We start from the raw sequence: 527,719 nt of genomic DNA, 5'->3' as shown, positions 1-527,719 counted from the left end.
GTCCCAAACTCAGAGAGTGCAACGGGATCTTTTTATTATTATATAGAATAAAAAAATGTCGCCGCTTCGGCAGAAAGGCGAAGAATCCATTGCGATAACAAATATTAGGATAGTAGTTTTCTTGGCAATATAAACTTGTAAACATTTATTTACTAACTACATTACCGAGCGTGCCGTCACGCGTGCACAGGCAAACATTAACAGACCTCACTCAATGACCGTGGACACTCTGGTGTGACGAAGAGCGGCAGCAACGGCGAGCGTATGGTTGCGCGTGCCGCCTCTCGCTTCAGCACGAATTGAGCGACGAGACCACAGCGCGGACGAAGCCATCAGTCCTCGGCGCGCCTTGACTCTGTGCCCACCGCACATCGCTTTTATACCTGTATAAGCACCATGCGGCCGCGCTCAGCCACGTCATACGCAGCCGCCGCCAAAGTAGAACGCCCCCCCCCTCCCTCTGCTGCTTTGCGCGCTACTGAAGCCGGCGCACTTCCTCGCCCCCCCCCCCCCCCCCCATTCCTCGCTTTGGCACGCGGGCTCGTGCCGCCATCATTTTCGGCTCACCCTCCTACGCTTTCACTCGCACCCACAGCATGCGGTGCGAGGCCGCGATATTATCGCACTCAGATTTCACACGAAATGTCACGGCTACGACGGCGCCGACAACGGTGGAAATTCTCCTGGAGTCTCCGTATAACTGCTATCACTATAAAAATTTGCATAGCAAGCTCTGGAGGCATTCGAGCTGCCGTTGTTGTCAGACCTCATGCCTGACATTGGCTGCGTAGCGCTGACATTCTCTTTCGGCTATGCACTTCTGAGGTCGACCTAGTCATCTCTGGTGGTTTCGTCTCACCGTGACGCGAATTTATACCGCGAGACTGCGTATTGACACTTGCGTGTGAGCACGTTTCTTGGTGTGATTGATACGTTGATGCTAGAGTCTGTTGTATTTCACATATCAGACTTTGTCTCAGCACTCGAATTTGCTAAAGAAAACAAGCATTCCTCCTACATGCTCTTCCTAGACATACAGCAAGCTTTCGATTCAGTTCCGCATAAGGCGATTATTTTCGCTCTTGCAACCACGGGAATTTCGGGTCGTCTGCTCCAATTTGTGCATAATTTTCTATCGGAGCGCCGGATGAAAGTGCGTGTCGGAGGAGTAACTAGTGAATACCGAAATGTGAAGTGCGGTGTTCCACAGGGGAGCGTATTATCGCCGCTTTTGTTTAACGCGGTACTCGCCGCGCTTCCAAGTCGTTTGCCTCGAGACACTGACTTCCCTGTGAGCATAGCTGTCTACGCAGATGACATTGCTCTGTGGATAAGTGGCCCTTCGCACCTTGGTCCGCGGTTTCGTGCAAGCTTGCAAAGAGCTCTCAACGCTACTTCGGAGTACTTGGGTGAAGTTGGCCTGCTCATATCACCTGCTAAGTCGGCTGCAATAGCATATCACCCTGAACAACGCGCTCGTCGAACAATGAGCCGACTGTATCTTGACGAAACGCCTATAAACTGGGTGCGACAACACCGTTATTTGGGGTTAATTGCGGATGATCGCATCTCTTGGCGTCCTGCCGTTAAATCTGTACGACGCAAATCGCACTCCCTGCTTAAGTATGTGGCCGCCTTGACTGCTCGAGGTGCTGGTTGCGACCAAACAACGGCTCTTCAGGTGTACCAGTCATCTGTACTCTCAGGCATGCTGTACGCATTACCAATTTTGAACATACCACCTAGTTTGATGGCCCAACTGGAGCGAGATCATCGCGTTACCCTTCGACTAATGCTCGGATTACCTCGTGAGGCGCAATCTATTGCATTACTTACTGAAGCGCATCAGTTACCCCTGAGGCTGCAAGCAGATCAGAGAGCTCTGTATCATATTGAGCGTCTGCACCGCGCATCGAATGGTCAATCGCTCCTTGATCGTCTGATTCACCACCCGTTATCTCGCATGGGAAAAATGGCGGCATTATTTATGTATATCACTACCATTTCTGAACATGCTGCTTCAGATACGTCTCCGCCTCCAAAAGGTATCACGAAACACGTATTCCCCATTTACCTCACAATCCCTGAAATGCACAAAAAGTCTGATATGGCTGTTTCGGCAATATTCCAATTGGCTCAGTCTCACTTGTTCGATAAGTTTCCAGATTATCTTCAAGTTTTCACAGATGCATCTGTACACAACGACGGTCAAGGCGCCTCTGCAGCTGTTTACTGCCCTTCAACTCAAGTACGACGTATCTTTCAAATACCTCATCCAACTTCGTCAACAACTTCGGAACTAGCAGCTATTAATGTGGCACTGAAATACGTGCAAGAGGAGTTAATTTCATCGAAGGTTGTCATCTTTACGGACTCCCGTGCTGCCCTTAGCAGGTTACAACGCAGTGAGCTTGATTGTCCACTTGTGCGCAGCATTAATGACTCTGCGAGCAAAATTACATCACGTGGGGTATCTCTCGTTGCTCAATGGATACATTCACACGTAGGAATCGCCGGAAATGAAGAGCCTGATAGGCTCGCTTCAAGTTGCGTTCATAACAATTGTGACTGCCCAGAAATTTTGTGCAAGCTTGATGACGCTCGTCTGCTGATTAGTCGCCACCTACTCAAGCAGCATCCAGATCAGCGCGTCGCAAATGGAACGTTCCCGCCCCGTGTTCGTGGTCGAGGCTTGCCTCGTCGCGCTAGAGCACAACTGCTAAAGCTGAGGGTTGGTTGCGTGAATGGGCACGAACGTTTATACAGACAAGGGTGTGTGGAAAGTCCATTGTGTACGTCTTGTGGCTGCTACGAGACACTTCAGCACCTTTTTTTTTTATTATTATTACCCTCAGGGCTTACAAGAAGCATTATAGAGGGTAGGGACTTTAGTATATCAGTACATAAAATACAAGGAGAAGTAAAGAACAGTTATACCGCAAATAAGATATAGCAACAACAGGTAAATGAGCACAAAAGTAACAAGGCAAGAATAAACACTTAAAAATCAGGTAACAAGAATCGAAAAACGAAAACACGGAATAATAGCAATGAAAGAAAACAATAGCAATAGGTGACAACGTGGTAGTGACGCAGTTTTGAAGTAGGCTTATAATTCGTTTGATAGTGCTCTGTGAAAACGGTGTGTATCAGTGATAGCGACTAGTGACGCAGGCAGGTGGTTCCACTCAAGACATGTTCTCGGGAAGAACGAGTATGAGTAGGTAACTGTGCGCGGCACAGGTACATGAACTGTGAAGCGATGATCGATACGTGCGAAGAACTAAGATGCTGGTGAAATGTACCGGGACTTGAGCTCGTGGTTATGATAGTAGATTTTATGATAGAGGGAGAGACGAGATAATTTTCTTCGGGAAGAGAGAAGGGGAATGCCAAGAGCAAGTTTCATGTTAGTAACGCTCGAAGTACGGTGATAATTGTTAAGAATGAAGCGGACCGATCGATTTTGCACACTTTCAAGGATATTCATTAGAGTAGCATGCCCAGGGTCCCATATCGAGCATGCGTATTCGAGGTTAGGTCTGACATAAGTGACGTAGAGTTGTTGTTTTAGTTTCGGTGGAGCTAAAGAAATGTTACGTCTGAGATAGCCTAGCATGCGGTTAGCTTTGGACGTGATGTATTCGATGTGTCTTTTCCATGAAAGATTGTTAGCAATATGCACACCGAGATATTTGTAAAAAAGTACTGGATCAAGGGGAGTATCATTAAGTATGTAGGCGGGGCAAGCTGACTGGTTACGGGAAATTCTCATTGTTTCGAATTTAGAAGTGTTTAGTTCCATTAGCCAAAGCTTGCACCATGCTGCAGTGTTACTGAGATCATCCTGGAGTGTTAAAGTATCGTTAGTGCTTTCAATCTTGCGGTATATAACACAGTCGTCAGCAAATAGACAAATGGAACTTGCAATTTGGTTAGGAAGATTACTGATATAAATTAAGAAAAGTAAGGGTGCTAAAACAGAGCCTTCAGGTACCCCTGAACCGACCGGAACTTCAGGAGAATCATTATCATTAATGCTTACATATTGTGTACGGTTAGAAAGAAACTCTCGAATCCACTTGAAGACCAGGGGATCAATATTTAGCTGGCCGAGTTTTAGCAGGAGTAAGTGGTCGTTAACTCTGTCAAAGGCTTTTGCAAAATCTACAAATATACAGTCTACTATAAAGCCAGCGTCTAGAAAAATATGGAGATCGCTACAAAATGTTAATAACTGCGTTTCGCATGAGAAGGACTTACGAAACCCATGTTAACTGTTATGAAAAAAACTGCTTGATTCCGAAAAGTTGACGAGATGAGAGAAAATTATGTGTTCTAATATTTTACATGGTACTGATGTCAAGGAAATAGGTCTGTAGTTGTATGGGTTATAGATGTCGCCTGACTTGTGAAGTGGAATCACCTTTCCTTTTTTCCAGTCTCTGGGCAAGGAGCTATTGTACAGAGATTTTGTAAAAATCAAGTTTAATATGGTGGAACTATATTAGGTAGTACCTTGCAAGAATTTGGACGTAATGCTATCAATACCGCACGAAGAGGATATTTTTAGGTTGTTAATAATAGAGCAGATATCAGGTGAGTCGAGTAAAATCGGTTCCATTGGAAAGAAACTAGGTGCTATGAATGGTGGAGAGCTGCCAGAGTGAGTGGGGTAAAATGAATGGGTGAAAACGATATTAAGGGTCGACGCGCAATTACGGCTTGTCCCGAGTGTCCCGAGTGCTTGTACGAGCGTCCCGCTTTCAGTGCGCAGCGCATGTCGCTAGTGAGAAACTATCATCTCCTTGGCCTGCGGTGGGCGACACTCGAGGAATGTTTATGCCCCAGTGGTTGTGCATCTAAACGTGATCAGGCCCATCGCGCCCTACTAACCTTTATAGAGTTAACTAACTTAGGTTCACGTTTGTAGCATGAACATTCAACATTCTGTAGTAGCGTGACCTTCAGTGACCGGCCCTACTGTGTGTGATCAGTACTGTGCCCTAACGCTTCTTCCTTCGAAGATGGGAGGTGGCCGGTTCAAACACCTTGTAGTGTATATTGTGAACCGACTACCGGTGAAACGGTGATTACGTGCAGCTGTACTTGGCGTCTCATCGTGGAGAACACAATTAGCCGCATAGCGAACTATAGCCATGGATGTGGTTGATAATTGTGGAGGCAGTTAGACCCGGCGTCACTTTAATTCCGGCTGCAGAGTTCTACTTTAGTCTTTAGATTTGTCCTGTTGCAGTGTTCTATTTTAGTCTTTAGATTTATCCTGTTGTTCTTCCTTTCCTCTTTCATTTTTCCTCCCCTCCTTCCTATCTTGCATTTCTGTGTTGCTGTCACCTCCCTTCAGAAGAGTAGGCAGGCGTTGCGCCCCTTCCGGTGGCAATTGCCAGCCTGCTCCTCGCTTTCCCTTTCCTGTTAACTGTGTATATGTGTATATGTGTTCAAAACAAATAATAATAATAATAATAATAATTTCACATAGCGTTTCGTGGGATGAATGCACTGAGTTCACCATGTACGCTGTACTCTAGATGCTCTAGGTGCACCAGACAATAACCAAGCAAACGCGAAAGAGTACCTGAGAAAGCTTCACCTCAAAAGCAAATCCGCTGGCAGCTAAATGAAAAAGAAAAGATGAATATGAAGAAACACATGCAAAATTATATGTGACAACACATGTGTGCCAAACAAGACATTGTCAATAATATTCAATAGCTAGGATTACACGCACTGAAGTAGGAAAACAGGACATCTTGAAATATGTCAAGTTAATTAGAAAATTATGTTTCAACCGGGCCTAAATAAATATAAGAATGAGGATGACTCAAGCGCGTATGGCAGACTACGCCAAAGTTTTAATGCCGAAGCCATATTTCCCATTTTAGACCACGTTGACCGATGTCTATTTTTTTTCATGAACCTAATTTTAAATATTACCAATATTGCCTTCATAAGATCATACAGGAATCACCTTCACCTTTGCATCGTATACTTTATGGATAAACTGCGCAGCTATGGCGCGGAGAGCATTTCCCAACTGAAATATGTATGTGAGCTCTGCTTAACGCTAAGCCTTCCTATGAACTGTACTCCTCTACGTTTCACACGTGAGAAAATATACGGTTTTTACTTTGATCTTCCGTGCAATTCTTCTTTTCTTAATATATGAACATTATTCATGTCGCTTCTTCAATCATAAAATGTTGCAAAATCTGCATCTTCATTAAACAACTGCTTGTTCTCCGACCAGTGCATCTGACCAGTTAAGACGCAAATTCCGTCGGAACGCAATGAGCACCACAATGAGACGGCACACGCAGCGGCGTAAATCCTAACCAACCACGCCCCGGCGACAGACCGCCCGACGTGGTTCGGAGCCAAGGACCGCATGACGGACTACAACGAAATCACGAAGGCCTACCGCCTGGCTTGCAGGACTCTCCCACTCCCGCCCCCGAGGCTGAGTCGAACGGAGGCGGTACTACTGAGACAGCTCCAGGCCAGATCTCGACCGAGCCCGGGACTGATGGATCGCATATACCCCTAGATATACCCGACCGATAAGTGCAGAGTCTGCGGGAGGGAGACGACACATCACACACACATTTTGTGGGACTGTCATCCTTCATCCTTCTTCATCTTTCTAACCCCTATCCCCCATCCCCAGTGCAGGGTAGCAAACCGGAGACTCATATCTGGTTGACCTCCCTGCCTCTCCTATTCATTCTCTCTCTCTCTCTCTCTCTCTCTATCTCTCTCTCTCTCTCTTGTGGGACTCCATCAAAAATCCAGAGGAAGCAAGATCAAGAACAATCCCGCCGCCGCTCGAGGCAGCTGTGAAGAGCTACGACCAAGACCACCAGCTCTGGGCCATCGAGCAGGTCCTCGGGGCGCTCGAAAGGCAGGGACCCAGCAAGCAGGCAACGGCGAGCGGAGACCCGCGCCGAGCAACGATAACCTCGTAGATGACGTAGGCCCTCGTCGCGGAGCGCGAACGCCGAACTGCGGACACAAATAAAGTTGGTTCCAATCCAATCCAATCCGTACATTCTCCCTGCGAATTGAATCATACTTTAGCAAATGGGCCCATTTGGTGTTGTCACCATTTCCCTAGAATATAAGATTTCTGGTGGAAGAAGTTTTATTCTTATTACTATTATTTTCGGTTCTTTGTGTGATAAATGAAGCACACACCGGTCACAGCCGGTCATGTGTGTAATGACAGATTGGGACACCCTCCTTCAAATTTTTGCTAACATCCACGCTATCCAACGCACAGTTTCTGCTCTATCTTTCCTTCAGTACGCGGTTGAACTAAACAAAGACAACACATAAAGCAAGGCAAATCAACAGAGAAATTGGAGCGCACGCACGTATCCATGTAAGACTGGGTAAGTGTTACATGTATACTTTATATGAAATAGAAACACCCCTGTAGACACACAAGGACCAAATAGCAAATATCAAACAACAACGCTGAATCTTCAGACAAGACATGTAAGTGTTCTGTTTTTTTTTTTTTTTTTTTTTGAAGGTTGGGTATCGTTTGAAAAATATTTGAAAGATCTCGAAAGAAAACATACCCGCCGTGGTTGCTATGGTGTTGTGCTGCTGAGCACGAGGTCGCGGGATCAAATCCCGGCCACGGCGGCCGCGTTTCAGGGAGGGCCAAATGCGAAAACACCCGTGTACTTAGATTTAAGTGCACGTTAAAGAGCCCCAGGTGGTTAAAATTTCCGGAGTCCTCCAATAGGGCGTGCCTTATAATCGAACAGTAATTTTGGCACGTAAAACGCCATAATTTATTTTTTTTAAAGAGAACATGAAAGAGCTATGAAACACGTCTCCATACTTAACATACCGAACCGTTAGATAGGCAGTCAGCATTTCGTGCATTTCCCGTACTTCTCCCTTCCCCCATTCAATAAGATGTCATAACAGTTTCGTGCGAATTCCGCAACATTTGAGTAAAGGTACAAGAATTATGAATATACTTGTGGAATTGTTGAATTTTACGCGGCACGCTTCAGTATTATAGCTGAATGATGATGAGGTTCTGGACGTTTGGCTCTTTCTATAGTGCCTTCCCAAGCAGCTAATAAGTTTGTCTCATGTTTACAGCACACAGGATTGTGCTGCAAGGAAACATCCGCAGTATCACAGCAAGATGCTTTGCGCGCTGCGCTGTGTAACTGCCCCACGTATATGGGCAAAGCGTGAAAAAAAGAAAACGTTATGCTTTCACGAGAGCACACGAACAGGCGAAGTTATGTCTTTGCATCGTCTCTCCCAGTTCTTCATGAGCGCTTCCGTCAAAAAGCAAACATATCCCGTAGCAACTGTCTGCACGTGGCATTGCATGCTTTTTTTAACGCGGGCTACAGCAGCGGAGAGTGTAGTTATTAAATGACAAGGACCAAAAGGGAGACCACAAGCACGTCGTCGTGGGTGTCATGTGTTTATTCCTGCACGTCTGATTTTGATGCCTTATACGCTCGGCACATATATGCCAACGGTCCCGTACTGTGCCTACACTTTTCGGGCCTACACGGTTCTCTGAGCGACCGTGGAGTGAATAGGCAACGCCTCCTATACAACGAAATTCAATGTACGTCTGCTCAGCTTGCGGCGTATTGCGTTCGGCAAGAGATCACTTATGTGCGTAGTTCGTGCCAATGGACGCGCCAGTGGTAGCGGCCTTTCTAAGTGCACTCGGGTAAAGAGGCAGCCACCCGCCGTAGTTTTCTTAGTTTTCTGCGTCGTTGCTCGTGTTTCTCGGTTTCATTCATGGTTTCGCTGTCACCAGCTGTAACGAGCTGTCACGCAGTTCACATTCTTTAGTATATTTTATGGACGGATTCCCGTGTGTTCAACAGCTGCTAGTTGCTTCATGCAAAAATGTTGTTGATTTTTTTAAGCACTAGGTTTTCGCCTCGCCTCGTTTTTAAGGACCTGAAATCAAGCTGTCTTTTATAGGGACGATTACAGGCAAAGAGTTCTTCAACAGCTGCATTTTCTTCTTTTTTTCACCCATGGACATCTTCGATAGTACGGTTTCTTGGGAAATGCGTTTGGAAGAAGGTAGCTCAGGGCGATTATTACTGTTAGCTTCGTCATACGGTATGGCTTATCGATATTGCTGAGAAAATCGCGTCATGTTAGTGAAGTCTTTGCATGTTGACGCCGTTTGACGAGACTTACCACGCCGAGTGCTTTGTTTGTTTCGCAGTTGAGTGCCTTCTTTCGTGCGCATTTTGTACTCAAACGAATTCTTTTTAATATGTGTCGCGGCGCAGGAGTTCTATGTCTACGCTGGTCTTGCCGCCAGCGTCCATCTGCCTTGGCCGGCTGCGCTCCGCCTTTAAATATATCATGCGGCTTTTCTATTCCGTTACGCTTGAAAAAAGAAATAATACACTGTGCCTCGATGTACGCAGCGGAATAGCATCAGAGGACAGCTCTAACTCTCGCTTTTGTTCACCCGTGCGTTTGGTGACTTCGTTTACTAGCGCACGCGTTTGCATTAACAAATTTGTAACTACATCTTTTGAGGTTAATTTGACGGCAACGTGTGTTCATCAGCAGCAGTATCACTGCAGTGTGTGCAGGCATCTCGACGTGTGCAGAAATCGCTTGAGGTATAAGTTCACCAATGACGAGTGCTGGTTATTTAGGTACATAGACAGTAATACGTCAAGTGTAGAATTAAAAAAATAAAACAATTGAGACATCGCTTTAGACTACGAACCAAACGCCTACTTAACACAAGATTCATTTCGTATAACTGGACTTCGTTGTGCTTGTATGCAGGAACGCATCTGACACGTATGCGGACTGGTTTGTCCCAAATTTCGGTAACATCGTGTACATGTCCACTCTGATGGAGGCCTGCGCTCTTTCTACGACTACCGTTTAATACGAGTATGCGAACAGTGGGAAAGTCGCAGCCCCGAACTTCAATTTTCCTTGCCGCAAAGTGCTGTCATGTGCTGCTGCATCCCGAGCGTACTTTCGAAAGCACCCGCGCTTGGTGACCCTCAGTGGCGCCTCTACATAGGCGGTGCACTACGCGTATAGCCGTATCCACCGGTACCTGAGAAAGTGCAAGACGCATACGGCCCTTTGAACAGGCTCCGAGCAGTAATGGAAAAACATTCCGCGTTCTGTACATCCCAGAAGCCGAGAAAGGCTTTGACTAAAAAAAAACATGGGAACGTGATGACTCACCATCTGCAGGACCTCGGTAAAGTTTTACCATACCATACCATACCATACCATGGTAACTACATCTGCGACAGTGCCTTCTTTGTCGCCGTGTCGCCATGCGTGGCACGCGAAATATGCGCATTACAGCGTTAACAATTGTAAACCAGCATTGTAGTGCCCTTGTCTGGGTATGATGACGCGCACGATTCACAGCTGCCATGCCTAGATCACAGTATTTCGGCTTATATTTAGTAGAATTTTTCTGCAGACACATTTGCGTATCGCAGGAGCATTTTTGCGTCACCTTGCGTGAAAGTGAGATGTCCCTCCTGCCGCAAAAAGAAAGTTTGGGCAGTTTGATCTGTGCCCATCATTAGAAAGCCAAGTTGCCCTCCTCTAGTATTCATACCGCAACGATATATGTTCGTGGACATGGTCCGAAACTGCGTTTGTAAACAAACAATGCGGCGTGCACTGATCTTGCGCTGCTGTCTGCATGCAGCACTGGTTCTTTGGCAAAATGCCGAGATGAGGACTTAATTCACTCCTTTTTTAGTTCCTGCCTATTTCCTAGGCAAAATTTTCAGGAAGCTTTGACGATGAGCAGCAGCTCGGCTAGACGAGCTGTAACTTTCCTATGCGTCACGTTGCGCTTTCACCAGGCCGGTGGTGTGGTTTTTAAAATGGGAACTGATGCACGTTTTATGTTGATCGGGTGAGCTTTGCATATTTAGGAGACCTGAAAAAGACGAATGATAGAAAATAAAGAAAAAATAGAAGGGATCAGCCACGAAAAATTTATGCGAAAACTAAGGTTGACTGTACACTTGGCTTAGCTGCGATCCGAACCAGCTACCACTGTGACTATACATCTGGCCACTTGCTAGCTGCACAGTATAGCTGGCATCATGTCACGTGATATTCATGCACCAACACTTGTGTCGGAAACACGCCTGATGTTTCGTCACCTAATGTTTCCGGCGGTCACCATTGCATATCACCGGCTGTATATGGTGCTATGTTGGACTTGGTCCTATTCCGCCAGATTTTCGCATGCGCCCATCTTGTGCATTTCGATTGTCTCACAGGCTCACTGCGGCATATCTGGTGTGTTAAAAATGCAAACGTGGTGGAATTCAACAACTACGGCAGAATTTCGCTGCGTCATGTTGGTACTTTGAGCCTATAAAATATGGCCGTAGTGGGCCTGTGAGAAAATCAGGACTGACAAGATGGTAAATTTGACAATCGGGCCGACTTTGACAGTGCTAAGAATGCCATCCCTGGTTAGCTGATATATTGGAACATGTTTTGCAGTCCACGTGCCACTATCAAAAAGTGCGGTGCAAAAAAAACGCTTTTAGAACTCGTAAAAGACCGTGCATGGCGCATTCCGCTTGGTGCCTGGCGATCGTGACAAGGCCAAGCGTGTCCCCCTTAGTTTTCTAATACTGCGGCATTATGACGAAATCAAGGTCTTTGAGCTTGAGGTCTCTGACGGCGTTTCAGCTGTAGCGATGAAACGCCGTCGTCTCGGAAGCCATCCAAACTTTTGAGCCTTCAAGAGTTTGCTCTCTACGAACGTTGTGTCACGAAGCTGGACGGCCTAATAAAGACGGACAATAGACAATAGACTCCCGGTTGCTGCACATGTGGGAAGCCAAAACCCACCTGCAGTGCCGATGGAAACAACAGAGACACAATAGGAGACTGCGTAAACGGATAACGCTGCTCAACAAGGAAATAGAAAAGCACCAGCTTAACCTGCAACAACAACAATGGGAAGAGAAATGCGCTGAGGTGGATGGTCAACTCACCACGCGTTGCACGTGGCACATACTGCGGTACCTGATTGATCCCGCCAACACCAAGACCACACACATGCAAGGCATATACAAAATCATACACGCTCACGGGGAAACGGAAGAACAAATCCGACTGGATGCGGAACGCCTTTACATATTCCAAATGCCACCGCAAATATATCTGGACTACTCGGGTGAAAGCAACGCCACCCTAGACGCGGAATTCTCCGTCACCAAAATCCAGGTGGCCCTCGTCAAACTCAACACCAAGTCGGCCCCTGGCCCCGATCGAATATCAAATAGCGTTCCTATGTAATCTCGATAACGGATCGATCGAGAAACTCACAAAATACATTAACGAGTGTTGGGCGCACGGCAAGCTATCCCAGCAATGGAAAGAAGCAAATATCATACTGATACCGAAACCTGGCAAGAAATTACGGCTGGAGAACCTGCGCCCCATCTGGGCAAGTCCTGCGTGGGCAAGTTGATGGAGCACGCGTTTCTCAATAGAATCACGGGTTGCCTCGAGGACAACGGATTATTTCCACACACCATGATTGGGTTCAGAAGACATCTCGCCACGCAAGACGCCCTTCTGCAACTAAAGCATCAAATCATAGACAATCCGGGGCGTCCGACGAGAGCCATCCTCAGGCTGGACTTGAAGAGGGCCTTCGATAACGTTCGCCACGATGCCATATTACGACAAATAGACAAGCTAAATCTCTGGACTGAGAACGTACAACTGCGTGCGAGACTTCCTCGCGGGAAGAACCGCTCGCATGCGAGTGGGACAACTAGAGTCAGATCAAATCAACATCGGGAGCTCGGGCACCAAGCAGGGCTTGGTGATCTCGCCGATGCTCTTCAACCTCGTCCCGCTGGGGTTACGCAATCAGTTGCTTCAAATCGAAGGACTGCATCACACGCTATACGCGGATGATATTACGATCTGGACGACAACGGGCAGCGACGGAGCGATCGAGCAACGTTTACAACAGGCCATCCAATGCGTGAAAAGCTACCTCTTGGTCACAGGACTCGCCTGCTCGGCCGAAAAATCCGAACTGCTACTATATAGGCCCGTCAGAAAGGGGCGCCCTCCTAAAGGCTACACCCCCCCTGGAAAAGGAAGAGAACAAATTAACGGCATCAAACGGCCTACCCATCCCGATTGTAGGCAAGATCCGGGTACTAGGAATGATGATAGAACATAAGGGCGGCAATGGCGAAGCACTTGGCAAGATAACTGCAAAGACCACCAGCACGATGCAGCTCATTCGACGCATCACCAACAAACACGCGGGCATGCGCGAAGGTAGCATCAAACGACTCATACAAGCCTTCGTCATTTCCCAAATAAAGAACACGGCAGCGTTTCACAACTGGATGGTTGCGGAATGAAACAAGCTCAATGCCCTCATACGCAAGGCGTACAAATGTGCGTTGAGACTTGCGCCTAGAATTAGCACCACCAAGCTCTTAGAACTAGGCTTACACAATATGCTCGAAGAACTCGTGGAGGCACAACAAATGTCCCAACTCGAGCGCCTATCCAAGACCCACCCGGGCAGACACGTGCTCGAAAAGCTCGGCATCACATACCACACGCAGCACGACATCAAAGTAGAAATTCCAAGAACCATACGCGAGCAACTATACGTACCCCCTGCCTCGCAACATGCACCCCCAACGCCACACGGGGAGACGCAAAGCCAGGGCACAACACATGAACCAAAGTTACTCCAACAACAAGGAGGCGGTTTTCACCGACACAGCCCGTTATCGAGACAGGAAGAGTTTCGTGGGGACAGTTACTAGCGAGCGTCACCGTGAGCGTCACCGTGAACACGGTACATGCGGAAGCGGCAGTGGAAGTGAGGGGCCATAGCACTGGCTCTTACACAAACGAAAGCTACATACGTGATCTGCGATTCGCAAACGGCAATTCGCAATTTTGCAAATGGGCTCATCTCGCAAGAGGTGTATCGCATACTTCAGCGACATCCCATACACCAGGGAGGGGCCGACTTCGATAACCGAAGGCATTTGCTATGGATCCCGGCACACACTGCATTGAGCACCCCCAATGAAGCGGCTCTGCGCGTTGCTCGAGGCCTAACTCACCGAGTATCATCGGAGGATGAGCACCCGCGGGGTACTGCAAACGTCTGGGCGTGGGAGGATCGTATGACCAGGTTCCACGACATCACGACACACTACCAGTTACAAAGACGCGTATACCCATTCCCTCACGCTAGGTTAGACAGCGCGCAAGAAGTACACTTCAGACAATTACAAACGGATTCTTACAGAAACTCCAGACTCTTGCACGCCATGTATCCAGACATGTACACTACAAACAGATGCACATCGTCTGTCGAGGTTGCCACACTTAATCACATGCTATGGGAGTGTCGGGACTTAACAAACAAGTCGGGTAGCGCCAACGCCTTGGCAGCAAAACTCTGGGCCGTCCAGCGAGCCGACGAAGCCGCTTCGAGACAAGGCCTTGGAACCGCGGCGGGTGCCCAGACCCACTAATTAGACGCCGGACTCGAACCTTGTTGATTTGAAAATAAATGTTTACGCTTTCTCCATACAGGCAGCTCACTTATGTGATGATCATGAGTAACCCACACCGTAATGCTTAACCTATAAGCTGTACACTTACTTTCTTTTCCTTTCAATGCTACACTTCCCTTACACGGAAAATCCATTGCTTTCATAAAGCTATTGGTACACCACCTATCACTTTTGAAAGCGGTCTGCATCAGCGGGACTGCGCAGATAGCACTGTTCTTTCGCAGCAATTATGGTTAGACATTGCTACCGCTAGGCCCAAAACGATACGTCCGGATTGTGTGTTCTCGCTCTCTCACTGCCTTCTGTTCGCCTATTGTGACGTTCTGCATGTGCACTGCTACGGTTATTTAAAATCGGATTCTTCTATTTCCTTCGAGTAAAAATAAATATAGAGATAGAGAATGAAAGGTTAGGATGTTGAAGTTCACTATACGAATGTCCGTATGGTTTCCCTGCGTGGTGTAAAGGGTGGTTGAAATGTAGATTTTAGAGGCAGCAGGCTATACAGTACTGGTCTACTGCAAAACACACTTCGTGTCCGTAAGCTGCCACTCAATTATATTGACTTCATGAGTGAGATTTATGCATACGCTGCCTTCCAGGCCGAAGACATTCGAGGTGCTTTAGATTCTTGGGTGCTTCTGCAAAAGGTCGACCTTTTTAGGCTTCTTGCGATGAGCCATGGTTGTGCAATTCAGGGCGCTTATATGGAGCAGAAGCACACTGCTGAATACATGGCTGTCTGTCGCGGACGATGTATGCAGGGATACCGTATGCAGCACGAAAGATAAAGAATTCATTGATGGCAACAAATGAGAGGCAAAGAAAGAGAGAGTCATATTTTTAAAAATTCAAAGGCCCGCCATAATGAATTGAAAACGTGCGTTCAGCAGAATGCTCCTGATTATTTTCTTGTGAGCGCCTCCTTACATCACAGTAAATTTGGGCGTGTGGTTCGTGGAATAATTACGGCCAACACGAGACCGGGCCCTTTGAGAAAGGCTTGCAATATACCCGTTCCCGGAATTGGAAGCTTGTCATCCCCGATACCTTTAGTGTCAACGACTCGTTTATAGTTTGCATTCAGCGTTCAACAAAAAACACGAAAGAAAATTTAATGATGCAAGCATACAATTACGAAAAGTAATCCGTCTGATGGGTTTGCTACTACCATATGGTATGAGCTGACCGGCATGTTCATATGCTCCAGGAGCGTCGATATCCTGCCAAGAATAAAATATTGGATAGACGGCCAGTCGAAGATTTCGCTTCTGAGCCGACTCCGACGATGCAACAGTAGAAAAGAACTCTGCGTCTGAAGAAAGTGCTCGCGCCACCACCAGCTGTGTTTGACTGACGAGCCGTCATTGGCTGACAATCCCCTCAGTTTTGATCTTCGTGCTGCCTATCGCTTCAACGCAAACTGAGGGGGCGAGAACACGCCACTCACAAAGGTGTGAGCCATCTGCAGATCGCTTTCAAGGTACGGCGTGAGGCACTGCGAAAACTACGCAGTTGCTACCAGAGGACAACCCACCTCCCCCCGTCTCTTCCGTGCTGCCTTCCCGCTTTCCTCCCTTGTGCGCGATTCGGCTCACCGTCGCACGCTTTCACTCGCACATACAGCATATGGCGCATGGCGACGATGTTATCGCCCGGAACATCGCGCCGACTACGACGGCAGAAATGCAATCTGAAGCGACCATATCATTGCTACTCGCAATTATATTGAAGCGGCACCCATACACTTGCACATAACGCGCGTTCCCGAAGGGAAATGTCACTGCAACACTTTTGTCTTCACAGAGTGCAAAGACAGCGCCGCTTCACCTCCGTGAAGTCCCGCCCAGCAGCTTGTCCACAAACCATCACCGAGGTGAAAGAATTCAAACGAACCTTGCGTTAAGAAGCGAAAGGCAGGATAGGAAAGAGGGGTAAGAAAAAGCCCTGTCTTTGTGCTTCTTCATCGCCAGGATGCGCAACATCCACGAACAAATTAAAGTTAATTAAGTGTTCTTATTCTGAAAAGAGTTTGCTGACGAGCATCTGCGAAAGTTTACTCGAACCGATACCACACGAAACGGCGAAAAACTTCATGCTTATAATATTTTCTTGATCGCAGTGCCCCAGTTATTGCTTCGCTGGATTGCATTATGTGTGGAACTGCAACTTCTTTACATTAACTCCGACGAGATATGGCTGTGGAGCATTGCACTTACAGGCGACACCGCGTTGGTATGCATTCTTTTACTTCCTGGCCCTTACCTTGTGCTTTGTTGGCTGTGTATGTTTGTTTATTCGTTCATTCCCAACGGCTGGGGATCATTGGACAACTTTCGCATTAATACGCCTGTCGTATTCCAGAGGGTCTGCCATCCACCATGGCGGCTCCGCGGCCATGCCGTTCTGCTGCTGCGCATGAGGTCGCTGGTTCAACTCTCAGCCGTGGCAACCGCATTTTGTTGAGAGCGAAATGCAAAAACGCTAGTCTGCTTAAATTTAGGTGCACATTAAGAACTACAGGTGGTCAAAGTTAATCTGAAGCTGTTCACCACTTTCTTCTGCTTTGTTAGCTGTGGAATGCCAGAAGTTTATTCACAGAGAGGGCCAGCTATCCCGAAATTTAGCTAATAAAAAGAACAAACGTAAAAGGAAAAGTGATCAAATTATAAATCAGTTCTGATTAAGTCCCTAACAAGATAACAAAACGTTAACGTCAACAAAGCAAGTACATATAGCACGGAGAAATAGAAAAAAAATGCCAGAACAACACAAACATGAACAGCTACGCTGTCTCACACATTTTCGATGTTGCTAGGGGGTTACAACTCCAACGGATCACTCACTCTTGTTGCAGGTATCAATCGTAGAACTGGAAACCTAGGAGAAATTTGTTGCAGTATGTGTTGCTGACAGTTACATATATATATATAATACAACGCTGGTGATTGTTTCATAAGTTCAGGGGAGAGATTCACTGCAAAAAGGTCACTTTTTCTCATTTAACCATATTCAATAACCATTCAATAACGACAATCCCAGCATAAAATGGGACCCTTTCCCTAAAGACATGTAGCTTAGAAGCAGCAGCAAATCACGTGGTTGATTAAATATCCACAACAGAGAGAATAGTGCAATAACAGGACTAAATACAAAATTTATTAACACATAATTCAAAAACGCAGACGAAGATCGCATGGTTCCGACAGGCACCGTCTGGCTTATCACCCTCAGTCTTTCTTTTTGTCTTTTTCTTTTTTAAATATATCCAAGGTTTCTTCGTCCACACCTTGTGCCTTTGCAGCTTTCAGCCCTGAAAAACAAACGAAAAGTTTGCTCCTTTTCTCTTCTATCACGCGAATACAGGACAGGAACAAATCTTATATGTGCTTGTTCAGTCATATGCTGAACGCCAGGCAAGTACGCCCAGTCTCGTTGGGAATTTTTTTTTTCCTGAATGATCAGCCTACTACCAGTCAAGAAAGGTATTACTGCGTGCACTACTTTTCTGTCTTTCAGCGCAGTACCTCTTTATGACAATGTGACCTACTCTGACTTCTTGTCTAAATTCGTGACGGAGCTTAGTCATCGCTCGTTCTTAGTTCGATCAAATTTTAAAAAAAGAAGGAATGCTTTAGCGGTATTGCTGCGTTTCTCATAGCTAAGTTTGTTTTTCGAGTCGAACTGGGATCAATCGTCTTTTTCTTCTTTTTCACTCGTATGCTTCGATATACGGTCCAACAAGCTCTTGCATGTTAACCGGGACATTTTAATGTTATGCCCCATCCGAAGAACAGGAGAGCTCTCAGCGGCCCACTGATGATGTAAAGGGACACTTAGAAGGCTGTGCAATGTAACTTTCATCACCTTTCAGCTTCGGTAATCTGAAGTGTATAGCACGTGTATAGCAGTATTTAGTTAGGCGGCCTCCTAAATATAACTACGTGAACATCACGAGTCACCCTTTCTCCTGTAGTTGTTGTCCAGCCCAGTCTTGACGCAAAACGATAATTGCGCGGAAGAAGATATTCAGACTATGGACCGCCGCGGGAATGCCTCGCAGGCCAAAAATTACGCCGTTAACTCGTGAGTAACAAGGTGCAGTTTGCAGTAGTCCTAAGCAGCATCTGATCACTTATTCGTCTTCGACCGCCGCACAAGGAGACGTTTGCTAGAAACAAGGCGCACATACACGGCACTGACGAGCGTTTACGCGTCACACTACATAATAGTTCGCGCTCGGCTTGTCATCCGTGTTCCTGTGGGTGGGCAGCGCAACCCGGACGAAAGACGAGAGGAAGTACACAACTCGTATTGTGTACTTCCTCTCGTCTTTCGTCCGGGTTGCGCTGCCCACCCATAGGAACATGTTGAATCACCAACTCGCCCAGCTTGCCGTGTTAATTTTGTCATCCATTTCTTGTTCTGTACACACTAACGCGGAATTCGGTAAATCGCACCGATGCGCCGTTTCATCCAATCACCGTCGCCCCGGGACACCCCGGTACGCACCGGCGCAATTCGCCGAATTCGCCATACGTCATCTTCAACTACCTTTTGCCGACGAGCGGCGCCTGCTGAGGAAACGGAAACGTGGAATCGGAGGTCGAGTCGACGACTCGGACAATCACGGCACGAGTTTTGACGGCGTTAGACGGACACACCTTTCTCTTCCTGGCACGATAGAAGTCTATGGGCCAGTAGTCCTTCATGACCTTCCATGCCGCCGTGACCATGGGGTACTGGTGGTCCTGCTTGCAGTTGCCCGCGTAATCGTCCTCTCCCAATGACCATATGAAGACGCCGCCCAGCGAACGGTCCCGAAACCATTTCACCTGTGATTGGCCCAAGGAGTGAGGAAAGGAAGCCTCTACGCGAAATGCTCGCCACTAAATGAAGCGCGCTGTCTTTATAAGCCGCGACTGGTTATTCTCTTCAGTCACGTTCTGGGACGGAACATTGATAAATATTGTGCGGTTATGTATTTTCATTGACCGACATTGCACGCTGCACACCGAAAACAAATGTACGATATATCATTCCGCTTGTGACGTGAGTGTGTAAGTCAATTCGAGACGATCGTCATAGAAGTACCACCATTAGTTACACGTTTCACTTCAACAACTCAGTTAGCTTTGTTTGTAGAGGCCAGTAAATACACTAACCACATGCAAACTTATGCTAACGGCTTGATAGTTTCAACCAGCGCAGCCGGCTTCATCGTTGCCTTCTTAAAATCAATTACCTATCCGAGAGAATGCATCGTACGTTACGCCGTCGACAACTGTGGTAGTCGTCACTGTGAGTGACGCTTGTCAGTTTACTTCGAGACAGCCACCGCATCCATGGGGGGATTAGAGTTTCTAACTCAAAACCAGCATTAGAGCGAATGTAGTCACTCCTTCGACGAACCAACTACGGACAATTGGTCGTTGATGTCATAAAGCTTTATCATTACGTCACATATATAGGCCATGAAGTGAAAACAGTGAAAAATGGTCAGGGGCGGCAACAAAACAGCGTGTTAACTCTTGGAGGCACACTTTATCAGAAATAAAGGTCCCAAGTGTGTCAGTAACACATCGATCACGTTATATTCATCAGAGATGCACCTGTTTGAGGAAAAGCTGCGACAGTGTCGATAACCATCACTGTCACGTCATCAGTCTTGTGTTGACAGGTGCTCCAAAATTGCGCTTTGCTGTGTTTCTTGCAGCAATAAATCACTTAGGAGTTGGAGTGGATGCGTGTGCGTGTGTGCGTGCATGTGTGCGTGCGTGTGTGTTCGTATGTTTTTGTGTGTGTGCGTGTGTGTGTTTCCTTCTTTTGTTTTGTATGTCCACTCTAGGGCCCAAAAACCATGTTTAGTAAACCCTACCCGCATGCCCAAGAAAAAAACCTATTGAGCCATGTTATCCTCACGCTGAGCTAAAATAAAATAAACAAATTTACCTTGACGTCGGCGCTGTCCGTGTCGTCGTAGCTGACCCACTGGTCTTTGTGGTAGATGTAGGGCGTTGCCGCGTATGGTACCCACTGTCTAGTCCATTTCATGTAGCCAGCACGATTACACGTCTAGAAGTATAAAGATTACAGAACAGTTGGAGCACGTTAAACATTCGGTATAGATGAGCGTGACATGTCCGCCCATAGTTGCCACAACTGGGCAGCTAGTGAAACTTGAAGCTTCTAGCTTGCGATCTTGTCTAAGGCCGCGTATGAGTACATGATGACGATGGAACTTGGTGAGAGCAGTATAATGAAATAACCACTACAGAACTACAACTAATCCTCTAGAAACTGGGCAGTCGACGCAGATTTTGGCTCACTGCTTGTGTCAGTACGTATAAGCTTTCGAGTATCGCAAGACAAACTCGTCATCTCAGAAAAGTCTCACGACTAGTGAACAAGCAAACATGGTAATTTGATTAGGTAAGCGGCTTTTGCCAATTCCCTTATGCTCTTTCATTCCACTGCATTTATTTTGACTTTAGGGCCCGAATACACTACATAAGAAGAGATCTTGACTTGTTTTTAATTAGCTCGGAAAATTAGCAACACATTAAAAAGTAATAAACAAAGAAATCAGAAACGGAAAAATGCACTTTGTCAAAATTATAGATTGTTGGTCAGTTTCATTCATTTGTGAGAATAATTATACAGTACATGCACAGCATATATCCACACCATCTTTATTTGATTAACAGCAATAAGAAACCTGAAAAGCTCCACACACCACAGCTTACACAGGATTTCAGGTACGTTCACGGTGGATCTATGAAAGTATTTCTTAGAGTGATGGATCATGTTTTTTAAGCGAAATTATGCGTCAGTATACCTCAAAATTTCCGAACGACTGTACATGTTAAAATATTATATTGGAGGAATTTCCTGACTCAGACGTTCTCAATTCCATAAGAAGTTGTGAGCTGACTCATCAGCCTTAATGCCATACCGCATTGCAAGTGTATCACACATGGCGGTACGAGATCCCTTTTACGTACTCTACCGTTCTCCTAAAATTCTGACCACACCCGCAACTACCCTTCCGGCCACATAACAAAACCGGGATCATCTGCCAAGACATGTTGATGATAGCGTCTAGGGACTGTCCTTGAAGTTAGGTGGCTCTATACAGGGTCGTCCATTTGTAGAAAAAAATATATTTGCGATCAATCTCATAAACCCCCAGCACCATTGTTTTTGCGTTAAGGGCAACTAGCGCTTGCCAGGAGGTGCTGCTGCTGTAGGGGGAAAAGGGGCAAACGAAAAATGCTCACGCCGTCCGGTATTGAAGCAACAAAAATTGGAAGGTATATTCAACGATACCAGACGCGTGTCTACCAACGTTTGCTGTAGTCCGATGCGTCCAGCTAAGCTCTAGCCATGGCCAACGCTGTCCTATCTTCTAGCACGATGGTGAACAGTTGTGTCAGAAAGTGGACACGGTTGCCTTAAGAGGAGCGCTGAATTTGCTGATGCGACTGAAAGCTGTTTCCTCCGCTCTCTAGGCTGTGTTCCATGGTTGTTGACACGGGACGTTTCGGCGCTGGTTGCCCATATCGACATATCGAGAGACTGGCCGGTACGACGCTTAACGCAGGTGACTTTGAACGAAAGAATAATCAATGGGGATTCTCTGGGAATTTTACGGACTATGAGCGTCTGCTCGCTGTTCGGGTGTTCCCCGAAACAGCGGAGGACATTCGCACAACACTTGAGATTTACCTATACGAAAGCTTTTCCTGCCGGTGGGCAGGCATGCGAAATTATTGGAACTTCGAGCTTTCGCTGAAGCTGGTTTTACCGCGATAAGCCTCTTTAAGCGGAGAAGCCCAGCTCAATGGCATTCATTGCATGAAAAACAGCAGCTTTTAGACTGGTAATCTTTCTTCCATATGGTTCTCGTGTGGATGAAATCTGAACGAATACAGAATGCCTCGTGTCTGCACGTACGTACATTATGTGCCATGCAGCAACTGTTCGTGCTTTAAGTTGAACTATGCGTGTAAGAACCATTGCGGCTTTAGTTAGTGTATTTATGTAGATAAATCTTGTCTTTTTCAGTGGCATTCCAACTGCAAATGTAATTATAGCAACACTCGAGGTGCCTTCGGTATGTTGGTGTGGAAAGCGAGCACGCATCTGTTCGAGTGCCGAGGTACTGACATCATTGCCTAACGGGGCATCGTCAAACTCGTCCAATCCGCGCACTCCTCCATAAGTGCCATAACACTGGTGCCTCTGGGTAAGAGGCCGGGCTCGATGAGGCCCGTTGAAGCCGAGCCAGATCCTTGACATCGGTTTATCGATGCTGAGAATTCCGAAGTGCGCCGCGCTAAACGTTTGACGAAGTGCGCCATGCTGCAGGCTCGACCAAGTGGTGCTTCAAATCAGAGCTTGGGGCTAATGGGGCGTGGAATAGAGATTGGTAACCTACTATGCGTAAGCATAGGGGCTGGATAGAGGTGTTACGTGGGTTGTCTAAGATATGTGCTTGAAGTTTTGCACCTAAGATAGAGTTGTCTGGGGTAGCCCTTGACTCATAATTGATAAGCAGAAGTTTAACAAAACGTCTGGCCAGGACGCGACGCTGCCACCATTACGACCCTATGGGGAACCAGCGCTGGATAGGCGGCGCGTCGAAAAGAGTGCGTTGCACGCCGCCCTGGCGACGAAACGCGGCATATTCCAGCCACACAACCAGACGACACACACACATACGCAGCCGTATTACAGTTCGTATGTTTCCGTTTTCGCGCCGCTTCCAGTGGACAGTTTTTGTAAAGAAGCTAGCGCCATCAAGTGAAGAAATGACGAAAGAAGCTTTTTAAGCTTTAAATATTTTTCACTGTGCGTCGCGGCGAGCACGTGTGTTTCTTTAACGGTTGCCGTGTATCGATGCCATGCTTGCGTGGCTGCCTGCCTCGCAAATCTAGCAGTTATGGCTCCGGTCGTGCTGCGCTATGGTTTCGTAAGTCTTAGTTGGCCTGAAGATATTCCATATTTCTCTGGCTAGACATAAAAAATTCTGATGTTATATCGCCACAGCAGTCAATGGAGAAGAAAGCTTTATCGCATCAGCTGACTCGCGCAAGCAAAGGTTTGAGTGCTCCGCTGCTTGATCCGTAACAATCCCGGCTACATTTAGCACAAATTACATGAATTCGCCGGATGCACCTCAGCGCTGATTCCTCATCCGCATGCGCATTTTTATAAACACATAGGTGGCTTAGTCGCGCGTGCGTCGGCACTATGCGCATACAACTTGTATTACAGGGCAGATTCCCTCCTACATAATTCTTGGCAATGAATGGATAATTTTTACCTTTCGTATCGCTCACTTGGTGCGGTGGCGTTGGAAGGGGCTTGGCGGTGGCATTGCGAAGGAAAAATGGTACATATGCCGGATGGTGCGTGCTATTGCTCATTTTGTTTCCGACGAAATACCGACTGCAGATTCTGCTGTTTGGTACTGTCTGCCATGGCTGACCGTCTTCACTATCGAATAAACCAAGGATACACGAGAAATTTGATTTAGAAACCAGCCCGACACCGCTTGACAGGGCGACAAGACGGGAGCTTACTCCGCTCGCCTGACTGCTTGGATCCAACGCCGCCTCCGTTCTTGTTCGTAGGGTTTAGATGGAAAGACGCAGAAGGATACATCCTCCCTCATCCCGACTTAGTTGTGGCACTTGTATACGCAACAGTATCGTCGGCGCCCTTTTGTTTTCCTTCGACTTTCAGGGCACGCAACGCAATTTTCGTCCGCGGGGGAGGCTGCATTGTGCACGTTCTGACCGCCAGGGCGGCGCTGCAGGCGCCGTGAAAACTCCAGCGCTGGTTCCCCATAGAGCACGTCCTCGGCTGGCTGAAATTTTCAGTCATCGATTCGAGATAAATCGCCATTGTGCCAAATTGTTCAAGCGGCAGCCACAGGCCATACTTACTGAAGTGTTCTGGCTATAAATTGAGCAGTCTTAAGATACTGTTTAATGCCAAGGCTCGAGAGCAGAGATTTAAGAGCAGTGTAAAGCCCAAGAGCCCTGCTCGACTTTCAATAAGAAGCCGTCCAGTGTGTTCACAAAGATCGAAAGCAAAATTAAAATTAATATTTTGCTAGATAGGGGAACATGTACTCGACATTCATATTTTTCAAGGCCCATTTCGCAGTAAAGCTTTAAGAACAACGTGTTCAACTGAGCAGTTAAAATTGCAAGGTCAATGCTCTTACGTAACGAATATGTGAACTTCAATCGAGATGCTTCAACTCCACAGTGTGCAACGTCAGCATTGCAGGTATGTTGGGTATGAGCGCGTGCTTTCTCTTAAGAAAGCAGCGAACGTTCACAGCACCACATAACCTGATTGCTAGCTGTGCTTGCACAGAAAGAACGAAAAACCCCGATGAAAGCAAAAAATATATATATGTTACTTCCATGGTAAAATGAACCTCTTGCCAGGCAGTTCTTTTCTGCGCAGAAGCAAATTTTCCCTAAAGGCAGGGAGATCGCCCTCACCTCAAGGTAGTTCATGTAGCCGTCTGTTTTCGAGAACTCTGCTGCGTAACCGAGAGGGTGGTTTTTCTTCAGCTTGGCATTGTCGCCATTGTAGGCCGGGTTATCGAGCGTGAAGCTGCGGCCGTACGTGGCGAGGCCTGGTACAATCTTGTGCTTGGGCACTCCAGCATCGATCCAACGACCTAGGCACGTCTCCTGGGTTGGTGTAAGAGCAACAATACTGGTCAAGCGGGACCTAATGTGTTTGCTTTAGTTCTATTGAGATAATAATGGGCTTACGGAAGGCACACGAAGACGACTTAATTTAGAGAAAGGAAACGCTTCAAAAAAAAAAGACAGCAACAATCTCTTGTTACCTAAAGTGACGGATCCCCAACTTACATGATCCTTAGTCCTGGAGTGTGTGAAAACTTGGCATAAGCTACTCCAGTGGCTCGTTTTATTCATTTCGAATAGTAATGTTTCTGAGGCTTCATTGATTAGATTGGAGCACTTACACTGCCACGAGAAAATCACCCAGTGGGCTTTTTATAGATGCCGCTCGAAACGAAGGCTTCGGTAGAGCTCACTATATGCAGAATTGCCTACAATGTGTGCGTGCGTGTGTTTGTGTGTGTGTGTGTGTGCGTGTGTGCGTGTGTGTGTGCGCGTGTGTGCGTGTGTGTGTGTGCGTGTGTGCGTGTGTGTGTGTGTGTGTGTGTGTGTGTGTGCGTGCGTGCGTGCGTGCGTGTGTGTGTGTGTGCGCGCGCGTGCGTGCGTGCGTGCGTGTGTGCGTGGTGTGTGTGTGTGTGTGTGTGTGTGTGTGTGCGTGTGTGTGTGTGTGTGTGTGTGTGCGTGTGTGCGTGTGTGCGTGTGTGCGTGCGTGTGCGTGTGTGTGCGTGTGTGTGTGTGTGTGTGTGTGTGTGTGTGTGTGTGTGTGTGTGTGTGTGTGTGTGTGTGTGTGTGTGTGTGTGTGTGTGTGTGTCTGTGTGTGTGTGTGTGTGTGTGTGTGTGTGCTCCATTAGGGAAGTGTGTTGGTATTATCGCCAATAGCTGGGGCGGGGGGGGCATATTGTCACGGCAAAGGACGCAGGTTAGCGTCTACAGCGTTCCACTGTCCACTGATGACAGCAATAAAACTACCATCTGGTACTTACATATGGGATAATTCCAGATGGCGAAAATTAATACGATCTCGCAGCTACCGTGCCTATCCCATGCTAGGTATAGCTTCGGAAGTTTTCAATGTTTATTTTCGGCTTATGCGTACAAGATACAGTAAAATAGGTGACAGGGGAAACAGCTGCTCTATCACAGCTCGAATGAGTTCCTGCCGCCCGGTTCAGAAGTATTCATGCAGAAATTGACACACTGCGTTTACAATATCAATGTTAAGGGTAAGTGGTTGCATTTATACATCTTGGAGTAACTAAATTTTTAATCTAGAGGATACAACGGAAGCAATACATGATAGACGAGGTCAATATACTCACCAAACGCATAATAATGAATTGTTAATGAATAGTTTTTAACACCCAAATAGTTTACACCTTGATAAGCAACCATTAACCCAACACGACATCAAAACTTATTCGATATTCTACCTAGATAGAAAGCAGTGGCTGCTATGTCTGCACCCTCTTATCGCAGTATCGCATACAATAATTTATGAAGTGTCTCCCGCAGTATCAGACACTATCGAGCAGTATAAGCCAGGTCAATCCTAGGACCAGGGAACGTTCGTGCTACTTTCTTTTTACTTTGCATTCACTTGTGCTGCTTCGCAGGCCACTACACTCTCCGCTGCCCCCTAAAACTGTGCAGTGTTGTTAAGGGTAGAGCGTCTTACAGAGTAACGGGAGAATGAACTTGTAAATAAAGAATTGCTGCACACTTGCAGATTGATGACCGCATATTTAGTCGTAATTAGAATAATTTATCAACTCAATTTTACCAGAGTGCGAAAATGTTAGTGTCCTCAACTGATGACCGACTTTGAGAAACTGCAAAGCATTAACGACATGTGGCAATTCCTTTTGCAGCATCCTTACCACAGCATCTTTATGCCTCATCACTTGCTTCTTGGCCAAAAGAGGCTAACTATAGCCAGGACGAAAGGTGGAGAGATACACATAATCTCTATAACGTACGTGTAATTCTATGGAGGAATATACACGGAAGCACCGACTTGCCTGATGTCTTGACTTGACTTGTCTGACGCGGCCAACTAATGCACCTGTTCTTGCGTGAAGTGACACGGACAGAGACTAGAAGCAGACAGAACGAGCGCTTCTAGTCTCTCTTCGTGTCACTACGCGCTACAATCCAAGATGATGTTACCGTACCAAGTCGCCCAACTTTCTATCCTTTTGCATTGTATATTTTAATGTACCTGTGCCGCGCAGAGTGCAGCGGCCCAGCTTCTCCAGTGCCTAACATTCCTTACGCTCACCTCCTCTCCTATATTCGTTATTGGATATTGCCATTGATTGCGGGAGTTGACCGACGTTGAGGGGCACTTGCAGAATTGAAGGTTTATTTGCAATATGTGCAGGATTAGAAACGGGTATAATAACAGCAAAAGTTCATCGACGGCCGGCAGCAAATCGCACACTGTGGCCCGTGGCAAGAAGAACATGTCTCCATTTCCGATGGTTCTCTGGCTCATAACCCCTCCAGTACGTCGGGGTCACGTCATTTTCAGCCAATAGTCGAGCCAGTAAAGGTGTCCTCATTTTCATCGAATCGTAGCGCCCGTACAAGTGGCGTCATGTTCGACCAATGGGAACGCTCCCTGAGCTCTATCCTCCAATGGTCGCATCCGTCCGGCGTTGCCTCTTCGCCTGGTCGTCCTTGAACGACCTTCCAGTGCTCTCAAAGCAGCTCTTCTCGGAACGAAGGTCAGCTAACTCGAACCATGCCGGCCTCCAGGTACAATTTCGGGAAGCGTCACACAGGGGGTCGGGGAGACAAAAGCTCAACGCGAGACACGCGAGGGCGGGACAGCCAGCTTGCCTGGCGGGTCCGGTCGACGCGCACTGGCGCACCATAATTGGAAGGCGACAGCGGGTCGTCGTGTTGGGATAACGTGACCAATGGTAATTAGTGGTCTGTATCTAACAGTGTCTTTGAAGCCTGCTATGTCCCCTTTCTCTTATAGAACCTTTAGCAATAAACGTGCGCGCCACCGTACACAGGGCAACAGGAAGAAACAACTTGCGCAAGGGAACTAACATGACCCGTTGATCAGATGGACCTTGACAACATTGCGAAATACGACGACGATCACGTGAAACCCATGTCCCCGTGGTTAGCTTGTTACCTGCATCTGGAAGAAGGCACGATAGGTCAATCTGTGCTCCCAGAGCTTGTCGTACTGCCGGCGTTGCGAGAAAGCACAGCCGCCGCGCAGCGTGGCTGCTTCTTAAGTTATCGAAGAGTTATAACGCCAGCTATCTGTCGCTCCTCAAATCTTGAAGTAACGGGACGTAAGTTGGACTGCCTTATCACTCGAGTGGACACTTCTATTTTACTCCGTGCTTAAGTCTAGCATACGAGCAACAATATTCTGTCACCATGAGACTATGCTGCCGCTATGGCCTGTGATCTCACGCGCTGTCTTGTGCAGAAAACACAGCCAGTATAGGGCAAGGGTTCCTCTTGCTCCATTGCATTCATTTCTTATCAGCCACCTCTCCGGACCGATGGACTCTGGTGACGACGTAGTGAGGACGCCGCTCGAGCGCCTGACGAAGCGCGAGAAGCAATTGCATTGGAATAGAATAGCTACATTATCCCGGCCAAGAATGTCACAGCTGTTGACTCACCGCGGTGGGTAATTGAGGGCCCGTACCTTGGAACAATATTTTCTTCTGAATTTTCTATTGTTTTAGTCCTAGAGTACATGTTCGCTTTTTCATTCTTTTTTTTTTTTTTTTTTTGATGTGTCTGTTTTCTCTATAAACCAAAATTTTACAGCAGTGTCTCGTTTACTGGCCAACCTACCCACATTTCCCTCCTAAAACAACTACAGCAGTTTACATCGAAAAGTTCTGAAAAATATTTGCTAGCGCAAGCAGACAACCACTACTGGAATAATTTTTGTTTGTCAAGATGCTATCGAAGTTTCTACGTTCCCATGGCTTATTACAAAGACCCAGCCATTCCCCGCCCCCTCTATTAACGCGATAGCTTGAAACGCCCCGGGTCGCAGAAAATGCGGTGTCGGCGTTGTCAGTCAGGAAAAATCATCCCGAACCCCAACCACGCCGGCCCTTCGCGTGGCGCCTAGGCGTTACTCAGCTGATTGAATTTCTCAAAATAAAATACGTCAGGAAAGGCGTAAAGTCCGACTTACACATAACCTGCAAACATGACAGCGTCGGATTGTAATCTGAATAAATGAGAAAACATAATTTTCTTACGCGGAAACTCAAACAAAAACCCCGTTTTCTTGCTTACAGGAGTATGAGCCACGGATGAGTCGCGTCTTTTAGCCTCTGCCTTACTGGGGTATGAGCCATTGCTCTGCTTTTCACTGTCACCCGGATTGGCCCACCATTTCTTTCGTTCGGGCACCGTGCCGCAGAATATCCGATGTCGGTGTCCGCGTCAACGGCGCCCGTAAGCACTATCGCGTTCCAGTCTTAAAGGCGAAGCTTAAGCGTCCTCCCATTTTTTTTCGTTGGCCTGTTTGCTTTCCTTCTCGGCTATTCTTTCGGTCTTCTCCCCCCTCCTCCTCCTCCTCACTTGCCCTTCTTCTAGTGTAGGGCTGCAAACGAGAAGCTTTTCTTCGGGTTAACCTCTCCGCCGTTCCCATCTCCTATTTTTCTCTCTCTCTCTCTTAATGTCTCTTTCATTTAAATTAACCAGAAATTATGTTTCCTGCCACAGCTTACCGTTTCCGTAGTCGTGTAACCGTGACTATCTTTATATCGATAAAGTCCACTGGTAAGCCTAGTCCTCGTCAGGTCGTCCAGCCTGTAGTCGAACGTGATAAGAAACAGGTAGTCTAGATACCTGCATTGAACAAAAAACGTCCATGATATGCACTCCGTAACATTCCTCGCAAGCGCCATAAATGCTAGGCTAATACTTGTGATTGCTCAAGTATATGCCATGTGACCTTCTCCCTTTTTAATCTGAATATAACTGTTTATTTAAGTTGCCTGTAGTAGTTCACGTCATCCTACGTTGTTTGGCAAGTTATTTTAAATTACACACATTAGGAACAGGAAAAATTGCATCGTTTCAGTTACACAATTTGCAAACTTTCGCAAATTAAGTTTAAGCAACTGCTTTAATGTACAATTTCATTTGGTGTAATTGAAGCCGGGTAATGAAGTAAGAAGCCGTTTGGTAATGAAGTAGTTTAGTATTGAAGCTGTTCAAGCATAAGTTCGAGAATTGGCGTTAGTTTAGAGATATCGTTCTTGAAACTTGCGGTGTAAAGATGTGACGCTCCGCAAGTAATTTTTGTAAGCGTTCTCTAATCCAATATGCTTTGTGGAGCAATGCGAAGCAGAATGTCAGTGAACTGTAGTTAGATTATTAGAAATGTTTCATTCGCTTCCAACCCACATCGGCGACCATCGAAAATGACTATCATGGACCACTTGCACTCTATGTGGTCTCTGCCGCTCTGCCGCATTAGTCCTAAGGGACCTTGAGGATATATATATATATATATATATATATATATATATATATATATATATATATATATATATATATATATATACTCACACACACACACACCCAGGGTGTCCCACGTAGCTGAACAAAACCGAGATAAGGTTGTTTGCCGTCGCTTGTAGTAAATCCGACTACTAGTTTTGTATTGTGCCTTACTGTATGATTTGTTATTATTATTTAATAACTTCTCAAATGTTATAATCACCGCGAAATTGTCAATCAGAACATTGTAGTCCATGGTGCAAAATTCCCGATTTATGTCTCTCTAGCTCCATGCGCTCGACGCAACAGTCCGCCAGACACAAAAAATGTGCCGCGGTACTAGCCACGCGGCACCTTTCGCTTGCTTTTGCGGGCTTCCGTCAGGCCTGGAAAAACACGGTTATGTTATTTGTATATAGCAACATAAAGATGCATCAGGAATTTTTCATGATCGATGACCTACAATTGCCTGACTAACAATTTTGCTCTGATTGTAATATTCTTGAAGTTAACTAATTAAAGATAACTGTAATTAGGCAAAATAGGAAAAGTAGTCTGACTTGCTCCAAGCGACGGCAAACAACATTACCTAGGTTCTGTCCAGCTAAATGATATTCACCTATTTTCAAATTTTGGCAGAAGTTACGCGGGACACCCTCTATACCGGGTGTTTCAGCGGGCATTTTCAAAATGCTTTAAAGGTTGCCTGTGGCAGATAGCACAATTCTAGTTCATGAGCTGGTCTACTCGAAGGGATGAACATTACATTAATAAATTGAAATGCGTAATCGACAATTAACTATATTTCACGAATAAATTTTTTAACTAATTAGCTTATCGTCCATACTGCAATTTACAAATTCTAGCCGTGGAGTTCGCAAGGCGGATCCACTTGGAACGAATTTTCAGGATGACACCAGTTTCCAGATATTCATTCCCGAAATTTGCGGTGAATTGCACTGGCGTTCCAGTTACTTTGTTAACAAAACGTCATTTTATGCCTTCATGTGCAAAAGTAACTGGAACGCCAAAGTGTTTCTCCGCAAAGTTTGGGAATTAAAATCTCGAAACTGGTGTCATCCTGAGAATTCGTTCCAAGTGGATCCGCCTTGCGAACTCCACGGGTAGAATTTGTAAATTGAAATATGGGCCATAAGCTAATTAGTTGAAAAGATAATTATTTTTTTATTTGGTTTATTATGCATTTCAATTTTCTTGCAAGCAGTGCCCGCCGCTTCGAGTATACCACTTCATGAACTAGAATTACGTTATCTGCCACAGGCCACCTTTAGGGATGTTTCAAAGTGTTCGCTGAAACACTGTGTATATGAACAGGCGCACCACAGCCCCCGTATTCACAAAAACGAGTTTCTCAGCTGGAAATGTTGGTAATTGCATATCCCAGCTAATCGTGATGTCAAGTTGACTATTAGGGAAGGCAGCTGGCCAGTGTCTGACAACGCTTCGAAACTAACGCTTTTTGAAGTCGGCCCCGAAACACTCCGACACTCCAGTAGTGGTTTTTAAGCGTTTGGGCTCTTATTAGTTTGCTGACTTATTCCTTCGACAGTTGCTTTTGTGATCGAGTCGCGACGCTGGTCTACACTCAGTCTACCGACTGCGATGTACCGACTGCAATGGGTTGCTGCGTTGGTGGCCTCTTCCAAAAGTTCTATTAGCATTCGACACCGGTTCGACGCCATTTGGGCCAGAAGGTGTACCTTGCCATCGTGTCGCTCATAAACAAGTTGCACTTGGTGTCACGGCAGGCGGGAAGTTGAGCCGTGATGAGGACTTGCTTGTTGACCGAGTGCCGGAGATTCTGCGCGCAGAATAAGAATTTATGCAGATTTAACACATATTTTGGAATTTAGGGGCACCCTACAATTATTTGCACTTAAGATGGCTGTTAAGTTGACCTAAACCAGGCTATAACAAGAGCCACATTACAGTTCGTTGTTCCTCTGCAAGTACTTAAGAGTATAGGATACAATCTCCATTGTAATCACTAAAAGACGAAATCGAGAAGATCTAGGAGGCCTGGTTAGGTCCAACTAACGCCCCTTTAGAAAAGCAACAATTCTGTTTGGATGGCACTAGCCATTTCCAGCCCGGACCTCTATGCCCGTGAGGCGCATATTGCTGAACTCAAGAAACTATTCCGTTTTCCACCCTGTTTCCCCTCACGAAACGCCTTTTACATTTTCCGCGTTTATTTCAGCCAACCCTACGTCCGTCTGATTCACATCCGGGCCTTTAATCATTTTCTTTCTCTGCATATTTTTGGTCGAAATGTTCCCTGAGTGTGTCTTCACCATGAGGTCATATCCGGATCTGAGTGCCACTAGACCTTAACCAGGGAAACATTACAGTCCCGACGACGTCAGTTCGGAACTCGGAATGAACACTGAGTTCATGTACAGCCGACACAATCCAAAACGGTTCGTGACACTGCAGCTTAGCGAGGGGATGATGGACGGTCGAGCAGGCAGTCACCTTGATGAACTTGACTATGGTCCTGATGTCTTCTTGTTTGCAGACGAGGGGACCGGGCCCTTCCAGGTGAAAGTTGATGCCGTCCAGTCCGAAGGTCTCCAGCATGGACTTTATCCGGTTCACCAGTTTATTGGCCTCGTTGTCGTCCCGGATGCGGTTCAGCAGGCTTTGCACGTGCGCGCCGGCGCCGTAGCTGACGAGGGTCTTGATTTCTTTTGCGTTTGTGTCGTGTCTGATTCGCCCCAGCGCTCGCAGGATAGCTGCGATACCAGAAGTAATAGGAAGCCCTTGTAGTCAAGAATTAAAGGTAGCGCACCCTTCAGGTTATGATAAAAAGTTCAAGCGTAAAATGTTTTAGCTGTCACTGGCCAAAACACAAATGAAAACGAAAGGACGCTTCGGCCACCCTATATAAACCTTGCCCACATTAGGCAGTGGCAGCAAAGGAACCAGCTTATCAAGACTCCAGTATTAGGCGCATTGATTTGGCGAAGATGTGACGAAGTTTTTCGTCGTGCTGTTAGGAGGATTGGTACTATGAACTAAATGATTACAGATGCCATATATAGCCGAGAAGTCAGATTTAGTCCCGTGACACCTATTTGAAATCATTCAATCTACTCTTGAAAGGGAAGGTTGTCATCCACACTACAGTAATACAAAGCTACAAAGGAAGTCTCCTTGTACAGTCAGGTGGATGACAATATTCCCTTTCATGAGCCTTCCTTCACCTTTCCAGCTTCCGTGGAACTTATTCGCCATATCCATTTCATCTTATGTCCCGCGATCTGTGCATGTTCAGCGATACCTTTTCTTTTTTTTTTTTCCTTCCCATGGCCTTTGCATATGTCATAATTTGCTGAAGAACTTACCCGTTTAGATTGCGTTTACTATACCATGAAAGCGAACAAAATATTTACATTATTCCATCTACAAATAAATTAAATTGTGGGTTTTTACGTGCCAAAGCCACTTTCTGATTATGAGCCATGCAGTAGTGGAGGACTCCGGAAATTTAGACTGCCTGGGGTTCTTTAAGGTGCACCTAAATGTAGATTCCATCTACAACGTGGCTTGAAAGCTTGCTTGTAGGAGGTAAAAAAGTTGCACCGGCCGTGTCGCGACTACCATATACGAATGCGACAAACAAGGTTCGTAGCGGTTCTCGAAAACTTTGACTATTTTCGAATGTGAAACTGGAATTTTTACGACGAAAGGCTCTAAAACATCGCAGAGTGCCTAAAAATGATTCAACTTAGCTTTCATCTACGCTTAGAGGGTTTTGTTTTCGTATACGACAGCAAGGCGTATGCAAATGAATAGTAGAATCAATGCAATCCGATTAACATATTTCTTGATAGCAACCACCTCGTTAGTGGTGGCTATGGAAGAATTATGTGAAAAGGGCTTAGCGAGCAGAACTTTTGGCTCGGCACGGGCAAGATATCTGCTCGATCTTGACGGCAGTGTTTTGTTTTCAAATTGTCGGGCATTATGACGCTCTCATTATTGAACATGTCTTCTCAGGGCTTTGAACGTTTGTTAAAACCCTTGAATGTATCCGGTAAAAACATATACAACCTTTCAATTTAATGAGCTGCAAGCCAAGTTTTTTGCCCACGCAGCTTGGTTCTAAAGAGGCGGGAGAGACCAAGCAGCGTACTTAGGGCTCCGTTTCTCAGCGGAGAGAAAAGCTGCTGTCGGTTACAAGCTTTTCACCTGTAGCCAAATTTTTTGTAATCGAAAAGTCCCGGACTGGATCTCGGGTTTTGAATCCAGATGTTGTATTCTATTAGAGCCTAAAGAACGCGTTTGTTATAACCTCTAAGCGCTTCCCAAGCCACGGGTTCCCAGATACTATCGAACTTTTCGAATGCTGGCATTTCGACTACACTCAGCGTTTCACTTTAAGATGCAAAATAAAATTGAAGTTATTTAACACCCTCGCACTCCCATCTCATTACTTGAGCATTAAATGGGTATGTTTGCGTTGCCTTCGCCTTCCCTTCCTTTCCATGTCTCTGACCCTTCTAGCCGTCCCTTTTCTGTCCCTCAGAGCATACGGTAGCCAGCCAGATGTTCCGCTTGCTAAAGGGCCCCTCACCAGGCCACACAGCAAATTTTGGTTATACGCGGGAAGTTACGCTCCATTATTACTGCAAGATAAGGGCCTTTTATATTTATATTTATTTTCATCATAGTCCCTTTATGCCACACACATTCAAAGCAAAAATAAAAAGAACAAATGATCCCGCAGTTGCTACATTTCTGTAGCCGGTGACCTCAGTAGCATTGTTACTGAGCGATTACGGAGCGATTGTTAAGGGGATAGCAGTAATAAACTTTAATGTTCCGGAGATAGATTTACACACTATACTGGCGTGTTTTCTTTCGTTCTTGTTACAGTGGTCTCTCAGATGCCGTCTCATTTCGTATACCATAACTCAAAGGAACAAGCGTGTGCAATGAAGATGATTATAGGTACTACGACGACAGCAAAACGCACTTTTCTCTCCCATGTTTCCCTTCCTGCGGTAGAGGATGTCCCCGCTCTTGTTGTCCGTCTCCACGTACGAGTAGATGAAGTGCGTGCACATGTGTATCGGCAGGCTCCTCAGGGAGTACCGGCGCACGCCACTCCTCTCGAAACCGTCGCCGCGGAGGAAGCACACCACGGGAGCCCGCTGGTTGCTACGGGCGCGGATGCGCTCCCTCTCATCCTCCTTGTCCCTCTTGTTCGCATCCTTGTCGTTGCTGTTGTCCCCCATCTGCACTGGTACGCCCGCGCCAGCCACTGCAACAAGGCACAAAGAGGAGGTTCCCTTGGGCATCGCTACACTGCATGAAGCATACCATTCTAAAGCTCCTTTTTATCTGTCTCTCTCTCGCTGTGCATGGCGCGTGCGTGCACGTGTGTGTGTATGTGTGTGGAGGTGGGGGGGGGGGAGCCTCGCACAAGCAATCAAGCGCACATGCTAACAAAAAGGAATGTCTTACATTCTTGAAGAGGGTGCTGGTGAAGACGGAACGAGCTTGAGATGACTGACAATGTCGAAAACAGACGCGCAATTGATTTTATTGAAACGATAAAAACATCACAAAATAGACCGGTTGTTAGCAAAGCGTCGAATATCATGATCGATAATTGCTTGTGCGACCCGTACTTAGATGGTACATTTAGAAGCGAGAATTGCTGGCCCAGTTGGTTCATGTCTAAAGCGAAAAAAAAAAAAAAGAAACAGCGAAAACCAAGACGCAGAACCAGAAGGAGGCACTGCCGACAACGGTGTGTGTGAATATGCGCATGTGCCTCCTTCTGGTCCTGCGTCTTGGTGTTCGCTGTCTTTTTGTTTTGTTTTTTCGCTTTTCCAAGGTATACAACTTCCTTGTTAGGGATAATTATGGCTGGCTAACGCACGCGTCTCCAAATCTTTTGATATTAAACGCCATATACGTAATACATCTACATTGCGGAATATTCCACCGAGAATTTCTAGGCGCTTACTGTTTTGACTGAAGTCGATAGTCTGTCTCCGGAGGGCTGACCGTAAGAACATTGGATAGTTTTACTTTGACATGCACAAATCTTTCCGCTGCCGCACTCGCGTAATTCTGAGCTGTAGAAATGTCACCTATAATTACCTAGACGTGAAGAATAGCGCCTTCAAGTCTTCGTAACATCATCAAGCTACGACCGAACAGTACATTGTGTTTCCCTTTGGTATCGAAATTTTCCCCCTCTGAGGTTCTTCTTATGAATAAAAGAACATTTCTTTATTATCTGACAAGTTGCACTTATTCTACTTCCCGTGTGTGTCGTACGAACAACTGTTGCGCATATATAGAAAAACAAGTGAAAAAATATTGTATTACATGCGATATACAGCGTTCTCCCAAGGACATCGACGCCTATCCAATCCTTCTTTTTATATGCTACTGGAAAAATCCCGTTCCGTTCCCGACTCTCAGTTTATGTCCCGAAATATGTATCCGTAAATAAACGAAACTGATAAATATTCACGATATTTTTCCGTACCAATAACATAGGAAACATGTAGAATAATCAGAGTGCATACCGGGCCTTTCCGCTTTATTATTTGCCTTATAATCGTAGCGGGCCACTGTGTTTCATACCTTGGAATCATGTTTAGTAACCTTGTATCTAGAAGCTAACGCTCTGCAATTGAACGGGACCAGAATAAAGTTAACACATGAAGGGCTCCTTATTAATCTGTGCCGTTGCAAACAGGGTGACTTCTTAAATATATCACTCGACCTTATGATTTGCAAGAAATAAAGTTGGCCAGAATGAAGCGTTTGACTCAGGCACGTCTTCCTTCACCCTATCAATGATTTATGGTTTATTTGCTTCACTGTTTATATAACTAGCATTATCTTTCATGATACTCACGCGCCCTCCTGCGCGCAGTTCACTGCCTTACGTAACTAGCTACAAGGTTCCTTGTTTAGTGGTCCAGATTTCGGCACCCACACCAATTTTACCAGCGGTCTGTTCACTCGACAAGCAACCGACGCTGATTTAAATGTTTGTGCGGTATACCATAGAGCAAAAGCCATTGTTTACTTCATTGTTGAAATAAGTTAGATTGTCCTTCCCTTCGAATTTAAATGGTCTGTAAACTTCGAGCTCACTTCCAAGTTCTATTCCTCTGCCTCGAAATTTATTAATCTTGTTATTCAATAAGTTCGTCTATTGATTAAGTGGAACGATAACATATAAGCATATGTGTCTGTGTGGCTGACCAACGAAACAGCGTCTCAAAAAGTCAACTAGGTGCAAGGATCACTGCTGCGAATAGTAAGGCATGTTTTCTTTTATAACTGTTTCAGTAAAATTTATCTAAGAGTGATTGATTGATTGATTGATTGATTGATTGATTGATTGATTGATTGATTGATTGATTGATTGATTGATTGATTGATTGATTGATTGATTGATTGATTGATTGATTGATTGATTGATTGATTGATTGTGTTCTATTTAGACTACCAGATAAGAAGAGTATTACGCGTACTTAGGCAATTAACCACGGTTGATGATACGTTTGCATATTTACATATCTTTACGACGGAAGTCCTCATGGGCACCTAACATTAGTGTTTATTTTCTGAAACATGAAGCAATATGAAGAAGTTACAAGGAGTTGTCACAGAAAAAGACACCGCCACTGTCGTTCAGTCTTTGTTGACTTCGTTTACTCATCCAAGCAGTAAATCCACGGGTTCCCCATTTGTGGGAGCCAGGATATCCAAATGACAGAAGTTACATTCATATATCTGGAACACAAAGTGTCGACCTGCTCAGCTACAATATTAAACCGGGCGTGAAAAAAACTGCTATATTTTGCCGTCTCACCCGAAACAGCGACGCGAAATGGAACAGTAACATCTACGTCTTCGACACTAGATTCGTGGCCTTCGCCACAAACTTCGACAATAATATTTTCAACTGTCTCCTCAGAGCAGGTAAGAAGGATATCATTTGAGGTCTGTCATTAATGGCGGTGTGAAAGAAGCCCAAGGGAAACCTTACTGAAAAATCTTTGCCGAATCCATACTGCTCTCTTCCTTCTCTGCGAACGTTACTTGCATAGCGAACTGCATGCAATGGGAACGGCAATGCAAGTTCGGCATCCTTAATATATATTAACTTTCCCGCAACTGTCTGATGGATTGTATTTTCTTCGCCACTTATAACATTACCTAATTATATGTTTCTTTAATTTTTCCTGCTCCATACGCCGATGAAGTAGGCCGTAGTTTCGGTTAACGTTCAGCTTAATCGGAGTTCACAAAAAGGCGCGTCCCATTTAACTAACCCAAGTTCCATAAAATTGTGCCTATGGGAGGCCAACCAAAGTTGATACCATCGTTCCGTTTACGCGACAATCCCACTTGGGCAGGTTTCGTTTACCCGGACTTGTTTAAGACGTATACAAGTAAAGAAAGAAGCAAAAACGTTTGTCTTACCGCTAAGCGACTACAGGCACAAGGTCCGCACGAGGAAGTGGCTTCTATACATCGCACTTATCTTTGAGTGTCGCACGTGAGCGCGATCTCACGCGCTGATACTACGCCGTGGCAGCCCTCGATGCAACATGAAGCAGAGCAGTACCATTCTGCTGAACCTCTGTGAGAAGGGCACCGCTACCTTCCGCTTTCACGCATCGCTTCCTTGTCATTTCGATCTAACAAAAGGCATTGCACCATTTTTAAGTGTCAAACTTGTGCGAATTGCACGCATTTGTGAGGCGTGGCGCTGCCGGTACTTGCTAGAAAGCGGGGAACGTTATCGTGAGAAATTGTACGTGAAGATGTACAAAAAAATAACAGCAATATATTTCTTGTGTAGTTTGATGACAAGAGTATTACAGCAGCGCTTAAATGTTTTGCAGTCTTACGTCATGTCATAACAAAGCTAAGCATATCCACTTTCTTGTGAAACAAATTTTTTCCTAATTTCTTTCATTTATTTTTTTATCATTCTGCGTTGAATTGTAGTTTCTTTTCCTCTGTTTAATAGGTAATGTAAATTTGGTTGGTCTGCTGTATCGTGTTGGTTCTTTTTTTCTTTTGTGCAACATTTGACAAGACATATAGTTACGCTACTATACGGCATCTACTACTACCTTTAATTAAAAGAAGCAGTGAGTTGCAAGACGAAACCTTCACTGATAATGCGTTCTTGTCATCATCAACACCAACTTGTCTTCGTCGTACTCCCCTTCTTCGGCGGCGGCAAAACCGCAAGACAGCCAGCTGTGTGATCTATAGATGTCGACTCACTGCTTATTTTTTCCCTGATTGACATACCTCAAACTTAACAGAATACCTCTGACAAAGCTACTCTCGTTGCTGTCTTTTGAATCCCGGCCACGGCGGCCGCATTTCGATGGGGGCAAAAACACCCGTGTGCTTAGATTGAGGAGCGCGTTAAAGAACCCAGGTGGTCCAATTTTCCGGAGGCCGCCACTACGGCGTGCGTCATAATCAGAAAGTGTTTTTGGCACGTAAGACCCTGTAATTTCATATTAATTTTTTTCGGAACTCGTTTTGTCTCTTGTAACGAAATATCTCCTCGTAGTTCCTGCTAAGCCCACCGAATGGACAACGCCTGCTTGCACGTCCAAATTATTTAGTATTCTTTATTTTGCAACTCCTACATTTTTTTAAAAGGCCCTCCATTTTTCACATTGCAATTAACACGTCACTTTGATTTCAGATCAATGTTTGACGACTTCCCCTAAAATACAAACTTAGCGTGCACCTTCAGCAAAAGCGTGGGCCGCACAAAACTGTCCCACTGAATGCGTTATTCGCCACAAGACGCACGCCATCCCCTTTCTCGGCTATATTCCATTTGGTTTCTTCTGCAATTTTACGCTTACGAAAATCCACCTTCCGGCCCCTCTTTTCACCTCATGGCCTCTAAATGCAGGGATCTTTTCGTGTCACGAATCTCCGCCTCCGTCATAAATTGGCCTTCCTATTCCTTACCGCATAAAGAACTATCCGGCTTCTACTTTCTTCGCTGCTATGTACTCTTAGTTATTACTCCTCTGAAACCATGCCAGGGCATGCTACCAGCGCGTTCGCGTTGTGGGCTTCTCCAGCTGTTGCGGCTCACCCACTACTGTGCTATCGCGAAATAGGTATAACAGCAGTTATATTGTATGCGATCGAAACTGAATACTTGCCGCCTCCGGAGTGCCCGCCGCCGCCCAAGACTGGAAAACGCACGTCATGCCCGTCGTCTTGGGAGCCTTTGACGCCTTTGTTGTTGGAGCCTTCGTGCCCTTTTGAACCCTTGGGACCTTTAGACCCCTTGGAACCTTTACACCCTATGGGACATTTTGAACCCTTGGACCCTTTGACGCCTTCGTTTTGGCCACCCTTTATATCGTCCGGCATGGATGGCCCGTCAGTATGGTCTGGTCCACCGCCGGTTGGATGAGTCACAGGGGTCTCCCGGTCAATGCTATCGGTAGCGGGGTTATTTTCTGGCCTGTTTTCGTCGGGGTTGCTGTCTTCGGGACCAATGTCGTCGGGGATAATGTCGACGGGGCTGCTGTCGTCGGGGATGTTGTCATCGGGGCTGCTGTCGCTGGGCCTGCTGTCTTCAGGGCTGCTGTCGTCGGGGACATGCTTGGGTGGGGCCGGCTTATCATGCGCTGTCCCGGAACCGGTGGGGTCGGTGTCGGGTTTGCATCCGTCATCCTCCCTTGGGCCGCCTTTAATGTCGCCTTTTACTCCACCACCGCCGCCTTTAATGTCGCCTTTCACTCCACCACCGCGGCCTTTAATGTCGCCTTTTACTCCACCACCGCCGCCTTTAATGTCGCCTTTCACTCCACCACCGCGGCCTTTAATGTCGCCTTTCACTCCACCACCGCCGCCTTTAATGTCGCCTTTCACTCCACCACCGCCGCCTTTAATGTCGCCTTTCACTCCACCACCGCCGCCTTTAATGTCGCCTTTCACTCCACCACCACCGCCTTTAATGTCGCCTTTCACTCCACCACCGCCTTCCACTGCATCAGCAGTGAGGAGGACGACAGCAACCACAACGAGCAAATGGACAAGCACTAATGGCGATGCCATAACGTCCTGCAAGGAAGGCATTCCATTTATTATCAATGCAACTTGAAACGCTAACACAAAATAACTGATCAGAAATCTTCTTACACGTATAATTGCGTAAAATTGTGAAGTGTAATCATTTGGTAGCGGGTAATTAGGCATCCAGCAGTCCCAAGAGTGCATTTAGTAGTCATAATTATGCCAAATGCACGTGAGCCTTGAAGCGGAGCACCACATTGAAGTAGTTTCGGAAGTAGTTTCGGAATGCGTGTTTGAATTCGTGTTGATAGTATAGTCATTATTTGCTGCATAAACAATCATGCTACATCGAGGACCCTGTAACGATGCATTACAATTATAGACGTCAGTCTGCTTCGATGCAAGAAGTGAGCATGGAATCACCCGAGTTAATTAACCTTTCTTTTTTCTGGTGATGACACAGATAACTTCTTTTCTCGTTAAAGCGACTGTTTGTGCGTCAGTTGAATCTCTGAATTCCCCAGGTCTGTGTCTATCTCAGGGCATTGCAATTCTTCACCCAATCCCCTACGCAGAGTAGTACATGGACGCCTTTACACACGTCTGCAGAATTCTCTACTTTTCATTACAATCTCTCTCTCCCTCTCAGGAGAACTTGCTTGTTGAAGAGCCGCTATCTGCGGAAATCGGCTTACAACTGAACTGCAGTCCATATTCTAGCTGAACATTACCCTATACTCCGGCTTATAAGTGAACTGCTACTTGAGTTCCTGTGGTAGATAAATAAATTCCAACGGAAGCCATCTCACGATGAATGTCGACGTTAATTGGATTATCGTTGAAGCAATACAACGACACACCACATAGCTAAGTCCGAAATGCGTCATGCATGAGGCGTGTATGCAGCCGGGCTCCTCTCTTCCGACTGGAGCGGCTGTGCTATTTGGTGCCACCTCCGCGAAGTCCGTGTGGGGTGCGTGTGTGGATACATATTCAGACAAGATTGTCCAAATATATATGACACTGATTCAATCCCACCCACCACTGGAGAAATTTGAAACGATCTATATTATCATTAAAGAGCAGCACATGCCCAGTGGCACATGTTGACCTCAAAGAGGTTCATTGAAGAGCTATATTTAAGTGTGGCACGTACCCCGTGATCCAAGTTGGTCCAGCGGTTGGTTTTGAATCCTATTCCCTCAGAACAGCAGCCCGATGCGTAACTCATCAGACCGTGGACTACCATATAAACCGGAATATAAGTGGAGATATTTTCTAGGGAAAGAAGCAGCCTAAAGTCACCCCTCGTCTTATCTAGTGGCCTCTAGCAGAATTCGAGTCGTCTTTTGTCAACCTAAGGTGTTCCTAGTGGCAAACGCATAGCCAAAGCCGTATCCATATCCAAATGGGGTTTCTGGCAAATATTTTGCCGCCGTGTCTTCTTATGTGCGCTTTTCCGATCGACGTCGTGTGTGGTACACTTTCTTTTTTTTTTTTTTTTTTTTGTATGGTGAGAAAGAAGCAGCGGCAGACGGGGACAGTTTTCAGCAGCGTTGAAGAGTTGTACACTTAACCGAAGAGAACGGCAACATGGCCATTTCAGCACCAGTGTGGCGTTTCTGAATTAAGCGTGCGATATTGAAGGCAACAAAAAAGGAAAACTGTCGGCAAGCAACCAACGTAAAACGTCATTTCGTGGGCGCAGTGCAGTGCATCCACAGGCTTGCAGACATTATGCGGGAGCTTCGTGCGCGCACTCTACCCGTGACAGTGCATTCTAGTCGCAGCAGAGTTGCAGTGCCATTGTGAAAATGAAGGCGTTCTGGCAATCTTGATAGCTATTTTTTTTTCTTTTTAAAACGAAGCTTTCTTCCCCTATCATGCCATGCTTTGGCCTGGTTCGGTCAGTCGGTCGCTGATCGGGTCCTCTTTGAGTAGATACAACCCCACAAAAAAAGAAAAAGAAAAAAAAACGCGTCCAGCGCCTCCTTTTGAACCTCGGCCCGTCATCGCACCAGCCCGATCCTCTCAACCATTAAGCCACAAAAATTTTTTTCTTTCCTTTTCTTATGTGGTATTTACTGCATCATGTATAATCCTACATGCGAGAAACGTGCAAGAAATATTGAGGTCCCTTCTAGGTCATCAATACTACGTCACAATCGCACGTATACTTCTCTCATATCAACACCAACTAGCACTTTAAGATGGTCCTCACGTGTAGATTATGATGAGGATCTTCACACTATGGCCACAAATTCACAACGGGGGACTGGTAAAGAAGCGCACGGTACATATTGAGACCACCTCTTTGAGATGATCGCCGCGTGTTAATAGTACTAATGGTTTCCATAGTATGGCACATGCCGACAAAGTAGTATCGGCCGAGAAGCCTGTCCGCGTGTTGATGATTAGGAAGATGGTTTCCGTACTATGGCGCATAAGCACAATGGACAATTGGCCAAGAAGCGGTTGGTACAAATCGTGCCACCATCATTGAGATCGCCCCTGTATTGATGACAATTATGATTTCCTACAATGGAGCATAGCCATAACGAGGGATCGGCCAAGAAGCGTGTCCACTGTCCACATGTTGATAATGATGTTTATTATTTCCATGCAGTGGCACATACCTAAGAAGCGGGCGCTACAATGGCACCTGCCCACAACGGGAGTTTCGCCCAGATGGGGGTTGGGGTGTTGCATAATCTGAAAACGCTAACTACGTCTTTGAGATGACCACCGCGTGTTAATTATGATTTCCATACCATGTCACATACCCCAAAAAAGAGGGATCGGCCAAGGAGCGTGTCCGCATGTCCATTGGGATGGTGAATTCCATACTATGCCACATTCTCAGAACGGGGAATTGGACTAAAATCAGGTGGTACATATTGTTCCACGAACTACCTATTTGAGATGATCGCCACATGTTGATGATTATTCTGATTTCCACACTGTGGCACATTGCCACCACAGAAGATGGGGCACGAAGCGCACACGCATATTGATAATGACGGTGATGACCTCTGTACAATCACACGTGCCCACAACGGACGGTGGGCCAAGAAGCGACCCGTACATTTAAAATAAATAAAAATGAATTAGAAAATATCAGTAACTATAAGATTTGTCACATTGCGTATCAAGGGTTAGCGTGGGCTGTTCCAGTTTACGCCAAAGACTAAGGAGCGAAATTGGCAAATTTGTAGTATCTTATTAACCACTTCATGAAAGATTCGCTTCACATAGATTCCGACATGTGCGCTAGATCTGCAATTTTGCTTCCTCTCTTTTTTTTCCCACTTCAAGGTAACATTTCGGCCTGCATTCCCACTCAACCTATATTCCGACTTTCACGGTATTCAGTGACTCAGGTTGGCGGGAAATGGTTAGAGACCGATAGACGGTTCGCGCGAAATGGGCGAAGTATTATAAGAAAGCTAATAGAAATATACTTTGCATGGCAAGTCTGTCATATGCCACTTCTCTGTCACAGGATCATTGCAGCTGTTTTGTGGAACGCACGAGTATAATAAAGGGAAGCATTTTTTTATATTCCTCACTGCTCATTGTCAAATTGGCAAAAACAGACTGAAGCATTGTCACGAATACTGGGATGAGTGCTTGTCACGAACGCTCAATTCCGTAATTCAGCCGTTTTGCTCTTGGACATTACTGCCACTTTTCAAGTAGCAACCCTACCAAATTTAGTTCTGGGATATTGCCGCCGAATAAAAGTAGAATAGTTTTTAAAGCTTACTACAACAGGCAAATATGATTCCACCTCTTCTGCTCACGCAGTGTAGAAATCATGCAGTGTCTCTTTACATTCATGCAGTGTCTTTTTTAATATGTTTAATGTCTTACTGTTTTAACCATCTGAACGTGCCTACAAGATAGTTGTAGATTAATTCACCCTCGCCCTGCGAACGGCTAGCCTCCTGATTGGCTCAAATAGTAGGGCGACCGCCCCGCAAAGGCGTTGGTCCCGGGTTGGAGTCCCGGACCAGGAGGAATTTTTCTTCAACTGCGAGGCTTTCTTTCTGAGAAATCCGCGTGGGTTTCCTTTGTAGATTCGTGATAAAATTCGGGTGGATGCCAGTTTTTCTCTTTCGAGATCGACAGATTGCTGTTGTACGTATTTCTCATAGAGCATGTGCGGCGGGAAAGAACGCCATTGTTTCGCCAACTATCGTCTGAGCAAAACATTCGAGGCTATAACAAGAAGCAAGACAACAATAAGCAAGAAGCTTAACCACAACCGCGCTTGGCCCTTAAGCCCAAGAAAGGACTAGGGACATTATGTGAGCAAGGCTAAAAAGCGAACCTTCCTGGTTCACATAATGTACTAAAGGGGATTGAAGAGGCACAAAAACACTACAAGGAAACTAAGAAGCGATGATACATGCACTGAGCACGCATTCCCCGCGCAGTCACAAGTGGCCGCCGAGTCCAGCGTAGTCCAGAAAGCGCTCCCTTACTTTTCCGTGTGGAACTGTTGTGTTGGTTGTAGTGCCCGACATCTTTTCTTGTGTGAACTATCTCCTAACTGGCGTAAAATAGTTCGAAGGGGTACTCTTTGCTTGTCAGCTACAATCGCATGAGAAGCACACTCTTAAAAAAACACAGGTCGCAGTAGTTAGTACTTAGTGTCACACCATTTTCTACCTTAGTATAACTGCAGCTGGCAACGACAGAGTTAGTAAAAATACCAAATGAACGAGGTAGCCACTGTTACCTAATGGGTTTCAGCTTCGAATTGCAAACGCAGTTAGTGTCAGGTGACACAAATAATCTAGCCTCTGCGGCATATATCGGACAAGCTGTGGCGTATTCCAGAGTGGGTCCCATATATGTGTTATGGAATAGAAACCTTCAATTCGGTTGCGCCAACTACGTTCGCAATTGGTAGCTGAGACCCATTAGTAACAGTGACTATGTTGTTTTTTGGTTGATTGATTCATTGATTGATTGGTTATTTTTTATTTATCTTAACATTTCTAAACTATAAACAACTTTGCGAATCAATAGCCAAAGGCTAGGGATAGGTCCGACAAAAAAGTATAATACTGGCAACAATAAAAAAGAGTAAAAACATGACAATGGGCGAAACCGAGGAAAATAATTGGTGTGCTTTTCGCTGCACCAAACTGAAACTAAACTGAACTGCAACAGCAAAAGAAATAACAGGTGTTGCAGAAACGTTTTGGTTTTTTGTTTGTTTGTTTGTTTGTTTGTTTGTTTGTTTGTTTGTTTGTTTGTTTGTTTGTTTGTTTGCTTGCTTACAAACAAGGCATACAGAAACATCAGTGTCACTACAGTCACTATTTCGTTGCGAACTGCAGTTACATCAAGGTAGTAAACTGGTGTGACACTAGGTAGAAACTACTTCGACCTTTCTTTTTATGAGTGTACTCGACAATTTTCTTACAACCCAGAGAGGCGTACGCGACGCTGTAAACCATTGCGGCAAATAGTAAATGACTTGCTGAAAGCTACAGCCGGTTCATGATTGCACTTTTCGGTCAGGCCTTGAAGACAACGCACAGGAAGTGAAACAATTTTCAGGGTGAGATAGTTGCAAATAAGCTTACGGTACGGGAGGCACCGCACAACGAGAAGTGGAAGCATGCAGTATCAGTACCCTGCCCATCTTGCGTGGCAAGCAAAGCAGCAAACTATCCCGACCCGGCATCCTCCAGCAGATATGCCTCAAGTTGGATCGGCAAAAAGAAGAAAAACAGGTTCAGTGCTCAACATTAATCTGACCAGGGTCGGTGACAATTATTGTTCCACTTCGTTCCTTCCCACAATGTTATCGCGCTTTAGACATTCTTTAAAACCATTTTTACTATCCCTAAGTGAACTTTAAGCTTTCGTACTGGTTTTTTGAAGATGCAGGTTATACTGTTTCAATGGTTGCCAGCCTACAGGAAGGGAGCGAAAACAACAGAAGTAGCTGATGGGAAGGCTTATGTGATTCCTTGCACTGAATTTTCAACTTTGTTCTATGTTTCTCTCGTACTGAGTAGGAGTCGTCAATGCATAAATTCTATAAGCCGAACGAACGATACTATGTTCCATCCCCATATCCTTATTACGCAGAAGCTCACGGTAAATGTTTAAATATGTTTAAATAAAGATGTGATATCTACTGCTGCACCTGAGCATTAGGCTCAGTTGCCTACATTTGTCTTTCTTCAAGGGATTTTGCACGAGGGAGATTCGTCGTTGGAAAGCTCTTGTAAGCTTTACCTCTCGATATGGCGACTCGTCGAGGCTGCGGAACTTACCGCCCGTCACTGTCTCCGACGAGTTATCTTCCGAGGCGCGGAAGCGACCTCAGTCCGCGCCTCTGACTCCACGCTGGATGCCTTAGTGAGCGAGCAACCTGCAAAATCAACTTGCTCTCGGAACTCGGCCTGTTCCACTTACAGAGGTGCCATCAAGCCCGTGGAACGAGAGTACGTGTGCTCGTAAACAAAGAAAGCGCGCGTACGGAATAAATACAACAAATTCAAGCCTGTATGCTAAAAGCTCGGCTGCCACCTTATGCATTTGGCATCGAGCGCCCGACGAAATTGATCCTCGGCGAGCCGTAAACGTCATGCAGTATTTCACATCTGTCGGAGCCCGCTTCCGTGCGTCCTTTTTTGCCGCTGTTTTGTGCGATGGCCCTGGCGCTCATACAGCGCCTGCCTGCTATCGTAGTCCTCCGCGAGTGAGTGGAAATAGAGAATGTGGAGCCTCTGTGTGAGCAAAGGCGCCTCGTGGCCTGTTCGCCGAATGTAGTTTCGGGACTCTTGTTTAGGGCACATCGATAGGAAGTCGTCGTTGTAAGGCTGCGCGCTCTCTACGTTCGTAGGAGGTTTAGTTATTTCTTTATTTTTTAATTGTGCATGCGTAACACAAGGGGAAAGAAAATGAAGGGTCGCACTTGTTCCCGCTCGTGGGCACCACTCTTTTTTCGTATCGTCAGCTCACGTTTTCGAATGGGCCCGCAGCGTCTTGGCGGGTGATGAATGTGGATCGAAAAAAAAACTAGCGCCTCGTGACAGTAATTTCCTTCGCACGACTGAACAATGGCTCAGGTAAAGAGATATGGAAACGACACCTTTTTTTTACAAACGAAGCACGGTGATAGGATGACATGCGCTTGCAGAAGGCTATGCTGAAAGGAGCAGGAGCATTCACGGACCAATATATTTCGTCATTTGTGGCACTTTCGCAAACGCAGCACAGAAAAGAAAGATAAATGAATCGGCGTGCTCCTTAGTTACGCTTAGAAGGTCTCCACACGAATGCCGATTTCGGTAGTGCATGGTGCTAGGATGATACAGGCAAGCTGCGATCTAAGATCCCATGCATCACTACGCCTTGGGTGATCTATTACCCGATTCGTCGTTGTTGTGAAAACATAGCGTCCCAAATATCACAAATATTTACACTACCACTCTCGCCATGTCTAATGTGTTCGCATGGATAGCGATTTTCTCCTTCTATGCTTGCCATCGGTCATAGTGCATGACGTATGCACCATTGGCAGTGCTCTCCGGGTGCACCAGAAGCCGACGTCGCCAATCATGCAGCAGGTGAACGTATAAATTAAGTGTGGAAGTGTATCACTAATGTCTACAGTAGACGACTGGCTCAGTAGTACGGCGATACATATACGTACTGTAGCCGTTTGATACACGGTTGTACAAGCATAGAAGAAGGAATGAAACTATTCTTCTTCCTGGATATGTTTTCTTGGTGTGGGAACTTTCCATTAAAATAAGATTGCGAGGCTCCACAAAAGAGTTGTTTCAGAGAGATGTTGGATGTTACCACTTCTAACAATTTATTGTTCATACCAAAAGTAGCTGGAAGCTGCATAGAATAAAAGAAGAACATAGTGCGAAAAGTAGTGACAACCTACAAGAAAGTCTGGAGGTGTGCCAAATCCGCAGTGACAAATGTAAGCTATATCTACCACGGTTCCACTCAAGTACTTAAGAAACACCAATTATTGCTGAATGGATAAATGGCTGTCGGGCTCTTTGTATCAATTTATTTCTTTGCAGTTTACTGCAACAGTTAAGTTTGTCTTGGTGTTCGTAGTTGGCCGCCGTATTCGTGCCTTACCATGTGTGTATGTAATTGATAGTACCTGTTATTTAAAACATTCGTGTGCCCACCCCTGTTCCCTTCCCCATTTTCTTGTCGCTTGTGCATTGTTGCTGTTTTCAAATGGTGCATATACGAGGTCCTCAAAAATAAACCATCGGTCATTTTAATAAACAGGTTGTCTTTTGCTGCGCAAACTTGGCTTGCACGTGCGGTTTGTGCGCTTTCGTGTCATCAGTCCTTGCTGTAGAATCACGAAGAGCATAGTCCACAAAAAAAAAGACAGTTTCGCCCGAATGGTGAAGCACTGACATCGGCCGCAAGGCTTAGCGTTGTGCGGAACCTCCTTGAAACTATATTGGAACTCCTTGGAACTAGGTAGACGAATGGCAAGGCAACTGTAGCTATGCAAAAAGAATAGCGCACGGCACTGTATTTATTGTGCGTGTTTCTTTAGAGAACATGTAACATCGCCATTATTCCCGTGCTGTCAAAAGGTTGCTGTCATCAGTAATTACAGTACAACAATAAAAACGAAATATGCCTTCTACAACCATAAGGTACGAGTGGTGCTATAGCAGACGTAAATCCCGTCTTGACCCTACTTGTCCCTACGGGACCCAAATGTGCCGACATATTTTTTTCCTACGGCGATAAGCAAAATATAGACCAGTTTTCTTTCTTTATAATGCTTGACAGTTTCTTTGCACATTCCTTTTTGTTTGTGTGTTTTGCTGCGTTGTCATAAACATAAAGGCAATTTCATTTTTGCCGAGGTTCTAGTTATGTTGTAGGCCCTAACTGTTTGCAGAACTTCTGTCGGTATTTGTCGCCATGTTAGTCAGGCAATTATATTGCACCCATCTTGTTGTAAACGGCAGTACAATAGGACCTAAAAATTTCATTGACCTTTGTTTTCCGCACTGACTGGTGGCGTCTGACACTGACAGGGTCGGTCATGGCCAGCCGTCCCCCTCCTCACTACCCCTCCCTCCACTGGCCCAACTTCCCTCACTCGATAGTTGGCAATCCTAAGCCCGTCAGGTGTCGTGTAGCGCAGAGTCGCTGAACTACGTGAACCTATACAGCATAGACAGGCAATCATTTCGTGATGCAAGTTTGGAGTGAACTGTTATCGTCCGTGTGTTCCTCTTGGGTATAAAATGTGGCCTCAGCGGTGGCATATATCTGTCAAACTTCAGAGTTCTCAAAAGATCGGCATCATTATTGGAACCATGTTCTTGCTCCATTCTACCCCATCAAGCCACTTTGCCATAAACGCACTTTTGTGCGAAAGTTCGTTAAAGGAATCCTACAGCATCGAAGCACAGGTACGCACGAGATGATGGAAGCGCATCTCTTCTTTCAAGGTTGGGACAGTCAGTTTTCTGCTACCGTAGACAGAGCTGATGGAAAACTTTTTTCAGTAGCGGGTTTGTGCTCCTTCCCAGCACAAATTCCAACGTGCTCAAAAAGACAAAACGCCCGAACAGAATTTTCACTATACCGATAACGAGTTCCCTGTGATAATATTGCTATTAAAATATCACCTAGGTTATGCAACGTGCACTCACTAAATAATTGTGAGTAAATGCATCTCAATATATTTAAAAGATTGAACAATTTTCGTGATTTTAAATGTGTTACTGCGAAAGCTCGTTGTTTCTGAAGGCGGCAAAACCGTACAGGAGAGAATAATACAGGATCTTTCAGAAAAAGTATTCGAATTTCTTTTTAATATATAGAAGATGCCATCATCAAATGATATTCTTCTCAATTACTTTTACCCCGGAGACAGATTTTAATACCGCGGGATGTAATTATTGGGGAGTTATTTATGCAAATCAAAAGAAATAACTTTCAACCGAAAGAGCCACACAGTTTATCCTGATAAAAGCGATGGAGTTTCTATCCTATGAATATGTTAAATTGACAGGTTATTGAAATTGATTGATTGATTGATTGATTGATTGATTGATTGATTGATTGATTGATTGATTGATTGATTGATTGATTGATTGATTGATTGATTGATTGATTGATTGATTCTGTTTGATGTCCATAAGTAGCACACCCGCTTTGACAGGCGCCGTAGCAGTGGGTTCTGGAATAATTTTTGCCACCTCTGGTTCCTTACGCACAACCAACGCATGATACGCAAGCATAGTTTCATCCAGCCTCCATCGGAAAGCGCCCACCGTGCTCTAGTATCCAACCCACAGTCTCGCTCTCAGCACCAGAACGCCATATCCAGTCTAACTCCTCTATGACAAACGCCTCACAACAGAATGACCTCCTAGCGCAGCGTTCCTTATTACCGACTTGTCTAACTAAATATAACTTGAATTAATGTTAAATGCCAGTAACTCTTTTGCTGAACGTACCTAATTACTTTATCGGTAGCGGTAACGGTGCGCCATCCTTTCAACGAAGTAACTTCGGGCGCTATAACGTAAAGCTATTCCAAAATTTTCTATTCCAACTCTGCCATAAGTCCTCCACGATTGGTTAAAAAATTACAGAACCACCCCCCACTGCGCCAGTCTGTCACGCGATCTCACGAAAACTGCGAAACGAGAGAGAATAGAAGAAGGAAAGGCAGGGAGGTTAACCAGAAACAAATAATAATAATTTTTTATTCGACGCCTTCAAGACGTCCTTGGACCAACTACAATTGGTCGAACGTTTTTGGGTTGCGCCCACTTTTCCTGTCTGTCACGCGATGTCACAAAATCGGGAATACTCCCCAAGTCAAAGTGACGAGTACGCGTTGAAGACGCGTTATTACACAGAACAAAACTGAAAAATTTTCCGAATGGCCGGAGACTGCCCCGTTCCGAAAGGAATACAAGATTGCTGCCTGCCGATCCCTGTGGCACTAATTACTCGGAACAGCCGGGGAACATGCATTTATTTGCGTATAATAAAAAAATCACCGCCCAACCCCACGGTACAGACGGTTAACCAGCGAAACTGAAGCGTGCGGCTTCTACGGACCCTACGGTTCATTAAACTACGGCTTGGTAGGCTGCCGGATCCTCGGAACGCACCTGCTGCTTGTGCTCGGTTGCATGAGTCTGTTCTTGTGCCCGGTCGGCACCATCGGCACGGCGCAGATGAGCTCGTTGCAGGTTCTGCTCGCGGCGTCGCTGATCGAAAGCTGCCTGCTCCGAATGAGTACCGCGCGCTTGGCTGCGACGGAGAGCAATGAGGTCACTACTGGCGCAGCTAATCCAACATCACCTAGATATTACAATGTCTTTTCACTCCGATCCATGACGTCATGTTACCTGGCCCGACTGCCATATATAATGGGGATGCTCCCGATTTGGACGTCACCGCTTTCATCAAGCCAGCCTTGACAATGAAAATTTCGGGCCAGGTAGGGTGACATCATTGGTCGAAGTAAACAGGCCTTGTACTATCTAGGTGGTGTTGGGTAATCGCGCTGCTCTCCTTCTCTCTCTCTCTCTCTCTCTCTCTCTCTCTCTCTCTCTCTCTCTCTCTCTCTCTCTCTCTCTCTCTCTTTATTTCACGCATGCTCATGGGGTTGCGCCGGAGGTCGCAACCCCATGAGCATGCGCGTACATGAGCATGCGCCCCATGTTTTCAGCGTACAGGAGACCGACACACGGACGGACGGATGGACGGACGGACGGACGATTCCGCTAGCCATATACAGCCTCGCTGTAAAATATTTTGCGTGCCTGTATAATGTTATCGAGACCTATTGGCCCGCATACGATATCGCTCTGCCAACTCTACTTTGCTGAGTATCAGTTTTAGCGGCGTCATTGACCTTCTGTTGCACGCTGCCGTGTTTTTCGACCAGCCAACGTAAGCTAATTAAAGGGAAGCGGACCAAGTGCAGACGTCGACACCAGCCTCCTCATGCGGTTATCTACTTTCACTTTTCTGGTGAAACTCTCTCCACTTCAGCGTGGTCCTCACGTCTTTTCAGCCCATTAGATAAGAAAACCTGCTCGACGTGGGCAATGCTATTGGCTTTGAAAGCAAACGAAAGAGACATCCTGTAAACGAGAAGCGCGTTTGATTCAGCTTTTCAAACAACGCTGCAGGTTGCCGCCCGATGCTTGCGTTGGTTGTTGCGTAAATCTGACATCAGGAGAGTGGAATAAAAACAGATTTGCATAGTTTTACGAAATAGTTCCTTGTATAATTAGGAGACATCCATACTGACACGCATCCGGCGACCACACCTCAAGAGCTAACAAATGGTAAAGGTTATCACTCAGCAGAAAACGCCTCTTTCCGTATATCGAAAGTTTATCGAATGTTATCGATGGCTCTACCTATCATCTATGTTGTCGCCGACTCTCGTGTAATAAAATTCTGTGCGCGACGGAAATACTGGTGTTCTACAACTTACGCGAGCGCCAGCGATGATGCTGGAAGGTTCAGTGAGCAATATATCATTAGCGTACGCGGCTGATCCGCCGATCAAATTTCGACGATCGCCGATTGTGCCCGCCGCTATCGTTGAGCTTTGAGTGTCACTTGTTTTGCTGGGCACAGGTTCGCATACAAAAGAGTCACGCTCCTGACAGTGTGTTATCGTACGCCATCACGATAACGTGACAATACTTAGGACACACCTAGTTTCCTTGATAGAGCTCGCCACCAAGCCGAAGGCAGATACAGTTAACAAACTGTCTCCCGAACCCGAAGCGTCACTTCACATAATCAGAGGCACTTGTGGGTACGCTATCTCACTGGAAGAACAAGAAATGTTGAAGCATGTTAAAGAGAAACGGGAAGATTGCTAAATCCGCTTGTATGTTGCGATGTGCGCTTGTTTGTTATTACATAGGCGTAGTTTATTGTTTCAAGGAGCATTTTAGTTATGTTTTCAAGTCTATGAAGATATCTAGCAGTTAACAGCTAGAGATGTAAGAAGAGATACAGCTGAACATGGAAAATATCAGAAAAACTCTCTATGAAAAGTTCGTTTCCCTAGTTTCCTGAGATATTACATGCAACATCGCCATCCTCGTAGTTTAAATAAATTTCGAAATCATTGATGCGTGCTTTCTGACGAGCGAAAGACGCCCATCGTTGTACCTTTTCATAAATCTGACACTCGTGTCAATTAATAGAAGAATATCATTTGTGTGTATAACTGCAAAGCATCGCAGCATATTCCGAAAGTTCTCATTTCATGAGATAGCCATTTATTGACATCAACTTATTAACATGAATTTCCGAAGATCACCTCCCCTACAACCCAGTTTAATAAACTTATATGATACTTTCTGGGATCGAGTTACTGACCGATGGATTAGCCTCAAGAGAGAGAGAGAGACAAAAGTCAAGGAAAGACAGGGAGGTTAGCCAGTGTGAATACCGGCTGGCTGCCCTGTGCTGGGGAAAGGGGTAAAGGTAATAAAAGGAGAGGGAAGAGAGAAAAAAAGAGCAAGAAAAATTCACGCAGTAACGCGATGTTACGCGCAACAATAGTCAAAGGCGGTCGCACAATTCCCAGGCCCTTAAAAACTTCAGCAAAGCCCTTAAGGCCTTGAGTGCCGAAACCCGTCTGGACTAGTGTCCTAGAACTTTCTCTTCTGTGAAGCGGCGATTGTCCAGTTTTTCGAATGTGGTCACGAGTACTTTTCTTGACCCATTGTAACGTGGACAGTCACAGAGGAGGTGCGCGATCGTCTCCTCGCAGCCGCAGGTGTGCAAGCAGGGCTGTCGGCCATTCCAATGCGGAAGGGATAGGAGTGCCACGCTGAGCCATAGGCGGCACACAAGTGTTGCTTCCGCTCGTGGCAACCATGGTGGAAGACGGAGTTGCAGACGTGGATCCAACCTGGGAAGCCGTGCGCTCGTGAATTCACTGGTGTTCCACAGAGTTTGCGTAAGCTCGCGTGCGAGGGAGCGAAGACTTGTGGCTGCATCTGTTCTTGACAGCGGTGTGGATATAATCTGGGCACCATCGTGTGCCGACAGGGCAGCGTCATCCGCACTGTCATTTCCCGAAATTCCGCAGTGACCTGGTATCCACTGATAGATGATGTTGTGTCTCTTGTCGATTGCGTATGGTGGAGTAGTCGGATATCTGCGACTAATTGAACATTAGGTCCGTGGTTGAAAGGGGACTGCAGACACTAGAGCTGCCTTTGAATCGCAAAAGATGCACCATGAATGTGGTGATTTGGGACCAATATACTCCAGAGCAGCACGGATAGCTGCGAGTTCTGCAGCCATCGATGATGTAACATGAGACGTCTTGAATTGGATGGTGACAGATTAAGGGGGAAGTACCACTGCTCCAGCTGAACTTTTAAAGGAGACCGAACCGTCCGTGTAAACGTGGCTGCGTTCGTTGTGTTTGTCATGTAGGAATGAAAGCATGGTTTGTTTGAGGGCGAAAGATGATATCTCCGTTAACTAGCTTCACTGTGCAAGCCGGATTTGGATGGAGACACGATGCGATAACGCTTGTGGTACTTGGTTAATAAACACATGAAAGAGCCAGAGATGGACAGAGTGAATCCGCAGCAGTCACTACTGTTGTTCTCATTGCTCATTGTTGTTCTCATTGTGCATAAACCAAGTTCCACATGCGTTATTGCATCCTGTCTCTATCCAAATCCGGCTTGCACAGCGGACATCGAATCAACACCCTCGTGGTTAGCAACACAACGCCACCGAGCATCCACGTCGGGTAAATAATTTTGTGCTTTTAACATTCAGACAGCAATAAAATGAAATTGAGGCGCTTCTTCATCGGCTTTCATGAAGAGGCTGGCGTTAGTTCACGTGTGAGGACAGTGTGGGGAGTATAAGACCACATTTAACACGCGTTGGAAACCTTGTCCACTTCAACCGACACATCTACTACTGGTTTGGTTATAGCGCATTTCCTTAATTCGTACATTAATCGACTCAACTGTCAGCACAAACGTAATTCGAGATCGAATACGCTTTAAGGTGTGAGTGCAACTGCGCCATATACGGTAAAGCATCCAAGATACACATACCCTCAGCACTAAAGATTATTCGGATGATCCGAAATTCATACGATGCCTAGTAAACCATAATCACAGCAGAAAACTGAACGTATGGCGTTTTTGTTTATTTGTGGGATCACATTCAGTCTAAAAGGTCATTAGCGACTTTCACAACCCATATTACCTCAATGTCATCGAGTCCACATTTCCATAAAACCAAACATTAGTTCGTGCTCACTTCCTAAACTACATCACCAGCGCGCCCTGGACAGCTGAGAGCGCGTTTCAAGTGCGGTCTCTGCCATGTTCATGGTAATCCGAAATTTTATGCATTGACTTCGAAACTGTACACCAAGGCCGTACATCGCTTAGACTGAGACGCATCGCCGCTGCTCAGAAATTCGTATTACCTACCGCGGTCCGATAAAGTTTCAAGTTATCCAGAAACAGAACACATTACACAAAATTATTAAAGAGAAGGAAAACTGCAACCAAAATTTGTTCTAAAAGCTCCACGTTTTGGAGCCCGACCGGCTCCTTCCTCAGGGGTAAGAAGGCGTGAGGCGTAGCAGCACTTAATACGCGTTTTTGGTGCTTTGAAAGGCGCGCAGACACTTTTCATAGGCCTTGAAATCAAACGGCGAGAAATGTTCCTGACGAACGACTGATGTTATCCGGCGTCTTCTGGATGTGCAAGGATTTCGAAAGTAGCCCCAGTCGGTGGTTTTCTCTATCCAAGACGAGTGCGCTATCGGGGCTTAGCTGGTGATCAAAGGGATCGCAGTGTTCTGCCACAGCACTGCGTTCTCTCTTAGGTGGCGGAAGTCACTCTTGTGTTGACGAATTCCTTCTGGGGAAGTTTTTTGTCTCGCCAATGTACGAAGCGGGGCAATCGGTGCAGGTAATTTTGTACGCAGTGCCCTGCGACTTCCTCTGCAGCAATGCGTTCTTTTGGACGACGGAGGAGGCTACCGACCGCAAAGAGATGGTTGTGAGCGACATCAACCCCTTGACCTTCGTAGCACACGGGTTCATGTCTCACTGACGCCTGAAACGTCTGGTATCGAGACACGACGCCGTTGCCTCCATGGGTGGGTCGGCAGCCGCCGTTTTCTTTTTATTCTCATTCCGTCGGTGAAGGATGTGGTGACCTCTGTGTTACCGTTGGTCCCGAGGTCATGGATTATTGTGTTGTTCCCTTCCTTCCGAAGATGCGGCGACGAGAAGATTTTTTTCGGCTCTCTTGATAAGGCTTCGGAGAATCTAAAGCTCGTGGCAGGTGGGGTGATTCAAATTAAAGTGGAGATATCATGCTGTACGTGCCGGTTCTCTTAATTCAGGAAAGGGACGGGTTTGGTCGCACTGTTTTCACGAGGGCATATAAAAAAGGGATAGAACCGGTATTTTCGCGTTCTACTGTAAACTGTGCAGCCGGCGCTATGTAGTTCAAGTGCACGAGCACTTAAACTACATAGTCCACTTCGGATGGCTTCCCCACGCAAGAAACATTCGTCCACATAGCACACGAACATTTTTGGCTTTTGAGTGAAAGTGCGAAACGCCCGCTTTTCAATGTTTTCCATGGCGAGTGCGGTGACAGTGACCGAGATTTTGGAACTCATAGCAGTCCCATTAGTCTGTAGAACTGGTTGTTGAAAAAGAAGTAAGTGCTTGAAAGGCAGAATTCCAATAACCGAGAGATGTGAATGATAGAAAGAGGAGTGTGGTCTTTCTGTGTGGGGCAATGTTCCAGCGCACAAACGCGTCACAGAAAGCGCGAGAAGCACACCCACACTATTGAACAGAGAAACCACATCAAGGGACACCATACAGTCGTTGTCCTCAGAACTCACATTGGACGCCCTTTCCACGAAGTATCCTGAGGGGCGAATGTAGGTTTCCGTGTTTTCGGTGAGAGGAGAGATTATCTTGCGGCGATAGGTTGACAGGGCTCGTAGGGGGGAACACATAAAATCTACTATGGGCCGTAGAGGAACTCGTGTTTTATGAATCTCTTTAATTCAGTTGTCCCCAACCGGGCGGATCTCTGCCGAATAATACATTTGATTGTACAATATTTCTTTTGGTTCGTGTTCGTTCTCTTTATTCGTATCGCCTCTAAATTTGGATAAACCGGCTTGCATTGCAGAGATTAGAATTTACATACAGATACCTCCTGTGTACCATAGGCGTACCTACTGTGCACGCCTCGCATATTACGCGGAGTGAACGCGCAAGTTTTGCAGGAGTAATGATACAGTGCTTATGTGTCGCCAAGAAAAACTGCCGTCAATAAATGTCCACGTGAAGTGGAAGTATCTTATGGCACAAAACTAAAGGTGGATGATGGTAAAGAAATCACCTTAATCCCTACCATTTAGACAATTATATAGTATGGTATACAAATTAATTACGTAATTTATTAGGTTTCCTGTACAACAAAATGTATAATTGAGACACGTGGAGTTTCCATTGGTGCGGGGGCTGATTTATTTCTTCTTCTTTTTTATCTTTTACGGCGTAGCTGTTTCATGGGAGTCTCCTCATTATTGTCATACCTGCAAGGAAATGAAAAATTGAGCATGTTACACCAGACGGTTCACCAAATATAGCGTTCGTCTTTGTCATACCGTGATCATGGCTCTGGTTTCATTGTGTTGCTACCACATTATTTTGTGTTTATTTTATTCTCCACAGGTTCATCATCTGCGAGTCCCTCTCCGTGATGGAAGTAAACATACCAACACCATACTTGTACGTCTACTCCTGCTAACTAGTCACTGAGGCTACACCACACACGTACACGCTTCCGTGTGCAGCATGCAGACGCACCGGCACCTACAGTGTCAAACCAGCGTTTCGGAGAAACTGCCCACTTCGGAAATATGGCAACTTTTGAGACCACGTCGCATGGCCTGCCACTGGGCTCCGCTGCAAGGCTTCCGCGCCACATTTCACGTTTCAAGCCTCACGAGAATGACGAGCACCGCCACACTCGAAAAAGCGCGACTGTGGCATACGCTGACACCTTATATACGACAGGTCAGACCACGCTACGTAATGGTTTTGAAACTTTTGGCGAAGTCTGTGTGTACAGAATGAGCGTCGATTGACTAGAAGCACCCGTGGTGTTGCAAATTCATGTGCAAACCCCTCAAGTTATAGATTAGAACACCGCGCGATAGCACGTATTGCCGTACGCACCGTGACTTGAAAGGGCCGGTAATCCTTCATAAAGTTCCAGCAGACTTCCAGCATCGGGTACCGCTCGCCCTTCTTGCAGATTCCCTCGTAGTCGTCGTCCTCCAGCGACCACACGAATACGCCACCCAGAGAGTGGTCCCGGAACCATTTGACCTGCGATGAGCGCGCCAAAGCCCGGCAAGAGAGAGCGCCACTCATTAACATGCCACTAACTGCTTGATACTTACGCATAGCTTCATCGAGCGTGCGTTCTCGCTTGGATTCATCGTAGGTACCCACATTTTTCATTGCTTAGCACAGCTCGTAATGAGTCCCGCGGGTATAGGTCTTCCATTTTGGGCGCTGTCAGCTGAGAAACATTTGGGCGCACCAAAACAAAATCAAGTACAGGCTCTGACTTGTAGCTCCCACTGAATAGTATCAGTTAGAGGATGGTTAGAGAGATGGAAACAAAATTTAATAAGAGCTAGAAGCCGTAGCAATACCAAACGTTTGGAATGCCACTCCAGAAGGACGCAAAGTGTTTCCCGGCATTGGAAGCGCCTATTTCACGGTTCAAGCGGCTCTTCAAAATCATTTAGTGGCATAATCATCAACTTAAAACTTACTACAAGCTGTAATGATCCACACAAAACACGGAATGAACGAGAAAACCTTCGTTCATTAGCCCTGCAAGTTATACATTCAGTTCAATTGCTGTTATATTTTCGCCGCGCAATTGTAGAGACGTTCTTCAGTTTAGTGCAAGAAAAACAACACTACACTGTATTTTTATTTTGCTGTCATTGTACCCATGTATGTATATGCTATTGACGACTAAATTGACGTCTCCTTCGTAAATACAGAAGTCCCTAAAGCAGCAGTGCGATCGAGCCTTGGCCGTCGCTTCATAGCGCACATTCTACACGTGTAGTGCACTGCCTATAGAGGTAGAGTTACTGTATATACTACCAAAGGTAGTATATGCAACCTTTGGTAGCATATACAGTAACTCTACATTGAGTCGCCACTGATCGCCAGCTAGCGGGCGCTTTCGAAAACAGGTTCGGGAGCAGTAGCAGAAGACAACCCTTCTCAGCATATATGGCTGAAGTTCGCGGCTGCGATTTTCTTTTTGTTCGGGTGCCAGATCACTAGTTTAGCGGTGACAGCTGCAGTAAAGGCGAAGGCCCCTGCTTGAGCGATGTTACCGTAGTTTGGTACAAACCAATCCGCATACGTACCGTGTGTGTCCCGCAGACAATCGCAACGAAGCCCAGTTATACGAAATGGAGCGCGTGTTATGTAGCCGCTTGTTTGAATTGACAAATGCGACGCCTCAATCGTTTTTCTTCTTTAACTGTACGCTTCACGTAACAGTGTTTCTTTACTTCAGTAATGGGCACACGTCGCTGTTGCACACGTATATCTCAAACGAGACGGCGCATGGCACAATGGCGACACACATTGCAGTGATCTTGGATCCGTGAATACGTAAGACATCGCCGAACAAGTGCCTTCAAAGTCGCCTCGAGAGGAGCATTTGCGAATTTCTTAATATTTCAACAAACGCGAAGCTACGCATAAAATAGATCCAAGAACATGAACTGTGTGACAGCTGGTTCGACGATGTAACGGGCCGCATAAAACCAAGAAAAATCAGTCCTTGCAAGCTCTAGCAACTTTAACACATGACACGAAGTAATCGTGCATTCGTACAGCCTAGTAAGAGCAGCACGGTAAAAAAGCGGCAAACGGTACAGGCGGCAAGCGGCATTCGGGACGCAAAGCGAAAGTCCTTTGACGCGCGTGCTGCCCTGCAGGAGAACCCAACCAAAACATTGGTAGGTTGTTATCAGCTTCATCGCTTACCTGTGTAAACATGCGCCAGTGCAACAAACACAGAGATGGCAAAAGCAAGCGTGATAACAAGAAATTTCCTACCGAATGGCGACGATCCATTCATGTTGTTGCAGCCGCTCACGATGCCTCGCGATAATGATTAGAATCGTGTTGACGGCAAATTTTTTGCAGATGTTTGAGCAACCCAGCGCGCAACAATTGTTTTTCGACATTCCTTGAAGTTTTGGCCACAACACACATGCGTCGGGTGTTGCTTATTTCGCTCCGGAAACGTGCATTAAAGAAACGTGAGAACCGATGCAGAAAACTACGGCGGACGGCTACCTCATTTCCCGAGCGTACTTAGAAAGGCCGCCACCAGTGGCGCTTCCATCGGCGTGCGCTACGCGCATAGCAGCCGACATGCGCTTTTAATTTTTTGTCTACGTGGTTCATTCACAACTGCAAGCGCCGTATAGGAATTGCCTCACTCTCGTGTTAGTAAGGCAGACATCAGAATTTAGAAGTTTGTGTAAAGAAGATTTCGTTTGTAATGATACCAAAATTAAAGATATATGAGGGATCTTAAAATACGAGCTTTTATAAACTGACTCCGTGCGACCACGTAAATCTGCCAGGTTGTCGTTGCGTACCTCAGGAAAGAGCGAATTTTCTGTTTGGGAAAGTTTCGTAACGTGAAGCTCCAACTTCTCAAATTGAAAGCAATCCGAAAGCAACCCGGAATTGCCCGAAAGGGTTCCACGACAGTGCTCTAAACGCATTCCGATGCTTGGAGAACGATTCTATGCCGTATAAAAGATCGCTGCCACCATGCATAATGCAATTGGATGTCATGCGCAATGTTTTCTGAAGTCAAGCTCGAAATTCTGCAGAAACAACCCGCCATTTCAAACCCTTTTAGCGCGCTTTTCACTTTACTCCTGGTTCGCTTATTTGCTGCCGAAACCTCTTTATACCCGCCCTTGGTGGTGCAGTTCTTACGGCGTTCTCCTGCTCAGTACAATGCCGCGAGCACGTGATATAGGGGCCGCGACTGCTGCATTCTGAAAAAAGCAAGGCGGAATATGTCGCAAAGACAGCCTTATTTTCATGGCGAACCCTTTCCGAGAGAAAAGCAGAAAGGTTCTTCCCTTCCCGGCGATCGTACGAATATTCTTGCGTGTTTCTACTATCGATATTTAAGTTTTTGTGACTGCCGCTAACAACGGATAACACAGTGTTCCAACGAAAAGAGAGTAGCCACGAACACGCGTGGTTTCGTACGAATTTGCGTGTCACTGACGCTTTATTGTCGACGTCGTCAACTTGAAAGCGGCTGTCTTTTACACAACAAAGTGACGTAGAAGAATCAGATAAAGAAGGTAATTAAGGTATCGGGAGGAACAAAGTGCAAGCATCAACTGCGGCTCGAAGGCAACAGTATCGCAGCCTATTGCGCAAGTTCCAATATCGCACAAAGCGAGTCGGCAGCCAGGAGATAGTAATACCAGCATACTTCCATCGTGAGCAATATCCTAGCTACCTAGTATGTAATTAGTATTTATTTATCACGGCCAAATATGGTTTATAAGGATGGCTCTTATTGGGAACACCCAGCTCCTATTCTGACATCTGTTGTGGGGAGATTGTGGCATGAAAACCTGCATACCGTTTTTGTGCACGTATGTCCGTTCAACGAATCAAATCTGCCATCTTTCGTCCCATAAAATGAAATGTTCTCATTATATTCTACTGTATGTACATGTCCGTTTGCACTCGTTCCAGTGCAAATGACTAACACATGTCTTCGCATAATCTGAGCGACAAAATGATGCGCCGCAACAGTGCTCACACAGGCACCAAACGGAGACAACGCCGCCTGTACTACTTCTCCCTCAAACATGAGTGCATGACGCAATTGTGTAAGGCTGCAACGCTTCGTGACACGCCTATCACACTTTCGTCACATGAGACAGACTTGTAGCGGCGTGCTCGACGCTCAGAAATTTCAGCTATGTCCGAGCGTTTTGGTCGTGCATTCAGACACATGCGCTTCTGGCGTACTAAGCATGCAGACCGGCGGATAGTCCGGTGGTCTGAAACAACCAGCAAGGGAAGGAACGAGGAAGAAACGGAAATGCGAGCTAACAAACATACCTTAACCTCGGCGCTGCCCTTGTCGTCGTAGCTAACCCACTGGTCCCTAGAGTAGATGTACGCTGTTGCCGCGTACGGCGCCCATTCTCGTTTCCAATGCATCTGGTTGGCACGCTGACAAGTCTGAAAGAGCACACAAAAAAAATTGGGCGGATCCTTTTTGAGCTATGGCGCTGTACAACTTGAGGGCGGCTATGCCATCCTCTTGAACCAAAATATCACTAGACGACCCCTTCTAAAATATAGATTTTTCCAGAAAAGGGAATAGCCTTGTATACTTCTCTTTATTTTTTATGAGTAGACAGCCCGCGCTACAATGTAGCGCTTAGTAATGGCGGTACATATAGCGCGAAAAATCAGGGCGAGAGCTCCACTACTCACGGCACGCACTAATCATTTATGCCTCAACCTTTATGGTGCCTTGTGAAAGCCAATACAAATCAACTTAAGCTTGTCCAAATCTTTATTTGTGGTTCATTGATTCAAGTGGCGGCCGCTGATTGCTATTTTTCCCCGAGGGCAGGTGCTATTACTTTGCAGTCATCCTTTCATACCAAAGGCAGTGGAAAGGACACAGATACGCTCAACGCTTACGGTATTATATCTTCAGGTTCAGCATTGCCAGTAATGAAATCCACGTGATATATAGTCAACAAAGTGGCAAGATAGAGTCTTTCCAAGTATTCCCTGTTGTCTGCTTCAACTTCCTCCCCTTCTCTCATGCATAACATTGAAGCTTGTATTTCTGTCGCTCCTTCTCTCTTCCACGCCCTGGTGTTTTCCCTTCACTCTCTGCTATGACGACGCATGGATTACAGATTTGTTTTCTCCGGAGCTTGATCGGCATGCTGGTCGCTGAAGATGGTTCGGGTGGGCGGCGTTAGTTGTTGCGAGATGGTCGTAGATCCCGTACACGCGTACACTTTCCTCTCAGAAATCTTGGACAAAGAACTGTAGTCGGTCGCACTGGTGCGAATGTGGCATCGGGTGGAAGACGCAGCCTGCTCTCGTAACTTAAAAAGTATGCGGGTATCGCGCACTGTGGGAATCGATGTAAACGAACACTAGTATGCTCCTTGCTTTGATTGACGATAATTAGCGGTGATGCTGGCGGCGAATGTGTGATTTCGTCAGCGCTTAGTGCAGTATGAGAGCGGTCATCATCATCATCAGCCTGGTTACGCCCACTGCAGGGCAAAGGCCTCTCCCATACTTCTCCAACAACCCCGGTCATGTACTAATTGCGGCCATGCCGTCCCTGCAAACTTCTTAATCTCATCCGCCCACCTAACTTTCTGCCGCCCCCTGCTACGCTTCCCGCTTAGAGCACTGTCGTGGAACCCTTTCGGGCAATTCCGGGTTGCTTTCGGATTGCTTTCAATTTGAGAAGTTGTAGCTTCACGTTACAAAACTTTCCCGAACAGAAAATTCGCTCTTTCCTGAGGTACGCAACGACAACGTGGCAGATTTACGTGGTCGCACGGAGTCAGTTTATAAAAGCTCGTATTTTAAGATCCCTCATATATCTTTAATTTTGGTATCATTACAAATGAAATCTTCTTTACACAAACTTCTAAATTCTAATGTCTGCCTTACTAACACGAGATTGAGGCAATTCCTATACGGCGCTCGCAGTTGTGAATGAACCACGTAGACAAAAAATTAAAAGCGCATGTCGGCTGCTATGCGCGTAGCGCACGCCGATGGAAGCGCCACTGGTGGCGGCCTTTCTAAGTACGCTCGGGAAATGAGGCAGCCGTCCGCCGTAGTTTTCTCCATCGGTGCTCACGTTTCTTTAATGCACGTTTTCGGAGCGGTGAGTTGATGTTAAACGTTACCTTGTGCGCACCACTGCTATTTGTTTGCGTAGTCGACAGAACACGGAGGGAGGCGTGTTTGCTTGAGACGTTGTTGTACGCCAAAATTTCATAATCTCTGAGATGGTTGAGCATTATCATTGCATCACATGACACATCGCATCATGTCAGAAGAGTACAAACGAACATTTCCTCGACAACTGTTAGTCAGCAAGGGGACTGCTCTTGCGCGTTCGGCTGCTGGAAAGGCACGTTCGGACCTTTGAGATACGAACGGGGCAGCGCATCGTGCTCCACCACCACGGCTATCAGCAGAGACGCCAGCTTCAAGCGCTTTCATCAGACTATGGACGTTAGTAATGTTTGCACTATCACAGCCCAGCACGAGACCTCGACAGCACAGCACCTGCACTTTTCTGCCATAGGCAAGCAAGCACGGCACGTGCCATATGCACAAACTGTGAAACGCTGGCGCGGCGGCGCCGGCCGGGAAGGATGGATGGATGGATGGATGGATGGATGGATGGATGGATGGATGGATGGATGGATGGATGGATGGACGGACGGACGGACGGACGGACGGACGGACGGACGGACGGACGGAGGAACGGACGGACGGACGGACGGACGGACGGACGGACGGAGGAACGGACGGACGGACGGACGGACGGACGGATGGATGGACGGACGGACGGATGGATGGATGGATGGATGGATGGATGGATGGATGGATGGATGGATGGATGGATGGATGGATGGATGGATGGATGGATGGATGGATGGATGGATGGATGGATGTTATTAGCGTCCCCTTTGGAACGGGGCAGTGGGTTACGCCAAGTTCTCACCTCCGCGGGATGGATGGATGGATGGATGGATGGATGGATGGATGGATGGATGGATGGATGGATGGATGGATGGATGGATGGATGTTATGAGCGTCCCATTTAGAACGGGGCCGTGCGTTGCGCCACCAAGCTCTTGCTATTATACTGTCTAATGTCCTACCTAGATTAAGAAAGAAAAAAAGAAAAAGAAACCACTATGAACTCCCACAACCAAATTTTCTGACCCCCTATTGCGAAGTTTGCTTTTGTACGTCTCCGTTTTTTGTCATTTCCCTACTTTTCTTCCACCAATCTTCCAATCGTCTCTTACTAATCTCTATTGCGGACCTCTTTACTTTTCCACTGCTCTCGCTGAACCCAAGGGCTTCAAGGAGGCCAGTGGTGCCTAAATCGACCGCTGGGCACATGTCTTGACATTCTAATAAAACATGCTCCATTGTTTCGCTAGCTTCACCGCAGCAAGCACATGCTTCTTCTTCCTTCTTATATCTCGCTTTATAGGTGCGTTTTCTAAGGCATCCCGATCTCGCTTCGAAAAATAATGAGCTTCCCTTTGAGTTATCGTAAATTGTTTCTTTTCTGATTTCGTTTTTTCCTCTTAAGTAGTTACTCATGGCAAGTTTCTTTTCCATTGCCGCCACCCATGAGATTATACGAGCCTCTCTGACTTTCCGCTTGACGTTCTTTGTTGCTGTGTTGCGCACCCTACAGGTCGCATACTTGCTGGTAAGCTTCCTAGTTCTTTTCCTCCACTGTGAATCAATGTTTTTTTTGTACAGATACATCAACACTCTCCCAGCTCATTAACTTTCTTCCATATTCCTATGTCGTTCTTCATACTCAATTTTACTGCGAGCTTCCCTCACTTAAGATCTAGTCCAGCCCATATCAGTCTGCACAGCTTCATTTGTTGTCTTCCCTTGAGCGCCCAATGCGAGGCGTTTCACTGACCTTTGGTTCCCATCGAGTCCTGATTGTACCCCTGATTTAAAGCAAACAACCGCATTTCCAAAAGTAAGTCCTGAAACCATTACAACTTTCCACATACCCCGGAGCACCTCGTACCTATTTTATCCCCATAGCGCTGTGTGATTCATCATGGCTGCATTTCTCTTCCCTTCATTGTTATTGGTCTTTCCTTTGTTTCCATATATCTATTGCCTTCGTTTATCCATATACCAAAGTATCTATATTCTCTTACCCATTGTATGTATGTACTATGTATGTTATGAGCGTCCCCTTTGGAACGGGGCGGTAGGTTGCGCCACCAAGCTCTTGCTATTATACTGCCGAATGTCCTACCTAGGTTGAACAATAAAAAAAGAAAAAAATACTATGAACCACCACAACCAAATTTTCTGATCCCCTATTGCGAACTGGGCTTTTGTACGTCTCCATTTTTTGTTGTTTCCCTACCTTTCTTCCACCAATCCTCCAATCGCCTCTTACTAATCCCTATTGCAGACATGTTTACTTTTCTACTGCTCTCGCTGAACCCAAGGGCTTCAAGCGGCCAGTGGTGCCTAAATAGACCGCTGGGTAGACGTCTTCACATTCTAATAAAACATGCTCCATAGTTTCCCTAGCTTTACCGCAGCAAGCACATGCTTCTTCCTTCTTATATATCGCTGTATAGGTGCGTGTTCTAAGGCATCCCGATCTCGCTTCGAAAAGTAATGAGCTTCCCTTTGAGTTATCATAACTGGTTTCTTTCCAGATTTCGTTTTCGATTTTGGCGGAAGCGAGTGCCATCTGGTGGCGTTGCAAGAAATCCAGCAGCGCGAGCTAACAATGCCACAGCAGCGCCCGGAAAGTCGTGAGAAGAGGCAGAGAAAGCTTCGCTTTAATACCTGGCAGTCTCCGCGACCACGACTTCTTGAATTTTCGCCTGGGTTAGGTGTGGTGATGTTGGCCTGTGCCTAATAGTCTTCAGAATAAGAGTTGCAGGAAGGGGAATCTCAGTATGGGTTTGCTCATTGCAGCAGCTGTACTTGTGAAGGCGGCCATGTAAACGCGAAAGGGCTGGTGTGCCGCGCGTTTCCCTATAGCTAGTGGAGTGAAGCCGAAGGTGTCACATGGTGAGCTGGCGCCTCCATTGGATCGATCGATGGCGAGCGTGGTGACAGCGTACTCCGGCTGCTTAGAACTGCTGGGAGTGCAAGACACGCAACGGCAAAGGCTACACACGCCCGGGTGGCTACAGCGTGGCAGTCTGCAAAGCCCATTTACCGAGGCCCTGTCGGGCACAGCTGCAGGCGCAAGACAGCTTCCCCTACTCAACCTCGTTCGGGCAAAAGGGCTGATCGTAGTCGCCGCAATCACAAGAGAGCCGGCGAAAAGCATCTATCAGAGCTGCATTCTCTTCGACTCAAGACCGGTGCACTTTGCGTCCGTACTCATCAAACGCCTTATATAGCGCCGCGGCAAAGTCTCTCCGCAACCTACCTGATAGGGCAAATGGGCCTGTACGTATAACTATAGCTGTAGTACCGCTACCGATGTGTTGGTTAATGGGCTCTATCCTCTACAGAATTTCGCAATGAAACAATATACTCACCGCAGCAAATATACGCGGACGAGCGCATTATTCCTTTAATAAAGCGATTAGAATTATTTAAGGGTTAGGCAATTCGCCTAAATTGAGATTCAGCGTCTGTGCTTTCTGAACATATTTATTTAATACGAAAGCTTTATGCGGCTCATGAGCTGGAAAATACGGCGCAGTCGGCAACGGTGTGACAAACGATGGTCCAAAATGTCCCAGTGGTCCAAGTGAGCCACTTGAGGCAGTTGACGACTTCAATTAAGGCAAAGTTAATTAAATAATGGTAATTAAGATAGAGTGACTTAAGGCACCACTAATTAAAGTGGATATAATTATAACAGGTTTAATTAAGATAAAGTTCATTACGGCACTCGAACCAACGACCTTTGGTGCTCATTAATGCGAAGCTAATAAAACATAGTTAATTAATATAGAGTTGAGTAAGGCACTCAGACCCATGACCTTCGGCGTTAATTAAAGCGAAGTTAAACTAGGACGCCAGAAAGAGCAGTGCCACCACGCGGTTGTGGCAATACTTTCTCGTTCATCGACGTAAAATAACTGTTGCTTGATATCTTTTTAACGCGATAGCGTTAAGGCGCCCGTGTCGCAGAAAATCCGGTGTCGGTATCCCACGCCGACCGTCGTTACGGCAAAAGTCATCGTGATTCATATAAACCCAACCACACATACCCAACGACGCAGACCCTCCTTGTAGCGCATAGGATTACTGAACTAATTCAATTTCTCAAAGCAAAATACGTCATAAAATCGTAAAGTACGACTTACACACTTCATACAGACATGATAGCGTCGGATTGTAATTTGAATTACAAGAAAGCATAGTTCTGTTACGCGGAACCTAAAAAAAAAAATTCCAGTGTTTCTACCATTCATACACCGGCCACGGCGTCCGAGATTTGCGCGCGCCGATTTCTTGCAACGCATCCATATGGCGCTCGGCTCCGCCGTACCGCTGCCCAGGCAAGAGGCCGCGTTTCTACCAGAAAGCAGAAACAGCGCTGCACATGACGCTGCCCGAGCATGCACCAACCGGGAGAGTCACTTGCTTCGCCCATCTCCCTCTGGCCAACAAATCCCCGAATAAACCCAAACAGAACTACGGCCCCCAGAAGCAGGACTAGACCAAGAAATAACAGCTCCCCAATACGAACAAATTACGACTTCAGGAGAAATCATCGACTACTACCGAAATTCTCGCTATAGATACCCTACTCCTGACAAATCACTAAGCAAACACCAAGCAACTACAAACAAGCACCTACAAACAAACAAACAAACTCAACAAACTTCTACAAACAAGAACTTTCCCAACGCCACTACTCATGTACGGAATACATCAAGAAGCCTACTCATCACACTATAATTAAGACATGAAATACACCACGCGCAGACCTCCATCACATTATACGGGCATGCCCATCAGGGGAGGTATTCTGTAGGGGCGCACCTAGTGGGCTGTACATTTCGGCCGCTGCTGATTGGTTGAGGCCGCTTGTTTCCTGCTCGCTCGTACAGCTGCATCCAATCAGCAGCGACGGAAATGGACGTTCCACTAGGTGGACTATTACGGCATACCCCCGCCCCCCCCCCCCCCCCCCCGCCAGCTCCAAACAATATCAGGCATAGAATAAACCACAATGCTAAAATAAAAACTGCTGAGCAATGGGAGGCCATACTCTTCAGCGAATGCCCAGAAGACAAGTTCTGGGCTGTCCGGCTGGCGGAGGACGCCGTTATGGTTCAAGGCCTGGCCTGTGTCTGACGGAAATGAGAGCTTTACGGGGCTAGCATCCCAGCCTCTCCGTTCTCCTTTCGAACCCATGACGAACTTTTCAATAAAGATGTTTTATCTCTCCCTCTCTCTCTCTCTTTCTCTCTCTCTCTCTCTCTCTCTCTTTCTGCTAGAAAGCTCGCTTTCATGCATAGCGTTCGCCGCCAGCGTTTTCATGTAAAGATTAGAGTTACATAGGCTGTAGTAGCCCGGAACCGTGAGAAGCACTACGAGCTTCTTGAATGCTATCGCGTTCCACTCTTAAAAGCGAAGCTTGAGCGTCCTCTTCTTTTTTTTTTTTTTTTGCTTAAGTTACTCCCCACATCGACACAGGGCCACCTTCTTTCGATGCCACTTAACTGGAATTCTCCCATTGGCAACTGTCGAAGCATCAACTTATTTTGCATAACTATCGAAGTTACCTAAAAAAAGCAAGAACTACGTCTGAAATTCATTATATCTAGTTGGGCACGATATATCTACGCATATTCTGACATATATTGTGAGAGAAAAGTCTGCCCCGCAGTGCGCGCAACAAGTGGGGTTCTTCGGATAGACTATCTTTGCAGCGCCTGTAATTTATCGGCTCCGTTGCGATACTTTTGCACCTCTCGTGCTGCTGAATGCTCAAGGACGCAATTAACGCAAAATGGGAAATCGGCGAATTGTGTCCGGACACTTCGTTAATGGAAATCAAACCGGTAATTTGAACCCGAAGCAATTGAAAAAAGCGCAAAAGTGGAAACTATGGAATAAAACACACCTACCCAGCGAACTTAAGGACCTTCAGTAGATGAGACGATGGGAAGTCCTACCAACAAAGATGCAGTTGGCATGGTTCGGGGTTTCAGTGACAGAGCGATGTCCCAACTGCCCGCAACCAGAATCGCAGAAACACGCGTTAAAGGAGTGCAATGCAGCCAAAGTAGTGTGGAGAGTGGCCTCCAACACATTCAAGTTAAGACTATTGCAACGGAAAAAAAAGAAAAACCCTTTCAGCAAACTGCTAACATTAGTTATGGTGTATAGCTTATGGAAGAGGAGAGGAATGGCTGAGTGAAAAAGGAAGCCCCAAAAAACTGTTTACCCAGTACTTAAACGCACACGGATCTTAATGAAAGAAATATTAGCAGATGAACTAGCAGGAAACGGGGTGAACCACTTCCCAAGGGAGTGGCACACGCGGTTCTGGAAAGTAATAAATGACCAGATTATAACTCCCATCACTCACTATTAACCTGGGAGTCCGCTCCCTCCCCTCTTTCGTAGATTCTTCTGCAAACCCGAGAGGGCTCTGTTTGTAATTATATAACAATGTGAAAAAAGAAACAGAAAGAGTGCTGTCACGTGTATATTGTATCTAGTTGTGGTGAGGTCAGGAAAATATAGGTTGTAGTTCTATAGCACATCAATTGTACCCATGTATTCTGAACCTGCTTAAGCTAGCGGAAATTGGCGGTACGCGGGAAAGTGACACGTGTGTACACATGATAACGAGGATCTCGAATCCGGCAGCATTGATGCCTTCAGGTAGCATGTGTGGGTTTATTGACAGTTTGTCTTCACCCAAAAACATCATGTTCTCGTGACGCCTGCGGCAGAAAGGATGTCATACATCCGTCGCCAAGGTCTGTGAGTGGTAGCGCTGGCTAACACTCCCAGGGTTCTTCTAGGAAACATAAATACCCAAGAAAGTGGATGGGGAAACGGCGCCGCGGTAGCTCAATTGGTAGAGCATCGCACGCGAAATGCGAAGGTTTTGGTGTCGTTCCCCACCTGCGGCAAGTTGTTTTTTCATCCATTTTCATTTCCTTTAATTTATGGTTTCTTTATTTCATTTATTAAGCACAAGTAATTTATATGTTGTCCTTGGTGTCAGTGTTTGTTTGCTTCTTGTGATATGACTAATCAAAATCGGTTAACCTCGGTTAAGCTCGGTTAACCCTTTTCTTCACGTGTGCACACATGCTAATACATCTCTCCTTGTATAACTATAAATAACATTGTCACCCTCTGCTATGTTTAGTGCATTGTAAATGTCGTTTCTGTTCTTTTGAGTGTTTTTTGTATTAGGCAAAGTGTACAAGATTATTTAACAAGTGAGAATACACGTCAATAAACTTCTCTTTGTGTATGATTTATCCTTATTAGCAAGAAGGTACTCAGCACAGTATGTATTTTGCAGCCATGTGTGGTATGTTTCTCATGTTGTACAGCCACCATTACAGGTTACTAGGTCCTTGCAGTCCCTTCTTGGTTCCTTCTTCTAGTCGGACAGTACAGAACTGATCTGTCGCGCGGCGCTTGGGCAACCACGCTGTCGTGGTGGGTTCGCGTTCTCATCCGTGTCTGTCCGCTGCCGGCTGCTTGCTCTGCGATTTGTGCTCCGCCTGTTACGGCGTGATCAGTGTCCTGCGCGTGAACTCGCCTGCTATTTCCTTGGCACAAAAATTCGTTACATGTTACTGGGCGTGCATTTAAATCGCGGACCGCAAGTGTTAAACGCACCTGCATTTTACTCTACGGGCGCGGCATTTTATCGCCACATACAACAGCTATGCCCTGATGTAGACGTTCTCGAGAACCACGTTGTAGATACTATGTCAGCCTTACTGCTTCCTCTAGTTCCCCCAGAGCGCCGCGCGCGTTCCAATGATGTGTCGTGGGATGCGATAACGGCATCATTTCCGCCTGGCCACCTACGCGACTCCATGAGGCGTCTGGGGTGGCAAGTGCTCCCAACTCGTGACAAGCTAGAGGGGTGGGGCAAAGTCCCATCTTCACTGTTTCCCAATCGCCCCCAGCAGGAATCAAACAAACATGTGGTGCTGCAATGCGTCGTTGCTAGGGTGTTTTGGAGGGCCATGCATGCTGGTTTCCGGGGCCTTAGAGTTAACCGCTTTATTAAATCTGGCCGTTGCTCACGCGGCCGCTTCGCGCGACCTTTAATTGCTGCGGGGGCCTTTTCTCGATGGAGTAACCTGTGCGAGGCAGTGGCCGCGGGACATCATCGCGCGGCAACGAAGCGAGTGAAGCCGGCTATGTAATAGATGTTGATGCTGTGGGTACACAATTAGGGCTTTTCGTGCGATCTCTGCAAAGCTCGTATCATTTGCAGAATCATTGCGCGATCTGACTGTTCTAACAATGATAACAGACAAAATCCTCAGTCAGCACAATCAGCGGTAACTGACGCGTGTTCCGTTGAGCTCGCCTCAGCGCTATGAGGGTGAGCGGCAGGGCAGGGGTTGGTGGACAGCGCCGGCCGAAGGACAGCGGTCGCCGGTATGGAAAACGCTGCCTTGGCAAAGACCGTAAAAGGTCAACGCGCGCGGAGTGTGGTCCGGCCATGACCACGTGTTAGTGGAGCAAACAAGCAACACATTTAGAACTATTAGTGCTATTAGATTTCCGAACCCAAATAGGTTTGGCCGCCGACAAGCCAAAGGAACAGCGAAAATATTCAAAAATACGTGTTTGAATTCTGAAACATGTGTAACACTTGGAATGGCTGCGCTGGAACGTAGCACTTTTGCTAGCGTTCGAGAGTGGCCATGCTCATGGAAGCAGAGCATATTTCGCGAACCTGTACCAGAAGGAAAAGAGATATTTAGCAGCAGGAGAAATGCGACGCAGAGCCACCGCAATCCACAGAATGTAAGCCTTCAGACTCCACAAAGCTCCACAAATTCATCGCCGCGCCCGTGCAATCTGGATAATTCGTCGAAATTCGGGCATCTCCCGGACGAATCGGAAGATTCGGCCAGTATGCATCTGCATGGTTAGTACTGGTCGATGGCTATACATATACACAGCAATGCGATAACGTACGCTGTCCTGTGTTTAGCCGTGTCGGCTGTGGTACATTACGCAATTGCTACACTGTTCGCGGATGAATGTACAAAGCACGCACACAATCTTAGAGGGGTTTTATGCGGGCGTCTTATTGGGAAAGTTGGGGCAGCGCCGACTTGTTCGGAAAAGCAATGGTTGGGGGCGTGAGGTTCGTACGTCTTATCATTCGGGAGCAGGGGAATAGGTTCCCGTTTGTACTCTGCATAATGTCTTTTTTTACGTATACAGTGTGTCATTTGAAGTTCAGCTGAGCGATAAGTGAACTGGTTGTAAGCATGGAGAGCATGCTGAGAAATATCCTTAGTTATTTTAGGGAGATGACAGAGAATACATGAATCTGTCAGAGCCATTTTGTTATGACTACGTCTATTCCGTAAAAAGAAAAGGCGAAATTGTTAAATGATGCGTCTGACATTGTACCGCCCAGATATTGTACTGAGCTGTATATCATGAAGGCCCCGTACAAAACGTGTTAAAGCATATGTCAAGAAACTTGGCGTGGTAGCGTCATCAGAAGCCTTTTATAGGTTGCAGAGAGGAACTATACCAGTCAAAACGTTTTTACGAGGAAGAGGCTCACAAGAGGATGGTGGTCGGACTGCCTTATGCGCAAGAAACCAGAAACAATCGATCACGTTTTTTTTTACACTTTTGGTAAGGCACATACTTTTGGGATGGGCTACAGATGGTGCTTAAAAAAGAATTTTCATTATAACCGCACGTGATAAGGTAGCTAGTGATCGATAACAATGATAGAGTTCCTTATGACATGATTATCTTGCTAGGCCTTCACTTCATATGGCGCTTCCGTATGCCTGGGTGTCACTGCGATCCGTACGCAAGGTCCGCGCTTACCTATTTCCGAGAAGCCAGTTCACAGTTTGTTGATGTTTAAAAAGCAGATCCTCAGAGGGGGGGAGAGAAAAGAGAAAAACAGCAGGCAGGGAGGTTAACCAGAATAACGTCCGGTTGGCTACCCTACACCGGGGGAATTGGAACGGGTGAAGCAAAGATGACAGGGAGAGAGAAGAGAGGAGGGAAGGAAAGAGGGAAATGAGCGGTAAGTTCGTTGACGCGTGTGGTCTAATAGAAATTGCATTAATAGTCACAGACGTTCACACAAGCCCGTCGTCCTCAAGATGCACAAAAGCGCCTTCACCGCTTTATGGGCTGGCGAAGATACTCAGTGTGTTCCTGAACGATTACTGAGTGCGAAATCCCTGGAAACCCTCAGGATATTCTATAAATGCAAGGCCGTTTGAAAACCGTGTGACGACTATCCACTGAGCTTTGACATCTAAACCTGAATATTTGTATGTACGTATGTGATGTCGAGCTCTAGCACTAAAGAAAAAAAGATATGTTGAGCCATGTCGGGCGATGAAAACCTAAGACCCTAAAAAACCACTTCAACGGTAAAAATAAATTAATAATTTTTTTTAGAAACCGACACCGGTTGATGCGCTTAGCATTCTGTTGAGGGTGGTTATGTGGGGCACTGCGCTGCACTGTGTTTTATGGATGGCGCTCCCTTTACCACCATGACTTTCCTTTACGCGGGAGCCAACCGATACATGGAGCGCCACTTCTGCAAGGATCAGTTCGGAATCTAGAGCAGCGTATTATACGACAGCGTCTGCGTTTAACAGAGGAGAGCATTAAGTCACGCAGCCAGCCTAGCATGGAGGAAGCAAAAAAGAAGAGGGCGCATACTGCAGCGTGATTGAAGTCAAACCTGGTGGAACAGTGGTGGCCCAACACGCGATCGCACGTCAAAGTACGCGGTTGGTTTTAGTGTTCTCGCTCTGCAAGTAGAGCCACAGCATGACTGCCGATCAAACGCGCACCGAACAAAAACTGCTGGCATGGCTACTGGGAACCAAGCGTCTCAGCGAATGTCGATTCTTGCTCCGTGATCTCGACGCAAGAGGTTACGGGTTGGGCCACCACTGCGCCTTCACGGAGCATTCGCCTGTCAAGGCTGGCTGCATAACGCAATGCTCCCTCCTTTACTTTTCCTTCCTCCATGCAGCCTCGGCAAGTGAACTCTCCGTAAAGGCGTGCGCCTCGCTTAAACGCCCCGTAAAGGCGTTCGCCTCGTCCAGCAAGTGACCTCTGAGAGGCAGCTTATTGGCCGAAAACAAGCAATGCGCAATCACTTGGCTGCGCTGCCGCAGCTCTGCCTACAGACCGGGAGCACTAAAACCTGTTGAGCGCTCTGACGCGACGATTGCGTGTTGGAGTAATACATATTGATTTCAATCGTGCCGCGGTGGTACTGCATTACGGTGCGATTACTGTGTTAGACTGCACTATCTTCGGGGATCAGCTCACGAAAAACGGTTAGACACTCGCAGGGAATCGCCGGTTAGTTCTCAAAGAAGGCCAAACGCTTTAAAATTCGCAGATGTATGCCATTCTGAATTACTCATGCATCAAGGACAGCGAAGCTGCAGAAAGGAACTTCTCACACCTTTAGGAAGTCCTGTTAGCGATTCCAACTAAATTCTCGCCTTCTAGTGGCCGTCCTGAGAACCAGCCGATCTAGGATGAGCCGCAGGTTCTCATATTACTGCGTGCGCCTGCAACGTTGCCTCGTAATTCTCAGATCGTGGTGATGCTGCCATGCAGAAAACAGAAAAAAAAGAAAAAGACGGATGTCGAAATAATTTTGCGGTATGCCATTATGGGCGTGTCATCGCGGTGGAAAGACAGCAATTTATCATTTCATCGTTTCCCGAATGTTGCAGACGACGCGCAATGGAGAACGACATGGATAAGAAGCTTGCGCTTTGTGAAAAAGGCGACAGACACTATGGTGGTTTGTTCGAAACACTCCACTCGAGACGACTTCTTCATTCCCGGCGAGTAGACCATTGGCTTTCTTTTTATATGTCTTAAATATATTGCTGGTGTTTCAGATCGCGGAGTGTACTTCGTTTAGCCATGCGCTTTAATAAATTAGTAATACACGCTTAAGCTTCATTTCGTGTCATTAGTTTTCTGTCCTAGCATTTGTGCAACTAATCTCTTAAGCAGCAGGAATATTCTCCCTAATGGGCGTTTGTCCACAGGCAAGGGTATCAGGAACGATAACTATAGCTAATCATTTCCACGTTAGCTGAACTATCACGGCGCCACTGTTCCCACTAGCGTTTTTTTTTTTTTTGTAAAAAAAAATAAATTGCGCGAATGTATTGAGCTCCTACAAAAATTACTACAAGGTACACCGGCGATGTTCAATGGCGCTCCGTTGCTGAATACGAGGTCGCAGGTTCCAATCCCGGCCACGGCGGCCGCACTTTCGCGGGGGTTGGAAATACAAGAACGTAAGTGTACTAAGATTTACGTGCACATTAAAGAAGCCCAAGTTATCAAACTTTGTCAGAAGCATTCCACAACGGCGTCTCTCATAGCCCCAATGTTGCTCAGAGCGATACATCCACGACCAATCGTTCATTTCACTACAGTTTCGTCCCAGCGGTACACAAGATTCTAGTGGAGCAGCATTAAAAGCCGGTATAGAATGTTATTAATTTCCACAGAGGCAGAAGTCGCTCTCACCTCGACGTAGTTCATGTAGCCGTCCGTCTTAGTGAAGCTTGCGGCGTTTCCGAGCGGGTGGTTCTTATTCAATTTGGCACTGACGCCATTGTAGGCAGGGTTGGCTAGCGTGAAGCTGCGGCCATGTACGGCGAGGCCCGGTATGATCTTGTACTTGCGCACGCCGGAATCAATCCATTTTCCGAGGCAGGTTTCCTAAATTTACAACAGAAACGACCGTTGATGTGATAGGTACGCTTAGCCAGATCCTAGTTGGATTAATAAATATAAGTAAAAAATGGAGACAAGCCAAATGGTAACAGCGTTTTTAGAAATGTTTGTACGCCGCTGGTTTTCCCACAGTCATGGGGTTGGTTTTACAACCAACTTCTAAGCAACAAAATTGAGTAATATTGGATGCTATTTACCTCAAGTATTGCTTAGTCTTCCTCATGACGCCTAAGAAACACGCTTCCATTAGCGACCACCGGATAAAGTGCTTCGTACTTCGAATGCCGTCATTGGCCGTGTCGCAACAGATTCGCTCGCAACTGAGAATGAAAGCGATAGCCGCCTCGCCTCGACGCTCCTGATGTTCGCTTGGTCGTTTCACGTTACTGGTAGCAAGGGTCCAAATTCGTAAAAAGCGCTTCCACCAGAATTGCTCGTAAGAGAAAACTCGCGCCAATCCTGACGCTTGACTTGCGGCCGGCCAGTGGCAGAATGCACGCCCCCGAACAAGAATTTTTGTGAATGCGCCCCTGAAGACAAGGGGGGAGGGTGCACGTGCGAATTTTCATTGAATGCCGAGTTTCGGATGCGAATGGGAGGGAGACAAGAAAATATTAACAGCATAAAGCGGCAATTTCATAAAAATGGAATGCTGAGATTATATGTAACGAGCGAAATTTATTCAATGTTTCATCATTTATTTATGCAGATACATAGAACTTCAAAGCGTCGCGGGCTCTCCCGAGTTTTGTTCTCAGTTCTGGCTGAGTACAATATGAGAGACGCCACTTATTCTACCACTTACGGATTCAATAGTGGTAGGGCCTTTGTTATCCGTGTAGAAATATAATCCGCTGGTTATCTTCGTCGTGGACAGATCATCCAGCCTGTAGTCGAACGTCATAAGGAACAGGTAGTCGAGGTGCCTGCAGAAAGGTAACATGCTTTATAGATGCTTTCTAGATGCTGTAAGGAACGGAATACTGAGCCTAGCATCAATCTCGAAAGTTTCAGGAGCAATCAAAACTTTTTATCATTTGTCAATAATTCTGTGAACCGAAGCGCCGCAAATGCACAGGGACAAGGAATGCTATGAGGAAATTTTAGCTGGAGCTAAAGTAGAACTTTAGTTGAATTCTTCAGAATTTGGTAATTATTTTCACCATGAGCACCTACACTGTGGCGCTATAACGTAAAGCTAGTCCAAACTTTTCAATTCCGATTTCGCAATCTGTCCTCCATGATGGGTCAAAACTTTTTCAGGCCGGCACCCCTACTTCGCCTGTCTCTCACGGGACGCCACGAAAACCGCCAAAACGCCGCATCTGGTATGATGTGTGCATACTGATTATGTAGGATTAAACCGAACGAAAGAAAAATTTACTTTTCAGATTCGACGCCTTTTTCGACACAATACTCTGCCATTGATCAAACGTTTTCGGACTGCGCCTACTTCGCCTGTACGTCTGTCACGCGACGTCACAAAACCACGAAAACTCACCGCCTCAAAGTGACGCGCATGCGTTAAAGACGTATTAATAAGCCGAAAAAGACTGAATTCTTTTTCTGAATAGCCGGGGACTGCCCCGTTCCGAAAGGAATAAAACATGGCCCCCCACCGATTTATCTGGCACTAGCTACTCCGAGTTGCCAGGGAGCATGGATTTATTTGCGTGTAATAAACATTTTTCCGTGGCAGTATAACCTTATCGAGCCCTTCCGGTCCGTATACGGCGCCACTCTGCCAACTCTTCTTTGCTGAGGATCCGTTGTGGCGGCACTTTTAACGTTCCGTTGCGTCTGCCGTCTCGTTGTGGTTCTCATTGCGTTCCGACGCGTCGCCCGCGTGCGCCGGGAAGCACTTAATTGAGTCTTACTTTTCTGCCTTGTAGTTTGGCCGCTCGCAGTACGCGCTTGGCCTCCCTGCAGATTTGGCCTCTGGCAAAGATTCGCACCGCCTGTCTCGAGTCACTCAGCACCGTGTGGCAGTCTGCGTCGGCGATGGCTAGGGCGATGGCTACCTCCTCCGCTTGTTCCGCTCCGGCGCTTCTCACGCTCGCTGCCGTCCTCGTGGCGCCGGTTGACGCCTCTATGACGACCACTGAGAAGGCGTTCCGTTGGTATTCAGCCATGTCCACGTACAGCGCGTGTTCGTCGTTGGCGTGCTGGTCGATGAGAGCTTTGGCCCTCGCCACTCTTCTTCGCTTCTTCCCTTGTCGAACTCGCGATTCACGTTCTCCGGTATGGGGTCGATTCTGGTCTGGCGTTGGACCCCTTCGGGGACGGTGAGCTTCATCTCCACCTCGTTCGAGCATCCTATTCCCAGATCGTCCAGTATCTTCCTCCCGGCTTTGGTCATGGACAGCCGCTCCAGTTGAGAGGTCCGTTGCGCTTCGGCTATTTCTTCGAGCGTATTGTGTAGCCGAGTTGTAACAAGCGGGTCGTGCGAGTGGACTCGAACATGAATTGCTATGAATGTCTCATAGTAATTATACCTAATGTTAAAATAAAGATTGCACGAAGAATAAATCTATATCTTGGCAATGTTAGAATTTTCGGACGGGCGCTAGGATATATTAAGAAGTTAGCTAATATTGGCCATAACCCATGGCTTCCTAAAATGAGGATGCCGCCCGCCTATGACGAAGACTGTCCTGCTCAATTTTTTTAAAGCTTTCTTTAGGGAGGAATCTTCAAAGCGGCATTTGTGTGAGTGTTTGATGCCAAACAATACTGTTGCGTTAACCCTATATAGATATGTACAGGGGCCATTGAGAAACTTTAGTTGTGAAAGGATTTTGTAGATGGCGTAATGGCAATTTTCTTGCCCGTTACATGCACGTAAAGACGCGTCTTACATATCCTTTATATCTACTTTTGTCTGTCAGTTAAAAGATTGCAAAAACAAAGTTTTAAAATTATCAGAATGCGATGTTCTGTGTCTTTTAAGATCAAGGTGCAAATGCATACATTTTAGACAAGTCACCAGACTACATTTTGGGACAACAGAAGCAAAACGTTACATAAAATTTCATTTAGTAGTTGCCGAGCGGGATTATCTCTAATGCACCACTCATGCATTTAGACAGGCACGGCCAACGTAAGGCTGGTTCTTCTTCGCAATCGGCTAGTTTGTAGTAACTGTGATCAAAAAGCGTGCATTTCGCATAGCGTAAACGTTCCTGTCTTACACTGCAGGCGTCACTCGTGCATCAGAGAAACCACGCACGCTAAACAGAAAAATAACTCAATGAAAGCTCATGCTACGCGTGGGCTTATTTTCCCATCAGCCTTGATGCATAGCTTTTTTGTTTGGCTGCAAAGTAGCCCTAATTGAGCCTACAAAGCAAATTCTGAACGCGTGAGCGAAAATAGTACGGTTTGAGCGCGCCAGGAATGTGAATTCCAGACTCCCGCAGTTGACCCCACCCAACGGCGAGCATATGGGGCGGGCATACCACAATGGCAGCGCCGCTCGGCGTGTGTCCACACAAAAGCGAGGGACGCGGTACTCTCGAGGCGTCCTAAAAGAGCGGGCTCGTCACGGCACCTAGTGACAGCCGCGGTATCTACGGCGCGTGGCAGAACGCAGCTACGCGCAACTGTAGCGCGCATTTGCAGCGTTTGCTTTGTGCACGACAGAGCTGGAGTGCGTGCTAGCGCTCATGTACTTCAGTATGGCCGTACTACGTAGTGCTTACCAGCTTTGTCCTGCACCAGCTTGGCCGATGGATAGTAGTAACATCCAACGTGCGCATTTTTGAACCACTGTCAAAAGCTCAATACCAAGCGATGTCGGTCAAGGCGTCTAGCCAGAAGGGTCCAGGAGTGAACGCGCGCTTACAGGCGTATCTTGGTAACAAGCGTTCGTCGCTACAGTTAAGAAATTTCTGGCTCTCCCGCAATTGAGAGTATATGTAAGCATGAAATGGCAACCACCAAAGCAGATTGGTTGGCGATGGTACTAGCCACAACCCTAAAATGGAGTGTAGTGCATTTTGGCAACGCCACACCCCACCAGACCACGCCATACTGTGCACTGGTTCATATGGACGATGCCCAGCTAGAAGAAAAAAACCGGCTGAAGGAGGCACGACAGGCAGCGAAAGACGCCAGGGAGACCGAGCTAGAAGACAAGCGCCTGAAGGAGGCGAGATCAAACGCCTCAGCAAATCTCGATTGTTGCTCCGTGATCTCGGCGCAAGAGTCTTGGGCCGCCACTGAGCAAAGGGCTGGCTTCAAAGAGAGTTCGCTTGCCAAGGCTGGCTCAAGGTTCTCAGATAAAACAAGTTTTATCTAGGGACCTTAGGCTGGCTGCGTGACGTAATGCTGTCTGCTAACTTTTTCCTTACTCCATGAAAGCAATTGAAGCAGCGCATCAGACGCTTCCGGCGCCACGCGACACAGCAGCTCGACGAGCGCAGTAGATGCGCAGCGACTTCCGTTTCCCAGAATTGAAGTGCATGTATGGTGTCCTGTATCTACCTTTTGAACGTCGCTATTGGAAATGACAAATAAAACGTCAGCGTACTACAAGTTACACATTGAGGGATATTGTGAACAAACATTAGCAAAAACTCGGAAGCAATACTTCTTGTAACTTGTTTGGGAGTAACTAGCGTATGCAATGCGTTCCTGTGCAGAGGGTTGGAATATGGCGTTTTGTTGTCGCAACTTCCCCGGATGTTCTAGTTTGAGTGCCCGGATAAAGGCTTTGCTTTTTTGGCTCAAAGTCACTAGAAGCATACATATAGTCTTTTTCTTTCTCTATGCTAGAAGGTCGCCGACAACGGGAGCTAAAAGAATTTTATGCTTAAAACCGCCCCTACTATATCTACAGCATTCCTTCGTGGCGACAGTTAATATTCTGATACGCTTACGCTTTCTGGTGCTGGTGGAGCAGCAGCATCAACAGCACAATTGCAAGAGGTACTGAGAATGAAGTATTTATGGAAGTAAAACGATGCAAAGCTTAATATTTACCTGGACATATGCTCGCTCATGAATAAGAAGCATTTGTGGTCCCGGCGGCAGGCGGGGAGCTGAGCCGCGATGAGTTTTCTGTTCTCGATCTTGCGCCGTAATGTCTGTGCGAGAGAAGGTGGACACGCATATACGCAACTAAGCTAAGGAAGGCGCGAAAACAGCGTCGAAGAGAGCATTTGTGGCGTACACTATAAGGCCTCACGTGCACGGCGCATATTTAATGACCGTTTCCTTGTCTGAGTGTCCTCGCTTTAAAAAAAAACTTTTTCGTGAATATGAAACCCAAAACTACATACTGCAATTGTACCACGCATTTCCGTTTATTAATTGCTATTGTTCTTGTTTTATTTCTGCCGTTTTATTCGTGAAACTGAAAATAACGCCGCTCACGCTCCTGCAACTTCAGTAAAACATCTGAGCTTCACTGACGATAAGTTGTGCGAATTCCACCACCGTGGCTGCTCATAAGCACCGCTATCTACAACGCTCATGCTCAGATGAACGTTTACTCAAGGGATCCTCTCTTGTGCGCCAAGCTCTGGCCTTGCTTTCACCCGCCGCGCAATGTCGCATCTGCTCAAACCTTCTCTCTCCCTTCTTTCTATTCCCCTTCTCCCATCCCCCAGTGTAGGGTAGCCAACCAGACTATTGACTGGTTAACATCCCTGCCTTCCTGTATTCTTCTCTCTCTCTCTCTCAAAGTCATCGTCGGGTGAGTTAATGTAAGCACGTCCCATGCACTGGCAGGCACGTGCACCGAGTCCTTCTTGCACTGCTTGTACCTATACTACAGTGAAATGTTTCAGCGCGTGTTTTTACGATGTCCACCTTTAATGTGTCACCGTTCGGTGCTGTTGAGCAAGTTTCATAAGCCTGATCTTTCACGGACTACGCTCAATGGCCTCTCATATCTAAAAGGTCGAACTTCAAGTCAGTACGAGGTCTGTCTTGCTCATAAATTCTCGTCTACAATGCTCATAAACTCTGTGTGATGTGAAGCGTGTCTTTCCTTTCAAGCCCTTAACCAAGTCGCCAACATGAGGACCTCGTTTCAACACGCAATTTGTTATTCATGCCTTCTGCGGGTGCAATGAAACAATCGCGCACCTTCTTTGTCAGTGCTCTCGTTTCAACCGGCAAAGAGCAGTCCTCAGCTCCCCTAGACAAACTGGACAAGCGCCCAACGACAGAAAACAGGATACTTGAAAACTGGCCCACGCGAACATCAGCGCGATCCGCTGTGAAGGCGCTGCTGCGGTACCTAAAAGACACGGGACTGTCTGACAAATTGTGACTGTGCACTGTGTGACGTAGGAATGTACGGTTACAGTGCGTAACACTAGAAACGCCTTTGCGGGCTGCGTGACAGTGCCTACACAAACAGTTCGTGTGTACGTGCATGTGTGTAGGCTTTTTTATTATTTATTTTATTTTGTATCCTTCTCTCTCTCACCTATCGCATCCCCTTGCCCCTCCCGCAGTACAGGGTAGCCAACCGGAGATAATCTCTGGTTAACCTCCCTGTCTTTCCTTTACCTTTCTCTCTCTCTTGTTATCCATGCGGTGTTCTCTGGGATCGGCAGACGACTAGTGCGAGTCGCACAAACTTGAATATACAGGGCATTTCCTAATCCCTCGACTTCGACTATATTAAGGTTCTTCACTGATACTCCACCTCACTGATATTTCATTTCGCTGAAGAGCCTTGCGGCTTGCGGTATACTCAGTACCAAAAGTAATGGCCTCTGTCGCACTTGACGCTGCTTTTCCGGCCCGGTTGGCCAGGAAAGGCAGCTTTGAATCTGTTGGCGAAACCGGCAACTCTTTAGCTTGCTGGTAATGCTGTTCGCCGCCACCACGTGAAAACAAGAAACTAACGAAGCAATATAAATCGCAGCACAATTTCAGTTTAGAGCACGACGATGTCTTTTCGACGATTTATTCACCCGATGATACAGGCTTCGTGTCTACAAGTACGTGTGGATATGTTTCCGAGATCCGTGCTGAAATTCCGTTTAGTCAACTGTGCCATTGCCGCAGCAGAGTGCGGCTGCTGGGCACTCCACCGGTTCCTGCAGCTTAAAAATTCTGCAAGTTCTAAGACTCCCGCCGGACAGCGCAGTCGTCGATAAGCAGCTGTCGCAAATATTCGGTGCCCTTATTCGTAGTGCTGGCCATATCATCACACTCGAAGACAATCTACCCCGCTCGTGTACTGGCCTTGGCTGAGCATCGCTCGCGTTTAGCGGAGGTTGCCCACTGGACGCATATTGTGCTATCTTCCATTTCCGTCGATTTTGTTGCACGACTGTATCAGCGCAGAGAATATATGTAAGTTCGTATCCTACATGCTCCTTTCACCATGTTGGTTTGTTTGCTTGCTTATTTATTTATTTATTTATTTATTTAGTTAGTTAGTTAGTTAGTTAGTTAGTTAGTTAGTTAGTTAGTTAGTTAGTTAGTTAGTTAGTTAGTTAGTTAGTTAGTTAGTTAGTTAGTTAGTTAGTTAGTTAGTTAGTTAGTTAGTTAGTTAGTTAGTTAGTTAGTTAGTTAGTTAGTTAGTTAGTTAGTTAGTTAGTTAGTTAGTTAGTTAGATTCTGACGTCTTTGAGCTTTGAGTTGACGCCACTTAGTCCTAGATGCATGGCATACGAAACGAAGGTTCAAACAATACTGTTAAGATTTTGACGTAATAGTTCTGCGGAAATCCGCAAGGTGGAGAGAAGTAATTATTAAAGCAAAAATGAGGTATCTACCCAATCGTAGCTCTTGCTACAAAGAAAATCCATACGGGTTCCTTGAAAGAAAAGCCTCATAGCTGAAGAAAAATTCGTCCTAGTTTGCGCCGCTATGTTAAGTTAAAACTCATGTTAAGAGTTCAGGAATTCACTCCCCACCACGGACGAGCTGCACATTAAGGAAACAATGCAAATTTCACAGATGTACTGTCACCCTAGCATGAAACGCGAACACGAACACGTATACTATCAGGCAAATTTTACTTTCCACATTCGCCGCTGTGTATGGCACCGAGACGATCCATTCACAGAAGCGTATGCGTATATAGCTCGTGGCCAAAGCGCACCAGGCTGAGCCCCGATTACACATCTCACTTCATCAGGCGGTGTGGTCATTTATTTCTTTCCATTCACGTTTCACTCCTGCGTGATAACATACATTTTGATGAGCCGTGATAAATGTTTTTTAACTCCATAGACTCGGAGCACCTACTTCGTTGTCTTTGTTCCTTGTGCAGTTGACCTAAATAATCCACGAAGCAGCGAGATAGCAGAGTTCCTTACCTTGATAAATTTCAGTATGGTGATAATCTCCTTTCTCTTGCAGACGGGTGGACCCGGTCCCTCGAGGTGGAAGTTTACGCCATCGAGGTCTAGCTTCTCCAGCCACCACGCGATGTGATCCACCATTCTCTGGAGCTTCCCTTCGTCGTGTATCTGTTTCATCAGGCTTTGCGTGTGCGCACCGGCGCCGTAGCTGAAAAGTACCTTCAAGTGTTTCCCTTTTGAATGATGCTTTAGATTGCTCAGCTCTTTCAAGATATCTGCAATATAGAGAAGAAATATAGGACACTCTGCAATATTTTTTTTAGTCTTCAAGATGTTTACTAGCGTGCAAATAAAACGCCGATAGGGTTTTTCTTTTTTTAGCGAGTCCATGCGTGGGTAATGATGTTTAATTAAAGTTGGGAAGCAGCAGATAAACAGCAGCATAGCAGCAGCGAACAGCTCCCGAGCTCTCTTGGAAATCACAGCACGGGTCGTCGTCGTCGTCTCCGAGCTGCTACCGGAAACACGAGGCACGTCTGCTTCATTACATTGGCCTCGGGTGTGAAACGGAACCATCCTGGCGACTCAGGGAGCAGAGAAGACGAGGGGGTCGAAATAAGGCTTCAGCCGGCTAACATGCACTGTCTCGCGACCTCGACAATGAAGGTCCGGCGATGGTGTGACGGGCTCAACGATATAGTTCACAGCGGAGGAGGCGTCAATGATCCGGTACGGACCGTAGTACCGCGCAAGTAGTTTAGAAGAAAGGGCGGGCATGTGAGGCGGTATCCATAGCCAAACAAGGGAACCAGCAGGGAAGGTGGGCGTGGCCTGATGACTGTCGCGTCTTGTCTTCTGACGCCCCTGATCCTCGCTGGTCAACCAATGAGCCAGCTGGCGGCAATCTTCAGCGTATCGGGCGACTTCTGACATAGTTGTGCACTCGGAAGCGTCAGTTCGATGGGGCAGGATATTATCCCGAGGACACGAAGGCTCACGCCATACAACAGAAAAAAAAGGCGAAAAACCGATGGTCGCTTGTGTCGCGGTGTTTTAAGCGAAAGTACCGAACGGGAGTACGGTGTCCCAATAGGTGTGGTGGGACGAGACGTACATCCTCAACATGTCGCCCAGTGTTCGGTTGAACCGCTCCGCGAGACCGTTCGTTTGGGGGTGATACGCGGTCGACTTCCGGTGAATGATCTGGCACTCGTGAAGGAGGGATTGTATCGCTTCTGACAAGAAGACACGACCCCTATCGCTGAGTAGTTCTCGAGGAGCACCGTGGCGAAGGACGAAGTTGCAAAGAATGAACATCGCAACGCCGTGCGCGGTCGCGGTGGGAAGATCCGCGGTCTCGGCGTAGCGCGTCAGGTGATCGACGCCAACACTAATCCAGCGGTTTCCACATCCGCTGTATGGTAGCGGACCATAGAGGTCGATGCCTACGTGGTCAAAATGTTGAGCAGGGCACGGTAGCGGCTGTAGTTGGCCAGTAGGGGAGTTTTGTTTTGTTGTCAGGCGGTGCATGATCGAATGTACTGCTGCACAAACCGATACATTCCACGCGTGTAATATCGTTGACGCAGCCTTGCGAAGGTTTTCAGGACGCCGGCGTGGGCGCTTTGAGGGTCAGCAAGGAAGTACGCGCACATATCGGAGAGCATGTGGCGAGGGATAGCCAGAAGCTATTTCCGACCGTCAGACATATAGTTGTGGCGGTAGAGGGCGTTGTCTCGCACGGTAAAGTAGCCTGCTTGCCGGCGTAGCGTCCGCGTAGAAGGAACGACCGATAGAACGTCAATGTAGTCGAGCAGCAGCGCGAGTGATGGGTCCTTGCGTTGCTCGGAGGGCATGTCAATAGCGGTCAGTAGTGACGGGTCTGAGGTCGGAGAAGGAACGGAAAAAGAAGCCATATCAGGTGTCATCATCGAGCGGGAGAGCGCGTCAGCGTCGGAACGCTTTCGACCAGAGTGGTGTGCGACACGAATGTCCTAATCCTGCAGGCGAAGCGCCCAACGGCCGAGGCGGCCCGACGGTATTTTCAAGGAGGAGAGCCAACAAAGGGCGTGATGGTCAGTGATGATGCTGAAAGGATGGCCGTAGAGATAAGGACGAAACTTGTCGCCCAAAGGTCGCCCAAATGATGGCTAAACATTCCTCCTCTGTAATGGTGTAATTCATCTCAGATTTTTTAAGGGTACGGTTGGCATAAGCCATGTCGTATTCTTTATGCGTGGCTTTCCGTTGTGCCAAGACCGCACCAAGGTCGGCACCACTGTCGTCGGTTTGAACCTCTGTCGCCGCAGTTGGGTCGTAATGGCGAAGAATCGGCGGTTAAGTCAGCAACTCGCGTAATTTGTCAAAGGCTTCATCGCATGCTGATGACCACGCGGCAATGCCTTTGCTTGCAGTAACAAGCTTCATCAAGGGTGCGATAATAAAAGCGAAGTTCCGCACGAAGCATCAAAAATACGAGCACAGGCCTACGAAATTTCGCAGGGCCTTGATAGATGTGGGCTTTGGAAACTCGGCGACTGCGCGAAGCTTGTCGGGTTCAGGAACGATGCCGTCTTTCGATACAACGTGACCCCAGACAGTTAATTTTCGGGCAGCCAAATGGCACTTCTTGAAGTTGATCTATAAGCCCGCTGAAGTGAGACAGGTCAGGATCTCATGCAGACGGGCGAGATGTGTCGGAAAATCCTGTGAGAAAACAACTATGTCATCCATGTAACATAAACCAGTCTTCCACTTGTGTCCGCGAAGGATCGTATCAATCATGCGATCGAAGGTAGCAAAAGCATTGCAGAGCCCGGTAGGTATAGCGTTAAACTCGTACAGGCCATCGGAAGTGATGAAAGCTGTCTTTGGGCGGTCAGCCTCAGTCATGGGAACCTGCCAATAGCCATAGTGGGCTATTGACAGGGGCAGGAGCAAGGGCAGGGAAGTGACAGGGGTAGCCATGGGTACAGTCGGTGCGTAGGTCGCCTCAGTCACGGCGTTGGTGGGCAACGTACGATTGCGGTGCCCCAGGGTGACTTGAAGGATTCCAGCAATCTCCACACAATGTAATGATGCTTAATTAAAGGTGAGAAGCAGCAAATAAACAGCAGCCTTGCAGCAGCGAACAGTCCGAGTTCTCTTGCAGATCACCGCACGGGTCGTCGTCGTCATCTCCGAGCTGTTATCGGAAAGATGAGGCGCGTCTGCTTCATTACACGTGCTTATAGCAGTATCATAAATTTTATTTAGAAGTACCACAAAAATCCCCCGATAATTTGCAACTTATTTTCTTTTTATAGCGATAGTTTAGCTTTGTATTTAGGCCCATACGTGTTAGTTGCTGATTTTGACATCTAACACGCCACAGTGGCTCAGCATCTGAACATGATGAGGCTGCAGGTTCGATGCCCCGCTGCGGCGAGCACACTCGGGTGGCAAAGAAATGCGAAACTGATCACGTACTTTGATTTAGGTGCACGTTAAAGAACCAAGGTTGGTTCAGTGTGTTGCGGAGTTTCTCACTACGGAATTCGTTATGGCCGGCAGCGCAGGTCCGGGATGTACAGCCCCATAAATCGATCAACTTCACGTCCCTGTACTTTCACGTATCTCGTACACTCAAATGACACCCGTGATAATAAATCGCGCCACCATGACGCGTGATGCACGCTTTATGCCAGTGACGGGAAAACCCATGGAAATTGTTTCTTCTCGGCGATCTCATAGACGCCTACAGCAGCGTAGGGTCGACACAGAATTTAAAAAAAATTACGTCGACTTTTTCTGAAGGGCCGTTCATATTGAACAGTGCCCTCGCGCGTAAGCTGACTGCATTTTAGCAACGTTCGCAGTAACTAGAAGCCACGTGATATCGCATGACGTATAAAAATAGCAGTTCGGCGCCTGTAGATGTCCCCCTTGGATGAACAACCTCCTAGAGCATTGTTTCACCTACAGGGCGATATTTCAACCGTACGATTGATTGATTGATTCATTGATTGATTGATTCTTTTTCTTTTGTAAGTGCCGTCCGCGACTGAGTATGGCCGCTACGATCGTCTTTCTTTCCATCACGGTGATCACTACCATCGGCGGGAGGCGTCCACACACCGGAAAATGAGATAATGCTTTCACTCTCACGTAAAAGAAATTTTCGAATTGAGGCCCTCTTCCTTTAACAAATTTTAATCTTCACTGACTGTGCTTGTCTAGGCATTATCAGAAAATTTTCGTCTAATCGCTAAACTAGACGAGTACATTCAATTAGAAAGACCGCATTTAGGCGAAGCATATTGCGTCAAACAAAATACCTGTTTAATCACTGAAGCCGAGTGGCGTGGTACTAGGAAAATAAGGACAAAACGCACCCTTCTCGTCTTTGCCGTCTCTCTTACGGAACATGAGCTCCCCGGTCGTGTTGTCCGTCTCCAGGAACGAGTAGACAATGTGGGTGCACTTTTCGAGCGGCAGGGATTTCACGTCGAACGGCTTCATTCCCGACCGGTGGAACTGCTCGCCGCGGACGAAGCAGACCAGGGGCGCTCTCTCGTCGCGTCGGGACTCGGCGCGCTCATCGGCCTCGTCCGACCTCACGCCGTCGTTCCTGGCCTCGCCCATGTCCAACGGGACACCGGCGCCTGCCGCTATCACGGAGAACAAGCGCAGCACTTGCAGACGAAATGCTGCTGCCAGGAGTTTAACAATGCATAGTACTTGCCGCTGCTTTGTGCAATCCGGGAAAACTAATTTGAGGATTCTTTATCGCAGTGCAATGCTTTCCAGTCCTAAATGCGCAAGGCAGTTGGCGCTGAGATTTAGGGAACATTCTGTTCACTTAGCAAGAAACCGCTAGCAGTACATAAATATGCAAAAGCTAGATGAGCTCAGTAAATTAAGGTTATAAAATCTGTGTATAGAAAGGTGTCAGAAACAGATAAGTTAGGCGCAAGATGGTAATACAGGGGTCGTATAACGTAAAACTATTCCAATATGTTTTTATTCCAATCTCCTGACGTCATATTTGCGTAACCACCGACGCAAGCATCGGGCGGTCGCTCGCAGGGTTGTCTGAACAAACCAATCAAATGCTCCCCTCGTTTATAGGAGGTCACTTCTGTTTGCTTGAAAAACGAATAGCATTACCTGCACTGAGCGGCTTGTCTTATCTAATTGGCTCACAGGAGGCAAGGAGCTTGCGCAAGTGGAGAGGGATTCGATGGGGCCGAGCCACTGCACTGAATATCGATAACCGGAAAAAGAGGGTGGTGCCGGCGTCTGCGACTGGTTCGCTTTCTCTTACTTAGCTTGCGGTGGCTCGTCGACAATCGCGGAGGCATGCAACGGAAGCTTAAGAATGACGCTAAAACGGATCGTCAGCAAAGAAGAGTTGGCAGAACGAGGTCGTAAACGTGCCGAAAGTTTTCGGAAACGTTACACGGCCACGTAAAAAGCTTTATTACGCGCAAATAAACCCATGCTTTCCGGCAAGGGCGAGTAGCCAGTGACGGAACGATCGGAGGCAGCTATCTTTTATTCTTTTCGGAATGGGGCAGCCTGCGGCTATTGATAAGAAAATTCAGTTTTGTTCGGCATATTAATGTATCTTTAACGCGTACGCGTCACTGTGACGCGATAAGTTTTTGCGATTTTCTGACGTCGCGTGACAGGCAGGTGAAGTAGGTGCAGCCCGAAAACGTTTCACCGATAGCCTATAGGCTAATGGCATACAGGCGTCGAATCAGAAATAACTATTTTTGTTTTGTTCGGTCAAATTATGCCCAATCAGTGTATACACGTCATATCAGACGGGGAGCTATCGCGGTTTTCATGACGTCGTGTGACAGACAGGTGAAGTGGTCCTAAATAGTTTTTGACCAATCGTGGTGGGCTGATTGCAGAATTGGAATAGAAAAGTTTGGAATAGTTTTACGTTATAGCGCCCCAGGTTACAATTCCTTTATTGCAAGGTGATACATGCCGCCGTATCATGACGTAGCCTAATTGTCTGTCTGTCTGTCTGTCTGTCTGTCTGTCTGTCTGTCTGTCTGTCTGTCTGTCTGTCTGTCTGTCTGTCTGTCTGTCTGTCTGTCTGTCTGTCTGTCTGTCTGTCTGTCTGTCTGTCTGTCTGTCTGTCTGTCTGTCTGTCTGTCTGTCTGTCTGTCTGTCTGTCTGTCTGTCTGTCTGTCTGTCTGTCTGTCTGTCTGTCTGTCTGTCTGTCTGTCTGTCTGTCTGTCTGTCTGTCTGTCTGTCTGTCTGTCTGTCTGTCTGTCTGTCTGTCTGTCTGTCTGTCTGTCTGTCTGTCTGTCTGTCTGTCTGTCTGTCTGTCTGTCTGTCTGTCTGTCTGTCTGTCTGTCTGTCTGTCTGTCTGTCTGTCTGTCTGTCTGTCTGTCTGTCTGTCTGTCTGTCTGTCTGTCTGTCTGTCTGTCTGTCTGTCTGTCTGTCTGTCTGTCTGTCTGTCTGTCTGTCTGTCTGTCTGTCTGTCTGTCTGTCTGTCTGTCTGTCTGTCTGTCTGTCTGTCTGTCTGTCTGTCTGTCTGTCTGTCTGTCTGTCTGTCTGTCTGTCTGTCTGTCTGTCTGTCTGTCTGTCTGTCTGTCTGTCTGTCTGTCTGTCTGTCTGTCTGTCTGTCTGTCTGTCTGTCTGTCTGTCTGTCTGTCTGTCTGTCTGTCTGTCTGTCTGTCTGTCTGTCTGTCTGTCTGTCTGTCTGTCTGTCTGTCTGTCTGTCTGTCTGTCTGTCTGTCTGTCTGTCTGTCTGTCTGTCTGTCTGTCTGTCTGTCTGTCTGTCTGTCTGTCTGTCTGTCTGTCTGTCTGTCTGTCTGTCTGTCTGTCTGTCTGTCTGTCTGTCTGTCTGTCTGTCTGTCTGTCTGTCTGTCTGTCTGTCTGTCTGTCTGTCTGTCTGTCTGTCTGTCTGTCTGTCTGTCTGTCTGTCTGTCTGTCTGTCTGTCTGTCTGTCTGTCTGTCTGTCTGTCTGTCTGTCTGTCTGTCTGTCTGTCTGTCTGTCTGTCTGTCTGTCTGTCTGTCTGTCTGTCTGTCTGTCTGTCTGTCTGTCTGTCTGTCTGTCTGTCTGTCTGTCTGTCTGTCTGTCTGTCTGTCTGTCTGTCTGTCTGTCTGTCTGTCTGTCTGTCTGTCTGTCTGTCTGTCTGTCTGTCTGTCTGTCTGTCTGTCTGTCTGTCTGTCTGTCTGTCTGTCTGTCTGTCTGTCTGTCTGTCTGTCTGTGTTTGTGCAAGGTTGCATAAAAATATCGAAAAGAACCAGCCCTTGAAGTTGTCAAAGTCACTGCAGCGTGGCAGAGATACAAGGCTTAAGAGCAGAACAAGCAGCTTTAAGCACCCGCTAAGCCTCACCACCGAATCTCCCGTGCACTCTATCGCAGTAACCTTTGCAGAGGTGCACGGTTAGACGTTCATTTAGCGCTAATAACCTTCCGGTACGGCTATTTTTGCTGAGGTCTTGAAATGACACCACTCGTATGAAAATTCGCAGGATCAAGTAACTTCTAACTGACACAGCTAGGCATCATGTTGTACTTACAACATGAAGCCCGATGGCGTGTTTGCCACTAGGTGGCTCCTTTAATAGAGAGTTTTAGATTATGGGGACGCAGGCGTTGGGGCCTCAAGCGCTAGCGGGCCCGAACGCTTGCGTCCCCCTAATCTAAAAGTCTCTTAACATTTATCTCGACCTATGCCACCCACAAACCTGGCGAAAATTTCACGAACCCTTAAAACTTACTCTTAAGAACTTAGTTCAGATGTTATAGCCCTACATGTAAATATCGGTCCTAGCATAAAGGTTGACGAGGTATAAATCCAAAATAAGAGAGAGTGTTTTAGGAAAATGGAGTCTTGAGGTGAATAACAGTTGTAGAACAAGAAATGTCGCTGGATCCAACCTTTCGACAAGGGGGCTTGTTTTCGACAGGTTAATCACTTGATGTGGTAGAGTATTACATCTATTACTTCTTATATACAGAATTCCATATACTACTCTAGTGCTGTATACCTTACTCGAAGCTTACATCGAGGCGGGAGTGTCCTGATTTCGCTAATGCGTAACTTGCATCGATAGCATCGATAGCATTCACTCTCTACATGGAAAAGCGACCGCTTTTCTGTGTTTCAGCTGGGATTAAAAGTCCCGTTATTCAACTCCAAATAAGCGTTTAATATACGCGAACATGAAGACTCAGTAAGCCTGATGTATTGTGTAACGGGATCGTCTCTTTCTGCGTTAACTTTAGCCTCACTTATGTCCTGGTGATTCTGTTTGATCCATCCGAGGCCAGTATCCACCCTCAGCCAAGGCACCGGGCACTGCAGATGATACTACTGAGTTCGTAACTTAGAAAAGTAACCATTAGCGTGCTCGAAAAACCTTTCTTCTAGAAAGGTATCGCCGATTAACGGCAAGAGTGCAGTGCACGATAAGGCAGGCTTGTGTCACTTTATAAAAGAGTTCCAAATGTCGTTTCATTTCTTTTGGCCCACTGATGGCTGGTACAAATGCATAATTTACATTGGTATTTTTTTAGTTGTTCATGCCTGAATCACATACTTGCCAATTTTTGTACCAATTTATAATAAGTGTGATAATGTGCGCCTTCTGTATTCTGTGTGTATGGTTTTTATGCTTATCTTATTTGTGTCTCTCTCACCAATCACATCCCTTTTCCCCTTCCCCGGTACAGGGTAGCCAACCGAAAATAAGCTCTGGTTAACTTCCCTGTCTTTCTTTTTTTTTCTCTCTCTCTATCTCTTGTCTAATTTCCCTTTCAAGTACAAAATGCGTGAGATACAGCGTCGCATCCCATAAAACGGTTCTCTCATCCTATTCGTGCTCCGAATAAACTACACAAAATAAACTGAACTGAGCTGAATCGCACATCGCTGAAGACTTCTTCTCTTAAACTACTTGGTCTTATTACTATTGTTGGTTAGAGCACATATTCCCCATGACTTACCACCGCCCGATGTCTCCCATTTTGGACGGCGCCTCGTCGGGTCACGCCACTTTATTTCGCTGCCGCCGCCCTTGCAACCGCCACCTTTGACCCCTTTACCGCACTCAACGCCCTTTCCACCACCCTCCACTTCGCCAGCATGGAGAGCGATGACCACGACCATAACAACCAGCAGGCCGACCAATGATGGCGCCCCCATTATGCCCTGGAGTTGGAGAGCTTTATGAACGTGTTTGTAGTCTAAATACGATTAACATTTCGTAAAACAAATGTAGCATCGCAGTTTGGCCTGTGGCGTTACCGCAGTATACAATATACTGTTGCCATCCTGGCCAAGTGACACCTGCACATGCGCGGCATGTATTCCAGAGCTCGTGCTGCCGAGCACGTGAAGGGTCGTCGTCAAGGCGGCGCACTTGTGGACACATGCACGAACACCGAAAGAGACAGACACTATAGCGCCCATTCTTTATCAGCGCACACGTTTGTCCTTCTTCAGCATTCGTGCATGTTTCCACAAGTGTTGGGTCTTTACAAGAACAATGACCAACCAACGCCAACTCAGCATAGCCTTTCATAACTCAGGTAAACAGTAAAGCTATTTCAGAACGTGTAAAAAGTGTATTTCTGCGTAACAGAACGGTATCGGAACCGTCCGAGCGACCTAGATATCACATTTCAATCGTATATAGCAGCGCTGGTGAAGCACCGGACGTGGCGTGTGCAAGTCGGGGGTTCGTATTCCCAAAAAGCAGCTCGCGCACCAAATTTGGCTGGAACACCCGCCAGCAAATCACGCACGGTCGAACGTATTTAAAATGTCTCTCAAGTGGTTCTTTCAAAGGAAAGCCTTCTAGGGGCTGAATTCACAACATTCGCTGTCACGTGTAGCTGCTATACTCGCTGTGATCGTGGGCTGACGCTTTTACAAACTATCCTCATGACATTCGAGTCTGTCTGTGAAAAAAGGGCTGAAGTTGCAAAGAAAAACGCTATAATTCAAGGATTTCCTTTTCATATATGCATAAAATTTCACAGCGAAGTTGTCGCCGTTTGCTGGCTACCTCTTTCCATTGGTTTATAAAATTGAACTATATATATATATATATATATATATATATATATATATATATATATATATATATATATATATATATCATAAGAAGCCAACAAACAAAGACACCAAGGACGACACAGGGGAAATTACTTGTACTTAATAATTGAAATAATGAAATTATAAATTAATGGAACTGAATGTGGATCAAAAAACTTGCCGCAGGTGGGGAACAAGCGATCCCACGTCTTCGCATTACGCGTGCGATTCTCTCCCATTTTAGCTACCGAGGCGCCGTTCTCCCATCCACTTTCTGGTGTATTTATGTGTTACTGCTAGAACTAACCATGGGAGTGTTAGCCAGCGCCACCACTCACAAACCTTGGCGGCAGATGTGGAACATCCTTTCTACGGCAAGCGTCACGGGTACGTGATCTTTTTAGGGTGAAGTCAGCTGGCAAATAAACCCACACGAGCTACCTGAAGGCATCACTGTTGCCGGATTCGAGACCCCCCTTATATAATGAACGAGAAGAAAGGATGTTGTTTTTTCTTCCACTTTCACATCCATTAACTTATAATCTCTTTATTTCAATTAGTAAGTACAAGCAAGTTCCCCTGTGTTGTCCTTGGTGTCCTTGTTTGTTGGCTTCTTATCATGTGATAAATAAATACCGCGCCCCTCGGTTCAACCTCTTTCTTCTCGTTCATTATATATATATATATATATATATATATATATATATATATATTCATGCACTAGGCTATTCCTAAATGAAACACAACCATATGTGCGGGACTAACAGTATAAGTCTATATAGAAAAGTTCTAGTTCTAACAAAATCAGCAAATGTCGGGGCAGATGCAAACGTGAGACACGCAAGATGCAGTAGCCTCAACACTCGTCGCAAATGCAAGTGTCTTCAAAGAAGATTCTCGCCAGAGCCAGTACATGCGGCGGCTTGTTTAGAAAGAAGCGCGAGAGAGGAGCCCAGGCTGTCGCATGACGCGTTTCTCAGCGTTCGCACGAACCAGCGCGCCATGCATCTCAGAGGCCATGCGCGGGCTTCGCGATGGCGCCGCTAGATGGCGCCGAATATTCTTTGGAAAGCGCTGAAGAGAAGTCACGTCGCAGTGCACACCTCACACATAACTGGTTTCCACGGTAGCAATGCGTTGTATGCTTATATTGATTCGACGCTCAATGCATTACTGTCGACAGCGATCATTAAATGTCTTTACTGAATTTTTGCTCAAGTATTGCAATGCATTTGAAGTTAACGCGTAATATTTCATAAAGATTTGGCCGCAGAACTTACTTGGGTGCATTCAGTAGAAGCGAAGCTTTTAAACAAACTAAGCATGATGGTTTCTCAACCTAATCATTTGTCGTGAAACTCCAATAACGTTTCTCAGATAAGCTTTCATTCGCTATATACTGTATGTATGTATATCAATGAGCGATACCTTCAAAACCATCTCGTTGAACCAGCGGTGTACGCAATGAACTCTTTATGCGTCCTTCGGCTGCCTTCCACGAACGCAAGTGGTCGTGACATAGGCGCAGGAGAGGCGTGCATAACAGGAATTGAAAATGGTCGCTGAAGTTCGAGAGCCATTCTTCAGTGCTGCGTGGTATAAGAGATCTTCGGCAGAGAACGCCGTAGGTAAATGCAGAAAAAAATACTCCTATAGGCATAGGATCTTGCAGATGAAAGTAATAGCTTGGTGCTGATATCTGGAGGTCCTCGGTATATTCACCTTTCGTTTAATAATACCGTAATTAGAAGTTCGAAAGCTCTGGCAGAGTATTAGTGTTCTGTTTCTGTTTCTGTTTCTTTAGCGGTCTGTTGTAGGGGGCCACCATAGTTCAACGACTTAGCCTGTGCTCGCAAGCTATGCTTCTCGGTCCTAAATTTACACATTTCGATAAATGTGAATAAAGAAATCTGCATCATTATGGTCTTTATTCTTACGTTCTCTCACTCAGTGTTTACCATTTTCGTTCATATCTCTTAATGTAAATTGAGCCGCTATCGAGCGCGAGCGGTACTACCAAATGCTATAGTACTTTTCGTAGGAAATCAACTTATAAGCGGCAGCTCCGGACTCAGTGAACACACAGTCTTTCCGCCTTACACTAATTTCCAGGCGTTTCACAGCGAAACTGTTAGCTTCTACTTGGTCGCGATTTTTCGTGGGCTCGTTCTTTGCTCACCCAAAAACTGTACCGCCACCTAGCGGCCGCACGAAAAGGCCTTTTTCTTTGAGTTTCCGCGCAACAGAAATTTAAACTCTGAGAAATTCAATTAGTTCATTAAGACATTTGCGTTTGACGGAGGATCTAGAAGGATGAGGATGTATGCTGCGCTTCTGCACCTGTGTGTGCGCGCGTGACCTACGTCGCTTGTGGTGCTTGTCTAACGTCGGCAACACCTTCGCTGCACATACACTTTCACAGGGTGGAATGGAGGCGGATTTCGCTTTAATGCGTTAGCATTAGGAGTGTCAAAGTGCAAAATATATATACAGTGAAAATGACAGTGCTCTGCTCCGCCCTACCGTCGGTTGCACTTTGTTCCTCGAAGAGGCATGCAGGACGTGTGTCCAGTGAGCACTTGAACAGCACTTTGCAATGTGGCGAACGCGGTTTAAATTGTGGATCCGGGACCTCAAAGGAGTGCGACATAATGCTAAAGCATATCTCTCATTTAACGCTAGATCCCCATTGAAGTTTTTCTTTTATTGTTTTTTTTTTTTGTGCTACAGGCAAGAATAAACCTAACTTTCCCACTGTCACGTTGCGCTCAATGGCATACAACGTTGTTCACAAATGCCAGCTTTACTAAAACAGTCGGCTGCACGTGCTCGCTCAGTCGTCGTAAAATATATTTTAATTGCCGGTTTACATCATATTTCGGTCACCATTCTGGCACCCGTACAGACCTCACGATCGCCACGAACAAGACGTGGGTTTGTCGTCAATTTCAACACGCAAGATACAACGCACTAACGTTATTAATCATCAGTCGGGATAGCGCGTCAGGTACAGAACATCGCGACAAGCAACCCGAAGCGTGAATATTTTAATCGAAGGAGACGGCATTAGAAAAAAGTTTCGGCGAGCCTGTTGGGCTTACGGGCACTTACCGCCCGTCACTGTCCTCAACAAGTGACCTGGTCGGAGGTGAACATGCGGCCACAGTCGAGACCGGCTACACAATGACACAATCAGAAGAGAAGAAAAGGTCGCTAAAAGAACGCGTTACGTTTTCAACTTACTTTTCAAGTTGGAAATGCTCAATTTATCCCTGTTCTTTAGCACGAACTTCGCGACGACTAAAAGAAAAAAAAATAATAAGAAGAATGTGCGCCCGCCGTCATTGCCTCCTAGACGATTGCAAGCACCCTATATCGGGGAGCTCGCTGCGACCATATATCTCACCGGTTCGACGTCTTCCAGCCGTGGAACTATATTTCCTTCGCAGGTGCTGAATAATGCGAAATCGAAACTCTATTGAACGCCCCCGTAAGCGGGAGCTGCATGCCTCGCGTTCGGCTTCCACAGGACGTAAACGTCGCGAACACTTACATTATGTGCCAGACGCAGCCTTTTGTTGTTGTTTTCTTCGCTTTCGCGTCACCTACGTTCGGGAATATAGCCCTGCCTACTCGTAACGTGACTTGCCGGGAGTGGGTGACGATGAAGCGCACCGAGCAAAGTGCGCTTATATACAGCCATGACAGTCGAGGTGAAGTTCGCAGAAACAGGGTGTTTGTTTGGGCTGGGATGGCTCTCACTTCACGTTTCGTTGGCCCATAGTTGGCCTATAGTGGGAACGATAGCAGCTTGTCTTCTTCACGGCAGAGGCACTGCCAGAGCGAAAGTGCAATTTGATCGACCACACGCAATTACCTGTTCGCTGAAAGCACTCGCATCCATCTCGAACGCGATTGCGTATCCGCGACCTTTGCGTCCGAATGTCGTCACTGGCATGACCTGCGCGGTGACATCAGCATTCGTGCATTGGCAGCCGCGAGATTAAATTTCCAAGAAATGTTTGATTTTCGCAATATTTGACGGGTTATCTAAAATGTTGAACAAACCAAGTTGTCTTTTTTTTTTTTATTGAAATGAAAATAAAAGAAAATGATGTTCAGTTCAGTTCAGTTTTATTTCCTTAAAGACCCCTTCGCTAGGGGTATTACATAAGGGGTGGGTACAGTTGATAAGGCAAATATAAACACAGGTATACAGAAAAAATTGTACATGGAAGCTACGTTTTCGCAAGTGCATAAAAACAGAAATAGTAACACGTGAAAAAGCAGGTTATTGATTAGCCAACAAGGACACATTTTCGAGAAATGATGTCGGGCAAGTGATTGCAGCTACGTGGTGGGGAAGGGCGTTCCAATCTGATGCTGTGCGGGAAAATAAAGACGAGGAAGAAGTGGTTGTGTGGGAACGTGGGCGTAAGACTTGTAATGGGTGCCCAGTTCGTAGCGATATGCGTGCGGGTGGTGTGATATATGGCTCGTGAAATAAGAAACTGTAAAAAAAACTTATGAAAGAGGCAAAGACTAGCAGTAGCGCGGCGACGTGCAAGGGGCTGTAGATCAGATTTTGCTCTTAAGGATGATACGCTTACATCGTATGAGTAGGATGAATGGATGTATCTGACGACGCGGTTTTGAAAGGACTCGAGCTCATTAACTAGATAGACTTGATATGGATTCCAGATGGGTGATGCGTATTCAACTTTCGGTCTGATAAGGGATCTGAAAGCTAGGAGTTTTACGTTCTGCGGGGCGTCACGTAAGTGTCGTCTTATGAAGCCAAAACTTCGGTTAGCTGATGAAAGTATGTTGGAAATATGCGTACCTCAACTGAGATCACGAGAAAGTGTGACGCCCAAGTACTTAAATGATTCTACTGATTCTAAGGGAACGTTTACTATAGTATAAGAGGACAGGAAAGGGTTACGGCGACGGGTAAAATATATATGTTTACATTTGTTGGGATTAAGAGTCATCAGCCAATTTTCACTCCAAGACTGCACGTTGTTAAGACTTTGTTGTAAGGTGTTTTCGTCAGTAGCATTAGAAACTGGATGGTAAATCACGCAGTCATCGGCGAAAATTCGTATCTTACAAGATACGTGTTGGGGTAAATCATTAATGTAAATTCAAAAAAGAGGACCGAGAACTGATCCCTGAGGGACTCCAGAAGTTACAGGGAGAAGAGTGGATGATTTGTCATTTACAGAAACGAATTGGTAGCGATCAGTAAGGAATGCTTCGAGCCATTTGAGCAAGCCACTGTGTAAGTTCAAAGAAGAAAGCTTTAGTAGTAAGTGGCGGTGAGAAACTTTGTCAAAAGCCTTTTCATAGTCAAGAAAAATAGCGTCAGTTTGTTGGTTAGAGTCAAGGTTTACATGTAAGTGATGTAGAAACAGAGCTAGTTGCGTTTCGGTAGAGAAACCTTTGCGGAACCCATGCTGTGCCGAATGAAAAAATTGATTTGCGTCAAAATTATTTATGATCAGGGAGTAGGTGACGTGTTCCATGATGTTGCAAGGAAGACTAGTTAGAGAGATGGGTCGATAATTTAGCGGTGTGTTCTTATTACCAGACTTGTAGATGGGAATGACCTTCCCCGCCTTCCAGTCGTGAGGCATGGAACCTGTAGAAAGTGACTGCGAGAATATAAGACACAAAAATGATGAAGAAATATATTTTGTATTTTTTAGCAGCTTAGAGTTTATACCATCTATACCTGCTGAGGATGAAAGTTTAAGGTTTTCAATTATGCGCAAGACACCATCAGGATAAAACACCACGCTCGGCATGCTAGAAACTATGTTGCAGGGGACATTAGTCAATGGAACGTTATTATCATTAGAAAATGCTGACGAAAATGCGTTGGTAAATATGAGTGCGCACTCAGTTTCAGGCACGATTTCACCCATATCATCAACAAGAGTTACAGTGCGTGTGTTACTTGGGTTGATAACTTTCCAAAATTTCTTGGGGTTGTCTGTTAACATTTTAGGTAAGTCATTATTGAAAAAGGACCATTTGGCATTGCGGACAGCACTAAGTATTCACTCTCAGCGGCGTAATATTTATCCCATGAAGTTGGGCTTGATTTCAACTTGGCACTACGAAAAAGTCTTTTTTTTTCTTATTTTCCAACCTCTTTAAATTGTTATTGAACCAGGGATTCTGACGGAATGGAATGGAATGTTAATGTGTTGCACGGAATGTTAGTTTCGGAATACACTTGTTTGCTAGTTCATTCATTTTATTTCTAAACAGTTCCCAGTTGTCTAGAACAGACCGTTCCTTGAATGAAGCTTCAAGGACTGCAAAAAAGTGCATAATTCTTCATTTATAGCTTCAAAATTTGCTTTTTCATACAGGTTGATAGTTTTGCTGGAAAGAACACGGGGTGCTGGGGCAAAGTCAAACGTGGCATGAATTACACTGTGGTCGCTGATAGGACGAAGGTAGGTAACCGATGATAATGTCTCTGGATGGTCAGTAAGTATAAGGTCCAAAATGTTTGCGCAGTCGCGCGTTACACGTGTCGGCTCTGAGATAAGCTGTGTTAAGTTGAAATTCAAACAGATGTCGATGAAATCCTTCGCCTCAGTGTTATTTATTGTGGAAGTTAGGTTATTCCAATCAATAACGGGAAAGTTGAAATCACCGAACAGAAGGATATGGGCGTTAGGATGGCTTACTGTAATCTGGCATAAAGTACTGTTAAGTTCTGGTGAGAAGTTTGGATTACTGGTAGGTGGCCTGTAGCACACACCTAGAAGGACATATCGAGGGGAAGAGCGAATAAGAAGCCATTGTATTACTAAGTGCGAAGAAATAATAATGGGTGTACAGGATATTTCACGACAACAAGCAATAAGAACGCCCCCTCCCCCCCCCCCCCCCGCGTGCCCCTTGACGGTCGCAGCGATACACATCGAAGTTTGGCAAGTCTTGGACTACTTCATCGTCCCTAATTTCACTTGTGAGCCACGTTTCTGTTATAACTAGCAAGTTGCTGGTAGATGACGTCACGAAATTTGATATTGCGTCACGTTTGGGAATGAAACTGCGGGCATTAGTGTAAACGATAGATAGGGAAAGGTTTTTCTTAGCGGCGGAAGGGCGGTTATTAACTGCATGAATTTTGTGCAATGATTGCTACTGAATATTTTTAACTGATTTCGTCAAATCGTCATATTCATAGCGCTGGGAACCCATAACGAGCGTTTTGAAACGCATGGAAAAAGGCAGAGATTGACTTTTGGCGTAGGCGATAAAATGTTTTCGGGCGTTCCGAACTGCGGGCGAAAAATCTTCGCTCACGCTATAATTTGTGCCTTTCAGTTTGCGGCCGTTAGACAGGACAGATTCCTTCGTTTTATATGACGCGAATTTGATAATGATGGGACGGTGCCGGTTAGGTGAATAGCGTCCAAGGCGATGAGCACGTTCGATATCTTTGGACTCAAGGTATACGTTCATGATATCCGTGATTTCATCAATGATCAGCTTTTCTGATTGTGCAAAGGTTTCTTTTGGGTTAGTATCAGGAAGGCTATAGAAAATTAGACTATTCCTTCGGGACCGGTTGTCTGCATCGTCTAGGAGATTTTCGAGGCCGGATATCACGCTGGCAGTTTGAGCAGCGGCGTATTTGACAGCTTCTAATTCATGTTGAAGTTGTATCATGGCCTGGTAATGATGTTCCAGTTCGGCCATTCGTTTGTTCAGGTCCATTAGAATCTTATCAGTGTTTAAAATCTGACTTTTTAAGCCTTGAACTTCACTGATTAGTGTATTCTGACTGGCTGAAATCTTCTGCAATTCTTTCAACACAACGTTCGTGTCGGGTCCCGGGTTAGTTTCAACGTCGCCAGAGAGTATTAGTAAGCGGTGAATCCCTTCCGCACATTCACCCATAAGAGCAAGGCAGCAATGGGGGCTCGGAAGCTGCACCAGACAATAGTCGCTACACCTCTTAGCAAAAAGGCTGTGCCTTGTACCAACCTGCATGGCGAAAACCAGTGGGTTAGACGACAGTGTCGTGGCGCAGCCACCGAGCCCACAGAGCGGCCGGAGCGGTAGGCTGTCTTTTATAGTGGACGAGCTGGAGAGCGTCGATGTCGATGCAGGAACCCACGATGAATCGAGCATCCATTGCTGTGCTGGCAGTACGTAGGTAACCGGAAAGGCGCAGTCATGTGCGGCGCCTTGCTGATCCGAAAACCGGTCACAAAATGGCGCATGCTCCGAAGGGGTCCGAGAACAAGCAGCCGCCAGTGCGGGCAGCAGCACGTGCGAAAGGGCAGCGGCGATCATCTGCATGGCGATGTAGTCATCCTATAATGGTAATGGCTACACCTTTTCTCGTGCCAGAAATAACAATGTATAAAAAAAATACGTAGTAGGAAACCGAAAAGACTGCGATGGTCATGTGTGTTGTCATTGCTGTGAGCTTGATTTGTTTGTGTTTGTTGTTGTTCTTGACCTCAGTTATCGTGGTGCACAGCCACCGTGGGGTATTGGCCATGAATCGGGCGGTTAGATGAAACGGATAAGGACAAGGAAATTAACGATTTAGAAGTTGAAACTTAGAAACGAAAATTCTAGGATGCGGAAAAAAAGTGAAGCCTGTAGTAACACAAGCAACCCAAAACGATGAACGAATGGCCTGTGGTCTTCACGTTCTTCTTTGTCGTCTATTAATATTGTGTCCAAGAGGGCTAACAAACAAGTTGTCGTATTTAGTATTTTTTTTTGCATATCTCTAGTGTTAACGTCATGATATTTGACTAGGCACTGTGATCCGTTCTGTTGTATGGTAGCTAAGTTCGAGTGATATGCAGACACCGTAAGTAGGCTTCCCCGTTCATCTAATTTGCCTTAAATTGCCAAAATAGGCTTTCAAATATTAGGTGGTGTGCTTTGAAAGACAAGCTTTTAAAGCTTATAAGGTTTGGCGTACGAAGGACAGTAAGGACGTTGGTACCAGTCCGCACGTTGATCCTGTATTCGTGAATCCATGGCCTGACGTCGCCCATCTGTGGAGAAGCGTATATAATTACGGATACTGCATATCGTTTAAGGAGTCGCATGGTAATGCGGTTCTTGTGACCTACAGAATTGTGGTTGAGCAAGCATGTTGAAATGTTTTCTGTGGTGTTTGAATTGATGACGTGCTTATTCGTGCTAGGTTTCGCCAAGGTCACATCGCTATTAGCCACGCTAAGTGTCCCTCAAATATTACTTGATGTGAAGGCTACTTCATCATCTCATCAAACCGCACAGAAAGCTATCAAATAATATGGCGTGGTAACATTTAATTGTGCGACAACCCTTATGTGTGCCGGCCATGTGGTTTATCCTGACGATGTTACGCCTAAAGTGCGCATTGTCCGTTACCAGAGCAGTTAAGCGTTGCATCGTTTGACCCAGTTAGTTCTCCATTCATTGGTTACCAGCGACAGCGAAATTATTCGAGGTAAGGACCTCATGTGCTGAATTAACGGATATTTTTGTTCGTACGTGTAAGCGCTCTTTGCCATTAAGCTGTCACCTTCGCAAATAATGCTTCAAGCATAAGAATTAACTCGCATTTCCTCCTATGAAAAATTGGAGTGTTAGAACTTCCTGAAAATCTAGGCCAAGGTGTCTGCATTATTTTTTTTTTACCAGGCGCAGGAAAAAAAGTGACGACGGCTTATGGGAGATAGTTTTGCTTGATATGCTCGTGAAAAAAAATTGCTATGCATTTAAGGCGTTTTCATGAGCAACAAAATACTTCTGATTCCTGCACTGCTCGCTCAAGAATAATAAATAGATATAATTCACTCAACCAGATGGTGGTGGTGGTGGTGGTGGTGGTGATGATGATGATGACAAGTGTTACCGAATCAGAACCCCTTCGTTGCGCAAGACATATACCCTTGTCACACGGGCAACTCGGATCTCCTTCAAACTTCCTTCCCTTAAAGGACCGCAAGAGAGTTTCTCCTCAAAGGAGTTAGCTCCGTGTCACACGGCCTATAAGCGAGCTTCTGAAAGCTGCCGCTGGGGGCCCATTAGGCGCTGCTCACCTCGTACGAGTCATGAAAGAAACACGTTATATATTGCTAAACACTTTTAGTTACTTGTCTTTTCTTACAAAATACAACTATTTATCCATTGCATTTTAAAAATGTCATCTATCTTAAAGACAAAAAAAAAAACGAGCGTGGCGCAGTCAGGGCAAACGCAGCAGCCATTCCGAGAACGCCCGGTTCGAGAGTCGAATGCAGCTGCTCAACTCAAATATCTTTGTCAGTGCTCAAATACTATATTATATGCAATAAAAACAGTTATAATTGCTGGTAAAAGTGAAATCAATAAAAATGAGGGTGATTTCTTGACGCGAAATTCGAGCACGCTGGGAACAAGAGTGCTCCCTTCAGTCTGCAAGGGAGATATTCCATCTCCTTTCGCTAGGAACTTCGTTAAACTTCCTTTCCTAAAGGACTGCCGTGTGACACGGCGCGCATCTCCCTCGAGATAAAGACGCCCTTGATTGAAGAGAGTTAAAAGGACTTTAGCCGCGTCCGTGTGACAAGGGTATTAAAATTCTGGTGTGCTTCTTCAGCCCTGAGTCAAAATTTGTATGTCGAAAGCACGTAAAAAGGGTCATGTATAGTTGTCAATATTAAGCGGCTTCTCAAAAGCGATCGTATAGAAGACCAGGTCCCTAAGCTCTTTATTTCTCATTTTTATTTTCATTTTTAAAACACAGTCGTTCTGCCTTAAACGTCCTCGGACCGGCAACTCGTATTCAAAAATGGAGCACGCTAGACACTGAAAACAAGATTGTTTATTGGTTTCTTTCAAATCATTGAAGCCACACACATCGAGGCACTTAAGCGAAGCTTCAACCTCTCAGGATGAATCATGCACTTGTTCTTTTCATCAGCCTATTTGTAAACGACCAGGCATTAGAATGCCGGCGTCATGCTCCACGTGACATGCGCCAGGCGCACCATATCACGCAGCGGTAATGGCTCAAAACGTAAAAAAAAACATTTTAGGAAAATATACTTCTAGATCACATGTTCTCTTTGATTAAGTAAGACGTAATACGGGCGCCTGTAGCGGAGACACCGTCGTCATACCCAAGCGATAGGAAAACGTCCCGCACATTCCTTCATCATTTAATCCGGTCGTCCTCGTCGTCGTCGTCGTCGTCTTCCTCCTCGTACTTTGCAGACGCACACTCCTCGCGATTGGCGTTCTGCGGCCAGTTGCAGATGTTACGGTCGATGTCCCAAACGGTGCCACGGGTGCAGCTGCGCAGCATAGGCTTCCCGTGACTGCACTGGTAGTACCTGCGGACAGTTGCGGGCAAGTGTCATAAGTGGCGAAACAAGCAAATGCAGCACCTATACTCGCGGGCAACTTTCTGTGGCAATGAAGGGAAAGCTACGGAGGCAAAGCGCGCACAAGTGAGACCGCTTCTGAAAAGAGTCCCATGTTTTAATCCACGTTAGTTTAGGCTGGGGAAAAGAAAACACAAACATCTTAAACAGTTAAGTAAGACAGAACACTCCTCAGAGTGTAAAAGTTCACTTATTTTGTGGCTTTTCCCTTCCGCGTCTGCCAAACCCACGAATCGGCCTGCTTCCGCTGCCCTCTAAGGGCAGCGGAAGCAGGCCCTTAGAGGTCCTTATATATATATATATATTTGTGTGTGTGCGTTCGCTCTGACATCAACAATATGCTGTTTCTATTTATAGTTATGTATAACTGTTGGGTGTAATTAGGTTTTCCGGTTACTACTAACGGGAGGTCCCCTCTGCAGTCTGTTGACTCTGGGACCTACCTCTGTGTCTGTGTATTATCCACATTTGTTACCTTATTTTTGAGCATTTGAGCAATAATAAACTGGAACCAAGAATAAAACCGTGAGCCCAACGACACGAGACCGTGACCCACAGGCCTGTTTATCGGTGTCATGGCTCCAAGGCGCGCCATCCAAGGTAGATGGCCCACTCCCACAATCAGTCGGTGCTGTGCCGGGCTGGCTTACGGAGATTTCCCTTGCTTAGACAGCTTCACCTGGAGAATCATGTTCAGATGTTGGAAGCACGTGCTTTCTGCTGCTCCATCTGACTTCCATATTGCCTAAGGTGCCATATAAAACTTATTTGAAATGTTTAAAGAAAGACTATTGAAGGACATGTAAAAATACAAAATACATATAGATATTACAAGACGCATTGCCACACCTAAGCGAGAATGAAATATATATATATATAATAATAACGATCAAACGCATGCGCGCTGTCAGAACTTTGTGGCTAGGTTGCACTGTTTAGGCGTTGTTTATGAGCATAAACTCTTTGTGATTATAACAAGTTCTTGTTGTTTTTGCAGTTTCTTTCTGTGGTAGCCTCGTGCTGCTGCAGCTTGTTTCTTTTTGTTTTTTTATGACTGCACATGGGCCATCTCACGCGTCAGTGTTATTCGTGATACCGTAGACTCACGCCATAATTTTTCTGAGAACGCCGCCTACATTGGCTCCGTAGATTTACAAAAGATCACACTACCGCATTGATTCCCTCAAATAGTGATTGGATCATTCTCAATATTGCAGATTATATTCGCAATCATTTCGCTACCTCAATATATCGATATTCTTTTGTAAGTCACAAGTGTGTTGCGTTAGTATTATCAAGCAATTCTCATTGTCCATGTATTTTCTCTTTTTCCCCTTCGTCCTACGGCTTATTAGACAATACCGACTAGTCGGTAAGCACGAATCGATCATAGCCAAGAAAACATTAAAAAGTTTGAAATGATTCAAAGGAAAGCAATTAGATTTGTTTACAATCGCTACACTTCCTTTACATCCCCCACCACACGTCTAAATAACGCTAACCTGGATACATTGCAGACAAGAAGACAACATGATCGTTTGAAATACATGTTTTTACTCTATCATGACATCATCATTATCAGCAGCAGCAGCAGCCTGGTTGCGCCCACTGCAGGGCAAAGGCCTCTCCCATACTTCCCCAGCTACCCCGGTCATGTACTAATTCTGGCGATGTTGTCCCTGCAAACTTCTTAATCTCATCCGCCCACCTAACTTCCTGCCGCCCACTGCTACGCTTCCCTTCTCTTGGAATTCAGTCCATAACCCTTAATGACCATCGCTTATCTTCCCTACTCATTACATGTCTTGGCCATGCCCATTCATTTTTCTTGATTTCAGCTAAGATGCAATTAACTCGCGTTTGTTCATTCACCCAATCTGCTCTTTTCTTATCCCTTAACGTTACACCTATCATTCGTGTTTCCATAGCTAGTTGCGCCTTCCTCAATTTAAGAACCCTTTTCGTAAGCCTCCAGGTTCCTGCCCCGTAGGTGAGTACTGGTAAGACACACCTGTCATACACTTTTCTCTTGAGGGATAATGGCAACCTGCTGTTCATGATCTGAAAATGCCTGCCAAACGCACCCCAGCCCATTCTTATTCTTCCGATTATTTCATTCTCATGATCCGGATCCGCGGTCACTACCTGCCCTAAGTAGATGTATTCCCTTACAACTTCCAGTGTCTCGCTACGTATCGTAAACTGCCGTTCTCTTCCGAGGCTGTTAAATATTACTTTAGTTTTTTGCAGATTAATTTTTAGACCCACTCTTCTGCTTTGCCTATCCAGGTCAGTGAGTTAGCATAAATGAAGTTGTGACGTACACACATACTTACTCGCTCTACATGGCCTGTGAAACAAAGGCTCGTGGTACCCCCCCCCCTTCCAACCCCCCTCCCCTTTGAATGCTGGGGCACTTTAGTCCCCGGTTCTGACAGAGCAAACGCTGAGCTGTCCTCAAAAAAAAAATTATGGGGTTTTACGTGCCAAAACCACTTTCTGATTATGAGGCACGCCGTAGTGGAGGACTCCGGAAATTTTGACCACCTGGGGTTCTTTAACGTGCACCTAAATCTAAGCACACGGGTGTTTTCGCATTTCGCCCCCACCGAAATGCGGCCGCCGTGGCCGGGATTCGATCCCGCGACCTCGTGCTCAGCAGCCCAACACCATAGCCACTGAGCAACCACGGCGGGTGCTGAGCTGTCCTCGGAGTGCAGTTGAGTGAGACGCGGCCGTGCACCGCGTACTTACTTCGAGCAGTCCGTCTCGTGCGGATAGAACTGCCACGAGTAGTCCGTGCAGTCGGGCGTGCTTCCCGGCGGGGGCCGAGGCCGAGGCTTGACGGTCGTACTCGTGGTCGTAGTCGTGGACTCGGAGGCGCCGCCTCGGACGCGCGCGTCAGTTGTGACTTGCTCGGGCGCCGGCACACGGTATCCGCTGATGGCTCGGTGGATGATCGTCATCAGCGGGTTACGGCGACCTTCACTGCAATCGCCCCGGTAGTCGTCCATGTCCACGGCCCAGACCATGGCGCCACCGTAGCCTTCTTTCTTGATGTAGTCCATCTGCGCGCACAAATGATCGAGCCGCGTCATGCCCAGGAATGCGCGAGTGATGCGCCACTTTTTATGTTGCCATCAACTGTACTTTTCGTTCCTTTCCTGACAATTCTTTGTATTGCTTTCCCATCTTTATTTTTTAACACTTTTTTTTAAGTACGTTATCATTGTGAACATTTTTAGCTCTCATGTATCGGTTTTCGGTTGTCATTTGTTCTACGACGCCACCGCTGACTCAATGTAAGGTACCTTGAAATAATTAAGTAAACAGGGTGAACTTCTATGCTCGGTGACTAACCTGAGAATTAAATACATTCTCCGCATCTGCTCTCCGAAATACAGTTGCTAAGGAACGCCCACACAATAAAAAGTTCGCGTCCGATGTGAGACCGCTTCTGAAAAGAGTCCCGTGTTTTAATCCACGTTAGTTTAGGCTGGGGAAAAGAAAACACAAACATCTTAAACAGTTAAGTAAGACAGAACACTCCTCAGAGTGTTCTGTCTGGCACATTGTTTGGCACATCTATACAAATTATATTGGAATTGGGCAACGCTCTTTCTGCCACTGAATTATTAAGTTGTCGTCGACTATGGGGTAGTAGATTTACTTTGAAACTTTATTTGCTACTGCACCAATCAATCCAGCACGCAGACATAGAAATAAAGTTGACTCTAATGTGTGGCACGCATGACGCGTAGGCACCGTAAAAAATATTTATGTCTGTGTGGTCGTGGCGTTCGCGACGCAATTATATACGAACACTTTGGCTTATAGGACCTCCCCAGCACACGCCGTTTGCCGAGTTCGTACGACGTGTTCACGCTCTTGGCGAGCGCTGGTCGTGATTTATGATGTGACCTTGCATGAGCGTCCTGCCGTCTTTCTAAATACCGTACTAAAATTTTATGCATGCGCGTACTGCACAAAGTACTCGTGCGAGTGGTTCTACTGGACCTACGAGTGCTAATGGCGTGCATTTTTTCGAATTATAATGCAGCACGAAACCTAGCTAAGTCGCGGTCAACCACCGGGAGACCAGCTAAAATTTGGACGACGCTTCAGCTTCGTTTTTAAGAGTAGAATGCGATAGCATTCAAACATCCCTGAGGGCTCCTCACGCTTCCTGGCAACTGCAGCTTTAAGTAACCGTATTTTTCACCGGGAAACGCTGGCGGCGAACGCTATGCACGAAGGCGAGCTTTGTGGTTCTTTTTTTGATGGTGTGCAAGGAACCGAGGGGGTCGCGACGCTCCTACAATGACAGTCTTCAAACGGCAGCTGGAAAACCCTACGGCGTTAAAAGGGGTTTGTGTTTGAGTTTTCGCGTACCAGAATCACGTTTTCTCGTATACTTAAGTTACAATCCGACGCTATCTGCAGGCTGTATGTAAGTCGTACTTTACGATTTCTCTACGTATTTTACCTTCAAAATTCAATTAATTCAGTAATTTCTTTGCGCCACACGGAGGGCCTGCGTGGTTCGGTATGCGTGGTTCAAAATTCTTTTCACTGAAGCGATGTCCGGCCCTGGACGCCGGACGCGGGAGGCCGGACGCCGACGCCGGATGTTCTGCAACACGGCGCCCTTAATGCTGTCGCGTTAATGCTTACGGATGTGGACCGGACACCATTGACATCGTAACGTTATTAGGACTGGTGCGTCGCTCAGCCATGTCCCACACCGCCCGTCGCTTCTTCGTCACAAAATACAGCGATGGAAAATATTCTGCACGCCCCTGCAGACTTCTTCCCAGTATCACTTATGATTAGGTAAATTGTGAAAACACCCATACAAAAAAGAATAAAGCATTATGTGCCTGCTCAGCTTTCCGTCATCTCAATGAGCTGCCTCAGAGAGAGAGAGAGAAAGAGAGAGAGAGTAAAGGCATGGAAGTCGTCCAGAGGTGAGTTGCCGGTTTACTACCCTGCACTGGGGTGGAGGATATAATGGTTGGAAAGAGTGCAAAGAGAGAGAAAAAAAACATTTCAGTTCGAACATATAGTGCCGAAAGAGCAAACAACGTCTCATAAAGGCGTGTGAAGATGACTGCAAATCAGTATAAAAATAAAAACCTGTTGCTAATAATTGCTACCACTATGCCGCCACCAACACCGTCAAAGAACTCTTTAATCACTTGATGCTTTCTGTCTTGCATTTCTAAACTATAACACTTTGATCTAACACGTTGTTTGTACCCCACACTCTATCGATAACTTTTCTTTCACCTGCGATACCACCAAGACCGTCAACTAACTCTTTAATCACTTGATGCTTTCTGTCTTGCATTTCTAAACTATAACACTTTGATCAAACACATTGTTTGCACCCTACACTCTATCGATAACTTTTCTTTCACCTGCGATACCTCGGTGATTCATGTCGTCAAAGCAACTTATCCTCTCTTTTCTGTAGGTGCTCATTTATAAAAAGCACTAAATTCAGCCCTGCAATTCGTGATCATGATCGGGGGCCTTACATTGCGAAGCATAATTTTTCATGCCATGTGCGTGCAGCCAGTACGGGAAAGGGAAGGAAACATCATCGGATTAGAAACCGCCGATTAGTAAAGCGCAGTGCAGAGCAAAGCTGCATGTTCTCTGAATGCAACGACAGTGTGTCCAGTAGACGTACCTTGATTGCGATGCTCTTCTCATCCTCGTACCCGACCCACTGGTTGTCCTTGTAGGCGTACGGGCACTTTCCCATGTCGTCCCATTCGCGCGTCCAGCCGTCCTTGAGCACATTCTCGCACACCTGAGAAAGCGCACGAAGGTGAAAGAGAGTTTGAACGATTATCGATTAATGATTTCGCACGTTCCCGCTCATGCGGCCGCTCAGCCGCGCCGCGCACTTCTCATGGCAGCTCATGTATGACCCGCCCTCAATATAATCGAACAATGCACATTATAACGCCCAATGCTATAACATAAGCTCTGGTAAAAATAATTGAACAAAAAGGGTTGGGGGAGGGATCAGTAGACAGGGAGTTACACAGCATAATAAGTTTACGCTTGCTGCCTGTAATTTGCTCACCACTTCGAACGTATATAGGAACAACATTTAGGGAGCATTGAACGCCTTTGATTGTTTTACTGCAGCACCATTCATTTAACTTTTGTTAAAGCGCGCAGTTTTTTGTTTCACAAAAAATATGCTACTGCGATGTCTTCTGCAGCGTTAACGCGGGAGATAAGCTTACATATATCCAACACGCTTCTACACGCAGGTGATTACGGAAAATGATGTCACAGTACGTTCCGGCTCCCAAAAGGCACTTACGGCCTATAACCTTGCAATTTATACCGTTCCGCTCAAAGATATAAGCTCAAAGATGTAAGCTCAGGCTGCCCCTGTATATTAGGCACGGCGTTTTACGTTGGAACATCTAATCACGCCATTTACACGCGCTGGTTACGTGAACCTTTCCCGCTTTAGTCAAAACCCCCTCTCGCATGCTCAGGGGTATAACTCGGGTGCATACCTCGAAGTACGCCTGGAAGCCAGTTTCGTTAGTGAAGCGGCCCGGTGCCCCTCCGTTGAGCCACTTCTTGACGGGTGCCCGGAGCCCGTGGTTATCCCGGCTGCCCAGGGTGTAGGTGCGGCCGTACAGTGGGACGCCTACGATCAGCTTGTGGCGCGGGGCGCCGCGATCCGCCCACAGGCGTAGGCCGTCATGCTGCGAACACGCAAGCACGTTTAGAGCTTGGCAAGTGGATGCCGTGCCCGCAAAAGGCACAGCCTCCTTTACCTGACCTTGCATACATAGAAATCCAAAATCAAGAATGGGGCTGACAGATAGAATAGCACACTGCGGTATGAAAGTTATAAACAGGAATAAGGTGCCTCAGAAAGGCTGGCCAGGCTGGGCAGTCTTTCTGAGGCGCCTTATCCCTCTTTGTAACATTTGTGCCACTTGTATACATAGAGTACGTGCCGTGCGCTTCGGCGTGCGTTTCTACTTTCTTTTGGATCCGCCAGTGGCTCGAGATTACTTTGAGTCAGCGCGCACGCCGGCAAATAGGCGAGCCACCTACATCTGTTCTTGTCCACTACGAGCCACGACAGACACGTGAGGAAATCCTGCATGGAAATCTTGGCCTGGAGTTCACAAAGTTTTTCGTTCGTAAGAGATGTTTCTTCTTCCTTTTTACTTTTTTCCCCATTGGCCAACTGCCTTCGTTAATAGTGTGTTCAGCACCAGGACTGGTTTAATATTTTTGTCTTACGAGCGATTCTAGCTTAAGTGGTTTTTGTGAATACGCGCCCTGGGCCTGTATTCACACACACAAAGGTTTTACGATACACCTGTTCATAAGAACATATTCTAGCTAATGGTGGTGAAAGACATATGATTAGCGAAGGTATCCAGCCGATGGCAAGCAGCTCGTACGAACAAATAGCTTTGTGAATACTGCACATGAAAAAAAAAAGCCAGCATAGCGCTGTCAATAACTTGCAAATACACAATTGTTCGCGAACGTTGCCATTTCTCTGCGTATATTTGAATTGACGTCTATATTATTGGCAATATTGAAGAAGCAGGATGGGGCGGAAGGGGCAGAGAATAGTCTTTGCGCCAAATGGTGAGACTGCCCTGGCGTAGAATGCGGCCCTTGGCAAGTGGGAGATGCAAATGGCCCGCTATCCGCGATTTGACACTCTAGCATGGCGCATTCTCGGCCCGCTGCGAAGCACCACCTGTAGGATACGCACCACGAAAGCGCTGCCAGCCGATGGGGCAGAACAACACCTTCGGCGTGTCATTAAAGCTTCTCTCTTTCTCTCTCTCTTTTCTTCTGTAAGCGCATTCTCGCAAGTAACCAAATTATCCCTGCAGAACAAGCTGCCAAGCGCTATACAGCGCAAGTACAGTCTAAAGTATTCCTTCATGACGCTCTAGACCACAGCTGCGCAACATGCGGCCTGCTACCAATATCTTTTCTTTCTTTTTGGGCCCGCAGCTGAATTGAGACTTCTGTAGGTATGCTGGTGCTACATTCACTGCATGGCGTCATGACGAGAGAAGTAATAATTCAGTAGGCAAGCACGACCGATGCACGCAATGAATTCCTGACAGCGTAAGACACACAAACAAAAAATATAAGATGTGGGGGTGTAGATCTTTGTTTGGAATTTATTACGTATTCGTCAAGCTACCAACGCCAAGACCACACTTACTGGCGCAGCCTGCACATACGTATTTGAATAGAACACGCGTTTCCCCTCTTTATGCATCGATTGAATGTCTAGCGAAGGAGGTAGCGGCTGCAAACCGATGTTTTTGCGCTTAGCGTTCGCCATATTTCAACCTTCACAAATCACATTGCACATCAGCGAGTTGGGAGTGAACGGCAATCAAGGTTTGAATGTAGTAACACTAGACACTAGGCTTCGTAATAGGCCGACACAAACACAGCCACTTTTCATCCATTCTAACGGCTAATGGCGCGACGATTTTGTTTCTCTTGTATAGGTAATGCCGTTCTTTAATATACTTTCTAGAATCGGATAGCATTTCTCAAATTGAAGATATAAGCTCGTACAAGTTGAGAAGAAAGCGCTACACTGAATCTTATGATGCATTCGGCTGGTTTCTAACGCTCTCTGATTCGAAATTCAACTATATGGATTTCGCTATATATTGGAGACACAGAAATCGTTCCCGAGTCGAACGCTCGATAAAGCAATCAGAAGCTGGAAGAGGAAACACGTTTCTTTGTAAATAAACAAGGCTTGAAGGCAATGACCGCCGCCACTACCAACAGAAACGGCAGGAGCCTCATGACCGGAGCTTAGCCATATCTCCTTCGTGCTCACAGGATGAACGTGAGCCTTCGAACGCTCTGAGAAGGAGCGCGGCGCTCTTAGAACAACCAGCCGAGTGTGTTCCTAGCACTCAATTTCGACCAGCCGAACGCATGCGGCCTGAGCTCTGTGGAGCACTCGAAAACGTAAAGGTGAATGTGCTACTTGGAACATGTCGGGAACCTCTTGATAGAATTCCAATGGTGTCTTAAATTATCCGAACATGAGAAACAGAGCGACAACCTGTTTCGTGACCCTCTCTTTGCTCCGCCAGAAGACCGACTCCACAACCTAGGGACCATAGACTTGCAAACCTACAGTTTTCCCTGCAGCTAAAAGCCGTGCAAAGGTCCATCAGATTGGTTTTATAAGAACCTCGTTGAAATCAGACTTGGAACCATAGCAATGCTGTAAAATTAGCGTTGATGTCAGGAAGCACATGGATCAATAAGCTGACCTTTATTTTTGTGGCTCCAAGGAAAAGTAACCGATGAAAATTTTGGGCTTCCATTTTAACCAGTTCAGCGTCCACAAATACAGTTGTTATACATGATGTCCCTTACAACGACCCATTAAGTATCGCCACCGCGTGCAACGAATATTGTCAATCGGTATTCACAACTGATAATTTCGACTTACCTACCTTCATTCATGATTCACATTATTCAATTGACGATATTACCGCGTCTCTCGAAGGTGTATTGAATCTAATTTTGCACTTAGAAAATAAAAAATTTTGTGGCCCTGATGGCATTAACAACGCTTTTCTTGTTAGATATTGTGCTTGGACTGGTCGGTATTTGACTGTAATTTTTCAAAAGTCTTTATCTTCCTCTGTGGTTCCTTTAGCTTGAAAATCGGTTAATTCTTCCCATGTAGAAATCGGGCAACAAGTAATCACCATTAAACTATCGTCCAATTTTATTTACGTCTCAATCACGTAAACTTGAACATGTAATCTTTAAACATATTATTGAGCTTTTTTAAAATAGTAACATTTTGAGTGACGCTAAACATGGTTTTTGTCGCGGGTTCAGTACAATAACTAAGCTCGTAGAATTCTCGCATGACATTTCACGTGCTCTCGACACTGGAAATCAAACAGATGTCATTGTCACACATTTTCCACTGCATTCGACACTGTTACACACTAAAAACTTCTCCATAAGCTTCGCGCTATACTTAAAGTCTTCCTTAGTTGACTGGATCGCTAGCTTTTTACATAACCGGACCCAGTATGTTTCTTTTAATTCCTCAAACTCGTCTGTAGTAAATGTGACGTCCGGAATTTCGCAGGGCTCGGTCCTGGGGCCAATTGTTCTTATTGTACATAAATGATTCGCCGAATTATATGTCCTCAAAAATCCGCCTTTATGCTGACGACTGTGAGCTGCGTAACGTAATTAACACGAATGTTGAACAGCTTTCACGTGACGATTCGTTGACACTATTTTGCAGGTGGTGCGACAAATGGCAAATGAATGTAAACTTTGTAAAAAACAGAGACTTTATCTTTTAGTAAGCGCACTTCTATTTCGTTGTTTCATTATTCATTTAATGGCCCTTCCCTGCAACGGGTGTCTTAATACAAGTACCTTGGCCTCATTTTAACACCTAACACCTCGTAGTCAAGGCATATTGAATGCGCATGTAATAAAGCACTAAAAAAATAGTTTATCTAAATTGCACATTACGAAGAGCTCCACGTGAAGCAAAATTGAGAACATTTAAATCGTTCATCCGACCCATTCTCTAACATGGTTGCCCCATCTGGAACCCTTATAAATTATCTGACGTTAACACCCTCGAATCAGTTCAAAAGAAAGCAATCCGTTTCATATGCCGCCGTTTGCAGTGGAACTCCTCGCCCTCATCTCACGTTATAGTACTAGGTCTACAACCTCCGTCCGAGCGTCGCGATCGCGAATGCCTTAAATTGTTGCATAATCTCATTAACACCCCACGCTACTCATTGAAGAACAACTGTCTGTCTCTTGATAAATTGAAACCTGCTAGGAATAGCCACAAATTTAACCTTGCACCATTTTAACCACGTACTAAGCTGTTTAAATACAGCTTCTTTCCTCGTACAATGAAAAATTGAACTTACTACCAGGTGCAACTACGCCACTCACTGCCTTTAGAAGAATTTTTGTACAAGTTAACTTGATTGATGCCGCGTTTATTATTACTCGTTGTATCTTTTACGTTGAAAGAATCATGATTCTTACAGTGTTAAAGTTGATTTGTGCAGAAAAATCTTTTGATGTGATATTCAACGTAGAAAATTACTCCTGCGATAGCGCAATTGGGCTGCAATATGTATAAATAAATAAAATGAACAAAAAGTGTTGTACCCGCCGTGGCGTCGGCGTTGCACTGCCCGAGGCCGTGGGGACAAATCCTGGCCACGGCGGCCGCATTACGATGGGGGGCGAAATGCACAAACTCCCGTTCACCATGTGTTTTGTGCACGTTGAAGAACCCCAGGAGGTCAAAATTAACCTGGACTCCCCGAATACGGCATGCTTCACAAGCATATCGTGTGTTTGACACTTAACATCTCAAAATTTAGAAAAAGAAAATAAATGCAGCTTTCTGTTTTGATTGATCGACCTGGCATACAAGATATTCTGAGGACAGCAACGAATTACACTAAACAGGCATGCCTTTACGCAAGCAAAACCGGCAACGTTTATTACTATGAAGTGCGGGCCGTGTGCCTCCCAGAGAAGTCATAGTTATGGCCCTCGTTATAGTTTAGCGTTGTGCAGCCCTGCTCTAGATAGATGTAAAGAATACTAAATGCATGTTCTAACTAGCACGCAACCGTCCACGCGATGTGTGTGGCCTGACCATGGGACACTGTTGTGCGATACGTCAAGGTAAGGTATCGCTAATAGGTCACTGACAGCAGATGCATGACGATGACCAGCTTACCACGTTCAGCTTCTCGTAGGACCACTGGTCAAATGGGCGCTTAAAGAGCGGGCTGTGCACGTCGGCGAATCCCGCCCAGTTGCCTCGTAGATCGTACGTCATCACGTGAATGTGGTCCAGCAGCCTGAAAGAGAGAGAAACGGTAAGTCGAAAGGAAAATGAACGGGCCCATCTTCGAGGGCGCGAATTACCGTTTGACCTCTTACGCTGCATAAGTTTGTAAGAAATAAAGCCAGCCAGCCGATAGTGATAGCCTGTTAATTATAGTGAAGGCGGCCGATCAATCAGAAACAGCTCTTATATTTGAACGAGAAGCTTCGTGAATGCGGTGTCAAGTCTGCTGCTGCTTTTTTTTTTCTCCCTCCAAGAAGACCAATTTGTACCAATGTTTTAATTCGACGTGCAATGGTAATTTGGAAATATTGCAAACGTATGGAGCCGCAACATAAAGTCTAACGAGTTCACCGGCATCACAATGTAAGCAGGTGCATTTTATAACATTAGTCTTGTATTCTTGTGCATTTCATCATCTGCCTTTCCTTCCTCTTTCCCGTCATGAAAGCAAGCTTTAGCAATCCTGTAATGGCAGCCGAATGCACCTCAGGAGGGCTCCTCCCGTTTTCGTTTTAGTGTAGGTGCTTGTACACTCACTAGTTAAACCGTAACTCTCACAGTGTGGTGGTCACGGCAGGTTAAGCAAAAGTTACAGTGTTCATTTATCTACCCTTATACAGCGAGAAGCTGTGAGAACTGAGGCGATCAAGAAGGAACAGTCGGATTTTCTTCTTCCTCTTTTCCCTAGAATGGATCGAGGCAATCACATATCCGGAGTTACATCATAACGACGCATTAACGCAGCGTAGGCTCACCTGCCAAGCTGCTCGACCTCGTAGCCTTCGTCGAGACGGAACTTGGCCACGGGAACGGCGCACGTGATGAGGAGTTTGTGCTCATCGAACACCGCCCTCATTTCCTGGACAGATGATGGCGCGTGCGACATGCCTTACTTATGGCAAACACAGCACTTGTCAACTGAAATTTGAAATAGAGGCGAACTAGTTGACGCCCGGTTACGCAAAGCAGTATGCAAAACAGCGCAAAACCAAGAGACCTTGCACTAGGAATGAGCTGAACGAGGTCAAACTCTATTATTCTTCGTTTTCTGAAGCCCTCCTGCTGTCCGGCTTTTGCATTATACTAAAGCACGGATGTAGGATGCCACACAGCTGGGGAACGGATCCTGGAGCCGGCAAGATGGAACAATGTACCGCACGGTCATTTGTCCATCCCACAATAACAAAAAACTGCATATAACAACATCGTTTTGCTAGCCTCGACGCTTCCGCTGCGTGACGTTTTGCATGTTTCTGACGCACATTTGCTGTGCCGGTCAGCTCGTATTACGCGAGGCATAACTCGCATGTCTTCATCCTGCCAAGATGCGCTTATGAATCTTTCAATATGTAACGTGTACTTCTGCTATCACCTACCGCAATATTCGCTCTTCTTTTTTTTTCGCAAGAAGTGTAGTGCCAAGGATAGAATGTGCGACCTTTCTTGTATCTCTTGTTGCAGTGGGTGCCTATACAATGAATGAACCAGTGATTGTAGACGTAGATACCGATGAATACCGAGGAGGCGTCCACGCTTGTACGCTTGATATGAACTTACTTTATTGCGATAGCAAATATATGGAGATTCCAAGCTCATTTCCGCCTTCTGTGTCGCCGTCGCTGTCGCCGTGAGGTTCCGTATAATGTCCAAGGGCGATAACACCGTCGCCGAGCACCCTACGCTGTATATGCGAGTGAATGTTTGCCAGGGGAGCCGACGATCGCGGCTATATCTCGCCCGCGCGAAAGAGATGAAAGCGGATTGAAAGCGCGCCGTCTTCCGTCGTGCGCGAGGAACCCAACGTTGCGAGCCACCGGGAGGAGGGATGGAGGGAGGCGGCGTTCTACTCCGTTCTCAAGTACGCATGTGGCGGCTGCGAGCAGTCGGCACGGCCGTATCTCGAGAGCTATCTGCGTTAAGGGCTGAGTCTGGGTGCGTCGGCGGCTCGTAGCTCTGTGCATGCTGTGTGCTCTCGGCGCTCGCTTTGCGTTGGAGCGGTGGAGCGCCCGAATGTCACGTCGCTCGCTGATGCTGCCACGCTTCCTCACGCCAGTGCTTTGACGGCGAGTTTCCGCGGCCATCGAGTGAGATGTGTTCAAGTTTTCTTGTGCGCGCGTGACATCACGCTTGTTGATTTAGTTGGTGTGCCTACGTTTACCGGTTTATACGTCCGATAAAACCGCTATCCTTAATTCGTATAGCTGTCCACTAATTTGCTATCGCAATCAATGTTCCACCTTTTGGGCGAAACTGGGACTTTTTCTTATAGGAGTGCTGACATGACATTTTCAGCGGGTCTCTTTTCATGGTAAAGGAAGTTCTGAACCCCCTAAAACCAGCAATAAATACTGGCAAGCGTGAGAGCACTCCAAATAATACACTATAACATCGGCACCTATCAACCCGTGCCGCGGTACTCCCAAAAGCATTCTTGCGCTAGAATTATTCGTAAGAACCAATTCCAGCCAGTAATGATGCTGGGCATATTATTAGCGATAACAGGCAGCCAATAGTAAGGGGCACTTGCGAACGAAAAGATTGGCGAATGCGACCCCGGTTTCGGTTTCGGTAGCCAGAAAGCGGGAGCATAATGACTTCGTGATGTACTGGTTCGCTCCAATAGCAATCGTCTTCTTTTATTTTTTATTTTGCGAATACCGCCATCATATACAGCCTTTCGTTACACAGCGTCAGCAAATGGTAATTTTTGTCGCAATGTCACGACATCATCAATGACACCAGGTCCTACATTTCGAGACCATCTAGTATCAAAAGAAGTTATGTTTTGTAGTCTTCCTACTTGCTTTGTGTCATCATTTTAGATGCGTGCGGTAGAGTTTCTACGACGTCGTAAATGCGTGTTAGTACGCATTTAATTTGCTTATAACGTATGGAATACGCAAAATAATACTTTTATAAGGCAAGTCAAGAAACAAAACCGGTTTACCGAGTAATTTTTCCATCGTAATTTTGAAGGACACTATACCTTGACGAGTTTGAGGAAGTTGTCCTTGTCGGAGAACTTTCCCTGTCGGTCGCTGGCGCCCGGGTACTCCCAGTCGAGGTCGAAACCATCGAAGCCGTACTTTAGGACCCACTCGAGGGCACTCTGCACGAACACCTTTCGACGGGAGCGGGTACCCACCATGTCTGAGTACTTCTTGCCGCCCTCTGCCCATCCGCCCACAGCCAGCAGGGTCTTCAGGTGCGGGTGACGTCGTTTTAGAGACACGAACCGGCTCAGACCGTCTGCATGTTTTGTTTATTTGTTCGGTTATTCATTCATTCATTCATTCATTCATTCATTCGTTCGTTCGTTCGTTCGTTCGTTCGTTCGTTCGTTCGTTCGTTCGTTCGTTCGTTCGTTCGTTCGTTCGTTCGTTCGTTCGTTCGTTCGTTCGTTCGTTCGTTCGTTCGTTCGTTCGTTCGTTCGTTCGTTCGTTCGTTCGTTCGTTCGTTCGTTCGTTCGTTCGTTCGTTCGTTCGTTCGTTCGTTCGTTCGTTCGTTCGTTCGTTCGTTCGCCTTCCTCTCAGTGTGTTAACAGCATAAATTGAAATGCGAACAAGAAATAACAGAACAGAATGCCTCTGTCGCGTAATTAGACATGGAAGTGCGACGTGTAATCGCTCCGTAACCGGCTTTTAGGCATGGAGCAATCCCAAGTGTTCGTTTTGTGGTTTAACTTAAGCCAGTGTTACAAAACACAATCGTATGAAGCCAATTGGCGTAATGAATCGAAAGAAAACATAGGGGAAATAGCTTGTTGATTGAATTGAAATGAAGAAATGATAAAGTAAAGGCAAATGGAAATGGCACTGTCTGACACTGTCAGGGTCGAATCTCGTACACATACATAAACACCCAAGAATTCGGACGTGAGAGTAGCCGTCGCTGTACCTCATTTGGTAGAGCATCGCACGCGCACTGCGGAAGATGTGGATCCGGCTGCCACGAACGGTGACTTGTTTTGCGTTCACCTGTATACGTTATTATTTATATATTTCAGTCAAATAAATTAATTTTACCTATGACTTCCTTGTGCTCATTGCCTGCTGCCTTGCTATGATTGCGACTAACAAAGATCGGGCCCCTCAGTTGCCTTTCATCTCGTGCTACAAACTTCAGATGGACTTGTATGCGGAACAGCAAATTGAGGGTAGCTTTAGATTGTTCATGTTTGAATTTAAGTTGTTGGTATCTAGGCTACAATCATCCTCTTAGAAGCTATATATATATATATATATATATATATATATATATATATATATATATATATATATATATATATATATATATATATATATACGTCATTCAACGTCATTCAGATATTTTTTTTTATAATATGGTACCGCAGGTGCGCTTCCTTATGGCGGGAGTGCACTGTGCGTACTTAACTCTTCACGAAACTCAGAACTTTAACGATTATGGTTGAAGACATTCGTTATTTAAATATTTACGACCACATACTTCCCTCAACTACAACTTTGCATGCTCCAGTTTCGAAGTCCAGTTCTGGCACTACACAGTTTCAACACACACTGTCAGCCGCGTTGCCGTACTTTACTTCACACGATAATAATTTATCATTTTTTAAATCATCTTGGCCAAGGAGAGAGCTAATCCTAGCAAGTTCCAGTAGTCAAGGTGACTTAGCGGTGAAATGCGCTGCAAAGGAGTTGCAACGATTACGGAAACACAGGCGTCTTACTCGGCCAAGTTGACCCCACTTTCGAGGAAGACGAAATTCAGACATTCAGTTTTATTCATTTGTTGTCCTACTATCTCCATTCGTACTAGTACTCCACTGCCTCCCAACTACTATATGCACTAAAGCAGACACGTGAACGAAATGACACAGGCACACCTATGTCGTCTCCTTTGCGCCTGTGGAGGCTTGCTTTAACGCAATTAGGTTGCCTAGAGACCATAGCGCACGTTTCAGCACGTTACCTCAAACACACTGACTCAAGTGTTCTTCCATCATTCCGTACCCAAGAGTTGGGCATAAGTATCAAAATGGCTCATTTGCTGCATGTGAGATCCTTGAAAAAATATTGCTGAAACACGCAATATGAGTGAAAAATCTACTTAAATAAAAAACGATGATGACAGAACGCGTGCCAATATCTTTCTTGTGACAGAACAAAATTTTGTTTGATCTACAAGTACCACCACCCCAACTGACCTTAGACGACGTTATACGAGCACCACCACCACAAGCGACGCACTTCACGCGCGCGCGCACGTGTACGGAAGTGCAGCATAAACCCTCATTCTTCTAAGCCGTCCGTCAAGCGCAAGTGCTTTATTGAACTAAATAATTGTTTATAAGTGAATTGCGTCATAAAATGTGTAAAGTACGACTTACATAGAAGCTGCAGATATGATAGCCTCGAATTGTTATTTGAATATAAGAGAAAACATAAATCCGTTACGCGGAAACTGAAAGACAAAGCCCTTTTTCATTGTCTGTTTGAGGCGTGTCTGAGTGGCCGCTGTCGGTACGTGGCGGTACTGTTAGGACAGCATGCATCCTGATTCTTCTAGGCCATCCGCCTAGCGCAATTGGGTTATTGAAGTAATTTAATTTCTCAAAGTAAAATGTCTAAGAAAATTCCTAAAGTACGACTTACACAAAACCTACCGACATGATAGCATCAGATTGAAATTCGAATGGACGAGAAAACATTATTCTGTTACGCGGAAACTCAAACACAACGCCCTTTCCCAGCTGCCGTGTTTTGGGTAAGCACGCCACGAAAAATCCCGACCAACTAGAGGCTCACAGCTTCGCTGTAAAATAATAGTAACTCACTTCGATGGATATCGGTGCCACCGCGGCTGAAGGCTCGCTTTTGTCACAAACGAGGCTTTTTGAAATGACTCCATATAGGTTTTAAAAAAAAACGGGAAATCAAAGTTAATCCTGAGTCCCCCACTACGGCGTGCCTCAAATCTGACCGTGGTTTTAGCAAATAAAACCTAAGAATCGAATTATCATTTTTTAAATGCTGACACTCTAAATAACAAAATGTGTACAAGACAATTGGTATACAGTTAAACTCGTTTTTTTAAACGCAATCGATTTCCTTGAATTCAATGAAGTGCGCTCCGAACAAGACAATTTCTTTCTCCCCCCCCCCCCCCCCCCTCGTATATACGTAAATAGAACATTGCAAGGCAAAGCTATGTATTAAGGACAAAGCCTGACCAGCGAACCACCTTGACCTTTCGCCAATAATAGCGAACGGCACCCGTTTTCAACGCCTACTTGGACCACTGACCCTTTCCGAGGTCGAACTCCTCGTCGACGTGAGTGACCTTCCAGGTGGAGTTGTCAAGTCCGACGAAAGAGTACACGAGGTGCGTGCACAGATCTGTGGGTATGTCCTCGATGTCGTAAGTCATGGGCCAGGGCCGATTGTAAGCCCACGTCTGGTAGTAGCACACGACGACACCGCGCCGCGGCTTTTCGATGCTGCCATCGTGGTCCACTCGGTTGCCAGAGGTGCCTGCAACACGACATGCGTCAGAAACACCACATCACAGCCTGAATTCACAAGGCTTTTTGGTCGGAAGAGCGCTTCGCCACAGGCAGGCCGCTTTAGCTAAATGTCCAGCGTCGGGATTGGCTGAAATATTCCCTTACGGCCTATTCTAGCGTAAGAGATATTGTGAATATGGGCCCAGATTTATTTCGAAGATGGCGTGTCTTTGGCCGTGTGCTTCACATGGATTTTCTATTATTTTTTTTCGCGGACAACGCTTTTTGCGTTTATGACACGCTCTAAACTTTCTGGATAATTTGCTAGTGCTCAATTTCACGCTTGGAAAGTCCTGCAGTGTCACAGCCGGGCCTTTGGCAGAGGATCTTTCATAGCCGCGTGAAACGGAAGTAATGCTCTCCGCTGAACTCGTCGCGGTGCGGCATTTCGTAGCCCAAAAATCTGGGTTCTCTCACTTAAGCAGTGACAATTAAATCAAGTACGAGAATACTAACGTCAGTGCGAAGTAAGTTGTCGATGAACATCAGTTATCAAGACGCAAAAGTAAGAACGAAAGCGAAAACAAAAAAAAAGAAGAAAGAAATGAAGACGCCTAGTGTTGTCCATTCTCGTTTGTCAGTTTATACCTTGCACCTAACGGATCTCACGTTCTCGACGTTAGAGGACCCTTTGGACCTATCACCAGGCGAAGAGGGAGACGGGTGCTTACCATTGGTTAGCGCTCCCGACGAGCTAGCCGCAACCGAAGCTGCAGACAGTCCCACTGCGGTCGTTAGCAGTAGCAACAGCATCATCATCGTGGCCTCTGGAACAAGGAACGGCGTCGCGGTTTCACCGTCACGGTGTCGTTTGCGCTGGTCGCCGCACGCGTAGAGGCCGCCCGGTTGGGCGAGTAGAGGCCGAAACGAGTGGGGCGCCGGCGGCGGGGCGCTGTCTTTTTCTTTCCCTACCTGCGGCACTTTTTATAGGTCGATTAGATTTCGCGCAATGACCCGTTACCGGCGCCGGCAAACGGATATACGGCACGCACCCAGCGGCGCGGGCCGACGACTCTTCGCGAGAGCCGAGGAAGGGGAGAGTGCGCGGCAGAGTTGTGCTCGGTTCTGCGAATACGCGTGGAATCGATGCGCGAGGCAAGGAGATGCACCGTGCTCGTCCAGGAATGGGGACAGTCGCCTTCGCACGCGTCGCCTCCCCTTCTCTTATAGCGGCACGCGCGCTTCTGCAGCCCTTTTGACATGCCGACGGATGATGCGCGCGCTCCGCGGCGCATTGTTTTCATCCGCGGTGCATGCGTTAGCATCCGCTCCTTTCTGTCGTAGCTTGCTAGCCTTCTTTTTTTCTATTACCCGCTTCCCTTCCACTCGCGCCACCCTGCCTCATCCGTTGGCGAGTGCTCGCGGCTCCTCGCCGGGAGCGCATCCGCGGTGATCCTCGCCGCAGAATCCGCCTGCCTCACCGTGTCACTCTCGCCCGCCCGTGCGCGCGAGCTGGAAAACGGATATCTTTGCAAAGTGCGAGTTATTATACCCCTTCTCTCGGTCACAGCCTTTTCCGTTGTTCTGATTCTTTCTGTGTGTTTGCGTGTGCGCGCGAGCGCGCGTGCGTGCGTGCGTGTGTGTGTGCGTGCGTGTGTGTGTGCGTGCGTGCGTGTGTGTGTGTGTGTGCGTGCGTGTGTGTGTGTGTGTGTGTGTGTGTGTGTGTGTGTGTGCGTGTCCGTGTGTGTGTGTGTGTGTGTGTGTGTGTGTGTGTGTGTGTGTGTGTGTGTGTGTGTGTGTGTGTGTGTGTGTGTGTGTGTGTGTGTGTGTGTGTGTGTGTGTGTGTGTGTGTGTGTGTGTGTGTGTGTGTGTGTGTGTGTGTGTGTGTGTGTGTGTGTGTGTGTGTGTGCGTTCGTCGGAAGGGACCCGCGCCGGTCGACGTCGCTCCTTTCGCCTTTATATGCGCGCGGCTCGCAAAGCGGGCGTTGTGCGTGTGAATGAACGGTCTGCAAGTAGGACGACGCCCGGGCTTCGGTTAGCGTTCGCCTCCGGTGGAGCACGTAGCGGTGCAGCAAGGGGCCGCTCGTCTGAGGGCGAGGGATGATGGAGGAGCAGGCGTTTCTCCCGAGTGGTTCTTGAATGACTCCGACACAACGGCTCCGACTTGCAAGCGGCAAACGAAGTGGTAGCGTTCGCTTTCAATGTCGTCGCCTAGCTTTACCATTAGATGTGCTATGCTCGATTCTTCTGCGAATGTTACAAGCAGGTTTCCGAAAGCGAGAATTCAAGAAAGGCGTGGGGTGAGCCCCTCGCCGGTGCTGGGAAACACAGCTGTAGGGTGATCGGCAAAGCAAAAATAAAATAACAAGGGGAAGAGGGTGGAAGGGCAAGAATAAGAAACATCAACGCTTATGTGTTAATGTTATGTCATATATATATATATATATATATATATATATGCTATGTAAAAAAACTTGCCTGCGGCAGATAGCACAATTGTAACCCTTGAACTAAATTACTAATTGAGGTGGTCATTACTGCTACGAAAAATCAGAATGCTTAATTGATAACGAAAATAGTAAGCCTAATTAGCCTTTCGTTTAATCACTTTACGGCATATATGTATTGTAATCTACAAATGGCAGCCAGTCAGTTGACAAAGCGTATTCACTTGGAATAAATTCTCAGAACTACACAAGTTACGATATTTTAATTTTCACAGTGTCCGACGAAATGCAGTGACGTTCCAGTTACTTCCGTGCATCATTGCCTAAAACAGCGTTTCCTTAAAAACGCAAGTGAAACAACAGTGCATCTTTTAAGGCAAGTTTCACGGCGCATATCTCGAAACTGGTCCCATCCTCAGAATTCGTTCCAAGTCGATTTGTCATGCAAACGAACCGGCTACAATTCGTAGATTGAAATATATGCCGCAAAGCATAATGTACTAAAGTTCATGAGTGTACTAGGAGTGTAATAAAGTTGATTATTCGATTAAGCCTTTTCATTTCTTGAATAAATAATGGTTCTTTTGTCGAGTAATTTAGATCTGGGGTTAGAATTGTACTATCCGCAACATGCCATCTGGCTCCAACATCTGTATTTTTGACAGCCATACGGCATCTCTACACATTGTGCAGTACAATAAGCATCATTACATCATAAGGTAATCTTCCTTATCGATAGCCAAGAACCGCATTCCTTCAGGGTGCAGCGCGAAATCTTTCTTAAGGGTCCTCTGTAGAATATTCCACAGGAATACGGCGTCCCAACATTATAAAAACGCATGGTCACTTTTTTCGCCCCGCTTACATACGTATTTGGCCCCAAGGCACAAAAAGTCCGCTTTGCGCCATCCATGTCCTGACGGTCAGTGTTCCGGTGTGTGAACGGAAGAAAATGGTTTTAGCACCTGGTGGTACCACCATCTTCTTGACACGCTTAAGCAGATCCTTTACTTTTAGGGCACTGTGCAAAGATCTGTACAGCGGCACATGTAACCTCACACCACACAGATATCTATATAACTCTTTCGACTCACATCGCTTACATAGCTTAGAGAAAAACGCAGACGCGAAAAACAGGTGGACATAACAACCTCTTTTAAATAACCCGAATGCAGCCGTGCACATGATCCGTTGAGACTACAAGATTTGGTACGGCGTTACCCTACCGCGCCCGGCACACTGTTCGAAGGAACGGATTAATTATTTGGCGCAGATAAAAATGGCCTGACGACGACCCGCCATCGCGGACTCGCCTAAACAAATCGGTTCTGCTCGTTCGCTCCCACGAGGAGCCCCAAACAAACACTGCAAATATTCAGTGGTGCTTGTCGACATCCATTCTTGAACAGTTTATCACTTGCATCACGTACTACAACTTACTTATACAGAATAAGTTGCATACTGGTCACTCTTGCAAAGGCTGACAGATTACAGTCATTACAGTTGCTGGTTTTCTCGCGTAATTTGCCAATTTCGTTGTGCCGGTAAGGCTCACTATACCGATAATTTTCTAAGAGCACTCCCAAATACTTAACAGGAGTGGTCACGAAACTTAATATCACGAAAATGTCTCGCGTAGACGGTCAGTAGCCGGACCAGAACCCCCGAAACTTCCGCAGTTCACGGAGCTTCCGCTTGAAAGGCAAAAGCTTTTCAGTTTTAACAACATGCAGAACCCTCTCATAATTCGTACAGAAAGGGGCAATGTCGTCGCCATGGACCAGCTACCGCACTTCTACCTGTTGCAGTTTAAAATCACGTATATGCTCGCTTGCAATAACGCGTAAGCAAAACGATTCAACATACAAACAAAACAGTAATGTGCTCACCAACAACTTTATTCACTATTAACTGCATCGTGCGCGATCGGTGCGCCATTGTGACGCCCTCTCTAATAATGTGGCCTACATTCACATGGTCTAATACACACAAAACAGCATCATGGGGAATCCTATCAAAGGCCTTCTCGAAATCTACATGTAGCATAGCTACTCCAGAGCCGGTGATATCACAACTTTCCAGGAGAGAACGTGCTACATGAGTGTTGGTATTAATGGAGCACCCTTTAATTCCGCATATCTGATGCGGCCATACAATTTCCAAGATTACAGCTTGTAGCCTTTTAGCTAACAATTTCCATAAAGATTTTATAATCACTGTTTGTCAAGCTGGTGGCCCCGTGCACGTTATGAGTGTGTAAAATCAGTCTATAAAATAAAAAGCATTAATGTCCAATTGAATGCCGCTGGCCGGTGCTTCGAGTTATGAACTCCTCGAGGGCAAGCGGGTGCGTCGAGACTCTTGGCGCGATTTCATTTTTGCTTTGCCGAGGCGCAGTTAAAACGCAGGCGAGAGCTTGCGCGGACAAGGAACGCGCATAAAGAAACGTTTCACCAAAGCGACCATAATGCTTTCGCATTGCCACACGTAAGCAGCCTTAAGTGTTTCTGCCGAATTTTTTCAACTTCTGAGGTGCACTGTTTGCCTCGTTTCTCAAATGGGCAGCAAGCTGAAGCTCCTTCGATACAGCAGCGCAAACAGCCTCCTTATTGAGCTGCCGATAAACTGTCAATACTGGCATCCGCGTTAGAGAAAACTACGCGTTATCTAAGTGAATGATCATACACGCAAAGTGATAATCTACGTCTACTTAACGGAGTAAATTAATTGTTTGCACGAAGAGAATACAAAGAATCATAAGTAGGCAGCATAACAACGCTCCCGTAATACGGTCTCTCGCTAGCTGCTTTGGAAGGTGTGTGGTCGCTCGTATCGGCGCGAGTCAGTGATGCAACGGTGCTTACATGCACGAAATATGTGTGTTTTGCTACGTTACGAAATTCTCTGGCGCCAGTGATGCGCTGCTAACACCTTATACTTCAAGTGAAAGACGAGCGGTCGCTGTACTTGCCGATCTAAACAAATGTACCGGTCGGTGCTTTTGACTGTCAGCGGCGTTCTTCCGGCATACATATGCGGAAAGCAGTGTTCCACAATAGGTTATAGTGAGCAGGCCAAGCGCTTCTCTGAGATGGAGTAAAACACCTAAAATAGCAAGCAGCACGTATAAAATCAGTGGTTAGGCCTACCCTTGGTATAGCCAGCGCTATACATTGCTCATGGGCGCTGGCTCTAGCGGGGGCAGGTCGAATGCGAAGGACGATTTGTGGCTATTGAACTGCTGCCACTGTATGACCGATCCGAACAGCTGGTGCAGCTGGCACTGTTACTCGATGGCCCGACGCGGTCACGAAGCAGCTGAGCGTTTGCACTTCGCCGCTTTCGCTCTTTGCCCATTTTCCCCGCTGGTGTGCCCCTCGTGACGTCACACGAAGTGCTTCGCTCGGTTGCACGGTCACGTTTCGATTTCGCACTTTTCTTTTACTTATATAAAGTTATTTTCGAATTTTCAGCACAATTCTACGATCATATGCCTGACAGAGGGGTTTCGGGAGCCCTAAAAAATAAATGCTATGTGGCCCTATCTGAACAGTATAAGGGGCCATATGAAGGTTTTTAGTAGTTTTACAAAATGGTTGCCCTTATAGCTATGATTGTTGTGTAATCAATTTGCCGTTTTCTGATATTTCACAACGACAACATCTGTGCCAATAACTGTTATTCGCTGCAGTGTCAAAGTGAATGTAGTGTCAAGACTAATGCAGTCAGAATCTCGGTTCTGAAGTCGCATTATCTAACCATTCAATGAAGCATCACTTGGTATCTGGTAAATCGTAATATGTAACCATTTATGGAGCATCACAGCGTGTAGCAACATTGTCGCGTCTCTTTTCTTGCAGATTCTCGCTTAAAACCACAAATCATACCAATATACACCGCACTTACAGTCCTATTAAAGTCAAAACAAGACAACAGAGGAAAAAAGCGCAAATGAGATATCTATCGCGTGCTCGATTATACTTAGGAAATTCTGTGGTGACTTCCTGTAGAATGTTAATCAATAGCAAGATGCTGAAGGCACATTACCGATCGAGACGCCACCATTGACGAACACATTTGGCAGCGCTAACGTACCGAACGGGACACAGGAACAGTCTGCCAAGACTCGGTGCTCCAGAAGCCGCTACTTAAGTGAAAGATTTCCCAGTCGACGATCGCTCGCCGACTCTCATTAAGTGGTCGCGCACTGTTCCGCATTGTTCTTGCATATCGCGAGATCGCACCTTGCTCCGGGACCTTGAAACCTACCGCTTATCAGGTCGCTGACCCTTTTGCAGAGCGCTCTTCCATGAAGCTCCTACATGGCGAGCGTAACAATCCTACGTGCCAGGGTTTTTCCTCTTTCTGACGACCTTCTTTTATTTTCGCTGAGCTACAGAATAGGCGCGTGGTGAGTGAGTGTGTGCGTACAACCTCCAGAGAACGTGCCCGATAATGTCGCCGAGAAACCAATAGAAGCTGGATGAGAGCAAAAATAAAAGCGACCGGTTAGCCCGGCCTGCGCGGTGCTTGGCGTTGCGTTGCCTGTGCAGACGGACGGCTCGACATGGCTGCCACGTATCGGAGAGGTTTACTTGTTTATAATGGTTTGGCTATGCCTGCTGGCTGAGGCCGAGGCAGTCAGAATAGCCTTATAATCTGTAAGGCGCCGATTCACTTCTGCGAGGATCTGTTTCTCTCTTTATGTTTTTCTTCTTTGTGGCTGTTGCACGACACCAATCTGACTACTGTTGCAGACAGCGCTGAACGCAGCTTTCGCTGCACGCGGTGCCAGTTGGCAATGGCGCGATATTTTGGGCAACAGGTCGGAGCGAGAAGCTTGGTATGAATCTTTTCGCTTGTTTTTCTTTTTTTTAAGCAGCTCTGCGATTGGCGTGATACACTTGTTCAGAGTAATGTAGGTTAGTGGCTCCACTTTGACTGGGACAGTGTAAACTGCGAGGTCCGCTTGTGTGGTCACTTCTTGTCACCGGAAAAATACACAATCCAAGTGGCAAGTGGGAAGTGTCTGATTATCGTAGCATATATATATATATATATATATATATATATATATATATATATATATATATATATATATATATATATATATATATATATATATCATCATTATCATCATCAGCCTAGTTACGCCCACTGCAGGGCAAAGGCCTCTCCCATACTTCTTCAACTACCCCGGTCATGTACTAATTGTGGCCATGTTGTCCTTGCAAACGTCTTAATGTCATCCGCCCACCTAACTTTCTGCCGCCCCCTGCTACGCTTCCCTTCCCTTGGAATCCAGTCCGTAACTCTTAGTGACCATCGGTTATCTTCCCTCCTCATTACATGTCCGGCCCATGCCCATTTCTTTTTTCTTGATTTCAACTAAGATGTCGTTTACCCGCGTTTGTTGCCTCACCCAATCTGCTCTTTCCTTATCCCTTAACGTTACACCCATCATTCTTCTTTCCATAGCTCGTTGCGTCGTCCTCAATTTCAGCAGGACCCTTTTCGTAAGCCTCCAGGTTTCTGCCCCATATGTGAGTACTGGTAACACACAGCTGTTGTACACTTTCCTTTTGAGGGATAGTGGCAACCTGCTGTTCATGATTTGAGAATGCCTGCCAAACGCACCCCAACCCATTCTTATTCTTCTGGTTATTTCAGTCTCATGATCCGGATCCGTGGTCACTACCTGCCCTAAGTAGATGTATTCCCTTACCACTTCCAGTGCTTCGCTACCTATCGTAAACTGCTGTTCTCTTCCGAGACTGTTAAACAATACTTTAGTTTTCTGCAGATTAATTTTCAGACCCACCCTTCTGCTTTGCCTCTCCAGGTCAGTGAGCATGCATTGCAATTGGTCTCCTGAGTTACTAAGCAAGGCAATATCATCAGCAAATCGCAAGTTGCTAAGGTATTCTCCATCAACTTTTATCCCCAATTCTTCCCACTCCAGGCCTCTGAATACCTCCTGTAAACATGCTGTGAATAGCATTGGAGATATCGTATCTCCCTGTCTGACGCCTTTCTTTATAGGGATTTTGTTGCTTTCTTTGTGGAGGACTACGGTGGCTGTGGAGCCGCTATAGATATCTTCCAGTATTTTTACATATGGCTCATCTACACCCTGATTCCGTAATGCCTCCATGACTGCTGAGGTTTCGACTGAATCAAACGCTTTCTCGTAATCAATGAAAGCTATATATAAGGGTTGGTTATATTCTGCACATTTCTCTATCACTTGATTGATAGTGTGAATATGGTCTATTGTTGAGTAGCCTTTACGGAATCCTGCCTGGTCCTTTGGTTGACAGAAGTCTAAGGTGTTCCTGATTCTATTTGCGATTACCTTAGTAAATACTTTGTAGGCAACGGACAGTAAGCTGATCGGTCTATAATTTTTCAAGTCTTTGGCGTCCCCTTTCTTATGGATTAGGATTATGTTAGCGTTCTTCCAAGATTCCGGTACGCTCGAGGTTATGAGGCATTGCGTATACAGGATGGCCAGTTTCTCTAGAACAATCTGACCACCATCCTTCAACAAATCTGCTGTTACCTGATTCTCCCCAGCTGCCTTCCCCCTTTGCATAGCTCCTAAGGCTTTCTTTACTTCTTCTGGCGTTACCTGTGGGATTTCGAATTCCTCTAGGCTATTCTCTCTTCCACTATCGTCGTGGGTGCCACTGGTACTGTATAAATCTCTATAGAAATCCTCAGCCACTTGAACTATCTCATCCATATATATAACGATATATATATATATGTGTGTGTGTGTGTGTGTGTGTGTGTGTGTGTGTGTGTGTGTGTGTGTGTGTGTGTGTGTGTGTGTGTGTGTGTGTGTGTGTTGTTACGTTTCGCCTACAACGCGCGGTAATGCCGGCGCAGATGCAACGGACGCCGGGGCTTTGTTCAAAGCGGCGGACATTTTGGCCCGTCCGACGCCGCCGCAACGCCTACCCGCCAAGCGTGCCCAGGCGTGTTTCAGTGCCACGTGTCTTCGTGTGTGTGTGTGTGTGTGTGCCCACGCTTGTCAAAGCGCGGCATCAGGGGAGCGGAGCTCCCCAAGTGAAGGTTGGCGATGCGTCACTACACTCGGTTCAGCAGGTCTCTCGGCTCGACAGTTCGCGCCGTCGTGGGGTCATGCTCCGCCGTCCCGTGACCTTCATCCCGTGACCTTCATCCCGTGACCTTCTCTTTTGGACCGCGACGCCGAGGGTATAAGAGCAGCTGCCCCGGACGCCAGGAGAGAGGCTCCGATTTGTACTGTTGCGTTACGTGCTCTCCCGTCTCTCCACTTCGGTCGACCTGACCGGCCGCTCTTTTGCTATGTTAGAATAAACAAGTTGTTCTGTTACCAGTCTTCTCATGCTTTGCCGGGACCTCCGGATGCTTCCAGTGCCCCAGGCCGCCAGGCCAACGCTACCCTTGGGGCTTGCGACCCATTGGCAATAACGGGCGTCAGCACCGAGACCCCAACAACTCGTGCCAGCGGTGCGATTCCAACATCTGGTTGCCAGCGGTGAGATCGCGACAACGGAGGCCAGCAGCGAAGAGATGCGGTTGACTGTATGCTGAGCAGCACAACGACCATCCGGGAGCAGTGCAACGAGCCCTGTGTGATGACTGGTTGCCTGCAGCGGAACGACTGCGCTGAAGTCTTGGCTGCGAGGTTTGGTGAGTGCGGGACTTTCTTCTTCTGAGTTTTGCCAGGCTTTTGTTAGTGTTAGAAACAGAGCTGGTAATTGTGGTTGTCGTTGCTGCCGGGTTAGTTTGCGGCAAGACAATAGTAGGCAGTAGAGAAAGCAGCATTCAGAGCAGCCATGGATTTGAAGTCGTTGCGCAAACCGATATTACTGGAGCTTGCAAAAGAGTTGGGTCTGGATGTCTCAGACAAACTCAGAAAACCAGAACTGCTAAGGGCTATTCTTGAGTTAGAAGCTGAGGATGACGAGCTGTCGGATTGCCTTGAGACCATTGAGGAGCGGGCAAAAAGACATGAGCGCGAACTTATAGAACAGAAAGAAAAAGAAGAGCGTGAACACGCTTTGGAAATGAAGCGTCTCGAGTTAGAGATGGAACGCGCTCGTAATGGAAGTCAGGCACACGGTGCAGGAGAACGAGTATTGTTCAAAATGACTGACCTGATGCGGCCGTTTAAGCTTGGAGAGGACATTGGTTTGTTCCTGGTTAACTTTGAGCGAACGTGCGAGAAGCAGGGGTTCTCTCGGGAAACGTGGCCACAGCGCTTGCTCACTTTGCTACCCGGCGAGGCGGCCGACGTAGTCGCTCGCTTGGAGAGAGAGGAGGCAGAGGATTTCGACAAAGTGAAATCGAGTCTGCTAAAAAGTACCGGCTGTCAGCGGAGGCGTTCCGTCGGAAGTTTCGGGAAAATGAGAAAGGCAAAAGTGAGTCATATACAGAGTTTGCGTACAGGCTTATGTCAAACATGCAGGAGTGGCTCAAAGAAGAGAAAGCGTTTGGTGACCACGAGAAAGTTCTGCAGTGTTTCGGGCTAGAACAGTTTTATAGTCGGTTACCTGAGAACGTGCGGTATTGGGTCTTGGATAGGCCAGACGTTAGTACGGTGGCTAGAGCCGCTGAGTTAGCCGAGGAGTTTGTGACGCGTCGGGCTCGTGGAGCTAAGGACGGTCAAAAGGGTGAATTTGGCTCCAAGTTTGAGAGGCCAAAGTTCACGCCCATGAGAGCAAAGGGGGACACACGTAGTTCGGATGCGAGTGAAAGCAGTCCGACCGAACGTACGGAGACGGCGGCAACCGAAGCCGAACGCAGAAAGCGGTTCGAGATGAGGCAAGCGCGCGTTTGTTATACGTGCCAGAAGCCGGGTCACTTTTCGGCGCAGTGTCCGACCGAACGTAAGGAGACGGCGGCAGCCGAAGCCGAACGCAGAAAGCGGTTCGAGGCGAGGCAAGCGCGCCTGTGTTATACGTGCCAGAAGCCGGGTCACTTTTCGGCGCAGTGCCCAGAAACAAAAACAAAAGTCGTGTTTTTGTCTATATGCAGCACTGACGAGAACATGAAGCTTCTCGAGCCTTACATGCGAGACCTCCTCGTGAACGGGAAAGAGTGCCGAGTGCTTCGCGATTCCGCAGCTACAATGGATGTAGTTCACCCCTCTTACGTAGAACCCGATATGTTCACGGGCGAGTGCGCATGGATCAAGCAAGCAGTGGAAGCTCATAGCGTGTGTCTGCCGGTAGCAAAAGTGCTTATTGAAGGACCTTTCGGAGCACTTGAGACGGAGGCCGCAGTGTCATCTATGCTGCCCCCCCAGTACCCGTACCTATTTTCGAACAGGTCCGATCACCTCCTGCGCGAGAAGGGGCTTTTGTTTGGTGAGGCTAGCGTTCAGGCCTTAACCAGATCGAAGGTTCGGGAGCTCGCTGCAAAGGCGGTAGTTGCGGGGCCGACGTTGTTGAACGATGAGAAAGGGTCAGAGGCACAGCAAGCTAGTATTCAGAGCACGCCCGAACGGGATAAAATTGAGCCTGTAGCGTTAAAGGCACCAGATACTGGAGAGGAAATTCCCGATGCGGGAAAGTTAGAAGAGTTTCCGGTCGAGCTTCCGGGACTAGGCTCAGTGACAAACAGGAAAGACACCGATCAAGTCATTAGTGACTTAATAAGTAAAGCATCGCTGTCGCCTGAGCAGAAAACCGAACTACACCAGCTCTTACAAGAGTTTCAAGGTCTGTTCTCTGAGAGGCCTGGTAGGACTTCTGTCCTTACTCATGACATAGAACTTACCTCCCCAGAGCCAGTACGATCCAAGGCGTACCGGGTGTCCCCCCGCCAGAGCGATATTATGGAGGCTGAGGTAAAGAAAATGCTACAGCTCGGTGTTATTGAAGCGGGTGAGAGTGATTATACCTCCCCTTTGATTTTAGTTGAGGTACCGGGCAAGGAACCTCGTCCTTGCGTCGACTACCGCAGGCTTAATTCCATCACTAAGGATCAAATTTATCCGATCCCTAACATCGAGGAGCGCCTTGAGAGAGTGAGTAGCGCTCAGTTTATTTCCACCCTAGATCTTGTCAGGGGTTATTGGCAGGTTCCACTTACAGAAGAGGCTAGTAGGTATGCGGCGTTCATTTCACCAATGGGGACATTCCGTCCTAAAGTTTTGAGTTTTGGCTTGAAGAACGCGCCATACTGCTTTTCAAGCCTCATGGATAAAGTGTTGCGGGGACAGCAAGAATTCGCTTTACCGTATCTAGGCGACGTAGCGATATTCTCCGCATCCTGGCCTGAGCATATGGCGCACTTACGGGCAGTGCTAACCCGCCTGCGCGATGCGGGCTTGACAGTCAAGGCTCCCAAGTGCCAGTTAGCACAGGCCGAGGTTGTCTACCTCGGACACGTGATTGGTCGGGGTCGTCGCCGCCCCTCTGAAATAAAGGTGGCCGCTGTGCGAGACTTCCCGCAACCGCGTACGAAGACCGATATTCGGTCGTTCTTAGGTGTCGCCGGCTACTATCAGAGGTACATCCCCAGGTACTCTGATATCGCGGCTCCCTTGACGGATGCTCTAAGAAAGACAGAGCCGCAAACAGTCGTCTGGGATGAGACGAAGGAAAGAGCTTTTAGCGCCCTAAAGAGCGCCCTAACAAGCCAGCCTGGGCTACGATCGCCCGACTACACAAAAGGGTTCGTTGTTCAGTGTGATGCTAGTGAGCGAGGCATGGGCGTTGTACTGTGCCAACGGGAAAATGGAGAAGTAGAACACCCCGTCCTGTATGCTAGTCGTAAGCTGACGAGTCGTGAGCAGGCGTATAGCGCCACCGAGAAAGAGTGTGCGTGTATCGTGTGGGCCGTTCAGAAATTGTCATGTTACCTAGCCGGCTCGAGGTTTATCATTGAAACGGATCACTGCCCTCTCCAATGGCTGCAGACCATCTCTCCCAAAAATGGCCGCCTCCTGCGCTGGAGCCTCGCTTTGCAACAATATTCCTTTGAGGTGCGTTAAAAAAAGGGGAGTCTCAACGGTAACGCCGATGGCTTAAGTCGAAGCCCCTAACGTGGGAATCAGCCTCAAAATTGCTTGTTACTGATGTTTTTCTTCCTGAGGCAGGATTTTTAACTTATTGCTTTTGTGTAGTGTTTCAAAGTGATGATGTGCTTTCTAATGCAATTTTCCGATTTGTGGACGCGTTCGGAGTGCTGCTAAACTACTGTAAGGAACTAGGCAGCAGTAAAAAAGGGGAAAGAGCCTGGCAGGGCTTAGTGAGGGTTGTGCCGTGCTTGCTGACTGAGCGGTTGACTTTTGGCGTGGTTCTAACGCTTGCCGGAAACGAGAACAAAAATGTCAACTCTCCCGAAGTCACTTTGCAGTGTCCTGTGTGCACCTGAACGTGAGAACGAGGCCTTCTCTGTGCGCTGCGCTCAAGAAACGCCCAAGGACGCCCAACTTCGGTTATGAGCATCATCGAGCGACATCCCTCCGGACAGCGGATGCAGTCCCCTGACCTTCGGGATCTCCTTCCCCCGGCGGGGCGGTCTGTTACGTTTCGCCTACAACGCGCGGTAATGCCGGCGCAGATGCAACGGACGCCGGGGCTTTGTTCAAAGCGGCGGACATTTTGGCCCGTCCGACGCCGCCGCAACGCCTACCCGCCAAGCGTGTCCAGGCGTGTTTCAGTGCCACGTGTCTTCGTGTGTGTGTGTGTGTGTGTGCCCACGCTTGTCAAAGCGCGGCATCAGGGGAGCGGAGCTCCCCAAGTGAAGGTTGGCGATGCGTCACTACACTCGGTTCAGCAGGTCTCTCGGCTCGACAGTTCGCGCCGTCGTGGGGTCATGCTCCGCCGTCCCGTGACCTTCATCCCGTGACCTTCATCCCGTGACCTTCTCTTTTGGACCGCGACGCCGAGGGTATAAGAGCAGCTGCCCCGGACGCCAGGAGAGAGGCTCCGATTTGTACTGTTGCGTTACGTGCTCTCCCGTCTCTCCACTTCGGTCGACCTGACCGGCCGCTCTTTTGCTATGTTAGAATAAACAAGTTGTTCTGTTACCAGTCTTCTCATGCTTTGCCGGGACCTCCGGATGCTTCCAGTGCCCCAGGCCGCCAGGCCAACGCTACCCTTGGGGCTTGCGACCCATTGGCAATAACGGGCGTCAGCACCGAGACCCCAACAACTCGTGCCAGCGGTGCGATTCCAACAGTGTGTGTGTGTGTGTGTTTTATTAAGCTCTCATGCCTTCACGCAACGTGTGTGATGGGTTTACTGATCAGTTGCCTGCACCCAAAAAGTCCACGTACGCGTGACGCCTGTGGCAGAAAGGATGCTGCACATCCGCCGCCAAGAACGTGAGTGGAGGCGCTGGCCAGGCCTTCCCAGGGTTAGTTATAGCAGATAAGCATAAATACCTCAGAAAAGTGTATGGATCGCGCGCTTAATGCGAAGACGTGGGTTCGTATCCCGCCTGCGGCCAGTTGTTTTTTGAACCACTTTCATATTCATTTATTTATGATTTCTTTAATTAAATTAATAATTGCCCATAATTTCCCTGTTACTGTCCTTGGTGCCATTGTTGGCTTCCTTTCATATATATATATATATATATATATGAAAGGAAGCCAACAGACAATGGCACCAGGGACAGTAACAAGGAAATTATGGGCAGTTATTTACACGGTGTATTTACAAGCCGTATATAAACAGCAGCCGAGAATCCCGAGAGGATTTCTCGGCTGCTATATATATATATATATATATATATATATATATATATATATATATATATATATATATATATATATATATATATATATATATATATATATATATATATTTATATATTGAACCCAATCACAAAGTGTAGCTATAATTCTAAATAATTCTAAATTTGAGGTACATAGCTACATAGTTTGAGGTACATAGTTCCATAGCGATAATTATCAAGACACAGAAAATTCCCATTGGGTGGCGTGAAAGCAGGATAAACTTTATTTATAAGGGCAAAGGGCATAAGAATAAGACGAGCTCGTTCAGGCCAGTTGCAGTAAGTTCGGAACCTACACGGAATGGCTATGCAAGCCATACAATTCGAGCTGTCGAAGTGGGGCGAGAAAAATGATATATTGGAGAAACCATGGAATGGATTCAGACCAGGCAGACGCTTAGAGAATATAGTTCTACTAACTCAGTGCTTAAAGATTTCAGTAGCTCATAATAGACCTTTATGGACAGTATTTGTTAATAATAATGGAGATCGCGACAATGTAGGCAAAGAATTGTTGCGGGATATTCTCAAGAATTAGGGCATAAATAATTTCGTGGAGCTGCAGAGGGACATATACAGGAACAACCGAGTGCAAATCGTAAGGGAATGCCAGAAATGCAAAAAGAAACTGGTTGAAATTCATCGAGGACTGAAGCAAGTATTTCTTCTGTCCGCATCGTTATTCACGCTTTATCTTGAGGGAATAAAAAAACGACTGGAAAACAGGGATCTATGTTTCAATTTATCGTGCATCTGTAGTAGGCAAAGGGTGCAACAGACAGTCTCTGCGCTGATTTATGCGGACAACATCGTGCTACTAGTGGACAATGCAAATAGCTTTACATACATGTGGCAAGTTTTACATACATGTGGCATACATGTGGCAAGAAAGTGACATGTATAGGGAATAGTTATTTCCAGAAATGACAGTTGTCTCTTTAAATCCTATGTGGTGGTCCGTTGGTGCATGGTATGTGTACTCTTTGCTCTTGTTTACTGGTACGTATGTGTCCGCCATGTACTATGTGAAGGGTACCGTGGGCTGGGTGTCGAGACTTCCAGAAATCTCAGTAAATTACTTTTCTATGTTATGTGTTTTATTTTGTTATGTTATGCTATGTTTTGTTGTGTTATGCTGTGCTGTGCTATATTATGTATGTTATATATTGTAAATCGCATTCTACAGAACGTGCACTATATATTTGTTTTTGTTTGTTTATATTTGCTTTTATTTGTGATATATATATATATATATATATATATATATATATATATATATATATATATATATACATATATATATACGTTAGAGTTGCATGCCACAGCAGAGCGCCTAAAAAACGACACGAGTGCGTTCCACTCACGTCTTGACGAAGCAGAAGGTCGATCTCGAAGAAACAATCTGATCTTTTATGGAATACCGGACACCGCAGACGAAACTTCATCGGAATCAGAAAACAAGATACTAAACCTGCCGAAAAATACTTTGAAGGTTGACATCACAGGTTCTGGTATATGTCGGGCGCACAGAATTGGTCGCTTTGATTCGCCGAAAACTCGACCACTAATAACTAAATTTGAAACCTATAAAGCAAGGGAGCTCGTCTCTTCAAAGCGAGGTTTGTTGAAAAACACGGACACAGCAATGAGTGAAGATTTATGCCAGGCAACTCGTAACATAAGGAAAAATTTAATAGAATATGACAAATCGAAAAGCACGTTTTTCAAACTACGATATAAAAAACTAATGTTGTATGGAAAATGCTACGCATATGACAAAGCCAATGACAGTATTTATGAAATGCGCAGAACGCATACACGTGGCACAACTCTTCGTTCTGGCCGTACGTTACCGCCAAGTTAGGGCTATCCAAGGGGAGGTGCCTTAAAGGATTGCGCGTGTTCAGTTGTTTTTACAACATTCGTAGTTTTTTTCCCAAGAAAGACGAATTATCTGCTGTTATTACCGACTGTAATGCTGACATTATTGTACTCACAGAAACATGGTTAAATAGCAAAATAACGAACCCCCAACTGTTTGAGTGTGAGAACCAATATGTTGTTTACCGAAGTGACCGAACAGGTAGGAATGGTGGTGGCGTTCTGCCCACCATTAAAGAATGTATTAATTGTTTTTCTGTGACCATCGATACGAATTTAGAGCTAGTTTGGTGTTGTCTAACTATTAGTTTAAAAATAATAATACTAGGTGTCTGCTACCGATCCCCGTCAAGCGACTCAACCTTTTGCGATGACTAATATGATTGTTTAAATAAAATTACCATGTGTTTCCCTGGAACTGAAATTATACTCTGAGGCGATTTTAATTTTCCCAACATTGTATGGTCACATACCAATCCCTTTTCTAATCCTTCGTCGGCCGAGGCCAATCCGTTCATTTCCCTTTTCTCTGACTTCGGCTTATCGCAGATCGTCAGACTTCCAACACGTGTCGCGCAAAACACATCAGCACACATGGACCTCATTCTAACGTTATCACCCGATAACTTTTCTGCGGTGACGCACATGCCCAGACTGAGCAATCATATAGATGTCTGAACGCGAGACGCAAGAGCCTTTCTCGCGGCAACCTTGCGGCCAATGGGGTCGCCGAACAGTTCCCGTAGCTTTTCTTTGAAAGAGTCCCAACTGCTGATCTCTTCGTCATGCGTCTGGTACCACACGCGTGGCGTGCCGCCAAGATAAAAGATGACATTGGCGAGCATAATGGTTGGGTCCCACCTGTTATTAGCGCTGGCATGTTGATATAGCTTGAGCCATTCGTCAACGTCCTGTCCCTCCAGGCCAGAGAACACACCAGGGTCGCGATGTTGGGCAACCGTGACGACGGGAGCAGTCGGAGCAGCCGAAGCCGTTGCAGAGGCGGGCTCGTCACCGGGAGGCATGGTGACACGCTCGACGTACCGACCACTCCGGAGTTCCGTGGCGAGGACGGGGATCGCTGACCTCCACCAGAATGTTACGTGTAGAAAGACACAGACAAAAGAGGCTATGTACAGACTATTTACACTAGAATGGAGCCAGAGCGCCAGGCCGAGATTCACTCGCGCCAAGGGCACAGACCCACTTCGTCGTCGTTCTCACGGCGGCTCGTCTCTCGGGTATTTACCGATCATATCGTAATAATATCTTGCATTTTACACTTACAACAACAACAAAAGACATACCGACAGCGGAAAAAGTTCCAGGATTATAAAAAAGCTAACTGTCAAGCCATCAACAGAGAACTGTGCATATTTCCAGACACTTTCTTACCACTTCATCTGCAACGCTCCGTAGAAACTAACTGGTCTATCTTCAAAAATAAAATCAGTGAGCTAATCACCAAACACGTGCCCCTTCAATCCGTCTATGCTAACAATAAAGCACCACGGTACAGCACATATCTGAATTCGTTATCGAACAAGAAAAAACGATTATTCCGCACAGTGAAACATTCCTCAAAACAGACACAATGACTAGCATGTAAAAACGCAGCAATTTCATATCTTAGGGCCCTAAGGTGAGCCAAATTTTCATTCCTTAATTGTACACTTACAAATTTATTGAAGACTAATCCAAAGCGCTTCTGGGAAACCATACGAGGAAATAGCCATAAAACTGGAATATCATTGCTGACAAGTTCTGGGAACCCAGTACCTGACCTATTGTGTCCTACTGTGCTTAATAATGCCTTCACTCAGTCATTCTCATCACTTCAGGTCCCTGACCCGAGGCCTGAAATAAATTCAACTAACTACCACTTCACGGATCCTATCGTTTTCGACTCAACCGGTATCAAAGCCATAATACAGAAATTAAAACCTCAGTCATCATGTGGAGTAGACGGAATGAATACTTAATTCTTACAAAACACAGTTGAATACTGTTCAATCATACTAGAACGTATTTAATCGCAATCTCACATCTCTGGCACCTTACCGTGAGATTGAAGAATTGGGAAAGCAATCCCCATTCAGAAACCTGGACCAAAGCATGATCCACAGAACTATAGACCTATTTCACTTACATCTGTACCATGTAAAGTTATGGAGCATATAATATACACGCATCTAGTTAATTTTCTGGAAGATAGCAACGTCTTCACAGTTATGCAGCATGAATTCCGTAAAAACTTCTCCTGTGACACTCAGCTTATCTTCTTCACTAATGGCTTACATGCTAATTTAGATTCTGGTTTTTTAACAGACTGTATATTTCTTGACTTTTCTAAAGCGTTTGACAAAGTGAGCCATGCATTGCTTCTTCATAAATTAAACGTTCTAAACATAGACCCTTCCGTAATTGATTGGATTCGCGCGTTTCTGACATCACGTGTTCAATTTGTAACCACTAATGACGCTAACTCACCTTTAGCTCCAGTTGACTCCGGTGTCCCGCAAGGGTCCGTGCTCGGTCCTTTATTATTCCTAATTTATATTAATGACTTGCCCACTCACGTTTCCTCGAACATTTGTCTGTTCGCGAATGACTGCGTCTTGTATCGTAAAATAACTAATTCCTCAGATATTCTCGCAATTCAGGAGGATCTCAATAACATAAATGAGTGGTGTCGTACATGGCGCATGGAATTAAACATTAAAAAGTGTAAGACTACGAGGATCTCTCGTACTAACGTGATCTGACCCACCTATACGCTAAATAACATCCCACTAGAATGTGTAACATCATAGCGATACTTAGGAGTTCACATTGCCAGCTATCTATCCTGGAAAACTCATATTGATCACATAACCTCTAAGGCCACTCGTACACTGGGATACTTCCGTCGTAAATTTTCTCTAGCACCATCATCGCTAAAACTCTTATTGTACACAACTTACATTCGTCTACAGCTTGAGTACGCATCATCAGTATGGGACCTTGATCATGACACTCTCATACAGTCTCTAGAGGCAATACAGAATCGCTCAGCCCGTTTCATTCTCGCCAACTACCAAAGAACTGCGAGTGTCACTAACATGAAAGCTCTCCTACACCTCCCGCTGTTATCAACCCGCAGAAAACTATGTCGCCTATGTCTTTTCCATAAAATCTACTACCACAACGCATATTTACGTTCGATCTTTGTTCAACCGCCACCATACATTTCATCTCGCATTGACCACCGCCAAAAGGTAAACGTTCCGCGCTAAAACACGGTCGGCTTTTCATATTCATTTCTTCCCCAAACGAGCAAAGATTGGAACAACTTACTCGCATTACTTACAAGCATAACTGACACCAATAACTTTAAAACCAAACTTCAAAGTTTCATGTTATAAATTAATGTTGCGTTTGCTTGTTCTGCATAATAACTGCTCTTATGCCATAATTTTAAAGGGACACTAAAGCGAAACAATAAATCAGTTTAGACTAATGAAACATTGTTTGAGAACCCTGCAGGCAGTCATTTAAAAAAAATTGTTTGGTTATTATATGAGAAAATGAAGGTATAAGTATCAGTATTTGAATTTCGCGCCGAAACCCCAGCGCCAGTGCGTCAACGTGACGTCAGGGATTCCAAAGTATGTTTTCGCATTTGGGCCGCGTTAGCTGAGTCAAGGTTCCCAAAACTTACCATGTTTAATATATGGTTCCTTTAGAACACAATGTAGTCAACCTGTACTGCTATATATAATTAGTAGGCCCTAGAAGATGCCATCAAAATCCAAGACGTCATAGCCCCCAGGTGCGGGAACATAAGTAGGTGTCGCCACCCGTATTTCGTTCTTGCGCTTTTTCTGGCTTACCAAACGTCTTATCGTTGTAAAAGTGCGGTTTTTGGTGTTGTAGAACGGTAATTTACTGATGCAGGAGAAATCATTTTTCACTTTAGTGACCCTTTAAGTTATGGCTTATATTTTTTTATATCGTATGCTCTTTTTTTTTCCTTTCTTTTCTGTTACGCCATGTATTTTTGCCACGCTTTCCAAGCTTCTATTTACCACTCTTATTGTTTTGTATACCATGTTTTGCGATGTTTTTCCCATGCTGTTGCCTTCCTTCCTTATTTTTCCTTGTTCTTTTTATTAATTATTGACTTCCACGTATTTAGCTTTGGCGCTTTCTTCGAAAGTTTCTGCTTCTTTGTACCTATAATTTTTTTCTATAAGCAACTATTGTGGGATTTGCCTCTGTATCTACCTTGCCCCTCCCTTCTGCAATGTACAACCGTACCTTGAGGGTATTCTAAATAAATGAATAAATAAATAAATAAAAATGTCACACCATTTCTCAGGTGTGCCAGCATCAATTCAACCAGGTTGTTCTTGGGCGAGTTAGATTGATTGATTGATTGATTGATTGATTGATTGATTGATTGATTGATTGATTGATTGATTGATTGATTGATTGATTGATTGATTGATTGATTGATTGATTGATTGATTGATTGATTGATTGATTGTGAAGTTCACCGTTGTATCGAGATCCCACCGCGCAGTGTCCTGACTTGAAATGGAAAAAAAATTTCAGCCAATCCACTCGTGCGAAGGTGGTTGGTCAGCGAAGCTGCAGAAACGCTGCGCCTAATGTAGCGCAACTTGCCAAACACTGATCCCATGAGGGGCGCCCATTCATCACATTGCTTTTCAAAGTGATATGTGACACAAACAGACGTTTCAATGCCGTTTACAAAACCCTTATTTTATTTATTACTTTGAAATTATAGCTTCAACTGCTCTGTGGTCGCTATGATACACACAGACGTTTTCCGTTCTTAATTGAGAAGTATTTTTAGCCTAAGTTAAATCAATGCCCGACCCGTGTTGGTTGAGTACGATCGTTGAAGTAACCAAGGCCGAACTCTTCCACGAAGTGGGTGAACCTAAAGTAAGCTTTGTTTCCGGTTTTTCAAATGTCTACGTTAAAGTCTCCGACAACGAGCACCGGCGAGGGATTGGCGGCAACGTTCGTTGACAAACGCGGAAGTACACGCGGCATGTAATCAATCACGGCTTTTCTTTTTTTATTTGTGCGTTTCGTATTGAAACGAAAGTCGTTCTGTATGTTCGCTTCGCGCCTCTGCCTCACGGGGGTATGTGCCATAGCTCCTGGCCCTGCACTGGCGCCGGGATCGGCCCACTGGGTTTTCTATCGACGTGACAGACAAAAAAAATACCGGGATCCTAGCCATAGACAGAAAAAGGAAGAGCCAGCCCGACGAATGCTATCTGATGGACTGAATAAAAAAGTGCCAGCAAAAGTACACCAGTGCATCCGTTTTACCCCCTTTAAAAAAAAATAAAGTTTTCAGTGATTAATTCGTTATAAGCAGGAGGGCAGTATTAAAAAAATAAGACCACTACTTCGATGCTCGCGCCATGAGCCTCTCAGCACGTGGAAGCTGGAGATGAAGAGGACGATCTGGATAAAGATTATGAAGTACATCATATGATTTTACAGAGATTACTGCAGTACAATTGGCTAAAGGAGTGGAACGACTATGAGATTCAGCTCCTGGTTCAGGTGGATAACCTCTGTAATGACAAAAATGTTATTTAAGGAATCTCCCGTTGACCCATTAGATGTGATGAACCACTCGGTGAAGTTCTCGTAGATTCCATGTGTGTGGAAAAGCGCTAAAATAATTATAATTATTGAAAATTAAGGGGAAGCATATGCAAGAGGTCACGTTAGACCAATTGCACTAACGAATTTCAGCAGATATCTACAGGAGGCTGATGTGGTCTGGGAAGCACCGCCGATCTTTACAAAAGGCCCCTTGCTTTTGTGCTGTGTCATCTGCGCAACTTTGGTATTCCCATGAATCTGTATTGACTTTACCGCATAGTGTTTAGTTTTCAGTAGTGCAGAAGCGTTGGCCAGTTGGTGGTAGTATTGTCAGCAATAAAATAGTGCAATACAACGAGCGCTCGTGTAGTTTCCCCTTGGCCTTTTTTCTGTGTGTCACCCCATTTTATCCTCGACAATGTTTAGGTTTTAACAAAGGGGAAAAAAACGCCCCGTGTAAGTTAAAGTATAGGCTAAATTAATGAAATTTAGGAAGTGAAAGTTAGAAGTGTTACGGCGACTTATGCGTTTGAAAAGTCGCCTCCTTTTCTTTTTTCTCTTTATGATGACAACCACAGAGGCTTATTTTTCTCAGTTTACGGTATGCTATTTATCAGCAATTACCATTGCCGCACTGGATACCTTTCTCCTTAGGAGGACAGGTCACACCGGGAAATCGGAAGTTGTGCAGAAGCATTTCGGATGGCTGGAGTAAGCGTATTTTCTTGCGCGATTGAACCAATTAACCTCCTTGTATATTTACCCGCGACTGACCCACTAATAAATTACTCGATAATCAATCGACGAAATCATCACACACTGAGAAGTAAGCCTTTCATTGCATACTTAAGTTGGGTTAAAAAACAATCTGAGGTAGTTGGGTACAATTGTTTTATATGAGGAGTCTATATTGACATAATACCCAAAATCTATACTTCCGCCACAAAACGCATCGTGCATATTATACGCCTTCTAGAGCACGTAGGAACCTTAATATTCAAAGAGAACCGTAGATCAAACGAAATGGCACATAGGTAAATGACAACGTGCAACAGCACTGAAAAGAGCACGAGGCACAATATGCACGTCGGAAAGCAAATTGGACATTATTACGAATAGTGCACTAAGAACGATGGTGGCTGCTGACTACAACGTATGGCACTGTAGTGTCAGAAAGGCACCAGTCGGATCAGATACAAATGCTGCATATCAAAGCCGGTAAATAACAAAATTATCAAGCGATAATTGCTTCGTTAAATAAATATGGAGTAAAATGATCACCAAAAGAATTTCCCGAGCAAGGAAAATATCGTTCCGTTTACATTAGCATATTCGCGTATCTCCAATATTAACAAGTACAAATGGGGAAGTATGTGACGACAGCAAATTTCCGTAATGGGGCAGTAAGCAGAAAGTACTAGATTTGAATGTATGAGAATTCCGACCCGTTGCCAAGACGTACAATGGGGGCTAGTGTGAGTAGTTGACCTGACGCTTTGATTTTATTATTTCACTGAACTGTGACCGCAAGCCTGATGAGACAATAATAAACATATATCTTAGGTGTTCACCAGATAAGTTAGCCCTACCTCTCGACTTCCTGTGTTGTTGTTGTTGTTGTTGTTGTTGTTTATGCGAAGAGATCAAGTGGCTCCTTGAGCAAAAAACCGGCGTCTGTAGCAGCGAAACGGCACCTAAATTTTCATTAGCTGCGACGCCACGTCAGGTGCGCGCCTCGACGGAGCCGAGCGGGCGAAAGGGAACATGTGCTGCCGCAAGTGCGCGCCAGGTGTTGCGCGAGGGGAGAGAGCACCACCGCAACGCCACGTAACCACGATCTCGGAAGCCAGTGTTATCCCCGCGTTCCTTGTTCACGCAAACTCTCGCCTGCGTTCTAACTTCGCCTCGGTAATCGTTATGAAGAAATTAATGTATAAAAACGAACACATTCGAAAGTAAAAACGTTGGCGGCAGCGAACCTACGACCCCACGCTCAGAAGTCGAGTGTCTTACCCAGTGGGCAAAACCAGGCCCTCCTGAATAGCTGGCCTGTGGGCTCAGCTTTATGTCTCCTTGGACCAAAATTTCCATTGCCAAGCCCGATGTAACCGAAGGGGCGTTGTCAAAATCACAGCGACTTACTCGGGAGCGTCCCTAATTGATTCTGTGGCAGTCGGGCGAGGTAGCCCGACGTCACGGATTGAAGTGCCTTGTACTTACTATTTAGGAGGCGTTGACCAAGCGTCTCGACGTGCTCGCTAGCCCGCGAGGAGTTCATAACTCGAAGGACGTCTCAGCGGCACTCAACAGGACATTAATGCTTTCGCATTCACAACTCATAAGAACTGCTTAGATGTCCTCACATTGTTTTTTCTTTAAAAAGTGCGCTTACAAAGCTAAGTAGTGCCAAAAATTGCCATGTACCCGCAGGTTCAGTGCCTTAAATTTGTCATCTCTTAAGAGCTTAGCCTTTATAAAAATTATTTAGGTCTTCTTTCTCGTTACGGGACCACGATCATCTCACCACGGTAGAGTGGGAGATGATCGAGTGGGAGATGGCGAGGTTGGATCTCAAGAGCTCCAACCTCGCCGCTCAGCTACGGGCCGCCCAGAGGGCCCTCGGCGCGGCGGTCAGGCACGGCCTGTCCGTCCCGACGTGGGAGCAGCCCGCAGGGGCTGCTCCCTCGTAAGGGGGTTTCCGAGTCGCTCCTCGGGACCTGAATCAAGTTCATTGCCTGTCTGCCTACCTTCTTCCTGCTACTTCTATTTCAAAATGTCGTTTAACTGCACTTTAGAGGGACTTGGCACTGGATCCGCATCGCCACTAAATCAGTTTTGGAGCATTCATAGTTCCTCTTTCCTTAAATTATGGCCAAAGAACAGCTCGCAAAGTTGTGCATGCGGATGACCAAGGATACCTGTTGTGAATAGGGAAAGGTCGCTGTATTATTCTCCACACTAATTCTTCAAAAGCAGCGGAAATGCTATTACTTTCAATTTTGCACCTGCTTATCCAAATACTGTAGCTTTACCCGAAGCCTTTTATGTGGATGTACTGGTAATTAATTAGGTTACCAGCCTTAAGTAAATAGGTCACCACGCTTAGCCTCTGCCTGCACTTTCACGTCGAGCTTATTCATGTGGTCCATTAAGTCACTAGAAAGGGCCAGTTTCTAGGGCCGCTAGTAACTGGTCCACGGTACTGGGTCGAGGTGACACTTCTGTGTAAAGGGCCCTTTCTTTATTAAGGTTAAAGAAACAAAAGAAAATTTCCGATGCTCAGCCATCGAAGCGCCGTGTGATACGTCCCGTCTAAGAATTCAGATTCCGCCCCGTTTTGAAATTTATGGAGTTAGCGGTGAATGAACCCATGTCAGGGTAAAACCGCATGTAGCAACCTCACCACCACGGCTTAGCAGCTGAAACAAGAGGTTTCAGAACACAGGAGATGCCCATTTATTTACCACAAAGGGCATGCTCATGAACCATGAAGTGCAAAAGCGTTGGCTGTGAGCATGTGCTCACCTGAGCAGCATTTGTGTGTAATTTTACCCTAAGGGGCCTTTCTTTACCTACGGAGATGTTTTTCCCTAAATGTAGAAGGTTTTAGTTTGTCCCATTACGATCCGTACGGGGGCCGTCTTTTCTAATCTTTTAAAAGGCGTCCTCCCCTGTTACCGTATCATGCATGCTGCGTACTGAAGAACGGAGCCTCATGTAATATACAGCAATATATATGCTGAAGTTTCACGAGTGAAAAGCTGGCGAAAACTCTCCGGGTCCAAATTGCCTGGGCAAAGTGGAGAAAACTTCCGCGCGTCTTCTAACATGATGGCTCGGATTGGCCAATGGGAACGTCACGCACTCCTTAAGTGATAGCCGCCTGAGATTCCTGATTTCTCGGCGCAGCTTCGTAGAAGGCGACGCAGTGGCATGATCATGTAACTGCAGTGAGGCCTACACGAAGTAAGAAGCGCAACAGGTGGCGTACAAAGCCACGATGTCTATGACGTGTTTCCGGCTCCCGAGATCACTTCCGCCGCATTCAACCAGCAAAATCATAGCCTTTAGAATCCGCATTTTTAATGCAGAGTGTGCCGCCGTATAGGACGTGGATTTGGACACCACCTACAGCGCGATGTTTTGTGGAGAAGCCCCGCTCTCACTGACGCCGACGTTTCCCGTCGCTCTCACCTCGCACACCTGTGACGCCTGCAACGCCACCGGCGGCGCACCTAACCATGCCAGCAGTGTGAGCCGCCTGTTAGCTATCAGGGTGCTGTTCCTTCTGCCAATGATTGCGTGCTTCGTCGCGCTAAGTCGTTGCAACCGCTCGCTGCTTCAACACTGTCCGAGTTAGAGCACAGTGCTATACTTTGCCATCGCTGTCAGTGGTTCGCCCTTCGGGCCAAACTACCAAAGACTTCCTCATTGTCCCTTTATGACGCCTAATCTTGACGCCTCCTTAGCCGGCAGGAGGAGGGTACTACAGGAGTTCTTTTCCTCCTTCATATCTGGCATCAAATTAACACTTTTCAATTCGAAGTTGAATGTTGAGGCAGGTAGAGAAAAACGCGCGACGCTGAATATTATTAACAGGCCGAGCACCTTTTGACACCGGTTCAACGGTGTCTCAAATCTTTCGAAGGTGAGAAGCAGGGCCACCATCTTTTTCACGACCTTTTTCTGATTACACCGGAAGACCTGCTCCAGAGTGCAGCTTGCTCATCGACCTGCATTGTTCATCGGAGCTGAAGGCCCACACCAGGTGCAGCCCCTCCTTCGGTTTCATAAGAACCTCCATGAGGACAAAATACGACAATAGCTAAAAATGCCCGGAATTGTTGTCTCTAGTCGAAAGCACCTCCATCATAAGCAAACGTGTAGTCATCACGAGATGACTCTGAACAAGAGCCGCCTTCTGTCTTTAGTGACCGACTTGATGTTGCTAAAGATGGCAGAGTGCGATAACATCAAACGAAGGATGCCTTTCAGTAAGCAACACATGCAACGTTTGGGACGCAGGTGTGGCATATGTAGCTCTCAAATAACTGGTTTCGACCTTCACGTGTTTCGAATTGCGCAGTCCTGCTTATAAATTGTTTAGAGCATACAACGAAAAATTTTGTGATGTACTGATAACAATAACAGCACAGGTAACCGTAAGTTGTAAAGCCGTGTACACTAATACTTAATGATAAAGCAAACAATTGTTCCGCTCATCCGCACACTATCACTGAGCATCCCAATATTCCATATAATGTTACAAGAAACACAAACTTCTGTCACCTATATGCCACAGCGCCAAGGTCCAACGCTCTCCTGCTTCATGCAAGCTCTAAAGCAACTGTAATTCTTGGGCAAACATTTTTTTTAAATGTGAAAAAATATTTCTCTTACTGCGCGCGAAAAACTTCACTTAATACATAGAATTTCTTCATCCATGTATGCCTTTTGGCCTATTTTGCATCCGCAGTGAAATAAAACATAAATGTCGTTATGTGTTTATTAGATTATGGCGCTACGGGATTTTCGATTTGCTGTATTGCATACTACAGTACAACAGCAATAATCAGCGACGCGCACTGAGAAGCAAACATGACTAGCGCCCATCCAGTCTCTTGTCTTTACGCCTTTCGGTTTTGCGCTATTCCATTTCAATGTGCAAGTATACCAACTAGATCAGCTGTCGATACTTACACTTCTGTATACCTTGTTTCACCGATGCCGGTAAGGACGTGACTCCAGCAAAATGTCTACATCTGTCACTAGAAAACGCGAGAGCAGTTCTAATCGCACGTCCATCTCAAATTACACATACAATACGGATACGAATTACTTCATTAAAAGGATCCTGAGGAGCGCCGTCCCTTAGGGCGACACCGCGGGCCGCTCCCACGTGGGGACAGTTTGGCCTAACCTAACCGCCGCATCGCAGGCTCTCTGGACAGCCCAAAGCTGACGATGGTATTCCGAGCTCTTGATGGCCGAGTTCCACTTCTGTTCAGTGATCTCCTCATCCTCTCGTAACGAGAGACACCGCCAGAGCATATGTTCTAAAGTGCATGTGCCCCTGCAGCTAGGACACTGTGAGCTAAAAACGTCCGGGAATAAACAATGCATGAAGGCAAGACTAGGTCATGAGCTACTCTGAAGCATCCTAAGTGTTATAACTTAAGGTCTTGTGAGCTTTTTATGTGGTGGAGGAAAGATTCTTCTCTCCAGATAGAAATGTTTTGTAAATTAACTAAAGGTGAATGGAGTGTCCCGGGACTCTTGGACATTTGACTGTGACAAGGCTCCTCCTCCCGCGCGGAGATTTAGTATGCGCGCCTGGGAGTGGGCGACGTCATTGAGATTGGTGAACGAGTCCAGATTTAGGCCCAAGTGTGCCGGAAACCAAGCAATCGTATGTGGAGTGATTATTCTGTTCCTCGGTTCCTTTAGAAGTGGCTCAGACCACTTCTTCTAAAGCGGAGCAGGTTGCTGTTGCTTTGGCTCTTTTGGACGGCAACAGAAAGCAAACATACACACTCTAGATCGGCAGTCAGGGCTTTCGCCTCGGGTTCCATCACGAAAGAGGCCCATAGTACACATACAATTGGTGGCTTCTATCTGTGGAATTCTTCTCGAGTTTATTCGCGGATTCCTTTTTTTTCTTTCTGACTATAACTTAAAGGCTTGGCCAAGAGCCCCGCAAATGAGCCCCGCCAACGTTGGCCATATGCAATCAATATAAGCAACCGAACGTTTCGATTGTCCTAATGTTCATGAAATATCTTTGAATGAAAGCTTTCCGTAGAATCAAATTGACTGCACTCATACCTTACTGATATCTGTTATGTCAGGCTGCTCAGACTGATCAAATTTCGCAACCGCATTTTCTTGAGGGTTGATGATGTGCGACGTTTGATGACGCAAGGGCCAGATATGACAACAGGGCACTATGACAGTTTTAACGCGATAGGATTAAGGGCCCCGTGTCGCAAAAAAATCCCACGTCGGCGTCCCGCATCCAGCGTCCAACATCGGATGTTGTTTCGGCAAAAAGATTTTCCAACCACTCATACTCAGGCTCTCCATGTAGCGTAAAGAAATTACTGAACTAATTCAATTTCTCACGTTAAAATACGTATAAAAATGGCAAAGTAACACTTCCACACAACCAACAGACATGATAGCGTCGGATTGTAATTTGAATATACGAGAACACATAGTTCTGTTACGCGAAAACTCAAACAACTTTTCCAAGCTTTCTACCAATCATAGACCGGCCACGGCGTCCGTCACTTCCGCGGGCCGGCACGCGAATATCTCGGAGGACACGATATGGCGCGCCCGGTTTCTTGCAACACCTGCAGATGGCGCTCGCCTCCGCCGCATCGTGGCCCACGCAAGAGGCCGCGTTTCTACCAGAAAGACCGCCTTCGTGCACAGCGTTCGCCGCCAGCGTTTCCCGGTAAACTTTGCGGTTACCTGCGCTGCAGCTGCCGGGAAGCGTATCCACTGATCGTCTATTAGTGGATACCGGCTCACTACGAAATTGCTGGAAATCACAGCGCGGATGACGCTACCCGATCAGCCCACGACGGTGCTCATATTATATCAATACCACTGTAAAGAACCGATGCATCCACAAGCCTTCGCTCCTTCGCACGCGAACTTACACAGACTCTGTAGAACACAAGTGAATTCACCAACGCACATCTCCACAGGTCGCATCCACGTCTGCAACTTCGTCTTCCACCAGGGACACCACGAGCGGAAGCATCACTTCTGTGCCGCCTGTTGCTGAGCGTGGCATTCACGAACGCATGTTCCTTCCAAATTGGAATGACCGACAGCCCTGCTTGCGACAACTGTGGCTGCGAGGAGACGATCAAGCACCTCCTCTGCGACTTTGCCCGCTACAATGTGGCAAGTGCTCGCGACCGCACTCGAAAAACTGGACGATCGCTCTTTGATAGAGGAAAAAGGAAGTGGCCTCAGAGTTTGTGCCGACTCGGCATTGAGTATTTTTAAATATATTATTGAATGACTGCAATCGAGGCTACACACTTCAGCGCAGTGAAGTGAGTTCATAGAACGCGCTGCTGGCTAGTGCATTCCACAGTCAAGTGCATGTCACTATAAGCCTTTCCGTCGGATAGTCTGCGAATGACGCTAAAAGCAAAGTGCACTGGCTCGACATGGCACTAGATTTGCCCGTCTGGCGTATAAGAAACATAAGAGTCTCGTCTGACGGCTGCCCAAATGATTAATAAATAATATAAAATGAAAGAGAATGAAAGGGTCAGATAATGACGGGCTGTATATTTCACTGAACAACAGCATTTTGTTATAGTCACTCTGATACGCAAGCCGGCTTATCGTCGTCAACGGCCGCTGAGATGATGTCAGCTGCCGTTTTGTAGAAATACACGTGCGGCGGGAGTGCCAACAGTTAGCGGAACAGCGCCAGCCCTTCCACTTTATTAGTGCAGCGCCATTTGCGTATCGCTCGAAGTCGGGTTTCATGGATATGTCCCACGCGCTCCCGTGTTGCTTCTCATACTGTTCAATATAGTACTTAGCGCGCGCGCCATGCGTCGGTTTGCGTCATGCGCGCGCGCCATGCGTCTAACGGATTCGCCACTGGTTCGAGATTACTTTCCATCAGGGTATGCACCGACATACTGGTGAGCCACCTACATCTGTGGCGGTGGTGGCGGTGGCGGCGGTGGCGGCGGCGGCGGCGGCGGTGCTGGTGGTGGTGGTGGTGTACTTTTCTTTTGTATAAGGTGAGCACCGCACAGTGGGTCCTGACCGGAAATTCTTTGGCAATCACGCGAGATTTCTCCCAGTTAATCTTATGTGATGTGGCTGCGCAGTGTGCGGTTTTGAGGCACACATAAAAAGGGGCGCCAGCTCTGCCGCTTCTTTCATTATGAACAAGGCTCCCGTGGGGGAGCCGAAGCGTAAATAACTATTTTAAACAATTTTTGGTCGGTGTTCAGACCTCTTCCTTTTAAGTAAACACTTTTTATGTAGCAAGTATTGAGCAACAGAAAGCATTATCGAAAATTCTCAATGTTGCTCTACGAGTTTCTCATTGACACTTTTCATCTAATTATAAAATAATGTACCAGTATTTAGATGCTCGCGCCGTGGGCCTCCAGCACGTGCAAGGTCGAGAAGAAGAGGACGATTTGTATACAGACTGGTCGCACTCTTTCAAGCCCTTTGTTGCTTTTCCTCAAGTAAGCAAGTCCATGTGCTCTCTCTAATTCTTTGCGTGTGATTTGTAACAACACAACCCGCTCACAGACGTTCTTTTGTGTTTGTCGCAACGAAAAAAATCTAAAAGTCTTCGCTCCATGACCATGGAGCCAGTAGCCGAGGCCGCTATGTCAACTGCCTGTGCAGTTGTGCATAAGCTTCTTTTTTTTTTTTCATCAATTACAGGTTATATGCCACGTTTGGAAATGATTGTTTCTTTCTGTTTCTATTTTTCGTAAGAAAGCTGCAAGTAGTCCTAGATGTACACGGGTAAAGTCTGATGCGGCATGCATGACGTTAGTGTCACTTAACGTTGTCAACCTTGACGTTTCCTGCACGCATTCACAAGTAGTGAACGGAAACGAAGTGGTTAAGCGCCACCATTGTGAAAGCGTGGAGGCTTTCAGCAGTTCCACCGCTTAAAGCCCTATGCTTCCCATCTCATGCACTAAAGGCGACCAATTCGACCATAACCTACGTTATTTATACAAATGGACCTTTTTCTGAACATGAACCAAAAGCTCACAACGAGAAACCAAGAATCATAGCGAGAAACTTGACTACAGAGGACGCACGGAAACGTAGCTAGAATCCTCGAAAACAGCTTGGGGCCCTTAGCCGTAAACCCTTATGCGTGAGACCCTTAACCTCTAAAGTTTAGATGGAGTTGAAAGGTTTAAAAATACAAACGCATGAGGTAACAACAAGCGATAATATCATCGCGCGAGAAATTTGTCCAGTTTAGGTTCCAAAGCGCGGATTTTAGAGCGGACCAGCTTGTATTCCTTAATGGGTTAAACGGAAGCGCTGAAGTGAAAGAAAGGACGAAGGGGGTGGCCAAGGCGCAGGTAGACAATTTCACTTATCACGTTCTGTCCTGGTCGTACCCGCCTTCGCTTCGTGCTTCAATTCTACTCATTAGAGGATAGCTTCCCCTTAGGCGAGTTGGTGTTTACTTAACATGATGCTTTTTTAGCGCAAAAACTCGAGAAAAAGAAAACAGTGAGAGGCGAAAAAAAGACGAGCGCTACACTTACAACTGTTTATTGCGAAAACAGAGCGTCCGATATATATATATATCGTCTCGTCCATTCATGCTGACTGGCTGCGTTCGGTCAACACAGAGGGTGTCGGTTTCGGCGCGCTTTGGCGCAGCCGACGCGGAAATAGAGCATGTCATATATCTCACGCCGCACGCCGAAGCCACTAGACCAGAGTGCACCGCGCGCTATCTTGGCTGCCTGGCAGCCACGGTGTCGGCAGCTTACTCCGTGCTTACACCGTGCCGGCAGCCTCTGTGGCGTAGCAACAGGGGGGGGGGGGGGGGGGGGGCCGGGGGCCGTGGGCCCCGGGTGCAAGGGGCCAGTGGAAGGGGGGGGGGGGGGTGTCATATACGTCTGAAGACACCCCTCTCTCCGGCGGCTACACCCGGGGGGGGGGGTGACAGAAGACCTATGGGCCCCGGGTGCCAGACGACCTAGCTACGCCACTGGGCAGCCTACTGGCTTACAGTTCGGGTGCACTAGAGACAGCATGTTAAGTTAGGCTAGCCAAACAAAAAAAAAAGCGCTGGCTCGAGACGCGCACTTATGCGCATCCGCGAGTTCTGCACCCGTCGATGTGGTCACACATTAAGTTCTTAATTTGATTTCCTCAGATTTTGCCGGGATGATGACTGCAGCAGCAGAGCTGTTGAGTTTGACTGAACCATCTGTGTATACATGTTGCCGGAACCTGTGCACGTTGTGAACGTGCTCCAAAGTTGCTTGTTTCAAAGCTTGCAATGGTACTCCAGCTTTCTTTCTGATTCCTGGAATTGTCAGTTGCACTTGCGGCCGATGCAGACACCACAATGGATCTCATAATCGTGTAGCGAGCGTAAATTCTGATGGCAAGTAGGACTGATGTCTTACAATAGTTTTGACAAAAGTTGAAAGTGGCCTTTTTGCTGGCAAGCAAGCAAGATGGTGGGAGGGAATCCGAGTCAGGTGTCGGATGTGTGCTCTCAGGACATCTGTATCAATGTAGACTGTCAAAGGAGCATCTTTGGCTATGGCCACTCTCGCAATCGATGACGTAGTTTTGGGGAGTTTTGGGGCGCTCCGTGGCGGCACTTGATTTTATTAAGCAGAAGTCACAGCAACAATGGACAGTCTTTAGTGACTCCAAGGCAGCCCTTCAGTGCATACGAAGCCCAATGCGCCAAGGACCCAATGAACAACTGGCCTCAGAAATTAGGCACATATATCATCAAAGCCATGAGAAGGGACACAACATAATCTTTCAGTGGCTTCCAGGACATTGCAACATCAGCGGGAATGACCACGCCGACGAAGCCGCCTGATCTGCATATGAAAGTGGTCAACGAGTCTTCATTCCGCTTTCGCGAACAGATGCTGCAGCTGGGCTGCGATTGATGTCCCGTGATTGTACTTTGCCCCTGTGGGACTCAAATGTTTTCACCATGTGTCGGTTGCGTACGTTGTCCCTGGACATACGGATGCACCTCCCGCCTGGGTTACCACGACGTGAACAGACCATGCTCTACCGTCTGTGGCTAGGCGTTGCCTTTACGAACTCATATGCTTTCCTCATTGGAATGGCCAACAGCCCCACGTGCGACACATGCAACATCGACGAGACACTGGCACGTATTATCTGTGTCAGCCCGCGATATAGTGCTCAGAGACAAGTGATGTGCAGAGTACTGGACCAGCTGGACAATCGTCCACTATCAGAACTAAAAGCTTTAGGCCACTGCTCCGAAATAACATCCGCGTTGAAGGCCTTACTCGCGTTTTTAAGGTTCCTGCCGTCTACGGGGCTTCACGACAGACTCTAAGAATGCCGCCCCCTACCGCTCTGTAGTGTACGCGCTTTGTTCGTGCTTGTCTCTCTTTCTTTCTATCTCCCCCTTCCACTCTGTTTCTCTTTTTATCCCCCTTAACCTTTCCCCTGCGCAGGGTAGCCAACTGGAACTACCTCTGGTTAATCTCCCTGCCTTTCTCTGCATTATCTTATCTCTCTCTCTCTCTTTATGCGCATCCGCTGCGGCAGCAGCTGAACGCCGCGCTGCTGCGGGCCGGTTCAATGCTCCAAACTGTACAGGGGGCAAACCTTCGGCGATTATAGCGTAGAGAAATGAATAGAACAAGAGCGGACACTCGGCGAAAATTGGAAACAGGAAACACGTCATGCTATAGTATTAACGCCGACGAATTGGGGCCGCGAGCATCGAAAAAAAAACAAAAAGAATGTGAAATGAGATTAACAGAAATTTTTATTTTTTTATTCTTTCCCGGAAAAAGTAAAAATATCTGCATATAAATTAAATTAAACTTTGCGGCTTACTTCCGTTGCCTAGCGACAGGCGAACCGGCGAATGACGAGCCAGATGTTTGCGTCATTCGTCAGACACACCGCCGAAGCGAGAGAGACCGGCCGCGCATCTGAGCGTTGGACTGTTCGGGCACCCGTCTACCTGTTTTTCTATTTTGGTATTTAGCCTAGTTTGGTGGCCTCCCGGCGAATTATTGCGTTCCTTCGGAACTTCGACATGGCACCACTGCACTATTGGACTACGGCAAGGTGAGAAACTTTGTTCGACAGTCTGCGATGCACTTCAAGCAATTAGGCTTACTGCCCGGCAGCGTATTTAGAATTGCTCGTAGGTACAACGGGGCGTGCCACTTTTGACGGAGCTCGACGTTTCTGCGCAGGCGCGAGTAAGAGCGGGCGCGAGAGAGAAAATCTGGGGGCTTTTGCTCCTTGAATATATGACTCAGCCTAGGCACTACGGAGGAGGTTTCTTAGATTGCGTTGTATTCGTTTGTCCCCTGACATGCCGGCATTGCGTAGTTCGGTCGAGTTGGTTTATACGCTCCGCCGCTGGCTGCCCGCGCGGTGAGGCAGTGGGCGCGGACGCCGCTTGGTGATCGCTGTGTCTGAAGGGACAATGTTCTGACTGGTGTTTTATAAGTCGCGGGTCGAATTTTTCATCGCGACGATAGATCTGATTTTTTACAAGCACTGCTCCAGGAGGGCACATGTAACCGGCAAACGGAGGCCTCAGGAGAGCACCTGAGGTTATATTAAAGCAGGCGGCGCAGGATCTCCGGGGCACCCAAGCGGTAGCGGGGGGATCAAAGCTGGAAGCCGGGCGGCCCGTGGGTTGGGGCCGCAGAGGCCGAAGCGTGCCTGGGGGTGTTCGCATAAAACATTGGCTGTCCGCGATAGCGGACAGCCGATCTTATACTCCCCTGGCACGCACAGGCCTCTGCGAGCACCAACCCACGAACCAGTCCGGCTTCTAGCTTTGATATCCCCGTTGCCGCTTTGGTGTCCTGGAGGCGCCGCCAATAATGCGAAATAATGACACGTTGTTTTCATTAGTAAAAACATGATCGATTAAATATGATTGCGTCGAGCCGCCAACTTGCGATGCTAAGTTCAGCACAACCGCGCCCCGCGACTTCTGCCGGCACGGCGCGCCTAGGGACAAGCGCATACACCGCGCCCCAAGGGACTCCTCCGTAGTACCTAGGCAGAGTCGTATTTTCAAGAATCAAAACTCCCCACATTTCCTCTCTGTCACCCGCTCTCACTCGCGCATGCGCGCAAACGTCCGTCGTCTCCGCAAGTTCCACGCCCCGTTGTACCTACGAGCAGTTGGAAATACGCTGCCCGGCACCTAGGCTATAGACTTGTGACGCAGTTAACGAAAAACAGCGTGGCCGTCCTGGAGCAGTTAATCTGAATTAATGAATCGTACTGGAAGATGTTTGCAACGCTTTCTATGAGCCCCAATATTATTTTAACTAATTTCGGTAGTTTTTGGGCATGCTAGTCGCACAGGGTGCTGTGACGCAGTTTCGCGTGTACTGAATTTTACCGCGACAAGTTTTGGCGCTTTCTCTGACTGCCAACATTATTGAAACCAATTTCATTACTTTTTGGGGTACCTCTCGAGCGCAGTGGGCGCGCCTGGCGCTGTGACGCGGTTAACGAAAATCAGCTCGGCCGTGGTGCGCGGTTTCACGTTTTAATGCACTGACACGTTCATGGCGCTTCCTCTGACGCCCAACATTGTTGAAAATTATTTTCGGTACTTTTATATTATGAGGCCCGCTCGCCGCGCCTGTTGTGACGCAGCGAAAAGCAGCTCGGCCGTGGTGATAAAGTTAGTTTGGCGCGTACTAAATCTTACTGCGACAAGTTTGTAGCAATTTTTATGTCCCCGCAACAATTTAAGCCTTCTTTCGGTACCCACGCTTGTCGAAAACGCGACGAGCAATCGTCAAGAGTGATAACACGGGAGTGCGTTGCTTGCGCCTGCAGAACGCACAAGAGATAAGCCAAGGAGCTCAAACGCCAGGAACTAGTAACTCGAAAATTGTGTCTTCTGAACGGCACCCACGTATTTGTCTTGAGTGCGAGTAGAAGGAATTCTGCGAGCGTCCAGCATGTTCTGGTTGAGAGCCTGTTGTGGCCACCTCTGTGTATTCGTAGCGTACGTACTATCGCGTCGGTTGTAGCCAAGTTCGCGAAACGCGCCGTATATAGCCCGCGCATTCGTGCTATTAAAGTGCAGGAAACAAGTCTTGGGAAGAGGGGAATGCTAGGAATTAGAATGTGTTTGTGGTATGTACGGTATTGCTTGGGATGAGTCGTGTATCATCTACGCCGTGTGTGTAAATACGGACTGCTTTTGTTTGTAATGCCGCCCATTCACCACTTTCGCACGCTTCGCTTCTACAGGTATTATTCTTACATGTTAATACTAAAATAACACTTGTAATTTTTTCAGCTCAAGTCGTCTGGTGGAGCTTGCTGCGGAAACTACTGCTGCTTACCTGGTGCCACAACGTTGGATGAATGCACAAAAAGCCCGCGACGAGTATTTATAAAGAATAAAATAAACATTTCCTCATTTCACAAGGTGTCTTGCGTCTTTATGAAATTGCACGTGGCACATATTCAATGGAGGCTTGTGAAGATCGTTCGCAGTCAATTTTACTTATTAATAAAATGATTTGCAAGTAAATATTTAATAAATAAATAAATATATTATTTGCTGCAAAAGAAAAAGAAAATCAACGGAGCCGGCGTGACGCGCACCAGCTAGTATTCAAAACGCGCGCGCACAGAACCGAAACCGGAAGTATGCTTCAGGTATTAACGCGCACGGCTTGGTGCGCTGCAGTCAATTCGGCCGCTGCATGGGCTCTATGGGAGTGTCCGCTCTTGTATTCCTTTCTCTATGATTATAGTGTTGCCGGTACGACCTATCCGACGCCGGCATGACCGGCTACTGTCTTGGCACGCTGAAAACTCCAGACTGAATTTCCCCCGAGGGATTCGTAACGGCGACCTGCCGTGGCGTCAAGACAGCTGTCGACGCTGAAAAGAGCAAACGCGATCGCTCCGAGTATGCGCGAGTTCAACGGGCCAATAAGAACGCCAACGGGCGCTAACCACGCGCCAGTAGTAAGGCAGCTGAATCTCGCGTGGCCCGTCTCGACCAAATGCGTGATCCTTATCGCGCCCGACAGCAGTCGCAAGATGTCGGGCTTCGCTTGGGAAGACCTTTACACATCCCAACACACACGTCACCCAACACAGATGCGTGGCTGCCGAGACTTGTGAATAATCCAACGAGCACCTTGTATACGTTGCGGGACGCCCGAAGAGGTCCGACGGGCATCATCGTAATTGCGCGTGAAAAACGATACAATTAAGATATGATTCAAGTGAATCATAAACATGAAATGAGACAGAATAGACACATGCAATAAACATTTATTCATCCAATCACTTGAACAATCATGTACGTCGACCTTGTCTTCTTTAGCGTCGCCACTGAGTCGACACTTTCCTTTTCTGTCCGTGTTTCTTGCGCTGCTGTTCGACTTACACTTACCATTATAGGATCATCTTTCGTCCTAAACCGAGTCTCTACGGCACGTTCTTACGTTGTCGCTTTCGCGCAGGTCGAAAGCGCCGCGGTGATGGGCCACTCTCTGGACAAAATGCAGAGCCCGCAGTACCTGGACGTGGACGGCGTGTTGGTACCGCGCTCCTTCTCGCGCGACAACGTGCTGTACGCGACGCAAATGCGGCCCGATAATGGCGACGTGGTGATAGCGGGCTACCCCAACAGCGGCACCAAGACCGTGGCCATCGTGTTGCACCTGCTCACCCACGGGGCTCGACAAGCACAGGGCGCGGCGGCGGGAATGCCACTCTCCCTGCAGCTGCCGCCCGCGAACACGGCTGCCTCTGCGGCAGCCTCTGCGGCAGCCACGACGGCGGCCCACCGCGTCGTGAACGCGTCCCTCATCGAGTGGAAGGGCAAGGAGGTCGAGTTGACGAAGCCGCCGAGACTGCTGTGCACGCACCTGCCCTACACCAAGCTCAACATCAACCGGCAAGCCAAGTACCCGCCTGTTCCATTCGTTTCGTATCCGGCCGTTTTGTATTAGCTCACATTGCGCATCGACAAGTAGATGAGCAAGGTCGGGATGATGTGTTGAGAGTGAAGCTTTTGACTGTGCGAACGCACGACATTTGTAATTTTATTCATACAGTATTTAGGAGCCGACTATCTTGCATTCGAGGTTTCCCAGCTGAATTGTTCGTAGAATCGGAGCTTTAAGGTGACAGTCAAACTTACGGAACTTTTTTGTTTTACTTGGCGGGCCACCTCTACCATAGCTAAAAGCTCTCTTAACTATTTCTTCCGTGTGTTGTAGTCTCGGAATAGCATGGCGTTTCGTCCGGTGCAATTCATTATATGTGCTTAGAACTCAACGTAATTATGGTTCCATGGACTTAAGCTGTGACCGGCTCTCGCGCATGGGCACTAGGAACATGTACTGAGGTTCCACATCATTCCGTCAGTAGACATCCGTGATTCCGTCATGAATTTAAGTAGATTTCACGCCGACTCGGGACACCGAGCATAAATAAGGGTTGCTGAACGTGTGCATGAAAGCGCTTCGTAAAATGTTGATAAATGTCCTGCTATCGCTGTGCGAGTTCGTGTATGCTGCGCAATCGACACATCACATGATTCAACAAAGTTGTTCCGTTCAATTCTGTTATGTTAATGGGAGGGTTACTATAATTTTGTAGCACATAATTAATACGCCCAGCTCAATGATCTTGCTTTCGAGTTCTCGTTTCCTGATTATGTTGCGAGAATGGATTGTATGATGCAGCTTAGTCTACTACGGGCTACTTCATCCGCTTCTCGTCTATTTTGTTTCTCCCACTTGATGCTAGTTGTGACACCGCGCCATCCGCACTGTACCCCGCTTTAACTTCACGGCGCCGAACATCGCGTGAGTCTTGTATGCACCGTCTTTCGTTCATAGCCAAGTCAGAAAAGTTTAACTGTTACTTGAAGTGCGTATCATATTTGCAGTGCTAAAGACGGGATCCCTTGTCTATTTCTCGTGGAGTTCCGTCTTTACCGTTCAAAATGTATCGCACAATTTAATGAATCGTCCTATTCGTCACAACGCGCGTCATCGAGCGCGGGTGCACGCGTGTACAGGCACCACTCTGCGCTGCAACGTTCCCGAGCGAGCGAGGCGTGGGACTTGGTAAGGGAGGTATATACGAAGTCCTGCAATGGGGGGTGCAATGCACAGCACTAAGAACTGACATGGTGTTTTGTGCTTCGAGGGTCTTTTTAAGCTTTAGCCCAAGCTCGTGAGAGTACACCGCGATTCAAGAACGGTGTTTTCCCACGCCGCAGGTACATCTACATGCTGCGCAACCCGAAAGACTGCTGCGCGTGCGCCTACGACGACGCGGTGACGTTCCCGCAGGACTACGACTTCGGCGAAGGCCGCTTCAACGACTTCCTCGACCTGTTCCTGCAGGGCTCCGTGCACGGAAACGACTACTTCCGGCACGTGTTCTCGTGGTGGGCGCACCGTCACGAGCCGCACGTGATGTTCGTCGTCTTCGAGGATCTGCGCATGGAGTCTCGCGCCCACGTCGCGCGCGTGCTCAACTTCGTCGGCTGGCGCGACGCTATCGACAACAGCCGCAACGTGGCGCTCATGCAGGAGGTGCTCGAGCACATCGCCAGTGGACCCGAGCACACCCGCATCATGGAGGTGAGCCAACACCGCGGTAGTCCCATAGTTTGCAAAGCGGTGCTGCGCGTACGTGGTGGGCCTGCAAGCCCTATGGAGGTCCTTACGGAAAAGGCTGCGTAAAGTTAAACAAGTGTGACTACTCGGACGGCCAGGGCCATTAAGCAGTGCGACCCACGTGCGTGTCACCACTGTGAGCTCTGCAACCTTTCTCCAAGTTGCGCATACCTGAGGTTATATACTGGCACAATGCTCTGCTCAATAATATCGTTAAGCTGCCGTTCATGAGTAGGAACTGCCTGCTATATGCCATCCTAGCCTTGAGCACTACCAAGTAACCAAGTACCTAATATAGAAACGATAGAGCGTGCGAACCTTAGAAGACTGGTCCAATTGGCTGAATTGTCGAAACTGGCCAACAAACGCAAAATAAGGGACATTTGTAACAGTTAGAAACTTGTGAACGCAAAGAGCGACGAAAGCGCGAAGTCGGCGATGGGAGCCTTGGCATGCGCTACTGGCTCTTACAGCGTAGTCATAAGGTATCGAGCACCGTCATCTGCCGATGAAAGGAACACTGTCGTTCTTCGTATAAGAAAATGTGCCTGGTACTTTGGAAGAGATATAGCACTGGAGTGGAAGCAGCTGCTTCATGGGGCGTCATGCACTGAGGAACGTGATGACATGGACGCACGGATCACGGCCCCACGTGTTTCACTGCATACAAGTGTCGTGTGTTCATTGCAGTCTACAGTGCAGTGTCCAACGCCAGAGTGTGGCCTCGTAGACCCTCCCCCCCCCCCCCCCCCCCGCCACTCCAGTTGCCAGTCGGTCACCGAAAGTTTCGTTGAACACGATGTGCAGAACAAAATCCCGAGAAAGCATTTCTTCGTAAATCGCAGGTCAAGATGGCATCGGCTCCCGTGCCGTCTTCCGCTTCACCCGACCGGGCGTCGGCACGCGTGACGACAGCTGGCTACTGGAAGAACTACTTCACGTCCGGCCAGTCCAAGCGCATGGACCTCGTCTTCCAGGAGCGAACCAAGGGCACCGACATTGCCCGTCTGTGGAACGAATACAACGTTTTTCCCATTTAGTTTCGACGTCCAGCCTTATCGAGACTTCTATTGCCGAGCTTGCTTTTTGAGAATATATGAGCCACGATTGCGCGAACGAGTGCCCCCCATTCCACGTGATATGATCAATCGCACATAACGTACGTGGGCTAGTTCTCATTGTCCCTGGTGAATCTTTCGTGCATCGGACGCGGGCGTGACGATGACGTCAGGAATGAGTGTCGGTCATGCGAAAAATGAAAATAATCGGTAATGTTTGGATGCGTACGTCTGCTAAGCTTGAGAATTGCAACTGTTGCTATGTAGCAACGCCTACAATCGTTAAACTGTAGAAATTTTTTGAATATGGAAAGAAAACCTTCGCGGTCCGTAGACAATGCAGCCGTGAACATGCGAGCCGAATTGGGTTCCGCTGCATGTAGCATTGCTCGCTTTCTCCTATGGCTTTGGAGGCCCGTGTCTATATTGCCGCTGTCAATGACGTCGTGGCCAGCGCGGCATTTCATGGACGCCAGCCATCGGGTATTCATGACTATCAATTAGTCCCGAGCGAAAGATCGCCACACGCATTGAGGCTCCTCCAATCTCTCAGACACTAGCGCAGTTATCACGTCCCGCCCAGCCTGTCACCGCAGCTTTTTCGATCTCAGGCACCATGCAGAGCCAGGCGCCAACCATGAAACGTCGACCATCTATGTACGGCGGATAGAAGGAGCGTGGGATGGGCAGGGCACTGTTATATATCGGCGCTGCCCCAACTGCGAGATCACGTTGAGTAATCAACGTATCAACTTATGAATATTCGTGGAGTTTGAACAACCTTTTGAAACGCTCAACTACATCATGTCTCACACTTGTGATTCAAAGCACAAACTACACGGCCTTAGAAAATTTATGCCTCGCACGCCCCGCTGGAAGTGAAGAAAAAGGTGCCTACGAAGGCACAGGTGTCGCAGGAACACACAATGAAAGCCGTCTATCAAAGACGCCCATTCCTTTCCAGAGCAGATTCTTTGGTGTGTCAACTGTGCTCTGGAAGAGCGTGTTGTGCTTGCGGCGCGATTGCTCACCTGTGAAGTTCTTCCTCTGACCAATCGTGCCCTCCCTAACGAAGAACTTCCTCTTGGACATGACCGAGGTGTATCCGCGCGCCTTGAGCTTCATGAAGAGGTTGTTGGTCAAACGCAACAGGGACTGCAGCTTGTACTAATCTTTGATAAAATCGTTGGCGACACCGCCCAAGAACTTAGCGATGATCTGCATGTGCTCCTTGGGCTCCTTCTTCATAGTCTCGTAGGCAAGGAACAGTATGGTTGGCTGGTTCTTGTAGCTCCACCAGGGCAGCAGGGGATCGAAGTAGTCGTTGTACTCCGTCTCGCCGCGGATGAAGCACTCGAAGACGTCCTCGAATATCCCGTTATATGGGATCGATAATCCTCTGGGTACGCCTTCATGATATGGTAGATGGACACTCAACAGTGCTTGACGTTTCGGGCGATGTAGATGTACTTTGCCGCCTGGTTGTTGGCGATGCCATTGAACGGCACGTGCGTCTTGATGATGCGCGGAGCCCGGTATGAGTCGACCTGAAGATCAAGCAGGACCAAATCACATGCTGCGCGGTACACCCCTATACGATCAATATATTTTCTATATTACCCTGTTCTTCCACCGCTCAATTTGAACAGGCTGAAAGCAAACACTTCATTGCAAGTGCAATACTAACCAGCTAGTCTTCGCTTCTTGATCTAATGTATCTTTTTGCGTGGTATATGACTATGGCGTCACATGTACACACCTTGCAGACATCCTTTTGTTAGCATCGAGAATGTGCAAACGTTGTTCTCTATCGTTAAAGACATGGATAACATTGCAAAACGACATTTACATGATCACTACTATCAACTGCACAACATTGCCATGTGTTTATGATTATAGCCTTATCGGTCCATGCCGATGAGCATATTATTCTCAATTAGCATATTATTATCGTTCACAATGGTTTTTACTAGACGATTTTCATCGTACTCGAAAGTAGTTCTGTCATTCTCTCTGATTTTGACATGGCGCTAACGTTATTCGAAGCGACACCGCCAAAGAATTCGCCACAGGGCTGCTTTTACACGGTTTCGCCACAAGTGCGTCGTCATAGCATCATGGCGTGATATGTGGAAGCTTAAGTGCTACCCAGAACAGCATTGAAGCACTATTAAGCCAAAGTTTATCTATAATTGGGACAAAACCAACCATTATTCTTTCTAAGGCAACAATGGTCAGGCAGCTATATATTCTTGTCGCGAAGCTTCAGACGTATAATTTTCGACTTTCAAGTTTACGTTGAAGTTCATTGTCTCAGATTATTCCCTTCATCAAGCTTAACCGCTTATGTATAATTACCTTACTTTCAGTGAGCAGTTTTCTGTGTGCAGTAAGTTCTCAATAAACTCCAGCAATGGCCGATCAACAAAAAGCCTCTGATATGCGGTGTACACGCCTGATTTACCGCAGCCAGGATGCGAGTCGATCATGATGTCCGTGCTCAGCGTATCGAAGTTGAGCGAAAAGACAATGCTGTCCTGCGTCAGCGCGGGCGACAGCCGGATCCCCTCCACGTACATGAACTTGGGCTTCTTGGTCACTTGCGAGAAGCCCTGTCGGTTGCCGGACTGCGACATGAACGGAGCACTTGGGCACGTGCACACAAAAGCACTTCTCTCGGTGACGAAGTTGCAGGTGATAGTCTGCAACTGCACCCACAACAACGCGAGGATTTGACGCGATAGTTCCACACATTTGTCTGAGCGTTACTCGCATATAGCCAAGATTCGGGCTATAATGTTGCAATTTTCTGTATTCATGCGTCGACTCCGTACAGAGTATCAAAGTGTGTTTCCTGAGTTTGCTAAACCTTACCAGTAGAAATAAAACAGCTTCGACAGTGTTGTCGTCACTTCTGCTTTTTTCTAAAGGCTACCTAAAACGTCCTTGCACTTATAATTGCGCGGAGGTCCGTAATATGCAACGTTCCACAAACGACCGCAACGTATACAATCAACGCCTCCTAGATACCTACGAGGCGTTCATACAACGCGCGTACAACTTTCTGTGGCTATAAGCGTAGAGTTTCCTACAAAAAGTTTTGTAGGAAACTCTATGGCTATAAGGGAAAGCTACGGAGGCAAAGTGCGCACAAGTAAGAGCGCTTCTGAAAATAATCCTGCGTTTTCATCCATGTTAGTTTAAGCTGGGGAAGAGAAAGAACGTAACCACCTTATTAGCAACAGTTTAATAAGACAAAACACACCGCTGAATATAAAAGTTTGCTTCTTTTGCGGCTTTTCCCTTCCGCGTCTGGGCAAACGCGAGACCTTCGCACGTGGAAGCTGCGTCGTTTTAGCGTCTGTTCCGAGCAAGCAAAAGCACTGTCAAACGCTGGCGGACTACTTGGCGCGGTAACACATGTGCAGAAGCTCCGCCCTCGTAGCTTTTCTTTCATAGCTACAGAAAGTTGTCCGCGAGTATAGCAATTGAATCATGAACACGAGAGAACAATATACAGTCGGAGTTCGGGGTCCGAAGACCGCAAATAATTTATAGGCCCTTTTCATGCTTACAAACAGAGTTCCCAGAAGACATGCGGTTTAACCCTGCGGAACAACACAATAGCCTACGAATTTATAGGACCTTCCAGCTGGCACCAATTTTGCTGCAGAGTTGGAGTGTTTGACAAGTGCAACAAAAGAAGCCCATACATTAGCTCGATGCTCAGCGCACGTTCTCTATGTCTGAAAACATCCAAGAATATGTGCCAACGATATACTATGCGGCAAAATACTTCTTTTTTTTCTTGGCTGACTAGACTGTCGAAAATTGATGACCAGAAGTTCTCTGGGGTCACGAATGCACTGCTGCCACCTCGCGGATGCAAAGGGTCTACAGCGCGCTCAGAAAATGTGGAAATGCGGGCGTTTCGCCGCAACCTAGTTGTGCGAAGCGAACATCCATCTGCTTGCAGTCTTGCCTCGCAAGACGCATGCAAGATTTCCTCCACTCATTGTCCTATTCGACGACACAACAAACTGCTGGACAAAAGTATACACACTAAGGAAAGGCCGTCATTTCCGCCGGAAATGTGTTGTTGACTTTTTTTTTCGATCGTCAGGGGCCATTACTGATCGAAATCGCTAAACCTGGAGAGCCTATCAATCGTTTCCGATATATTAAAACGCCGGATTCAATCAAGAACAAACGACGTAGAAAATTGACGAATAGGGTCATCTTGCTCAACGACAATGCCCGTCCCCACATCGTTGATGTGGTTAACACAAAACTGGCAAAGTTCAAGTAGGAAACGCTGCAACATCCGCCATACAGGCCAGGCCTGTCGCCTTGCAACTTCCACATTCTGGGGAAATTGAAAAAACAGCTCAAGGGAACCAGACTCGTGTCGGACGATGACGTGAAAGAGTCAGTTACAGACTTTTTGAAGCAGCAACCCAAGGATCTTTATGAGACGGGAATCACGCAACTCGTTTGTCAGCGGGACAAATCGCTTATGGTTATGGTTACTAAAAGTGCTTATGGTTACTACTTTTAAATAAAGTACCCCGTTTGTCATATATTCGCATTGGCTCACTTTCATTTGACTCGCCCTCGTATATTTTGCAGAACTCGTGCTTTTTATGTGTGCTCTCTGTTGCGACGATAATTTCGGTGCAATTACTCGCAATACACGACCTGTGACATCTGCTCCTGCACAATGCACTGGAACAAAGGACAGCGTCATTGAGGTTTTTTTCCTGACCGTTGCATATGTACAAAACCTAAACAAGGTTATTGAGTGACAAAGTTTCATCAAAATTTTTGTCCTCAACTTGTTAATTTCACGGCCTTTTTCATAATACCGGCATTTTTCATATTACCGGCATGCACTGCTTTGCTGGTTTCGAACTGGTATAGTTCTAAAGCCCGTCAGTCAGTCAGTCAAGAACTTCAGTGAGGTCCTGAGGAGTTTTAAGCCGTTTGAGATCCCATACAGGGAGCTCCTCGGGCCGAAACCGTAGGCGACGCCCAAGTCGGGAAGGGAACGTGGTGACGCTCCGCCAGTTCTTGGGCCCTCTGGACGGCCTTGAGCTGGAGTTTGAGGTCCGGGCTTTTGAGGGCTTCTTCCCATTCGGGCTCACTAGAGAGAGGGCCCTTTGGTGACGCGGTACATTGCCATAGCATGTGCGAGAGTGAGCAATAAAGTTCTTGGCAGCCTGGGCAATTTGCCGGGATGTCCGAGTTATAGTGACTCAGTAGGCCTCGTGACGGATATGAGTCCGTTTGTAGCATTCGAAACGCGGCCGCCTGCGCGTGTTCGAGTTTGGAGTGCGGGAGCGGATATTTCATTCTGCCTTTTCGATAGTATGAGGTGATTTCGTGATAAGTGAGTAGCGGGTCATTAAACTGAATGTCCAGCCCCTCGGAGGCCGTGGGACCGTCGCGGCGGGCAAGTTCTCGCGCACGGTCGTGGGCCGTCTCATTGAGGTTTGGTTTCCGCGGGTGAATGTCTTTCCCCATGTGAGCGGGGAACCAGGAGAGGCGTCGTTTGCTCTCCTTTGAGCTCGCTAGTAGTATGTGCGCCACTTCTTTACATACGTTGCCGCTTTCGTAGGCCCGAATTGCGGCACGCGAGTGCGTGAGGACATGAGTAAATGTGGGGTCTGCCGTGGCGATGGCTACGGCTATCTGTTCTGCTTTAGCGCTGGTGGTCGTTTTAACCGATGCGGATGATCGTAAGGTTCCGTTACCGTCCACGACTGCTATCGCGAAAGTGGATGTGTTGCCGTACTGGGCCGCGTCCACAAATGCGGTGGCTTCGCGATCCGCGTCGGTGCGATCGAGAATCGCGCGGGCGCGGGCCCGGCGCCTGCCCACGTTGTGTTGTGGGTGGACGTTTCTAGGAAATGGTGAGACCTTGTAGTTGCCTCTAATTTCGCTCGGTAGGGTAATCGCATGCTCGAAATAGGGAGATGGGGAGATATTAGCTTCGTTTAGGATTCGTTTAAGCTCGTGTTATATTTTCTTTACTTATTAAATAGACAAAAAACATGGAAGCATTGATATCGATATTTTTGATCACAACTTTTGAGACACACCAGTGTATTCTTTTATGAAAAGATACATATTTTACTTGTCTTGACAGTGCGTAGCGTTCAAAAATTCGTTTGCAGCATCTTTGGCAAAGACAGTGCGCTTATTATTCATGTATTTGATCCCTCGACAACTTTTATGAAGAGTAGGCCGAGCTGCACCGCTTCTTTGTTTGTTTGTTTGCTTGCTTGCTTGTTGGCTTGCTTGTTCGCTTGTTTGTTCACTTGTTTGTTTGTTTGTTTGTTTGTTTGTTTGTTTAAGAATGAGCATTTAAAAAGAATAACAACACTATACTGTTAGCGCTTGCTGTGGCTGTAGTTACTGCTATTGCTGCAGTTGTCATCGACGCTGTCGTCGTCGTCGTTGTTGTTGATGGTGAGGGACAGCATTCCAGTTGTGAAATCCTTTGAAGCACACTTAATGCGTGTAGGTGGAAGAAGTGTCATATGTAAAAGGAAACAACAGCATTCAATCAACCCAGTGTGGCCAATCCCCCCTGTGGGTACGAGCCATGTTTTGAGGCAACAACAGCAACAACAACAACAACACGTAGAAGAGGACAACGAAGTACCGCAACGCCAAGCGGAGCCTTGGCTCTCGAAAAGTCGGGCCGCTGGCGTCGCCTACATGCAGGCCGCAGCTACCCCGCCTACCGAAGGACGAAGGAACTGCGTGTCACGCAAACGCGCAGCCTTCGACCAGGTGGCATAGGGCCCGCTGCTGCCTTGCGGACTCGTCATGGCGACAACGGCGGAGTCGTCGTCGAAGTCTCCCAAGCGCACCAAGTCGTTCTTTGTCGACGTCCAAGGCGTCCTCGCGCCGTGGAACTCCAACGTGAGCGACGTGCTCTTCGCCATGATGTACCGGCCTTACCCTGGAGACGTCTTCATCAACTGCTACCCATGCTCGGGCGGCACCTGGCTCAGCATGTTGCTGTACGCGCTCACACACGGCGGCCGCCGACCTGTGGACTACACGGCGCTCTCGTTGGACGTGCTCTTCCTCGAACGCATGGGCCGCAAGGTGGAAGACACGGCACCGCCCCGCAGGTCGGTACATTACACGTGTTACCAACGGGCGCTGACTGTACGAGCAATCATCATTCACCCCACCTGCTACGTCCCTTGAGAAATCGCTGCCCGATGATGATAATTGCGGGGCAAAATTAAGGGCTTCCGGCACTGCAACACGAAGAACACATTGTAGATATTGCTCCGGTTTTCAAGTCCCAACTATCGGGTTCTCATGAATATGGAAGTGTGATGCGTTTGAATAGTCTAGAGGGGAATAGTACACGCAAGTACAGGGACAAAAGACACGACTAGACACATACGCACACTTGTCCCTGCTCTGGTGTGTGCTATCTCTCAAGGCCATCACTATGGTCTACCAACACCAGCGCTTAATGTCAGGAGGTGGGGGGGGCAGCCATCCCCTCCATTCCATAAAGAAGGACTCGGCCCTCCTTCGACAGGTCAGCTGTAGTATTGTGGCACCCATTCGACAAGCGCTGAACCTGATTTCATTACCAATATTACCTTGTGCGGGGCCATTCTAACTCTAAAATTTTTCGATTAGGGATTTAATCGCGAATAATCGGTTCATGTGGCATGAGCAAAAGCAGATATTGTAGTACTGCGCTGTGCATTTGCCCGAGGCACTACACATGACGCTCACGACTCTTCTTCTACTAGGATTCTTGGCACAGCATACTGATTCGTTATGATATATTGCAGCGCGCCCACCAAACAAGGACACAAGGCAAAGTTAGCACAGAAGCGCCTTATATTTTTATGTTTCCTGATATATATACACTCATCACTCATTTCCAAACTCATTATTATTACTTGTCCCGTCAATTACATAGGGTGTCCCAGCTAACGTTAGCTAAGCTGTTGAAGGTTGGCGACCGAACACCGAATGTCGTATGCTCAAACCTTGCAGCGGGTTTTTTTCTTCTTCTTCTTTTAACAGCTTAGCTAACCTTAGCTGCGACACACTATATGGCGTGCAGGCTTGTGTAATGCCCGCGCACTTGAACTGCAGACAGCGCCGCTATGCGACTGCTCTGTTGTAAGAGAAATCAAAACGTTTAATAAGATATACTAATGAAGACCGACACTACTCGTAGAAGCACAATGCGCTGCTCACGCATAAAAGAAGACGATTCAGAAGCTCGAGGTACTCGAGCAAGCAAGCTGGCGCTCGTGTCTGCTATTGTCAGTTCGCTTGCTGCAATTGAGTCTGTTTTTATACAAGGGGTGTGGATCACAAACACCCCATTATATATATAACACCCCATACGTACATATATATATATATATATATATATATATATATATATATATATATATATACGCATGAATTTTGTGAAGATCTGTCTATCTATCTATCCATCTGTCTGTCTGTCCGTCCGTCCGTCCGTCCGTCCGTCCGTCCGTCCGTCCGTCTGTCTGTCTGTCCACCTGTCTGTTCTTCGCTTCATAGGCCGGCGATATGGCGCGGGCTATATATATATATATATATATATATAGACAGACACGCAGGCAGGCAGGCAGGCAGACAGACAGACAGACAGACAGACAGACAGACAGACAGACAGACACACAGACAGACAGACAGATAGATAGATAGATAGATAGATAGATAGATAGATAGATAGATAGATAGATAGATAGATAGATAGACAGACAGACAGACAGACAGACAGACAGACAGACAGACAGACAGACAGACAGACAGACAGACAGACAGACAGACAGACAGACAGACAGACAGACAGACAGACAGACAGACAGATAGACAGATAGATAGATAGATAGATAGATAGATAGATAGATAGATAGATAGATAGATAGATAGATAGATAGATAGATAGATAGATAGATAGATAGATAGATAGATAGATAGATAGATAGATAGATAGATAGATAGATAGATAGATAGATAGATAGATAGATAGATAGATAGATAGATAGATAGATAGATAGATAGATAGATAGATAGATAGATAGATAGATAGATAGATAGATAGATAGATAGATAGATAGATAGATAGATAGATAGATAGATAGATCACGTTTCGTGTTGGGGAAGCGACAGGTGCTACCTTGCAGTGAAGGAAAACACAACTTGTATTTCCTACTCGCCCTAATTCCTCGCAGACTGAAGAGCCACCTGCCAGCGAAGAAGCTGCGGCTTAGTCAGGCGGCCAAGTACGTGTACGTGGTGCGCGACTACCGCGACTGCTGCGTCTCGCTGTACGAGCAGATGTCGACCAGGGCGCTCGACTACCGGTTCGCGGGCGTCACCTTCGATGACTACTTGGAGCGCTTTGTCACAGGCGCAGTGGAGGACAACGACTACTTCGACCACGTGAACTCCTGGTGGGAGCACCGCAGCAGCCCCAACTACTTCTTCGTCTTGCTCGAGAATCTCAAGAATGACTTTGAACACGTGATTACCGCCTTTCGCTACTCTCCGACTCGCGAAAATGTCAATGTGTGAGCAACAACGAAATTCCCCAGAGGTGCGCGTACATTGAGCATACTGCATATCTTAAATAGCAAGAAAGCAAACTCTGACTATTCTTCCATTGCGGCTTGACTTGATTCCATTTGTTTTTTTTTTGTTTTTTTAAGTGGTAGTGATAGTGGCGCCAGCGTGACGTGCCACGGCACACGGGTACGTCTCGAACACATTTCCGCTTGTATAGATAAAAGTATTTTACGAGCCAACTCGTCGGGGCGAGGAGGCCCATAAGTTTACCTTTCTGCTCCTTGTGTTCACGGGTCTTCATATCCATGGCTCCTATAGAAGTAAGCTATCGACTCTTGAAGTATTGTATGGCCCTAAATAATTAACGTTATTTGCATTCTGTGTCATCGTTCCTACATTTGTGTCATCGTTCCTCCAGCCAACTCCTAATGGTATCCACCGATGGACCCTTACCTTATCTATGGTATATTTAAAATCCGAAGCTCCGGGCGTGGTAACTGCGTCCTCAGTTGCCCCTGCTGAGACGCGCTGGCATAACGAGCTCAGTAGTTTACATGCTATTTCCACACGCTGTACACGCATGAAATAATCATCTCAGGTAAATTTTATATTATAAATCCGCGTTTCGACACCATCATGGCATCTAGAGAGCGCCGCGCTATTTATTGTCGTAATCATGAGCTTCCGAGAAGTACAGTGACGAAAAACGTCCCGCGCCGGAGATTTCTGTTGCGATGTTGCAGCTAGCAAAATCAATTTGCGCGCCGCTTCATATGTAAGCTACAGAACGAGTTTCACGGTACATTGTGTATATGATGGAAAGTGCATTATCAATATTATTCACTCATTAGCCCTGGGCATCACCGTTCTCGATTTCTTTCTTTCTTTCTTTCTTTCTTTCTTTCTTTCTTTCTTTCTTTCTTTCCTTCCTTCCTTAAAAAAGGAAACCTCCGTTCCGTTGGAAATAACGCGTTATTTCCTACTCCTCCTCTTCCTCCTTACGAACGTTTCCTTCGCACTATTTGGCAAGTTCCGCTAGGAAAAGTATTGCCAGACCTTGACATTTCTGCGACAGGCGTGTAAAGAGGACTCGACCTACTCAGCGAAGTTGTTGGCAGTCACTTTTAAATCATTAGCTTTTCTCAGCTCGTTGCATGCCCTGTTTCGCGCCGCTGGTGTCGTTCGCAGCGAGGCGGGAGATGCGAGAGAGGCACCGAAAGGTACTTCCACCAATTATGGAGAAGTGCTCGGTGACGTGACGCAAAGATCGGTTCCCTGTAACACCACCACCACATCACGGGCGGCGAAACCCACCGATTGCGCGTGCATTATCGTGGAAGCTTTGGCGCGTCGCGTTCTGTCAAATGTTACCATTGTCGTGACGCCATCATAGCCGTTCCGTCGTCGTGCATGATTCCGTCGTCGTCTTCCGACTATCGTCATGCATTATCGTCACACAGGATCCCACCCTTATACTGTTGAAGAACGGCAGGGAGGACAGCCCTGGTAACGCTCTCATTCACAATGATCCATCCCAAACAAGACCTCAAGATGCTGAGGATATCCTCAGGATGTACACTTGAGTACGTTAGGACGTCTTCAGGGCATCCCCGCATGAGCTTCAAAACACGCTAATCTCGCCCATTTGTCCGGTCTGAGCACATCCTCATGGCCTCAGCAGAACAATATGCGGGGATCTTTTCAGTGGGAAACATCTGTGAAGCCATCTCAGAGGTCTTGCATAGTCTGCCCATGGACGCCTCGGTCGGTATATGCGCAGAACAGAATTTGCTATCCCCTCAACTTAGCTTTAGGTGCACGTGAGCCAAAAGACTAGCAATTCTGCCGAGTATGTTTGAGCAGGTACTATGCGTTCGGGTTTTTTGGCATTAAAGCAAGCGCGCAATCCTATAGTAGTTCCTTCTGAGTGTCATGGTGGTACAAAAAGTGCAACTACTGCCTCCCCGCCCCCCTATACATTTATAAATTATTCTTCCAATAGCTGTTCTCTTCAAAGGAACCGCTTGGCTTGGTTTCATTGTCATTGCAACAATGTAACCATCTACGAAAGGTCCTTCTTTGCCTCGGCTTTCAATTTCGATGCAAGCCTTCATGCGGTCATCTTCCCATAGCAGACTGTCTCGCTGTACTACTTGAAATGAGGTACTTCTAAAGCAAGATTCTGAAGGGGTTGGTTGCGAGAAATAATTTCATGCAGTAGATTTCATATCAAGCGGATCATTTTATTCTAACAAGTGCAATAAATAAAGATGTTAAATTAAGTAGCGCTATAGCACATTATGCTTCATGAATGGCAAAAAGCCCCCTTTTAGCCTGAAGAGCAGGCTTAGTGAGGCAGAAAACACGCAAGAAATTAAATCTGGGTGACGACGCTGCTCTGAACTTCCCCACTGTGGCTAGGCAAAGACGTCATGTATTTCGATATCGTTTGCATGTGGGATCTAAAGTGAACTCTTTTTCATTAACGAAGGACTACAAATGCGTTCCGAAGGAATCAAAGGCTCAACTATAATGGCAAGCTTTGAGAACCTATCTGAAGCCAACAATGGCCCAAATACAAGAATAAAAAGTTTGAATTCATGAGGCCTCATGTACAGGCACCGAGTTTTCGACGAGGAATTTAGTAAAGAAAGCTTGGTCTTCTTTCTTTCTTTAATTAATAAGAAACAGTTATTCACCAGAATGAACGAAGATGGCGAAGAAATACTGTGAACTGATTTATGCTGGTCGTGTAAGTGAATATATTTAATTATGGCTGATCCTTTGTCACCGTTCTGTAAACCTAAAGGTGTCCTTATGTTTGACGTGTTTTTGCCATGGCGAGACCGCAACATACGATTGACTACGTATAAAATACATTGCACCCTCACTTCGATAAGGTAAAGTTGCGAAGGTGTGCACGACAGTATACGCCACCCCCCCCCCCCCTTTTTTTTTCTTTTTAAGCGGGTAGAGCAGCTTTCATGGATGGTAGGTGAGAATTGCAAAAGCTTCTTTATTTGCGGAACAAATAAAAAAGTAAGTTATTTCTTATGGAATGTCAACATTTTCCCACAAGCTTTGGCAACATATAATTTCATGTAGCTACGACTCGTTTTTTTTTTTTTTTCTATGTGCTAACAAAGGGTGGGACATATTTTCAGTGTTTTCAATATTTCTGGAAGAAGCTGTACATTTTTTTTTCTGTTTCTTTCTTTCACGCCTTCAGAATTTCCAGAAGTTTTACATTACTGCTCGCAATAAAGCAAAACCGTAAGTCCTATTGTACACTTAGCTGGACTCACTGTTACACACACCCGATCACGGCATTTGAATATTCCACTCAAATCAAGTCACGCGCAATGCATCACGTGTGCCTGGACTTTTTGCGAAACTGAGGAGGTCGGCGGTTGTTGAACCTCTGAACTAAAGCAGAAACAGCGTGAAATGTGTTTTAAGGCGCCATTTTGCCGTCTCGTCACCCAGAATTGGCAGGTTCTCTTCACAAATGAGTACTTCGATAATTTTCCATCAAAGGACTCGGCTTCCACGCCCCATGTAGCGCGATTCTCACGAAACACAGGACGTCTTGAAAACGTCTCGAAACAGCTACAAACTGCTATCGGTGTCTTAGTTTACGCAAAGACGGCAAAAATATGTTATTCCAAACGTAACCTATATTAGTCTATGGGATGTAGCAGTATACTTTATATGTGGTAACAACCTACATCTTGAAACTAAAAACGACGAGAACGAAGAGATAATACAAGTACACGCATGCGCAACACTCCTACTCCATTTTTTTTACGTCTATATATTTTGTTCCTTTCAATCAATTTTTTCACTTGTGAGTAAGCTCCTCATCCTGCTTTCTCTCTTCGTTGTCGCCTTTGTGCGCTTTTAGCGTTTCAAGATGCAAGTAAACCAACTATAGCCCAGTTGTCCATTCTGTTACACTGTAAAAACCCACTACTGGTGTCGTCGGAGTACATTTTGGTAAACGCATTCGAACTCGTACGAGTTCCGACGCGTTACGGCCATTGTTACAGCATCGATGCTGTAACAATGGCCGAAACGCGTCGGATATTCGTTGTATCTCATGCTCTCATGGAACGCATTTAGCAGGACTGCTATACAGTGCGGTGATTGCGCATTGTACAAAGTCACCACGGCGACGTCGAGCGATCCCTTGCCGGAAGTGCACTGAAGTGTACGCACTCGCCTGATGCAGGTTGTGAAAGACCTCGGCGAATTCCTAGGCGGCCCCGCCGAGCGATTGGTGCGCGACGACCGCCGGCTGGAAGAACTGCGCCAACTGTGCACCTACGACTGCTCCCCCAAGACGCCGCCCAAGGGCGCCTCACATTCATCGCCGCCGCCCGAATACCTTCGCGACGGCCGGTGCTACATCAACTGCCTGAGCTGCAGCAACCGCTGGAAGGCCGCGCTCAGCGAAGAGCAAGTCACGAAGCTCGCGCAGTACTTCACCGAACGGACCAAGGGAACGCCGCTCGAAGACCTCTTCGGCACGCTGGGACGCAGCGAGGCGCAGAACGACACCGCCTGCAGCCTCGAAACCGTATAACGTAACGATAATTAACACGTCTTTAATAATGATAATGAGGATGAGTTTAGATGGCATCCTCCATGGCCGTGGTCATCTCAAGTACGTCAAGCCCAAGGGATTGCAGGAGGTCAGAGCAGTCCGTTCGAATATGTCGCTGGAGGCCTGCATCTTCCCTGATGAAAGCGGCCAGCAATATCCAGCGCTCGGTGCGTGAAATTCGGCTCCCAAAAGCTAGTGTTGTTTGCACACTCGTTGGTGGACTCTACGAGATGAAATGCGGCAAGAGAAACAAACAGGCCATCCCATACGGCTAATCATGTGCTGAGTGTCTGTGTAGTTCATGTTCTAATGCATTCAATAGCGCCTGTTCTCAATCCGTGTATGCCATAAAAATTGCATGGTGTAAAGATATCGTATGACGAGGAATATCAACACTGATTGAGGCCCGTGTTTTGTAACGATATATTTCATTTTCTACTCTTTTCGCTATAAGTCAATGACTCGGTCGCCAGCGCGTTGCCGTTATCTCCAGGATCGGCCTCATTTAAGAAGAACAGAAATTGAAATGGATAGTTACTAAATACGGCCCCTGATGTTTTAACAGTGTGCATAGGGGGGGGGGGGGGGGGGGGGGGAAGGCTGTACATAAACTATGCAAGCCTAGTCATCATCGCCTACCCCAAATGTGCATGGCACAACACCGGCCCTAAGCCTTACTGGCCAATGTCGTCGAGGTCTGTCCGAAGTCAGCTGCAATGAGAGACCCAAGCTTCGACATTGATAGTGGCACAACGTGGGTGCACGTACTGCCGCCAACATAGGACCGACCATGCTCGCCAGCCTGGTTAGCACACCCTGTACGATTGCAAGGAGCAATATATAAATTAGGAACAGCTTATCGCACAAGTGTTGTATAACGTGTTACCAATTGCATCTATAGAGGAGCGGCGACGTTAGCTATAACACAAGACCGTCGCCGTTACTAATTGGGTTCACTTTCGAATGTCGAAACGTAGTAATATTTATATAGCCCCATTATCATTGTCAGCAACCCTATAAGCGCCTCGTCGACGGCCAAAATGTGTTGGTCTTCTATATTCTAAAAGCACATCCGCTGAAAAGCTAGTATATTTATTATTATTCATACTATACTTACATGCCCATTGAAGGGCATTGAGTAAGGGGGCAACAGTAATTACATGACAAAAATAGCGAAATGCAACATCGCTATACAATATTAATACGCAACGAATTCAGGTTATCACGGAATGTTTCACGATTGGAGATGGATGCAATGTGATCCTGGAGACTGTTCCAATGTGCAATAGCTCTTGGTAGGGGTGATGAGTTAAATGCCTGCGTTTAGCCATGAATGCGCATGAAACTAAGTGCGCTGTGAATGCGACAAGATATGCGCACAGGAGCATGAAGCGGCAAACAGTGAAAGCTACTACGATAAATGTACCTGTGAAACAGACAAAAGAGCAATGACGCGGTGATCTTCTAATGACTGAAATGCAAGGTGTTGTTTTATTCGGGTAATTTTTGCTCGAATGATAGTCGTAGTTGCCAGAGGTGAATCTGGCTGCTCTATTCTGAACGGCTTCCAACATACGGATTAGATAATCTCGATATGGTGACCGTGTCGATGAAGCGTATTCTAGTTGTGGGCGAACATAAGTAAGATATGCTAGTTTTCGTACATTAGAAGGCGCGTTACGCAAGAGGTAGCCGAGAGATTGAGAAGCTTTGGATGAGATAGTTGCTACATGCGTTGTCCAGGATAAGTCCGATGAAAGATAAACGCCGAGATATTTCTACGATGGAGCAGTCGAAACTACGGTATTATTAATCGAATAGTGGAACATGCAATCAGTTCGTGCGCTTTCGACTAAACGTGATTAACTTGCATTTGGGGACGTTAAGGGACACTAGTTCAAAGTCGTTTTGGAGAGTAAGATGATCATCGAAACATCTAATATTGCGGTAGATGACGCAGTCGTCAGCGAACAACCTAACTGAGGATGAAAGGTTAGCGGGCAAGTCGATGTATATTAAAAAGAGTAATGAATCTAGCACACTGCCTTGGCGGACACTGGATGTGACGTTGCAAAGGTTAGACGAAATGTTGTTGACTACTGTAAATTGCTGACGCGAAGACAAGAAGTTGCGTCTCTTAAGAGAGTGTTAATGAATCAATACAAAAGGCAGACAATTTGTAAATTAAACGGCAATGAGGTACAGTATCGAACGCCTTCGCGAAATCAAGAAAGAGGCAATCGGTTTGTTCGTTAGAGCTTGTTATAGTGAAAGTCAGTCGTGAATTTAAATAACTGAGTGTCACATGAGTAGCCTTTTCTGAAGCCATGCTGATTAGAGAAAACAAAGTTATTTGATCCAAGGTGACCGTAGATATTGGAAGCTATAATATGTTTAAGTAATTTGCAGCATATGCATGTTGAGGAAATGGGTCGATAATTACAGGGCGAGTGCTTGTCACCGGATTTAATAGATATGAAAATAACGTAAACCGCATGCTCTGTGGGAAAACGAGAAGAAATGGGGTTAACCGAGGGGCCAGATTTTTATCAGTCATATCATAAGAAGCCAACAAACACTGACACCAAGACAACATAGGGGTAATTACTTGTGCTTAATAAATGAAATAAAGAAACGATAAATTAATGGAAATGAAAGTCGATGAAAAAACAACTTGCCGCAGATGGGGAACGATCCCACAACCTTCGCATTTCGCGTGCGATGCTCTACCAATTGAGCTACCGCGGCGCCGCTTCCCCATCCACTTCCTTGGGTATTTATGTTTCCTAGTAAAACCTTGGGAGTGTTAGCCAGTGCTATCACTCACAGACCTTGGCGGCGGACGCTGAACGTTCTTTCTGCCGCAGGCGTCACGAGAACGTGATCTTTTTGGGTGAAGGCAACTGGTCAATAAACCCACACATGCTACCTGAAGTCATCAACGTTGCCGGATTCGAGACCCTCGTATGTAATAAACGAGAAGAAAGGGGGTTACCCGAGGGGCCCGATTTTTATGACTCATATCATAAGGAGCCAACAAACACTGACACCAAGGACAACATAGGGGAAATTACTTGTGCTTAATGAATGAAATAAAGAAACGATAAATTAATGGAAATTAAAGTCGATGAAAAAACAACTTGCCGCAGATGGGGAACGATCCCACAACCTTCGCATTTCGCGTGCGATGCTCTACCAATTGAGCTACCGCGGCGCTGCTTCCCCATCCACTTCCTTGGGTATTTATATTTCCTAGTAAAACCTTGGGAGTGTTAGCCAGTGCTATCACTCACAGACCTTGGCGGCGGACGCTGAACGTCCTTTCTGCCGCAGGCGTCACAAGAACGTGATCTTTTTGGGTGAAGGCAACTGGTCAATAAACCCACACATGCTACCTGAAGTCATCAACGTTGCCGGATTCGAGACCCTCGTATGTAATAAACGAGAAGAAAGGGGGTTACCCGAGGGGCCCGATTTTTATGACTCATATCATAAGGAGCCAACAAACACTGACACCAAGGACAACATAGGGGAAATTACTTGTGCTTTATAAATGAAATAAAGAAGCGTTAAATTAATCGATATGAAAGTGGATGAAAAAACAACTTGCCGCAGGTGGGCAACGATCCCACAACCTTCGCATTTCGCGTGCGATGCTCTACATTGAGCTACCGTTAAATTAATTAATTTCCATCAATTTATCGTTTCTTCATTTCATTTATTAAGAAGAAGTAATTTCCCCTATGTTGTCCTTGGTGTCAGTGTTTGTTGGCTTCTTGTGATATGCTATGCGGAAGCCACTCAAACCTAATTTTACCGATTGCGTAATGTTCAGTCTACATGCTTTCGGTCTACATGCCGCATCCATAACTCGTTGGTAGCACCTGCAATGCTTGAGGGCACTAATATTGCGGTGCGAAGCCTAATCAAGTGGTTTATCTCCAAAGCTCGTGCGCTTTCTTGGCAGCTGCGCAAAAATTATAACCACAGCAGCTGTGTTCAGTGTAGCTATGTTCAGGTTCTCAGTTTGGTGCCAAGAACGCCGTCATGCAGCATAAAGACCACGCGTAGAGAATAGGTATAGTGCATCTATTCCTACTTGAACCTTCATGCACCGGCGAATGTTACGCCAGTAAATAGGCGCATTGGCATCATATAAACCAAGGGTCTCAAGACTACATCCCTTGGAAGCCTGCCGACCGGCCCGAGTTCATCCGGTGACGGCCGGCCCGCATGCGGGTCGTTTCCTCCTCGCAAAGCCACCGTTACGCCTTCGCCTGCGAGCGGGGCTTCTCCGCGAAAGCTTACGCTATTGCGCTTGTTCCTGGGAGCCGGATTCACTGCTGTCAAAATATCACGCCATAACGCCACCTCGTCCGAGGCAGCGTTGACTAATCGGGAGGCTCATGGCGCTATCACGTGAGCAGCACGTGACGCTCCCATCGGCCAGCCCCTCAAGACGCGTCGAAGCTTTCTCGACTTCGCCAAGGTGCGATACATGGGCCCAGAAAGCTTTCACGAGCTCTTTACCCGCTGATCTACTTTATGTGAGCGGTATATAGAATAAAGTTTATCTGTTCAATCCACACCATGCTGCAAGCTTCAGTCCGCAGCATGCATGGTTCGGTAGCAGGGGAGTACATCTTTAAAGGATTTGAAAAGACTGTGTCGGCGTACAGCTTGTAGAGGGCAGGCGAAAATCTGTCACTTTTGGGCGGAAACAACGCAAAATAACAGGACGTGAGGAAGGGACAGAAGTCTTATTATTTTTGCGCTGTTCCTGCTCAAGTCATGAACCAACCAGTCCAAACGCGCACGCTTATGCAATCTCGTTTGGGAGGGGGGGGGGGGGGGCGGACACGTCCGCAGTAAAAGAAAAAAAGGCTATTAGAGCAAATCACACAAGCTGCTGAACTTTGCTGATTCTCTAAGCCAGTTTTACTGCACTGCACGAGCATTCCCTCCCCTCTGTGGGAAATAAGTTGGCATTCTGTGTCCTGAAACAAGTTGTTTCAGCAGTTAATGTCATCACGTCGCATGAACTGAGTCACCGCCAGCTGCGTGAATTTTGAAAGGAGACGGGATATACGTTTATAGACGTGACGTATCACATAGCAGTTCGATGGCTGAGCTGCGGAAAAGTTTTGTTTCGCTTGTTGAAACTTAGGAAAAAAATGAAGATTTCCTTGTCCAGAAGGGTCGTCCCAAGCACTACTGTCCAGTAACGAGTGGCTCTGGAAATTGGCATTTTGCGTCGATTTTCCAAGCAAAACTGGTTGAGTGCCGACCATATAGGGCGGTGCTGCATGGTAGCCAATCATGTTGGCACGTAGAGCTTGGGCCGTAAAGAGGCCGAGCTATGCTGCCTATACCTCATCGGCGCTGGCTCGGTCACGGATGCCGGCGCGGATGCGTTGGGCACCGTTATCCCGAGCGCGAAAGTTTTTGTCTGGTCACTGTTATGTCTCAACGGCCAAGGGCATTAATTAGACGTTTTCCACGACGCAACCCACTCGATCCATCAGCGCCTACCCAGAAGTCAACACAGCGTTGACACCGACTACTGACGGGGACCACTACCTGAAAGCCACCAGGGTCTGCAGGTAGTGGTCCTACCACTACTTGAGAGCCCGAACTAATGATGAGAAGGGCCAACGTCGAATGTTTCTGTGGAAACGGCTTCGACCTTGGATTCCTAGGTTGATGTACGGTCACCTATTCCATACCATCGGGGTGGGAGTGCATCGGAGACGGTCAACCTCAACTGTACCGACATACTCTCAGCCCGTGCACAACGCCTCAGTGTTGCGTTTCACCGCTTTAAAACGTTTCCTTCGGTTCGGGTGAGGGACACCTGCATCTCGGCACCAACCAAAGCTTTGTTTTTTAGGCTCAAGTTCCTTCAAAGAAGCAGCGGCAGGCTTCCTATCCCGTTCATTCCCCAATGCGTAGGTCCTTTCTGTTCTCGTCTTCCTTCCGCCGCGCGTTCGCCCCACGGAACATTTGAAGCATTCTTTTGGTCAGTTGTACAGTCAACTTCCGATTTTTATGAATCTCTGTCAACCGCTAAAACGGCCGAAAAATAGGGCAGTTGTAAAAAAAAGAATGCGTGTCTTTTACTGTCCTTAAGGTCTCAAATCGCAACAGGCACATCCGAAAAAGCTCCGAAGGCCTGCTAGTACACTTATTAGGCGTATCGGTGCTCGTACTGTGACCGGATATGGCGGGTGCACGTGTGTCTAACTAAGGAATACATGCTGTGTCGCGTGACAATTGAGTGAGTGAGTGAATAAACTTTATTGTAGGTCCGGCGAGGACGCGAACTCGTCGCGCACCCGGCTAGTCCCACGTCGGGACCGGCAGGTCTAGCCCACCGGCCCGGTCGCGGGCACGCCGGACGGCCAGGATTTGCTTTTCTAGAGCGGGGCTACGCAAAAGCGAGTCCCACTCCTCCTTGATGAACTTGGGGTATGTCGACCCGCACTCCCAGAGCATGTGAGGTAGAGTGGAGGTCTGGCCGCAGGACGGGCAGGCGTCGTCGCGATACACGTCGGGGTAAGCTTCGTGGAGAGCGGACAGACACGGATATGTGCTGGTCTGTAGGAGCCTAAGTGAAACGGCTTGCGCCCTATTCAACTTGGGGTGAGGGGGTGGAAAGACCCTTCTGGACATGTAGAAATATTTAATAATCTCATTGTGAGTAGCGGGAGCGTCCCTGTGACCGTAGAGAGGAGGGGAGTCAGTGCTCCTTATAGAGGAAGCGCGGTCGGTGAGGTCACGCGCAGCCTCGTGGGCAGACTCATTGAGGTTCGGGGGAGCACCCTCGACCGATCCTACGTGAGCGGGAAACCAGTGAATTGAATGGTTTGTGAGAGCATGTGGACTCGAGCCGCTAAGAAGACGAACAGCTTCCTTGGCGATGCAACCCTTTTGAAAAGCCCTAACTGCCGTTTTCGAATCACTATAAATTTCGGACCCACGACCGTCCAGCAGGGCGAGGGCGATGGCGACTTGCTCGGCGACTCCGGGGTCTGAAGTGCGAATTGAGGCGCTATTGGAAATGTTGCCGCCCGAGTCGACCACAACGACGGCAAAGGTCTTCCCGTCACTGTACTCCGCAGCGTCGACGAAGCTTGCGCTAATGTCGTGTCGCTTGATCTGTTTGAGGATGGCGGCTGCTCTGGCCTTGCGTCTGCCCTCGTTGTGGACGGGATGGACGTTTCGGGGCACAGGGGCGACTTCGAACTTGTCTCGAATGCACCTAGGGATCGGGGTACTGACCATCGGGAATCCCGCAGGGTGGTAACCCAGCTCTTCGAGGATGCGTTTACCTGCTGCGGTGGTGCCCAGGCGAGTGAGTTGCGCGCGTTCTTGGGCTTCGGCAATCTCCTCGGCGGTGTTATGTACCCCCAGCTTCAAGAGATCCTCGGTATGGGTCCTGATGGGTAGCCCGAGAGCCCTCTTGACTATTTTGCGGATAAGAACGTTGAGCTTGTCTCGCTCCGCTCTGAGCCAGTTGTGCATAGAAATCGTGTACGTGAGGTGGCAGAGTACGAAGGCATTGATCAGCCTGAGAAGATTGCTTTCCTTCATGCCTCGATGCCGGTTTGCGATTCTGCGAACGAGGCGGAAAGCGTTGTCCGTCTTTGCGATAATCTTGCGGAGAGCAGTTCCGTTTCCGCCGTTGTATTCGACAAACATGCCCAGGACCCGAATAACGTCGACCCTGGGTATCACCCCCCCGTCACAAGTGCGAAGTCTGATGCTGCTTTCAGAGACTGGCTTCCAATCTTTGGGTCTGCCTCCCTTCTCTTTTCTGTAAAGTAGCAGCTCCGACTTGGCGGGGGAGCATCGAAGTCCGGTGGGGCGGAGATACTCCTCGATCACGTCAATCGCCTCCTGCATGGCTTCTTCGACTCTGCCCTCGCAGCCGCGGGAGCACCATATGGTGATGTCATCGGCGTAAATGGTGTGCTTGACGTTCTCGACGCGCGCCAACCTCTCGGAAAGACCAATCATACAGATGTTAAACAATGTTGGGGAGATGACGGCGCCCTGAGGAGTGCCCCGTCCTCCGAGGGGCACATCTTCGGAGCGGAAGTCTCCAATGCGAAGCTTGGCTTTCCTGTCAGTCAGAAAAGAGCTGACGTAGTTGTGGAATCTGGAACCGAGACCCAGGTCTGAAATGGTCTTGACGATGAAGGTGTGGAGCACGTTGTCGAAAGCCTTCTCGAGGTCCAGACCCAGCAGAGCCTTGACGTCTCTGGAACGGCCATCCACAATCTGATGCTTGATTAGTTTCATGGCATCCTGCGTTGAGAGTCCGGCGCGGAAGCCGATCATGTTGCACGTGTAAACCTCGTTGTCTTCGAGGTACCCGTTAAGCCTGTTGAGGACGACGCGCTCCATGACCTTGCCGACGCAGGAGGTCAGAGAAATCGGCCTCAAGTTTTCGATGTTCGGGGCCTTGCCGGGCTTGGGAATGAGCACCGTGCAGGCCGTCTTCCATTCTGCAGGTACAATGCCGCTCTTCCAGGACTCGTTTATCTTGTCGGTCAGAAAGACAATCGACGTGTCGTCGAGGTTTCTCAACATTCTGTTGGTGACTCCGTCCGGACCCGGCGCAGACTTGCGGTTGAGCGCGAAGATGGCCTGTCTGACCTCGGCAATGGAGAAGTCTTCATCCAGCTCGGGGCGTGGAGACCCCAATACTATTGTGTATGCTTCACCACGTAACATTGTTGTATTGAGGCGAAGCTGACTTTCGAAATATCTTATTTTGTTGTATAGCGCAAGTTGAACGACAAGGACAACAGAAAGGCACATCTGCCACAGACAGCGCTGTGTGTGTCAGATGTGCCTTCCTGTTGTCCTTGTCGTTCAGCTTGCGCTACAACAAAATAAGATTTGCCGTACCAACAAGCCCCTATAGCTATCCCCATTGACTTTCGGAAACCAGCATTATATGCAACGCGCCGTGCTTTCCTATAGCTTCGAAGCCAATCGCGAGGACCATAAAGGTGGAGACGGTGCCATTGCTGACAGCGGCAAATTCTTTCAATTAAAAACACGGCACAGAATAGTAAAAAGCTTAACAGCGAACGTCGAAGCAGCCAGGCTTAGCGTTGCCGCGGTGATGGCTACGGCTGCCAGCGGATCTGCGTGCGAGAGCGACGGTTCGAGGCGGCGATATAGTCAAAATGGCGGCGGTGGTGTCTTTGAATTCATGCCGTTTCGGACCTGCATTCGAGTGGTGAACTGTTCTTGCGTCCGAAATTTCAGACGTTCTTATACATTTGCCTCTGTGGGGTACGCTGCTGTATCGCGAAGCCGTCCGAATGATCGTGCGTCCGGAAAGTCGGTCGTTGAGTGTACACTGGCAACTCATCTAGCGGACAACACGGCGTCAAAGACGATTCGTTACTATTCCTCTATGTTACTTGAGCCAGCATTACCGCGGCCTTCGTTTCCTTTCAATAAAATTACAGCTAATTTTCCCTGATAGAAGCACAAATTCAGAGCTTTCGCTCTGAAAGCTGGGACAGGATGTGTCCGGCCTGCGTTTTTCCAATTGCTCGTAGGTACAGCGGGGCGTGGCGCTTGCGGAGACGACAGACGTTTGCGCGCATGCGCGAGTAAAAGCGGGTGGGAGAGAGGAAATGTGGGGTCTTTTGCTCCTTGAATGTACGACTCTGCCTAGGCACTACGGAGGAGTTTCTTAGCGCGTGCTGTATGCGCTTGTCCCTAGGCGCGCCGGCAGAAGTCGCGGGGCGCGGTAGTGCTGAACCTAGCATCGCGAGTTGGCGGCTCGACGCAATTATATTTATTCAATCGTGTTGTTTGCTAATTAAAACAACGTGTCACTATTTAGCATTATTGGCGGCGCCTGCGGGACACCAAAGCGGCAACGGAGACATCAAAGCTAGAAGACGGACTGGTCCGTGGGTTGGGGTTCGCAGAAGCCTGCGAGGCCCCAACCCACGTGCCGCCCTGCTTTGATCCCCCCGCTACCGCTTGGGTGCCCCGGAGAACCTGCGCCGCCTGCTTTAATATAACCTCAGGTGCTCTCCCGAGGCCTCAGTTTGCCGGTTACATGTGCCCGCCTGGAGCAGTGCTTGCAAGTAATGCGATCCATCGTCGCGACTAAAAAATGACCCGCGACTTATAAAACACCAGTCAGAACCTTGCCCCTTCAGAGACAGTGATCACCAAATGGGGCGTGCGTGCCCACTGCGTGCACACTTTGCATCTACAATGACGCGCGACAGCGCGAGCTCACTGGGCTCACTCATAGACGCCTTGGCAGAAGCCACTTAATACTTTGTTATTGACAGCGTTTCAAAATGCTTCGGTTGACGGACCTGGAGATCGCAGCAGAAGTAGCGGCCAAACGAAGCCGCTGCCGAGATTGATCCCGCAAGCGCTGATGTTGCCGTGCTCCGACTTCAACTGAGGCTGTAGCTGCGCCCTTCTGCGCCGCTACTGCGGCGCAATAGAAAGCACCGGCCTATCGCTTTTGGATCGTTTAATGTTGAGGACTCCGTGTTTAAGCACGCGGTTGCCAATAAGAAGCAGGCTACACTCCTGCAGTACTTTCAGCCAAATAAATAAATACTTTGTGTGAAGCTTGAAGTGAGTATTTATTACACCGCGATTGGGGCGCGATCGCGGATCGTCGTTCGCAGCGCGCGTTCGGTTGCGCCGCGCGCTATAGGCCTAGGCCGACACCTCCTATATCAGAGGAGGCGTTGCCTAGGCCAATTGCGTGCGGCGCAACCTACCGCGCTATCCCGGCTGACTAAGTCGGCGCGGCCTAGGCAACCCAACGCGCGCTCCGAACAATGATCCCAGACTGCGCCCTTGGACAGAAAACAGCAAAACCATCTACCGGTTCATCCACCAGTTCGAGGGACAAAACTCGGAACTCCTGTATAAGGAACGCGTTAAATGCTTCGGGGACACAAACCCAGCAGCTTACGCAGAGCGCTACCGAGGAAGAGAGAACGATAACCTGGACAGACCCATCACGCGAGAAGAGGTCTACGCAGCGATTCGAAGCACAACCAGAAACACGGCCGTGGGTGCAGACAAGATAAATAACGCACTCATCCGCAACCTCAGTGAAGAGTTAGTCGCAGAATTAACCGACTTTCTCAACAAACACTGGGAAGCTGAGACAATCCCCGAGGAGTGGAAGCATGCAGAGGTAGTGATGATTCCTAAACCGGGCAAGAAACTGCAAATTGAGAACCTCAGACCGATCTCGCTCACATCGTGCCTGGGTAAACTGTACGAGCGAGTGGTGACGCTGTGACTACAACAGTACATGGAGGACAACGAACTGTATCCCCACAACATGTTTGGATTCAGAGCAAAATTATCCACCCAAGACGTACTGCTTCAAATCAAAGAAGTACTCGGGAACGTCCCCAGGAGCGGGGAGAATATAATAATGGCATTGGATATCAAGGGGGCTTTTGACAATGTAAGCCACGAGGCTATCCTCACGGGCATGAACGACCTGAACTGCGGGAGGAGAGTCTACGGCTACGTCAAAGCCTTCCTTTCAAACAGAACGGCAACGATTGGCCTCGGAGGGCTCCGATCAGAGAAGTTCCTTACTCCAAACAAAGGGACGCCTCAAGGGTCGGTCATCTCCCCCACGCTTTTCAACATAGCAATGATTGGCTTGGCAAAACAATTACATGAAATCGACGACATACACCATGCCATGTATGCCGACGACATCACCATCTGGGTTAACACAGGCTCGCTCAGACAGAAAGAAGAGAAGTTACAAGAGGCAGCCAGCTGCGTAGAGGACTACGTCAGAGCAAGAGGGCTAGCCTGCTCCACTGAGAAGTCCGAGCTCCTGAGAGTTTGGAGAGGAAAGCAAAACCGCACAGTCCCCACCAGCAACGAGTTAAAGCTCAACGTCTACCTCCAGGGGAAGCCGATACCGGAAAAGACGCTCATCAGAATCCTGGGGATGTGGATACAGTCAAACCAACGCTGCACCCACACCCTCGCCCTACTCAAAGCATCCACCCTACAAGTGGCCCGCATGATCACGCGCATCTCACACAGACGCCACGGCATGCGAGAGGAGGACACACTCAAGCTGGTCACAAGCTTGGTCGTCAGCCGAGTGGCATACAGCCTCCCATACTACAATCCCATCAAGAGTGAGGTACAACAGGCAGATGCGATTCTACGCAAAGCCTACAATACCGCACTCCACCTTCCCCACAACACCTCAACCGCAAAGCTCCTAGCCTTAGGACTACACAACACCTTCGACGAATTGAAAGAGGCGCAACTAGTCTCCCAACAACGCAGACTACAGCAGACCCCATCTGGCAGGGAGCTCCTGAAGAAACTAGGCTGCGCTGATCAACTTCAAGAGATACAGAGGACCAAAACAATTCCGGATGAGTATCGCAACACACTAAAGGTAGCACCCATACCCCGGAACATGGATCCCAACCTACACAAAGCACGCAGAGAAGCGAGGGCTGAATACCTACAAAAGACCTTAGCACCCCAAGAAACGACGGTATATGTGGACGCAGCCACATACGCCAGAGCAGCGGGTCAGAGCAACAGCAACGCGGTAGCAACGGTGATCGATTCGAACCTACGCGAGATCACCAGCGCATCACTACAAGGCTGTACAATAGTCGAGGCTGAAGAAGCGGCCGTCACTCTAGCGGCAGCGGAGAGCTATCGGTCTAAACGGTCTCTAACAATCCTTACAGACTCGCAAACAGCGTGCCGCAACTACCTACGCGGCAGAATAGGGCACGGAGCACTCCGCATATTCCGCTCCGGAGACCACATAACAGAACGACAAACAGAAGAAGAACCAATTAGGCATACGATAGTATGGACGCCGGGACACACGGGAGTGGCAGGGAACCAAGAGGCGGACAGGATAGCTCGAGGGTACACTTATTACCGAGCATCCAACGTAGGCGACCTCGAGGTGACCGAACCTGTACCCCAAGACTATTCGGCAATAATAAATTACTACAAGGGCTGCAGAAAGCGGTATCCACCACCGCACAACTCCCTTAGCAGAGAGGACTCTTGTCGCGTGGAGGCAGCTACAAACAGGCTCGTACCCGAACCTACACGTACTCAGCAAAATTTATCCCACACTATACAATGACAAATGCCCCTGGTGCCACGAAACACCCACGCTGTACCACATAACGTGGGCATGCCAGAAGATAGACGTGGTACCCGTTATACCAAACCCGAGTGCGGAGCAATGGGAGGGAGTGCTCTCCAGCGATCGCCAGGTCGACCAAGAAGGTCTGTTTCGGCGAGCACAACTGGCAGCAGCATCCAGCGGAGCCCTGGACTAAGGGCAACCGACCGTTGTGCTAAAAGATGGATGATTCCACCTGAAGACCGCAGAAGACCAGCGAATCTAGAGCTGATAAAGTTTTTCACTCACTAACTCACACTCTATTTTACGTGATTTTCTAGCTATAACTTTTTCGCGATCACCGCGCCGTTCGGTATATCGAGGTTCGACTATATATTTCTCGTGCATTTTTCCATATTCTGTGTGCCAAAATGAGTACCTGACACAGATGTAGATGAATTATATTTAAATGTTTGGAATGTGCAGAGCACACAACCGCAGCTTTAGTATCTAAACTGACACTGTACGTAAGCACCGATCCAAGTATTAATGTAATAGTGTTAAGGGCCCCTTGACGCAGAAAATGCGGCATTGGCATCCAGCGACTAAAATCCAGTGAGCTAAAAGTCATTCCAAACAATGCCTACCCAACCATGCAGGCTTTCCACGTAGCGCAGAGGTATTACTGAACCAATTTAATTTCTCGAAGTAAAATGCGTCAGAAAAATTGTGAAGTACGACTTACACACAACCCAAGACGTGATAGTGCGATTGTAATTTGAATACACAAGGAAACATAACTCTGTAACGCATAAACTCAAACACAAACCCCTTTTCCAGAGTTTATACCATTCATAGAGAGATGCGCCTGATTCCTTGCAACACCATCCAGATGGCAGTCGCCTCCGACCACCCATGGTCCATGTAAGAGGCTGCGTTTCAACCAGAAAGCTCGCTTTTGTGCATAGCGTTCGCCGCCAGCGTTTCCCGGTAAACATTACGGTTACATAAGCTGCAGTTGCCGGGAAGTGCGAGAAGCAGTCAGAGGTCTTTGAACGCTATCGCGTTCCGTTCTTAAAGGCGAACCTTAATCGTCCTCTAAATTTTTGAGGCCTCTCCCACATCACACAAAAAACCATGTTTGCAGTGCACAGTTTATTGCTCTTTTAAAAACCAGCCTTTGTACTTTGAGAATCACAAGTGACAAAGTGGCACAACCCAGCAGATGGAGCAAGACTTGGCGTTCACAATCAACTTTCTCCCTCACCATTCCGACATGGATGGTCCCAAAGTAGGGATGCAGAAGAAACACCACAAGCTCACGACAACACTCAAAAGAAGGCATCCAGTTTTTGTAAGCCTGCTTATCGGCAACCAGTACAATGTTCTGGCATACATTCTTTGTCGACAAAGAGTGCACGAAATCATTGACGAGCAAACCCAACAGCCAGAATTCCAATACATGAAGAGACAGGTGCTGTCAACAAAGACACAAGTTTTACATTTGTGCGTTCGTGTAGATGACGGCCTAAATACACTAGAAACTTTTCACAATGACATCTGGCATGTCTTTCAAGTTTTGCTATGTGCAAGCACTTTGATTTTTGGTTGATATTTATGAGAAAAAAAACTAATAACATGTACAAGCTATTGATAGATCATTTGCCTACTGGCATGCAGGTCACAAACAGCATAGAGCACATACCAGGACACTAACCAATACGCTGTGATTTAAGCAGGCATGTATAATGCCATCGTTTACATGCAAAACAATGAAGATGCTCTATAATACAGCTCTCACAATTTAGAGTGACACTGACATGAGCCCATTTCAACTAATCAAAATACCAAAAGGCGTCTGTTATTTTGAGATTCTTGTGAAAATCAAAGTCAATTGCAAGCCCCCCATGCTGTTCATTACTGGAAAAGGGGCAGAACTTGCTAGTAGTGGCTATTCACTGCCCTGTATGAATGCAATTTATGCTCTCATGATTTTTGTGTGCAATTTCCAATTCAGAGCACCCACTTCTAGGTCACTTCAAAGTCATCAAAAGTTTACACATCACAATTTGTATGACATTCTGATGGCAGTGGCAAGTGCCTCTTTGGTACAAACAGATATATCTCTCACAACACTAACAAGCTCCACGACACCAGAGATGTATGACACACAAACACACACATGAAATCACCACACTCAAGGTAACACTAAGCACCAGTAAATTGTGCCTCAATGTGCGCCGTCAATTGATATCTTATCAGTCCAGAATATCAATACACCTCAAAATGCATTGTTCACACAATCATTACAGCTAAAGACAAGAGCACAAAGGTAACATTATTGTAACGCAAAGATGCTTCCTTGACTACGTCATGTTATGGCCCAGTTTTCTTTCCATACTGTGAAACCTTGGAAGCCTGAGAATGAGTGGAGTAGCAGAGTACTACTGGCAATCTGGAGTGGACAAGTGGCAGGCCACTTCACTCCCTACCACTGGTACAAAAGCTTAGCAAGGATGAAGCTGTTGGCTGGGATAAAGAGAAAACACCATCAGTGGCTTATGAATACAACAACAGTAGTACTTCTGATATGCAAAAGTAATTACAATTTCAAAAAAATACACACTTTTTACAATTATCCGCACCCTGGTCAGCTTCCAACAAAATGGTAAAAAAATAAAGGCATCATACACAAGGTGACCAAAGGGTGACAAATAACAAGTAGTCAAAAATGAAATAACTTCTCTAGGTGTTTTTGTCTGCCATACCAGCTGAGTGGCCTGCAAAATGTAATTAACACTCATCATATTGACTCCAGAAAAATGAAAGTATAAGAAACCACCCAATTATTTTTCACCTAGCATTCACTGTTAAGTAATGACATGAATATTAAGCGCTAGAGGACTGTACATGTAAAACTGTACACCTGCGCATATAGATACAAGCCATAAAAAATGTTTACAAAGAAAAATTGCCTACATTGCTTTCTTGTTTTGCATCCCAAGAGTCAAGGTCTAAAAGCCATTCACATAATTAACTTCTTATCCAGCCATATTGAAGTTCATCCACGTTCCACACCACAATTCATAACACTTTACCACCTACCATTTGAAATTTGTGTTAAACATTTATACAGTGTGCCATCCGTAACATAAAAATGAAAATGCAAGCCTTCCTGGTAGTCATATCTGGCCTAAGCATTAACTAAGTCAAGAAATCCTTGAGGAGGAGGCCATAGCTAGGGCACCGGGATAGCCCTCTCAGGAAGATGAAGTCGTTGCTGAAAACTAGATGTGGAGATGAAGCTAAGGATAGAAAAAGAGGCTCGACTAAAGCTTATCCTAACTAAATGCATACATTGTTTTTAATGCTCTATGGTGCACACTCGAGCATCCCGACACCCAAAACATACAATGAAGTATAAAAGACCGAATCACAGGATGTGCTCGCCCTTATTTGCTCTTGAAGCTTGCACATAGTGTGTACATAAACATTTGTTTGCAACAACAAAACCCGCAACTGTGCAGGCTTGAGAAAGTAAGTAAATTAGGGGCACATGCTCCAAGTTTATGCTAAACAAAGAAAGACAGCAAAGTGAAGCTACAGGGAAACGAAAAAGCATCACAATCCCTGTTTCCATTCTTGTTCTTCCTTACCACCAGAGACCAGGGAAGCCTCAATTTTCAGATAAATCTCTTGTGTAATGACTAACAGACTTACATTGCGACAAGTTATGTACAAAGAAGGAAGATATAGGACCTGTGCTCAGCCCTACGTGGTAACATTACTCTTGCAATACATCCACCACCTATAGATCCTTAAAAAAATTTGTAAGTTCATTACATTTGGCTGAGCTTGTGGCACGTTAGACTTAGTTACGCTATTTACATGGAGACAGAGTGGTTCAAAGAGAGCTGTCATAGGGGCAGCACATGCAACTAGGATAGCACATTACAGGTCATGTGGTTCTAAGCAACCAACAATGTGCTGAAGTAAAACTTGATCCCTTCTTTTTGATTATCCAATAAAACAATATTTGCCTATTGAGCTGGCAAATTGGGCTAGTTGCACATTTTTGAGTTTTAGCAAATCACTTCTGTGGCGACCCACAAACTGAATTTAGGAGTGCTCATTCAGCACACAAAACGTCAAAAAAAAAAAAAAAGGAAAACTGTGGACAATACACACACAGTGGAAACTAACAAAATCTCACTGCAGGAACAAATGGTGCTGTACCCTTAGCTATGTAGAAAAGCTCGAGGCACATGTACAAGCCCTTTGTAGAGAAAAAACTAATGCACGCACACATTCCTCCAACAATTTTCAGGTATATCCCATCTACAAGACCATCTACTACACTATTGCAGAATAGATCCTATGCAGTGTATAACTTAAAATGACAGGAGAGCAACGCACACATGGATTCTTTTGGGGCTTGGCAAAATCTTGCATGTGTGTCTCTGAATACATTTCAACGATTTTTTCATGAGGATTTTTAAACTATGCATAGCTAGAAGTGCAGCACCGTCTCCTCTAAAATTAAACAGTTGTTACTTTCCACATTTTGTGTGGACTGTTCCAAAGTTATCCTTTTGTTTTGTGCTACAGAACGGCGCACCTCAATCTCAACATCTGCCTGTTGTAGGCATCCTCTTTTACCATAATGTAAAGCAAGTTTTCTTAAAACTCAAGAGCCACTAACATGTATTGGCGGATGACAGAGACTGTCTTTTAGCTCAACAAGAATCCACATAGGTAATATTGCCACACATCCGGGAAACGGGCAAGATGATTGCATGTTTCCAAGCACTGTGACAAAAGACAGGCTAACCTCGGTTGCCTTAGAGGTGAGCACCAAGGCATGTATGACTAACTCCTAAACACTGGGCATGCAGAAGGGTCACAAAAGCTGCAACACAAGAAGATTACTGCATATTTCAGTTTAACGGATGTCCCTTTCACAATTTTGAACCTGTGCCAGCTGAACTGACAACCACATCAGTGGCACCTAGGGGGACACTACAATATCACATGGCAATTGCTGCTTAGCTGAAAATTTACACGCATTTGTCTGACATTGTCACACATAGCTGCCCAATTTTTCAAACAAAGTTGTTCAATAGTGTTTGGGAAATTGCGTAGCTCTTGTGAACGACGTATTTCTGGCTACTGTCAAGAACATCACAACATTATGGCAGATGCAAGGTTGGTTGAATGTCACTGTTGTTACGAGTAACCACTGTCTTCTAAGACCTTTTGGACAGCAAAGAGACAACAGGTCAGCCGTGCTTCAACCTACACTGACTGTGTACATTCAGAATGACATGAGCGAGCAGTGATATGCATGCGCTGCCACAGCAATCCAAAAAGTCTAGAAGGAGACTGTGCACCCAGTCAGCCTTCCCTCGTACTCCTGCTTTGCAGGATGTCACATTCAGTGTCTGCCAAGGTAACATCGAGCAGACGCAAATCACATGCGAGCAAATGATGCCAAGACTACAGCTGCTTTCAACAAACTCGGTTCCCAGTGACGGCGGGGCTTTGTGGTGACCTTGCCCTGCCATCCTGGATGTTGATGACGAGGGGCTACTGGGAAGGAAGGCTCCCCTGGTAGGTAAGCCTGGGGTCTGTGACTGGTGCTGTCTCCAGGTTCTTCAGCAGCTGGGCCAGCCAGTGTGAAGTGGACTTGTCATCCTGCAGGCAGCTTGCAAATGTGTTGTCCTTCAGCTGGTCTGGCAGGCACTGGCGCAGCGCTTCGCGAGCCCTGCAAGTGTTGCACGAACACAGCAGGTGGGCTTTGGTCACAAAGGGGCACTAAAACACATTCCGTATCTGTTCCCATTAAGCAGTATAAGCCACCATTCGAAAAATATTTCCCCACTTGCGTACCCATTTCTTCCCTGTCCACGTGGCCTAGTACAACCCACAGCAATGCCACGAATGCAGCTGGAAGACCTGAATTACGGCTATCGCTGTAATACAGTGTAGCTCGATGTTCACCTCCATACACTCCCGTAGGTGCCTGTTCTCATCACTCGTGCACATTGCAAACACAGGTCTTCAGAAACATGTCAGATTACATGAAGTTCTCTAGCGTGCACCTAAATCTAAGTACAAGTGTGTTCTTGGACTGTGCCCTCTTTGGAATGTGGCCACCAGAGCATAGAACACAACCAACAATTGAGCCACTGTGGCACACACATTCCATAAATAGCCGACACAATGCCACAAACCTTGGATTGTCGGACAGCCTCAGGTAGCACCGGACCACGTGCTTTAGCAGGCGTGCAGTTTGTTCCTTGGCCAAAGACAGAACCATCTTGCCCTGCACAATATGACCACATTTCCACAAAGGCTTGGCAGTTGATACACTAGCAAAAGCCACAGTAGGTGCAAGGATGGTAAATGTAGAAATGAATAAACAGGTCTTGTAATTGACTCAAAGCCACAACGAAAGGTCACAAAATAGTAACTTACCAGGATCATGGCTACATGAGAGAAACGTTCGTACGTCTGGCAGATGTACGAAAGACCAGTCTCATCAACCAAAATCTTCTGCAGGATGAAAGTGGCAACCTGAAATATGGCACAAAGGAGAATCACTGCTCTGCAGACACGCAGCAATTACGTGAAACCTTTACAAGAATGTTACTACTACTACTGTACCCATTAATATGTGGAAATTGCAGATCATGCGCAGCAATAGATAACCCCCTTTGCTAATAGTGATGCAGAAATTTTATGTACAGTCAAACCTCTCTAAACAAAATTTTCTTGCTGTGAAATAAATACTACTGCTGGCAACCAATTTTTCAGATGCCTCATTTTTCAGACACTGCATGGGCATGTCACTCATTTTTTCAGACCTGATCTGTGCATGCAATATCGGAAACATGGTGCTTGCAAACGAAGTAGCCGCCATTCAGGCTGTAGGCCGTACTTGTACTTTCATTATAGAGGTGATTCCTCGGCCGTTCTAATGCTGTATGGCAGCTGTGAAGACAGTTTCGTCGACTCAGCAACAAACTGCAATTTTGCTCACTGGCTCCATTGAAGCGGTGCTTGTTAGGCCTAGCTGGTGGGTATTGCAGGTGCAGGAAATTGATATTTAAAAGGGTTTGTACCAATAGAACACATTAGCGATTGGGCATGAGAATACAGGCAAAGGCTGGACTGACAGCCACGCTCTTGAAGCAAACCTTGGGTGCACTGGCGATCGGCCATCCCTACCTACGTGTATACATGGCTTCATGTATACCTACCGTGTATACCTAGAAAGTTTGTTGACTTTACTGCACATAATGGACACTTGACAGCAGGAAGCTCCAAACCGAGTTTGTGCGACACAGCGTCAACTGGCAGTGTCACACAGTCAAGGGCATCAAGATCACATGTTTGATATGCATCAGCTTCATGTCGATGCATCACATGCTGTGCAATGGGTGGTCGTGATATACACCAGCGGTTTCGACCAACCGTATCACTGTCACTATCAAGCAATGGCAACTTGCATGCTCGGGCAGTGTGGTGAGAACTGGTGATCGGCAGCAGTTTCTGATGGGACCAACCCATGATTTAAACTTCATGGATGTCTTTTTATGTGTCAAATTAAACAGTTTTCGACTTCCTGCACATAAATAATATCTTCACGCTTGGTACTCCATAAAAATTTCATTGAGGCAGCATGACACACGAAGAAGTGTGCATTTTGGCGAGAGCCCTATAGACCTACGTCAAGAAAATGAGACTACTTTAATGTAGTGGAAATTTCTCTGAAGCGGCGTTCATTGTAGCAAGGTTCAACTATATGCAATCATTCATTCATTCACTCGCTTATTCTGCATTCACCCTTTATAGATATAGAAAATCTCTTCAAATACTCTCTTGGTATGGGTGCTTGAATTACAAAACCCTGAATACTCTAAAGCTCCAACATTTAAAACCTGTTATGGTCAGCAGCTGTACTGTGAGTTAACAATTACCACCAATCAGAACATTACACACCAGTGACTGTTCCACACATCTTCATCTAAGTATGTATGTTGCCCAAGACACAGCACAGAGACTGTAGAGAAGCCCTATGAAGGCTTGTTTGGAGCAAGGTACACGGCGGGTAGCAATACGCAAGCTCAGCATGAATGAGGGTACTACTATGATTGGACAGTGCCCTTTCTTCATGTACAAGCTAACAGGGCGAATGATGTTCTTTGCTAATTCGGCTTTTCAGCTCTGAAATTTCTTCGCAATATCTCCCAACGGCTTCGCCGTTTCCTTGGATTATCTCGTTTCGTCACTGCAATGCATTTATTACCCTGTGCACCGTGTGTGGCATTTGCCATACTCAGCCATGCTGCAGTGACAACATATGCTTGGCTAGATAACTTCACTTTAATTTTACAATTCAAGCTGCCTCGGACTTCAAAGGGATTCTGTGAACATGTATCGGAAGCCTTACCGTCTTGGAGAGCTCACTGCCAGACTCCATGATCCGCAGGCAGAGCGGAATAATCTCTGTCGACAGGAGGAAGTTGATCACCTCTTGCTCATCAGTCTGATCAGAAAAAGCACAAGCAATTGCATGAGAAAATTCAGGACAAACAATCACTTTTGACCACTTTGCACCAAATCCAAACAAGAACAGAGCAACACATATGGTTTCACTTCCCCAAACTGAGGCTTCAACAGCAGCAAGTAACCATAAGTGGCAGAGAGTCCAGAGAGTCACCGCAAAGGCTGGAAAACAGCACAAGCTGCCAACGTATCGAGACTTCAAAACATGCCAAGGAGCATGAAATGGTGAAAACAAAAGTCAGCACTACTCAACATTTCTTGTAATGGTAAACATCATCACTCTTAACACTTACTGCTGAGTGAAGGCTTTCCAACTACTCTTCCTGCTTGTCCTGCACTAACCACAATGTAATCGCAGCTGCTGGTTTGCTGAATCCTTGTCCTCCTCACAAAAATTCTAGATGTTTACCATCCCTCAACTTCACCTCAATTTCAACACTCTTTTTCAACTGAGATGGTTATTTTGCTTAAACAATGCTTGTCGGCAATTATTGAAATGACTAGTTTTAGAAATACCCCTACACTCTTGAGCCATTGAGCGCCGGACTGCAAAACTATAGCTCACGAATCACCGCGGGGCTTTTGTGAAAAGCAGCAACTAGTTTTGTCAAGGGAAGAGAGAGTTTAATGGAAGCTGAAGATGGACAGCTCTGCCACATGCAGGGCCTGCTGTTTCAGATGGAGCCGAGTTGAAGCAAAATGCCGCACAATGGTGCAGCTACAAACACAGCTGCAAGTGTCCAGCTTTGAACACTCCATGATGGAGCCACAGACTGCCAGTTCTTGCTGGAGGCATAAAACATCTTGTGCCGCCATGTAAACTTAAATGCTGCCTTCTAGTGTTTTGCTGCCATTACATTTTTATTGCCATTTTCTGAAAGGACAAAAGTGGCAAGAAAGACTTTACTGAAACTTCACCCAAGTTTCTTGCAAGACTAACTCAATTAAAGCATTTGGACTCTCATACTATGCCTTATCATTCTACCTTTCCTTTCCTTTTTTCACCAGGTAACACTCTAGCTATTTCCGAGCGCAGTGCACTACAATGCTGGACACTTGCAAGCATCTGGTATATCAGAGAACAGCATGGAAGAGCAAAACAGTTTCCTAAAAGCTTTTTCTTCAACTAGAGTTCACAATTAACGTCATGACACATGCAACAGCAGGTCTTTCGATTACACCAAACAATTCAAGTGACCATAAAACTAATTAAATCTGCCTTTGCTTGTTTTAATTTTTTTTTCTTTTTCCCATGATACTTGAACTGGAGAACTCTCACGCTCTCAAACTTTAATTGACTGTTCCACAGAAAGGAATAAGCACAAGGTAGGTGCGAATTGCCTTTCAAAGACATGCATGAAACGGACCCCTTTTATTCATTTAAAAAGTGAAGAAAAGAAAAAGAAACGTAGCTACAATAAATACAGTGGCACAAAAAAAAACAATTTTTTTTTTTAATTAAACACAGAAGAAGAGGTTGATGTTTCAAATGCCATAAGAGCTGGCAGTCTGTGTTCCAAATACCGGGCGCTCGGAACGGATGTCTGTCAGGTGTGTGGTAGCATTGTTGCACATGAACATAATTAGCCTGTGCAGCATAGCTAGTGGATTGGGCACCTCGTCTCCCTTATACATGAGCCTGTACTGTTGGAAGCCACTCTCTTCATCGTTGGTGGTCAAGTCGTAGCCAGTCAACTGCAAAGTACCTGGCACTTCAGTTGCAGTCGCTGCGAGCCGGTATATATTTTCACACGCTCTACACAACACTAAGACACTGTGTTCATACCTGCAGTTGACAAAAAAAAAAAAACGCATCTGGAGAAGAAAGTTAACAAACACGCCAAAGCCAATATTGCTTTATGGGTTCTGGAAGTACGAGTCTTTGCATCATCTATTCACCCTGCAGTACGAAACTTCAGGACTTGTGTCTAGAGGAGTTACAGAAGCATCACTCTCCCTGCCCCTGTGGGCCTCATCCACTGCCTTGCTTAGCAGCCTATGTCAGTAAGACTTACAACATGAAGCCCTATCACTTCTCCATAACAGAAGCAGGCAAACTTATCAACCACATGTGTACTTTCTACTGCAGAAGCACCATGTCTGGTAGGGATATTTTTATTTGCTCCACCATAATCCAACACTTCACTTATCTAGAAGTGAAAGTTGCAGAAAATACAGTACGGTATTTGTTTAGTCAAATTTGCTTCAGTTTATAACAGACGCAAAAATGTTTCACTTGTAATGCCCACTTTTCTACAAACATCTCGCGAGAAGTAATGCGATAAGTGCTCTGCATGCAGGGTAAGCCCAATGGCAACTGTATATCTTTATTTGTCAATTTTTCGTGTTATCCAATATTTTTAACAAGAAATATGTGGATTGATCACATAAAAAAGATCGTTCTCTTTTTCTTCTCTTTTTTAAATAAAGCAAGCGAGCCAAAAGTTCATAATTATTATACTCGCAGTATGTTTCATAGATTGCAGGTAACGCTGCAGTAGCTATGCAACTGGTGCAGTCTTTGAAATCTCACTCCACGTTTTGCAAATAAGTTCTTGATCTACAACGTTTGCTACAAGATAACCACTGAAAATACTACCATTGCAACTTCTGAGTGTCACTTTACGTCATATAACATATTAGTGCAGTTGCACATAAATAAGGCGCAGTGGGGGGGGTGTGAGGGACTTTGTCTCTTTGAAACAGAAAAACAAATATTACAAAAATCCATGTCAGGAAGCGGAATATAATGCGAGACCAAGGCTGAAAATATCGAAAGAAACTCGTTATATTCATGCAAATATGGTACTTCTGCATTTTTGCACATCCAGTAGGCAACTCACAATATACGTCTTGGTCGCAAGTGCAAGTGATGCACTGTGGCGACAGTCGCAGAAATGCCACCCTGCTGGTTTGGTGTCGGATAGAACGTCAACGCCTTACAAGTACGTCACATATTGCGACGTAGAAGTAAGAGACTTAATTTGACATAGAATTACGTGGCACACACCTATTTTCTTCTTTTAATATGCGACACTCAATTTTATGTTTAATTTTTTTGGTTGCAGATGCATGTAGCAGCAGAGGTCTAGTCTTCACAGTGTTGCCTGCTATGTACAAAAGAGTATAGGGTTCAGCATTTTGTGGTTTAAGTACAACAAACAGGAACTTCATAATATTCTTGCACGAATTTGGTTTTAAGCGAAAATGGTAAATGAGCGCAAGTTTACTCCATGCAAGAAGTTCCACGAGGTCAAGTTCATGCCTGTGCCTGTAGCCCAAGCACTTTCTACAGAATTTTTTTTTTATTTGCGCACGTTTCACCTGTTGCTGCAACACACACATGTAGTGGGGAGGGAAGGGGATACGCAGAGGCGCATCGGGGCAGCCATGGCGTGGGTCCTTGCTTGTAGTCTGTGTTGCAGCCTCTGTGGGCATCAGCAAACTGGGCAAGCTTGCTGATGGCAATGCAGAATCTTATCTACCTGGCCACTTCTTTCTATATTATTCTTTGGTGCTTTGTGCCTGCAGCATAATGTTACAAATGATGACCCATTTCATTTGTGCTCGAATATCAAGTTCACTCTAATTCCTGCATAGTCACATATGGCATTCTGTCCTTGCTAAGCTGCTGCTCAATATCTTTGCTATTCTGTGCATTGAATGTAACAACTAGTTTGACGATGAAATGTGCTGTACGACTGCAGATCCTCATTAACAAAACTGGTGAACCATATAGTGTATTCAGAAACAAATATCAGGCAACCTCAAAGTAAAAATAATCCACCGAAATTCAAGCCAGTGGATGTTTATGTAATGAATTATATTCGTGGGGAAAAAAGTGAATTTTCAGGTGGAAATAAAAACTAAGAAGTATACGTACCCACAAATGCAGAACCATAATTATAATGTATGCACCAAGCCTTGAAAAGTTGCACTACAGCCGACCATTATATGTATACAGCAAAAGGGCGACCCTCTTTTCCTATTTTATTCTGAACAAAAGAGGCTACAAGCCACTGTTGACACTGCTCACTGAAGTAATTACCACAATTTGGTAGAGTCTATAAGTCCGTTTCATGAATCGCTGACATAATGTGTTGTGTTGGGGCCAACACACCTTCCCAAGAGCATGTCCAACTTCCACAAGTCCTGGCCTAAATTCCATATTTAATTCAATATTGCCTCCATTTCGAAGACATGCAAGAGGGAACCCTTAAAAATGCCACACTGCAGCTTCAAACGAGCAAAATCGAGTAAACGAGTAATTTCTTTAGTTCTTTTGTGCTTATTTATCACTTGTCCGAGCACCATAAATATATGGTGCTGTGCTCCAGTGTGATGACCGCAAGCACTTGCTGTCATAACACCGGAGTAATGAGGAGCACTGGGAGCATTTGCGCTTGCCCAAAGAAAAGTACTTTATGCTGTCTCCTGCTTCAACATTTCAGCTACGCTGCATCTCCAGAACTCAGCAGATCTTGTGACAACCAACAATAGGTGTGCACTGAAGCTGCCAGCTTCCTCAGCTCACCCCACATGCGCTCGTTCATCTCCAGAATTTACAGTGCAGAAAGACAGCATGCATCAAGGTATGTCAGCTGGCTGTTGTCCTAGCACCCGCAGGCGAACATTGACCCAAAACGCATTACACTGACCAAGCCAAGGTTACTGGCCAAGCGGGCTGTGCATGCCGACAGTCTGCACTGGCAGCCCACACTCACTGCCTATGCACTTTCTTTTCAGGTTGTGGTCCAAGACCTTGAGTGCATTCAGCTTCTTGAGAGAAAGAAGCTGTCCTCGCAGCTGTCAAACAGACCAATGCACGTGTTGCAAGTGCAATGAATTAGTGAGCAGTTCGTGTGCCCGCGCAATTTTTGGCTGAGCACGATGCATGAGGGTAGCATACAGCTTATCCAGCCAATGCAACCTGTTGAATGCATGCAGTACACTTCTAACGCCACTATGCCTATCTGTCAAGCAGATAAACCAATGTGCTTATCGCGATAGGGTTGGCGGCAATAGCTGTGAATACGGCAGACTTGTATGTAATGAGTTACATGTAACTGATTACTTATACAGTTAAACCTGGATATAAAGAACCTCTGTAACGAATTCCTGGATTTAACGAAGTTTTTGAATTCCCCAACGCTGCCCCCATTGAAGACCATATATTTTCGACCTCGATGTAACGAATGCGTTGCGGCAGTTAACCTTGATGTAACGAACTCGCAAAGCTGATCAGTCATTACTTTTTGCACTTTTAACGAAAATTCGCCCAAAGAAATGCACTAGGTTAGTGAATATTAATACTGTAAGGAGCCAGCAGCTACGCGAACGCCCGAAATCGCCGCGACCGAGCAAAGTTAGCGATGAGGATGATGATTGTGGCGGCTAGTGCCGTTCCATGCCTAACGTGGCAGCATTTTCAGGCTTTGCTTGTCTAGCATGACACCAGGTAGCATTTGCAGCAGCAGTCGATTTATTTTGCAGAATGTTTTTTTGTATGGATTTGACAAGCATTCTTATTTTGCGATTTTCATTTGTTTCAATGGCTTAGACACACTTCTGTGCAAGAATTCACTTTAAAAGCAACGCTGATGGCCGGTTCTTTAATTGCCAGGGTGGGGAAAGGGGGAGGGGGGAGGGACGAACAACAATGCGTTGCATTCGCCATTTTGCGTGTTGTTCTGTGTCTGCACGTGTGCGTGTGTCAACTGTGCTCTGGTGCTGGTTCGTCCGACTTGTTTTGGAAGTGCTAGGCATGCCTGTCGGCGTGTAGTCGTGTGTCTTCGCTTGTAACTGCGTCGTCGGTTGGTCGTGACGAGTTCTACTGCCAGAAAACGAAAAGTTCTGTCTTTTGAAGACAAACTCGCAATTTAAATGCAGCCTCCACGGGTGAGAAGAAGGACATGGCCACCCATTTCAGCCTTCCAGCGAGCACCCTATCAACGATTTTGAGTGCGGAACACAGCATCAGAAACACAGTGGAGTCGGGAACAAACTCGAAGAAAAAAAGACTGAGGTTGTCCCCATACATTGATGTGGACAAGGCAGTGTTCACATGGTTTTTACACGCGAGCCAGAAATGTGTCCGTAAGTGGTGCGATTTTACAACAGAAGGCAGAGGATTTTGCGTGTACCTTGGGCCATGACGATCTCAAGGCCAGCAACGGGTGGCTGCAGGGATTCAGGAGCCGGCACGGCGTCGTCGGAAGAGTAATCGGCAGCGAATCTGCCTCCACAGACAGCGATGCTGCTGCTTCGTGGGTGGCTGACAAGCTGCCTGGAATTCTGAGTCGCTTCGAGGCGGCCGAGATCTACAATACCGACGAGACAGCTCTATCTTATCAAATGCTTCCGGGTTACAGGCTAGCATTAAAAGGCGATGACTGCCGCGGCGAAAAGCAGAGCAAGCTCCGCATAACAATTATGCTGCACACCAACCTCGACGGCACAGACAAGCGAGTCTCGCTAGTTGTCGGCAAAAGTGCCTGTCCCAGGTGTTTTAAGGGAACAAAGCGTATGCCCGTGCAGTATGTGGCGAAATCCAAACCATGGATGACTCGGCCAATATTGTCCGAGAGGTTAAAGGAATTTAACCAGGACGTCAAGCAGCAAGGCTGTCAAGTTTGCCTACTGCTGGACAATTGCTCGGCGCACCACTGCATTACTTCCCAGCCAACTGCACGTCCCTAATACTACAACCCCTGAACAAAGGGGTCATAACAGTTTTAAATGCTGTTACCGGCACCAACTAATCCTGAGGATACTTCTTGACATCCGTCTGGAACAGGAGATGATTGACATTTATCAAACAGTCGAGATGCTTGCTGCCTCCTGGCAAGAGGTCAGGGTAGAAGTTATTGTGAATTGCATTTTAAAGGCCGGAATAGCCAAAAACGCACAGGCTGGTGCCGACGAGGAGGAGGAGGAAGACCTTTCCATTCCGTCTGATGTGGCCGAAGCATGGAACGAACTACGAACTAACGGTGCTGTACCCGACGACGTTGAATTGAGCAACTTTTTGTTTGCCGACAACGCCGCCGTGGCTACAGAAGAAATGACTGATGCAGCAGTAGCTGAAAGCGTGGAAAATCCCGATGGCAGTGATGATGGTGCCTGCGAAGCGGATCCGTGTGACATGCCTACCGCAAAGGAGATGATGAACGCAATGGAGGTTTTGCGCCGTTTCGTCGGCTCGCGCGACGATCAAGGAGCTTTACACGGTTTAGCTTGTTTGGAGCGGCGTGTTGTGCCTTCACTTGTGCAGAAGAAGCAAGCGGAAATTACGCAGTTTTCCGCTGTAAAATCAATGCTTGAAGGGCGAGTTCACCTTCACGGATATCTTGAGACATTTGGTTTCGTTTCTGCATCATTCGTACGAGCCTTCACGAAACCTGCATGTAATGAAAACCTGCATATAACAAAAAATTGCGAGCTTTTGTCAACTTCGTTAGATGCAGGTTTAACTGTAATCACATATTTTGTAGTTTAGTAAATTACTTTGAAATGTTTGTAATTCAATTACTTTAGGTAACCAATTATTGTATTGATTTGCATAATGATCGCACTCGTGTAATGATCGCACCCTGAACTTGCCACAGCAATATGTCGTGTGTCACACTTACCATGATCGCACTTACCATCTGTCGAATGCTGACGAATGCTACGCAAACGACTTTTCAAGACATACCAAGCAGTCTGCACGCACCAAACATTCTTAAGCAGATGCCCCATTTCATTCCTTTCGTCACTTTCCACACTTCCATGAAAAAAGAAAAGCTACAACCAAACTTGCCTTGGCTTTATTATTTGTATGCTTTATAATGGTTGTGGTCAACAACAACAACAACAAAAAAGGTGCCTTTCAATTCCTCTTGTCTGCACTCATGGGCACACAGCAAATCACGAGCGGCAACGATAGTAGCCGCGTTCGCACCGATATGCTAGAAGTGTACCCTATTCATACGCTGACGCTTGTAACACAGCTAAGATATTCGCCCACCCTTAGCGGAAACGTGCTGCATTAGGATAGTAGTGAAGACAAATGCCGCAGTTCTCGCAGCATGGCCGCCACATGTTTCTATGTCACTGGCAGCTAAGCATGCCCATCTCCGTTTCTTTCCCCTCAAAGTGGACATGGCTAAGTTATTACCACAGAATTGCCGATATTAACTATATTATTCATTACTGATACGGAAGAAACTGCTTCAATGCACATAATGTACTCACGAGAGGAAAGAAAATCGCGTTCAGCTTGCTCTGCCACCCGCCATTTTTGTTTTTGCATCCCGCATACAGCGGCATCTGCCTGTTTGTTGACATGTCAATCCACAGCAAATGCGGCAAGAAAAGAATTTTTTCTTCTAGCGGAAAATTTAACCCGAGTAATGATTGCACCCCTGAATTTGCGTCAATTTCTTTGACAAGACAGTGCGATCATTATGCGAGTAAATACGGTATATGTAACCAGTTAGTACTTTATTGACGAGAGAAGGTGCAACAGGCTACACAGCTTTGAGAAATTGCATTTGATGTGAACTACAGAGAGCATGAGATTTTGCCATGCAGTAGCCTTGCGGATGCGTATGTTCTTGTGAACGCGTATCTTAGCACTCCACCAGCTACTGGCTACTTGCGTCGCAATGGAACAAAAACAAAAAACGAAAAGAAACAAACTATTTTGGACTGAAACGAAAACATAACAGAAACGTACTTCATTATTTGTGTCAGAGTGAAACCGCAATATTTTTTAGTGGTTTTTGGTTCAAGGGGAAAGTCAGCACTCCGAAACAACTGGTGTCAGGCAACGTCAGCATTAGCACACACTTCAGCATTAGCGCGTATCTCGGGTAGGGATAGTGCGAGTGATAGCCAGTCGAGCATTTCACTAATCTAAGCCTGCTGCTCAGTGCACTAGCAGGTTGGCACTGTAGCAAAACCCAGGGCTTGCGCGCTGAACAGCAAATTTTTTTTGTTTCCTACGGGTACAATGCTTTGTTGATAAAGCTTTATTGTTCGTGTAAGTTCGTTTTATCGGAACAGCGGTATCGAATTTTGGCGAGTACACTCGATGGACATGCTGCTTCCGAGACCATGCTCAGTGCTTTGACTCAAGGCACTGAGCATCTGAGGATTCACAATTCATCTATTGAGAAATATAAATACTAGTACTGTGTTCTTATCGCTACTTTGGTTTGAAAATTTTTGCATGCAAACAAAAAACTTATGAGCCGTTACAGATTTTGTCTTTTTCTTCCCCCCCCCCTTCCATAGCAGAACCGCAACAAAACTTGTTCCAGTGTAAAGAAACTACAAGTGGAATGAAAACCATTTCGTTCCAACACCCTGCTTGCTGGTACGTCTAGATAGCAGCAGCCATTTCGGACGTTAAGGCCAAGAAATTGCATACGGACAACTTTTTCAGCTTTTCATTGACCCAACTTAGAGTGCCTTCTCAAAGTCTTACAACAATGATGTGCTGCGCTTCATAAAGGACCCAGATACTGAGTAACGACAATCTTGAGCACAAGAGGTCTGTACATTACAACAGTGTCCTAACTCCCCAGTGCACACACTGAGCAAGTTTTCAGTGTTGCTGCTGATGTCTTCACAACAAAAACGAGGCAAGATGACCAACAAGACTTTTGAAAAGCAAATGTTAGTGAAAGGTAACAATGTGCAAAGGCCTGCACAGGATGCACACAAAGTGCCAGGACAGCTCATTCTATTTACTGCTCTTGTGCAATGTTCAAAAGGTTTGCAGGAAAGTAACTTAGAAGTAAACGATTACTTTTTGAATGAATTGTATGGGGTTACTTATTTTCTGCAAGTTCTGGAATGCGGCATGCATGACCGACAATATTTGCTGGCACTGGAATAGGAAACAGAGTGCACACTAGTGTTTTCGCATGACACGGGCAGGCAAGTACTGCAGGGAAGTTGCGGCAGTCATAACTATTGTTCTCAATCACGCGTGCCTCGTGCCTTGCCTTGTTTACATTGGATGTAGAGGCTGGAAAACGTATTTATAGGATTGCAGTTCGGCAATGTAATGAACATTGGTGCCAAAAGATAGTGTTCACCGAGAATGTATCAACCGGTAAAAAGGAAGCTTAAGTGTATAGGGTCGTTTTGTGTGTTCTCAATTGCAAACATTGGCACCGGGAAATTGTACCAAATGGAATTTTATCCACGAGGTCCTACTGCACTGCATCAAGGTATGCAAGAGTCAGACCATGGCCAGAAGGACGTAGCATCTGCAGTGAATCACACTGCAGTTCTTTACAAGGATGCTTTGCACTTTCGGCAACACTCGTAAATGTAACCAAATTTAGTTCGTGGAAATGGAGACGGACAGAGCCGAGCATTGTGGTGAAAAGGGCCGTGGCCAGTCGAGAAATGATTAAAAAGAAAAATGTAATGTGTCTAGCTTGGCTGTTCTGACAACCGAGTTAGAGATTCACTAATGCCACCGACACACTTTATGGACATTGGTACCCTCACTATCCTGCCACTGGAACACACTTCTGCACCTGACATATCAGCTCCTATTTTACCTTACAACAGGAGTATGTGTTACGATGCACTTGGCATCAGGGTTACCAGATTTGGCTATTTCGTGCCAAAGTAGCTACTTTTTTAGGCTGTTGGTGGGAAAAAATTTGCCTTGGCTACTGGGCTACCTTACTGCCTACTTTGAAAGCTATTGTGAAAATTGAATAGAAATACGTGTAGCTCATACTATGCAGGAACTTCAGTAAATATTTAGGCCACCATACGACCACAGCACTTCAAATCTTTTCAAGCTGGTCCATCATCATTGTCAATCCAATGCGAGTGCTTTCATTTCACGCAATAGATTTCGCAGCAGCGACGTTGCAGCATGTGCCATCTTCACATAGACATTCCGCATCAAGTCTACTGCACATTGTTGCGCCACAGATTGTAGAACCTAACTGGTAGCACATTAAATGCTTCACGGGGAAGCACGATTGCTTTGGGCGGTTATTCCGCAAATAATGGTTAGAAACAGAATGACCTTGTCTCAATTCTAAGGTTAAAGTTCGGACAACTGAGGAGCTTGAAGAGCTCCAGCTTTGATATCCCTCCAGAAATTATTTCCGAAACAAACTCAAAACATCTACACCTGAACTGCAGCCGAGATTCTGATTGTGTGATAATTTCCTAGTGTGTCGTTAATATTCTAGTCATATAACATGCTCATCAAAGCGCTGTTAGGTTTAGTCATCTACATAAGCTCCATAATGTTCTTTGTATGTTCCATATTTACTAAAAGCAGCTTTAAGCGTTGGCCGGGACAATGTCTTTACAGTAACACAATAAAAGCAAATGCAACGTTTTTTACATAATGTGGCTACCTTTTTGGCTACTTTGAGGTTTCTTGGCTATTTTCCACATTTTGGACCTGGCAACCCTGCTTGTTACGCTAAGCACCACTAACAAATCCGGCGGCATATCTCACGTTGCTCGTGAGCAGATGAAACAGTGACAATGATGCATACTGTTGCTTCTGGCTTAGTTTCAGTGTGCTTTGGTTTCAGGTGGACATTAGCACTACTTTTTCATGGCTTGTGCACCATCATCGCCACATTTTTGATGCATGGCCGAGTGCATTCAAATCTGGGGCCACCAGATGCCACCAAGCAATGCATACTGGGATTGGAGCATTTACTGGGACTGGATGAGGAGTGCAACCTATCCAATGGTATTCTTAAATAGCAAGAGTTGCAATAACAACCTTCTATCGTATTAACCACATCGATGGAAGAATTCTCAGATGGCAATCCTGCACTTTCTTTTGCTCACTTACTTTAACGGGATCTTACCTTGACTAAAGCGCCAATCACACCTAGGCTTGTCAGACGTAAATATTCAAATGGCCTCGTCTTGCTGACAGTGTGGAGGAAAGGGTACAGGAACAATGGGATGTTTGCTGCGAGAAGAAACGAATTCCATCACAACATGCTAAAAAAAACCCAGAAAATGCACTCTCAAGTTCAAATATATGCAGCCAACAATTATTTTCATGACTCCAGCTTTCTAATGTGACATTGTACGCACATTTTGCATGCAATTCCACACTTTTACATTAGAACAGTCATAGCGTTCAATGCTGGTAACAATGGATGATTTAAAAATGTGCTAATGCTTTCCAGCTGTAGATTTAATTGCTGCTTCACACAGTTCATTATTTTCGATTAAGATTTAGCAGGTGCCATGTTCTGTAACATAGAATGGGCATTTCAGAGCTAAGTGGAACAGCATGCTTATGTGCAACTTCTTGATGGAAAAAAAGGGGGGGGGGTTGCAGATGGCAGTTCACAGCTTTTCAATGGGGCTGCGCGAAATTGTGAATACAATCGAATTGCCCGTTCAATCAATCGCACTGTATCTAGGTCGTCTTTGCTCAAGTAGCCAATCACTTCATTTTCAAAATCATTCAATTCATCGCTGAAGTAAGCTTTACTATTTTGTGACAAAGCCAATGGGCTAGCTGCCAGGAGTGCTATTTTTTTAAGAGCTCAGCACACACTAACTTTCTCCCCATAATAATCTTGTTCCTGTTTATATTACCCCATGCAATGTGTGCTGCTACCTGCCAGAATTATGGCGAAACACTTGGAAGAAATCAGCTCATCCAAGACGTTGCATGAAATCAAAAGTACTGACGAGTTGGCAGATTTTTTATACAAAGCATTTGTGCAAATCCAGATTGTCTACGGCACAGAAGAGGTTGAACCATAGAGTTTCTCACTATATGACCTAGAGGGAAATCTGGCGCTGCTGCGCTGTGGTATGCATGGGAATGCCGGTATATTGCGACATCGGATTGGCATCGTTCTCGGAGAGCCAGGCAAGCCCCGTTCCGTCTGTCGCAATGATCCATTTTCTACTAAAACAGCACGTAAAAAGCTGTTTTAGCTTTATTATTACACAAAAACATGTTTTGTTGAACTATGAAAACTTGTTATTGCATGTACAATTATACGATACGTAAAAAGTACCAGCGGGCTGCTAAAGTTGGAGGACAGACGACAAGATTCGCGCTCGCTTTGAAACAGTTGGCGCCTGTTCTTGCTTTTCTTCACTTGGTCATGCATTGTAGGTGAGTAAAGATGTAATATGCATGAATGGAAACATTTTATGAAGATTTTACTTTAAGGGCGCGTTATTTGTGCAGCCATATCCACGTTTTAGACGAACCTTCTTACAACACCAGCCAACACAAGCCTCGCAGACACATACACCGTCATTTCCATGACGGCATGGCGCCCCTTAAACTCCCATAGACGGTGGCGCCAGATTTCCCTCTAGGTGTTATAGTGAGAATCTCTATGGGTTGAACATACCAGCTTATTAACTACTAGATGAACTGGCAAACAAAGCACTCGTCTCTTAGGTCACTGTACCCACATGAGGCACCTCTTCAACAATTAAATCATCATCTTACCACTATGGGACAGCAAAGAAAAGGGATGCATTGCTCTTTTCATTGTTTTCACTGCAAACACGCAAACTTTGAAAACTCTATGCAACCATGGTTTACTAGTGTACCTTAAAAGGTCACTACTGCCTCAGGGAGCAAGAAAAGTGGATCTCTGCTCCGATATAGTGTTGAATTTGAAAACAATGCGATAAATATACGGAAGTGAACTAGAGTATGATAGCACTGCCCAGTTTTATGGTTTCCAAAAACAAAGTGAAATGGTGCAACAGGTGGCTTTCCTCCAGGAACTTCATTCTCCAGATGCTACGCTGTTTGTGCAGAACATGAAAGCACCGTAGTGTAACAGCAGACTTCCATTAATCCAGCCTGCACCTATACATTATGATCCTACACTTTTGTTATTTCAATCCTAAAATTGGCCCTATTCAAGCCTGGCTGGTCCACATGCACACACCTGCACCCAATGCTGACACCAGTGGCGACTAATGGCATCAGCATCCGTCTTGGTCACACGTCGTTTCCCACCAAAACACCATTTTTCAGACTGCTCTAGGATGACGGTAGCTCATAATTATTACAATAGTTACGGTAGTACTTGAAACCTTAAATTTGAACTTTATTCTAATACACACTTCATTTTCAAAGAAAATCCATCCGGAAACTGCTTGGGCATGCAATCCAATATGAAACCAAAGCCATCTTTGCAACGACCCACTGTCAGAGCCAGTCTAACAGCATCGCTATTGCCATCACAAGATGGCGACAAAAGTTCACATATATCATGGCAACTATGAAGTGCTGCTTTCAGTTTGATTACGAAAGCTAATTAAAATTCCACTCAAACTCAGTTATCTTGCATATTAAGGTAGCAGCAACAAGCCACATCACGCGTTCTTGGCATTCTGGAGAACTGCACGAGTCAGGGAATGAATTAGTGAAGTGGTTAGTTAGCCTAGGCATGGTTGTAGTGATTGTAGTGGAATCATTCAATAAATGCAGAATATCAAATGCGCCAGGGATCGTACAGAGAATGAGATGTTTTTAATAGTGATTGATAAAGTGCTAGTCCAAGAGTGATAATGATGGACCCTAAAGAGACCCTCGTCTCTATTCTATTGCCCCCGTTGGAGGCATCCCAAGTTTTTCATGTTAAAAAATTGGGTGCATGTTCTTTTTATACTTGGTTTAGGAGCTCTAATGTAATTTGTATGTTGCTTTTCTACTTTGAACCCATAAAATGTGGGTGTGCAGTCGATTTGCAGACATGTTTGAATTGTCACAAGTGTACTGTCAAATAAATAGGCAGTATATGTCAATGTTCTTGTCCATCTCTTTTTCAACATGCCAGATAGTTCGACCACTTTCCTCGCTCCTGTCAGGGCCAAATTAACCGAAGTTAACTGTACTTCTTTGTGAGCATCGCGCACAAGTTCTCTTGGTGACGACAAATTGGATCGATCGCAAGAAGGTTGCATTAGCCCATGAGTGCTTCACTTCATGAAGCGGGAAGTTTTCTCTTCACTGGAGGCACCGCATTTGTATAAGCAGGCACACCTTTAATGCTTCGTAATCGGACTGCAGTGGAATGACTACCCATTATGACAAAAAGGCACCAGGAGAGACAGGCCTTGTGAACCACTGCAGTCCGCGTACACGGTGCAAGAAACCCGAAGCTACTATTGACAGGAGGCAAATCACATTAGGGACTAGGTCTGCGAGCAGAACGAATGAATGGTTGGCAGTAACCACAGCCAGCTACAGTGATGACAATGCCTGCACTTTGGGTGCTCAATGCTTATTGATCACTGCCCAGTAAAAGCATGGTGAATGCCTTTGAGAAGCGTTGCATCACAAACGCATTTACCATACCCCATGATAATGTGCTGCGGTACATGAAAAGTAACAAGCAGCTGTTCTTGGACGAGAAATCTGACAGTTCAAACAAGTTGCGCCTGCCGTTTTCCTCCGACAGCAAGTAAGCAAACTGACTAAATAAGATGCGTTTCGTAGTTAACTCATTTGCAAAATATTTTTCCGTCATTTCTTTACCTCAGGAGAAAGGCAAAGCTTCATAATTATGTTCGACATACAAAAGTTAAAATGGTCCTGTTCAATATTACTAAGTTTTGTTTCATATTACATAGCTCTTTCCTGGACCAGCGAAACACCAAACTGGTGAAACAATATTTTGCATCAAGAACTTCATTTTGTCAGGCTGAGCAATGTCAGCCAATTCTAACGTACTACTGCCATCTGCAGCACAGGCTGCCAGCATTTAACCAGTACCTAAGTTACAAGAAGTCCACACCCAAGCACCAGCCTACACATTCCTTACCTGCAAGGAAGTAGGTGCGAGTATCTGGGTGTGAAGCCACACATTGCAACAGTGCCAGTGCATTGCAAACCCTATTGGATTGGTGGGCCTGCACGAAAGCATGAGAGAGAGAGCGCCAGTGGGAATAAGTCTTACAAGGAAAATTCCCATTATGCAGCTTGAACCAACAACAACAAAAAACATTAAAGCTTACAAACTAGAGCTGTGCAATTGATTGATCAACCTCCCAATCAATCAATGCATCAATCACCCCAAATTATTTACCAAAAGTAAGCAGTTGTGCTCACATGAGCAAAATAAGACAAGCGTCTTTACACTTGATTTTTTTTATCTTTCTTTTTTTTTTTTTTTTCTATGTTTGAAGGCACTGCCTATGGGTCATTATTAAGGACAGAGGCTGCCTATGTGCAGTGCACTTCCAGCCCGCAAAGGGGGGAAAATCCCAAGACCATGAGAGCAACTTCCCGAGCGTAGCCAAGGAACACACAACGCAGCTGGTCTGACTTAATAAGCAAAGGGAACCCTCCACTACTACAGATTTTGAAGCTTCCTTGCCCCTGCAGATATAAGTCCGAGTGAGCTTCACATGTACACTTCGGCAATGTGTTACTGGCAGGCGATTGTCCATTCAAATATAGTAAAACCTCGTTGATACCTAGTGGCTGGGGAATGTGGATCAGGTATGCATTAAGCTGGATCGCAACAAAAAAATATGTGATTTTTCCTTGCCACTGTGTCGGCCTTGCAGCGACGACGGCATCCTCAAACTAAGCAAGGCCGCAAGCCAGTTTGTCCATCAGGCCCCACCTCTCTGCGAACGCCCTTAGAACGGTCAACGCAATGTCCCAAGGCTGCCGTTGTTGACAACATGGAATTGCCAGAAGCAACGGGAGCATGAAATACATCATGGCCATCATGTTTTAACATCACTATTGGTGGCCAGCAGTCCACGAAATGTCCATAAACCACAATTTCACTCTCCAAGGTCTATATACGCAACATTTCGTGGATTCCGTGCTTGTACACATCTACAAATTAAGTAAATACTATGCACTAACCATTTGGCATGCGGTAAGCGACTATGGCTTAAGAGGTCAGCCAGTACATAAGTCCAATGGCGGCAGGGTGGGGGATTCATTAAGACTTTATGTAAACCAGAATTACTTAAGTGGGTACGTGTTACGGTTTGGCTGCAGAAGGTTTATGTCTTTTCTACGAAGTTTATGTGCATAAATTACCCAGTCTTGTTTATTTGTGTAGCTCACGTATGTAAATCCACATACTCTATTATTAATCACTTGTAAAGGTTTCCAATCAGGTTGAAATTCTTAGTTGACGCCCTAAGCAATGAAAAACAGTGGTGTTCACACACTTTCCCCACCCAAGCATTTTCTGCAACTAGACAAGACTGAGCACCATCACCTTGGTGGCCATACACGTCAATTTGAGAAGGCTAACAACTGGCTACATTTACAAGTTAAGGTGCAAAAACAACAATGTGAGAACAGAGAAGCATGTGACAATTTCAGTGAAAGGGTCATGCTAGAAAAATTGCAATGTGCCTCAGTTTGCCTATGTTGTAGATATTTCCACATCCCGACTTCTAAATTGATGGTGAATCAACCGATTCACACCAAGTTGCTTCTCACCTTCGCCCTATGATATTAAGAGCCCTGCCACTGGCTGTGCTCTCATGGTGCTGGACGCGAAGGAATGTAACAAGCACCATTTTTGTGATGTTGTTGCATAGTCAGCCAATAGAATGTACAGCTTTCATAAAACATTGCATCCAGGCTCAAGTTCCATCTTAATCGATTTCACACACTTCAGCAATCTTGGAAATGAAAATTTGCATTGTAGCTTGTTTGTTCATGTCTCAAATTGTGCAGACTATTTATCTAATAAACGATACATATTTACACTGTTATGTGTGCACTGCTCTCTCCAATGTCACTTGCGCAAGATGACCAATAAATAAAGAGCAGATAAAATTAAAAATATGGACTAAATATATGGATGAAGAAAAGAGAGAATTGCGATTTATAATTGACGAGAATACCATTGCGGTTTGTTACATGCTTATCAGGATTTGTTAACACTGTAATTTGATACATTCGATGAAGTGGCTATGACAACCATCAAACATGCCTCAGGCTTTTATGCTCCCCAACAAAGTTTGCTGCCGATTTGGAACCTGGGAGATCACTGCTGGACGCCTATGTAAAATGCAAAAACAACTTCTGCACCGATATCACTGGAAACGACTGTGTACGCGTTTGACAATGACGGACAAGCAAGCATCCTGCTTAAACCATGGGCAGAAAAAAGAAAAGCATAACTTGGGGAGAGCCAGCTTATTCCACATTACTCCCCAATTCTTCCCTCCGCAATGACAGAATCAAGGAACAGCTACTCACCGTGAGTGTTGGAGGGTTAATGGCGGGGTAGATGTTGATGATTTCCTGTAGAAGAGCTGCAATGGTGCCAAATGAGTTCCACAGCATCGGAGCCAGGTCGGGAACAACCTCGCGCTTCTTGCTGCGAGTACATTAAATTGCCCGTTAACCGGTGTGGTTGTTGAGCATAGGAAATTCAGCATGTAATACCGAAGAGTATTACCGAAAAGCCACAAGACTCCTGCAATAGGCTGTTATTAAGTAAAATGTTGGGGAACAGCACCGAGGATGAATGGGTCAACTTAAGTAAGCAATAGCAGTGTTAAGAAAACAGTGCACAGGAAATGCAACAGTTGTGCCATTTAAAGGGGCACTGAAACACTTTTTATGCAAGTCAAAAGATGTATTTGAAGTTAGACTATTTCAGAAATACATTGCAGCAAAAAGTACTTCCTTGCATTCAGCAGAAGTAGAGTTAAGAGCTATCAAAGAGACTGATCCCCTTTGCGGTGCTCCTGCTCCTTCTTCAATGCCTTGCAATGCGAAGGCTACGGCACAGCAGGGCATGCCCATAATACAGTTCATACTTTATTTTGGATCTTCCTAGACACTACTACTACCGATTTTTGTGCCTACATGACCCATGAAGACTACTTGGAGCATGTCGTAGTCCTCGGTGAGTGGGCACGTCACAACGTCCCGTGATGGCCGCAGAATCTTCCCTACACAGACAGATGAAGCTACATGAGCGCAATGTTCTTGTGTGCACGACAGGACTGGAGCGTGCACTCATGCTCATGTGCTCCAGTCTGGCCATGCTGACCACTCCAACCAGCTTTGACCTGCACCAGCTTGACCGAATGATAGTAGCCACATCCAAACTCTGCATATTGAAGCACCATCAGCTCAATATGAAGCGAAGTTTACCCAGGAGGCCGGGAATGAGCGTTGGGCTAGCTAGTATACGTGTGGTCCAACCTTAAGTCTTGCGTGGTGCACGGCTAACTGAGTGCTCAAGACTAACTGAAATTGGCTAGACCCAACGGCTACAGCACCGATAAGCAGTGTGGCCAAATTCGAATCCCTGTGCGGGCGACCGTGGCCGAGCGTGAGCAAACGATAGTCGGCTTCTTCCGGAAGCAATTCTTATCGAAATTCGAAACCCAGATTTTCACTTACTTAGCCTGTTTAGTAAACTGCGTCAATAAGCATACACAGTACCAGCAAGAACTGCACTGATCCAAACACCCTTCTTGACTGATGTCAGCTATCAGTCAATAGCAGCCGTCTATGAGAATCCTGCATATAAATGACACATGCAAGATGCCAACAGCTTTAAAACGCGAGAGGAGGCGGCCTTAGTTGAAAAAAATTGAGAAAAACTGGACTCCATGCTCCACTTGCGAGCTGCCCGTTCCATGCACAACAGCAAAATTTGGCCGAGATTTTCACAGCAGCGTATGCTATCCATGGACTTATTTCACCAAGCCCCAGGAGTCGTTCAGGAACCCTTTAGCAGTCTGTGCACAGTACCGTCATTTGGCATCATCAGCACCACTTCGTCCCTGTATAAAGCAGAACACTGCCCCTGCCCATCATAACAGATGTTAAGCAGGTCATATGAACAGAGCAGAAGATATTAAGAACAAACTACAAAGTTGTACACAACACATGCATAAGTGTTGTTGCATGCACACAGCTTTTTCTTATGTAATGTAACCATAGCCAGAAAAAAATAATTTTAATATACACATAGTGCAGCTGAATCCTAAAGGTACCACAAAGTAGAATATGCAATGAAGTGGCATAGCCACCTATAGTCCCATTACAGTTGAAGAGCAAAGCCTACAGCAAAAAAATTCAACTTTCATTTTTGATTACTATTTCAAATAAAAGCAAATCAATAAAAACGGCTTATTACACACTAATCTCTCGCTCTTTCCTGCGTTTAAGTCAGTAATCTTCCACAATTAAAAATGTGTTGTTACAACGTCAGTTACGTACCAACACATCCAAATATGTTTTATCGTTCAATCTCTTGAGACAAAAGTGACGTGCTAAAGTGAAGGCCCACTACACTAGTTGCTTGTGACAATGCACAGCCAAAGAATGATGTCGATATTATAGTGAACTGGGCAATTTGGGCGATGCTGTATTCCCTGAAGCACTCATTTTCCAAGTGCCTGCATTATGTAGAACGCCACTGGACAATTTATTCACAAATGCTAAAAGTAATAAAATGTTCTTTTCCTATTCATCATGATAAAGGCAGCACTAAAATTAGTCGCACATTACAAGCCGCCAGTTGAGGAAACATTGCCCAAGTCAGCTGCCACAATTGCACTTCTGTTTTGTAAATCGGAATAAATCGCCACTAAAACATGTTCGCCACTAAAACGTGTCCTCAGAGCAATATGCAATGCTATAACCAACAAACTGGAGTGAAACCCAAGACCAGATAGAATTAGCAAGTTCAGGCATGGCCATCACAGTTTTGTGTGCCCTCTACTGAAATGGTTGCTTCACAACAGATCCTGTGCTCTATAAAACCAAAGAGAGAGTCCAAGGTTGGAATGGAACACACATGGCAGGCAGTATGTACATGGGACAAACCACATAGCAATAAAACAGGCTCTCAGCTGATGCGTTTGTCTTGTTTACTGAAAGCCTTGCTGCACCACGCTTCAATGGTAGAGCACATTCCATTACAACATAGGTAGCAGTTTTTTAGTGGGGCCCTGACAACACATTTTTTAGCTTGAATTATGCGTTGTACGTTAAACTGTACACAACCCACAGCAAGCTGGCAAAATTTGAGTGCATTCAATGTAGCAGAAAATTTGTGTCCGATCTTTTTTTACATCACAGTTGAGTGCTGGCAACACTAACTGGTGATGAAATGAGTTGCACTTTCAGCTATGGCTCCCTCAGAGTAACATAAGCCAATCTGAAAGGTGGTCATGCTTTTGCGAATTGCAAGAACTGGAAATATGTCATAGTCGCCATGTGTTTAGTTTTTTTTTGCATTTGCGCCTTGGCAGGCAGCCCGAGACAGTTTCTACAAGTGTTCTCTGGTTTGTGCTACCTTTATGGAACATGTGACAGATCCGAGGGCACATATTAACCACAACTCCCTCGCTGCACCATTGGGTATGGAGCAAGCCATCCGATGTGGTTTTGTACTGTTTCAGAGCAGTCAGCAGAGCAGTGACCTCACACAAGACATGCCGAAACGGCAGTCACCGTCGGTGGTAGGAAACCAGAGAACACGTTCAAAATTTGAGGTAAATTGTAGCCGAGAGCCCAGGTTTTCTTTCTTTTTCTCCCACACATATTGGCTGCTTCACTTTTAGTTACAATAACAAAGTGAGCATAGTAGAGGACCGTGTCACAGCCCCTTAAATGCATTCAACTTTCAAAGTCAAATGCATAGATATATATATATATATATATATATATATACATATATATACACACACACACACACAATGACTCATGTGGTTAGCTTGTTCAAGCAACATCCATGTGATGCAGCCTGCAACGCAGAGTGAGATCGTACTCTACTTGTGCAAGTGAGTGAACAAGACTGCGTTCTAGGTTAAAAAAAAACAGTAGTTTTTCAGTTTTTAGAGATTGCATACATAAAGCAAGTTTTACGAATATTGACATCTTTCAGATATGCCGCTGTATATGATGTAATGGGTTAACTATTTCTGTGTCAGGAATTTATTACCTCGCAATTCCTCAAAATTTTCATTTCGGTTCGGAATATGCTTGGATAAATTGGTGAAAAAATTCATTCAGCATGACCGAAAGTGAATATATCTTCTACCACATAAAAACAGGTGTCAATCATGAAGACAGTTTGGATGAAATTGGAAAGCTAGATAATGAATTTAGTCAATACGTGTCTGCCTTTTCAGCATCAATAGTGGACTCCGTGGCTATATTCTCATTCCAGCAGTTTTCAGAAGCCTTTAAATTACCAAGAAAACTAAATTCCACAACCATTCTCCGCAATACATCCCTTTACATTTACGGTCCAGCAACAGAACGCAACATTCCTGCAAGCAAGGGTTGGCATTGCTGCTTTTCACTGTCATTACCTCGATATCCTGAAAGAGTAGTCAATACATACTGTTTTGCATTTAAGCACACACAGGCTTTTAATGGATGTAAACCAGAAATAGGATGAAGTTTCTAGCTCTACGATGAAGCTACAAAACTGATCCACAGGTATGCATCTAAAAGTGTGCAGTGTGCCCTGAAATTACATAAAAGAAATTTCGCTTTTTCGCGAGATTGCAAGCGAGTTACTTTCGCATGGCGTGTGCACATTTATGCGGCATCCGTGATGTACGGCCCGAAAACACACGAAATCTTGTCAGCTTTAAGAGCGCTTAGAACTAGTACATTCAACCGATGCGGCGCAGGATTCACCGCGCATGAGCTCTTGCGGGCCAGAGTACAAAACGCGAGCGATAACGGGCACTGCGATTGCATAATTATACAGCCCGCTTCTATCCATGCAGTTTTCATAAGCGCGCGCATCAGTACTTTTTAATGAAAATGAGTTGCGTTGGTCGAATGCACTTGTAAACAACGAGTCCCCAAAATCAGGCAGCATCACTAACCTCAATTCCAGAAGCGCGTTTTCGCGCGTCTCCGGATTGGAGAGTTCAATTATCCACTGGAATATCTTCTCCTTGTCCACGGACTGCATGACAGAATGCTGCGACACGTTCATCAGGACCTGCGAGAGAGCATCGAAACACAAAAACATCGAACGCACGTATATGAGTAGGGTGAGCTGCGAAAATCACGCCAGTCACGACGCTAAGCCGCGTATTACTTTAATAACGCCGTTAACTATTAGGAAAGTACTTCTCGATACTAACGAGTCGGTTCAATTGATCCCTGCAGGCCTGAAAAGCAAACAACAACAATATATCTGGTTCCATTGACTGACAGCCCGCAACCGAAGAACGGGAATGCGGCTCTGTTACCGCGGCGTCTCAAGCAATTACGACTTACCGTAGGGTTCATAACACTTCTGTTAACACAGCAAACGGACAAATGTAAAGCAGGTGAATTTGTTCACGCTTCTTCGAGCGAACTGAGTGGTCGATCTGTGCCTGCAAACCCCTTCAACCGTCCTTTTTTATTCACTAGGCGTATTTGGCTTTCGTCTAGTCTAGTCACGAACCCATTGTAAATGTTTGCCGGTCAACTGTGCGTGACAAGCTTGTATTAAAATTACATGAACGAACGCATATATATGTAAGTACAATTGTGCCATATAATATAACTTTAATATTAGTATTTTAATGCAAAAATGAAAATATTTTTATTGTTTTTCTTAATTCAATTTTTACTTGTGACGGATACGGTACTTGATTCTGTTGGATCGCATGTCGGATGGTTGGATTGCGATGGTGTCGATGCACTGAAAACGCAGTAGCCCGCCTGGTTTGGTCTGAGCGGTTTGTTGGTGCTGATTTCCAGTTTACTTACGTCTTCCGTGGCCCCTTATTTGAACAGGGATTAACATTATCGTTGTTCTATGGGCTTAATTGCTATCAACAGAAGCAGTGACACTTGCGCGTATCGCGCGTCTTGCCATTGGTCTTGCGTGTGATATATGGTTGCCATGGTTTCCATTTAATCTGTATCGCGGCGATCGCACCGGTCATGCCCTCGGTCGTGCTTCGGCTGCCCCAGCTCGTGTAAAACACGTGAAATGTTCGCGAAAACCATGCGCTGTAGCAAGCGCTCACTCTACGTTGAGCCACATAACTTTATCGCTGGCAAGAAAGTTGCCGCCACCGATCCCGTCGGGGAAATCAAGGTACTGCAACCAGCGACAGGTCAGAAATCAGTTGCTCGGGAAGCGTGGGCGCGCTGGCAGTTATTTTCGTTGGCTTTAAACTTGTGAATTATTTGTCGGCTTTGTTAATTTGTCTAGCGAAACGAATGTGTTTAAGTGGTACAGTTGCTTACTGTGTTAAAATGTATCGTGGTAACGGACACGGTCATAACTCGTTAGGACCTAGCTCTCAATAAGTATGACGGAATGCAATACCCTAACTTCATTTGAGGTACTCGGCATACATTGCTTATTGAAAGCTGAGTTTAGGAAGCTTGCACACCAAATATTTGAAAAGTATAGAGAGCTCTCGAAATATTGTCGGATGTTTCGAAATATGTCTGCTTTAGCTAAGATCCACTCGCAAAAGAAACAATTGCTGTGCCAGTTTGCTTGGTGCGACTCCCTCTTTGTGGTATTGCAGGCAAAGTACTGTGTCACGTATCCTCCTCCGGACCGAAAGATGTGGACAAAGCAGTTTCTGCAGCCAAGAAGGCATTTGAACGGTGGTCAGCACTCTCCCATGGGGAGCGTGGAAAATTTCTCACGGCCATCGCACAAAAAGTCAGAGTACGTTGAACATTCTTTGACTCCACTTAAGTGTGTCTGTTTCGTTTTTGCGTTTTCTTGCGACACCAGATTAAAAAGCAACTGGTATTCATTGGTTAGCTCATCTATGCCCAGCATTATATCATATGCTCTCTTCGGCGCTGTTTGCGTTGCATTTATGTACGTACATAAAGTCACATGAATTTTGTGATGAGTTCTTAAAAACAATGCTAGTTGCAAAGGCTGACAGTAAGTGATGCAAGAACCAGCACTGCTACTGTAAGGACATAAAACATTGTTAGGACCAGTGCCTACGTCTAATGCCTACACTGTCCTTTTTCAACAGGAAAGGCAGCAGGAAATTGCTGAGATTGAAATGATTGACACAGGGAAGCCCATATGGGAAGCTCTTGTTGACATTGACGGCTGCGCCGACGTGCTCGAGTACTATGGTGGCATCGCAGCATCAATAAAAGGTACCTATATTCTTATGCTGCTGCAGCTGCCAACTTTGGACATGCACTTGTACACGTTTTGGACATGCACTTGTACACATGTCTTAGATACTGGTACGATTGGCATTTGAATTATGAAGGGTGGGGCAAAATAATGAGTGGACAGATCTCGCCATGAGTTGAAGTGTGGCCGTCATTGCTGCAAAGTATGTCAGTGGTTGCAGTCCTTAGTGTTCTGAAAGGCAACTATGCTAAGAAGTCTATGGTACTTTTCTTGTCTATGTGCAGGAGGCAGGGTTGTAAAAACAAAAAGACTGCAATTGTAGCTGTGTTAGGGTTCTATGTCACCTAATAATTCACTGGAAAAATCCACAATAAGATTTCCCTCAACATTACCCTATGTACACTGGGAAAGCAGTGTGGGCTACAGTCATGGTCATGCTGGCAGAGCAGATTTGAATGGGATGAAATTGGTCTGCTGATAAGATGCACACCCAGTTGGCAAAAGTTCCATCGATTCGTATGTCATTGTTATCTTGCACCACTCGTTATCATTTGGCATGAATGCCCAATTAGCTCAAGGTAAGATACTGAACTGGCATCAGTTTCAATTTTAAGTTGTGAATATCTTTTTTTACATTATTCAAATAAATGTTTTAGGGGAAATTGAATAATTAAGCAACCATGAAGCCTATGCCTGCATTGGATCGTTTATCTGAGTGTCAATTGGCATTATTTGTTTCTGTGAAAGGCACATGGAAGAGCAGACATCACTGGTTTCATTTTTATACACTTTTTTGCATGGGTTAAGCAAGCGGCACCTTAATACAGTAGGCTTCACAAACAAATTGCAAAAGGGGATATAAAATTCTTATGCTTTAGAAAAGGTTTTCTTTGAAAGAAAGCTACGATACTACTGTTTAAAGACAGCCTTTCTTAAAAAGCACAAAGCATGATTAACATAACTTAGATGTATAAAAAAAGTAAGTTGTGATTGTATGATATTTATTACTTTCTTGGCACTGCGGCTACAAAAGAATCATATGTTGCAGCTTCAGGAAACTCATAATTTGATTTCTGAAATTTTGATGTCATTTTACTAACTTGTAAATTATTTCTTCTGTGTATGAGTCTGTATTTTGTAAGCTTCTCTTGCATAAGAGCATTCCCTCATCAGCTGGGCCTTGGGCATCTGCCATTCGTGATAGCAATTGGTGTGATAACATGACAATCACTGGCAATGGCCAGTCACAAAATGCCCTTATTTGTCTTCAGGCAAAATAAATGCTTGATCTGTTCAGTAGCAGCTTCATGTGCTCAAACAATGTGACCTCTGCAGCCCTTCACTTTGTCGCCCAGGTCAGCAGTTCGATCTGCCTGGAGGAAGCTTTGCCATGGTGCGCCGTGAGCCACTTGGTGTGGTGGCAGCCATTGGTGCGTGGAACTACCCATTCCAGGTGATGTCTTGGAAAATGGCACCTGCGCTTGTCTGCGGCAACACCTTTGTCTTCAAGCCGTCACCCCTGACACCCCTGTCGGCCATCCTGCTGTCCGAGATCTGCCGCGATGTCGGCTTGCCTGACAGTGTCGTCAATCTTGTCCAGGTATGCCACCGGGCGCTGGTGTGGAAAACACACTTTGTGTATGAAATTGCAAAAGAAATGTAGTTTTTGTTTCAGTCGCCATGAGAATGCAGTTCTAAATGATATCACATGGCAGCCCTTGTATTGGTGCTATTGGCATGGAGGGTAGTTAGGCACCCAGCAGTTCCTTTGTTCAACTGCCTTACCAATTTCTTTTTTTTGTGACCTGTTCCATGCGCTTTACCATGTTAAAAGGATACTAAAGATTAATATTTAGTTAAACTGTATCAGTAAATTATGCATTTGCAATAAAGAAAATGCAACTCTCACCAAGATAGGTTACAGCACATGCAAGTGTAGGAATCAAGCTGCGTGTGTGAAACTGTGAAATAAATTTTAAATTGTCGCTAAAGCCAGAACACTAAGTCTTGCTAGAGTGATCATGCTTGTGAAGCCTTTCAGGTAGTCTTCCAGTTCCATGACATGACTTATACCCACTTTACACGGTCACCCTGAACAGCCATCGAAATCAACGACAGTTGAACTTTCAAACTGGCAGTGAACTGAATGTTAATCACTGAGGAACTTGCAATTGAAGGGAGCATGCCTCCTCTCAATTTGGGTTGCTTGAGGAAGCAAAGTGAAGTCTGTCATTTATAGGATGGCACAGCAAAAGATTAATGGAGCTGCTGCCTCGAAGTTCTCACACCAGCTTGCCATGGCATCCTTAATTTTGATAGTGTATGCCCAGGTCTAGTTAATTCCTTATCAGTTAAAGGGATCCCGAACCACTTTCTATTGAAGTAGAGACAGGCACTTGAAGTGAAAATAGGCTATTTCAGAAATACTTTGCCGCAAAAAGTACTTCAGTGCGTTCAGCAGAAGCGAAGTTATTGGTAATCAAACACGGCCTCTGCTGTGATCCTGTTCCTTCTTCGATGCCGTGCACTGTGAAGGCTATGGCGCAGTGGAGCATGCCCACAACGCTCTGCCTTCTAAATGTCACCTTGGCGCGCAGTTAAAATTTGATTTTGGATGTTAACGTAGACACCACGACTCCTGCCTTTAGTGCCTACGACACGCTGGACATAAGGCAAATGCAGTTGTCCTCAGCGAATCGCAGTGTGCTTAGCCAATGGAGTCGTGGCGGCACACCAGGGCGGCCGCAATATCTACGCCATGTAGCCGACCGCAGCTTGATGTTAGCTATCGGCCAATAGCAGCCATCTAAGGAAACGACAAAATAATGTGGCTGATGACAAAATAGTGCATCTAGAGAGAGTGACGACAAAGCCTTCTGTTGAAAAGGAAGCGTTAGGGAGAAAGGTGACGTCACGCTCCGCTTGCGAGCTCCACACACTGCATACGACAGCAAAACTTGGCCGTGATGTTCACAGCAGCATATGCTACACATGGACTATGTTATTTCACCAAGCCCGAGGAGTGGTTCAGGGCCCCTTTAAGGACAACACTGCATTATTGGGAAACTAAAGACTCTGCTTAACAAATTTTGAGAACCTTTACTGCGTCAGAGTGGCCCAAACCTTAGAAAGCACTTTGAAGTCAGTGACATCTCACTGATATACCAGCGCAGTTTTCGGTGCAATACTTGAGAACGGCAAGTTTGGTATTTAGTTTCTCCACTAGTTATCAACATTTTCTCACCAAATTATTAAAGAGAAAGCTTTAAAAGAATATTTTACCAGTTCAGACCTTTAGCGTTGCTGATTAGCGTCCCTTTAAGGATGACTGTTGATGTCCTGGCCCTTACTACAACTGCTCAGTGCATGAAATTGGGAGACAAGGTCGAAGTTTGAAGCAGACGTGTATCATGTCACTGGTTAATAAACTGATTACCGCATTGCTTGTTACAGGGCGAGGGCAAGACAGGTGAGCTGTTGTGCGAGCACCCGGATGTGGCCAAAGTGAGTTTCACGGGTAGCATAGCTACTGGGCAGGCCATCATGCGCCGCTGTGCTGACTCAATGAAGCGCTGTACCCTTGAGCTGGGGGGCAAGTCTCCGCTAATTGTCTTTGCTGATGCATCACCCACTGAAGCTGTGAAGGCTACGTTGCTGGGCAACTTTCTAACACAAGGGGAGGTAAGTTTTGGTTGCTTGCTTATTTTTGAGCGTCAGCTTTTTCAGGTAGGCGTGGCAGTGTGAGGCCACATGTTCAGTGTCTTCTCTGAACACATTGAAACGACATAATTATTCTTATTTAAGATGAGGCTTGCAGTTCTTCAATTTCGGATTATCCAGCGCTATTACTTTCCTAATGCAACTGTCTTAACGACTATGATGTTACAACAACCTGAGAGCTTAGATCAGCTTGATGTTTGGTTTTTTTGGAAATGCAGTTTTGTAGGCTTTGCTCCTGTATCATGTTCCAAGTATTTCTTTATGCTTGTGCTTTCTTAGGAAGCTATAAACTGCAATCCCCTTTATGGCTCAGCCTGCCATTCATGTCGTCGCAATGGCTCAGTATACAGCCAAAACTTGTGAATCACTCCTGTTGTCTGAGCATGAAGAACAAATAAAATTACGGCAATAAAATTGTGTAGTAATATGCTTATAATATCGTACAATGTAAGTAGTGCCTTTACTGTGTTCACTTTTTTATATTAGTATTCTAACCAATGAGTGTTACACAGCATGACTTTTCACCATTGCACTTGTGCTTATGAAGCTTGGTAATGCCGATGCCTGGATTAAAGCCCTGGTCACAAAATTCTGTACCATGACCAGCTTAGAGCATTGCTTTTTCTGGCTCAGACTTCTTCATTTTAGTTTATTTAATAATGAAACAGTGAAATTGCTTAAGCTCATTAGAATAAGAAAACAGGATAAGAAATAAAAATAAGAAAACATAATGTCATCATTTGGATCATTGTTTACTTTGCAGAAAGAAACAAATATAAAAATATAACTCTCCACTTGCACACACCGGGCCCTACTTAAGCTTACCAAGGCATAAACATAGGAAGCTGTCTTTTAATTTCTAAAACCATGGTTGTTGAAGCAGGCACAGTGACTGAATGCCTGTACCAGGCACAGCTTTTTCTGAAAATTTAGTGAGAAATGAAATTTGGCCAAGAGGCTCGCAATGATAGTCCAAATATGTCTGTCAATTTTAATCAAATCTTCTTAGCACTTGAGAATTTCATTTTCTTGCACCATGTCTCTTGATTGGATTGCAGCCAACTTTATTTGTGCCTGCATTTCTCTCGACTCATTTTGGAAAAGAGTCTGTTGGCAACTGTGGCACCTGCACTCCCTCCTCGCTCTGCAGGTGTGCAGCAATTGCACCCGGGTCTTCGTAGAAAAGCCACTGCTGGAAGAGTTTCTGGATCAGCTGGTGAAGGCAACCAAGAAGCTCAAAATTGGTGACCCCTCCGACCCAGAGACCACTGTGGGTGCAACCATCAGCGCTGAGCATGCAGCACTAGTCCAGTCCTACATCGAAGGCGCTAAAAAGGAGGTACATCCACAATGCAGGGTTTTGCATCTCTGATGAGGCTCTAGGAGCGATGCGTAATGATTACTCCATTTGCCTTTGATTTCCAGTTCTGGACAGCTCGTTTCTGAGTGTGGGAAATGAGAGATGGGCGGGGCTGTAGCTATTCACACTTGCTCGTGTAGTGACGATTGTCACAGCGAAAGAACTGAAACCTGGGAAAGTTGGTATATAATCATCTTCAGGTGACTGTGCTCTACTGCGTCCCAGTCAGTTGGCACATTCTTCTGAAGATGATTGACACAGTAGTGCACAGTAGGATATGCATGGTCATAATATGTCCTTTTTGTTTAAACCTGCTGCCTTTTTCGAACATGGTGAATAAATGTGGGGAGTCGCTAGACGATATAGTCAAGAACACTTGAAGCAAATATAATTTTGTAGTACTAGTAGCAAAGAGGTTGCAGTTTTGTTCAAAAGACTACCTGCTCTTCCTTCATTTATTTACTGAAATACCCACCACTTCTACGCATGGTTTTTGCACTTGTAAAATCTTTAGGTGTCAATTCTATCCATTAAAAATTTCGCTTAACCCTATTCTTTGCATATTCAAAAGGAAACATACAACTGCAGATTGAATTAAGAATCGTCAGTTGTTCAGTGGGTATGTCAAATTTTCAGAATGTAGAGTCCATGTATGGACTCTCTACAGGAATGTCGGATATGAGAACATCAACTATATCATCAACTATATACAGAGCCCTCTGGTGATTACAGCCAGGTTGGCTGTAATGGTTTCCAAGTGTCAATTCAAGTCTTACTATTCCCAACGGCTCCCTCAAAGCAACTGGCAATATCCCTTCATGAATGGCTGTTATCTCACTACCTGTGTCCAGCACAGCTTCCATTTCTATATTGCCTGACACTATCAGGATAGGGTCAGGCTTTGATCTGCTTGAGTTAGCATTTTCCTTGAGGACTTTTACCCTAGCGCTCAGCATCGCTATTTTTTGTTTTGGCAATGATGGTTCTTCAATTACTATGGCAACATTGCGTACCCTCTGTTTTGGTGCAGTCAACCAAGTCTTTTGCAAATCTTTACTTAATGCTTGAGGGCAGTCCCTAGCTAAGTGACCCTGTTCACTATTTACGTGATTCTTTAAACTGGTTTTCGGTGGGTGAGGCAGTTTCTCAGGTGGTGCCTCAAAGCCGGCTGCTCGTCCTTCCCCTCATTGCTTGCTCAAAAATCTCCAGCAATCTTTGTCCTCTCGCAAAGGAACATGCAAACGAGCATATTCAAGGCCCTCTGAGCACAGAATAGCTTTCATTCAGCCAGTGACCATAAGCTCCATCACGGCTCCTCTTGCGTTTGCATTTCAAGATTGAATACAGGTGGTGAAATAAGTTTTAACACAAGACACGAGCTGAACCGAAGTTTAATTCTTTCTCTTTGATGCCTCTTCAAACATCCCAAAGTATTCAGTTGGCATGAGCTTGAGTTCATTTAAAACTGCCTTCTTTAGAGTCTTGTAATATGAACATTCCTCTTCACTGAGGTTACGCAACAGATAACGGACATGCTCAGTCAGCACAGGCATAATCAAATGTACATAGCTCATCAAATCATCAAACCACATTGAAACGTCTGCATCACACAGCAACCGGTATGGCTTCAAGACTTTAGTACAATGGAATATTTCATTGGTGCCGGTATGGCAGTGATCGCTTCTTTCCGACACCAAAGGTGAACTGCTTGAGCTCCACTCTTCATAGAGCGATGCGCTAGCACTCAAGCTGCAGGCGCACCTTTTCCATTTCCAAGCCTCGCACCGCCATAACCTCTGGATCTAGCCTGCATGGATGTTGCGGAGCTCCTTGTGTCTCAGTAACAATTACACTGTGCCCTACATCTCAGATTCGGTGTTTCCAGAGCTCTGCAGTTCCTGCCATCTCTGATCCTCTCTTTTTTCAGATGTAATATCAAAGTTTACATTATCCTCCATCCTGCTTGCCATTCTATGCATAAACATGGTTAACCTCGCTGAACAATTTCCATGCTAACTTGAACAAAACTCGAAAAATTCTGCTCACTCGTTGCAGCTGGTGGTGCTGCCTGACATCCTGGTCCAGATAATTTTCAACGCTTGTGGAAATGGCTGGTGGCCCTCCGATGCCTTGTGCCTGGCTTACCGAAGGCCTACTAGTTGCTTGTCGTCATGCGGCGCCAGTAGGTTTTATGTCTGTTCTTGTTTCTCCATTCTTCATTAGAATGTGAAGTTTCTCGGATGATGATCGGCAGTGATGATCGAACACAGACAGGAAGTGATGTTGACCAGGTGGTCAAGAAATGTTTATAGGTAAAGTTTTCTATGTAAATACATATCAGGTAAAGCAAATGAATTAGAACTTGAACAATAAGTGTAAGCAGTGACTCTCTATTTGACTGTCTCAATGACTGTTAGAGCCCAGACTACTGTACGGTGCCTTGATGGTCAATCAGCCAATCTGATTGCAGCCAGACTCACTTTAATGTACATTGTACGGAGCCTCAATAATCTATCGGCAATCCTGATTTCAGTCCAGACTGAGGGACAGGATATTGTCTAGATTAATATAGGTCAAACAGACAAAGAAAAAGGACAGTAGCACTGTTGGCCCATTCTCCAATGCAATTGCCAATGGAATTGCCAAGTTTGTTAGCCCACAATCCACAGGGATAGGTTGCATTCCTGTGGCTGAAAATATCAGTCAAGGCTTTAGCAAGAAACGCTAGGCACATACAATTTATTGCCAGTCCATTTCAAACCTCGGCGACGTCTCTAGCCAGCAATGAGTTTGAGAGATGGCACTGTAACGCCGCATATGCCAGTGTCACTTGAGGTTTGCTCAAATAATGACCATTGGCGAAATTCAAATGTGGTGTCTACAAGACCATGTTCTCCGATTTTGTTCGCATCCGTTCAGCGCCTCCACAGGGTGCACTGTGACTCGTCACTCGACACCACGCTGGTTTTTCCGAGTACTCGGAAACAAAAAGAAAATCCAAGCTGGTGCCACCGAGACATGCGATGGAGTGGACTTCTGCCCTTTATGCATAATACGTGAGCAACTAACAACACTGTGAAAACATATGAAGCAAGCATGTGGCCTTACAGCTCCTTTAACAGTGGACTATACTGTACACTCTTTGCAACTATAGACACAAACCGTTTGGCTCAGATGTTCATGACAGGATGATCTAAACACGTGGGCAAGTTATTCAACGCATGCATAGTGTTGCTTTGCCCATTTAGCACAGAACTTGCAGCACATTTCACAACTGCACATTTTGTAAATTCTCTCAGGCTCTGTATTTGAGTATGTCCGCTTGCTGTCATATCACATTGCTTGCATTATCTTCCTCCTCCTCCCCTCAAAATGCAAAAAGGGAGCACGTGTGCTGTGTGGTGGGGAGCGGGTGACTCCTGCCAACCCAGACCTGTCTGGCGGTTTCTACCTCAGCCCCTGTGTGCTAGCCGACTGCACCGACAGCATGAGAGTCATGCAAGAGGAGGTGTTTGGTGCAGTAGTCAGCGTCTCTGCATTTGAGACCGAGGAAGAAGCTCTGCGCCGAGCCAATGGCAGCCCCTTTGGACTGGCTGCTGGCGTCATGACTAAGTGAGTGGCTGTAGAAGGTCATTACCATTTGTCTCAGTTATATTGTCATAGGCTGGCAATTGTAGGCACACAGATGAAAAACATGAAGTTATAAGTAAGTTGTCTATTCTAGCAAACTTATGCCACCTGATGTGAAATATCTATTTTGGCAGTGGTCATCTGTCAGATGATGCAGCTTGCAATGCAAGTTACAGATAACACTGCAGTTATTGTGACAATATGAGGTTTGCAGTGTAGCATATTCATGGTTAGCGCTGACGAAATGATGATGTGAGGCAGTAAGAGGTACAGAACTATCGATTCACAATTGCTTATGAACTCGAGCAAACAATGTTTGCATGCTTGGTAGGCTGGGAATCAATTATGTCGGTTTTTCACCCACATAATTTCAACATAAATTGTGCAAGATATCAAGTGCAAGAAAATGTACCACACATACCCGTAAGACACGTAATGTACGTCCCTTCTATTTCTGACTTTTTTTTTTTTTCATCAGCTAGCAAAGATGATATAATTCTTTCTACTTTAGGACATTCTTTGGGTATGTAAGTACACCTTAAACAAGAATTGGCAGCTATTTTTTCCAGGGATGCCCAATCAGTTTGAAAAATCCTAAGCAATACTTTTGCACAGGACCGTACATGTCTGGCATTTAGCATTAAGGCTAAAAGTGAAAGGAGTTCTATCTATAGCATATCTTTGGCTGCCTTAATTAATCATGGCTGTCTGAATTTCTTTTCCAGAGACCTGAGGAGAGCCCACCGAGTAGCAAAGAAGCTTCAAGCAGGCATCGTCTGGATAAACAACTACAATGTGTTCCCACCAGAGGTACCCTTTGGAGGGTACAAGATGTCGGGATACGGACGAGAAAATGGCCTGGCAGCACTGCAAGCCTACTCCCAGGAGAAAACAATCTATGTGGAAATGGGTGACAGTGTGGACTGTCCACTTTACAAGTTGTGAATGAAATGCAGCTGAATCAGGCTCATGCAGTTGCATTTTCCCAGACATTACAGATGGCTTGTGGAGGTTCAATGCACTGTGCACGTCCTTGCATCCTGGTGATCCAACATTTCAAATTGTGGCTCAATTGATGGAATCCCAAGCAACTTGAATGAAATAACCTGTTCTTTAATTAAGATAATGCACGACAAGTCGTGCAGGAATGCCCAGCAGTGTTATAATTTTTTATCATCTGTAAATAAAAGTGCTAAGACAAGTTGAACGGTAATTATCGAATTGACATTTTCCCTTTGGCATTGCTGTCTCACTCTGTGCACATGTGCTCTTCTTTTGTGCTGCTGCGCCAGGTGTGGCATTCAATTGCTGTGTGGTGCATTCATCGAATTTCATTAACATTTCCAGCCAACAGCACATCATGAACATTTTCTAAATGATTAATACAGCAAAGCAGTTCTCAGAGGAAATTGGATGAGTAATTTTGTATAAACAAATACAATATTTGTGTGAAACGGATGCCCAACTAGATTCGCTGCAGGACGGACACAGCTGGAAGTTTTCCCCATCTTGGCATCTCGTCCTGTCGTGTACTATAGAGGTCAACTTGAGATTTATCCGGCCTCTCGCGAAGGATTTCATCGCGAATATTGCATACTGCAAACAACAGCAAGTATGAAGGAGAGAATTATTGCAACGTGTCATTTGTAATCCATATCAGCTACACGCATCGAACTTCTCGTATACGCACTTTATTCAGGATGGCCAGCGCGTGCAGCGCACCGGGCTTGGCTACCATGTCAAAGGCAGCGCACGTCACGCACTGTGGAATACACGATGAGATAGGGCATCTTTCTGGCCCTACAATTCGGTAACTTGGCGCGTGTACAAAGCCGCACACATCAGCAAACCTAAGGAATAAACAGGCGATTTGCTAATCAAGGTCGTCGTCGCTATCCTCGTCTGCTTCCCGTTCTTGCTCTTTTTTCATAAGTTTTTCAAACACGTAGTACTCTTCAGCCGTGACTCCGCACATGTTGAGGTACAGGCGAAGTGGCAGCCCGACGATCTTGTCCAGGGGTGGATTAGTGGTCGTAACTTCCTTGGGCTTTGGCGTGCGGTATTTGCCGCAGCAGAGCAGGAACTGATGCCTCGTCTTGATGTGGAGTAAGCTGTAGCTGAGAGCGGCGCTACTGACGATATGCTCCGGACTGATGACCATGGCGTGCCCTATGTAGTTCACTTTCTCCATGATCTCGTCCCAGTCGTCGATAAACGCTTGCGGGCATGTCTCCACCAGCTTGACAATGTCCTTGTTAGGAAATACTGTGAACAGTTCCTTCTGCCTCTCTTCGACTGCCTCGGGACTCAAGTAGAGGAGTTCGGGGTACTCGGATATCGTCTGCAAGAAAACGGGCTCACTCCTGAACAAAGTCCTCCAGAAGGAGAGAATGTCGCTCAGGGACCTATGCAACTCGATTATCCGCGGCGCCTTGGTGACTACCTGGACGATGTGCTTGTCTTCGAAACCCTGTCTTATTAGCGTCCGCACCACACTATCATAAAGATGATCAAAGCTCACCGGGTAGCCCTTCATCGCCTCGAAAATGTCCGCCTTCAACGACGGAACGCGCGACTGCGCGTCTCGGTGCCTCTCTTGGACACTCGAGTGACTACATGTGCGAAAACTCCACTGTGGTTCACGAAGGCGGTAAGTTGGAATCCTCTCGAACTTGGCGGCCAGACGCAGCGCTAAGCATACAAGCTTCGGTCTCATTTGTGCGGCTGTATCGAAACCGCAAAGCACGTGTTAACCATAGAATATGTTAACTCGCTGCAAAACGAACATGCGCAATCGTCGCCAGTCGGCGCTATCGAGCCACTTAGCAGACTTCGCTGCATATCCCGCGTGCTGTGTGGCAAAAGCAACCTACTGTTTAGTGCTGCCCTCTACGAAACATTAAGGAAACCCTAAAGAATTGCTTGAATTTAACTTGAGCAACGTTGACTAATCAAAGCTGTATAAATATCTGATAAAAGTAAATTTTAAATTTTATAAATTAGTACCTTCCTTAAAGAGTTTTTACTTTATATACGAAACGTGATTGGCTGAAAGTAGTAAACTTCGCCGTCTTTGGATTCTCGGGCGCATGCGCACTTTTATTCCCGTTTCGGAGAAGTGTGCGCGGTCGGTGCGGGTGCTCGCTGTGCCGCTGCCGTTCAGCTGCCGCCGCCGTCAGCTCGTCGTCAGCGCTCCGAGTACGCGCGCGTTGTTGGATCATGCGAGTGCAGCGGAACCGAACGGATGTCTTGTGTTTGTTCAGTGCGGTGTCGAGAAGCGTCGAGTGCCGTCTGTGAATGTGCCGTGGGAGTGCCTAATAGCCGGCTGTGAACTTTCTTTTCTTGTGTGTGTGCCCTGCCCCCCAACTACCGCGTCCGAGTGGATTTGAGAGAGAGGGAGTGGACGAGGAGTCGCGGCGACAAACAACATGGGCATCGGCGCGAGCACCCCGCGCAAGGATCCGCCCAGGTCGAACATGGTTCGACTTCACACTGTGGATAATGCCAAGCTCCCCATGCCGGAACAGCCGGAGCTGGAGCGACGCTTCACCAAAGTTCTGGTAAGAAAAGGCCTCCGTTCCCTCCTCATCCCAACGGCGCTTGCCAGACCGCAGATCGCCCCGTCCCAAGACGGCCGCATGCGTTGCCGCTCTATTGTCTGTCCCGTAGCCGCCCGCTTGCTGGGCCGGACGGCCCGCAGTCGGATGTCTCGCGTTCGGGCACGCAGTGTCGCTCGTCAAGCGCTGCCAAACTGTCAGCGACGTAAAGAGAAGCAGACGTCAAAGAAACGGGCGATATTAGTCAGGGAGGCCCTTTTATTTTCGAGGAATATCGAGTGCGTATGCGACAGTTACATAACTATATATTTGGATCACGCGTACTGCCGTATACGCTGAGGGCACGCGCGTGTTTTATTAATCACTTGTTGCTCACAGTTTATGAAGCAGCCGTTGTCACGCTCTTGTCGTCAGCGCGAGGCCCCAGCGGGTGCTTAAAGTAACAGTAAAGGAAGCATTGCGCTGCTTTTCCCTGCGGTAGATGTTGTAGTCAATCGCGTGTTAGAAGCGAAAGCAGAAGGCGTCTGACGTCGCGTCATAGCCTGAGCTAGCGCACAGCTGTTTCCATACTTATGCGTGTTGTGCGGAATGTGGCCTTTTAGCGCGGCGAAGAGCGCTGGGTTTCGCAGTGGGAGTACAGGCAGATCGTTAGTCGGCGACTTGTTGCTTCCTGGCTGTCCAGAGCGCGTCTCCTGCCGCTGTCTCCAGCGGCGGCATACATCGCGGTGACTATATAGTTATGAATTTCGTGTGCACTAGTTTTGGAGCTCCAAAACTTGTAGACTACTGCACACAAACTTCGGCACACGATAGCTTGGCGCCCGCTGCGTTCGTCTTGCAGCGATTTGATGAGTTGCAAATAAGGATCGACTGCTGATAGTTATTGCGGAAATGTCAGTTGTTTAATTCAACTCCAATCAAACCTGCTGTGGACGATCGAACATGTAGTACTTGCCGCTATGAGACCAGCATGGTATGACAAGCGAACCGCTACTCAGTTGCTACTCGAGAAAATGTCAACATTTATACATATTGAGTTTGAAATCTACATCTGACGTCACCTGAGCAGTCTTCGAATGACCGAATCGCTTTGGCAGATTGCTACAGTGAACTGTATACGTATGACAAGGCACGGCTAGCACGTATGACAAGCACGGCAAGAAATCTAATTTCCGCCTACGGGCTGAAAAACATATTGAATTCTGCCACCGTAGCGTCTACATTTCTTCACTGTCTTACAAAAAGGCAGAGTGTAGCTCCTCCCCCTTTTGCTGTTTATCCGTCCGTCGGCGGTGCCAACATACTATGCGCACGGAATGTTTTACGCGCCGCCTTTTACTGCGATACGAAATGGTTATCTGCGCCTGAGGCATTTGCAAAAAAAACAGCCGAGACATAAGTTTGTAAGAAGCGCCACGGACCAGCCGCGGGCGAGCTGGCCTGTGCAGACGGATATCGCGTCTGTCTGGAAATCGGACGCCGCGCCCATTTCCCGCTGCGCCAAGCGAGCCTCGTCACCCTTGCGTGAATTTCGCAAGTGGAAAAAACTCCCCGGCCGCCCCCAAGGACACGGGCGCCCGTCCGTCGCGACGACCCGTGCGTCTGTGATGAAACCTGCTTTTCATCGCGCGATTGAATGAACGGACAGCGAGTGTTCCGCGGTGCGTGTCAGCTTCGCCGCTTTCTTCGGCTTCGTGGTCAAGGATCCGAGCGCGTACTCCTACCCCGTTGGGACCCGAATCTGCGTCTTGCGAGTGTGTGGAGAGTTCACTGCGGTTGTCAGCCTGCTCCTTCGTTCGTTATCTTAAGAACATTAAACGTCGACGATACGCAGTTGTGTTTCGTCTGTTGTATTCAGTCGCTGCAACGGGCGCTGTTTAACTGACTCATTTTTTTTTTTTTTTTTCATAGCGATGCATGTATGGTAGACTTACCGGAAAGCCCTTGGCTGGCGATGGCGTTGTCAACATGGCCACATATTACGTTGGGAGGCTGTTAACGGCCTTTTCTCCATCCATCTTCCTGTTTGTCAGCTCATTTCGAACGTATTCAACGCGATGATACTTCGAGGAGCTAGGGTGTTTCTTTTCCTTCTTTTTTTGTTTCCCCCTGTCAAATATGGCGAGAGCACTGCTTGACGATTGCTTCATATATATATATATATATATATATATATATATATATATATATATATATATATATAGCGTGTCCCGGATAATGTTAGCCAAGCTGTTCAACTAAGAAAAAAGAAACACGGTGCAAGATACGATTTTAAGACCTATACGGTGTTCGGTCGTCAGACCTTTGACGACCGAACACCGTAGAGGTCTTAAAATCGTATCTTGCCCCGTGTTTTTGTAACCTTTTATTTTTGTTGTTGTTGAACAGCTTGGCCAACGTTATCCGGGACACGCGGGATATTTACTCAGCAGTGGAACTTTCGTGGGAGCAGCATGCCTCGCTCTTGAAAACTTACTGGTCGATCTTTATCGGCAGTGTGATGATCGTGTACTGTTTACTTTATTTCGCCCTTTAAACGCGCTAAAGGATTACTCGATTTTGCTGTGTTCGACCTTTAAAACTAGCCGCACTGGAGAACGTCATTATCACTGCTATCGTCACTACAGTCAAGTTCCTTGCAGTGTTCTCCCAATCAGCAACAATTATTGTCAGCGTGCATCTCTAGGCTATGTCTCCCTGGCAAACAACATTGCGTCGTTTATCGAACTTGTCACAAAACTTGACCTTGCGGATGTAGTTAACAACAGAGAAAGAACCGACTACGACAGAGCGACACAACAGGACATATTGCAAGATCTAGAAGATCTAGGTACGAACTTGAAACCACGATTAGGGGGTTGTAAATAATGAAGTCGATTTCCTAATTAGCGGCCGGTTCGTCAACTCTCCGTACTGAAGAAAATGTGTAAGCGTTTCATGAATGATGGAAATCTAACATGTCTCGCCGATGAGCAGTTCTTCCTTCTGATTTGAGCTTCAGAGCCTGGCGAGAAAAAAAAAAGAAGAATGCGTGGTAGGAAACAGAGGGTAGCAAAACGATATATAGAAATGACGGGCATAACTTTAAAAGGACTTGCATACGTAGACCAACAATTGGTAAAATGCAGAACGATGCTTCTTAAAGCCGGAGATCGCGCGTTCCCCTGGTTCTTTGGTGCACCCGCAAGGAATCGCCCTTTCTGATGTTTGATTAAATGCGTAAGCATTTCCATGCTTACACAAAGAGAAAAGCCGTCCGTCCGTCACGTAAGACGATCACTTTCAAGATAGGGCCCGCAGCACTGAGCGAATTCACCTTCGTGCTACCGCTCGCTTCAGCGCGAACTAAGCGGCGAGAGCACGGCGCACACGAAGCTATCAGCACTCGGCGCACTCTGTCCCCGTCGCAGACCGCTTTGAAGATGGGGCCCGCGCCATACGCAGCCACCGTCGGAGTACGGTTGATAATGTTCGACGCGGATGGGTAAGGCGCTAAAGCGCGATAACGGCTTATAATGATCGGAACGTCATCAGCGCATCAGGCGCCGCCACCTGCAGTAGTTTGCTTGCGTTATGAATTCACCTTGCGCCGCCGTCCGCAGCAGTTTGTACTGGTCGGATCGAGTGTCATTGATATTGACAACAGGCTGCGTGGAGATGAGCAAGTGGCACAGTGCTTACGCATATTTAGACAACTCCCAGATGAGTTTCTGCGTGATGTTTTTTTAACGTATAACCATCTACAGTTGGAAGCAAAAGTCAAAAGGCCGTGACATCAACACGAAAGAGTAAATTCCAGCACTGCAGTGCAGCGTGTAATTGTCACGGTGCATGACATCGGGGAAATAGGCGCACGTGGGCTCTGGTGGATTTCAGGCTGCATGCGCAACTTCCAAAGTAACGTCTCGTGTGTTGCGGCTGATGGTCATATGCGGAATGTTAGAAAAACTGTACTACAAGCTAGAAACGACGCTAAGTCACCGTCGTGTGTGTGTGTAACATCTACATATAAAATACACGAATTGTAGCCGGTGACCTTGCCAGGCGTATTCACTTGAAATTAATTTCCAGACTGACACCAGTTTGGAGATAAACGCCATAAATATCGCCGTAAAAAATGGATTGTTGGCCTAGATACTTTTTTTTTTTAACAAAACGCTTCCTTATGCATTTAATCACAAAAGCAACTGGGACGCCCATGGATTTCGTCCCACATTTTGGGAAATATCTCGAAAATGGTGTCGTCCAGGAAGTTCATTTCAAGTGGATGCGTTTGGCAATCTTACCGACCCAACATGTGACGCGTAAAGTAATCAATTAAGAAGTTAATCAGTCAATTGGTGTTACTTAGTTGAACTTGTATTTCGATTTATCATGCTAGTAATGTCCGCCTCTTCGAATAACCCAGCTCAACGACAAAAATTATGCTATCTGCCACGGGCAATTCTTTAAAAATTCCGTAAAACTTGAGAAACTGATCACTCCGCGTACTCTCGGCCTTGGATGCCACGGGCGCCTTTCGGGCGCGCGATCGTGCCGGTTGGAGCGTCGCTATGGCCCGTCTTTAAAAACTGCAGCCGCCTTTGCACCAGCGACAAGCTCGAAAGGGCTGACGCCAGCTGTGCGGAGTGCGTGCACTCGGTTCTGGCGAAGGCACGGATTGCGAGAGTGCGCCCTGGCGAGGGCCGGATCAGCTTCCTGTCGGGGAGAGATTATCGCGCGCCGTCAGCTCGTCAGCCTTTCGCCGGGGCTGTTTGTCGCCTGGCCGCAGGAAGTGATCGGGAAACCGAAGCGCCCCTTGTAACATGTGCTAGGGAAAACGCTAGAAATCGTGTTGCTCTCCGACTTATGTACCCTTCCCGAATCTCCCTTTTTGCGAGACCGTTATACCGAAGTAATTTGAGCGGATTATTCGTACTCGCGGGTACTGTGGATAAGAGCCGCCTTCTGCGCTGCGAAAGAAAAAGTTTATTTTTTTTTTTCCCCTATTGGAAAGGCAGCCACCGTGACGGAATCGAATTGTTGGCCTCGATACGACGACCGGTTTCAGCGCCGTCTCGGATTTGGTGACTCAGGAGCGCAGGACCGCGAGCCTGCGCCGAGTCCAACTGATGCTCTAATTTGTGCGAGGAAGGAAAGAACGAAAGTGTACAAGGACGAGTGTGCAGAGTCAGGTATGCATTACGTAATGAGAAAGTATGAACCAAACGCAGCGCTAGCACTATTTTCACGTCATACCAGTGCATGCGCCTGTGTCGTGTACTTACTGAATACGCCAGTATGCCCGTCAGATAACCGAAAACTTGAGCAGTGCCGCTGACCAGTCTCGTTGACTCGGGAGGTGCGTGTGCGTGCGTGCGCGCACCGTATCTAATTTGTTGTTACCGCGTCCTCTATCGGTCTCTTCGTTTGCTGCCTCCGTCCCCCCTCGAGACAAACTGACGACGTGGAAGATCTTGCGGACTTTCGTCCCCAATGCGGCCCAGTATCGCGTCTCGGGCGAATCGCAGCGCAGGTGCGGAAAGTGGCCGGTGCAAGCGGGGCTAGCAGTGTGTCCGCCTCGTATACGTTTTTCCCTGTGGCGCTCCACTTGGTACCACGGATGATAATCAGCTGCTACCGAGTCCGTTGTCGACTTTTCTTGTGAAGCGTGTCCTGGTTCCGCACTTTATGCAGCTAGCTGAACACTGCGAACTGCAGTGTGGCAGTGTCTGCATTTTCACTTTCCGTCCTGTTATGTTTCTTTTTCCCTTTCTTTTTTCTCTTTCTTTATTTTGTCGGCATGCCCTCCACGTGACCTGCTAGCGTGCCCCTCCTTCCGCGCAATAAATAAATAAATAAATAGGCCCGGCGTGCGTGTCTCGCTGGAGGCGCGAGAGAAAGTGTTTACACCAAGTGGCGCACGGTCCCATTTGTGTAGCGCAGCGTGTCACGTGCATGTCCTTCTTCCCCCTCGCTTCTTCGCGAGCCGACGGCGTCCCGGGAGCGACGTTGATTTTCGCCAGCCACACACTATGGTAGCCACACGGCCGGCCACACGACGGCCTTCGGAGCCCCCAGCCGGCATTCATTTTTGTTTTTTCGTTTTATTTACGTCTGAAAAAAAAAAAAAAACCGGTTGCCTTTCTGTTCTTCTCTCGTCTTTTGTGGACCTGCTGTCGTCTCTCTCTTTCTTGCGTCTTTTGCTCTATTTTATTCTCGAAACTCTCTCGGTCTGCGTATCTGTCTCCGCGGAGAACGAGCGTCCTTGAGGGCGGCTTTGACCGCTCGAACGAGATTTGTTGAACGGCGCTTCGCTCGCCTCTTCGCGTTTCGAGGCGAATTTCTCCTTTCTCGTTGGCCGCCGCCGCAAGGACCGACGTGTTTTGTCCGCCGAACCGACGGGTGTCTCCTCGCAATCGGTGCCCTTCGTTTCGTTTGATGGCGACAATCGCCGGAGCTGTGGGACTCAATCTACGAGCAGATTGGCCCGCCGGTATTTCTGAAACGTGTTCCGCAGCCCAGCAAGTCATTTTATCAGATTGCCGTCTTCTCGTCCCCGGGGTGTTTTCTTGCGTCTCGTCTTCGCGTATCGTGGAGAATGAACAGCTGGAGTTGACAAGCGTAGCTTGCTCCCCCGGAAGGAGGTGTGCAGGTGCCAGAAAGCGGCTGGGCCTTTGTCCGCTGACCGGACCTTGGGTGATCAGCACCTGCCCTGTAGTCGGGGTCCTTCAGTAACGTAACACTTTGGATGTACGGTTTCGGTCGAAGGCGTTTATTTGGACCCTATAATTGTTGTGCAGGGTGCTGCGGTTCGAATGATACAAAGCGATGAGTGACGTGCCCGTTTGTACTTTCTTTTAACCATACGCAGTAGAACGTATACCGATAATCCATGAAGACAAATATATTTAGGTTATTCTGTAGGAAAAGCGGCAGGAAAAGATGGAATAACAGTCGATTTAATCAAAGATGGAGGAGAGAGATCATGCTTGAAAAGCTTGCGGCCCTTTTTACGAAATGCCTCACGACTTCAAGGGTCTGCCTTGATTCTCCACAAGAAACGTAGGACGATACCTATAAAGGAAGGGGTCGGACATGGAGACACAATCTCTCCAATGCTATTCACTGCACCCTTGGAAGAAGTATGCAAGCAATTAAACTGGGAAGGCTTAGGAGTAAGGATCAACGGCGAATATCTCAGCAACCTTCAATTTTCAGATGACATTGTCCCGTTCTTAAACACTGGGGACGAGTTACAACAAATGATTGAGGACCTTAACAGCGAGAGTGTAAGAGGGAGGTTGAAGATTAATATGCTGAAGACAAAAAGATAATGATCAATAGCGGGGCAATGGAACAAGAGCGCTAGATCGCCAGTCAGCCTCTAGAGTCTGTGAATGAGTACGTTTACCTAGGTCAATTACTCACAGGGGAGTCTGATCATGAGAAGGAGATTTACAGGATAAAAATGTGTTGGAGCGCATACGACAGACATTATCAGATCCTTACTGGAAGCTTAATATTATCACTAAAAAGAAAGGTGTACAATCAGTGCATTCTACCGGTGCTAACATATGGGTCAGAAACTTGGAGATTGACAAAGATGCTCGAGAACAAGTTAAGGACCGCACAGAGAGCGATGGAACGAAGAATGTTAGGCGTAACGTTAAGAGACTGGAAGAGAGCGGTGTGGATCAGGGAGCAAACAGGGATTGTCGATATTCTAATTGAGATTGAGAGAAAGAAACGGAGCTGGGCAGGTCACGTAATGCGTAGGTTGGAAAACCGGTGGACCATTAGGCTTACAGAATGGGTACCAAGAGAAGGGAAGGGCAGTCGAGGACGGCAGAAGACTACGTGGTGTGATAAAATTAAGAAATTCGCAGGCGCAAGTTGGAATCGGTTGCCGAAGGACAGGGGTAATTGGAAATCGCAGGGAGAGGCATTCGTCTGGCAGTGGACATAAAATAGGCTGTTGATGATGATGGTAGCAGGATATTTGGACCCTGGTTCTATCCAACACCAGCCCTAGTTGTTTTAAAAGCATTCTTGTCTTTTAAAGAAGTGATCGGGAGTATATGAAAGACTAATTGTTGTCACGCGCCTTCATTGCGTTTGGGCAGACAGTCTCAGTTCATTTTTTTTTTCCTTTATCACCTCTTCTACCTTTACCCCTGCCCGCCAGCGCAGTGTAGCCAACCGTACATTTACTCTGATTAAACGTTCTGCCTTTATCTCTCTCTGTTACCCACCGGAGTGGCGTGGTGGCTTCGGCGTTGCGCTGCTAAGCCCGAGAGGTCGCGGGGTCAAATCCCGGCCGAGGCGGCCGCATTTTCATGGGGGCGAAATTCAGAAACGCCCGTGTGCCGTGCATTGGGTGCGCGTTAAAGAAGCCCAGGTGGTCAAAATATAACCCGGTGTCCCTCACTACGACGTGCCTCATAATGAGATCGCGGTTTTGGCGCTTAAAACCCAAGAATTTACTTGCTCTCTCTCTCTCTCTCTCTACTGTTAAGCCTGATTCGCCTTCGCTGCGTGGCAGGCTCAGAACTTTCCTCCACGCTGTCTTGCATGTCACTTTTCTTCATAAACAATAAAGTAGTTAAGCATGTCTTTTCACTCTGTCGCTTCAAAAGGCCGCATTACTCTCTCTCTCTCTCTCTCTATCTCTCTCTCTCTCCCATTGCACATGCGTTCGGACAGGCGCCGCCGCTATTCATTATCTAAGCGGTGGCTATAAACCGGTACGAATAAAATCCCGCAGTAACCCAACCGAGTATGCAGGCCCGCAGCTGGCGAAAGGAAAAAAATAAGAGGGAGAGAGAGAAAAGCTATTGCTGTATGACTCAACGAACCTTCTAGCTGGCGGAAAGGATTTTTCTGCCTTATTTTGCCGCCACAATGCGGCTTTTGCGGCTTCCACGGGATTTCGCCCCGCGACAGGGCGGTGTCCTTACGTCCAGTCAACTCCGCCCTTATTTTGTCTTCATTTCCCGACTTCTTTTTATTTCGCCGTCTCCTGCATCGCCGCTGCTGCCTCGGTCGTTGTACTAAGGCTTAACCGAGCCAGGTTTCCCGCCTGCGTTCGCACCTCAGTGGCTCTCCGCGTAGCAGGCACATGGCGCGATCGCGGCAGTCGATAAAGCTCGCGTATTTTCACGCACCCGAAACGGGTTGTTGCGTCGTTCCACGGTCAACGCCCCTGGAGCGGAGTGTACTGCAATGTCCTCAGCAGAGGCTTCATCCAGAATAAGAGACCCTTCTGTTGCTATCGGCAGCGGCAGCATTAGCATTCTCCCCCGCAATAAAAGTATTCGGAGTAGGAGTGCTGGATGATCACGATAGCAGATTTTCCTTTCAGACCTACTGCAACGGTCACGTGAGTGAGGAAAAAAAAAAAGATATTGGCTATACAGGAAGGGCTCGTACACGGTGTGTACGGTTCTTCCTCTGGACTATAGCGTCTAATACACGCTTTCTGTGTCCCGTTACCGTCTTGTCCGGATTCCTGTAGCACGTGCATATGATTAATTTCGTCATGCGTGCGCACGCTCCCCGCTTTCGCAGGAGATGTCTGAAAACACGCCACTTGCTAAAAAAAAAAAAAGACCTAGAAAAATGTGTTTCACGTCTCGAAACTGCGCAGTGGTTTATGAGGGACGCCGTAGTGGAGTGGTCCGCATGAATTTTGATCACCTGAGGTTTTTTAACGTGCATCCAAGGCACGGTAAAGAAACAGAAAAGAAACAACACGTTTCTGCATTCCGCCCCCATCGAAATGCGGCCGCCGTGGCCGAGATCGAACCCGCATTTCGTGCTTAATTAGCGCAACGCCATATGTCCACTGAGTCATGCCGCGATGGGTATGCACGCCAATAGCGACTATCATCGAATGAAACGTCTTACAGGGTATTTAACGCTCGGCCGCCGCATCGTTGTTACTCGGTTTTTTATTAATTTATTTATTTTTCATCGTCGCGCCGATGCGTTGCGTGACTTCAAGCAATAGGCCGGCATATATGGCAGTGAGGCGCGCGAGCGAGTACCGGTAAGTGCGAACGTCTACGAATATGAACCCGCCGCGGTTGCCTAGTGGCTGTGGTGTTGGTCTGCTAAGCACGAGGTCGCGGTATCGAATCCCTGCCACGGCGGCTGCACTTCGATGGGGGCGAAATGCGAAGACACCCGTGCACTCAGATTTACGTGCACGTCAAAGCACCCCAGGTGGTCCAGATTTCCGGAGGCCCCCCCCCCCCCCCACTACTGCGGCGTGCCTCATAACCAGGAAGTAGTTTTGGCACGTAAAATCCCATAATTTAATTTAACTACGTTTAATAAACGCGAGTGAGTGTTAACTGGTGAGCACGACTATATAGAACGGGAGCGCGCGTGCCAGTGTTAGTGAGTTCATGCATAGCGTATACAAAAGTGTATTGGTGAGTGAGTATGGGTAAGTAATTTACTTACTGTGCCGGCATAATACAGTGGTGTGGCATGTCTGAATGAGGACGGCGCTCGCGTATGCACGTACGCGCGCGCGCATAGTCGTCGTTGACCACGCACGACAAACATTGTACGCGTGCGGGGGCGTGGTGTGACAAACCGCGCGCACTGCGGAACCCAGTGGTCGTCGCGCGCGCTCCTCGCGATCCCGCCCGAAGATGTCGGCGATGGTGGTGAGGCCGTAGACGTCCTGAAGGCCGCGCGCTTGAGAGACTTAAGGGGATGCCAATAAATTGTCATCATATCATACGATCATCTTCGCCGACGGCCGCGACAGCAACAGAGCCGATGTGGTATCGAGAGTTTACGGTTTATAAAGGACGGAGCAGGGAAAGGGAAAGAAAACGATATTGCGCAGCTGTAGGCCTGAAAGTTGAAACAATTCCTCAAGAGCGGCAAATTCAAGTGAAAGAAAACTGCGCATTCTGATATGTTTGCGGACTAAGAAGGCGATTGAGAAATATAGCATAACGGAAATATGGATGCAAAGAACGCATAGCCGCTTACTTATTCTGGGCAGACCGCTTAAAAAAGAAAAGGAAAAGCCGACGTAGTGAGTACAGACATGAGCTATAGTATACTTGCCAGTGCTGTAGCCAAAAGGCGCTGCTTAACAGCTCGCTACGACAGCATAATAACTACATAGCAGTATACACTGCTATCAGAAACTGTGCTGTATAGTTGTGAGAAACATACTGTTAACTTTTGGCGTGCAGTGGACGTGCAGTGTCCAAGGGTATAGTTACATGTAGCCAAAGCATTCGTCGATCTCTGCTTTCTATCCGCATGCTTCTCATCGAGATTTCAGTCCACTGGCGCACGAAAGGTGCAGCTGCGGTTCGCCCCCGCTGGCGCATTGAAAGCTAATTGAGTGGGTGCGTCTCATTGCTCCCAGCGTATACGCGCCCGCGAAGGTAACGAGTGCGCCCGTATATACCGCACACCGGCTCGCTGCGGTGTCCTCTCGGCGCGTCTGACGTCACCGATACTCCAGGGGCTCTCCGTCATCATCGATCTAACTCAGCGTCGACCGGCCTCCCCGTTGCACTAATCTTGCTTTGTCATGCTCCTGCGCGTATCCACTGCAAGTCGCTTTTTTAGGGTCTGAAAAGCGGTCGCGTCGCTCCTGGGGGGGGGGGGGGGGGGTATTCTGTAAGAGTCCACCCAGTGGACTGTTCATTTCGGCCGCTGCTGATTGGCTAGGGCCGCTCTTCTCCTCCTTCCTCGTACAGCTGCATCCAATCAGCAGCGGCAAAAATGGACAGTCCACGAGATGGACCCTTACAGAATACCCCCCTCCCCTCCCCCCTTGTATGCGCATTGGACACGTGGAACGGTTACGAAGTTATCGCGATGCAGCGTTCGCCGCGAGAAATAGCGAGGTTATTACCTCCGAAGTTCGTCATGCAGTTCATTATGTGTACACTGCAGGACGAAGGAAGGCCTCTTCCCAGTGATCTTCGTATTTGCCACTGTCTTGCGTCAGTCTGGGTTCTTATACGTATGCCTGCAAATCGACTAATGTCATCACACACCGCCTGATTCTCTGTCTTTATTTGCGGCGTTTACCTTCTTTTGGCGCCCATTTTGCTGCTCTAATAGACCACTGTACGGATTTGCGTGACCGGCGCATATTCGGTTCTTCCCGTTAACCTCGCCTTGAATGTCAGAGCTACACATGTTTGCTCGTTCCATACATTGCGATTTTTGTTTACTTTCTTTTCCTCCTTCGGCTTCAAATATCTGTCACTATATATAGAGAGCTTAGACGCACACGCAACCTGTATTCTATTGCTGATAACAAATTGCACGTAACAGTTGTATTGACGTGACTCATTTGTCTTATAACATTTCCTCCGAATGTGTGTATATATATATATATATATATATATATATATATATATATATATATATATATATATATATATATATATATATATATATATATATATGAGAACACAGTGGTTACGCGCTGTGCATTTACTTCGTCGACGTTTTCGAGGACGCGGCATTAGCATCGACAAATTGGACGTGACGCGTGTTGGCTATTTTCTTGTGCGGCCCATTGATATTAAATACGTGCAGGCGTTCAAGTACCAATTGTATCGAGCTGCACACGGCCATACAATTTTTCGATTTTGACATATTTATTGAGATTCTTTATTTTTTACTTATTTCTACATTTTTCTGATCACGCTTGATTTCGTTTCAATTCGATTCTTTGGAAAACGTCTGCCTGCATGTTTAAAGGGATACTTAATTCGGGCCCACCTCCGCCGGCGGAGATTCAAGAGTGTATAGTTGAGGCGTTGTTCCTGGGATTTCAATATATTCGCATATATTGAATTATCGGCACGGCCGGTCGGCCCTGCAGCGGGGCGCTCTCATTTCCTGGTGCATGCAAAGTTTAATAAGAACGCCGTGAATTGAGAGAGAGAGAGAGAGAGAGAGAGAGAGAGAGAGAGAGAGAGAGAGAGAGAGAGCAAAAAGGCTATAACGAAGCAGGTGCGTTCGAGTCTGCGCTGGCTCCGCAAGCGTGGGGACCGCGAGCCCTGCGGCCGCAATGTGACGATGCCGCAGCACATGCAGCGAGCGCTCTGCTGTCGTGATTGATTGGCCGCGGGTGAAAAAGAATTTGAGCTGCGTGCATGTACCTGGCATTCGTTTTCGTAATGCGTGCACTATGATATTGGCGTCGTGCCGTGGATGCGGTGAATTGTTCCTCTTTCTCTCTGCGCGCATATACGTAATCAGTCACCTCCATTTTGTGTGGGTGTGTGTGTTGTTACAATTTTGTTGTTTGCAATTTTCCGTGGCTCCTGTTTCTGGTTTGTGTAACACACTCTCTTGGTGTGCATCCGCCGTGTCTTCTGTCCTCTGGTGCTTTCTTTTTTTTTTCCTGCAGGAAATTGTTGCGTGTTATATCTTTCCCGTCTCCTCGAGCCCATATACGCTCGATTCGATGTTAATTTCGTTTTCGTCCTTCACGTTCGCTTAATTGTAAAAGGGGTACTGACACCCTGCGAGTGAAGACCGATGCTCCGGTTGTGCGGCATCAATTTTCTTTTTTCGTAAAGCTTTCTTTTCGTAAGGCCATGCTTATATAGTCGCACGCTGGTGCCTTCGCTGCCATCTCGTTACGTGCGCGGGGTGGCCTTTCGTGGGAACGATTCTTACGAATGACTTCTGCGAGCCTTGGGTTTTCTTTTTTTCTTTCGCACTCGCACTTTGTAAAAGACTCTTTCGTCATGCAAATGCGAGGCTTAGTCGCTGTGGTCTTCTTCTCACCAAGGACGTGATTGCGCACGTTCGAGCCCTGTGTACGATCTATACGCGACGTTAGTTCACTTGGAATCGGGTGATGTATATACAGCTGCAAACGAGTTGGAATTGCATTCGCGACACGTGCACGCGCGTGGCAGCCTGGGAATAATTGGTATGCAGCTCGTGCACTGTACGACTCGGGCGCAGCGCTGACAGCACGCGTACATCATTGTTGGCCAGCTGCATCGGCTGCGCCGAATCGGCGCGGCTGAAAGTTTGTATCGCTGACGAATGGGGGCCTGAATATACGTTCCTCTTGTTTCTAGCGGGCAGCAGCGCATGGTTGGGCGCGACTTGGGCGGTCAGTTGAGGCCCGTGCGAGCCATTATAAAGCCTTGAAAGACGTGTTACCACCACATCACTCGCAGGCGGTGAATCTCTCAGCTGTATTTTTTTTTTCGCTTAATTTTTTTATTATTCAAATTATTATGCAGACGTATCTATGGATTCGATGACTAAACATTATCTGTCTTAACGTAGTCGTTCATGCACCAACCTTTTTCTTTTTAATCTCGTTTTTTATAGTACACTGATAATATACGTATTTATTAACACTATACCTCGAGCCGACCAATCACCATTGCTTTATCACTTTATGACTATCGCAGCCTTTGTGCCAGTAAACTGTAATTATCGTCGTCATGGTTTTTGTCTCTTTTACATTGGCATTTGGCTACCTGTCAGTGCGTTTGCCCCGCTGAGCCAGTTGGCTGAGCGCAGGCTGGGAACGTCGTCGCCGGTTCGAATCTCCCTCTCGGCTCTGAAAATAGCCGGCAGCTTTGGCGCGCATACGAGATGCCTGCATGGGCGTATATGCGCGATCGCGTTGTCTTGCGTGTGACCTGTGAGACAGGTGCTATCAATTTTTTTAAGAAGTCTTCCTTGAAACATCACATATTGACCACACAAGTGTGTACATATATGTCAAATGGGCTTGTGCATGGCGGTTGACGCCACGTGTGCGACGTCAGCGATGCCCTTGAGAGCTGTATCCGCCGGAGTATACTTACCGACCCCCCCCCCTCCTTTTTTGTGCGTTTGATTCTTTGCTTCCTTTGTTCTGGCTGCGCCATTCCACTGCCGGCTGAGGAACGCTTCCTGTCGACAAAAAAGGGCTGGCTTCTATAGGGTGCAGTATAGTAGTAGCGCGCGCACAGGCGATGCGTCTCTCCCGTGGAGAAACAAAGAAAGGCGGTCGCGTGCGGCCACTTCCTTAGGCGCCAGTGTGCTTGTATAATGCGTATGTACGTATACCGGTGTGCTGTAACAAAGCACTTCGCGTATCTCGGGGCCCCCTTTTCGCCGCAAGAGCGCTTGCCCCTCCCCCAGTACAGGGTAGCCAACCGGAGATAATCTCTGGTTAACCTCGCTGTCTTTCCTTTGCCTCTCTCTCTCTCTCTCTCTCATTGCTTGTATGCACTGTCGACCGATACTGTCTCTCGCTATGTATATACTACTGGGGCTTGCGTGCAGGCTCGTCCGCTCTCGGATGAAACGCATTCTTGACGGGCAGTGAGCGAGAAGGGAGGGAGAGAGGAGGAACCGAGGTGCTCAGTTTCTCGCTGGCTACGATTCCACGTGGGGCCAACAAACAGCGAAGCCGGGGAAGCCTGGGAGAAATTATTTAAATGTTGCTTTAAAATGAAGGTTATTGAACTCAAAACCCTAGCAAAAAAAAAAAGAAAAACAATTTTTGTAAAGCTGACAAGTCTAGCTCGGATCACGAGAAATAATTTACCGCAATAGCTTTTTCCCCGACCGAGTTTCGATTTTGTTCCCATGATATGTGTGTGTCGCAAGACGCAGAAAGTGGTCAATTGCGGGACTGCAGAACAGGCGATAAAGCGTTGGTACTCTCTCCGCCTCTCCCGGTCGCGTATATATACTAGAATATACTAGGTACATTTTGTGCATATTACATACTATATAACATGGGCATATATATATATATATATATATATATATATATATATATATATATATATATATATAGTGTATTACAGGCACCATACACTCCCCGAGCCCCGTTCATGCTCGCTTCGGCTCACAAACAGCGCGCGCCGACCGGCGGGAGCGAGAACCGACGCGATGGAACCGATGGGACGAGCGCCCTGCACTCATGACTTGCACGGAGGACTGCGCTTCCGTGGCTGCTGCTGATGGCCGAGGGAGGTGTTTGTTCGGAGGACAAGGGGGGCTGCTGGGGATGTTCTTCGAGGCGGCCGCGCCGGTGTGCACCTCGTCGCTTCCCTTCCTAATGTCGATGTAATGGTCGTGGGAGTTGCCGGTGCCACCGCCGCGCGCGCGTTGTAGGCTAACACAACGGCCGGGCTGCCCCGCCGGACTACAAGTAAGGTAGGAAAATGCGAGCTGGTTGCGCCCACAGTTTGTGCCGAGTCGGATATTGCGTCTTGGCTTATTGTTTAGAAACCGTGCCGTGTTTCATCTTCTCCAAACTTTCTTTTTTCTTCCCTTTCCTTTTTTTACGTCATCGTCTTCTTCCTTCTATTCTTTGTTTTTCTTTGTTTTCCTTTTCTTTCTTTTTTTTTCTCCAAGTGACGTGCAACGTCGCTTCATACTCGGCAACTCTGCCACCACCGCTTCGCGACTGCATTATCCGAGTGTCGTTTCGAAGTTGAGTTGGTCTCCTAGGAAGTCAGCACGTTACAGGCAATGATAAAGTAAGCGGACCGACCAAAAAGATTCCATCAGACTTTTTATACGTCCTTTCAGAATCGCAACGCAATTAAACTCCGACAAAACAAGAGGTTTGTGGTAAAAAGCTGCGGGTGGCGGCGCTCGTTGTCGCTTCGTAGTCTGTCCGCGGCAAACAGGCGTTTCCAGTTCTCCCACGCACTTAAAAAAAAAAAATAATCCACTAATTACGTTTGGAATGCCCTACATCAAACGTTCGGACCAATGAACGGACTGACACGGCAAATCCAGTTTCGAGAACTTGACTGCATGTCGCAATTAAAGGAGGGGGGAGGGTAAAGAGAGGGGGGCGGGCACCACTGCGCATTTTGCTTAGACTCGCCCTTAGACTCGCCCTGTGTTTATCGTTGCATTGCGCTCTCGGCGATTTTGCTCGATGATTTGCGATTATTTTTATTAATAGTCGCATATAGCCTGCTTGTGCCGGTCAGGTTTTGCTACATCAATAGCAGTCTTGCATTTTGCCTTTCTATCCTTGATCTCTTCTCTCCATTAAAACCTTTATCCCCATAGTGTACATTTAGCTATGCCTGTAACGAATACCGCTCTGCCCATATATTCCCTGATTTTTTGTTTCCCCATCGTCATCGTCATCATCCTGGTTACGCCCACTGCAGGGCAAAGGCCTCTCCCATACTTCTCCAACAACCCCGGTCATGTACTAATTGTGGCCATGTCGTCCCTGCAAACTTCTTAATCTCATCCGCCCACCTAACTTTCTGCCGCCCCCGGCTACGCTTCCCTTCCCTTGGAATCCAGTCCGTAACCCTTAATGACCATCGGTTATCTTCCCTCCTCATTACATGTCCTGCCCATGCCCATTTCTTTTTCTTGATTTCAACTAAGATGTCATTAACTCGCGTTTGTTCCCTCACCCAATCTGCTCTTTTCTTATCCCTTAACGTTACACCTATCATTCTTCTTTCCATGGCTCGTTGCGTCGTCCTCAATTTATGTAGAACCCTTTTCGTAATTTTCCAGGTTTCTGCCCCGTAGGTGAGTACTGGTAAGACACAGCTATTATACACTTTTCTCTTGAGGGATAATGGCAACGTGCTGTTCATGATCTGAGAATGCCTGCCAAACGCACCCCAGCCCATTCTTATTCTTCTGATTATTTCCGTCTCATGATCCGGATCCGCCGTCACTACCTGCCCTAAGTAGATGTATTCCCTTACCACTTCCAGTGCCTCGCTACCTATTGTAAGTTGCTGTTCTCTTCCAAGACTGTTAAAAATTACTTTAGTTTTCTGCAGATTAATTTTTAGACCCACTCTTCCGCTTTGCCTCTCCAGGTCAGTGAGCATGCATTGCAATTGGTCCCCTGAGTTACTAAGCAAGGCAATATCATCAGCGAATCCCAAGTTACTAAGATATTCTCCATTAACTTTTATCCCCAATTCTTCCCAATCCAGGTCTCTGAATACCTCCTGTAAACACGCTATGAATAGCATAGGAGAGATCGTATCTCCCTGCCTGACGCCTTTCTTTTTTGGGATTTTGTTACTTTCTTTATGGAGGACTACGGTGGCTGTGGAGCCGCTATAGATATCTTTCAGAATTTTTACATGCGGCTCGTCTACACCCTGATTCCGTAATGCCTCCATGACTGCTGAGGTTTCGACAGAATCAAATGCTTTCTCGTAATCAATGAAAGCTATATAAAAGGGTTGGTTATATTCCGCACATTTCTCTATCACCTGATTGATAGTGTGAATATGGTCTAATGTTGAGTAGCCTTTACGGAATCCTGCCTGGTCCTTTGGTTGACGGAAGTCTAAGGTGTTCCTGATTCTATTTGCGATTACCTTAGTAAATAGTTTGTAGGCAACTGACAGTAAGCTGATCGGTCTATAAATTTTCGAGTCTTTGGCGTCCCCTTTCTTATGGATTAGGATTATGTTAGCGTTCTTCCAAGATTCTGGTACGCTCGAGGTCACGAGGCATTGCGTATACAGGGTGGCCAGTTTCTCTAGAACAATCTGCCCACCATCCTTCAACAAATCTGCTGTTACCTGATCCTCCCCAGCTGCCTTCTCCCTTTGCATATCTCCCAAGGCTTTCTTTACTTCTTCCGGCGTTACCTGTGGGATTTCGAATTCCTCTAGACTATTTTCTCTTTCATTATCGTCTTGGGTGCCCCACCAATACTCTAAACGTCTCTTGCTTATTTCTACCGCCCTCCTGTTCATGCTGTTACGATCGGCTAGCGGGGGTAGCGACTTTCTGGCCACTCCTGTCCCACTGCGACGGATCGCTTCGTGAAGCTAACAATCCGTCACCCTCGGACAGACCTGCGGCGCCCGCAAGGCGAGACACGTTTGGCGGACCGAGTATTGTTTGTTGGTTCACTGTCGCCTTCACGGACCAGTGGGAGCAAGAAAACTCCTGGAAAATGATTGTTCTAAGGCGTTACCTCACGGACTCCGGTAACCGCCCCAGTCGTTTGATAGACGCTCCAGCTAACTGCGGGGTCATCCCAGGAAAATACAGGGGGGGGTATTAAGAGTGCACCTAGTGGACTGTCCATTTTGGCCGCTGCTGATTGGATGCAGCTGTATGAGAGAGGAGGAGACGAGCGGCCCTAGCTAATCAGCAGCAGCCGAAATGGATAGTCCACTAGGTGGACTCTTACAGAATAACCCCCCCCCCCCCCCCCCCCCAGACACGCCAGCTTGAGTCAAGCGCGACAATCTCCGTCTACGAAGCTCCCCTCATTTCTGTGTGTTGAGTGAACAAACCCTCGCCCCCAACGCGGGTCCTTCGACAACTTTGGACACTCCGATTGGACGAAGTGGGGCGGCAGTTTTCCCTGGCCTAAGGATCTAGGGAGGACAGAGGGGGCTTAAGCGAAATTTTTCGACTCGGTGTGCTTCACTTCAGTCATGCTGGACTGATGAGATGTAACATTCTCCATGCACTCTTCATGTGAATATTGTAAATAAACCCAGTACTCCTTTTCTCGATGAGAACAAGTTCCTCCTTTAGCGTCCTTAGCGTGGATGAGTCGGACGACGGCATGGGCCAGCTACCCCTTTTGACGTGCCCGACCCCAAGTGTTACAATGCTTCCATCCGCTTTGTATCCCAGCCCTTCTGAAATGGTGGATCGTTCCCTACAGTTCTTGCTGGGTGAATATCTTGGCATTTCACTACTATACGTGCTGATTCGTCTACGGACTTTTGCTGCAACATGCGCATGCCTCATCGTATTGCGAATATTTGCTCCCACGTACGCACCCAGGCGCTGCATCTGGGTTGACTCCCCAGCGAACATCTGCGCGGCAAACGCGACGCCTCACTTTTTTTTTTTTTTTGTCGTCTCATTCCATTGCTGCCCTCTGTGTCGCGAAATGACCTTCAATCTCCCTGCGGCGCAATTCGCTTCGTCGATTCCCCGACGGCGCAGTATTGGACGGAGCGCCATATATCCCGAAACGAAAGGGGCTCGCTGCTTTGTTCCTGTTCGAGGAATCGCCGTTGTTTGATCGCTTACTGCGATTTGAGCTGCTATTGTTATTTTGTTTTTTGCGAAGTTTATACTGTTGGCATTACAGCATGATAACATTGTGCCACGCCGCTGGTCTAAGCCGTGACCGAGCTGTGGGTGTACCGTGACTCTCGCCGGCAAATCGTTATGGGCGATTACTTAGAAGGGTAATCTACCAGTTACGCTACATAAAGCGCGAGTAACTTAGTACAACTGCGTACAAGTCAGCAGGAGCAGCCCAGCGCATTCAAATGAATGGGAGCGTCCGAACTTAACTATACTGTGTGTAAGCGGTGCTTGCGTCGTTCTCTTGCGTACTTACAGATTACATAGTGGCGTATACGCGAGCTGCCGGTCCGTAGCACGGCACCGTCTCTCCGTATTACGCGTCCGTTTCCTTTTTCTCTTCTCGCTCATGCAGGCGCTCGGCTTTCGTTCCTCTTTGTGCGCCCCCCATCATTTTGGTCTATTACGTCGCACAATGTGCGCGCAGCTCTCTGCGTGTTGGTCGTAATGAAAAAAAAAAGAAAACCATTCGACGACGACGCGGTCTTCTTACGGCTTATTTTCTTTTTTTCCTCGCATTCGAGATTATAGGGGAAGGAGGCCGGAAGGCGCTACGCGCACGGCCGGGCGCGTGCGTTGTTACAGGCGCTCTGATATATACGTATATATGCAAAACGAGTGCTACGTTGCTCGGTGCATGCACTTTCGTATGCAGGCACATATACCGCGTGGATGCATGTATGTACTACGCCGGTCTAGTCTGCCTTCCTTCTTTTTCTCCGTATATCTCAGTTTCTCCGACTGTCTGTGTGTATATATTATATACGCACACACACACTCCAGAAAACTGGTTTCCGGGGCGTGATCTGGACGCCCCGGAATGGTCGGGAAACCAGAAAGCGCGTTTGTAACGGGTGCACTGCGAATGCCCCGTATGGAGCTCCTCGGCGGAGTCCTTCATTCAGTGCCTCGGTGGTGGAAGCATTGAAAAAAATCGGGCGCGCGTCGCCTCCTCTGCGTCTGTGGACGCTCTGTAGCGTGCGCGGCCTTGGCCGACCCCTTGGCGCGGCGCGCGCCTAATTTCTTGCGTCGTCGCCTCGTCTGTCCGCGCTTTTTGATGGCTTCTTACCGTAGTTTCGCGATTCTAAGCACCCCCGCGATTCTACGCACCCCCCCCCCCCCTCTATTTTCGCGAAAAAGTTAGGAAAAAAGTTTGCTTGCGAATCTAAGCACCCCCCTATTTGTTAGGAAGAGCGCGTAGCCAAGGCCGCCAAACGCGCTTGCTCACTCTGGAATCATTGCTCGGCGGACCTGCAGGCACGCGGTCGATGCTTCTGTTGGACGCGTTTCGCGGCCATCTGACCCCGCAGGTAAAGACGAAGCTTCGGAACATCAAAAACGACGTGGTTGTGATTCCGGGTGGCATGACGCCAGTGCTGCAACCCTTCGACGTTTCAGTCAACAAGCCCTTCAAAGCCAATCTCCGTCAGGAGTACGAAGAGTGGGTGCGAAACCCTGACTGGAAGAAGACGCCGACGGGAAAGCTGCAGAAAGCGTCCCCATCAACCATCGCAAAGTGCATTTCGGACGCGTGGAAGAGGGTCTAAGTGGACATTGTGGTCAAATCATTTAAGAAGTGCTTGATCACAAACAACTTCGACGGAACGGAAGACGACCTGCTGTGGGATACCGAGAGCAGCGGTTCAAGCGGTGCGACGAACTTGAGTGGCAGTGATAGTGACTGAGCATCGTACACAAGCAGTTTGTTCACTGTCTGCACCGATTTCTCTTTTGGATGTTTGCAAAATAAAATGTTATTTCTCGCACCCATCTCGTCATGATGTCGCAGCGAAAAGAGGGTGGGGACGGTCATTCTAGATTTTTCGAATCTAAGCACCCCCCCCTCACTTTGGGCATCGCAATCGTGAAGAAAAATGGGTGCTTAGAATCGAGTAAATACGGTAGTTCGTTCGTGCACAGCTTCCGAGGTCGGGCGCGCACCGCCGGCGCCCGATCTCGGAGACCACGGTGCGTGGTGCACAGAAACATCTCGAGGCGGCTAGTTGGGCGTTGTAGTCGGGGTGTACCTGCTCTTCGGTACGATTACAGACGCGTTGGACGAGCTCTAATGGCGTGTGGATTTTCTCTAAAAAAACGTAAGATTAATGCGGCGTTACCGGAGTTTTCAGTGCTCAATTGATAATGTCCGAAGCGACGAACAGCGAATAATGGAAGGATTAACGTATTCGCTTGCTCATTTTGTGGGCCGCATTAGTCCTGCTCTTTTGCAAGCATTTAGCTTGTTTATATACGTGGTTTATACACGGATTGGCATGGCACATGTTAACCATCTAACCTAGTCACCGTGGTATACCTTGCAACGGAAATAATGGGTAATTGTATTTAACATATCGGAACTGCATGGTGTCAGTGCCCAGTGAGATGTAACCATTGCCAAGACTTGGCATATCTTTAGGGGCAAGAAAAGAAGAAAAAGTGCTATAGCAGATCTTATTTTTATCGGACCGTCAAAACTATTTCTAAATAGAGAAGGAAGGAAGGAAGGAAATCAACTTTATTCGAGGTCCTGCAGGCCACGAGAGCTTTGGGCTCTCATGGAGTGGGCGTCTCCCACGACGGAACCGGGAGATTGAGTTTCCTGGCGGCGCCAATAAGATGCCAGTTGCAGTGATAAACCAGAAGAGGAAGAAGGCGCGGTGCGGCCATAGGCGATGATAATTATTATTATTATGATGATTATGAGTGAGTTCCCCTTTGATACAGACCGATCGCTTTTGCCACACCGCACTACAGCATACTATTTGGGCTCATATGCTACCTTAATGTCATTAAATTCGTTTTCATTCCAACTCGCTGTTTCTAACAAGCGCACGATAACATAATCCTATAAGGCGATGTACCGATATTCCAGATGTCTCTGGCTTATGTTCACCGTATCATTTCTGTCGTTAAACTTTAAAGCTTCACAGAGACTGACTATACATAACGATATCATTTTGTATAGTTATTGTATTTGTATAATTTTGTATAATTTTTTTATAATTGTATGAATTTTGTATGAATATTCAGACATTTTAACAAGATAAGTGCAGTTGTTTCCTTAGTGTTTTTGCGTGCTCCGTCTCAGCAGCGCCTATCGAAGCACCAACTGCGAGAAAGAAAGAGAGAAAGAAAGAAAGAACTGTAGGTGGTGTGTGGTTCTTCAAGGCTTCGTCTGCTGTCGCTGTTACCGCTTCGTGTTTGGGAGAAACTGTGTCGAGGCTTTTATTCTTGGATTTCTTATCGTACACAAATTGCAATTTTATTTATATGTGTACGCTTCCGAAAGCACGACGGCGGTGCTTTTCACTCTCCCCCCACCCCACCGTCTTCATTTTTTTTTTCTTTCTCTTTCGCATCAGCCTTTTCTCGCTTTTTTCTCTCTGCCACTTCCGCTCTGGACTTCGCACTTCCCTCTAAGAGCCACCGGGAAGCGGCTGTCAAGATGGGCATCCAAATTCGCTTCAAGAGCCACTTCACGTATGCTGAAGCCACTCCGCTTTAGCTGCAAATAGCAGCTTCTAGCCGAGGAAAGTAATATGTCTTTCAAGAACGTTTTAGAAAATAAAAAGGAATTGAAAATAAAATAATAAGTGGAAGAAATCGCTTCGGAGCCACGTAGCTGCTGTCATTTGGTGAGTGTCAGTCTGGCCGATGCGCAGTGAAATGATCCGTGTGTTTTCCCGCGAAACGTATACTGGAGCTACGAAGTTAAGCGAACAATAAATGTCTCGGGCGGACATTCCTCCCTCTTCAGGTTTAGTAAGTAAGAAAAAGAGAGGTCATATGAAAACGCGCAGGCGAGTAGGCTTGAGTGATTGGTACGTGATGCTGCAAGCGTTGAATAGCCACCATAGGTTGACGATTTCGAAGTCTGCCCTGTTGTCTGCAGGCTCCCCCCCCCCCCCTCTAAGCTGCTGCGATAATATTGTAACTTCCTCATGTGCGTTGCTCGCAGTTTAATTTTTTAGTGGTTTTCACCTCGTTTTACGCGTCTATAGCTGCATTGATCTCACGCAGTGTGGTACAATGCCTTTACAATGTGTGTACAGTGTATACAGTGTGTACAGTGTGTACAGTGTGTACAATGCCCTTCCCGTCGCAGCCTGTATTACAGACGCTTTTCGCAGCTAGACAGCAGCTGGGTAACTATACTGGTTGAGGAACGCTGATATAGAACGAAGTGTGAAGACCCTGACCTTAAGACGAGGAGGGGAGGTGAAGGGAGGGAGGGACTACAGAAACTTTCGGTTTCAGTGTCGTTTTCCGATTTGTAAGCCGCATAGAGGCACCTGGTTCAGAGGTGTCTCACGACAACATGCCGTGGATCTGTCGTGACAAAGCGCTGCATCAACGGCGAAGAGCTCCCAATGGACCGATAGGTTATAGCACTGACAGAGGAAGTGTTACGCGCAGAGAGAACCTTTGGAATGGTTAAGGAACGGTGCGAGCGCGCTGGCCGTGTAGACTACGTGTGGCCATCGTCGACTGTACGTGCTGATTCCACGTCTCTTTGAGGTTCTAAATAGTTCCATTACTTCGTAGCGCTCACCAGCTTCATCGTCTGCTGTTGCCTATAGTTAGTGTATAGACTAACTGTAGTTGGTCGAAATAAAATAGATCCGCACATATCGAGGTCTAACTCTGGCAAAATTAAGTTCCGTGTGTTGCTGCCTGTGTAGTAGTTACGTGACATTATAAGTTGTTTTGTGCACTTCTCTTATGGTAACTTACTGATATATTGAGCTCCGCGCGATTTTTTTCGTTCGTTCCGTACGATAAGTGAGAAAGAGTGCGCTGCGCTGTTTGGAGGTCGATCCCTTTCGCCCCGCCACTGTCCGCTGCTGGGGCGACCCTATCCTCTTTGGTTTTTACTGTTAGAAAGAAAGCCGCGTGCCTTCTCCTTATCTCTCTTTTTTTCTTTCTGTTTCCTATGCGTATGGTATGTGTGACCACATTCGGTCAAGCTCGTCACCTGGATCGTTTCTGGGGAATCCACGCGACCACTGCAGCAGCCCGGGGTATGTGGTGCTGCTGTATACGCGAAGTCGTTGTCGTCGTCGTCCCCTGGTTGCGCCCTTCTGCGCTTGCGTAGTGGACCGTGCCGGCGTTCCCTGGTCGCGTTGGAAATAGCGTCGTCCTCGGCGCCTCGTGTAGGAGGAGCAGCCCTGTTTTTTCAAAGAGAGGCCGTGTCCCGGTTCAGGAATGTGTGTGTGTGCGCCCCCCCCTCCCCCCATCCCAGTTCCTCAGCGCTGGCGACCCCGCTGCTATTTCCGCTGCCCTCCAAAAAGGGCCCCGTCGATTCCTCCACGCCACCGTCACCATCGCCTGGAAGTCCATGGCGTCGCCTTCCGCGCCAACGCGTCGCCGGCGACGACCTGTATATATAGCCGTTTCTCCGTTCGTTGTATTCGCCTTCCGCGAAAGGTCTGCGGACTCTCACCTCCGCGCTGTATATTATATAGCGTGACCACGGGCTCTCGGGAACCGTATATGCGCTACGATTTGGGGAACGGACCTGCACACACGAGCTACAGCTTGTACGTTAATTGTTAACGCGTAAATGAGCGCTCTGAAGCCCTTAACGACACGCCCGGCTGGAATCCGTGGTCAACGTAATAGCAGAGTCCGTTGTTTTCTTGTATAGGCCTCACGGATCGCATTAACATTCTTGAAAAAAAAGAAGAATTTAATTCTCTGCCTTGCAGTAAAAAGCGAGATGTTCAGGTGGAGCGCCGGTTAACAACGCGGAGTCTGTATGCCGCGTGTTTGTAAATCCTTTGTAGCAAGCGTATTTCTTTGAAAACGTTCACAGTGCCGTTTCCAGATTATAAGTCAGGTTGTATTGATCTCACGGAGAACCTGGTTTATATATGTGCTGAAGCGTAAAGACGGTATGTGTATCTCAATATGTGAAACGGATGCGATGTTATGGAAACCTGGAAGTGCGTGGCCGCACCCGGTTCCGCATTCGTAGGCCATAAATACCGAAAATGAACGATACTGCAGTTAGTTTCATCCAGGTTGGCTTAATTCGTTCAGTTTCGATTGCGATTATGATGTTTGTACTCATCATCAAACAGGTGGCCTCACCGAGTTTGTCCAATTGAGACCCTAAGGCACCTTTGCAGCTACGTCGCTGCTTATTATCGACTGGTATGTGAAGAGCGCCTTTTTGTTTAAGTACTCAGGTTAGATGACGATCGCTATCTCTTCATTGTAAGCGGAGAAATTACGCCTCTTTCTTTCTCTATGGCTCAACCCCGAACGCTTGCGTCCCCCTAATCGAAACTCTCTATTAATAGAAACGCGCGAAATGACGTATGTGGCTCCGCCAATCAGAGAGGACAGTTTGGTCACGAGGCAGTGACGGTGCGTAACGTTAAATTAATTCAGTCATGACAGTCCTAATTCAGTCATGATAGTCCTAGTGTATGATGATCGGCGGTTGGAGGATCATAAACAAAAAAAAAAAGGGGGGGGGGGGATTACGCGGCAAGTGGACGCTCTTGCTTCGGTTGCCCACGAGGTGCCTGGCTAAGACAGCACTGCAGGTGTCTTTCTTTTCCCCTCGATTTTCTGTCTGTTGGATGACTTATTTCAGTGCCAAGGTAAAATAAATAAAGCGAAAGAAAGCAAGCCACGAGGAAACGTGGAGGGGCGCCTTTCACTCTGATCAATCAATCACAGCCACACGCGTAGCCCCGAGGTATGCGGAGCTAAGCAATGGAGGAGAAAAAAAACTCGGCTTGGCTGCCAGGAAAACGTCCTCCGACGCCGATCTTTCGCTGCGCGTCCTTCCGAGACGCGGCCGCTCGCGCGCGTGCGCAGCGGGCCTCGGCTGTCGACTGCTCTCGTTAAAACACCTGGCAGCTAGCTTCGTTTTGGCGCGACGCGAAATGCTCGCACGCCGCCTGTCCGTCCCTCGTAGTTTTGGCGACCGCCGCTGGCGAGCAAGCAAGCGAACGACACGGTGGCTGGCCTCTCGTCGCCGCCAGCGCTAGCCGGTCGGCTGGCTGGCCTAACCTTAAAGCCTGGCCCGCTCCCCTTCCCCGTCCGCCTTGGCCGAGTGTGTTGCCGCGTGGAGGTCGCCGGCGCTAACCTATCCCCGCCTCTTGACACCCAACTGTACACCGTTCCTTCTCTCGACCGCTGCCGGCACCGGCGGTGACTCATCGAACCCTGCCGCCGGCGCGCTGGAGCTGCGGCTGCTCCGCAGGCCGACGCTGCTTTGCGGGCAGCCCACCTTCGTTCATTCGGTGCTTCTTTTCGGCCTCGACGCTGTTTTGCCGGGGTGTTCTCCGATCGTACTGCAGTCAAACGTCACTCTATAGTCGAATCTCGGTTTCGTAAAGCCCGATTTTGCGAAAATATTGATTACGGAAGTGTTTTCGATTCATTCGTAAATGTAGTGCTTTAAAATGTCTTGCATGGTTTAACAGGGCTTAACGGAGTGCTTTCGATACCCCGAAACACATTCACAACTATAACAAGTTGAAATGACCCAAAGTTGAGGAACGTCTCTATATGCTAACCTGGAACCAAGAGGAAGGAAGGGGGAGGGGAGCAGGGGGTGGCTTAATTGCATGAACAATTAGGAAAGTTGACGTGTTACGTCCTTGCTTCTCGGGGAGTTTACAGTGAAATGCAGATAATACATTTAAATTATGTTAACATTTTCAATGGCGCACGCATCGAGTGCGCGATCCGCAGGCGTTGGCAGCTGCATCTCAGTATCGCGATGCCGTGCACGCGTGTGTGCATGCATATATGTCACAGAGAAAAATATTGAAAGTTACTCGTAATCTTAATGCTAGGCAGAAAGACGCACGCCGCACCGCTGCCTGTTAGCGTATGTCAAGGACCCTGCGCTTGTTTCGTTGCGACTGTCTATATAAAGACTCCCGTGCCACTGTGGGTCGAACTCCCTGCAGAGATACAGCGTCGCTACGAGCACGTTTCCAAGCACGCCGAACTTCGATCACGTTATGTAACTCGACCACCCTTCGCGCTGGAGTCGTGCTTGAAAAGTTAAATATCTGGGTCGACGTCATTTTAGGATGAAAAACCGTTCGTGTGGCGAGGAGTGTGCACGAGCAGCTTGCCGACGTCGAGCATCGAGATTCGTTTCAAGTGTAGCGCGGTGGCCTCGCTAATGAGCAATGCATAGTTAGTCGGTCCTCCGGCGTCCGCGTGCGGACCATTTGGGAAGGTGGGTTGCCGTTGCGGGCGCGGAGGTTTGCCCGGTGGAGCACGTTGCGCGGCGGCAGACAGAATGCCGTCTGTCGGTGCTGCCGCCGCCGCTTCGGCGTCCCCGGCCGCGTCTCGACCTCTTTTACCCGCGCCGGCCGCCGCCGGTGTCATTAGGGTCAGACACGCGCCACGCACACTTGGTGAGCCGGCAGCGCCTATACGGCCGAGGCAGCGTGAGTTGTGCTACGAAAAGTAAAACAAATGAATGGCCCTGTGCTATTTGCGTGCACGGGCGTGCGTGCGTGCGCGCTGTGTGTGTGCGTGTGTGTGTGCGTGTGTGTGCGTGTGTGTGTGTGTGTGTGTGTGTGTGTGTGTGTGTGTGTAGGCGCAGAGGCACACACGGAGGGTCAAGTCGCCGCATATTCAGACCCGCCTGCAGCTACGCTGCACGCCATATTTCTGTTTTAATTAACATTGTAGGCGAGACACCTGCCGGCGCGACGAAAACAGGTGCACGTGCGCGGCGACGGGCGTCGGTGTTACGAGGCGTTTTCGTATACACGAGAACAGCGCGGTGCGCACTCGATGGCAGCTGCGTCCTAGGATCACGAAGCCGCGCGTGCGTGCGTAAACGCTCACACATGCACGCATGTACATACATACATACATACATACATACATACATACATACATACATACATACATACATACATACATACATACATACATACATACATTTTTTGCGCACGCGGAGAACTAGTGGCGGTATGGGGCGCTTCACCCGAATGTACCCGCCGTGGTTGCTTAGTGGCTATGGTGTTGGGCTTGCTAAGCACGAGGTCGCGGGGTCGAATCCCGGCCACGGTGGCCGCATTTCTCCATGGGCTCGCAAACCGGGGCCTACAAAAACGTCAAGTGCGGGTTTTGTAAGAGTTGTCGGACGATCTCGCTGCTGCCACCAGTTGAAGGGGTTGTAGGTCGTAGAGAGGAACTTGGGAGGAACTAGGCATACAGGGTTTATTTACAACTATTTACATTTGAACATGAGATACATTCGACAGTCAAGCGTGGCTCCCAAATGGCGCACAGCAACGTTTGCATACAGCAAACGAGCAAACAGCTCACGAGCACGAACACGAGCACACTGATGAGCACAGAGCACGACGACGAGCACACACAAGCAGCCGACAAATAGCCGCTTATAAACACTCCGTTCTTCCTAGATCCCTAGGTGAGAGAACCGTTCAACGTCATCGTTAACGCAGTCGACCCGCCGGTTGTCCATTATCTTGAGTCTTGAAAGGCGCGTCGGTTCCCCGAGCTGACCCCCGCAGCGCGGCCGCCGCTTGCCCATTGTCTTGCGCCTCTAAATTCCAGATCTGCCTTTCCCCTGTGCTCGCCACGAGTGTCAGCAGACTGTGACGAATCCTGGGGCCCAGGTACCGCAAAGCACCCTTTTGTTAGGGAAGCTCTTGTTGCTGCCGAGAGAGACGGTGAAGACTCGGCAAATCAACCAGCAATACGTGGGTGCCAAGCGTGGCCCGCCCTGCTGTCGTCACCGATTCTCCGAACGAGGCGCATGGTCGGTTAGCGCTGTCGTCCTCGCTGGTTCTCAGAACGCTTTAGCACCGCGGGTCGATCGAAGCACGTGCAGCGGGCTGAAATAGCTTTGCAGAGCAGTACCCCTGCAGGCCGATCCTAACAATTTTCAGATAGTCGCGAGAGGTCGTTATACTAGCAGCTGTGGGAGCCAGTCGTAGCTGAAAGGATGACGAGTTCGACAATGATACGGAATTTGACTGTGTCCCACGGTTACCGTGTCCGCGGGAGCAGATGCCCCCGCCTCTCTACGCCTTTACCAACCTTCCTTTTTTTTTTTTCGCAGTGCGGCAACATGCCACTGAAAGTCCGTTATTCCGAACGCCTCTGCTTTAGTAACTCTCTCTTAACCTTTGCCCTCCGCGCGCGCAGTCTGCGGTAAAAGGGACCAAGTGTCTTTCTTTCTTTCTTTCTTTCTTTCTTTCTTTCTTTCTTTCTATATAGCACGTGCCGGCTCTTCGCGATCGCCGGGCGAGATTTTCCGTCTTCCGTTCCACTGTTAACTTCCGCCACACTTCGGAGCCGTCATTCGTCGTCTCGAGCAGTGCCGAGAAACGCGCGAGATGGTGAAAGGACGGTTTGAGAGCGACACGACGCGCGCCCGACCTTTGTTCGTAGCTGACATTCCGTGTATACGCGGTTGTGGAAGCGGGACACGGCTAAAAGCGGGGTCTGTTACCCCCCCCCCCCCCCCCCCCCTCAGTTGAATACTCCTGGCTTCCCACTCCTTCTCCGTCCTGCCTGCCCGTGTCTGCTTGTCTCGGCTTCACGATTTCCCTTTTCCGTGGCTTTGACGGTGCGTGATGCCGGAACTGGCTACTTGATGCTTGAGGAGAAGCTGCAGCGAGAGACGGGGGGGGGGGGAGTCAGCGTGTAATGGAAGGCGGCAGAGCAGTCTTATCACGACGGTAGTGTCTCTCTCTCTCTGTCTATCTCCTGGTAGACGAAAAAAGAAAAGGAAAAGGTCACGAATAAGTGGAGGCGAGAACAATAACAACAAAGGTGTTTTTCCCTTCGGGCGGAAACGAGAGAATGCAAGTCAGTCACGACGACCAGCCAGCAGATGCTATATAGACCATGTTGTTGTAGGTCCGGATCGGGAAGATCTGCGGCGTGGCTTGGCATTCCTTCGCAGTGCGCGGCCGACTAAGAGAGAGAGAGTGTGTGTTCGTGCGCCGGGATTGCGTGAGCCGGCTGGCCGAAACTGTCGGCTTTGGGTCGTATTTAAGGCGTCCTTCCTTCCTTTTTTTTTTAAACTTCTGCCTTTGAACAAGGCGCGGTTTGCGTGATGTGCGTGATCTATTCTCGTCGGCATCTGAGCAGACATGGAAGAACGGAGTTTGTCTCTCATCAAGGCGGACTGCAATGTACGGATAGGTGGATAGGTATATTACTGGTGGCGAAAGCGAAGGCGGGGGATGTATAGGGAAGAGCCACGTGTATGAAATTCGTTTCTAGTTGGAATGTGTTATAACTCTCTATAAATAAATTTCGAAAGTCCGTTTTCGTCGTGTCGGGTGGCTGTTCGCACCGAAAAAAATAATTCTGAAGAATCGTAACGTAAAACCTTCTATGATTCCCCACTCCCTCCTTTCCCTTTCTTTCTTTCTTTTATCATGTTCATGTTAGTATCCTTAGACTACCGGCTTCGTCTTCCTTTTGTTTTATGTAACGCGTGGCTTTTTACGAAGGGTTGACCACAAATGGCGGTATTAAGAGGACGAAAAGCAAACGTCTAAATGAGTCTCATCACGCTTGCGAAATGGCCGGACGTAAAGTGGACAGCTATCTGAGCAACGCGAGGGCCTGTGCATTTATTCGGGGGGTTCCATCATGGACGCTGTACTGTTGTGGCTGTTCAGCGCGGGGACTTTCATATGTACCAAGACGGCCACTCTGGCCATCCGACTTTACGAGCCGATTCGGTAAATTTCGAGGCGGCCTGCGCACCCGCTACATTGCGACGGCCTTGGTAAATGCACGTGTGCACTCCACACAACAAGGCATCTGCGACGCAGACCGTATACGATTATACATACACATACATATATACTACATACATATATGCTATAAGCCGGCGCTATTGTCACGACTCGACAGCTCGCGTTACAAGAAGTTTTGCGTGTTTTCACGATAGAAGAAGCCCGCCGTATTCTATGCTTGGACCGAGCAGTGGTTGTTTAAAAGTATACTGCGAGGAGCGCGAGGGGGCAATTAATTTTAGTTACTCTGGCGGCTGCCTGCAAGCAGTAGAAAAACTCAGCGTTCAGCCCCGGGCCTTCGCCTGTTTCGAAACTGACTTCGACCCCCTTCCCAGAGAAATTAAAAAAGTTGGGTATTTGACTTCGAGCGTTACTCTCTAAATTTGCTGCTGTTGCGCGTTCCAGCACCCCCAATCATCTTCAAAGAAAACGAAAAAATGAAAAAGAAGACGACTGCAAAACCGCATATGCCGAGCTTTTTGGATTGTGATAGTCTTGTCAGATTCAATTCGGTCGCTCGTTGATCTGCCGTTTTTTGCTTATTTGCCGTTTTTTGTGCGTCGTGCACAAGCTTATAAAACAAGCTTGTTAGCGAACGGTTCAGCGAACAAGACGCACCGCGAACATTTAGTTAATGTGCTCACTGAAATAAACAGTGCACGTTCTTCGAAGGGGCTGCGCGTCGAACAGGCCCATGTGGGCGTAAAATGGCCCATATACGTGGCGTTACTTCACGTGCTCGTCGACTATTTCTGAAAGCTCCTTGGCGAGCTGGTTGTTGGAATTGTGATTTGTATGAACGGTGTTAAAGGGTTAATTAACAGCGCTAACACGACGCTTACTAAAACGCCAAGTTCATGCAAGTACCATCGGGTATACGTTCCGTGGCCTATATATAGTTTTATCGTGCGCTTGTATTCGTAATTGGCCGCACAAGTATATTGTAAGCCACTGCATATACGTATATATTTCAGGCTGCTGCATGATAAGCGTCAATAACCGCTGCGCGTCGATAGTCCGTTGGCGATATTCCTCATCGAGATATCTGTTGAAACGTTGCCGACAATATCGTGTTCGACTTCCCCGATTGCGTCTGTTGATGCGCGTGATTCGGCGTATCGCGGTGACACTCCCCACAGCATGGTGTTGATAAGCAACAGCCATCGCATTTTGCACGAGGATAACGACCTTTTTACTGCGTAGGACGTTACGGGCTTGTTTTAATTGCATTGTGACTCACTTTTGTGCAATGCCGTCCGTGTTACACTTGTCGAAAGAATAGCATTTCGTTTCGAAACCTGCTCGCTATACAAGTAATGTTTTGTCTTGTTGCCACTGCTTGCCACTGTTTTGTCTTGTTGCCTCGCTCTTGTGTAGCTTCTCCGAATAGCGCGTTCCTTGCGTTAGAAATCTGTGATTATGCACGCCTTGGGCAATTGGCTGCCGTGCTACGTTCGCTACATAAATTGTGGTCTCCCATTGACGAAGCTCACTGCAATAATGAGTTCCCCGTGATTATCGGAGCCTGCAATCGAATCGGTGTTTCGTAATTACTCACGCTTGCGTGCGATCCGCCCGTTAGGGATCGCTGTGTGTACAAGCGCGGCGTCACTTTCTAATCTCCCTCTGTTGATGACTTCTCTTAGTGCTAAGCGTATAAATGTCAGCCGACCTTCGGGTTCTCCACTGATTAATTAAAGGACCACCGCTTGCGCGTTCTATAGGTCCTGGGGCCGTTGGTTTCAACGCTTCATTTTCAGGTCGCCTGGCGTTGTGACTCTTGCGAACGCAGTTGCCACCCTTTGTTCAAATTTTCTGTGTTTAATAATAATAATAATAATAATAATAATAATAATAATAATAATAATAATAATAACAATAATAACAATAATAATAATAATAATAATAATAATAATAATTCGTGCTCTCTCTCTCTCTTACACACACAAACACACACACACACACGCGCACGCACGCACGCACACACACACACACACACACACACACACACACACACACACACACTGTCCTTTTTTTCGTCTTTTTTTGTACGTTTCCTGGTATTGGAGACGCGTCATTGTTATCGGGCCACTCAGTAAGCAGCACGAAAAAGGAAATTTCGCTGCGTGATGTTCGGACCTATATGAACTCTATGCAGCCGTTTCAAGATCACCTCGGCATCAAGCTGTTTGGAACGCCCTCACAATATTCGTGCGTACGGCAGGTAGCCGACATTCCATTTATAGTAAGGAAACGGATACTGTGTGAAAAGGGGTTTTTGTATAAATACATATCCGCGTGTCGGCGGAAGAGTGCATGGAGCTTTTTAATGAGGAAATTGGGGGATAGGAGGTTCGTTGCGTGCCAGTCGATTTGGTGGCGTCTGGCCGCGCAGTTGTGTCGTGCATCGAACTTAACACGACTGACGGGGCGCTTTTGCAATTTGTAGTGTATACAGCTGTGAGGACGAATGCACAATGCATTAGTCCTCACAGACATTCTGTGCGTGTTTGTGACGAACAATGTAAATATTGCGAGCAGCTAGGAACACTCCGGCGCATTGTCATAGATTGCAAACAAAAATCCAGTCTTGCTTCTTCTACCCCCCAACACCCAAGAGCAGTGGGAGACGCTGCTGTCCAGCTCTCGCCTCTCGGACCAGGTCATGTTGGTTGAGAGGGCGGTCGCAGCCAAGACGGCACATGAATTCCCGTGAAGAGGAAACCACTCCTGCAAATAAATCAAGCCATCCTTAGGCTCATTAAAGGTGTTCTTTTTTTCTCTCTCAAGGACGTCGCAAGGGCACGGCCAAAATTAATCCCGATATCATTGCTCGTAGGCCACCGGTGTAGCTTTGGGACGTGTAATATGCTGTGGCTGTAAAGTATTATCATAATGCGATTTTTTTTTCTTTTGATAACTCTTCAGATTAGCTCGTTTATGCGGAATTTTGTGTTCTTCGTTAACGCTCTTTTTCTCTCCTATAGCTCGCTGCATCCGGTAAAAAGTCTTTCCCGGGGCATATATGTCTTTGACGGTCATCGCGTGGTGTCTGCGGCGCTGGTTCATCGTCACGGTCATTGGCGTCGGCCTAATGGCGATGGATAACGGTGTCGTCGTCTGTAGCGAGAAAGACAGGATGTAGGAGATAGGAGGAGAGGGGTGGCTTGGAGGCAATAATGATCGATCAGCCCATTAGGGCGCGTGGGCCACTTAGCTCCACACCTTAGCACTCGGGCATACCTGGACAGGCGCGCGTTGTTGCAAGCCCGCAGCCACACGCAAGAGGAGGATGAGATAGAAGTCCCGCCGAAGTTGTACGTGTAATGGCCACTTCGTGACAGCGGGTGCGTGCGCTCTTGCTTTTCGCGACTGTGTGCCCGTCCCGTGTTCCGTTCGCGGTGAGTTAACGATGACTGAACAGTGGACGTTGCGACAGTCTCCTCCGGACCCAGAGTTTCTATTTTCTTTCATTGTTTTAAAGAACGCCTTCTTCTGGCCTTGAACCTGCGTCGCTTCTGAAAACGTTCGCAAATAGTTTCGAGCTGAAGTTGGAAGTCACTGTAGCGAATACCGCACATCCGCGAATATGGCGCTCTCACGCCATTTCACCTTCGCTGCGATCGAAGCTGGAAAGAACTGCTCATGTTGTATACTAATAAGCATATGGTGTCGTGGTGAGGAAGGAGCACTAGGTGGGGACGACGCCCCAAGCTTGCAGAATCGAACCTGCTCCGTATGCCATGTGCATGGTGTGGATCGTGGGGCACCCGATGGGAGCTTCCGGCTTTCTTTTTTCCTTCGGGCATTTAACTACCAGTGCTCATTGAGTGGCGCAAAAATAGCGGCGGGGAGGCCTCGACATGATCGACGGAAGGAACAGCATGTTTCTCTCGAGCGCGTTATTTTCACGTCGCATGTATACGCAACTGTCATGCGGGTTGATAGGACGCTCGTCGCGCCAGTTCATCCAGTCTTGCGCTGAATGGACGCATTTTGTTTCGCCTCCTTCATACGTCGGGCACGAATGCGTCGCGCATTAGTGTGGCTCTTAAGGTGATGCTGTCGAGGCTATAGGGACCCTGTGTCTCGTGACTCCTTCCGCCTCTGCACGCGTTCATTGTTCGAAGAACACTCCGACGACTTGACGAAAAGCAACCTGCTTGGTAGATGCTGCGCTGGCGAGGAGGCGCTACGAGCGTTTGGGCACGCAACTTAAACGTGCCGACACCGTCCGGGATAGGAGGCTACGAAAATGGCGCGACATTTTTAACGGTGAAAAACACGCACCTCTATCCACATTTACTTATAGCCCAATGCGCCCAGCCAAGCTCTGTCCATGCGCATTAGTGCGAGGAGCACGTACATGTTCCTTTAGTTATATAAATGTATATACATTCTAGTTTGCTGATGTCTGATCAGGTCGGAAGCTGGGGGAACATGTTCCTCAGCAGGAATGGTGAATTTGCTCACATAGAATTGCAGCATTGCAAGAGTTGGGGTCAGGCATGTCAAAAGCGGTATATGCTAAGGACGTTGTTGAAGGGAGGAACGTGTTCTCATCGAGAACGAGTAGTACTGGGTTTATTTACAATATCCACATGAAGAGTGGAGAACGTTACGTCTCATCAATCTAGCATGACTGAAGTGAAGCACACCGAGGAGCCGAGAACGTCTGATTAGACCCCTTCTGTCCTCCCTAGATACCAAGGCCAGGGAAACTGTCGTCCAACCATCGGCCACTCGGAGCGTCCAAAGTCGTCTAAGGACCCGCGTTGGAGGGCGAGAGTTCACACACTCGATCTCGCACGTTTCTTCACTGAAACCACAGAAAGGAGGGGAGCTTCGTAGACGGAGATTGCCGCGCTTGACTCAAGCTGGCACGTCTTGGCTCCTGGGATGACCCAGCAGCTAGCTTGGGGTGTCTGTCAAACGACCGTGACGGTTACCGGAGTCCGTGAGGGAATGCCTTAGAACACCCTTTTCCGTGAGTTTCTTTCCCCCATTGGTCTGTGAAGGCGACAGTGAACCAACGAACAATACTCGGTCCGCCAAACGTGTCTCGCCTTGCTGGCGCCGGTAGTATGTCCGCGGGAGACGCATTGTTAGCTTCACGAAGCGATTCGCCGCAGTGGGGCAGGAGAGGCTAGAAGGCCACTACCTCCGCTAGCAGATCGTAACAGCATGTGCCACTGAAAACTATTCTCTCCGCCCGCTATAGCCTATGTTATGACGCTGTTGGCGCAAGTTTCAGCGCTGGCTTCCCATGGCACACGGAAAAGTTGGGGGCGTGTACGATTTGCTGGAAAGCAGGCAAAAAGGGGCCGTGGTTGCAGAACGGAAGCCACTAATGCGTTCTAATCGCTCGTCGAGTCAGCGGCAGTGTTGCCAGGCGCAGTCTAGTTCCGCGTCCCTCGTTACGTTGCTTTGACGTTGTAAACAGACCATTGCGCAGCTGCTCTGCTCGAGAGTGGGGTGTGCATCTAGTGCCCCGCCGCTTTTCCAGCGCGCGATAACGGAGAGAGGTGGAAGGCGGTGGGTTATCTTCGCGCGGTGGCGATGACACCGGTGTCAAGTGTGGCGACAAACAAGCCGTAAAGGAAATTGGGACAGCTCCTGCAGGAGTTGAGCGTACCTGCGAGTGCGTCGTATCTTCACTGGTGGGCGTTGCGGGGTAATAGGCAAGAGCGACTGCAGCGAGCTTGCAATCGTGCGCGTGCTGTGGCAAAGCCTGAAAGTGTGTGCACTGTCATGCCCCCCCCCCCCCCCTTTTTTTTTTTTCTGACCTGGGACAACTACGCGTACACGCATGCATGCATACACAAGTCAAGGATGCGCCTAGATTGCATGGTGCGTAAGCTATAGTTTTGACGACAGATCATTTGAAGGGATTTTCGCAAGATTTCGTCTGTCGGGAGTCCTCCGAGAGCAGAGTAAAATTTTCATTCCACGAAACAGAACGTTTGATGTCCACAGTAATGTAGAGGCCCTATAAGGTGCACGGCTTCCGTTGTGGCTTCGTGTTCTGTTCAGGCCGACGGCGTCTTTCTTTTCAAACTTTGAGCGCACAGCCCCACATCGTTGGTCGGCGTCGACGATAAAACTGTTGAAGTTGATTCGGCGAATTAACGCCTGCGTGCGGTCAGGGTTGTTGCCTTGGCTGGTCTCTACGAACTAGTCGAATTGGGCCATCTCTCCTCAACGATTAATTAACCGCACCTACGTTATATCTTTAAAAAAAATTCTATTGAGATCTTTTTACTTCCTCAATTGAGGCGCAGCCCATTCAGTTTTTTTTTTTTTTTTTTTTTTTTTTCACAATCCCTGGTTTCTCCGCCGCTCCAAGCTACGTTCACCCATTGGACGTCGCAGCTGTACAAATGGTGCATTTACCGCGAGCAGCAGCAGTGCCATGTAATATAAACATGTGCAAGTTAGTTCGATGGCACAAATGCTCAAAAAACTACAATGCAAAGGGGTGATGATGCGTGGTGATAAGTGTTACTCGTAAAGGTACAGCTAAACAAGCTTTATGTCGCGTTGAAGTGGGAGGCCTTCATATCACGAGCTCGATCCCTCGTATGTTACTGTACGTATAGAGACAAAGCGCGCCATTGTCTTCACATCTCCGATCCCTCTGTCTCGTGTACAGTGACTGATTGTCGCACGCTGTTGTATATTTTTCATTGCAGCCCACTCGCATATATATGTAAAACACATGATGCTGGGCTTATCGCCTAACTTTTCTGAGTCATTCGTTCGGCTTGATTAGGACGTGTACTGTGTCCTCTGCGGGCGAATGCTGCGCGCTGTCACATTGCGCGGCATCAACTACGGGCGTGGGCGTGCTGCGCGTACGTGCATACGTGTACGTGTCCGGTGCCGTTGCGCGACTGTTCGCAGTGCTTGTTATAACGCGTGTCCTATAATGGCTTCGGCGCCCACGGCGGGGATCACGGCGCCGTGCTGAGCACGTGCGCGCCCCTTCCGTTACACCTGCCAACCACGCTTTTGCGACTGAGCACACACCCTTGTGTACCGTAATTTGTCGGGCAGAACTAGGGCACCTTATGGCATCGTTGAAATTGAGAGAAGGTTGATGAGAAACCATCCGCGCGTATACGATGCGTGAAAGTGACACGTATATAGTTAAGATATACGTGCTGCCTTCGACAGTGTCGTTGCGACCATCATCGAAGTATTTATTGAAAGTGTGCGCAACAGTAAGGTCTCGAAACACGCTAACTCACGTATGGGCGCCCTTGCATAGTCCCGCTAGTTAACCGGTGGAAAAGACGGGTACGAGACGGCGACAAAGGGTAAGGGGAGTTTGCCCCCCACTGTATGTATCACCGAATAGCTCATTGCATTGGTGTTTCTTGCGTTGTATTTTAATCTTCGTTTTTTTTGTCTCTATCTTTATTTCGAGCTAAAGTTAGTTTCATTCCGACTATCCTCACTTTCACATTTGTTTCTCCCATACTTTATTTGTTTGTTACTATTCTTCTTTTTTTTCCCTAAGGGTCTCGATTCTTCGAATCTCTGCACAAAAGTCGCCGGATTCTTGTCTGATCCCTCGCTGTGAGCATGTACCACTAATTATTATTATTATTATTATTATTATTATTATTATTATTATTATTATTATTATTATTATTATTATTGCTGTTGTTGTTTATTTATGTATCCATTTATTTCGCTCCGGAACTCCAGCGCCGCGACGACAGCGTTACGTCACGGATTTCACAATACGTTTTTGCGTATTCGACCCTTTGTGGGCTCGCTGAGAGTTCTCGAAACTTGCTACGTTCTGTCTTTTGGCACTCTCGCAATACAATGCAATCGCTCTTTATCGACAAAAGCATGAAAGTCCGTGCGGGATCCGTCGGAATCTGTGACGTCACGGCTGCCTTGTGCGGGAAGTTCACGGGGGCGTCGCCGCCCGTCTTTCGCCTTCGGAGTCGTTTCTCTCTCGGCAAGCCTCCTATCACGGCAAGAGTAACCTTCTCAGCATTGTAAAAGGATAATTTACTAGTATATGGCTCGAATAACTAAGCTCTTTGGTTTCTTTATTACGGATAAAGGTGTTAGCGGTACGGGACAAACCAAGCAAGCTCTAAGGGCGCAAGCCCTGGCCAGCGTGCGCCAAACAAACTACGGTACACACACGCGCGCACACTCACACACACGTTGCCGTGGGCACCGTCTCGCTTCTTGTTGTTTAAAGACGGCCGGCGCCGAAGTTGTCTGGCGGCGAGCGAACGCTTTGGGTCGCCACGAGGACACCTGCGGGCCCGGTGCATGGGAGCAGCGTACGCGTCATCGCGCCCTCAATCGGTGCACGGGCGTGCTATACACGGAGCGCGGTCGCTTGCGCCCCTGTGGGTGGGATGTGCGCCCGAGCGGCTGCTTTGCATTCCACCTGCCGCCCGCTTCTGTATAAATAATGGTGTGGCGCTCCGCGGTGAGGACGTTGATCTTTATAGGCGAACACATGTTTACGGGGACGACGTCAGCCGTCGCGCTTGCGGACCGAGCCAGTCTGGCGGTTTCATGGCCAAACCTATGTACGCGTGACGTCATGCGCTGCCACTGCTGCTGCTGCTGCTGCCGCCGCACGGCATCACCGACGGCGCACATGTTCACACGCGATGGTGTCAGCGTATACAGGGGAACGATGACTTATAAATTGCCCCTTGCTGAGGCTGGTTTGTTTAATCTGTCGAAAATATTAGTGAGCGCGGAGTGAAAGCAAAGGCGGTTAAAACACGAAGACATTAAGACAAACGTTTCTTGCATGCATCTCTTGTTGTTGTCGTATTCGTTTGGCGCATTAGTCGTTTCGATAGGTGCGTGGGGAAATTTGCTGTCGACGTCCAAGCTTTTCGGAGGGAGAGAAATGCAGTAGAGAAGAAAAGGGGAGGTGGAGAAGGGAAGGAGTTAGCAGGTGCTTTCCAGCTCGGGAGACTGTATTCTGTTCGTTCGCACTGCTTAGTACGTACAGTCCTTGTAAGAGTACGCACGTACAGCGAGCGCGTGCTTCGGACGCTAGGAGGTTTTGTATATTGTTCACAGCCGCTGTGTTACGGTTAGTTTGGCAGCCGGTACTTCACAGTATGCGATCGCCGCCTGACTCGGGATGTGTACACTGCCTCATTTATTGCGACGCTTTGGCATTCTGCTCCGATTCCCACGTGCAGGTGTCGTTCTTTGAGGTTTTGCGGTTCTTGTATCTCGTTAGGGATAGCGAGCGCTTCGTTGAGGCCGGCCGGCCGCACCTTCGGAATAATTGTCGGCGGCCACACTTGGCAGAAATTTAACAAAAGAAAAAAAAAGCGTGTGAACAAAGGCGAGTGCTCTGAATTAATTTACTTTCACCCTTCTCCCATCGTCGAGAAAGAATTATGGAAAGAAACACGCGGGGGCGCAGCTGTTAGAGTGAACGCCCACATTTCTAGCTTGACCGCAGCAGGTGTACGAAGACAAGCTTCAATCTTCCTCGCCGGTGCGCGCGACCGCTTTCCGCAGCTTTCTTTCTTTTTCTCTTTCTTTCTTTCTTTCTTTCTTTCTTTCCGCCTACCTCCGCGCACTCGGAAGGTGCGCTTCGCGTGCGAAATTGGTTTCGTTGCAGCAGTGAAAGGCGCCAGAAGGATTTCTCTCCGGGCGTCGGCGAGCGCGCCCGCTGCAGCCTTCACCGCAAGTCCCTATCTCACTGCAGCTTATCGCTTGCTTTGCCTTGCTGGTTTGTTTGTTTGTTTGTTTGTTTGTTTGTTTGTTTGTTTGTTTGTTTGTTTGTTGCGAAGTTGGAACACCTTTAGCGGCTGTTTGTGTGAATTGGGATTTACGCGGCCGGCAAAATGATAACAGATGTGCGTGCAGAGCAGACCGTGTACACACTGGGCGTGATAAATTCTTGACGCGCCCACGGAAGTCAGGTAAGAACAAAAAGACATGTGCGCAGAAAGTCAGCATGGCGGCATGTAATACCTCGCGAAGGAATGGGAAGTGAAATGAAAGATATAGATATATGGTGCGCACCTCTGCGGGGCAGTGAGGTTTCAAATTGAACTTGAGCTTCACGTCCAGGATTTCGAAGAAAGTCAAGATCGAAGGAAGATTGCCATCTGAAAAAACAACAACGAAAACAAAGGAAAAACCGCGGGAAATAGTCTTGGCGTAAGACGTTGCGGTGGTAGCTGTATATAAACGCCGGGATGAATTCCCCGAGCAATCCATCTGGCGTCGCCTTTTCGGGTCGGCGGCGGTCCGGGTGAAGTGGCTGGCGGCGCGGTGAGTGGCGCGTCCGAAAGTAAAGCCCCGTCGAGGAACGGCGGGTAAAAGGAGGGCGACGCGATAAATGTGCTCACGGTGGCGGCGGTAAATCCTACAGGGCCATTACCCCCACCCCCGCAGCGCGCCAAACGGAAATTCACTTCTTCTTCTCCGACCTGGCGTCGAACGGTTGCCGTACATCGCCGTCTGCCTCTTGGGGGCGCGACCGTGCCTTCCGTGTACGGTTGTGCCGAACTGCCGATCTCGAGATCCCGTGTACTGTACATTTAGCCTCCCGACGCTGTGTAGACTTCAATTCGTTGTAGTGGGCTATAGAGAGCCACGTGTACGGAAGCAGGAGGTGTGGGGCACGTTGTGTATGCTCGCACCCCACTCGCAGCACTCGACCTCTTAGGAATTCACGTCCCTGAGGAGTCTTGACTTGCGGGTATTCGGCGGGACGCGAAGCTCCCTAATACACGGCTGTCTTGTCTCTAATACCGGGGCCCACCCGTCGGTGTCAGCCCCTCACCGCCGTTGCTTTCTTGCTAATTGGCGGAAATGGCGACGCCTTGTAATTTTTCAGGAGTTGCCGCTTTAGTGTATAGCTCAAAAGCCCCTGTTCTCTGCTGCCTATCCATTCAGGTAAGAGGGTTGACTTCTCCGATCTCGAGTGGCTTACGGGAAGGTGCTGCTGGGAAGCGAGGCCACGCGGATAGGATGCTTCGTGCTTGCGGCGTCGGGTTTTCCTTCTGGATGATGGTAGCTTGCTTCTCGAAAGAGAGCTTTCTTGACAAGAGGAAAACATTTTTTAGGCAGCCCGCCTCTAACAAGCATACGTGCCTCCAATATGACTGCCGGAAGTGGTGGGATTAGCATAACACGAACCGGCAGCGAAATTGAGACGCTTCATTTTTTTTTTCTAGAACGAAGAACTGTTTATTCGTTACGTAAAACGGAAGATGCAGGTAGTATATTATACAGGAGAGGTCGCCCAAGGTGAGTTTGGATCCAGTAATTTGTGCCCGCCTGTGCGCGGCGAAAGCATCTCCTCTCTTATCTGGGGCTTCGTTTTGTTGGTGTAAGTGCGTGCGCAGCTTTTCTTTCGCGTCGTGGCGCTTTTGGTTCCCGTGCGGAGAGCGCGCGCAGTTCGACGATTCCGAGGTGAGATAATTGGGAGCAACTGTTCGCATACTGCTTCTCGCGATGTCTTGGCGTATGTATATATACCGTGCCCAAGTAGCTGCGACCCGGATTTCTCTGTAACGGACTATAATTGAAAAAAAGAAAAAGAAAGCACGCGCAACGTTGAAGTGAAGGGTCGATCGAACGCTCGCACGTACGAGAAGAAAGAAAATAAAGGAATGCAGTGCTCAGGCATGTAGGGGGCTGATGTATAAATAGGAGGGTTCGCGTCCTTTGTTTGGACTGCGGTTTCTGTTTTCGGGGCTTTGTGTATTTATACTGGCGCGCGTGCGTGCGTGGGTGGGTTTGTGGGAAGGAACGAGGGCACGCATCCACGGGACGAATGAAGCTCGCGGGGCCCCGTCGGGCGCCACCGCGCGCTATAGCTGCATTGTTGTGCTCGGAACCGTTTGTCTCTGCGGTGAGTCGTCGTCTCGGCTCGCAGGTGGCACGGTGGCCGAAACTTGGCAAGCCTGCGCGTTGTGTGTGTGTGTGTTTGCGCGTGCCAACGAGGCGCCAGTAGACATCCGCTCGCGACGAGGGCGACGATGGATGGACCCGCAGCGTTGCCCGATGCGTGCCGTTAATAGAGGGCGTGCTCGCGCTTGCGACGCAAGGACTTTTCGAGCAGCCACCGAGAGGCGAGCGTCGGGGGTTGTGAACGCGTTCGCACGGGGAATTGGCGTACGCGCGAGTAGCCGAGCGGAACCGAAAGAACGAAGGGGAGAAGATTCACGTGGCGTCGTGTGAATGGAGCAGCCTTATTTTTTTTCCCTTTTTTGTCTTTTCTGGTTTTTTTTTTTCTCGCAGCACGTTGTTTTGCTGTTTACGCTGAGTGTCCTTGCATGTCCCGTATGACTTTGTTTCGTTGCGATGACAGAGCGCTTCATTCATTGTGTTGAGGCGCGTTGGTGCGCCCCCTGCAGCAACACAAGAGGTCACGGGAAAACTGTGCTGCGAATCTACGTACACGGTTGAGAGACGCGAGTAAAAATACGTTGGACGTTGTATATACCTGCGCGCGGGAACTGAACGGCGCGTGCTGTTGTTCGTGGGCGTGAGTCCATTGATTGCTTTTCGTGACGTTCAAGGTGCTTTTCTGTTTCGGGCGGTCTTGACTGATGGGGTGATCCGCTGGAGTTTCCGCGTCTCCGCGCTTCATTCGCCGGCCGAACGGCGTGTAACTGATTGAAACTGTTATGTGTTGAGCGATGAATGGTGGTTCGTTTGTCGGGCCATTTTCCTCCTTATCGATTTGTTCGGAGCAACCGGGCCGCCGGCGGCGCTGACCGACTTCTGCGGGGTCGCGACCACGGATGACCCGAGATGTCCGTGCAGTATAGCGTCTCTTCGGCTGTGGCTGCATGGCGGCGGTTTGAAAGAACTGAGGCTAAAGCTTCGGAGGTGTGGCTGTGACGATTGTATTTCAGAGGTTATTATGGCGGAGAAGGAAGGCACCGAAATCTCATCGAAAACGTTTCGGAGAAGTATATTTGAAATGTGATTTTATGGATTTCAGAAGTGGGAGAGAACTTGTGATAGGACCTCGGAAGTTCGCAGCCGTATTGTTTGGGAGATGTTGGCGTGTGGGCCACGTTTAAGCCGAGAGCTTCTGTGGGGGGACTTCGTGTTGCGGCGGTCTTGATTATTGTTAGGCTGACGATAATCGTGAGTTTGCGACACGTCAACGTAACGTTGATGCTCGCTATGTAGGTATTTATGGACGTACTGGAAGAGTGTGTCGGGCCCCGCTAAGAACATCTTTGCTGCCTTCTACCTCAAATAATGTCTTTTGCAATCTATTCAGTCACACGCGACGCTGATATGTCGTAACGTTAGCTCAGTGTCGCGTTTTTGCTAACACGGACACGCCGTAGTTTATATAATAGGTGATGGCGCTGCCTCTATCGCACGTGCGAGTGATTATCATCTCGGTCCGTACGCACACGTTTCGGGTGCTTTATCGAATCTGAAAATGCGAAAAAGCGGCTATAATTTATAAAGTCGACGACAACGGTTATGACAGCTATGGCCGGTTTCCGTGCGTCTTTTGTGATGTCTGCGGAAAGCGTGAGGGCCATCTCCGGGTATCGGCATTCCGGAACATCCTGTCGAATATGCTCCTCTTGGTCACACCATGGCTAAGTGACGTGGTTATACGTAAAGTGGTTATACCTACTGGAAGCTGAGTTATCAGCTCCCAGTGGGAAACGCATTATTTGTATATTCAAGTGGTCGTAGCCGTTTAGGTCTCACATTGAAGCCTGTAGATTAATATTTCATCTTTGTTGTTGTTCATGCTTATATTTCTGTCATGCCCGTGTTAGTATGGCGCTCTTTGGCCATTTCTGGCCCTTGCGCCATTAAACGCCACAAATCACCATATTCCTTTTAGTAGCCTTGATTACTCTCGTGTGGCGGAAGATGGCAAGGTGAATGGGAGTAAAAATCTAAGGAGACCAATACGTTTTTTTTTTTTTTTTCTGCGTTCCGGGTCTGTTCGCCCGCGCGCGACATTTAGTCATCGAAGACGTTGGGCAAAAGTTCCTTAATTTTCCTTAAAGTGCCACAATATAACCGCTTTTCTTGCCTAAAGTGAAACAGATGTTGAAAGTTTTGTAGGCTCGAATATTGACGAGATGTTTTCCCTATATGAGAGTGCAGGGTTGCCTCCGTACGCGCACAGTGTCGCCGGTTCGCTTGTTTCTTCCGGCGCTATACGCAGCTGCTTTCTTCGCGTCCTTCCTTTTCTCGCTCTATGCCTGCTTCCTTCCGGCACTGAGGCGGCAAAGCGCGCAGTTCGTGCCTCCGCAGCCGCGGAAGGGGGCGTTCATGCGGACGGGTTTGTCGACCTCGCCGGCCTGCATGGCCACCCTGCGTGAGACGTGTAGTCATACGGCCGGCTCCTTTCTTTGGGTTGCCCCCACTTCCTTCGCGGCGGCCACCTCTCCCTTGCTTGCTCGATGCTGGTGGCGTTGCCGGCGGATGGAGCGTGCGCCACGCTTTTGGGGCGCGCGGATTCCTTGCGGACCGAACGAAGACCTCGCTGGCGATCGCGCGCTGCACCTGCTAGTTGTGTCGCTCGTTCTGCTCGCTCAGGTGCCTCCCGAAGTGATGCGATGGCACGAAAACGACCGCTAAGCCTGAAAGGGAGAGTCTGCGAAGCCGCAGCGGGGGTACTTGTTACGTAACGATACTATGTGCGGTACTTTCTTTCGGCTACGGGAGCCGCGGAAATGTCGCGCTTTCGAAAGGTTACCACGCCTTGTGCTGAGTTCTTTAACATTTGAAGACGTTTACCCTCGGAACTGCGTGCCACAAGCACAGCTAGAAAGAAACAGCTACTTGAAGCTTCGCTTGCGTTCCGCAGCGTCACCCGAGTTGTGTATAGCTCTTTTTTGAGCTCGTGAACCATATTCCTTTCTGCGGGGAAAGTTTCTTTCTATGGGAGAAAGGTACGCGGACGCGGCCAGCGCCATGGTTTGTTAGCTGGAGTGCCCCACACTGGAAAGGGAAGGCATCTCGACGAGAAAAAGCGGCAGCCTCCCTACAGGTTCGTAGGCACTCGCACTTCGTGGTGCGCTTGTCGAGCGGCGCTCTCTGTCCGCTTGAGTGTTGGTTTTTTGCAGCGAGAACGAGTACTGAACGGGGAACAAACAGCGTAACATACAGGACGGAAGATTATGAAGACATGTATACACAGCGCGGATTAATCAGCTGACTTTATTAGCCTAGCTGTCGACAGCTATATACCAATATCGTGAGCCGATGCCCATGTATATATTTCGCCTTCTCTTTTGCGACGTCGCAGGGAACTTCGTTATTTGTAGAATGCTTGGCAGTCCACCTCACTACGGCAGGTCGTCATCGTGTGTCGCCATCTATTTCACGCACGTGGTTATAGAATACACCTTTTAATTCCAGGCCGCCGTATTGGCTCAACAGCGTACCTGCAGGGTGTGCCTCTGCCTCCTGCAGAAGAGATCCTACGTCGGCGGGATGTAAAAACGTCCATTTGCTTAAAAGGTCTCGCTGCGCAACTGAGAAACGCATGGAGATCCGGAGACCTCTCCGCTTGCACTGTGTCCCTCGCAATCCGCAGTGCAGCCTTGGGCAAATGTTACGTTACGGCAAATGTTTATATCTCGGCGACCTCTGCACGTGTACCGTAAAACTTTTCCGGTCCGTGTCAACGCTTTGTTGATTCGACACATCTCGCGATTGAAGGATAATACTTGGCGACGTGCCACGCAGTGCTTGCCTTTGGAGTCGACCTTGAAAAAGGGCGTCGCAGAGACCGTTGGTTGTGCGAGGGCGATAGTGGTATAGCTGGGCGTGTCGATTAAACGTGTAGCTGTTAGCGAGCTTGCCGAAAAGCGCAGGAAATGAATGTGCGCCTCATTTCGCGATGTTCGGTGGCGATCGCGTGCCCGAGTTTAACGCCGATGCCAGCGAAGCCGTCCTGTCTGCGGCAGAGGTCGCTACACTTGCACCTTGTGTGAAGCGACCGCCTTATATATTTTGCTCTGTTCGCCTCCATCGAAATATCTGTATCGACATTGTTGATTAATCTTGCAGCGCATGTATATAGTAGTCGCTGACACGCATACACATCGTTCAGGCGTTACGGTGCCCTCGCCCTTTGGACGTGGTACCTCGCGAAACTGCATCTTGCGCTTGCAGTCACCCGCTCTCTTGCTGTTGATGCGTGATGTGGAGCTAAATCGGGGCTCTCTGAGCGATGTTGCGTATAAATAATTAAACGGAAGGATGCTGCGCTCGTCCGACGCATTGGATTTAATGCGTTAAGAGTGTTCACAGTAAAGTGCGCCGTAGTTCACAGATATCCACCTTCCGTGCATCGACTCCACTGGCGCTAGCTGCTCGAGTTGGCGCATGCGCGCGAGAGCCAACCTCGCCAGCGCCGCTCGACGTCCCCAGCTGCCTGAAGTCGCATGCAGACGCGAACTCGCGATGCAGTTGTCGTCGGCGTGTCTGAAGCGCGGGCCTCTCCTCTCTTACTTTTCCTTGCGCGTTGAAGCGTTTGCAGATTTCTCTCTGCATGCGGTTCCCCTCGAAATTCAGCTGGAATAACACACAGACTTGCTTTTCGTAGCAAGGTGGTGCGCGCCTTATGCCGACAGCGCGCAAGTGTGACGTGTGTATATATATATATATATATATATATATATATATATATATATATATATATATATATATATATATATATATATATATATATATATACACGCGCGCGCGCGCGCTTCCTCTCGCTCTTTGCGAGTCCTCCGTTTTTTACCAGGCCAGTCTGTCAATCTGTCGTCGCCCGGGTTTCTTTGTGGCGTACGTTGATTTCTCACGTTTTCTTTACATACGGTGTGAGTGTATACCGTCGTGGCCTATGCAAAAGTGATGTAGTGGCTGTCGCTTTCTGAACAAGCGCGCGCGAGAAGGTGCTGTTTTGTACAGTTGTTACGTATACGGCGTTGCTTTCTGCAGACTATAGACTTCGTTATGCGTGCGTCTGGTCCTCGTTATATACACGCGGTCTGAATTCTCAATGCGCCTCATGATAGCGGTAGAGCAGGGCAACGAGGTGACGCAGATTTGCATAAGATGACCGCAATATGTACAAGGAGAGATTGAGAGAAAAAGGGGAAAGAAATAATAACACACGCGCGAGATTCGCATTGTGCTCCTCTGTGACAAATGGAATTCCTTGCGGCATGCGCGCTTGTGGTATATCGCCTGAATAATGCGCTGTAGATGTGATCGCGGACGCTAGCTCCTTCACACGCTGAGTGTCTTGTGCTCCGTCTTGCGTCTTGTACGCAGCTGCAAACGTTCCGCGGTGTAACGCACTAAGGTTTGCAAGTCTGTAGTTCTCTCTCTCTCTCTCTTAGTGTGCGTGTGTGTGTCTGCTTCGATAGCAGCTAACATCTATAGGGGTATGCGAAAGATTTTGGCGCAGTTAGACATGGTTAGCCATGACCTGTCCGCACTTTTACGTTTCTTTTTAAACCGTGCAGCGGCAGAAAAATTTAAGCTCTAACGCGCTGTCGAGGCGTATGCGGTATACAGCTTACGCTTGGATTCTTCTTATGAATTTCTGTTCATGCGCCGCACGCTACTTTTATTTAGACACAAATGTACATCGCAGACGTTGTCGAGTGTATAATTTGCGCGCTTTGACTTCCAAATGAGTCTCACTGCATGTTCGTTGTGGAGTAGTAAAATAAAACAGTCAAGACACAATGAAAGCAGTAAGCGGAACATGCATATTCACCATCGTTGCAGCCAGACGCACAACGTATATATGTGCGAGTCGCGTGGAGAGTTGTGACGCCTCTGACGCTCGTCGTGGCAGCGCTGGACGAGATCACGTGTCATGACTGTATACGGCTCTGAAATATACTCTCTGCGAGGGTTAATTATGCTTGTTGCTCTAAAACGGCGGTGTCTTCGCGCTTGTCGCAAAAGTCTTTTCAACTTTGATCATGGCTACAGAAGTTGTCACTGGCGCAGTGGCAAGCCATCACTGCTGACCAAGACTGAAAAGTTAACGCGTGTAAGTTGCCCACGCATATACGGTATACAGACGTCGGAAGTGTGAGATTTATTCGGCTCCTGTTTTCGTCCCAGTGTATCGGTGTGCTTGAACGCATGCCTCCCTAATTCGATCATCGTATATGATAATGGCGAACCAGTCAGTGCACGAGACGTTCACAGAATGCTACACGGGGTTGTACGTATATAGTCACGCGAACAGAGCTCCTGTATGCATGCCTGGTGCGGAGCATCGCACGCTATATTTATTGCGAAAGATAACGCGTGCTCCCTGGGCGCGCTTCGCGTATACGTCCCCCCTCGGGGCTGCAGTTGCACAACGTACAATTATTGCGCCTTTGTTGTGTGTAATGGCGGTGTTGTTGCCGCTTCGCGTCGGTCACGCGTGAACTGGTTGTTTGGTCACGAAAGAGCAGGAGAGGTTGTTGGATGTTTTGGATGCAGCACGGTTGTTTGCGGGCGTGCTGCATGTCGTGCGTGCACGTATACGCGCATCTCTCTGTGCGCCAGTACGTGCATACATGCGTATATACCGGCGTAGGTTACGGGATATGCAAAGTAGGGATGCGCAGTATACGCACGCCTGTTGTCAGCATGGAGTCAGCTGCACGCCGCGCAGCTGACTCCGTGGTGCCCCGCGGCTCGTTTGCAAAGAAGGGCCGTTGTTATTCGGCGACCTCGCTTCACGAAACCAAGGCCGCGGTCGTATAGTATAGTACGATCTGTATGCGGAGATGCATGCTGCGTGGCGTCGGTTAACTTGTTTGCCCGGAAGGGTGCGCTGCGTGCTCGTTGATATACCGCCGGACAACTCTGCTTCGTATTTTCGTATATAGCTTCACTGGTGTGTTATGTAAGGCGGTGTTCTGCTTTACCTGCTCGAACTGATCCCGATTGGATAGGTACGCGCCTGTTACGTGCCAGAAGCGACCGTTATTAAGGTAACGGTCACGATTGGAAACAGCGATTGACTTGCCCCCGGACCTATAGCGGAACGCCAACGCCAACGTGGGAAGGATCGAATACCTTTGAGAGATGCTTCTGAGAGCGTCTGCGTTCTGAGGAGCGCGCGAGGGATGCTTAAATCTCAGCGACGCGATTAATTAGCGCGGAGCTCCTTGCGGGGCTTCATTGTGTAACACTGCACTTGTAATTGTGACCTTTCTGTTGTAAAATTTCGCCGTCGGTCATTCCATGTTGCGTATAGGCGTAATAAATTTTATTCTTTATATTGGTATAGGTTTTAGATAGGGAGGACTGTAGCCCGTCTGTAGAATTTGTGAGAAATACGAACGTCGCGAAGTTATTTGCATTGTGCGTACGGCACAATGACAAAGCTGTAGCGAGCCGGAATCGTCCATATATCCTCGGAAGAGCGCGTTTTCGAGGTGGGCTCGGATCTCGCGAGCACAGCCGCGCTCGCACTCACAGCGCCCGCACCCCAAACTCTCTCTTAACCGCCGTGGTTGCTTAGTGGATATGGTGTTGGGCTGCTGAGCACGAAGTCGCGCGATCAAATCCCGGCCACGGCGGCCGCATTTCGGATGGTGGCAATATGCGAAGACACCTGTGTTTGTACTTAGATTTATTATTATGGCGTGTCTCATAATGAGATAGTGGGTTTGGCACGTGAAACCCCAGAATTGAATTATTATTTACTCTCTCTCTCTCTCTCTCTCGGCGGGCACACTAGACGGTGAAAGGAACGGCGGGCGAGTGTTGTGGCGCGGATCGGAAGCTTCGTGCTCCGAGGCACTGCGGCAAAGCGCACTCGCGCCTCCTCGTCGTCACGTCTCCGCGTGCTCGTGCAGGACACATGTTCTTCCGCCTCGAGCGGTGGCCCTTTCGTTACGGCTCGTTTTGGTGGCCTCACCTGTCGTGCCAGCATGGTCGCTGCTTTCTTTCTTTCTTCGTCGCGGTTGAGGTATCCTCCGTGTGAGAGACGTACACTGCTACGCCTGATCCTCTTTCGTCTAGAGCCCTCTCGCTACTAGTGCTCAATCTCCTTCTTTTACCCCTCCCCCCTCAATGCAGCTGCTTTAGTAAGGGAGGCGGCAACTTCTTCGACCACTGCCTGCGCGCCGTTCTGCATCTCTCGGGCGAGCTCTAACGAGGTCTCCTCCCGGAGACAACCTGTCAGCATGGTCGTCGTCGTTGCGGCGGCCTCGACGACCTCGGGCCCAACGTTGCTCGGGCCCGAGTGCCCCCCCCCCCCCCCCCCTCTCGACGCCCTGAGCGTCTGAAGCGATCGACAAGAGTCCCCTCATGGCCTGCCTGCCCGCCTCTATTGTTTTCCCGACGAGCGGCCAGTATAAACGAGACCTGGCGGGTCCTGCGGCCGCGCTCGCTCCTAATCCGTCTTGGAGAGGCGAGGCCAGGGATATTGCACCGCGTGCCCCGGCGGTGCTGCAGGTTCCCCGGAAACCTGTGCGACTCCTGTGAGGGGGGAGGGGGGGCATAGAAGGGCTCCTAATCCGCCGAAATGACCGCGCGCGTCCGCTTGCCCAAGGGGCTCGGCCCGCGCGTTACGAGCGGGCCGCCGTTTGCGCGCTCGTAAGGCACAGCGTGGTTACGGCTTGTTGTCGTCTTCATTTTCTTTTTCGTTTTCTTTTCAAATTTATGTTTGGTACTGCGAAGCACTTGCGTGATGCCAGGCGGGCTTTCTTGAGTGGCTTCTCGTTCTCGGGAGAGCTTCGATCGTTCCATGGACTCTGTGATGGTGATCATATAGTAATACGACCCGCTTTGGTAGCTTTATCGTCAAGCCAGATGTGCGCATATAATACTGGAGGTGGCTGCCGTGCGGGCTTCCGTGCAGTTCGTTCTTTTTTTTTTTTTTTTCTCGATACGCTCTTATACGCTTGAAGCTCGCGGTGAAATCCCTCTCAGGGTTAGCGCTGGTCTGGTATCTGCCTATAGATATATGTACCCAGCCGTCGTCGTGCGCTTCCCTAATAGCTTCAGAGCCGTCGTCCAAATGACCGGGTTGTTGAAACACTCCCCATTTTTCACTTTTATCGCGCAGTCTTCCCGAGATGCTGAAGTAGCCATTCTCGGACGTGACGTAGAGGACTCTTTTCTTTATATATATTATTATTCTCTGAATGGTGGCCTTTTTTTTTTTTCGAGAATTCCTCCTCACTGCTTTAGCTCCGCATGATCACCAGAACCGTGAATATTATTTTGTTTTGAATTTAGTGACAGAGAGAGAGAGAGAGAGAGAGAGAGGGCTTTTATTAACATGAAAGACAGAGATTGGTCTGAGCAGGTGCACTGTAAGCTACTCTGCGCTGCGGAAGAGGGAAATGAAGAAGGCGTAGCAGTTGGAGACACTAAAGAGAGAAGCAGTTCTTCCGCCTCGAGCACATGTGGGCGTTATACACAGCGGCTCTGCTAAAGCGACGCGTCCGCTCCCGTGGCATGCAGGAACGATTTCCAATCACGCGTGTGTTGATCTGCCCCGCAGTTGTATATATAATAGAATCAGGCCATGCGTTGAGAACAGCGCTCTCCAACCAGGGTTGCCAGCCAGTCGTCAAAACACACACACACAGACGCACGTGTGTGGGGGGGGGGGGGGGGCGCTGGCAACCCCGGTTGGAGAGCGCTGTTCTCAACACGTGTGTGTGTGTGTGTGTGTGTGTGTGTGTGTGTGTGTGTGTGTGTGTGTGTGTGTGTGAGGCAATCACGCATGCGTGTTCCAGCGTTTGAGGCGCCTGGCTGTGCTCGCGCAGTGTGCGCTATTTGCCCAGCCGGTGAGATATGCTTAAGCGCCGAGTGAGAAGAACTCCCTGGCGAATATTGCGCCGCAAGCATGTTTACAGCTTCGCGTAACCATTGCTGTAATATAGAACATTTGCCGTGTGATTCAATGGATAATGTGGTCAGCGTGAGCCGTCTAGGTCATCGTAAGGTCCTGCATGACGGTGTGTGTATTTCGGATTGGGAGAACGTAAATTACCTGTGCTGTATACATAAATATGCAAAGTGAAACAGCCAGATATATGTGATGCGGACCGTATTACGGAACACCTGTACTGTCTCCCAGATGTCAAGCATACGTAATGTGGGTAAGTTCTTCAAAGAAGGGTCACAGATGGAGCTAGGACTCCCTGTGCTTCGCGTTTGTGCATCAAAGCTAACGGACGTTTCACCGGAGCACGTGTCTGATTAATAAACGTCCCACAGCAGATTAATCAACGACGGCAAGGTATATATTACGCTGCGCTGCTATACAGCGGGCGCCGTATCAGTCCACTTCGCATTGGAATACTCGCGCGCTTAGCCGCGTTTGATTCAAAGGCAGGCAGATAATGAGGGCGGCCCTCTTTTTCCCGCGAGAATAAAAGGGCCCGCAGCGGGAATCAATTGTCGCTGCAGGGTCCACCGTCTGCTCCTTCCGCGCGGTGCTCTTGATGGGCCGTTCCGGCGCTGCACGCGAGACGTCCTTTTGTCTCGTCGAGAGTCTTTTTAACTCACTTCGTCCCCTTCCGCCCTTGGTCCTGTCTCTCTCTCTCTCCGGGACCATCGCGGCTCTTCTCCGCAGCGGCCGGCAAGACGAAGAAGCAGAGTACGCGTTCGCGCGCTGGCGAGAGAACGCCATTGTTTGTCGCCGGCGCCCCGGAGCACGTCTTTCAGCGGCCGCCACCGTTTGGTTCGTCCTTGGCATTGTTTCGCGCTGACTGTCTCGATCGGGCCGTACGCTTCTCTTAGCCGCGTCCCGCCTCTTAAGTGAACAGTGGGGAGGGGGGGGGGGACGCGCCGTCTTTCTCTCCTCTCCGCTGATCCGGTCTCCTCGATCCCGTCGCGAGCTTGTCGTCGCGGAATCTGCCGCTGCAGCAGCCAGCGCCGGAGCCAGGGAATGCGAGGCCGGAGAGCAGCTCCCGATGGTCGTCGCTTAATTCGAGCGTGCGCGTTATTCCATCGCGGTGACTCTCGCGAGGCGAGCGTCTGCAGAAATTGCGGCTGATAACTGCTGCTGCTGTTGCCGTCACCGGCGCGCCTATACGTGCCTCCCTGTCGTCGTCGGTCGCACTAGACAGTGCGCCGCCGATCTCCAAACCCTCTTTGTTAAAGTCCTAAGAACGAGCGAAAGAAAGAATAATGATCTGCGCTCCTCATTTCCGTTTATTCTCCAGCGCCTCGATTCCGCGTGCGAGGTTACTCCTCAGTGCGCGATTTCTTCCTTCTCGACTTGGTGGGTCGATCGTCGGTTTCGTGAGGTGTTTTAATTAAAATTAAATTAAGTTGAATTATGGCCTTTGATCGGTCCCGAAGCTGCTGCGCATTGGGCTTCGAGGGACGTCGATTGTAGCAGCAGATTGCTCCGGATTCATTTTCGACCAGGCTGCGGTTTTCTTAACGTGTATCTAAAGCAGCGGTATACAGACGAGCCTTCTCGCACTCCGCCCGCATCGTAAAGGGGCCGCCGTGGTCGGGAATCGAACCCTCGAGCCATGTCGTGCTTCGCAGCGCAAGCCAATATAGCGAGCCACTGAGGTAAGGTGTTTAGCTGTTTTCGAAAGCGTGCATATTCCCGGCTCACTTCGCGCGCCCCTGTATGTCATGCACTCTCAAGGACAACAGGAAGAATGAGCAAGACAAGACGCAGAGCACTTACTTGCCCTTCGTTATCAATTGACTCGCTCTCTCTGCCTCCTTCCCCCCTCCTATCTCTCCCTATTAAACATACGTGCTTAATTTATTCGCACACTCCTTAATTTAAAACATTATTGGTTCTGCTGTCCTCTGTTTCTCACTTGCATTTTACGTATATAATGTGCAATGCAGTCGCCAAACACTGTTGCAGAATGTCATTTTGAGGAAGCTTTTCACGTCACTTGTAGGCCTTATGCCGTGACTCATCTTCTGCTATCCTTTTTGTGCCCGAGTCGCTGACAAGCCCGAGTAGCGTATAGACATCGGGCACCGCCATCAGATCTGATCCGCGTGTTTGTTCCTGCGACATCGGGCTTCCGTTATACGCGTAACCTATTTCGACACTGTTTTCCAAACCTCGCAGTGCTTTCCTGTCGATGTCTTCTGCTGGGGTGCGATGGCTGCGGCACGTTTCCACCGAGCGCCTTCTGTTCCACGGCGCCGGGAGCACGCAGTCACGCACGCATACGGGCGCGATACTAAGGGTGTCTTGCGAAAGTCGACACGCTTTGCATTCGCGTTGGCACGTGTTGCCTGCATTGTGTCTCGGAAGGATCGCGGTCCCTATCCCCCTGCTCGGCTTTTTGGCAAGCGATATCTCTCGCTTTCGCTTTCCGCAGTGCGGCGCGGCGAGCGTCCTCCTTCGAGTGCGGTGCTGCGCGGACAGATCTTCCCGCGGGCAGACGCCGCACCGATGCATTAAGCAGATAGCGCGTGCAGTTGTTGATGCCGCCGAGCAATCTGGCGGCGCGCGCTATTCACCGGTGATGCTCGTTTCTCAGGACTGTAGCGCCACTCGGCGCTTCACTTCGCGGGCACGTTCGTGTCGGCTCCCTCGCTCCCTGAGAGTCTTCCGAGTTCTGGCCAGAGATAAGGCACGCTCTTCCCTCGCACACGCGTTTTGAATGCGTTGGAATCCAAAAGTGTACGTGCACTGCACCGACTCCATGTGCGTTACCTTTTTGTATTTCTTTATCATTTTCTTCACCGATGCCTGCCAGATATGCGCATCGCGTGTTGCGCGTCGTTATGTACGGCGTACTATAGCGCCCGAAGTTTGCGTGTGCTGCAGTGTATTATCGTAGAGTTGAATTGTTTTAGAGCGCAGCTCTTTGGCGTCCGTTCCTGGGTTTGGCGTCGTCGTCGGCGTTGTCGTCGGCCTCGTAACCAGCTCCGCCCCCCTTTCATCCCCCCAGCGCTAGCAGCGAGCGACTGATACCGCTGGATGCCGCTGACGCCGCTAGAGAGTCAAGATAACGTGACTGCATAGAACACCGTCGCCGCCATGCAGAAAGAGGAGGAAAGGGTCCCCCCCCCCCCCCTGTTCTTGTGTGGCGGATAGGGTGCTCTTCAGTTGCCGACGCGCCGGTTATTTCACGTAGGCCCCGGCACGTCGACGAATACGTGACCACCTTCCCACGGCTAGACCTGGTTCTTAGCGCTGCGGAAGCGAGGGTATCATATTGTTTGTGTCGGCATCGGCGGCGTTGTCCCTGAAACCAACTCCGCAGCTGGGGTTGACTCACTATCGGCGTCAGCGGCATCAGTCAGTCGCTGCTATCTCTTCCCTCCTCCCTTTATCGTGTTGTCCGCTTGCTGCGCGCGCTTCTGCCCCCATCGTTTGCCGCTGGGTGTACACGCCGCCCCCCTCCCCCCTCTTCCTGCGAGTCTCCGGTTGTCAAAGCGCCGGCTACCGCACTCACGAAAGACGTCGTGCACTTCCTGCAACTCGCATTAACCGTCCATCGATCCACACCGATGTTAGTAGTGGGGGACTTTAATGTTGACATAAAGACAAACAGCAATTTCCTAACACTTATGCGGGAGAACATCCCGTTCCTCTCGCTCGTAACGCGTCCCACGGCTGTGACAACCTCGCGAGGCACTTGTATAGATCTCGTCTTTGAGAATCAAGCATTGGTGTACCAAGTCGAACATATATCAGTCTATTTCTCCGACCACAAAGCTTCCTTCATGACTGTCAAGAACTGTTAGTGGAGTCTTTGTTAAAGGAATACGTGTGAAAAATAAAAAACAAATTCTGTGATAGCGCATACATGTGTTGCTCGATTTCTTTGCCTCAATCTATCGAAAAGGTGAAACAGCTTATTTGCTGCGCTCAAATTTCGCATTAGGAAGTAACGTAATCGTCGGTAATTTTTTTATCTGCGGTGTTACCTCTGTAAGTGCTGCAGCGCAGCAACTCGACGCCTTCGCGTTTATCGCGTGGCAGTGCGCTGTCGATGCGGGAGAGCGTCCTGTGTGATTGCAACTAAATCGGCAAGTGCACTTAGAACGCATTTCTACGGTTACTCGACTTATTTTTTTAACGCGAAAGCGTTAAGGGCCTCGTGTCACAAAAAATAAAAATAAAAAAAATAAACAGTGCTGTCGGCGCCTTGCGTCTGACGTCGTTTGGCGAAAAAGCATTCCGAACCATAACCACGCATGCAGGCCCTCTTCGTGGCACAGAGGCGTTACCGAACTAGTTGAATTCCTCAAAGTAAGGTGCGTCAGAAAAATAATAAAGTACGACCTAAACGCTACCTACAGACACGGCGGCGTCGAAGTGTAATTTGAATATGCCAGAACGCGTAATTCTGTTGCGCGGAAACTCAAACATAAACCACTTAAGTTTCCATAGTTTCTACCAGTCATAGAGCGGTGCGCTGCGCTCGGGTTCCCTGCATGCAACCGCCATGGTGGCGGCAGCGCTGCGACTGCGGAGCGAGGGCGAAAAAGAAAAGGAATAAGAAATGAAAAATGTTCCCAGTTGCAGCTCTCGTATAAGCTGAGCATCACGCGGTACGTGAACAGCGGTGAGCACGATGTGTATTGACGCTTTGTAAAGTGTCAAGTGGAACCTTTGCACAGCGCGCCGAACGGCAGTGTCTAATTTGCTGATTCATTTAGGTATACCCTCCCCCTCCTAATCCCCCCCCCTAACTTGTGCATGCTTATACATAGAGTGCTTTCGCGTGTTTCGTGCGCGTGCGGTTGATTAGGTTTGCTGTTGTTTCGCAGAACCCAATTCTTCACGTTAGCGAGTGAGCGCTTCTTCGCTGAGAGTATATATATTGCCGAGTCGCGCATGTTCTGAGAAAGCACACACACACGCGCGCGCGAGATGCGGCGACCAAACAAGAGGAGCAGCGTAGTATATAAGGAGAACGCGATGCTGTGCCGCCGGCCCCTTCTTGCGAAGTTCTTGCTTCATTGTTTGCGCGTATAGTGCACTCCTGGATTTTCCTAGGTTTTCCTACTTTGCCGGTATGACGCATTATGTTTGTATCTCGCTTAATCAGCCGAGCGACTTCCTGCATCCGGCGAAAGCATCGGCGCGCGCAATCTCGAGCCTGCCTGCAGCCGCTGCTCGCTGCCTCGCGTTCTCACTGCACGCGAAGCCGGCAAGCGACGCGGAGAAGTGAGCCGCGACCTGCTTCGCCGGTCGCCTAACCCGGTTAACGTGCAAAGTGCGCACCCGAGCGACGCGTACAACTCTCGATTCGCCGGTGCGCGCAAGGTTCCCTCTTTTATCGTGTGCAGTGTATAAACCACGCAGTGCGCTAGTTGCGTGTGCGCTAACGTATACGTATACGCGAGCGAAACGCCGTCGGTCTTCAACGGGCTGCGAAAGTGCGCGCCGATTTCGTCGTTGTTCTTTCTTCCTACTTTCTTTTTTTTCCTTATCGTCTACTTACTTCCGTCGGCTGGCATATATATGCGATAGCATGGTTACTTTCGCGCGGCCCTCGATGCGAGCGCGTCGAATGCGCCATTGTTCGAGGTCTTTCTTATCGGGGATTGTCGGCGCGTTGAGCGAGTCGGTTGCGTTTTGTTGGTTGAAACTGTCGGAAGAGTCACGGTGTATATACCACTCTCCGTGCGAGGTCGCCCATGCGTGCGGGAAGAGTGAGCAACGTATACCTGTCGGTAAGTCGGCGGATATTGGGATAACCGTGATTGAACTCGCATGTGTGTAGGGAAAGCTTTACATCTCGCGCACTTTGCTGTTCGCTAAACGAAGTAATAGGAACTGGAAGGGCAGTCAGTGCACCTGCGGACGAGGAGCCACTCGCGTGTGTAAAACAAAAGAATAAAAAAAAAGAAATTACCTGCGTCACGTGGCGTGAGCTCGAGAAGCAGGAGTTGCGCACTGGGAAAGGGAGGAAGCCCTGCGCGTGTATCAGGAAGGCTGTAGATCGTCCGTGCACCGGGTGAGCTCGAGTGCCCCATATATTATCCAGATCCCGTCCCCGGACATTATATTTTTTTATATATTATTGTTACTGAAGACGCGTTCCAGGCCCAGGCAGAAGAGACTCGCACTAAACGCGTTGTGGTCCCATCTATGGGGCCCTATTGTGTCACGTGGCATGAAATACAGCCAGACGCAGAGTTGGAGACAACTACTCGATAAAGTCAAGATTCCCCTCTATATAGCGTATTCTCTCGTTTTCTTTGTGTTCTCTCGCACGCAACAGGCCTTTTTTTTTTTTCCCTGCTCCATTGCAATCACTGTTCAAGTCGGCTGTGTCCACCGACGAAGGCGCAGCAGTTTCGTCCGCGATTGGCACACGTGTTGCGGCGCTTTGGTACGTGTCTCCCTGTGTCTAACGCCAGCGCGTGCTTCCTTTTTCTTCTTTATGGCAGCCCTCGCCATGCCAGAGCTGTGACACATCCCTCGTAAAAAGACTTCCCGATTACTCGGCGTGCGCCCGGGGCGTTGAACTGTTAATACCTGCGGTTTCCGCCGTATGCGCATACCTTCGTGTCGCTTTGTGCAGATTTCATTGTTTGTTCCTGGCCTTTGTATACGCTGCGCGCCACCAGATTAACGCACGACGGGGGCTGGAACTCGCGTTTCAGCGCGGCCGTGCTTTCCCGGGAAAAAAAAAAGAAAAAAAAAAGAAAGAAAGAAAAGTTCGCTCCGCGACGTTCTGGACACTGTTCTCTCTCTCTCTCTCTCTCTCTCTCTCTCTCTCTCTCTCTCTCTCTCTCTCCTGTCTTGTGCCTTCGCACATATTTGTCTGCAATGGTACGCTTATATCACGCGCCTTGTGCCTTCGACTGGGTGCACTCCTGTATTTCTACCTTGGGACTCGCAAATGAGAAAAAAAGATTGCTTTAAATGAACCCAGTACACAAAGAAGCACACAAAGAGACATGTAAGGTATGCAAACAGGACGCAGCTACACTCAGACACGTGCTATGCGAATGTAACGCCCAACGCAAAAACGAGTTCTCGGGAGAGCCTATCGCTGAGGTGGGCCGCCGCTCTGCGCAACTCAGACCTCGCCGACCAAATCCGGGCCGTCCAGCACGCAGGCCCTCGAGGCGGCGCTGAGACAATGTCTCGACGTCCCGTCGTGGGAGACCTGAGCCCGGGTCGCCAAAAACCTGCCCGACAATTCAATAAATTTATTACCAACCAAGTCAACGCGGTTGTCAGCAGTATTGGGAAGCACCCAAAGAAATGTAAGAAAGGCGAGTTATGGTTCTAACGGACCTGTATATGTAATCAGTCCGTGCAGGTTGCGAACTTCGCACAACGCTCCATAACGTGGAAAATGCAGTTCAGAAGTATCTCCGTGTTGAACATTTGCATGTCGCTTTCAGTTATCGCCTATAGATTCGGTCGATGAGGAAAGCGTTGTCTCAAGACGCAAGCATTGTACGCATTGGATTGTTCGGCTGCATATGCGGGAAAATGCCGTATTATATATATATATATATATATATATATATATATATATATATATATATATATATATATATATATATATATATAGTGCCCATACACTGACCGTAAATATGACTGAATCATATTCGAGCTGCTGCCGCGTTTGCTATCGTTTCTATATACACCTATAAGTACACCTATAACCTATAGCTATACCTATAGGTGTATATACCTATACACCTATAAGTACACGTGTGTGCACATGTGTATTGCAATACATGCTCCAGTATCGCGTACGTCTATATAGTTAGCTTAGTAAATAATGTCGGAGATCGTGCTAGTTGATAATGATGTGTTGTTTCCGCGCTAAGAAATTTGCTCTATATTTTGCGCCATTCACGATCCGTTTACTAACTTCGTTGTTTATGTGGCGGCATATTACAGATACGAACGTGTATTCTTTCTTGACTATCGGGCGGCTTAATTCTTATATAGGCTTCTTAACTTCACAAAAGGGGCAACAGATGCGAAACGAACGTCTATATTTTCACTCGCAACGCATTGTCGTAGTGGGCACACGGGGATTAAGCCGCAGAAGACACCTCGAGCAAAAATCGTGTCCCAACATAAGATTGACTTTGGCGCGCGCGCTTCGCGCCTCGCTGCCGGTGAAGTGAATGCACTCATCAAGCTCATATATATATATATATATATATATATATATATATATATATATATATATATATATATATATATATATATGCATACGCCCTGCGTAAATGCATCGCCCGAGCGGCGCGGCTGCATGCCGTGTTCTCGCGCTCTCCCACGGAGGCTGCGGGCGTATTTATAAATAATGACAACCGGAGCCCGAACCGTGCGCGTGTACGCGTCGTCGTCGCCGCCGTTGGCGGAGGCGTCAGCGACACAGCGTGCCCGCCGACCCGGGAAATTAATGCTCGCGATGCTCGCTGTTTTTCTTTCCTTTTTTTCTTCTGCTCGTGGTGCGGCTTCCGTGCATGGCGTGTGCGTCGTCATGCAGGATGGAGCGAGCGCGTCGGCGTTGTGCGTCCATGCAACTTGATCGCGACGCTGCATTCCGAGCGTGTGTGCGCGATAATGGGATCCGGCCATAGGGAACTACATTGATCGCGCCCACGCATACATGTACAACGTCAACATCATCGCAGTTGCGCTCGTGGCAGTCGGTTCTCGAATATTAGGGACATTTGGGTTAGGGGGGCGCGAGAACTGAAATTCTATATACCGGGTCTTGCTGGGGGTTGCTGCGTAAGCAAGCGGAACAAAGTCCGCTTACGTGCCCTGTAATGGAGAACGCTCCGAGAACTTCGAGAGATCTAGGAATGGGGGCCCGTTGTAAGGCTTGCCGTGTCGCTTGAGGCCATCGGGCGGTTTCTGAGCCTTTGGCAGGGGCTCTGCGTGCCTAGGTGCGTTGTGCACAAAGTTGAAGGGACACGTTAAGATAAACAACTTCGAGTGCTTGCACGGGAGATCACGCTCTCTCTATGGTGCACACCAAACAGCCAGACCAACCGGAGCAACCGTCAATACCACCTGCCCTCTTTGATGCATATCTGTATGCCAACTAGACTCCGCCGAAGAGAGGCGACTCTGCTTTATCGCTTATGGCTAGAGGTGGCTTTCACGAAATCGTACTCATTTCGCATTGGAATGGCCGACAACGCTCTCTGCAATGCCTGTCTTTGCGAGGAGACGCTGGAACACATTCTGTGCGACTGTCCTGAATATAATGTTCAGCGACAGTCCCTGGCATCCGTTCTAGCGCACCTTGGCACTAGACCATTGTCCCTCGACACGATTTTCACATGTCGCCGACAGAAGACATCGCAGCTGAAGGTGACGAAGGGACTACTTCGGTTTTTGAAAGAGACGGGATTGGACAAGCGGCTGTGACAGTGATATCACGTACCACGCGATCGCGGCCACGGCGGCCGCATTTCGATGGGGGCGAAATGCGAAAACACGCGTGTACTTAGATTTAGGTGCACGTTAAAGAACCCCAGGTGGTCGAAATTTCCGGAGTCCTCCACTACGGCGTGCCTCATAATCAGAAAGTGGTTTTGGCGCGTAAAACCCCATAATTTTTTTTTTACGTACCACGCAAGAGTGATAGACTCTAACTGACGATGTGTGTGCTGTGCTATGTGCTCTCTCTCTCTCTCTCTCTCTCTCTCTCTCTCTCTCTCTCTCTCTCCTTTCCCCATCTTTCATCCCCCCCATCCCCCTCCCATGTGTAGGGTAGCAGAGCCGTTAAGCTAAACTGGTTAACCTCCCTGCCTTTCCTTCGCCACTTTTTCCTTCTTGCAGTGTAACAAAACGTCCACCCTCACCGAAAGAGCAGGCTTCGTATGTAAGCCGGGAGGACGGAAAAGTGCAAGACGTGTGACGACCTTCTTAAGTTCCCGCACCGCCTTGCCTTGACGTCACGGATTTCGACGGCGCATTTATGAGTATACGAGTACAGTTAAACTGCCTGTTGGCAAAGAAGTAAAACCCCGCATTATGAAGCAACGAAAGACTCAACTTAGGGAGTTCCGATAACCGTTACGAAATACGAGAAAATAGTTTTAAAATCGTGACGTCGCACTGACGCGCCAGTTCTGGAGTATCGGTGCGACATTCAAGAGGTAGCTTGGCCTTCGGCTTGTCTAGCGACAACCTTTTCTTTTTCTTTTCTTGCAGTTGGAATGCCAGTTCCTTGCTCTATTCTTTACTTGAAACATTTGTAGCTTTTGGTCCACATTTGTCAATTAAGAGAAGAGGGAGGACCTAAGTCGGCGCAGGCGCTAACATCTCCTTAAACACAGAAAAATTTTTTTCCTTTTTTATGCTTTGGAAGAATACCTAATATCAGTCTAAGCTGATTATAGTGTTACTCTTTGTAGTGTCCCTTCTAAGGAAAATAATCTTCGAGTGCACGCACCTTGCGCGCTCCGAGCTGCCGAACTTGTCGATCGTTTTATTTCTATAGCACACTGTTCCTATCGCTCCGCGTGTGGGTGCGTATACGTATAAAAATGGCTGAGGTTGAGGGTTTAGGGGTATAGTGGTGCTACAGCCGTGAACCGGGGGTGATGGAAAGGGGGCGGGGGGTCATTTCCGAGGGGACGTGGTGCGATCATTGCCCGCCCGTGCGGTCCATTAGGCCCGGAACCCACTTGAACCTGATGGCGGCGGCGGCGGCGGCGGCGACACGGTCCCTTGCAGCCTCGATCTCCTTATACACCTGGGACGTCGGACCGCCCTCCTGCCATGGGCGCGAGGCGCACAATCGCCCCGGTGATCGATAGGGCCGAGGTGGCGGCAATTGTGGCCGCCCGTCCCTCGGGGATTAATGGAGCAGCAACGCGCTCGTTCCCACCACTCCGGCTGTGTCCATACACACGGTCCGCCTCCGTTGCGGCAAGTCCGCGAGGGAGAGGGCATTCGTCAACATCTGACAGCGCCATTTATCGCGCCGGCCGTCGGTGGAATGCGTAGTCGTATACAGTGAAGCGATTTCAAGTGCATTGCACTTTCGTTTCCGTCGGCCATATTGTGCAGCACAGCGCTAGCCCGATATATATATATATACCCTTCGGCAATGCCAAGAAGATTACTCTGTCTGGGACAGAAGGACCGGTGGCAAGCAAGGAAATGCGTAGAAGCTGTAGAGGGTGGTGGCGAAACTATACGTTGCAGTTCCCGCGCGAGCTCCCCGTGACGTAATTGAGCTTAACTGCGTGTGTACGTCAAAACTTCGGGACGTCACACAGACAGACAGACAGACAGACAGACAGACAGACAGACAGACAGACAGACAGACAGACAGACAGACAGGGAACTTTATTTCGTCACCCTGACAGCGGCGTGAAATTGGAGAAAAGGGGGCAGGGGAGGGAGGTGTGTGCGACCGCATTGATTTACTGCTAGCGATAGTCTTATTTCGGCCAAGTTAATCATAGTGGTACAGAGAGGTATGCGTGCGTGCGTGCGTGCGCACGTGCGTGTGTGTGTGTGTGTGTGTGTGTGTGTGTGTGTGTGTGTGTGTGTGTGTGTGTGTGTGTGTGTGTGTGTGTGTGTGTGTGTGTGTGCGTGCGTGCGTGCGTGCGTGCGTGCGTGCGTGCGTGCGTGTCCTTCGGCCTTGTTCCACGCTGTGTCCCCGAGTACGCCGGCGCAGTCTATAGGACGCGGCCGAGATATCTGTCAACATTGGAACAGAGACGCTGCGAGATGGGAGCTCGAGCGTCTCGTGTTCCGCGCGCTTGCTGAAGCGCTGTATAACGTAGTTCGCGCTCACATGCCTTTCTTCTCCACGTTCTCTTGCCTCTCTCTGCCCGTGTATATATAATCTCTACAAACATGTGCGGGTACGTACGCGCGTCGGTTCGTAGCTTATATTCGGGTCGAGGTCCAGTGCCGTCTCGGAAGGATGCGTCGTCGTGTGTAACTTCTTTCCCGCGGATACGTGATATGCTTTACTGGCGCCGAGGGTAGAGAGATGCTGCTTTGCGTGTCCTTGCTTATAATCACTTAATGATCAGCGTATCGTATGCGACGCGAACTGTTTGGTGTGTGTGTTTTTTTCTGTGTTTTTTGTTCCCAGCGCACAATGAAAAAAAAATAGTTATGATGATGATGATGATGATGATAAACGCTCGCTCCATATGCCGTGCCGTTTAGAACATCTACGCGTTAGTATTGCGATATGCCCAACAACATGCGGACGCTCGTGCGGCAAAGGTGCGAGAACCGCTCACCTCAAGTGAAAATTAGCGCCGTGTAATTGTGCGCCAACGATGGACGTTGGCAGAGATGCAGTGCAGGTGTTAATCTCTAGGTCGGACTGATTAATTCAGACGTAGATTAAGAAAACTTGCTCATTAGTTAAATTTATCATTAAGCTTGTTTTTCTCTTAATGCGCCGAACTGTTCTTTATTTACTTTTTTATTTTATTATCATTATTTTTTTCGCTTCTGCCGTCGACTCCCTCTCAAATGTGTAGCGAACTTTTAATTTGCGGAAGAAGTGGAACTCAAAGGCAGCGAGACATTACTGCGCATTGCTTCTCGTCCTCTTTCCTCTGTCACTGCTGGAGTCACGGAGGAAGGAAACTAAGGAGAGGCCCTACCCCCTCCGCGCGCTAGGAGAAAAGTGTGGCGGAAATGACGTAGTAGGTTCTCATTTTTTGCTGCTTTTTTTTTTTTGTTGCATGGCCACGCCTTTTGGGCCACAATGGCGGCGTTGTTATGGTTTTGAGCGCTCACACGTGTTGCTCTGGTAAGTTTCGGGCGGTGGCAAAGGCGCTGAGTGGGCGGGTTTGCGTTAGTCACCGTGTCTTGTTGCGCAGTGTTACCTGCACCGTGCTCTGCCAGATGTGGCGCGAGCGCGCGCGCTCCGCGCGCGACACCACGCGCAGCGCGGCGTGCGGCGTGGTTTCGCGAAAGATGTAAACAAGAGAGGAGGGTGGCCCAAAAGGCGGAGCATCGCCATGAGCAACGCCAAATTCCGGCTTCACTTTTGCTTCACAAAGAGTGACGTCAGGGCCTCTCCTTAGTTTCCTTCCTCCGTGGCTGGAGTGATGATATCAGGCAGTGTGCGTTTGTACGGTTTAGTTTTACGCTCGGAAACGGTAATCCGGAGTCTACGGAAAGGCCCTGCACTGTAGATCATAACGATTGCTGTGCTGGCAAGCAGTCTGCCTCCGGGCTGATCGAACACGCTGTGAGTAACATTACTGCCCTTTCCCCCGCACCGGCGTCGGTGGCTTTAGTCCCTTACGTCGCACAAATTGGCCCGCAAGAGTTGCCGACATCTCGATGTGTGCCGCGATGCTTGTAATGCCACCGACTGACCTCAACATTGCCCCCCCCCCCCCCCGTCAAAAAAAAAAAAAAAAACGCGACGCATGAATGTTACATGAGTGACACGACTGGTGATCAACGCAGCGGCTCATTTGCATCGACGCAGGAATCACACTGCCACGCACTTTCCCCGATGGTGAACCTATACTGCTCCCCCCCCCCCCCCCCTTTCAGATACATACTGCCGAGCAGCGCCTCGTCGCACTTGCTACACCGCGCACACGACCGACGCGGCGGATGTTGTCGTCCTCGTTCTTCGACCGCGGTCACGCCTCACGTGCACGTGACACACAGCGGGCTTGGTTGGGGGCAAAACACCGCTGGGCGGCTGCCATGCGAACGTCCGCTCGTAAAACCTAGTCGGCCCCGGTCGTATGTACGGTCACGCCCACCGCTGTTCTGGCGGCAGTCGTGTTGCAGCGTCCGCTGCGTGTATTTTCTCCCCTTCCTGCGTCGCTTGTCGAGCGCATGCGAAACGCCGGGCGTGGACGGCCGATCGTGAAGGTGCGATCGGCGCGACCATGCACCCTAATCAGCATACGACGGAAAAAAAAAAAAAAAAAAATCTGTGGCGCGGCTAAATGGCTGTACTCGCAATGCAGAATGGTGTGTTCGAGATTTGGCGACCCATATGCGGGTCTGTCATCTGTCACGGTGACTTATATTGTGCTTATTTAACCGGCTATAACGTCAGCGCTGCAGCTGACGTTCGACGTGTAGAAGCCGCATAAAGTCGCGCAGGCCTCCCGGAATTCTCTCGCGGCTTCGACCAGGGTCGTTTAAGCAAAAGTAGCCTCTTCCTGATTCTCCTTCCGTCTTCTGCGGCCTCGTTTACGGCGGTGCTACCGCCGATGCTGCTGCGGCTGCCGCTTCGCCGTGGCCGACAAAAGCGACTGCGGCGCGTGAAGCGGCATCGCTTGCGCGCGCTCGCGTGCGGTCTCGGGGAAGGACGCTGCGCGGTTCCGGGGGCTGGAAACGGCGCGGCGGCTAATGACCTTCCCCTCTTTGTGGAAGAGCTTTCACGATCGTCCTCGCGTGCTATTCGGCTGGGAGAGCCTGTTAGCTCTTTTCATCTGACATTTCTATGTGCCTAGGAGAAGAAAAGAAAAAAAAGAGATAAAGAGGATTCGGGAGACGGCCGGGAAGCGTTGGAGAAGAAAATATCCTTGCGGCTTTCGTAAACGAGAAACGGGGGAGCCTGATGGGCTTCTTGAATCCTGCAACCCGGAGAGGAACGAAAGCGCGAAAACAGCGACGGAGTCGATGCGTCGGTATTATATGTGTGCTGTTCGCGTTGCGTTCAACTTCCCCGCCCGTCTCGCTCGGAAGCGGCGCTTGTGTATTCATCGCCCCCTGTTTACACGCTGAAGCCAAGGCGGCCACGTCGAGGCCTCTCGCAAGAAAGGGCGGTGGTGTGCGGAATACGTGCGTCCTTCGTGTGATGCCCAAGGATTATCTTGCCGGTAGCGTCGCGCGTGCGCCTACTGGTAACGAGGCCCAATGTTGAAACGGCTTCGCGATGACCCTGCGCACAGTTGAAGTTAATCGAATGGGACTGTTTTGCAGAGGCTAACGTACTCTTTTCGGCTTGGGACTCTACGTAACAATCCACGACCTGCCAGGGTATAGGTCGCCACCGTCTGCTGTAATCGCGACTTTCAGGCATCACGGCTCGCACCGACAGATTTCTACATTGTGCTCAGCTGCAGGACCATCTCCTCCGCTTGAAGATTTAGCTGGCGGACACAGTTACCGTATTCAGCTCGCCCAGTGATGCAGGACGCATCTAGTGCAACCGCAGCATCATTCGAAGCCGCATGTGAAGCTCACCACGAGTCAGGTCCCAGGACGCATCTAGTGCAACCGCAGCATCATTCGAAGCCGCATGTGAAGCTCACCACGAGTCAGGTCCCTTGCAACTCGCACCTGAAGCGCACAGAACGCCATCGCACTTTCCTTGCCGCCGCAAGCCCGGGCGGTGTCGCGGCTGTAGCTACGCACGCACGGGGCGCGCGCGTGCTCGTGCGTTGTACGTGCAGCGAGGAGCGACAGCCGCGGCCGGATACGGGGCGATGAAGAATGGGGCCGACGACCGCACCTCGCGGCCCCTTCTCTCGCAGGTCGCTCTCGCCTCCGTGTTCTACGACCACAACGCGGCCGCATCTTCTTCTGGCGGCGCGGCTTCGTTTGTACGAGCGCGCGTACGAGGAAGGGCCCGTCGCGGCAGAGTCCCACAGAAAGGGGCCCGGCCGGCAGGCCAACCCCCTTCTCGGCAGCTTTTAAATCGCCGTTCCGGCGCGGACGCGCGCGCGGTGCCCCCGACCAACAGCAACTCCGCCGAGGAAGACGACGGTCTCATCGTTCTCCTTGTTGTACGCCGCGCCGCAACCACCTCCGCTAAGCCGTTCCCTCCCTCCCTGCCCGTTTACCACTGTTCTTCACCTTTTGCCAGTTCCTGTTCCCGAGAAGGAGAAGGGAGGGGGAGGTGAACGGCCGCCGGGCGTGGCGCGGGCCGTCCCCCCGTCCTTCTCGTTGCCGGACCCGACTTCCTACGCCCGCTGCTGCTGCTGCCCCGCACTCCCTATTGCTGCATGCAGAGCCGACAACGTACCGTGTATTGCGGGCGAACGCGTGGGCCGAGCAGCACCGAGAGGAGCGAGCGGTGAGCTCGCTGTGACGCGCGGCCACTAGCGCATACGGCCAGCTCCTCTTTCGCGTTGTTCCTGAGTACGAAGGACTTGTGGGAGAGGAAATTTGCCGCAGGAGCCGGGGTAATCCGCTTACAGCGTGCGGTCCTGTCTTGTTTTCTTTCCTTCCTGTATTGTCCTCGTTGTGTGTTTCGCTGCATATATCAATCGCGGGAATCCGCGCCAGCCCGCCTGTCTTTTTAGTGATTCTATAACCGCGTTGTGCTCAAGTACGTACGACTTCCTCCGACAGCAGCGCGACTGACCTGTCGAATGGTCCTCCGCAACATATAACGGGCGATGCGAAAGATGCCACAGCACGACGTCGACCGACACTGAAGATCAAGCGGGGCTCTGCCCGGCTCTTGCAACAGCGCGATCCACGCAGATGCGAAAGTTGGCGCCCACATGCAGGCCATCCATATTCGATGAGCGGACGCCGCCCGTTGAAGACCGCCATCGGCGGAAGCGGATGCCGAAAACACTCCTTGCAATACCTTAGAGTTGGGCCACGCGGCCCATCTCTAAGATGCCAAGATTTCTCCGGCCTTGTCAACCCCTGACGATAGTAGTCAAGAGCGGAGGAGCATTTGTGATAATAAATACGCTTAAACAACGACGCATGACTAATAATTATTATATCAGCTGGTTAACACGGATATACACGATAACGAAGAAGCGAAATTAAGGCGGCACACAGTGGGGAGTTGTGCGTCTTTACCTTCGGGTCAACGTTCTGCAGTGATTATTATGTAACATGGACTAGACCAACAACAACCTTTAAGAAAACAAAGACGCCTAGTGTTAAAGACGTCCCATTCTCCAGAAAAGTCTTCCTCGTTCTCACTCTCCGCTGTCTGACTACTCCTTCAGTTCACTTGAGTTCAAGACGACTTTTAAAGCTACATGTACTGAAAGTAGGTAAAGTTGGACCAATAGCCTTGTTGGTTAGTTCCTGTTCCAATGTAGAATAAATATTATGTCAGCGTTGGAAATACAGAAATATAGCGCGTACACATCACAATACAAATAACCCATCGCTGTAGGCAAAATGTGGACCTCAAGCGACAAGTAATAATCCTTCCTTATTCCTCCGTAAACCCAGTTGCGCCACGAAGCTCTATATAGGAGAGTCCGGCATTGGAGAAAAAAAGAAAGAAAGAAGAATGGAGAGGAACAGGCTCAGTTATAGAACTGTTCCACATATAGCAGTTCCCGAATCGGAAACAAACACGACTGTACGTCCACAGGGCCCTGCTTTGACGTCTCAGGGCCACGTGGTCCCGAGTCTTCCGGTGTTTGTAGCGGCTGTGGTTGTGTGCTTAACCCGCTTTTCTGAGCGGCCTCACTGTCCGCGGGCATCTTCCGCGGACGCCGCTTATGCTGCAGCTGCCGGCTGTATAAACGGATCTCGCGCGGAGGGCTCTGAATCCGCTTAACCCGCTTTCCTGGCTTTTCTCACGTTGGCCTTCTTCCCGAGCCGTATACGCTGGCCGCGCGCGCCCGTCGCTTGCTCCGGTGTTTATAGATGTAGCGTATGTTCAGGAATTTAATCACCCTCTCTTCCCGCCTCTCTTAACACCCCACTCCCCTTCTTTACCTGCTCATAGTTATGTTCAGTCACTTCTTTTTCCATCGTATATGTGTACACAATAGCCGAGGCACCATACTGACGTAATAGTTCTGCGGAAACCCGCAAGGTGGAGAGAAGTAATTAATAAATCGAGAAAAGAGACATCTACCCAACCGTAGCAATTGCTACAAAGGAAACACATACGGGTTCCTCGAAAGAAAAGTCTCGTAATTGAAAAATGACCAGGATGAATATAACAGAATCTAACATTCTATATGGTTTTGAGAGAAGAGTTGTGGAAATGATACGCACACCAATACATTGTTTGTCTCAAATCTCAATCTTCCGCACATTAGTCATCATTGACATGAACAAGAAAAAAAAAGGGCAAATGAAGCACTTGGTTGAGAAATTGAATTAACCCCTCAATAATCCTACATGTCTCTCACCCGCACTTCATATTTTTCTCTGCTCTCAGATTGGGACACCTGTTTTTGCTTACTTATATGGTCTGAGCACTTTCCCCGCATTGATCCACCATGGGCGTGTTGAGGGAAAGAAGGGAAGTGGAGCGCCTAGAAGCGAATAAATACGGTATCTTCCGCGAACGTCGGCTGCTCGCTCCGCGCGAACGAATCCCGGCCTCGCGCGCTTTTGTGGTCCCTATAAGCGTTGGTCACGCAGCGCTGTAGCTCGGCTTATCGGCGGTTGGTGGAGCCTCGCTGACCCCTTCCCTGTGTTGGCGCCGATGCCGCCAGCTGTTGCTGCGTGACTCCCGCCGCTTGACTTTTGCGCCTCTCTGCCGCCGCCGCCGCCGCTGCTGCCGCTGCTCTTCCGATTGTTGCTTACGTCCGTGCCTGCTCCCTGATGTTGCGATGGAGAGTTCCGCGCAGCGTTCGTAGAGATGAGATAACAGGGCGGCGTTACAGGAGGACGGGCGACGAGAGGGCCTCTTCGACGTCGACCCTTCCTTGTCGGTTTCTTGTGCTTTTATCTGGCGTTTTGGTGTCGATTGTTCCGTCCTCTCTCCCGCGGCGCGTCCGGTTTCGATTGTCTGGGCGGCGCAGTTTGTTTCTTTCGCGAGACGTGCGGGCTAGATGCCGTCTAACTTCCTCCTGTATATATGATATCAGGTCCGCCAGTATACCTTTGACGCCACCAACACCGCTGCATTCGCTTGCAATTTCATAAATCTAACCTAACGTAACCTAGTATGTAATAAAACGCAACGTTTCAATCACAACACCGCTGTGTGTGAAAGTTTAGAGAGTGCATAAGCGTTATAGTTGAGGGGGAGGAGGGGGGGGGGGCAGTCGAGTTTGAGGAATTTGCACTGCAATGATAAATCATAGATAAGCTAAATTAAGTGATGTCGTGTTTCCGTATTAGCGAAGTGCGAGTGTATATACAATTAAGACAATTAAGAATGTTCTTGAGCATGCATATCGCGCACCGGGCGATTTACCCTCACCGGCTTACCACCGCCGGTGTATTGTTGCGGCACTGGTATACAGATTCACAGAAACGCCGAGTAAATTGCTTCTATAGATCGACCTCTATTATGACGTTGCAGCCAACCTTTCAAGTGCAGCGTGCTATAGTCACGCCGTCGCATTTGGTCGTCCATGATGAACCGAGTTTATATACCTGCTCACGCAAACTGTCCAGCACTTCAATGGTGGAAGCACCCGCATTGGCCGAATAAAGTGTAGCGGGCGTTTCCTTTTTCTGACGGGTTGGTGCCTGCGATTTTCGACATGTATCTGCGCGTATATATAAAAGGTCGGATACTGCCTGACCACCCTCATTTGTCCTTTGGGAACAACCGTGATCTATAGGACCGAATGCTCGCTAAGGCTTTCTCCGAACTGCACGCAACACCGGTCCCGCGTGAGGCGTGGGCATGCGTGCACCAATGTATACACGCGCGGCGGTGTCCGGATCCTTATCTCCGCGTATCTGCCTATCTTCCTCCGTGGCCTCTCGTGCGTGACCGTGTGCTTGACTCCCCCGTGTTGCCTGCGGAGTAGATCTACTGCGCGCCGATCGCGTGTGTGCGCTTGCGCTCGCGGTGCAACGTTTAGCGCGACCGAGGTTCGGCAGGGCGTTTCGCTTGTTCATTCACTCTGCTTATAGCAAGCAAGCGCTTATTACCTCTGGTTTATCGGCAAGACGGTCAATCGACAGGCCGACGCGCTCGTTTCATGCAGGGTTAGAGCGCAATAATCAGAGGTAGCATTGAAAAATCGGCAGTTCCCCATGTATGCGTCGGGCTAAATCTGAGCAAAGAGAAATCTTGTTCGCTGTCGTCGAATAGTCAATAACTATGGGTAGCCGCAGATGACGGAAGAATGTGGCGTTTGAGTTCGGCATGCAGCTCTACGGTATATATAGGGGCGAGGTATATAACCACACGCATGCTCTAGCTCGCGTACTGTGTGTGGGCGTCTACCTATAATGTACAGTGTATCAAGCGAAGCGCTTGAACGAAACCAGATGACACGGAGACCTTGTATATCATGTTACGTTCGCCACCAGTGAGGAAAAAAATGTATCTGGCCCTGTGAGCGCGTACAACGTGTTGCGCATTAACGCCCGCGTCGGCTTCTGCTTTTCTCTATAACGCCAGGTGACGTCATGCCAGGCATACATTCAGTGCAGTGCTTTGGCAGACGTCACACATGTACAAAACTGTATAGTGGCTGCAGCACATAGCCGCACAGTCCTTGGCGCCTCAGTGTTCACATGTTCACCTGTTCCCATCTTTTGTTCGCTATCCATCCCGCGGGCAGGGCGCAGCCTGTTAAGTTTATACTCTGTAGTTAATCCGATACCGCCTTCCTTTCCAATGCATATGCCTTCTCTCGTGTGCTCCAATGTCCTGCACTGACCGCGTGTATATATGTATATTCATGCGGTGGAGGCAGCGGCGCGGTGTCGGCGATGCATCGTGTTCCGTTCCGTTCGTAGAGGTGTTGTGCCCGTGCTTCCGCAGCCAGCCATGCATACCTGTGAGAGGAGGGCTGGGCGAATGGGGGTCAAGAACCGGAGCAATTTGCGCCCCAAAACGGTCCACTTAAATATTGGAACCCGTTAGCGCGCGCCGCGAGAAGGCGTTCCTTATGGAACCGGTTCGCTCGCACATATATAGCCGGCCTCTACGTTGAAAGAAGACAGAAAAAGAACTAGTAAACGAAGAGAAAGAAAGAGAGAAAGAAAGAACGAACCGGCGGTGGCAGGACGATGGAGGGAACGGGATGCTGCCCCTCTCTCAGGTCCAGGGTGAGAATGGATGGTCACCCGCCATGGCACGCACGCCGGTCCGCCGCCGTTGCATAATCTGCCTCTCCGCGCGCCGCCCCGCTTGCAGCAGGGGCCAGTACACGCAATTTAACGCTGGTCTCACGTAGTGTAGCGCAGAGCGCGCCGCTCTGTTCCACTAAAGGGGTGCAGCACCACCGAAGCTCCATATAACAACGGTTCCAGCTGCTATCGGAGAGACGAATTCGTGCGCTATTTCAGCAACCGCATGAGTCGTGTATTTTGTGCGTGTCTTGGGGCGTCGGTTTCAGGACGCATAGCGGGCATGTAGATGCTTTGTCCACGCCTTTGCCGCCTAGCGCAGTGATATCGTGATGAGAGCCGCGTTCTCGGCGCGATCGGCGCTCTGTTCACTCTTAAACAAAATTACATACACCCTTTGGGTCGCATCTTGCCACACAACAATAATCGTCATCTGTCTTGCTCGCATTTCCTTTCTTGAAAAAGCTGCGCTCATTACTTTCCTGTCGAGAATGCTCTGTCATGCTGATAACGCGCATGTCGTTCGTGACTTGGAAGTATACCGGGCTCGTAGCGTTAAAGAAAGGAAGTGCGGACAAGGCAAATGACGATTATCGTTGTGTGGCTAATATACACCCCAAAGAGTGCAACTGTTTTTAGAGTGTAGGCGTGCCGGATACCGTTGATACTAAGGAAAATTCTTTCGACATATAGTCGATGGGGGGAGGAGGGAGGGGGGGGGGGGGGGGACTCGTAACGGTAAGTAGTTGTGAGATTTGGTTGGCGCGACAAATGCCATAACTATGCGATTGCAGCGCCAACCGGGCATGGCACTTGTCAAACTAGGCAATTGTCAAATTCACCATCTTGTGTTCTCTGATTAGCTCACAGGGCTGCTACCGCGCATCACATTGGTTCGAAATGCCAACAGGGCGCGGGAATTTGACTGGGTCCTCCAGAATAACAACCCGCGGGGGTTGAATTGCACACCGAAACACCCCGCTGTTTGGAATCGCTCCTTTATACGTGGTGAAATACTCCATTATACTGTGAATCTGGCCACTTGATTGGCATATACGTCGGCTGTGTCCAGCTCCCAAAATGCTGCATGGTTTTAGAGAGAGGTGGTGTATACGGATCGAAGACCAAAGAAGCGCCCCGCAAGACCGGTTCCCTGGGAAAAAAATGCACTCATGGTCGCACGTGTTAGTATTAGTATGCAATATACTCCGGGCGAGCTTGCTGTGGCTTTCTTTCGTCGCGCTCGACTCTGGCATCTCCGGACGTGCCTGGCCTCAATGTGATATGATATGCGACGGTTACCGTACATAGTTGCAGGTGTGATGCATACATGCCGTCACTGACGGAAGCACAAGCCTTTTACATCTTCGACGCACCAACCTGCTTCGTATGCGTATGCGCACATGACTCCCCGCGGACCACCTCCTTGATGGCGCACGCTGTTCGAGCTCACTTTGTTGTGCCAACGACGTACTACATAATAGATGTATGGATACATATTTAATCGCACAGGATGGCCTGTTCCGTTAACGGGGTGAAGGGAAGGAAGGGAATAGTACATCAACGCTAATGTGGACCCCGTAGGCCGGACTCTTGGAAAAGTTCCACAGCGAAATTAGAGTGTTTACACTGTATTAGCTGTTGTGCGAACGCCATTGCGGCAGTTAGCCGGCGCCCCGCGAGACTTGCTGTCGCGTGGCATATCAGTCTAATGCGTTTTTTTTAAGTTAGTTCAACGTACGGGACTTCTCTTTGTACGTGGTCAAATAAAACTGAAGAAGTGAAAGAGTCTATTTTTCGCGAAGCTTATACGCCGCCATTGATGTGTAAAGTTGTGATTAGCTGCAGAAGAAACTTGTTGAAAATCTGCTGGCTCTGGCTCGTTGCACACTCTTAGACAAATGTACACCCTTGGGGGTGTATATTTGCCACACAACGATAATCGTCGTGCGCCTTGCTTGTGTTTGCTTTCTTGAAAACGCTGCGTTCGCTACTTTCCTGCCGAGAACGCTCTGTCATGCTGATAACGCGCTTGCGGTTCATGGTTTGAAAGTACCGGGCTCGCAGCTCTAAAGGAAGGAAATGCGGACAAGACAGATGACGATTATCGTTGTGTGGCAAGATACGACCCAAAGGGTGTAATTTCCACAAAAAATTCGATCGGTCGTTTCTGAATCCCCTCTACAACGCAACGAAACGAACTTAGCCCTTAAGTGAATATTAAAAATTTTACTTATGTTTCATATAGTTAACTAATTAAGCGTATATAAAGATATCATAAAGAGGGCCACATGACGACAAACCATATGCCGTTGGTTTCATTCAGCTGCGGCCTACCACTTCTTTCAAATCCGTCTATATAGCATGGATAGATATGGGGTGGATACGCAGTGATCACCCATTTGGTTACGTTTAGAATTGGTCGAGACCTAAACACTCTTGTTTTAAGTTCTTTCGGGGTGTACGTACAGTGGAATGTACGCTTCTGCGACACCGAGTTCTTCGCTGCGTGCTTTTATTTCATATGTGGCTCATGCTGCGCTTGCGTTGGAATGTACATGTTTCACCAACTGTTGGTGCATCATTTGGTCAGTGAGCAGAGCAGGTAGCCACCTTGCCCGTGAATTTGGACTCCTGTAGCGCACTCCTTGTGTGCTCTCGGAAGGTATACGTGCAATGACAACTATACATTGCGCGCTTTTGAGTCATTGTAGACCCTTTTCATGCTTATAAACAGGGTTCCCAGAAGACTTCCGGTTAAGTCCTCAGGAGCAACACAAGTTACAATAGTCTATAAATTTACAGGACCCTCCAGCTGGCACCAGTTTTGTTCGGGAGTTGGAGTGTTTGACAATGAATTGTTTTGTAAAGTGCAACAACATAAAAGCCCGTACTTGAGTTCGACGCATAGTGCACGTTCTTTATATCTGAAAACATCAAGAATATGTGCCTACAGTATACTATGCGGCAAACTACTTCTTCTTTCTTGGCTAATTGGTCTCTCGAAAATGGCTGACCGGAAGTACTCTGGGGTCATCAACGCACTGCTGCCACATCGCGGATGAGAAAGGTCGCGGCTTCTTGTATATTCAGTAGTGCATTTGCAGCCGCTGACGCGCACTCTTTCTGAAAACTTTCGAAGCCCCTCTGCGATTGACTGACAATATATGTGTATAGTGTATAGCGATTGTGCGTGGTGCTAGGAGCTCTGGTTTGTGAGAAACGCCAGCTGCTCCTCTCGCTCCGTAGGGTCAGCGGAAGTTATACGCGGACGCTGGATACGGGGCCCGGCGACAGGACTCGGAACATTTCGGCAAGGACTCAAGAACAGCCTCAGAGTCATCGATGTTATAGCTGCGGTCCTGCGAATGCTGAGGAATGCTGTCATTCAGAGAGAGAAGGAGAGAGATTACTTCAATGTGTGCAGGGCTGCTTTTCTGATAACGTCTAATTCCGCCACGCTGTCAAATTCTCCAGTGGCGGCCTTCTCAATCAATCAGAGGCGGCGTAGCTGCCCTGTGAGCCAATCACAGTTTACAAGATGGCGAATTGGACGATATGACGGAATTCGACATTGTCATGTAAGCACTCTATTCAAGAAGAGGTGTTACTTCGCAGCCCTTTATATCCCTATATATAAATAGCGCCCTTTACCTGACGGCTCTCTCTCTTTCTTCTTTCTCTACCCCCTCGCCCTTCTCCCAGCGTACGGCATAGCCGACCAGAATATTACCTAGTTAACATTCCTGCCTTCCTTATATATATATATATATATATATATATATATATATATATATATATATATAATGTGTGTGTGTGTGCGTGCGTGCGTGCGTGCGTGCGTCTCGCTTTCTTTTACCTTGACACAGTCACTTTCTCCACCCTTTCGGAATCGACTGCAGCTGCAGCTCGCATAACGGACTATCGGAACCATCGGCACTGCGCACTCGAAGGAAGGGGCTATATCGACGCTCGCTTCGCGTCGCACTCACACCTGACGCGCCGCCACAGTCCGTGCTTGTGTACACAGCCTGTTACAAAGGTGGAGTGCGCAGCCTTCGACGTTATCTGCACCGCCCGGTGGCAACCACCGGCGTTGTTATCGGAAGTTACACGCGCGTATGCGCTGCGAGATCTGCAGGGCGCGCGCTGTCGCGTTACAAACTATACGTACGTACTGCACGCTCGCATGCATCGCGTTGTTCCAGCGTCGTTCGATATACGAGCACTGTAGCCAACATTGAGCACACACCCACACGCGCTTCCGACGCATTTTCGGCGCACCGCGTCGCTTATAGCGTCAGCGTGCTGATATCGATCTGCGATGTTAAAGGGACACTAAAGCGAAACAATAAATCTGTTGAGACTAATAAATCATTGTTTCAGGACCCTGTAGGCAGTCATTTCAAAATAATATTTTAATTATTAGATGAGAAGATGAAAGTCGCAGTATCAGCATTTCGCGCCGAAAGTCCGACCCCGGTACGTCAGTGTGACGTCGGGGATTCCAAAGTATGTTTTCGCATTTAGGCCGCGTTGGCTGATTAAAGGTTCCCGAAACTTGCCATGTTTAATATTTGGTTCCTTTAGAACACAATGTGGCCAATCTGTACCGCTATATAATTAAGTAGGCCCTAGAAGATGCCATCAAGATCCATAACGTCATAGCGACAAGGTGCGGGAACTTTAAGGAGGCGTTGCTACCCGTCTTTTGTTCTTGCGCTTTTTCTGGTTTACCAAGCGTCTTATAGTGGCAAGAGTGGTGTTTTTGGTGCCATAGAAAGGTAATTTACTGATGCAGAAGAAATCATTTTTCTCTTTAGTGTACCTTTAAGCTTGTTAACACTTATTAACACTTGTTAACAAGTTAACAAGTGTCAACACTGTTAACACTTGTTTAAGCGCGCCCGAAAATGCGGGCGGGCCATGCACTGCGTAGTTCTTGCAATACAGACATTTTACTAGAGGGAACTCTCCGATCGTTCAGCTATCATGGGAATGATGGTCAGTCAGTACATTAATTTGATCTTCGTGCTTATGGCTTCAAACGATGTTGTGGCGTTATTTATTGCGCTTCTTTGCCTTCGCAAATTTCCTATAGCACCCACAGTTTTCTAAGCTATTCAGTACAATTAGTCTCTTTGCACACGCATAATCATTTGTACGTATTTGCAATCGAATGTAACCGTTTCTTTAGAAATGATCAATTTGCAAAGTCACAAAGCCGTTCGGAAGCCATAGGGACGAAGTTTAGGCACACCCATGTACTGCCAGTCATTCTCACGGTATCTGAACTGCCACATACTTGCATCACCCGCACGTAGATATCAAACGGCAGATTTCCCTCTAGTAAATTTATTTTCGTAGAAAACTCTGTGGGCCACTGAGTATAGCTCCCTTTAGGATCTATAAATTCATGCATATAGATTTCGGACGGAATATTACAGCGACACTAACGCGCTAAAACTGATGAGTGGACGTCGGGTGGTGGGCCGAAAATACGCTATAGAGATGCGCGTTATGCGTGCGAGTTTCGCTTTAGCGCCGGTTTCGTTTGGCACAGCCCATATGTTGTACGCCGGCGCTGCCCGCCTGCGTAATATGTATCCTGACCGAAATATGTGCTATAGCGGTCATTTTGACCTTGGCGTCCGCGATGGGGTCGCTGATCGTGCACGCGTAGAGAATTGAGTCATTAGCACGCACACGTTCGGCCGGCACGATCCCTCGGAGCTGTATAGCCATTATTGCTTGGCCGGTCGTTTCGTTTCTTCGTCTGTGGCGTGATCACCACGCCGGCGGGTCCGGACACGATCGACTTTGCATGCTCTCTTGCGGCGTGACCCCGGTTGGCGGAAGTGTGTGCCCGTCCGCGAAGATCGTCTTTGGCGGCGGCAGCGAAAGAAGCCCAGCCGACGGAATCGTCCGTGCACGGTCTCGTGTTGCCACCGGTATTACGGCATCGGCGGCACGATAAAAGTGGAAGGCGTCGCAGCTTCTTTTACTTCTGGCGCTGGCGGCGGGACGGCGTCAATTAGATGAGCGGCGATTTGTAGGCGTAAAAAGGGTCTTTGTCATATACGGGGGAAGTGGCGCGCTCTTGATGAGTTGCGGGGCTGTAATTTCGCCGAGCTGTCTTTGAGTGTCAGGCTCGTAATTGCTGTGTAATTGGTAATTAACTACTTAGGCGCTGTGTTCTTTAGAAGACAATCAGATTTAACGTCGGCGTTTTCTCGTCGTACTCGTAGGCGTGATTTGCATATATGTGTAGTAAGCTGCTATTACAATGCGCCGCTGAGCTGTTGCTGTAAGCGCGAGCCTCATGCATGTTAACAACCACCAGACTTGACGTGCGCGACCAGCCATGTCAACAAACACATCCAGGAAGTTCTTCGAGATTATTTTTTTTTCTTTTTCCATCTTACAAGTGTCGGAGAAGTCGTCCGCCTGACGCTTCCTCCGACGGATCGAATGGTTTCGACGCGCATGTGTTCTCCACTTTACGGCATTAATGGTGTATATGTATAGTGTCCCATCGGAACTTTCATTTCTATAGCTGAGCTCACTAAACGCTCTTGTGGCTGCGAACTTACATTGTTTATTGTCTTGTTTGTCGTTGCAGGTAAGTCCGGCTGGCTCGCTTATTCATATACCAGCTGACCGGAAGGGGCGTGTATACCTGGCAAGTAATAGAAGCCCTGCATGTATTCGTTCCTTGTTTTCTTCTCGTTTTTTTCCTTTGAAAATTGTGTGACGTTCATCCTGTGTTTTTCTTTTTTAATTCCAATTCGTTACGTTGTGTCGCTTAGTTTCCTTTTCTCTCTGTCCAAACTGCAGCGAGTCGCCCTCTCACTGAAAAGTACTGCGTTCACTCAGGGGAGTGATGAAACCCAGTGATGTGGCGAATCTTGCATGCGCACGGCGTTGTCAGTTATGGGCTCGACGGCCGGTCTGTCTCGGTGTTGCGGTGCCTTTAAGATTCAGTAAGTCGATCGGCACGCGTACATTTGCCAGGAGAATACGCTGCGCCGCACGGTATGTCTTCGCCGCACGGTCTGACAACAGGGCATGGAAATGCGTAATGTCATTGCAAATCACACGTCGCTTGGCCTTCTGGCGCCTATGGTAATATCAGCCTCCCGAGAAAGGAGTTTCTAATGCTTCACACAACGTGCCCGAGAGCACGTTGTGTGGCTTGCGTATGCTCGCAGGTATCTAACTAAAGCTCTGGAGCGAGCGAGCGAGCGAGCGAGCGAGCGAGCGAACGAACGAACGAACGAACGAACGAACGAACGAACGAACGAACGAACGAACGAACGAACGAACGAACGAACGAACGAACGAACGAACGAACGAACGAACGAACGAACGAACGAACGAACGAACGAACGAACGAACGAACGAACGAACGCACGCACGCACGCACGCACGCACGCACGCACGCACGCACGCACGCACAGACCTAATGTGAGAAGCAGTCGACTTTAAACGAACACCCTTTAGTCGACGAGTGCGCCAACTATCAAAGCTGCGCACCTGCAAAAGAGCAGTCCTTTTCCTTTTTGTTTTCTTTGCGTACTTCTCAAATGAAGTAGGTCGCTTTCGCGAAACCCTATATATATATACACGACTCTTGCTCGCGCCATAGTCCGGGCGTTCGGTTATATTTGCGAAAGTTCTCTACGGTGCTTAGAAGGCGTGATCGGCTCTCCGTTAAAAAGAAAGAAAGAAAGAAAGAAGAAAGGCAGAAGACCTCGGAGACAGTTGATCGCTGCTCACTCGTCAGTCGTTTTTCTTCTTTTCCAACGTTCTTTCCCCACCACTTTCCCCTGTCTGTCCTATTCAGCCGAACACCGATGGCGAGCCTACGTTCGGAGCTCTGTATACGGTTCCTGCAGAGAGCGGTACGCGAAGCGCCATCGTTCCCAGGAATTTATTTTACTTTCTTTTCGTTCTCCAGGCTCGCGAGGAGTTCGTAATTGCTGCCGCTTACGATAGCCTGGGATTTGTGTCGGGTCGATTGATGGCGCCTTCTTGCTGGCTTTACTGCCCCCCTGTTCTTTCCATCTCAAGACCTCATCCTTTTTTGCCTGTTTGTTAGCTTTAACACGATGCGTGTGACTTCATCCTATTCCTCTTGCAGAAGCAGCAGAGTCCTATATTGTCGCCTTCTTCTTCTTCCTTTTTTTTTTCATCTCTTATGCTGCGTTGTTCATCGTCTTTTTAGTAGCGTTGGTCTTGTCGATCGAGCTAACGATCAATCGTGAGTGTGTGTCTATGTGTGTGTGTTTGTACGTGTGCTCGCACTCTCGTATAAACAGGGTGAGAAAGACGGGGCTCGTGAAACGCGACTCGCTGCAGTACAGAGGTTACACAAGCACTCGCTGAGCTGTCGGATTAAAGATTCTAAATTGAGGTCGTCACTCAAGCCTGCAGGAAGGAGATTAGCCATAAGTAAAAAAAAAAAAAAGTGAGCGACGCGTGTAGTATATATACTGCTCTGCCGGGTGCACGTGTACGCGAACTCCGCGCCGTTCTTGTATTTTAATTACGCTAACAGCGAGGTGATGTGCCCGGATGTAAGAGAAGCCCGAGAAAGACTAAAGACGCATGGACGAAACGCGCGCCGTGGCAGGTGTTGAGCCGCGCCCGTGGTGGATGCATTGTGCGTTGTTCGCGGCGACGTAATGACGCGCCGGCGCTGATGAACGCCGCGGCACCTGGGCGCCGGGGAGGTCGTCGCCACCTGCGGCGCGGTGCAAGATACAGGCGCCGTGCTGCACTGCTGCCGGGTCGACGGTCTTGCCGGCTAGTGCGCGTTGTGCGGAAGTATTATTACTGCGAGTACTTAGGCATGAGGACGGGTCGGGGATCCGCGATGTTATACGACTTCTGCACGGCTTGTTTAGGTTTGATGGGGCTGGGTTGAATGACCCGGCCGTACGTTCGGTGCCGTCAACTTTCGTATGGAGTACACGCCTAAGTGGTAATGAAAGCCGATCTAACTGGAACGTTTATTAAGCTTTCTGGGGGGGAAAGAGAAAGTTGTTTTTTATGACTCGTTATGGACGGACATATATTGCACAACAAAAGAAGTCTGCAGACTCTCGGCTTCTTTATATCGATCATTATCATCTTGTATCGCGATAGCTTTTGCGAAACCTTATATTTGAGTTCAGTTAATTTATAAGGTGATGTGCTCGAGGTGTTGGGGGATACGGAGACCATGTCTTCGTGTACTACGGTTCGGTGGTAGAGCTAGCTGTGTTTGGTAAGTCTGCTTTGGCACTCAGTAGAACGATCTTCGGGCGTCGAACTTTTTTTTCCCGAATATCCGAGGATCGATTGACCGGCTTCTTATACGACGCACAGAGCTCTTGACTCGCGGTTCATTTCGGCACACCGTGCCATTCGATCGAAGGGTGTGTCGACGTTTCTTGCAGGTCTGCGCGGTGTTGCTTACTCGATGGCAGAATCATGGGAGATGAAACCCACAACGCCATGTATGCGATGACGTGTGTACCTGGATTCAGGCACGTCGCAGAATTCGTGCTACTGGAATGCAGGCGCGCAAACACGAACACAAGTAGAATAGCGACATTCACTTCAAATGGCGCACGCGAACACGTACATACGCGCTGTCTGATGCCGAGCGGCGTACACCCGCCCTTCATGGGCCGAGAACCACTCAATAACTTCGGAAGAAGGCGATATCTGCCCGAAGCCTTGTGACTGAGAGGAGCGCTCAAGCGTAAATCTTGCACTTTCGCTTACTCACGCGCCCGCGCGAGTCGCATTGGCGTTAGGGACTGTCCAATTTAAATGCAGAGCGCTTTATATCGCGCACAGGCCACGCATAGCACCGGAGGGAAAGGCGCACTTTGGGCCGCAAGCGGAGAGGTCATCCGCATCGCCCCCCAGCGCCATAGCGTGGAGACCACCTGCTGCTGGTCATTTTTTTCACATCGGGCCGCTTTCGTAATTTCTTCCGACCTTGCGGCGCCCTTTACGATACAAAATGGATTGCTGCAGTTCGCGCCTTGTTTTGCCGAACTCGACGCAGCACCGCGTTCACTATGGACACGTGCGAACGTGCGCGCTCTCAGACTGCATGCTCAAGCGATCACTATGAACACGCGGGTCGACGTCGCGCGCCGTCGGCTCTCATCGCGTCTGCGGGCCTGTCTGGCGCGGCACCCAGGCGTGCTGGCGCGCATGGCATAGCGTGCGTAAGCCGGCCGGTGACTCACTCAGCCGGATGCGCTGGCCATTGCTTTCCCTTGGCCGCGCTGCTTTTCGTTTCTCTTTTTCTCTATTTCTTTCTTCACCTTCTCTCCTTCTCCGACGCCTATCCGCCCGCATCACATTTTCACTTTCTGTTCTCTCTCTCTCTCTTTCTTTCTTTTTTCCGCTCCCTGCCGGTTGGTTCACTTTCCTCTCTGTATAACCTTCGTGCCGTCGCCGTTGGCCCCCTTTGTGTCCGCGGTTATGCAGTGCATCCGACCGGAGAAATTTAATATATATGCTTCGTGTCTTTGGTTGCGTGGGCGCGAAAAAAAGAAAACGAGAGGAGGCCGAACTGGCGGAATGTTGCGGGAAAGGCCCACACGGCTGGCTCTTTCCCGCCGTACAAAGTTGTTTTTGTTGGCACCCTTTGGCTGTGTCGCTTGGGCTCACCTTCCAGTCTGCTCTCTCCTTGCAGCGGGCTCTGTCTGTTTCTTTTCTGCATTTTATCGCCTTTTATTTCAATGGCTGCAAGTATACTGTGCTTACTTTCTTTCCGCCGTCTGGTCGGCTGCGATCTGCCGTAGCTCACGGGCGACTAGCGCGTGTTCGCGTAGCTATAGAGGGCGCTCCACATTCGCTGTTGCGAGTATGTGGCACGGATAAAGAACATGGATGAAACGAAGTGACCAGCTAAAGTGCACAAACGTATGTACCTCAAGAACGTAGACACGGAATGGCGGAAGAAGTCATGAAAGTTGGCATCCAAGTACAGAGCAATTGAAAGTGCGAGTAAAGAAGCAGGAGTCATAAAAATGGTGTGAGAGAAACGGAAACGGTAAATTGGATGCAGAACATGGAGACAAAAAAAGATCCTGGAGGTTTACAAAAACACGGTAAGAAAGATATTATTAGGGACATTTCTGTATTATAGCGCAAATGGGAGTACCTTGCTATTTGAAAACCGAGCTGGCTGCCGCAGGACAAAAAAATATCGGAGAAAATATGAGCCACAGGTTTAGACGTCTGTGCGCTGCAAAAAAAGCCCTGGAACGACTCGACACGTCGTAATGGAATGCCAGTATGGAGGTATTCACCCAGCGAGACCCGTAGGAAGTGTCCCCCTTCAAGAAACGTTGAGATTCAAAGAAGGTGAAAGGATTAACAGGTCAGCAGTCGAGATAAGTAAGAGACGATTAGAGTATGGGTGGAAAAGAAGCAGGGAATATATTTATAGAACGGGAGTCGTTACAAGTGTAGGTAGTGGTCCAATAATGTGAGAGAGGTTCTAAATACGAAAGCTAATGTCGAGATCAGATAGGCAGAATGCGAGATAGCGATATATGTAGTAAAAACCTGATGAAATCAAGCAGGCTAAAGGTGGCTATTTTTCCTCGCCCAGTTTCAAAAGGGAAGCCAATAAACATCATCATCGTAAGAGCGAGGCATTTGTTTACTGTATAAATACAAATCCGGGGACGGCTGAGTACATTGTAACGGAATACCAAGATACAGTCACCCATTCTAAACTATACGTTCCGGAACGTCCACCTTGCAGAAGCACTGAGGTACTGTGGTTGCGTTAACATGGTCAGCCGTCTAGTTAAGCAAGAAAGATACGTTTGGAGTTTTGGTGGGGAATAAAAGTCGGAACATGATGGGGGCGCGGGCTCGTCTCAGGCATATGTTATCTTTACGAGATAAAGCAGATAGGCGATGTGTTAGATTACAATAGCGTAAGTAGCTATCCAAAAGCAATTTGATTATTTGTCGCGAACCCGATTTAAAAGGGATGCCATTAAAAATCATCATCCTGTTGCGTGTCGGCCTTGGCTTCTCTGCACAACTCCTAAGCGCCCGCTTTAAACCCGCTCACTTCCGCGGCGAGCCCCACTGTATGCTGAGTGCACGTCAAGAAAAAAAGAAAGGAAGAAAAAGAAAAAAAAAGGGGGGGGGGTGGAGGAATTCTGGTTCCTAACCGATCTCGCAGCGTAAAAAAAGGAGCTGAGCTTGCCCGCCGGTCTGTCGAAAACAGGCAGACATATTTCAAAACGTCCGAGTCCAAAAAAATACGCTAGAAGAAAGAAGAAATGAAACACGTGTATTTACCTCAAACTGTTTATGCGCGCTGTGAACGGCATAAGAAATGACGAACTCGAGAAATGGGAGGAAAGCGAGGGAAATTGGTGCCAAACGGTCATGCGTGAAAAGTAAGCGTCGTGGGGGACGTCGTGCGCGGTTTATCCGGTATACTGCGGTGTGCGCGGTCCTTTGAAAGAATTCGCGTTGCACAGTATGCAGCAGCAAGAGAAAGCTTGCGTGCCTCACGACCCAGACGCTCGGAACGAGACGAAAACGAGAGAAAGGCCGGCTCTTCCGCAGTCGTCTTCCTCTTCTCCGCCACCGACGCCGCTTGTTCCTCGCTCATACCGCTTAAGCCGGCGCATGGCTTCTCCCGGGAGGGGGCTCCATTCTTGCATATGCGCGCCCATTGTGGTCTCGGGGGTGGGTTTAGGAAACGGCCCCGTCACTCGGCCTCCCGAATGTTCAGCTTAGGCTAGTTTTGACTTTCACCCCGTTTTATTTGTGTACTTTGTTCTCTGCGTTGGGGACGCGCTTTCTCCGCGGCGAATGCGGGCGGCCGCCGAGCTTCGTGCGGATTTTCGGCCGTGACTGCGCAGCAGCAGCCACCGGTGGCAGTGGCGCGTTCTTTCACTCTTTTTCCCGCGCTGTGCGGGCAGCAATCTGGCACGGCTAGTTCCGTGCAGCGGAGAGGCCGAGTGATAGGTCGTCGGGCTCACACCTTTCCCGCACCGTGGAACCGTCGTTTAGCGCCACGATGGCTCAGCAGTGTTTATGTGCAGTGTATATAGTGTACACACCGGCGTACTGTTTATATAACGGAATTATCTAATATAACGGAGTAAGTATAAAGTTCCTCTCGCTGGTAGCTGCATGCAAATGTGCGTATGATGAATACCGGGTATAACGAAGCTAGTTTTGTTTCGGACGCGATTTCGTTATAACGAGGTATTCTTACTTCTGTGTTCAGCGAATGTCGTCCATCGTAAGGTTGCGCTGCGGTGCGTGGTACGGATAGTCGGTGCAGGCTTTGATTGAGTTAAAGGGAGAAACCGTCTCAGATATGTGATGGAAATCGGTTTCGCGAAACAGTGCGGCTTCGTCGTAGCCTCGATCCGATGTAGTAAGTGTAAACAGGCGGAACTGAGGGAAACGTCGCCGCACTTCAATGTGTTCTTTCCCATCTCCCGTGCAATCCGTTGCACTGATCACGCGTACCACCTGACAGAGCGATAGTTCGCACTCACAGTCGCAGAGTCGTCGTCTCGTCAGCAAACCGTTGGGATGTCGAAAGCCATGTACGTCGAAACCTTGGTAATCAACATCGGGTGACCTGTTGGCTAGCCATTAGCCTATTTCTGCTGGTTGGATGCAGCAAACCGTCTGTGATGGCTGTAGCGTTCTGACTGCATTCCCTTGAAAGCGGAATGAAAAGTATAAAAAAAAAAACCGCTGGTGCGATCATACGTATACGATCATACGATCCACTACCACGTGTCCTCAGAGCCCTGATACTGGTTTGGAACTTTAAGAACTCCATCAATAAATTAGACTCCGAACCAGAATGACGTATGCGGTACTGCACGCAACTAACGTAGACATCGTGTACGGGGCGCTGGTGTCTGTGAGTCGCGACGCGCCTGTGTAGCGATCATTCAGCCAAAGGAATTACAAGCAAAAGCCCGGTTGTTCCCGCTCCCTTAGGCGCTCAGCCCGAATTAGGAAAGGAGGTTGGAGAGCAGCGTGGATTACGCCGTTGTTCGCCGTCATCCTGCGTAGCTTTGTTCATTGGATTAAGTTGTTTTCCAGGTATGGTGGTAGGCCTTCTATACTACAATAAGTAGGGACGAAGAGGGAGGGAGGGCTGTAGGGATGAAAAAATAATCACGGGAGGAAGAGCAAAAGTTGTTCAACTAGAGTGTGAGTCAGGATGCTGATGCGTTTATGTAGGAGGGTTGCGTCGCTCGTTAAATAACGATCAAGGCGCACGAAAAAAAAAAAAAAATGCTGCTGTCGCGTAGCCTGCCAGTGTTTGCAGTTCTTTGTTGAGGGGTGAGGGAGAAATGCTGCGATTGTTTCCACGTGACATAAACTTTGGGTGGAGGCGGAAGACGCGGAGACAAGGATGAGGCTGCGATCGCGAGAAGGTCGTTGCATGCGCTCATTTAACGGCTCACTCCCCTGCGCCCTTTCATGTTCGCCAGATGGAGAAAAAAAAAGTAAAAAGTGGTCGCGAATAAGTTGAGCCCACGGGTAGCTAGAGTAACGGTTTCTCATATATAGCACGTGCCGCTTGTTTGTTTACTTCCAGTCCTCCCTCCTGGCTTGCATTTCCGAGTGGAAACGTAACCCGCCGTGATTGCTTATTAGTGGCTTTGGTGTCGCGCTGCTAAGCACGAGGTCGCGGGATCAAATCCCGGCCACGGCGGTTGCATTACGAAGGGGGCGAAATGCATAAACACCCGTGTACTTAGATTTAGGTGCACGTTAAAGAACTCCAGGCAGTCTAAATTAATCCTGCGTCCCCCATTACGTCGTGCCGCATAATCATATCGTGGTTTTGGCACGTAGAGCACCATAATATAATGTTAATTTTATGGAGACCTACATGTAAAAAAAAATAAACGAAGGAAGGAAGAAAGAAAGGAAGTGCTTAAACGAACGCCGCGTTGGAAAAAAGAAAATCATAGTGTTTTCATGTGACACTCGTAGTGTTTTCATGTGACACAATCGTAGTGTTTTCATGTGAAAAGGTCTTGAGTGAACCTGTATGCTAACGCTTCTTCTAATCTTCCGCAGTCATACAGAGAGAGAATTGTCCGTGGTCTGGATTGATGAGTGCGGAGACATGATGAGTATGTGCGCGGTTGGTATTTGTGACGGGATTAGGTGTACAGCTACTCGGAGATCCAGGCCCGTGTTCTCAAAACCTCTCTTCCGTAAGTGACTCGGTCGTTGTCACGGCGACCGCTGTGAAGAGTGACGAGCGCTCAAGTTATCATGAATAAGCAAGTGCTCTTTGGCATGAGACAAGTTTTGTGAAAAGGTGCAAGTTTACTAGTTCGCTTCGCGTTAATTCGCCATTATTTCGCGCGTACCTATCTTAAGCCGGAAACTTCAGCAAGACGAGTACAGTTGGAACATTATATATCCTGCACGGGAGTAGATGGAATGCAGTCTCTTAGCACAGGTTTGACAAGAAGACCGAGGCTACTTAGCGTAGAATCAATGAATATCGGCAGTGGCAATTCGCATGGTGCGGAATACGTACTTTACTAAGTTTTTTTCCCCCCCATCTTTTTTTTGAAGCAGGGCCAATAGCGTTCGCCAGCATTCTGCCCGCTATTTATACAGCTCCTCAATCTTGTATACTAATCCGTCTGGAAAAAAAAAGAAAGACGCACTACTGTGGGGACTGCGTAGCCCATTTCGTTGCAGCGCCATAGCGCAGCACGTTTTGGGCATAGGAGCCGCAGCGCGGCGAGGTCGCTTTCGAACTTCGCGCGCGCGGTCCATCGCTTTCCCTCTCTCTTGTTCCTCCGAGGGCACCGAACGGCAGCGGGACCGTAAAACACTTGCTGCCGTCCGCCCCCGAACGGTCCAGGGGTTCACCCGATTGGTCTGTTTAGGTGGGAACCCGCGTTCCCTCTCCCCTGGCGACTCAAGTCGACCGAGGAGCGGCAACGCGGAGAGAAGCTCTCGGAGAGCGAAACGGTGCGTACTGACTTCCCATTCTCCCGGTCATCCCTTTGGTTGGCCGGTCTCACCGAAGGTCCTCGACCCGAGGCGGTTGCGTGCCTATTCGCTGCTCCTGTTCTGAAGGCTACGCCGAAGAGACGCGGCTCACTTGACGTGCGCGGTCGTACTGCGCCGAGTCGCCCTCGGAGGCTACCCCGAGCTGAAAGAACGTTGCCCTGGTAGCACGGTCGTTGGGAGCCATCCTCCCGTATAGCGGCGTGCTACCGCGTTTTGAGATAACTGAGTGTCACCCCTTGACTTGCGGGAGCTTCGGCTCATGAGCCCCGCGCCGAAACGGGTGTATACGGATATCCTGAACGCCAAGGTGGTCGTACAATAAACGCCTTCCTTGTACTCTGGGCCTTCTCCTTGCGGCGCTCTGCCTCGCTCCCATAGGAGACCGAACGAGCGTCCGCTTCGGGCACACGCTACACACGCGGCTGAGCTGATCGTCCCCCTGAGGGGCTCGGATCCTCGGACCCGCGCGGTGGTCCAGGTGACTCCCGGCGGAGCACCGCTATATATGCTGGAGACCACACTACCCAACGATCATAGGATGCAAACAGACTACCAAAAGCCGTCATCAGTGTACATTGAGAACAGACAGGGTGAATCGGCGTGTCAGGTTTCTGGCTCGTACCCTTACGCGTTGCATATGTACTAGGGATGCCCCGGATCACTGTTTCCTCTGTACATTCTAGAATGTTAAAACAGCCCATCCGCGCAGGCCCTAGAAATGGGGTGGCTGGACCGCTCCACCGCAAGAGCCTATGTACTACGTCCTGCATCATTCTCATCTTTCATCCCCCTCATCCCGCTCCCATGTGTAGGGTAGCGAACCGGTTAAGCTAAACTGGTTAACCTCCCTGCCTTTCCTTCTCCACTTTTTCCTTCCTCCCATGGACACTGTGATGCCCACATTAAAACACGCCAACAGGCCCAGTCAACTATAGACTCGATCGGTACCGCAACTAGGGGAACCAGCTTGACGCTGACGGCAACGACTCACTCAAACATAATTCGTTTAAAAAATCAGATTTCTCTATTTCTATCTCTTCTGGTCTCTTGGAGAACGGCCTTTGGTAGCAGCGATCGAAAACGCCTAAGGGAGCTCGTACGCTGCAACAGCACACGGCACTCTCCTTCTGCTCCGAACACGAACGGGCACTTTAATTAGGCGCGAAATAACATGCACGTCAATAGGAACTCTGTTCGCGAACGCTGTTTTTCCCGCGCGCCCGTGCGGAAGAAACGAAGCTGTTCTTTTGAGAATCGCGCGGACGCATTCAACGGTTGCACGGGAGCCCACCTTTTGCGCCTCTTCGCAACGCCTTCCTCCTCCCCCGGCCCGTGCCCCCCGGTGGGACGCAACATTGCCGTCTAGACGCGTGTAATAGCTGCACCTTTATCTCTCATTGCTCGAAACATTGCGCTATAATATCGCAAATGTCTAGCTATTATTGCACGGATGGAAAGACGACTTTTGTGTTAACCTATTTTGGTTCCAGGCTTCTCTGTGGAAGTATCTTCGTCTTCTCGAAATTCTTATCGGCTCAGACGGATAACACTGGTAAGTTCGACGAAACTCACCGGTAGCGATATTCTGAACTCCATCGAATTGTGTCGTGTCAGCAGGAAGCCCAGAAAGGGCCCGCTGTAGACAATGAGAGAGGAACGTGACTGTATAGTTCCGGATAGTTACAAGCGTGTGAACCAAACAAGCAACGAAGCCAGAGAAAGCATATAGAGGAAATTCACTGTTTCTTAATTGAAATGCAGAAATATTAAGGAAAAGGGCAAGTGAAAGGCCACGTAAAAGACAACGTGCCACAGGAGCACTCCTTCCGCTTTCCGCGAACTTTTTTTCTGTTATATGTGTGCATGTGCATACAATATATGAACCCTGGGAGTGTTAGCTATAGCGCCACTCACATCCGTGGTGGCTGGTTCGGAACATCCTCGTCAACCGCAGGCCTCGCGTATAGTACGTGTTCACGTAGTTCAGGGCTCACGTATTCAGGGTACAACTGAGCCCAGTTGGTATGCGTCTCGTGTTGTCGTCAAAGGCTTCCGCCTCTTAATTGCTTTTTTTTCCCCTGTTAACGTGAGACAACTAAAGCCTAGAAACACATTTGCCGCATTTACAGTTCAACCGTGTTGTCGAGCTACGCAACCGTGTGACATATAGGAGGTGGCTGTCCTCCTCTGCAGTCAACTTGAGCAGGGATCCTCCGCTCGCCGTCACAATACGCCATACGGTCAAGTGCGCCATCTTGTCAGCTCTAATAGGCTGACACGGTGGCCGTGCCCTCTCTTTCTCTTATTGGCTAAAAGCACGAACGTGACGCGATTTGAAAACTTGGCTTAATATGACAACGTCCAGAATGTAGCATCTCAGGCAAGACGGCTTACGGTTTTGACACGACGCCGTTAAACTGGCTTTGTCGCTTTCCTCGTAGGAAGGTTTTTCTTTCCACGTCCAAAGAAGGGGCAGGGGATTGGCTCATTATACTCCTGTGAGAAACCGAAAACATATTTGTTTTGTAATCTTTATGTGAAGCTGGAAGCGTGCCGCGTAAGCGGGGCTGCGATTACTCGGACCTATACGGTACGCTGCGGGGCCATCCGTGAGCCTTTTACACGGCACAATTGGCGCGCGCGCGCGCCCCTTCTCGGTTTTCCCGCAACTTGTCGCCAGAGGGAGCGTGCTCTTCAGCTCGCGAAATTGGCATCCTCGGGGCATGTCAGCTGAAGCGAGCGTTCGCGCGCGCAGCTTCTCCCGCAATACCGCATGTCTCCGGAATGCTCTGTTCCGTCCTGAGTCTTTTTGTGCTCACCTTGGGAAGCCGGTCGCTTTTGTTAACAAGAGCTGCTCTCTCTCTCTCTCTCTCTCTCTCTCTCTCTCTCTCTCTCTCTCTCTCTCTCTCTCCCCGCTGCTACTGTTGCCGAAACGCCGCCAGCAAGAAGGCAGGAGCGAAGAGGCAGATTTCACGGTGTTGGACACGCAGAGCAAGAGATTATTTTTGAACATTGTTGAGGTGGGATCTCGCTGCAATAGAAGAAGAGAGAGAGAGAGAGAAGTAGCACCTTGTTACCGATTTTGTGCCCCTTTTTAGTTTCGTTTGACAGTGATTAGTAGGAACAGGCGTTGGCCAATAGTTATATCAAAGGTAATATTAGTGGAGGCGGCCATTGCGTACGTTCAGCGAACACATAGTGTTGGTTATTTATCTGCACGAAAAGTACGTTTTGGCTTGTAGTTTATGCGTCAGATTAAAGTGCATTCTTGGTAGTTTTCAACGGAAACGTGTTTTTGGTTCTTGTTGCTTTATTTGTCACAATGACAATAAAAGGTGCAGGGGGGAAGGTCTGTGCAAATGAACGTCCCCACATCACAGTGGACTTTTTATGCATGAAATGCTTTTAGCTCCCGTTGTCGGCGACCTTCAAGTGACCTTCAGCCAAAAGCCAGCGCCGTCATCCGGGCATTGAAACGAGAAGATCTGCACAAGTTGCGAGAATAAAACGAGATTCCCCCCACCACCACCACCATCATTTGTACAGGAACGTATTACGTACGCTAGTTACTCCCGAACAAGTTATAAAATATTGCTTCCGAGTTCTTCCTTATGTTTGTTCCCAATATCACTCCAGCTATAACTTCTGGTAAGCTGAAGTTTTATTTGCCATTCCCTATGGGGGGGGGGGGGGGGGCTGCGATGTTGAAAAGCCAGGTACAGGGTAACACACACTTCAATCCTGGGAATGGAATTTGCTGCGGATCTACTGCGCTCGCCGAGCTGCGGCTTGGAATAGCGCCGGAAGCGTCTGATGCGCTGCTTTGCCCAAGGTGGTTTACAAACCTCCTTGGCTTTGCCTTCATGAAGGAAAGAAAAAATTCGCAGTTCCGCCGGAAAGGCGAAACACCGATTGCGATAGCAGATTAGTAGATAGCTGCACGAAGTAAGGATATTAGTTTTATCGGCCGTATAAACTTGTAAACATTTGCTTACTAACTAAATTAACAATGATAGAATGCGTAAGCCTGACTCAACGAGGACGTAGAAAGAAACAGACACACGGACACAGCGCTGTCTTTGTGTGTTTGGTTCTTTCTACGTCCTTGCTCAGTCGCACTTACACATTCTATCATGGATTCAAGCCAACTAACCTACCAACGTGTTTTAACTAAATTAACCAGCATGGTGTCACACGCGCTCAGGTAAACATGAGAGACTCGCTGTCAAGATTCTGGAATTATGAATCCCAGCAGCAGCAAACGATTTGATTTTCATGCATCTCTCGCTTAGACAGCACAGTGAATACGAAGCTACTGGCACTACGCGCACTCTGCAAACAGCGCAGATCGGTTTGAAGAAGAGACCCGCGCGGGCGCGCACTTTGGCCAAGTCGCAGATCAAGACATACGATTTCAAGATATACGAGCGCCGGCAACTCGTCCCGACGGCGTCCGCCGAAGGCGTCTAGTACGGCGTCCGCGATTCGCGTGGACAACGCCGCAGTAGACGCCGCGGTTGTGCCCACTCTGTACGGAGCGGCGGGCGAGGAGGACATCGAGGCACCGTAGCAGCCGCCGGAGAAGAACGCCCCTCCTCCCTCGCCTGACCCTCCTGACTCCCGCGCGACAGGAGAGGGCACGCATCCAGGCGGCGTTCCTCGCTCGCGCACGCGAGATTGAAGCGCGATCGCCGGCTCACCCTCACACGCTTTCCCTCATACAGAACCTCACGGCGACGGCAGAAATCCTCCTGCAGTGTCCATATAATTCACTGGTTGCAGAATCAAGCGTCCTTCCTTTATTTAGATCACTATCATCCATATAATTTAAAAGTTTGGAGATAGCATTACGTCAGGCTGCCAGCCTTGGCAAGCGAACGCTCCGTGAAGTCAGCCCTTTGCTCAGTGCAATGCTCAGTGGTGGCCCAACACGTGACTTCTTGCGTCGAGATCACGGAGCAAGAATCAAGATTTGCTGAGACGTTTGGTCGCGCATCCTTCAGGCGCTTTTCTTCTAGGTGGGCAGTGCGCTCGGTCTCCATGGCGTCTTTCGCTGCCTGAAGAACCGCCTTCAGCCGGTTTTCTTCTATAGCTGGGCAGCGTCCATATGGATCAGTGCCCAGTATGGCGTGGTGCGGTGTGGTGTGGTTCGCTGTGCCGTTGCGAACGTTCACTACACCCATTTTAAGATTGTGGCTAGTATCATCTCCAACCAATCTGCTTTGCCGATTGCCATTTCATGCTTACCTCTACTCTCTATTACGGGAGAGCCAGCATTTATTTTTTGTATCATAGGAAGCCTCACAGACGATATTGGAGAGGGAACAGTCGCGGCATCCACCAGTTATCGGACTCGCAAATCGCAGATTGACCAGGGCAAATTCCAGAACCTGTCAAACCATCAAGAAATCATAACTCACATTGTCTTAATAAACGCTCTACATGCTCTTCCAGCGCTCACCAAGTCATAGGACGCCAAGCGTACCGTGCCCACACTATATTTTTCCAAATGTTATTTTTTCCCCTCGAAAATTAGCGCTTTGTATTCAATCTACAACCCCCAATCCCGGCAAGGGCACAAACTTTGGTCCACCGCGTCGGTGAAGAGTATCTGCGTCATCGCCTCCGAAACCGGCGCGGCGCGTTGCTCTACGCCGCAGTTTTCGGAGGCACACGGCTGAAGCCGATGGCTTGACCTCCGATGCTGCGCTCGCTGTAGATGTCACTGCGGTACAGTATACGTGTCCGATGGCCTATAGTGGAAAGGCGCTCGAACGGCAGCCGCGATATTTAGCAGTGGCATTTACCCGCCGCTGCGCCTGTCGGCATTTCGGCAATGCCGTTTGTTCCCGTTTTACCTTGAACGCAGCGTGCGTTTACCGCGAGGATACACCGTCGTCGCCTTGAAAGGCATCTGATATTCCGTTCTTTATTATTCGCGTGGAGCTAAGTGTGCGCCGCGTCTCATCCTCTTCCAAGGGAAATTGAGAAGTGAGCGCTCCGCACACTGTATACTGACTGAGCGCGTGTACATTTTACCGGTCCATTCTGGCGCCGCATTTTTCTTTCTTAAGTCCTTGCCGCCTCTCTTTCGCGTGCAGTCGTCGGCCGGGACGTTTCGGTAACTATGAATAGGCAGGCGGTGAAAACCGGGAGCCAGCTCTTTCGAGAACGAAATTAGTATGAGGCCTCGCGTGTGTAGCCGGTTTGAAACGAACTCCTGGGCCGTTTCCCTCAGTTTGTGCCCTGTGGGAACAACGAAGCTTCCCAGTACAAGATGTCTTGTTTTTTGGGTGGGGAGCGATCGACCCATTGTTAACGAGAAACGCACGGAGCCCGTCGGCAGACGAGGGCGTTGCCCTTACTTGCAGTTTGCTTCGAGGGAAACAGAAGTAGCGCCGCTCGTTTCTGCATTCGTTTAAGTTTCTGCTCTGTATATATACGCGGCGCGGCACCTGTTGTGCTAAAGTTGGCGAGTGCCGTCTTGCAAACTGTATACAGGGTGTCCCGGGCTAACTCTAGCCAGAGTTTAGAAATATGCGGATGTAACGTAGCTGGACGGAACCGAGGTAATGTCGTTTGCCGTCGCTTGGAGATACTCAAATTACTTTTTTTTTCTCCTTCCTTGTATTTAGATAATTAGTCTTTATTAATTAATCAACTTCTCAAACACTATAATTAGATTAAAAGTGTCGATGAGAAAATTGTAGAGCGACATTAAAAACTCCCGATACAGCTTTCTGTTGCTCCATACGTGCTACATAAAAGTGTTTTTCCGAGCGTGAAAGAAGCCCGCGAATACACGCAAGGTGCCTCGAGCGGCCAGTCTCGCGCGGCAATTTTGCGTGCTTTTGCGGACTTCTTTCACGCTCGGAAAAACACATTTATGTAGCATGCATTCAGCAACAGCAACATCGGGAGTTTTTAATGTCGCTCTGCAATTTTTATCTCTCTATCTTTAGCTCTTTCTCTCTCTCCCCGCGTTTCGGCTGCTATTCCCACGGCAGACCAACTTCTGACAACCTAACTACAAACCGAAGAATGCAATGCCGCTTCGACGGGGCTTTTTCACCTTTTACTTGTTCTTCGTCGTCTTTTCTGGTTTGCTAGCTGTTTATTTGCCTTCTGGCGTCTCATCTCGCAGCTATACACATATGTGTACGCTGAAATGAAACTCGGTGCAAGTTCCCCTTGCGCGAGCCCTGAACACACACGGCATTCGTTGTCGCCGTCCCGTTCCTTCCTCTCTCTCGTTTGCGTCACGCTCAGCTCGCGGCCAGAGCGGGGAGAAGGGTGGGGGGGGGGAGGGGATAGCCCGCGGTGTTTGCGTATTCCCATCGGAATGCTCGCAGCTGACAGCCGCGGCGCGCCTCCGCCGGCCGTGGCTTTTGCGATCTCGCCATGAAAGGCGTCGAGACTGAAAGGCGTTGTTTGCGCGTAGCAGGTGACGCGAAAGCGTGCTTGCTTCGTGAACCCCGGCCGTGTGCCTATAAGCCGCGTGCATGCGCGCTTCGAAGGATTGCCCCGCGCTGTCGCACTACGCGCCGCTGGCGCTCGTTTTCATATTGGCAGGCGCGAGACCGACTGCAGCGGGCGCGTTGTGAGCGAGTTCAGTATTAGAGCCCTTCCCGACCGTGCCGCGCGTAATAACACGCGGTGTTGCCGGCACACGGCAGACCTGGAGGCGGCAGAGCTGGAAGCGGTAGAAGTGTGGTCGCGTGCAGCGGAGACATATCAGCCGAGAGATACGTCGAGGAGGGGCGGCGCTCAAAGCCTAAGCACGTGTGCGTTAGCGTATAGCGCTATCGCGCGCAATGATAAGAAATGCGTTCGCGATTCGGAGCTGTTGTATTGCAAGCTTACCACGAAAGTAATTTGCCCCGTAGCTCGTGTGTGTGTGTGAGAGAGAGAGATGGGATGGGAGGAGCCAGTTGTGTAGTGGATGGGGGATGTCAGTGATATCACGTGTCTGTCTTCGCAGCTAAATCGAATGCGCCCCCACGCTAGGCGTGGAGATCCTTGGCGCAGCTATTGTAACACAAATAAAACAAACGCGAACAAAGAAGACCTGCGATAAGTGCGGAAACCTGTATCCATTAAGCAAAATATTACTCCGTGCACCTTCGTTCTAAATGTTAAGTTATGAGAGCTCCAAAACTAATGACGATTTACGTTAAGTGTAGAGCCTGCACGACGCTGGCACGTTGTCGCATATACTGCTCAGCCTTTTCTGCTTGGTGGGAAAGTTGCCACCTGTGGAGTGTGCGGGCTGCGTGTGCTTCGATGTAGCATGGCTCTCTGCTGAGCGAATGTATGAAGAGACGCGCCGTGCTCTTCCCATCCGCCCTTTATTTTCGCATTGTCGGCAGTGTTATAACGCTTGCCGAATGCGAAGTCTCGCTGGCTGCGCAGCCGGAGCGATGACGGCGCGGGCGCCGCATCGATTCCGTTTTCTTTACGTTCGCTCGGGCGGTATCGTATACGCGCTCTGGCGATACTCGACAGGTTTTCTTTGTTTCCATCGATTTTTTTATGACTTCGTGGCCGTCGGCAGTGCGAGGAAGGAGCTCTCTGCCCGGTCATTTTTAAGCTGTGATGAATGACGTGAAGTTTTAAAAGAAAACGGCCAGCGTATATACCGTGCAAAAGAAAAGTTCTGTACTGAAATATTCTTTTTTTCTTTCGCTCCCTCTCCCTACAATGCTGTATTTTTCACGCTTCGACGCGTACTCAGAAAGCGCTACTGTTATTAGAAAGACGGATTGCTTTTGCTTTCTTGTTCTCTCGCTCTCTTTTTAAGGTATTCGACGTAATGCGCACAGGACAGTGTACAAATCAGCTTGTGCTTATGTGAGATGCAGCAGTGTTTTGTGTTGGCGTAATAACGAACAAACACCTTAAATGACAGTGAAGAATGGATAAGCAGGTATTGTCAACTAGGCGCGCGTCGAACTGGATGCACTGTATACCCGGCTGAGGGAAAAATGTAAGCAGGAAGAACACTACCTGTACTCACGCCCGGTGCGAAGTTCCCACCTGTATATGGTGACGACCCATGTGAAAATCATGCACGATAGTCAGTCGCATCTCAGCAGGTAGCCTATTGAAGACAACAGGTCAGCTTGAGGATTTAACGTTTCTATAACGGCTTTTGTAGTCGAAGGTTCTTTGACTTCAGGAACTGCAGCAGTGTTGCCTGTGCGTCGAAGACGTATGTAGCCAGGGTTCAAGGACCTTTCCTTTTGAGAACGTTTAGTATAGTTGAATGAATGAAAGAGTTACGCGAGGAGCAATAAGTTCATTGCTTTAACGGCGCCACTTCAGTCAAAGACGCGAAAGAGGAGAGCCGCAGGGCTGCAGGCTGAACTGCCAACTAAAGTTTAATCGAAAACATGCCGCGATGCTCCCCCACGCCGCCACTTGAAGGCACACCTTGCGAACGCGTACAAATTGTAACACTTCAAGCGCGTGATACAAGAAAATGCATTGCTTATCAAGAAGTTTGTTAGTTGCACACTTGCATCACTCGCCTCGAGCGTTATACAGTCTGTAATACGCGACTGTTCAAACGTATCTCGGCGTCATTCCCTTTCGTGTCCCAATTGCCTTACCAGTGGCGTTGCGCAGTTAATCGTTGCCGACAAGCCGAATCTGTCCTTATAAGTGCAACGAGCCCTTACAGCAATTACGCACTCTGTATACATGCGCGACACCAACAATTGAGCTGTTAGCCACAGGATACGCGAAAGCGCTATATTATAGCTCGGTAGAAGGAAGACGCTATGGGCGGCTGCAGCCGCCACACACTGCGTGTCGGGTTCTTGGCCGCGCCATCTGAATGTCAGCGACGCGCGACCGCACGAACCACCAGGAAATTCCGGCCGCGCTTTGAACCGTGGGAATGGCGCAGCGCGTGCTCGCGCGAGATCGTGCGCGGCTCGGCTTTATTCGATCGGGGCGCGTCGGGGCCGCGCGCGTGCGAGTACACGCGGACACGGTCTGGCCGAGTATGCGTGTGTGTACGCAGAGTGTCTGGGTGTGTGTGTTCTGTTGATCGCGTTGTTTTGCTCGTGACACGCACCGCGCGCACGCGACCTGGTTCTCTCTCCGCCGCCGCTGACTGGCTGGCCGTGTCACTCGGCCGCGTCGCATCGGCGAGCACGCGGGTGACAGTGCCCCGCTGATACGAGTCGGAAGTGAGCGCAGCGCGGACCGCGGGTGGCCCCGGCGCTGCGTGCCAAGGATAAGCTGTTACGTAAGGGCGCGCCCAACTGTGTGATGTCGAGATGGTGGTCCACGAGCGCGAGGGTGCGCCCTGTCAGAGTGTTTGGCATATAGCGCTCTCCTGACCCGACCGAAGCGGAATACAGCGGAGCCTCGTTATAGCGAACCCGAATATACCGAAGTATGGATATAGTGAATGAGAGCCGTGGTCTAAACTGCAGCTTCCCGTTGGTGTATGTGCAGCACGCGTTCCGCCGATGTATATATAATGAAGACGTTGCGGCGAAGAAGCAGGTGTAAAGAAAGTAAAAATTATTCGCTATATTCAGCGGTAGCGTAACGGATATTTACCGGCCTGTCGCCTCCGTCAGTAAAGTAAGAGATAAACACCTCATCGTCACGTGACTAATGTCTAGCTACGTGTTGCCGTATAGTCGATAATAAATCGACGATCAAGTGAAGCGTTCGGGTTCCGAGTTTGTTGGGGATGTATAGCCACAATAATAAAACAATGTGTCGCGTAGACTTTTTTTTTTTTCTTTCAGACTACTTGATTTAACGACGTTCGGACCGGTAGGCGTCGCAGAGAAGGATCGCGAATGGAACGAATTCGTATTTAGCCTGCGTCTTTTAAAGAGATGCAGACGTGGTTAGACTGCCTACACGATAAATTGGAACAAATTCACCGAGAGGTTGAAAGGCTTAATCTTTGTGTTAGCGTTTTCTTACGCACGCCTGTTTGTATACAAGGCGTTCGCCTACCTCCTGTAGCACAGACCTGGCATGGTTTTTCGATTTAACGTAAACTTCCATCTCCTTGTCTCCCTAGTTTATCTGCTTCCGCCAAGTTTCCTCTTACTTTATTGTTATCGCATAAGTAGGAGCCGAACCGCAGCCTTCGTGATTGCGGCTTTCGACAAAGCCAGGTTCTCTTTTATTCGACTTCCATTTCCCTCTCATAATAATCTGTAAATCTATGTACGTTGCCCTTGCCTGTTGTTATCAGACAGTTTATCTTAACGGAACGTTTACTGCTTGCTTGATGAATTCATTTCCTTCATCGGATTTTCACGATAACTGCGCAGCGCTGTTTCGTATAGGGAGGCTGAGCGTGCTATTCTATACACGGCGCTCGCTCTTGCTCGATGATCGCAATGCGTCGTGCGCGATAGTCGCGAGAAGAAAACGGGATCGACAATGCGCTTCCAGCAGCCCTGGCGATTGCAGATTACTCTAGCGAGAAACGACGCGCGAGGAGTGGGGGGCATTTCGAGAGACGGGAGCTTTTCCTACGCCGTTGAAAAAAATAGTGAAGAGCGCAGGCGTGTGCTATACGTACGTACGTACATGGCACATCGCCGAGCGGTGAAGTCTAATTGGATTTCCTACTTGGGCGCGCGGCGAGCGCCGAAATCGCTAAATCCATCGCCGCGAACTGCGGGTGAGCTTAATTCGCCGCTGTAGTCGTTCCACAAACGTATGAAGACGAAGGGACTTTTTTTCCGCGCGGTATTTGCCCGTCTGGTGTTTGAGCATTATTTGTTCTCGCGAATGGCGGGCGCCTGATTTGGTTGCCGCGATATCTCTATCCTTCGAAACCCGCGCCCAAATCCGAAGGTAGTGAAAATGACGAGCCCGTTTCATTCGCCGTCGCCGTGGTCTTTTCTGTGTCGGCGCTTTATTGGTGCGCGGCTTTCGAGTGTCCGTGGGTCGCGGATGCCTTAGAGCCTGCCGCACATTCCAGACAGGAGCTAGCGGAAGTCGTTCTTGAAACATGATGGGATCGGTCTTTGGTTAGTATTTGGAAGAAGAAACGCCCCCGACTAGCGCATATACATTTGGCGAGGGGGGAGAGAGAATTTGAAAAGGAAGATATCTACACGTGGATTTTAACCGGAAGTCTATGCTGCTGGCTCACCCTACGCAGGGGAAGGGGGAAAAGGAAATAGAGAGGAGAGTTGGAGTTAAACAGAAGGTCCTGTGAACGCATTTGCGTATACAATGAAAGTGTCATTTAGCCATATAAGCGATCATGCGGGCCTGTTGATGAAAGAAAGCAGACTGCAATAGCGCCTTCTCAGCCTTGTGGGCCCACGAACTGCGGATTCGGTATACTATAGTATCTTGTCTGTAGACAAAAGGCTGGTCGTCTAATTATGCGTAGAAGAGCAGTTGTCCCTGTATACGTCAAAACTGAAGACAGCAGCAAAGGATGTGGTCGGTATAGCCTCGGCGCAACCGCAGACAGCGCACGCAGTATTTTCAGCCATTCCAAGAAGTATAGACTTCCGAAAACCTTCTGGGCTGCTTTCCATCGTGCGTTAGCTTGTCCCCGATCCGTTAATTTCTAAACGCCGCTACTACAGCATCGCTGCGTCGACGGTGAAGGGCGGCTTGCCTTTCTGGACCAGGCACGCAACGACCGACGAGCGCACGCATCCGCCTCCGTGATCTCCGATTTGTCACAACGCGCTGCTCCGGAGATCTTGGAGGCAGTGCCGCAGCTGTATAACTGCGCCAACTTGGAAATGCCAGAGCTGCGCGCGGTGGATATACAGAACGAGACCGTCTCAGTGTAGATTTCCCACTGCTCCTCAGCCGAACAGTGTAAGTCTGCATGCTCAGCAGGGTATTTTAGCACATGTTTTGTGATACGTCACGTCGCTGTCTATATTTTTCCGATATCCGTGTTTTCGGAATTTGAGACAAGAGTTACGCACAAATAATTTTACGAAGTAATTATGTGCTATTGGCGGTTAGCGTAGATTAATGTAATTATCGACTGCGGACACACTATATATGTCGCAGCCCGAAACACAAGTTTTGTGTGGATGCGTATGAGGGTGTTAGGGCATGCTTGCTTTACCGAGAAATGTGCCGTGGATGTCTTGTCAAACCGCGTTTCCTGAAATGTCGCTTTCTTGGTCTTTCTGCTTTGGTACTTTTGAAATTTTGATTTCTACCCGTTGTCCCGATCATGCCAGTGTGCTTATGTGTTTTTGTGCCGACCTATACGAAGCTCAGGCTCGTTAATCCGTTGGCCGAGTGCGTCGATGATACACGAGAGCGACACTCAGATTGGTCGGCGCAGAAATCGATTTGCATTTTTTTAATCCGGAGTCGTACACGCTTTCTTATAGCGTATAGACCACTACAGCTCGGTGTTGTTACGAACGGCCTGCAAGGGTACCGACCTACAAAATTTTCCCAGCCAGCTGCTGCTGTGGGGGTGGCGAGCTTCCCAAAAGCGACCGTGGAATCTTTCCCCTCCTGCTGCGGTGACTCGCTTTGTAGGGGCGACGATGTGCCGCATCAACACCCCCTCGGCGCCGCTATGACTAAACGCGGTCGGCGGACCAAGTACTGTTAGTGGATTCGCCGTGGCCGTCACGGCTTGTTTGAAGCGGCGGAACTCTTAGGAGAAGATGTCTTGCGGCCGTCTCACGGGGCTTAGAAGTCATGGACAGACGCAGCGGCCATTGTCTGCGGAGTCAACACTGGGATGAAGAGGTGCCTGCCCGGGCCAAGCCCCGTGTCTCCGAGAACCCACTCACCTCGGCGTGGTCAGTGAAACCTGTGCGGAAGTGAGTGTGTAAACCCTCCCCCTCAAAGGCGGGTCGACAACGATGACTTTGAACGCTCCGTTTGGTCGAACGGCCGTTTTCTCTCATCTAGGGATCTAGGGAGGACAGAGTGTATTTAAGGAGCCGTTGGTGGCTCCTCAGTGTGCATTCCTCTTTCAGTCATGTTAGACTGATGAACTGTAACGTTCTCACGTAGATACTGTAAATAAATCCCATATTCCTCGTTCTCGATGAGAACAAGTCCCTCCTTTCAACAATGACCTCAGCGTGGATAAGTTGGACGACGGCATGGGCCAGCTACCATCTATTTCATGCCCGACTCTAATCATGACAGTGTGCGCCGAGAGCTCGAGAAGATAGTGGTGCTGGTTTACACGTTTTACCGCAGTTGCATTCGCCACCGAAGTGATGCCAAATCGCGCCTATATATACGCGCCCATACAGTGGCGCACATAAGTAGTTAACGGCCCATGCATGTGAGGTGTTAGGACAGTTAGCATCCGAGTTAACACCGGAAGATGGCGGCTCCAACAAAGGCGAGATAAGCCTGCGAAACGGAAAAGAAACGGCCAAGGCGGAAAGCTTGATCGTCGCTGAACTCTATTTTTTATCTGTTGCCACAGGCGGAGTAGAACAAACAGCTTGGCTCTCTAGGCGCCACTATATATGCCTCGGCAAGGGCGGAAACAGTAGCGCGTGTACAAGGTCGCGTCCGTCACGCTGCGGTAAACAGCGTCGTTGTGATAGGGGCCCTCGGTGTACATAGCAAACGCTGCTGCGCAGATCACTTTTGAGGCTCGCTTGAGATGCTCGCTAATGGCAAAGACAAGTATTGCTGTCTGGAAATTGCGGGGGAGTCTAAAAACGGATTGCGTACCACGCATTCATTTCAATAGTATATATGTTTGCCCTATACCAGCTGTGTTTCCGCGAGAAAATCAGTAATTAAAAAAAAAAATGCCTGTGGCAGTTGAGCGTGTCTATAGTCGAAGAGGCGGACATGCACGAGAAATCGAAATCGACTAATTCAATGAATAGCTAATTGCGTTTCAGTTAATTACTGTGCGGCACATAATTGCACTTTACAAATTGTAGTCAGTGAGAATGCAAGGCGTATCCACTTGGAAAGAATTCTCTGGAAGGCATCATCTTCGAGATATGCGCGATGAAACTTGCGGTAAGAAATGCACTGTCGTCCCACTTACTTTTCTTTGTAAACAAAACACCGCTTTATGCGCTGAAGCACGAAAGTAACTGGGCCGCCGATGTATTTCTTCGCAGTCCTGGAATGAATATCTGGAAAGTGGTTTCATATACTGAGAATTCGGGTCCGCCTTGCAAGCTCCCCGACTACAATTCCCGAATTGCAATATGTGCCGTAAGGTAGCTGAGAACTTCATTTGTGAATTTTGTTAATTAGTCGATTATGCATTTCGATTTCTCGTGCAGATAATGTCCGCCTCCTTGAGCAATCCAGCTCACAGATTAGAATGCTACTATAGGAGACGTTAAACGATTACCTGAAGTATTCGCAGAAACGCCCTGTTTATTGCAATCCGGTATTTGCCCTCGTCGGTTCTTTGAGCCTGTAGTCGCGATGGTCGGCTGTTTTAATCAATAAGGAGTGCTTGCAGTGCCCTGTATTCCCAAATAGAAAAGCACCTGACCGATGAGTAAATAACTGCGTCCGGGAAAACGGTACTGCCGTAAGGATTACGGTATTGCGATACAGCTGATACGGAAACATGGCAGAGTCAAAACTCTCTATCGCAGAAACCTACCAAACTCCGGCCGTCTCGTGGCGTAATGATCAGCCACAGCGCGATATGAACGTTATTTGCTGCGCTGTTTTCTCGTCGAAAAATAAAAGATGCACTTAACATATCTTCGTGACGAAAATGTCGCTACCTACACGTATGCGCCAACAAACAGTGACAGCAACGGATAAGTAAAGAAAACGCCCAGTCATGGCATCGAAACTCTTCCCGCTTCGTTTAAGCACAGCGTCACCGGCAACGGTGCCGCTATAAGCCGCTCGCGTCAGTACTGCCTCACTGTTTCTACACTAAAACTTGTACACGCTATGCTGAAACTCTCTTAATTAGTGGCAGAAATGCCATATTTTTGTTTTTGTCAGGGCTTGTCAAGCTGGCACGAGCAGCTTGTCCCCTTAAGCTTTCTTTCCATGCATGACCTGTACCAGCTTATAGAAATGCAGTGCAGCTTTAAACAGAGCGAAAACCTTTGCGCCGCAGAACCTGTACGTGCGCGGCCCGTGTCCAGGAGCTCGACCGGCGCGCGACCGAAGCCGATTCGAAGCCACGCAGCCCGCAACGCTCGAGAGCTTTCCAGCCTCTGTCCTCGCCGTGTAGAAATTTGGAGCGCGAGACCTCCAGTGCGTGGCTGCGGATCAGCGTCGGTCGCGTGCCGGTTCAGCTTCCATGGCTTTCGACAAAGGACGTGGCAGACACGTTGAAATAGTGCGACGCTGTTCACTGTCACCCTCGTTACAATGGCCGCGCAGCTACGTGTCGGAGGCGAGTCGCCGGATCAAAAGAAGTTCTCGCCAGACTGCTCGACGACGTATGCCTACAATTCAATACAGTCACCTCTGTGACATTGAAGGAACAAAGAAATATTGAACGAATGAGGGAAACACATGTCGGACACTCTTATATATAGTGCAGCAGTCTTTCTTAAACTATGAGGTGAAACGCTAACCGTCCGCGCGAGTGTAATTCGAACGAGCGTAATATTATCGACGGCTTTTCGCAACGTCCCCTGGAATAGCAAGTCTCGTCACTTCAGTGAACTGTCACTTTAGCAAGCAGTGCCTCCAGCTTCATTGCCGTTTGTTGGAGTCCTTGCCTGCCATTAATCAACTGCCCGTAAGCGTAAAAAGTTTGGTCGTCGATCTGCGTCCATTTAATTTGGCGCCTGAATGGTTAGATGGACTGAAGCCAAGCGGGGTAAGAAGCGGGGGGAAGTAATCTATACCGTTTAATCACTAGATGGAAACTTCACGTTCAAGGAACCCAAATTCGATTTTCGCTGAAGTGAAAGAGCATGCGAGTGAAGCAGAAACGTAGATAGTTTCTATGGGCGGAGAGTTTCGTTAAAATTCTATCGTATGTAGCGATAGTCCACCAAACAGTATATAGGTCTTCGCCTTAAGAGAAATGCGTCCGTTGGATTCGACTGAAAGGAATAATGACTCTGCCGTTCGTATAAGTGCTCAGTGCGCCTGACTGGCCACCCCTTTTGCCGCCGGACGGAATAGGGCAGCGGACTGAGACGACGGAAAGGGCGAGGTTGTAGACAGCTCAATCTCACTTAATGCGGGGGCCGCCATTCGATTGGTTCCCCAATCGCGCACTGCTCGCGCGTCTGCGGCTAAGTGCGCCGATTAGTCTCAGTATAGCTCGGCTATAGGCCCACCACGTTATTTTTACGCAGCCGTCGCCGGCAGCATGCGATTACTGGCGACGGAAATTGTCGATTGCGTCACTCGCGCTCTTCGACGTAACCTGGATTGACGGGCACGTATACGCGTTTTATGTATCACCAAACGAAGAGCTCTAGGTGCCGTGTGTAAATTACCATCTCTGGTGCCGCACGGAAAGTTACCGCGGTTATTTTGTCCCCCGAGCGGTTCACGACTTCACGCACTGAAGGTGTACAGTGGGTACGGCCGCCATACCCTCCCCCCCCCCCCCCCCCCAAAGCTAGCACCCTTATTACATTTACAGGGTTAGATTGAATTGTTGGTGAGGACCATTGTTATTTTCTTGTTTGCCGACTTTTTGTGGCAATTAAAAAAATGCTACTATAGCTGCGACAGTCAACACGAAAGTCGCATTAAATCAACTTTCAAATAAGCTGTCGCTGTCAAATTCTCTTGTCCGATATCTCTCCGCCCCCAAGGTGGTCAGGATTACTACATAGTTTTCAGCTATGCGTTTTTTCTCATCGCACCTTTGGTTAGAGCTCACTGTCGCGTGCGATAAACTTTATTGTAGCTCTAAAAGTAAGATAGTGTTACCCATGGGTCAAGGCAAACGACCTTAAAGGGCCCTTCACCAGGTCTGGCCATTTTGAGCTGACAAGCGCAGAGGATACGTAGCGCGATAATGATCGTGTCCGCAAAGTATTACATTGCTACGCACCGCGGAAAGATATGAAATTTCAAACCGAGCGCCGTTTTTTTCTTCTCGCGGCTACGTGGTCGCGTCCACAGTTGTGGTGACACGTGACTTCGAAAATTATTCAAGACATCTGTTATCTGTGCGATCTGTTGCTTGAATTGACGAATTGAAGTTTAGAGAAATAATAAAACACACAAACGGAATGTCTGCGTGTTTTTTTTTGTTTTACTTCGCACCGAAGGAAGAGAGATGGTACTTCCGCTTCGTCTGCTTGTTCCCACGGTCGTGCGGTCACGTGCGCAGGTACCCAAGCTATGCCATTTTCTGCCGTGTTCCAGTGCGTGATCATGCTCTACGATCCGCTTGTTCGGCCTCAGTATTCGTGTAGCACTGAATTATACCGCTAGTCATGTTTCCTTGTGCACAGCGCGCAAAATCGTGCGCTGCGCCAACGAGACAACAGCTCGCACGCGACGCTGTCGACGGAAGTGCGTAGCGCCGAAAAAAAAAAAGAAAAAGCGAGGAGCAAAAGAAAAAATGAAGGCGCGGCCCTTGACGTTTGCGTCACGCGACCCTCGAGCTCCGTATGGGAGAATGCAGGGAAGGAATTTCGCTTGCGTAGGCTAGACGGGGCGAGTGGAGGCTCTAAAGCGTCTTGCCTGGCAGTGGAGCCCGCCTGCTTAAATCATGGTTACGCGGCACCGAAATATTTCTATCTCTGCTAATAATGAGCCGATTTGAAAAAATTTTGCGGCAAAACGCTCCCTAGAGGACACGTAACAACTTCCAGCGTATAACCAAAATTTGCTGTGGCCCTTTAATTGTGAAAATGATAATGTAGTGTAGCATGAGTCATTAAAATTATATTCTGGGGCATTACGTGCCGAGCATGAGTCATTGGCTACAATCAAAGAAACGCACGATAAAAGGAAGGTATCGAGATATTTAAACGACGTTTAAATATCGCGCTCGTCCTTGTGTTGCCCCTCTTCTTTGTCCCTGTCTGTTTGCGCAGAAGAAAAGTTTTTAAATAATGAATCTGTTCCATCTAGGCCGACTCGCAGTTATGCTTCAGTTCATTTCTAGTTCTTCCGGCCCTCTTTCTACTTGTCCGAACTAAAGCGCTCGTCCTTGTGTTGCCCCTCAGCTTTGTCCCTGTCTCTTTGCGCACAAAAAGTTTTTAAATAATGAATCTGTTCCAACTAGGCCGACTCGCAGTTATGTTGCTTATACGTCACTAGAAAACGCCTAAGCAGTTAAACCGACGCGCGGGATGTTGATGGTTACCTTCACGTACACTTACTGGAACTGTTAGTACCAAAAGGTGCGGGTCGCTGTACACAGGCAAGTTTCCAGTCAGCTACCATGCACGAAACTATTTCCGCATAAAAAATAAATAGTGTAATAAATGGATGAGGTACCTAATTCATAAGGTTCCAGTGCACTAAATTGCCAAGTAAACCCGCTTTGTTGGTTTCGTAAAACTAACGTTAACTTTCTTATATTGCGCCTCTTTGTTCGATTAACACATCCCGTCATTTCGAAGCTGCCGTTTGTTCCTCCATGTGCGGCCGACTCCCTTAAAAAAAAGTGAGATTCGGCGATTCTCTTTTCGGGAAACAAAGAAAGAGACTTTCTCCTGCCGGTGTGGTATGATTGTACACGCATGTGCCTTCACCTTAACCGGGCAATCTTCTAATCGCGTGATCGTCGGCAGTTCTCCAGCATCCCCCAAAAGCACGCGCCCCGTGCGTTCGGCGAACTTCTTCCTTTCTAGTTATCGTGTAATCGAAGTTCTCGGAATAACTCACCTTCTCCGCCGCTCGGAAACTATGCGTTCTCGCCGGTATTAGCTTTCTGGGCAGAGTGGGCTGACTGCACGTAAGATTCCCCACTTGCGGGTGCACGCGGTTCTTTTTGTTCTCTCTCTCTCTCTCTCTCTCTCTCTTGCATTTCACGGAACAGCAGAATACTTCGTTTACTCTGCAGCGGTGCGGAGCTGTCTCGTGAAGGAAAAGAAAATTAAGCGCCCGTCGAGGTGGATACTCCGGTGAACAATGACGTCTGCACCACATTGCACGCGCCGCTGCATCAGCTTGCGTGCACGTTCTGGGAATTGGACTTCTTTTTTCATATTTATTTTTCTTTGGGGGTGTACAGTCTCGTACAAGAAGGTGGAGGAAGGAGGACAGCATACTTACGGTCGACTCCATCCAACGATGGCTGTTCTGATGGCGTTCGTGGGCGCTTTAAAATGCAGTTCGGTTCTTTATTTCCTTTCTGGATGGTCTTGGGCCTGTCGGTTTTGGAAAGGCGGAGGAAGGAATGGTTCATTCCAAAATCGTTTTTCCGAAGACGGCTTCGTTAAGAGCGAATTCGCGACGGCGGTTGGTCTCGCCGCGGTGTGGGCCGCAGATATGGGATGTGAGCTGAGGCGAGTAAAAAACGCGCTCTGAGAAGAAACTGAAAGCAGATTATATTGCACGAATAATAATAATAAATACAGGGGCCCCGCATCCGAGTTGCAGTTTGAGTTTAGTTAGCTGTAGCTATGGTTATGGCATTTGTTCTTCGCACGAAGCTGCGCTTCTTGGATTCACTCAACCTGTTATCGCATGGACGAGCTGTTGTGGGAAACGCGCAGGTGAGTCTTGTGGGCGTACCGCATTATATACTGCATGCAAAACCGCCTGACCCTGCACGAATCTTTTTTTGCTCCAGGACATTCTATGGGGTGACTGTTCTTTACAAATGCAGCCTTCATAGTAAAGAGGGGGTGGGGGGGGGCACGAAGCGCGCAGCTGCGTTCTAGTTTTATATCGCATTTCATCGAACGAGTCTTCTCTGGCAGCTACCTCCGTATCCACTAAAGGCTGGATGATATGTGCCCGCGCCTTCCTGCTTCCATCACTTGTGCCTGCACGGGAATCGCTTCAGTTGACGCGATAGGTTCCATATCGCAGTCTTTTCTTTCTCTTTCTTTCTTTCTTCCTTTCTATCTTTCTTTGTTTTTGCGAGTGTATATATGTGCGTGTATGTATATACCGGGTGGTCTTACGCACCTATATACTGTGGCGTAAACGGCGATAACGTGAGCGGATGGGCCCGGCGTGCGCGACGGAAACTTTCGCGGCGGCGACGACCGGAAGTGGAAACGATAAGCGGGCGCGAACGGATCTGGAAGTCGATTTCGTCGCGCTCCCCCGATCGGCCAGCGATTCCGCTGCGTAGGCACGCATTGCCGCGCCCAGATACACTGCTGACTCGGCTATACCTGCGTATGCGCGCGTTTGCTATATACGCGTCTAGCACACGCGAGAGTCACAAGGGCGTGACGTCTCGGGACTGAACGACGATGGTGTCGGGCAAGGAGTTGACGTCTTCAGTCGGATATCCCTGCGGAGTCCGCTCGGCAATGCGCGAAATCGCAGTGGGACCCAAAACAGTGCGGATGTGCGTGCGCTGCTTTCGGGTGTCTGTAGATGGAGCGTATTCCGCACGCCACATTCGCGGAAACAATGAGGTGTAATGTTCGTTCCCCTAAGAATGCGTGGAACCTCGTTATAACCAACACGAATATAACGCATCGGATATAACGAAGTAAATTTGGCATGTGCTTATAAACATGCACTCGCATGTAACGAATATGTGGTTATACGGATATCGGATATAACGAAGTCTTCTTTTTCGTATCAGACGCGACTTCGTTATATAACTAGCTTCTACTGTAGCTGCTTCAGTGCCTATAAAATTTTACCTTTTCTATTGGACACTCATTTGCATGGGGCAACGGTGCCTATATGTAGGCTCTTCGGAAGGCGTCGTTGGTGCGCTCTAACACAGTGGCCGGTAGACTCTCTCTATCGAGTGCCTTCTGGAGCGCTTTGTCTATTGAGAACATGTATTCGTTTTGCAGGCTCTTGAAACGGAGCATAGGAATTAGGCTGGAGGTGACGTTTATCCCTCTTACGAAATTGCGCAGCGTGGAAGCAGCGTTCACATCAACACTTGCAGCTCCGCGGTGTGGCGGTGGTGCGTTAATTTCATAATGTTTAGCTCCGGGAGTGCGTGTTTGCATACTTTGTGCATGTGCAGTGAGTTCTGTGCGCATGGGCCTTTTTGCGCGTAATTTCTTTCTGCTATACCAGCATGCTAGGTCGTTCGCAAGCAAACCGCCCCAGTTTTCATTAGGGAACTTCGTCCTAACCTTATCTTTTCAACGAAGGCATTCCGTCATCACTTCTTTTCTAAAACGGAAATGTGGGCAGCGTGAACAATAGTGGGGAGCTGGACGTTTAGTAATGAGCGTTTAGTGTAGGCAAACTGCCGAATGCAGCGATCGATTGCGTTGAGCTGCCCTTTGCTGGAGTTATCGGAGCTAAGGTTATGGGGGCACTTCGAGCGTTTGCTCTTGATCCGCGCGGTACGTGACCAGCAGGGGATATTAATGGCTATGTACCTATGCTGATAACTTTCGTGAAAGAGGAATTGTAGCCAGTCGTTATAAATTTGCGTGCACTGCAGCCCTGTTCTCATACGCGCGAGAGCTGATAAAGAGCCAGCTGACATTGGCAGGGCGTTTCGCCGTGACCTTTCGTTTATCTTCGTGTATCTGCTTTCTCGGCACATATTTTCGGTGTCACACCCTCGTCGCAGCTGTGAGCGACTCGTATCTATAAATCAGTCATGTGTCCTAGACATTTTGTTTTTTTTGTTTTGTTTCAGCCGATCTCCCGCGTTTTCTCTTTGAGAAGCCGCCCGAGAAAGAAATATCCGGTCTTCTGCATCAATTCTGTGCATAGCGTGCCGACTGTTTCAGTGGCTTGCTTCCACGCGCAGTGAAACGCGACGACTGTTTTCTTGCTCTGCATCGCTGCTGCGTACGTAGTTGCTTCGGCTTTCTCTTTTCGCCCGCATAGTTACGGGAGCACGACGTGCCGTTGATTTGTTTTGCCTTCATAATGCACGTCGAAACTGTTCGTGTTGCTGTTTCTTCGCTTTCCGCGGTTTCTCGATGAGCGTTTTGCAATCTCAACAAAGAGCGTACAGGCTAAATCCGCATGCTTGTGATCCTGCAGCGCAGCAGCTGGTGGTTTCCTACGATGTAGTACTGATGCGCGTACACGTTTCCTTGTCTCGCCTCCTAACACGCGCGTTCGCTTCTTGACCCTTGTCAAAGTGCTTCGTTTTCCACAGGGCTGACAAATGTTAAACTGGAACGTGAATGAATATCGCCGCAGATTTTTTGAGGAGGCATTTCTCGAAACTAGATGGCTAAGCGTAGGATATTTCTACTGAAATAATATTACTTAATTACTGCTCAGCTTCGATTTCACGGTTGGTACATGTGGCCTAACGGGAATATCGAAGTAGATAATTTTTGTTGGTGTTGTTAATTAGCTGACGCTGGTAGTTCGTCCTTCCTAGTATATAGCGCGCGCCCGCCTCTTCAAGGAACGTATAATCGCTTCGAGTATCCCATTGTTCCTGTGAGCGTCCGTCTTGTTTGGAGCATAACTGATATGTGGCAGAATTAATTGCGATATCTACCGCAGAAAGCTTTTGTAGCACGTCCATTTACAAATCAAAATAGAAAATCCTGCATATAACGGCGCGCTATCTCGCGATCGCACGTATGTATAACACCGCAATACAGCGCGGCCCCGCAGCAGCGAGGCGGCGACGCCCGTTCGCGTCTTTTCTTTTCCGCGAACCTGTTGTCCCAAGCGATGGCTCGCTTTCTCGCGTTGCCTGCCAAGATCTTACTGCAGCTGGCGAGTTGCCCGAAGATTCGCAGTAATGCCCGCTCGCCCGAGTCGGATTACCCAGGGGACCACTGCCGCCGACGACACGACTCTATATATGATATGTGTACACGCTTGTGCATGCATTGCTCTACATTAACAGCGCGGTTTTTTGAGTTGTTCAATAAGCGGCTCCGCTTTCCGCTCCTCCGCGCACTTCTTGGAATCCCATGCCGGTTTCAGGAGCCGCGTTACATGCATCGGTGCTAAAGGAGGGACGCAAAAAAAAAAAAAAAAAGAAAGAAAGAAGGAGAAAGAAGAGCAAAAAGGCCGTTAATAAATGATGAAAACGAAGGCTATACAGGCACATCCGGGGTGTGTGTGTGTGTGTGTGTACACGCGCGCCGATGACTTGAATTTCGCTCGCTTCGGTTGCCAGCGGGTGGCAGCTGTTCGGGCCTCGCAGCCGTGCGCGTGCATGTGTGTGTACGTGTGTACTTCACTGAACGGAAATGGAACGGCCCTGGTGTGGTTATAGGCACGCATTTGCGCGAGAAATCGGCGGAGGCGTAATGAGCTTTATTCAGGCGTGCGTGAATGCATCGTCGTTCGTGGCACTTGGCACGTGTCGGGCGCACGCGTTGTGTGCGAGGTGATGCCTATAGAGCTGATATGCTATCATTTTAATGCGGTATATATACCATTTGTGCTCTCTTCTCCTTGGAGGAGAATGAGCGTGAAATGCAGTATCGATCGAGCGTATGTGGATAAACGGATTTGAGTGTAGTGATGAAATTATATAGCGCTCGCATTTTGTACGGTTGGGTGTTTTCTTTTCTCTTTTTCATTTGCAATTTCTTTCTTCTTTTCTTGTCACGCGTGGCGCACCGATTGGCCGATCCTAGCGATAACGGCGGCGTAGCAGCCAATGACGAATGGCCAGAAGAATAGAAAATGAAATTGATCGTTAGCAACCGAACGTGCAATCCCGGGGAGATTTCGAGTGTCTTTTACACGAGAGACAACCACGTGAAACCAGCAGGCAACGAAGCAAGAGAAAGCACAAAGAAAACTAACTGCTCATATAATAAAAAGAAAATGAAACAACGAAGAAATGGAAACGAAAAGACAGCTTATAACGCCGGTGGCGATCGACCTACAGCGGCGGCTGTGTTCCCGTCCGCTTCATTGGATATTTCTTTAGAGGAATTAATTGAAAATCTACTTAGTAAGACATTTGTTCTGAAGTGTACCTAATTAGGGGTGGGAGGACGCTGGTGGTGGCGTTGTCGATTGATGTTATGTTTATGAGTAGCCCTATATATATGCGCGGTAGAGCTTGCGAGATGCATTGGAGCCAATGCGCCCGCTATTTCAAGAGCAGCTCAACATGCATCAGTGCTGTCGTCGGGGGTCGAGTTTCCTCGTTGTCTCCGCCGCGTTTGAGCTGCATGCGGATCGTAACCGCATTTTCGTATAGTGGACTGAGCTGAACTGTATTGGGGTTGATAGTTTCAACCTTGTCGTGGTTGTAAGCGCCGTGCTGTCTGCTACTTGCGTTATGTGCATCGATTCCGAACACGCCGTTGTTGCCACCTGGAAACTCCTTTCAAAACGAGTTTGCGTCGGCGAAGTAGTATGCCTATCCGCGCATCTCTGTCCAGTGTCGCGTATTTCATCTTTCCAGGCGTGTGATGTACTTTATGATAATCGTGACCAGAAGAACCGGGCACATGCCAGTCTGTCCGCATTCCGCGTTACTTGCCAGCTTTCCGAACACATGCCGCACGGTTCGTTGGCTTCCGGGTCAAATACTCCAGCGACAGAAGTGTCAGGCGGAAATGTCCTGACATTTCTATTTCATTTCTGATCTAAGATATTTCCTAGAGATAAGAACGGCATGTGCCTTGCAGAAGTGCGACGCTTGCGAGCAGGTACCGTGCTAGCGCTAAACAAACCTGCCCTTGGCACCTGTGTGCTGCCATATGAGGGGTTGCATGCAAATGCGAGGATGCCAGCCATAGTTGCTTGCTTGCTTTCTTGCTTTATTTATTTATTTATTTATTGACGGGTTTATTGCCTGATTGATTTGCGTTCTATTGAATTGAAAGGGCCTGAATTGAGCAATAATGTTACGCACTATGTACAGTGTGTGTGCCTAACACAATATTCGCTGCTTAAGGTTTCTAATTTGTACTGTAGTATAGCATATTCTTTCCTACTATACAGGGTGTCCCAGCTAACCTTAGCTAGAGTTTTAAAAAGTATGCGAATGCGACGTAGCTGGGTGATGTTGTTTGCCGTCGCTTGTAGATACTCATATTATTTTTTTTTCATTCTACCTAATCGCATAATTAGCCCTAATTAATTAATCAACTTCTCAAACACAAATTGTATAATTAGGCATTATTAAATAATCAACTTCTCAAACGCTATAGTTAGATGAAAAGTATCAATGAGAAAATTGTAGAGCAACATGAAAAACTCCCGGTACACCTTTCTGTTGTTAGTACGTGCTACATAAAAGTTTTTCCGAGCGTGAAAGATTCCTTGCGCGTCTTCTCTGCTTCCATTGGGCTTCTTCGACAACGTCGGCGTATAGGCTCCACCCTTCAGCCTTTGTTAGCGGTACTTGAAACTGCAGCAGTCTGCAGTACTTTAGTTAGTTAACTGAGCTAAAATTTAACTCGATTAATTAACTATGCCCTTGCGTTTTTCGCTTCCGTTACGCAGTCGTAGTCGGTTCGGCGTCGCCGTCAGGCCATGGCTTTATTTAACGAAAGGTTACACACCGCTACCGCCATTCGATATACATGAGTTATAGGCTAGACGCTTTGTATCCGGTGGTGCTAATTGCATCTTGAATTGGCACTACAGAAACCCATTGGCTAACGTGACAGCCTTGTTTAGACAGTAATGTTACTAACTATACCGTTACCAAGTGCAGTTATACTCTATAGTGAATGCTGTGACGACTATAGTTAGTAACTACAACGACCTTTTCCTTTTAATTAATGGCGCATTCCATTGGGCGAACAGAAGCACTCGAAAGAGTCCCGAAAGTGCTCTTTTAAGAGCTAGCTGCGTTCCAAGCAGGAGCGTTGTTATCCAGATGGCAGAACGGGAGCAGTTTGGCGACGCCGAGAGCAGTCAAGAGCAGGTCGAGCTGCTCTCCACGCGAAAAGCGGGAGTGCCAAGGAATTCGCGGGACACAAACGCGTCATATCATTCTGTGTTGGTTGTTTTGGTTCAGTGTGCGGCAGCAGTGGCGGATATGAAGCGAAGCTCCAGTGATAATCACCGCGGGAAGCTAAACAATCCGGTCACGTGATACGCCTTTTGCCCTCGCACCTGCTCTCTCGGAGCGGACGGAACGTTTCGGTGGGGGAGCAAGCAGTCGGAACCTTGGCTGCGCTACTGCTCCTCTTTGCCTCCGCTCCTGTTCTACCAAAGGAATGCGCCATATAAGAGTGTCGGTTATGTAACTCGCCTCTAGGGCAGTGTGCGGGAGACGGACGCGATATAACCACTGGGCTATACACTACAACGACACCGCGCAACAGACTCCGAGAATGACGGCGTCTGAACACTATACTTCGGAGGTTGGAACGTGCGATACTGTAACGGGCGAGGACGATGTTGAGCTCTTCGCAAAGAACAAGTTGTTCTCGAGAACATGGCGGTGTCGCCTGTAAGAGGAGAACCTGCTGCTGTCGCAGTGAATGAGTTCAGAGCCGGGGGAATCGGTGAAGCCTGTTCATTTTCCTTTTCTCTCTCCCTTCGTCTCTCCAAAATAACCGCTTGGTGCGTCTGTCTCCGTTTCTCCGTTACGTTGGCGTGTGTGCAGGTGCAACGTCTTTTGTCCACTTTTCGTGCTCAAGGGGATTCGTCGCGCGGCAATGCGATATCACGCATGCGTCGTTCTTTCTTCGAACGCGCGCGCGTGCGCGCCTTTCTTCGGGAGCTCTTGCATCAATCCGCGGCAAGCGACCGATTTCACATCCTTCGGGGTTCGATTGTCGTCCCTGTGGAGGATCTGACGAGAGCAAATTTTTCGCCTCGTCTCGTTTTCTTTCTGGCGTTGCATTTTGCTCCCATCCGCGCTGCGTAGTCACGCGCGGCGAGTGTCGAGTTCCTTCCTGGCAAGCGTACCACGCGCCGTCTCTTATGAAAAAAAAAAAAAAAAAAAGTAATATAAAGCATTTCCGAGCCTCGCGCGTCCGGAACGAAAACGAAGAATTCGCTGAAACGCGTGCGCACACACCCTTATGCCATACTATATACGTGTACCACGTACCTACTCGTTGCCGTGAACACTCGCGCTTCGAAGGTTTCAATACTGGCATTGCGTTCCTCCAACGTATTGCGCGTATCTGGAGTGCTACACAAATTCGAAGCATATAGCGGAGAGTGTACTATATAGTAGGTAGCGTACAGTTCGATGCGAGGAGCAGCAGTGCCGGATGGCCACGTTCCGAGGCTTTTTGTTTCACCAGAGCGCTGCGATACTCTTGAACTGAATGACTGTTTCCTGCTTGACAAAAACGCGTCGGCAGCGTCGTAATATTCGCGATATCTTGTTGAATATTTTGTTGAAGCTGTCTTCTGCACGTACCGATGCCGCTTTTGAATGCGTCCGACGGCATTCTGTTATGCCTCTGTACTCTACAATTTACGTCTCCGCTGTGTTTGACCTCATTATTACCGTTATAGTATAATACCGGTGACGTAGGAGGTGACAGCTGCGATAGTAGCGACCTCTTGGTCTTCAAACGGGATGTGTTAGAAACGTTCTTTGTTGCAACAAACTTTACGTGAAAAAAATAATGATGAACAATTAGTCGATGAACACTGTAATTGTCGGTGCGCTAGCCGCTAAGTGGAACATAGTTTTTTACTCGCAACAAAAGTTCCGCCACGCTTTGGCTATCACAGCGCCGCAGGGCGTCGCCACCAGCACTGCTGTCCACGTCTACCTCCCTAGCATTACAGTATACGGTATAATTATGACGGTATACGGTATAATTAAGATGGTATACGGTATAATTATGACGGTATACGGTATAATTATGACTTTCCTGAAGTAGCTAAAGTTGGGCCGAGGAGGCGAGTCTATTCCAGTCCTATTTAATTTCGCTCTTCGTCGGTGGTCCGAGCGGCGTGTTCCGCCGACTGTTATCACTCGGATCAGCCTGCCGTTAAAAGGTGGGTGATATAAGAAATAAATAAAATCGAGTGAAAGGAATCCTCACATAATACCGGCCCTAGCTCTTAACGTTCTGTTTCTAATCAAAGTGTATTTCGTCATTCGTGGTGGCAGAGAGAGATGAAATAAAAATTTTCTTCATTAATAATTTTTTGATCTCGAATCCTGCTATGGGTGTTCTGTTTTCCTCAATATGGTGTTTCCCAAGGTTTTCCGCACCTCTATGGAGCTATCCACTTGTTCGGTAACTTTGGCCAAGAGCGGTATAACGCAGAGCGACTTTGATATACGACGGTGCTAGCGCATCGCGCGCACTCTTGTGATCTTAATATACAGAAGTACAGAATGTACACCCCGCAGCGTTCAATCGCGTGACCTCGAACAGCGCCTTTTGTATTGAAAAATAAGAAGTTTGCCACGTCCACACTTTGTAAGAGGTGAGCCCGGCGAAAACGCAGCGGACGGAGCTAGGGGTGGGAACCGCGATGGGTCCGCATTCCTTGCGGCAAGTGGGCGTATAGTTAGCGTTGACTCACGCGTATACTCACAGTCGCGTTGCGTTTGCGCGGCGAAGAATGCCAGTTCACTCTCCCGCGTCGGCTGCCTCGAGAGGGCGATGTCGAAAGCGGTCAGCTGATGCGCGCTGCGTTGAGGCAAGCGCTCAAACAAGCGAGCAAGCATTCTTGTCGTGTGAGTGTTTAGAGACGCAGTGGGGCCCGTGTGCAGCCGCTCCTGCCGTGGAGATAGATGCGGCCGCGCTTCAACGTGTACTCGTGTGCCGGCGCTGTCTGTACATGGCACAGCCGCGCGCCATCTGTTCGCGCGGGCACGCACGTACAGATGCGTGAAGGACGAAATGGCATGACTCAGACGAGGAAGGATGTGTGAAACGGCTTGCACCGCGTGATAAAAAGGAAGGGGGTGGTACTGCAGACGCTAGCCGACGATGCGAGAAGACGCGGGGGCGACGTATAGTCGCCTTAGCCGCATATCTTTGCTTGCCGAGCAAGTGCGCGGTATTAATTGCACTTCGCGAGTGCCGTCGTGGGGGCCTAATTAATGTGCGTGAAACTTGTCTGTCTCCACGCTACCTTGACTCATCATCGTCTTGCAACTTGCCGGCGAAGGCAAGTGGCCAGAATATGCATGTGTGGATCGAAGGAGTCACGGGGATTAGTGGCACACGCATGGTACCTACTTGTTGTTATGCAGCTATGAATCGAGTTTATTGAGGTTTATTCATAGAAAGGGAAGGTTGCGGCGTCACGATCATTTAACTTCTCTTTTTCTCATGCGCTTTGCTCAGAGCCATTAAACAGAAGCAAGGAATTATACGAAACAGATGAAATAGAGATGGGAGGAAGATAATGTGTAGTCTCTGCGGTAGCTCCCGGCCATTCACTAGCTGTGAAGCTTGACGCATATGCTGGTCGAGGCGCACTCCGCCATCTAGCTATTTATTATCGCCTTTGCACACGGCGTCCGTCTCTCTATCTCTCTAATCGGAATCTGGTAACATCGTGATGATATTTACTCGGTTGGCCGCTTTCTGACAGGAGGTGAAATAATAAAAAAGAAGAGCAAGAAAGTACTCTCGTGTACTTAACTTTCGTGCTGGTTAGTCGTGAAAGAATCTGAGGAGGTAAAAGATTTGTATGCAGCACGCATCGTTCTTCATCGCTGTCACCGCCCCCAACTTTCATTTACGAAGTCCCTTATAGCCTTTGTCTTAAATCAGTTAATGAACATATATATAGCAAATCGCAGTATACGCAACACACAAACTGTGTTTCTGTGGCGTGCACTGTGCGCATAGTTTCTTTTTTATCATCCCCGTCTGGAGTAGTGTATTTGTCATGGCGGTATGCCCTGGAGGCGTACCACCATGACAAACCTCTCAAAAGATATATTAGAGAGCCTCTAGGTCCCTCAGTGAATGAATTAATTAGTTTCTTAAACGGTATCTGCGCGTAGTTGCATAGTAAAAGAAGGAAAATGGAAACCGTCCTCAGCCACTGTCACTGTAACTCTCAAAGCCGGAACTGTAATTCGCGGCAGAAGCGTCAGTCAGTCAGAAGCCATCTGCGTTAGATCCTTCACTATGACTTCCTTCCTCTATAGGTCCTGTTATGATTGGGGGCTCAATCCCATCGCTCGTGATCCGTTGTCAAGATTGGAGTCGGGCATGAATTAGAAGGTAGCTGGCCCATGCCGTCGTCCAACTTATCCACGCTGAGGACGTTGATGAAGGGAAGGACTGCTTCTCATCGAGAACGAGGAATATGGGTTTATTTACAGTATTTACATCAATCTAGCATGACTGCTTAGAAAAGTACATCAGCCTAACATGACTGCTTGAGAGAGTGTCAGTCTAACATGACTGCTTGAGAGAGTGCGCCGAGCATCCGCACAACAGCGGTTTATAAACACTCGGTCCCCCCTCGATTCCAAGGTGACGGAAATGTTCGTCCAGTCATCGTAAACAGGCCGCCTCTCCGCGGGACAGTTTACACACGCGCACACACACACACACACACACACACACACACACACACACACACACACACACACACACACACACACACACACACACACACACACACACACACACACACACACACACACACACACACACACACACACACACACACACACACACACACACACACACACACACACACACACACACACACACACACACACACACACACACACACACACACACACACACACACACACACACACACACACACACACACACACACACACACACACACACACACACACACACACACACACACACACACACACACACACACACACACACACACACACACACACACACACACACACACACACACACACACACACACACACACACACACACACACACACACACACACACACACACACACACACACACACACACACACACACACACACACACACACACACACACACACACACACACACACACACACACACACACACACACACACACACACACACACACACACACACACACACACACACACACACACACACACACACACACACAGGTTGACGGTCCGAAACCGACATCACACGAATTTCGTAGAACTCGGAGCGGACCCTCGCAGCGCGTCCGGGTAGCCATTGTCCTGCGTCTTGGTCGGCGCGTGGGAAGGGGGCCCCGACGACGTTCCCGCGGCAACTCCCCCGCTCGCGGCAGATCAGGTCCGCGTTGGTGGGTTCGGTAACAATAGTTGGCCCGCCGAACGCATTCAGTCACAATGGCGATTTAGTGACGCCGTGGCTAGAGGTTTGCGGCGGCACTCTAGGAAACGTTGACGCCCGTTGTCGCAACTGGCTGGCAACACTTGCACCTCAGCTGGGCCGTTCTTAACAGTCCGTCGCGACGACCGTTGGGATTCCAGGCTTCATTTGCACGACAGGGGGCGCCTGCGGTGTTCCGCCAGCGTAACCGACGAAGGCATTTGTTCCAAGGCCACCTGTTCGGCTAGGTTTCCTGCGTTCTCGGCACGGTTTATTTATGCAGCGAACGATGAAGCTCGCCATTCTCGGAATTCCTCGCCCATTTGTTCCAGGCGATTTACGATGCGGGGCACCCAGGATGAGTATATAGGACCTATATACGCGGGCACTTATTTGTGAACTTTTTCTACCCGGCGTTTCCCGTTAATCTAACTTAACTACCGCCGCGGGGGCTGGTGTGCGTTCGCCTGAAGCGGCCTTCCGGCCTGCATGGTGCACGCGGCGCCCGCTTTGCTTTCTGTGCTTATTAATGGTGCTTCGGCGTTTGTGGTTCCTGACGCGAAACGTCGCCGCCGTGATAATGGCCCCGTTATTACGTCGTCACATTTGTACGTAGTTAGGCAACTTTGCGGAAGCGTGTGCTCTCTGCGAAATTTGGTGGCCACCGCGTTACAGAAATTCGGGCGTCTTTCTTTCTTTCTTTCTTTCTTTCTTTCTTTCTTTCTTTCTTTCTTTCTTTCTTTCTTTCAAGTTGAGCTACTTTAATTGGCCTATTTGGTTTAAGCTACACGCTTATCATATTTTCAAGGGAGTCTGTAGTTGGATAGGTTCACTTCCTCGCTTCTCGTCGTCCCTTTAAATCAGACCGCATAGAAGGGCGGTCGTAGTTGCAGATATGAAACGTTGACTTTTTCTCTGGATCGCTAACTGATGGGCGTGTGTGCACCATCATTGGTTTAAACTAACAGTAAAGAAATCCAACTTAAGAAAGAAAAGATGCTAATAATAAGCGCAGTTTGCCGAAACCCCGTTGCCGCTGTAAAAAGGCGTCAGAAGATCCTCGAAGAAACAAGGCTCCAAGGAATTCCACTTTCAAGATGGGCGCCGTTTGTGGCACCTGCGCGTTGACGTCGTCGTTACAGGCATCCGCCGCTTCATCGAAGGGTGCGGCCCAATCAGAGGCGATACTTTCCCACCTTACACGTCTTTGTAGAGGCAAGTTGAGCCTGTACTGGCTGTTAAAGGAAACGACCTCTCCTACGGTCGGCTCCGTGGAGGAGGAACTGGGATTGGGTTGTTCAGTGTACGCCACAACGCGTAGGTAGATGCATCTGAATTGAGAAAGTAAAACAATTTTATGTTGATGTTGTCATAGCAGAGAGCTTTAGAGAGAAACGTCTGGATATTTTCACTTCTTCGTCCTCGTGTGCGCATTGACTTTGCGGTTATACCTCGTCGCGGCAGTTATGCTAGCACATGCCACTACTAGCACGGTTAGCTTTAAAGGGACCCTGAAACGATTTTGGCGATTTTCTACAAACGTACTGAGTCGTTAGAGTAGGTCTTTCTGATCATTAATTGACACATCTAAGTGCTCTGCGTAAAGCGTGTAATTTATTATAAGGTTTTAAAAATGCACATCGCTGTCGATCGCAGCGCACTGCTCGGCGGAATTTTAAGCCGCCCCTACCCATATGATGCAAATAACCCATATGACGTCACATGGGCGAGCTATCTGATTGGCTGACCAGGGCGCGTGGTCGATAATTTTTCCAACTTTATGATGAACAAATGATGCTCGTAATAGTTGGAATGTTAGTTACTTTGTTTTTGTAAAAAGAAAATAACTTAAAGAGAATACACAAGAATAGTTTTTTAGTACACTTGAGCACTTCCGGCACACAGCAAGTGTCGTCTGCTTGTGTTACAACGTGCGCAGTCTTTGACGAGAGCTCCGCCGTCAGTGTCGATCAGTCTTTTCGTGAGCACGATGAATCACCCTTGTTGCGTTGTGGGCTGCAGACGTAGCGACTGGAAAGATGTGAAGTTGCGAAATCGTGTCCCTCTGCAAGGCAGCATACCAGCGAACTGGCTGCTGCGCATCGGACTGCGGCTATCCGATAGGCGTCAGGGTTTGCGCGTTTGTGGCCGTCACTTTACAGCGGAAGATTACTAACGCAATAGCGTTTCGCAAGTCCGGTATTAGGGCAAACACAAGCGCAAGGGGACAGGGTCTGGCCGCTTGACTGTCCCGGGATGAGCCATGAGATGAGCAGAAAGGTAAATGTGAATGGTCTGCACGGTGCAGCCACCTGGTGGCACAGAGCTCAACCATACACAGTAGCAGCAACGAAGTGCATTCTTCTTTGCTGCTGGTGTGTATTTTTCGCAGGAGTGTAATCATCAACACGTTGTTCTTATAAATGTTTAAAATGTTTTACACTTGGTTAGAGCAATATTAGAGCTTCGTTTGACTGGTTAAGTGCTGCGCCAACAAGTGTCTGGACCGTGCAGACCGATCAGGCTGCTCACGTACGTCTACTCTGAAGTTCCTTCATCAGCTTGAGTTTATGCCTCCAGTCATTTGCCGAAATGACCAGCTTGCCTGTGGTTACCGGAATACCGGCCACCTTCGGCGCTACGACAGAATGCTCGCAACGCACGCTGCTTCGATGGCTCTCGGTCGACGGCCAAGCGGCCAGCGGAGAGGTCTCGCGCGGGAGGAGGCGTGCTCCAACAACCGGAAGTGGATGATGTGACGTTGCATCGTGACGCAGGACCAGTGAAGGCGGAGTTTAGCGCCGCTCGCTCGGCGAGCGAGTTGAGGAGGAAAGGCATGGCTAGGGAGAAGGGTAACTTCTAATCGCTTGTAACTCTATTAATACGTAACGCTTCACTTAAATTGTGGTGCGAATGTTCTACTTAAGCTGTACCCTATGCGCCTACAAAATTTGTCCGAACCGTTTCAGGGGCCCTTTAAGCATCTAAAGCGTTGTGTTCCTCGGCTCGTCTCGTGTTTGTACCTCTGCATGGAGGCTGTGAGTTGTGAAACTTTCATTTGTTCGCTTATATAGTGTATTACTGTTTTATAACGTCTCTGGTCGACTGCACCTTATTCCAGTTGGTGTTACTTGGCAAAACGTGTAAGAGCTAGACGATAATAGGTCACTATGAGCGAAATGGTGTCGACAGCGCACCTTGTCATGATCGGCCAGCGCGGGTAATCGCTTCCTAGCCTCTCCTAGCCCACTTCGACGAATCGCTTCGTGAATGTGGCAGTGCGTTCCTCAGTGACAGACTACCGGCGCCCGCAAGGCGGGACACGTTTGGTGGACCGAGCATTGTTAGCTGGTTCACTGTCGCCTTCACGGACCAATGGTAGCGGGAGAACCCCTGGAAAAAAGTGTTCTACGGCGTTCACGGACCCCGGTAGCCCCCACGGTCGTTTGAGGAACGCCCCTGCGGAGTCCTCCAAGGAACCAAGATGCGCCAGCTTGAGTCAAGCGTGACAACCCCCGTCTACGAAGCCCCCCTCCTTTCTGTGTGTTCAGTGAAACAAAGGTGCGGGAGTGAGTGTGGGAACCTTCGCCCTCAACGCGGGTCCTTCGACGACTTCGCACGCTCCGATTGGACGAAGGTTGGGCGGCAGTTTCCATGGCCTAGGGATCTAGGGAGGACAGAGGGGGTTTTAAGCAGCCGTTTTCGGCTCCTCGGTGTGCTTCACTTCAGTCGTACTAGACTGATGAGATGTAACATTCTCCACTCTTCATGTAGATATTGTAAATAAACCCAGTACTCTTCGTTCTCGATGAGAACATGTTCTTCCCTTCAACGATATCCTTATCGTGAATGAGTTAGACGGCGACGTGGGCCAGCTACCCCTTTTGACATGCCCAACCCCAACTCTAACAACCTCCGCGAACAGCTCTTTGTTCCTGACCGATCACACTTGAACGGTATAAGTTCGCGTTACCTCAGTATAGGATAATCAAGTAACACCGGATATTCTGCTGTTCGCGCTGTCCATTGTCAATGCACACTGGACGTCTTTGCGACGTAGCAGGATTGATCAGAATAAAAGATGACAGTGCGTTTTCGCAGAAGTAAGCGCCACGATATTATAAACACATCTGTGTCGTTTGCGAATCGGTTAAAAAAATTACAATTTTGGGCACGTCGGCGATTGTAAAGAAGATTGGATGGTAAACAACCGCCTCTTGTTATAGTTTTCCGCGTTCGGCGAAGAATCAGGGCTAAAATTCATGTTATTATGATAATACCTAAAATGTGATCAGTGGAGAGAAAATGAAACGAAAGTGGGATCTCGAGTTGCCACGCAAGCTCTGCATGAGACTGGTAGCATCTGTGCGGGAATTTCGGAGACCGCAGAAGGCAGTAGGGGATACCTAAAGCATAACGTGCTTTTGACTCTGTAATTATTTCCGGCTCCTGCAATTAGAAAAAGTTAGAGCTTCGAAATCCGCTTGTTACTCAAAAGGAGTCGTCGCTGGGTCGTAGGTTTGGACACTATGCACATATATACTGTAAATGAAGATATGACGCTGTACCTATCGCAAAGAATCAAGGTTTGGCCAACTTGGTTTAGATCTTTGCATTCTGAATATTCTTTCTCAAGAAGCCCCCTCTCTTGGAAACTACCCCAGGGATGCGTTTGCCCAGCCGTGGAGGAATTTGTAGTTGTTTTACGGAGATTTTCTTAAGCTCTTCATACGTTACTTTCTATTGATTTCCTCCCGACAATTTAACCAATTTCTGTATTGACAGCAATTTCCTAATGCCATCCAAGCCTTGGCCAATCCCCCGCAGTGCATGTGCGCCACCACGAAAGACATACCAACCAACCAAGAAGTTGTTCTTGTGAAAATAGTGCTGTCCATTGTGAGAGCCTGCTGCTGTCGCAGCAAATCGTATGCTGGAGGAATAGCTGAAAACTGCTGATGTTTTATACTGACAAAATAGCGCATGGACGGGGCATATATAGGGCAAAAAGCAGACACCACGAAGCGCTTATGCGCTGCGTACTCGGGCGCTTTTTATTTTTTATTTTTATTGCGATTGCATGTACATGGACTTCCTTGGCGCATTTTTGCTGTCGCTGTTCGCGTCGCAGTCGCCGTGTTGTTTTTTTAAAGTCCAAGGGCGATAACACCGTCGCCGCGCCGCTCGCCCTATCCGCTGTATGTGCGAGAGGATCCGACGATCGCGGCTTAATCTTGCCAGCCCGAAAGGGAGGAGCGCGAGGAGGAAGCGCGCCGTCTTCCGTCGCGCGCGCGGCAGCCATCGTTGCGAGGCGCCCGGGGAGGTGAGGGTAAGCGCGGTGAGGGAGGGGGTGGGCGTTCTACTCCGGCTGCAATTGCGTATGTGGCGGCTGCGCGCGGTCGCATCTTGAGAGCCATCTGCGTTGGCAGCCGAGTCTACGTGCGTCGACGGCTCGTAGCTTTGTGCGGGCTGTGTGTTCTCGGCGCTCAGTTTGCGTTGAAGCGATAGACGGCACGAAGGTCACTTCGCTCGCTGCTGCTGCCGCGCTTACTGACGCTAACGTTTCGACAGCGAGTGTCCCGGTCATCGAGTGTTTACAAGTTGATACGGCCTATAAAAGTGATATCCTTCGTGGTATGGATGTATGCTAATTTGCTATCGCAATTGTTCGCTGCTTCGCCTTTCTGGTGAAGCTGCGACTATTTCTTTTTTACAAAAAACCCTAGTGAACACAATGCTGATCTGCTGATGTCTTCATCATTTTTTTTTTATTCCTTTCTCTGTATGGTGCATGAGTGCAGTCTCTGCTGTTCCAGCAACTTCCCTAAGGAACCAGCCACGCATTTTGCGAAGAAACATGACTTTCTCGTTTGTTTGCTTGTTTGTTTGTGAGCGCGCGCTGCCGATTCGCTTGACCGTACCCAATAAGTCGCTTCCGTCATTTCCCGCGGGTGATATCTCAGCCACGCACGTGCACGTATTAGATACGCACTGATGCTCGTGTGGGACGCGGCGCGTATTGCCGCTGTTAGACCGGTTCCTCCCCCCTTGAGGGTTCATCTAATCTATTGTAAATCGGAGGAGCTCGGCTTCGTGACTCTCTCATTTGCCTCGCCGTCCCCTGGCGCCGAGGAGGAAGAGCCCATTATACTATAATGCTACGTCCGCAGGGGAGACGAATTGGGCCCCTTGATTTATGAGAGCTCACTCTCTGTATGGCATGCAGCACTATCTCTTGGATGTAAGCGATGTCCCGGGTAATGAGAGCTGTCGTGAAGGTTTCCTCTTTTCTGTGCACCCGATAACGAAACCTAACCCCTTTCTTTCTTTATTTGTACTCCTATATAATGAATGCAAAATTACTCTGTCGAGATCATTTTGTGCATGCATCTTGTTCCGCTCATCCCGACAGCCTGGATTGCGGCCGGTATAATTAAGCCAGGCCGGGCTCTGTAGCGATGCACAACGTACGCGTTGCGCTTGCGTCATCTTTCGAGTTTAGTGGCGTTGCTGACAAGGTCTAGCGCTTTTAGTGGTATTTCTTCCTCATTTACTTCGAGGCACTATTTCCTTGCTCAGATGGCGCTTTGTATTTTGTGTGACTCATCTAGGTGGTCGCTTGTGTAGGTGCCTTCAGATGTTGCTCTTGCTTGTTGTGTTATTGCTAACTACATTTACATTTCATACATTTTTATGTGCTCTTACGTTAATACCTAATCCTGCGCGTATTGTACTTGCGTTGTTATTGTATCCATTCCTTACTCCATGGCTTACGTGGGCGCTGCGAGGTATCTTTTAAATAAATAAATAAAACAAACCCTCTGCTACAGCGGGCACATATCTCATAAATAACTTCATTGGAAAACAGAAATAAAAGGGACAGAAAATAATAAGCATGTCCTGAAATCAGTATTACCTTTCCAGCCACGGAGAGAAAATTGAAACGAGTCAAAAGCTTTATAATTGCTTGCTTCTTTATCATTTTTGTATTTGTTTTGTTGTTTTGTTTGTTCTTGCGCTTTTTGTCCGATGCTTCAATAGCCATTCGTGCACGTCCAACGGCATGGCGCGGTTGCGCGAAAGCTTACGTCACTGCAGTCGGAAGTGTTCGTGTGTTCTCGGAGTAGTCGAGACAAGGGATTAGAAAAAGCCCGCGGGCATACAAATAAGGCGAAAATAAAATAAAAAGAAATTGTTTTACTCATTTATTTATTTGCCAAGATTTCACCGCGCGGCGTCCATATTAACTTCGTTATCCCTCTTCCTCTTCTGCTTGTGCAGTAAGAACGAAAACGCGAGTTAATAGACGAGCGACGGAGCGTATCTCGTTCCGGCCCTCTTGAGGGGAAAAATACTTCCAAAACTCGCGCGTGCGCACTTTGTAATTGAACAGAGAGAGAGAGAGAGAAACATGCAGCTTTCCGCACCCCGACAGCGCCTCCCTGCTTCTCCGCGCGATTCATCCCGCTATCACACTGTCAGTTTTTCTCTCGACTGGCGCAGGAAGGACACCCGCGGCGCGTTGATTTCGTGACGGCGTTGGAAGCCTCGAATAACAGCCTCTCCCTTGATGTGTTGCGAAGCTACTTTTACTATAGTGAACACCATACTTTTACTTCTTCTGCCCCTCCCCTACCGCTCCTTTCGTATACTGTATCTACACGCATACAATCAGCTCCGCATTCTCTCTTGCCGGTTTTCTTTGCGCACTTTCCGCGGTAACAGATCCAAGCCGCTTTGCGGCTGAATCGGGATAGCGTGGTTTCTCCCCCCCCCCCTCTCTCCTCAAGATGAGCGTGAGAGCCTGTATCTACATGTGGGATGAATGAGCGGTGTCTCAGTGAGACGCAATGCTGGTTGCTTGCCGTGAAAAAAATAAAAGGAAAAAAAAAAACGTGCGAAATCGCAGGTAAAGGAATAAGATGGGCGCGGTGTCCCAGGAGAAATGTAGATGGCATTGCAGCAAAGTAAGTCAGTAAAGTACCTCGGGAGCCCATTAATCATACATAGATGGGTGACGTTGTCGTTGCTGTCGAGTTGAAAGGAAACGTGATAAGGTGGCGTCCCGGGGTTGAGGAATGTCGATGGGATGAACGCGACTGAAAGAATCGACGCGATGTGAAGTCAGCTGGTTGGCGAAGGGGTTCGTCAACAACTTTGTGGTTTGCAATGAAAGCGTGGAGTGGCATCGGAAAGTTGAACCGCTTGCTTATACTACTGCTGGCTTCGAAGAGGTTTGTTTAGATTGGAGAAGTGGAAGCATGGCGTTGTCGTGCATGGCGTTGTCCGTGATATGCCGGTGCCACGCGCGAGAGAAAGTTTAAGGGTTCCTGTAGATGTTAGCCTAGCGACACGATCGGCATGTGCTGCACCTCGTGAGGTGGTGAGGAATGAAAGAAAGTTCCCGTACCCCACTTTTCCTCGCTTCTTACTCTTTCGGAAAGCACGCTTCGGGCTTGGCAAACGCGCGGTTTTATTTTTTTATTCTTAGTCTTTATTCAAGTAGGCGGATTGGACCGACAGATTGCTTCATTTAGCATACGTACAACGAGTGCACATAGGCCACTATAGGCTACCGCGTCCACGCGGTACGATAGAATAGTGGGCGAAAACGAAGAAACAAAGGAACAAAAAAATGCATGCAATATATAATTAAATTTGATTGGCTAGTGTGCGAACAACCCCGATTTCGTCTTCTGCATCCGTGCCCCTACTTTCGAAACATAAGGGTTTTTTTTTCTCTCTCTGTTTCCCTTTCTCTCTGCGCGTAGTATCAGACAGCAAAGGCAGTCAAAAAAGCCGACCGCTCTGCCTTTTTCCTCCCTTAGGCTTTCTCACGTCTTACTTTTCCGTGGAGTGCGATGGAATAAGTCTTCAGAAAGCACTCGTATGCTATAGTATGTGCTCGTCCGCCCCCTGTGCACCCGCACTCTCTTTTGCTGGCGCGTAGTTGTGCTCTCAGCTAGTTGTTGCGTGAGCTGTAGACGCCGCTGTGAGGGCAACAAATTTTCCACTATGCTGAAGCGTGCAATAACTCTCTCTCTTTTGCCCTTCTTTCACCGCCGTTTATCGTGCGCGCACCTCGCGTATGCGCGTCAAAACACCCGAGACAAATTATGCTCCCGCGCCGTTATCGAAAGAAGAGTCGGGAGCAAAACAGAGCTGGGAGATAGGAATAAGAAAGACCAAATATAAAGCTGAGGCGTTGAATATGCTAGGCCGTATATATGGCCTCTCTCCGCGGCGCGACGACGAGGGATTTACCGCCGTAGGCTGCCTGCTCACGCACGCGGCATATATCTCCTCCTAAAATGCTACTATATACCTATACGTGCCGGCACGTGCGGACACCTTAAAGAAAAAAAAAAGAGACAGCGAAGAGCCACTCTCCCGCCAGTGGCGCCCCCGCTTGCACTCGTATTTAATCTCTCCATATACACAATTTTCCAACCTCAAGCCTCGCGTTGTGTATAGCGAAAGGTTTTTTTTTTTTTTTTTTTATACGTCGTCGCAGTGTGGTGGTGACGCCTGTATAGATGTCGTTGGACGATCCCCTATGTGAGGCAGTCCTGCCGATCGACCGCGCACGCATCGCCGGCGTGTCGGTTAGACCGGTTATTGCCCGTCTTCCTTTGCCGTTTTTTTTTTTCTATCTGCGCTGCACTGCGCACTGAAATGGCGTTTGCGCATTCTCCCGAGCTATATAGCTGCGCTGGCGACGAGAGGCTGCCGCCACTATCTGCCTTAGCCGCGTGAAGGCGGGTTTTCTCTCAGATGTCTCTCCTGATCCCACGCCGTTCTCAAAGTTCTTGAACCGTTTGCCGGTTGCAAAACACCGCTTCCAAATGTAGCTATCTCTCGTGGCCGCTTTTGGTTGGATTCGAGAGAGAGAACGACGCATTCACGTGCCATCGGATGGGCGTCTCACTCGGCCGTGCGGCGAGAAGCCTTTCAGCGTATAGTACTCCTGTAGTTTCCGGCACGGAATGAAGGTATCTTGCGAGTTGGCTTCATATTATTCGTAAACAAAGCGGCGTCGCTGCAGCGCACAGTGTGCATATATAGAGTGTTTCCAAGGTGGTGTGCAGCAAGAGTGAGCGTTATAGACTGTATAGTTTCAAGTTTCGTCGACAGTTCTGTCGGTCAAAAAAAAAAAAAAAAAAAAGAAGCGTGTGTCCGTGTGTCCGCCGAGTCTCATGCTGATTGATTTCTCGTAATGAGTAGCGGTGGATGTGCACTAGCAGACGCTTATTCTTACGAGCACTTACCCCCTAGTAACAATGTCGTCTCTCCGCCACGTTCGCGCCCGTCGAGGTACACATCTTAATCGCACCCGCCGCAGAGACACGGTGGCTGTGGCGTTGCGCTGGTGAGCGCGAGGTCGCGGGTTTGATCCGGCCGGCCGCGTCCCGATGGGAGCGAATGAAATGAAAGTCCGTCTACCGGGCTTTTGGCTACCCGTCAAAGAACCCCAGTTGGTCAAAATTAATCGGGAGACGTCCATTACGGCATCCCTCATAATTCGGTGTACAGTTTCCGGACATTAAACCCCGCAATTTAGTGTTGGTGCCTTAGCTACGCTAAACATACCCGCGAGCTCTTTCGTGGGGTCGCCACAGACCTGTTTTTTTACAAGCTGAGGAGGAAATTAACGGCAGTGTAGCAGCATCGTCGTGACGTCACGCTCTCCCTGCAGCTTGTCTGTTGCCTCGGGAACGGCACAAGCTCCGCAGTAGTCTTACATGGAAATTGGCAACCATGGGTTTTGCATACAGGTATTTCGTTCACCTAGGGGTCCCCACCTAACCCGGGCGTTACCTGCCGCTGTCGAATTCACTATTGTGCCTTTTCTGAATGGCCTAAAAGAAAGTAATTCGACGACTTTGCCAGTGCCCCTTGAGTCTTGGCCCAGGCTCTGGCTGCTTCGCGGGGCATTCGGGCCGCTCGTAATAGGGGGGAGGGAGGGGGGGGGGGGGGCGTCCGTTGATTCCTAGCGCTGTACTTGGACGCAGACGGGTGACCTGACAACATTGTATTTATACGCTGTCGCGACACACAAGTGGGCAGATATAGAACGCAAGTTGTCTTTTCAACCATAGTTTATTTATTTCTCTTTCCAGCTCGCTCGTCTCCAGATTGTGGTCCATTAATCAATGTCAGTGCCGCGTCTGAGCTGTTAAGGCAGCATCTTCCAAACCGAAAGGTTTCGGTTTTCTTAACCGTTGTGACGAGTCCGATCAATGGTGCGAGGCCGTCGTTCTTGCCGATTGCGGCCTTCACTGGCTGGCTGGCAGCAGCGGTGTTTCCGTGACGTGTAGGCTTAATGGCTGCTTTGTGAAGACGATGGCACGTCGAAATGCAAATGTAATGCAACGACCTCGCTCTGAATTTTAGTCTCTCTCGCGCTCAGACGATCAGCGTTTTGACGCACGCGCGACTGTATGCGTTGTTTTAATTGAAAGGCCATGCACACATATATTGATCATGCACTATACGCCACAGGGACCGCGTGCTGTATAGGAGATTCGCGTGTTGTTGCTTGCGCGTGTGAATTGGCTCCTCCCTGTGGCTTTACTCGAAAGTCGAACGGTGCCAGTGGCTTCTTTTGTTCACTCATAAGGTGCTACATACTCGCCCATTTCGGTTTGCGTCTTTCTTTTGCGAGATCCGCGCATTTTCTTTTATATACATTTACGCACTGCAGCCGATGTGACACGCGCTTACGCGAGTAGTATCCTCTCTTCCGCAACCTACAACAGCTGTTTAGAGCTCTCGGTGAGCAAAGAAGAAAGCTTACTGCTCGCGCTGCGCTCGACTCGGTTCCCTTGCGTCTTTGCCTTCGTGCACGCGTATGAATATACATAATAAACCGTTTGTCGCTGCGTGAGGTAGTACACGGCCTTATCTGATGGGCCGGCGTGTCCCTGTCGTCTTGAGTGTCCCCTCTCCCCGGTTCGCTCTTGGGGAAGCACGTTCTCTGCAGCGACGCCGCGCGCTATAGTGCTATGCACTTGTTCTTAGTAGTGCGGGCTTGCCTGTTCGTGCGTACGTGCGTGCGTGCGCGCGCGTTTGTGTGTGTGTGTGTGTGTGTGTGTGTGTGTGTGTGTGTGTGTGTGTGTGTGTGTGTGTGTGTGTGTGTGTGTGTGTGTGTGTGTGCGCGTGTGTGTGTGTGTGTGTGTGTGTGTGTGTGTGTGTGTGTGTGTGTGTGTGTGTCTGTGTGTGTGTGTTTCCAAGATTTTGGAACGCGACATCTGCGATCGAAAGAACCCTCCCCCATATGGCGATACAGGTGCAAGCATTAGGGACCGCGGAAAGACGAAGAAAGTGCACCGGCGATGCGGGAGCGCCACCTTGTCTTCGTTCGAACCCTTCTAGTGTCCGCTCTGCTGCGTCGGAAGTTTGGACTCCCGGTCGATGGCGCGGACGGCTGGCACTTTTACTTGCCTCGTACCCTGGCCGCGACACCAGCCTGCAGAAACAAAAGTTTAAAAGAAAGACGACGCTGAGTTTCGTAAAAACACGATGTTGGCTTCTAGAGGGGTGTTTGAACAGCGGTGCCTGTGTATCCCGCGCGTCAGAGAGCTTTTTCTTTTTTTTTTTTCCTATACGCATAAGAGCTGGGCGCTGCTGATCCAGACGAGGTCCGTGCTTTCAACAGGCAGTAACAGCGAGAAGAAAGAGATTGATGCGCTTTCTGGGGCCCCATTTACAAATTACTTTGGACTGCGTACGGGATTACTTCGTGTAACATCACAGGGCGTGGCGAGAAGGGATCGCCTGTCTGCTTGTAACGAGAGCGGCACGATTTGTCTTTTTTTTTTTCTCTTCCTCCCTTCTTCTATCCGTTCTCTCTGTTGATCAGGGTAAAGGTAACTGAAGGCGTCGAAATTCCCTCCTATAGTACGTCACCGATTCGTTTTGTCTGTTTACTTCATAGCCGCCTGCCTCCCCTACTCGGGGAGTCGGGCGACCGACAACGTATATATACAACATATGCGCTACACGCTGTATATATCTTCTCCCCCTTGCCGTTCCGCCTTATCGCCCTCATCTCGTTTTCTCCATTCATCCCAAGCGTTGCGTCCTGGCTCTCGTCGTTCGAACGACCGCCACTGCGGTCACGGGCTCGGCGCGAATATTCATGAAGGTTCGAACAGATATATGCTGCTCGCGGATGCGCCGTACAGCGCAGTGCAGCGGCGGGGCGGCATCGCCGAAGCATCGCCTCGGAACAAAAAGAGGCAGATAGCGGCGTGCCTGTTGCGCGCCTCATCTCCGCCAAGGATCTCGCGCCATTAACGGGCGCATCATCCGGCGGCCTTTCGTCACGCGCCATTCATTCGGCCGCTGCGGCGGCGCATCGTATTCGAGACGCCTCGGAGCCCCCCCCCCCCCCACCCCTCTCCTCTTCTTCTCCCGTTCGTAATGCGCCGGCGCGCCCTTGGGCCCCGTCGCATGTGGCACGCTCTTGTGGTCCCGGTAAAACTGTGCAGCAGGAAATAACCTATAGCATGCACCAGCCAGTCGGAAGAGGGAAGCGTTGCCGGTCCTCTGCAGCAGTGCCGTCAATTCGTTCGCAACGTCCGCGTCGTTCAGGAGGTTGACGAGCAGATAGATGACACATGCCAGAGGGACAGTAGAATTTTCGCAAAGTATTCCATCTACCGCGGGTCACGTGTGCTTTGCCCAACTGGCTACTCTCATTGGCGTTTCTTACCAGTTAATAGGGAGGGGCAGAGGCACTGTACACGTGCAATTGTATTTTGCTGTCCGGGCAGTTCAATTGCTGCAGAAAGGAGGCCCTGAACCACGGTACTCTTGAAAGAGATGTGGTATCTCAGGCGCTAGGTGCGGAACCTTCAATTGGGGGCTGCCGTGCGAATGTTCACGCGACCGTCGCAATGCACCGTTTAATGCACCATACTGCTCTCCACTCATAGGTTTTCTTCGCAACTGCCGTGGTCGACAACATCGCCTTTTTCTCCCTACGGCACATCGGTAAAGTTTAATTAGTACACGTAAACCACTTCTTATGACGTAGGGCAGTTCGCCGACTGAAATATGCAGGACAAGCGCCGTCTGAGCTGGGCAGCATTTATTTTTTCGGCGCCTTAGCAACAGTTTCGCCACGCCTCGTGACTCACGCGAGGCTGCACGGCTTTACGAAGACACGAATATGGATGGGCTGGTTCGGCTTCCAACGCGCATCGGATGTGCTGTTGCACGGGAAGGTGCCGTTGCGTCTGCTGCGGTCTTGTTCGCCGCCCGACGAGCGCGCGAATTGAAGGCCGCGTCTTCGCACCTCGCGCTCGAGCGAGCGAACACCTTGACTCCCTGCTGCTCGCCTGATTGACCTGCGCGGTTGGGTTGCCGGCTGGGAGGTGGCGTTGCGGAATCGCGGCAAGCCAGCGTGTGAAGGGGTACGTTTAAAGGGGCTGGGCCACGAGGCGATTATTTTTCTTGTTAAAATTGGGGGGCTTCGTGGGCGCTCGGCGGCGTGCAACAGCCTTTTCTTTTTCTTCTCGCACGTTCGCCTTGTGCGGTCGTCACAGCCGTTGCGCTAATACCGAGTGTCGGGAGATGCGGAGCGGCGCTAGGGCGTTTTGTTGTGTCCATTGACGTGCAAAGTTAATGCGGTTGCGAATAAATTGAAAGCGCGATGTTCTTCTTGGGAACCAGCCGCGGGTGGCTCGGTGACTACATCGTTCTGTTGCCCTGCACGAGGTCGCGAGGGCCCGGCAGCGACGGCTGCGTTCTGATTGAGGCGAAACGCAATAACGTTCGTGTACGGAAAGTTAATGCACGCTGAAAGAACATATGGCCGTCAAAATTTATCTGGAGCCCGGCACTACAAGGTCTCTGCTGTGGGCTATTAAAATAAATCAATCAATCAATCAATCAATCAATCAATCAATCAATCGTACAACGAAAAAAGGCTTCTCAAGCTCATTGTGTCAGCCTGCAGTAGACGCGGTACAGCCGTGTGTGTTTTCGACTGTGCTGTCTCAATCCTAGTACGCCTCTGAGCGCAAGTCATCATTTGCCTCGCGCGCCATTAGCCATTAGTTCCGTATGTTAAGCGATGGTTCCATAGTCGGGAAAGCCCAGTTTGGACTTGTACTGTCCTGTGTAATTTATTTATTTTTTGTTTGTTTGTTTGTTGGTTGGTTTGTTTGTTAATGCAGACTGCTGTCATACTTAAAGTTCTTGGTTATACGCTCTGATGAATACTTCAGCTTTGCAAGATATCACCTGCAACACGAAGGTAGTGAGAGAAGCTGGCTTCTTTTCAGAGGTTCTCTCATTGTGGGAAAGCCTACTTCGGCGGGCGCTATCTAAAAAGGTCACAAAAGTAGAGACAAAGAAGTCAATTTGCCACCATCGAAATTGATGAAAAGCCCCTTCACCTCCACTCGTCGAGTTAGGGGCCATAGTGGCCTACTTCCGCTTTCCAATTATCCAGAGCTGTAGTGGAAGATGTCCATATCTATGAATATGAAACGGGAATGAGGGGTTCTAGTGCTATTATGCGTGTGTGTGCGTTCTCATCCCGGAAGTGTTCTACTCTGGTGTGAAAAAAATAGAAAAGCTTTGCGAAGCATGCTTTGGGCTCTCGAGACTGAACAGAGGACACCCAGGCGTGGAGGAAAACGCGGCGCAGGACCACGGAAGTGGGGGAGGAGGGGGGCACACAAGCGTGCTGTTTGATTGCCTGACACCAGTCGCAGCTTCCACTCTTGTGCCATGTTATTCGGCAGCTTTATCAAGAGTAGACGTAAAGTTAGCGAACCCTGTTGCAATATACATTGCAGAGTAATTGTAGCGCTGCGCATGCGGAAGCAGCGTGCGTCCGCTGTTTGTAAATTCCTGTGTTGTAGAACGTGGTGGAAATCCAGATGTACTGCCTTTCATACTGAGCTATGTACCCTGTCCTGGCGTCCTTCTCGTTGCATTTGGTGTAGTACATTAATTACTACTTAGGTATAAATGCTCTGTTTGGCTGCTAAGCACGAGTTCGCGGGATCGAATCCCGGCCACGGCGGCCGCATTTCGATAGGGGCGAAATACGAAAACACCCATGTACTTAGATTTTGGTGCACGTTAAAGTGCCACAGGTGGTCCAAATTTCCGGAGTCCCCCACTACCGCGTGCCTCATAATCAGAAAGTGGTTTTGGCACGTAAAACCTAATACATTTTTTTTTAGGCATAAGTGCTCTGCGGGCAACGGTGATTCTGCAAGCGTGTATATCAGGTGCACTATGTGTTAGATTACTAGCTAGAAAATGTTTTGCTACGTGCGCTTTCTTAATTTGTGAGCGCTTACCTGTTAAGATTTTCACATTTAAATGGCTTGCTCGCTCTAACCGCTACGAGCGACGCACAAAGCAGATACCTCCTTGTGTAAGCTGTAGGCGTTAGCGTGGCCAAGGCCGCGGACCCCTCCCGGAAATGAAGAGGGGGACAGCGATGCAGCGCGTACTCGAACGGCGCACGCGCACAACGGCCGTAAATTTGTGCGCTCAGACGTGTTCTGTCGCTGTGAGCGTGCACTGCAATTCGTTCTGCGCATACTCGGGAGGTGTTTTCCAGCGGGCCAAGAAACATGCCGCAGATGAACGCGCGAGTCGCTCGTAGCACGTGCCTTCACGGTAATCGAGCTACGCGGCGCAACCTGTGTGCCGTTCTTGTCTCCTGTTTTTTTTTTTTTTTTCCCGCCCAGTCGAGCGGTGGAGTTGCGGAGGCTCGGCGTGATGTTCGAGCTCGCGCCCACGGTGTTGACGATGCATCTGCCGGCCGCGTGTAATATAACCGCCCGAAGAAGACGCCCCCGGCTAGGACGTGACGGCGGCCGGCGTGATCGAGGCTCGCGAACGGTAGCTGCGCGGGTTCGTTCCGCGGGCGCCGGCGTGACCGAATCGCCCGTGCAATGGCGCCGCGCTACTTACATGGGTGCGTGCATGCGGGCAGGTCCCGCGGCCGCAAGCACGCGCGCGTCCATGCGCGTGCATGTGTGGTCACCAGGGGCGAGCGTAGCCAACCAACCGTTCGAAGGCCGATTCTTGCGCGCGGACAGAAATACTGCACCGTATAGTAGCACTGCGTCTTGGTGAACGGCGCTCTTCTTTGTTTCATCTTTTCGCGCATCTATACTCGGTCGTGACCGCATCACAACAAGCTGGAGTGGGAGGAGTGTAGCCCTGAGCCTGACACGAGCAACGCAATGAAATGCGTGTCTGTAAGGCGGCGTGCCTTTCTTGCCGTGCTTTGTTTTGCCTGCGTGTGTCGAGTATAAGGCGGCGTCTTGATTATAGCCGTGCGTTTCGCGCTGTGGCTTTTGCCGCACGCACGCGGTGGCTTCGCCCTCCAGCGTGAAATGCCGGCTGCCCATCGGGCAGTGGTCACGGACAAGGAGGAAGCGTTCCCAGCGTTTTGTGGGCTGCTCGCCGTGAGCTACGGCTATACCCGCGTGCTGGCACGCGCCCTTCCTTGGGTGGGAGGTGAGGGGCAAAGGCGATACATTTTCGATGTCAGGAATCGCACTGCAACCCGCTGATGATTGCATCAGCTACAGTTCTCCGAAGGCGCTTCTTGATCGTGTCCATCACGACATCGACCGTCGTGGTGGGCGCGTATACACTCGGTGTTATAGAGAAAAATTTCTCGTTGAACACATGTCTACTGTACCATCATTCTTCACGAGCTCAGAGGCGCGTCTGAGTGACATTTCAGTGGCTGGATATTACCGTCGAAACTAAAAAGTCTTTACTGTGCGAGAAACGGTTGACCTTAGCGAGGAGATACCGTCAGTGGCCCTGGAATGTTTCTAAATGGTTGATTGCATCCTTGTAATTTAGTGTACTGCCAGGCTGTCGCCTGGCGTTTGCAGGCTGAGGCCGAGAGTCGCGGACGACTTATCACATCCATTTTGCGTCTTTTTTTTTTTTTACCATGAACGCACATCCCGTTTCCTTAAAAGGGAACCCGAACGATATTCGTCTCTCTCTCTCTCTCTCTCTCTCTCTCTCACACACACACACACACACGCACTCTCTCTCTCACACACACAGGCTCTCTCTCTCTCTCTCTCTCTCTCTCCTTGTCTGACTCGCCGTGGCAAATCGTGTTACAGATAAGTAGCTTACTTTTTTCGGAAGGAAGCTTCTGAATATGACGAAACCAGAGACGAGAACCGCGGGGGGAAATCGAAGCACCGGTTCTTTACGAACGGGCGTCCCATATAACTCCGACTTGCGTCTTTTTTCTCCGCCGACGCAAGTCGCCGCGGCTTGCTCGAGGCATGCACGTCGTCCGCTGCGAGAATCCCGGCCGATGGGGTCTCTTCTGTTCTTACGAAATCTCGCGCACTCGAGAAAAGGAGCTCTGTCCGTCTTCCTGTTTTATTCACTTCTTTTTCGTTCGTTTCTTCGCAACTGTACAGAAGCGCACCACGAGAAGTAGAGATGGCAAGGACGTTTCGTGAGTTAGTATCTTTAACGCCAGGGTTTTTGTCAGCGCATTCAATCTCCCCCCTCTCCTCCCTGTTCGTTTATTTTTTTATTTTTTCGTTTTCATTCTGTTCGATCGTGCAAGAAGGGCATGTGCCGTCGGTTTCTTCCCCGGCGTTCTCCCTGTTTTTACGTGCATTTGTTCGCCAGCAGGATGTGCTCCCCCTTCGCTCGGCCCCCCAATTCTCGCCTGTCCATTTCGCGCTCGAACTGATACGGAGTCCGGCGTTACACGGCCGAGTGGGCGCCACTGCGTGTTTGAGTTCCCCTCCAGCGTGCAGGGCGAAGAAAGCTGCCCACGCGCCTTGCGTACGCTTGTACCCATAGTCGCTTGCGCGGAATTTATGTGCATGCGCCGGTCACTTTCGGTGTGTACATATATGCGCGTGTATGCTATATACGTCGCGCACACTCGTCATCCCGATATACTCCCGTCTACTTGGCTGCCCTCCCTAAGAACGGTCTCGCATTTTATTCTTTGTTTTCATTGGTCGTCTGCATTGTCTATAGCCTCTATATGTCTGTGCATTGTGCATATTGTGTATCTTGCATTACTGCCCTCGAGAGCGACCCCGAGGCAGGCGAGAGAGGATAAGCTCTATCTTGGGAGGATGTTTGCGAAGTGCGCGACCCCTTCCTCGGCTCAGATGTGCTGTCCTGCTTGAACTGCTCGCGTACATTGCCGAGACCCCCCTGGGCATAAGTGTCAGCCGTTTAATGGGCTGGCCGTTTGTACTCCGCTAAGATGATGGTCACCCGCTCCCGGTATACAGTGGGCGGTGGTCGTTTTATCTTTTCTTTCTTTTTTTTTTTTTTGAAACGTATATGCATTCGCAATCAGTTTCTCTGGCTTTTCGCTTGACACGGCTTTGGCGCGAGTATTCTCGTGAAAGTAAGAGCAACGGCGGAGTGAGAGGAAGGGGACCGGTGCCGCCTCGTGTCGGGATGGTGTTCTGCCTTGCGAAATGCGTCAGCCGCCGCTTTTTAACGTGAAATTATTGCGGTGTCGTTTGTTCCTACTCCGCGCTTCATGTTCTCGTGCGTTTCTCTGGCGCCGCGAAGTCTCGACGTATCGCGCAGCGCACGCACGCGTTTGTGTCAAGGATTTATAGAACACGCCGTGAATGATAGAACAAAAAAAAAACTGCCGGTTGATAACGGACGAATGTGTTCCGAAGTTGTGAGCGGTACGTACGAGCGCTGATTTGGTATATACGCGCTTGCCAAGTGCGTGGGCAAAGGCAGTGAAATATAAAGAAAGAAACGAGGAAAAGAAAGGGCATCAGCAACGTAGGTGTAAGCAAATTTGTATAAACGAGTCCTACGTAGTGGTTCGCGGGCAGTAAATTTTGACTAAACGGAAGGATCTCGTTATTCAGCTTCAGGAATCTATAACATGGGCGGTGCGAGTTGTGCGCGGTATATGGGCTATTTGCGCTGATTCTTGAAAAAGATTGGATCGTCACGAAAATTACGTTGTTTTAGGTATATTGGGTTTGTTTTCTGTGCTTTCGGAATAAAAACTTCTTGTATTCTATAGTGTTTTCCTCCTCACTTCGTCGGTTGAGTTTGCTCGTTCACTCGCTACATAGTACTTACTATCTTCTGTATACTTTAATTTCATTACTCGTTGAGAGGCTACAGCCGAGTATCTCTCCGAAAGCCAGCGCCGAAACCGCATCGCAAGCACAGCGACGACCGCAAGCAGTGCTGCTCGTCGAGCAGGTGCGGCGGAGGACTGGCTATCGAGGCGGCCGCATAGTTCTGTTGTAAGACCCACTTAATCTAAGTGGCCCGCGCGGTCTCCTCGGCGGCGTTCCTCTCTCTCTCTCTCTCTCTGAATGCGCGTGCCTCGAAGCTTCTCGATTCGTTCGCCTTCCCGCACCCATTTCCACAGCGCTCTTATGTAGTGTATACTGTATACTGAGTCATACTCACTATAGAGGGAGGGTGGGCATCTCAAAAAGCTAACCTTCATCACAGAGCCAGAGGATGTGGCGGTTTTCCATTAGAGCTCTCTCTCTCTCTCTCTCTGCAGTAAGAGAAAAAGGCTAAGCGCGTTCGCGTCAGCTATTTCCCACAACGCTCGCCGCTGTAGCACGTGTTGTGTATATATACACACAGGCACGCACACGGGTGCGCGCACAATGCGCGGATGCGAGCGAGCGCAAGTGGCACTTTCATGCTAATACCCCCCACACGATTCGCACACACGCAAATACACACGTACACGTGACGGCATCTCATTGTTTGCCGCACACGCACACACGGAAACTAATGGCGGGCTGCATCGTTTCCGCGCCTGCAAATGTGTATGCTTGCAATACGTACATACGCGCGGCCAGCACAATGGCCGAACGTGCGGGGCGTCGACAACACGGTTGGGGGCATCGCGTGGTGGGTAGAGCGCGCTGACGCTGACGTTTCTCTAATCCGCTCTAATTTGGGCCGAGAAATGAGCGTCGACGGCGGGCGAGACATGCGAGGCGGCGGCGGTGGCGGCGGGCTGCATACGTTGCGGCGACTTGGTGGGAGGGCTGAGGAATGATGCGAGCAGCGCTGTGTTGCGTATGTATACGCGTCGCATATTAACGCTTAGTGACGGCCGCAGAAGATGGGGGGTAGCAGGGCGAGACGGCTGGAGTTAAGAGAGAGAGAGAGAGAGAGGCAGAGGCGCCCGTTTGCAACATTCACGCCGGCTCGTCATTTTCTCCGCGTCTGCTGAGGCGTTTCTCGAGAATCTCGAGAGGAGTGCACTGACAGCTAGCGCTGATTCGTTTGGCTGCGGGGCGACGCGTCGGTGAAGGTGCGCCTAACGACCACCCGTTGACGCTGCGCATCGCGGAGGTCTCGCCTCGTGTGTGTGCATACGCGTCCCGCAGTAAGCTGACAGCTTGCGCTCGATAATTGCAGGGCTCGCCATGATTGCGGGCTGGGATGCATTAGGCAGCATCCCCGTATCTTTATGTGCCCGCGTGCGCGTTTCAAGTGTAGGTAGATGTAGGTAATGAGTTCGTCGCCTCGGCGTCACTAATCTCGGGGGCTCCCGCAAGGCCTGCGTCGCGTGAAGGACAAGGAAAAAAAAATAAACAAAAACCGTCGACCTGAGCTAGTCGACGGTAGACACCTTGGTTTCATATAGGACTATACCTGAGGTGACGAGGCACCCCGCCCATTGGCTGCAGCCGTTATCTGCATACATACTGCACGTGATCAGCTGCCCGATGCAGAGTGCACCGTCGAGCCCGCGGCAGCGGCTGCCGAAATCCCCTTGAGAAAAGAGGGTTGGGTCGGCACGTCTTCGAGTATTGTATTGTTAGCGTTAATGTTGAACAGCGTACTTGTACAATGTCATCCATTCTCGGCTGCAATAGCTCTTTAGTAATCACGATTTAGATTGCGCGGTAAACGTGCCCAGTATGTCGCACAACACAGATGTCTGTTATATGATACATTAATCCACGGGTCTTTCCAACTGAAGCTTCTGTGAGTGGTTAAATAGGTTACTGAGGTTATTTCTCCTCGGGGACGACGACCCTTGCACATAGGACATAAAGAAGCTTAACGACTAACCTTTGCAAGATGAATACATATCCACATGCGTATATTTGAAGATGTAACAACACATATGCCTCGAACAGTCGATGAGCGCGAAGAAAGATTACACTGCGTTTGGTGTCAGAAACATTCAGGAACATTTGACGGGCTGCGCAGTATACATTTGAGGAACGAATGCTTAACTTAACAAAACACTATAGTTCTTGCCGTGATTTTAGGAACAATGGCCATCGGTCATCGGTGTTGTCGGAAGCTCTTGTGGAAGCATGAACTGGGTGTTCTTGGAGAGGCGATTCGTAGGCTTTCCTTGTGTTCTTGGTTTTTGGAATTCTCATCTTTAGTATATAGTTAAGCACTTCTGGAACTCGTGAATCTCTTCTTATAAGCTCCACAAGGCCCACCAGGAAGGAAAAAAATCCAACAAATTGGAACAAAAAAAAATAACAGAGAGAGAAAAACTATTATATTCTGTCACGTGGTGCATAAAACAGCTTTAAAGCTTATTAATTTTTTTTGTCTTTTAATTGTTTGTTTGTTATTTTGTCGTTCTTAACGCGCACGAAAATAAACGCGTTAGTTTGTTGTGACTTTGTGCGCCAATGAGTTGTCTTGTTGTGGTTGTTGTTGCATATTGTTTCTAAACATGGCTGATACGCGACGAGTTTTGTTCATGTTGTTCACAGTAGTAAGTGTGTCCTTTTTTTCTTCTCTGCAGGTAAGTGTGAGTGGGCTACCGCTGGCCGACTTTCCCGTCGCCCTTTTACCTGCAATCGGGGCTTGGTCACTGATGGCGTTCGCTGTTTAGTAGTAAGTATATCCCGCGACGTCTAATATGCGTCTCATTCGGTATGCCTCCGGATTATGGGGCATTTACGTGGTCGGAGCGCATGACTACCTTATTCAGGCGCTTCCAGTAGATTGAAGAAATATAAATCTGGTGATGAAACGATATTACTGGCTGAGCTGATGCATCTCCAGCCGTTCTCGCAAAAAGGTTTTCGTTATTGAAGCGCGAAGCGAGCAAGAGCAGAGCGCTAACACACACATGTAGGCGATGTCTTCCAACTAGATTAGATTGGCACTTCACAAGAACACACAAAATGACAGAACACTGCGGACTGCGCAAGCAGTACAGAGTCTGCAGGGAAACACCTCTCCAGTAAACAAGCCTGTATAACATCGACATTTCTTCCACATGTTCAAAAAGAAAGAGAGGGAGAGAGAGAGAAAGTGATTGCTGCGGCGTCTCCATATGCATACTGACGCCTTAATACTAAACTAGTCTTCTATCGAACAGTAAACGACGTCTTAGAAGGAACAAAACAAACTATGCTCAAATACGCGTCTGTGAAAAACGATATGGCATTACACACGCTTTAGAAAGGCACAATTCAGTGCGCTTTACTATAACGATCTGCCTTCCAGGAAACCATCTTTATGGTGGAACCTAATTTTTTTTGTCATTGTTCCTATCCAGCTGAGTACTGTTACGAATTAGCCGGTATATACCAACTGAACATGGTTTAGAATTGGGAGGCTGCTGCGCAGCCTAAAGGAAAAGCTCTATGACCGCCACCATGAATTCAGAGTAGACTGTAGCGTGCGCTTACGAGCTGCATCGAAGCGTGCATGCTGTATGGCAAGCGCTTGGCGCGAGGCTCCAAAGAGCGCGGGCCTCCGGCTGTGTCAAGAGCTCTTCACGCCCAGCGTCATGCAGTATATCTCAGGACAGCGTACTACGAGCTTCTTGCCATCAATCTTATGGTAGGGGTGCACTTTCGAATCGAAACAATAGTGTCACCAGCGCACGGCATCATGCTATTCGCCGAAGCGCCAGCAGTCTCCCACCCGTCCACTCTCATACAGACAGTCGTTTCGCACTCCCCTCGATATCGTCGGATTGTTGGGAAACCCCGGAGATGCAGTGAAAACGCGCGCAAGTGGCACTTTCCCCGGTAAATTTGAGTGAGCGTTGCGGGAAAGCCGCGGAAGATGAAGTGCCTCTTCCCACTCCGCAGCTCACCGCGTGTACTGCATTAGTAGGAGCCCATATACTAGTTCGCACTTTATGGCTTGAGATAGAGGCACTTACTTCGTTTTCAGTAAGTACCCTTCCCTTCCTATACTGTGAAGAAGCGTTGTGGCTGGCTGAGCGCAAATGCCTGTCACCACGAAGCAGCGTGCAGCGGAAGCAGCAGCACGAGCGAGTGCTCGCACTCGCGTTGATGGCGTTCTCGCCGGTGCAAGTGTTTACTTGTTGCACGCCTTGTTGCGCGTCGGCGGCCTATTCCGCTGATGTGCTTACGCGGGGGGAGGCCTTCCTTGTTTGGCTTCCTGCGCTTCCGAGGGGGCGTTTTCTTTTTCTTCTTTGCCTCCCGGTCTGTCCCAAAGAGTCTCGCATTTGCTGCACGCACTACTCCCAGCTCGCCGTGCGGGACCGGGCTTAGTCGTTGCCGGGCACCGGCACTCTGCGAAAATTGGCTCTCGGAGTCTAAGGCGACGCGCGCGCGCGAGTGTAGTAGCTTCGGTCGAGCTTTTGCCGCTTTGCGAACATTCCTTAGCTCCTCCGGTGGAGGTCCCGTTTGAGGGTATGCGCGTTTACAGCGATACTTTTCCCGTTACTTACACCGCGCGGACTGTGCACGGGGCGCCTGCTTCCCCGTGGATGAGTCGCGATCACTCGGAATTGTGCTCTGCGTCCGTCCCTTGTGGACGACTCTGTGTGCGCACCCGGATTCGGTTCGTATGCTTTCCCTGTTCGTCCGTTTCGCAGCGGACGGGGACGGTCGTTCTCGGAGGCACTTCTCTAACTTTCGGTGGCGAGCTTGCGCATCGATCGTCTCTCTCCATACGCGAAGTTCGGCCCAACTATCTATGAAAGAAGAACCGTGACCAACCGGTTCTTGCGCGACGGTGCCGTATCTTTTATACCGAGTAGCCTTGCTAGGTGCTCGTTGTTGCGATTGACCAGCGGGGCCAGCGACCTTCGAACCTCTTCTGCCGTCCTGAGACGAATCGCTTCAACTTGGTGAAGCTCACAATACCTCCCACCAACATCGCCCAGACGGCGGCGATGCGCGACATAGACCGTGACGCGGTAACAAAGGAGCTTACTTTGAGCCGACAACAGCCGCCACCCTCCGTGGAAGCGGTAACTACCGCTATTACCACTCTACTGGACGCTGACAAGCGGACCGTCACGAAGAGCCCGCTAATCGATGAAAGGTGACAACGTCGAGGACTGCCGTGGGGACGGCGCCGACATCGAATTCCCAGTTTGCCACGTCGTTGCGCAACATTGGCGTAAAGGTGCGACGTCATTGGTGGGATTTGGCGAACGAGTCCACGATTGGGATCGGCCGAGACACAGCATTGGCGTTTCAATTAATTTCTCAGAAAAACGTCGTTTCACGCGTTGAAGCGCAAAAGTGATTGAACGCCACTGCATTTCTCCGCAAAGTTTGGGAATTAATATCTCGAAATTGGTGCCGTCCTCAGAATTCGTTCCAAGTGGATCCGCCTTGTGAACTCGACGTCTAGAATTTGTAAATTGCAATATGGGTGATAAGGTAATTAGTCTTAAAATAATTGGTAAATTTCTGTTAATTAGTCGAATGTGCATTTCATCTTTTTTTGTTTTGTGCAAGTAATGTTCGCCTCTTCGAGTAGACCAGCTCATGAACTTGAATTGGGCTGTCTGCCACAGGCAACCTTTAAAAAGTTTTGAAAGTGTTCGCAGAAACACCCGGTATATAACCCCAAGAGAGAAAAACAAAGGCAAAAAGAAATGCAGAAGGCGTTTCCATATGTATATATAAATTATGTGTATGTCTGTTTCCTCCTATACCGTTGCGTGTTATGTTGCAAGTAGGTATTCGTCTCATGTCTTTCTCCAGTTCATTCCCCGCTTTTCGTTATTTTTTCAATACATTCTAGACCCCCAAGTTCGGTCACCGACAGGCATTTCCTTTCGTTTGCCGCCTCCTGCGCTTCAACAACCTTTCCCGGCCAGGTCTACGGCGGCAGGTTAAACAAGCCTGCCATCCGCCTTCGCCTAACAATACACGTAATCGCTGTAGCGCTTAAGCGATTGCTTCGTTTCTGCCTCTAAATGAGGTTTTAAGTTAGATGAACGGCAGCGCACCGCCTCCTGCATCCAATTCACGTCACGTTTCGCCTTCCCCTTAACGTGTACAGAATGCTCGCATCGCTAACCTTCTTTTTATTGTTCTTAAACGCGCTCGTACCTAGTGTGTAGTACAAGCAGATTTGACAAACAAGAGGCCATAGGCTCAAGTATACTTAGCGTTGGCCCCGTTAAGCCGAGAAGCGCATGCCGACGCTCGGACGGGAAGGGAGGCGTGCATTCGTATAAATGGTCACCGCCGTCACGGGGACAGGCGTGGTATACGGGAGCGCGGTATACTATACGACGTGCGTGATCGGTTTGCTCGTTTGGCGCCGCTTAGCTGTTGTGGCGTTGCTTTTGGGGGCACGGCGTGCCTCTTCCCAACTGTCGTGTATAGTTCTCGCTATACTCGAAAGCCGTCCGCGATTCATTCATTATGCATGCGCGTTTCGTTGTCTCAGCCGTGTACGCACGTGCGTCCCGCCTCGCGAAACACACGCTGAACAACGCTGGTGGTATGTGTACGCGACTACAACACACCGCGATGGAATCGTGCAACGTTTACTATATACACACGTACACGGGAGCACGCTTGCTCTCTCACGCATCTGTTCACTCTTTATTTTTTTTCCCGCGTTCTAAGCCAGTTTAAACGCAGCCCCGAAGATGCAGTCGCAGTGTCTGTACGAATAACGAAAAGGAGGAGCTCGCCGACCGTCCATCCATTAATTAACCTGACGTGCCTTCTGTTCGTGTTCCTTCGCGCACTTCCTATTCCTTTCTTGCTCCCTTTTTTTTCATCCCCTTCCAGCCCTCTGTTACAGCACCTTCCGCGTTTAGTTTCTCTTCTAAGATAAATCCGCTTCACTTAAGCGCTGTAGTGTTTTTTTGTTCTCTCTCCATCGCAGAAGCTGTAGTGTATAGACTTGAGTTCCCGCTGGCGGCCTTGTTGCGCGCTTGCAGGCGCCTCGCTGAGCGCTGAGCTCTAATTAAGTCGGCTTATTACTTGAAAGATGAGACCGTGTACGTTAGTTACCCAAAGGGAGGGAAGAGAGAGAGAGAGCCGCAGATGAAAGAGTCAATTTCTATTTTTGTTCTCATCGTCTCGGCAGCAAAGTAAACCAATCTAGAGTGTCCACTTTTTCTTTCTCCTTTTTTTTTTTTTACTTTGCTATTGAAGTTTTGGACCTCCTTAAAGCAGTCTCACGTGCCGCTTGCAGGCTGCATAGTGGGCGCTCTCGCGGGACACGCCGCTGGGAATGTCCGTGCTTCCAAGCGAGACTCCGTTGGTCGCGTCAGTGCATTCGCTTTCGCTGCTACGTATTCGGGCGAAATTTATGCATCTCTAAATATTGCCCGCGCATGATTAAAGATGTCTCGATGCGTTTGTGCGCTTCCTGGGAGCGGCTTAGCGCGCTTCCGAGCAGACGATAATAACCATGCAGTTTAACGCCGCAGTTGCGATTAATTAAGGCTCGAATATTGGTTTCTTCACTTCTCACTGAAGCTTGAAAGCTCCGCCTGGTTTGAAGTCTGATGGTACCAGTGATAATAGTCTGTCACACTGTGTATACAAAAATTAGCCCGCGGACCGCCGCCATTTTCTTGTATCGAGGTAATTATTTGTTCTATAGTTTACAAGGATCGCGTGTTTACTGTTGCTTAATTACTCAATCAGCTGATTGCCATGCAGAGCCCAGATTTATCTTTATTTTCACTCTTTCGTTTGGTGAACGGGTTCTTCTAATTTTTTTTTATTTTTTCCCGATTAGCTATGTTGTGTTCCTGTGCTGAATTTCTCTTGTAAGCGAACAACCGCCGTTGCATTCTAACCGGTTATCGTATAGAGCCGTAGATTTCGTCTGCGAAGCTGCGCGCAGTTAGGGGGGGAAAAAACCAAAGCATTTCATGCTTGATGTAAGGCACGAATTGTCGACTAAGACAGAGAAAATCACTAAAGTGGGCTTGTCCCCGCAAGACTTCCTGCTGCGGAGAAGTAACCTTCGACGACCGCTCTTAAGCCCGGAATACATGGAGCGAATAACCGGCGTCCGAGCGACGAACTTCCTTGGGCGGCGAACGCCCGACGGCCGGCGTCCAAAAATTTGACGGCCGCCGCCGACCTGCCTGTCCAAATATTTTCGTCGGGCCGCCGGAAGCGTCGAGCGCGCAGCGGCGGACGACAGCCAATCGGGAGGAGCCAGTTCCGGTCGCTAGGCATGCTGGTCTGTCGCGCGCGGGCCTTTTCTCGTCTTCTGCAAGCACGTTGGTGTCTGCGCTAGTGTTGGTGTATTTTTCAGTTATAAAAGCGGTATATGCCACCTTAAAAAGCGCTTATATTTGTTTCATCGTTTACCACAACGCGTATGCTAAGTCTGATAACACTGGCGCCAACACGGCGAACTCGCGGCGGCGTCCGCCCGCTGTGCGCCTCATGTATTGCTATGCAGCGCATCTTCGACGTCTTGCCGCCGCGCCCCTGTTCGCCGCGCCGCGTTCGCCGTGACAATTCGCTCCATGTAGCCCGCGCTTTAACGAGCTCTACGCACGTATCCGCCCATACGCGCGTACAAGTAACAGCGTTTCAGGCAGTGTGATCGTTGTTGCTAATAAAATGCGGCAGATTGGTTTTTGTTTTCACGATGGAAACATCAATTCAGTAGAGCCCTCTAAGATAAAGGTAGCAATGAATTCAGAGGCATTCTACTAGCGTACCTTCTGGCAGGACAAATTCTCAATGACCATTTGACAAACCGCGACCTATTAAAACTGTTCCATTTCCTCCAACGATGGCAGCATACCATTCTCGGGGACACTGCATGGAGTTCTCAGTGCGACAACTTTCTCAACGTTGCAGTCGCTGATGCTGAGTTCATGCGTTCGCGTTGCGACACTAAAGACACTAAAGAAAAAGAAAGTATTAATTTAACATGCACGTGTAATTACGCTTCTGCAATAGTACATGAACGAACTTGAAGAAAACCCGCCGTGGGTTGCTTAATGGAAATCGTGTTGGGCTGCTAAGCACGAGGTCGCGGCATAAATCCCGGCCACGGCGAACGCATTTCGATGGGGGCGAAATGCGAAAACACCTGTGTACTTATATTTAGGTGCAAGTTAAAGAACCCCAGGTGGTCCAAACCTCCGGAGTCCTCCACTGCAGCGTGCCTCATAATCAGGTCGTGGTTTAATACGTAACCCCCCCCCCCCCCTTGCCCCACTCCATAATATTGAAGTTGAAGAAAGAAAAAGGGCCAGTGTAACGTAGCAATGCCTTTCGTTCCGTTCTATTCCTTTTCGCCTACCACTCACGATGATAGCTGTCGCGCGGACTACCGATGAAGCGTAGTGGAATAGAATCGTTGCATTATCCTGACCAAGGGGGGTGCGTTCTGGAACGCGTACTGAGATGATCTAATGTATTCCGAACGGAGACGCAAGCATGGGGGCGCCATCGACGATGAGCGAGGACCTTTCGTCACGTTTCACCTCTCTCGTATAGCGCCGATTTTGAACACCGAACTCCTGGCCAAACACGTCTGCAAAGTTGGGGAGTTGCGGGAACTTCGAGAAAACTCTACAGGGACGCATTCGGGCGCACGCACGTGCGTCCACGTCTCGTGCCTCCACTCAGTGCTCGCATCGCCGCGCGGTGTGTAAGCAAGACGCGAGTTGCCTTTCCGTAGAACACGACCATCTGTTATCGCCGCACGCTCCGTCGAGCGCGCTGGGCCTAGTCGCTTGGTTTACAAGCACTTTGCGGCCTGTTTAGAAGAGAACCGCGCCGTACGGACGGAGGAGGGTCTATTCCAGGAGCTAAAGGGGCAAAGGATTTGCAGCTCATTCTATACCTATACGCCAGCATCGCCGTAACCGGGACACCGCTCGAAGTGTGCTCAGGGAGTGTCTCCTCCTGCTGGAGAAACCACGTGGGAGAAAGAGAGCAAGAAGCAGAGAACAAAAAAAAAAGGGGTGGTGGGTTGTGTGGTAGAACAACTAGTACATGTTGTTTCTGTCGCTACGTGCAACGGTTCCGCGAAGTCTGCGAAGGCCTCTCGGCGTCCTGTCTGCGCGCTTGTTGGCCTGTTGCCACGCCGCGTCTTCTCGCGATGCGAGGACGTGACTCATTTGCGGCTGCTCGTACGCGATGGCCACACCTTTTCGGTTCATCGTCTGGCGTTGCGCGCGGCACGCACTGGCGCACGACGCAATTGGCTTCTTCCAACCCCGGACGCCGCTCGGTGCAATTTCTATAAACGATGCGTTGTTGATCAAGAGCCTGTACATGACTTCTGCTAGGACGAGTTGAACCAGTGCACCCTGTATCGATAACGTGCCGGCGCTCCTCTTTCGAGTCTCGACGTGACGCCGGATGGCGAGAGCCCGTACATTTCAATGAGGGACGTGGGCGATGCTTAGCGTGGTCATTTTTTCTTTTGTTTTCTTTTTTAATTCAGAACGTGGTCTGCGGCATCGCGCATGATGTCATGGCTGAAAGGGCCTTGATGTGTTGCTGCGTACATTATCGCGCTTGCTTTTTCTACCCGACGTGGCTCAATGTGCGTCGTTGGTGACGCGATTCGTGCGTCTTGGAACGGCATGCTTCCCGATTGGTTGTATAGCAGAGTTGGCACGAACGACATTCAATGTCCTCGCCCGCATTCTAAGCATAAAGTTAAGTGTTGCGACTCGGCACTTTCTTCAAGCCGTATGGTTCTTGTGCTGCCGATCGTAGCGCGTAATCGCATGCCATTCGCATTGAAAAAGGCAAGGAAGGCGGGAACGAACTTTCCCAGCCTTCTGCCTTGTATAGTACTTGCACTGTATAGTACTGCATTGTATAGTACTTGCGAGCAGGAGTTTCGATCTTTTGTAACATGCAGTGGTCCCAAATAAGTCTTCGTTAAAACGGTAGTTCTGTACTTTGATAGCGCAAGGCTGTAGTTGCGTTGACAGCCAGTCACCATTCTGTTGTTATGCTTTCTAATACCTCCGTCCTTTCTTTTCTGTTTGTGGCGCAGCGCACTTGTCATTTTATTGTGACTCATCTCTTGCTTTGTTCTTTTACTATGGGTCAACGAGAGGCCTACGAGGGTGCAAGGATTTTCTTCTCCGAGGGGAGGCTTGAACGTGAAATGGAAGGAAGTGAACGTTTCGCGCTCCTGCGTTGAAGATGACGACTGATCTGCGTCCGCCCCTGTAGCGCATTCCCCGTGACCTCCGTCGCTTGAGGCGTATTGTCTATTGTGCATTGTGCCTGGCGAAACAATTACGTGTCACGCAGAAACATTTCGCAGTTCCCGCCTGCATTTTCGCTTGCACAATGACTTTGCACTCGACGCTGATCGCTGCTGAGGCTGGCAGTTCGTCACCGTTAGGTGGATGATAGAATCGCCGCCTCGGAGATTACATTCGAACGTCGATCATACTATGTACTACACATATCGAATTACAAGCTTCTTTCTCGCCTTTTGTCGGCTTTATGTTTAGCTGCAGTGGATAGGTATCTTGTAAAGCGCTGTGTCCGCGTTTGGGGAAGTCTTTTTGAAATGGTGCTCCGGCTGTACTTCTATATGGAACGCAAAAAGCGCTTCACTGTTGGCAGATGCGCCAAATGTGTCAAATATGTGAAGTCGAATATGCGTGTGAGACCTGCAGTAAAACAGAGCCATACAACGACGCGAAATTGGCACTCATGTGCACTAGCTCGTGCAGCTATTGCAGTGTGACATAAGCGACGTGAATGCATTTCGATCCACGGATACGAATACGTAGATTGCTGCCAATGCCGCAGTGCGTATAGTGTTGAAAAATTCCGCGCTTGGGTCCAAGCTTCGCTGTCGCCTCTTGGCACAATCTGCCTGCCATCCGAGGGGGCATAAATTTCGTTCGCAATGGCCGGGCGGCTGATCCGTTAAACGTGAGCCAATGATGTCGCACGGAGAGAGAGGTCACAGTGCACTGAATTGCAACACCGTTGTGATGAAGTGTATATACGGACGTAGCCGAAGTATAGACTCAGACACGCGTTTTCCAGGGATCGACTCTGGCCTCGTGACAAACGAGTGTTTCCGCCTCCGCCCATGCGCTAACGCTAATAGCCGTCTCTCGTGTTCAGTATGTAGCCTGTTGCTGCAGGGGTAGTTGCAAGCCAGTGTTAGGGGAGGTCAGTGCCGCTCGGTCCGGCACCGCCGTGCCTCTATAGCCTCCCCTATCGCGCCGTGTGGGGATCCGAGTTGTCGGGGAAACCGATTTCCGCCAGGCAATCTCGTTGATCGAGCCACGGCTCGCGGGGCCACATAAATCTTTGTCGCCGCCGCTGCCGCCGCAACGAGCGTACGCGCCATCGACGGCGCCGGACAGCCGGGCTGCGCGCCGAGTTTACTGCGCTTTGCGCGTGTATGTTTGCGTAAGAAGGGGCGGAAAAGGAGAGGGGGTAGCGTGCCCGTTGGATGGTCAATTGGAAAAATAAATAAGGAAGAGGGCAGCGGGGATGCGAAGGTCGCAGAGTATAGATAACGTATCGGCGGGCCCTGGCAATGGAGCGAGCATCTTACGGGGTTATTTCGCCATGGCAGTCTCGCGTTGTCCCTGGACGTACCCCAGCGGAGGAAACGGAAGAGTTGTGCTTTGATACATGTGACTGAGGAACGCAAGTGTAATGAATGGCTTTGCGGGGGCGAACAGGCAAAGCCCGCGCGCATACCGCGTCTCGGTGTGTGCGCCCGAACATCCCGCCTCAGAGACGGGGAGAGAGAAGTTAGGGAAGATCAATCACGATAGCATCAATTTGCTTACGTAAATGGGTGGCTGCTTAGGTTGGTTGGTGAAACATTCTTTAGACAAGGGAAAATCTTTTTTTAGTGTGCAAAAAATGCAGGAAAGAAGGAAGAAGGCGACAGGAATGAGCGCGCTATCCTGTCACCTTCTTTCTTCCTACGTTTTGCGCGCTAAACAGTTATTTTCTCTAAATAAATGCTTACGTAAGCAGAGGCAGGGAGAGCATAGGCAAGTGAGTTAGAGAGAAAAAAAAATACTATCTGTTCTTGAGGGTGAGCGCGCATAGGGAGCATCGCTCGCACATACCCGCTCACAGGGGCTCACAGAACGAGCTTGCGGAGTTGAGTGGCGGGTTGGTTTCCACCTACCGAGTGTCACGCAGTGCTGACGCTCTTTTCGCATGCCGCAGTTTCGCCCTCGAAGTATTGCGACGTCTTTCGAAGTGAGTACGAGGAGACCCTGTACCATATGTCATTTATATGCGGCAACACCTTCTCGAATTTCCAGAAAGTGTGTGATTCGAAGCGTGCAGGTGGGGGTTATCGTGTAACGTAATATACTGAGCTACTCGGCTTTGTCCTTTGATGACACTGTAGCGATAGGAATGCAGATATCTATTTAAGCCGACCCGAAATCCACGCATGCATGTGGGGGAACAATGGACCCAACCTTTGTGGGTTTACTATGCTGAGGCACAGAGGTGGCGACATAAATCCGCGTGACATATTTCGTGGCACTTTTTCTCACGGCATTGCTTCACCTGAAATTCGTTTTTTTTTTTTTCTTCTCCGCGTAGACTTTCTCGTCTCGCTTTGTGCAGCATCACGCCTCAAGATACACTATTTTTACGTTAAGAAGAAGAAGAAAGAAAGAAAGCACCGAGTGGATGCGTCCCAGTTGAAGAAAAGATTTCGGTGCGTACGGAAGCAACGACTGGCAGCCAGGAAACTCGCTTATCATCTCCGAATAGCGGAGCACCGCAAGCCCGCGACTCGGATCGCCATAATCGCGTTTCAAGCGAGGATCTCGGCGCGAATTTGTCCTGTCTTTTCGGCGCCGCATAAATCACTCCTCTCCAGACTTTCGGATCCGCACGTCAGCTCGTCTTTTTTTTCTTCCAATCTCCTTATATCGTCTTCGCTTCCTCCAATCGCGCTGTTTTAAGTTTCCCGGTGTTGGCTCATCCCTACATATGCAGATCGGGACGCGGTTCCCTCGCTGTTCGCCCATCCTCCATCTTATTCCTTTCTCTCGCACGCAGCACCTCCTGTTCCTCTCCTGTTGCCGGGCGCGCCTAGAAAACTCGGGAAACGCTTCACTCCGCCAAAGCTCCTGCCTCTCCCTTCGCCTTCGCTGTATGCGTAACCTGCGTGTTCCTAATTCGGTGCAGCGATGCGAAATCTGCCGTCGCTGTCGATACCTTCGCTTCAGATGCATCGAAATATAGTGTTCACGTTGCACGGGCTTACATGCGTGGGCAAAGATATTGCGTTTCACCCTTACACGTAAGTGTACGTGGAATACAACAGAGTTGAGCGAAAGAGGCATTCTTTAAAGGGTACTGGAAATGTTTCCCTTGGCATGCGTGGTCTACGTGCTGCTCCAGATTATGAGGCGGGTGCATGAAATATCGTACTTATGCATAGTAAACAGGCAGAGTGTCATGCTTCAGGCTTATCTATCTCCATGAGGAAGACATAATAGCGCCTTAGTTGCGCTTGAAGCACTAAACAGCGCTGCTTCAAGGTTTAAGGATAACGGTAAGCGGGCCGCCACGAGGTAGGTTAGGGACAGTCGCAACGAGGGTTAACCGCGGCGACGAGCCATTTAAGACGCGGAACAATGAATATACGCTGAACGCGAACAGCACACAGAAAAGACGGTACACAAGAACAGCGCTGTCCCTGTGTAATCTTTGTCTCATCCGTGTCGACCGCGCTGGGTAGACCTCGCAATCGCACCTTTTTCGGAGGAGGGAACCCTCGGACAGAGGCCCATATATATGCATACCATCCGTAGCATTGAAGGCTATAGGCACGTTTCGCCTTTTGATGACGTGCCAACTTGAACTCTTGTCACCAACGCAGGATGGCCAGCCGGTCTTTACACTGGCTAACCTCCCCGTCTTTATCACGTTTTAATTTCTTTTGCTCTCCACTTTCTCTTGTTTGTATAATGCGTCGTCGTATTACATGATGCAGTATACGAACTATAGCCCGTTAGCTTAACCTGCCCCACTTTAAGACACATGACGCAAGGCATTGTCGAGGGATCCACTGTTGGCTTAATATTCGGTCCATTTCACGTTCATTCTTCTACAATGCACCATGGAAAGGGATATGAGCTAAATGCTAAATCAACAGCCCCTTTACTAGGGCTATAAACCTCTAAAAGGTAGATGCGTGCACTTAGAAGGTTGAATCGGTAATTAAAAGATACGAATAGTATTGAAACAGTGCCAACAATACGGTATCCCTTCTGGTTCCCCTTACTGAACGACACGAAGATGTAGATTCCACAGCGCTGCATCCAATTACTGAGACGTATAGTGCAGATATTCGGCGCCCATATAGATGGCGATCAAACCAGCGGCTGCACCCGCCTACCCGTGTTGCAACAAATGAGCCGGAACGTCTTCTCGGTTCCTGCTTCTTTTGTCTCGGCTAATTTCCTATCTACGGCATTTTTTTTTCGCCTTTTGTTTTCGTTATATCGTCTCCTTCGCTATACGGAGTCGTTCGTTTTCTTACCTCGTGCGGCTCCATCATTTCCGTCCCCTCGCTTCGCCGGCTTCCTGCCGTTGCGGAAGCTCTTCACTTCCGATTTCGATGAAGCGACGAATATTAATTTACGGTACCCGTGCACCTTACATGCCCTGTGGGATGTTCATCTCTCTCTCTCTCACTTTCTATATACACATAGGTTTCGCGTGTTTCCTTTTTTCTTAATTATTATTTTAGATGTAGAAAAATTGTTTCCTTTTTTGTTAAGTACGTCTCGGCCTTGTTTCAGCACCAACGTTCGCGCTCGGCGTGTCGTTGCATGTGCGCACGCGCGGCTCCTTGCTCGTTATGCATGGGACACGTTCTCCGGGATTCCTTAAGTACATGTCCCAGGAAGCGGGTGCCTGCCTTATGCAAATGACGCGGAGCTAATTCGCCAGCTCTCTTTTCTTCTACTGCGATACCGTCGAAGCTGGTTTGCCGCCGTCTATTTATGATATTGTATTTTCATCCATCCTGTACCTCTTCCTTCCCCCCGGTTTCTTTTTCTTTCTTTTAATAGCGCAAGCTTTTACCCATTTAAAGATGGCTTGCTCAATATATTTTAGGGTGACGGCAATTACATGGACACTTAAAAGAGAATTTTCGCCCTCGTCGTCGCCGTGAGGTTCCGTATATATTTAGGCATACGTATGCTATATGTCACGCCATGCTATATGACATGCGGTATATGCGGGTTATATTGCACATCATTCTATCACTAAGGTTGCTCATACCAGGTCTTACATTCTTGACAAAAATATTCCTGGGAATTTTGAGAATGGCAGCCCACAAGCAAATGCTATGAAACAAAACACCGACAGCGCATGCCTTTTATCTTAAATATTCTCAGACTTAAACGTTAAAAGTGCAAAACAATAACCGAGCTCAAACCTGAAAGTGATGTAATTTTATTGGCGCCGCTGTGCACTACCTCTGGTATCAGCCCAGGAAAGAGGTTTGAAACACGTCCCATACGAAAGAAAGGGGTGGTAAAGTCGCTAAGAAAGACGTTGGCTTTAGTTAATAAACATAAATGAAATTGTCCGATGGCAGGGTTCAAACAGAGGACACCCAGCACGACAGCTCGTTTTTACTTAATCAGCTTACGTTTACTTCTATTCATACTGCCACTACAGCTACGAGTCTTACACTTCGTGTAATATTCAAACATGTTGCTATCGCATTCATTGCTTCGCCCTTATGGCGAAGTTGTCATATATTTTGCCCCTGGTTATCCCAATTGATGCTCATCGGCATATTTAACGGTACAGCCGATGTAATTGCAGTCTTATCTGACGGCCGTATCCTACGTGGCGATATGGAGAAGTCATAACATCGCTATCATGGCCGCCGACCGGACAAATGCGATCCGTAGCTCTCTGTATACTCGGCTTTTCGTATGCAACACGCGTCTTCAGAAGCCCCCTTTTGTTTACAGGCATGCAGCTTCGTCGCCGCAGTCACATGTCCTTTGGCAAATTGATACGGCGAGATCACACCATGATAAAACGGCACTGAAGCTTCATGCTATAGCTTCAGCTCGCTGCCTTTCTTTTTCTGTCTCTCTATCCTTCTTTTTTTTTTTTTCGTGAGCTTCTCTGAAAAGACCTGTCATTTAGATCTAGACTGTTGTTTCGCCACCGAAGACTAAAAACACACGTGAAGTGCGCTACAAATACCGCGAGTTAGCATGAAAATGTAGGATGTAGCATCAATGAGCTAATCTATACACTGCTAACCTCGTTCCCGCTTTCCTCTTAACCTCTATTCCCCCTTTCCCTTACCTCCAGTGTAGGGTAGCAAACCGGACACTCGCCTGGTTGACCTCCCGGCCTACTTCTTCTTCCCTCTCTCTCTCTCTCTCTCTCTCTCTCTCTCTCTCTCTCTCTCTCAGTCTTGTATAAGCAAGAAAAAGTAATAATTTAAAAGTGATTTTTACGACACACACACACAAAAACAAAAAAAACATATGAGACAACGGTTGCTCTCTCTATGTACATGGAAGATCTGCCTTCCGCACCTAACCGTGGTATTTAAACTTACAATAGGTTTTTTTTTTTTTTTTTCACGTTCTTAACACACTAGTCACTAATTAGAACCGACTTGAAAAGCGATCATGTCCCTGGGCTGCCCTCCGGTCTGAGGAGGATGCGTACTTCAAGAGCTCCAAACCTTTAGCCTTATGCTGTCCTCAACCATTTCTTCGTTGTATACACCTTACTACACGTTTCGCCGAGAACCCCGCAGAATCGCGTCGGGACTGTGTTCGGGTAGATGCGGTACGCCTCCTTCGATTATGCGAGTATATAGCCTCGTGACGCATAGCGCGAGCGTTTGTTCCGAGATGGGAACGGATATCGGCTGCTTGTATGACGGCGCATCGCGGAGGCTCGTCGTCATCGAATGCATCTCCCCCTCCTCCCTCTTTACCATCCAGGGCCGAGCCGTCATCGTTCCCGTCACTGCGGTCGTATACCCGCGCTCAGCGTGCCAGCGATGCGGTGATGCTCGTCGCATTTTTCCCCTTCTTTTTCTTTCTTCATTTCGACCAGCCTTTTATTGTATATACCCGGGAGCGCACCTTTGTTGGCGGTGCTCTTCATGAATACTTATTGAGGCTCTGCGCTGCTTTTGAAAGATCACTTGCCGTCCGTATAGACGGCTGTTATATCCCCAATTGGCGCCGCTATTTCTTCTGTCGTTCGCAGATATGTATAAATTGCGTGTCACTGATGGAAATTACTATATATATATATATATATATATATGTGTGTGTGTGTGTGGTCCGAGAGAAGCGCGTGCCTAGACCAACCGTTCGAAAAGTCGCACTGGCGTATTCGCAGCGATTCATTAAGACGTGGGCCCACTTTAATGCAGTGCCTCGATATGGCACTCAGTTCCCTCCCTTCGTTCATCCCAATTGTTGTGTTCATATATAGGAGGTTGAAGTGCGCGAGCGAAGTGCGCGAGCGTTCACAGTGATTTTCTGGGCCTGTAATTCGCAACGTTTGGTTCCATTTCATTAGCATATATGCTTTTGAGAGCGGTAGACAACGTATCAGTCTTATCTGCTTTAGATAGTCTTAATAGGCGCACGTTTACAGAACTGCGACATTCGACACGCCGAGTGACAACCATCCTGTATCGATAATGGTTGCACGGCGGCGCCAAAGAACGCGTCCGAGCCAACCACGAAGGGCGAAAAAGACTCGAAAATAAAACTCATCGTTACAAAACACGGCGCCCGGTCAAAATTGACTTCTGACTTTATAGGACGAAGTATGCAAGCTGCATGACGAATGCACGCATTCCACCGGATGAGACAGTGAGTTCCGCGATTTAATGACGCGTTCGAGGAGTATATTTCTCCTCTGTAATCAAAATCGGGCGACAGCCGACATAAATCGAGCACGGCGGTCGCTCAGTTAATTAAGCTTCCGATAGAGCCGCAACAGTCACCGCTGTGTGATGCTCATATGTGTGACTCCACTCTCGTGACGAGATCGGCGTCTCTTCGTCCCGACCCCCGTCTGGCCGTAAGTGCCTGCGGGGGGAGCCCAACCCGGTGAATGATCGGCCGATTGGCGACGAGAGCCCGCGTTGATTGCGCCGGACGGGAAACCCCGCGCGCAAGGCTATTCTTGGCGTTCGCGCGGATCGGCGCGTTGCACGGGGCCGCGGTGGTAGTGGTATGCTGTTTAGGCTTCGCATTGTTCGCGCGTCGTTTACGGACGCGTGGCGTACAGGTGTCACGCGCAACGCACCTGGGCGCACGAGCTCTGCTCTCTAGCGAAAGGAACAACGCTCGGGCTTTGATGCGAATAAAGAAAGGGCCGACCAGGGTCAGTGCCCTTGGACCCCTTTATACGGACGGCGTCTTGAGGTCTAGGGCATGGCGAAATGAGAGGGGTGGTCGGCAGTCGTTTCGTATACGTGCCGATCGAGCATAGATGATACAGTTAAAATACGTCGAGTGAGAGTCTCCTTGCTGCTAGTTCGAGGGTTTGTGTGTGCGTGCTTACTTGGCTACCGAGAAGAAATGATCAGGACGCATTCGCGCTCGCGATTTTGCTGAACGAGTGGCGGCTAACTCGACATTGCTGAGAGCGTTTGTCTTAGACTGTGGGAGAGCCCATAAAGCGCCTTACAATCTATATACAGGCTTCAAAGAGGCTTGCCGTTCAAGATTATTTTACACGTTGTGCGTTTGTCATGTACGCGAAGGCGTATACATCGCTACAACACACTTCACTAACGCAGTGCTAAATGCACGAGTGCAAATAAGAAATTAATTAAATTTTTCACTCATAACACCTGGCTCTTTCTCTAGCGGTGCTTTTCGGACGCTCTTGTTTCGTGAAGCTGTCTTCGCAGATCCTGATGACGTTGAATTAAATCCGATCGTCGTTTATGAATGATTTCATTCTAATGTGGTAGTGTTTTATCGTTGATGATTAATGAGGATGAATATATGAATGAAGGAACCTTAAGGGCCGAAATTTTGACAATGCTTTTGGTTTATAAGCAGCACACAGTTCGGTGCCCTTAGATGAGGTCATGAGGAACATGCTCCCCCTCATTGACTGTATGTTCTCCTTTGACGTACGAACAAACTTCGCAACGAATCTTGCCCTGCGCTTCAGTTAGACACTAACTCTGCAGCTAAACACGTAAGTGTGTGGCTACATTCACGCTGACACCGTATACAAAAGACTTGCATTGAACTCCACTTGTTTCGAAGCAAACGCTCGTCAACCGGGGCGCAATTTCGGCTGGTCGTGCAGCGCGCGTCTCGGGTTAGCTTGCCATACACAGACCGTGCTTGTTATCTAAAGTTAGCGGCAGATAAACAGCTTCGGTGGGCAGAGCCTAACGTGGCGTCGCGTTGTTTGTCTGTTCCCGGTTTCCTTATAGCAACCTTATTGTGAAATCTAAAGGTTGTCCGCGTGCTGCAGACACAGCGAACGTTTGTCTCGTATTGACAACGAAAGTCTTTGTAGTTGCCCCGCACCGTTCAGTGTCTTTTCTCGGCTGCCCTGCCCGGCCTCCTCTTCGTCGCCATGTTGGACAGGGACAGCGTACTTGTCTGTAGCGTTCACGCATCTTGGCCGTGCTCAGGGGTGTGCAAGCCGGCCGGTCGCCTCGTTTATGGACTCGCTCACAGAAGAAAATAGTGCGATGCTTTCAATGAGGCCGAAAAGCGCGTGCAACAATTGCAGCTCCTATATGAACAAGTTTGTATATTGAGCGGCATGGCAGACCAAACATGTATGTATATATGCATGTCTGGGTACGATGCCAAGAAGAGGGACAAGAACCACGTCAAGTCTCTGCGTAGCAGCTTCTTGTTTCAAGATTCGTTTTTCTTGGATGGATGAATGAATGCTACAGTGCCACGATGCAGCTATGATCGCCGGGTACATGACAACAAATACACAAAACACTGCTTGAATTCATACGTGACACAATACTTACAGCACACATATAATAGGCACCAAACATTGTGCCTTAAGACTGTTCTTCGTCGTAATAAAAAAAAAAAGTTAGAGAGAATGCCAAGTGAAGCGATTGGATTTGATAAATGGTGGTGTACTACAAAACTTGGTCATGTGTACGTATTTGTTCAGAGTGCACATACATAACTCAGTGTATCATCTTCTATCATCTCTTATGAATACTATCTTAATTCTCTTCCCTTCTCCACGTCCTCCCCGTCGTCATCCTTTCTACAACGCGCGGGAAAGAGGGTTTGGGGCGTAGAACAGTGGGAGTGTGTGCTCTTCGAGTAACTTCCGCGCAATTTTTTTCGCTGACGTTCTTTATATGTGTGTGACGTTTAGTAGCGGAGCTCATAGCTGCTGCTGTTGCTGCTGCGGTACTTTGACTGGCAGTTCAGGCGTGCCCTAACGTGAACCAGGTCGATAGCACCTCGCGCATTTGGGGCGACTGCTCCGCAAGCTTTGCAGCGAACTGTGCACATCGTCCGCACGGGCCAGTGGGTATAGCTGGCAACCACATACAAGACTCGCGGCTTTCTCTCACCCGGGACGAAGCTGTGCTGCGTCAGGAGAGAGACGAAGCCGTCGCCGCAGCTACCGCTGCCATCGCGCGGTCTGCGAGAGGCGTTATTCGGGGGGCGGGACTCGCGCCGTTGGCCAAGCTGAATGGGTGCATCCATCGGGCCCGGCCATCGGGTCCGGCCGTCCGGCCGACCAAGCATTATCTTTGGGGCCACAATGGCCGCCGTCGACGCGAGCGCGCGCGCGCTCACTGGCGGGGAAAATTGCGGCGCCCGTGTCTCTCCAAGACTTGCAGTCCCAGACTCCCAGGAGCCACTGTGTGGAGCCAACCGTGTCTTCATGCGCCAAGTTGTGGGCATTGCTCCGAGCTGCATCGCGGTGTATATATATATATATATATAGATATAGCAGAGTGGTGCGCGTACGCGGTCGATTTTCGTGGCGACAGTTTTCTCTCACGATGCTATAATTAATAGTCGCCTCGCTTAAGATGCTGGCAATGGCATTCAAAAAGAGAAAAAAAGATTAAGCGAAGAAAATAGTAAATAAATGGGGCGAGCAAAGGAAGCGCCCTTGCGGCTGCTTCAGTCCGAGCGAGTCGCAGGAAACGAACGCTCGAGATTCGAAACTCTTGAGTGCGTGAGTGCAACCGGTACGGCACGCACTCTTTGTGCTGGTCCTTGCAGCTCGATCAAACCAACGTTTAAGCGCGCTCAAAACAAAGTTGCTTTGGTTCGTCTATATGCATATACACAGTTCTGTCTGCGCTGCCGTTTTGCTGCGTCGTTTACTTTCGGGAGCAGAGCTTCGGTTAGCAAAGTGCCCTGCCAAATTTCCCGGGGGCGTCGTTTAGGTTTCGTAAATTCTCCCGCGTGGCGGTTACAATTTTCGCCGTTTTTTTAAAACACTCCCTCGGTTCGGCGCTATCCGCTTCTTTTCTTCTCTATCTCTCGTATATATTTATATATATATAGATACACACACACCTGTATCTCTGCTGCTCGAACGTATTGATCGCGCGATCAATGGGCCGGGTTCGCTCGCTGATTGCGCGTCTAGCTTCCTTCCTTTTGCGGCTGCGGCGGCTGCGGACTGTTTGTCGAAGCCGAGCTCTTGTCTCCGCCGTTGGTTACAGTAACAACGCACGTCCCAAACACGGTGCATGCTTGCGTGCGTGCACTGTGCGATGCACCGGCCTCGTATACGGGTCGTTGAGCTCAGCGGGCGCTGTCTTCCTTCCGCGCAACCGTATACGCATGCACACACCCGAGCGCTGCCGTTCTCAATTGCACGCGTATCCCACCGAATCCGCGAGTGCGCGACGCTGGGCTTTCTTTCCTTACGCGCACAGATGCTGATTTGCGTGCCCGCCCGAGGCCCTGCGCTTCCTCTTCTTTTTCATACTCCTCCTCCTCCTTCTTCTTGTTTTGTTTGAATTCGCCCACTCATTTTTGTCGTTGTTGTATTATAGTTGTCTCGTCGCTTATTTTTATTTTCGCGCTTTAACCTACCGCTTTCTTTTCAGTTGTCGTTCCTGCAGTCTTTCCTCGACGTCCCCGTTTCCTTATATTCATTCGCTTATTCAAAACAGACGTTCCTCTCATCTGTGTGCGCGATTTCACTCAAGGCTGCGCACGTTTGCTTCGGGAGCGCCTTTGGAGACTCATCAAAACGAGGTCTACTTTCTTTTATCAATTGTGGTGACGTCGTTCGCGAACCGCGCTCCACGTATAACACCGTGTGCAGAGGGATAGGCAGACACACTTTTTAGGGCAACTCGTTGCGTGCCTATTTGAAAGGTCTTAAACTATAAAACGAAACGACTTAACCATTGGCGCTGCATCTGGAAAGCGCAGAGCACCAAGCGCTACTCTGAAATGTTTGCTTGAAAACGCAGCCTTCAAGTAACTGCCGGAATTAAAGGAGGCGCATGCCCCGCTGTTTGGTCACGGGGAAAACGGTGCACGACAGTTTGCAGGCGCGTCAATAAATAAAATGCCTCGTCAATTGCAGGATAACAGATGGGTCACAAACACTCCGCGCCCGTCTTCTTTGTGATTTAGAACCTTTCCGCAGTAACAGCCATTCCAGCTTATGCCAGGGAACCTTTTCTATTCTTAATAGTGTTTCGCAACTGCAGGAGTTGAAACGCACAGGCCAGCGCGTGTTCTTTATTTTTTCACATACGTAAAACGTTCCTAGAAAAGTTCATTGACGCATCTGCCACTCTCGCCGACACAGCATTTGTTTTGCGATAGTCGTATTTGAGATAGACCACGCCGCTGGTGCATGCAGCTAAGAGAGAGACACGCTTTTTTGTTGCACCCTCGTCTAGGCTCGCCTTCTAGCCACAGCTCTGCGGGAACAGAGTCAACGCGGTTTCGAAAACCAAAGATCCCTGGCGAAATGTGGAATGAGCTGGCCCGTTTATTTTGCCGAAGGGGTTCCACATTAAAAAAAAAAAGCAAAGGACGTGTTTTTCGTCACTCGTCTGTCACCCTGTATTGGATGCGAGTTACGTTCATTTGAGGCGCCCTTGACATCGACTTAGGTATTTATTGTGATGTAACTGCAAAACGCTCTTCATTTTTTTTTCATATACACTAGGTGTTTATATTTTACGCGGAACCCTCTATTAAAATAAAAATTGTCTAGGCGCCTGCCCTTTTTGCGGTTAGTCTACGTGACTAGGCGTTTATTGTCTGCAAGAGAAACTTCCGCGATAATTTCTCTAAATGATTAAAATAAGCTAAGTAACTTTTTCATTATAAACTTTAGGGTGAAGGTTGTAGTTGCAACAGTGAAGCCGAGGAGTAGTGGAATCATGTCTGCTTAGGTGAAATCCTGGCTGGCGACACTTTGGAGATCATAATCATCATCAGCCTATTTTTATGTCAACTGCCCCCTGGACTGAAGCCGCTCCCTGCAGTCTCCGGTTACTCCTATCTTGTGCTAGCTGATTCCAACTTGCGCCTGCAGATTTCCTAGTTTCAACACCCCACGTAGTTTCCTGCCGTCTTCGACTGCGTTTACCTTCCCTTGGCAACCCTTCTGTAGCTCTAACGGTCCACCGGCTATCTGCCCTACGCATTACATGGCCTGCCCCTTTCCATATTTAACGCGATAGCGTTAAGGGCCCCGTGTCGCAGAAAATCCGGCGTGTTTAGAAAAAAGTTTATTTAAACAAGAGACGATACGAACACTGAGTCACACTCACGGCACAGTTCCACGAGGACGATAACACATACTAAGTACGAAGCATTGTATACACGGCGCGTTTTCAAAGTAGTGTCCGACTCGTCACTCACTAACATATAACCGCATAGACTCATTGAAACGCACAGTTACACATAAACTAATTGTCACATGCATATATAAGATTAGGTTCAATATATACACTATGGTTATGTACAATGATGACGTGACAGAGGCACTTTACATAATTTTGTAGTGATGCTATGAGATGTGTATACAAAAATTATCATGTGTACGAGAGCACGCACACAGAAATCACGGGCACCTACATTCTACGCGCATTCATGGATAATTCCGGCGTCCCGCATCCGGCGTCCAGCGCTAGGTGTCGCTTCGGTAAAAGAAATCTCGAACTACGCATACCCAACCACGCAGGCCCTTCATTTGGGGCAAGGACCTTACTGAAATAATGGAATTTCTCAAGGTAAAATACGTAGAAAAATCGTAAACTGCGACTTACACACGACCTACAGACATGATAGCATCGGATTGTAATTTGAATATACGAGAAAACGTAATTGTGCGAAAACTAAAAAAAAAAAAAACAAATTCCGTTTTCGGCGTTTCTCCCACTCATAGATGGGCCATGACCTCCCAAATTTGCGCGCGCAAATGTCAAAGACCATAAAGTGGCAGGTCCGGTTCCTTGCAACATCTTCAGATGGCGCTCGCCTCCGCCGCGTCACGGCCTACGCAAGAGGCTGTGTTTCTACCAGAACGCTCGCCTTCGTGCATAGCGTTCACCGCCAGCGTTTCCCGGTAAGCATTACATTACATAAGCTGCAGTTGCCGGGAAGCGTGAGAAGCACTCGGAGATATTTTAATGGTATCGCGTTCCACTCTGAAAGGCGAAGCTTAAGCGCCCTCCAATTTTTTTCTCTTAATGTCAACTAGAATATCGGCTATCCCTGTTTGCTCTCTGATCCACACTGCTTTCTTCCTGTCTCTTAATGTTACGCCTAACATTCTTCGTTCCGTCGTTCTTTGCGCGGTCCTTAACTTGTTCTCTAGTTAGTCAACCTCTGTTGCGGTTGGCGTGTAGCACCCCGTGCAAAAAGGATGCTCGACCACCATGCCTCATCGAAACGAAGGGTGAATCCCCAATTTGTTGTGGTTGTCTCGAGAGGTTGCCAGTCTGGCTGGCACCCCGCAACGCTTACAGGCCACTTTGTGTGTGTGTGACTTTAGACGGACCCTTTCCTCATACTGTCGAGCTCTGCGGGTGAACTTCCGCGAACCAACGTCGTCTAGAAGACAGGATCAAGCCACGACAAGGACTTACAACGTCAGCTGGGACAATGGATCAGCCGCCTATCCACAACCAGACGCCCTTTCCACGAACTAGCAACGCGCGATAGAGAAGTTATCAGCTGTCTACGATTCCCAGGACCGCGGACTGCCGCCTGTGGAGGCACGCTCGTGAAGACTTCAACTGGGACAATGGATCAGGCGCCTATCCACAACCAGACGCCCTTTCCGCGAACCAACGACGCCCGAAAGAAAAGGGATCCGCCGCCTATCCCCGATCGAGACTCCGTGGGTTGCCCCTGCGGAGGCAGGCTCGTGAAAGGTCGCTGGGTGAGTGGGTGCCGCCGCCAAGCGCCGTGGGACTCGCTGCATATCACGTGACGTTGGCGTGAGCAAGATCCCGCCTACAATTTTAGTGGGCCTATTTAAAGGGCCCCGCAATGTACCTATAAATTCATTCTCTTCTTCTCATCTTTCACCAACCCTTGAATAAACCGTGCAAGTTTCGCACTAGAAATCGTCTCGTGCTTGCCTGGTCGCAATGGTCTACCGGATACCTGCAGCCCGCCGACAACGCCACGCTACCCAATAGTAACGTCGGTCAAGCTTCGATAAACAGGCGTCGCAACAACTCGGCAGCGATGAGGTACGCTACCCTGGAGAACGCAACTGGTGGCAGCGGTGGGATACGCTACCATGGAGAATGCAACAACTGGTGGCAGCGGTGGGATACGCTACCCTGGAGATGTAACAACTGGTTGGCAGCGATTGGGGTATGCTACCCCGGAGAACGCAACACCTCCAAGTTCCTGCCCCATATGTTAGCACCGGTAGAATCCAATGATTGTGCACTTTTCTTTGCAATGACTGTGGTAGGATGCCAGTCAGGATTTGGTAATGCCTGCGCGGTATGCATTCCGACCCATTTTCCGTCCCCTGTGAGTAATTGACTTAGATAAACTTTCGAGATATCCACCCCGAAAATCTGGTAAAGAAATGTTTCGGTGTTCTAATTAAGATCGTCCCTAAATGTGAGAGGCGCACTTTTGGGAAACTGTTAACTGGAACGCCAATGTATTTCGTGGCACATTTTAAGGTCTCATATCTGGAAAGGGGTGCTAGTAATAGGATTTCTGCTAAACGAACTTGGCTTCAATACTTCGCTATACTCGGCTTCAATTTCGCAATTACAATATCCGCCTTAAAGTTAAGTCGCTCTCAATGTTAAGTTGTTTTATTTAATTAACGAAATTGTCCTTTAGATATTTCTTGCTTAACTATCCGCCTAGTTAGGTAGCCTATCAGCATTAACGTCGAGGACCCTGTAGTATGGCTATTACAGCTTTCTTTTTAAGCGTTCTGCACAAACATACATCTGGATAATTAGAAGGCTGTGATATATACAGGCTGTGAAATAAATGAACCAGAACGGTGTCTCTGATGCCGCTTTGTTTAGTTTCGCTTTCGAGTTGTGATGTCCTTGCGTTTATCGCTCTGTCCTGATTTTCTCTCTCAGTTCCTCTTTTTACACTTCCCGTATTTTCTTTGTCCTTTATCAAAAGTTGCCAGCGTTGCCGTGATTGCGTTTCATCGTTGTTGCCTTCTTCGTTGGCCCATCTTTCTTTTTGTTGTTGTTGTTGTTGTTCTCCACACTTATACCTCTGACGCGTATACGCTTGCTTTTTCCTGCTCACCTGCTGTTTGCCCAACCCTGATTGGCCGACGAACGACCGTCATTTTTCTTTTCTCTCCCAGATTGCTCCTAACCTGTTTTTTTTTCTTCTTTTGTTTCCCCCTTTCGGCAGATAGTGCCCCGCTACGCCCAATCTAGATTGTTATCCGCATTGTCGTCGGAACAGTCGTAGCGGCTGGGTTCCGAAGCGCATAAATACCTATAATAGCGCTGCTCCGCCCGTTCGCTTCGTAGGCGCCCTTTATCAACAAAACCCTGGACGACACGGAGCCGTTTTAGTGCACGCCAAGTGTACGTGACGTTGTAAGGGTTCACTGTCTGGAGTGGCTTGCGCGCGTATTCAAAATGTGTGTTTCGCGGTGGTAATTTTAGAAGGGAGAGGAATAAAAGCAAAACTGAAAGCTGATACAAACACTTTACTAGGATGGCATCTTTGCTGTTGCTGCGTCAACCGCCGTCAATGAAGCGGAAATTGGGATCGAAAACAAGCCTTCGCTCAGCCACTCGGCTATATATACGCATTCGCTTGTACTTTGTTTTGTTTTTATTTTATTTCCTCGATAAGTTTGTGAGGGATTGTGTGTGAGAGAAAAATGAAAGGGAACGGGGGAGGGGGTGCGGATAAAGGGGGCTATCTGTGTTTTCTCGTAATTTCCTAAACAACGTTGCGCTGCAAACACAACAAACACACGACAAACACAACTTCCCTTCGGAACGTATAAACGTGAAGGCAGTCCACGCGTGGTTGGGTTAATAAAACTAACTGTTCAGAGGCACGATCGCTCTACTCAGAGGAAAGTTGGGCACAGAAGGCTTATGAATATGGTTGAGCCTGGTTTCCCATATATCCATCGTGTTAAAGTAGGAAGCAATCAATTTATCAATTCACTATAGCTTCGCTGCCGCTGTTCCAATCCCCGGTTGTGGCACTTGTTCAGATTTTTTTTTCCCTCTGCGACCTCTTGGGGGTGTCTTTCAGAGATATAGACTTTTCGTATAGGAATGCAGCAAACCAGAAGTGACAGCTCGGTTAAATGTTTCGGAAGGCGCTGCTGCGCGAAGGCTTTCGAGCGGGGCGTGCAGGAATGGATGCTATACGCTATTCGCCTTCTCATGGACCACTTGGTGTCTTGGAGCCGTGTAAAAGCGAAACTACAGAAAAAAAAAAGCTTTGAGAAAGTGTGTAGGGCCCCATTGAAGCCGTCGCTATGATAAGTTACTGCTCAGTTTTGGATTTCGTAAGGGCTTCCATGAAGAAGTGCAGCGCTTCCGATGTAAGTTCCTTCCTAGTGGCCCTCTTCGACATAGCCCGATCTGTTCTGTGTTTTGCAGAAAGCAGTAAAACGGTGCTACCCGAATGTAATATCGTGGTTTGGTACTTTTCACTGATGCCGTAGCAACATCGAACGCCACTTTCAATAGACGTAACGTATACACATATTCCGAAGTTCCTTCTTGCGCGCTTGGTGTTCATATTTCAGTGAGTAAAATTTGAGTCTCTGGACGAGGCGCTGCCTTTCCTGCCCTCCGCAGAACTGCGGCTCTTATGGCAGTGTTGTACGTATACGAAAGTTCCCGGTCGCAGTACCTTGGCATGGTTAGTAAATCAAATTTTCTTTATGGGCCTCCTTGTAGCAAGTTGCCGTGACTTGCGCACCTTGTCGGTCAATGCGCGTCTTTTCTAAGTACCAGGTAGAATTGAAAAGTTAACTCACATTGGCCGGTTGATTCTCCGTAGAAATCGGAGGAACTGTGGCACGCGACGGCACACTCGGTGGCCGCGTCGCCGTTTTTCTGTGAGCGCCAGCTGCACGCAAGAAGCCGCTGTTATTCTACTGCATTTGGCGGGTCACAATTATATCGTTCGTCGTCGATTGATTGATTGATTGATTGATTGATTGATTGATTGATTGATTGATTGATTGATTGATTGATTGATTGACAAATGGGAAAGCGCGGCTGAGCGCACTTTACCTGGCACCATGACGTTGACACTTGAACAGCTGCTCGCGACATAGGAAAGGAGTAAAAATATATCTTTGGAAAATCACGATCCGGCGTTGGAAGAAGGACAGCCGGCAGGACAAGTTCGGCCAGCGCAGCGCGAACGCGATCTTGCTGCTCCTTATCGCCTCGTGGCAGCGCGTTTTGCATGCGCCTGACATCTGGCGCTGGCTGCTCTTACATTCTGGTATCTGCATCCGGCGACGGCCGCTGTCGTGCGATATCTCTTTTCTTTTCATCTTTTTTTCCGTCGCACTCGTTTACGCCACGCGCGTGGTGCCAGGTCCACGCCCGAACAGCTCAATCTATACCGGCTGTCAGCGTGCGCACTTCTGCCTGTTGGCACACTGCTGCACAGCAGAGCGACTCCGACTTTTGGCAGCGGCTGCGTCGGTCGCCTCCCGACGCCCGCGTGTGCCAGTTGCTGCCTACGCGCCTGCAGCTTCGGCTTCCGTCGCCTGGACCGACTTTCCCCTCGCCTCACCTTCGTGCCGTATTCGCGCCTTTGGCGTGCGATTTGTTGCGTTCAACTTCGTTCGCTCGTTGCTTTGCTCTTTCGACTCGTTTCTCTTCACCTGTCTGGTTAGTGGCATTTATCCCCACTGGCAGCTGTCGCAGCGCATTAGCTCGCATGGGTCGTCTCCGCGTCTACGTGACCTTAAATGCTGAGCAACGCCACGGGGCCGTTAGTGGTTTGGCAACAAACAATCGAAAAAGTCGTCGATTTGTACAAGAACAATAAGAATGAAAAGAAAGCTAAAGCAAGCCAGCAGAAGGTAGCTTTTGCTAACAGTTCCGTGCCATTTTCGGCCGTGCGACGCCATGCGATATTCATTTTTTTTTTTCTGGAGAAGTATACATTCCCTGTAAGTTTTGTTCTTCGTTTCTTCTTACTTTATTTATTTTAATTTTATTTTTATGGGCAGAGCTTTCACCAAAGCAAAACTAGGCCGCTTGGAGCACAAGTGTTGCCGTCTCTTGGCTGCATGAATTGTGTCGCTCACGTGTGGCGCTATAGGGAAGAGCTGGGGGATTGAAGACGAGAAATAGCTTCCCTTTCCAAAACATTGTGACGGTGAGGATGCAACGAGAGGGCCAACTAGATCTCCCGGAATTAGTTGCGCGCAGTGGACTCGTTTCCTTTGACGAATGCTGTATATTCAGCGGCAGTCGTGTAACGCGTTCGTAGATACTGGTTTTGTTTGGGATTTGTCCGATTGCGGTAGATTGGCCCACTTTTCTACTCAGCTTGTGGAGCAAGCACCCTATAGACGTAGATGTCCCTTTGCCATAAAGGAGGAGGGGGAGGGGGGATTGGGCATAAACTATTGACAATGATTGTCAATGTAAGGGAATAGCCCGAACGAACGAACGAGGGAACGAACGTTTACCCTGCCTCGAGTCCGACCACCGACCGTCGTCCACCGACCAACCACGACAACAGGCGGAAGAGGCAAATAAGGCTATTCCCTTTAAAACACCTTAAACCGAGCATGACGTCATGTGGTTAGTCCTTGCAAGGCAACTTCCCTTGACGCGGTTTTCTTTCTGGTTTAACTAACTTGGGGCATCATATGCGAGATGGGCACGTCGAGCGTTGGATCCTTGAAACAGCAGCAGTAGTATGTGACATTTTAAGGCAGGAAAATGGAAAGTGCAGCGCCGTAACTGTCTCTCGGTGTGAGGACACCTCAACAGCAATGCACAAGGTATGAGTGAGGGGGAAAAGAAAAGAGGTGGGAGGCCTCCCCGGTCGAGCGGCAAGGCCGACCGCCCGAAGAAACCTGGAAACAGCACGCCGTACGTATATTTCGGTTCGTGGTACATACCTAGGCTTTTAGCACCGCTTTCTGCAGCCCATACCACTGGCATTCTGGTCACAGCATGCATTTAATTAGCTCTGTGCGATCAGGATCATCGCGCTGACTAACGCCTTTATAGTTCTGGCCCTCGGAAACCGGAAACATCGTCGCCGTTGCAACGGCAATACTTACTCCGCAGTATCCGCGTGGTTAGGCGCGCTTACATCTTCCGAGTGGCGCAGCAGACAAGCGTGTCTGTGTAAGTTTTCTTTCAACCACGACCGTTATCGTCTCTCAAGAAATAAAGCTGAAAAGCGCCAAGGACGTGTGGTCTTTGAATCCGAAATGCAGCCGCAAATCATCGTTCGAGAGAAGACAGCGCAGCGAACGCGCTAGGGCAGTTCGTTGGGGTAAAGAAGAGCCATATGCAGCCGCAGAAGTAGCTTCGCGTTGTATCCGCAAGCTCTCGCGTCAGCAAGAATGGGAAGAGTTAAATGGCCTATGTCCACGATATCTCATGACGTCAGCGCTATGGTATATGCGAACCTCGTTGGGTCACTTTTTTTTCTACATATCCTTACATTGTGACCTTCATTCCAAAATCAGATTAGTATATAGTCTCTGTATAGTGCCAATGTTCAACGTCCAGATAAGTCTATAAGTCTCATTTTACGCCGCCACCGCATTTTTCGTCTATGTCCAAGCAGCTGCGACAACGTACACACACACACACACACACACACACACACACACATACACACACACACACACACACACACACACACACACACAGATATATATATATATATATATATATATATATATATATATATATATATATATATATATATATATATATATACCCGTTAGACGAAGCCCGCACGCGAATAGCAGGGACGAAGAATAATGGCAACCGAGCGGGCGCTTTTTCAGGGATCGACTTCGTGCGCGATTGCAGCCGCGCCCCGCGGTCGGTGCTAGAGAGCGGACCGTCGGGCTGATCTCTCGCAGAAGACGTGCACGAGCGGTGAACTTCTTTCTCAAGCGAACTTCTTATCTCAGTGAATAGACAGTTTTAGTTGAGCGCCGCTTATGGATACGCTCCTCCCCGCTCAGATTTCGCGTGCTTTCGAGGCACTGCAGGGAACTGCGTAGGTTTCGCGTTTGATGAGCAGCGCGACTTGCCGAGTCGCACGCGACGTGCTATCGGCTCGGCTGCAAAACGACCGAGGAGCCAAGTGCATTATATAGGTGCGCAGTGACGGCTCCGCTCAATCGGCTCTGCAAACGGAGCGAGGGTCTTCGTTCCGCTGCCGGCAGGAGCGTTGTGCGCGAGCGCACTGTAACGTTCCCGCTATGCGGTTTCTTGTGTGGAAATTGCTATAGCACATGCTGCTCTAGAGGCTGAGCCGACTCCGCAAGCGTTCAACTATAGCGCTCTATAAAGACGCAATGGCTGCAAAGAGTCCGATCGAGTCAGTTGTCTTTTGTCCCCGCGTGAGGAGCTGGAGTTGAAGTGATTATAGGTCGCGCGCTTGCAGGCAAGGGGGACGCACAGAACGTTCCAAGATTAATCTGAGAAGGTTGCTGGACTCGCGCCTTTCATTTGTTTTACAACGAAGCTGCTTATGCGGACCCTGTGCCGTCGTTGTCGAACTTCGCTAAAGAAAGGGGCCATGTGACCCAGCGGGAGAGGAAAAGATCTCAACGGGGGAAACGAGTTGGTGTGACCCCTTTCCCCCTGTGATAATGCTATCTTATACGCGAATCTTATACGGTTGTCACACGGTTCATCTTCGGCGACAGAGCCAGATCGGCATCGAATCTATCGACGATTGATTCCACCCTGCTGCGAAAGAAACAAATGTTATGCTGGCGGTTTGCGGCCAGCGAACAGTGCCCAGCGATTGAAACGCGATACTAGAAGCCCGTCGCTGCCGGCACTTCTTGCGCCAGCAAGAAGTGTCGGCAGCGACGTCAATCGTCAAACTAATCCAACCAATCGTTAAAACGATTGCAGCGCCAGCATCTCCAGAGGTGGGCCTTGCGCCAAATATACGCAGCTTTGGATTAGTGGTTCCGCACATTCCATCCCAGCTACAACTATTGGAAGACCACGAGTGGTGGGTACTCCTAAGAAAGAAGCTGCCTACCGCAAGCGTCGGCGAGAATGAACGGGCTCGTCGTCAGGGCCGATCCCGAGCTGCGCGCCGGAGATGCCAAGTTTAGAAGCAGCGCTCCTAAAGCATGCTCACCACGCGAAGCACGCAAAAGCGAAAATGACGTGAAAGAATGGTGAAACGAAGTATTTACGATATAGACTGCTTGCGAAGTTTGACTTGCATGGTGTAACACTTGGTGTAATTAACGAACCTTTTCGACCAATCTTCACGGACTGGAAGGGGCGGTGATCTTTTTATTTTATTTATTTAGTTATTTTTCAAGTCGCGGTCATGTGACCTTTCTTCACGTTAGAGTATGCCGGGATGTGTGAGCCCCGCGATATGAGGTTGGGTAAAAAAGTTTTCGCTCGGTCATCCTACAGAATATATATGCTATATGTTTCGAATTGCACTTTTTGGCCTGAGACACCGTGCGGTGCTTCTGCATGCCTGGTCTTTCCGTAAATACATTAGGGAGTCGCTGGCCTTTCTTTTAAGTCCGTTATGTTTCTCGGTGCATAGCAACCTGTCCTTGAGAGGAAAAGAGAAATAAAAAGGAAGCGTAATTGAGTTGTGCGCTTCTGCTTGCAGTTATGGCGTCTTTTTGGAAGAAAAAATTGTAAGAAAGTAAAAAATAAATTGGCTTCCATAAAATGATACCAAAAGCCAATTTATTGTAAGCAGAAGGCGGATGGTTCATCCGCACGTTATATGCTTTGCTGAGAACTTCGTTATACAACCTCGGGCCGCGCGAACGTCGGGATCGATGCGAAACTTTGAAACTTTGATTTAGTGGAAATCCTTAGTTGCGCGCGTCTCGTAAATCTGGAACGTTCTGCGTGTTGCAGCCTCCGCCCTACGTTATTGTACAACAGTTTATTTTATTATTATTATTTTACGCTAGATGCATGGATCTTTCGCCTTCACAGCCTTACAGCAAGAAGACAAATAGTGGCTAAGGGAAAAGGGGAACGTGAAGAACCCGAGGTCCCGATAAACGGGGTAAGTGCACGTTTGGGGGGTCAGCTGCACGTTTTAATTTCCCACAGGAGAAGTCGGCATGAGGAGGAACAAGGCGCGGTACGAGAAAAGAGACTGGCACTGATTTGCGGGAGCGGTGGTGGCGGGTCTGAGAAATACGCATCCCAAAAAGCAAGACGAAAGGAATTTCGCGTAAAGCCAGAGGGAAATGGCGAAAAGGGGATTGGCAATTTGATATTTTTGTCATTTTTCCTATGATGCCTGCTTTCTGCTTCCTCCGCCTTTTTATCCCCCTCCACACCCGCCTTCTTTTTTCTTTCCCTGTCTGTTCTTTCGGCGCGAAGCCGTGGTGTCTGCGGTGTGTTCCCGACGCGGTCATTAGCTATGCAGATATTTTAACGACCGGTGCGGAAGCGTAGGTTATTGTTCTTTCCCTTCCTTTTTTTTCTCCTCCTCGCCTTCTTTGCGTCTCGTGTGAGCCAATGGTTTTTCAGTTTTCCTCGTAGCGCCGACCGGTGGTCGAGAGGAAGCGTAATTAAAGCGAAATTACCGACACCGGGGTCATTAGGAACAAACGAAGATGTATACGAGCCAGTCATATGCGTGCAGTGTAGTATGTGCGCGTTTTGCACGCAAGGACGTGGCCCCCATTAACTTCCTTCTTTTCTTTCTTTCTTTCTCTCTCTCTCTCTTTCTCTGCGCATTGTGCTCGTTTTCGTTCCTTAGCGAGTTCTGAGTCTGGGGCGAAACAGCGAGCCGTTTCGTAATCCAGAAGTTTAACAGCCGCGCCGGCTCGCGCTTGGCGAAAAGCGAGGGCCATTCAAGTAGCGTTTCCTCCTCCATATGCGCGTCGCTTTGAGCACGTTTTTCTGGCTTGCCGTACCGCGTGCCTCAAGACGCTAAATTGAAAGCACGTAGTTACATATTGTTTCGCAATAATGAGATGCTGGAGTTTAAGCAAACCGCGAAGCGCTCGACATTGAGCGGACGATCGACGCTCCGGTGCGGGGGCACGCAGTGCTGAGACCGACGCGTAAGCATTTGCGCGATTGGCCAAGTGCTGCTTCGCCCGAGTGATCGGACGAGTGTGGGCGCATTTGGTGCAGCGTGTCAGGGCCGGTGGCCAGCGTTTTGATGGCGCAGTTTATTCTCAAAGTCGCGCTGAACGTCGGTCCTAGTTTTCGAACTGAGGACCAAGATTTGATTCATTTTAAACAGCGCCAAAAAAAAAAAAAAAAAACGCACTGACAAGTAAGAGCGCAGAACCAGCGCTACGCTGGTCCTGTGCTGACCCGTACTAACTAGCTCGCACCCAAACGCTTCTAGGTCACCAAGATTTTGCCGTTATTTACGCGCTGGAGTAAACTACTGGTTTAGTTGTTAAGAAAAAATCAATGGCAATTTTGCAAATATGACACGGCACAAAAAGAAAAAGAAGAAACAGAGAATCTGTGTGGTTCGCTCTTCTCTCCCGTCTTTCGTGTTATTTTCTTACTACCACTATCGCAATGCATTTATTTATTTTAGCCACGCCAACCGTTGCATAGTAACGTTCTCGGCCAAACATGCGCGCGCATTACCACTTCCAAATTTCGGGCCGCCGCTTGTTAAACGAAAGAACCAACGGAAGGGGGCTTCTCCTCACGAGTCCGGCTATAGCGGGGAAGCCAGCTTTGAAGACCAATTTTTAGCGACCAACGCACGCACGCAAGGACAACTTCTGAGGCACGTCATGACTCGTAAGCTCTGTGTACACGCTCTTACCTTTAAAGGTCTTTTGAAGGCTGCAGCGTGTATTGTTTGTTTTGTCAGCTTATCTCTTTAATGCAGAGTTGTCAGGAGACTGCGCCTGTAAGGGTGGCTCGAGCTGCTCCCTTTCACACCAAATTAATACTTAAGGAACGGATGCCAGGTCTTCTCTAAGGAACATTGCTTTGCATATGTAAAGAAGGAAGTTAGAAATAACTTTGTTGCGAAGAGAAAGCAACGGGCGCATTTTGTGAGAGAGGAAGGCAAGGAGGGTAACCAGGATGCAAGTTTGGTTTGCTACCGGTTTGAAACTTTTGTACAGCTGTTAGCCACTACGCAGCGAAGGACACTACAAGACTAACGAGTGGTTGGCGCGTGCAAATTTATGCTTTTCCAATCGTTTCTGCCTGCAACCAACCTTTATGAACTCAACATCGTTCGTGTTTACACTGCGAACGTCATATTATAATCACTGGTTGGTGAGAATAGTGCCCGGCTTCGTGTACTCCGGGCATGGATCTCTGAGGCGGGGAGCCGGGTCCCGGCCCCGAACTGATGCCACAGGCCAACCTGGGTCGTGAACCCACAATTACCACCCGCTATCCTGGATCCACGGGTGTCCCGACATGGGCCAAGTGTCTTAAACACTCATGTCGAGTGTCTTAAACACTTAAACGCATGGTGCGTTTAGGTATAGGCCTGCCGCCTGGTTGTCATCGAACGCTTCTGGATGAATGAAACTTATAGCTTACATATTCTGCTGGTTTTGAGATGAAAACGTGGTGTGGCTTATCTGACACTAGGTGCACTACGCTGTAGCACCCTGTAGTTCAGTGCGAATTCGTTATTCTTACGCATTGTAGTGTTTGTGATCATCAGGCAGCGAAGTTCGTTTTTGGGTGTTTGCTTGCTTGTTTGTTTTTCCGACTGTCTGCTATGGAAAATTATGGATTAAGCTGTGTACTTTTCGTTGAAATAAACTTGCAGAGGAACTTCAGTCTTCTTACGTGCATTGAATGCAAAAACAGTCTGTCTGTTCCGCGCGATACTTTTCACTTGGTCATATGCTCGAATTGGAAAAAGTCACTGTTGAGGGGGCTACCCAAATTTTGGAGGTGGGCCAAATAAATTTTGGGAGTGAGCAACATCGGTTTTTTTTCTTTTAAATAAACGTTTTGATATATATTAACGTGGGTCAACTCAGTTTTCGAATTGGGCAAAGTCGATTTTGGGGGTGGGTCGAGTCAATTTTGGAAGGGGTGTACAGGTCGGTTTTGAACGTGGGTCAACCCAATTTTCGAATTGAGCAAATTATTTTGGTGCGGGCCACGGCGCCCGTCTGACGCCGTGGCTGTTAACCGTGGAATCTCTCAGTGCAAGCCACAGTAGGTCCAGCATCCGGGAACGTGACGTCATCACTTGGTCACGTGGGTTTTCGTATCATCGGCTGTTAACGCCAGACACCGGGTTTTCCGCTTCATGGGGCGTATAATGTGAAAGAGCGTATGCTAGGCATATAATACTTTCGCATTAAAAAAAGGAGGGGGGCGGCGACGGGGAGGGGGAGGACACTATCAAGTAAAGCGTGTTTGTCGATATGCTATTCTTATCGCTTTGTGAAATGTCTCCTGGTGTTTCCTCGTGCGAGAGGGCTGTACGCGAATTCGATATGTGCCGGCGAAGAGGTATCGGTCCTGCGCATGCATGCTAACACGAACTGAGGCAGAACTGATGGATTGCCTTCCGTGGTTTGCGTGTTGACTTCGTCTGCAGTCTGTGTTTTTAGGTGCTGATGGAATGGAAGCGGCCGGGCACTGATTCTGCATAAGTTCATCCTACACCCTCACTCAACACGTTGGTAATGGGCCAGACCAGATTTCTTTTCTCATTTAATTGTCGTTTAGGCGATGTATGAGGTTTTTTGTAGCCTGAACACAATGCACATGCCCGCGAGGGGAATCGGCTGCACAGGTGGCGATAGAACCTTCACACAGCTAGTGGCAACGATATCGTAGCCTAGATTGCTTTTTCTTTTTTTCTTTCACGGGTCGCTTTGTTCTTAATTTCGAGAATCTGGACTGTATCTCATTTACGGTCTAGCATCCATTTTTGGTTGACTGATCGCTGGCTAATGAATGGCGCTTCTGTCTGCATCAGGTGTCATATATGTAGCAACCTAGAGCTTTCATAACTGGTGAGAGCAAACACAGTGTCGGAAAACGTGGACGTCCTTTATTCTCCGGATTGTGCGCTTCTGTGTGTGCGTGTGCGTGCGACTACAACTTTTTCTTTTTTCTTCTGGAAACTGACGTGGCACTTCTGCCGGCTTTCTCTTTTCAAGTTCGAAGCATTCATCCAGCTTTCAGCTGCTTCCACGGTAGGAGAAGCGAGAAGACATCGCGGGAAAGAGCGAACGCGATAAGCGAGAAAGAAAGAAAAAGCGACCGCGGGTATTCGCGTTACGGGCGGAATAGCGTGTCCGCTGTGTAACTTTTGCTCTCGGCAGCTCCTTCTTTCACCAGCGTTTCCTCTTTTGTTGCCTGCCTGCCTGCATGCTCTCGGTAGCCGTCACGGCTGGCGAAGGAGGGAAGAGGCAGCGGTGGACAGATGTGCGGCAAAATATGAACGCGCTCTTTCCCGCCACGCGCTGCCCCGACACACGCGCCGTGCGCGTGCGCGCGGTGCCTCTTGTGTGAACGACTTAACAAATGCCGTGTGTTTCGCTTTTGCCGGCACTCCCATCTGGCGACGCGGCCGAATGGAGAAACCGGCTGCGGCTGTGTGACTGCTATTTTTCTTTCGCTCAGCTGGCGTGGGCGGATGTGTTGGGGGGTCTCGCACCGAGGGCTTCGAGTTGAGAAGAGGCGGGGAGGAGGTATCGCAGGATTGGGGGATTCCATAAGAATAAAGCACACATAGTCGGCAGAGAGGAGGCTCTAACCGCGGCGCTCTCTCCTCTCAGAGGAGGTCTCTCGCGACGGCCGTTGGCACGAGCCCGCGGTCGCGTGGACGTACACATTGCACGTGCCGCCGCGGCGCCGCTTGTCCCGTTTTCACCGTGGAGCTTTCCTCCTCACCCCTTGGTGGTTCCTCTCGTCTATCGGCCTTCCCCTCTATTCGTCGTCTACGCATTCTCCAATACTGTGCAGCATTCTGTGACCCGCGCGCACGAGCGTAAACATATTAGTAACTGCCCAATGCATTTGCATTGATCATTCAGCCATAGGATGGACGTGCAACAGACAAGACACTGTCCAAACGCAAAATGCCCGTCGTGTGAAGTGAGGCTTCCACTGGGCACCACTTGGCAAGATACCGTTCGGTTGTCGATGACGATGATTGAATGATGCTACGTCTGTCCGTCGTTTGGAATTGTATCCTACTGTCATAACATGGTCTCGGCTTCTGAGAGGCGGCGCGTTTCTGTGGCGAGACGGTGTACTGCGTCCCTGCTCTGCAGCGAACTAACTTATTATCCGCATTGTCCGCCCCTCTCTCCGCTTCTCTCGTCCTGTCCTGCGCTCTCTCCCAAAACTTCTCTATGGCCGGGTCGGGTGTATTATACCCCCCTGGCCTCCAGGAATAGACCCCGCTGCGTGGACCCCCGAACTTCACCGACAGAGAAGGCCCGCTCCTTCAGAACACCGTCGCCGCCACCACGACCTTTGCTCCAGACGCCTGGCGCCGTCGGGGCCGTGGCGGCAGAATCCGTATAAGCCCCTCAAACAGAGGCGCTTATATACCCGCATTTGAGAAGGCCTCGGGAATCCGAGGAGTGTGAAAAACTAAAGTTGCTGGCCCTTTTCTGTTCTGTGTGTGACAAAACATAAGGTTGCCTCAATGCTACCGAATTGTCCCCTACCGTGACGGACGACTCTAGACTCGCGGTGCACAAGGTATTCAACGACGTGGTGTTATCGAAAAGATACATACGGATACTGAGCTCAGGACATCCAGATATGGACATAATGTAGCGCAACGACACATCCACAGAGAAAGTCACACACTTGATATGTCTCTTTCTTCCTCACGTATAACCAAAGTGCGTCTACGCGTCACACATAGGCATAAGTGTGTGTGTGTGGCTGTCGGTTTGTGTGTTTGTCTCTTTCTTTCTTTCTTTCTTTCTTTGTGGTTGTGGACATATTGCGCTACATTATGTCCCAGCTAGCCCAGCAGGCGATCCGGCCTCCAGGTCTAATTGATTCTCCGCAAGCGGAGACTTGCGAACAAAATGTGTTTCCTTTGGCATACCGAATGGCGTTCCATTCCGCGTAAATTACTTGCATCTTTCCTCGGAGAACCATACCAACCTTGCAGCATCAGCTCTCCGACGCAGGTTGCCGTCATGCTCAATAGCTGTATGGTTCCACTTACTCTGACGCAGACAAGAACAGTGCTTCTTCTTCTTCTTCTTTTTTCTTTTTGTCTGCGTCAGCGTAAGTGGAGCGTGGACATTTGGCGCCTAGAGGAAGCTTCGCTGTCTTCCTCGCTGACGCGAGACCCAGGCGGCATTAAAAAAGAAAAAAAAGTCAGGAAAAGAAACAAAACAAATGTGCTGTGTAGCACTACCAGTTAGGTATACGTAGACTAACATTTCACGTAGACCAAGTTACTGAGCTCTGGCATTGTGCCAACACTGTTTTGCTTTATTGCGTCTTACTGATGCACTCGATACCTGTGTGTGCTGCGTGAGTGGCGCTACATGGTAGCCGGGCGAGGTGGTATTGATTCGTTTGTTAAGCTGTTATTTTTTGTTACTTTTGGTGGCCATTAATTCGGGTCTGCTCCCGCGCGTGTCTTTTGTCCACTCCGCGTTCGTCTTCATTTTGGCAGCTTTAAATAAATAAATAAATAAATAATAAAAAAAACACGAAAGAACCCGTGACGGGCACCGAAAGGGCGGTAAATGCCATACGACCCGCGGTGCACGCCGTCTGACTTGTTTGAAAGGAATACGCCTTGCAAGACGTCACGGGGTGAGAGAGAGAGAGAGAGAGCATCTTAGAAGTAACGGGAAAGGAAAAGTTGAGGAGGAAAATAACGAGCAGAGTTGAGTGGTGAGAAAATAAAGAGCAGGAGAAGTAGTTTTAGCCCCGTCCCTGTGTGCTTGGCGGCAACGTTCGTCTTCGGAGGAAACGCACGTCTCCTTGCGCACGCTTGTGCAAGCTGCCCCGAAGGCGCGGCCAGCCGTAGGAACGGGCATCTTTCTCGCGTCGCTCTGACTTCTCCCAGCGCGACGCGCCCGAAAGAAGATCGGTTGGTCTCTGGTTGTTCTATTTCGGGAAATCGTACACGTCCTGCGTCTGCGCGTTCGTGCGTGCGTTGACGCGCGCCTATATAGCCGCGTGTGCGATGTCTGGAACCGTGCACTTACGTAATCTTGAAAAAGAATTAAGGAACGTAAAGAAAGAAGCAAGTTTGCAATAGGTTGTATTCACACAACGGGTTAGTAAAAAAAAAAAAAAAGTTTGTCACATGCGTTGTTGGCTGCTTTCGTTACTCTGGTGCTTACTCTTGCGGTTACTCTAGTGGTTACTTTCGTGGTTATTCTGGTGGTTACATTGGTAAAAAGAAAAAACGAGCAAAAAAAACGAGGTAAGCGAGGGAGAGAGTGAGAGTAAAAAAATATTCTCTTATAACATCTTAGTGTATACCACCATAATGTTGCATGGATTAATTTAGAAAGTGTCAAGTTTAATTTGGGGAAAGTCGCAATGTTGGGAATCGACAAGATTACCGTCACAATTTGTTGAGAATTGTTTCACGGAGTCAACTATACTTCCTTTCTTTCTGTTTTTAAGAAAGGAAAAGAAGCAGCTTCTTGCACACTTTCTGAAGCCCTAAAGCGAGCCTTAAAGCGAGCCTGAAGCCCTAAAGCGTGCAGCGGCCCTTTCGGCGTGTACGTTTACATGAAACTCTCCCAAAAGCAGACAGTTGTCGCCCATATACTGACAGTGAAATTGTTCGGGACGCACCCCATTTCACCCAGAAGCGACCAGTCAGACATATAGATGAGGACGTTCCCGACGTCGCCACTATCAGGCCGGCCTTCTCGACGAATGCGATGAGCTTGCATCTTGCGTAAGCCGGGGTTCTCGTACAGGTTGTCGTTCGAGAGAAGCGTGGACATAGATCGCGTAGAGATGTACTGCGAGAAGCTTCGAAGCACCTACAGCAGCACAATTGTAGAGCCAGAAAGATCTGTCGGGCTCCTCTTTCTTTCTCGGGACGATTTGAGCTTTTGCTAGATGTCCATTAGGAAGAAGAATGCTTTCGAAATTGCGAACACTCTGGCACTCCCGGCAATATAAGCGGTCTGGCGCCCCCGTCTTTTCGTGGCGTTTGCTCTTTGCGCTGCGAAATTGGAACCGGATTTACGGGCGCGGCAAAGCGGCGCTGTTACTTCATGTCTCGGGCGCGCATTCTCGGATGCACCCGCGGGCCGCCGTCTTCGGGCCTATTTGCCGTCTCCGCTGTCGTGTAGGCAGCTTAACCCGACTGCTGCGTCCGCAGATCGTTTTCGCAGACCCGACGGTTGCCACATCGCTGGAGCCGGGGGATTATACGTATACGCCGGCATCAGTCGTCAGCTTGTGACGGCATCGTCCGTTTAATTCGTTCCTTGCTATTTTCTTTTTTTACGAAGTACTTTTGTTTCGTACAATATCTGGTTAGAAGAAAAAAAAGTGGTGCTATGAAAGAGAGAATGGCAAAGCTATTTAATGAAATGTCGAGAATTCTGACGTCGTGTATGTAGCCGCCTACGTGCTGCTCTGTATGGGAACAGCATCGCGCTCGGTGTAGGCATGCACGAACGCACACACACACGCACCCGCACACACACACGCACCCGCACACACACACGCACCCGCACACACACACGCACGCACACGCACCCGCACGCACACACACACACACACACACACACACACACACTAAGGATATGAAGTATGCTGTGAAACGGCATCACGTGCGTTTCTTCCTGACCTTGCAGTGGCGATCGGTGGGAGACAACGTGCTCTTGTTGATTGCGAAGCAATTCGTTTTACGGAGCTCATGTTCATAGAGGAGCCGTTCGTAACCTTTGACGGAGAATCGACCTTGCAATTGCACGCAATTAAATGACAGAGCGCGAGTTCTCCATGCTGCGTGCCTGTAGAGGTTTCGTAACTAGCCACGTTAGATGCCGCCTGCCCTCTGGTCCGCAGAGAGAGGGACCTAATGAAGATTCCTGGCTCGTCTTCGTGTGGTGGCAATCGGACGCTGCAGCATGCTGGATGGACGCCGCCGAGCAATCCGTACTTATTCTTGTTGTACTCGGAGTAGGCGCAGAGACACCGTGCTACTAATGAACGAGAGTGCCTGCAATTCTTGCGTGGTTGGTTTCTGCTTGCTTGTGACTTCACATTCTTTACAGCTGCCGTAGCTGAGGGGAGGGGGGGGGGGGGGGTATGATGCAGTCTCAGTGGCTTAAGTGGCGTGGCTCATTCTGAGGCACGTACGAACTGCGTTGACCTCACGCTCCCCGCGGAGGCCTCGATTTTTTTCGCGTGCTGTTTTTTTTTTTTTTCTCCTGCAGTACTTTTCTTTTCATTCCTTGCGATTCCACTTTGCTGCGAAGAAGCCGGCAAAACGTGACTTCCGCAAGCGTGTGGTTCACGTAAAATGTGGCTAAACAAATCAAATTCCAGAAGCGGCGAGCCTTGTTTCGCACTGTCAAACAAAGCTCTCAAAGAAAACGTGTTTAAATCCGTCTTGTATATAGGCTTTGGGTAATAGCTGGTGTCCAGAACACACCAGGCACTTTATTGCCCATTGCTTACGGCGCTCGCTGTTTCCTATCGGTTTTTCTGGTCAGCTTATACAAAAAACGGGTTTTTTGAAGCTCCTATTCGATATATGCAGGCCTTTCACGCTGCACATTCAATAGAAAGAACTGGGCTTTTTGTGCACATTTCATCTCGTGCGCAGTGCATCGCACTATTCTCAAGACGAGCGCCCGCATCGAAGTACGCTAGAACTGTGGCCGCCGAGGTCCAACGCGTCACCGCGCTACTTCAACGACTGAAAGCCGTGACACTCTCGGAGGCCTTGCAAAACTGTTGGGCAGCGCTTAATAAAAATGTAGCGGCTGCATGTCTCTCCCAGACCTGTTTTACTATACGGCGAGCCAAGCCATGGCGCAACGCCCATAGCGATTGTATGCATTTAGTTTTCCTCCCTCTCAATCGTATGTCCGATTGGTTTCTATTACTCTGAGCGAGCCATCACCGACGCGCGGAACCATCTATTTCGAAATTTCATCGGTCCAGCTGGCTGTGACCCAGGTTGTGGCTGCTCATCAAAAGCGAGCGTCGTACAATTCCGGGGTTACTATACACTTTAGAAGTCACATTTGACTTGACTCATCTTGCGGATCTTGAAAGAGACACGTCTTTATACGCTCGCGTGCAATGCGTGTCGCTTGCCATTTCGGCTTCTCGTTCTCGCTACGTGACGTCTCAAACTGCGCCTAGGTCACATAACAGCGCGCGCGTAGTCTTCACTTATTCGTGCGACTCTATAGGAAAAGAACGCCTCGGAAGAAGGGAGCTTCCCGTTTCCCTCGCAGTGTCAGTGCATCGCTACGCGAGGCCACGTCCCCAACTCGTCTTGACCGCTGGCACATTTCGTAGGCTGCACCGAAAGCGCGAAAAGGGCTTACCTCCGGTTGCCGCACATATATCGGTCTCACTTCGAGACCGAAGCGAGGGATCCTCGTATACGGGGCCCCAGGCTTTCGCAATAGTGCGGCCCATTACGAGGCCAGTCGCGTATATACTGATATACGCCGAGTGCGCGGACTCGCAGCCCGGCCGTGGCGGCAACGGCGGCAGCCCTTTGGGACGACAGCGGGCCTCCCTTTCCCATCTCCTTGACTCTGCTTTCGCGTGTCTCCGCCTCGCTACTTTTGTGTCTACGAGGTATCGTGTTCTTGTATCTGCGTGTGATTTTGTAAGCGTGTGCCTTTGTGTGGGGTCCCATAGGCGGAGGGAAAGTGAGTCCTCGCGCGCGTCGCATCCGAATTGCCCCATTTGTACGGTGTCTCTCCTTATCCTGTACGCGCGCTCCCCTCTCCATCTCCTTCCTCTTCGTCGGTTGTCGCGGGAGAAAGCGCTCGAGAATCCCGTTGTTGCCGCCGCGGACATCCGGGTGACATTGAGATGGAGCGCTCGTTTTATTGGGAGGCGCGCTAGACGAAGGGGGAACCCGAGTTTGCCGACGTTGGCGAGCTTGCGTGTACGGCACGCGGAGCTCGCCTCGAGCCGGCCACTCGATCTGACGCAGTGTGTTCGTCTCGTCGCTTCTTCGTCTTATCGCTTTTAGTTTGGTCTTATTTCTTTTGTCGCAAAGTTCATTCTGGCGCAGATACTTCACTGGCGAAGTGGTCACGCAGCATCATTCGTCACCATGCGCCCCCTGTGTGGTCTTATTCACTTCACGGTCTCGAGGTCCCCTCATTCTCGGTCATACCTCTGTAGCTCCGATTGGTGTATTCCTTCTGTTCTTTTTTTCTCTTTTTACTTGCGCGCTACGCCATTGTTTCCCGGAAGCGTCGGATATTCAGTGGTGGCGCCGCCTGATCCAGTGTACTCCGATTCGTATGTATAGTGCGTATACCGTATTCCAGCGCGCCGTGATTGCGGCCCTCGGTGAAGAGGGCTGGCAGTAAAATTGTCGCCTAATGAGATTATTGGTGCGCGCAGTCTGAACGTATATATATAAAAGGCGCGAGCAGGCTAACGCGGGCTCTTACGTGGAAATGCGCATAGTGTTTCGGTATAGGCTAGAGCGTAGACTGTGCTTGTAATAGAATAAAGAAAGCCTATTTAAGTCGGGAAAGTGAAATCTTGAGTAAAGCAAACTAGGGAAAGAGCCAGTCGCTAACCAGCCGTGACGAACCGGCATGTAACGAGGAGAAATGACGTAAAATAACACGCGTGCATCTCGCACGCATTCTCCCAACTTCGTCGTTTCTCTCTCTCTCTCCCTCTCTCTCTCTCTCTCGGTCGGGTGTACATGCATACGTGGCATCATACAGACCGGAACACGCGAGGTTACTCGAAGCAAACACACAGACACGCACACAGGGACACACACGCCCCCGAACGGGCCTGCCGTGCAGCCGATTCACCGCTGGCACGAGAGAGCATCATCAGCTGGCGCCGCATAGATCATCCCGCGCCCTCTCTCTCTGCGCGCTTCGATTGCGCTCTGGCTGGTCGACCGTGAAGCCTGCTTTCGCCGCGGCCGACCTCCCCCCGTGCTGCCGCCGGCGCTGCCTGCCACGGCATCTCCCGCCTCTTCCTCATCCGTGACAGCTGCGTCCCGATGGCCTGGCTGTCTCTCCCGTGCACGGAGCGCGCGTGTCTGCTCCGTGTTGCCGCTGTCCTGCGGTGCGCTTGATCCTTCGCTCTTTCATTTTGTCCTTTCTTCGCCACCCGCGTGGCGTGGCGGGGATGACAGCGCAGAGGCGGGCGCTGCAACAGATGGCGTGACGACGGCGGCGACGTAACGTACGGGCGTCTGTGTACGCGTATGTGTGACCAAGCTCCGCATCCTTCGTCTTTTCCTTTTCTTATACGTCGCCGATTCCATTCGGTTCGTGATTGCGTGGCTCGTGCCCCTTTTGTTTTACCCCAGGAAGCCGTCGCCAAACACTGCTGGTCTGCTTTCTCCTGGCGAGAACTATACATCTGGTCTGCGATTTGTTGCGCTGCTTGGCGTCCCGCCGAATGGATACTTTCCTGTTCGGGTTCCGAATGAAGGCTGAGCATTTGCTTTCCCGTTCACATACCCCCCCCCCCCCCCCCTTCTCTCCTCTGTGTGTGTGTGTGGGTGAATGGTACGTGACCGTCGTCCAGCTCCTCACCGTCGGGATCTCGTGGTGCCTGATTGCCGGCTGGACCGTCTCCTCCTCCCTTTCACCCCGTGCTCTTACGGAAGCACCGTGCGCCCGCTTTTATTGCTGTCTCCTTCGCTCGCCGGCTCGTCTGTTCCAGCCTTATTTGCCCTGTCCGGGGGCGCAATTTACGGTGTCCTCATCTGTGAGATCTGTGAGGGTTGGGGGCGGGGGTTCTCTTCTTTTGTTCTCTCGTGCCCCTAAGCTGTGAAATTGTTTGCTCACGTTCTGCCGCCTCTTTGTTTAGAGTACTCTCGTTAATGTTGTACAGAGGGCTGACTGCAGCTTCGCAAGTACAAGCTTCTGCAGCAAATTTTTATATCAGTCTATCTCGGGGAACGTTAATGACGACATTGGAGATGCTTTTACGTTTACTGTAAGTGGTGTTTTACCAAGAACAGAAAAGTCACAGCTCTGAACCATGACGTCACACACTTGGACCCATTGTTCATGTACATTGGTACCTACGGCATACGGCGACAAGCGAGCTTTGCGCGTCATGGTTGGTCGTGAAAATGTCGATCGGCCCACCGATGTGACATCGCGCCCCGGTTGCACGGATCCTGTGTTATCAGTGTTGAGGCTCACAATAGCGAGGCACTCATCGGCTGACGTCACCCAATCGGGAGCGCGACGGTGCAAATGTACGCGTCCCTTTACGCCGCATCTCCCTCCGCAGTGCGAGCGTTGTCTGCTTTTGCACATAAGCGGGGTATACGTGTCACGCTTCACAGTAACGTCACCACTGAGTAGTATTGCCAGGTTACTGCATGTGAAATGCAGTACAGACGGCCTTGGTTACGCTATGGGTGGAATCAGCCCTCAGCTCATGTTTTACATATTTATACAGATTCTCAGCTCGAAGCACGCACATTAGAACGTGCGTGACGCTGCCGAAAACTGATGAGTTTAGAGGGTGCAGACATTTAGCCCTCATATTTCTACATCATCATATTTCAAGGGCACTTCGAGCAAAAGATCTATTCGGCGCTTTCCCGTCTCGTCATAACCATGTTTGGCACGCGCCTAGTACCCACGGACACTATTTGTTCAAGAGCTTGTGCACGCTATATAATGAAGGAGTAACATGCAGCTAGTTTTCGAATCGGTCGCCGCGAGCATTCTGGGAGACGTGTCGAGGTGAACCTTTGCGGGAACCACACAGGCTTGGCGTACATGTATATACTGGTGGACGCCCTGTAGACCATGTTGCAGCATCCGAAAGATTGTGAATAATGATCACTGCTGCAACGAACTGCGACGTAGAGCGGGCGGGCGCCGCTGCCGCTGGCAGTGAACACTTCCAGTCCTCGTTACTTTCTCCAAGAAAGCATCTGCATACTTGACTGATCTTCGTGGACATTCCAGCATAAACAGATCATTGCATTTAGAAATCTTTGCTAGCCTTCGGGGAATCGTACCTAAATGTCGCTGTTTTCATGCGTATACCTACCGAGAGTTCCCCTAGATCTGCAAAAGTGTCCTCCTGCTCGTTCGTCACCTTGTGTCATTTTGCAACGAGACAAACAACGACTTTATATTCGCGTATTTTATATCAATTAGAATTTCAGAGTACGGTACATCGCGCACGATATGAAGGGGCGTCGCAAGAGTAACGATATACTCGCGTAGCTTATCGCGAAGATGTGCGCGGCCGTTTCATAAGCTCGTTCACTCTGCGGGCCCCGACGGTTCGACGACGGGGCCTTTTCGACGGCGTGTTGCTGACGTGTGTAGAAACTGTAGAAAGAAGGAGGAACGAGGACGAAAATTGCATAGTGTATGCGTGTTTCCGCGGTGCTGCCAAGGAGGTGGGGGGGGGGGGGGGGGGGGTTGAGGGTTTCCCGTCGCCGCTGACTGATATTGTTGGCGTCCCGCTGCTTGGCACGCGCTCCGCATAAAAGAGCCCGCAGGGAAATTTTTATGTTCTGTTTTCTCGACAACGCACGACGTCAAAGCCGATAAATTATGCAGCCGAGGATGTACGAGCCCTGTCTTCAGCCGACCGAGATGCGAGAGCCGGTACGGGAAGAGGAAAAAGGAGAATAAAGAAAGCGTAGGAGACCTAAAGAACAAAAATGGCAGTGGGGGGAAAAAAGTCCGAGCTTTGTCGGAGAAACGATATCCACCGCTATAAGCGGCTGCATGCAGCGATGCATACACACGCGTGTCGATATAGCTACAAAGTTCTTGCTATATTATTTTTTTTTCTTATAATTGTGTGCTTAGCTCCGTTCTCTTTTGGCCTGAACTGTAGTGAAGCTGTAAAGGAAAAAAATCATTTTTGTCCTCGCTGTCCTAGTAATTGAGTTCTGCGTACTTCATTCAGTAGAGTCGTTTAATATGCTTTTGGCTGTAAAAAAAATAATAATAAAGCCTCTGCAACTGGCGTGTTTTTCAACGACCTGCTCTGGAAGGTTGGGGAACACGTTGCTCTAGGTTTAATAGGGATTTGAAGCATGCATGGACCGTTGTTTATCGTTGTGTGTGTGTGTGTGTGTGTGTGTGTGTGTGTGTGTGTGTGTGTGTGTGTGTGTGTGTGTGTGTGTGTGTGTGTGTGTGTGTGTCATTTGTATGCGCTTCATGTGGAGTTGTGTGGGCGACGTTCGTAAATGGTGTCTCAAGCATCCCGAGTTACTTATTTGGCTGGTAGCAGAAATCAAGCGGTACCGCTCCTTCGTTTCCTTTATTGAGTTTATATAACAATCATATTTCTTTTCTTCAGAAAATGGTAACTGCTGTATGTCCCGCTCTCCTTATTTTTCTCTTATGTTGCTTTCGGTACAAACAAATAAGAAACAGGCTGAAAATACTCGACAGTTCTGTCTCTATATGAGTAGCATTACAGTTGACTGGAGGCATCGATTACTGAAGCAGGGAGGGGGTGAAGTGGAATGTCTGGTGGCACTGGACGCCGAAAAGTCTAAAGAATAGTCGTAGTTTTCATATTGAGGATACGTTGGCAACGGGGAAAGCGATTTCTATTGTGCTTGCGAAACACTTGTCTTCAGAAAGAAGTAAGTTGGCTCTCGGAACCTGCTGTTCTCGTTGTACACGTTTAGTCTGTCTCGCCGTTACGACAGAGCCTTTCCCTGTCGCAATGACAGAAAGCACCGTCGAGGAAAACGCCATCACCTCGACCAAGAATGAACCCCTGTTGAATATGGGAACGGGCGGCCGTTAGCGGTCGGAACTCCTGTATTTTCGCAGCGAGAGAGATTACGTGCGACTATTCGAGGTATACTGCGTGTCAGCTCAGTACGACGCATCACTTTGTTCTGCCGCAAGCCAGCTTACGCATGATGACACAGACAGACAGGCAGATTGACGGACGGACGGACGGACGGACGGAGGGAGTTGTGCTTGACTACCTTGCACGTGGGGGAAGAACATGTAAGGCGATACAAAAAGAAAGGGGAGCCGTACGAAAAGCGCGCAGTTCGCACACTGTCCTGGGGAAGCGCTCAGCGTTGTCGAGATCTATCATGCACCTCTGTAGACGTCGGGAAGTGGAGTAGCACTCTGCAAGGATGCCCGTTAGGAGCACTGACCCTTGCTTGCTTGGGCTTCTCTTCCATATCGCGGTGCCAAGTGCTTGTGCGGCACTTGCATCTCCGCCAAGCAGCAGGTGTACGCATCGGTGTGCGCAACGCGTGGCTGGCGATGCTGTTGGCCATTTCATTGTGAAATAGGTATACGAGCCCGTTATAACGTGATGCCGTGAGCTTTCAAAGTTGCTGGCAGCTTTGCTTTCAGCGACTTGTTTCGTACAGGGAGGCAACCAGACACGGCAACGAAGAAGCATGCGGTCTACAGTTTTGGGCTCATGTTTGCGTCTGCATAAGGTAACAAAAGAAATAGGGCTGTTTCCCGTTGGAGACGTGGCTCCGGACCACCCCGAACGCCGAGCAACCCCGTAGCTTGCGCTGTGTGCTATGATAATATCGGGATGCGAAGCGACGGGCGTGCTCTTCAAAGGACCAAACTGCGCGCAGGAGACCGTTGAGCTCGCCGAACGTGGGCTGCTTTAATTACTGCCGCCTCTTAGTGCGTACACTCTGTCCAGAAGACCCCCCGCCCTCCTCCTCTGCCCCGACTCCCTGCCGCCTAGCCGGCTCATTGGTTATTTTAGTTGACCTCTAAACGTCTGGTGATGACTGAAGACGGCAAAGAAAAAGTATATACCCGGCCACCCACATGCACGGAAGTCGTTGTTCTGCCAGTATCTTTTATCTCGACGTGGCTGTTTCTTGTTTACTGCTTTGCTTTTACTTGTTGAAGTTAGAGACATCGTTCATTTTCCTCTCTGGTCGGGTTCCAGGGACTCGGCACGTGAAAGCGCCCTTGAATAACGTTAGGGTAAATCTTTCTTCCCTTCTTTTTTCTTTACATTGTAAATCACTGCCATGGCCCATTTGCAACGAAGGCTGCACATACATTGTACGAAAATGGCGAGTGAGAACGACAGAATAAACTGAGCAACGTGCATGGCCAACAAAACAGTGTCCAGAAAAAAAGAAAAGTTGCATGCGTTTATACGAGCGGCGCCCGTTTTCAGCAATGGTATCTCTTAGAAAATATGTATTGACAGGAAGAGAATTCCACTTTCCGAGAGCTGTTGAAAAAAGAAGAAAGCTAAACTTTAAGCTGTGCCTTTAGGCAGAAAATGCATGGAACAAGAATTCATCAGCGCGCGGAGGTTTCCACGTGCTTTTTAAGTGGCTTGACATTACCGGGTAATAACTTCTTGCGCCCTGGAAAACGGCTGTATAGCTAAAAGTCAACATCTGTGCGAGTTTCTGACGTGAAATGTTTTGCTGCGGGCGTTTTCGCTGCTCAGTGCGCGCATGCACACGCCGCTGCTTTTTGTTCTCGTGCTCGGAATGTCTCTGGTCCATCGCTTCTTCGTAACAGTGTCTGTATGCGCTTGTTCATTGAGCAAGCACGGACATTAAAGAAGAAGATGAATGGTCATGTGACTTTCTTTATTTCCGGTGAACTTCCCTCGGTACCCTAATGAATATAAAGAGGCTGCATATATGAGGCTTTGGGGTATCAGTCAGTCGTCGCACTATGCCCATGCATCGTGTGCGCATCTGCACGTGCTTGGAAACGACGTCATTGGAGAGGCTGCGTCTTGTGCATGCGTGTGCACTGTCTGTGTTGCGCTCGTTTGTACGTGAGGAATCGTGTGTGTGTGTGTGTGTGTGTGCGTGTGTGTGTGTGCGTGTGTGTGTGTGTGTGTGTGTGTGTGTGTGTGTGTGTGTGTGTGTGTGTGTGTGTGTGTGTGTGTGTGTGTGTGTGTGTGTGTGTGTGTGTGTGTGTCGTGGTCGAAAGGGAGGAAGTGAGAGAGGGCGTCGGGAGCCAAAGCGTTCTTGTCACGTCCTGCCGTTCCCAGCGTGCGCTTCGCGACTTGGCCGCCAGCTGTGCATGCCGCGCGTGCACCGCGCATTGGGGCACCCATGAGACGAGCAGATGATGCCTTCGTTATTTCGTTCCTTCCTTCCTTTCCTTTCTTTCTTTTTCTTTTTTCCGTGCATGGCGCCGCTAGCGAAATGCGATGCGGTGCCGGTCCGGCGCCACAGATTGTCGTCGCGCACCGCTGCGGCGACAGCGTTCCACTTTTCCGCTCTTGCTGCGGGAGAGCACTTCGCTGTCGTCGGGCGGAAGAGTGAGACACTGCGGGGCACGCGTCAAGTGCTTGCGACAACTGCGTGCTTGTCCATGCTCAATGGTGCCCGTGGTGACGGAGACCTGAGTCGCCGCATTATCGCGCTGCATTCGAGAGAGTTGGACCGATTTCATCACCAGCGGTTTCGCCACGCTGCCGTAATGCGGTCCCAGGAGTATACTTGTACTTGCACTAAGGACGCTCAGTGACAAACAGATAGTGCTTGGAAAGTGCTCGAATTGCGCTCCTTCTATAGCCCCCTGCTTTCGCACATCTACTGGAGCACTACTTCGTCAAATATACTACACATTGCTGTACAGTATCGAAGAAGTGCAAGATGAATGCGGAGAGCGTAAGATAAAAGGAGAAAAATAAATTACTGGCCCAATGAAGCACACAAAGAAGAAAGGATGCTGCTCATTGCTTTTTGAAATGCGTAGCCCCAAACGGCCACTAATCGTTGTAGAACCTGGAAAGATACGCTTTCAGCATGGCCTCGCGTACTAAGGGACGTACAGTCGTCAATAATATGAAAGGGAACACCATCTTTTTTCTTTTTTTTCAAACGCTCGTGGGGTTTAAACAAACACATAAAGTGTGTGTTTCATAAAACTGTTCAATGATACTACAAGTTCAACGAGAAAATTAATTGTCATGTATCAAGTTCCTACATATGAACCCACGCATCACGAGTTATCGTCGGTAAAAAAGAAAAAAAAAAGCTGTTTTGTTTTATAGTGCTCGCGACTTTACATTCTTGCCTCTCTTTGAAGTTGGATTGCCGTGATCGTGAGACACTGGTCAGAACTGAGCTTAGATTTGCTGTCCTGACGCGGACACACCCCCTACTTTTCACCATAATTCTCACAATACCTCAGAGCAATGGCTCCACCCGCGGTGTATTGTAACGCCGCATCCATTTTAGTCTGTCACGGCATCACCATATGGAGTCACCATTTACTTTCGAGTATTCCGACTAGTGACGCACCCACACAAAAAAAGATAAATAAATAAATAAATAAATAAACGTGGCGCTGAATATAGACATAAGTCGGTTTAGTACAAAGAGAGTAATGCTAAAGAAAGGTAATCCAAGAGGTGCACTACTACGTTTGGCAAGAAGTTCGACGAGTTGCTCTGCATCAGTGCAGTTAACTCGTGTTCTTTCTTCCATCAGAGCCCCTCCGCCACCACCACTCAATAATAACCAGTGCATATGCTTGTAACAAATATTTCTGTTCTTTTCATGATATACTGTATCGTGTATAAGAGATCAATATACGTAATCAGTTCATTGAAATATGACGACTGACCTGAAATGACTAAATATTTATGCTAGAGGTCTTTTTTCTTTTGCGATGTCGGCGGCCTATTTTCTGAGCAAAATACATAAATCTGGAAGCCTTAAAACACTCTTTAGTAATTTGTGACATAAAGTGCTATAATGTGCACCGTACCGTGTACGATGGAGTAATAACATACGTGCCGATTCGTGCTCTCCACGTGTGACCCGAGGTGAACAGGCTCATAGGATTCTGACAGCGAGCGTCTGTTGCTCAATTAAGCATGTGGTTTGCTCCGGCACGCATTCGCCCCCTTGAAACGGTGCATATACCATAAGTGTATTCACGTGTACACATTCACCCCGCACTCATTGCCCGGCTGGGGTATTCGCGGTCACGTATGGGCTTCGCCACTGAACTCGTCATCGCACAGGAGAAAAGCAAACAGGATTGACCGTGGATATGCTGCACGCATGTAGAGAAGACGGTAGAACGAGAGGAACGAGGTCGGCCCGAGATCGCCTTGCACGCATGGGAAGCACTCCTCGGCCGCCTGCAACAACCCCAGCTTCGTTCTCGTGGATTCGGTAACGAAGGCGAAATAAACGTCGAGGCTTGGAACAGGTTGCTGACGAAACTATACTACTCGATCGTATGCGAAGCGTAATTACCACTTACCGCAAATAGTTCGTGTTTAACTTTGCCACAGCATACTGTGAAAATATTCAGAAGGGCGCTGCTGATGTCTTTATTACAAGCTTTCTGGAACTGCTTCATAATTCCTGATGACGCTTAGATGCATAGCTGGAAGCAAGCCACGGCAAACGGAGAGATCGAGGGCTTTAACGGTTTCTCCACTGAGCCAGCTGAATTGAGCATGGTTTGGTTGATGCAAACAAAGCGACCATGCCGACCTTGCGCTTTGTTCGCACTCTGGCCAAGCAGGCCCCGTATAGTGGTCGGACCTTTAATTATAAGCAGTGACGTCATATCTGAGAGACCGCGGACGGCTTGGCGCAACAACGAGGCACCACTGCGACGTATGAGCGGACGGTTGTTTGAACGTATATTTTATTAAGCTTGTCGACACGTCGCCTCCGGCTCTTGCGGTAAGAAGTGGATTAGTCTAGAGTCCACGATTGTAGCCAAAGATTGTGATGTGAAGAATAAAGGTCGGGGATGACTCTCAACGAGCGGTCTGAAAGCCCTATACCTCCTCGTCATTTTCACTGTATTGCTGTGTAATATACCGTTTGCGCTCCGGTCATCTGGCTGCCACATAACTGGCAAAGACGCGACATGCGGTGAAGCCGCTAACCTCAAGCGTCACAAACACGTAATGGCAAACATTAGGTGCTTACACTACTCAACTCGGAGAGTTCGTTCGGTTGAGTGCCGTGAAAGTATAAGGGAAAGCTGTGAAAGGTTGTTGACCGGCGGCATCCTCCACCCACCTCTCCCAGGTGCACCGCTTCGCTGTCAGTTATGCAGCTTTCCATCTGTATTGTGTGTGTACATACATTTACATAGCATGCAGACTGAAATTGCGTCCGTTATGGATGAAGAGGCCGCGGAATTGGCGTGGGAGTGAGTGTCTGCAAAGGAGATGGCGAAGCTGATGAACACGTCGGTCGCGCCACTCGTTCCGCGATTTTGTCCGTGCTCGACTCGGCTGCTGCTGCTCCCAGGTGCATGTATACAATAAGCGTGAGCGTGCTTCGGTTGCGAGGTGCGAGTGTACTCTCCTTGGCCGTCCGTGCAGTATGCGCCTCCCGTATTTGTGCCCACTGTAGGTCATCAACCGCCTAGAAGGAAAGAAGAAGAAAAAAAGAAAAACCAAGCCGGAGACGCGAAGAGGCGCTGCCATAAGGATACGGAAAAGCTGCGCTGTGGGAGACGGCGAGGGATCGACGGAGACGACGTGGTTGTTTAGAGGAACAAAGCGCGGGCGGCGCCAGTCATGTCTATTGTATATATAAACGCGTGAACCCCCGATTGAGAGGCGTGCCTCCGTACGTAGTCTTGCGCATCTTCGGCGTGTATAAATGAGCATGTGTGCGGTGTGTGTATACATATGTGTGTAGACGAGGCGCCGGTAAATGTTTCCCGCCTGTCATACGTTCGCCTCTCGTCGCCGCGCGACTCGATTGCGGCGAGCCGACGCTTGCGTTTAATGCATGATCAGCTGTATGCACCGAGTACTGTAATGGTGCAGAGAACACTGACGTATAGTTCTGCTCGGCTATAAAGGGCGTGGGTTCGGTTCTCTGACTGCTGTGGCGCGCCCGCAGCTCGCGGAGGGCACGAGACGCGGCTCCCGCACCTCTGAAATATTTTTTAAAAGAAGAGAAAGAGGAAAGAACCCCGACGTATTGGTATTTTTAATGTGCCGTGAACCAGACTGCGGAGCCTTAATTAACGGTACTACTTTCCCCAAGGCGATTACTCTTTTCGTGTGCAGAGACGTTAGGAGCAGAGTATATTTGACAGTCCGAATGGTTAGGGCGGTTCTCCTGGGACCCGCTCCTAATTAACCTGCAGCACGAAAGGTAAGGCGTACGAGAGGGGCCCGGAAACGAACAGGAGGTGCGTTGACTGCAGATTACGCCGTGTAAAGGAATGCTCAGAAGCAGCCATGTTTTTTTTTTTCTTATTGCCCTTATTTTTTTTTCTTTTTACCACATGTGCCTAAAATGCTTTGAGCGGGCAACTGACGAGCAGTTCAAGCATTGAACGAAACTCGTTAGCACGCTATCTGCTGAACGTGCGTATAACACGATGACTAGGCACTAGACGACTCATTATACTATCTTTCCTTTTCTCTTTCTTTTTCTGATGGGGAGGTGAGGATACGAAATGTTTGTACGAGGTATCAGCCAGGCGTTCTAGCCCGTCACCTCCCGTAGAGCTTTGAAATATTTCGCGGTCATTTTGAGGTTTTCCAACTTAAGCCAGCTTGCCCGCAATGCGATATGCTCACACGACGATGGCACAGCCGATACTTCGATCAGCGCGCACGTACTTGGCTGCCATGTTTAATGTCTTTGCTATGCCGTGTAACAACCCCTGCGCATGTAAAAAGAAAGAGAGAGAGAGAGAGAGGAAAAAAAAGGGCAGGTTAAAGGGGAAATGGGGTTGCTGTAACATAACACGTTAGCACGCAACTATCGGAGCTGCACTGTTAAACAAGCGCCCCATGCGGAGAAGCAGAACTTTGTACTGGAGGAAAGGGTGGCACTGGGACGGAAGTAGTATACTGAGTGTAGACTGCAATGTATGCCAAGAGAATGCATTCACGGACCGATTACTACATTGTTCTTGAAAAGTGAGTTTGTGCAGCGCAAATAGACAGGACATAAGGAACACCAACGTTGTAGAGGGGCGCTGTCTACGTCACAGCACCCGTCTACGCCACAGCGCCTGTTTACGTCGTTTGTGTTCTTTGCGTCCTGTCTATTTGCGCTGAACAAACCAAGTTTTCAAGCGCGGTGTGTTTCTGCACGATAATTCCAGATAGTTTAGCGTTCTCTGAAATCCGTAATTATATTGCTCTAACGCTTTTTTTTTCTTGTTTCTTTTTCTTCTCCGCAGGTAAGTGGATCCTGACAGATCCATTTTGGTCCTGCGCCCGCAGCTCGACCTTTTTTTCCTGACACGACGTGTGCAAGCATGCTGTGTGTCGTGAGTACGCGAACGGGACACCGAGCGAAGCTGCATATGCACCGGAAAGGAAAAAGAAAAAGATGAACGAAAGTTGGAAGATTAACAAAATATTGTGGAAGTGGTGAATATTAATTCGGCGTTCCTTAAATACCGCACTGTATATTTCAAGACGGCTTGTGCTTATTCCTGTTACGAGTGAACAACCGGAGCACTTGCACGGTTGACTTTGCAGATTATTTTCGATAGGGCACATGTATAAGGTCACAAGTATCGTCGCGCGTGCGCGTCACTCAACCTTCCCTCTTATCAAAACTTATATTTATGCGATGGTGTTGTTGTCCGTATACACGCAGCACCGCAGCGTATAGTTACGGGCTTTAAGTTAAAGCTGTTATAAAAGAACGTCATCAAAAGCTTCTGCACACATGGTTGTTGCCTAAACCACACCGAGTGTCACTCACAGACGCCCTGCATTTTGGCTGACCTGTATTATATATGCGTGATGACGTTCTAAATATTGACCCTCGATTTACAGTCGTGAGCGAGGAGAGTAATGGGATCCGAGAAATTAGCGTCATGTCGATACGAATGGCAACGTTAAAACAAGAGGGACAGGAAATATCGAAGAACGCGACCGCGTATGTTCGGGGAAACTCTGCTGAGATACTTGTCGTTCTCTTTGCGTTTTCGTCGGGCAACCCCTAGTTTGGTGAGGCACTTAATGACTCTTCAGTGGCCGTTTACATTAAGCGACGAATAAATGCGTCATCTACCAGCCCAACATTAAACACTTCTCGAAACAAGTTCACATCCGCGCATATATGCAGAAGAGTAACAGATGGATGAAGAGCGCGAAGCGAGTGGCGACGACAGGCTTCGAAGAACGCTTCCCGCAAAACTCGGATCGTGCTCCAACGTGGCAGCAAAGGAAAGTTGACGTGCTACTGTGTAGGTACGAGACCATTCGCTTCGAAGAAGCGGCCAGGACTTACAGATACTGTTATTCCTTCGTTCGGAGTCTCGGCTCTCGATTCAGCCACTGAGATCCGCCGTCCAAGAAATCCTTATTGAGTCCAACCGATTGCCCTGCTAAATTTGCATCTCTTTCTTTATTTTTCACTTGTTTATATTATTGCTTCTTACTGTTGTTTTTCTTATCGTTTTAACGTGTAATTACGTCTTTCGACTCCATTTGCTTCCTATTTGTCCCGAAAGTGTATTTTTAATTACAACTTTGAATAATCCATCCATTTCCTGGTCCGTCCCCCATAGTGGGTATGTGGCACATTTTTGCCGCTTATAACAACAAGCATACGAACCACTGCGTGGTGAATGTGGTTGGTACACACCGCGGAGGTGTACGACAGACGATTGCGCAGCGTGCCCGAGAGACGAACGTCCCGCCAAGCTTAAAACGTTCACGCACGCACTCACTCACTCGATGCCTCGAATACTTCGGCGCGCACACACTGCTCCATCCAGAGGCAGGCGTCGTGTTACCGCCGCAACCAACGTCGTTTGCCTTTTCTCTTAATTTCTCTCTCTCTCTTTCTCACTGTCAGTCTGTCTCGATCCCCTGTGGTCGGAAGTCACTCCTTGGGAGCACTCCTCCCCTTTCGGAGCCAGCGGAGCGGGTGGCCTTCTTGTGATGGCGCGCGTAAACTTTAAACGGGGGAACGCGTCGCGCCTCGCTTGACTTGCGGTGGCGGCGTTAAACGAACTAGTTCCTAATTGAGTTTCTCGCACCGCCGCGAGGACACAGAAGTTTTTCCCTGTCGGGCTCGAGCCGGAGGCGGCGAGCCGGAAGAGGACTCGCCTGTGCACGCTCGCCTGTGTCTGTCTGTGCGCGCCTCCAACGCTCCGCAGTGGTTGGCGTCGGTGCAGCCCGGTGCCCCGCTAAAACCGTTCAGTGTTGCAGGAGCCTGCGGAGCGAGCGGCAACCGGCGGCCGAACGCGCAGGCAGTCGATAGCGCAACGGGTGTCTGCACTGCATCGCACACGTGTACAGAGGAAGAGACGTTTCGAAGAATGGTTCGTGATTTGCCGATACCTCGATTGACCGACGAACACACGTCCATCGTGAAAACATTAGATGATCTCTGCCGCGGGAGCTGACTCGGCGGGGTCTACGCTGCTCCAGTATTTTCGCGAAATTAAGAACTACTGTGGTTAAGCGGCAACCATGCGGAGGCGTACGTACTTCGGGCGAATTTTCGGCGTCGCCGCGTGTATGTGGCAGCGGAAATATATTGCGCAACACTCGAGTGTCAGCGTTACGCGGGGGGTGGGGGGGGGGGGGGGGGGGGAGGTTGCAGCGTTGGTAAACTCTGCCCAGAATTGATTGTGCCAGCCGTGGCTTCCATGGCGCTGCACGATTTTGACGAAGACAATCGCAGTCTGTGTTTCGACGACTCGATCGTTTAATCCTTCAGTTGCCAGCAGTAGGAAACTATGTACGGTTGCGATCGATGCAGTCGCTGTTGCGACGAACTTTCCGCGTACCAGACGGTGCGCGCGCACATTATGGCGGTTTATCCTGTTAAGGTGCGAGTTAAGAGTCTCGTTTAGTAGCGGTAAGGTTCGTTTGTTTCCTTTCTTTCTTTTCTCTATCTCTCTATTCCCCCCCCCCCTTCCCGGTGCAAGGATTCTATAAGCGTTAGTGAGTGCTTGACGGTGTTGTCGACTGCAGGAAGATGTGTGTGTCTGCACTACATCGCACTCGTACAGAGGAAGGAACATTTCCGAGAAAAAACGTGCGAGCCGTTGCACCGGTGATAAACGCGGTACGAGGCTTTGCGCCTGCGATCGATTGCTTTCATGCAATGCCCGACGTACTCCTTGGGCATCCAGAATGGATGGGAGCGACGCGGCCGTGTAGAATATACTATAAAAAGCACGAAAAACAGACGCAAATGTATTTGGGCAACGAACTGTCGCGTTTCGACACAGGTATATCAAAAGTTAGTTAAGGATTTATTTTATATATATATCGCCTACTTCGCGTGTTAAACTCGGAAGCGTTTCTCAACTGCCCATTCCATGCAACAGCTTTTTGTCCGGATCTGTAAGTTTAGTTGCCTGTCTACTGACACACATTTAATTAGTTGTGCTTGTTTATAGATAGGACCATACAATGCGCTCAAACAGACAAGTGCGTAACAGTTGCGTTCACACACATATTGAATCTGAAATTAAATAACTGTGTTCATTCTTGTGATTTAAAGTAAGGGAGAATCAAAGTGTTTGCCCTTATTTTTTAATAGCCAAAATAAGGTACACACAAGAAATTACAAATATACTTACTATTCTACGTACCTTACGCTATTTTTATACATAGTCCACACACCGGTTCAGACATTTGTCCCATCGCAGCAATAAATTTGAGGTGCCCTTCTGGTATAATTTGTCCGACTGACTAAGGAACTACCGTCGGACTGCTGTCTTGGCCTCACGGCTTCACGGCCATTTACGAACTCACAACACCACTACTTCACACTTCTCAAAGTGAGGCACCTTTCTCTATACGTGGGCTGCATTTCACTGTTGATTTTGATGCTTGTTCATCCCTTGCTCCATATAAAACAAACCACATTTCGTTGCTCGTAGTACACCGTGGACGTGTGAAGCACAACCGCCATCTTCGGATGGATGGGTGGATGCTACGAGCGTCCCCTTTGGAACGGGGTGGTGGGTTGCGCCACCACGCTCTTATTATATTTCCTAATGTCCTACCTATGTTAAGAAAGAAAAAAAAAACACGAATTCCCCATAACCAAACTTTCTGATCCCCTATTGGAGCCGCTGTTTGTCGTTTGCCTACTTTTCTTCCATCAATCTTCCAATCGCCTCTTACTAATCTTTATTGCGGACATGCTTACTTTCCCCCTGCTCACGCTAAACCCATGGGCTTCAAGGAGGCCAGATATGCCTAAATCGACCGGGGGGCAGTTATCTTCACATTCTAATTCTTCAACAACTGACGGCATCGCCGTGCCGCAGAGCTACCGACACAAGGCCGGGCCGGTTCAAGAAAGGTCCACCGCTCAGAAGGGATATGTTGACTTCGCATTTATAGCCGTAATTTAGCTTTAAAAAAAAAAAACAGGGGCAATGACTTTCTGATTCGTCCTCGTACGTTGCATCGCTTGTGGTATTGCTTGTCTTTCCGTCTGTCTTTATCTTTCTTTCATTTTTCTTCTTCTTTTTTCTTTTCTTGTTTTTTAACATGAAAGATGGTGGGGTGGCTAAGCTGTGTGGCCACCTCGTCTATAAACCACAAAACAAAATCAACATTTGTGGAAACAGCGCCACACCCAGCAATTTTCTTCCCGTAAGGCAGATGAGTATAAAAAACGATGATGTCGTACTGACCTTATGGTACTAATAAAGTGTTCGCCCAAACAGCGTACGACACTCAGCACACGCACTATTCCGGCGCGTGGCTAGCCCGGCCGAGACCGTTTCCTCGGAAGAAGGCCACGCTGCCGGGTGCAACCTTCCGACAGCGCGCGTCGACGACGTTCGGCCTCGCTTCTTGACACGCCGGGCTTCGTCGACGTCGCGGCCGTGTTGCACCGTATATGTGCGAGCGGGTTGCGGGGCGTGCGCGACAAACCATTTATTCCGAGAAGTTGCGTCGGATTCGCGCGGGCTTTCTCCCGCCGCGAATGTCCTTTAGGACGATGGCGATGAGTGCCGACAGTGAGACGCGCCATGGCCGAGCAACCAGCTGTGCCATGGGAGGAGGTGCGCCGTTGGCCTCGCAGCTTTTAGGCCACGAGCGCCGGCCCTGCGAGGAAGCCGCGTTTCAAACGCGTGTCAAGAACACTCGCGTCGGCCTTGCCTTGGCATCTGCACCCACGCGCGCAATGTGGGGAGACGTAACGTTTGTTACGGGACTCGGAGAAGATGCGGAAGGGTTGATTCTGAGCAGGGACGTGTCCCGGGACGCTGGATTGAGGAATTGAATTAGTCGCGGCATTGAGCGCGCTTCCAACCATCAAGGCAAAGCAGCAACGTCGAAAGGGAACCGCGGCTTAATTAGCCGAAGGCCGATGGGCTCGCGCGAGCACGTTCACGCGTTGCGCACCAGAGGCCGTAACCAAGATGGCGTTGCACAGCTGATACAGCGGGAAGTATAGCAGCTGCGTGCGCGACTGCTCACGAACATCGTTTTGTGCGTCCAACTATAAGGCATCCCTCTGTTGATATACGTTCGAACCTGTGGTGCGTTACTCGCGCCCACTTGCATTTCACGCAGTGCATACCGAGAGTATAGGTTCACCATGCGGCGACGCGGCATTATGTATATGCTGGCTGTCACAGGTTTTGCTTAGATGGTTGTTAATCGGCATTCGAACCTGCAGGCCGTAGTTCGCACCCACTCACATTGTATATATGGCGGAGTACTTCACGAGAGTTGGATTAATTATGGGCATGGCGCGGCATTTTATATCGGTTGTCACTGGCCTTGGCTAAGTATAGGAAATTCTTATACGTTGAACACATATGGTTATATAGTGTGACCGGAAGCGTGCACAACCTTCTGTCGAAACGTCAGCGTCGACTGAAGGTCATTTAAGCGATCACATGCGCGGCCTGACCGACGGTCGTGCCTGTATACTTCTGTCTGAGACATTCAAAGGCGTGCAGTATACGTAATGTGCTAACGCTACTAACATTACAGCATAATCTGGCTGCTCTTGTATCCTACCAAATCTAGAACTTCCGCGAAATTATGCGCTCTGGCGTGGTTGGGTGTAAGTGAGGATTTGTTCGTGTTCGTCTTTCTTCCTCTATATCTCCCCCTTTCCGTTCTCTTTCTCTTTTTATCCCCCTTCACCCTTCCCTCCGTTCAGGGTAGCCAACCGGAACTGCCTCTGGTTATCCTCCCTGCCTCTCTGTGCATCCTTTTTTCTCTCTCTATTGCTTTCTCGGAGTATTCGATAAAGCGGCTGCACGCGCGAGCAGCGAGCACGCTTTTCAAGAAAAAACGTTCTTGGCAGACGCGTCGACACCGGCTTGCTCGCATATACTGCGATTCTTTTACTTTTCTTTTTTTGCTTCCTTCGGCTAACTGTATTGTCCACAGCACGCAGACGCCATGTCGGTCACATTGCTGCATCGGTGAGGGTCGCAGAAAATGCATGTGTATGCGTATCTTCTTGACTGGGTGCGCGTCTTTCTACCGCTCATGCTGATGCCAACGTCACTTGCAACTGAAACACGTGACCTCAAATCGAGAAGAAATGCGAACAAGTCGGTGAGATATATTTAAAGGAAATAAAAGGAACTTGAGAAACGAGATCCACAGTGGCATTCCAAGTCAAACTCTCTTATGCTTGAACAAGCAATCACAGACCCAGAACGTCGTCGCGCGGCTTTCAGGGTCTTGAAGCTTAGAACAACATAAAGCTGAGCTAGTTGGTAAGGATTCATAATGCAATAAAGGGTAACGCGTGCAGACACGGACACAAGAGAAGAGGCGTTCGTGTTGTCCACTTTTCTTGTGTCCGTGTCTGCACGCCTTACACTTTCTTTCTTCAGGGTCACTCGCGAAGCGTCCATAACAATTTTCAGAGATCACGGAGACGCAGCGTCTCGAACGACAGTGTTCTGCATCTTCGCTCAATGGCAGCGTGTCGAAGCGCTAGCTGTCACGAGGGAAGAATTGGTGCCGTTACGTATACCGGGTACCACCGTGCAGTTCTTACCGCTGTGCTAGACTTCACTATCATCGAGACCGGCCCGCGAAAACGGTTATAAAGTCACAAGAAAACGCGGTAAGTTTCCGAAGTATGCTAAACGCAATAAAACGGGCATAGCGATTCCACGCCACTTCACGCGAGGCGTTAAATACCTAGATTTTTTTTCGAGGGACCTGTAGTGAAGCATAAAAAGCGCGAACTCGCTCCCGATCGTTTTCGACTGGCGCGTCGTGCTCCCAAAGGCGCCCCTTCGGAACAAGTCGTGACCCGGTGCCGTACTTCAGGCACACGAGCAATCTGCTTGATAGGCGGTCATGCTTGTACGCGAATGTTCACGCCCACTCGACCATCCTGGTTTGTTTGCTTCCTCCTCGGAGCGGGCATTCGGTTGGGGTGTGTGGGAGGGGGAGGCTTTTTCCGCGTCTCTACGAATTCCTCGCACTACTTATTCGCGCGCGTTATTTCCACCCCTCGCGTCCGTCGTATTCGGAACCGGCGGGGCGTCTCGTGCCCACGGGGAAAGGCGTTCCTTGCCCCGTGCCCCCTCCTCCCCTTTCTCTCCTCCATACCGTCTACCAGGCGACCGACCGGCGGGGCCGCGCGCGAGAGGCGATGAGTCGCCCACGCGCCCTCGTCTTCCTTCGCCGTCGGTGCGGCCCGAGGGGGGTTCCGAGTGGAAGTAGAACCCTCGTTGCCCCTCACCCCCCCTACCTTATCAGGACGCCAGGGGCGCCGGCTCGGATCTGACCGCGGAAAGAGGCCCCCCGTCTCTCTCGGCCCAACAGGGAGGATGTTCGTACTTCGTCGGTCTTCTCGAGTCACTGGAGTCGTCTCTGTTATGCAGCGCGCGTCGACGCCAGCGCGTGCTGTTGAACACGGTTGTTTGTTCTTCGGACATTTGCTAAAAACAGTATCGAGAGACAGGAAGAACGACGACAAGGAACGGCACGAGGTACAAACCAGTCGTTCCGAATTTTTTTTAATTTCAGGGCTACTGACTTGTGGAATAGGACAGCATAACTTCGTTGGTGGCAAAATTAGCATCCCCCCCCGGCCCCCCTCTTGCCCCGTCCTATTGAATTTCTAATATAGTTTTAGTGCCTTCGAAGCTCGTATTGGGGCCGGCGGAGTGACCGACGTTCTCAGTGCAACGGGACAGGAAATAGGAGGTCTGTCAATCGGAGAGAAAAAGAACAAAAAAGAAACTCATGTGCTTCAACGGTTCTAAGTCCGTACATGCGCGCACTCGAGTGACGAGCGCTTGCGTGGTGCTGATTGACTCTTCTAACCGCACAGTTCCATACCAGCCAACTCTCCCGTAGTTTTCGTGGTTTCCGAATTCGACCCGTTCTACGATTTTACAAATGTTATCGTCAAGTCTTATGGATTCTATTCGCGAAAAAAGTTTTGCCCGTCGGCCTCCGACGATCCCTTTAGAAGTCTGATTGCGAAAGAACACCAGAGGGTATCCGCTTATCGTTTGTTTATTCAGACAAGGACCCGAAGCAAGCGAAATCGGCAACAGCAAAGTCCCTGAAAGAGTCAGCGTGATATCCAAAAAAAAAAAAGAAGAACAAGGAAGGCAGAGCGTTGCTTGCCAATTTGTGCTGTTCCGAGTTTGCTGCTGAATGCGTACTGCGTCTATAGGTAAGTCATCGTTGACAACAAAATGTGTATGTATCTCACAAAAGGCTCGGGGCAGGGCTTCAAAAAAAAAAAAGGAGAAGAAGAAGAAATGCGCCTCCTCATCCATGCTCGGGTTGGGTCTGCGGGACTTTTTACGAATGTTAAAATTCAAAGGTAGGATCAGGTATGCACTTACGGATGATGAAGTCGGCGAGCGCACCCGTCCGCGGGGACCTCGTTATGTGCGGGAAAACGCGGCACACCGGCGGCCCCCCGCCGCCGCGGTATGCGCATCAAGTGCGCCGACACCGCGGTCGCCGCAGTGGCGGGTGTCTTTTCCGTTTATCGCGCGAGCTTCGCCGATCCCTTTCCCTTGGGGCCGTCGCATCTTCTTGACGACGCCGCGTCTCTGGGCGAGCAGCGGCGTCCAGACTGGCGTGGCCGCCGCCAGTGCAGCGTGGAATCCGCGCGTGCGGGCAAGGGGGGGGGGGGGGGGGGGTGCCTTCACGTGCACCGCCCCGCGTACCCCCGCTGCATGGTGCTCTTCCCTGCCCACTTGACAGTCGGCCTCGTAGCACGTTCCTGCCGGGTTCTTCTCCCTTCCCTGTCCGGAGGCCCCCGTCGCGGACCTATCGCGCATACCTTTTTAGCCAGTCTGAACGTGAAGAGGAAGCGTATGAGCAAAGGAACGCTTTCGAACAGGCGCATGTAGATAGTTGTGCCGTCGGTGCGCCCCCCCCCCCCCCCCCCCCCCCCCCATCTCCTCGGTGTTGTGCGCTGTCAGGGCTTAGTGGAGCTCGCAGCCGCTCGTACAAGCGCGTCTCTGTACCCCTCCCCCACCCCCCTGCCCCCCTCTTCTCCGTGAACTTTCACCTGGCGCGCCTACCTTACTTGCATTCGATCAAAAATTGCGCCGGAACGCGCTCACCCGTGCTTTCAGTAACTCACGCTGTATGAATCAATCACTGATGCGCCCACTCAGTCTGGCTTCGCGTAGTATCTTGCGCTGAAAAGGGTGAACTGCAGCGCCTTTGCCATTAATAATATACGGTTCTGACACAACTTGATAGCAGAATAGTGAAGCCGGGGGCAAATTGGGTGTGTTCCGCTCTGACCACGTATTATATGCTCCTTGGTTATGACTTACAAGCAGCTCGAAAATGGATTAGGACAACTCGGGAAGGACCCATAAATCGTACCGAGTCGTCCCCGTACCATTGCGCGCTGCTTATAAAATTTACCTACGGTTTGACTGCGTATGAATGAGAATCTGGGTCCGCATTGCGGGGTGCGCTGCGCATTTGTCCATAGGCGCGCGCCGCAGTGGCTCGGAGGGCGTCGTGCTACCGAGCGCGAGGTCGCGGGTTCGGTTCCTGCCATCGGCGGCTGCACTCCGACGAGAACGCGATTCAAAAACGCTCGTCGACCGTGCGAAATTGGGCGCAAGCTAACGATCCCCGTGGTGGTCAGAATTTATCCAGAGCCCACTATACGAGTGTCTTAATCGGAGTTCCTTCCCACAATAAAGTTTATTCTCTCTTAATCAAAGTTCCGCCATTAGCGAAGAGCGGGGTTGCAGATTAACGCCGTACTATAGTACGGCGTTACTCTGTGCAACCCCGCTCTTCACTAATGGCGCAACTATAGTACGGCGTTATTCTCTGCAACCCCGCTCTTCACTAATGGCGGAACATTGATTAACACACTCGTTTAACTTATATTTTGCGATGAGGTTCAAATGAAACGGCTAAAGAAACTCGTGAGAAAGAAAAACAGAACGGGAAAACGAAGGGATGTAGTTTTCCCAGCCACTCCCCCCAGCTGTCGATAACAACAGAGCGCGAAGGTAATTGATGGTAGCGGTGTCGGGCCGCAGGCGGTCGACCATGCGTGCCAATGCACACGAGCCGGTTGTTTTTCCCTGCTGCGCCTTGTCAAGACCCGTGGTAACTCAATTATACATCGTCTCGGTCTGGGTGGCCACGCGTCAGAATAAACGAAACAAAGAAACGATTAACTTGAAACTCTTCTAGCACGATTTAACTCTCCGCCATCTCGAGTCTGTTATAAAGAGTGCCTTCATACGATGTTCTTTTGCACAGAGGTGACGTCAGAGCGCTCATGCGTCTGTAGTGAACATCTCTGCTTACTTTGCGCGGTGTATAGGCGTAGCCATGTATACGTGGTGCATGTTTGCTGATGCAGATGTGAAGGGCGGCGTGTAGGTACACAGTTTATGATGATCGGAATTCGGGGCGGACAGGCTTTTATTTCTCCGAGAAATGTACTAGTTTCTTTATTTCTAATTTTACTTTTATTTGTGTATTTTCTTTTTCTTATTATTCAGTAGTTAGGTGCTGTTAGCAGTATGCTTCAACGCAATAGACAGTTCGAGCAGGATTCTTCTCCCCGGTACACTGACGTAGTGCGGTGAAGCATATTTAAGCACATCCGCCTATATGCAACGCATTTAAGGCCTTTGCTGTAGCGATGTCGTACATGAATGACAGAACGGCCTCGTGTATCTTTTCGGCTTTTTTTTTTTTTTCGCGCACAAGGTCTAAGTAGATTCGCTGTTTAAAAGGGGTATACCTTAAGCGTTCTTCGCCCTAACATGCCTCCGAGCAGTGGCATGGAGACGTGCGATCCAGACAATAGAGCTTTTCCTACGTGACAAGTGCCGCTCGACGCTTATCAAGAAAGGAGTAAAAAGAATGAAGGAAAAATGAACCCGCGGTGGTGTTATCCGAATGCACCGATTGGTCAAGCGAACTAAGCCATTGACATTGCTCACGCGTGTACGCGTATACGACTAATCAGTGCGAGGGCTATGCGGATCAAAACAGCTATAGCTGCTTTTTTTCACTTGCCCACTCGCCCGTCCGTTATGTTCACCGTTATAAATCTCGGCGCTGAGTTCCGTTTACTTTCTCGTCTGTAGTAGCTCTGCAGCACGCCACGGCGAACGTCCTGAACTTGTAGTTCGCGGACTTCCCGGTTTGGATCTCGCGGTCGTAGCGCTGTATTTGTGGAGATTCTGATCTCGCCCATCTCTTTTGAGATAGTACATGGTGTAGAGACGTCGTTCAGGTGCCATCCATTTCAATAAACCACGGCGCGTCAACGAATACGCAACAGCGCCGGCTGTCTCTGGTGCTGTGACAGCATTCACTCTTGTGCTGGATGTCCGTTAATGCCGCGTTAAAGCAACATAACAAATTCGCTTCCTTTCTTAACTCATTCGACTACAGAATGTGCGACTAGATGATAATACGTTTTTGCTTTCGATGTTAGGAGCGCCGTCCCCAATGTCCTGTTGTTTGCGTGTGCTGGTTTACAACGCGTCCCGTATATACGTCAGTACTGCAGCCTATACGTGACGTAGCACTTGGCCACATATACGAGCCGGTACGCCGCACACCTTGGGTCGACCTGGCACGCCGCTTTGGATGGTGGTGCGGAGCGAGGCGCTTTTCAAGCGCGCTTGTACCGTGCAGGCGCGCACGTAAGAAATCGAACCCGCATCCTTGGCATGCGATTCCTCCTCCGCACAGTCGTCGCAACGCAAAGCGCGTCGCGCATAAAAGCGTCAGGCGCCGCGCGTCTCTGCGCGTTGAGTGACGCCCGAATGACAAGCCTCGGAGTGGGCGCCAGCACTTTTGTTTTGCGCGACTCCTCCGTGTCGTGCGTGTACCGCACGACGTGCCACCACCACTGCAGAGCTGTCGCGCGGGTCACGATGAGGAAGGGGCGCCCGACGTTGTTATCATCACGCAGACATTGTGCTGCTGCCTCCGGCTGCGACGTCGTAAAGAAAGCTACGATGCTGCTGCCGCTGCTTTCGATGGCTGGGAAACAATGCGCTCCTTTCTCTTGTGTGCTTGTGACCGAGTATACGTGTGTGTATGTGTATAGAGGAGGGAGCAACGCTCTGGGGAGCGCGCTTCGTCTGCGGATCCGTGACTGGGTGCGTTTTGTTTGGCCTGCCTCTGGCGCGCACCACGGAGGCGCCAAGCGCGTCTGTCTGTGCGTCGCGCCTGCGGCGGGCGGCTCGTAAAGATAGCGCAAGATGAACGTCCGGGTGGGGTGCGCTAGTGCTTGGGCGACGTGTCTGGCGCGTTACCCGTTGTGGCAGTGGCGTTTGCGTGCGTGTGTGCGTGTCAACCCTCTTGACTTGTTTCGCTTCGTTTGTTGACTTTTCCAGCACGCCCCATTGGCACTTTCGAGCACAGCACTCCCGTGGTTCGAGCTGCATGCTATACTCATCGCCGACGTGGGGGCAGGTGCAACCCTTTTCTATAACTGGAACAAATTCGCACTTAACAAGAAGTCGCTCTTTTCACGGGACATTTAAATGTTTCGTTGGGGAGAGAGAAAAAAAATCCGATTGCACGTACCTAAAAGCGCTTATGAGTTGAGCGCGTTGAGACGCTTGGCCATCCTAGATAATCTAGCACAAGGCCGATGCACTTCAGTCCGTAACGTCGTTTGGCGGTCCAAAACAATTGCGGTCCAAGCAGCATGACGCCATAAAGAAGAGTGCTCAGGCCTGCTATCTAGGAGGCACTTGTTTAGCACAGTGGGTAAGACACTCGGCTTCTGAGCACGGAGTCGTGTGTGTATATATATATATATATATATATATATATATATATATATATATATATATATATATATATATATATATATATATAGTTCGGAACTCACCACCGCCAACCTTTTTCATTTCGTATTTACTCTATTTTTATACATTAATTTCCTTATAGCGATTACGGAGGCGCAGTTAGAGAACGCAGGCGAGAGCTTTCGCGGCCAAGGAACGCGCGGATAACACATCCTTGTGATAGCGAGGGTGACGTGGCGTCGCGGCGATGCCCTCACGCAACACCTGGCGCGCTGTATGTAGCGGCAGCAAACGTTCCCTTTCCCCCCGCTCTGCTCCGTCGAGGCGCGCTCGTGACGTGGTGTCGCAGCCAGTGGGAATTTAGGCGTCGTTTTTCGTTTGTCCAGACGACGGACGCCAGCTTTCTCGCTCAATTGGCCATTTGATGCCTTCGCATCAAAAAGTAAAGTTTTTTTTTTTTTTTCAGCACGGGCTTTAGTGCGCGGCTATGCCGTATGTAGTCACCGTGTAAGTCTCGCAGCATCGCGGCCCGCACTCTCGGAGCAGCACCAACAATCCGCCGGTGTTCATTTAACCCGATAGCGTTAAGGACCCCGGCCGTGTCGCAGAAAATCCGGTGTCGGCGTCCGGCGCCGGCGACCCCGTGAGCGGAAATTCCCGTATATGTTTGGGTACATGTATATGCCACGCCTTACTATATGACATGCGGTGTGTGCGGGTTATATTGCCACACCATTCTGTCACCAAAGTTGGTCATACCTTGTCTTACATTCTTGCAAAGTTGTTCCTCTGAATTTTGATAATGACAACCCGCGTACAAATCTCGTGAAACGAAACACCGACAGCGCATGCCTTTTATGTTACATCTTATCAGACTTGAATATTAAGAGTGCGAAATGCCAACAGAAACCTGAAAATGATGTAATCTTTTTTTTTTTTTTTTTTTTTTTTTTTTTTGAGCGCGCGTCTGTGCACTATACCTCCGAAATCGGCCCACGCAAGAGGCCGCTTTTCTTCCTAGAAAGCTCGCCTTGGTGCATAGCGTTCGCCGCCAGTGTATTCCGGTAAACATTACGGTTACACAAGCTGCAGTTGCCGGGAAGCGTATAAGAAGCAGTCGGGGATATCCCAATGCTATCGCGCTCGGCTCTTAAAGGCGAAGGTTAAGCGTCCTCCACCTTTTTTTTCTTCTTTTTTTCGTGACTGCAGGCGCTGTATATGCCATACGCACACGGGTCGATCGTCCTCGTATGTTTGTCCACATTCTGTATGATATTCACAAGACAGCTGCTTATCACGACGTTCTCAAGAACTAAGCTGCTATGGTCTATAGGTAAACAAAGACAGACAAATGGAGGGACAAACGAAGGGGCATGCGGAACTTTGTGCGATCTAGCAAGCGATAGCCCACCATTTATTGCCTATGTAGAACTTTAACAAACTATCAAAGGAACACAGATATTTCCAATAGTCTCTCTGAAATTGGACACATTGCCGGTGTTTGCAGATGCCTCACACGCAAGTGAATGCGGCTCGTCATAGTGCTTGACTCGCTGGTCAGTATATATCTATACGCCGTTCGGGTCGACCTCCTAATCATTTCCCACTTCGTGTCGTCTTCTTCCTTCCGATAAAACGATATGTGGCTGTACTAGAGCGATCCAAATACTATTACTTAAAGTGCACACGTGAGTCTCCTGCCTCCGTTACCTTCTATGTAGTTTACGTTGCCACAGTGCGGGGTAGAACGGGCATCGCGTGCACGTTCGTGCGTATACGTGCGCGCGCGTGCCAGAGGCGCGGCGGCCTCCTCCTCCTCCGGTGCTGCTGCTGCCGCCGGAAATTGCGCCCCGCGTGCGTGTCGGGCTTCTTCTTCGTATGCGTGTACCGCGAACCATGTCGCGACACACCCTTAGCTTCCTTCTCTCTCTCTCTCTATCCTGCTCTCCCGTTATTGCGGAAATGTTTGTCGTTCTCTTCCTGTGCCATAACTGATACAGATAGAGTCTTGTATTGAAGGGCTTCTCCTTACGATGCCAGGGGGCGGGGGGAATCGGCGCAGTCTTTTCTTTCGGTGTTCCTTTTTGCTCGTTTTCTTTGTTTTCCCCCTTTGTACAAATAGCGCAAAGATGGACACTCCGAGCCGCGCAGCGCGGGAAGCGCTTCGGATATAGTTTTCACCGTAACTGCTGGCGCTGACATCACCATTTTTGACACGCTGCGTAGGATGTTTGTTTAATGCCCTCGCGGTTCAAATTGAATCGAAGTCGCTTGCAGTATGGGCGCTGCTCTTTCTCTCCGCAGGTCATCGGGCGCATGACGTCACTACGAACTGAGAGTGCGCGCGCACCACCAGGAAATTGGGCCCGCTCTCTCCTTAACTGCTAATTGGTGCTCCGTTTTCTATAAAAGCAGCGACGCAGTCGCTGCCTGCGTTTTTCGTTTTTCGTTGCCTCATCTAGTTGGCGAGTGTGCCGCATTAGGAGCTGCTTCTTGTTCCCGGAGTTGCCTGTCGACCTGACCAGCCGCCTTTCTCGTGTCAAATGCAACAGTGTGCTTTTGTCCTCGGACCTTGAAATTATCGACCTGCTCGGTCCAGCAAAATCAGCTTCCCTTGCTTGAATATGAGTGAAACTCGTTAAGCAGTGCAATGGGTGGCGGGCTTTACTGACGACACAATGCATAAGGCTGCTTCGCGCGTGTAATACAGGCACGAAAGCGCGAACGCCGGTATGCATGACTTGGGGGACGCTCACAGTTGAAGAGCACTGCATCAGGGTAGCGAAACTTCCGATTCGACGGTTATTCTGGGGGCGTTGTGCATCGCTGTTGCAACCTCGTTAGCTAGCTTTCATCATAGAGGACGTCACACTTACGTCCGAATATGCTTCACGTGACGTACTGGTGATGGTTGCCGTCAGTATGGTCAACAGAAAGCTCTTTGGAAAACTACATGTGCAGCTCTGCCTCTTTTCGACATGTGTTGTTATTTCTCTTGGAACCGCTTCTTCCTCTTGTTTCTTCATCGTCAACTTTGGGTAGTTTAATATGCTACTACTAAATACCTGCAAGTCCATCCACGGGTTCTTACTTGAACTTACTTACGGTTCTTACTTATCGAGATGGCCAAGCTCTCCTCGTAACGCGCTGCAAATCATGCGTCTCCTTTCGACGTTAAAGTCTGTGGGCTGTGAATATGGCTGATGGTGCTTTTTTAAATAGCCCTCTGTTGATGTGTGATCCGTCCATGACGTGGGAATAGACGCATGCAGACTCAGCCAGAATTCAACTGCGAACAAGTAAAAAAGCCACTACAATGCGTCGTCGCGTTTACAGATTTACCTGCATTTGTATACGGTGGTTTCATTAAAACTCCGGAACGTACATTCGGGACTACACCGTGCTTAGAACCTGGATAAAGAGCGATTAAACGTCGCAATTGCATGTAATTACGCTTAATAGGCGTCCTGATCAGTTAGTTATTTTCTGATTTCGTTTCAAAATATGCTGATGGTATACGCGAGCCTTCGCTAAGAGTTTCGAAGTAACCGCGCCATGCAGTGAGTTCTGCATCTCGTCGAGACATGGTGGTTCGGCCCTGCCTCGCTCTCGGCACTTCGAATGTCAAACAGAACGCTGCGCCCCGTTCACTCGCCAGAGCTGGAGATGGCGGAAAGTTTCGCAGGATTCCCAGAATGCACGTCGCGAGGCTAATTTGGCTCCCGTCACTCCTGCGCTATTTCCTAACTTCTTGCCGGTGCTGTTGTTCTGGGCAATCGGCCGCGCCTGCTTTCCTGTCTGGCTTCTCGTAATCTCGCCCTTACGCTGCAAGCCTGCATGCACAGGCGCGATGCCACAGGCGACCGCCGCCAATCCGCGGCCCGTAATCCAACACCATTCGTCGTGCGGACTTCGCGCGGGGATTTGTGGCGCATGGTCGCGGCCGCCCGCTTCGGTTTGGCGACACGAAAGTTGACTGATCGGGAGGCGAAAGTCGGTCGGCCGGCGGCCTCCGACCCCGTCCACTCCCTCCTGGTCGGCCTGGGAAAATGCTCGTCGTCGCGTGCCCCAATCTTTCACGATTCGCTCGCTCTCTCTCTCCGTCGGCGTCACTTTCTGCATAGCTCAGCGCTTTTACGGTTGCGTGCCCGAGCGCCCCCTCGCTGGACAGCGAAATCGCGTGCTCTATAGCTCGCTCGCTGCCTGGCGCGCGCTTCGTCCGGCTTGGAAAGATGAAAGTTCGAAGTGGGTCACCGCGGATGGATGAGCGCCCACGCTGTCGATGTCTTTTGTATTTGGTTGCGCAGACAATTCGCGCGTGCGTGCGTGCGTGCGTGCTTAATGACAATCGCGGTTGTTGATTTCAATGCATTCCCCTTTATGTAATACCGGAGCATTTGGTAATACCTATTGAAAGAGGCCCCATGGACAGTAAAAGATGGCGGAAGTAGCATGCTCGCATTTTTCGCATCCCTGTGCTTTTCCATCTTATAGTTTCCGTTCGCCTTCGGTTTTACCGTATTTCTGTCGATGTGTGTGTCTCTTGGTGTGTCACCGAGTTTACTAAGTCGTCATATGACCACTAACCTGCGCTCTGTTTTCTCCTCCCTTGTTCTTCTTTTTTTTTTTTTTTGGTCTCTCGCAGAATTCGATGGATCTGCCACCAGACAAAGCTAAACTGCTCAAGCAGTACGATGACGAGAAAAAATGGGACATGATTTGCGATCAAGTAAGTCACTTCCCTTCTGCTCTTTTTGGCCGTGGGCTCAGCTGGACACGCCCACATCAGGGTGCGGCTCGACTGTGGAGTCCGGCAGAACCCGGTGGACTGTATATACTGTTACGCACCTATACCGCGCCTGCATGTGCCACCGATGTTAGTTTTGACGGTCTGTGCATTGCTCCGTTTGCCTCGACCTTTCGCTGGTCTGAAGAACCAGCCTTGAGATGTCCTAGCTCATGCTCCGTTGCAACGAATATCTTGCTTTGGAGGAAGCTTCGTCATTGTTGGCACACGATGTAAAATAAATTACACCCTTAAACGTGTTAAGGGGTGTAAATATGTCTATAACTCACACTCTTACACTTTTTTTTTTTTTTAGTGCAAGAGTGTGCTTTAGAAACAGATACGCACCGTCATTCACTTTAAAGTGTGCAAATTATCTTACAGTGTATATACTAGTTCTAGAACAGATAACTTCGAACGCCAATCCACCTTTAGCATAGGGAAAAATCGCCTCAGCCATTGAGGCGCTGTATCCACATTCGGGCACACCGATGTTAAAAGCGAAAGCGCTCATAAAGTAACGATTGTGTGCGATGTTATGCCAGGTATAGAAAGGCCCAGCCTTCATCTAAAGCTGTGGGTGCACTCTTCTGGCGCAATGGACCGTACGCGTTGCGGTTGCATTTTGCATCTTAGCTTGTATATAAGACCTACGAACCGCATCTCCTAACCCTCTTTACCACAAGCATCATGCACGAGGCGCGATGTGTTGCAAGTTTCTCGCAGTTTTCCACGTTTCGAAAACACTTGTGAGCGCGTGTTGGCGCTTGCGCGTTCCCGTATCGGAAGCACTTTTTTTTTTTAAGCTGGTGGCCGACAGTGCGACATACACACTTTGTTTTGTGTATACTTTTGAAAGCCGTCCACATTGAGGGATGCAGTTACGTTGCTAAAGGAGTGGTGCCCGACAGGAGGGCACGGGGCAAGTGTGTGCATATGTAAAGGATTTTGATTTGATATTGTTTGTACTCGTATAATAGATCGTTGTATATGGATGAAACCTAGTTGCGAGTGAGAGCTTGTCCCGTGGCCTCCATCGTCCTTGTGTTCTGGCTTCTTGCGCTGTTGTTACAAAATGCAGTCGCACCAACTCGCCCAAATTTCCATCCTATTGCGGCATAGAGAGTGAGTTGACGTCTCAGCCTTGTCGAAAAATGATAATTTCAGCTTTTCTTACGCACCACATATACGATAGTGACCTGTGCTTTATAGTGATCTCGCACTAAGCGAACTGTTTCATGTTTTGTACTAATATGTGTTTTTTTTCTCTCTCTTTCCCTGTTCCCATTCTTCCCTGCCACCCCGTTTCCAATCTGCCCTCCCCCCTCTATGTGCATTGGCGTCTCTGTCGACCACGCCCCCGCCTTCGCCATTTTCCTGTCCCCGCTTTCACCCTGCGTAGGAAAAAGTGATCGCAAAAGAACCCCCCTCCTTTTACTTACGTAAATTAAAGACCTACCTTGATCCCCGAGCTTCCAGGAGCGCCAAGGTAAATAATCAAATGGTGTACGATGCCGTTTCGACATTATTGTTACCCATACAGGTATACATTTCTTCTTCTGCCTGCGTTTTTCTGCCTCCATGCATCGACCTCACTAACTGTGCGGGGTGTTTTTTTGCGTGCGTGTGTGCGGTGGTGGTAAAGGACACTGACTAACAGAGGGGGTCTTCTTGGAGTACGTACGCCTCACGGAATGTGACGCGTATTCTTTTTTTGTGCGTGCGGTTCTAGCGGAACGCCGTAACTAACAGCCCGCACTGTGTAATGCAACGCACCTCTTTTCTCGCTTCTTTCTTTCTCTCTCTCTACATCTGTGCATATCTGCATTCCACGCGAATGCTCTTCTTCTTGGACTGCCAGCGGTGGAGGGTAAATATTTAAGCGTGTGATGCGAATGGCGTTGTCACTTTCTGTGAATGCGGCTCGTTTTAGGGGCCATTATGCATCTGACTTGAACTGCCTTTTATCTTTTTTTTTATGTGTGTGCGTGCATTCGGTTCTCGAAGCCCGTTTCGGGAGCCTTTTGGTGAGCCACGGGGGCATGCGGTTTCACTCGCGATCGCAAAGGCACCGGACACTCGTACTCCCGTTATTGACGATGAAGTGCTCGCATAACGAAAAAAAAGACAAGAAAATGCTAAAGGAAACGAGAAGATCTGACGCACTGCTGGTGTGAGACGAAAATTTATTTCCGAGACCTACCTAATAATCGCCCCCCAACCTCCGGTACCTGCACAGGAAAAAAGGGCGGAGGAATTATTAGCGGAGAGATATCTGTTAAACCGTTTTACATACTAGGTCAGCCATAACAACAAAATTTAAGAAGGTAGTGTCTATTTCTTCGTCGAATAAGGGGAATGCAGAGGTGGACCTGTGCCTTTGCTTTCCAAAACGTCAGATGACGTTGCATAATGCGTGCATGACTTTTATTTTTCTTGTTTTTTTTTTCTCGTGGAAATGATTATATAACGTTTTTGTGCGTGCTAGTGGGGACGTACTCGAGCGCTCGACGCAAGTGGTGTATATCGGGTGTACACCTTTTCACGCACATAGTGCAGCTAAGGAGTTATAGGCCAACGCGAATTTGCGCTCGTACTATCTAATTAAAGCAAACGAGAACCAGAGATACTTGTAGATTGACGAAGTTAGGAGAAATCGCTGGAATGGTCAATCTCTGTTGCAGACGGCATTAATAGGCATAATATGTATATGGAATAATTTTCAATTGTATAGTATGCGATTTTGTTAGAGTAACTTGCTCGAAATAAGTATACCTTTAGACTGCTCTTCAGGAAAAGGCACAAAAAGAAAACAAAGCGAAGAGAAACTGGGTTGAAGCACCGAGCCACCGCCCGTGGCTTGGATTGTCAGTTTCTCCTTCCCTTGCGACGAGCGCTTCCCCAGTAAGAGAGCGTTGACTGACTAAAAAAAGGAGCGAAGGAACAGGTGTCAGGGTCGCCATCACAAGGCCGCCCGTTTCGCGTTAAACTCACGCAGTGAGCCGTATATTTTCGCGCATAACAACTTCATTCTACTGCACGCCAATAATAATCGCTAACGGATGCTCCTCACGGTTGCTTCGTGAACTCGGTAGCACCGGTAAACGTTTAACTTCGATGCAGTTCACCGCAGAACTTTAGGGACGTATTTCTCGAAACTTACGCTGGGCGCGGGATTTAGGTTTGCTAAAGGGATATAGGCATACTCCACGGCTTCGACTCTGCGCAGCTCGGACACGTGGCCCAAATCGAATAACTACGTAGTTAATTAGGGAACACTTTGGGATTAGCTAACATCGTACTTCGATTTGTGGCGCAAGTGTCCTCACCTCCTCAAGTAACCCAGCCGATTTGACGCAATCTGGCCGTTAGAGACGTTTTACAAGCCTGCTTCCGGTGGAAATCACCCGGTATGTAATTCCGTCACGAACAGATGATGTTAAAATGCGTGCCTCTAGAAATGCATAATTAGGAATCGCTCTCGCGTTAACAGAGCGTTCACTAAATGCGAGGAGAAGGCAACAACCGTGTCAGGAGTTGTTCGCGAGCTGATTCAGCACGTAGGGGATTTCCAGCGCGTAGCGATTTTTTTTTCGCGCTGTTACTTAATTCTTCTCAGGATGCATTGTTTAGACATCGCCTGTTGCCGATGCCTGCGACCTGTTCTTTCCTCCTTCGTCTCTGGTTTGGTTTAACATAGTAACAAAATGTGTAATATTCCTTCACGCGCGCATGGCACCTCTCTAAATAATTATTTCGTATTTGTTTCGGATAGGCTGCACGATCCACGTGTAGTGTTGTATATGCATGTGAGCACTGTGCATGTGCTTGTGTATAATGTCACACATGCATACACACACTTTGTGAGCACTGTGTCTTTTGAATTTGCATTTACCCGTTGCATATTTCTAGCGCGAGTGTGATTGGTGCAAGCTCCGTAGTAATGATCGTTCCCGCATGTCGCTTCTCGGAGAGGCGAACACGCGACGCCGCGTCACGTTGTGCTCACGTGATCAATTACACGTACCAATGCAACAGGCTCGCCATGTGAGACAGTTTAATCTTTTAAGAAGTAGTCAACGCGAAGACCGGTTCTGCGGAAGGCGTTCTTGAGTGCAGTTTGTCTGGTACTCATTATCCTGTTGCAAAGTTACAGGAAACATATTGCATAGTTGATATGATTATAGCATTGCTGTGTAGTTTTTCAGTTTGTTGTTTTCGTGGCTTAATTTTTGCACCTGATGAGAGCAAATACTTCTCGTCGCAATTTTATGGCTGGCTTGGGCCAATTGTTGCCCACCTGAGATCATTGACGTGCAACGTAATTGCTCGCGAGCGCTTAAATGTGTTTAGATAGAGCACAAACGAAGAAAAGAACGCCTGACGGATTACTTTTTTTTTTACAACACGCAAAGCAAAGTGCTTACTGTCAAAAGAAGGGGAAAAAATGCGTTTCATTTTCTTTCTTTTTTTGTCATGTTCATAGATTTCGATTCCTCAGCTCAAAGTTGGTTTCATGCGGGTCGTACAAGGCGTGTGAGATACGGTGGTATAACTGACAGATTAACATATAGTGTCCTAAGATTTGATGCCACGGAATAAACATTTAATCCTGTCCAATATTGTGTTACTTGGAATGGCGTGCGAAGCTTGCTACGAGAGCTGTGCGCGCGTGATATGTGTGATCCTGCGTTTTCCGTGTGTATGCTGATGTCGGCTGGCTCCGCCCCCTGTTGCCTTTCAGAGAAGACGAATGTTGGGAGACTCTAAATCCACTCAGGTCCTACGGGACCTAGAGATCTCGTTGAGGACAAACAACATTGAGTAAGTGTTTGACACTGAATATTCTCTACCTCCCCCTCTACCCGACCGTCTTGCTAGAAACTCGTTATCTAAACCAGCTTGTGTGGTACAGTCAGTTAAATTCTGTTGTCCTCAAGTATCCTTCGACCACTGGTGAAGGGAGCATATGAGATTGTGAAGGCGACGTAGTCGAAGATGCCCTTCGATTTGGAACGCGCGTTTAGTGCCAGTCGTACTTCCCTGCAGTGGCGTAGCCAGGGGACGGTACACCGAGCACGTGACTGCGGAAAAGAGGCTTTGTAAGCCAGAAAAGGCGCAAAAAAAAAAAAAAAAAACCCGAAAGACTTGTGGCGACGCCGCATTGAAGTTAGCGCACTAATTCACCGTGACGTCACGGATTTTGATGTCTGCTCGGGCCTAGTCAGGTAATTCTTTATCGCTAAAGAAGGAATACGCTAAATCCCAATACAGCCAATGAATGGACTTAGCAAGTGGCTCTGGTACGAAAAAAAAAAAAATTTACAAAGTATATTGAAATCAGTGACGTCGCATTGACATATACCAGCGCTGGCGTTTCGGAGCGAAATTCGAGATTGACGAAGTTTTTGCCGTCTTATTTCGTCCAGTAAGCATCGGCATGCTCCCGTAGATTGTAGGAAAATATGTAGTTTTTAAAGAATTATTCGCCTGTCTAAATTGCGTGTGTAATGTCCCTTTAACGAGTACCACGCGTGCTAAACGACGCACGAACGTACATTGGTGCTAACGGCCTCGGGCGACAATAAAGCACAAAATTACTTTTCCTACGGACGCTGTTCGCGAGTTAAGCATCGAAGAGCTACCCAGTTCGATAGTAAAAAAAGTATGTACTGCCTATAAACTCTGCGCTGCCAGGGAAACACAAAATCGCGAATGCGTGCCTTGGGCTTTGTTGTGGTTCGTGTAATCACGCTGCGCGGCAGATGTTCCGAGGGCGTGTGTTATTTCAACCCAGGGACTATATCAGACGAAGTACGGTATTGGTTGAAGTTATGCGGTCCTGACCGAACGCAACACATCTTGAGGCTCGTTGGACAAATTCAGTGCGATGAAAGAAGTCGTGTTGTATTGCGGCAGCGTTCAATGTGTCGAAACCGCGACAACTTCAAGATGACTTTGAAGTCACGTGGCGCCACATGTAAAGTTTGAACTTCCACGAGGCAGTGATTTGATAACATGGGGTCTTATACGACAGCTATAGGGCCCGTGCATTGATGCGGATGTATAGCGTGGCGTTTGTATGCACTGCGTCAATTTTCGTTTCGTTCTTCCGACTTTCTTTAGGTGGGTGAGAGAATTTCTTGACGAACAGAACAAAGGGCTCGAAGTGCTCATTGACTACCTGACGTTCCAGCTTGGATTTCTGAGGTGAGTCTCATGTTATTGTATGTTGGGCGCAAATTACGGGCTTCTCGTGAGCTCAACTTGTACTACGACGGCACGTGTCTATATTTCGTGTCGATGACTTTTAGCAGGCTATTCTCGTGGGATGGTTGTAAAGCACAATGCAATTAGAAAGTGCGAGTGACAGGACTGCAAAAAAAAAAAAAAAAAAGAGGAGCTCGTAGACGGGATGCTCTCTCTTTCTCTGCCTTGATCGCGAAGAAAATGGCATAATTGGTGCCGCTCTGCTCAGTGAGAGCAGCGCCCTTCCCGTTCTCTCCTTTTGTAGTGGTCTCTTCGTTTGTTCTTTCGTTATTGTTTCGTTCTAGAGGGAACGGGTCGAACAACTGGCCTTGAGCATTGCGTTGCACAGAGACAGCTGCATCACGTGTGCATGCGCGTGACGCAGGTACGACCGTGAGGCCGCGATGTCTGCCACGGCCTCCGAGAACGGGTACCCGGCGAGTCCAGTCAACTGCCGCAAGTCTATTCTGGAGGTTGACACGCCGCGTCTGAAGCGTGCTTCGCGCCATGCGGCCAAGCTGCACATGGGCGAGGCGGAGGACGACATTCATGTCTGCATCATGTGCTTGCGGGCCATCATGAACAACAAGGTAGGCGCTTACTCCTCTATTCCTTCCTTTTGCTGTCCGATTTTCATCTAACCTGGCGCTAAACCAGTCCCGTCACGAGCAAAATGGCGTCATTTCTAATTCATCTTACCATTCTCTCACTCTTTCACGTGCTCACCCACCCATCCAACCAGCCGCTCGCATGTGACACAGGAATGTTGACGTGCGTCTGTTCTGTAGCGGCGCCCACTGTGCCCGCTCGTGGCGGTGGGCTTTCCCGCGTGCTCACTCTTGTTGCGGCGAAGCCCGCTTTGGCGAAGATTGCTTCGTCGTCTTGGCCGTGTTTCTGATGTCTGCTGATGCAGCGTTGCTTCTCCAGGGCGGTCTTCTTCACTTTTCCCTCCCTCCACTTCTCTTCACTTTAGCAGGCCACGGGTTCATCGTTTATATTTTTTTTTACATATCTAGCCGTGTGTGTTTAAAGAAAGTGATATTTGTGTGCTGCTCTTAAAGCAAAGAAAGTGATATCGTGAAGGCAACTCAGGTATCGCAATAAATGGGGAACTGGTTAAATAGTTTACTCATAATGGCAAAGCCTTTAGCGCAATTAAAAAAGGCAGAGACGTGACAGAGACACAGGACAGCGCTAACTTTCAGCTGATGTTTATTTTATAAATGTCAATTGAAAGTTAGCACTGTCTTAGGTCTCTGTCACGTCCCTGTGGCAGATACACACTTCGGTGCGTTTGCAATTAAGTGGCTTTCGTAGATGATGTTGGGTGAATCAAGTCGGTTCTACTTTGTCAGAATGCAGTAGGAAATGAAACTCGAAAAGTAGGAGCGAAGCTGGTATCCTTCACCAGTATTGTGACAGTTACACTGTAAGGTCTCACTCCACATCCAGCTAAGCTACTGAAAGAGTATTTCTTGCAATTTTTCTTCACCGAGTTCATCTGCACTTCTTATCTCCCCTGTTGCAGTTTGGCTTCAACATGGTGATTGAACACACTCAAGCAATAAACTCTATAGCCCTGAGTTTAAACCACAAGAGCTTACGGTAAGTATGCACGTCGGATTTTACCTGTTTTGACTTGTTAGCTTCACATATTAAATAACCCTGCTTTTTCATATTTTTTTTCGATCCTCTGCCTGATCATTTTCTCCTGTCGTCATGAAGCAGTCCGCTCTGATTTTTAATCTGTATGTTTTATATGTAATTCTCAGAGCATATGCTTAGTCTGTTCCCTATGTTATATATGATTTTCTTATTGAACAATCATGATGCAATTTTTTGTTTACACAATTGGTAGTCTCTTCTTCGGTAGATTCGAATGACATTAGACTGATTATCATTCTGAGGCTTAATGCATACCTGTCATTGGTTATGTGTTCTGAGAGAAATAGTTTGCTGCTTGATGTGTTAACACTTTTGTGTAACTAGTTGAAAAAGTCACATTTTGTTTCTGTCATTGCTGCTCATAACTTACCTTTAAAAAAGTTGCCACTTGACACATCTTTACACGTTGATGTTAACATTTCAGAAAAAGAGCGTATGGTTAAGGCTCTTGAATGAATAGTTGTATATAAAGCCATATTTTTGGGCTTTCCTACTTTCAGCTTCTGGATTGCCTAACCGTGGCTGCTTTATTGAGGTGTTCTTCAGAGAAACGAAGGATTGCAGTTGTTTAAAATGAATGTATATAAATGAATAAGCATCTTCTGCTGATGATAGCCAGTACTTTGCAAGTTCAGTTCCAGCCAATTGCAGCATTGGACATAGCATGAACAAGAATTGACTAGTATAGCCTCACCTTCAGAGATGGTGCGATGTTACCATGAATTTCACCAGAGGAGAATGTGAAACAGCATCTAAGCAACATGCATGCATAGAGCATACAACCTACCCTCACCACATATAAGCAGTTGTCAGTATGTCTTTGCAAAGCTAGATCTGACTGTGGCTAAAACAATCCTCCACTTTGTTGAGAGCAGTTGTTGCAGGTAGCTGCAAGCAGTGAAGCAGACAGACACAAGTGTGCACTAATATTAGCATTGTAACACATGTGAGTCTTAAGTGAATGATGCTTAGCATCCGCCATGCTTCCCGGACATGCATGCACTGGCTGGTGTCATGTGGCTGCAGTGTCATCATATAGACAAGGCAGTGCAGGTTCTTATCCAGTAGCTAAACATGCAACCAGACAGGAAAAGGCAATGAGTTAATTCAGGAGCGAAGGAATACAATATATTAACAGGCTGACACCTGCAACATTTTCTCACTTTTCCTTTTTTATAGGTACAGTTAACAGTACTTAAACCAGAGCTCAACTAAAACTGCAGCTTCTCAGTCCTCATGCACTGCCTTGGGCAAGATTTAAACTTGTGAATCTATAGTTGGCTGTAGACTACTGCTTAGAATGTAGCACTGATTGAGAAACCCAATTTTGCTGCATGTGCGGTATCCATTGGATGTTTCTTTTTATGGAGTGCATGCAACCACAGTTTTAACTATCAATATGCACTGACAAATGTCTCATATCCTTGTCCTCCCTGCGTATGCTCAGAACAAAAGCCCTGGTGCTGGAACTGCTGGCTGCCATCTGCCTCGTGAAAGGTGGACACCAGATCATCCTTAATGCTTTTGACAACTTCAAGACTGTATGCTGTGAACCACGGAGGTTCAAGACACTCATGGATGATTTCCGGGACTACGAGACGTTTAATATTGACTTCATGGTATGTGCATAATTTCTTATCTTAATAGCAATGTCAGAAGTAACTGCCAAAATGCGAATAGTCACTTAAGTTAAAGAAAGCACAAGAGAAACACAGTGTCCTTGAGTGTGATGATTAACTGTTACGTTGTTTGTATTCGTGATATGGAAACTCTTCTAGCAAGAGCTGTTTCATGTTCAATGAAAACTGCTAGCAGAGACTGTTTTCAAGGGGCACAAAAAAAAAAGAATGCATTGGAGAAAGCAGCGGTTGATGCCTTTCCTTATCCATTGTGTGTTTGCGTTGTGCTAAGGATTTCTTCAACTGCTGCTTGTTTTGTGCCATTCATTCGTGGGTAGCGTATTACTGTCCAATGAGAACAAAAAGTGAAATCAAATCAAAGCCTCATCAATCATCTTGAAGATGAATTTCATTAATAGTGTAGCAATAGCGTGACTGTGCACTTTTGTTTTTCAATCTTTTTTACAGGTTGCCTGTATGCAGTTCATCAACATTGTTGTTCACTCAGTTGATGACATGAACTTTCGGGTGCACCTGCAGTATGAATTCACCTTCTTGGGTTTAGACGAGTACCTAGAAAGATTACGCTCAACTGAGAGTGAGGAGCTTAAAGTGCAGATCTCAGCATATCTTGACAATGTCTTTGACGTGCATGCCCTCATGGAGGACTCTGAGACCAAGAGTGCTGCCATAGACCGGGTCGCCGAGTTAGAAGCCCAGATTTCACGGGTAAGCACTGTTCTCTTGCCTCCACTTTTTTGTTTACTCTGCCGCAATCAGAATGCAATCAAGGTAGTACAGGCAGTACAAAAAGTAGGGTGAAGACAATTGTATGTTTTTGCTATATAATGTGCAAGTTCAGGGGCAAGTTTAGCACTGCTTAGAAAGAAGGTTTAGTGATTGGATGCACAGGAGTGCACTTCAGCGCCTAACTTCTATTAAGTCACGCAACAGTGTCCTCAGGACAAAGTAACTATGATTGGCATGATAACAAGATGACCACAGCCATGACAGAACTCTGATAGCACTTATGTAATAAAAACATTGTTAATAAGTACTTTGGTTAATTACCAACTCCTCCTGGCTTTTTGCTGTTGTGGAAGACGGCACAGTAGGATGCCTGTTCATTTAGCTTCCCAAGTTTTCTTTTGGCGTTTCTCTCATTATTTCTGAGTTGGCAAACATGTGCCTCATATATCAAGCAAAATGCAGCAGCGCACATAACTGAATTGAATCAGTCATGAAAAAGAGTTAATGGCATGCCTAAAAGTTATAAGCCACACTAGAGAACTTTCAAAGCTCTATAGGGAACAGTGCATGGTGGCCCATACGCCATGCTTGGCTGTTAGGTACTGCAATGTTTATGAAAAGCGATCGTAAGTTACAGAAACAAACTGAATGGACTGTGGAATTTCACATGGAGTCAGTGTTGGAAAGTGTAGTTCAAATTCTTATTTGTTTATTTCAGGCACATGAGCTTGAAAATGAGATGATGGCAAAGCTAGGTGAGTGTGTTTTTGTCTCTCTTTTTGATTAGCTTACCTTTTCAAAGTAAAGGTGTCTTTTAAACAGCTTGCATTATTACATGCCTGCCAATTTTTCCCCCTACAGTGGAGCTTGAAACACAACTACAAATTCTTGACAAAGAAAATCGTGAGTTAATAGTAAGTGTCTACCATCCCATTCCTGTAGCAGTGCTTGGTCAAACTTTTCCCGTGGTTTATGCATGTACTAAATTGGTTTCTACAGGAAAGCAAGGTATTCTGTGCTGCAGTATAGGGCATTGCCTATTAGCATTGAATATGAACACTTCATAAGTTCTTTCTTTCTTTCTTTATTGATTTATTTAAGACAATGAACAGATTGTCTTAGGGGACACGGCTAAAGGCAAACATTTGCCTGACTAGGCCGTGCCTAGTGGGCAAAGGCATTGTTTTCACACTCCACCGCTGCACCATAACTGCTGGTCGTAGGTGCCTCTTGTAAGCAACAGATTGAAATCTCCCCAATGTACTGTTTTCAAGTATTGCCAACACCCACATCACCAAGACCACGGCATTGCCAAGGGTCGTGTGCCTCAATTACAGAATGGCCCCCGATACCTTGTTTGTCCTATGAGAGCATTCTCTAAAGAAAATTACACATCAGGCTGGAAACAGGAAACTAAATATGAGTTGAAAATGTGTCTCTGAAGTAAAGTTCTGTCTATGCTACTAAATGTTGTTTATATTATAGGCTGAAAGGCATCGTTATATGTTTTTATAGTGCAGTGTGCTTTGTACTTCTTTTAGTGTTTATGCACACATCTTTTTTGTTGTCAGGCTATCATGCATATGACACTGCAGAGCTGACTGGGGCATGTGCAATGAGGCCTATCATGTGTTTCCAATGCTCCAAAGTATTGTGCAGAGAGGAGAGATCTTGGCCTTACAATTCACACTTTGTAATGAGAGTAGTACCAAAGGAACACTGCCCCTTAATCCAGATGCAACTTGTGTCACATTCACACTGCCCTGAAACCTTTTACTAAGGACTGAGCATTGTTTCACCTCGCATAATCAGCTAAGATGCAGCATAGCAACCCAAGACATTTCAAGCTTCTTTCTGTCTTCTGTACTTGGTGGAATCTGATAATTTTCATACATCCTTGTGGCTCATATCATCTGTTCACTCAAGCCCGAACAAAATTTAGTCAGTGCTGTGATGTGTATTTTTTTTTTTCTGTGCTATACTTTGCAGGAATCGCAAAAACAGACGAGTGAAGAACTGAATACGTTACGCAAGGCGGTCTCCGAAAAGGAGGAGGAGAAACGCCAGCGGGAGAGTTTTCTTGAAGGCAAGATCCAGGAGCTCGAGAGTCTCACTGGAACGTTACCCAGAGGCAAGAGCCACTTCAAATAAGCACTTATTTTATGGTTGTTTGTTATTTGTTTGCATCATGGTTTTAATGCACTGCACTGCAGCAGGCAAACAACCTCACAATACAAGACCTAGGTGTTGTGCAGTAAAGGAGGGCTTGCACAAATTGCATTAGAAACTTGGTAGTTGAAACACAGTTCAATGAAACCTTGTGACTAGGAATTTCCTTGTGGCAAAAAAAAATTGCATCTGCACTCAAGGCCCTCCTAATATTAGCATTACAGTTAGCATTGCCACACCTTTACTATTACCATCACTGTTAGTATCATTGCCGTCATTGTGGTGTAGTTCTTTATGATGTCGTTTATGTCAGTGTTATCGTTTCTGGTATCATTCCTTTGCTTCCCGCTCCTGTTTTCCTGTGGTGCAGGTTCCTCAGCCAGCTCGCTCCACAGTGGCACCGGTTTGTCCGGAGTGCCTCCTCCACCCCCACCTCCGCCGCCACCCATGTCTGGTTTGCCGCCACCTCCACCACCACCGCCACCGCCACCCCCACCAGGAAGCAATGCCATCCCTGTGCCACCTCCCATGGTGCCTCCCCTCAAAGGAGGCATTCTTGCACCTCCACCACCTCCCGGCAGTATGCAGGCGCCACCTGATGGTAAGTGTTATTTCAGCGGACTCGTAGCAGGGACCTTGGTTGATACTGACTAGCATTGGCGTAGCCAGGGGAGAAGGTCGAACCCCTCCCTTCGAAATTTTCTGACAACCCCCCTCCCCCCCTTTCCCACGGAACAGAAAGTTTCAGGAGGTGGGCTCGAAAAGAGCAGCATGGATGGAAGGGATAGCTTGAATGTGAAAACAAGGCAAGGGCTAGTAGCGGTCTGAAGGGGTTGGGTGGCCTTTGTCATGGTGGCGATTTCCTCTCCCCATGTACAGAACATGCAGCCCTATTCTTGGCACGCCTCTGCCTCATTGCAGATCGTGATGATTAACACAATCCTGCCAAGGGGGGATCAGCACTAAAAATTCCACATATAGATAAAGATCGGATGAGCGTGTGCATAAAACTTAGGGGCATTGTTGCTCCCCACCAGGCCTTAGTGTCACCGAAGAGCTTCTTATTTCTGGTACTTTACCAAATCGTCAGCCACACTGCAGGGAAAAAAGACATTTAAAAAATATTGCGACTTGCTTGTCCCACCTACAACTATCTACCAGCACTTGTTACGACGGGTAACAGGTGCTTGTCCACCTGCCCTGTTGTAACACATGCTGCTTGCTGCATAGAGCCCACCCTAACTAAACGTCTTGGCAGTTTTCAGAACAGCTGGGTGTCGGGAGACATGACACTTTCAGATCTCTCGGAGCTACTGGCTCTTATTTTACTGCGAACTACTGATGCCCTAATTTTCACAAGGGCTTCTAAACAGGAAGCAGCCCTCTTCGAACTGTCTGCCTAATCAATTCCCGAGTGGGATCAAATAGCAATATGCGTCGCGTGATGACTACAATACGATGATCGCAAGTTATCCAAACATCTCTTTAAACAAGTCGGATGGCAGGTGACAGAAAGTGAGTGAAACTTGCATCATATAATACTATCAAAGTTCTAGAAAAGTTTTGTTGTTGTATTTTTAAATCTAGAATAACATAGCAATGCCCACAACGCTGAAAGAGCGATTGAGTACTAGGTGACTTCCAAAATAGTGCCCGCCCTCTTCCATACATAGCCGTGGCCATACCACTCACTAGGAAATCTGGTTGGAAAACAACGGTTATCTCCACTGTTACTCAGCTGTAACATGTCTGGCCTGCAAACAAGAGACATGATAGTGCAACGTCTTGTCTTTGTTTGGCCTCGTTTTTAGCGCTGTTTGTTTTTCCAAGTCACATACCAGCTAAGTCATCAACGTACATCGACATACATAATTGCTTCAATTCGTAAATGAAATTTTCGTTTCTTTAATATCATCATGTTGAAAGTAGCATAAGTATAAGAGCATAGTTTGATGTGAAGTGGCTGCATGCTTTAGCAATGAAAAACTTTTGTCAGAAGTTAAGCAAAGTGTTGTTTCGGCAATGCAAACACATGCACCTTTGTTAAAGCATTCTTGTCCAGGGAGTGCTAGAAGTTTGTGCTTGCATGGTGTACAACCTCCATATTTATATATTTATTTACTTATACGTACTTACTTACTTATTTATTTATTTATTTATTTATTTATTTATTTATTTATAGAGAGAGGTGAAGGAGGGGGAAGAGTGGTAGTTGTCGGCGGAGCACCTTCTTCGATATAAATTTATGGCTATGCCACTGCTGACCAGTTTACTAACTTACTTCACACTCATTCCAGTCATACCAAGCAATAGCAGCTACACTTAAAGCCCTGACATGATAGTTTCAACTAGTATTTTTTTTTGTTAAATGAAGGTCCAAGCCCTCTAAACCTAACAAAAGATACTTGCAATCATAAGAGTGCCTTAAACAATTTAACAATTTGCTGTAATACGTTTTTCTACAAGTCAGTTTCCCTTGTGGTACCCGGGAGATGAATGCACCATGATTTCATGAGACATTGGCTTGCTATGTTCCTGCAATTGCTGTGGCTGCCACATACTAGCACCGCCAAACAAAATGTGCACTTTTTATGACTAATGTCGTCATACCTGACCTTCCTACTACACAACATCAAGAAATTTTGCTCTATGTCAAGATGTCACAATAATGTAGATAATGCCAGGTCTGACGTATCGAGACCAACTTTAGTGCAGTTGTGTCTCGTTGACATGAACGCTTCTGTTTCCCAGAAAAATTGTCCGTATTGTGAGTTGTCCATAATAAAGAACCAAGGTCAAGAAAAAAGCAAACATTAATTTATTAAAGAGAACGCATCTAACATTTATTCAGCCAAGAAAACGAGGGTATAAGGGTTTGCACTGTTCATTTTTACCCTGCTGTAGTGTCCAGGAAACGCTAGACATCAGCTGCATGAAGTGGATCTTCACAACAGAGGTGAAAAGATCGGGCGAAGGGGTATGGGAGGGCTTTGTAATCAACGTTCTTGGTGGCCGTTGTGTTACTAGCAGCAGATATGTACTTGGTCCCCAGCTGGGGGGTCCCGCTTTCCTGACGTAAGCAGCACTCTGTCTACGTGCCTCTCTTCTTTACTTCTTGTTCGCTCTAATGCTGTGCTTCCATCGCAATATGTAGCAACGTCCATAATAACGAAACAAAAAGGCACGTATTTTTCAATTTGGTTCCCGAAAAGGCCATCCATAGTGTGGACCACGAGTGTATATATATTAACGGGGCAGAAATGCATGACCACCAACCGGTCACTGAAGATTTCATGCATATTGCGGAGTGCCCATATTAATGGGGCCCGTATTAACAAGACATGACTGTATCAGTTAAAAAATATCTAAGTGTAACCCTTTTATGTGTGAGAAGCATGTAGTAGAGTCTCTACAACTTCAAAAATATGTTTCAGTACTACTTTTATGCTTGAAAGCACAGCTTCTGTGCATGATTTAAAGAGTTGCAGTAGCTGTCCTTGCTTGAGAGAGTGAGTTCTCTGCGGGGTGCTCTCTCCGCACTTTCCCGATTCCTTGCTTTGACGAGTTTCATTTTGTGATGATGCAGCGATGACAATCAAGCGCAAGTTCCAGACCAAATACAAACTTCCTACACTCAACTGGATTGCCTTGAAGCCAAACCAAGTCAGGGGAACTGTGTTCAGCGAACTGGACGAGGACAAACTGTACAGTGTAAGTACTTCCCATGAATATGCTATACAAGTAAGCTTTGGGTAATTGGCATTTCTGTGCTTCAAGTGTCAATTAATTTACCTCCCATGCTCTCATATATACTAGCCCCATTTCCCAGACCAGGATGAATTTTTTTTCTTTATCTGCAAAGCTTCCTTTCTGAGCAATTCATTTGAGTATATTTTGTTGCGTCATGGTACTCTCACATGGATGCCAATCTCCCCTTTCAATTTCTCCCTTTTTGTACACTTCTTCTGGCACACCTAATCTTGAGCAAAATTGATTTTGCTTCACCAAACGTTAGCAGTCCTGTTCTTGCACAGTAAAAGGCTTACTAACAAGATTAACAAGATATAAAGAAAAAGAAATTGTATTCTGCTTTGTAAATCTTAATTTCTGTAAGCAAGGGTTCCAACTGGTTTCTCCAGCATCATTATTTGACAGTCTTTATTACAAAAGTGGCTATTGTCTCCTCTTATTAATCTGTGTGTTCCCCTTCTTCTTTAAGCCAGTAATATTCAGGCGAACAGACTGACAGGCTAGCTGGTTTCGCATTACATGATGTGTAGCGCAAACGGGGCACACCAGTGTTATGTTTTTTTTGTGTTATGAAATGTTTCATGTTGAGCTGCCACTAAACGTGTACCCTGCTTGTATTTTTCCTTTAGGTTATTGACTTCGCACGTTTTGAAGAGCAGTTCAAGCTGGGCGTACAGGGTGCTTTCCCCGACCGAAGTGATGACATCAATAACAGCAAGCGTTTTAAGGTAGTCCACTTGCTCTTTTTTGAGCTGATTTTCATTTATCCTAATCTAAACCCTGCTAGAAATAGTTTGTTTTGCTTCTATGTTGAACTCGTCTGCAGTAAACAAAAAGAAAAGCAAAAGAAAAAGGTTTCTATTTCAAGTGGAGCTGCAGTTGTGTGCCTGAGCACAGGTTGACATTGTGAGCAGACTCAACTGTTTATGTTGCAGTCACCTTCCACATTTCTCTGTTCCGTCAGCATGCTTTCTATGCCGTCGTTACTGATCTTCCTACATAGTGTAAACATCATCAGCCGGGACATGTCTATAAAATGAATGAAGTCACCGCTATCAGCCTTTCCAGGTTTAAAATGCTTTTCCAGATGTCGCCTCATTTGCACAGTACCAGATACGGAAGACACACTGATTTAAAAGCATTGTGATGTACCAATGTGAAAGTTCTTTTTGGAGAAGCCTGCACAGGATTTTACATTCTGCACTACGGTTCGCACCTTATCTACAGCCCACACCGATCAGTTTCATCTAAAAATAAAAACATTTTATTAGATTGTTTGCACCATGTACATAGTCCACAGGCACTAAATTTACAAGCTACACTCATGCGTGTAGAAGTTAGATTTATTTATTTATTTATTTATTTATTTATTTATTTATTTATTCATTTATTTATTTATTCATTCATTTATTTACATATACTGCAGCCCAATATAGGGCTATAGCAGGAGTGGGAACAATATTCATTACTATACATTACACATTAAAAACACACATAAACATGAAAAGATGAATGATCAAAAAGAAGCGCTTTACATGTTAGCGAAGTGCTTACCAGTGGCAGCTATGAAATCTTTTAGTGATAGTGAACGAATGTTACCAGGTAGAGAATTCCAAAGCTGTATTGTACGTGGAAAAAAAACGGTACTTGAATGTGTTAGTACGGGCATAAATAGGTGTTATGTTCAAGGCGTGGGACCTACGAGCACAACTTGCGTTAGTAAATGTGATATAGTTACAGTTGGAAAGACGAAAGGTGTAGTTATTAATTCCATATAAAAGTTTTAAGGCTTCAATGTGATAACGTGAAAGTAATGGCTGAATGTTCAAAGATTGTTGAGCCTGTGTTGGTGAGAAAGTGCGGCTGTAATTTTGGCAAATGAAAGCGATATATCTTCATTGAATGTTATTGAGCGACCTTATTTCGCATTGTTTATAGGGGAACCAAATGACAGATGCATATTCTAGAACAGGGCAAGTTAGCATTTTATATAATAGGAGCTTAGTATCGTGGGAGGCGCAAATAACCTAGTTTCTTTAGGGCTTTCCCGTTTACATATTCAATATGTTTAGACCATGAAAGATGTTCGGTTAGAATGACACCTAGGTATTTATACTGATACATTCTTTTAAGTTGGATGCCATCCATAGAATAATCGAATGAGAGGGGGCTCTGTCTATTGGAAAATGACATGACGACTGTTTTACTACAGTTGATGTTCATTTGCCACGCTTTGCACCAAGCGCAGAAGGACATAAGGGATTGGGCAAGACGGTGGTGGCCATCAATGGGATTAATAGATTCGTATACTATACAGTAACTTGCATAAAATCTGATTTTAGTTGAGGTGCTACGAGGTAAATCATTGATGTATGTTAGGAATAATAAAGGGTCTAGAACGGATCCCTGAGGAACGCCTGACATCATGTCGACAGGAGTTGAGTCCACTGAGTTAAAAGAAACAAATTGTGAGCAATAATGAAGAAAACTTACTATCCGAGAAACAAGACAGGGATTATTGAATATGGCGTTTAATTTTACCAGCAGTTTAGAATGAATCACAGAGTCAAAAGCTTTAGAGAAGTCAATAAAGATGGCATACACTTGATTACCCATGTCTAGGTTAGAAGTGATATAATAAACAAAATCGACTAATTGTGTTACAGTGCTATAACCACGAAGAAAACCATGCTGGGCAGATGTTAGAGCATCATTAGAAAGGAAGTTAGAAATTCACCATTCATCATTAGAAAGATGGCAAATATTAGTCTTTTTTTTTAAGCAACAGTGTACTGTATTTACACGACTGTAAGTCGACTCGAATGTAAGTCGACCCCCCCATATCGCGTGACAGGAAAAAAAAAAAAAAGAATATACCCGAGGGCGCATTCGATAACGAAAATTTATTAGTAGCTGACATGGTCACTGGACTACTCGTCTTCACTAGTGCTGCCATCGAAATCGTTGCTGCGGTCCCACAGCGCGTCGTGGTCCCGCGAAATTTCACATTTGGCAAACGACCGCACCATGACATTTTGTGGAACAGCACCCTACGCCGAATGTACCCAACCACACGCAGCCGTCAGGGAGGCTTCTTTGTCAGGTCCGGTTGGCATAATTTCGCAGTCTTCTGCCGCCAGCCACTCGTTGTACTCACGGCGGAGCAAGGCCTTAAAATTAAGGAGAAGATCCGGGCTTGTTTCATGACCATGTCGCACTTAACTGGCAGGGACTGATCACGCATTTCAGCGACGTACGCTGCAAGCTTAGCCTACAGCTCCGGCAAGTGTCGAGACTTCAGCACGTGAGAAATTCCTCACTTGCCATCACAGGTCAAAATTTCACTTCGCTGCAGTCGCCACTCTCGCACCACCCGTTCAGAAACATTGAACTTGCGGCCCGCTGCGCAGTGATTTGTTTCTTCGGCGTAAAGGATGGCAGCCCTCTTGAACGCTGCTGTGAACGAGTGCCGAACGATTAGTGGGCCTGGAGCACTCATGAGGTCTGAGGAAGCAGTCAAGTGGAACGCGTCAAACCAATGCCAATGCCTTTCAACAGAGAAAGAGAAACCCACGAGTGGTGTCTGCTCTTCCATGAACTACCCATACTCCCCGCAATTGCCGCCGTTCTGAGGGTGCCGCCGCAAATGGGAACTGCGGCGCTTCCATCAGCTATCGACACCCCCCCCATGAGTGTTGCATGCATTGTAAAACTCTCAAAAATTTTGAAAAACCCTTCCGAAAAGCGAACAAACACGCGGGATAGCGAAAAGGTAGGGGTAGGGCCATAGAGCAAACATAAAATCGTAACTACGTTGTAGCTCCCGTTGGTCTTGCTTTTTTGGCGGGGCCATGTTTTGGTTTCGACTGTAAGTCGACCCCCCAACTTCAGACTTTCAAATTTAAAAAAGTGGTCGACTTACAATCGTGTAAATACGGTATGTGTACAACTCTGAAAGTACAGGCAGCAGCCTGTACTTTCCTGTATTCCCCATGTACACTACCAGTCAAATGACAACAGCATCTAAACACCTGCTGTGTATAGAGTGTAGTCTAGAAAGTATGATATTCCTAAAACTTGGAAGTATCATTCTACCCAACTCATAACTTTCCCTGGTCTTGAATTTTTCAGGTTCCTGAGAAGGTGACGCTGCTGGAGCACAACCGGTTACGCAACATGGCCATCTCCAGGCGGAAGATTGAGCTGGCCACAGATGTTGTAGTCAGGGCTGTCAATAGCCTTGACCTCAAGACCATCTCGCAGGACTGCGTCGACATTCTTCTACGCATGGTGCCCAACGATGCCGAGGTCTGTGCCACGTGCAGGCATTTCTTTCTCATCTCTTAGTGCGGTTTGTGTGCATGTTGAAGGAGTTCCAGGGGCTTAGAAGAAACAGAGAGTTGCCATACTTGCTACTATTTGGTATGCCACTTCTCTTTCATACTCTGGGCAGGAGTATGAGAAGAGTTTGTAGGTACTACACTGCACTTGTGTGCAGGTGTTTGATGCTTCTAATACTGAGTCACTGAAAGCATTGGAAGCTTCATGCAGGTTATGCTCTCTTTCTAATTGTTTTGCTGGTCTTGACACCATTTTCTGCCCCATTTCTCCCTAGTCAGGGTCAGGGTGTCTACCAACTGGGAAAACCGGGAATTCTCAGGGATTTTGAGTACTCTGGAAAAACTCAGGGAATTTGTGCCTCTATCAGGGAAAATTTGCTGTAATTTTATTGAAAGGGTCGAAAGTCATGGTAATGCTGGGTCGAGTAACAGACAGGAATCGTAATGAATCGTCTTTGATGCCCTGTTGTCGGCTGGAGGAGTTGCCAGTGTACAGTCAACGACCGATTTTCCAGATTCCCCATAATTTATATGGCTTCATAGCACCACCACGTACCCCAAAGAGTCAATGTATCAGAATGTCTGAAATTTCGGACTCAAGAACTCTTCGATGTCCGATTTTTCGAACGTTTTGCCGTGACCGCAGGTCCAAAACGGCGTTAACCAAAGCCACCATGCTGCTATTTTGATTACCTCGCCGCCTCGAACCGGCGCTCTCACATGCAGATCCACTGGCAGCCGTAGCCACCACTGCGGCAATGCTAGGCCTAGCTGCTTCAACGTTCGCTATGAAACTTCTTGCCGTTGGGTGCCGTGTTTTTTATTGAAAGAATTCGCTGCTGTCAGCAATAGCACGGACTCCACCTTTGTGGTCCTCGCGATTTGCTTACAAGCATGGAAAGCACGGTGCATTGCATAATGCGAGTTCCCAAAAGTCAGCTTCGTCTCTGTACAGAAATCTTGGTGAAGCATATGCAAAAGTACTGCAGTGAAGCATAACAAGCGTGGGAAGGGGCAATTGCCACCACAAGTGCACCCGGTATTTCCTGTCACAGTGCAAACATCGATATGCCTAATACATGTACCGACAGGCCTTCAGAGCATTTTCGAATGTGCCTGTGGCGGTTTGAGCCCTTGAGGGCAGTAAATGACATGCATTTATTTTTTCCAACTGGCCGATTTTTCAGACGTTTTCGCGGCCTCTAGGGAGTTAGAAAAATCGGACGTGGACTGTGCAACTGACCAAGAAGATGCTTCAAATGGTCCGTGGGGTGAACGATTGGCAGAAGGAGGACATGAACAGAAAGGACCTACGCATTGAGGAATGAACGGGAAAGGAAGCGTGCTGCCGCTGTTTTGAAGAAGCTTGAGCTCAAAAAACAAAGTGTTGGCTGATGCCGAGATGCAGATGTCACTCATACAAACCAAAATAAACTCTTTAAAGCAGTCAAACACAACACTGAGGCGTCGTGTGCAGGCTGAGAGTATGTCAGGACAGTTGAGGTTGACTTACGAGCTGTTGAGGGAGAATCTCTATTGTGACAAAGTTCGGGCCTCATACCACTGAGCTTGCTATCAGTAGATAGAAATAGCTCATATTCAAAAATATTTGCTTCTATATCCATCTCCTTTTTAATCGTATTTGAGAATGTCCGACTCGATTTGCAATTTTTTTCTAAGACATTTTATTTGCTGTGCATTTTACTAACCCCTCCCTTCTATTCTCATTTTGAATAATATAAACAGTACTGCTTAGTATTAAAATTGGATTAAGTCGTTCTTTATTTTAAAAAATTTTTTTTTTCATGTGCTTATCAGAGAGTGACAGCATCGGGCGATATGGTGTCAGCCCGTCTTTACATAAAACATAGTGCTGTGTCACTCAGGGAATTTTGCAAAGGTACTCAGGGAAAACCTGGAAAACTCAGGGAATTTGGAAATGTCAACTTGGTAGACACTCTGTGGGGTGCCAAGATCATGTTTATGCTTCTGGTATAATGATCCCTGCCATGTTTCGTTGTTGCCTGCGTCCTTAATGACATTGAGGACAATGACATTAATGACAATTGGGGACATGGTACGCAATAGCAACTGTTGTTCTCCATATGAAGGCTGTTTTATTGCACTCCTAAACGCTGCGCAAATGCACAACCTTTCACTCATATTGGATGGAAAGTTGTTTAAGGTTCTGCTTTCTGAAAGCATTATGTAGCTGGTCAAAGCACACTTTGTGACCCCATATCAATTGGATATAAGGCTGATGACAAGCACAACCTTGGAGAAAAATTTTGATGAAGCTTTGTACGATTTCTTGTGAACGCCTTGCAGACGAAAGCGTATCGAGAGTACGAACGAGAGAAGAAGCCTGTGGATGCTCTCACAGATGAAGACAAGTTCCTGCTTCAAGTAAGTCATTGACTGACAATGAAATGTAGATGTGGGGTAATCACCTGCCGGATCAGAACAGAGCTAAATGACTTAATAAATGAATGTAATGCAACTACTATCCCCATCGCAGAAATAGTGCGTGTAAGCATGAAAGTTTCACATTATCAAAGTTATCTTTCATTTTCCTGTCTTCTGAATAATGTTTACTAGTTCACAGCAAGAAGTGTTTGCAGTATTGGAGTGTTATTAAGGAAGTAGTCCCTACCAAGGTTGTAGGCATCTCGCTGGTTTGGACCATTTTAACAGAGACCTTGGCCAGCAGCATAGCTGGCTCTCTTTTGACTTGGTCGCTTTAGATATTGGGTGCCCTTCCACCTTTGGCCAGCATTGACTGGAGTCATGTCGTTCTTGCATTTGCATATTGTGCCTCAATCACAATATGATGAGATCAGTTCTGCAGAAACTTGAAAGATGAGATAGATTAATGCTGGGAACTGTTGTCATTTACCTGTGTTCCTACACTTTCATTTATCAATTAATTTGCCCTCATGCTGCGATCTGCCGACCTTTTGGTTAGCTCAGTTGGTAGAGCAACTGCCCCAGTGGAGGTATTGGTATAAGTTTAATGTGTTAATTCTCTCGGACATGTTACGTGTTTACTGGGAGTCTTCTGGGCTGGTATAATGTATGGATTCATTTTCCTCAGTACCATTTCTTTCCTATCATCCACCATTCGCAATTGGCGATTGGTGATAACATACCACTGATAACATGTAAAAAGGAATAGCACTGAAATAGTCGTTACATTTTCCTAGCCCTGCTTTCCTTATACCTGTAAGTGCTTTTACTATTGAGAAGAGTAATACGAAGAAAAAAGGTTAGAATTTAAATTATACTCTACACTTTATCTATGAAGCAAGTTTAGTGTCTCTTTTGCTACTTGTTACCTGAACCATCATTACAGTTTTTTATATGCAGATATAGTCTCATGGATTTTGCTCCAAACTTATAGTTTACTTGCATGCTAAAGAAGCCTGGTGTGCTGCGGTTGTTCACGACCAACTAAGTCACTTGTTTTACTTTCTTTTGCCTATAGCTGACAAAGATAGAGAGGTTATCACAGAAGTTGAACATCATGAGTTACATCGCATCCTTTGCGGAAAACATCCAAATCATCACACCGGTAAGAAAACTATTTGCACATGCAACATTACAAGTGTCGTAGTGTTTGTTGCTTTAGAACAGGGCATTTCACTAGATTTAACATTGAGACAAGATGAGGTTAACTGATTCATAAACAGGTGCACTCTGTAATGAAAAGTTGCAGGTGTATCTTATTACAAGATTTTCTGGAACCAAACAAAACTTTGTATCTTATGACTGAGCCTGTTCCAAAAATAATTTTCTGCATTCGTTATTTTAGTTATTTGCATTGAGAGCAAGTGCAAATAAAAAAAAATGAAGCCTGCATCATAATTAATGAACATGTGAACTGTTATGTGAATACATTGTCTTGATCAATTCCGAGGGTCGGACAGACTCCTGTATTGTTAAGCAACATCATTGCAATTGAATGACATATAGCCATTCAAGGTAAAACTTCTTGAAAGGACAAAATAATACTATGCAACACTCCTGTCGAGAAGCCGAAATGTATTTCAATAAATTTTGCTTAGCCCGGCACTGTTTCTAATGTTGCACTGCTATCAGCTACAACACTAATTTGAAATATACTTTTCTCTGGGTAGGGCTACCAACCTGGCATTTATTGCAGCCTGAGTTCATACGCAATTCTCTGTGTAGATCATCTTGGTTTATTCACTATAATTATTTGTCATTGCCACTGCAGCTTTCTAATTTTCTTTCCACTGCTTTTTCATTACTTGCCCTGCAGCAAGTGCATGCAATAACAGCGGCGTCTCGAGCAATCAAGAACTCAAAGCGACTACGAAAGCTTCTCGAGGTAAACACTGCCAAGATATTATTCTGACAACTTGTGTTTCATGTCCTTCCTGGAGACTGTGTAAGAGTGCCCTGTTGTGAGGTTTCACATCCATATAATCAGCATTGCAATGAAGCCACACCACTCTTTGCCAGAGAGGAGCTGTGAGACTGGTTATCATGGCTGAAGTTGTACGTAATGTTGTTTCTGGAGCTTCATTTTAGCTTTTTATTGTGCATAGTTATTTTAATAAAATGGGAAAAAAAGAACAATGTATGTGATTATTGCGGGAGTTATACGGTGAATTCCCGCACACACCCCTCCCCCCCCGCCTGTTTTCTGAAGGTTGCAATCATAAGTACCGGTTATGTGCTGGGATGGACTGTTTGCCATTGTATGCTTGACCATGTATGAGTGGTTGCAGCAACATTGTTAAGAAAGCATTACCAAATGTCAGCTTTTCATTGCACCAGAATTCATATAAATCTAAGTCTTGTCAGTTTCAAGTGAACAGGAACTGAAGAGAAGGTCTCGCTATACTTCGCCATATTGAGATAAATTTTACTGAAGCACTACAAGGCATCACATATTTATGGGAAGGATAACTTAATTGTAAGCTTTCTCTACTCAGGCAGTAGTTATCCGTATAGTGCATGCTTCCCTGCCTGCTAAATCTTATTGTCGTGCCCATAGAAGTGCTAGTATGCTGTTGAGAGCAGTTCTTGAGGATGGCATTCTCTGCAAAGAACTGAAGTTTGGATTGTGGCTGACTGCCATCGGTATAGAGAAAGAAAATATGGAAATATTTTGCCTATAAGTTTTACCATATTGATATAAGTTTAGTATGAATGTTATAGGCTAACTTGTTCTTTTGCCCCACTCTGTAACAAATATTTAACAGGCGTGTAAAGTTCACTATCGTGCATTTCTTACGAGCAGTAGCCCCACCCTACAATGGCACCCATGCTCGCAGCTGTGTTGTTGTACTGTCAACACATAGTGTTCATCATAGGAAAAAGAGTGTTTGAAGAGCAGCACATGGGTTCACATAAATATGCACTGCAGTGAGGCTCAGCAGCATTAGCAAGTGCAGAACTTGCATCTAGCACATAGTATTTATCTGAGAGAAATGTGAGGACAGCATGTAAAAGGATGGGAAGTAGGGAAATGAGTGAAATAAAGGAGGCATAATACACATTTTATGCTGAAAAAAAATTAGGAAAATATGTATGATTGAGATTACTGTAGATTGAATTCATTTTTTCTGCTGATCGCAAATTTTGCACACATAACCCAATACTGCCATACTCTTGGTTAAAAGCCTTGAGAAAGAAAGAAGAAATATTTGCACGTGTAAATCGAGCAAAGGTTGACATGCAACTAGCCTAATATCTTTGAGAACAGCCCTGCGTAATTGCCCCAGGCAAACCGAAAAATCAAAACCTCAAGGTACTTGCAGTGGTGCACCATTCACTACAATGAAAGCTTCAGCACAAAAAGAAAACAAAACTCAAAATATGGGAGGGACATTCTTTAATGGATGCTGAGTATGTTTGCCTTTTGCATTAATTCTATTTGCTCAATGCATAGCATATGGCTTGCAGTGCTTTGAGTTTTGACTGGCGAGTAGTTTAGTTTATTCACTTTTTTTTTTTTGCTTCCTTTCACTTATGTATACCAAAGCATTTCAAAAAGAAAGCGATCAACATCTTAGTATGGTGCCGTACTGTAATAGTGGGAAACTACAAGATGCAGCAACATTGTGACTATTCTTTTTAAGCATTTGTATTCCCATTGGACAAACAAAATACAGATTACTTTCTTTTTTACAACTTGCAGTGTGGTACAACTTGGAAGTAGCAGGATTTGCTGTTCAGTGACTTGTATATAGCGTAGTGTTTCACCTGCATTCTTTATGTATTTGTGTCCCACAGGTGATTCTCGCTTTTGGGAACTACATGAACAGCTCGAAGAGGGGCCCTGCATATGGGTTCAAACTACAGAGTCTTGACATGGTCAGTTCACAGTTTTATTTCCAGCTGTCCTTCTGCATTGGAGATGGAGCAATAGTTTCTGTCAAAATATTTGTAGCTGGAAAGCGCGATCCCCCCATCCTTTCTGAAGTAGACAGGACTGCAAAAATATAAGAAGCAAATAATAAATGATGATTGCAAAAATGCTTTTGCCTTCCTGAAAGTTTCATAAGGGGCAGGAATAAGTAGTCCGCAAATATAATGAAGTCACATTTTCCATCGAGCAAATGTTGAGAGAATTCCAAGAGGGTAATGTGCCTGTCTGACTTGATTTAGCTCGCTCCTTTAGTGCTGCTTTAGAAAAAGGTAATAAATCAGTCACTATTGTTTAGAATAACAGCATTAAATATTTGAGTTCAGTCAAGTTTTTGAGAAAAGGGTCTGTTAACAGTGATTTCTAACAAAGTGTATTTGTGTTATATGACAGGCAGACATTGTTCAGGAAGGCCAAGTCTGAAGCCTGTTTTGTCAAATCTAAGCTGAACAGTGAATACCCGAGATACTCAGTAGGGATTCTGTGAAGATGTGACACATGTATTGACATATGCCTCCTGTTAATTAAACCTCGGTTCATTCGAGATTTTGCTGAAATCGAAGACACTGGAAAGTTCACGTGATAAATCATTCATTTTTCTGTGCAAGAAAAACGCATTTTGGTTAATGTGAAAGCAGGTCACATTGGTTAATTCGGCTGTCACAATGACTGCTCGTGCACACAGTGTTTATCAAAAGCTTGAAAACGCAAGAAATTCGGCAGGTGGCATGACTGCTTCCTTAAGCGTGAAACTATTTTGTTCCTATCTTTTAGTGACCAGCGCTCCTTGCACTCATGAAGTCATCTGTTCCCGCTTGTTTTGTGTTGCTGCGTGAAGGCAGTGTTTAAACATGTCAGCCTCATTCACCTCAGGCTGGTATAGTCACGCGTCAAGAGCAAAAAGCAAAAAAACATTGCAGACTACTTCAAGCAATGAAAAAGATTTTGAATTCGTTCATTTTGACATCATTTATTAATTCAACCTTTTGAACCCTGCGGTCTCGCGAGGACCAAATTAGCGGAAGTCAGCTGTAGTGCACACTTAAGATTTCTATAAATTTACAAGCTTTATTTACATATCTTGCTTATTTAACTGCTTGTTTCATTTAACAATTTAGCAGAATATTACAAGACCTTGCGTCTGGAGTTCCTGCTTGAGCCTGTCATGTTGCTGACAGCTGAAACTTACTGGCATCATGTTGAAAGTATGTCTCAGCAACATGGTTTGATGCTAAATGTAGCTTCAGCTAGATGCAGCATCCTCACCCTCATTTCGAAGTAGTATGATGAAGAATTCTTCTTCTGCAAGAGCCTAATCAAAGGCTGCTGTACTTATGTGGTATGCTTCTTCATATTTGATTAGTTATTAAAGCGAATAGCTTTCTTTGGCCGTTTCGACGCTTTCGTGGTCAATGGTTGGTGGCCGGAGTTTGGACTTTCACTGCCGATACAAAAGTGCCAATGCTAAAGGCACGTGTTCTTATGTAACTGAGATATGCTGGTTAACGGCTCTGTTCTCTATGGAATTACGCAATGGCACAACGAACGCTTCCTAAAATACTCCCACTACAACAAATACATGCCTTCGAGGGCACCGTTAAATAAGCGAATAGCCATTTAGAAGCATTTGACAGAAAGAGAGAGACATAAAGGAGAGATGCCTTAACCTGCACCGCTATCCTTGCACTGACAGTCATTGTCAATTGTTTCTGCACAATTTTCTTCTTCTTCTGTGTCCTTCAATTTTGCCTTCTGCACAGCTTGCAGACACAAAAACAGCCGACAGGAAGATCTCGCTCCTGCACTACATCGTCGAGACAGTCAGCAGCAAGTTTCCTGACCTTATGGGCTTTGATCAGGAACTGCGATTCGTCGAGCGTGCATGCACGGGTGAGCTCACCTTGATACTGCTGCCATAAGTGCTTTATCATTGCGTCACTCAAGAAAGAAAAAAAAAAGTTGCAGGAAGCAAATACATCAGAGTCTGGCGCGCTTGTATTGAAGGATCCTCTACGCATTTCTTGTTCGAATTTAATGTCCTGAAGCTGTATTGTGAGCCCCTGGAGATGCACTGTGGATGGACGGAGGGCTCGGGATTAACTTTTGCCAACTGGTGTTCCATCTGTAATGCAAAGTTGCCACCTCATACATCTGTATACTATCAGCCATATGTTTGCATAACACATTAAAGTGCTGGAAAAGCACAGCAACTGTCAAAAAATATGTTGGGGCGTTGTTCTACACTTGTAAGCTATCATCAGGCCACACGAGGTCGTACACAACCTAACCTAGCCTAATCAGAACAACAGGACAGGTAACCAAATAAGACGATGGTTTCAGAAAAGACAGGCATTAAGCTGTCTACAGGGACCCTTGTTTATGAAAAAAATACTGAAGGAGTCTTCCACCCAAGAAGTGCATGCCTGTCAGCTCTGTCTAATTTTCCACAATGTTACATTACACAATGTTACGTTACATGCTATAATGTTACAAACGTGGCATCAAGTTTTGCAAAAAAAAAAAAAAAATCTTTTCATGAAAAGGTTTTCTTTGTTGGTTTTCTACCCTAATGTTGGAAGTCTTCTGACGGGAAAGAGGGGGGCCAGAGGGGTGCTTGCTTGGAGCAAGTTTACGCACACAACTTCCTGAAAGGAAAAATTGTTATCCACCCAACTGTAGCACAAAGTGACAAAGGAAACCCACACAGGTTTCTCAGAAAGGAAGCGTCGCAGTTGAATAAAAATTTGTCATGGTCCAGGATCCCAGACCAGGATGAAGTTTTCTTCAACTGCATGTCTTTCTTTACGTTCAGGTGGATGGCACTTTTTCCCTTTCATGAACTTTCCTTCACCTTGCGGGCTTCCGTGGAACTGATTTGCCATAAAGAAGCACCTGAAGCAAGTGAAATCGGCAACAGCAAGTTCACTGAAAAGGTCACATGTGATCTAAAAATAATGCATTGCCCGTCTTTCTCTGTCGTTCTAAGTTTGTTGCTGCTGTGTGCTGCATCTAAAGGTAAATCATCGCCAATGAAGTGCATGTCTATCCCCACAGAAGATGTATTCAGGGCAAGCTTTAAAAATAAATTAGCGTTGTTGGCCCTACCCACTCGAGCGTTGTGTTTGCAGGACTTTTACTGGTTTTGAAGTCCACAGGTTGACAGTTATTTAAATGTTTTGCTACAAGGTCTTCACAGGGCACAACTTTTGCATTGTAAACGGTTACAGTGACGCTTGAAAACATCCTGACGGACAGCCATGAGCTGGAGAAGGGCATGGAACTGTGCAAACGAGAGCTGGCACTGCGGCGGGACTCCAAGGATGCAGCCGTGCTGCAAGAGTTTCTGGCGCAGTCTGAGGACAAGCTCCGTAGGCTGCAGCAGGACATCAAAACAGCTCAGGTGCTCACAGTTATTATTGTTATTGGTATTGTTTGGTTCGAAGACGTGTATACAAATGAAAGAGATAAAAAGAGCAAGGAGTAGGCTGGCAGCTGCCACATAATGCTCAGAAATAGCTTGAAACAAGTGGAATGCTTCGTTAAAGTATCTACATATATATCCTGCTTGTTTGAATTGGAAATTGTCTTTATACATTCTTGCATGCATTGCGAGGTGGCTGAATTTATGAAAGGTGATGGAAAGAAAAATAAAAGAAAGTCAGCTGTCATCAATTATGACACTATACAATCAAATCTCAGTTCAACAAAACCTTGTTTTACAAAATTTTCTTTTTAACAATCGGCTCTCGGTTCTCTGACACATATTCGTAGAGCCTAATACATTAAAAAGATAAATGTAGCTTTGTAAATTCAACATCTCACACAATTTAAGAGATCCCTGGGAGGAAATATGATGAAAATATGTTTAAGCTTTGTTTCAGTTCAGGTCACTGATGGCGTTGACCTGTTGCCGCTCTTGTGAAGGAAGACAAAACGGGCGCAATGGGCTTGCTGTCTAATATAAATCTATACACAGGCCAAAATTTCAACCTTTATTGCTCTAGAATAAATATAAGACTAGTCATGTTAGTTTATTACATTAGCATGAGTGTTTTCAATGTTTCCTAATGAAGTTCTCTAAAAAAATATAATGTGCATTGGTTCGGTTTCGTGGAATCAAAGTTTAACTGTAGTCTCTCTGTAACGGATGATGTTACCAGTGGTGTCAGCTTTCATTTAGGTCTTCTCGTGTACAAGAGTAGGGACCTAATTTAGTGTTCCATTTGAGGCCTTTAAGAATTTGACCTTGTGAAGGTGATAATTATTGCAATCGCTACTGATAAAGGTGATAACGTGCCTGCACTACTAACCACAAGTCACCTGCTGCGAAGCCGGGCACTTCAACACTTGCAATAGGGAAGAAATTCAGACTTGCTCTATGCACATACTCTACACACGTGTTCTACACATGTGCACATTTTAACAGTCGACTGCTCTATACATCAATTGACAATGTGAGCAAAAAAAAAAAACGCAGTAGAGTAGCAAGCCTCAAACCACCACAAGCAGCTGAAAAATTAGATAATTGAAGGACCCCTCACCAAGCCCCATTGCAAATGTTGGCTATACACTTGAGGTTGTAAAGTGCCATCCAAGGAGTGCTTTATCAAAAGAATTTTTCAAACCAGTTCATTAATGGAAAAGATAAAAGCAATTAACTGTCCTGTTACTATGTCGCCAGGAGGCAGGCGTCACTGCCAATGGAGACAGTCTCTCCCTCTGCCTCTAGTAGTATTCCTAAGTGGCATTTCTTCCCTGTTTTCTTCCTAATCGGAGCCGAGGGACATGCCACGACGTAAGCCCCACCTCCTTTCTTGCAGTGTTGCTCCTTTCACATTAAATGAGTGGTCATGATGCGCGACAAAACACACACTGCGAGGAAGAATGTGTGTGTGTGTGACTGTGGCTCTTGCTGGGAGTGCACTGCCTCGAGAGTGAAGGAGTGTGGCGTTTGCCTTGAAATTTCAGCTGTTCTCGCGGCATGCAGCACCGTAACATTTTGCAGACACAATTGTGAGCGCATCAGGTATACCCCACACTTGTCTGTTAAAAATGACGAAACCTGGTGAGGAGCCCTTGAAGCAACTCGGCAAGAACCTCAAGCACAAACAAATCTAGCTAAACGCTACAAAGGGTCCTCTGAAAGCGCTACAAGCATCGAGTGCATTTTAAGTGCATAATGTTTTCATACATTTGAAATAACCAATGGGCATTCTTGCAACACCAAGGAAGCACCAAAGCATGCTTTTGTAAGACGCTCGGCTCCTTGGATCTGGAACTCCATATCACATTCCCCTGCTTACGCTTTCCAATACCACTTTGCTGAAGAGCTCAGTATGATAGTAAGTAGTTATACCAAGTATGTCATAAGAAGCCAACAAACAACGACGCCAAGGACAGCATAGGGGAAATTACAGTAGAATGTCATTCATACGTTTTGGAAGATACAGCAAGAAAGAAACATAGTAACAGAGAAAACATACGATCCGAAGTAACTAAAAAAATTTGACGGACTCACCTATTGTTGACATCTACGTAATCCGAAGCGTCGCGCGGATCGTTCCGGCACGAGGTTTCAACGCATGTTGACCTGGTGGGGCTCAGGCAGCCCGAGATGAGTTTTGTTCTTTTCCTATTGCGTGGTATTTTAAGAGGGTGATGGGAAAGCAAAATGAAATCGAGCTGGTGGGCAATGCCGGATGCCGCCGAAGTGAAACATGATGCCCACATTGCACCGCCTGCAGCAGGGAATGGCGATTATCGTCTAGTAAAAGCATGCAGTATGCTACCAAGGGCACTACGCACCAAGGGCTGTAAAACAGATAGGTGAAGATGCTTATCACAATAGGTTTGGCGGCGATAGCCTTGAATGTGGCATACTACAACCTGGGTGGAGATTTGGTGGTACCGGAACAAGAAACTATGCGTGCCATCGTTTTCACGTAAGACGGGCAGCTATATGCTGTTTTCAATTGCGCACGCCTCGCGCCTTTTCTTGTTCACATGGGATGTGGCGGCCAGAAAACGTATACGATGGCAGTCTGCAGCAAAAAGCGGTGGCGCGTGGGGAGCATATGGCGCTGGCTAATGCTCCCACGTTTAGTTGTAGTAGATAAACATAAATATCCCAGAAATTAAATGAGAAAACGGCGCCGCGGTAGCACAATTGGCAAGAACATCACACACGTAATGTGAAGATGTGGGTTCATGCCCTACCTGAGACCAGTTGCTTTTTCATCCACTTTCATTTCCACTAATTTATCATTTCTTTCATTCAGTTAGTAAGCACATGTAATTTCTCCTATGCTGTCCTGTTGTCTTTGTTTGATGGCTTCTTATGATAGGACTAATAAAGATCAGGCCCTAGGTTTCCTTTCTTCTTGTTCATACCAAGTATGTGACACATTGGATCCAGAAAGAATGCTCAGCGAATATGACCGTGTGAGACAATACCTAGCAAAAGCAGGAGATGTCATTGCATTATTAGAGTCCTGTGGCATCCCATTTTTCTCTGTGCATGGACATTTACAAAATGCATAGGATTTGGTGCGAAATTGTTGGGAGAGAGAGAATAGCTTTATTAAATTGGGGAAAGGGGGATAGGGGATTAGGAGCTTGATGGGTGGCGCCCCAAGTCCAGGGCTCCACTGGCTTCTACCACTAGCCGAACATGACCAAGAATTGCCTTCTGCACCTTCGGGTCTGAACTGGCGAGTTGTGCCTTCCATTGCTCCAGTGTGTTGGTTAGATTATACCTAACTAGTTGTTGAACATTCTGTTTATAAGTCAGGGACGTTAGTTTAAAATATATAATTCAGTACTGTATTAATGGGCACTTGCCTTTGTCTGTCTTCAGTTTTTGAATTGGCTTATTGTTGCTTCATAATTTCCTACGCTTAGCTAACTTACTAACTGTACAGAATTTCTGTTGCAGTAGTAGTTGCAAGTTAGACTTGCCTGAAACCCTTGTAAGGATGCAGAAAAAGTATATAAGAGCTGAATTGGCATCCCTTTAACTACATCCAAGCATGATCGAGCAAACTAAATAATTGTTTTGGAAACTGGGAATCGTAGCAGAATGCTGGATGCTAGTTCAGGTGTGACCTTTTGGATAGCATGAAACTGTCTGCCAAGTTGTTGAATGCCTTTAAGATGTGTATGAACTCATATTGACACAATTCTCTTGATAGCACTTTGCTGTTTTATTTTGAAGGGATGTGAGAGTGGTCATGTTGGTAACACATGATCGAAGATTCCTGATATTCCTGATATGTTGAAGTTGAAGTTTAATTTTCACCAGCAACAGTACAGTGTGTTTTACACAGAACAGTTGTGGCGTGGAAAGTGGGAAAAAAGCTGCGCTGATGCAGCTTGACTAGCCCCACCTCCCATCCATACAGCAGAACGACAGCACAGCAAGATTCATACAGTCTTATCGTATGATAGAAAAATAAGCAAAATAAATAAATAAAGCTTGTACGATAATTGTCAAGTAGACATAATTATATGCGCCCTTGGGTGCCGAAAAGTACATCAATCATTCACACACAAAAAACCACAACCAATGACAAGAAAATTACTGCAAGGTAACATAACAGTAAGACATACTGTAAACAGAAAGGAGTGCTTTGTTTTGACAGAATTTTTTTAGCCTTGTAGCGGATTATGTGAACATGTTGAATAGCTCCCTTCCTGAAAGGACATGCAAGTGATCTTCTGTAAGCTTGAACGTATTGAGTACGTATGGAATGGTGAATTTTAACATTTGGAGACCGTAATTCGTTCGTGTTTGGGGAATGTGCCAGTGTTCAGAATTTCTGATGGTACGCAATGAAATGTTTGGCTGTAAATGCGCTAAACCTCTTAAGTTTAGGCTAAAGTTTAGATTAAAAACATTTTTTTGAAGCCAGAATTTTGGGCCTGATAAGTAATGATGATTGTGTTGTATTACACGGTTTTTGCAAGAAGTTAATGCAAAACCTTATGCTTTTGAAATGGCTGATTGTTCTTGTAGGTGATATATAGTTGTGCCTATTGTATTCTTATATGTATATTCACTTGCACAGCACTCACTCTTAAAAGCATTGTTCTGTAAACTCCTCTCGCATTGATGAAGTGTCTCTTTTCTCATTGCAGGAAGCTTATGCTGACTGTGTGGAGTACTTTGGGGAAAGTGCACGGAGTGTTGCTACCAACATCTTTTTCTCCATGTTCGTTCGTTTCATCAAGGCATTCAAGGTAGCCCTGATGTCCCTGACATCAATCATTAACAAAGCATCCTGTTACATAAGATGGTGGCACACTACACATGTACCAATCTGCACACATTTGACAGGCACATACATTACATATTGTTACTGCCATCCCATCTAAAGCTTCAAGCTTCTGAACCTGTAACACAGCTTAGTCTTGTGGCTTACATTTATAAGATGTGTGCATTCTCATGTGTCATACCACACTGCTTCCTAGTTGGCCATGGGCTCTGTATTGAAATTTTTCATGCAAGCCCAGTGCTTGAATGCTCAGGAATGTCAAGAGAGGTCACAAGCTCACATTTCATAGCTTAAGAGAGCCAGGATTGTGAGAGGGACATTGTCTAGTAATAGGCAGGTCAAGCACACATTATCCTGCATATTTTCCACAGAGGGTGCACATAGTCTCGGCCAGGAAACTATTGTTTCCAATGGGCTCGGCTTGTTCATTGAAAATGGTGGTGCAGGAGCTGGGAAAGCTTCCCCGGTAACGTTTGTGTCTTTGCTCTTCCATCCGAGCAGCAGGCCGATCAAGAGAACGAAACTAGGAAGAAGATGGAGGTGGCGGCTCAGGAAGCGCTCAAGAAGCCACCCCAGGAGTCCATCCAGAAGAAGAATCTACTCAACGCCAAGAAGAGCACCCAGGTAAACAACCGGCCACTGGCCAACATCCCCGCTGTCTACCGCTTCTGGCGGGCACAGACCACCCGCTGAGTCATCGCCTGTCTTGCCTGCCCCCCCTCCTCCCCACCATCTTGCCATCGACTATTGCTGCCATGTCTGTGCCACTGCTTATGCCAATGTGAAGTGGCTTTGCGTTGGTGGTATCACCCCTCTTCTGTAGAGCTTGAGGCACGTGTTGAAGAGTGTGGAGCTAGGGGCTGAAGCATTCTCATGTTGCTTTATTTATGGTAATTGTGTCTCTTTTTTGTTCAGTGCACTGCTTGCAATGAACAACAGTGGAACATCATCAAAACATGGCAGTGACAGGAATGATGCGATTTACGGCATTGTTAATGCAATCTCAGCACTCTAAATGCTTGTCCCTGGCCCGTCACTAAAAGGCAACAGATTTTTGTGGCCTCAGTGTGTACTTGGCTGCAAGCTCAAGCTGCCACCAGGCATGCAACACTGCAACTTGTGTTCATTGAAGTGGCAGACAGCTGATTTTTCTGCATCATTTGGTTCGAAGCCTAGTGGTCATGCTTCAAATTCTTTATTTTTTTCCACCAGCTAGAAAATGCAGGTACGCTGTAGTTCAGTTGTGTTACTTGGCTCTGGAAAGCCAGCTGTTTTGTAACAGTTGATAATTTAAGTGCAAGCATGCATACAGTTTCAGCATTTTTTTATTTCTTTTACTTGCATCAATGGCTGCAGTTTGTGTTACTTTGAGACCTATTTATTATTAGACAAGCCATCGCTTTAGGTGGATAGTGCTATGGCTGACAAAGCCGTGTGGCAGTATGTCGGTTTGTAACATTTCTTGTTGTTGTTGTTGTTGTTGTTGTTGTTGTTGTTTGCTTTTTCTGTAATAATGCTTGTAGTTTCATATCATAAGTGATGTCTCTCAGCATCAATGCCAAAGTACTTCTGTTGACTGCATCACTTTGTCCACTTCAAAGAAGAGCCTTTTGCAGTACTTAGTCTGTTTTGTCCAGCTGCATAAAGCTGTCCAAGGTGTTCCTTTATTTAGAACCTTTATTGTTTAAAAAATATATATATATTGTCAATATGGAGAGACAGCCTGTAGCTGTTGCATAAAAATCATCATAGAGCTCTTGAGTCTTGCTTCAGATTACTCACCTAGCACTAACATTGTAGAGTTTTATGTAATGATGACAAGTCTAGAGGAGACTGGGCGATGTGACATAGACAACTATTAGGTAAGCATGCATGTACAAAAAACTGACTAATTTTGCTTACTTAACAATTGCTCAACCAGTATAAACTTAGACATAGTAGCACAGCAGGCTAAGCATGAGCAAAAAGAAAATAAAATTATAAATAAATAGAAGTAGAATGTTTGTTGAAACATTTGTACACCATTTCAGTACAGTGGATTCAACATGCTTGCTGTTGCAGCATCTGCAATAAGAAAAGTACTATAAACCAATGTTGCTGTTGTATCAGGAACATCGGGGAGCATTTCAAAAATCTTAATCATAGTAGCAGATATTTACATACCGCAATGTAAAAATACATATATGTATAGGTGATCCCTTCAGGCAGCAATTCTTAAGCCTTTGGCTCTTGTTGAGTTCCTGACTTTAGTGTAAATTCTTGATGGAAACCTGTGAGAATGTATATTTTTCTCTATGTCAAGGCATGCACCATATGACAAAATGCCAAGCTAGGGCCATAGAAACTGAAACACGCTACATTTGTAGTTGCCATGATCAATTATAGCTAGGTGCTTTATATTTCACTTGCATTATACATTAGTGTATAAAAAGTTTAATGCTTACAAATGTGGAGCATCGCATAGAGGCATCCATTTTAGTCTTTTGTAGTGCTTATATGGTGTTTAGGGTTACTTTTATTCAACATCTTATACCTCTGAACAATTGCGACATCAATTATCTGTGCGCTCTTCCTAAAGCCTGTAAAGTAAGGTAATTTAAATAAATAAATAAGTAAGTAAGTAAATAAATAAATAAATGAAAGACGTTGCATTCTACAAACTAGTGTGCTGAGGTCAGGTTTAGCTGAAAACAAATTTCATGTTCTCTGTTTGATGTGGGTTTATGTAAAGAATGTAGTGTCATAAAATTAAGTTTAGATGTCACTTGCACTCTGCTTTTAGGCAATGCTTATTAATGAACCATGTCTACAGCAGTCCTCAGAGAGCCATTTTAACGCCCCTGGGAAGTTGCAGGGATCTGCAGATAAGTGCGAGAAACACTGTTCTAAAGAAAAACTTACTAAATGCTGGTACATGCTGCTACAACTGTGCAGTGGAAACTGTTAAAATCACCTGCTCTGTTTAAGAAAATACGAATGCATGGAAATTCATAAAGATAAAGTGTAATGCACATGATGAATACATATGATGGTTGTCAACTGAGTATTTACTGAAGTGAGTACACTGGGTATCTACTAAGCAACATAACAACCTACAGGAGCATATAGTATATGGCAGCTATCAGTCAAGTAAATGCTCGATTCGTAGTCAGTGCTTGCTGCACTCTCTTGTTGTGCTCTCGGTTACGTAGTGTTTACATCTTCTTGTTTATGTACTGGCTCCATCATGAAGCAATATCAACATGCCCAATTTACCACTACACTTTAAGAACCAGTGCATGCCTGGTGGTGCAAACACGTGGTGAATTTCTGTGAAAATAGAAACGATAGGCATCCATATGATGTTCCCATTCACTGTGATTCCACATATCATGATGATTAATTATTTCTGTAAAGCACACTGCATTCTCTTTTCCTCGTCTTAACATTGTAGGCCCTGTTGACCACAGATACTATACGTGTTCCTGTCCCGAACTACTAGAATGCTTATGCCGTGATGACGAAAGCTGAGACAGCTCCCACATTCCAAAAAGCTTTTGTGCACTTGTGCTTTCTCTGGACTGTACTTCAGTGGTCCAGTGCCACCAAGCTCCTGTTCGTGTGGACAAATATATGCATGTAAGCTGCAGCCACTTGCTTCAGTGTAAGGTGCTCATAAGCTACAGCTAACTAGTGTTGTCCTGCCCAGCTGATGCCTGATGCAAGACAAAGTCATGCATATGGTGACCAACACATCTCAATTACTGTCGCCTGTATAACTCGTGTGCCATTTTCGTTGCCCTTCACACCCATTGGGCAAAGTGTGTAACACACACTGTCATGCAGAACACAAAGGAGAGGAGTCTTCATGTTGCATAGCCTGTGAGGTCCTATGCTTGTCGTCAACCTCGGAGGCCCGAACACTTGTAACCGCTCTTTGTTACCTGCCTGCCACGTGGTGACGAGCACAATGAAGTTTGAAGACTGAGGGCCAGCCTTGGATACTGTGCTGGTCCATATCCTGTGCTCATGCAACAGGAAACTTCTCTTTGTCTTTTGGTGCGCGTCATAGTGCGTAACAGAATCGGCTCAGTGACTCTTGTGGCATGCAGCAGAAGCATCATGCTCTCAAAGGCAGAGTTAAAAATTGGCAGTAATTTTGTTGTGTTGGTATGAACGGCAAGCCAAGGTCTTTAGAGAGACCATTGCATTTGCCAAGCCACTTGTAAATGTTTTCAAAGAAGCTGCTAGCCATTCACGTTCCTATGTTTTTCTGTCTTTCTTTCTTTCTTTTTTCCCCAAGTGTCAGTATACATTTTGTGTTCATTTTAATGTATTACATGAGCTATGAGAACTGCCTAGCTGTTATATACATGGTACTTCTTCTCCCGAGTTGTTGCAGAGAAATGCCAAAAATACTGTATGTGCGCCTTATGTCATTGCCCGAACATTTTCATTGAACCCTCACGTTAGAGCCTCACTGTTTCCCCAGAGGTGTCATATGGAAGAATTTAGTTTTGTTGGTTGCCAAGAATCTGGGGGGGGGGGTCTTGTACTGTTAGTGTTATTGTGTTATGGCTGGCACATAACAAAGACGCACGTCATATACTTTTTGTTGAGCATTGTGGGCTTAAATTTTATTATATTCTTCTGCGTCTAAGAATATTTATCGTATTTACTGGGCACATTTTCTTTACCTGAAGATTGAGTCAAGTGCTTAAAGCAAATAAATTATCACATTTCTACTTGATAGTTTTGTAAGTGAGCACGTGGAATGCACAGCATTTCTTTCTCGTTTTCTGATATGATGAGGTCGGCTTCAAGTTAGTTAACTACTTTGAATATAGTCCATAAAAACTGAAGCCCATAATAAAAATCAGAGATTTTAATGGCAGCAAGATTTACTCGCATTCATGAATATGTTTAAAACAAAGCTGTTGTTTTTATTTCCTTAGCAAGGAACCATTGTGAAAACTGCCAAACTGTCCTTTTGGTTATCTTAGTTGCAGTCCAGTAGCACTGTAAAGAGAAGTGGTTTGCGATATGAATGTGTTTTGCTAACTAGATTTCAAGTTAGCACATAAGATGATGTTATCTATTGGTAACGTGCCATAAATTCCTGGGTATTCCACTCAAGGTCTTTGGTTCCATCAGAATTGACACTTCCTAATGCATTCTTGATAAAGCAATTCAAATGGTTTGTTTCAAATTGTTCATAAATCGACACACATTGCCTTTGTTTATGTTAGTTTATGTCTTGGTGTTCCTTCTGCCTTGTGAATTTGATTTTATTCATGACCATCAGCAAGCCTGGAAGTGGATGAACATCACTCATTCTCTGGCCTTGCTGGTTTTTGGCATACGTCAAGCCACATATATAGTGCACATTCTACAGCTGCATTATACGCAGTGTGGTCTGGTCATCATGTGTATAGTTACAATAGCATATTTGGTTGAGTGTGTGTGAGTTCTTTTATCCAGGTTCCTATTTATTAGCATGCCTTGAAGCTTGTTCCCTGCAAAAAAAAAGAAAAAGTGCACGGTATGCTTCCTGACTGAATGTCGTTAATTACTCTAGGCCAAAAAAAAAGAGGTTTTTGTACAAATAATGGTGTATGCAAACTTTCTTGTAATTATTTCCCAACCCTGATGAGCATGACTGACTTGCTGTGTTTGCACTTGTGGAGTGCATGAGTTTTCACAGCTGACCAATTGATTGAAACACAAAAGAAAGAGCTGTGATACATAACTGCCTATTGTTTTGCTTCTGAATAAACGCATTCAGCGCCCATCACTTACTTTTAGCAGTGGTAGCTCACGTCTGGTTGCAGTCACTGGGCTGGTGTCTGCAAGACCAGCTATGTGCAATAAAGCAGGTTTTTCAGCTCCATCCAGTAAAATGCAGTTCTGCAAACAGATTTACACAAGTTACAGAAATGTTGCACATATAGACATTACAAAACAGGTGCAAATGCATTCAGTTTATGTTCATCCTTTGTTTCTTAACTTGCACGTCCTTGAGGTGTTACATCTCTCAAGCAGTGTTCGAAGGAGGCTTCTTTTTTTTCAACTGCAGTCTCGCAAAAAATCAAACAGCTGCAGGGTCATGTGAGGTCCTGAATAACAAATATGAGATTGCTTTTTTTAACTTAATTAACAGAACCCACTTATAATGACTTGCATTGCAATACAATCTCTGGCATTCGTGTCGCTGGCCCATAATGTGACAACATAATTCACCCTTATTAATTAATTAATCAATTAATTCACCCTTATTCATGTAAGTAGCTAATGTGGCATACAATGTGGACATGATGGTGCTGTATCGAAAAATGTATTCTAGGGAAACTAAGTCACCGTCCAAGTAAGGTTAGAGAGCTCCACCAGATGCTTGTTCACATGCATATAAATCTTTCTTATGCTCATAACAGAGCTGATGGGCACCCTTGTTCTAAAATGAAATACACTTTCCCAGAAGATGTAGGAAGGGAACCAAGTTATTTCAGCTTGCAGGAAGTAGAATGCGCATTGTGAAATGTCAAAGTGCATGAACCTTTTTGAAGTTCTAAATTGCGGCCCTTATCGCTTGCTACGTTTGAACACTCATCTTATACCACTGGATAATAAAATGTGTACATTCTCCAAGAGATTGGCATTCCGAAACTGGGTGCTGAATCAAACTTTTGTCTATCACACTTTGTGGTACCTACTAATAAGCTGCAGCTGGCAAAACTGTGCTTGCAGAATGATTGTCAAACCAAAACTAAAGCATTTTTGTCTAATAACTAGGAATAAAATTTGTAGTTCGAAGCTGTTGCCCTGTGAGGTAAATGCACAGAATCCAGCTGCAAGTGTGTAAGTCTCGACCGCGAGCTCCTCACCGACACAAATTGGTCCCCCATTGCAAATTGCGTTGAAGGTGAGTCCCCTGCGACGCAGTCCATTGTCCTTTGCAGTCGAACAATTGCATTGTGATGTTAATTATAAGTGGGTTGAGTGAGCTTTTTATGTACACATCCACATTTTCACCCTCACCCTTGTCCAGCTTTACTAACCTGTGTGTGCACATCGACACTGAAGAGGGATAGGCAGCAGCCACTAATTGTTGCGTCAATGAGGGGGGCCTGGCATGAATGGATCTTCCATCTGTACTTGCAGGTTCGTTTGCCCTATATTCTACACAGGTGACATTTCATGGTGCATTCTGTGTAAGGTCATGCTTGCATGTGGCAGTCATTTGTTTCATTGAGAATGAGTGAAGATCAGGTGTCACATGCTGTGACAGAGGGCGAAAGATAATTTCTTAGAGAAAGGAACAGTGGTACCATCTGCTGTCAGCAGAGCAAAAATGTTGTCTGCATTTCATTCTCCTCACAGCAGGAGTGTCACCCTCTTAAGATAGATGGCACCGCTGTTCATTCTACTGAGAAAGTCCTCATTTTTGTTCAGCATCGCTGCATGTAGAATGTGCCTCTAAGCTGCTCCAGACAAAGCAGAATAATAATATTCCACAAAATGCGCCATTAAATGCCACCTCTGTGCAAAATCGGGATGCAAACAAGCCAGTGGTGTAGATATAAATGCCATTATACTGGGGGCTCCATTCTCGGCAAATTGTTCAATATGCATGACACGCACTCCAATGCCGTACATTATGAAATAACATTGTTGTGGCCAAGGATAGATTCATTTAGAATTCGAGACTGTGTTGTTAATTTTGCATTGATTTTCTTATAGGTCAGTACTACCTCGCATGTGGTGACTATAGCACCGAAAACTTGCTCTACGCAAGTGCTGTGCATATGTTCACACGAAATGAGGAGCAGTTATTGTCGGTGCAACATGTTGTTGGCATTTCATGCACTCAAACTTGTTTTAGCAAAACTCATCTCATGTGCTGAGAACAGTTAAATGTTAATGTGGAGGTTTCGTTTTTTGTTTCCTCTTTTAGCGAAAGTTATTTCAACCCCTCTTCAGTGTCTGCAGATTTAGTTGCGCCCAGTGCCTGATGCATCGGCTGTACAATTTGCACGGCTTTGTACATGTGTGCTGTGCCCATTATTGTGTTGTGAAGGTTCTAGCAGCACTTGTAAAAACGAGCTCTTCTGCTGAAGTCGATTTTGTCCACTTTGCTGCACCGCCCCTGCCTCTCACTGTGAAACTAACCCGGTGTTTTAGTCGTGGAGAGCATGCATGACAGTTGATTGCAGCTGGTAATACTGTGTGCTTGTCAAGCTTAGCAAAAATAAAAGAGCACTTTTTCTGCACCTCTTGCTGAGAGGGAGTACTGTGCTCATAGCTTGGCCATTTTAGCCATGTTGCATGAGCATGTTGTTTGTCACCAGCATCTTTATCGCTTGATGCGACTGCATTTCAGGTGGAGGTATCTGACCGCTTGGAACTGGGTATTGGACCATTCTGCTTAGTAACCGTAGCACTTGTTAGCAGTTGGTTGCTGGTTTCTAGCAAGTTATAAGTGAGACTGATCTGTTTGTGTCACTAGGTCCCCTTGACATTCTCCGAAATTCTAGCAAGCAGTCACATTTAGATACATAGTTGTGCAATTCTCTGCATGCAGAGTCAGAATGTGTGCAGTGGGACTACCTGGGGCACGTGTGTTGTGCATGGAGCCTTGTCTCGCTTGTCCATTTTAGTGCACCACTTACTGTGTAACACATTCTACTAACCAGTTCATTTCGTTCTCACTGATTGGGTTTTACTTATATTGTCCTTCACATAAAGAGTCTGTGCAAGGCTGTCCAAGTTGCATGAACTAAAATCTGGTGATTAACCACACTGTGCAAATTTTTCTGTCGTTCCTTTGTGCCATTGTAGCAGGTGCATGGTTCGGCATCTAGCTGCGCTGAAACGCATTCCCAATTTACAAAACCTTCTGTAGGTTGCTTCTTCTTGAAAATAGAGTCAGTGGTGCTAGTGGGAGTTATGTTTTATGCATGATACGTACCAGAGGCTGAGAAAGTGCATTTCAGTTCTTTTTAAGTAATAAGTAAGCTATTTGGACCTAGCTTTATTGTTGTTGTTCATTCCTTCATTTCACACTGAGGTGTTCAACAATTGCATATTTCACTCAGAAAAAAAATTGCCAGGATACAAAAACACGTGCATAGAAGGGAATGTACACAAAGCATTGGCTTAATTCTCTTACTAAATTTGTACTTTTTTCTCTTTCAATTTACCTTTTGTCATGAATAATACTTTATTCCAGTAATTAAGCATTATTCCTGTAGCTGTTACTTCAAAACTCCACCTAAGAGGGCTAGAAAAGTAAATAATTACTGCCTATTGTGTTTTATCATTTGTTAAGCTTCATTTATTGGCTATTTTGCACATTTCTGTTCATCTTGCACTTTTTCTTAGCATCTGTGAATTATTTATGAATCAGAGATGTTCAGAGATAGAGGTGCATGAAGCCTTGCGTGCACATTGTTTTTTTTTTTACTTGCCAGTGTGAAAAGCTTCACATGTATTATGCTTTTGCAGCTCAACACATACCAACCAATTTGTCTATATAAAGACCACATTTACACTCCCATCACTGTAGGGCACAAATTAATTAGCATGCACCTCTAATTTTTAAGTTCACATTAGCATCTCACCTTACGAAGGACTTTAAAAATAACTCGTCCATTATATTGACAGCTAACTACTGGTAAACGTGAAAAGTGCCCCCCCCCCCCCTCCCCCTTTCTTTTTTGTCGCTCCCGCAGGAGGCTGCATGTTTGCATACATGGTGTGATTACAATATGTGCAATTTTTATATGTTCTTTTGAGCAGTACACTAGATGTTTGGGTGCACAAGTGTGCTTCTCATGTGCTAGTTGCTGAGCAGAGGCTGTTTTTCGGAGGGTCACCATGTGGCACATGTTTCTATTCTTAAAAGGAGATGCACCTCGAAAAAACATTTTAAATATTTGTACTAAGGATTTGAAAATCCACCCACTTATAGAGCATTACAAGCAGATTTCAAATATGTCATTAGTTTCTGTGTAGCCGCTACAGTTCTTGAGTTATGTCCTACACAACAGCAAAATAGAGTGATTATGTGGGCACATTATTTGGCAATAAATTTTCGCAAAAAGCTTTGTGCTGCAGCTTGTTTAGCTCTTTGTAGACTCCTAAGGGCCGATATCTATTCAAACAGAATAAAGAATTACTGCAACTGTGAAAAAAAATTTAGGACAGTTCAACTATTTTTTTGCACAATGATATGAAAATAATCTTGTACTTATACTAACAAAATTTGGCATACATACACTTGAAGATATGTACAGTGCTGAAACGTAATTGAAATTGCAATATCTCCCAGTAGTAGTTACAAAAGTACAAGGTTACATTTCAGGGAATCGAGAGTAAAAATTAGTTGAAATGCTCTAATCTTTTTGCATAGTTTCAGTAATTTTACACGCTGCTTGGCTAGATATCGGCACTTTGTGATCTACAAAGAGCTAAACAAGCTACAGCACAATGCTTTTCATGATAGTTTAGTACATAAAAAGGTGCCCACAAAGATTACTATATTTTGCCATTGTGCGTCACATAACTCAAGAACTATAACAGCTATACAAAAAGTAAGGACATATTTGAAACCTGCATAAAAAACTCTATAATTGGGTGAATTTTGCAACCTCTAGTACAAGTAATAAAAATTGTTGTTTCGAGGAGTGTCTCCCCTTAAAACATCAATATTGCATTATCAAGGTTGTATGTTTAGTTTTTGTGTTTCACGATTCCATAGTTGTCTCTGTTTCTCCACCTAATTCCCCCCCACCCACTTTTTCTCAGTTCAAATCAGACAGCAATCTCCAAAATACACCCATACAGTCACTGAAATATTTGTCTTTACAGACTTTTACTAACTATGTTTGCTTGCATTTGTATGGAAATAACAGCGCTTGGACCGTCTTGCACCTGTGTTACAATAGTGTGAAAATGTCAGTGCGAATGTTTATTCTAACTACATGGCAGTACAGCCTTTGTGTGAATGTCTGGATCTGATGACTGTAAATGAAGCTTGCAAGCTTACATGAAATTAATCTGAACACTTTTGCTTTGCCTGTGTTTCTTTTTTTTTTAAAGTAATTCTGGCTTTTAGGTTTACTAAAAAGTGCATAGTATTACTAAGTCTATTTGAGTGTGCCTCATGAAATAAAGCTCAGCTTATGATTTGTGGTAAAAACAGTAACTTTCTTTTTCTTTTATCTCTCTGCCACTAGGATGCTGTGATAAATGAGCTGAAGAACAAAACTCGGTTGGTGAATGAGAAACGCTTGCTGAAGCAGGACGAAGTCTACAATGGAGCTCTTGAAGACATTCTTCTTGGTGGGTGTTTTCTAATTTCAATTGGTGGGGTTTGTTTTGATTGTGGCCTGATAATGTCATCAGGGCATGACAATTAACATATCAGTTTACTGATACAGATGGAAAAGCTATGTCTGCACTATCACAGAAGCAAAAGCTAGTTCTCCCTACCATCCTCTCTGCACCAGGACTGCACAAGAGACTATAGATTCATTTCATAACAGAAACATCTTAATGCATGACTAATAAGAAATTTCTTGCAACATTTATGACCAACATTGTTTATGATAAATAGCACCCATCTATATTACAAAGTTTTTGATAAACTCGCCGGCCTTCACAAACTTAGTAACAAGTACGTATACATTTTATGAGGGACACTGCTTGTCATAAGGCTTATGATGATAGCTGTCTGTTTCAGCATGAATGTCAAAACTTAGCATTTGCATGTGTTGCACTGGAATGTTCTTGTTTCAATGTAATAACTGAATATTGTGATGCAGCACAATATGTGATGGCTAGTTGTTGAGACGGAAACACAATACTGTCACATCAAGTTACACGACTGCCAGTGGCACTGGAACCACATGGCACACTATATATGCTTGTGTCCCTCAACCAGCCATTTTTTACTTGTTCGGATCTCTTCTGTTGGCTACAGATGCTTCTAATAAAACACAGAGTCGATTTCACTATTGATAAGGCGTTACATTGGCAGCACGTACAGTCTGCACAAATGTAGAGATTGCACACCACCTATCACGTGCAGACTTGTGCCTTTGGTATAAGCTTCCCTGGTTTTCTGGGATTCAGAAAGCTAAAGACCTGGATAAACAGAAACAATCACACCAAAATGCCTTCTTGTTGTAGTTAATGTCAGAATACACCCATGTTAACAGATCACAATCTTTCAGCCTAGATGCAATGAACTGTAGGATGTCCTCTCCACCTTTGTTGCAGACAATTTCAGTCAAGTACAATTGATGCTTCCATTTCCTAAGAAGTAGAGCATGACTGTTGAAGAACAGCGACTTTGAGGTGTTGCGTGTTTTCACATTACTTCTAGGAGAGAAACTAGCACAAGCAAGTGCAAACTTCCAGCCATCTTATTTATGTTGGAAGCCTTCGTACTATATAATATTCCAGGCAGGCACAGTGTACAATGAAGGAAAAAATGAAAATATCAAGATACAGCATATACGCAACATTGTACCAAGGTGTACAAGACTCTCACCCAATTTCCATGCCAATAGAAATTTTGCTTACACAATACACTAGGAACACTAGGCTACCTTCATTGTATTTGTAGCATGCAGGCTCATTCAAGTATATTTTATGCTTTATTTTAGGCTTAAGAATAATGGATTTACTGTGAAATTCTGCAGTTACAAAGTCCAGGCACCGTGCTTTCCTGGAATTTGTTGTTGTGGAGGTTTCAGACACAAATAAAATACAGTTGAAGGCTTGCGCTCATCATTGTCACGTTCCAGTTGTGCTGCAATTTTTCCCATGGCTATCACATAACAACCAGCCCAGCAGCTCATCTTATCAAGCTACATTTACTTTTGCAGGTCTCAAGAATGAACCATACCGTCGAGCAGACGCCGTGCGCAGGAGTCAGCGGCGGAAACAGGAGAATGTACGGCTATCACGTACAATGGAAGAGATGGAGCTCTAGCTGCTCGCGCCTGGTGATAAGAGTGCAAGAGTAAGTTGCCTGCTTACATCACCACATGTCCTCTGGTGAGGTTGCAGTCTTTTTTGATGACTAAGTGTCTTGCCAGGCACAACACCAGTTTGCCTATTTGAACACATGTGGAATAGAGTAATGCTCCACAGTACTTCTCATTTAGAATTCTGTGGTCATGACTGCATCCTTTGTGAAATGTACAAGATATAAATAATTTAATCTGTTATTGCTTTATTGGGATTATTGGGATACAGTGCTGAAAAGCTATACAGTGGAACCCCGGTTTTGCGACGACCCGTGTTTTGCAACGGATTAGCGCAGTCCCGGCGAAGTCCCCATAGAAGCGATGCATTAAAAACCCTGGTTGTCCGACGCAATTTTACGCCTGACCCGCGTTATACGACGACCCTCGTGACGACCGTCGCGAAGCACGTTCGTTTCTTTCACCCCCACCAGCAGCCGCCCGCGATGCTCACTGTGCTAAAATAGCGCCTTTCCTTCTCCACAATCACTTTCTCCCTCTCTCCTCGGCGGCGTCGCCTCTCGTCGTGCTGGGGACTCTACACCAGAAGCATTGGCGTCAGCAGCCGATAACACTTCTCGCACAGTGCCATGCACGCTATCTTAGCGCCGTGTCAGGAAGGCTGTAGCTCGTAGATGCCGACGTGTTCGGTGCCAGGTCACCCAAAAGTGATCATACCTCCAAAAATGATTGACCAAAAATACTGCTTTGGAATTCCTGCTTCCCAACAAACATGTTTTGAACTGTGTGTGAGCAAATATTTGCTCCGCAGTATCTGATATTGTGTTGGGTCTTGTAATTTTGGTTTCATTTAATGCTGTAGCTAAGCCCATTTAAATAAATCATGGCCATCCAAATTTTTTATTTACACTATTGTATCCTAGTTGTATCCTACAATTCATTATTTTCGTATTTATCTTATTGAGGTTGAACTATGCAACTGGAACATTTTTTCATTCAGAAGAAGTGGTTGATCCAGAAAACTATCACTTTGTGGGCCTTTATTCCATCTGTCAGCGATATCGATGGCAGAATACTGAGTTTCCCTTTAACACTGTACTGTACTATGACCATGGAACAGCACTGCTTGTACATCCCTCACTGCAAAGGCTCCTTTAACTTTCTTGCAAGACAGTGGCCTCAGTGAGTTACTGTGATTGCCTTTAGACACACATAACTATGTGTGTCAACATGATCTGATCCTCTACATGATCCTCTTTGTTTGCCACAAAGAGGGTACACACAAAAATGAAAACAAATTGATGACAATGCAGGTGTAAATGTACCTTTCTTTTTGTGTGTGTGTCCTCTTTGTGTATGTCTTTCAGCATGTGCCAACTAGGCCAAGAAGCAGCTCTCTTATGTGATATTGCATCTATCTGGAGTAGCATTCTAAGCTTCCAGGCCCTCTAGACGACTTCTCAAATTTCATCCCCCCTTTTCCCCTTGGAAGTGCGGTAATGAATCAGATGTGTCACCATTCACCACAGACTGATGGATGTACGATTTCGACATACTTTTTTACATAGACCTTGATGCATGAAAATTTGTGAAAATTGCAATATCATTGCAAAAAAAAAGAAGATATCTGAATCCTGTAAGCCGTACATCAAAGAGTGTAGAGAGCAGACAATCACAAAGCTAGCTCAGTAATATGAATTCTGTAAAACTCTTATCCACAAGTTCTGAGTGAGCATTTGTTACTCTCTTGAATAGGCGTAGGTTGGCACATTATGCTGAACTGCCGCTTTGATTACCTGCAGAGTGCAGCTTACAAAACTATATTCGTTCTCACACGTGCAAGTACACGCATACAGATATACACACACACACACTGTAATTTGGGCTTAGAAAAAAGTATGATGTGTAAATCTAAAACTTGTGAATTGTGATTGTTGCTAGCACAACATTGCGACTTCTTTCCGCGTGACATTATTGACAGGATTATGCTCACATTTGTAAGCACCTTATTCCATTTGGAGTGGTTGGGAAAGTTCTTGATGTGCACAAACTTGAAACCGTGTCTTGGAGATTTCTTGAATTGGTATTAGTCATTTGCTTACTTAATGTACTATGTGCTGACTTCACTTCCACCCGGCTTGGTAGCTTAGTGGCTGTGTTATTGCACTGCTTAGCACTAAATTGCAGGTTTGATCCCAGCCACCACAGCTGCATTCCAGCGGGGGGAGAATGAAAATGTGCTTGTGTACTGTACTTCAGGTGCAGGCTAAGGAACCCCCAGGTAGTCAAAATTGATCTGGAGCCCTTCACTGCGGCACTCCTCATAACCCACTGTGCAGTACAGGATGTTAAACTCCACAATTTAGTTTTTGACTTCACTTTCCTGATCTGTGAGTTACGTAGTGAGCTTGTCCCGACCAGTTTGATACAGCCAGGGTGCTGTAACATTGACAGTAACATTAATGCATACTACCACTGCCTGGCCTGTGAGGACTGAAGTTTAGTTGCCAGTCTTGTTTTTAAACACTCTCCTTTTATATTCTAATGCAGGTTAGGACCACCTTTTACTGGTTGTAAGTTATGGTGAAAGTTCTCTACTAGTTCATGTGGTTTCTCATCTGGCACTTCATAGAAGTTCTTATAAGGGCTTTTATAGTGCACCAGATTCATTCCTTAGCTACCAGCAACAAGAAAGTGATGTTTGATGCTTGGCACCAAGGAATATGCGTACACTTTTATTTCTTCTAATCAGTCATTGTGTGAAGCTAGTTTGTGCTAATAGCGTTTTACACATATCGAACATGTACACTATCCTAGTACATGTTGAATTTACATATACAGTGGAACCTCGTTCATACGTTCTGGAGAAAAAAAAAATGCAAGAAAAAACGTACTAACCGGGGAAACGTTTGATTCGAAGTAACTAACAAATTTTTACAGACTCGACTATTGTTGACATCTACGTAATGTGAATCCTCGTGCAGATCATTGCGGCACGTGGAGCCGGTGGTGCTCCGGCAATTCAAGACGCGTTTTGTTGTTTTCTTCTTGCTTGGTGTTTCAAGAGAGCGACGGGAAACTGAAACGAAATCGAGCTGGTGGGCGACGCAAGATGCCGCTGAAGCGAAACGTGATGCCCACATCGCACCGCCTGCAGCAGGGAATGGTGGCGCGTTTCAGTTATCACCTATTGAAAGGGTGCAGTACGTTACCAATGGCAACATGCACCACGCGCTATAAAACAGGTATATGAAGATAGTTATCACGATAGGTTCGTCTGCGATAGCTGTGAATTTGGTGTGCAACGATCCCGGAGAAGATTTGCTGGTTCCAAAATGAAAAACTGAGTGTGCATCGTCATTTTCATGTGAGACAGTTGGGCGAGTATTGCGGTGAAGCTGCCGCAGTGGGCAGCTATATACTATTCATGACCACGCGAGCCTCATGCATTTTATTGTTTACATGGGATCTAGCGGCCGGAAAACGTATCATATGATCGCAGTTTGGTGATGTACTGAACATTGGTGCCGAAAAAAATCACATTTTCCAGTAGCGCATAAGCTGGTAAAAAATGAGCATAACTCTATTGGGTAATTTTTTTTGTGTTCTCGATTGCGAACGTTAGCACTGGAAAAACATACATAACGGGAACGTATCAACGAGGTTCTACTGGATATATGTATGTATGTGTGTGGGGTGGGGTGCAAGTGTGTAATCCACAAACCGTCGGTGTAGTGCCAGATAACCTTTTTTTTTTCTTTTTCTGTTTTCCTCTCAGGAGCTGTGCATGTCCTGGAGTGCCTTTTCCCCTCATCCCTACGGGCCCACTCACGATAGTGGCAAGCCTGTTCCTCTTCGACGACACCTCTGTGTACAGCATGCATGTGCAATTTGCGGAGCAAATTCGCTTTAGTGACGCATTACTTTGTAAATATAAGCCGTTGGATTGACAGCACTCCGGCACAAGTTGGAGACACATGGACACAAACAGTGGTACTACTACAAGCATTGAGTCAAGTGGATGCTGCAGGAGCTTCGCAGCTGCATCTCATTTGCAACTTCCTTCTCAACCCAAGCCGGTGTGGCTGCAAAGTGTGTCTGGTCTTCCCTCACGGTCACACGACAACAGTATGTGCAGTCAGAAGTGTGAAGGTGCTGCTTTTGTGCTTGCTTCATCGCTGGTGTGCTTGTCGGCGGTGCTTCAAGTCCGCAGGGGTTTGTCATGGCCTGAGCGCTGTTGTTTTCTCGGTACTTTCGACAGATGTTGAAAAAGACTGCACGTGCTTTCCGTGGCTGTGCTTCGTCTTGCTTTATTATTTTTTTTCTTTTGTAAATTTGTTTTATGTGTGTCTGCCATTGCTGGTCATTTGTGTCCTGCGATGTTTTTGGTGCAAAGACAGAGCCACGTGTGTTTTTGTTTGTTTGCGCTTCTGGTCATTCACGGGGAATTCCCCAATATTGTCCTCCTTCGAGCCCTGTGTGCTGCCCTGACGTATATATTGCATGCAGCGAGCGACTGCATTGTTAAGTGCCCCCATCTCCTCTGTCTTCTTTGTTTACGGAGATTTAGTCGCATTTGCTTGTCGCTGAAGGTAATCCTGTCGATTATGGTTGTTTTGCAATAATATATACAACTATACATATATATTATATATACATATATACATATACAAACAACAGTGTTGACAAAGCAACAGTTTTAGCTCTTTTGGCTCTGCTGCCTGCCTTTCTTCTATTTCTTGAGCTTCCATCCAGAGATGCTGCAGAAAATGAATTTTCGTCACCTCAATGAATTTTTTTTTACTGTCTTCTTTTACATATGATGACACAACTAGCCTGGAATGCAATCTTTCTGAAAGATAACAGCAGTTTCTAGGCTGGCAGTTCCTAGTGGCATAAGATGATTGAAAATACTATTAAAAATGGACATAATTCATACATATAAAGCACAATCATGAAATGCCGTGCACGTGTGGGGGCTTTAGCTGTATTTGCTCATGTAGTGCCTCAGTTTGTATAGTAGAAGCTACAAAATTTGCTTCCCTCTGCCTGGTTGCTTAGTTTGCTGAGCAGCTAATGTGATCAACGTTCTTCACTTTAATAATTTTGCGGATTGCTGAACATTAGGGCACTATGTTTGTTTATAGATATGCAGCGACGAAAAGACAGCATGTAACATATAATGTAATGCCCCTGTGCCTCTCTCACCTACTTTATCATAGCTCCTCGCTTCTAAAGGCAGCTTTGGAAGCTAAAGTCATCCACTAAAGAATGCCGTTTTAGTGCTGTACTTAATGAGCATGCCACTGAAAACATTTCACTGAGTGTCACCCTAATGGCGATTTCTTTCCATAAATCAATCTCTTTGAAATACTTTTAATTGAACATAAGTTGAAAGAAGCCCTAGGACTTTGGTATGAATGGTATGAACCCATGGAGAGATTAAACTCAGGTTATATTGGAGTGTCTTAAGCAAACATTCTTAATGTGTCAGGATATTTAACGCAGTAATTTTACAAGCTATTTGTGTACATATTCTTGAAACACTTTTCCTAGAGTCAAGCACTGTCAGTGGCATTGAGCATTTCACCCGTTGATGTTTATGAATACAGGCGCACATTAGTGAGTTTATGACTGTGACATTGTCTACAAGCTGCAGAATGCACTATGACCACCCTGTTTCTGACGTAAAGTATTAAGTACTGCCCACATGCATCATTGCCAAGCTGTGTTTATGTGGACATGCTTTTTTAATGTTTTAGCATTTCCCCGACTGTATGTGTGCATGTGTGTATAGTTGTTACATTCTGTGCTTAAACGCAATGAAAAATAGAAGCATCATTTTGTCAAACTTGTGCAGGTGACATTCATGCCAGGATTATAGGGTTTTATAGGGTCCTGTTGTATTTAGCTGCATATAATTGTAATGCAGTTATTGGTAGCACCTCTGATTTAAAAAAAAAAAATCTTCACGTCCTTTCCGCTGTCAGTGGGCATGCATATACTACCATAAAAGCATCAGCCAAGGGACCAAACATTCATCATCCCATGAAGAAAGAAAACATGTGTAAACAGGCAACCCAGAGTGTCCCAAGGAGACATTCAATGGCAAAGGCGCATCAATTTTACAAAGGTGTGGGTACCTCTAGCCTGAACTCCAGCTCACAGACGTTGTTGTATTCAAGACCCTTTTTGCCGGCTTGACGGGACGTACGCACCGAGTGCCACTCGCAATCTCTAGCAGGAATGCGGCAGTGTTCAGGGGCTTCTACAGTGCTGTAGCAGAAATGAGTGAACCAACTATTTCCTCTGCTGGCAGACATGGCTGCCATGCTGTCCAGACCTTAAAATAAAAGATTCTTGTAGGGTGTTTTCTTTTGTACATTGCTGAGATGTCTATTAAAAAGAATGTTTTTATGACTGCATGTCAGTGCAATAGGTGTATTCAATATCTCTTTCAGTGATGTTCAAAGGACGCTTTACCTCAGCCGCTCCTTATTCAATATCACGGCAGCACAGAAGGGGTGGTGATATAGAGAAGTACACAGGAGAAGTGCTTGTCCTGTGACGCTGTCCCTTTTGTGCTGCCCTGATAATGAACCTGAACAAACTCTCCCAATTTGACTTCCCTGTTCAAGTACATGTGAGTTCTATAAATGCTTACACCTAGCCCCTGATGAACTAGACTGAATGAGATTTGTGCATTTATCCTCTTCTAGCAAACTACAAGCTCCCAAATTGGAATGGCATGCTTAAGCAAGAGAAAGCCAGATTGTGGTTTCAATTGTGGTGATCCAACAAAATCGTGTTAGCATGTTGCCACTCCTGACTCAAAAAATGCCACTCTGCACGTATGACCACTAGAAGAACTGTACGACCGCATCCATTCAAGTGCACAAATTGCTGTCATCCCCTCGGCAGTACCCATGGTTTTACAGGCTGCCACAAGATGCGTGATGGTTGATGTTCCAAGTCCAAGAACATGCAGTGAGACATTTGTATGGATTTACGGATGTTATTTCACACTAGATGCCCTTTACAGTTCTTTTGTAAGGAGTCCATAAACTTCACAATGGTGCGGAACTAATTTTGTGTGCGCTAACTTCAAAAGTACGTTTACAGCAGAGCTGTCAAGAGCTACTTTCCCCACTATCTTGTCTGTGTGTAGAAAAAACTATCATCATCAGCATTGGCTCCAGCGTAGTCATCTTCTTCCACAGCTGGCTCGTTGGCGCCCCTCGGCGCTACCGCGTGAATGCACTCTTGCCACTGCTCCCTCGTTCGACGTCGTCATTAAATAATTAATTAAGAAACACAACGACGTAACCAGTAATTGAGAAAGGCTTTAATGAACCATCGAGGTTTACCCAGTAATAAACACTGGGGCCGCATGTTTCAGTGTCACTGGTTTACCATTTGTACGGAGTGCTTGGGCGGACAGTTTTTGAATGTTTTTCAGGAAAAAAAAAAGTACGGAAATAAGAGGTTAAAGAAAACATCAAATTCTGGCGATTGCTTGTAGAAAGATTGTTAGAACTCCATTTATTATGATGTCCAAAGTAGACAAAATTTAATGCTTCAATCTAACTTATACCAGCAATTTTTTATTTGCATTTCTGCAAAACATGTAAAGTATGTAACTACAGTCAAACCTTCATATAGTTAACATGGATATAACAAAATACTGAATATAAAAAGGTAAATCTAAAGTGTTTCATGCCGCAGAGTGAATGCATGCTTTTAATGAATGTAATAAAGCTATTTTAGTGTATGATGTCGCTTAATTATTACTATATGTTCAGTTGTATCTTATGCAAACTGTAAACTAATGTTAGATATCGCCCTGGGAAACACTGTGACGTACCCAATTAACAGAATTGCAATATATATATTGTTGGTGCAGATAAAGGGCTTGCAACTTCATCCTTCAGTTTTTTTATGTGAAAGCACCAAATGGCCCACTGAGCAAGAAAGCTGGCATCTGTAGCAGTGAAACAACACCTAAATTTCCATTGGCTGCAAAGCCATGTTATGAGCACGCCTTGATGGAGCAGAGCAGGCAAAGCGGTGTTGTGTGAGGCGAGAGGGAATCGTCACAACACCATGTCTCCAGCACACCTCGACGGAGCAGATACGGCGACATGACACCATGGGGCGAGACGGGCTGTCGTTTGCGAGGCAGTCATGCGGTGCATGCATGTGGGTGCTGCCATCTCGCCCTTGGAAGCTGGTGCATGGTGTGTATCTCTCTCTCACCCCCATTGGGTTTGGCTGCTGCGTGTGCCTGCCGGCCTTGGTGGCGGCTGCTGCTACTTCCTTGATCTGTCATCATGCAGGATGTCAGTGGCGTACGGTGTTGGCACCGTAGGCTACTGCTGCTTGCTGGCTTGAGCATTACATCATGCGCAGTGCAGAACTCGAAGAACCGCTTAGCGGCATTCAATTGGACATTAATGCTTTCGCATTCACGACTCGTTAGAACTGCTTGGGTGTCCTCTGACTTTTCTTTTTCACTTTTCGTTACTTAAAAAAAAAAAAAAAACATTGAAACTGCACTTAGAAGTACCTGTATGTGAGCTAAGAACGGCCAAAATAAATTGCACTCCATTTGCCATCTCTGTCTGAATGAAATCTGTGGGCTTGTGACAAAAATCTAATGGGCATCCAGTGTGAAAGAATGCTTTATGCAACATGACGCGACAGCGACCAACTTGCCAAGCCATCACCCCTGCATTAATTTCGGAAGCAGAGGCAAAGCGGTGAACGAAGCAGCGGCTTTGGCATCTAGCCTGGCCTGTGAACAGGAAGCGCCCTCTGTTCACTCGTGGCTCGAGCTAGCTACACATGAACTGCGCTCATGATTACGCTGGCTGAGAACCCACAGTGATGAAGATGATGGTATGTGCTTAATATCTGCATGTTTTCCGACTACACATTTGACTTTGACAGAAAACCGTTTTGCACCCTATGGCAGCCTGTAAAACAGTTTATATTGCAGAGATGAGTACATATTTCGCATCTGAATGGATCCAAATGTACAAGTATTATGGAGTGTGCAGCCTCATTCAACACTCCCTTGTGCTGAGCTATGTTTTCTGAATGATAGATGGCGACTAGCTAATGCGCATGTATGTGTGTGTGTGTGTTTCTTTTTTTTTTTTTTTTGACAACTACAATTATGTCGTGGCTTTCTCTTGCTTGAGCATTCTGTCGGAGATTTAACCCCACAAAGCTCGTTCCATAATTTTTTATATGCCGAGTGCAATACCTCAGAATGATCATTTAGTGTGAAAAACTTAATGCTAAGCTCATTGTAGATGATGTTCATATACTAGAGTGAAGTTCCATTTGTAGATAGTGCAGGAACCAATAACTAGTTAATCTTATTAATTATATTCTAGCTCTGATAACATTTCGTTGCTGTTTTGATATGAATTCACTGTTCATGACCAGAAATTAAGATGGACGACTTTCTCTAATATTTCTTGATATGGAATGCTGTTTAGGCTTTATGGGGTTTAAGGTACAGAACTAGTATGTTATGAACTTAACAGGGGCCAGATAGAAGAGGTTAATTTGCCAATCTTCTTTTCTTTACTTAGTGCTTAATTGAAAATTTAGCTCTCAACATCCACCAGAACTTGGACTTTTCTTTGAAATGCAACAAATTGAACTGAAATGGGTTCAGAAGTTGCTTAATGAGGGCATTTTTGTTTTCCACGTTTCCACATGCGCCTGATTAAGGAACACTTACTCTGAACATTTTTCCAGCTAGTACGTAGCCTACCAACTGTTGGCTAACAGTTGCATTACTACTAAGTTTTCATTACAGTATATGTATTACTGTGGCGGTTTTTCAGTTACTGCTAGGAACAGAAATTTCCAAAAAGCATGTTCATTTTCTCCAGGCTGTAAGTATGTTGGAATTATTGCATAAAGAGCAGGGAAGTTGTGCTATAATTTTGGCCTGAAGCTAATGTCAGGTTAAAGCTTGAGCAGCCTGACTTCTGTCTTCAAGAATTGCATAAACCAACGCCACAACATAAAGGTTTTCAACTTGGACCTTCTCCATGGTTGTACAGCAGAACCTATTTGCACAGAATTTGGTTAATATTTCAAATTACTGTTATGGTGGCTGCAAGTCTCGACGACAGCGCGGGCGACTTGGTGGGTCTTGAGCGATCTCACCACCAGTCCTTTCTTGGTTCGTATGATGATTTTGTAATCATTTCGAGGTAGCGGTTAATATACAGTGGTAACATCCGCTAGAATATTTTGGGCAAACATATAGAAATATTGTGCACCTACATCAAGCTCCATTTGCTACCACATTTGGTAAATCTAGGCTTACTACAACTCTCCTTTACCCCCTACGCAACAAAGAGCTGTGGGACGATGCCCTCCGCAACGGACCTCCCGAGGTCCTCCGAGTTGTGATACAACGGGCTCGAAACATCGCCGGAATCATCTTAGGGACCCTGGACTGAGGGTTCCTCCCACACTGCTCTCGCCATTCAAATATTATTAATAAAGATGTTTTACTCTCTCTCTAAAAAAATTAATATATTTTGGTCCATTGTTCTACAAAAATAGAAAATTGTAGTAGAAGGAGCAGTTTGAAGTCCGAAAAAGGCAAGTGCTGACAGAAGGAGATGGATTCTCGCATGTGTCTATCAAAGGAAGCTAGACAAACTTACATTTCTCACTTTTATAGACTATGTCCCTACTGTGTATTGTATATAATTTGGCCTCTATGTTTAGATGATCTTTCGGCATCGCCACTAAATTGTAGCATGACAGCACTGCAGGGCAAGGTTAGAAAACTGCATTAACCCTCTGTAGTATGCACCGACACAACTGCAGCTGCTCACATTAAGCAGGACATGCCGCAGTAGCTTATAGTGGCTATGGCGTTGGACTACTGAGCTTAGTGCGATGTGTTCGATCCCAGCCACCAGAGTGGCTTAATTTTGATGGGGGCAAAATGCAAAAACACTCGTATACTTGGATTTAGGTGCACTTTGAAGAACCCCAGGTGGTCAAAATTAGTCCAGATTCCCTCGCTACGGTGTGCCTCGTAATCGGATTGTGGTTTCGGCGCGTAATGCCTCTGAATTTAATTTTTGACGTTGTGCAGATGCATGCATAAGTGCACTTGTCCACGGAATTTCTTGAAATGCGGAGCTCTGGAAGGGAGGGGGGGACCTTTATTTGCTCGGTGACCTAAATGCACAGCCTGGAGTTAAGCGTCACAAGTTCACAAGCAGCACTCTTGCATGCAGAATTCAGCACTCAGTTTAAAGATACTGTCTACCACTCGTAACATGTCTGGATTGTGGTGGCAATGAGACAATTGTGTGTTGTATTGACGGACACACGCATGCTTGTATTCCATAAAGCCACTAGAACGTCTGAATCCACAAGCGTGAAGATAAGACAAAGCCATGTACTTCCGATCATTCCCATGATGGGTCAACAACTGCAACGCCAGAGTTCCCTTTGGTATATTGTAGGAAACTCTTATGTTCAGCCAGCATGGGAATTATGGGAAGTACATGAATTTGCCTAAATTTCATCCTTTTGGCTTCAAACAGCTTTGTGACTTTGTAAACTCACCATTTTCAACAAAGTACTGTGTAATAAATAATTAAACATTATTAAAATTGTCCGACGTAAGTATTCGATCATAGGACCTCTAGCACATAAGTCCGGCATAGAAACCATTATGCCACGGACGCTTTTTTTTTATTGCCTCTTTTGTACTACTATATCAAACAACAAATGACATTTGAGAAAACAAGATAAATTAGCAAGTTTTCAGCACCAAGTGTCAGCCTTACAGGGCTGACCATTTTAGAATTCTTTGAGTGCGGTCAAGGGTTCCACCCTTGACAGCCAAGCAGGTACACAATCTTGTGCTTTCTGAATTTCTACAAATCTCGACATGCATTCTCGAAAAAGTGTTTGTGCAGGCCGAGCATCTGGATCGCAGTGATACCCCGCCATACGGGTGCGCCATAGACAGTGAAGGCCAACTAGCATAATAAGGTCAAACAGTAGTCCGTCATCGTTTTATATAGATAAATATCTAATACCCTGTGGATCTAAAGGAAAGTCTTTTTTGATAGTCCTCTGAAGTACGTCCCAAAAGAAGACACCCGCCCAGCAATATAGAAATACATGATCTATAGTTTCTGGTTTCTTACAGATCAAGCAATGCGAGCCCCAGGGTAATAAAAAACCGCGATCTTCTAAAAAGGTTTTCGCAGTCAACGTACCTGCGTGAAGCTTAAAAAAATAAAGGCTTGGTCCCTGGCGTTACTTGCATTCTTTTCACCCGCTTAAGCATGTCTTGCCCCTGGCCTCCACTGTATATGGCCCTGTACATTGGCACAAGGAGAACTACATCGCGTGCATCTTTGTAGAGTTTTACGTTTCACTGAAAAAAGGTACTCATTTGAAAATCTAACTGACAAGAACCGTACACTTAAAATAACTTCTTTAAGAAATCCACAAACAGGACCGCTCATATTCTCTGTACAGACTACATAGCCAGGTAACGTGCTCCTTAGCCTCACTTGGCTCATTGTGCGCAAGAAAGGATCGCTTAAGTCGCGGAAAAATAAAAACTGGTTTATGACCTGTCATATAAAAAGGTGCGTCATTCCCAAACCTCCATCTTTAACTCGCCTGAACAAATTCGTTCGACTGCATCTCCCAATTTGAAGCCCATACAAATACTATGAAGACTCGGTGCAACTTCTGTATATTTACCCTTGAACAATGCAATACCTGCATTACATACCAGAGTTTTGCGACAAAAAATAGATTGCAAACTGTAGTTCTTGCAAACATTGACAGATGTCCACCTTTCCACTTGTTCGCTTCTGTGTTTCTCTTGTTTGATCTTGCCAGTGCTCATCATTATTTTTGTAATATTCCAGCGGGACGCCTAGGTATTTAACGGGTGTCGTCAGCCACTTGACGTAGGCGAAAGTGACCGGGATGGAAGGCCGTTCTCCATGCCAGAAGTCAAGGCACTTTCCCCAGTTTACCATGCTTCCAGTTACCTTGCCGAAACCCTTCACTACGGCGATAGCTGCAGCTACACTCTCTTTATCTGTACAACAAACTGTGACGTCATCCACATATGCCAGAATTTTAACTTCCGATGCATTTAATCTGAAGCCGTGAACACTGCTGTTTTCAATGATCGCTAGGCACATTGTTTCTATATACATACACAACAGAAGGGGACCCAGGGGGCAGCTCTGGCGTACAGAACGCTTTAGGTTAATGGGGGCCCCCACTGACTTGTTAACAGTTTCGGTACGCCAAAGCTACCCCATCTTTAATGATGGATCCGACATTAATGTGGTTTAGGATGGCAAGCAAAATACCATGAGGTACACAATCAAACACTTTCTCAAGATCGAGCTGTAGAATTGCTACCCCTGCTTGCATAATGTCGCAGCACTCCAACACGCACTGCATCTTATGTATATTAGTCACAATCGACCGCCCCATAATGCCACATGTTTGGTGAGGACCAACCAATTCCTTAATTACTTAAGCCATGGACGCATGCATCGACAAACGACATAAGACGCCCTTACGACGGGCAAGTCAGTGCCTTGAGACGCTTGGCGCATTTTGGCCACCTCAACAAGCTGAACCGTTGCAATTAGTAGCGACTGTGCATGTTTGCAGCGTCTTCTACACTTTGAAAAGTATAGATTGCTCTGAAATTTACGACAGTGGAGGCATACAAAGCATAATAAACAAAGCCAAAAGAACATCTGAATCCACAAGCATGAAGATCAGCCAAATTCATGTACATCCCATCATTCCCATGGTCGCTGAACGATTGCAGCGCCGGAGTTCCCTTTAGTATACTTGTAGGAAACTTTATGGTGCAAACGAACATTGTCACAGTGTAATGGTGAATGGCCTCTGAGATTGCTATTCTGTCCAGAGATCAGTGATGTCAGTGTCCGTACAGTTTCGAGAAGCAACTACCCAAATAGAAAAATTCTGTTTAAAAAATTTCTACTTGCTTTTTAGAGAAACCACTACACATTGGCAATTCGAAAGGTGGGCTTTCTATAGTGCTACAAAATAGAAGGTCTTTAAATGGTAGACAGTCCCTTTAACAGATTGCAAGCATGGACAATGATACATTATTTTAGCTAAAACACACTTCTTGCACTATACAAAACATTCTGGAGCAGGTGCTCATGGTGCATGCAGCACACATCATGCTTAAAGAAGACATTTCTTTGGGTAATCAGCAAAAGTGTGTTGGTGTGCCGACCATGAGATAGAGGACACGTGTGGTGTTTACAGATAACCAGTGAAATGACGTATTACTTTTGCAGTTGAACCCCGTCAAGTCTCATCCAACACAAAAATGCTTTATTTATATCTAATATCCATTATAAGCATATATTTGTACTTGATGATATTGCCAAGCATTCTTCTAGATTTTTTTCATTACGTTATGTCGACGTACAGCTGTGTTCAAATTTATTCCTCTGTCCATGCAATATTTGTCAAGCATGCTGCATAACAAGTGGTCACTTGCACTTAGATAAGAGAAATAGTGCCCGTTAGGCCACATGAGAATGCTAATACTCTGCCACTGGTGTTTGCTGAACTGCTTCTAGTCTGTAAAGTGTACATGGAGCTACTTTATCAATGCATGCTTCAGTATAGTAATCAAGACTAAAAATAGAAGCATTGGCAGAGGAAGGTACATTGCCCATCCCTCTTTTCAGCATACCTACACTACTGCTCATGCTTTCACTGCTATCGCTCCAATAGACTCAGGTCCTTTGTTGCTGAAAAGCACTATTGTTGCACCCTCGGCAGACAATCAAGAGTGATAAAACTACTTGCACCTCATTAAAAGGCAAGCATGAGGTGAGCATCCTTTTCAAGCCATGATCTGGCTCACTTCATGCTCGCCCAGCAGTGAGCAGTCACTTCACTCAGTGGGCTTCACCCCAAGCCACCTAAGACTTAATTAGGAATTTGTACAGGCAGTATATCCGAACCATAGGTGTACATTTTATTTTCTTTACATCACGTGTGTGACATCTCCGCAGCCAGAGATCTGACATTGGTCTGTCTCCTCTGACAGTGCTTTCAAAAGAAAGCGAGTCACATGTCAAACTTCTTCATCTCGTGTTTCTGCTCCAAACCAACAAATGACTCTTGCTGCCTGTCATTCCATGTTGGCCAAAGACATTTAGCCAGAAACTTAATACTCGATACTGAAACTCGGCAAGAAAAAGATTTTTTTCTGGTATGTTGCCTGTAGGCAACATTCGTCAATAAAGGGTTAACTATTTCAGATAAATATAGGAACTATATACTGTAGAAATGAATTTTAATTTTGAACCACAACCGCTAAGAATTTTCCTGCTGTATGACAAATGCAGACCACAGCATATAGTGATGTGCGATCAACAGTAGTCGAACAAAAGAAAGTCGCTGAAGGCAATGTTTTGACTAGGGGACTTCATTGATCACTTCAAGCATCCACCTTCACACCAGTCTCTGTCCTGTTTAGCAGATGGAAATGTCATTTGGTGCAAAGGGCAAAATCCTGAAAATACATTGGAGCTAATTTATTTTTCATTGACTTGAACACAATAATCTGCATAAATGATCGGCACACAGCACTGATACCATGCAGTATTGCTTCAATAAGACTGAAAGGCGATCTAGTTGGTTTGACTTCATTGTGGAAAGTTTTGTGCACTCTACACGACGACAACAATAAAAGGACACAAAGACCAGCACCAGTCTGACAATTGAACTTTATTGCTAAAACAGCGCACATACACCCTCGAGAGTGTATAAAAATCCTTTCAAGTGTGGGCAGTACTATGTCAGTCAGATCGGCCGATGCATAAATTTAAGGTTAAGGGAACAACTGGCCAGCTTGAAGAGAAAGCCCTACATGCAGTTGGCAATGCACTGTGCATTCAGAGAGCCAGTCTAAGCCATTGCTTGACAAAACCGCTATTTTGTATGTTAGTCCTAATCTGACGAGAGAAATTGTAGAAGCTTGGCACATATCTTGACTGCAAAGAGCATATGTTAGCCATCCATCTATCACTTTTAATGACGATGAAATTAACTTGGTCAATGTGTCGGTTATGCTACATTTCTGAATGTTGTTATGCGGAACAGATGCTCTGTTGCCCATGCGCAGTGATCATGAGATGGTTCTCGAGGGTGTATACATATGTGCTGTTTTAGGAATAAAGTTCAGTTGTCAGACTGTGCTGGTGTTTGTGTCCTTTTCTTTTTGCCGTTCAGTGTGCGCAAAACTTTCTACAGTGAGGTATTTTTTTTGTAAAGGCTGAACAAAAGGGGGGGGGGGAGTGCGCAGAAATCATCAATGATTGTCAATTTGAACTAATAGCCCTAATGAATGAGCAAGTGACCTTGCCAGAGAGAGCAAACAAATGAACATTTTTCTTGCCAAGGCCAACCACTGAAATGGCTGAAAGAGCCAAAGAAAGCTATTCGCTTTAAATCTTGTCAGGCCAAGCAACACAGCCAGACAGAGAACAGTTCTACAGTATCCCAGTAAACATTCCATGAAATTTTATGCACATCTGTGTGACCCATATATGAATAGTAGTGCAAGCTTTTGAAGTGTACTAAGACCAATGTAAAACTTTAGCACAGCATACATACAAAGAAAGAGAAAGAGACAGTTACGGGCTGTAAAACTGCATTATTGCGGCATGCTTGTAACTTAATTTTTTTTAAGCATTAGCAGTGACTTTCCAGGCAACTTGTGTGTATAGCTTTGTCAACAGATATCTGTAGACTGTCAATTTGAATATTATATTCATTATAAGAATGGGGGTAAAATATTAGGAAACAGTTGGTCTACAGCAATAAATGTGGCACTCCCTTCATATGTTTGTAAAGAGTCACCACTTTCATAGTGCAGCATGTTAACAACTGATCAAGTAGCAGCCAAGACTTCCTGCAACACGTTGGCATCAGATTTGCCTTTCTTCAGGACTGTCCACAGTCTGTTGTTTGCTACTGCTTGAAGAAGCATATGTGATCTCGTGCTTCATTTGCCATAAATGCATCTCTTGTTAGAGTTGTAGAGGACGATCTCACCGCTGCCATCCAGTTGTAAGGATTAGACGTAGCATGAACTATGTGGTAGCTGGCCTATGCCGTCGTCCAACTCACTCACGCTTGGGACGTGGTTGTAGGGAAGAACTTGCTCTCTTCGAGAACTAGGAGTACAGGATTTATTTACATATTTACATTAGAACATGAGATACATTTCAACAGTCTAGCATGACTCCCAAATGGAGCCCGAAAGATGAAGCATACAGCACACGATCATCAAGCACCAAGCACCCTCCTAGCAGCCGACAAACTGCTGCTTAAGAAGCCTCTGTCCTCCCTAGATCCCTAGTGGAGGGAAAGCTGCTGTCCAACCTTCGTCCAATCGGATCGTCCACAGTCGTTGGGGCATAGTCGACCCGCCTTTGAGGGGGAGGGCTCACACACTCACATACGCACTTTGGATTCCCAGAACCCGAGTTGAGCGGGTCCTCGTAGCCAGGTTGTCACGCTTGACCCCAGCCGGTGCCTCTTAATTCCAGAGTCGACTTTCTCTGGTAGTCGCCACCAGTGTCAGCAGACTGTGACGAATCCTGGGGCCCGAGGAAAAACGCATCGCAAAACACCCTTTTCCGAGAAGCTGTCTTGCTGCAAATAGACCACGAAGGCCACGGCAAATCAACCAACAATACACGGTCTGCCAAACATGGCCAGCCCTGCTGCCGTCGCCAACTCTTCGAAGGAAGTGCATGGTCGCTTAGCGCTGTCGTCGTCGCAACCGGACGCCACCGTGCGGGTCGATCGAAACAACTGCAGCGGGCCGAGATAGGTTTGCAGAGCAGTACACCTGCAGGCCGATCGTAACACCCGACACAATGATGACACAGACTCGGGTCTGTAGGCTGGATTGTCTTATCGTAGTATCCCCAGCTGGGTTCAAAAGGGAGTTGAGTCTAACAGAAGCCAGCAGAAATGCACTGAGAATTTTACCACAAATTTGTTCAAATTGTGCAGAGTTAAGGACTGCGCAAAGAGCGATGGAACAGAGAATGCTAGGCATAACTTTAAGAGACAGAAAGAGAGCGGTTTGGATTAGAGAGCAAACGGGTATAGACGATATTCTAATAGACATTAAGAGAAAAAAATGGTGCTGGGCAGGTCATGGAATGCACAGATTAGATGACCGTTGCACCATTAGGGTGAC

At 47.5% G+C, this 527,719-nt stretch overlaps 10 protein-coding genes across 17 annotated transcripts; 4 read left to right on the top strand and 6 right to left on the bottom strand.

The window, feature by feature from the left end:
- Positions 1–17,755: 17,755 nt before the first annotated feature.
- Positions 17,756–48,340, bottom strand: LOC126541553 (endochitinase-like). 2 transcript variants are annotated; one of them, XM_055076740.2, is made up of 10 exons: positions 48,134–48,340; positions 41,011–41,920; positions 35,799–36,086; positions 33,293–33,552; positions 32,518–32,618; positions 30,019–30,139; positions 25,142–25,336; positions 20,571–20,693; positions 19,283–19,453; positions 17,756–17,931 (listed from the first exon to the last, which is right to left on the bottom strand). In XM_055076740.2, the coding sequence occupies exons 2-10, from the start codon at positions 41,912–41,914 to the stop codon at positions 17,926–17,928; spliced, it is 2,169 nt and encodes a 722-aa protein (XP_054932715.1). In that variant the 5' UTR covers positions 41,915–41,920; positions 48,134–48,340; the 3' UTR covers positions 17,756–17,925. The 2 variants fall into 2 exon arrangements, with proteins under 2 accessions (XP_054932715.1, XP_054932714.1); XM_055076739.2 differs by having other exon boundaries at positions 48,172–48,339.
- Positions 48,341–59,354: 11,014 nt separating this feature from the next.
- On the bottom strand, positions 59,355–100,770 carry LOC126541554 (endochitinase-like). Of its 4 annotated transcripts, none has more exons than XM_055076741.2 (10): positions 100,658–100,770; positions 96,012–96,216; positions 91,423–91,698; positions 87,065–87,324; positions 83,761–83,864; positions 79,583–79,703; positions 78,568–78,762; positions 64,144–64,266; positions 60,166–60,318; positions 59,355–59,519 (listed from the first exon to the last, which is right to left on the bottom strand). In XM_055076741.2, exons 2-10 carry the CDS (start codon positions 96,208–96,210, stop codon positions 59,514–59,516), a joined length of 1,437 nt encoding a protein of 478 aa, XP_054932716.1. In that variant the 5' UTR covers positions 96,211–96,216; positions 100,658–100,770; the 3' UTR covers positions 59,355–59,513. The 4 variants fall into 4 exon arrangements, with proteins under 4 accessions (XP_054932716.1, XP_054932719.1, XP_054932717.1 ...); XM_055076744.1 differs by lacking the exon at positions 100,658–100,770 and adding an exon at positions 100,511–100,618; XM_055076742.1 differs by lacking the exon at positions 100,658–100,770 and adding an exon at positions 100,348–100,483.
- Positions 100,771–107,931: 7,161 nt separating this feature from the next.
- On the bottom strand, positions 107,932–133,536 carry LOC126541555 (endochitinase-like). The gene is made up of 10 exons (XM_050188360.2): positions 133,465–133,536; positions 127,654–127,749; positions 126,723–126,950; positions 123,425–123,687; positions 121,194–121,297; positions 120,325–120,448; positions 115,061–115,255; positions 114,211–114,333; positions 111,270–111,583; positions 107,932–108,464 (listed from the first exon to the last, which is right to left on the bottom strand). Exons 2-10 carry the CDS (start codon positions 127,739–127,741, stop codon positions 108,287–108,289), a joined length of 1,617 nt encoding a protein of 538 aa, XP_050044317.1. The 5' UTR covers positions 127,742–127,749; positions 133,465–133,536; the 3' UTR covers positions 107,932–108,286.
- A 31,955-nt stretch (positions 133,537–165,491) lies between these two features.
- On the top strand, positions 165,492–172,010 carry LOC126541956 (sulfotransferase 1E1-like). The gene is made up of 3 exons (XM_055077025.2): positions 165,492–166,321; positions 167,648–168,014; positions 168,896–172,010. Exons 1-3 carry the CDS (start codon positions 165,711–165,713, stop codon positions 169,088–169,090), a joined length of 1,173 nt encoding a protein of 390 aa, XP_054933000.1. The 5' UTR covers positions 165,492–165,710; the 3' UTR covers positions 169,091–172,010.
- Positions 170,276–175,944, bottom strand: LOC126541957 (sulfotransferase 1C4-like). Its single transcript, XM_072286140.1, has 4 exons — positions 175,858–175,944; positions 171,472–171,816; positions 170,579–170,655; positions 170,276–170,507 (listed from the first exon to the last, which is right to left on the bottom strand). The coding sequence occupies exons 1-4, from the start codon at positions 175,942–175,944 to the stop codon at positions 170,276–170,278; spliced, it is 741 nt and encodes a 246-aa protein (XP_072142241.1).
- On the top strand, positions 175,768–183,867 carry LOC126541566 (sulfotransferase ssu-1-like). The gene is made up of 3 exons (XM_050188379.2): positions 175,768–176,253; positions 178,369–178,660; positions 182,934–183,867. The coding sequence occupies exons 1-3, from the start codon at positions 175,943–175,945 to the stop codon at positions 183,285–183,287; spliced, it is 957 nt and encodes a 318-aa protein (XP_050044336.1). The 5' UTR covers positions 175,768–175,942; the 3' UTR covers positions 183,288–183,867.
- Positions 183,868–197,601: 13,734 nt separating this feature from the next.
- Positions 197,602–228,447, bottom strand: Rcd-1 (Required for cell differentiation 1). 2 transcript variants are annotated; one of them, XM_050188380.3, is made up of 10 exons: positions 228,272–228,447; positions 228,136–228,162; positions 227,872–227,990; positions 223,259–223,379; positions 220,842–220,929; positions 216,885–216,991; positions 204,917–205,012; positions 202,939–203,037; positions 202,695–202,786; positions 197,602–202,225 (listed from the first exon to the last, which is right to left on the bottom strand). In XM_050188380.3, the coding sequence occupies exons 1-10, from the start codon at positions 228,281–228,283 to the stop codon at positions 202,048–202,050; spliced, it is 939 nt and encodes a 312-aa protein (XP_050044337.1). In that variant the 5' UTR covers positions 228,284–228,447; the 3' UTR covers positions 197,602–202,047. The 2 variants fall into 2 exon arrangements, with proteins under 2 accessions (XP_050044337.1, XP_050044338.1); XM_050188381.3 differs by lacking the exon at positions 228,136–228,162.
- Positions 228,448–228,726: 279 nt separating this feature from the next.
- LOC126541562 (4-trimethylaminobutyraldehyde dehydrogenase A-like) lies at positions 228,727–240,034 on the top strand. 2 transcript variants are annotated; one of them, XR_008614750.2, is made up of 9 exons: positions 228,727–229,104; positions 229,528–229,673; positions 229,999–230,128; positions 231,467–231,711; positions 233,565–233,792; positions 234,982–235,170; positions 237,247–237,373; positions 238,574–238,803; positions 239,547–239,638. XR_008614750.2 is itself a non-coding variant. In XM_050188373.3 (8 exons), exons 1-8 carry the CDS (start codon positions 228,978–228,980, stop codon positions 239,764–239,766), a joined length of 1,515 nt encoding a protein of 504 aa, XP_050044330.1. In that variant the 5' UTR covers positions 228,727–228,977; the 3' UTR covers positions 239,767–240,034. The 2 variants fall into 2 exon arrangements, 1 of the variants encoding a protein (XP_050044330.1); XM_050188373.3 differs by lacking the exon at positions 237,247–237,373 and having other exon boundaries at positions 239,547–240,034.
- A 462-nt stretch (positions 240,035–240,496) lies between these two features.
- LOC126541568 (transcription termination factor 4, mitochondrial) lies at positions 240,497–241,667 on the bottom strand. The gene has a single exon (XM_050188383.3). It carries the CDS (start codon positions 241,535–241,537, stop codon positions 240,695–240,697), a length of 843 nt encoding a protein of 280 aa, XP_050044340.1. The 5' UTR covers positions 241,538–241,667; the 3' UTR covers positions 240,497–240,694.
- Positions 241,668–241,934: 267 nt separating this feature from the next.
- On the top strand, positions 241,935–515,831 carry Frl (formin-like protein). 2 transcript variants are annotated; one of them, XM_050188371.2, is made up of 27 exons: positions 241,935–242,381; positions 461,083–461,166; positions 462,626–462,712; positions 465,968–466,047; positions 467,350–467,433; positions 467,858–468,062; positions 469,001–469,077; positions 470,585–470,756; positions 471,225–471,485; positions 472,225–472,261; positions 472,368–472,420; positions 473,496–473,637; positions 474,046–474,276; positions 477,262–477,386; positions 478,055–478,153; positions 481,557–481,733; positions 484,094–484,171; positions 485,250–485,336; positions 486,048–486,116; positions 488,030–488,110; positions 489,923–490,052; positions 491,390–491,562; positions 496,299–496,400; positions 496,937–497,059; positions 507,649–507,754; positions 509,305–509,441; positions 513,185–515,831. In XM_050188371.2, exons 1-26 carry the CDS (start codon positions 242,250–242,252, stop codon positions 509,409–509,411), a joined length of 3,102 nt encoding a protein of 1,033 aa, XP_050044328.1. In that variant the 5' UTR covers positions 241,935–242,249; the 3' UTR covers positions 509,412–509,441; positions 513,185–515,831. The 2 variants fall into 2 exon arrangements, with proteins under 2 accessions (XP_050044328.1, XP_050044327.1); XM_050188370.2 differs by having other exon boundaries at positions 462,626–462,766.
- Positions 515,832–527,719: the final 11,888 nt, after the last annotated feature.

This window comes from Dermacentor andersoni, chromosome 2 (assembly GCF_023375885.2).
Source record: "Dermacentor andersoni chromosome 2, qqDerAnde1_hic_scaffold, whole genome shotgun sequence".
Classification (NCBI taxonomy): domain Eukaryota; kingdom Metazoa; phylum Arthropoda; class Arachnida; order Ixodida; family Ixodidae; genus Dermacentor; species Dermacentor andersoni.
This window is presented reverse-complemented; position numbering and strand designations above follow the sequence as displayed.

Coding starts and splice junctions, on each gene's coding strand:
- Rcd-1 (XM_050188380.3), bottom strand. Junction 227,991..228,135: donor GGGATCAATTGAACCGACTC/GTTAGTATCGAG, acceptor GCTCTCTCGCAG/GTCCTGATGAACGTGTCGCA. Junction 220,930..223,258: donor TTAACCCTCCAACACTCACG/GTGAGTAGCTGT, acceptor GCTTTCGTGCAG/GCCCACCAATCCAATAGGGT.
- LOC126541554 (XM_055076741.2), bottom strand. CDS start 96,210: ATGGGGGCGCCATCATTGGTCGGCCTGCTGGTTGTTATGGTCGTGGTC. Junction 87,325..91,422: donor AGACGGCAAAGACGAGAAGG/GTGCGTTTTGTC, acceptor TCTATATTGCAG/ATATCTTGAAAGAGCTGAGC. Junction 64,267..78,567: donor GCTACATGAACTACGTCGAG/GTGAGAGCGACT, acceptor GTGCTCTTTCAG/ACTTGTCAGCGTGCCAACCA.
- LOC126541568 (XM_050188383.3), bottom strand. CDS start 241,537: ATGAGACCGAAGCTTGTATGCTTAGCGCTGCGTCTGGCCGCCAAGTTC.
- LOC126541553 (XM_055076740.2), bottom strand. CDS start 41,914: ATGGCATCGCCATTAGTGCTTGTCCATTTGCTCGTTGTGGTTGCTGTC. Junction 36,087..41,010: donor CGGCGGGCACTCCGGAGGCG/GCAAGTATTCAG, acceptor GCCTTGTTGCAG/TGGCTGGCGCGGGCGTACCA. Junction 33,553..35,798: donor GGGAAACATGGGAGAGAAAA/GTGCGTTTTGCT, acceptor CTGGTATCGCAG/CTATCCTGCGAGCGCTGGGG.
- Frl (XM_050188370.2), top strand. CDS start 242,250: ATGGGCATCGGCGCGAGCACCCCGCGCAAGGATCCGCCCAGGTCGAAC. Junction 242,382..461,082: donor GACGCTTCACCAAAGTTCTG/GTAAGAAAAGGC, acceptor GGTCTCTCGCAG/AATTCGATGGATCTGCCACC. Junction 467,434..467,857: donor TTCCAGCTTGGATTTCTGAG/GTGAGTCTCATG, acceptor CGCGTGACGCAG/GTACGACCGTGAGGCCGCGA.
- LOC126541956 (XM_055077025.2), top strand. CDS start 165,711: ATGTACGTCGACCTTGTCTTCTTTAGCGTCGCCACTGAGTCGACACTT. Junction 166,322..167,647: donor AACATCAACCGGCAAGCCAA/GTACCCGCCTGT, acceptor CCCACGCCGCAG/GTACATCTACATGCTGCGCA. Junction 168,015..168,895: donor AGCACACCCGCATCATGGAG/GTGAGCCAACAC, acceptor CGTAAATCGCAG/GTCAAGATGGCATCGGCTCC.
- LOC126541566 (XM_050188379.2), top strand. CDS start 175,943: ATGGCGACAACGGCGGAGTCGTCGTCGAAGTCTCCCAAGCGCACCAAG. Junction 176,254..178,368: donor GACACGGCACCGCCCCGCAG/GTCGGTACATTA, acceptor AATTCCTCGCAG/ACTGAAGAGCCACCTGCCAG. Junction 178,661..182,933: donor TCAAGAATGACTTTGAACAC/GTGATTACCGCC, acceptor CGCCTGATGCAG/GTTGTGAAAGACCTCGGCGA.
- LOC126541957 (XM_072286140.1), bottom strand. CDS start 175,944: ATGACGAGTCCGCAAGGCAGCAGCGGGCCCTATGCCACCTGGTCGAAG. Junction 171,817..175,857: donor CGCAGTTCCTTCGTCCTTCG/GTAGGCGGGGTA, acceptor TTGTGGGTGCAG/TTGCAGACTATCACCTGCAA. Junction 170,656..171,471: donor CAGAAAACTGCTCACTGAAA/GTAAGGTAATTA, acceptor CTTGATCTTCAG/GTCGACTCATACCGGGCTCC.
- LOC126541555 (XM_050188360.2), bottom strand. CDS start 127,741: ATGATGATGCTGTTGCTACTGCTAACGACCGCAGTGGGACTGTCTGCA. Junction 115,256..120,324: donor CCTACGAGAAGCTGAACGTG/GTAAGCTGGTCA, acceptor GCGTGTTCGCAG/CATGACGGCCTACGCCTGTG. Junction 114,334..115,060: donor GCTTCCAGGCGTACTTCGAG/GTATGCACCCGA, acceptor GCGCTTTCTCAG/GTGTGCGAGAATGTGCTCAA.
- LOC126541562 (XM_050188373.3), top strand. CDS start 228,978: ATGTTCGCGAAAACCATGCGCTGTAGCAAGCGCTCACTCTACGTTGAG. Junction 233,793..234,981: donor ACTTTCTAACACAAGGGGAG/GTAAGTTTTGGT, acceptor CTCGCTCTGCAG/GTGTGCAGCAATTGCACCCG. Junction 235,171..238,573: donor TCGAAGGCGCTAAAAAGGAG/GTACATCCACAA, acceptor AAATGCAAAAAG/GGAGCACGTGTGCTGTGTGG.